Genomic DNA, 486,816 nt, shown 5'->3' with positions numbered 1-486,816 from the left:
GGGCAGGAGCTTCTGAGGCGTCTTCTCCACCTACTGATGGGTCTCTTGCCCTACATTGCCACAGCCCACCTCATCAGTCCCCTACCCCCTTCCTCCGATCTCTGTGTTTGGCGGAAGCTGCTCCTGCCAGCTCGCCAGGATTCTGGATCCTCCAGGACTAGAACCTTGTGCACACGTGGGTCCATGTGAGAGGACGTTGCACTTTGGGGGGCCCTCTGGGTTCCTCCACACCAGCTGTATTATTTGTGTGTAATAAAGTCCTTATTTCCCCTCAAAAATTTGGACAAAGAGGTGTACATTATACATGGCGAAATATGGTAATTAATGGTCCATTGCTGTAGGAGGTTGTAAGTTTCAATGTTTTGGACAGTGTCCCTAAGTTTTTTCATGCTTTTCTGGGTTTCCCTTATTATGGGTTACATTATGGGTTTTTTTGGAAAGCAGAAATTGTTTTCCAAATCTTTGCCACAGTTTTACTTTGTGGTCTTGGACAAGTTGTCAAACCTGTTTGATTTCAGATTTACTTATCTTTAAAATAAGGACAGTGACAACTATCTCCTAGGGATGAAGTGTGTTTCTTAAAAAGCTTTGTTTCAGAAGTTACTTCTAGGTTTGCTACACCATCATTATAAATCACAAAGCTGTAACCTGCTTTGCAACAAATTTTTTTTTTTGAGACAGAGTCTCACTTTGTCAGTCTTGATAGAGTGCTGTGGCGTCATAGCTCACAGCAACTTCAAACTCCTGGGCTTAAGCGATTTTCTTGCCTCAGCCTCCCAAGTAGCTGGAACTACAGGCACCCACCATAACCCCTAGCTGTTTATCTTAGAGATGAGGTCTTGCTCTGGCTCAGGCTGTTCTTAAACCTGTGAGCTCAGGCAATCTACCTGCTTCGCCCTTCCAAGTGCTGGGATTACAGGCGTGAGCCCCCGCGCCTGACCCCAACAATTTTTATTTACACAAAACATTAGCATTTTAGAAATTAGTACCAGAGGCTTGATGTCCATAGCTCAGTGGTAAGGAAGCTGGCTATATTCACCAGGGCTGGCAGGTCTGAACCTGGCCTGGGCCTGCTAAACAACAATGACAACTAAAACAAACAAAAAAAAAATAGCTGGGCATTGTGGTGGGAGCCTATAGTCCCAGCTACTTGGAAGGTTTAGGCGAGAGAATCGCTTAAGTCCAACAGTTGGAGGTTGCTGTGAGCTGGAACGCCATAGCACTTTACTGAGGGTGACATAGGAAGACTCTATCGTAAAAAAAAAAAAAAAAAGAAAGAAATTAGTCCCAGATAAATAAAACAGACTTTACAAATTTTAGTATCGTCTTCATTCTTTGTTATTTTTTGTATCTTTTTCAAAATTGAGTTGACTTAAAATCATTGTAATCCTATACTATATATTTTTGGTATTTAAATATTTTTTATGTGTCAAGTTGCTGTGCCACATATAATTATAGATATAAGTAGAAGATGGAGTTCTACAAGGTATCTGGAAATCTCCCCTAAAGTCATGATACATAGGGAAAATGGGAAATTGTAGGTAAATGTACCTTTATTTAGAAAATACAGTGACCATCTCCCTACTTTGGTCCCCTCCAAATTAAGGTGACCTAATTTTCTTTTCCTTTTTTTTTTGTAGAGACAGGGTTTCACTTTATTGCCCTCGGTACAGTGCCGTGGCGTCACACAGCTCACAGCAACCTCCAACTCCTGGGCTTAGGCGATTCTCCTGCCTCAGCCTCCCGAGTAGCTGGGACTACAGGCGCCCACCACAATGCCCGGGTATTTTTTTTTTTTTTTGTGGAGACAGAGTCTCACTGTACAGCCCTTGGGTAGAGTGCCGTGGCGTCACACGGCTCACAGCAACCTCTAACTCTTGGTCTTACGCGATTCTCTTGCCTCAGCCTCCCAAGCAGCTGGGACCACGGGCGCCTGCCACAACGCCTGGCTTTTTTTTTTTTTTTTTTTTTGTTGCAGTTTGGCTGGGGCTGGGCCTGAACCCGCCACCCTCGGCATATGGGGCCGGCGCCCTACTCACTGAGCCACAGGTGCTGCCCCGCCCAGCTATTTTTTTGTTGCAGTTTGGCCGGGGCTGGGTTTGAACCTGCCACCCTCGGTATATGGGGTCGGCGCCCTGCTCACTGAGCCACAGGCGCCGCTCTTCTTTTTTCTTTTTCTTTTTTCAGTTTTTGGTATGTGGGGCCAGCGCCCTACTCCTTGAGCCACAGGAGCCACCCTGGTGACCTAATTTTCATATACTGGACATGTACCTCATTTATGTGTCAGAATAGTAGGCCTATTTCCCTCTGTATTGACCAGTTTGTTACAGTCTCTTGGGTGGTCAACTTACAGAGAAGTTCTGCTATATTCATTAAAAAAATATAAAAAAATTTGCAAATTATTCTCTAGGTGTTGGCTACTTTGTAAATTTTGTAAATACTGGTATATTTTGCTACAATTTCCCATTTTTCCTATATATGCCACTGTAGGGACATCCTACAAATGTATTAGTATTTACAAATAATAGACTGAAAATAACAATGCAATAACATGAGATAGCACTTCATACCTGTTAAGATGGTTGTTATTAAAATAAAAACAGAAAATAGGCTGGACTCAGTGGCTCATGCCTGTAATCCTAGCACTTTAGGCGGCTGAGATGGGCAGGCTGCTTGAGCTTAGTAGTTTAAGACCAGTTTGAGTGAGAACAGGACTCAATCTTTACTAAAAGTAGAAAAATTACGGGGCGGCGCCTGTGGCTCAGCCTGTAAGGCGCCGGTCCCATATACCGAGGGTGGCGGGTTCAAACCTGGCCCCTGCCAAACTGCAACAAAAAAATAGCCGGGCGTTGTGGTGGGCGCCTGTAGTCCCAGCTACTCGGGAGGCTGAGGCAAGAGAATCGCTTAAGCCCAGGAGTTGGAGGTTGCTGTGAGCTGTGTGAGGCCACAGCACTCTACCAAGGGCCATAAAGTGAGACTCTGTCTCTACAAAAAAAAAAAAAAAAAGAAAGAGAAATACCTGGGAGTTGTGGCAGGCACCTATAGTTCCAGCTACTTGGGAAGCTGAGACAAGAGGACCAGTTGAGCCCCAGAGTTTGTTTTTTTTTTTTTGGAGACAGAGTCTCACTATGTCATACTTGGTAGAGTGCTGTGGTGTCACAGCTCACAGCAACCGTAAACTCTTGGGCTTAAGCGATTCCCTTGCCTCAGCCTCCAGAGTAGCTGGGATTATAGGTGCCCGCCACAATGCCCGGCTTTTTTTTTTTTTTTTTTTTTGGTTGCAGTTGTCATTGTTGTTTAGTGGGCCTGGGCCGGGCTTGAACCACCAGCCTCAGTGTCTGTGGCTGGCGCCCTACTCAGTGAGCTACCCGACACTGAGCCTCCAAGAGTTTGAGGTTGCTGTGAACTATGATGATGCCATGGCATTATGCCCAGGGTGACAGAACAAGACATTATTTCAAAACAACAACAACAAAAAAAACTCGGAAAATACTCAGGATGTGGATAAGTTGGAACCCTGGTGTATTGCTCTTGGGAATGAAAAGTGGTCCAGCTGCTGGGGAACACAGATTGGTGGTTGATCAAAAAGTTAAACATAGACTCTGAAGTGATGGGCTTTGGTTTGGAAATGAAGTTTTGTTTTTTTTGTAGAGACAGTCTCACTTTATTGCCCCCAGTAGAGTGCCATGGCATCACAGCTCACAGCAACCTCTAACTCCTGGGCTTAGGCAATTCTCTTGCCTCAGCCTCTGGAGTAGCTGGGACTACAGGTGCCTGCCACAAAGCCCTTCTATTTTTTTGTTGCAGTTTGCCTGGGGCTGGGTTTGAACCTGCCACCCTCGATATAAGGGGCTGGCGCCCTACCCATTGAGCCATAGGCACTGCCCAGGAAACAAAGTTTAATGTAGAATTACCATATGGTGGAGTAACTCCACTCCTAAGTATATACCCAAAAGAATTAAAAACAGGGAATGAGACAGGTACTTATACACCAAACAATGCTCATTGCATTGTAATTCACAATAGACAAATGGTGGAAACAAACCAAGTGTTCATCTGTAGAGGAACAGATGAACAAAATAAGGTGCATTAGGCTGGTGGGGTGGGTCATGCTTATAATCCTAGCACTTTGGGAGGGTGAGATGGACAGCTTGCTTGAGTTTAGAAGTTTGAGACCAGCCTGAGCAAGAGTGGGACCCTGCCTCTGCTAAAAATTGAAAAATTAACCAGGTGTTGTGACAGGTGCCTATAGTCTTAGTTACTTGGGAGGCTGAGGCAAGAGGATCGCTTGAGCCCAAGAGTTTGAGGTTGCTGTGAACTCTATGACACTGGGGCACTCAGCCCAGAGCTACAGAGTGAGACTCTGTCTAAAAAAAACAAAACAAAGGGTGAATACATATAAGGGAATATTATTCATTCTTAAAAAGGAATGAAGTTCTGGGTGGTGCCTATGGCTCAATGGGTAGGGCACCTGCCCCATATACCGAGGGTGGCAGTTTCAAACCCAGTCCCGGCCAAATTGCAACAAAAATATAGCCAGCTGTTGTGGGGCCACGTGTAGTCCCAGTTACTCAGGAGGCTGAGGCAAGAGAATCACCTAAGCCCAGGAGTTGGAGGTTGCTGTGAGCTGTGTGACGCCACAGCACTCTACCGAGGGCGTTAAAGTGAGACTCTGTCTCTACAAAAAAAAAAAAGGAATGAAGTTCTAATATAGATTACAACATAGATGACATTATTACATTGAAAACATGATGTTGAATGAAAATAGGCCAGATACAAAAGGAAAAATATTGCATTATTCCAATTATGAAAGGTACCTAGAGTAGGCAGATTGATAGGGACAGAAGAGGAAAGGTTACCCCTGCTTGAGCGGAGGGAGTAACAGGGTATATTACTATTTAATAGGTGTAGTACTTCACTTTGGGATGATGAAAATGTTCTGATGTTGGGCGGCACCTGTGGCTCAGTGAGCAGGGCGCCGGCCCCATATACCGAGGGTGGCGGGTTCAGGCCCAGCCCCGGCCAAACTGCAACAAAAAAAATAGCCGGGCGTTGTGGTGGGCGCCTGTAGTCCCAGCTACTCGGGAGGCTGAGGCAGGAGAATCTCCTAAGCCCAGGAGTTGGAGGTTGCTGTGAGCTGTGTGAACGCCACGGCACTCTACCGGGGGCAATAAAGTGAAACTGTCTCTACAAAAAAAAAAAAAAGTTCTGATGTTGAATAGTGGTGGTGGTTAAAAAACTTTGTAACTGTTGTGACATAGAATTGTACACTTTATTTTTGTTTTTTTGTAATGTCTAAGGTGTAGTTGTGCTACACCAATTGGTGAGAGCACACTACTACTCCTCTCAACATGAGTTTTTTTTTTTTTTTGAGACAGAGTCTCACTGTGTCGCTCTCTGTAGAGTCCTATGGCATCACAGCTCACAGCAACCTACAACTCTTGGGCTTAAGTGATTCTCTTGCCTCAGCCTCCCAAGTAGCTGGGACTACAGGTACCCACCACAACCCCCAGCTATTTTTAGAGATGAGGTCTTGCTCTGGCTCAGGCTGTTCTCAAACCTGTGAGCTTAGGCCTCACATGCCTCGGCCTCTCAGAGTGCTAGGATTACAGGCCAGAGCCACTGCACCCGGCTCCAACTTGAGTTTAATTGTGTTTTTTGTGTGGGTGTATATTTGTTCATCTACTGGTTTCATATAAAAATATGGAATACTTAATGAATTTATGTTTCATCCTTGTGCAGGGTCCATGCTAATCTCCTCGGTATTGTTCCAGTTTTAGTATATGTGCTGCTGAAGCAAGCACAGATTGTATATTTTAAAATGGTTAAAATGAGCTGGGTGGGGTGGCACTTTGGAAGACTGAGGCGGAAGGATTGCTTGAGGCCAGGAGTTCAAGACCTGAGCAATGTAGCAAGATCTGAGCAACATAGCAAGATCTCATCTCTACAAAAGAATTGGGGAAATCAGTTGGGCAGGGTGATGTGTGACTGTAGTCCCAACTGTCAGGAGGGTGAGACAGGAAGATTGCTTGAGCCCATGAGTTTGTTGTTGTAATGAGTAGTGATTAGGCTACTGCATTCTAGCCCTTGTAAGAGAGTAAGACCCTGTCTCAAAACAAATAAACAAAAAAAACAAAACTCAGGCTCCACACCAGCTACATACACCAAGGGTGGCGGGTTCAAACCTTGCCTGGGCCAACTAAACAACAATGACAACTATAACAAAAAATAGCCAGGCGTTGTGACAGGCACCTGTAGTCCCAGGTACTTGGGAGGCTGAGGGAAGAGAATCGCTTAAGCCCAAGAGTTTCAGGTTGCTGTGAGCTGTGATGCCATGGCACTCCACCAAGGGCGACATAGTGAGGCACTATGTCAAAAAGAAAAGAAAACAAAACAAAACTCTTTAAAAGAGTTTGAGTGGTATGTTTTATGTTATGTATATTTTACCACAATTTTAAAAAGAAAATAAAAAATACATTTCATGTCCAGTGACATTAGGATAATAAGTCCACACTGCTTAAATTAGAAATAGATACTCTAGGGTGGCGCCTGTGGCTCAGTGAGTAGGGTGCCAGCCCCATATACCGAGAGTGGTGGGTTGGAACCCGGCCCCAGCCAAACTACAATAAAAAATAGCCGGGCATTGTGGCGGGTGCCTGTAGGCCCAGGTACTTATGAGGCTGGGGCAAGAGCATCTCCTAAGCCCAAGAGCTGGAGGTTGCTGTGAGCTGTGACACCACAGCACTCTACCAAGAAGGACAAAGTGAAACTCTATCTCTTAAAAAAAAAAAAAAAAAAAAAGAAGGGCCGCGCCTGTGGCTCAGTGAGTAGGGCGCCGGCCCCATATACCGAGGGTGGTGGGTTCAAACCCAGCCCCGGCCAAACTGCAACAAAAAAATAGCCGGGCGTTGTGGCGGGCGCCTGTAGTCCCAGCTGCTTGGGAAGCTGAGGCAAGAGAATCGCGTAAGCCCATGACTTAGAGGTTGCTGTGAGCCGTGTGACGCCACGGCACTTTACCAAGGGCGGTACAGTGAGACTCTGTCTCTACAAAAAAAAAAAAGAAAAGAAAAACTCTGGGAAGCGGAGATGGGTGGATCACTCAGGTCAGGAGTTTGAGATCCACCTGAGCAAAAGTGAGACCCTTGTCTCTAAAAATAGCCAGGCATTGTGGTGGGTGCCTGTAGTCTCAGCTTCTTGGAAGGCTAAGGCCGGGTTTGCTTGAGCCCAAGAGTTTGAGGTTGCTGTGAGCTGTGACACCAGCATACTCTACCAAGGGCAGCAAAGTGCATAAGGTCCTTCTGACTAACTACCAGTTTACTTTATAAAATTGTATGCTATTGGAAAGACTCAAAAACTTATTAGCTGTGGCTCGGAGCCTGTAGCTCAGTGGCTAGGGTGCCAGCCACATATACCAGAGCTGGTGGGTTCCAACCCAGGCCGGGCCTGCTGAACGACAATGATAACTGCAACCAAAAAATAGCCGGGTGTTGTGGCAAGCGCCTGTGGTCTCAGCTACTTGGAAGGCTGAGGTTTGAGGAGGCCAAGAGTTTGAGGTTGCTGTGAGCTGTGATGCTATGGCCCTCTACTGAGGGCAACATAGTGAGACTCTGTCTCAAAAAAACCCCCCAAAACCAAACTTATTAGCTGTTATTAGTTTGGTATGGTAGCAGTTTTGATATCAAACAGTACCTACTTCATATAATAATGAATGTTTAACTGTTGAGAAAGGCTGAAGTATAGACTTATTAATGTTACTCTAACTGCATAAGAACAATCAATTGGCATTCAGAATTGTTTCACTTCCTTTTTTTTTTCCTTTGAGACAGTGTCTCACTTTGTCACCCTAGGTAGAGTGCTAGGACATCATAGTTCAAGGCAACTTCAAATTCTTGGGTTCAAACAGTCCTTTTTCCTCAGCCTCCCAAGTAGCTGGGACTACAGGTGCCTGCCACAACGCCTGGCTAGATTTTCTTTCTTTCTTTCTTTTTTTTTTTTTTTTCTTGAGACAGTCTCACTTTGTCACCCTCAGTAGAGTGCCATGGTGTCATAGCTTACAACCACCTTAAACTCTTGGGCTCAAGCAATTCTCGTCTCAGCCTCTCAAGTAGCTGGAACTACAGGAGCCTGCCACAATGCCTGGCTGTTTTTTAGAGAAGGGGTCTCGCACTTGCTCAGGCTGGTCTTGAACTTGTGAGCTCAGACAATCCACTCACCTCGGCCTCCCAGTGTGCTAGGATTACAGGCGTGAGGCACCTTGTCCGGTCTTCTGGCTAGTTTTTCTATTTTTAGTAGAGATGGGGTCACACTCTTGCTCAGGCTGGTCTTGAACTCTTGACCGCAAGCAATCTGCCTGTCTTTGCCTTCCAGAGTGCTAGGATTACAGATGTGAACCACTGCACCGGGCTCTTTGTAGATTTTTTTTTTTTTTTTTGTAGAGACAGAGTCTCACTTTATCGCCCTGGGTAGAGTGCCATGGCGTCACACAGCTCATAGCAACCTCCAACTCCTGGGCCCAGGTGGTTCTCTTGTCTTGCCTCAGCCTCCAGAGTAGCTGGGACTACAGATGCCCGCCACAACACTCGGCCATTCTTCTGTTGCAGTTTGGCCGGGCTTGAGTGCGAACCTACCATCCTCGGCATATGGGGCCAGTGCCCTACCCACTGAGCCACAGGCGCTGCCCCTCTTTGTTGATTTTTAAATTGGGTAATTTGTTTTTTATTTTTGAGTTGTAGGAGTTTTTTAATATATTCTAGGTAAAAATCCTTTTTCTATTTTTTTTTTTTTGATACAGAGGCCCAAGTATCATTGCTCACAGCAACCTCCAGCTCAGACTCAAGTGATCCTCTTGCCTCAGTTTTTCTATTTTTAGTAGACACGGTGGTGGTGGGGGGGGGGTGAGGGTGATCGCACTTTTGCTTAGGCTGGTTTTGACCTCTTTAGCTCAAGTAATCCACTTGCCTCAGCCTCCCAGAGTGCTAGGATTACGGGAGTGAGCCACTGCACCCAGCCTATAAATTATTTATCAGATATGTGATTTGCAAATATTTTCTCCCATTCAGTGGGCTATCTTTTTACTTTTTTGATATCTTTCAAGCACAATTTTTTTTTTTTTTGGTACAACATCACTCGCCGAAAAAAGTTTTTAATTTTGATGAAGCTCAATGAATCTTTTTTATCTTTTGTTATTCATGTTTTAGGTATCATGTTTAGAAATCGTTGCCAAATCCAAGGTCATGAAGATTAACCCCTATATTTTATTCTTTTTTTTTTTTCCAGTTTTTATCTGTACCTCTGCTTGAATATTTTTTTTCTGTTTTTTGTTTTTGTTTTTGTTTGCTCTTTTGGTGATGGTCTTGCTCTGTTGCCCAGGCTGGAGTGCAGTAGCATGATCATAGTTCACTGTGGTCCTGAACTCCTAGGCTAAAGTTTCCTCCCCCACCTCTTGGTAGCTAGATTATATATGTGTGCCACCATGCCCAGCAAATTTATTTTATTTTATTTATTTATTTATTTATTTATTTTTTAGAGACAGAGTCTCATTGCCCTCCGTAGAGTGCTGTGGTATCATAGCTCACAGCAACCTCCAACTCCTGGGCTTAGGCGATTCTCTTGCCTCAGCCTCCTGAGTAGCTGGGACTACAGGTACCTGCCAGAACGCCCGGCTATTTTTTTGTTGCAGTTTGGCTGGGGCCAGGTTATTTTATTTTAAAATTCTTGTCGAGGGCAGCACCTGTGGCTCAGTGAGTAGGGCGCTAGCCCCATATACCGAAGGTGGCAGGTTCCAACCCGGCCCCAGCCAAACTGCAACCAAAAAATAGCCAGGCGTTGTGGCCGGGGCATGTAGTCTCAGCTACTCGGGAGGCTGGGTCAAGAGAATCGCCTTAGCTCAAGAGCTGGAGGTTGCTGTGAGCTGTGATGCTACGGCACTCCACCATGGGCGACAAAGTGAGACTGTGTCTCTAAAAAAAAAAAAAAGTAAATAAAATTCTTGTCAAGATATGGTCTGCTTTGTTGCCCATGCTGGTCTTTAACTACTGTCCTTGAGCAGTCCTCCCAACATTTTGGTATTATAGAAGCGAGTTACCATATCTGGCTTTCTATATTTTCTTTTTCTTTTATTTATTTTTTTTATTTTGGTCTTACATCTTTCCATATTTTCTTCTAGGAGTTTTGTAGTTTTAGCTCTTACATTTATGCCTTTGGTAAATTTTGAGTTACCTTTTTATATAAAGTGTGAGGTACTTCATTCTTTTTCGTGTTTATTTCCAGTAGGAGTACCATTTGTTGAAAAGACTTTTTTTTTTCATTCAGTGGTGGCTCACGCCTGTAATCCTGGGAAGCCGAAAAGTGACGATTGCCTGAGCTCACAGGTTCAAGACCAGCCTGAGCCAGTGGGAGACCTGGTCTCTAAAAATAGCGTGATAGCTGTGTCCCAGCTACTTGGGAGACTGAGGCAAGAGAATCGCTTGAGCCTGAGAGTTTGAGGTTGCTGTGAGCTAGGACATCATGGCCCTCTACTGAGGGCAACGAAGTGAGACTCTGTCTCAAAAAAAAAGAAGAAAATTGATTATAAATATGATAGTCTCTAGATTCAGTTGTACTTCATTGATTTATGTGTCTAACAGTAATATCACAGTGTGTTTATTACCACAGCTTTATAGTAGGTTTTGTAACCAAGAGGTGCATGTTCTCTAACTTCATTCTTTTTAGAATTGCTTTGGCTATTTTGGGGTTCCTTGAATTTCCACGTCTTTTAGGCTTAGCTTGTCAATTTCAGCAATGAAGCCAACTGGGATTTTGATGGAGTATGCATTGATGAATTTGGAAATTATTGCTGTCTTAATAATGTTAAGTCTTATGATCAATGAATGTTTTCCCATTCATTTAGATCTTCTTGAACTTGTAAAAATGTTTTGTAGCATCAATTTTCTTTTTCTTTGTTAAATTTATTCCTAAGTTCTTTTTGATGGTATTGTAAATTGAACTGTTTTGTTTATTTCCTTTTCAGATTTTTTGTTGCAAGTTTATGGAAATACAGTTGATTTTTTTTTTTGTTTTTTTTGAGACGGAATCTCAAGCTGTCACTCTGGGTAGAGTGCTATGGCGTCACAGCTCACAGCAACCTTAGACTCTTGGGCTTAAGTAATTCTCTTGCCTCAGCTTCCTAAGTAGCTGGGACTACAGGCATCTGCCAGAATGTCCGGCTATTTTTTTGGTTGAAGTTATAATTGTTGTTTAAGCTGGCCCGGGCAGGGTTTGAACCTGCCAGCCCCATTGTATTTGGCTGGCGCCCTACCCACTGAGCTATGGGCACTGCCCTACAGTTGATTTTTTATACTGATCTTATATTCTATAGCATTTCTATTTTTTTTGCAGTTTTTGGCTGGGGCTGGGTTTGAAACTGCCACTTCAGGTATATGGGGCTGGTATCCTACTCCTTGAGCCACAGGCACCACCCCCTGTAGCATTTCTAGAAACAATTTTTTTTTTTTTTTTGAGTCACTTTGTTGCCCTCGGTAGAGTGCTGTGGCATCACAGCTCACAGGAACCTTCAGCTCTTGGGCTTAGGGGATTCTCTTGCTTTAGCCTCCTGAGTAGCTATGATTACAGGTGCCCGCCACAACACCCGGCTACTTTTTGTTGTTGTTGTTGTTGTTGTTGGAGTTTGGCCAGGGCCGGGTTTGAACCTGCCACCTTCGGTATGTGGTGCCAGTGTCCTACTCACTGAGCCACAGGTGCCGCCCCCCACCCTCCCATAGCATTTCTAAACTCACTCTTTTTTTTTTTGAGACAGAGTCTCACTATGTTGCCCTCAGTAGAATGCCGTGGTGTCATAGCTCGCAGCAACCTCAAACTCTTGGGCTCAAGCAATTCTCTTGCCTCAGCCTCCAGAGTAGCTGGGACTATAGGCATCCACCACAATGCCCAGCTAATTTGTTTTGTTTTATTTTAGCAGGCCTGGGCTGGGTTTGAATCCTCCAGCCCTGGTGCATGTGGCTGGCGCCCTAATGCCTGAGCTACAGGCACAGAGCCTAAACTCACTTATTGGTTCTAATAGTTGTTTAGTGGATTCATTAGGATTGTTCACACATTTTCATTTTTTATTACACAATGCAATGTGATATAGGGTCAAATGTCAGTAGCAAAATTTTTTTGTGTATTAATACTAATATTCCTGAGTTATCATATCTGTATCTCTCAGAAAAAAAAAATTTTTTTTTTTTTTTTGAGACAGAGTCTCACTCTGTTGCCTAAGGCAAGAGGCTAGAGTGAAGTGCTCACAGTAACTTCAAATTTATGGTTCACGCTATCTTCCTTCTCAGCAGAATTTTGATATTGTTGTATATTCTCTCTTAACATTCATCACTCTTCCTCTGGCTGTTCACCTTTGGCCTCCTCCCTGCCCTTAAAAAGCTGGTTCATGAATCCCAGGATTTAGTTTTTTATCTTTTCTTCTTCAGTGAACTCCTCTCTTCCTGAACGTTAAAGAAAAAAAAGTTTTATCTTTTAGTTTCTGAATAATTCCTGAGCATTTTTTACCACCTTGAACCCGAACCTTCAAAATTAGAACTATAGATTGGGAGGCATGGTGTATACCTACAATCTTAGCCCTTTAGGAGGCTGAGGTGGGAGGATTGCTTGAGCTTAAGAGTTTGAGACCAGCCTGAGCAAGATCGAGAGTCCATCTCTATTAAAAATAGAAAAAAAGAAAAAAGTTAGCTGGGTGTCATGGAGCTACTCTGGAGGCTGAGACAGGAGGATCACTTAAGCCCAGGTTTGAGGTTTCTATGTGGTAGGCTGATATTCTAGCCTGAGGTAGCAGAGTGAGAAATAAAAAAAAAAAAATTAAAACTATAGTTTGTGCAATCACCTTTCTTTTTCAGTTAAACTATTTTTGTGAAAAAGGTACGTAAATCATAAATGTCCATTTCATTTGTTTAGAAAATGTATTTCATCAGCCAAATCAGGAAATATTATCATGGACATACATTTTATGTAATTAAAACCATAAATACAGTTTTGCAATACAGTTTATTCAGTGCTAGTTCCAATACCATGGTTTATTTGCATTATTTTACTGAATCCTCTTAATCTTTTAAGGTAAGAATTTTAGTTCCATTTACAAATGTGGAAATTGAGGCCTAGAGTTTATGTAAAATCGTACACCTAGCAAGTAGTGGAATTAGGATTTGAGTATACGCTGGAGTTACTTCCATCATACTATTTGTCTTATTTCATGCCTAAAATGCCTATCATTTTTTCTTTTTTTTTAAAAGTATGTAAACATTTCTTTACATAGTTGTGATAATTACTTTTTTATTGTAGTAGAACAAATATAACAGGCTTGGTGCCTATAGCACAGTGGTGAGGGTGCCAGCCACATGCACCGAGGGTGGCAGGTTCAAACCCAGCCGGGGATAGCTAAACAACAGTGGCAACTGCAACAAAAAATAGTCCGGTATTGTGGTGGGCGCCTGTAGTCCCAGCTACTTCGGAGGCTGAGGCAAGCGAATTGCTTAAGCCCAAGAGTTTGATGTTGCTGTGAGCTGTGTTGCCATGGCACTCTACGGAGGGTGACCTAGTGAGACGCTTGTCTCAAAAAAAAGAATAAATATAACACAAAATGTACTTTTTATCATTTTAATGTGTATAGTTTAGAGCCATTAAATGCACTCACTATGTTATACAACCATCACCACAATCTTGTTCTTTCGAGATAGAGTCTTATTCTGTTGCCCAGTGTCATAACTCACAGCAATCTTGTACTCCTGTACTCACTTATCCTTCTGTTTCAGCCTCCCAATCAGCTGGGACTACAGTAGCCCACCACTACACCCAGCTAGGGTCATGTTGCTTTTCAGAAGGATTGTGTCAACATACACAGTCACTAGCAACATATGCAATTACCAAATTTGTTGTATGCTTGATAGTGCCAGGTATTAAAATTTTTTTTTTTTGCTGTTGAGACAGGGTCCCACCCTATGCCCCTGAGCAGAGTGCAGTGGGCGTGGTAGTTCACCACAACCTCGGACTCGGGCTGTGGGCACCCCGCTGCCTCAGCCTCCGGAAGCCGCTGGGATTACAGGCACTCGCCGCGGCGCCTGGCTGGGTTTTTCCATTTTTTTCACGAGTCAGGGGTCTCACTGTCACTCAGGCGAGTCTCGAACTCCTGAGCTCAAGTGATTCTCCCTCCTCAGCCTCCTACAGTGCTGGGATTACAGGCGTGAGCCACCACGCCCGGCTTAAAAATTATTTTTAAAGTATATTAATTTGGCTGGGTGCGGCAGCTCACACCTATAATCCTAGCACGCTGGGAGGCTGAGGCAGGTGGTTTGCTTGATTGAGCTCAGGAGTTCGAGATCAGCGTGACCAAAATCAAGACCCTGTCTCTACTATAAATAGAAAAACTGAGGCAAGAGGATTGCTTGAGCCCAAGAGTTGGAGGTTGTTATGTGATATGATGCCACAGCGCTCTACCCAAGTTCTACCCAGGGTGACAGTTTGAGACTCTGTCTCAAACAATATATATATTAATTTAATTTTTGGAAATTATTCCTCAGTTTTTTATGTATGTATTTATTTATTTTTTAGAAACAGAGTCTCACTTTGTTGCCCTCGGTAGAGTGCCATGGCGTCATAGCTCATAGCAGCCCCCAGCTCTTGGGCTTAGGCAATTCTCTTGCCTCAGCCTCCCACGTAGCTTGGGACTACAGGTGCCTGCCATAACACCTGGGTATTTTTTGTTGCAGTTTGGCTGGGGCTGGGTTCGAACCTACCACCCTTCGTATATGGGGCCAGTGCCCTATTCACTGAGCCACAGGCACTGCCCAATATTCCTCAGTTTTTTAAATTTCAATTTTATTCATTTTAGGTAGGTTTAACCTTTATAATGTTTCATCTAATGTCTGCTAACGGCCAGGCGCAGTGGCTCATGCCTGTAATCCTGGTACTTGGGAGGCCAAGGTGGGTGGATTGCCTGAGCTCACAGGTTTGAGACCAGCCTGAGCCAGAGTGAGACCCTATCTCTAAAAATTAGCCACACATTATGGTGGGCGCCTGTAATCCCAGCTACTTGAGAGGCTGAGGCAAGAGAATCACTTGAGTCCAAGAGTTGCAGGTTAATGTGAGCTCTATGATGCCATGGCACTCTACCGAGGACTACAAAGTGAGATTCTGTCTCATAAAAAAAAATTTTTTTTTTAATGAAGCCCAGTTTATCTATTTAGGTTGTCATTTTTTTTTTTTAATACTTTGGATATCATATCCTGTCTGTGTTTTTTTGTGCCACTGTCTCACAATAGAGCTACTGTCACCCTTTACTTGGACAGTTCATACTGTAGAGTTGTGAAGCCATGTGATAATGTGAAATTGTTGCTTTCTGTAATCCTAGCACTCTGGGTGGATTGCTTGACCTCACAGGTTTGAGATCAGCCTGAGCAAGATCAAGACACCGTTTGTACTAAAAATAGAAAATCTGAAGCAAGAGGATCACTTGAGCCCAAGAGTTGGAGGTTGCTCTGAGCTATGATGCCAGAGCACTCTACCCAGGGCAATAGCTTGAGACTCTAGCTCAAAAAAAAGAAAAAAAAAGGACAAGAGAGAAGTTTTACTGTCATTCAACAATAAAAGCTTGGAAGAAGGAAAGAGAAGGCCACTCTATTTAGCTCTACAGAAAGCACTATATCCAGCTCAAAAAGATTCTCAAGGAGCAAAATACATCCCCTAGCTGGATATAGTGGTTCATGCCTGTAATCTTTGCACTTTGGAGGCTGAGACAGGAATATTGCTTGAGACCAGGAGTTTGAGGTTACAGTGAGCTATGATCACTCCACTGCTTTCCAGCCTGGGTAATATAGTAAGACCCCATCTCTTAAAAAAAAAATTAACAAGTTTATAAAATAAAAAAGCTACAGTAAGCTAAGATTATTATTTAATAAATCTTAAAAATAAATTTAGTATAATCTAATGTACAGTGTTTTTAAAGTCTATGGTAGTGTATAATACTGTCTTAGGCCTTTACATTCACTTACCACTTATTCACCCAGAAAAACTTACATTCCTGGTAAGTGCCCTGTACAGGTGTACTGTTTTTTTTTGTTGTTGTTTGTTTTTTAACTTTTATACTGTATTTTTACTCTACCTTTCTATGCCTAAATATGTTTAGATTCACAAGTATTTACCATTGTGTTAACTGTTGCCTACAGTATTCAATACAGTTACATGCTGTTATTTGTAGCCTAGTGTTGTACCCAACACAAGTGGAATTAATAGAGAAAACGCCAACACACTGAGTTCAGATTAGGTATGGGGGCCTTTATTGGCCAACAGAGATAGGTTCACACCTGAAAATTTTTGGCACCGCCTTACAGAGGTAGGGGATTTTTATACCCTTCTTTCAGTTTTTGGAATTCCTAATGCACAGCAATTTACAGAAGCAAAAGGCAAGGTTAGATCTCTGGGACAAGGTGTTACAAAGGGAGCCAAATGGTGTTTTACCAGGGCCTGCATCCTGGGCTAATCTGCCCTGTCTCCACAGGGTATGTTTATTTAACACTTCCCATTTCTGCAAGGCCTACATGCTCCGGGACAGCTCTCCAGAAAGTGGGGAATGAAGGAGTGCAAGATGGGGTCAATTTGGCCTTCTCACTAGGAGCAGGAGTTTTGCCATATAGTTTTGCTGTAGGTTCTACCATCTGGATTTGTGTAAGTATACTCTATGATTGCATGATAAAATCACCTAACAACACCTATCTCAGAATGAAGTTACACATAACTATAAGTGCTTTTGTTTTTTGAGCCATCCAACATTTTTACAGAAAATTAAAATTAGAGGAGTTTGCTTCATGCTGTCAACAGACATATTTAACGTTTTGTCACATTCTTCAGAGTTCTTTTGGGGAAGACTGTTGAAACTTTGTGTTTGGTGATTATATGGTAACTAATAAGGACAAGTGATTTTTCTTGCCATTTCAACTAGTGGGCTGGTGCCCAGTGTTCAACTAGTGGGCTGGTTTCTCAATTAAAAAAAAAAAAAGCCCAGGCCAGGTGTGGTGGCTTATGCCTGTAATCCTAGCACTCTCTCCGAGGCCAAGGAAGGCAGGTGGATTGGTTGAGCTCAGGAGTTGGAGACTAGCCTGAGCCAGAGTGAGACCCCTGTCTCTAAAATAATAGCTGTGTGTTGTGGTGGGCACCTGTAGTTCTAGGTACTTGGGAGGCTAAGGCAAGAGGATTGCTTGAGCTGCAGAGTTTGAAGTTGTTATGAGCTATGACTACTCTACTGAGGGTGACCAAGTGATACTCTGTCTCAAAAAAACCCCAAAAAACCCTATCTGGCTGGCGTTCCTCCAGGGTTGTTTTTTTTTTTGGTCCTAGTGATCATAGATAATTCTAAGTATAGTTAGCTTTAATATATACCATTTTCTTTTTTTTGAGACAGAGTCTATGTCGCCCTCCTTAGAGTTCAATAGCATCACAGCTCACAGCAACCTCAAACTGTTGGGCTTAAGTGATTCTCTTGTCTCAGCCTCCCAAGGGGACTGCAGGCGCTCGCCACAATGCCCAGTGATTTTTCGTTGTTGTTTAGCTGGCCCGGGCCAGGTTTGAAGCCGCCACCCTCAGTGTATGTGGCTGGCACCATACAGTTACCGAGCCTATAAATATATATATATATATATATACCAATTTTTTTTTTAAGATTTATTTTATTATTATTATTATTTGCAGTTTTTGGCAGGGGCTGGGTTTGAACCCTCCACCTCTGGTATATGGGACTGGGGCTGTACTCCTTTGAGCCACAGGAACCACCCTATATACCAAGTTTTTTAAATGGTTTGTAGTATAGTAGATGAGTGGTATCTGAAATGCTAATAAATGGAATGGAATGGAATTTAGTGCCCCTATAATAAGTGGGCATCAGTGGCTTTGGTAATCTTTTTTTTTTTTGTAATTTTTTTTAACGTTTATTTTTATAAGTTGACTAAAGAGTTTTAACGGTTTATTTTTGTTGTATAGTGAGTACTAAAGAATGTGACTGGCCTTCATCCCAGGTTCCTGGCACAGAGCTTCTAAAATCCTTAGAATTTCTAAGTGACAGGAATGTCTTTGTTATTTATGAATCTCTAGAATCTTACCTCAGTTTATGATAATGAGATGACTCAGGATGGGGACTGGTTACCTGGGAGGACTAACATGTAATTGGTGAGTGTTTTGAGGCATCCCAGACTGGGGAGAAGGAGATTGAGTTCAGTCTTGTGGACTGTGATTCAATCAGTCATGCCTGTGTTATGAAAATCTAGGAAAATCTCTGAAGAGAAAGTTTGGTGGTAGATCTTCCTGTTTGGTGAACAGACATATTGATATGGTGGGAGGGTCATGTGTCCTAATTCCACGGGGAAAGGGCACAGAAGTTTGTGTTGTGGACTTTTCTAGGCATTACATATGTATGTCTTCATTTGTGTCTCTTCTTTATTTATATCCTTTATGATAAAACTGTAATTATAAATACAGTGCTTTTCTAAATTCTTTGAGTTCTAGTAAATATCAAACTGGAGGAGTTATGGGAAATGTTGAATTTACAGCCTATCAGTCAGAAATACAGCCAGCCTGGGGACCACCAAAGAATAGCTGTCATCTGAAGTAAAGGCATTTTTGTTGGGAACAATGCCCTTTTTTTTTTTTTGAGACAGAGTCTCACTATGTTGCCTCGATAGAGTGCTGTTGCATCCCAGCTCACAGCAACCTCAAACACTTGGGCTCAAGCAGTTCTCTTGCCTCAGCCTCCCAAATAGCTGGGACTATAGGCGCCCACCACAATGCCCAGCTATTTTTTGGTTGCAGTTGTCATTGTTGTTTTTTAGCTGGCATGGGCTGGGCTTGGACCCGCCAGCATTGGTATATGTGGCCATTGCCCTACCCGCTGAGCTATAGGCACCGCCCTAGTTTTATTCTTTGTTTAAAAAAATTTTTTTTGAGACAGACTCTCACTATGTCACCCTGGATAGAGGGCTGTGGTGTCACAGCTCACAGCAGCCTTAAACTCTTGGACTTACGCAATTCTCTTGCCTCAGTCTCCCAAGTAGCTGGGACTACAGGCACCCACAACTCTCGGCTATTTTTTTTTTTTTTTTTTGTAGTTGTCATTGTTGTTTAGCTGGCCTGGGCCTGGTTCGAACCTGCCACCCTGGGTATATGTGGGTGGTGCCGTAACCATTGTGCTATAGGCAACAAGCCTAGAATTACCAATTTCTTCAATGAACCCAGTTTCTCTTTAGGCAGAAGTGGTAGAGGCCATAGTCTGATGTTCAGGATGTTTTCCAGATCAAATTTAGGACTAACATGTTTAATCTAATGAATAGCCTTTCTCTAATGTCCCCAAACCCACTTTAATTTTTTTTTTTTTCTTAGAGACAGAAGAGACAGACCCTCAGTAGAGTGCCATGGCGTCACACAGCTCACAGCAACCTCCAGCTCTTGAGCTTAGGCAATTCTCTTGCCTCAGCCTCCCGAGTAGCTGGGACTATAGGCACCTGCCACAACACCCGGCTATTTTTTTGTTGCAGTTTGGCCAGGGCTGGATTTGAACCCAGTAGGGCCAGTGCCCTACTCACTGAGCCACAGATGCTGCCCCCCAAATCCCACTTTAAAGTAACATTAACATAATTATTCATTTTCTTTACCCCTTAGTGCACATAAATCAGTCACAGATAATATTAGCGATATGATTTCTCAAAACAGTTTAAGATTTTCTTTTTCTTTTTCGTAGAGACAGAGTCTCACTTTACTGCCCTCGGTAGAGTGCTGTGGCATCACAGAGCTCACAGCAACCTCCAACTCCTGGGCTTAGGCGATTCTCTTGCCTCAGCCTCCCGAGTAGCTGGGACTACAGGTGCCCACCACAACGCCCGGCTATTTTTTTTTTTGTTGCAGTTTGGCCGGGGCCGGGTTTGAACCCACCACCCTCGGCATATGGGGCCGGCGCCCTATCTGCTGAGCCACAGGGGCCGCCCGATTTTCTTTTTCTTTAAAAAAATTTTTTTTTTTAGATTTTCTTGTGTTCTTTTTTTTTTTTTTTTTTTTGCAGTTTTTGGCTGGGGCTGGGTTTGGCCCACCACCTCTGGCATATGGGGCTGGTGCCCTACTCCTTTGAGCCACAAGCACCTCCTGATTTTCTTGAGTTTTTATCTTTAGGATACACCCCACTAGCATGTCCAGTTTAAGTCACTTGAAATAGTTATTGTGTGATTCTCTTTCCAATTCAACATACAGGTAGTTTGCTTTATGGGAGGCTGAGTCAGGAGGATCTTCTCTTTTAATTTTCTTCTCATTTTGTAATTGAATAAAATGTTTATGTGGTTCCAAAGTCATATCTACAAAACAAGGTATATTCAGAGAAGTCTGGCTTCTATCCTTCTAGCCTCTACTTGATTCTTTCCCTTCCCTGTAGCGGTGGTTTTTAGTCTTGGGAACTTTTTAAAGAAGTACTGATGCTCAGGCTCTATATCCAACCAATTAATTTGTGAGGAGAACAGAAGGAGAGTGAGACCCAAACATCAGTATTTTTTATTTTTATTTTTGAGACAGAGTCTTATTCTGTTGCCCTTGGGTAGAGAGCTATGACATCATAGCTCACAGCAACCTCAAACTCTTGGGCTCAAGCAATCCTCTTCAGCCTCCTGATCAGCTGTAACTATAAGCGCCCACCAGGATGCCCTGCTACGTTTTCTATTTTTAATACAGATGGGTATTAAAAATAGCTCAGAGCTGGTCTGGAACTCCTGAGCTCAAGTGATTCACCAGCCTTGGCTTCCTCATGCTCATTTATTTTATTTTTTATTTGTTATTTATTTTAATTTTTTTTTTTGCAGTTTTTGGCTAGGGCTGGGTTTGAACCCACCACCTCCAGCATATGGGGCCGGCGCCCTACTCCTTTGAGCCATAGGCACCACCCCAAACTTCCTGATGCTCATTACAGGCATGAGCCATTGTGCCCTGCCCCAAGCATCAGTATTTTTTACATGTTCCCAGTGGTTTGTCACTGGTAGCCTAAGTTAAGAACTACTGACATTTAACTGTTGTTTTTTTTTTTTTAAAGATATATCCTTCTTAAAAAAAAAAAGATTCATAAAAACAACAACAAAAAATAGAGTACATATGTTTTGATTTCTTTCTTCCTCCATTTTAAATGCCAAGGAGTGAAGTATTGAACCCTTCACTGAACAACTCAACCTGGAGAGCAACCGTGAGACTGTGCATTTAACAATCTTTCCAGGTTATCTTGCCACTCGCTGTAGCTGGAGAATGTCAATGTGATGTTATGGAAGTTAAAAGAAAGAACAGCTCCAATTGAGTAACTTTTGTTCTAAAATTCATTTATGAGTGTAGATGTAAGAAAGTTCGAACATGTTTTTATCATTGTACATCTTAAGAATCAGGGCAGTGCCTGTGGCTCAGTGAGTGGGGCACCAGCCCCATATACCAAGGGTGGCAGGTTCGAGACCAGCCCTGGCCAAACTGCAACAATCAAAAACAAAACAAAACAAAAAAACTTAAGAATCAGGTCAGTGTCCTGTAGTCCCAGCTACTTGGAAGGCTGGGGCAAGTGGCCGGTTACAGCGCCGGCCACCTGTACTGAGGGTGGCGGGTTCAAACCCGACTCAGGCCAGCTAAACAACAATGACAACTGCAACAACAAAAAAAATAGCCGGGTGTTGGTGGTGGGCGCCTATAGACCCCGCTACTTTGGAGTCTGAGGCAAGAGAATCACTTAAGCCCAGGAGTTTGAGGTTGCTGTGAGCTGTGATGCCACGTCACTCTACCAAGGGTGACATAGTGAGACTCTGTCTCAAAAAAAAAAAAAGAAAAGAAAAACAAGAATCCCAGGGTATCATGAACACATGTGACTTGAGTTCTGTGTATTATTACGTAATTCAAATTTACTAACTTGTATGATTTGTGATTTCTGTTTTATCATTGTGACTTGTGATTTTTTTTTCCCCCAGAGTCTCACTCTATCGCCTTGGGTGCAGTGCCTTGGCATCATCATAGCTCACAGCAACCTCAAACTCTTTGGCCCAACTGATCTTTTTGTCTCAGCCTCCCCAGTAGCTGGGACTATAGGCACCCACCACAATGCCCGGCTAGTTTTTTGTGTAATAGTAACTGGGAGTATAGGCACTTGCCAACATGCCTGGTTAATTTTTCTATTTTCAGTAAAGATGGGGGTCTTACTCTTCCTAAGGTTGGTCTTGAACTCCTTTTTTTTTTTTTTTTTTTTTTGTAGAGACAGAGTCTCACTTTATGGCCCTTGGTAGAGTGCTGTGGCCTCACACAGCTCACAGCAACCTCCAACTCCTGGGCTTAAGCGATTCTCTTGCCTCAGCCTCCCAAGTAGCTGGGTCTACAGGCGCCCACCACAACGCCCGGCTATTTTTTGGTTGCAGTTTGGCCGGGGCTGGGTTTGAACCCACCACCCTCGGTATATGGGGTCGGCGCCTTACTGACTGAGCCACAGGCGCCGCCCGGTCTTGAACTCCTGAGCTCAAGGGATCCTCCTGCCTCTGCCTCCCAGAGTGCTAGGTTTATAGGCGTGAACCACCATACCTGGTCTATGTCTTGTGTTTTAATTATAAAATATGTGAAATATTATTCTTTTTTTTTTTTTATTGGAGACAGAGTCTCACTGTGTTGCCCTTGGTAGAGTGCTGTGGCATCACAGTTCACAGCAACCTGAAACTCTTGGACTTAAGAGATTCTCTTCTCTCAGCCTTCCAAGTAGCTGGGACGACAGGCACCTGCCATAACACTCAGCTATTTTTTTGTTGCAGTTGTCATTGTTGTTTAGCAGGCCTGGGCTGGTCTCAGACCCACCAGCCTAGGTGTATGTGGCTGGCGCCCTACTCACTGAGCTACAGGCACTAAGCCTGAAATATTCTTCTTTTTTGTTTTGCAGTTTTTTTGTCTGGGGCCAGGTTTGAACCCACTACCTCTGGTAAATGGGGCCAGTGCCCTACTCCTTTGAGCCACAGGTACCGTCCATGAAATATTATTCTTAGGGGGGCGGCGCCTGTGGCTCAGTCGGTGGGGTGCCGGCCCCATATACCAAGGGTGGCGGGTTCAAACCCAGCCCCGGCTGAACTGCAACCAAAAAATAGCCGGGCGTTGTGGCGGGCGCCTGTAGTCCCAGCTGCTCGGGAGGCTGAGGCAAGAGAATCGCTTAAGCCCAGGAGTTGGAGGTTGCTGTGAGCTGTGTGAGCCCACGGCACTCTACCGAGGGCCATAAAGTGAGACTCTGTCTCTACAAAAAAAAAAAAAAAAGAAAGAAAGAAATATTATTCTTAGGGAGGGGAAAATGGCTTGATTTTTTGAATCTGCTTTTCATTTGATTATTGAGTTAAATTTTTTTGGCATCAATTACTGAGGCCATTTTTTTTTTTTTTAAATTCTCTTCTCTAATCCAACCATATAGCTCCAACTTAATAGATACTGTGAGTGCCAACTGGTGTTCCATCAATTTAAATGTGCTGTGGCCATAGAAGTTTGGGGAGGTGCTGCTATCAGCTCGGGACATGTTAAATAGCTTTATAAAGGGGAGGAACATTATGATGTTTGCACCCTACACAAGCAGTGCGGGGAACTGGTATGAGTCAGGTCAAGGCTGGATGCTAGGTGACCCCTATTGTAATCCATTTCAACAATACAAGTTAGTGGTGATTAGCGTCTGACTTGAAAAGTGAGAGAGGGGCGGCGCCTGTGGCTCAGTAAGTAGGGCGCTGGCCCCATATGCCGAGGGTGGCGGGTTCAAACCCAGCCCCGGCCAAACTGCAACAAAAAAATAGCCGGGCGTTGTGGCGGGCGCCTGTAGTCCCAGCTGCTCGGGAGTCTGAGGCAAGAGAATCGCGTAAGCCCAAAAGTTAGAGGTTGCTGTGAGCTGTGTGACGCCAGGGCCCTCTACCCGAGGGCAGTACAGTGAGACTCTGTCTCTACAAAAAAAAAGAAAAGTGAGAGAGGTAGTATTAGGGGCTAGCAAGAATGTTATTAATCAGAAATATTTTTCTTAGATTGAGTTACTACTTCTAAAATTTTTTTTTTTTTTTTTTGAGACAGAGTCTCACTATGTCATCTTCAGTAGAGTACTGTGGTGTCCTAGCTCATAGCAACCTCAAACTCTTGGGCTTAAGCGATCCTCTTGCCTCAGATTTTCAAGTATCTGGGACTACAGGCTCTCACTACAGTGCCTGACTATTTTTTGTTGCAGTTGTCATTATTGTTGTTTAGCTGGCCTGGGTCAGTTTTGAACCTGCCAGCCTCGGTGTATGTGGCTGGCGCCGTAACCACTGTGCTACGGGTGCCAAGCCTTTCTTTCTTTTTTTTTCCTATCCAGAAAGTAGATGCTTTAAATAGATTCATATAAGATTAATACTTTGACTGATTCATGTTAATTAAATTAACTGGAAACTGGCCATGCCATGGCTCAGGCTTGTAATCCTTGTACTTTGGTAGCCTAAGGTGGGAGGATCACTTGAGGCTAATTGTTTAAGACCAGCCTTGGCAACATAGTAAGATCCTGTCTCTATAAAAAGTAGAAGAATTAAGGCAGCGCCTGTGGCTCAGTGGGTAGGGCGCCAGCCTCGTATACTGAGGGTGGTGGGTTCAAACTCAGCCCCAGCTGAACTGCAACAACAACAAAAAAATTAGCTGGGTACGATGGTACATGCTTGTAGTACTAGCTTCTTGGGAGGCTGAGGTGGGAGGTTTCATTGACCTGTGATGATGCCATTCCGTTTTAGCCTTGGCAATAGAATGAGGCCCTGTCTAGAGGAAAAACAAAAACAAAATTGGAAATCAGCGGGGCACCTATAACACAGTGGTTACAGCACTGGCCACATGCACTGAGGCTGGCAGGTTTGAGCCCGGCCCAGGCCAGCTAAACAACAGTGACAGCTGCAACAAGAAAATAGCTGGGCATTGTGGTGGCTGCCTGTAGCTTAGGAGGCTGAGGCAAGAGAATTGCTTAAGCCCAAGAATTTGAGGTTGCTGTGAGCTGTGACGCCACGGTATTCTACTGAGGGTGACATAGGAAGATTCTGTCTCAAAAAAAAAAAAACAAAACAAAACCCCAAAATACCCCCCCCACTGGAAACTGTTTTAAATAGGAATGAGATACACTCAAGTTTGTATCTTGACTCTGCCCCAGCCATTAATGTTCAGTATTCTCATTTTTTTTTTTCTTTTTTTGAGACAGAGTCTTAACTTTCTTGCCCAGGTTAGAGTGCTGTGACATCACCCTAGCAACCTTAAACTCCTGGGTTCAAATGATCCTCCTGCCTCAGCCTCCCAGGTAGCCATAATCCCAAGCTAATTTTTTCTTAGTTTTAGTACAGAGAGGGTCTTGGTTTTGCTCAGGCTAGTCTCGAATTCCTGAGTTCAAGGGATCCTCCTGCCTCAGCTTCCCAGAGTGCTATGTTTATAGGCATGAGCAACTGCACCTGGCTGGTATATTCATCCTTTTTTTTTGAGACAGAGTCTCAAGCTGTCGATGTGGGTAGAGTGCCATGGCGTCATAGCTCGTAGCAAACTCTTGGACTTAAGCGATCCTCTTGCCTCAGCCTCCCAAGTAGCTGGGACTACAGGCACCCATCACAAACCCCAGCTATTTTTTGGCTATAGTTGTCATTGTTGTTTGGCAGGCTCCGGCTGGATTCAAACCCGCCAGCTCTGGTGTATATGGCTGGTGACTTAGCTGCTTGAGCTACAGGCGCTGAGCCAGTATGTTCATTCTTAAAACATAGTTCTTTTTTTTTTTTTGAGACAGAGTCTCACTATGTTGCCCTTGGTGGAGTGCTATGGCGTCCCAGCTCATAGCAACCTCAAACTGTTGGGCTTAAGCTATTCTCTTCCCTCAACATTCCAAGTAGCTGGGACTACAGGCACCTACCAAAACGCCTGGCTATTTTTTGTTGCAGTTGTTATTGTTATTTAGCTAGCCCTGGCCAGGTTCAAACCTGTCACCTTCTGTGTATGTGGTTGGCACCATAATCACTGTGTTATGGGCGCCGAGCCTTAAAAGGAAGTTCTTGACTACCTTTCAAGGATATGGTAAAAATTAGAATTAATGTATGCTAACCATACCTAGCAAATGACAGTGGACAATTAAACTTTTGAACTCATCCTAGAAAATGTGTTAACATACACATTGCTGAATATCTCTGTGGTTACTTTCAGGGCACTTTCCTTGGGAAGGTGTGGACTGAGGCCAGCACATAGTCTACCCTTCATACCAGTTTTGGAACTCTTTCTGGAATGGTCATCAGAGCTGCCATCTTATGAGGTCTGACAGTTAAGTTCTCAAACTCATCCTAGGAAAAGTGCTACATACCTTATTGCTGAATATCACTATAGTCAGTTACCTTTGAAGCACTTCCTCTGGGTATCTGATGACAGTTCTTATGGCCATTTTACCCGCTTCCACCTACTCTAATTTTTCCACAGTTAGGTCCTACACTCAGGGTCCCAGGAGGTGTTTTGTATGTGCCTATGAGGCATGGATTGTATTAGACTAACCATTCTATTCTTTTTCTTTAATTTTAATTTTTTTATGTTTATTTTTTTATTATTAAATCATAGCTGTGTACATTAATGCGATCATGGGGCACCATATACTGGTTTTATCACACATTTGACACATATTCATCACACTGGTTAACATAGCCTTCTTGGCATTTTCTTAGTTATCGCGTTAAGACATTTACATTTTACATTTACTAAGTTTCACATATACCCTTGTAAGATGCACTGCAGGTGTAATCCCACCAATCACCCTCCCTCTGCCCACTTCCCCTCTCCCTCCCCTTATTCTTCTTTTTTTTTTTTGTAGTTTTTGGCCAGGGCTGGGTTTGGACCCACCACCTCTAGCATACGGGGCCGGTGCCCTACCCCTTTGAGCCACAGGCGCTGCCCCAAACCATTCTACTCTTGACTACTGTCTTTGTGTTTAGGAGGTCATGGGAGTAATTAAAATTATCTAATGGTAGACTGTAATGGTACTGCCCCTGATAAAGGAGCCTAGAGGAACAGGAGCTGTGACGTTACTTGGTTCTGTTCTGGATCTGTTGAATTTCAGGTCAACTCATGGGGTTGGAATTCTAGCTGGCATTTAGCCAACAATAGGGATATAGATCTGGAGAGGGCCAAGGTTATGAGCCAAGCTCATTTTTTCATGTTTCTTCTTCTTTATATATGCCTTCCCTTCTGCCTGGGATGCTGTCCTCCCAATCTTATTTGTCTGCTGAACTGCTACTTATCTTTTATCAACCAGTTCAAGCGTTTCCTTTTCTGTGCAGCAGCAACAACCCTATAAGGTAGGTACTATTATTATCCTTTTTATAGATTAGGAAATTGAGACATGGAGCTTACGTAACTTATTCAAGGTCACACTGCTAGTGAGTTGACACACTGGTATTTAAAACCACAGAGCCTGGCTCAGACTCCATGCTTATCACCGCTTCATTCTTTTTTTTTTTTTTTTTTTTTATTTTTATTTTTATTTTTATTTTTTAAAAATATGGAACGCTTCACGAATTTGCGTGTCATCCTTGCGCAGGGGCCATGCTAATCTTCTCTGTATCGTTCCAATTTTAGTATATGTGCTGCCGAAGCGAGCACCCGCTTCATTCTTAATGTTTCCTAATTACTTGGTAAGTACTTTCTGTATGAATAAAGTTTTCATCATAGTAATTTCTACACAGAAGATTTAAGGAGGTAGACTTTTCCTTTTAGGACAGCACTTCTAGAGAGACAAATGTCAATCCCAAAATGTTTTCTAATAGATTGTCTTTTTCTCTGTTTCTGTTTACCATTGTCTTGGTTTAAGCTTTCTCTCGTCAGGACTGTAGTAAGAGGCCCTACTTGTCGTCTGTGTCTTATTCCCTTGGTGATACTATTATTAAAATCATCTTTATTAAAATTTTTTTTTAAAGTTTTAATTTTTTTTTATGGTAGTTTCATTCTGTTGCCCCAGGCTAGAGTACCAGGCTAGAGTTCTCATAGCAACCTCAAACTCTTGGGCTCAAGTGTTCCTCTTGCCTCAGCTTCCTGAGTAGCTAGAACTACAGATGCCTGCCACGACACCCGTCTAGTTTTCCTGTTTTTAGTAGAGATGGGATCTCGCCTTACTACAGTCCTGAAGAGAGAAAGTTTAAACTAAGACAATGGTAAACAGGAACAGAGAAAAAGAATCTATTAGAAAACATTTTGGGATTGACATTTGTCTCTCTAGAAGTACTGTCCTAAAAGGAAAAGTCTATATTAGGGCGGCGCCTGTGGCTCAGTGAGTAGGGCGCCAGCCTCATATACCAAGGGTGGTGGGTTCAAACCCGGCCCTGGCCAAACTGCAACAAAAAAATATAGCCGGGCGTTGTGGCGGGCGCCTGTAGTCCCAGCTACTCAGGAGGCTGAGGCAAGAGAATCGCCTAAGCCCAGGAGTTGGAGGTTGCTGTGAGCTGTGTGATGCCACAGCACTCTACCCAGGGCGATAAAGTGAGACTCTGTCTCTACAAAAAAAAAAAAAAAAAGAAGTCTATCTTAAATCTGTTGGGTAGAGGCTTGGCACCTGTGGCTCAAGTGGCTAAGGCCCCAGCCATGTACACCTGAGCTAGCGGGTTCGAATCCAGTACAGCCCGCCAAACAACGACAGCTGCAACCAAAAAATAGCCGGGCGTTGTGGCGGGCATCTGTAGTCGCAGCTACTTGGCAGGTGGAGGCAGGAGAATCTCTTGAGCCCAGGAGTTGGAGGTTGCTATGAGCTGTGATGCCACGGCACTCTACCCAGGGCGACAACTTGAGGTTCTGTCTCCCAAAAAAAAAAAAAAAATCTGTTGTGTAGAGATTACTACGATGAACACTTTTATTAATACAGAAAAGTACTTACCAAATGACTAGGAAACAGAATGAAGTGGAGATAAACATGGAGTCTGAGTATGCACCAGTGTGTCAACTCACTAGCAATGTGACCTTGAATAAGTTATGTAAGCTTCATGTCTCTTGCTCAGGCTGTTTTTTTTTTTTTTTTTTTTAATTGCTTTTATTTATTTATTTTGCAGTTTTTGGCCAGGGCTGGGTTTGAACCCACCACCTCGGGCATATGGGGCCAGCATACTACTCCTTTGAGCCATAGGCTCCGCCCCTCAGGCTGGTTTTGAACTCCTGAGCTCAAACAATTCACCTGCCTTGGCCTCCCAAAGTGTTGGGATTATAGGCGTGAGCCTCCGCACCCAGCCTAAAATCATCTTTCTAAGATGCATGTAATGAACTTCTTATTCCCTTGTGATAAATCCTCCATTCACTCCCTACTGCCTGTAGCAGCTCCTGATCCAAACTAAAGAGTGTTATTCTTCTATCCCCAGTTTGGACTGGCTTGGCTTGGGTTAGATTCCCATTCTAGAACAAGCTACTGTGATGGAGCAGTGAAAACACTGTGATTTGCGCAGCGTGGATTATGCATCCTATTCTATGGCCAAGTTGGAAGTCGGAAGTTGGGAATGAAGCCCCACAAGGACTTTTAAGTTTGTGAGAGGTCACTCCTGAAGGATAATTCTAGTTATCTAGCTAGAAGTGAAAGGGGTATAGTGCCAGAGGAGATGGGTGGACTCTGGTGTGGTTAAATGTTCTGTTGCAGTCTCCCACCGCTGCCTTCCTAATATTAGTTGAGCAAATGTTCACTGTGCTTAGCACTGGGATGGGGAGGGTAAGAGTGCTTTGCTTGCAGAAGTTTATCATCTGGTAGGGTTATCAGCAAGCATACAGGCAACATGATGTGATGTGATGATCCATAATTAAACAATGGAATGGTAGAATTTATTTAAAAATATACTGAGGCCAGGTGTGGTGGCTTGTGCCTGTAATTCTAGCACTCTGGGAGGCCGAGGCAGGTGGATTGCCTGAGCTCACAGGATCGAGACCAGCCTGAGCAAGTGCGAGACCCTGTCTCTAAAAAATTGCCAGGTGTTGTAGCGGGCACCTGTAGTCCCATCTACTCAGGAGGTGGAGACAAGAGAATTGCTTAATTACAAGAGAAGTGTTTGAGGTTGCTGTGAGCTATGACACCACTTCACTCCACTGAGGGTGACAGAGTGAGACTCTCTCAAAAAAAGAAAAATATATATACATATAAATAACAAGTATTTTATTTAGTCACAGTTTTACTTATCCTCAGTTGACATATTTAGATGAGTCAAATCCTGGCTTGCCCATTTCCTAGCTTTGTGACATTGGTTGCAGTTCTCTGGGCCTCCGTCACTTCAGCTACAAAATAGGATGGTAATAGGGTTGTTGTGAGGATTGTGCATGATGATGTTTAAAATGGTTGGTGGCTGGATGTGGTAGCTCACACCTGTAGTCTCAGCTTGGGGAGTCTAAGTCTGGAAATTACTTGAGGCCAGGAGTTCAAGCCTGGGTAACTTAGTGAGCCCTCATTTTCACACAAAATACAAAAATTAGCCTGGCATGGTAGCATGTGCCTGGAGTCTCAGCGCCTCAGGAGAATGGTATCACTAACATTTTTTTTTAATTAGATAATGTGAAAAAATAGATACCTTCTTTTATTTTTTATTTTTTTTCAGTTAAAACATAAAAATTGTTTTTTTTCTCTCTTTTATTAAATCACAGCAGTGTATATTAATGCGGTATCACTAACATTTTAGTGTCATAGCACTTCCAAATATAGGATCATTGAGTCTGTCTTCAGGTCATTTGTAGGGAATGGGGTTACTACCCTCACTGAATTTGTAAGGATACTAAAGCTAGACTGCAAACTTGTCCTTGACTTAAAATTTGTGACTGTTAACGCTTGCTTTGTTCCCAAAGTCTTATCAAATATTAGTAAATAACTTACATTATAAAATGACAGACTAAAAATCAGCATTCTAGCTTTTGTCATTTGAAAATACGGCAGATATTCCTTAGACAAAAAATTTGATAGGCTAGATCTTTGGCTTTCAGTTTTCTTTCTTTCTTTTTTTTTTTTTTTATTTATTTTAGGTGTGCAAGTGGCCTTTACTCTTTTTTTTTTGGTAGAGACAGAGTCTCACTGTACCGCCCTCGGGTAGAGTGCCGTGGTGTCACACGGCTCACAGCAACCCTCTAACTCTTGAGCTTACGCGATTCTCTTGCCTCAGCCTCCCGAGCAGCTGGGACTACAGGCGCCTGCCACAACGCCTGGCTATTTTTTTGTTGTTGTTGCAGTTTGGCCGGGGCTGGGTTATGAACCCGCCACCCTCGGCATATGGGGCCGGCGCCCTACTCACTGAGCCACGGGCGCCACCCAAGCTTTCAGTTTTCTTAACAGGCTGATTTTTCTGGAAAGGATTCTTCGATACAGTTGGAAGTGCCTACCTATGTGGCTGGCATGTGAAGGAGGATAGAGAAATCTGACTTGCCTCTTCATACCGTTGCATCAGGGAAGAGGGCAGTTGAAATACTAGAGTCTCATCTGTGTTAGGTGGGGTACCTCATGTATTAATATTTTTGGATAACTAATTAGCATGTTTGAAGATGAAAAATGATTTCTAAATTGCAACATCTATATATTTGGCTGGGTAAGGATCTTCTAGTTTCTTAGGGTATGGCTTTCAAAAGAAACAAAAATCTTACATGTATTTTCTGAGTAATTTATGTCATTTCTCATTTGGGGCCCATAGCTCTAGTGCTATAAGAGCATATCAAAATTTGTTTTTGTGTTTTTTTTTTTTGAGACAGCTTCTTAGTCTGTCACCTGGGCTAGAGTACAGTGGTGGATCATAGCTCACTACAGCCTCAAACTCCTAGGCTCTAGCCATCCTCCTGCCTCACCCTCCTGAGTAGCTGGGACTATAGGTACCTGGCTGATTTTTACTTTTTTTTTTTTTTTTTTTGTAGAGACAGAGTCTCACTTTATGGCCCTCGGTAGAGTGCCGTGGCCTCACACAGCTCACAGCAACCTCCAACTCCTGGGCTTAAGCGATTCTCTTGCCTCAGCCTCCCGAGTAGCTGGGACTACAGGCGCCCACCACAACGCTTTTTTTTTTTTTTTTTTATTGTTGGGGAATCATTGAGAGTTCAGTGAGCTAGGTTACACAGCTTGGGTTTGCTGGGTGAAGTCCTTCTGTTTATAGTGTCCCACCCCCAAGAGGTGTGTCACATGCCGTGGCCCCACACCCCCCTTATTTTTACATTTTTTTTTAATTTTTTTATTTAATTTTTATTTTTACATTTTTTTGTAGAGATAGAGGTCTTGCTCTTGCTCATGATGGTCTCCAGTGTCTATCCTCAAACAATCCTTCCACTTTGGCCTGCCAAAGAACTAGGATTATAGGTGTGAACCACTGCAGCCAGCCCCCAAATATCTTTTTGCTTGGTTAAGATTTCAGCATTCACTATGGAAGGCCAAGGCAGGAAGATTAATTGTGCTCAGGAGTTTGAGACTAGCCTGAGTAGGTATAAGATCTTGTCTGTGCTAAAAATAGAAAAATAAACTGGGGGTTGGCGCCTCTCGCTCAGTGGGTAGGGTGCCAGCCCCATATACCGAGAGTGGCCAGTTCAAACCTGGCCTCTGCCAAATTGCAACAAAAAAAATATCCGGGCGTTATGGCAGGTGCCTGTAGTCCCAGCTACTTGTGAGGCTGAGGCAAGAAAATCGCCTAAGCCCAGGAGTTGGAGGTTGCTGTGAGCTATGTGACACCATGGCAGTCTACCAAGGGTGATAAAGTGAGACTCTGTCTCAAAAAAAAAAAAAAAAAAGAAAAGAAAAAGAAACTGGGAATTGTGGCAGGAATCTGTAGTCCCAGCTACTCCGTGGCTAAGGCAGGATAATTGCTTACACGTAGGAGTTTTTTTTTTGTTTTGTTTTGAGACAGAGTCTCAAGCTCTTGCTCTGGGTAGAGTGTTGTGGCATCATAGCTCACAACAAACTCCAACTCTTGGGCTCAAGCAATTCTCTTGCTCAATTTTTCTATTTTTAGTAGAGATGGGGTCTCATATTTTGCTCAGGCTGATCTCAAACCCACGAGCTCAAGCTATCCACCTGACTCGGCTTCCCAGAGTGCTAGGATTACAGGTGTGAGTGACTCCTCCACACCTAGGAGTTTGAGGTTGCTGTGAGCTAGGCTGTTGTCATGGCACTCTATTCTGGGCAACAGAGTGAGACTTTCTCAAGAAAAAAGAAAGATGCCCTGATGTGGTGGCTTAGGTCTGTAATCCTAGCACTCTGGGAGGCCAGGTGGAGCAAGGTAGATGGCCTGAGTTCAGGAGTTTGAGACCATCCTGAGCAAGAAGACCTCACTCTCTACTAAAAATAGAAAAACTAGCTGGTGTTGTGGCAGGAGCCTATAGTCCTAGCTCTACTAAGGAGGCTGAGGCAAGAGATTGCTTGAGCCCAAGAGTTTGAGGTTGCTGTGAGCTATGATGCCATGACACTGTACCCAGGACAACTGAGTGAGACTGTCTCAAAAAAAAAGGAAAAAGATGTCTGAATTGTTTTTGTTTGTTTGCTTATTTTTGGATAGCATCTTGAATCCTGGGCACGAGCAATTCTACAGTCTCAGCTACTCAGTAGGCTGAGTGGTATGTGCCAACACATCCTGCTAATTTTTCCTATTTTTTGTATAAATGGGGGAATCTCATTTATTGCCTAGGTTATTCCCGACCTCCTGGTTTCACGTGATCCCTTGCCTTAGCCTCCCAAAGTGCTGTGATTACAGGGATAAGCCGCATCACTCAGTCTGTTTTTGCTTTTTTCAAACATGAAGTGTTTTTTCTCTTTATCATCTCCTTCTTTTTTTTTTTTTTTTTTTTTTTTTTTTAATTTGGCTGGGGCTGGGTTTGAACCCGCCACCTCCGGCATATGGGACTGGCGCCCTACCCGCTGAGCCACAGGCGCCGCCCCTTATCATCTCCTTCTATCCTTGATTAGTTTAGTCCTAAATGTTTGAGTTTACATACATCATCATCATCATCATACTTTTGGGTTTATAGTGGAGTTTTCCTTTACCTGTCTGTCTATCTGAGAAGGAGTCTCACTCTGTTGTCCAGGCTAGAATGCCATGGCTTCAGCCTAGCTCACAGCAACCTCACATTCCTGGGCTCAAACAATTCTCTTGCCTCAGTGTCCTGAGCAGCAGGGACTACAGGCATCTGTTACAATGCTCAGCTAGTCTTTCTATTTTTAGTAGAGACAATCTTGCTCTTTCTCAGGATGATCTTGAACTTCTGAGCACAGGCAATCCACAAACCTCGTCCTCCCAGACTGCTAGGATTTTAGGTGTGAGCCACCATGCTGGGCTAAATTCTCCTTTTAAACTTGGGTTGGGTGGGTAAACTCGCTTTGTGTCTGCCCAGTAAAGAGACAGGCTTAGGTCAGGTGAACGTTGCTTTGACTTCATACTGTGCTGCTGTTAAGAGACTACCAGCAGGCTGAAGTTTAGATAGGGTAGTTTATAAATCCAGTTAGCAAACTTTAAATTGCCATGTGTTGAGCAGCGTGCTATGTCCTGGTGATTTGGAGATTAGTCTGACAAAATGCCTGTCATCTAGGAGTTCATGATCTCTTCTCTAGCCAGGCAATGAATTTTGATGTGTCTGGAGTGTTTTCATTCATAAATGTAGATGATTCCAGGGATATAGGCTACAGGAACTGCCTGAAAGGGTAAGTATTAGTGCTGTGGATGCACACTTACAGAGAGTCTGTGAAAATGTACTGATCATGGGCACAGAGTAGATTTTAGATGGTTGGGATGGGAAAAGGGTATAGGAGATACAGGTGTCAAGGTTGAAGAAAACTTTTTTTTAAGACAGAGTCTCACTCTATTGCTCAGGCTAGAGTGCCATGGCGTCTTATCTCATAGCAACCGCAAACTCCTGAGCTCAAGCAATTCTCTTACCTCAGCCTCCCGAGTAGCTAGGACAACAGTTATCCACCACCATGCCTTGTTAATGTTTTTTTTCTTTTTCTTTTTTTGAGACAGAGTTTCACTTGATCACCCTTGGTAGAGTGCTATGGCGTCTTAGCTCACAGCAACTTCAAACTCTGAGCTCAAGCGATTCTTCCTCAGTCTCAGCCTCCCAAGTAGCTGGGACTATAGGCGCCCACCACAATGCCCAGCTGTTTTTTTTACTTAGCAGGCCCAGGCCAGATTCAAACTCACCAGCCCCAGAGCATGTGGCCAGCCCTAACCAGTGAGCTATGGGTGCCCAGCCAATGTTTTCTATTTTCAGTAGTGTCAGAGTCTAGATCTTGATGATTCTGGTCTCGAACTCCTGAGCTGAAGCAATCCACCTTCCTTGGCCACCCATAGTGCTAGGATTACAGGCATGAGCCATTGTGTCTGCCAAGGTTGAAGAAGTTAACTTCTTTTTAAAAGTAAGGGTGGGCATAAAATTGGTTTGCAATTTACTATATTAAAATATTTTAATTTGCACATGAACTTTATGTCCACCCTGTATAATAAAGTTTACTTACTCTTTGCCAGATATGAGCTAAGTCATATATAGGTTAAAGATGACCTCAATTTCTGTCAAACCCCAGTAGCTTCTGAATGTCAAAGGTCTCAAGAATTGGAAAATTGAAACTTCAGCCATTTTCTTCATATTGTGAAAGACCTTTTGAAAATCATAACTAAATATTTACAAAACACAAAGCTTAAAACTAGAAAGTAAAAGTGGTCTAGCTATTTCCTGTTTAGACAGAGCTGTGCAGTAAATCATTGGAGAGCTACTCTAATTTCAAGGCTGAGTGAACTCTGAACTACTCTCATTTTTTTTTTTTTTTTTTTGGTTTTTGGCCGGGGCTGGGTTTGAACCCGCCACCTCCGGCATATGGGACCGGCGCCCTATTCCTTGAGCCACAGGTGCCGCCCCTACTCTCATTTTTTGATAGTTATCAATTTATAGTGACAATTTTATACTCTGGTGCACATCAGATTTATGAAACTTTTTGGAAATACAGATGGAACAGGGCATTACACAATGTTAAAAATCATGACTAAGGCTCAGCACCTGTGGCTCAAGCAGCTAAGGCGCCAGCCACATACATCTGAACTGGCGGGTTCCAGCCTGGGCTCGCCAAACAATAATGATGGCTGCAACCAAAAAATAGCCAGGCATTGTGGTGAGTGCCTGTAGTCCCAGCTACTTGGGAGGCGGAGGCAGGAGAATCGCTTGATCCCAGGAGTTGGAGGTTGCTGTGATCTGTGATGCCATGGCACTCAGGGCAACAGCTTGAGGCTCTGTCTCAAAAAAAAAAAAAAAAGACTAAATTTAGGGCAGCGCCTGTGGCTCAGTGAGCAGGGCGCCGGCCCCATATACTGAGGGTGGCGGGTTCAAACGTGGCTCTGGCCAAATTGCAACATAAAAACAGCCAGGCGTTGTGGCAGGCGCCTGTAGTCCCAGCTACTACTGGGGAGGCTGAGGCAGGAGAATCGCCTAGGCCCAGGAGTTGGAGGTTGCTGTGAGCTGTGTGACGCCACAGCACTCTACTGAGGGCGATAAAGTGAAACTCTGTCTCTACAAGAAAAAAAAAAAAAGACTAAATTTAGTTCACAATTCAGTTTTTTTTTTTTTCTTTTTAGACAGAGTCTCATTATATCAACCTCGGTAGAGTGCTATAACATCACAGCTCACAGCAAACTCAAACTGTTTTAGTGATTACTGGGCTTAAGTGATTCTCTTGCCTCAGCCTCCCAAATAGCTGGGACTACAAGCACCTGCCATAACACTCGGCTATTTTTTGGTTGCAGTTGTCGTTGTTTAGCAGGCCTGCTCTGGGCTTGAACCCATCAGCTTTTTTTTTTTTTAATTTTTATTATTTTTTTATTTAACAATTTTTATTTATTTATTTATTTTATTGTTAAATCGTAGCTGTGTACATTAGTTCAATCAAGGGGTACAATGTGCTGGTTTCATATACAATCTGAAACATTCTCATCAAACTGTTCAACGTAGTCTTTATGGCATTTTCTTGGTTATTGTATGTAGACATTTGTATTCTGCCTTTAGTAAGTTTTGCCTGTAGAACCCACCTGCTTTGGTGTTTGTGGCTGGCGTCCGAGCCCACAATTCAATTCGTAAAAGAAACTAGAACTGCTAGAAACCTATTCACTTTTTGTCAGTAGAAAGGATTATAAAGTAAATGAATACCCCACTTAGTGATACTTCACTGTTAACCTGTTAACATTCCTTTTGCTTTTTTCTTTCTTTTTCTTTTATTTTTTTTTGAGACACAGTTTCTGTTTCCCACATTGAACTGTAGTGATGTCATCCTAGTTCCTTGCAACTTCAGACTTCTGGGCTTAAGCTGTCTTCCTTTCTCAATCTCCTGAGTAGCTGAGACTATAGGTGCATGTCCCATGCTCAGCAAATTTTTCTATTTTTTGTAAAGACAGGGTCTCATTCTTGCTCAAGCTGATCTTAAACTCTTAACCTCAAGTAATCCTTTTACCTCCACCTCTCAAAATGCTAGGATTACAGGCATGAGCCGTAGCAGTGGGGTGACTATGCTTTTTTTTTCTTTTTTTTTTTTTTTTGAGACAAAGTCTTGTCTCATTTTGTTGCCCTCAGTAGAACTCTTGGGCGTAAACGATTCTCTTGCCTCAGCCTCGCAAGTAGCTGGGACCAGTTATTTTTTGGTTGTAGTTGTCGTTGTTTGGCAAGCCCAGGCTGGGTTTGAACTCGCCAGCTCCAGCGTATGTGGCTGATGCCCTAGCCACTGAGCTATATGCGCTGAGCCGTGCAGTGGGGTGACTGTTAACATTCATAGCAACTTTCCCCCTTTATCTTAATTGGCTTAACTTAGAATCTTTAATATGGATCACATTGCTACCTAATTTTTTTTTTTTTTGAGATAGAGTCTCACCTTGTCATCCTCTGTAGAGTGCTATGGCGTCACAGCTCACACCAACCCTCAGCCTCCCAAGTAGCTGGGACTACAGGCGCCCACCAGAACACCTGGCTATTTTTTTGTTGCAGTTGTCATTGTTGTTTAGCTGGCCCAGGCCGGGTACGGACCCACCAGTCTCAGTGTATGTAGCTGGCACTGTAACCACTGTGCTATGGGTGCCAAGGCTATATAAAATTGGGGATTTCAGACAGCTTTGTTACTCCTAAGGAAGAATTGAAGTTTTCTTGCCCAAATTTCTGCTTGAGTGGAGTTTTCGTCTTCTGGATCCAGAAAGAAGAAAATGTATCTCCTAATTCTTTTCTAATCAGAATTATACTATCGTCTTTGTCTCTTATCTTTAGTTTTTTCTTTCTGCTTCATTATGTATAGAGCAGTGGTTCTCAATCCCTAATGCCGCAGCTGTTTAATACAGTTCCTGTAGGTCACAACCCACGGGTTGAGAACTGCTGGTATGGAGTATTATGTCTAATCTGACCTATGTGACTATTGTAAAATTAGACAAGCTTTTGCTGTCTGTAAAAGATAGACAAGATCTCAGAGTTTAAAACATCCAAGTATATTTTTAGAACTAAATTGTTTAGAGTTTAAATAGAACATGAGGCTTCAAATAAAGTAGTAAAAGTATTTTCTGCTTATAGTTGCCTTTAATGCTAAATGAATAAAAGATGTAGTGAATTATTTTCTTCTTGTTGCTAGACCACTAGACCCTACTGAGTCTTTGCCACATTATGTTATGTTATAGGATGTGTTTGTTTATTGTCTATTACCACACTTAGATTATATACTCCATGAGGATAGATGATTTGATTTTCTCTTTGTTCTAGACTCAGTTCCTAGCATGTAGTAGATGCTCAATAAATAAAAATTTACTTAGATAAAATGAAAAAACTTACATATTTTTTCTTTTTTTATTTTCTGCTTTTCTTTTTTCGATTTCATTTCCTCCCCATTTTCCTTGAACTTAAAAGTGGTACGAATCATAGCTAAGGGCTTTTTTTTGTTTTGTTTTTTTGAGACAGAGTCTCACTATGTTGCCCTCGGTAGAGTGCTATGGCATCACAGCTCATAGCAACCTCAAACACTTGGGCTTAAGTGATTCTCTTACCTCAGCCTCCCAAGTAGGTGGGACTACAGGCGCCCGCCACAACACCCAGCTATTTTTTTGTTGTAGTTGTCATTGTTTAGCAGGCCTGGGCCCAGTTCGAACCCTCCACTCTTGGTGTATGTGGTTGGCGCCATAACCACTGTGCTACAGGTGCTGAGCCAACTAGCCAGCTAAGGACTTTCAATAGGTTTTTTTAAAGAGCATTATTGAGTATAATTTGTACATCATAAATCTCTCTAGTAAAGCCTAATACAGTAGAAAAAACATTTTAAGCATATGATTTAATTACTTTAGTAAATTTACAGAATTGTATAGTCATGACCACAATTTTCGAATATTTCATCACCCCAGAAAGATTACTCATTTGTGCGTATTTGCAGTCATTCCTCATCCCCACTCCAGTCTACCTTTAATCTATCTACTTTCTGTCTTTTTAGTTTTGCTTTTCTGGGCGTTTCATGTAAATAGAATCATACAATATACAGTCTTTTTTGAGCCTGGCTTCTTTCACTTAGTATGTATTTTTAAATTGAGGTGAAATTCATATATAACATAATTAATCTTAGTAAACTATATAATTCAATGGTATTCACAGTGTTGTATACCACTGCAGCTCTCTAATTGCAAAATTTTTTTCATCACCCTAAAAGGACAACTTGTACTCAATAAATAATTACTGTTCTTTCTCTCCTCCTTCCATTTCCTCACAACCATTAGTCTGCTTTCTGTCTCTAGAGATTTAACTATTCTGGCTATTTAATATAAGGGAATCACACAGTATGTGAGCTCTTGTGCCTGGCTTCTTCACTTAAGTAGTATTTTTTAGGTTCATATAAGTAGCATGTGTCAGTATTTCATTCAGTTTTATGGCTCAATAATATGTCATTACTGGTCAGTATTGGTGGCTCATGCCTGTAATGCCAGCACTTTGGGAGGCTGAGGCAGGAGGATCACTAGAGTCTAGGAGTTTGAAACCAGCTTGAGCATCATAGTGAGGCCTTGTTTTTTCTTTTTGTCTCACTTTTTGTTGCCCTTGGTAGAGTGCTGTGGCATCACAGCTCACAGCAACGTCCAGCTTAGGCGATTCTCTTGCTTCAGCCTCCCAAGTAGCTGGAGCTATTTTTTGTTGCAGTTTGGCTGGGGCCCAGTTTGAACCTGCCACTCTCTGTATATGGGGCTGGTGCCCTACTCACTGAGCCACAGGCACCGCCCGAGGCCTTGTCTTTATGAAACAAACCAAACAAATTAGCTAGGCATGCCTATAGTTCTAGCTACTCAGGAGTCTGAAGCAGGAGGGTCACTTGAGCTTAGAATTCAAGGTCACAGTGAACTGTGATTGTCCACTGCACTCTGGCCTGGGTGACAGAGGCGAGACTCCTTAAAAAAAAATTTCTGGGCGGCGCCTGTGGCTCAGTGAGTAGGGTGGCGAGTTCAAACCCAGCCCCGGCCAAAGTGCAACAAAAAAATAGCTGGGCATTGTGGCAGGTGCCTGTAGTCCCAGCTGCTCAGGAGGCTGAGGCAAGAGAATCGCATAAGCCCAAGAGTTAGAGGTTGCTGTGAGCCGTGTGACGTCATGGCACTTTACCCAAGGGTGGTACAGTGAGACTCTGTCTCTACAAAAAAAAAAAATTTCCATTGTATGCATATACTGCACTTTTATCTTTTCATCCATTGATAAATATGCGGGTTGTGTCCACCTTTTTTTTGCTATTGTGAATAGTGTCAGTATGTACGTTTCTGAATAATTATGTGTTTGAGTACCTCTTTTTTTTTTTTTTTGAGACAGTCTCACTATGTTGTCCTCGGTAGAGTGCTATGGCATCACAGCTCACAGCAACCTTGGGCTCAAGCAATTCTCTTGCCTCAGCCTCCCAAGTAGCTGGGACTACAGGCCCCGCCACAACGCCCGGCTATTTTTTGTTTTTGTTGCAGTTGTCATTGTTGTTTAGCTGGCGCTGGCCGGGATCAAACCCGCCAGACTGGGTGTATGTGGCCAGCTCCCTACCCACTGAGCTATGGGCGCTGCCCGAGTACCTCTTTTTTATTCCTCTGGGTATATACCTAGGAGCGAGTCATATTTGTAATTATCTGTATACATTTTTTTTTGCAGTTTTTGGCCAGGGCTGGGTTTGAACCCGCCACCTCCGGCATATGGGGCCGGCGCCCTACCCCTTTGAGCCATAGATGCCGCCCTATCTGTATACTTTCTGAGGAACCACCAAACTATCCTCCACAGTAGCTTTACCATTTTTTTTTTTTTTTTGGTTTTTTTATTTTATTTTTTTTTTTGGCTTTTTTATTTTATCTCATTGCTTATTTTTTATTTCTTTACTTTTTTTGTTGTTGTTGTTGAGACAGGGTCCCACCCTATGCCCCTGAACAGAGTGTAGTGGGCGTGGTAGCTCATCACAACCTCAGACTCGGGCTGCGGGCACCCCGCTGCCTCAGCCTCCAGAAGCTGCTGGGATTACAGGCACTTGCCGCGGCGCCCGGCTGGGTTTTTCCATTTTTCTCATGAGTTGGGGTCTCACTGTCGCTCAGGCGAGTCTTGAACTCCTGAGCTCAAGCGATTCTCCCTCCTCAGCCTCCCACAGTGCTGGGATTACAGGCGTGAGCCACCGCGCCCGGCAGCTTTACCATTTTATGTTACTATCAGCAGTGTATAAGGGTTCCTATTTCTCTGCATCCTTGGTACCATGTGTTTTATCTTTTCTGGATTAGAGCCATTCTAGTGGATATAAAGTAGTATCTCAAGTGGGTGGCACCTGTGACTCAGTGGGTAGGGCGCTGGCCCCATATACCGAGGGTGGAGAGTTCGAACCTGGCCCTGGTGAGGTAAAACAGCAGTGACAACTGCAACAAAAACAGCCAGGCGTTGTGACTGGTGCCTGTAGTCCTAGCTGCTTGGGAGGCTGAGGCAAGAGAATCGCCTAAGCCAAGAGCTGGGGGTTGCTGTGAGCTGTGACGCCACAGCACTATACTGAGGGCAAGGGCGATAAAGTGAGACACTGTCAAAAAAAAGAAAAAAAGTAGTATCTCATTGTGGTTCAGATTCGCATTTGCTTTTGCTTAATGACCAGTGGTGTGGTACATCTTTTCATGTGCTTTTGGTCATTTATATATCTTTCAAATAATGTTGGGAAAGTATCTATTTAAGTCTTTTGTCTCCCCCCTCCCCTTTTTGAGATAGTCTTACTCTGTTGCCCTGATTTGAGTGCTGTGGGGTCATCATAGTTCATAGCAACCTCATACTGTTGGCTCGGGATTCTCTTGCTTCTGCTTCCTGAGTAGCTGGTTAGGGTGGGTGCCTGTAGTCCTAACTACTTGGGAAGCTGAGGCAGGAGGATTGCTTGAACCTAGGAGTTTGAGGTTGCTGTGAGCTAAGCTGATGTCCTAGGTAAGAGTACTGCTGTTTTGTAATTATACTTTTGTTTTTTTGTTATAAGTTATAGTACCATTTTAAATTTGTGGTATGCATTTTTGATTAAACACAAAATTTTTAGAAAATTAGGATTATGTCATACTGTGTGTAAGCACTTCTCATATAATAGTCTATCTTTTTTTTTTTTTTTTTAAGGGACAGAGTCTCACTTTGTCGCCCTTGGTAGAGTGCTGTGGCATCACAGCTCACAGCAACCTCCAGCTCTTGGGTTTACGCTATTCTTTTGCCTCAGCCTCCTGAGTAGCTGGGACTACAGGCGCCTGCCACCCTTGGTATCTGGGGCTGGCGCCGTACTCACTGAGCCACAGGTGCCGCCATAACAGTTTATCTTGACAATGTTTCCACGTCAATTTATATAGGTCTATTGCATCCATTTTAATCACTACATAAAGGTTCGTACTCTATACCAGTATTTCCTATTTCTTTTTCTAGGCAATTTAAAAATATATGTATATATAATCAGCCCTCTGTATCTATGGGTTCCACATCATAGATTCAAACAACCCCAGATTGAAAATATTCAGGAGAAAAAAACTCCAAAAAGCAAAACTTGAATTTGTTGTTCCTCACGTACTATGTTAAATCCTTGGGAATGAAGTGATGCATAGCATTGTATTAGTTATGATTAATATAAACAACCTAGAAATGATTTAAACTATATGGGAGGATGAGTGTAGGTTATATGCAAATACTATGCAATTTTACACTTGATCTTAGCCAAAAGGCCGAGAAGCAATATATGCCATTTTATATAGGGACTTGGGTATGATGTTAGTGTCTGTGGGGGTCACAAATACCCTCACAAATACCAAGAGAATGACTATATATACACATGTATGTATATATCCATTTTATATATGTATGTATATGCATATATATTTCCATACATGAGTTTTGTGAGGAACATATTCCTGGAACTGGAATTCTTGCTGAGTCTAAGGCAGTTCATATTTAAAATTTTGACAGAGACTCTCAAATTGTCTTTCTGAATTTTAAGATCAATTTGATGACTATCTAGAGAATAGATTAGCAGTATGAGAAGACAGGTTTATAGGATACTGCAAGTCATCCGAGCAAGAAATGATGTATTTCAAAGTAGGATGACAATGACGGCTAAGAAAGGTAGACTAAGAGGTAGGCTAAGAGATAAAGTGGATAGGAGAGCAGATGGAATTCTTTTTTTTGTAGACAGAGTCTCACTTTATGGCCCTCAGTAGAGTGCCGTGGCCTCACACAGCTCACAGCAACCTCCAACTCTTGGGCTTAAGCGATTCTCTTGCCTCAGCCTCCCAAGTAGCTGGGACTACAGGCGCCTGCCACAATGCCCAGCTATTTTTTGGTTGCAGTTTGGCTGGGGCCGGGTTTGAACCCGCCACCCTTAGTATATGGGGCCCGCGCCCTACCGACTGAACCACAGGCGCCGCCCATTAAGTATATGGGAGCAATGAAAGAGAGGAAGGAGTCAAGGATGACTCAGGTAGACTAGTGACTTCAATTAGAGTTGCCAGATAAGATGAAACATACTTGCCATGGCCAGATCAGATGACTTCATACTTTGTAACTCTGACATTTCATGATTTTAGAATCCGTGATAGCATCCTTATTTATAGATTGAATGAAGTCTGTATTGAAACTCTGTCTTTTATAACTTTAGGGATATAATTTCATCTGACATTTATAGAGCAAGCATTTAGACATTCACACTGTCACTAAACCGTATAGCTTTTGTCTCATCTCTGGAATCCATTTATTTGTTTTCCTCTTGTTCATAAGCCACACTTTTTTTTTTTTTTTGAGACAGAGTCTCACTTTGTCACCCTTGGTAGAGTGCTATATCCTAGCTCCCAGCAACCTCAAACTCTTGGCCTCAAGCTATACTCCTGCCTCAGCCTCCAGGGTAGCTGGGACTACAGGCATGCACTGCCATGCCTGGCTAAGTTTCAAAAAATTATTTTTTATAAAGACAGGGTTTTGCTGTTGGCTAGGCTGGTCTGCAACTCTAGGCTTCAAGTGATCCTACCACTTTAGCCTCCCACAGTACTAGGATTATAGGCATGAGACCCTTGAGAATCTTTATCAGATACTTGCATTATTTGTTCCTGCCCCCCTCCCTCAGGTAGTAGAGACAGGAAATATGAAGGAACAACTGGTTTAACCCTTCTGAATATATATATTGCCGTGCCACTAGACTTCCTTATTGGCCTTTGTTTACCTCTTTACCCTGATCTCTGTGCTCTTTTCTCACATTGCTCGAACTCATGCCATAACATACTCCTTGCATTTCCTGAAATTACAAGCTCACTTCCCTTATAACCCAACCATACTTAGACCTTATGTTCTGTAGATATTCGTAAGTGCTCACAAAGCACTTTGTATTTGCCTGTATTGTTGTTTGCACCACACGACTTCAATGTTGTTCATTTCTCTGCTAGATTGTTAAAAAGTCTTTGTGGGTAAGGGACCATATTGAATCACCTTTCTTTTCTTTCTTTTTTTTTTTGAGACAGAGTCTCAAGCTGTCACCCTGGGTAAAGTACCGTGGTGTCAGCTCACAGTAACCTCAAACTCTTGGGCTTAAGAGATTCTCTTGCCTTAGCCTCCCAAGTAGCTGGGACTACAGGTACCTGCCACAACACCTGGCTATTTTTTTTGTTGCAGTTGTTGTCCTTTTAGCTGGCCTGGGCCGGGTACAAACCCCCTTGCCTCAGTGTATGTGGCCAGCACCCTACCCACTGAGCTACGGGTGTCCCCCCACCTTTATTTCCTTGCTGGATAGCACAGTGCCTGTTTTGGGAGGGTTCAGTAACTATTTGTTAAATGAGTGCATGTGTATTAGTCACCAACCAATATTGGTTTTTTTTTTTTAATTCAGGGATAAATGAATTAACATAGAAGACGTTATAGAGAAAAATTTTAATTTTAGAGAAAGTACCTTGAAAGACAGTTGGAAACCAGGTTTTAAAAACTTGAAAAAAAGAAAGAGAGGCTTGGCGCTTGTTGCTCAGTGGTTAGGACGCTGGCCACATGCACCTGGGCTAGTAGGTTCGAACCCAGCCTTGGCACCCTACGGAGGGTGACAAAGTGAACCTCTGTCTCCAAAAAAAAAAGTAGGCCTTTATAACTATCAATTTACCTTTTCACACTGCTTTTGGTACATACCCTAAGTTTTGGTATATTTTGTTTTTGTTCGTCTAAAGGTATTTTCTCATTTCCCTTGTGATTTACATCTATATACATAAATTAATTTTTTTTTTTGAGACTGAGTGTCATTATGTCGCCCTTGGTTGAGTACTGTGGCGTCACAGCTCACAGCAACCTCCAACTCTTGGGCTCAAGCGATTCTCTTGCCTCAGCCTCCCAAGTAGCTGGGACTGCAGGCGCCTGCAACGTCCGGCTATTTTTCTGTTGCAGTTGTCATTGTTGCTTAGCTGGCCTGGGCTGGGTTCAAACCCGCCAGCCTTGTTGTATGTGGCTGGTGCTTCTTTTGATTCCTTTTTTATGTCTATGATTGTTTTTAACATGCTGTTCTTATTTCATAATAGTTCTGTAATCTTGATATCTATCCATTTGTTTCAGGTATTCCCTGATAACAACTATTGTATGTTGTATAATTTTAGTTTGTGTAGTCATTTTCTTTTTTTTTTTTTGGCTGGGCCTGGGTTTGAACCCGCCACCTCCAACATATGGGGCCGGCGCTTTACTCCTTTGAGCCACAGGCGCCACCCTGTGTAGTCATTTTCATTGGAGTTTTCATTATGGAAATTCCATGAGTGACAGGCACATGTGTTTCAGATGAGCAAAGGAAACTTTTTCCTGTATCTTTGAAGGTAGAATGTAAACCCCATGAAATCAGGAGTCTTTTTTTTTGTTTGTTCACTGATGTCTCACAGTTGTCAAAAACAGCGCATGCCATGTACTAGGCACCCTACATGTATTTGTTGAACTGAATTCATTGTCTTGCTTTGCTTGTGGGAGGATTAATTTTGACTAATTCATTCTTTCACTGAGGAAGTAGTGAGAGACTGTTCTTTCTATTGGTAATGGGTTTCTTTTGAATTATTGCCTATTTACTTACTGTAGATGATTCCAATCTTATGAGCATTTGCCTACTTCCTAGGCCAATTTTTTGTTTCTGAAGCCTCATGTTAATTTTGTTTGGCTCTCTGAGCCATATTCAGTTATCACTGATCTTCATATTTTTCTTCGTTTGGAGGTAGTGAAGTCTTATAAATGCACTTTTAAACAATAAAATATCAGATTAAGTTTTGGCAGTTAAAAAGATCCGTATGTAGATGATACAGTTTAGTAGTGAGATTTTAAGACATCTATCAGGGTTGGGCACAAGTGGGTTATGCCTTTAATCCTAGCACTCTGGGAGGCCGAGGTGGGTGGATTGCCTAAGCTTAGGAGTTTAAGACCAGCCTGAGGAAAACGAGACCCCATCTCTATTAAAAATAGAAAAACTAGCTGGGCATTATGGTGGATACCTGTAGTCCCTGCTACTCAGGAGGAGACAAGAGGATTGCTTGAGTCCAATAGCTTGAGGTTGCTGAGAGCTATGTTGCCACAGCGCTCAACCACGGGGCAACTGGGTGAGACTGTGTCTAAAAAAAAAACAAAAAGACAACTATCATACATAGTATGATAAATGAAAAGTAAAAAAGAAAAGTTAGTAAAGAAAAATCTGTTTTTTTTTCCACCCTAAAAACACGGTATATTTTTCCATTTAATGTATTGACCATATGCTGCAAAAAACTAAGCCTTATTAATGGGGGCAGTATAACTTAATGGTTAAGTTATTTATTTATTTATTTATTTATTTTATTATTTTTGAGACAGAGTCTCACTATGTCACCCTGGGTAGAGTGCCATGGCGTCACAGCTCACAACAACCTCAAACTCTTGGGCTTAAGTGATTCTCTTGCCTCAGCCTCCCAAGTAGCTGGCACAATAGGACCCAACACAACTCCTGGCTATTTTTTGGTTATAGTTGTCATTGTTTGGTAGGGCTGGATTTGAACTCGCCAGTTCTGATGTATATGGCTGTCGCCCTAGCCGCTGAGCTACAGGCACTGAGTCATTTAATTTATGTTTATCTTCAATGTAATACTACGTTTTATATATGTGTGTGTGTGTTTATTTATTTATTTTTTGTTTGTTTGTTTTAGAGACAAAGTCTCACTTTATCGCCCTTGGTAGAGTACTGTGGTGTTACAGCTCACAGCAACTTCCAACTCCTGGGCTTAGGTGATTCTCCTGCCTTAGGCCCCCTGAGTAGCTGGGACTACAGGTGCCTGCTACAACACCTGGCTTTGTTGGGTGTTTATTTATTTTTTTTATTGCAGTTTGTCTGGGGCTAGGTTTGAACTCACCACCCTTAGTATGTGGGACCGGTGCCCTACCCACTGTTGTTTGTTTTTTTTGTTTGTTTTTGAGGCAGAGTCTCTCTTTGTCACCCATAGAAGAGTGCTATGGCATCATAGCTCACAGAAATCTGAAACTCTTGGGTTCATGCAATTCTCTTGCCTCAGACTCCCAAGTATCTGGGACTACAGGCACCCTTCACAATGACCAGCTATTTTAGAGGTGGGGTGTCTCTGTGGCTCAGGCTGGTCTTGAACTCGTGAGCTCAGGCAATCCAGCTGCTTCGGCCTCTTAGAGTGCTGGGAATACAGGCGTGAGCTACCACGCGTGGTCTATGGTTTTTGTTGTTGTTTGTTAATTTTTTGTTATTTATTTATTTTATTTTATTTTTTTGAGACAGAGTTTCACTTTGTTGCCCTTGGTAGAGTAGCATCGTGTCATAGCTAATAGCAACCTCAAACTCTTGGGCTCAAGCAATTTTCTTGCCTCACCCTCCAGAGTAGCTGAGACTACAGGCACCCACCACAACACATATTTATTTATTTTTTTGAGATGGCATCTCACACTGTTGTCCAGGCTAGAGTACCATGGTGTCAGCTTAGCTCATAGCAACCTCAGACTCTTGGGCTCAAGCAATCCTCTTGTCTCAGCGTCCCAAGTAGCTGGAACTACAGGTGCCTGTGACAACACTCGGCTAGTTTTTAATATATTTTTAGTAGACACAGGGTCTCGCTCTTTCTCAGGCTGGCCTTGAACTCTGAGCTCAAGGAATCCTTCACCTCAGCCTAGCAGAGTGCTAGGATTACAGGTGTGAACCAGCACAACCAGCCTCACTAAATTATTTTAATATAAAATTTAAATGCTGTTATCTGGTAGGTCTGAGTATTATCTTTAAAGAATATTAAAGAAGAAAATTTCATTGCCTTATATCATAACATTACCAATAAATTAGGTAGTAGACATCTTATTTATTTGAAATGGTACAAACTAGATGGAACACAGATGTGAGTAGGAATAAAATTAGAAGCTGGGCATGATGGGTGACACCTGTAATCTTAGCATTCTGGGAGGCAGAGGTGAGTGGATTGTTTGAGCTTAGGAGTTTGAGACCAGCCTGAGCAAGAGCAAGACACTGTCTCTACTAAAAATAGAAAAAATAGCCGGGTGTTAGGGCGGGCAAGATGATCTCTTGAGCTCAAGAGTTTGAGGTTGCTATGAGCTATGACACCACGCCATTCCACCCAGGGTCACAGAGTGCGACTCCGTCTCAAAAAAAAAAAAAAAAAAAAGAGTAATTGCACCTTGAGTACGTTGAAGTTATAATGAGTTTATTTTAAGAGTTATTTTTGGTATTGTCTTACTATCTACAGCTATTTGTGGTTGAGTATGGTAGAATATAAACTGATGTGTTCCTTGGATAAGTTCTGTTGTGAAAGATCTTTGCAAAAAGAGAATAAAAATATGATCATATGACATAATGATGACTAAATGTTGGTGCTTCTTTGTTTTGCAGTTCCAGTTCCTAACAGATTTAATAGGCGAGTATCAGGTATGTGTTCTTGTTCTTAATATACTACTGAAATGCTATTTTAAGATATGACTACCATAAATAAAAATGAACTGTTTTAAGTAGAATTACCTATGGGTTTTTCATTCCATTTTCATTTTAAGTTATGATTATATATATATATTTTTTTTTTTTTTTTTTTTTTTTTTTGCAGTTTTTGGTCGGGGCTGGGTTTGAACCTGCCACCTCCAGCATACGGGGCTAGCGCCGTACTCCTTTGAGTCACAGGCGCCACCCATATGTACTTTTTTTTTTTCTTTTTTGAGATAGAGTCTCACTTTTTTGCTCTTGGGAGAGTGCCATGGCTTCATAGTTCACAGCAACCTCAAACTCTTGGGCTCAAGTGATTCTCTTGCCTCAGCCTCCCAAGTAGTTGGGACTACAGGTGCCCGCCAAAGTGCCCCTCTCTTTTTTGAGATGGGTGTCTCTCTCTTGCTCAGGCTGGTCTCAAACCTGTGAGCTTAGGCAGTCCCAGAGTGCTAGGAATACAGGTGTATGCCATCTCATGTAGCCATGTGTACTTATTTTTATACTCATATTGCTATAGTTGTGGTTTATTTCTTTGCATTTAATGTCATTAACATTTTTGCATGTTCATGATTACAATTTCTTTTTTTTTGTTTTTTGTAGAGACAAGAGTCTTACTTTATCACCCTCGGCAGAGTGCCATGGCATCACACAGCTCACAGCAACCTCCAACTCCTGGGCTTAAGCAATTCTCTTGCCTCAGCCTCCCGAGTAGCTGTAGCCTGCCACAATGCCCAGCTATTTTTTAGAGATGGGGTCTTGCTGTGGCTCAGGCTGGTCTCAAACCTGTGATCTCAGGCAATCCACCTGCCTCTGCCTCCCAAGTGTTAGGATTACAGACATGAGCCACCATGCCCATGTCTAGTTAATTGTTGGCAAAACAGTTTTGTTAGTGAGCACAAATCTCTTTTTATTTATTAGAGAATTCATTGACTCTTTGCCACTAAGTAAGATTTTATTTTATTTTTTATTTTTATTTTTATTTTTGAGACAGAGTCTCATTATGTTGCCCTCGGTAGAGTGTTGTGGCGTCACAGCTCACAGCAACCTCCAACTCTTGGGCTCAAGTGATTCTCTTGGCTCAGCCTCCCAAGTAGCTGGGACTACAGGTGCCCGCCATAATGCCCAGCTATTTTTTTGTTGTTGTTGAAGTTGTCATTGTTGTTTAGCTGGCCTGGGCCGAGTTGGAACCTGCCAGACACAGTGTATATGGCTGGCGCCGTAACCACCGTGCTATGGGCGCTGAGCCTAAGAGTAAGATTTTAAAATCATGATTTGCACTGATATCTCCAATTCTAATTTTCCTCTATTCCATGTTTGTATTCCGTTTTTCTCCAGTGGAAAAAATATCTGTGTGTTAATTTATTTACTCACTACTGTAATACACACAGGAGACTTTGGACTAGCTACCCATCATCAACAGCAGTTCTTTTTGTTTTTAGGATACAGTATATTCCACTATGTTCAGAAGCTACTTAGAATAATTCTTCTTTCCTTCTCTGTAGTTATATTATTGGCCTAATACATGGTTAGGTTTATTTTTTTCCTGTATTTGGCTTTAGGGTCCTCCTTACCCTTTCCAATTTAATTTAATTTAAAAAAATTTGAAACATTAACATGGATTAAATTGTCAAAAAAACTTTTTATATCGGGCGGCGCCTCTGGCTCAAGGAGTAGGGCACCAGCCCCATATGCCAAGGGTGGTGGGTTCAAACCCAGCCCTGCCCAAAAAACTGCAAAAAAAAAGAAAATAAAAAGACCAGACCTGCCACCCACCCTTGGAAGACACAATGCACAGTGGCTTTAGTAAAGGCTCTGAAAAAGTACAAGGAATCCATCCAACTTTATTGCGGCAATTCCAAATGGTTCACTATCAGCCTCCATCCTCTTTACTAGATGTGACTAGTAAAAGCTAGTCACATCTGGCAGAACCCGTGGACTTTGTAACTTTTTATGTAAAAGAATTTTTTCTAAGAAATTTAATTTCCTTTTCTATTCTTTCCTTCTTATTTCTGCTTACATACTAGTAAATCAAAGTCCAATACTTTCTACTTTATTCTTCCCAAATTGTTTTCTTTTAGAAAAATTAATAAATTAAAGAATATATATTTATGTATTTATTTTCCCTCCATTCTTAGCTTTCCTTCTTTCTCATGGATGTCCTTTGTTATGGAAGTCAAAATATGCTATATATACTCTTCTTCACCATCAGTCTTTTTATTTAGCTTTTTGTTCTTTAGAACTCACTATTAGTCCATGAAATTCTATTTTTTCTTAAAAAGTAACATTATTCAAATGGATACTTACATCATTTCTGATATTTTGGTATAGTAAATAATGTTGCAATGATTTTTTTTTTTTGAGACAGAATCGTACTTTGTCACTCTGCGTTGAGTGCCATAGCGTTACAGCTCACAGCAACCTCCAGCTCTTGGGCTTAGGCAATTCTCTTGCCTCAGCCTTCCAAGTAGCAGGGTCTACAGGTGCCTGCCATAGCACCTGGCTATTTTTTGTTACAGTTTGGCTGGGGCCGGCTTTGAACTGCCACCCTTGGTATATGGGGCCGGAGCCCTACTCACTGAGCCACAGATGCTGCCCTGAAATGAATACTTTTTTAATCTTTGAATTACAATGACACAGAGAATTCCTGTAGGCAACTGGCACAGGCACAATGTTACCTACAAAGAAAATCAGGTGGTGGGGCCCACCCTGCAACTCTCAGTGACCCAGCATCAGGCATCAGAGAAGGCAGACAGCAGAGAACATTCTAGAAATGTCTTTCCTCCTGGACCCAGTTTTCTTCACCATAAGAATGTGGTCCCATAAGTGCAGGAGCCCTGGGGGTTGCTGCCTTGGCACTGCTCCTGGCCAAGACTGTTTCTTTTCCTTTCTCTTTGCTTTTTTGTTGTTGTTGTTGTTGACAGTGAGTGTCACTTTCTCACCCTTGGTAGAGTGCCATAGCGTGATAGCTCACAGCACCCTCAAACTCTTGGGCTCAAGTGATCTTATTGCCTCAGCCTCCCAAGTAGCTGGGACTACAGGCACCCACCACAATGCCCAACTATTTTTAGAGACAGGGTCTCGCTCTTGCTCAGGCCAGTCTGGAACTTGAGAGCTCAGGATAGTCCACCTGCCTTGGCTTCCCAGAGTGCTAGGATTATAGGCATAAGCCACCATGCCTGGCCAGACTGACATGTTTCTAAGCCACAGAAAACAGCACTGTAGTATCTGGAGGATAGAGGCCTGAAAACTGTAGAGAAGGAACCAAAGATTTTCAAAGTAAAGGAGCTATGGAGAATGAATAGAGCTATGATTATGGCTGTGCAAAGGGCAGGCTGTTTCCTCTGTTGAGAGGAAGCTGCAAATCTGTCCTCCCTGAAACCCAAGTTGGGTGATCTGGGAATGTGAACTACATATTTTCCTATGTGTAGTGGTGAAAGAGCAGATAGTGAAAGACTTCCAGTCTTATTTCAAAGGAGAAATCTTCCTGGATGAAAAGAAAAAGTTCTATGGTGTACAGAGGCAGAAGATGATGTTTATCGTGGGATTTAATCCATGTGGGGGTGTGGTACAGCTTATTGTGGGCCTGCTCTAGAAACCTGGAAGGTAAAGGCTTCATCCTCAGGTAGTTTTTATGGTGGGATCAGGAAAACAGGACATTCTTCTCAAGCACCAAGAAAAAGAATTTGGAGACAATAAACCCACTTTCTGTACTTGAAGCTACTAGGAAATCAAGCCACAGACTTCAACCTCAGAAAAAATGATTGCATGAAACTGCCTTAAGAATAACTAGGGGCACTCATCAGTGTTCTCAGCAGGTGTTGTGTTTCCACTGTGTCCCTAAGGAGTTAGAAACCCACTTATGCCGTGTTCTCAGTATGGATTATTAACATATTTAATACTGTCTTCTATTTATGCTCAGTAAGGAAAAATAGTCCTAAAACAAGGCTCACAAAAATCTAAGCAACTAATAAGGTTTGTTTTAGCTAAAACCTGGAAAATAGGAGGCTTAAAATTGACTGCTGTACCTCATCAGAAATGTTTGTGATGTTTGAATACTGTTATTTGAAATAATTTTTATTTTTATGCCCTCAGAATTCTAAGAAAAATTGATTGTGAGGTTTGAGAATATAAGGTTTTTGACTTTTATGATTTCTACTAATAAATTGTTATAGAATGTCAAAGTAATAGTCATATAAAGGAATTGATACACTCCAGATTAGTTTGATAAGGATAAATTACAATGTGAGCTCTTATTTCATTGTCTTCCATTCTCACCCGAGAGATTTTTCTAGAAGAAATGACCTCTAGCTGTAATAAAATTATGCATCAGAAATCACCTGTAAGTTCTAAACGAATAATAACCAGGCACGGTGGCTCACACCTATAATCCTAGCACTGTGGGAGGCTGAGGCAGATGGATTGTGTGAGCTCAGGAATTCGAGATCATCCTGAGCAAGAGTGAGACCCCGTCAATACTGAAAAATAGAAAGCTGGGCCAGGCATGGAGGCTCATGTTTGTAATCCTAATACTCTGGGAGGCCAAGGCGGGTGGATTGCCTGAGCTCACAGGTTCGAGATCAGCCTGAGCAAGAGCAAGGCCTTGTCTCTAAAAATAGCTATGCATTGTAGTGGGTACCTGTAGTCCCAGCTAGTTGGGAAGATGAGGCAAAAGAATCCCTTGAGCCCAAGAGTTTGAGGTTGCTGTGAGCTATGATGCCATGGTATTCTATCAAGGGCAACAAAGTGAAACACTGTCTCAAAAAATAAGTAAATAAATAATAATAAATAGAAAAACTTGCTGAGCATGGTGGTGCATGTCTGTAGTTCCAGCTATTTGGGAGGCTGAGGCAAGAGGATCACTTGAGCCAATAAGAGTCTGTGAACTATGATGATACCACAGCAATCTACCCAAGCGGAAAGAGTTAGACTGTCTCAGGAAAAACAACAAAAACCCTAATGAAAATGTTTATCAATAAAAATAGAAGAAAATCAGGTTGGCTTTAGGTTTATAGATTATACATAGAACAGAACCTGACTTATAGTATTTGTATTGTTTTAATATTCATTCTTATTTTTAAGTTACACATGCACATAATGACTTTCAACTATTTTAATTGGTTGTTTTCATAATTATATTCCTATCTCTGTATTTACACTGCATTATTGTACTTTATGGTTTTTTACCCATGAGACAATAGCTTCTTGTTTGGTCTTGCCACTACACTACCATAGGATTTAATAACATCTTGCTCCTATTTGGGACCACCAATCTCTAGATAGCTGGGTTTTCAGTACCTGAGAATGCCTGACATTGATAGGTACTTAATGTATCTATTAATTGAAAGAAGGAATTTAAAAAGATCATTACAGTTGGAGAGGAGCAAGATGGCGGCTGAATAACAGCTTCTTTGCAACTGGGCATGGTGAGACTGGGGAGAGAAGACTCCAGGCATCCGTGGCTGGTCGGATCTGCTCAGAAACATCCCTTTGGGGACACAGGGAGTCAGTGAGAGACATCTGGACCCCATGAGGAGGACAAAAGCAGTGGAGAACTGGACTCATCGAAACCCTAGTCCAAAGACACAGTAACTTAAAGAGCAAGAGGAAGTGAAAGGAAAATTAGGGCAAGGAAACAGATAAAAGAAAACACTCATGAGGAAGAATCAGCAGAAAAATCCTGGCAACATGAAAAAGCAGGCCAGAGCAACTCCCCCAAAGGGACCGTAGCTACTGCAGAGGATTCCACCTATAAATAAATGTTAGAAATGACAGAAAAGAAATTTAGAATACAGATGATGAAAACAATGAAGGAAAAGATGAAGGAAATGAAGGAAACTGCTGATAAAGTGGAAAATAACCAAAAGGAAATCCAAAAACAGAATCAAATACGAGATGAACGATGCAAAGAATATAGAATGTATATAGAAAAGCTGAAGGAACTGAAGCAGTCAATTTGGGAACTTAAAGATGCAATAGAAAGTATAAACAATAGATTAGACCATGCAGAAGAATGAGTCTCAGAGATAGAGGACAAAAGTCTTGAGATAACTCAGAGGCAGAAAAGATGAGAGAGAAAGCAGAACGTTCACTGACAGAATTATGGGACTTTATGAAGTGTTCAAACATACGAGTTATAGGTATCCCAGAGGGGAAGAAGAATGCCCCAGGGGAATCGAAGCCCTATGAGAATATTATAAATGAAAATTTCCCAAATATCACCAAAGATTCTGACACACTCCTTTCAGAGGGATATTGGACCCCAGGTCACCTCAACTCTTTAACAGAGCTTCTCCAAGACACAAAGTCAAGACAAAAGGAAAGATTCTTCAAGCTGCCAGGACTAAGTACCAATTGACCTACAGGGGCAGATCCATCAGGGTGACTACAGACTTCTCTAATGAAACTTTTCAAACCAGAAGACAACATCATCTACCTTTAGTCTAATTAAACAGAACAATTTCCAGCCCAGAATTCTATATCCTGCTAAGCTAAGCTTTAAAATTGACAGAAAAATCAAATCATTTACTGATATACAAACATTGAGGAAATTTGCCACAACAAGACCAGCTCTACAGGAAATACTTCAGCCTGTTCTACATACTGACCATCACAATGGATCAACAGCAAAATAAGTACTCAGAAATTAAAAGACAGAACCTAACTTCCACAATAATGCAAAAGATAAAACTAAGCAATGGATTCTCACAAAATAAGGTGAATAGAACACTACCACACTTATCAATTATCTCAAATGTTAATGGCTTGAATTCCTCACTACAGAGGCATAGATTGGCTGACAGGATTAAAAAACACAAGCCAGGGCGGCGCCTGTGGCTCAGTGAGTAGGGCGCCGGCCCCATATGCCGAGGGTGGCGGGTTAAAACCCAGCCCCTGCCAAACTGCAACAAAGAAAATAGCCGGGCGCTGTGGCGGGCGCCTGTAGTCCCAGCTGCTTGGGAGGCTGAGGCAAGAGAATCACGTAAGCCCAAGAGTTGGAGGTTACTGTGAGCCGCGTGAAACCACGGCACTCTACCCAAGGGCGGTACAGTGAGACTGTCTCTACAAAAAAAAACCCCACAAGCCATCCATTTGATGTCTGCAGGAAACACACCTAGCTTCAAAAGACAAATTAAAACTCCAAGTTAAGGGTTGGAAGACAGTTTTTCAGGCAAACGGAATTCAGAAGGAAAGGGGAGTTGCAGTCTTATTTTCAGATACTTGTGGATTTAAAACAACTAAAGTCAAAAAAGGCTCGGCACTGGCCAGCAGCTGGAAGGAAAATGAGTGAGTCTTTGGTGGTTTGTGATGTTGCTGAAGATTTAGTGGAAAAGCTGAGAAAATTTTGTTTTCACAAAGAAACGAACAATGCTGCCATTGTAATAAAGATTGACAAAGATGAGGAGCTTGAGGGCATTTCACCAAATGAACTTAAAGATGAACTACCTGAACAACAACCTTGCTTCATAGTGTATAGTTACAAATACTAACATGATGATGGGAGAGTTTCATATCCTCTGTGCTTTATTTTCTCCAGTCCTGTTGGATTTAAGTCTGAACAACAGATGATGTATGCTGGGAGTAAGAATAAGCTAGTCCAAACAGCTGAACTCACCAAGGTATTTGAAATAAGAAATACAAAAGACCTAACTGAAGAATGGTTACATGAGAAACTTAGGTTTTTCCACTAACGTGAACTTCTGTGTTTCTGAAGTATTTATGTATTAACCTGACCGTACTGGAATCAGAAATAAATATTTATGCCTAAAAATGCACTGTTACTTACAAGTTTGTTTCCTGTAGTAAAGAAAAATTGTTCATTTGTGCAAAGTTTGAACAAAGAGAAAATAATCTTCATAGTAATGAAACTTGGTGAAGTGTTTCCTTACACTTGTAATTGTTAGGTGGACTGCTTTCTCCAGGGACTCTTTGCACTCTTGTGACTAATTTCTATAACCTGGAGTTCTTAATTTGTTACTCTTTACAGACACCATTGGAAAGTGGATATTAAATTGTAAGAGACAATAGTTGCCTCCTTTGGACAAATACTGGATATTAGGAGTTTATGTATGAAAATAACACATTATCACATGTCAAATCATTGAAATTAATTTAGGGTCAAAGACTTGAATGACCCTGTATTGAGTCATGAGTAATTTACGGTAGGGTAACTTGCACTACAAGTACATTTCTCATCAATTTTGTGTCTTTGGTTCCCTGTCTTTTTTTAATCATGTCTAGAAACTGGGTTCATCACTCAGTCATTCTTAAGATCTGGGAGTTAGATTTAGGTTTTCTTGTCATAGAAAGTAGCATCTTAGTCTTTTAGAAATTGGTGGGTGGTAATAATCGAGGGCTTCATTTCTGGTTATGTCATTTCTAGATAGTATTTTTTTTCTAGATAGTTTTGAATGTAGGTGAATAACATAATAAAGCACCTCCTACTGTCCGGTGAACACTAATTACTTTAAATGTGTTAATGCTGTGCCTTTGATTTGTTAGCTTTAAAGTTAGTTCAAGACTTTTACACTACCAGTATTCCAGATTTGGTGAAATTAATACTTTTTTAAAGGGTCCAAGTAAAATAATTTTTTAATGTGTATATCTGAAATTTGTAATAAAATCAACTTCCTATTTAAAAAAAAAAAAGAAAGGCTCAGCACCTGTAGCTCAAGCGGCTAAGGTGCCAGCCACATACACCAGAGCTGGCGGTTTCGAATCCAGCCTGGGCCTGCCAAACAATAATGACAACTACAACCAAAAAATAGCTGGGCGTTGTGGTGGGTGCCTGTGGTCTCAGCTACTTGGGAGGCTGAGGCAGGAGAATCACTTAAGCCCGGGAGTTGGAGATTGCTGTGAGCTGTGACACCATGGCACTCTACCCAGGGCAACAGCTTGAGGCTCTGTCTCAGAAAAAAAAAAAAAAAGTAAAAAAAAAGACAAAGATGGTCACTTTATATCGGTCAAGGGAAAAATACAACAAGAAGATGTTTCAATTCTAAATATTTATGCACCCAACTTTAATGTTCCCAGATTCTTGAAACAGACCTTAATCTGAGCAATATGATATCCTATAACACCATAATAACAGGGGATTTTAACACTCCTCTTACAGAGCTGGGCAGATCCCCTAAACAGAAATAAAACAAAGGTATAAGGGACTTAAATGAGATCCTCGAACAACTGTGCTTGATAGACGCATATAGAACACTCCATCTCAAAGGTAAAGAATATACATCTTCTCGTCACACCTTGGAACATTCTCCAAAATTGATCATATCCTAGGACACAAAACAAACCTCAACAGAATCAAGAGAATTGAAATTTTACCTTGTATCTTTTCAGACCATAAGGCACTAAAGGTGGAACTCAACTCCAACAAAAATGTTCAACCCCATACAAAGGCATAAAAATTAAACAACCTTCTGTTGAATGACAGTGGGTACAGGAAGAAATAAAAGAGGAAATTGTTAACTTCCTTGAGCATAACAGTAAGGAAGACACAAGCTACCAAAATGTGTGGGATACTGCAAAAGCATTCTGAGCGGAAAATTTATTGCTTTAGATGCCTACATTCGAAAAACAGAGTGTATCAACAAAGTCACAAGCCATCTTACGGAATTGGAAAAATAAGAACAATCTAAGCCTAAACCCAGCAGAAGAAAAGAAATATCCAAAATTAAATCAGAGTTCAATGAAATTGAAAACAAAACAATCATTCAGAAAATGAATGAAACAAGGGGTTGGGTTTTTGAAAAAAATAAATAAAATAGATAAACCTTTGGCCAGACTAGAAATAGAAAAGTAAAATCTCTAGTAACCTCAATCAGAAATGATAAAGGGTAAATAACTGACCCCACAGAGATACAAGAGATCATCTCTGAATACTACCAGAAACTGTATGCCCAGAAATTTGACAATGTGAAGGAAATGGATCAATATTTGGAATTACACCCTCTCCCTAGACTTAACCAGGAAGAAATAGATCTCCTGAACAGACCAATTTGAAGCACTGAGATTAAAGAAACAATAAAAAATCTTCCAACAAAAAAATTCCCTGGTCCAGATGGCTTCACACCTGAATTCTATCAAACTTTCAAGGAAGAGCTTATTCCTGTACTGCATAAATTATTCCCAAAAATTGAGGAGGAAGGAATCTTCCCCAAAACATTCTACGAAACATCACCCTGATATCAAAACCAGGAAAAGATCCAAATGAAAAGGAGAACTTCAGACCAATTTCACTAATGAATATAGATGCAAAAATTCTCAACAGAATCCTAGCCAATAGATTATAGCTTATCATCAAAAAAGTCACACATCATTGATCGAGTAGGTTTCATTCCAGGGATGCAAGGCTGATTTACTCAAGTCCATAAATGTTATCCACCATATTAACAGAGGCAAAAACAAAAACCATATGATCCTCTCGGTAGATGCAGAAAAAGCATTAGACAAAAATCCAGCATCCTTTTCTGATTACTTTCTGAAGATTATAGGTGGCACATTTCTTTTTTTTTTTTTTTTTTTTATTTTTTTTTATTTTTTTTTCTTTTTTTTTTTTCTTTTTTTTTTTTTATTGTTGGGGATTCATTGAGGGTACAATAAGCCAGTTACACTGATTGCAATTGCTAGGTAAAGTCCCTCTTGCAATCATGTCCTGCCCCCATAAAGTGTGACACACACTAAGGCCCCACCCCACTCCCTCCCTCTCTCTTTCTGCTTCCCCCCCCATAACCTTAATTGTCATTAATTGTCCTCATATCAAGATTGAGTACATAGGATTCATGCTTCTCCATTCTTGTGATGCTTTACTAAGAATAATGTCTTCCACTTCCATCCAGGTTAATACGAAGGATGTAAAGTCTCCATTTTTTTTAATGGCTGAATAGTATTCCATGGTATACATATACCACAGCTTGTTAATCCATTCCTGGGTTGGTGGGCATTTAGGCTGTTTCCACATTTTGGCGATTGTAAATTGAGCTGCAATAAACAGTCTAGTACAAGTGTCCTTATGATAAAAGGATTTTTTTCCTTCTGGGTAGATGCCCAGTAATGGGATTGCAGGATCGAATGGGAGGTCTAGGTTGAGTGCTTTGAGGTTTCTCCATACTTCCTTCCAGAAAGGTTGTACTAGTTTGCAGTCCCACCAGCAGTGTAAAAGTGTTCCCTTCTCTCCACATCCACGCCAGCATCTGCAGTTTTGAGATTTTGTGATGTGGGCCATTCTCTCTGGGGTTAGATGATATCTCAGGGATGTTTTGATTTGCATTTCTCTAATATATAGAGATGATGAACATTTTTTCATGTGTTTGTTAGCCATTCGTCTGTCGTCTTTAGAGAAAGTTCTATTCATGTCTCTTGCCCATTGATATAAGGGATTGTTGGCTTTTTTCATGTGGATTAATTTGAGTTCTCTATAGATCCTGGTTATCAAGCTTTTGTCTGATTGAAAATATGCAAATATCCTTTCCCATTGTGTGGGTTGTCTCTTTGCTTTGGTTATCGTCACCTTAGCTGTACAGAAGCTTTTCAGTTTAATGAAGTCCCATTTGTTTATTTTTGTTGTTGTTGCAATTGCCATGGCAGTCTTCTTCATGAAGTCTTCCCCCAGGCCAATATCTTCCAGTGTTTTTCCTATGCTTTCTTTGAGGATTTTTATTGTTTCGTGCCTTAAATTTAAGTCCTTTATCCATCTTGAATCAATTTTTGTGAGTGGGGAAAGGTGTGGGTCCAGTTTCAGTCTTTTACACGCAGACATCCAATTCTCCCAACACCATTTATTGAATAGGGAGTCTTTCCCCCAAGGTAAGTTCTTGTTTGGTTTATCGAAGATTAGGTGGTTGTAAGATGTTAGTTTCATTTCTTGGTGTTCAATTCGATTCCAAGTGTCTATGTCTCTGTTTTTGTGCCAGTACCAAGCTGTCTTGAGCACTATGGCTTTGTAGTACAGACTAAAATCTGGTATGCTGATGCCCCCAGCTTTATTTTTGTTACTAAGAACTGCCTTAGCTATACGGGGTTTTTTCCGGTTCCATACAAAACGCAGAATCATTTTTTCCAAATTTTGAAAATACGATGTAGGTACTTTGATAGGAATGGCATTGAATAGGTAGATTGCTTTGGGAAGTATAGACATTTTAACAATGTTGATTCTTCCCATCCATGAGCATGGTATGTTCTTCCATTTGTTAATATCCTCTGCTATTTCCTTTCTGAGGAGTTCATAGTTTTCTTTATAGAGGTCCTTCACCTCCTTCGTTAGGTATATTCCTAGGTATTTCATTTTCTTTGAAACTATGGTGAAGGGAGTTGTGTCCTTAATTAGCTTCTCCTCTTGACTGTTATTGGTGTATACAAAGGCTACTGACTTGTGGACATTGATTTTATATCCTGAAACATTACTGTATTTTTTGATGACTTCTAGGAGTCTTGTGGTTGAGTCTTTGGGGTTCTCTAAGTATAAGATCATGTCGTCAGCAAAGAGGGAGAGTTTGACCTCCTCTGCTCCCATTTGGATTCCCTTTATTTCCTTGTCTTGCCTAATTGTATTGGCTAGAACTTCCAGCACTATGTTGAATAGTAAAGGTGACAGAGGACAACCTTGTCTGGTTCCAGTTCTAAGAGGAAAAGCTTTCAGTTTTACTCCATTCAGTAAAATATTGGCTGTGGGTTTGTCATAGATAGCTTCAATGAGTTTTAGAAATGTGAGGTGGCACATTTCTTAAACCGATCAAAGCTATCTGTCACAAACCCACAGCTAATATTTTACTGAATGGAGTAAAACTGAAAGCCTTTCCTCTTAGAATTGGAACCAAACAAGGTTGTCCTCTATCACCATTACTATTCAACATAGTGCTAGAGGTTCTAGCCAATACAATTAGGCAAGAGAAGGAAATAAAGGACATCCAAATGGGAGCAGAGGAGGTCAAATTCTTCCTCTTTGCTGACGATGTGATCTTAGAGAACCCCAAAGACTCAACCATAAGACTCCTGGAAGTCATCAAAAAATACAATAACATCTCAGGATAAAAAATCAAAGTCAGTAGCCTTTGTATACAGCAGTAACAGTCAAGATGAGAGGCTAATTTAAGGGCACAACTCCCTTCACCATAGCATCAAAGAAAATGAATGACCTAGGAATATACCTAACAAAAGATTTGAAGGACCGCTATAAAGAAAATTATGAAATCCTAAGAAAGGAAATAGAAGAGGATATTAACTAATGGAAGAACATACCATGCTTGTGGCTGGGAAGAATCAACATTGTTAAAATGTCTATACTTCCCAAAGCAATCTACCGATTCAATGCCATCCCTATTAAAATACCAACATTGTACTTTGAAGCCCTGGAAAAAATGATTCTGCATGTTGTGTGGAACCAGAAAAAAACCCGTATAACTAAGGCAGTTCTTAGTTATAAAAACAAAGCTTAGGGCATCAGCATACCAGATTTTAGGCTGTACTATAAAGCCATAGTGGTCAAGACAGCATGGTACTGGCACAAAAATAGAAACATAGACATTTGGAATCGAATAGAAAACCAGGAAATGAAACTAACATCTTACAACCACCTAATCTTCGATAAACCAAAGAAGAACATACCTTGGGGGAAAGACTCCCTGTTCAATAAATGGTGCTGGGAGAACTGGATATCCACATATAAAAGACTGAAAACTGGACCCACACCTTTCTCCACTTGATCAAAAATTGATCAAGATAGATAAAGGACTTAAATTTAAGGCATGAAACAATAAAAATCCTCAAAGAAAGCATAGGAAAAACACTGGAAGATATAGGCCTGGGGAAAGACTTCATGAAGAAGACTGCCATGGCAATTGCAACAACAACAAAAATAAACGAATGGGACTTAACTAAACTGAAAAGCTTCTCTACAGCTAAGGAGACAACAACCAATGCAAATAGACAACCTATACAATGGGAAAGGATATTTGCATATTTTGAATCAGACAAAAGCTTTGATAACTAGGATCTATAGAGACCTCAAATTAATCCACATGAAAAAAGCCAACAATCCCATATATCAATGGACAAGAGACATGAATAGAACCTTCTCTAAAGAAGACAGACGAATGGCTAACAAACATGAAAAAATGCTAATCATCCCTAATTATTAGAGAAATGCAAATCAAAACCACCCTGAGATACCATCTAACCCCAGTGAGAATGGCCCACATCACAAAATCTCAAAACTGCAGATGCTGGTGTGGATGTGGAGAAAAGGGAACATTTTTACACTGCTGGCGGGACTGCAAAGTAATACAACCTTTTTGGAAGGAAGTATGGAGAACCCTCAAAGAACTGAAGCTGGACCTCCCATTTGATCCCACAGTCCCATTACTGGGCATCTACCTAGAAGGAAAAAAATCCTTCTGTCATAAGGACACTTGCACTAGACTGTTTATTGCAGCTCAATTTACAATTGCTAAAATGTGGAAACGGCTTAAATGCCCACCAACCCAGGAGTGGATTAACAAGCTGTGGTATATGTACACTATGGCATACTGTTCAGCCATTTAAAAAAATGGAGACTTTACAGCCTTTGTATTAACCTGGATGGAAGTAGAACACATTATTCTTAGTAAAGTGTCACAAGAATGGAGAAGCATGAATCCTATGTACTTAATTTTGATATAAGGATAATTAATGACACGGTGGGGGAAGGGGAGAGCAGAGAGAGAAAGAAGTAGGGAGGGGTGGGGCAAAGGAAGAGCAGAGAAAGGGGAGGAGAGTGGGGTCTTGGTGTGTGCCACACCTTTTGGGGGCAAGACACGATTGTAAGAGGGACTTTACCTAAATACCCTCAATGAATCCCCAACGATAGAAAAATAAATAAATAAATAATAAAAAGATCATTACAACTTTAGAAAACAGTGAATAGAAGAAAATTGTGTTCACTTAGTATTTTCCCTAAAACCACCCGTCTGTTAAATTCATCTTTCTCTTTGTTTTTTCTTTCCAATTTTAGTCTGTGCTGAGACTTACAACCCTGATGAGGAAGAGGAAGATACTGATCCAAGGGTAAGAAGCAAAGCAAAGGTATTAGGTAAAATTGCTGTATTTCACATTGATTTCCCTCCTCTACATACCAAAATCTAGTCATGCTGGTAGTTAAAATAAATACAAATTAAAATCTCAACAAGATGCCATTTTCTAACCTAATAAATTGAGAGCAGTATTCATTGAGGATATAGTGAGCAAGTGTCCCTAGCTATATCTGTCTGAAGCCTTAAACATAGTCAAGCCAACTGACTCAGTAGTGAATCTAAACATTAACTAATGAGCATTCCTAATGAGCAACTGGAACCTTCCTGAGTATGTACAAATAGACATCCACAACCGTTGTAGTGTTGTGATAGTGAAAAATGGAAGCAATCTAAATGACCTAAAGTGTAGGATTACCAGGAGCTAAATTATGATATATTCAAATCAAAAGAATCTGAAGCCATTGAAAACTATTATATGGGACTGGATTTCACGACATAGATTATATGTTTGTATAAGATGCAATTTAGGGGGTGCCCATAGCTCAGTGAGTATGGCGCTGGCCACATACACCGAGGCTGGTGGGTTCAAGCCCAGGCCAGTCTAGGTAAAACAGCAATGACAACTGCAACAACAACAAGAAAATAGCCGGGCATTATGGTGGGCACTTGTAGTCCCATCTACTTGCAAGGCTGAAGTAATGCTTAAGCCCAAGAATTTGAGGTTGCTGTGAGCTGTGATGTTACAGCACTCTACCTAGGGCGACAGCTTGAGGCTCTGTCTCAAAAAAGAATAAAAGATGCATTTTATAGAGAATTGGGTTTTTTTGTTTCTTTTTTAAGACACAATCTCATTTTGTTGCCCTCAGTAGAATGCGATGGTGTCATAGCTCACAGCAATCTCAAACTCCTGGGCTTGATCAAGCAATCCTCTGTTGCCTGAGCCTCCCTATTAGCTTGGATTACAGGTGCCTGCCAAATGCTCAGCTATTTTTAGAGGCAGGGTCTCAGTCGTCTTCAGGCTGATCTCGAATTCCTGAGCTCAAGCAATCCACCTCAACCTCCCAGAGTGCTAGGATTACACACGTGAGCCACAGTGCCTGGCTTTATAGAGAGCCTTATAAAATAAAAAAAATTAATCTATTGGGCGGCGCCTGTGTCTCAGTGAATAGGGCACTAGCCCCATATACTGAGAGTAGCAGGTTTAAACCCAGCTCCGGCCAAACTGCAACAAAAAAATAGCCGGGCGTTGTGGCAGGTGCCATGTGATGTCATGGCACTCTACCGAGGGCAGTAAAGTGAAACTCCGTACAAAAAAAAAAATTTTTTTAATCTATTTATGTATTTATTCATTTGTATGTATATGCAGAAAGTTATATCTGGAAGTATATACTGCATATGCTAACGATGGTAGTTATAAGACCTGTGTTTGATTTTTCAGTGCATTTTTTTAAACTTACTTTTTTAAACCTTTGTACAATTAGTATAATTTTTTTTTTGAGACAGAGCCTCAAGCTGTCACCCTGGGTAGAGTGCTGTGGCATTATAGCTTACAGCAACCTCCAACTCCTGGGCTCAAGCGATTCTCCTGCCTCCGCTTCCCAAGTAGCTGGGACTACAGGTGCCTGCCACAATGCCTGGCTATTTTTTAGTTGCAGCCGTCATTGTTGTTTGGTGGGCCCGGGCTGTATTTGAACCTGTCAGCTCAAGTGTATGTGACTGGCGCCTTAGCTGCTTGAGCCACAGGTCAAGCCCAATTAGTATAAATTTTATGAAAATAAATGTGAACTATCTTTTTTTTTTGAGGCAGTCTTAAGCTGTCACCCTGGGTAGAATGCTATGGAATCATCACTCACAGCAACCTCATCACTCACACCAACCAACTTTTGGGCTCACGTGATCCTCTTGCCTCAGTTTTTCTTTCTTTCTTTTTTTTTGTTGTTGTTTTTAGCTGTCCTGGGTCAGGTTCAAATCCACCACAGTGTGGGTGGGCAGCACCGACTGAGCTATGAACACCTCCTGAACTATCACTTTAAAAAAACTTTTTATAGGCTAGGCGCCTGTGGCTCAAGTGGCTAAGGCACCAGTTCCATACACCGGAGCTGGCAGGTTCGAATCCAGCCTGGGCCCGCCAAACAATGAGAGCTGCAACCAAAAAATAGCCGGGCACTGTGGCAGGCACCTGTGGTCCCAGCTACTTGTGAGGCAGAGGCAGAAGAATCGCTTAAGCCCAGGAGTTGGAGGTTGCTGTGAGCTGTGAAGCCACAGCACTTTACCCAGGGCGAAAGCTTGAGGCTCTGTCTCAAAAAAAAAAAAAAAAAAAAAAAACTTTTTATAAAAGAAACTTTATTGACCTATCATACATGCCTTAATATAAGTAGCCTATGAAAGATTTTGAAGATATGCTAATAATAAAATGCTACTGTTATATGAATGCAATGAATTTTTTTTATTTTAGAAATTGTAAAATTCTTAATGACTTTTAAAGCTTTAAACACGGGTTTTTTTCTACCTTAGTATCACACATTTAAAATACTTAACACGTGTTATCTCTGTTCAGATTAAATGATGTGCCTTTTATTAGGATGACAACAATACTTTGGATGGAGCTTGATAGATCTCAAATATAATATCAGGAATAGGCAAAATGATTTCTGTTTAGTTCAGGCAATATCTATTTTCTATAGTAATAATAGTTTTTGAGTATCTAGTAAATGTAAGATGCTGCTTTAAACACTGCATGTAATAACTTTTTTTTTTTTTTTTTTTGTAGAGACAGAGTCTCACTTTACTGCCCTCGGGTAGAGTGCCGTGGCATCACACGGCTCACAGCAACCTCCAACTCTTGGGCTTAAGCGATTCTCTTGTCTCAGCCTCCCGAGTAGCTGGGACTACAGGCGCCCGCCACAACGCCCGGCTACTTTTTTGTTGCAGTTTGGCCTTGAGCTGGGTTTGAACCCGCCACCCTCGGTATATGGGGCCGGTGCCGTACTCACTGAGCCACAGGCGCCGCCCTGCATGTAATAACTTTTTAATCCTAGTAATAGCTCTCATTTCTAGATACCATTAGCACTGCTGCTAATAATAAGGTGTTTTTTGTTTTTTTTTTGTCTTTTGGGTTTTTTTTTTTTTTTTTTTTTTTTGGCCGGGGCTGGGTTTGAACCCGCCACCTCTGGCATATGGGACCAGCGCCCTACTCCTTAAGCCACAGGCGCCGCCCTCTTTTGGGTTTTTTTTTTTGAGATAAAGTCTCACTTTGTTGCTCTTAGTAGAGTGCTATGACGTCATAGCTCACAGCAACCTCAAACTCTTGGGCTCAATCCTCTTGCCTCAGCCTCCCAAGTAGCTGGGACTACAAACACATGCCACAATGCCTGGCTATTTTTTAGAGACGAGGTCTTGCTCTTGCTCAGGCTGGTCTGGAACTCCTGAGCTCAGGCAACCTGCCTTGGCCTCTCAGAGTACTAGTATTATAGGCATGAACCACCATGCCCAGCCTTAATAATAAATTGTTGATGTTTGAATTCTAGCTTTTATAGCTATTATTTACTTACCATCTCCACTTAGATGTCAGTAGATAACTCAGACAATGTGAACTACTGATTATTAGGGGGTTTTTTGTTTGTTTGTTTGTTTTGAGATAAGAGTCCCATGCTCTCACCTTGGGTACATTGCCACAGTGTCATAGCACACAGCAACTTCCAGCTCTTGGGGGGCAGGAGTAGAGACGGGGTCTCATTCTTGCTCAGAAAGGTCTCGAACGTGAGCTCAAGTAATCCACCAGCCTCGGCCTCTCAGAGTGCTAGGATTACAGGTGTGAGCCACCGTGCCCGGCTCTGATTGTTTTCTTAAATATTCATCTTCACCAGATTAATTTATAGCAGTTCCTTCCTTCCAGTTGCTCATTCTGAAAACTTTGGGGTCAACATCAAGCCTTCTCATTTTTTTTGTAAATTCAGTGAGCTGTGTCCTTTTCAAAACATATTCAGAATTCTACTGCTCGGCACCTCCATGGCTACCATCCTGGTCCAAACCACCACCATCTGGCATTGTGGGTTGCTACTCTTGCTTTCCTACAGACTGTTTTTCACTTAGTGACCAGTGTAATCTTTTAAAAACATTAGTCAGATCATTTTCCTTCCTCAAGTCAGACTCCATCTCACTCATGTTCCTAGAGAAAGTTCTATTTCTTCTGTGACCTACAATGCCCTTTTTGATTTGGCCATCTCCCTCCCAACCCATTCTCCTGATCTTTCCCTTTCACTCTGAATGAGCTATACTTACTTCCTGGTTTATTTTCAAACTTACTAGTCATACTCCCACCCTAAAGTCTTGTATTCACATGTTGGTCTCTCTGCTTAGGGTGCTCTTCCCACAGGAATATCCATATGACTCACTCTCTCAAGTTGAACTTACTTCCTCAAGCTCTGTTCATAAATGTTACCTTCTCAGTAAGGCCTCGCCTGGCCACACATGGATGTACACATGCACACTCATACTTTTTGTCTCCTTTCTCTACCTTTTTCTTCTCCTTAGCCTTAATTACTCCCTAACATATTTTATGTATTTTTTTACTGTGAAGGCAAATGTTTTTGTCTTTGTTTTTACTGCCATGTCCTCAGAGCAAAGATTGTGCCTGGCAGTGAGTAGGTGCTCAATATTTGTTGAATGAACAAATTTATAACATTTCACTTTATGGATGAGGACTCCAAGATTTCCAAGAAACACGTAACTTGCTCCTAGCCACATAGCTAGCAGGTGGCTCCAGGGATGGTGCTCTTCACCCCTGCATTACACTGCCCTTGTAGATTCAGCATACAGTTTGATATTTGTGTAGAATTAAAATTACAGGCCAGGCATGGTAGCTCATGCCTGTAATCCTAGCACTCTGGGAGGCTGAGGTGGGTGGATTGTCTGAGCTCATGAGTTTGAGACCAGTCTGAGCAAAAGTGAGACCCCATCTCTAAAAGGTAGCCAGGCATCGTGGTGGGCACCTATAGGCTTAGCTACTCGGGAGGCTGAGGCAAGAGGATTGCTTGAGCCCAAGAGTTTGAGTTTGCTGTGAGCTATGATGCCACGGCATTCAACTGAGGGTAACAAAGTAAGACTTTGTCTCAAAAGAAATAAAATAAAAATAAAATGATAGAATGCTTTTTAAAAAATTTTCCCAAGTTTTGGAGAAAGAAATATATCCGTTTTCAAGTAGGTGCTTTTTTTTTTTTTTTTTTTTGTAGAGACAGGGTCTCACTTTATGGCCCTCGGTAGAGTTCTGTGGCCTCACACAGCTCACAGCAACCTCCAACTCCTGGGCTTAAGCAATTCTCTTGCCTCAGCCTCCCAAGTAGCTGGGACTACAGGCACCTGCCACAACACCCGGCTATTTTTTGGTTGCAGTTTGGCCGGGGCCGGGTTTGAACCCGTCAGCCTCGGCATATGGGGCTGGCGCCCCAAGTAGGTGCTTTTAAAAAAAAAGAAATAAAAAAGATCTCTTTGGTTTTCTTTGGATTGGCAGGTGATTTATCCTAAAACTGATGAACAGAGATGCAGACTTCAGGAAGCTTGCAAAGATATTCTTCTTTTCAAAAATCTTGATCAGGTAACATTGATTTTAAAAATATTTTTTTATAATGGTCTTTTAACTTCTTTCCTATTTATCACCTAAGCACTTTTTAGCCATGTTTGTATGAGGTATAAACTTTAAACTCATTTACAAATGTTTTGTGTTGGCCGTTGTAACGCAGACATGGTCTTTCAGGTACACTGTAGTGCAATAGTCCCCCCTATATCCACAGTTTTGCTTCCCACAGGCCAAATCAATTAAATGGAGAATTCTATAAATAACAACTCCTAAGTTTAAATGCTGTGCTCTTCTGAGTAGTATGATCAAATCTTGTCCTATCTTCCTCCATTCCACCTTGTCACTTTGTTCAGCATATCTTTGCTGCATACGCTATACTACCCACCCAGTCACTTAGCAGTAGTTGTGTTTTTTCTCCCAGTGTCAATTATGTATTTATTTATTTTTTTGACCAGGGCCGGGTTTGAACCCACTACCTCCCGTGCATGGGGCCGGCACCCTACTTCTTTGAGCCACAAGCGCTGCCTAATTATGTATTTTTTTAAGTGCTTCCCAAGTAGGCCTTTTATTTTCACACTCACTTTTATTTTTTTAATATTTATAGTATTTTTTTTTTCAGATTAATATGAGGATACAAATCATTGGTTGGCTTATTTGAATAGTCGTGTTAAAGTAACCCTTATTTTACTTAATAATAACCCCAGAGCATAAGAGAAGTGATACAATTTGGATATTCCAAAGAGAAGCCATAAAATGGTTACTTTTAAATGAAAAGGTGAAAGTTCTTGACTTAGTTAGGAAATAAAAAACATATCACATGTTGAGGTTGCAAAGATCTATGATAAGAATGAATCTTCTATCTGTGAAATTATAAAGAAGGATAAAGAAATTTGCACTAATTTTGCTGTTGCATCTTGGACTGCAAAAGTTGTGGCCACAGTGCATAAGTGCTAGGTTAAGATGGAAAAGGGATTATATTTGTGGGTGGAAGACATGAACAGAAATGTATTCTGCTTGATAGCATTTGGATTCAGTTCTGTCCATGGTTTCAGGTATCTACTGTGGAGCTTGGAACTTATTCCCCTAGCTAAGGGGAGACTACTGTATTTTTCTGAACTGCTTTGGTACTTCCCAAGAGAATACTGGTAATTTAAGGATGGTGTAGTTTGGTCATGTTGCAAGGAAATGCTTAGGTTTATGTGACCTTGGCTTAGTTTGGAGGGTCTGTATTTGTACAATATTAGATTTCTCTGTAGATACTGGTGTGTAGTTCTTTTCATTAGTAGCAGTTAATCCATTGGAAATATGAGATTATTTCTCACACCTCAGATATGGTCACCTCTTGCAACTGCTTCTCAGTGAAGTCCTCAGGTGTAGAGCTCTTCTTGTGAAATGGTGTGTGTTTGTAAGGCCTGGCATAGGACCTATAGCTTGGATCTGTTCTACCTCTTTCTAGTAGAAATAGAGAACAGTGGTTACATCCTAAGGATAGGTATTCTAGTGTACTTGGGCTGCTGTAACAAAATATTGTAAACTGAGTGGTTTATAAACAATGGAAATTTCTCATAATTCTGGAGTCTGGGAAATCTGTGATTGAGGTGTGCCAGCAGATTTGATGTCTGATGAGGGACCCACTTCTGGTTTATAGATGGCTGTCTTCTTTCTGTATCCTCATGTGGTAGAAGGAGAGAGGGAGCTTTCTGGGCTCTCTCTTACAATATAAGGGCACTAATCCTATTCATGATATAATTACTTCCCAAAGGCCTTACCTCCTAATACCATCACATTGGGAGGTACTTTGTAACATAAGAATTTTGAGGTGACATAAATATTCACTCTACAACAGTAGTCAACCTTCAAATTTCCTGTTTCTCCTTACTTTGAAGGCTACACACCAAAACCACGTGAATGGCTGAGGTGCTAGGTCTATTGAGGAATCCTAGAATTCACAGAAAGGTTGGGATTAGATTTCCCCTACCCAACTCCTGCGAAAAAAAACAAAACTTCTAAAAACATTTCCACAGTTCTCCCTGAAAATCTCTGGTCAGACATGAGTTTGTGATGTATTAGTCAAGGGAATCGACCAGCCTTGGTATCTGTAAACTAGTCTGTTCGGTGGTTGTGTAGTTTAGAGGAATAGCTTTTTTTTTTTTTTGAGACAAAATCTCAGTATGTCACCCTTGGTAGAGTGCTGTGATGTCACAGCTCATAGCAACCTCAAACTCTTGGGCTTAAGCAATTCTCCTGCCTTAGCCTCCCAAGTAGGTAGGACTACAAGTGCCTATCACAACACCTCACTATTTTTGTTGCTGTTATCATTGTTGTTTATCAGGCCCGGGCTGGGTTCGAACACCCCAGTCTTGGTGTATGTGGCCGGCGCCCTAACCACTGAGCTACAGGCACCAAGCCAAGAATAGCTTTAACTTTACCCAAAGTTTGTTATTCTGAGACTGAATAAACCATGAACTCAAGGAACAGCTGATTGTGGGACACACTGGTCTGTCTTAGCTCTTTCCTCTCAAAGACTCACCCATGTAAATGAAAAAAGGACTCACTTCTTTATTTACTATGAATAAAATCTCCTTTTTTTTTTTTGAGACAGAGCCTCAAGCTGTCGCACTATGGCATCACAACTCACAGCAACCTCCAACTCCTGGGCTTAAGCGATTCTCTTGCCTCGGCCTCCCAAGTAGCTGGGACTACAGGCTCCCACCACAACGCTTGGCTATTTTTTGGTTGTAGTTGTCATTGTTGTTTGGCAGGCCCAGGCTGGATTCGAACCACCAGCTGTGGTGTATGTGGCTGGCACCTTAGCTGCTTGAGCTACAGGCACTGAGCCAATAAAATCTCTTGTAAATTTTTGTTTCAGTCAGGGTCTTACTATGTTGCCCTTGCTGGTCTCAAGTGATCATCCTGCTTCAGCTTCCCAAGTATCTAGGATTGCATGCATGAGCCACAATGCCCAGCAGCCTCTTAAAAATTTTATACCTGCAGAATTTTTTTATAAGGGAGGTTTTTCTGTCAGCCTGATACTTGGAGTTTCCTTGGTAATGGAGAATACCATTTTATCTGACAAATGAGAACTGAATTTTCAGAGTCAGTTATATTTTTCTGACAGTTTATCCTGAAAACATTCAAGCATACAGCAAAGTTGAAAGAATTTTATAGAAACATGTGTATTGACTGCCTTGATTTCAACATTTTATTATGCAACTGTATCACCTACCGTTTATCCAAAGGGATCAGCAAACTTATTCCAAAAGAACCAAATAGTCAATATGGAGGGTGCAAAAAAATGCATATATATTTTAAGAAAGGGATGCTTGTATTAAAATTGTTATACTCTCTCATGGCTTAGGCTGAGAAAAGAGAAGGAAAATAACAAAAAATGAATAAAATTGTTATACTCAGTATATACCAATGACAAAAGATGAATACAAGTCACATTGAGCACATCTAGTAATTACAGAAGTCAAATGTGACTGTGTATTACAAATTGAATACAGTTTTTTACTTTCTAAAAAATGTATATACATTTTTTTAGCACCTATTTCTGACACAACTACTCACCTCTGCCTTTGAAGTAAGAAAGTAGCCATAGAGAATACATAAACCAAAGGGTGGCTGGTCATAGTGCTTCCACACCTGTAACACCTAGCACACTTTAAGAGGCCAAGGCAAAAGGATTGCTTAAGGCCAGGAGTTTGAGATCTTGTTGCTACAGACAAACAAACAAACACAAATTAAGCTGGACATGGTGACATGGACTTGTAATCCTAGCTACTTGGGAAGCTAAGGCAGGAGAATCATATGAGCCACAGAGTTTGAAATTGCAGTAAGCTATGATGATGCTACACTGCACTCTAGCCTGGACAATGTGAGACCTTGTCTCCGAAAAAACCCAAAAAACAAAGCACAGGGAGTAATTGTGTTCCAATAAAATATTCTTTGTAAAAATATGCAGCAGTTTACTAGCCTCTGCATTAACCCATCTTTTGAGGGGTGAATTTCAGAGTAAATTGCAGATATCAGTATACTTTCTCCTACGTACTTTGACATGCATATTATAAGCTAGAGTTCAATATTTGTTTATAGTTTTTCGATGTAAAGTTTATATACAATGAAATGCACAAGTCTTTTTTCTCTCATAATTTTTTTTTTTTTTTTTTTGTAGAGACAGGGTCTCACTTTATGGCCCTCGGTAGAGTGCCATGGTCTCACACAGCTCACAGCAACCTCCAACTCCTGGGCTTAAGCGATTCTCTTGCCTCAGCCTCCCGAGTAGCTGGGACTACAGGCGCCTGCCACAATGCCCGGCTAACTCATAATTTTTTAAGAAGCAGAGTCTTGCTGTGTTGCCCAAGCTGACCTCAAACTCCTGGGCTCAAGCAATCCTCCCACCTTTGCCTCCCTAGCAGCTGAGACTATAGGCATGCATCACCTTGCCTAGCTAAATGTGTAAGTCTTAAGTGTGTATTAGCTGAGGTTTGACAAATACATACACTTAAGTAACCCAAACCCCTCCCAAAATAGAGAACATTGCCACCATCCCAAAAACATCTCCCTGATGCTTCTTTTTGATCAGTTTTTGCCCTCCTTCCTGCAGAGGTAACTGTTGTGTTCATTTATTCTATAATAGATTAGTTTTGCCTGTTCTAGAATTTTATATAAATAAAAATGTACAATGTATACTCTTCATGTAAGGCCTCTTTCACTCAACATGATGTTTTTGAAGTTCGTACATATTGTATATATCAGTTTTTTTCTTTGTCTTTTTACATTTTATCTGGACAATTTTTTTTTTTTAATTATTTATTTAATCCTTTTTGGAGACAGGTTCTTCTTTCATCAGCAAGGCTTGAATGCAGTGGCACAATCATAGCTCACTGCACCCTCATGCTCCTGAGCTCAAGCAGTCCTTCTGCCTCACCCTTCTGAGTAGCTGGGACTATAGGCATGCACCACCATGCCATCTAATTTTTCTTTTTTTTTTTTTGTAGAGACAGAGTCTCACTGTACCGCCCTCAGGTAGAGTGCCGTGGCGTCACACAACTCACAGCAACCTCTTAACTCTCGGGCTTACGCGATTCTCTTGCCTCAGCCTCCCGAGCAGCTGGGACTACAGGCGCCCGCCACAACGCCCGGCTATTTTTTGGTTGCAGTTTGGCCGGGGCTGGGTTTGAACCCGCCACCCTCGGCATATGGGGCCGGTGCCCTACTCACTGAGCCACAGGCGCCACCCTAACTTTTCTTTTTTTTTTTTTGTAGAGACGTGGTCTCACTCCTGCTTAGGCTAGTTTTGAATACTGACTTCAAACATTCTTCCTGCCTTGGTCTCCCAAAGTGGTAGGATTATAGGCATGACCATCATGCCCTCTCTGAGGCTTTTCTTAAACTTCTGGCCTCAAATGAACCTCCTGCCTCAGCTTCCTGAGTCACTGGGATTACTGGGCTTGTCTTGAACTAAGTTTAGACTAACTAAAAAAAGTTGCAAAAATAGTACAGAGTTCCCACAAACACCTTATTCAGTTTCCCCAACATCAAAACCAAGAAATCAATGTTGTTATAATACCGTATGTTAAACTACAGACCTTATGCCAGTTTTGCCTTATTGAAATTAATTTTCTCACTTAAGTCTTTTTTCTTTTTTTTGTAGAGACAGAGTTTCATTTTATTGCCCTCGGTAGAGTGCCGTGGCGTCACACAGCTCACAGCAACCTCCAGCTCCTGGGCTTAGGCGATTCTCCTGCCTCAGCCTCCCGAGTAGCTGGGACTATAGGCGCCCGCCACAACGCCCGGCTATTTTTTTGTTGCAGTTTGGCCAGGGCTGGGTTTGAACCCGCCACCCTCGGAATATGGGCCGTCACCCTACTCACTGAGCCACAGGCACCGCCCTCTCACTTAAGTCTTTTTTCATCTGAGGATCCAGTCCAAGAACCTACATTGCATTTAGTTGTTATTTCTTCTTAGTTAACTCCCATCTGTGGTTTTCAGTTTTTCTTTTCTGAAAGGTAAGGATCTTTGACAGTGAAGAGTACAAGTTAGTTATTTTGTAGAATGTCCCTCAATTTGAGTTTGTTGGATGTTTCTCTGTGATTTTGGAATATGATTACACGTTTTTGGACAGATTACTATGTTGAATCCTTCTCAGAGCATCATATCAAGAGGTATCTTATTGCCAGTGATGTTATTTCATTCCCTTTTATTGCTTAGCAGTATTTTGTTGTACAAAAATACCAATTCATTCATTTTTCTCTTAATAAATACATGGTCTGTTTCTGGTTTTTAATGGCTATGAATAATACTGTGTGTATTAGTACAAGTCTTTTTGTGAACTTTTTCCTCCCCCATTTCTTTTCGGTAAACTACCTGAGATCAAAATTGCTGAGTTGTAGGGTGGGTATATGTTTGACTTTATTAAAAATCTACCAGATCTTTTTCAAAGAGATTGTACTACTTTCATTCCTACCAACAATGTATGAGATTTCCAGTTGCTCCACACTTTTGCTATCATGTTAGTCTTTTAAAATTTTAGCCATTCTGGTTAGTGTATTTGTTCCCAATTCTTAAATTTATTTTCCTTTTTTTTTTTTTGAGGCAGAGTAATCTGTTGCCCTGGCTAGAGACAGTTGTATCATTATGGCTTACTGCAACCTCAAATTCCTCATGCAATCCTGCCTCAGCCTCTCAAGTGGCTGGGACTACAAGCATAAGCCGCAATGCTGAACTATTTTTTTCTATTTTTCATAGAGATGGGGTGTCACTTTTGCTCAAGCTGGTCACAAAATCCTGAGCTCAAGTGATCCTCTTATCTTAGCCTCCCAGAGTGCCAGGATTATAGAAATGAGTCACCATGCCCGGCCCCAAATTTCTGTTTATAAATTTTTAAATATACAGAATATTTGGAAGAATCATATGACGAACCCATATACCCTTTACCTAGATCAATCAGTTGTTAACATTTTGCCACCTTTGCTTTTTCTCTTGTAAGTTTGTGTACAGAGAGAAAGAAGTTGCCAGCCTGAGCAAAGGGAGACCCTGTCTCTACTAAAAATAGAATAACTAGCTACGCATTTTGGTGGCTGCCTGTAGTCCCAGCTACTTGGGAGACTGAGGCAAAGGATCACTTGAGCCCAAGAATTTGAGGTCGCTATGAGTTATAATGCATGGCATTCTACTGAGGGCAACAAAGTACGAATCTGTCTCAAACATAAAAACAAACAAACAAAACCAGTTTGTTCGCCGGCCCCATATACTGAGGGTGGCAGGTTCAAACCCGGTCCCAGCCAAACTGCAAACAAAAAATAGCCGGGCATTGTGGCAGGCGCCTGTAGTCATAGCTATGTGGGAGGCTGAGGCAAAAGAATCGCCTAAGTCCAGGAGTGGGGGGTTGATGTGAGCTATGATGCCACGGCACACTACAAGGGCTATAAAGTGAGATTCTGTGTCTAAAAAAGAAAAATTTTTTAAAAAGTTTGTTTTTCCTCAGTGTTATAACAAAATGATGTTATTTGAAGACCTACTGCATATTGTTTTACTACAAGTCACAGTTCCTGATCTGAGTGGAAATGTTTTCAATTTCACACCATTCAATATGATATTGGCTGTGGGTTTGCTGTAGTTGGTCTCTATCAGTTTAAGAAATGTCCCTTCTGGTGGCGCCTGTGGCTCAAGGAGTAGGACACCTGTCCCATATGCCGGAGGTGGCAGGTTCAAACCCAGCCCTGGCCAAAAACCAAAAAAAAAAAGAAATGTCCCTTCTATGCCTATTTTCTTAAGTGTTCTGATCACAAAAGGATGCTGGATATTATCAAAGGCTTTTTCTGCGTCAGCCGAGAGAATCATATGATCTTTGTTTTTTATTTTATTGATGTGATGTATTATATTTATAGATTTGCGTATGTTGAACCAATCCTGTAACCCTGAAATAAAACCAACTTGATCATGGTGTGTAATTTTTTTGATGTGTTGTTGAATTGTTTGCTAAGATCTTATTAAATATTTTTGCATTGATATTCATTAATGATATTGGTCTATCATTTTCTTTCCTTGTTGGATCCTTTCCTGGTTTGTGATATTTGCATCATAGAATGTGTTGGGAAGTATTCCTTCTTTTTCTATGCTTTGGAAAAGCTTGTATAATATAGGTACTAGTTCCTCTTGAAAGGTTTGATAGAATTCAGATGTGAAGCCATCTGGTCTTGGACTTTTCTTTTGGGGGGGGAGATTTCGTATTGTTGATGATATTTCAATGATTGATATAGGCCTATTCAAGATTTCTAATTACTTCTGGTTGAATCTGGGAAGGTGGCATGCTTCCAGGTATTGGTCCATTTCCTTCAGATTTTCATTTTTCTGGGAATAGAGATTTTTGTAGTAATCATTGAGGATTTTTTTAATTTCTGATGTGTCTGTTATTTCTCCTTTATCGTTTCTGATAGACGATATTAGAGATTTTACTTTTCGGTTAGGTTGTCCAAAAGTTTATCAATTTTGTTAATCTTTTCTTTTTTTTTTTTGTAGAGACAGAGTCTCACTGTACCGCCCTCGGGTAGAGTGCCGTGGCGTCACACGGCTCACAGCAACCTCTAACTCTTGGGCTTACGTGATTCTCTTGCCTCAGCCTCCTGAGCAGCTGGGACTACAGGCGCCCGCCACAACGCCTGGCTATTTTTTTGTTGCAGTTTGGCCGGGGCTGGGTTTGAACCCGCCACCCTCGGCATATGGGGCCGGCGCCCTACTCACTGAGCCACAGGCGCCGCCCCAACTGTTCAGTTTTATGCCTGGCGGGGTGGTGTCTAGGTTCATGAATGGGACCTCCCTGGAGAAAGAGACCTGGTGCTTAGCGACTCTCTCCAGCGAGGTAAAATGAGAGGTCTTTTGTTCCCTGCTTGCTGGCAGATAGCCTGCAGTGGGCATCCTACTTGGGGGAAGGGTCTCCCATCCTCTAGTCGATAGGCTTTGTACCTGTAATTTGTTTTCTTAAATACTTTTCCTTGGAGTTACAGCTTGCTGAACTTCTTTCTTGGCTCAGCACCCCACCTTTGGCTTCATAGAGGCTGATTCCATCTAGTTTTTATTCCTCTGCTCAGCAGCCTCTGCCAAGGGTTGCTACCAGTCTTCCATCTTCCCAGAATTCCCTGTTTCATTAGAATTTAATAGTATTGTTTTCTTATTGCTAGAATTATCTTCTGGTTATGGCAGGTAATGTTGGTAAGTAATGTGTTGTATATAAATGAAACAATATTAGCTATCTAATAATAGATCCCATTTATTGAGTATTGTTTAATAAATGCTTCCCTTAAATTTTTTTTCTTCTTTGGTCTTAAAAAGTAAGGAGCTATAAATGTTATCATTATACCCTTTTTTAAAAATCATACCCTTTTTTTAAAAAAGTTGTTTTTTTGTTTTTTGAGTCAGAGTCTCACTATATCGCTCTTAGTAGAGTACTGTGGCATCACAGCTCACAGCAACCTCAAACTCTTGGGCTTAAGCAATTCTCTTGCTTCAGCCTCCCAAGTAGCTGGGACGACAGGCACCCACCATAATGCCCAGCTATTTTTTGGTTATAGTTGTCATTGTTTACCAGATTGAACTCACCAGCTTTGGTATATGTGGCTGGCACCCTACTCACTGAGCTACGGGCACTGAGCCAAAAAAAAGTTTTTGTTTTTGAGAGGAGGTCTTGGTATATTGCCAAATCTGGTCACGCACTCCTGGCCTCAAGCAGTCCTCCTGAGTAGCTGGGATTATAACCATGCACCACTGCATTTAGCTCTTCTTAAATACGAAGATATGGAAGTTCAGCGAAGGTATGTGATGTGTTTGGCTAGTCAGACAATTGTGCACTTCCATGAGATAACCTCCCGTGCCATTTGCCATCACAGCCCTGTAGATTTGATGATCTTATGAAGGTCAACCAACATCTGCAGGAAGGTGGCAGTACATGACTTTACAGGTGACATACCACTGGAGCCCTCAAGGCAGGTGATAATCATGAGGTTATGGCTAAGAGAATATTTCCATGATTTAGATAATGTACTTTTTTGTAAATTGTGAACAGCTTTTTCAAAACAGTACTGCCTCAGAATGTTTGGCAGTTGTGCCATGGAAGTGCAAGGCTGAATCGTCCTAGGAAAGCATTTGTTTCAGGTAGGCTGTAAGTTTCTGAACAGTCTGGTATGGGAACAGTCTGGTGTGAGATTTCTGTTATATAGTAACAAACTGGCATAATGGTCATTGCCTTTTTTAAGCAAATGTAAAACCCATCTTTCCTCCTTATGTGTACTCTGTAGGAACAGCTTTCTCAAGTCCTCGATGCCATGTTTGAAAGGATAGTCAAAGTTGATGAGCATGTCATTGACCAAGGAGATGATGGAGACAACTTTTATGTCATAGAACGGTAGGAGATGGAGCTTTGCAATTTTGTGGCCACAGTTAATTGGATTTATGATTCAAGGAAAGTGCTTTCTCTATGTTCTGTTCATCCCAGACAGGCATAAGGCCAGGTTAACAAGCTTCCAAAAGCCTTGTGAGAGTCCAAAGACTGCCCTTCTATGTATTGCTGTCCTCAGTTCTCAAGACAACCCATATGTGAGGAGCTAACATTTACAGTAGAAAATTTCCTCTACAGTTAGACAGTGCAAGGCATGCTTTATAAACATGTTATTTGCCTGTGTTCAAGTGAATTGATTCCCTGAAGAATAGCCATAGCGCTATACTGTTTGCCTACTCCTTTACCAGAGTTTTTTTTTTTTTTCTTTTTATTTATTTATTTATTTATTTTTTTGTAGAGACAGAGTCTCGCTTTATGGTCCTCGGTAGAGTGCCGTGGCGTCACACAGCTCACAGCAACCTCCAACTCCTGGGCTTAAGCGATTCTCTTGGCTCAGCCTCCCGAGTAGCTGGGACTACAGGCGCCCGCCACAGCGCCCGGCTATTGTTTGGTTGCAGTTTGGCCAGGGCCAGGCTTGAACCCGCCACCCTCGGTATATGGGGCTGGCGCCCTACCGACTGAGCCACAGGCGCCGCCCAAGAGTATGTTTTTTTTTTTGTTTGTTTGTTTGTTTTGTGGTTTCTGGCCAGGGCTGGGTTTGAACCCGTCACCTCTGGCATATGGGGCTGGTGCCCTACCCCTTTGAGCCACAGGCACCACCCCCTTTACCAGAGTTTAAGGTGTTGCTTTACGCATTATCTTTTGTTAATTTTTTTTTTTTTTGAGACAGCGTCTCATTTTCTTGCCCATGGCAGAATGCCATGGCATCATAGCTCACAGCAACCTCAAACTCCTGGGCTCAAGTGATTCTCTTGCCTCAGCCTCTGAAGTAGCTGGGATTATAGGCACTGGCTATTTTTTGTTTGTTTGTTTTTAAGACAAAGTCTCACTATGTCACCTGGGTAGAATACTGGGGCATCACAGCTCCCAGCAACCTCAAACTCTTAGACTTAAGCAATTCTCTTGCCTCAGCCTCCCAAGTAACTAGGAGTACAGGCGCCCATCACAATGCCCACCTAATGTGACACCTTGGTCTCCCAGATTGTTGGGATTATAGGCATGAGCCACCGTGCCCAGCTATCTTTTGTTAATTTTTAAATTTTTATTTCTTTTGAAGTAATTTCAGAGAATTGCTTAAGCCCAAGAATTTGAGGTTGCTGTGAGCTATGACACTACAGCACTCTACGCAGGGCAACAGCTCAAAAAAAAGAAAAGAAAAAAACAGAATAATTACCTGGGTGTGGTGGCACGCACCTATTGTCCCAGCTTCTTGGGAGGCTGAGTCAGGAAGATCACTGGAGCCCAGGAATTTAAGGTTGCTGTGAGCTATGATGCCACTGTACTCTGTGTCAGGGAACAGAGTAAGAACCATGTCTCAATAAAAAAAAAAAAATCCCTTTTATCTCTGAATACCTCAGCGTGCTTTGCATAAAGCTAAAAATATTTTCTTGGCTCATGTGGTTACAGCGCCGGCCTCATGCCCTAAGGTTGGTGGGTTTGAACCCAGCCCAGGCGAGCTAAGTAACAATGACAACTGCAACAAAAAAATAGAGTTCTGGCAGGCACATATAGTCCCAGCTACTCAGGAGGCTGCGGCAAGAGAATCGCTTAAGCCCAAGAGTTTGAGGTTGCTGTGAGTTGTGACGCCTTGTCCCTCTACAGAGGGCAACATAGTGAGACTGTCTCAAAAAAAAAAAAAAAAAAAATTTAAAAATAGTCAGGGTTGTGCCTGGTGCCTGTAATCCCAGCTACTTGAGTGGCTGAGGCAAGAGAATCACTTGAATGCCCCATGATCATATCAATGTATACAGTTATGATTTAATAAAAAAAAAAAACTTCAGTGTGCAAAACACACCCCCAGCTTTGGGGCCAACAGCTTGCACAACCAACATTTGCTCAGCAGACTCCTTAAGGTCGCACTGGTCTCAGCAGCACTGCCAAAGCCAGTTTTATACAGAGGAGGCTGCTTCACTGAATTCTTCTAGCGGGAAATAGAATGTGTCCTCTCCTTGCTTTACCCAATGGGTTGCTTTTCTAGAATGGCATTTAAAAAATAAAACGATAACTAAAAAAGAGAGAGAATGACTTGAGCCAAAGACTTTGAGGTTGCTGTGACCCATGATACCTCTGCACTCTACTGAGGGTGACAAAGTCTCAAGAAAAAAATGTGTACAATGTTATATGTAACATGCAGACCTTATTCAGATTTTTCTAATTGTTCCTCTTTTTTTTGTTTGTTTTTATTAGATTTTTTTTTATTTTATTTTTTGTAGAGACAGAGTCTCACTGTACCGCCCTCGGGTAGAGTGCCATGGCGTCACACGGCTCATAGCAACCTCTAACTCTTGGGCTTACGCGATTCTCTTGCCTCAGCCTCCCGAGCAGCTGGGACTACAGGAGCCCGCCACAACGCCCGGCTATTGATTTTATTTTTATTTTTATTTTTATTTTTTTTGTAGAGACAGAGTCTCACTTTATCTCCCTCAGTAGAGTGCCGTGGCGTCACACAGCTCACAGCAACCTCCAACTCCTGGGCCTAGGCGATTCTCCTGCCTCAGCCTCGCAAGTAGCTGGGACTATAGGCGCCCACCACAACGCCTGGCCATTTTTTTGTTGCACTTTGGCCGGGGCCGGGTTTGAACCCTCCACTCTCGTTATATGGGGCCAGCACCCTACCCACTGAGCCACAGGCACCACCCAATTGTTCCTCTTTTTTTAAAAAATGTATGTATGTATGTATGTATATATGTATTTATAGAGACAGTGTCTTGCTTTCTCTCTTCTGCCCAGACTAGAATGCAGTGCTACAATTATTTTTTGTGGAGAAGGGGTCTTACTATGTTGCCTAGGCTAGTCTTGAACTCCTGGCCTCAAATGATCCTCCCACCCCAACCTCCCAAAGTGCTGGGATTACATGTGTCTCACTACACTTGGACATGTTCCACTGATTTTTGAGGTTCTTTTAATCTCCGTCAAATAACTGTAGTAAATTCAGTTGGTCCCTTTCTTGTTGAGCTTTTGCTCATGCAGGTTGTTTAACAGAAAATTCTCTTACTCCCTGGGTAACTTTTAGGCCCTTGATACTTGTAGCAAATTATTATAATTAAAGGTAATTTTTTTTTTTTTTTTTTTTTTTTTGAGACAGAGTCTCACTCTATGTCACCCTCAGAAGAATGCCATGGCATCACAGCTCACAGCAACCTCAAACTCCTCGACTTAGGTGATTCTTTTGCCTCAGCCTCCTGAGTAGCTGGGACTGCAGGCACCTGCCACAACATCTGGCTATTTTTTGGTTGCAGTTGTCATTGTTATTTAGCTGTCTCAGGCAGGGCTCAAACTCACCAGTTTCAATGTATGTGGCTGGCGCCTTACTCACTGAGCTATGGGCGCCGAGCCATTAAAGGTAATGTTTTATTTTAAGAGTAAAGATGGGGCTCAGCGCCTGTAGCTCAGCGGTTAGGGCACCAGGCACATATACCGGAGCTGACAGGTTCGAACCCAGCCCAGTCCTGCCAAACAACAACGACAACTACAACCAAAAAAAAATATCTGGGCATTGTGGTGGGCTCTTATAGTCCCAGCTACTTGGGAGGCTGAGGCAAGAGAATAGCTTAAGGCCTAGAGTTTGAGGTTGCTGTGAGCTATGACGCCATGGCACTCTACCCAGGGTGACAGCTTGAGACTCTGTCTCAAAAAAAAAAAAGAGTAAAGATGATATAAATATCTTCTCAAAGAAAAGGCTTTCATCTTTATCCATTATGCTAATGTTTCCTATCTAAATATTCTGTGAATAATGACAATAATTTTTAAATTACATTGCTGCTTCTAACAGTCGACTTATAGGTATATATAAATAAAAAAATATATATATATATACACATTCATACATACGTGTGTACAGTGTGGCCATAAACTTTGTGTGCAATTTAAAATAGCTGTCTGTTTTAAATTGCACATGAACTTTATGGACACTGTGTGTGTGTGTGTGTGTGTGTGTGTGTGTTTTAGAGATAAGGTCTCGGCTAGGCGCAGTGGCTTATGCCTTTAAGCACTCTGGGAAGCCAAAGTGGGTGGATTGTCCTGAGCTCACAGGTTTGAGATCAGCCTGAGCAAGAGTGAGACCCCATCTCTAAAAATATCCGAGCTTGTGGTGGGCACCCTGTAGTCCCAGCTACTTGGGAGGTTTAGGTAAGAGAATCATTTGAGCCCAAGAGTTTGAGGTTGCTGTGAGCTATGATGCCATGCCACTCTACCGAGGGTGACAAAAAAAAACAAAATAGAGATAGAGACTCACTGTGTTGCCCAGGCTGGCCTGAACCCCTGGACTCCCAAACTGCTGGGATTTCAGGTATGAATCACCACACCCAGCCTTGTTAAATTTTTATATACTAGAAAAATTGTGTTGGAAATCTCCTATAACAATGTTTTATATGCATAACTGCCAGTTCTTATATTATCAAAAGTAATTAATGAAAGTGTTTCTTGTCATTCTTCCAGGGGAACCTATGATATTTTAGTAACAAAAGATAATCAAACCCGTTGTGTTGGTCAGTATGACAACCGGGGCAGTTTTGGAGAACTAGCTCTGATGTACAACACCCCAAGAGCTGCTACCATTGTTGCCACTTCAGAAGGCTCTCTTTGGGGACTGGTGAGTGAGAGAAATGATTCCCTTTGTGTGGCACAGTCTTACTTACCCTTATTTCTGGTTTTCTGTCTTTCGGCTGTTGGTTCACACTACATAGCTAGTTATCTGAAAGACAACGTGGAAGATCTTGTAGAAATATATTTTTCCATTCCTCTAGAATGATTTGTTAACAGACCATTTACTATAAGTTACAGGGGCAAGGCTGGGTCTTTTGACCTTTCTATAATATACAGTTTGTATTACATTTTCTGTTCCCGTTTTTATCAGACAAATGAAAAGAGAGGAGAGAACAAGAAGTAGCCTAGGGCTCAGCGCCTATAGCTCAAGCGGCTAAGGCACCAGCCACATATACCAGAGCTGGCGGGTTCTAATCCAGCCCGGTCCTGCCAAACAACAATGACAACTACAACCAAAAAATAGCCGGGCATTGTGGTGGGTGCCTGTGGTCCCAGCTACTTGGGAGGCTGAGGCAAGAGAACTGCTTAAGCCCAGGAGTTGGAGGTTGCTGTGAGCTATAATGCCACTGCACTCTACCCAGGGTAACAGCTTGAAGCTCTGTCTCAAAAAAAAAAAAAAGTAGCCTAGAAAAACAGGTGTCATTGAATGCTCTGCCAGCAGTCTCATCCATCTTTAGATATCCCAGGACCAGTTTTCTCTGTCTGTATTCAGCCATTCGCTTTTTCATTAATCTTTGCCAATTTCCAATAGACTTACCTCACTAGAAAGACTGATGGCCCTATTCCAGGAAAGTGGACTTTCCCACAATATCTTAGTCATAACAGTACTGTGATGACTTCTATTTTATATGACCCATATTGTTTTCCTTTAGTATCAAGGTAAATATATTAAAATATATAACACTCTTTCTTCCCAAATTAAATAATCATCTTACACAGATTTCATATTTTACCTTTAAAATGTTGACATTAATAGTAGTTTGTTTACACTTACCTTATAAGCACAATTAAAGTTATACCATAAGATTATCAATGTATCAACTAATGAAATCACTTTTTAAAGACATGAAAGAGCACTTTATTAAGACTATACTTCCAGGGATCATTTCTTTGAGAGGGGAGGGGAGGAGGAAGAGTATTCGGTGGGACCCTACCTAATGTGCATAATGGTACATTTCAAATTATTAAGAATAGAATATAAATGTCTTACCACAACAAATAAGTAAGCAAGGTGATGGTTAATCAGTTAGATGTCAGCATTCGACGTTGTATATCAAATCAGTACATTGTACCCCATAAATGCATTAATGTACATAGTTATGATTTAATTTAAAAAAAAAAAAAGAGCACTCTGGGCGGCGCCTGTGGCTCAAGGAGTAGGGCACCGGTCCCATATGCCGGAGGTGGCGGGTTCAAACCCAGCCCTGGCCAAAAAAAAAAAAAAAAGCACTTTATTGTGACATATTGATGACATACTTAAAGAGTGTTCCTGAAAGATGGAACATACAATGGCTTAAGAATAGATTACACACTTGGGGTCCCAATGATTGAAAGCTCAAGAATAAACGGTGAGGCCAGCCACAGTACCTCACGCCTATCATCCTAACATTCTGGGAGGCCGAAGCTGGGTGGATTGCTTGAGCTCATGGGTTAGAGACCAGCCTGAGCAAGAGCGAGACCCTATCTCTACTAAAAATAGGAAAACTGAGGCAGGAGGATCACTCGAGCCCAAGAGTTGGAGGTTGCCGTGAGCTATGACACTACAGCACTCTACCCAGGGCGACAGTTTGAGACTCTGTGTCAAAAGAGAAGAATAGACCTGGCGCATTGGCTCATGCCTGTAATCCTAGCACTCTGGGAGGCTGAGGTGGGTGGATTGTCTAAGCACAGGAGTTCAAGACTAGCCTGAGCCAAAGTGAGACACTGTCTCTATTAAAAATAGAAAAAAAACTGTCCAGGCATTATGGTAGACGCCTGTAGTCCCAGCTACTAGGGAGGCTGACTCAAGAGGAGCTCTTGTACCTAAGAGTTTGAGTTTACTGTTAACATGACAGTGCTGTGGCATTCTACCCAGGGCAACTGAGTGAGACTGTCTCAAGAAAAAAGAAAGCTCAAGAATGGGTAAATACAGAGGGTACAAAAAAAATGTATACACATTTTAAGAAAGAAAATACTATATTAAAATTGTAATACTTAGCTGGGTGGGGTGGCTCACACCTGTAATCTTGGCACTCTGGGAGGCAAAGGTGGGTAGATTACTTGAGCTCAGGAGTTCAAAACCAGCTTGAGCAAAAGCAAGACCCCACATCTACTAAAAATAGAAAAATTAGGAGGGTATCATGGAAGGTGCCTATAGTCCCAGCTACTCAGGAGGCAGAAGCAAGAGGATTGCCTGAGCCCAAAAGATTGAGGTTTCTGTGAGCTATGATGATGCCATGGCACTCTACCTAGGAAGAGAGAGTAAGACTCTATCTTAATAAAAAATTTGTAATACTCAATATATATCAATGAAAAAAGATGTCACATTTGACTTCTGCAATTATAAGAGGTGCTCGAAATGGTTACTATCAATGTCCAGACCCTTCTGATCATGGCAAACTAGTGCTTGAGTAATGTTAACCAAAGTATCCACATGTATCCCTAGTACTAGCATTGTAGCCAGTTTTCTGCAGTACACCACATGCTTTAAGGTCCCCTATAGGTAGAAGTCAAGAGATGTTAAGTGAGGAGGACATGGAGGAAACTCAACTACACCTTTTTGTCCCATCCGTTGTCCTGAAAATTCTCATTGAGGTAAGCTCTCCTGTTTCAGTCTCATAATCTTGTGATGAAAACTTTGTATTTTGCTGTAAAATGTATCCTGTGCTTGTTCTCCTGACTTCTGTCTCACATGCACATAGTTTGGTAGACTATAGCAAGTATGTAAACTGTTCCAACACCATAGCAGAAGCAGATCTTGTTGCTGTGCGAGGCCTCTGGGATCTTGTCTTGTGCATGTCATACACAATATCATGCCTCTCAGACATAGCACGAATGCATACATTTTTAGGCATGTTGGAGGTTCTGTTGCATACTCATGCCTCTGTTGTACTTCCACAGCATTCGTAAATTTCAATTATCACTTCAAAATGGTCTTGTACTCCTTGAACAACAACCATGCTTCCACCATTTTCTTTGACTGTTCTGCCTATCACTTGGTGACATTAGCATTCATTTAATGACCACCATCTTTTGAGCAAATGTCATACTACACATTGCTGTTGTAATTAAGTTCTACTTCAAAAGTAATACATTTTCATTGTTACAAAGGGGTCACGACCCACGGGTTGAGAACTGCTAGTTTAGTGTGTGGTCTATTGTGTAGATATGTGTCCTTTTATTAATATTATCCTTGCTTCCTTTTTTTTTTTAAGACTAGAGACTACTAGAAAAAAAGTAATACATAGATAAAACCTCTTAAAATCTGTATACTTTTTTTTTTTTTTGGCACTTCAGTATAAGGGAATAAGAAATAATGGGGGGAAATAAACTCTGTTCTAAAAATGTATTGATGCCAGGGCCAGGTGCTGTGGCTTATGCCTGAAATCCCAGCACTTGAGAGGCTGAGGCAAGTGGATTGTCTGAGCTCACAGGTTCAAGACCAGCCTAAGCCAGAGCAAGACCTCGTCTCTAAAAATAGCTGGGCTTTGTGGCGGGCACCTGTAGTCCTTGCTACTTGGGAGGCTGAGCAAGAGAATCGCTTAAGCCCAAGAGTTTGAGGTTGCCATAACAGCTATGGCACCATGGCACTCTACCAAGGGTGACAAAGTGAGACTCTGTCTCAAAAAAAAAAAAAAAAAAAAGAAAGAAATAGGAAAAGCAGGAGTGATTGTATTAATATAAAGATAGATTAGATTTCAGAGCAAAGAAAATTACAGGGACAAAGAGGACCATTAAATAATGAGTTAATTTACCAAGAAGATACAGCAACCTTAAATATGTATATACCAACCAACCATGTTTGAAGATCAGTAAAGCAAAAACTGATGAAACTTTAAGAAGGAATAGGCAAATCCACTACATCCATCTGTCAACAGTTGACAGAACTGTTAGATAGAAAAGCAGCAAGGGGGCAGCACCTGTGGCTCAGTGAGTAGGGCGCTGGTCCCATATGCCGAGGGTGGCGGGTTCGGACCCAGCCCCGGCCAAACTGCAACAGAAAAATAGCCGGGCGTTGTGGCGGGCGCCTGTAGTCCCAGCTACTTGGGAGGCTGAGGCAAGAGAATCGTGTAAGCCCAAGAGTTAGAGGTTGCTGTGAGCCATGTGACGCCACGGCACTCTACCTGAGGGCGGTACAGTGAGACTCTGTCTCTACAAAAAAAAAAAAAAAGCAGCAAGGATATAAACGTACTTACCATTAATAGAAGATAATTGAAGTAGAATACTGCATTATAATAGCAATACATGTTGTTTCAAGCTCCCAGAACATTCACCAAAATAGACCATATTCTGGGATATAAAACAAAACTTAAATTTAAAAGAATTGAAATCAGATTATGTTCTCTATCCACAATGGAAAGAAAGTAGAAGTCAGTAACAGGAATCTCCAAATAGTAATTAAACGTTAGAAATTAGACCCTTGCATTCTTAACTCAATGGAAATTGAAAAAATGTATATTGAACTATAAAACCACCTGCCTTATGGCTGGGATATGAGGAATAAGTGGATGGGCCTAAGAGAAATGACTCCTTTAGTGCCTGGCACAGGGTGGATGCTTATGGAATAGTGGCACCAGCTCCCCATGGCCGTGATGCTGCTAACCACACCTCCATCCTGAGGTTTCGTTTCCTTGGACCTTTGTCCTGCTTTTTAACTTCTTAGTCTTGTCTTTTGTAGTCTTCCTATCTCTGTTTTCTTTCTTTTTCTTTTTTCTTTTTTTTTTTTTCCAGACAGAGCCTCAGTCTGTTGCCCCCAGTAGAGTGCTGTGGCATCAGCCTAGCTCACAGCAACCTCAAACTCCTGGGTTTAAGCAATCTTCCTGCCTCAGTCTCCCAAGTAGCTGGGACTACAAGCACCTACAACCACCCCTGGCTCATTTTTCCATTTTTAGTAGCAATGGGGTCTCACTCTTGCTCAGGCTGTACTTGAACTCCTGAGCTCAAGGGATGCTCTCACCTGGGCCTTACAGAGTGCTAGGATTACAGTCATGAGCTTCTACTCCAGGCCTGTCCCTACTTTCTTTTTTCTTTTCTTCTCTTTACTTTTCTTTCTTTTTTTTTTTTTTTTTGAGACAGAGTCTATGTCGCCCTTGGTAGAGTACTGTGGTGTCACAGCTCACAGCAACCTTAAACTCTTGGGCTGAAAGCCATTCTTTTGCCTCAGTCTCCTGAGTAGCTGGGACTACAGGCGCCTGCCATAATACTCGGCTATTTTTTTATTGCAATTGTCATTGTTGTTTAGCAGGCCTGGGCCAGGCTTGAACCCGCCCACCTCAGTGTATGTGGCTGGCGCCCTACTCACTGAGCTACAGGTGCCGAGCCTGTCCCTGCTTTCTTAAGTGAGGCCAGTGGTGCCAGGTGCAGTGGCTCATGCCTGTAATCCTAGCATTCTGGGAGTCCTAGCATTCTGAGAGTCCAAGGCAGGTGGATTACCTGAGTTCACGAGTTTGAGACCAACTTGACCAGCCAAAGCAAGACCTCATCTCAAAAAATAGCCGGGTATTGTGTTGGATGCCTATAGTCCCAGGTAATTGGGACGCCGAGGCAGGAGAATTACTTGAGCCTAACAGTTTGAAGTTGCTGTGAGCTGTGACACCGTGGCACTCTACGTAGGGCAATAAAGTGAGGCTCTGTCTCAAAAAAAAAAAAATAATAGTGAGTCCAGTGGCCCATCATGATGCCTTTTTGGCCTTTGCTGTTCTCCTGCTTCATTTTCTTGCTTTACAGACCCCAAATCACCCAAAGCTTTGTACTCCAGGAAAGTAACACCCCGAGGTTCCTTTCCAGCCTGACTTGTTACTTGTGCTTAGCAAGGCTCTAAAAATGCCTTCTAAGGCTGAATCTGGATCTAGTATTTGTCAATGAGTTTCTCGAGTTGAATCCTACATTCCTGTTTTAATAGGAGGCAGCTGCCACATGGCTCCCACACCCAGTCTGAGCATCTGCTCTCTCTTGCTTGAATGAAAAGTCAGTAGAAGGTTTTCTAGAGAAGTGCAGTCACTGCATTTCTCTTTTAAACTTGGAACTTCGTTTGCCTCTGAACACTTTCTGCCTGTGGGAGTTTCCTCCTAATTGTTTCATTGGAAGCTCCCCAAAGGCTGTGTTGTTGTCTGGTGCTTTTTTTACTCTCTACAACCACAGGAATTGGCCTTGCACAGCATGGAAAGAGAGTTCTTGGAGTGTGAAAGCCTGCATAAAAAGGAAAATAAATTAGTTACTTTTATAGAGATACCTGTTGTTTTCTGTTCAGCTAGAAATATTGTTCACTATTGTGTTCCTAATCTTTGTTAACACTATAGGTGGATTTATAAAATAACTGTTTTTAACAATGTCAGCTCAAACATAAGAAAGAGAACTTGAAAATTGCATTTTTTCAGTCTTAATTGTCTTTTTACACAACACTCTTGGCCTAGATTGGCCTACAAAACATAGAAACTGAATTATTAAGGTAATAGCATAATATTCCAAAGTCTGAAATGAACTTTTTTTTGTTGTGCACAGAATCTTACTTTGTTGTCCTAGGTAGAGTCCCGTGGCATTGTAACTGATAGAAACCTCAAACTCCTGGGTTCAAGTGATCCTCTTGCCTCAGCCTTCAAGTAGCTGGGACTACAGGCACCTGGCTAGTTTTCTATTTTTAGTAGAGACAGAGTCTCAATCTTGCTCAGGGTGGTCTTGAACTCCTTAGCTCAACACTTATCTTGGCCCACTCCACCCCCACTGATTAATCCTAACCAGTGCTAGGATTACAGGCATGAGCCACCACACAAAGCCCCCTGAAAATAACATTTCAGTGATATATCCTTAATCTTGCTTATCAGAAAAGTAGTGGCAGATGATGCAGCCTGTTAGACCAGAGGTTCTTTTTTTTTTTTTTTTTTTTTTTGTAGAGACAGAGTTTCACTTTATGGCCCTCGGTAGAGTGCCGTGGCCTCACACAGCTCACAGCAGCCTCCAACTCCTGGGCTTAAGCGATTCTCTTGCCTCAGCCTCCCAAGCAGCTGGGACTACAGGCGCCCGCCACAACACCCAGCTATTTTTTGGTTGCAGTTTGGCCGGGGCCGGGTTTGAACCCGCCACCCTCGGTATATGGGGCCGGCACCTTACCGACTGAGCCACAGGCGCCACCCAGACCAGAGGTTCTTAACTTGTGGGTCGTGACCCCTTTGTAACAATGAAAATGCATCGTGGCATTAGGAAGGTTGAGAAACACTGTGTTAGACCAATCAGAGATTCGTGGCTCAAGGCAACATAGAGAAGAAAATGGGGCAGAAACTGGCTAAATGCTAGAGGGAAGACATTATTTATACAGCAGTTTAGGGAAGGAAAGTAGGAGTCCACCATCACCCACAATTAGGAGTGTTAAGTGGCTTCTCTTGGGTTTTTTTTCTGGAGGGGGTTGTGGGGTTGTTATGCTTTTCGAGATAGTATTTTGCTCTGTTGCCTTGGGTAGAGTGCAGTGGTTTCATCATTGCTCACTGCAACTTCAAACTCCTAGGATGCTCCTGCCTCAGTCACCTGGCTACCTGTTGTTTCTATTTTTAGTTCTTATTTTAGATAAGTTCTCACTCTTGTTCAGGCTGGTCTTAAACTGAGCTCAAGCAATCCTCTCACCTCAGCTTCCCAGAGAATAAGGATTACAGACATGAGCCACTGTATCTGGCAGGTGACTTCTCTTAATGGACATACAAAACATGGCACAGGGTAGAGCCTGGGAATTCTATACCTAATGGAAAATGAGCACTTGAAACCCATGTTCACTTTGTGATTTCTTCACTCTACTCCTGTGCCATCATCAAGAATGTTAATGGGCAGAGGGACAGTAATTGGTGGGACCACACCTACGGTACATCTTACAAGGGTACATGTGAAACTTACTAAATGTAGAATATAAATGTCTTAACACGATAACTAAGAAAATGCCAGAAAGGGTATGTTAACCAGTGTGATGAAAATATGTCAAATGGTATATAAAACCAGTGTATGGTGCCCCGTGATTGCATTAATGTACACAGCTATGATTTAATAAAAAAAAAAATTGCAGGAAAGCCAACATAGAGCCTTCTAGATTTTTGTCGTATAATAAAAATAGACTATTTTTAAATGCCAAAAAAAAAAGTTAAAATACCTAAGCTAAACATATCTATACCCCCATGCTGCTGTTTTTTTATTCTGCCAGACTTTAACATGTTATTAGTATACTTTGAAAAACAAAATCTTCATTCCTGACAGCCTGATATGCAAGAAAGGTATAGTTAACTGAGGCACAAATAACTGCTTATCCATTTAGGAGCCGAAGACTAAGCAATTAACGTTCTCTTGGCAGTGTCAGTCTCCACACTGTGTACACATATCTGAGAGGTGCCTGGCCATAGCTTTGTTTTTCTGTCTTATGATCAGAATCCATGACTTACTGGGGTCAAAGTACACCTTTCACATGCCTGCCTTCCATCTTGAGTAACCTCCCCTCTCTCTTCATTAACTGAAATCCTACCCAATCTTCAGGCTCAAACAAATTTATGTTTTTGCTACAAAATTATCTTTGTTCATTCTTGCCTACTGTGATCTTCCTATCCCACCTCAAAATTCCTGTGGAACTTGTCTTTTGCAGTTTCACCTAGCACATTTTATATGCTGTACGAACTGTAAGCTTTTTTATTTTTTTTCTTGCCTCAGACTCCCGAGTAGCTGGGACTACAACGCCCGGCTATTTTTTTGTTGTTATTGTTGCAGTTTGGTCGGGGTCAGGTTTGAACTCTGCACCCTTGGTATATGGGGCCGGCGCCCTACTCACTGAGCCACAGGCGCTGCCCAACTGTAACCTTTTTATTCTCACATATTTTATTTTGACTCCTTGAGATCAGGAACCATGTTATTTTATTTTCTCTCTTTTTTTTTTAGTAGGATGTCTTTTGACATTAAGCAGTACCAGTAAGCTCACTTAATGTTTGATTCAGAGCTTTTTATTTTATGACCTATAGGTGGCACCCATTGAGCAGTAGATAATAAGCAATAGCATGTGGGGTATATCTGGCCCAGGCTACAAGTCTTTTTCTTAAATCCATTATTCTGAGATTGAATATTCAATTGACACAGTAACCCACATAGACCTCTAATATTTGCTATGGCAAATTAACTGAATCATAAGACATTCTTTTACACAGGCATTCACTAGAATTTTCATGTTATTTCTTGTAGGACCGGTTGACTTTTAGAAGAATCATAGTGAAAAACAACGCAAAAAAGAGGAAGATGTTTGAATCATTTATTGAGTCTGTGCCCCTTCTTAAATCTCTAGAGGTAAAAAGTCTAGAGTAAGACTTTTTATGGGGATTGGGAAAAGCTATTAAAACGATTCTATTGTTTGGTTTTCAAATTATACCATTCTGAGTTCTATGTTGTATAGATATTGTGATTTTCAATTAATGTCAATTTCTTATAATTTGTCAGTATGTTCATTGTTTCAGGTATCAGAACGAATGAAAATTGTGGATGTAATAGGAGAGAAGATTTATAAGGATGGAGAGCGCATAATCACTCAGGTGAGCATAAATCTTACACAGCTCCTTTGCTGGAAATCACCACACAAAGGTCTAGTACATCACTTGTCTCATAAGACTTCTGTGTCCTCCCATTGTTGAGAGCTCCTGTTGCAAGGTAGTAGGTCGTACTTCCTGCAGGGGCTTCGGAAGTCCATTGATGTCTATCTCACTGACATATGAAGATCTCTTGCCTACATTCACTTTTCCTTGGCTTTTAGTGTTTGTTCTTTTGAATATTATTTTCTTTTCACCCTAAATAAGCTTTATACCTTGCTGTTAAAACCTGAAGAAGGTTGGACTTGACTTTCTGTATGTTTGAGAAGCAAACAAAGGCATCATTTTGGCTAATCCCACACAAATCAGAATACTGAGTCTTTAGTAAGACTGTACCAATCAGATTTGTAAGATGTCTAGTATTTCCTTGGTGACTTTTTCTCAAGTTATTTTTGGATAATGTAAGGTCCAGTCAATGCAGTGGACTGGACTGTAATAACAAGTACTATGTAATAATTTTCTTTGCCCATAAAGTTTGCATTTTTAATTAGCTATAAATAGTGTTGGAGCTTTTCGTGGCATAGCTTTCTTTGCCTGTGGTTTTGGTAAGAGCCCTAGAAAGATAACTGGATGGTCTAGGTTAGTGATATGTCTATCCTTGAACCCAGTGCTGGGATTAGGAGAAGGAAAAACTCAGATTGGTCAGACGTAGGTCAACTGTGGATGGAGTTGGCCCCACCAAAACCACAAGGATTTATTAGACTTATACCATTAAAGGGAAGAAGATACTCCCATTGAAAGAGATAAAGGACTAACAAAAATATGTGACATCTGTGAATGTCTTTGTTTTCTAGGAGCCCTTACTGTCAATAATTAATTAAAAATTGGTTTTATTCTCCTGTAAACATTTATTAAAATGGATAAGTAGAACCAAATATGATAAGCACTATAATGGAGCATATAAATGACAGTGAGAACAGAGAAAACAATATATACGGTGTCATGGAGAAAATGGCATTTGAGTAGGCTTAAAGGACAAGTACAATTTCACTGTCAGCTGTGTTTCAGAGCAGGTATCTTGGTATGGTAAAAATGTATGCCTGTGTTGCAGAAATGGGAGATTTTGACTGGCAACACTAATTTCTGAACCTGAAGTGCTTTAAATAAAAGTTAAAAGACCTTCACACTGGGTTTTCAGAAAGCATTATCGCTAGATGTGAGAAGACATGGTATTTTCTGGGCTATCTGTGCTTTTTAAGATAGGAGTACTAGGTGGTGGTACTGAATGAACATAGATTAAGATGCCACCCAGCTGGGTAGGGCCTGTGGCTCATGGAGTAGGGCGCCGGCCCCATATACTGGGGGTGTTGGGTTCAAGCCTGGCAGTGGCCAAAATTGCAAAAAAAAAAAAAAAAAACCTCAAAAAGATGTCACCCAGCTTTTTGTAGACTTCTTTTGGCAATACCTCTAGCTATACCAAGGATTCTCAAAGTGAGGTCTCAGGACCAGCAGCAACAGCAACATCTGAGAATATTAGAATTTATTATAGATGTAAGTTCTTAGGCTCCATTCCAGACCTGCTAAATCAGAAATTGTGTGTTGTTTTATTTGTCTTTCTGTTCATTTTAGTTGGCTTTGTTGCTGTATATTTTACATAGAATAAAATTACTATGTATTAGTTACACCTGGAAGAATTTTGTAACAGCATTTCTGTCATCCCAAACAGTTTTCTTATTTGTATTTGCCATCAGTACCCTCCCTGGAAACCACTGATCTGTCTTCTAACACTGTACAAATTCCTTTTTATAGAATGTAAAGTGTAATCTTTTGTGTATGGCTTCTTAATCTTGCATAATATTTTTGAGATTTATCCATGTTGTGTTTATCAGTACATAATTCCTTTTTAGTGCTAAATAACATTTCATTGTATGGAAATATGATCTGTCTTCCCATTCACCAGTTGAGAAACATTTGAGTTCTTTGGGCAATTATGAGTAAAGCTCTAATATTGTTTGTTTGTTTTTTAAGAGAAAGGATCTTATACTCTGTTGCCCAGGCTTGGGTGTAGTGACATGATCATAACTCACTACAACATGGAACTCCTGGGCTCAAATGATCCTCTTGCCTCAGCCTCCTGAGTAGCTAGGACTATAGGTGCACACCTTCACATGTGGCTAAAAAAAAAAATTTTGTAAGAGATGAGGTCTTGCTGTGCTGTCCAGGCTGGTCTCAAACTTTTGGGGCTAACCTTGGCCTCCCAAAGTGCTGGTATTACAGGAATGAGCCACCACACCTTCTCTTTGTAGATGTATTTATACTGTTAGATGAAATCTAGTATTGAAATTGCTGAGTCATATGCTTTACTTACAATAAATGAACATACTGTTGTTGGAAATGACTATACTAATTTGCCTTCCCTCCAATGTATAGAAATTCTAGTTGCTCTGAATCCTTGCCAACACTTAGTATTGACAGTCTTTTTAATTTTAGCTGTTATGGTAAGTATGAAGTAGTATCTCATTTTGGACTTGTTTTGGGTTGTTTTTGCTTTAGTTTTTAAGATAGGGTTGCTCTGTTGCCCTGCCTAGAGTGGAGAGTAACTGGTGTCATCATTACTCACTGCAACCTCTAACTCCTGGGCCTTAGATCCTCCGGTCTTAGCCTTCCAAATAGCTGGGAATACCCTTGTGATATTTCTATTTTATGTAGAGATGGGGATCTCATCATGCTCAGACTGGTCTGGAACTCCCGAGCTCAAGTGACCCTCTCACCTTGGCCTCCCAGAGTGCTAGCCACCATGCTGGCCACATTTTGGTTTGAATATGCATTTACTTAATGTCTAGTGATGTCGAGCAGCATTTCCTTTGATTTTTTACCATCCATATGTTTTCTTTGGTGAAATATCTAAACACATCTTTGCCCTTTTAATATTTTATTTTTTTTTTTTTTTATTTTTTAGAGACAAGGTCTTGCTCTGTAAAGCTAGACTATAGTATAGTGTTTTATGATAACAGCTCACTGCAACCTTGAACTCCTGGACTCAAGCAATCCTTCTGTCTCAGCCTCCTGTGTAGCTGGGACTACAGGCATAAGCCACCGTACTTGGTTGATTTTTAATTTTTTTTTTTTTTTTGTAGAGACAGAGTCTCACTGTACCTCCCTCGGGTAGAGTGCCGTGGCGTCACACAGCTCACAGCAACCTCTAACTCTTGGGCTTACGTGATTCTCTTGCCTCGGCCTCCCAAGCAGCAGGGACTACAGGCGCTCGCCACAATGCCCGGCTATTTTTTTTGTTGTTGTTGTTGCAGTTTGGCTGGGGCTGGGTTTGAACCCGCCACCCTTGGCATATGGGGCCGCGCCCTACTCACTGAGCCACAGGCGCCGCCCCCGATTTTTAATTTTTTTTATAATGACAGAGTCTCACTATGTTGCCCAGGCATGTTTCAAACTCCTAGTCTCAAGCAATCCTTTCATCCCAGTTTTGGGATTACAGGTGTGAGCCATGCCCTTTTTAAATTTAAGTTTATTATCTTATTATCGAATTGTAAAAGTTATATATATATATTTTTTTTTTTTTTTTTTGAGACAGAGTCTCAAGCCCTGGGTAGAGTACTGTGGCATCACAGCTCACAGCAATCTCAAATTCTTGGGTTTGAGTGATTCTCTTGCCTCATCCTCCCAAGTAGCTGGGACTCGGGCAGCGCCTGTGGCTCAAAGGAGTAGGGCACCAGCCCCATATGCCAGAGGTGTGGGTTCAAACCCAGCCCTGGCCAAAAAAAAAAAAAAACCAATCAAGTAGCTGGGACTACAGGTGCCTGCCACAACACCTGGCTATTTTTTGGTTGCAGCTGTCATTGTTGTTTGGCGGGCCCAGGTTGGATTTGAACCTTCTAGCTCTGGTGTATGTGGCTGACACCTTAGCTGCTTAAGCTACAGGCGCTGAGCCTACAGTTGTCATTCTTGTTTTAGCTGGCCTGGGTCAGGTTTGAACCCACCAGCCTTGGTGTATGTGGCCAGTTCCCTACCTACTAAGCTACAGGTGCTGCCTAGTTAAATTTTTTTTTCTTTTTTTTTTTTTTTTTTTTTGAGACAAAGTCCCAAGCTGTTGCCCTGGGTAGAGTGCTGTGGCATCACAGCTCACAGCAACCTCCAACTCCTGGGCTCAAGCAATTAATTCTCTTGCCTCCACCTCCCAAGTAGCTGGGATTACAGGCACCCGCCACAACACCTGGTTATTTTTTGGTTGTAGCCATCATGTTGTTTGGTGAGCCCGGGCTGGATTCAAACCTGTTAGCTCAGGTGTATGTGGCTGGCGCCTTAGCCGCTTGAGCCACAGGCGCTGAGCCTAGTTATATATTTTTAATACATATCTTTTATCAGACAATTGACTTGTAAATAATTCCCCCAGGCTTTGTCTGTGACTTGTCTTCATTTTCTTAATGGTAGGTTTTTTGGTTTTGTTTTTGTTTTGCGACAGAGCCTCAAGCAGTCACCCTGGGTAAAGTGCTATGGCATCACAGCTCACATCAACCTCCAATGCTATGGCATCACAGCTCACATCAACCTCCAATTCCTGGGCTCATGCTATTCTCCTGCCTCCACCTCCCAAGTAGCTGGGACTACAGGCGCCCGCCACAACGCCTGGCTATTTTTTGGTTGCAGCTGTTGTTGTTTGGTGGGCCTGGGCTGGATTTGAACCCGCCAGCTCAGGTGTGGCTGGTGCCTTAGCTGCTTGAGCCATAGGCGCTGAGCCTTTAATGGTAGTTTTTGAAGAGCAAAAATTTTTAGTTTCAACAAGTTCTATTTATCATCTTTTATCTGTATCGTTCATACTTTTTATGCACCATTTTAGAAAATCTTTGCAAAATCCGTGAGATTTTTTTCCTGGTTACTTCTATTTCAGCAGTATTCAGTAAAAGTAACATGTGACCCACGTATGTAATTTAAAAAAAATTTTTTTTTTAAATTTTGAGAGAGTCTCACTGGGTCGCCCTTAGTAGAGTGCTGTGGCATCACAGTTCACAGCAACTTCAAACTCTTGGGCTTAAGTGAGTCTCTTGCCTCAGTCTCCCAAGTAGCTGGGACTACAGGCGCCCGCCCCAATGCCCAGCTATTTTTTTGTTGTAGTTATCATTGTTGTTTAGCAGGCCCAGGCCAGGTTCAAACCTACCATCCCCAGTGTATGTGCTAATGCCCTAAACACTGAGCTATGGGTGCCAAGCCTAAAAAAAATTTTTAAGGTTAACTTAATGATATATTTTATTTAATCCAGTATATTTGTATTATCATTTCAACAGCTTAAGACATAAAAAAAAATTATTGAGATCTTTTGCAGTTTTCTTGTACTATGTCTTCCAATTCTAATGTATATTATACATTTATGGCATATCTAAATTTATACTAGTCACATTTCAAGTACTCAACCACATTTGACTAATGGCTACCGTATTGAGCAGTACATTTCTAGACTTTCATAGTTTTAGTTTTTATTTTAAATCTGTGGTCCATTTTGAATTAATTTGTATATAGGGTGTGAGTTTGCATGTGGATAGCCAGTTGGCCCAGCACCGTTTGTTACAAAGATTATCCTATCCTGTTACCTTGACACCATTGTTGAAAAATCAATTAGCCATATATGTTTGGATCTATTTCTTGTCTCTTCTGTTGCACTGATCTATGTCTGTCTCTATGCCAATGCTATACTGTCTTGATTATAATAGCTTTATATAGTAAGTCTTGAAATCACATTATTTAAACCCTCCAGTCCAGGCATAGTGGCTTACCCCTATAATCCTAGCACTGGTAGGCTGACACATAAGATCACAATTTCAAGACAAACCTGAACAAGGAGACTGTCCTTACTAAAATAGAAAAATTAGCTGGGCAGGGTGGTGTGTACCTGTAGTCTCAGATACTTAAGGAGGTCAAGGCAGGGGGATTGCTTGAACCCAGGAGCACTCTAGTCCTGGCAACAAAGTGAGACTCTTGTCTCAAAACATAAAATGAAATAAACCCTTTAAGTTTGTTATTTTTTTTAGTTGTTTTTTGCTATTCTATATAAATTTTAGAATCAGTATTTTTCAATTTCTAGGAAAAAAGCTCACTAAGTTTTTCATTAAGATTTTGTCTAATGATATAGATCAGTTTGAAGAGAATTGGCATCTTAATAGTAAGTCAGATTTAAGAACATATGTCCATTTATTTAGGTCTTCTTCAATTTCTCTCTATAATGTTTTGTAGTTTTCAGATGTAGTGTTCAGGTCTTAGACATATTTGTTAAATTTATCCCTGGGTATTTAATATTTTTGACACTGTTGTAAGTTGGTTTTTTTTTCAATTTCCAATTGTTGCTAATATATAGAAATATAATTGAATTTTGTATATCAAGCCTGTAGTAGTTTATAATCTTGCTTAACTCATTTATTAGTTCTAGTAGCTTTTTTAAAGCTTCCCTTGGGTTTTCTTTCCTTTCCTTTCCTTTTTTTTTTTAAGTCGGGATCTTATTCTATTACCCTTGCTGGAGTGCAGTGGCATCATCACAGCTCACTGCAACCTCAAACTCCTGTGTTCAGGCGATCCTTCTGCCTTGCCTCCCAAAATGCTAGGATTTACAGGCATGAGCCACCATGCCTAACCAGGATTTTCTACATGCAATATTATTTTGCCTGTGAACAAAAGCAATTTTACTTCCCCTCTAATTTGTATACATTTTATATTTTTATTTTTTGTCTTATTTTATTGGCTAGAACCTTCAGTACAATATTGAGTAGGATATGATGAGAGCTGACATCCTTAGCTCGTTTTCAGAGGGAAATAATCAGTCTTTAACCAGTAAGTAGGATGTTAGCTATAGGTTTAGGTTGTTTTGTTTTGTTTTTTTAGAGACAGGGTCTCACTATGTTGCCCAGGCTGTTGAAATGCAGTGGCTATTCACAGGTATGATCATACTGCTCCACAGCTCAAAACTTCTGGGCTCAAGTGATCCTTGTGCCTCCTGAGTAAGTAGGACTGCAGGTGCTTACCACTCTACTTGGATTGCTATAGGGTTGTTTTTTTTTTTTTTTAATAAATGCTTAAAAATAGGCTGGGAGAGGTCCCTTCAATTTGTGGTTTGCTGAATGTATTTATCATGAAAAGGTGTTGAATTTTGTCAAATGCTTTTGGTGCATTATTAAAATATTCACCTGGCTTTTCATTTTTAATTTGTTAATGTGGTAAATTGCTTTTATTGATTTTTTTAATACTAACCAAACCTACATCCTAGTATGAATCCTACTTGGTCATGATATATTATCCCTTTTATTTATTACTTGATTTGACTTGCTAACATTTTGGTAAGGATTTTTATGTCTATTCATGAGGGATATTGATCTGTAGTTTTCTCTCCTTGTCTTTGTCTGGTTTTGGTATCAACAAGACTGCCAAGTGATTTCGATGTTAGGTAAGTTTTGAGAACCACAGCTCTAGATTATTCTAAGACTCAATAATGCTTTTGTATTAAGAATACTTAATGAGAATGTTGTGAGAAGTACCTTCAAACGTTTTTGAGAGGAAGAATGACACAATGCTAATTGTATTTTCAATGTATAGTTTTAACATTAGTTAAAAATATATTTGCTTAGGCAGTGCCTGTGGCTCAAAGGAGTAGGGCACTGGCCCCGTATGCCGGAGGTGGCAGGTTCAAACCCAGCCCCGGCCAAAAACTGCAAAAAAAAAAAAAAAAAATATATATATATATATATACACACACACACACACATACATACACACAACACATATATATACACACATATATATATTTGCTTTAGTTTATTAAGTAATCAAGGAAATGAAAATAAAAAACCACAATACAAAACTGTTTTAATACTCATTTCCTTTAATACCATTCCTTAAAGAGCAGGAATCTGATAATTCCAAATGATGTAGCAGGAACTTTTATTCACTGTTAATAGAATAGCTTAGCCAAAGCTCTTTAAAGAGAAATTTGAGCTTATCCTATAAGGTAGAGTTCATTCTATAACTCAGAAACTTATTTCTTTGATATTTTCAGAGATAAATTCTCACCCCTTAGAAACCACCCCCTCCCATGAGTTCTTTCCCAGCCATAGCCCCTTCTACCACACTATTCTGGACTTTTATGATAGGCATGTGTTTGCTTTTCTTTATAGTTTTTTTTTTTTTTTTTTTTTTTTTTTGCAGTTTTTGACAGCCGGTTTGAACCAGCCACCTCTGGTATATGGGACCGGCCTACTCCTTTGAGCCCCAGGCACCACCCAAAGCATGCTTTTCTTTTCTTTTCTTTTTTTTGAGACAGAGCCTCAAGCTGTCTCCCTGGGTTACAGTGCTGTGACATCACAGCTCACAGCAACCTCCAACTCCTGGGCTCAAGCGAGTCTCTTGCCTCTGCCTCCCAAGTAGCTGGGACCACAGGTGCCCACCCCAACGCCTGGCAATTTTTTGGTTGCAGCCATCATTGTTGTTTGGCGGGTCCCGGCTGGATTTGAACCCGCCAGCTCAGGTGTATGTGGCTGGCGCCTTAGCCACTTGAGTCACAGGCGCCGAGCCTTCTTTATAGTTTTTAACACTAAACAATATGGCTAAGTTTTGGAATTTATTTTTAATTTTTACAATTGAAATTCTTTTATTTGTGTTTTATTTCAATTGTTCACTCACATTATTGTACAGCCATAATTTGTTGATTTTCATTGCTATATAGTATTCTAATATAAATATAATTTATATTAGATAAATATCCTTTGCTGATGGATATTTGGGGTGTTTCTGATTTTTAGCTGTTATGAACAAGATAATTTATAACTATCTTTGGTGATTGCATAGATTAATTTGATTTTCAAATGGTAAAGCAACCTTGTGTTGCTAAGATTAAACCAATTGGTAATTATGTAGTGTCCTTTTTTACATTTGTGAATTCAGTTTGCTGATAAGTTCAGATTTTATGGTTGTTTTATAATTTTCCTTATACTAGCTTTGTCAGCATTTAGTATCAAGGTAATTTTAGAATCATAAAACAAGTTACAATCCTGTTCTCTTTCTAGTATCTGAAGTTTATATAAAACTAGAAATTCTTGGATATTTTATGGAACTTAACAGTGTTTTCTGTGTAGAAAGATTTTATTTTGTTCTTTTTCAGAGATGGCAGTCACACTGTGTTACCCCAGACTAGACTCAAATTTCTGGGCTCAAGTGATCCTCTTACTGCTGCCTCCCGTTGCACTGGGATTACAGGCATATGCCACTGTGCCTGACTATTGTGTTTATAGAAATATTTTTTACTACAGATTATACTTCTTTAATTGTTAAAATATTTAGATTTTCTTAGGCCAGGCATGGTGGCTCATACCTGGTAATCCTAGCACTCTGGGAGGCCCAGGTGGGTGGATTGCCTGAGCTCAGCAGTTTGAGACCAGCCTGAACAAGAGTGAGACCACATCACTATCAAAAATAGAAAAACTAGGGCGGCGCCTGTGGCTCAAGGAGTAGGGCGCTGGTCCCATATGCCGGAGGTGGCGGGTTCAAACCCAGCCCCGGCCAAAAACCACAAAAAAAATAAAATAAATGGAAACTTTAAAAAAAAAAAAAATAGAAAAACTAGGGGCCTAGTGAGATCACATCTCTATCAAAAATAGAAGAACTATAGGCCTCATGGCATGTGCCTATAGTCCCAGCTGCTCTCAAGCCTGAGACAAGAGGATTGCTTAAAGCCCAAGTTTGAGGTTGCTGTGAGCTGTGATATCATGGCACTCTACCCAGGGCAACAGAGTAAGACTCTGTCTCAAAAAAAAAAAAAATATTCCTTTTATAACCGGGAACTTTCAAAGCGTGGTCTAATAATGTGGATTAAAAGAAGCCAAACACAAAAGAGAGTGTATGATTCCATTTATTTGAAGTTAAGGAACAGCCAAAATGAATCTGTAAGGACAGTAATTAGATGTAGTTACTCATGGTGATTTTGACTAAGAACTCCAGAGTGAGCCTTATTGGAAGATGGAAGTATTTTCTGTTTTGATCTAGGTGGGAGGTGATTACAGTTTTATACATATATAAAAATTCCCCAAGCTGTAGCTTTGAAATTTGAGCACTTCAAATTATGAATGTTATATACCTGTCAAATCAAAAAGGGCTCAGGCATCATCCTTCACCACCTGTCACTTTTACAGATCTTTCCTGCCACTCACCACCCTCTTTTTGGTCAGTATATCTTTCTGAGCATTTCAATTTTTCTTATTCTTGACCTTCCAGCAACACTGTACACTCTTAACTACATCTTCGTTTATGAGACTCCCTTCTTATACCTAAAAGTATATCTCCCTCTTGGTGACCCTGCCTCTGGCTCTCCTCAGTTTCCTTCATGATTCCTTTGTCAGCCTCTATAATGCAGCTGTTACTGTAATGCTAGAATTTTGCGGTGATTAGCACTGCTGAGTGTAGGGCACCTACCCACTATACCAACATAGAAACACACAGTACTCCTTTATAAAGCTTTGGCTTTCACTCACAACATGGGGCAGTGGTATGTCCTGGGGCCAGACTAGTTTAAGAATGTCAGCCTCGGGCGGCACCTTTGGCTCAGTGAGTAGGGCACCGGCCCCATATGCCGAGGGTGGCGGATTAAAGCCCAGCCCCAGCCAAACTGCAACAAAAAAATAGCCGGGCATTGTGGCGGGTGCCTGTAGTCACAGCTGCTCCGGAGGCTGAGGCAAGAGAATCGCGTAAGCCCAAGAGTTAGAGGTTGCTGTGAGCCATGTGACGCCATGGCACTCTACCGAGGGCGGTACAATGAGACTCTGTCTCTACAAAAAAAAAGAATGTCAGCCTCAGCTGTATATAGTGCCCATTTGGGGCTCTGTCTGATGTTCAAAGGACATGAAGCCTTATGAGTACTCGGTTGATTCTCAATGAAGACATACATGCAAAGAGAGCATATGATTAAATTGTTTCTAGTTTGTTTACCCTACCAGACTTCAAGTTATAGGTTCTTCAAGGGAAGTATAGGGATATTTGTTTTGTCCACTGATATATCTCACATGCCTAGAACAGTGCCTGGCACATAGTAAATACTTAGTAAATTATTTGTTGAATTATCCTTATTGTTTAAGCCAGGTTTAAAATCAAAACAAGCAAAGGAAAAGCCTGAGGCTCATAAAGGTAACATCATAGCACCCCCCTCACCAAAGCAGAGCCTTCTAGATCTATGCTGTCCTGTTGAGGGCTGTGTATGATGGTCAAGATTATCCCCAGACGCCATACTCCAGAAGGTAGCCAGGAGTCACCTTCACACTGTCTGCCGCAGGCTTGGCTACTGTCCCTGCCAGAGGTTTCAGTAGCAGACCAACATGAGTAATCAGAAAAGCAATCTTCTGTGCAGTTGGCAACCTAGCATATTCATGGAGATAATCTGAATATTCCATGTTAAAGAAAGAGATGGGAACTGTATTAGCTTTAGTTGGGTTGATGTCCCTAGTGATCAGGATCCTTGTATTTTGTTCTGAATTTGTTAGCTTTTAATTCATTTATAGAGTTGGAAAATAAATACAAAGCAGAGCTTATGCAGTGAGAAAACACCTATTTCTGTATTTCCCCTAAACACTATGTATGCCTCTGACCTGACCTCCTCTTTTTCAGGGTGAAAAGGCTGATAGCTTTTACATCATAGAGTCTGGTGAAGTGAGCATTTTGCTTAAAAGCAAGGTGAGTTTATATGATGGTGTGTCTTATGCCAGTCAAGAGCCAAGTGCCAGGTATATATTTGTGGAAAGTAACTGTTGACTTTAATAATGTGAAGTATATTTAGTGCACCAAACTATCATTGTTATATGAGGTATGTGACTGGCAAAGACTTACCCACTGATAGAGGTTTAGTATATTCTTGTTCCTACTGCCTTTGTCTGTTATGTAATTAATGATGTAAGGAATATTGGCCTATAAATAAATGAGAAAAAGATAAAACCCCTAATAGAAAATAGGGGAATTATATAATAAAAACATAAATATGGGTTAAATATAATAAAAGCTTCCTTTTTAGAGTGCTGCTAGGGAGTCCTGTAGGAGGACAATTATTATGGTCATTGATGAATGAGGTGACCTAGAACAATGAAAACCTTTAAGTAGGAGGGATAGGGCTACTTGCTAGTAAATTCATCATAACCAGATTTCCCTCCCTCTTTTTATTTTTCCTCCTTCCCTTCCTTCCTTCATATATGTTTAGTAAAAGTTAATATGGAGGAAGAAAGAAAAATATTACTGTTTATAAGATAGCTTCTTTATTAAAAATAGAGCTGTTGTTTCACATGAAATGATAGTTTGAAACTTCCGTATTGTTTTACTTATAGTTTCATACATTTCTCATTCATTTAAGCCTACTGTGATCACAGCATAGTGCTAGGTGTGTAGAAGAGCAGCAGCATGGCGCTGGGGTGGGGAGTGGGGGATTTGTCAGAAATTCAGAGGCTTGGACTGTATCCCACATCTACTGAGTCAGAGTCTGTGTTGTACAAAAACCTGCATTGTAAGAGAGCTGGTGAGTGTGTTTCAGTGTGGTAAGTGCTACTCTAGAGAAGGGACTAAGTGGCACAAATGTTGTCTGCAGTCCCAGAGAATGCTATAGAAATTGGAAAGAGAAAGTTGGCTTAGGTTTCAGAAATGTAGAAAGAGGAAAAGTCAAACCATGTAAGCTAGTGTTGAAGCAGTTTTACTTATTTTTAAAATTGACCTTCAAAAAGAAAAAAAGGATTCTCTTTCTGCCTCTATTTTTTTTTTTGAGACAGTCTCACTATGTCACCTTCCGTAGAGTGCTGTAGGATCACAGCTCACAGCAACCTCCAACTCTTGGGCTTAAGCAGTTCTCTTGCCTCAGCCTCCCAGTAGCTGGGACTACAGGTGCCCACCACAATGGCTATTTTTGTTGTTGTTGTTATTGTTGTCATTGTTGTTTAGCAGACCCTGGCTGGGTTCGAACCCACCAGCCCCGGTGCATGTGGCCAGCACCCTAACCACTGGGCTACGGATGCCAAGCCTCTGCCTCTAACTTAAATTGGTTCTTAGAAATTGAGACTAACCGGGCACGGAGGCTCACGCGTGTAATCCTAGCATTCTGGGAGGCCGAGGTGGATTGCTTGAGCTCAGGAGTTCGAGACCAGCCTGAGCAAAAGTGAGACCCTGTCTTTACTAAAAATAGAAAAACTGAGGCAAGAGGATCACTTGGTCCCAAGAGTTGGAGGTTGCTGTGAGCCATGATGCCATGGCACTCTACCCAAGGAGAGAACTTCAGACTCTGTCTACAAAATAAATAAAGAAAGAAAGAAAGAAAAAGAAAAAGAAATTGAGGCTCTGTGCCCGTAGCACAGTGGTTACAGCGTCAGCTACATACACCAAGGCTGGCGGGTTCAAACCTAGCCCAGGCCAGCTAAACAACAATGACAACTGTAACAACAACAACAACAAAATAGCTGGGTGTTGTGGCGGGCACCCATAGTCCCAGCTACTTGAGGAGGCTGAGGCAAGAGAATGGCTTAAGCCCAAGAGTTAGAGGTTGCTGTGAGCTGTAACGTCACGGCACTCTACCAGGGGAGACATAGTGAGACTCTGTCTCAAAGAAAAAGAGAAATAAAGATAGAAATTGAGACTAATTCTATTCTTACTAACAAATTCTAAATAATTTTTGCTTAAATTATTATTTAGAGGATGGATTTGTTTAACAAAAAGAAACTCTAGATACTACATACAATGTATATTATTTAAAAACTTTAGTTACTTAACTTTTCTTCCAAAAAAAATAGGCAGAGGTGAGGGGAACCACTAACTTAAGGTACAGATGGTACTTAAAAAGAAATTTTGTCACTATTAGGTGTTGTCCAAGAAAAGCACAATCTCAAATCAGAAAGAATAGCCCAGGGTTGTGGTTTATAAGCATTGTCATAATTTAGGAAAAATTAGCAAAGGACTTTCTCTTTTCTACTGTGCCTGAAAAGTCAACATATCCCAGAAGGAGAATATATAATCTTCCACAGAAAATAGTCTATGCCCTGTAATCCCAGCTACTCAGGAGGCTGAGGCAAGAGGATCACTTGAGCCCGAGAGTTTGAGGTTGCTGTGAGCTGTGATGCTACAGCACTCGACCCAAGGCAACAGAGTGAGACTCTGTCTCAAAACAAAAAAGTCTGCACCTTGCCTCTTGATACTTAGCCATTATTTGAAAGATGTTAGGACTCAGATAGTGTCCCTGGTAAAAGCCAACTCCTGCTCCTCTGATTAAGCAAGACCACTGAGATTAGTCTAGTAGAGTTTACATGATACATTTAGAGTTTTTGTAAAGTGAATTCCTGTTGAGTATACTGAGAAGGGAATACAAAAGTAAGCAAATGGACATGACCAGCTGTGATCTTGAAGTCAACCCAGGTCATCTTCTTTATCTACTGTAGACTAAAACAAACAAGGACGGTGGGAACCTAGAAGTTGAGATTGCCCGCTGTCATAAGGGGCAGTACTTTGGAGAGCTTGCACTGGTCACAAACAAACCCAGAGCTGCTTCTGCTTATGCGGTTGGAGATGTCAAATGCTTAGGTAAGAAAAATTATTTATGCATTAATATTTTTTTTTTCAAACTTGCAGTATTATATTTTTCCCATAAACAAAGCCTTGACTTGCTCCATCAGCTCTCACTCATATCTCAGCCTGAACTGTTAATGTGATCATCCATAGATGGGTGAATGTATTTTTTTTTGAGACAGAGTCTTCCTATGTCACCCTCAGTAAAGTGCAATGGCATCATTGCTCACAGTAACCTCAAATTCTTGGGCTTAAGCAATTGTCTTTCCTCAGCCTCCCAATTAGCTGAGACTACAGGTGCCTACCACAACACCCGGCTATTTTATTGTGGTTGTTGTTGTTGTTGTTATTGTTATTTTAGCAGGCCCTGGCCAGGTTCAAACCTGCCAGCCCCAGTGAATGTGGCTGGTGCCCTAACTACTGAGCTGCGGGCGTTGAGCCAGTGAATATATTCTTTTAGCAAACATTTCAGAGCACTGCCTGAGCATTTCTGAGCCTATAAGCAGCACAGTCTTGTAGGGCCTCTGGTTATAGGAAAACAACAGTAATAGAGTCAGATGTCTCTGTGGGGGCACAGGGAAGCCAGGTACTGCTGGACTCTACAAAGTCTTAAACTTATGTGCCCCACTTCTACTGAGTTCATATAGAAACACCTTTTTTCCAGGTTCTCAGCATGCCAAAGTCTAATCTCTTACATGAATGGGTATATTTAGGAAAAGGTTTGCATGATGGAAATTATCTGAATTTTTAAACAATTCATTCTCTCACTCACCTCTTTTTAATAATGCAGTTATGGATGTACAAGCATTCGAAAGGCTTCTGGGGCCCTGCATGGACATCATGAAGAGGAATATCTCACACTATGAGGAACAGTTGGTGAAGATGTTTGGCTCCAGCATGGATCTGATTGACCCTGGGCAGTAGGTGTGCCACACCCTAGAGCCTTCTCAGTGTGACACCAAAACATCCGTCAGCCACAGAACATATACAGAAAACAGACATGACAGAACCATTCCTGATGTTGCCACCACCACTACTATTGCTGTGGTTATGGGCATTTAGAAAACTAGAAAGTCAGCATTAAGGATGGACAGAGGTTCAACCCACACCTCCACTTTGCTTCTGAAAGCCCATTATTAGACTACTTGTAATGATTCCTCCAACCCAGTTTTCACATCTTTGGTTCAGAATGGCATGTCTCTCCAACAATTTAAGTGCCTGATACAAAGTCCAAAGTATAAACATCCTTCTTTCCTCTTCTGCTGCTACTGTTGCTTCTGTATGTTACCATAAAGTCTGCAGAAATCTGTTGTATGACTGTAGACACCTCTTCCAGTCTTTCTCTAAGGAAGGAATGTTATAGCCTTCAATCTCCTCATTTGTCCTTTGAGAAAGTCTATAATTTTCCCAATTTCAGCCTTTGGTTTTACAGTGGAAAATGGAGGCAGATGAGATGGGCCTCTGTGGTCCAGTGGCATTGTATTGTCTACTGAAAGCTGCACCCATTATAGCTGTCTCCACGCTCACAGTGATGCTTAGTAAAAAACCCTCCCTGCCCAGGACCCAGTAAGTCAGTGCCCCAACAGACCGTTAGGTCAGTGGGACCCATATTAGAGCAGAAAATTTGGGTTCGGTACATATTATCTGTAGTAGAAATCCAGGAAAGGTTTTCTGGGTTGGAGGTTTTGTTTTTTAATTTGTTTTGGTAGGTTTGGGTGTGTTTAACCTCTGTGCAGTTTGTATGATTGCTATCCATTTAGAAGGAGCCAGAGTGAGGAAGGTTGTCATCACTTGATCTGATGCAAATACTTCCCTGGGCAACTCCTGCCATTTGTTTCCAGTTGCCCCCACCTGCTAATGGCAGTGTGCTGGCAAGAGCTTATACCACAAAGAGAGCCCTTTCCTTCCACTCCAGAGTTGTTGCATAGCTTTGCCATTGAATCCATCAATATTTAAACTCTAAAGAAAGAGGGCGGCGCCTGTGGCTCAGTGAGTAGGGCGCCAGCCCCATATGGCGAGGGTGGCGGGTTCAAACCTAGCCCCGGCCAAACTGCAACCAAAAAATAGCCGGGCCTTGTGGCGGGTGCCTGTAGTCCCAGCTGCTAGGGAGGCTGAGGCAAGAGAATCGCGTAAGCCCAAGAGTTAGAGGTTGCTGTGAGCCGTGTGACGCCACGGCACTCTACCCGAGGGCGGTACAGTGAGACTGTCTCTACAAAAAAAAAAAAAAAAAAAGATAATGGAACACTTTGGGCGGCGCCTGTGGCTCAGCAGGTAAGGCGCCGGTCCCATATGCCGGAGGTGGCGGGTTCAAACCCAGCCCCGGCCAAATTAAAAAAAAAAAAAAAAAAAGATAATGGAAGAAAGAAGCATAGCCGGGCATTGTGGCGGGTGCCTGTAGTCCCAGTTACTTGGGAAGCTGAGGCAAGAGGCTCACTAAGCCCAAGAGTTTGAGGTTGCTGCAAGCTGTGACACCACAGCACTCTACCAAGGGCGACATAGACTCTGTCTCAAAAATAAAAAAGAAGCTATTTTTTTTTAATTAGAGAAATTTTTTTATTTCTCTCTTTAGGGAATTCCACTTGGACATATTCATATTTAGGGAGCCTGTTATCTAACTCAGGCATTCATCCTACAGATCAACAACTCTGTTTTCAAAAATTGGCATCATTTACAATTTTATAGAATTACTGTGAATGCCTTTCTAGTTAAGATGTTGAGATATTTGGGGTTCCAATTGTTAATCCCAGAAGAAGGTAATTTAGTTTGTATTTAAAACTTTTTTAACCTTTTATTTATATCAGATAGAATTCTGATGAATTTTCCTAATAAGATATGTTTCAGTATGAAATTTTTTTTTTTTTTTTTTTTTTGAGACAGAGCCTCAAGCTGTCACCCTGGGTAGAGCGCTATGGCATCACAGCTCACAGCAACCTCCAACACCTGGGCTCAAGCGATTCTCATGCCTCCGCCTCCCAAGTAGCTGGCACTTATGGCACCCACCACAATGCCTAGCTACTTTTGGGCTGCAGCCATCATTGTTGTTTGGTGGGCCCGGGCTGGATTCGAACCCACCAGCTTAGGTGTATGTGGCTGGCGCCTTAGCCGCTTGAGCCACAGGCGCCGAGCCCAGTATGAAATTTTTTTTTCCTGGAGAATGACTTAGAATCTGATGCTGTAAGGGCTACTAGGAAGCAGTGTGGAATTTGCATAAAGTTTCGTGGCCAAGTTTATGTTAAATTTAGAGGACCTTTCTAGTATGCTTTTTTCTTTATTTTTAATTGATATAACTCAATGAATCCCTAAGAGATTCTATGCTGGGGTTTGAGTCATTCCTGTTATTGATAATGATGGAGCCCATACAGTTACCTTCCACTGTCAACATAAGCTAGGCTCTCTGCTTTTGCCATGGACAGTGTAGCTTAGAGATTCCCAAAGTGGATAACCCATCAGAACCTTAATAATTATTCCTTTTTGTCTTATGTTCCAGGAAGTGACAGCAAAAGGACTCTTTTGAGACAGCCCTAGATAGCCTGCATTGCAACTTGCAGAATTAAGAAAGTTTATACCTAATATCCCAAAACAAGCAGCTAGCACTGGTAAAGCCCTTGTGGTACATGTGGTGATCACATGTTTTTCTTTTCTTTTCTTTTCTTTCCTTTCTTTTTTTTTTGAGACAGAGTCTCACTTTGTCACCCTTGGTAGAGTGCTATGGTGTCATAGCTCACAGCAACTTCAAACTCCTGGGCTTAAGCAATTCTCTTGCCTTGGCCTCTGAAGTAGCTGGGACTACAGGCACCCACCACAATGCCCTGCTATTTTTAGAGATGAGGTCTCGCTGTAGCTTAGGCTGGTCTCAAACCTGTGAGTTCAGGCAATCCACCCACCTTAGCCTCCCAAATGCTGGGATTACAGGCATGAGCCATGGCAACCGGCCTCTTTTTTTTTTTTTTTTTTTTTTTCTTTTCTTCCTTTTTCCTTCTTTCTCTTTTTTCTTGTCTTTTTTTTTTCTCTTTTTTCTTTTCTTTATTTTAAAGACAGAGTCTTACTCTATCACACTTGGTAGAATACAGTGGTGTTATCATAGCTCACTGCAACCTCAAACTCCTGGACTTAAGTAATCCTCCTGCCTCAGCCTCCCAAGTAGCTGGGACTACAGGCTCACGCCACCACACTCAGCTAATTTTTCTTTTTTTTTGGTAAAGATAGGGTCTTAGTCTTAGCGTGGTCTCAAACTCTTGCAGTCCTCCCATCTTCACCTCACAGAGTGCTAGGATTATAGGCACTGTGCCTGGCCCCACATTTTCTTGAGGTTCTTCTTTTCTATGGTGTTGCTTTATTCAGTAAATTCAGAAAGCAGTTTTTGCATTTTAACAGACAAGAACTGTACCCGTTTCTTGGAAAGGTACATTGGGCTTCAGGAGTGACATAAAGGTCTAGCTCCAGCCCTCATGAGAACTTTGAACACTGAAGGATGCCTCCTTCCCCTCCCCATGCCAGCATTATTTAGGGTTGGCTGTGAATTCTGTGCCAGAGTCACTCCTGCACACTGCTAGGGATAGGCCTTCTCAGACTGCCCTCACACATCCCAGTCTAGTCTTTCCCTTCACAGAGACCTCCTTGACACCCCTGACTCACTAATGGTTACTGTTTTACAGAACAGCATTGATCAGGTTTAAGTCCTCCTGCTCTAACTACTGGTTGACATATGAATCATCAGTCCAGACCCTCACTGCATATAGGGCCTCTGAGAACATTTAATTGAGGAAAGGAGACTTTAAAGAGACCAGTATGTATGAAATAGGACATAGCCGTTACCACAGTGCCAGGACATGGCAGTATTCCAATTGTTCTTGCAGAGTGGCAAATCAAAGGTGACAAACCAAGTTTGACTCAGGGCTGTGGTGTCCACGTTGCCCACATCAGGAAAGCCCTGCACTGATAGTTGAGCCTAGTAGGGAGGAGAGTGTTTGGGGAAGAGATCCCTCTGTTAACTGTTTCATGTTGTTCTTTTCTATGGATTAGAACTTCATGTCCTCTTTTGTGGCTTTGCTGTTGATTTTATAGAGTAGAGAATATTCCTGAGAGCCTTGAAGTCCAGTCTGCAATATTGTCCTTCCTTTTGGTCCCCAGCTTATCTTACCCTCTATTCTCTTGGTTGAATTCTCTGAAGGAAGGATTGCGTGGACTTTTGTCCTCTTAGTCAAAAGTTTTCACATATAATTGTGTTGTATTACTGTAGATTCTCAGAAATCAGAGTAGAGCTTTACTTTGAGCAATTGAATGAGTGAATTCAGCAGCAAAGTGGAACAAATGGTTCTCCAGCCAGAAGAAGTTATGTTCATCCTCTGACTGCTTGGATTCTCTGCTCACAATGGTGGAGTAGTCAGTGAGAGGTGCCACTGGCACTTACAGCACCCTGAGCGCACAGTCATGTTGTGTCATATACAAACAATCCTCTCTCATTTAGAAAAAGTGAAAGAATATTTTGCACAAAGAAAAAGGAAAAAGACACATGAATGTCGTATCTTTTGTTTTCAGTTGGCTGATAATGGAATTTTTGTTCCTGACATGCTCTTGTAAACCAATCTTGCCAAGATACAAATTGTTTTGGTTTTTCACTACGATTACCTCTTGTTCCTCTTGTCTTGACTGCTGATGTTCCTCTATGATTCTAACGTCTATTTTATGGGAAGCAGTCTTCCCATGGGTTTCCTTTTACATACTGCAGGGCTATCTTTCTACTTTAAAAAAGAAAACACAGGACGAAAACTGTCACTAACCTCATGGGGTATTTACATAAAATCATTTAGCCCACCTTGAGCAAATAATAGATTCCTTATTGTTTTTTTAAGCTCACTGTAATAAAAAGAACTCTAATTCAGCATTATTGTGCTACCTCAAAGGTAAAAATGTTTTTAGGTCTTCGTTTGTTCCTGAGTTCTACACATGGCGTTTAAAGTGTCTCTCAATTGGAATTGTTTTTTTTTAAATCATTGGGGTAAATCTTACTTTAATTGTTTTACACTTGTATTTTAATCTTAGAAGAATAAGTGATTGGAAAGTGATCAATTCTTGCTCTGTGGTTTTGAACATATAATTAAAGTCATTAAGAATTAAATCATTGTTTGCCATAAACAAAGTTGGGTTTTTTAAAAGGAAACTCTAGGGCTTGGCTTCACTCTTGATTAATAAAGGCTGACAAATCACTTTCTGGTACAGTCATATCTTTGCCCTGTCATTTCAGGGCTCCAGGCCATCATAGCACTCATCTGGCAGATACACTATTGGGATTCAGGTATGAACCTTTGAAAATCCGTTTGACACATTTTCATCACACTGGTTGACATAGCCTTCATGAAGCAAGTGTGTGATGCCCCATGATCATATCAATGTACACAGCTATGATTTAATAAAAAAATAAATAAATAAATAAATAAAAGAAAATCCAGAACAAGACCTGAGCGTATATACTAGTCAGGGTTTTCCAGAGAAGTGGAGTGTTTGTGTATATGTATATGTATGTGTATGTATGTCCGTGTATGTAAAGAAAGAGATTATAAGGATTGGGTCACACAATTATGGAGGCAAGTCTCAAAATCTGCAGGGTGACTTTGCAAGCTAGAGACCTAGGAGAGCTGATGATTTAGTTCCATTTCAAGTCTGAAGACCTGAAATCCAGGAGAGCCGATGTTATAGTGCTTGTTCAAAGGCCACTGAGCCATGACCAAGGAAGACCTGATGTTTCAGGTAGAATCCAAAGGCGGGAAGAAAGCCAACGTCCCAGATCAAAGGCTGTCAGGAAGGAGAACTCCTTGGGGAAGGATCACCCCTTTTATGCTATTTAGGCTTTCAGCTGATAGAATGGGGCTCATCCACATTAAATGTTAGTCTCATCTAAAAACATCTTCAAAGAAACACCTAGAACAGTGGTTCTCAACTTTCCTAATGCCTCAGCCCTTTAATACAGTTCCTGTGGGTTGCACACCACAGGTTGAGAACCACTGACCTAGAATAATGTTTAGCCAAATATCTTGGTACCCTATGTCCCAGAAAGTAACACATAAAAAAAAAATTTTTTTTTTTTTTTTTTTTTGAGCACTTTGTCACCCCCAGTAGACTGTCATGGCATCATAGCTCACAGCAAGCTCAAACTCTTGTGCTCAAGCAATTCTCTCGCCTCAGCTTCACAAATAACTGGTACTACAGACACCTGCCAAGACACCGGGCTCTTTAGAGACAGAGTTTCACTCTGTCTTAGGCTGGTCTCAAAACTTCTGAGCAAAAAAGCAAGCCACCCTCGTTGGCCTCCCAGAGTGCTAGGATTACAGGTGTGAGCTACCACGTCTGGCCCCTTAACACATAAAATTAACAATCACAACATGTTAGTTGAATTGTTGGGGATGATGTGCAAAAATATCCAATATAGGCTCGGCACCCATAGCACAGTGGTTACAGCGCCAGCCACATGCATCAAAGCTGGTGGGATCAAAACTGGCCCAGGCCAGCTAAACAACAATGACAACTTCAGCAAAAAATAGCCCCGCATTGTGGCAGGTGCTGTAGGCCCAGCTACTCGGGAGGCTGAGGCAAGAGAATCGCCTAGGCCCAAGAGTTGGAGGTTGCTGTGAGCTGTGACACCATGGCACTCTACTGAGGGCAACAAAGTAAGACTCTGTCTCAAAATAAAACAAACAAAACAGTATTCAATGTACATATCCCTAGCTGAGGAGATGAACTCAACAATGAAATCCAACAGAATACATCTGACAGTATTACTTACAGGCAGCATTTCCTTCTCTGTAATATGCCTATTAACCAGAACTACCGAGAATGTTATAATTTCTTTTTTTTTTTATTGTTGGGGATTCATTGAGAGTACAATAAGCCAGGTTACACTGATTGAAATTGTTAGGTAAAGTCCCTCGAGAATATTATAATTTCTTTCCAGGTAGCCAAAGGAAGCTCATTCTATAGTAAAGTCATGTTCCACTTTGGTCCTTCATTCAGACAAAGACTCCTGCCTATACCAAGGGGCAAGGTGGTGAGAATATCTGAAACACCCATCTATGCCTGAGAAACTCATAGCTGAAACCCTCTCAAAGGTAAACTGATCGTCTTTCAAGGCTTTAGCAATTAAATATGGCTTACTTCTATAATCCTAACCCTCTAGGAGGCCAAAGCAGGAGGATCCTTTGAGCTCAGGAGTTCAAGACCAGCTTGAGCAAGAACAAGACCCTGTCAGTACTAGAAATACAAAAAATAAAAAAAAAAATTAGGCTGGACATGATGGCTCATACCTGTAATCCTAGCACTCTGGGAGGCCGAGGCAGGTGGATTGCTTGAGCTCAGGAGTTTGAAAGCAGCCTGAGCAAGAGTGAGACCCTGTCTCTATACTAAACATAGAAAAACTACCCTGTTTCCCCGAAAATAAGACAGTGTCTTATTTTAAGGTGTGCTCCCAAAGATGCGCTAGGTCTTATTTTCAGGGGATGTCTTATCTTTCCTATAAGTAGGTCTTATTTTTAGAGGATGTCTTATTTTCGGGGAAACAGGGTAGCTAGGCGTTGTGATGGGCGCCTGTAGGCCCAGCTATTCAGGAGGTGGAGGCAAGAGGATCTCTTGAGCCCAAGAGTTTGAGGTTGTTGTGAGCTATGATGCCATAGCACTCTACCAAGAGTGAGAAAATGAGACTCTCTCAAAAAAAAAAAAAAGTAGTTTGACTAAACTCATTTTTTTCGTTGAACAAATCTGACCAGGCACAGACATTTCTGAGTGTTTAAACCCCAGGAATTATCAGCAGAAATGGTACTGAGATCCACTAGGGGATTCGTGGACCTTTCCTCCAAGAACGATGGAGTTTATCCTCCAAGTTCCCAGACTCATGCATAGCAGCCCTAGGTTCACATTTTAAGGATGATTAAATTCAGTGTCTGTTACTTGGTCATGGTGCTCTTCTCTCCCTGGGCTGCTGTTGCTTTTTTGTAAAATAAGTTGTCTAGCCACACAAGCATGTGATGTCCCTCCCTGTTCTACTTTATGATGATGATTATTATTATTTTTTTGGAGACAGAGTCTGACTCTGTCACCCTCAGTAGAGTGCAGTGGCATCATGATAGGTCAGAGCAACCTCAAACTCTTGGGCTCAAGCAATTTTCTTGCCTCAGCCTCCCTGAGTAGCTGGGATTATAGGCATCCACCACAATACTTGACTATTTTTAGAGACAGGGTCTTGCTCTTGCTCAGGCTGGTCTAGAACTCCTGAGGTCAAGCCATCAACCCACTTCGGTCTCCCACAGGGCTAGAATTATAGGTGTACTGCACTGAACCAGTTTTTTTTTTTTTTTTTTTTTTTTAAGAAATTGGGCCCCGGCTCTGCGCCCGTAGCTCAGTGGAGGGCACCAGCCACATACACCATGGCTGGTGGGTTCGAACCTGGCCCAGGCCTGGTAAATAGCAATGACAACAACAACAACAATAGCCAGATGTGGTGGTGGGCACCTATAGTCCCAGCTACTTGGGAGGCTGAGGCAAAAAAATTGCTTAAGTCCAAGAGATTGAGGTTGCTGTGAGCTATGACACTACGGCACTCTACCAAGAGCAACATAGACTCTGTCTCAACAAAAGAAAAAAAAAAGAGATTGGGTCCCACTCTGTCACCCATGCTGAAATGCAGTGGCTCCATCATAGCTCATTGCAGCCTTGAACTCCTGAGCTCAAGCAATCCTCCCTCCTCAGCTTCCCAAAGTGCTGGAATTATAGGTGTAAGGCACCATGTCTGGCTTACACCTATAATCCTAGCACTCTGGGAGGCCAAAGCAAGTGGATAGCTTGAACTCACAAGTTCAAGACCAGCCTAAGCAAGAGTGATACCCTGTCTCTACCAAAAATAGAAACACTGGCCCAGTGTGGTGGTGTGTGCTCCCAGCTACTCAGGTGACTGAGGCAGGAGGATTGCTTGAACCCAAGAATTTGAGATTGCTATGAGCTATGATGACACCAAGACACTCTACCCAAGGTGACATAGTCTCTGTCTCAAAAAAAAAAAGTCATCTTTATACTATAAAGTTTGGCAGTGATTGGGTGGCGCCTGTGGCTCAGTGAGTAGGGCGCCGGCCCCATATACCCAGGGTGATGGGTTCAAGCCCAGCCCCGGCCAAACTGCAACAAAAAAATAGCCAGGCATTGTGGCGGGCGCCTGTAGTCCCAGCTGCTCGGGAGGCTGAGGCGAGAGAATCGCGTAAGCCCAAGAGCTGGAGGTTGCTGTGAGCCGTGTGACGCCACGGCACTCTACCCGAGGGCGGTACAGTGAGACTCTGTCTCTACAAAAAAATAAATAAATAAAAGTTTGGCAGTGATGCCTTTTTGGCCTTGGTTGCCTTCTATGATAACCAGTGCTAAGGATCAAAGTTTTTCTGAAGCTGTCTCTTGTGTGTGACATTTTTACCACTTCCTCTTTTACTTCTTCCCAACCAGAATTGTTGATCTTGTGAGCACTTCTTTCTATTCTATAAAACCAGTCATGTGGCACTCTGGGAGGCTGAGGTGGGTGGATTGCCTGAGCTGAGTTTGAGACTAGCCTGAGCAAGAGTGAGACCCTATCTCTAAAAAATAGCCAGGCATGGGCGGTGCCTGTGGCTCAGTGGGTAGAGCACTGGCCCCATATACCGAGGGTGGCAGGTTCAAACCTGGCCCCGGCCAAACTACAACAAAAAAATAGCCAGGCATTGTGGTGGGTGCCTGTAGTCCCAGCTACTCGGGAGGCTAAGGCAGGAGAATTGCCTAAGTCTGGGAGTTGGAGGTTGCTGTGAGCTGTGTGACGCCATGGCACTCTACCAGGGCGATAAAAAAAAAAATAGCCAGGCATTGTGGTGGGTGCATGTAGTGCCAGCTACTCGGGAGGCTGAGGCAAGAGGATTGCTTGAGCCCAAGAGTTTGAGATTGCTGTGAGCAGCAATTGCTATAGATACCACAGCACTCTACCGAGGATGACGAAGTAATACTCTGTCTCAAAAAAAAACCCCAGACATGGGGCGGTGCCTGTGGCTTAAAGGAGTAGGATGCCGGCCCCATATACTGGAGGTGGTGGGTTCAAACCCAGCCCCCAGGGTGGCGCCTGTGGCTCAGTGAGTAGGGCGCCGGCCCCATATACCCAGCCCCGGCTGAACTGCAACCAAAAAATAGCCTGGCGTTGTGGCGGGCGCCTGTAGTCCAGCTGCTCCGGAGGCTGAGGCAGGAGAATCACGGAAGCCCAAGAGCTGGAGGTTGCTGTGAGTCCTATGACATCATGGCACTCTACCGAGGGCGGTAAAATGAGACTCTGTCTCTACAAAAAACAAACAAACAAAAAAACCGGGCTGCGCCTGTGGCTCAGTGAGTAGGGTGCTGGCCCCATACACGGAGGGTGGTGGGTTCAAACCCAGCCCCGGCCAAACTGCAACAAAAAAATAGCCGGGCGTTGTGGCGGGTGCCTGTAGTCCCAGCTGCTCGGGAGGCTGAGACAAGAGAATCATATAAGCCCAAGAGCTGGAAGTTGCTGTGAACCGTGTGACGCCACGGCACTCTACCGAGGGCAGTAAAGTGAGACTCTGTCTCTAAAAAAAAAAAAAACCAGCCCCCACCAGAAACTACAGGAAAAAAAAGAGACAAAATAGTTATCTGGCTTATCCTTCAATATCCAAAGTGAGGCAGTGCCCAACTCATTTATACACCACAGGGTAGAAGGCTAGGCAGGCCAGAGTATGAAAACAGACGACTGGGAGCTACCCCAGACAGTAGGAAAGCCAGCAGAACTTTTTGCCAGTTTGTCCTGATAGGCAGAAGAATGGACATTGGGCATTTAGCTCTTCGGGAAGGCAGTTGAAAGGTGTAAGACAAATTCCTATAGCCTTGGCTATGGGTCCACCCTTCCTCTGGAGAACTACACTGAACCAAGAGGCAAAAATCACTGTATTCCCTGCTAGAAATAGGAACCAGCAATGTCCTTTTTGGCTAGGTCTTCCAAGTCCCAGAAGAAGGGGACAGAGTGTGTAGTTTTTTTCTTTTCTTTTTTTTTTTTTTTTTTTTTTTTTGTGGTTTTTGACCGGGGCTGGGTTTGAACCCGCCACCTCCGGCATATGGGACCAGCGCCCTACTCCTTGAGCCACAGGCACCACCTACAGTTTTTTTTCTTATCTTCACTCTTTTTTCTAAAAAGAGATGAAGTCTAGACTCACCAGACAGCAAACCAGCACTTTATATAATATCCAGTCATGGTCAGACCAGAAATTTTCATTCTGAAACTGATGGATACTTACAGTATCTAGTAACACTCAGTAACAGTAACACTCCCAGGCCTGCTGTGAGTCCAGCACTGACAAATAAAGGGAGCCCTGCAGCTGGTGGGAAGAAGGCTTTGAAACAGAGGCCCATCAGTCCCAGAAGCAGCGCTGCAGCTTACTACCAGCAGGGGCCAGGCTGTCCCCACGATGCCTTATACTCCTGGTGTTCTTTCCCAGGACTGCAGCCAGCACCGTGTCTGGAGTGAGAAATGAGGCTGTGCATAGGGCTCACACCCCAAGTCTCTGCAGGGACCCCAGATAAGAGGCAGTTCCTCAGGCAGCTACATCGTGGCAGCACTGGAGTCCAGAGCTCCAGGGTGGAAGAGCATGTGACCCTTGGACCCCTATCTTGGGGCACCACCCCTAGCTCTGAGGTTGGGATGGTGCCACTCAGCAGGAAGCTCCTAGTATACCCTAGCCTTGGGTCTCAGCTTTCCAGCCTAAGAAGGCCCAGGCTTAGGGAGGGTGTCCATTTCCACTGCTTCTAGCTTTGCCTGAAGGCCTTCACCTGGGCTGGTCCAAGGCCCAACTATAGTAGGGACACTGAGATCCAGTGGGTATGATCCCTGCGCTTATCGTTATGTCAAGCTTCCTGTCTCTGCCTTATAGCAAAAATAGCCCCCAGTCCCTGATACAGAGCTGGCCTCACAACTGTATACCAAGGAGAGCTTCCTTTGGACAAGGGAATTAGTTCAAAGGCCAGATTCACAGGTTCACAACATGCATTCTAGGGCCTATTTAGACTGCATTCTAGGGCCTATTTAGGAAGCGAGAGCCAGGTGCAGTGGCTCACACCTATAATCCTAGCACTTGGGAAGCCAAGGCAGGTGGATTGCCTGATCTCACAAGCTAGAGACCAGCCTGAGCAAGAATGAGACCGGGTGTTGTGGCGGGCACCTGTATTCTCAGCTACTTGGGAGGCTGAGACAAGAGGATCACTTGAACCAAGAATTTGAGGTTGCTGTGAGCTGTGATGCCACAGCATTCTACCAGGGGTGAAAAAGAAAAAAGGATGGAAGTGGCCTGCTGAGACCTGGTGGCCCTTCAGCACAGTGGGAATTTCTCATTGGCCCCTCTGGGCTTTGAGCTGCCTGGAAGTGCTGGGGACAGGGTGTTGTGTCCAACTGCCTCCATCCTAGCCCTGTGGGATCCTTTCCTTGGTTACCTTCCTGCCTTTTTTATGGAAAATTAAAAAAAAAAAATCCCACGAGGCCCACTTCCTGAAACTGTGGGTGCCAGTGGGGGTCATTGGAAACCTGGGTCCTGTCCCTATCTTGGTGGGAACATTGTGTTCCCAATGTGAAGTTGCTTGTCCAGTCCTCACATGCTAAGCGCCCTGGGTAAGCTCCAAATTTGAGAGGTTGGGGTAAGCAAGGACACAGCCAGCTGGCTTTAAGGGACGTCAGGGAAAGGAAGTTCTAATAGATATCTAATCCCAGAATAACTCTACCTGACCCCCAGGTCAGGCTCTGAACTAACATGGGAGGAATAGAAAAGGGTGGAGGAGTGGCAGCTGCTCAACCCCTTCACACCCTGGCACTCCCCAGGTACAATCTCCAGCACAGCAGTGTCCCTGGACCTCCTCATCAGACTCTTGCCCTCTCTACCTTGGACATCCTTTCTGAAGATCAGCGACCCATTCCTGCCAGGGGTGTGGGGATCTCATTCAGGAGGTAAGGTCTCTGCTCAGCACCTCCCTTCCATCCCTCTTGTTCCGTTGTTGCCCCCTTCAACAGTGACTTGCCATGAGAACAGAAACTCAAGGTTCCATCTTTGCCCTCCACTATCCTCCTTTATTTCTGCCCCATTTTGAAACTTGCCCGTGGTTGCTATTCACCTTCCTCACCTCCCTTTCTTGCCACAACCCATGATCCCCATCCTTAGTGACTTCCACTAACAGAGAACCAGTGCACAGGCTGGCTCTCTGGAATCTTAGCAGAAAACTCCTTCTCCCACCCTGCTTCAAGGACTGCCTTCTCAGGATTCATTCAGCCCTCTTGGTCTTCTTCCTGGTTCTCATTCACACCTCAGCTGCCAGCTTTAACTGTACATAGTTAAATGTTAGTCCCACTCTAGGCGCTCTCTCCCTTCCTGGGGAATTAATTGTGTCAGAAACAGTGTGGCTTTGAGTGTTATCACCATGCTGCTCACTCTGGATTTATAACTCCAGTTGAGTCACTCCCCTGAACTCAGTGTCCCACTGACTACTTGACATTCCACTAATCCAGTGGTCCCCAGACTTTTCGGCATCAGGGACAAGTTTCGTGGAAGACAATTTTTCCATAGGTGAGAGGAGAAAGGGATGGTGCAGGAGGTGGAGCTCAGTAGCTCAGGTGGTGATGCAAGTGCTAAGGAAAGGCTTGCACACTACTCACCTCCTACAAGCCTTTCCTCAGCACTTGCATCACCACCTGAGCTACTGAACTCCACCTAACAGGCCGAGGACTGATACCCTTTTGGCACAGAATTGGTTCCATGGAAGAAAATTTTTCCATGGACTGGAGGTGGAGTGAACAGATATGGGACAGGAGGCAGAGCTCAGGCAGTGATGCTGTGTGGCCTGGTTCCTAACAGGCCAGAGATCACTCCACTGCCCAGGGCTGGGGGACCACAGCACTAGGCTGTGCTAAAGCTGTCCCTAATATCCTCTTGGTTTGCATCAGTACTCCCTATCCGGTTGTACCACTCTTCCTATCTTGGCGGCATCTCGTACACCTCTCTTCAGCTAGCACCTCTAACCAGTCCACTACTGGATCCCTTCAACTCTTCTTTAAAAACCTTCACCTGCTCCACTCCTTGGTCTTAATACTTGGCCCTAGTCTCAACCTTAGTAACTCCCTTAGATCAATAGCAGGAGTTTTACTTTTTTTTTATTTTTTTTGTGGTTTTTGGCCGGGGCTGGGTTTGAACCCGCCACCTCCGGCATATGGGACCAGCGCCCTACTCCTTGAGCCACAGGCACTACCTGGAGTTTTATTTTTAAAATGCAAATTTTGCCCCATCAACTCCTGCCTACCATCCTCAGAGTCTTAATGTAATGCAAGTTCACACCATCCCTGCAAAGGCATGTGATCCAGGCCAGAGCCTCTCCACTGTCTCTTCACTCCAACCAATGAGAACCTTCTGCAAAATTTTGCCTCTTTTTTTTTTTTTTTTTTGAGACAGAGTCTCACTTTCACCCTTGGTAGAGTGCTATAACATCACAGCTCACAGCAACCTCCAACTCCTGGGTTTAGATGATTCTCTTGCCTCAGCCTCCCCAGTAGCTGGGACTACAGGTGCCTGCCACAACGCCTGGCTATTTTTTTTTTTTGTTGTTGTTGTTGTTGCAGTTTGGCCGGGGCTGAGTTTGAACCCACCACCATCGGTATATGGGGCCGGCGCCCTGCTCACTGAGCCACAGGCGCTCTTTTTTTTCTTTGAGAGTCGCATTCTGCTGCCCAAGCCTAGAGTGCCTTGGCATCACAGCTCACAGGAACCTCAAACTCCTGGGCTCAAGCCATCGTCTTGCCCCAGCCTCCCAAGTCGCTGAGACTACGGGTGCTTAAAACAATGCCCAGCTAATTTTTCTATTTTTAGTAGAGATGATGTGTCACTCTTGCTCAGGCTGGTCTTGAGCTCATGAGTGCAAGCCATCCACTGCCTCAGCTTTCCATACACACATTTTTGTTACATGGATACCTTTTATAATGTTAAAGTCAGGGCTTGTAGTGTACTCATCATCTAAATAGTGTTTATTGTACCCTATAGGTAAGTTTTTACTCCTTTCCTCCTCTCCCTGCTCTCTTCTTATTTATTTATTTCTCTATTTATTTTGAGACAGAGTCTCACTATGTCACCCTCGTCAGAGTACAGTGATTTCACAGCTCACAGCAACCTCAAACTCTTGGGCTTAAGCAATTCTCTTGCTTCAGCCTCCCAAGTAGCTGGGACTGCGGGTGTGGTGGTTCACCCCTGTAATTCCAGCACTGTGGGAGACTGAGGAGGGAGAATTACTTGAGCTCAGGAGTTCGAGACTTGCCTGAGCGAGAGTGAGACCCAACTCATAAAAAAATGAAAAACCAAGCCAGGCACTGTGACAAGTGCCTGGAATCCCAGCAACTTCCAGAGGCTGAGGCAGTGGGATGCCCACAGCCTGAGTCTGAGGTTGCAGTGAGCTATGACGCCATTGCACTCTGCTAAGGGCATAGGGTGGGACTCTGTCTCAACAACAACAACATAGAAAATAAATAAAAATTAAAACAATGAAAAATAACCAAGTAGCTGGGACTATAGGCGCCAGCCACAACACCTGGCTATTTTTCTCTTTTTTATTGTCATTGTCCTTAACAGGCCCAGGCCAGGCTGGAACCCACCAACCCCAGTGTATGTGGCTGGAGCTGTAACCACTTGTTGTGCCCAGGAGTTCCACAAAGACCACACTGCCAAACAAGCCAAATTTACACCAGAGTCCTTTTATTGAAGAGCCAGCCGGTGACTGCCTCAGTGTCCCAACATGGGGTTTCTGAGAGCAGCCCTGAGTACTTTAATACGTTGGGGGGGGTTTTTTGTTTGTTTTTGAGATAGAGTCTCATTTATTAACCCTCAGTAGAGTGCTGTGGTGTCACAGCTCACAGCAACCTCCAAATCCTTGGGCTTAGGCGATTCTCTTGCCTCAGCTTCCCGAGTAGCTGGGACTACAGGTGCCCGCCACAACGCCCAGCTATTTTTTTGTTGCAGTTTGGCCAGGGCTAGGTTTGAACCCACCACCCTCAGTATATGGGGCCGGCGCCTTAACCCACTGAGCCACAGGTGCTGCCCTGGGTTGGGTTTTTAAGGCTTGGTCTGCATCTTGGTTGGCACGCAGGCTGTCCAGGTGCACTTGGATGGTGTAGCAAGTAAGCATTGTACAGGAGCAGAATTTTGTGGTTAGTTATACGTCATAAATCTTTGTTTCAATGTTTTCCCCCCATACATCTTAGTTTCAGTACTTTCCCTCCATACATCTTAGTTTCAGTAATTTCCCCACCTGGAATTGTTCAAAAGTCAGTCTGGGGAACAGTCAGTACTTCCTGGTCTATTTCCCAGGGAGTTAGCCAAGCAAGAAACTGGAAATGAACTAGAAGCAAGAAATTAGTACTTTCTCATTTATCTTGGGAGTAAACTAGATTTACTTCATTTCATTTGAAAGCTTGAAGTCTGGAAATTTGCTAGGAGTTAACTGGTATTCTTCCATTATAGCCTAGGCCCTGGTATTCTTCCATTATAGCCTAGGCCTGACACCTTTCTGTCTTAGCCTAGGCCCACTAGGCCTATAACACTGAGCTACGGGCACCAAGCCCCTGCTCTCCTTGATTTCCAATGACTTTTATATCTCTCTGTCCCCATATATGCCAATCAGTTTCCAATTATTAGTACCAATTCCTAATAATCCGATGATGACATGGAATTTATTTATTTATTTTTTACAGTTTTAGGCCATGGCTGGGTTTGAACCTGCCACCTCCAGCATTTGGGGCCTGCGCCCTACTCCATTGAGCCACAGGTGCTGCCCTGGAATTTATTTATTTATTTATTTATTTTTGGTCAGGGGACAGAGTCTCACCTTGTCGCCCTCAGTAGAGTGCTATGGTGTCACAGCTTACAGCAACCTCCAGCTCTTGGACTAGGGTGATTTCTCTTGCCTCAGCCTCCCACGTACCTGGGACTACAGGTGCCCGCCACAACGCCCAGCTATTTTTGTTGCAATTGCCACTGCAGTTGTAGCTGGCCAGGGCCGGGTTCAAACCCGTCACCCTCTATATATGGGGCTGGCGCCCTACCCACTGAGCCATAGGCACCGCCCAAATTTATTTATTTTTTTTGAGACAGAGTCTCAAGCTGTCACCCTGGGTAGAGTGCCATGGTGTTTCAGCTCACAGCAACCTGAAAACTCTTGGGCTTAAGTGATTCTCTTGCCTCAGCCTCCCAAGTAGCTGGGACTACAGGCGCCCAACACAACGCCCGGCTATGTTTTTGTTGCAGTTGTCATTGTTGTTTAGCTGGCCCAGACTGGGTTCAAACCCATCAGCCCCGGTGTATGTGGCTGGTGCTGTAAGGACTGTGCTATGGGCACCGAGCCAAAATCAGGGTGTTTTAGAAAGGAGACAGAGAAAAAGGTATTAGGTCCTAGTTGACCAACAGAACCTCACAACATGAATATACGTTCAAATTCTTCATTAGCTGGGCTGCGCCTGTGGCTCAGTGAGTAGGGCGCCAGCCCCATATACCGAGGGGGGTGGGTTCAAACCCAGCCCTGGCTGAACTGCAACAAAGAAATAGCCAGGCATTGTGGCAGGCGCCTATAGTCCCAGCTACTTGGGAGGCTGAGGCAAGAGAATCGCCTAAGCCCAAGAGCTGGAGGTTGCTGTGAGCTGTGACGTCACAGCACTCTACCGAGGGCAATAAAGTGAGACTCTATCTCTACAAATAAAAAAAAAATCTTCAGATGCCAAGGAATACAAATCCAAGTAAAAAATGTAACAATATCAGCTTGGCGCCTGAGGCTCAAGCGGCTAAGGTGCCAGCATACACCTGAGCTGACGGGTTCAAATCCAGCTCGGCCCACCAAACAACAATGACAGCTGCAACCAAAAAAAATAGCTGGGCACTGTGGTGGGTGCCTGTAGTCCCAGCTACTAGGGAGGCAGAGGCAGGAGAATCGCTTGAGCCCAGGAGTTGGAGGTTGCTGTGAGCTGTGATGCCACAGCACTCTACCAGGGTGACAGCTTGAGGCTCTGTCTCAAAAAAAAAAAAAAAAAAGTAACAATATCAAAACTGTGGAGAGAATAAAAAGATCAGTTGAGGCCGGGCATGGTAGCTCACACCTGTAATCTCAACACTCTGGGAGGCTGAGGAGGGTGGATTGCTTGAGCTCACAGGTTCAAGACCAGCCCAAGCAAGAACGAGATCCTACCTCTAACATTAGCTGGGTGTTGTGGCAGGTGCCTGTAGTCCCAGCTTCTCAGAAGGCTAAGGCAAGAGAATCACTTGAGCCCAAGAGTCTGAGGTTGCTGTGAGCTATGACGCCACAGAACTGTACCAGGGGTGACCAAGTGAGACTCTGTCTCAAAAAAAAAAAAAAAAGTCAGTCATTGCCAGGTGTTTGGTGGGAGTGATAAAACAGGTGGAGCCCTTAGGGTAGGGAAACTACTCTAAACAATATTGTAAAGGTGGACACATAATAGATTTGTCGAAACCCGTAGGATAAATAGTATGAATATTTGTGTGCCCCAAAATTCATATATTGAAACCTAATCACTAATATAATGGGATTGGGAGGTAGGGCCTTTGGGAGGTGATTAGGTCATGATGGCAGAGCCTTCATGAATAGTATTCCTGCCCTTATAAAAGAGGCTCCAGAGAGTGCTCTTGCCCCTTTACCATGTAAAGATGCGGCAAGAACGTACCTTCTATGAACCAGGAAACAGGCTCTCACCAGCATTTTGGTCTTGGATTTCCCAGCCTCTAGAATTTTGAGAAATAAATTTCTTTTCTATTGTTTATAAACTACCTATAGCAATCTGAAGAACTAAAACAATGCACATCACAAAAAACAAACCTTATGTAAACTATGGGTTTGGGTTGATGATATGTCACATTGGCTTATTGATTATGACAAGTGTACCACATTGATGTGGGTTGTTGATAGTGTGGGAGGCCATACATGTGTATGGGTAAGGGTATATGGGAATTCTCTGTACTTCTGCTCAATTTTGTTGTGAACCTAAAACTGCTTGAAAAATTAAGTCTACTAAAGAAAAAAAAGAGTAACGGGAGGCGCCTGTGGCTCAGTGAGTAGCGTGCCAGCCCCATATACTGAGGTAGCACGTTCAAACCCGGCCCCGGCCAAACTGCAACAACAAGAAAAAATAATAGTGCGTTGCGGCGGTCACTTGTAGTCCCAGCTGCTCGGGAGGCTGAGGCAAGAGAATTGCATAAGCCCAAGAGCTGGAGGTTGCTGTGAGCCATGTGACGTCATGACAATCTACTGAGGGCAGTAAAGTGAGACTCTATCTCTACCAAAAAAAAAAGAGTGACAATGATACAAGCCACTTTATATTCGATAGAATAGCAAAAGTTAAAGACTTGCACCAGGACTGAGTATAGTGGCTCACACTTGTAATCCCAGCGCTCTGAGAGGCTGAGGTGAATTGCTTGAGTTCAGGAGTTCAAGATCAACCTGAGCAAAAATAAGACCTCATCTATGCAGAAAAATTAGCCAGGCATGGTAATGTGCACCTCAAGTCCCAGCCACCTGGGAGGTTGAGGCAGAAGGAACCCAGGAGTTTGAGGTTGCTGTGAACTATGATGACACCACTATACTCTAGCCTGAGCAACAGAGTAAGACTCTGGCTCTAAATTAAAAAGAAAAAAGAGGGCAGCGCCTGTGGCTCAAAGGAGTAGGGTGCTGGCCCCATGTGCTGGAGGTGATGGGTTCAAACCCAGTCCCTTCCAAAACTGCAAAAAAAAAGAAAAAAGAATTGTACCAACTCTTGCTTTCAGAGATGAGGAAAAGAATGCCTCCAAACATTACTAGCAGAGATAAGATCAACTATAGCATTTTTGGAAAGAAATTTAGCAAACTCTAGTAAAATAAAAATCCATATACTTTTAGATCCTATAATCCCAATCTTGGGAGTCTTACAGAAATAAAAGCACTGAGATGAAGCTATATAGTCAGGGATATTTATTACTACATCACATATAATGGGAAAATACCCTGCAAAGTGATGGCATGGTTGGAGACATTTTCACACTTCCATACTGTTATTGTTACTATGCTGTTATAAATGAATTACCGATATTTTGGTGTGTATAATGTGTACTTTTTGCCCACATTTTTGGCAGAAAAATAAGGATGCACATTATACATGGGTAGTACTAATTCTGTATCTATATAAATTTTTAATTCATTTATTTATTTATGTTTATGCATTAAAAGTGTAACTCTAGGAAGCAATAATGATATCCGTATGCAAACTAATACCTTAGAATATGGTAATAGGTTTTGTGAACTTAGAATTAACTTGCCTAAGGTACACAAAGTGCCAAAGCAATTGCAGTGGACTTGAAAACCCAACTTGCTCTGATACCTGGGTGGCTAACCAGCCAACAATAACCTCTTGATGTGTTAGTAAACAAGCTTATGAAGGCCCTAATGAAGAAAGAGTGGACATCATGGATGCAGGCAGCTAATAATGATTTAACACCTACAGGCAGAATCAAGAAAACATCCATTACCTAGGTTTGTGATTGGATCCTAAGATCATGGAAAGGTGTCAGGTAGGAAATGGTTGTGAAATTGTTTAAAAAATGTAGAATCAGGGCGGCGACTGTGGCTCAGTCAGTAAGGCTCCGGCCCCATATACCGAGGGTGGCGGGTTCAAACCCGGCCCCGGCCAAACTGCAACCAAAAAATAGCTGGGCATTGTGGCAGGCACCTGTAGTCCCATCTACTCGGGAGGCTGAGGCAAGAGAATCATTTAAGCCCAGGAGTTGGAGGTTGCTGTGAGCTGTGTGAGGCCACAGCACTCTACCGAGGGCCATGAAGTAAGACTCTGTCTCTACAAAAAGAAAAAAAATGTAGAATCAGGGCGGCACCTGTGGCTCAGTGAGTAGGGCGCTGGCCCCATATACCGAGAGTGGCGGGTTCAAACCCGGCCCTGGCCAAACTGCAACCAAAAAATAGCCGGGTGTTGTGGCGGGCGCCTGTAGTCCCAGCTGCTCGGGAGGCTGAGGCAGGAGCCCAAGAGCTAGAGGTTGCTGTGAGTCCTATGACATCATGGCACTCTACTGAAGGTGGTAAAGTGAGACTCTGTCTCTACAAAAAAAAAAAAAAAAAATGTAGAATCAGGCTCAGTACCTGTAGCTCAGCAGCCATATACACCGGAGCTGGCAGGTTTGAACCCAGCCCAGGTCTGCCAAACAACAATGACAATTACAAGAACAACAAAATAGCCCAGCATTGTTGAGGGTGCCTGTAGTCCCAAAAACTTGAGAGGCTGAGGCAAGAGAATTGTCTGAGCCCAAGAGTTTGAGGCTGCTGTGAGCTGTGATGCCACTGCACTCTACTAAGGCCGACGTATTGAGACTCTGTTTCAAAAAAAAAAAAATAGCATCAGCAATGCTATGGATGAAATTGAGGATGATGAGGCCAGTAATGCAGAAATTGAAGATGATATTTCTGATATTAACAGTGACAAAGAACTCTTGATCTTCTATGTTGCATAAATATGGTAAATTTGTTAGCAGTACATAAAATTCCTTTTTTTTTTTTGGCCAGGGCTGGGTTTGAACCTACCACCTCCGGTATATGGGGCCGGCACCCTACTCTGTTGAGCCACTTGTATCTCTTCTTGTGTTTTGTAATTATTTGTTACATAGAATTTCTTGTACCTTATGTTAAGAAATAAATGCTAAAATTCCTTTATAATACAAAAACCAAGTATCTGAATACAAATATAAATTTGAATTAAAAAATTAAAATGAAAGGCTTTTTTCCTGAAAATTTGGGCCAAAAATGTGGGTGCCCATTATATATGACAGCATTATTATTATTATCATTATTATTTGAGATAGAGTTTCACTCTATGCCCTGGGTAGAGTGCCATGGAATCATAGCTCACAGTAACCTCAAACTCTTGGGTCAAGCGATTCTATTGCCTCAGCCTCTCGAGTAGCTGGGACTACAGGCACCTGTCACAACACCCACCTAATGAGAGCACATCATATACAGAAACATATGGAACCCTAAATTTAGGAACTTAAAATTACAATTATTTTGTTCACAAATCTACCATTTGGGCAAGATTCAGTGCAGACCACTTTGCTACATCAACTGAGGAAGCTTGAAGGCTATGGCTGAAATCGTCTGAAGGTATCTCACTTGAAGCCATTTGAGGCTGGCTGTCATACAAGATCTTAGCCGAGGCTGGAAAACCCACATATGGCCTCTCCATGTACCCCGGGCTTCTTCACAATATAGTAGATAGGTTCCAAGGCTGGTTGTCCCAGGAGAGAGCAAGCCAGGTTTTTACCCCTTTCCTACTCTCCCTGCTCTCTTCTTTTTTTTTTTTTTCTTTTGAGATGGAGTTTTACTTTGTCACCCTGGGTAGAGTGCTATGGTGTCATAGCTCACAGCAACCTCAAACTCCTGGGCTCAAGCTTCTTCACTTGCCTCAGACTTCTGAGTAGCTGGGACTAAGGCGCCCATTTCAACACCCAGTTATTTTTAGAGATGGGGTCTTGCTCTTGCTCAGGCTGGTGTTGAACTTGGGAGCTTAAGCAATCCACCTGCCTCGGCCTCCCAGAATGTTAGGATTACAGGCGTGAGTCACTTCTACCTGGCCCTTTGGTAGAAGTTCTATTCTCTTTCCTAACCCCAATTCAGGAGTCACTCTCAGAAATGTCACTCTGCCCTATTCTATTCAATAGAAGCAAAGTCACTAAGGTCAGCCCATATTTAAAGAGAGGGAAATTAGACTCCACCTTTTGTAGGAGTATCAAAAATTTTGTGTCTCACACCTGTAATCCTAGCACACTGAGAGGCTGAGGTGTGTGGATAGCCTGAGCTCAGGACTTCAAGACCAACCTCATCAAGAGCATGACCTCGTCTCTACTAAATATAGAAAAACTAGCCAAGCATTGTGGTAGTCACCTTTAGTCCCAGCTACTTGGGAGGGTAAGGCAAGAAGATCGATTAAGCTTAAGAGTTTGAGATTGCAGAGAGCTATAAGGCCACAGCACTCTACCCAGGGCAACAGAGCGAGACTCTCTCTCAAAAAACAATTCTGGCTTGGCACCTGTAGCTCAGTGGCTAGGGCGCTAGCCACATCACCGGACCTGGCGGGTTCAAATCCAGCCTGGGCCTACCAAATAATGACAACTATAACCAAAAGAAATAGCCAGGCATTGCAGCGGGCGCCTATACTCCCAGCTACTTGGGAGGCTGAGGCAAGAGAATTACTTGAATCTAAGAATTTGAGGTTGCTGTGAGCTGTGATGCCACAGCATTCTACCGGGGGTGACAACGTGAGACTCTGTAAAGTGGCTTGTATCATTGTTACTCATTTTTTTTTTTTTAGTGGACTTAATTTTTTCTTTTTTTTTTTCTCATATTTTGCCTTTTTAAAACAGCTTTATTTTTTTTTTTTGTTGTTGGGGATTCATTGAGGGTACAATAAGCCAGGATACACCGATTGCAATTGTTAGGTAAAGTCCCTCTTGCAATCATGTCTTGACCCCATAAAGTGTCACACACACCAAGGCCTCACCCCTCTCCCTCCGTCCCTCTTTCTGCTTCCCCCCCATAACCATAATTGTCATTAATTGTCCTCATATCAAAATTGAGTACATAGGATTCATGCTTCTCCATTCTTGTGATGCTTTACTAAGAATAATGTCTTCCACGTCCATCCAGGTTAATACGAAAGATGTAAAGTCTCCATTTTTTTTAATAGCTGAATAGTATTCCATGGTATACATATACCACAGCTTGTTAATCCATTCCTGGGTTGGTGGGCATTTAGGCTGTTTCCACATTTTGGCGATTGTAAATTGAGCTGCAATAAACAGTCTAGTACAAGTGTCCTTATGATAAAAGGATTTTTTTCCTTCTGGGTGGACTTAATTTTTTCAAGCAGTTTTAGGTTCACAACAAAATTGAGCAGAGGTACAGAGAATTCCCATATACCCTTACCCATACACATGTATGGCCTCCCCCACTATCAACAACCCACATCAATGTGGTACACTTGTCATAATCAATAAGCCAATGTGACATATCATTAACCAAAACCCATAGTTTACATAAGGTTTGTTCTTTGTGATGTGCATTGTTTTAGTTCTTCGGATTGCTATAGGTAATTTATAAACAATAGAAAAGAAATTTATTTCTCAAAATTCTAGAGGCTGGGAAATCCAAGACCAAAATGCTGGTGAGAGCCCGTTTCCTGGTTCATAGAAGGTACGTTCTTGCCGCATCTTTACATGGTAAAGGGGCAAGAGCACTCTCTGGAGCCTCTTTTATAAGGGCAGGAATACATTCATGAAGGCTCTGCCATCATGACCTAATCACCTCCCAAAGGCCCTACCTCCCAATCCCATTATATTAGTGATTAGGTTTCAATATATGAATTTTGGGGCACACAAATATTCATACTATTTATCCTACGGGTTTTGACAAATCTATTATGTGTCCACCTTTACAATATCATTTAGAGTAGTTTCCCTACCCTAAGGGCTCCACCTGTTTTATCACTCCCACCAAACACCTGGCAATGACTGACTTTTTTTTTTTTTTTTTTTGAGACAGAGTCTCAACTTGGTCACCCCTGGTACAGTTCTGTAGCGTCATAGCTCACAGCAACCTCAGACTCTTGGGCTCAAGTGATTCTCTTGCCTTAGCCTTCTGAGAAGCTGGGACTACTGGCTCAAGTGATTCTCTTGCCTTAGCCTTCTGAGAAGCTGGGACTACAGGCACCTGCCACAACACCCAGCTAATGTTAGAGGTAGGATCTAGTTCTTGCTTGGGCTGGTCTTGAACTTGTGAGCTCAAGCAATCCACCCTCCTCAGCCTCCCAGAGTGTTGAGATTACAGGTATGAGCCACCATGCCCGGCCTCAACTGATCTTTTTATTCTCTCCACAGTTTTGATATTATTACATTTTTTACTTGGATTTGTATTCCTTGGCTTCTGAAGAATTTGAACATATATTCATGTTGTGAGGTTCTGTTGGTCAACTAGGACCTAATACCTTTTTCTCTGTCTCCTTTCTAAAACACCCTGATTTTTGGCTCAGTGCCCATAGCACAGTGCTTACAGCGCCAGCCACATACACCAGGGCTGGTGCGTTTGAACCCGGCCTGGACCAGCTAAACAACAATAGCATTTGCAATAAAAAAATAGCCGGGCTTTGTGGTGGGTGCCTATAGTCCCAGCTACTTGGGAGGCTGAGGCAAGAGAATCACTTAAGCCCAAGAGTTTGAGGTTGCTGTGAGTTGAGACACTATGGCATTCTACTGAGGGCAACATAGTGAGACTCTGTCTCAAAACAAAACAAAACAAAACAAAAAAAAAAAACACTCGGATTTTGTTCAGTATGGCAAGTGTCTAGTTTCAAGTAATGGACCAATCCTTATGTCATTCTCTGACTTCTCAGCCTCCTTACACCTAGAAGCAGCCACAGGTGACCCAAATTTGGTGATCAAGAAATAAATGGAAGTCTGTGAGGGGTGGGGTGAGGATTTTGAGAAGGTGTTTGCTTATCTGATAAAGGAAATAGATGGGGCTTGTGCAGCTTTGAATACTAATGTGATATATGGAAAAGATGCAGCTATCTCACAATGGTGGGGCCACAAGCATGAGGACAGAAGCCAACATGTTAAGCATGGTAGTGGAAGGATCTGAAGAGCCTGGATTATATGCAACAGAAAAAAAAAGAAAAGGTTGTATCCTCCAAAAGATATGTAAGGAAATAGCAGCTATGGTAGTCAAAATCTATGATTAGCCTAGATGCCCATCAACAGATGAATGAATCAATAACATGGTATAATTAAGCTGAGTGCAATACTCACATCTGTAATTCCAACACTTTGGGAGGAAAGTGGCTTGATGTCAGGAGATCAAGACCAACATGAGCAATATAGCAAGACCCTGTCTCTATAGAAAAATATGTCTAAGATGAGTTGAATGGCTTGGTGCCCTTAGTTCAGTGGCACTGGACACATATGACGAGGCAGGCGGGTTCAAACCAGCTCGAGCCTGATAAATAAAAATAGCCAGGAGTTGTGGTGATCACGTGCCTGGCAGCAAAAAAATAGCCAAGAGTTGTGGTGGGCACATGTAGTCCCAGCTACTTGGGAGGCGGAGGCAAGAGAATCACTTAAGCCCAGGAGTTGGAGGTTGCTGTGCACTGTGACACCACAGCACTCTACTGAGGGCAACATAGTGAGACTCTGTCTCAGAAAAAAAAAAAAAGTTGGATGTTGTGGCATGCAGCTGTAGTCCTAGCTATTTGGGGACTGAGGCAGGAGGATCACTTGAGCTAAAGAGTTCAAGGTTACAGTGAGACATAATGTTGAATTTAAAAAGCTACATACAGAAGAATACATATTGAATACATAAAAAATACATGTTCTATTTATATGAAGTTTTACTTTATTTATTTATTTATTTATTGCAGTTTTTTTGGCCGGGGCTGGATTTGAACCTGCCACCTCCAGCATATGGGGCCCGCACCCTATTCCTTTGAGCCACAGGCACTGCCCCCCCCTTTTTTTTCCAAGACAGAGTCTTGTCACCCTCGTTAGAGCGCAATGGCATCACAGCTCACAGGAACCTCCAGCTCTTGGGCTTAAGCAATTCTCTTGCCTCAGTCTCCCGAGTAGCTGGACAACAAGTACCCACCACAATGCCCAGCTATTTTTTTGTTGCAGTTTGGGCAGGGCCGGGTTTGAACCCGCCATCCTTGATATATGGGGCCGGCACCCTACTCACTGAGCCACAGGCACTGCCCAAGCCTGAAGTTTTAAAAGAAGTGAGATTTATATATGGCAACAGAAGTCAGAATAATTCATTCATTCAATTGACCAGCGAGGGCACCAGTTTACCTTTGGGGTGGATAGCCTTATGATTAACCTTAAACCATGTGGCTGCCTTCTGCTGAAGACCTTTCTCAGAAAGAAACACAACTGAGAGTTGAGATCTGGACCACATATCACACCATGAATTTGGTGTGTCTTTTCATTTGCTATTTTCTTCTCCTTTAATAATATTCTATAGGCTTCATATCCTTTAATAAGATTTTATAAATTTCCGATCCGCCACCACCAGCGCAGCTGTGCCGGAGCCGCGAGGAGCCCCGGGCCGCTGCCCCCTCCCTCCTTCACGCATTCGGTCGTCCGCATCCTTGGACCTGTTCCAACAATTATTTAAAACATGGTGGATTACTATGATGTTCTAGGCGTGCAGAGACATGCTTTAGCTGAGGATATTAAAAAGGCGTACCGAAAACTGGCACTAAAGTGGCACCCAGATAAAAACCCCGAGAATAAAGAAGAAGCAGAGAGAAAATTCAAACAAGTAGCTGAGGCGTATGAGGTGTTGTCAGATCCTAAAAAGCGGGACGTCTATGACAAATATGGCAAAGAAGGATTAAACGGTGGAGGAGGTGGAAGTCATCTGGACAATCCATTTGATTATGGCTTCACATTCCGAGGATGTCTTCAGGGAATTTTTTGGTGGAAGGGACCCCTTTAGATTTGACTTCTTTGAAGACCCATTTGAGGACTTTATTGGGAATCAGAGGGGTCTCCGAGGAAGCAGAAACCGAGGAACAGGGTCGTTTTTCTCTGGCTTCAGTGGATTTCACCTTTTGGAAGTGGATTTTCTTCTTTTAATACAGGATTTTCTGTGGGATTTCCTGCAGGATTTTCTTCATTCGGGTCGCTAGATCACGGGGGTCTCACTTCATTCTCCTCCACATCAGTTGGTGGTAGTGGGATGGGCAATTTCAAGTCTATATCGACTTATACAAAAATAGTTAATGGCAGAAAGATCACTACAAAGAGAATTGTGGAGAATGGTCAAGAAAGAGTGGAAATTGAGGAAGACAGGCAGCTCAAGTCCCTGACAATAAATGGTAAGGAGCAGCTGCACTTGGATAACAAGTGACTCAACCCACGCGTTTAACAGAAATGTTAACTGTAGCAAGCACCATTTGAGGATTAACAGGAACTTTTTTTGAAGATTTCAAACGAACTCGACTTTCAGTATCACTGTACCTAATCTGAGTATTTATAAACAATTCATCGGAGCCATATTTGTCATAGACTTTTGAGTTTATTGTTGGGACCACATAATAGGACCATTTATTTGTCTTTAAAATTGTTGTAAATTTCTGTATGCATTTTGCTTTTTTATTAAACGTACTCCAGTAGTGGTAGAACAGAGTGTGCACTAACACCAGCATGGACCTGCTTTTCCATTGTGTCTGAAACGTGCCAAATAGCGTCAGCCTGCTGTGAAGTTAGCATCGCAGGATAAACCTTCTACAGAAATAATTTCAGTTTTTTTTCAGTATTTAGTAGTGAAAGATATTAATACATTAATGGTAAAACATTTCTGGTTTACTGGTTTACTATAAGGATGTTTTCTAGCTGTGCATGAATGCTGGCATCTTAGTAAGTTTTAACAGTTGTTTAAATATATAATGTTAAGCTTAGGTTTGTAAAGCTGGTATACTGGGTCTTTGTCATTTGCTTTAAAAAAAAATGCGAATGTCTTTGGTGCATTTTTTTTTTTTTTTTTTTGTAGAGACAGAGTCTCACTTTATGGCCCTCGGTAGAGTGCCGTGGCTTCACACAGCTCACAGCAACCTCCAACTCCTGGGCTTAAGCGATTCTCTTGCCTCAGCCTCCCGAGTGGCTGGGACTACAGGCGCCTGCCACAACGCCTGGCTATTTTTTGGTTGTAGTTCGGCCAGGGCCGGGTTTGAACCCGCCACCCTTGGTATATGGGGCCAGTGCCTTACCGACTGAGCCACAGGCACCGCCCCATGGTGCATTCTTAAAAAAAAAAAAAAAGATTTTATAAATTTCCCACCTGGTACAGTTCCTATACTTTTATTAATATTATGTCACTTTGTTGGCCATTTTTTTTTTGAGACAGGTCTCACTTTGTTGCCCTCAGTAGAGTGCCATAGCGTCACAGCTCACAGCAACCTCAAACTCTAAGGCTCAAGTGATTCTCTTGCCTCAGCCGCCAGGTGGTTGAGACTACAGGTGTCCACATTGCCCGGCAAATTTTCTATTTTAGTGGAGACGGGGGGTCTCACTCTTGCTCAGGTTGGTCTTGAACTCCTGAACTCAAGCAATCCACCCAACTTGGCCTCCTAGAGTGCTAGGATTACGGGTGTCAACCACTGAATTCAGACTATTTTTTTTATCAAAAAAATGTTTTTTTTTAGCATACAAAGGAGTCTGATAGTCCCAGATTTTTAAATAAATGGTTTTTCTTTTCTTTTTTTTTTTGTAGAGACAGAGTCTCACTTTATCGCCCTTGGTAGAGTGTTGTGGCATCACAGCTCACAGCAACCTCCGGCTCCTGGACTTAGGTGATTCTCTTGCCTCAGCCTCCCCAGTAGCTGGGACTACAGGTGCCCACCACAACACCTGGCTATTTTTTGTTGCAGTTTGGCCGGGGCTGGGTCTGAACCCGCCACCCTCGGCATATGGGGTCAGCGCCCTATTCACTGAGCCACAGGCACTGCCCATAAATGGTTTTTCTTTGCCAGGTGTAGTGGCTCATGTCCGTAATCCTAGCACTTAGGACGCTGAGGTGGGTGGATTGCCTGAGCTCAGGGATTCAAGACCAGCCTGAACCAGAGTGAGACCTAGTCTTTAAAAATAGCCAGGCATTGTAGCAGGAGTCTGTCGTCCCAGCTACCTGGGGAGGCTGGACCAAGAGAATCAATTGGTTGAGCCCAAGAGTTTGAGGTTGCTGTGAGCCCTGACAGCACAGCACTCTACCGAGGGCAACAAAGTGAGACTTGGTCTCAAAATATAAAAAAAAAAAAAAGTGGTTTTCTGGCTCGGCACCTGTGACTGAAGCGGCTAAGGCCAGCCACATATACCTGAGCTGGCAGGTTCGAATCCAGCCTGGGCCCGCCAAACAACAGGGTTGCAACTAAAAAAAATGGCTGGGCATTGTGGCTGGTGCCTGTAGTCCCAGCTACTTGGGAGACAGAGGCAGGAGAATTGCTTGAGCCCAGAAGTTGGAGGTTGCTATGAGCTGTAATGCCACGGCACTCTACCCAGGGTGATAGCTTGAGGCTCTGTCTCAAAAAAAAAAATCTATATCCGGTTTGAGTTGGTGTTTGGAAAAAAAAATTATTTAAAAGAGTTTTACTATAGTCTTTCTCTTCTGTTCCATGTGGGAATGTGGACAGCCCCGCACACCTGTAGACACAGCTTTTCTTCATGTCATTGAAGTTTCCTTCTGTAATTTCGCTAGTCAGTTCTACTATTTCAGCTGTCCCTTTTACTCTTTCTAGGATTCCTGTTGTTTATGCATCACAATTCCTGGATTTACCCTCCAGATATTTGGTCTGTTCCCTCATGTTCGACTGTCTGCATCTTTTCCTTGAACGCTGAGCTATTTCTTCCATTAAAACCAAGCACTTTCTTTGTATTCTTTCCAAATGTCAAACTTGTGCTTTCTTTAGGATCTGTGCTTTCTGCCAGGAATGGATTCCCCTACATCTTTTGGTGATCAGCCAAAGCCTTTGGGTTGATCTTAACTCAGATGTCCCTTTCTTAGATACACCTTTCCTAGTGTTTTGGACATAAACACTGTGCGCTGCACTTCAGCTTGGTGCCTTTTCTCCGTTGTAGTCACCCTGCACACAATTATGTTATTTGTTCTTTCATTGTCTGTTCCCCTCCTCCCACCCCCAGAGGCTAGAGACCTCATCAATCAGTTGAATTCTTGCTGTGTTCATTTTTCTCACATCCCCAGTGTCTAGTCCATGATAGCCCTTGGTAAGCACTTTTTATTTTTATTTTTATTTTTTTTGAGACACAGCCTCAAGCTGTCGCCTTGGGTAGAGTGCTATGGCATCACAGCTCACAGCAACCTCCAACTCCTGGGCTCAAGTGAGTTTCCTGCCTCAGCCTCCCAAGTAGCTGGGACTACAGGTGCCTGCCACAATGCCCAGCTATTTTTTGGTTGCAGCCATCATTGTTGTTTGGTGGGCCCAGGCTGGATTTGAATCTGCCAGCTCGGGTGTATTTGGTTAGCGCTTACCTACTTGAGCCACAGGCACCAAGCAGCACTTTTTATTTTATTTATTTACTTGAGACAGAGACTCTAATGTGTGGGTTTGAGTGCCATGGTGTCAGTATACCTCATAGCAACCTCAAACTCTTGGGCTCAAGCTATCCTCTTGCCTCAGCTTCCCAAGTAGGGAAGGTCCTACAGGCCCCCCCACCCACAATGCCCTACTAATTTTTCTATTTTTAATAGAGAAGGGGCCTTGCTATTGTTCAGGCTGGTCTCAAATTCCTGAACTCAAGCAGTCCACCCATCTTGGCCTCTCAGAGTGCTAGGATTATAGGTGTGAGCCACTGAGCCTAGCCCCTTGGTAAACAATTGTGGAGGGAATGAAAGAGTAAATTATTGCTAGGGTTGTCTGAGAGAACTTGCCTTGTCTAGCTTTGCACTACATACATAGGAGCACTGGAATGGGAGATTGGGTGGGGAGAGGAAGGTGGAGTAGTGACCAATCTGTAAGGATCTATATGACGGATGCCTTTTGAGCCTTCATTCAGAAGCCTCTGCAGGTCCTGAAGCCACAGACAGGAATGATAACAAGAACTGGGCCAGGCCATCCAGTGATACTGCTAAGTGTGATGGGCCTTCTGGGCCTGATCCAGTGCTACATTTTACCTCCTCCTTAGGGAGGAGCGTTAACTTACTGCAGGGTCCTGAGCAGGGCATGAAGGGATCTGACATGTATTCACAGGCAGATGTGTGGAGAACAGACTGAAGGCATCGAAGCCAATAGCAGGAGACTGGAAGGCAGCTGTGACATTGCCCTGGGGAGAGATGGTGGTGGTTTGGACTTAGTGAAGCCTTGGACATGGCAAGAAATGATATCATTCTGGGTACATGATGCTGATGGAGGCAGAAAAACTTCCTGGCATGTTGGATGTAGGTGTGAATAAAAGTAATCAAAGTATATTATGGGGTGTTTAGCTGCAATAAGTAGGAACGAGCTGCCATTGTAGGAAGTAGGGTGGGGCAGTTTTGGGAATGAGCCAGAGGTGGGGTGACACAAGTTGAGTTTTAGATACCAGTGACTGGAAGGGAGAGTATAGATTCCTAGTCAATAGCTAGACATTGAATCTAGCACTTAGGGAGAGTCTGAAATGGACAAACACCTTTGGGAGTGACTGATATGTAGGTGGCACATGAAATCATGCACCTAGCAAGAGGGACTTTGCCTAACAATTGCAATCAATGTAACCTGGCTTATTGTACCCTCAATGAATCCCCAACAATAAAAAAAAAAAAAAGAAATCATGCACCTAGATGAGAATATGTGGGAGTGAATATAGACAGAGGGAGAGGAGAGGCAAAGATGAGAAACTAGTTAGATCATAGGAAAACAAAGGGGCATGGACCCTTGAAAGCCGCACAGGGAAGGAAGGTGCTTCCAAGAGAGGAGAGATCAGTCCCTCACAGAAAGTCTCTGCTTCATACTCTCATAAAGGCAGGAGTATTTATTTATTTACTGGTCTTGCTCTCTTGTGTATTTCCATCACAGTGTGATTAAAAAATATTTGTTGAGGGTGGCACCTGTGGCTCAAGGAGTAGGGCGCCGGTCCCATATGCCGGAGGTGGCAGGTTCAAACCCAGCCCCGGCCAAAAAAACCCACAAAAAATATTTGTTGAACTAAAGAGAGTATAGGTGAGTAATGCACACCTCTACAAATGCTGAGTACACAGGACTGCACCATTGGCTTTCCTTTTTTTTTTTTTTTTTGAGACAGAGCCTCAAGCTGTCACACTGGGTAGAGTGCCATGGTGTCACAGCTCACAGCAACCTCAAACTCTTGGGCTTAAGCAATTCTCTTGCCTCAGCCTCCCAAGTAGCTGGAACTACAGACACCTGCCACAATGCTCAGCTATTGTTTTTGTTGCAGTTCATTGTTGTTTTAGGTGGCCCTGGCTGGGTTTGAACCTGCCAGCCTTTGTGTATGTGGCTGGCACCCTACCCACTGAGCTATGGTTGCCGTCCAACATTGGCCTTCTTTACAGAAAGAGCAGAGATCAGGAGGCTCTGCCCTGAGCCCACTCTCACTGGCACCCACCTCCTCCCTTCCCTCTACCAGCTACATTGACATTCATCCACTTGAGAACACTTCTGGCCAACACACGCTAGGACAAATAAGTCTAAGAGAAGCCCTGTGGTAGGGAGCTTGATGGGACAGGGTTGGGCACTGGTTCATTCATCAGCTCACAGAAAACTCTTTACATCCACTCCTCTGTCCACCCTTCTATTTCTGGTCATTTGTCCACCCATCTACATGCAACCATCTTTCCTTCTTTTTTTTTTTTTTGTAGAGACAGAGTCTCACTTTATGGCCCTGGGTAGAGTGCCGTGGCCTCACACAGCTCACAGCAACCTCCAACTCCTGGGCTTAAGTGATTCTCTTGCCTCAGCCTCCCTAGTAGCTGGGACCACAGGCGCCCGCCACAACGCCCGGCTATTTTTTTTTTGGTTGCAGTTTGGCCGGGGCTGGGTTTGAACCCGCCACCCTCGGTATATGGGGCCAGCGCCCTACCGACTGAGCCACAGGCGCCGCCCCATCTTTCCTTCTATATAGTATATAACCATTTCTTTGTCCAGTCGTCAGCCACTCCTTTTTTTTTTTTTTTTTTGCAGTTTTTGGCCGGGGCTGGGTTTGAACCTGCCACCTCCAGCATATGGGGCCGGCGCCCTACTCCTTTGAGCCACAGGCGCCGCCTACAACCACTCTTTTGTCCGTCTCTCCCTCTATTCACATCTAATCTGTCCATCTCGTTAGGGTGACCAACTTTCCAGTTTGCCTCAGAACGTCTCAATGTTAGCGCTGAAATTCCGCATCCTGCGAAACCGCCTTAAGATACCGAAGACATCAGGACAGTTGGTTGATTCCCCCAACTCCCTTGCATCCTGAAGTCCGTCCAGTGGTCTGCAGCCAGGGAGTGGTGTGTCCACCCGCATCTGACCTGACCATTCTGATCCATGGAGGACAAAGCCTCTCCCCTCCTTGGGGCACGCCCCATCCCCGCCCCTTCCGGAAGCTGCCGCAGCGAATCCCGGCACCCTAGCAACAGCGCCTTTCAGACAGTCCAGTCCGTGTTCGCAGCTCTTAGTGCGAGCCAATAGGGAGGCGGGCCGGGAGCGAGGTGTAGGGGGCGGGGTTCGGCCTGGCCACCGCCATTTTGGTGGGAGAGAAACAATAGGACCGCAGCACTGCTTGACCGCGCTGAGGCAGCAGGTAACGCCCGCTTCCCCATGAGCTTTCGGAGAGGCATTTACCGGGCTGTTAGGAGAAAGGATCTCTGGTTATTGGAGTCTCGAGTTATTAGGGAAGAGGGTCTCTGGCGATTCTTGTTGGGGAGGTCTTCTCGGGTCTTTTCGGAGCTAGAGTTCCCTCGCTCTTTTGGGAGGAGCATTCTTTTTTCAGATCTTTGGGAAGAGAAGATCTTCTCTGCTTTTGGGGAGAGAGAATCCTTCCGGTTATTGGAGGGGGTCTTGGGACTTTATGAGCGGCAGCATCTTTCCCAGTGGTTAAGGAAGTCTGTCTGAGCCTTCGTAGGGGCAAGATCTCACCTGTCTTTGAGTGATTTCCCGTCATTGGCGGCCACGACCTCCCAGGTTATAGAGGATGGTCTACTTGGATCTTTGGGGGGAGGGCTCAGCCCAGCGCCTCAGGTACTGTTACCTGGGGCCCGCAGATGTGCAGCCATTTTGGGTGTTGAATGCCCGTTGGGCCTGTGAGGCGGTGTAGCTGCACACCTAATCTTATTGAAAAAACGCCTTTTTAAAATGGAATCAGAGGGCCCACTCTTTATAGTGGTATTTCTGCTCTTTATAGTTGATTACATTCTGCTTTTGTCTTTTGGATCCTCATGACTTGTTTCATTGTAGGATTGTATTTCGTTTCATATTAAGAAAGGTGCACTAACAGAAAGATGACTGAAAGTAAAACGTAGTAACCACTTAAATCTAGTGCTGTTAGATGCCTGGTGAAGCAGTTTGAAACTAAACATTTCAGTAGGAAAATGTACATAGAACAAAATAAAGTCATCTTGAATAGTCTTAAGAAAAAGTATTAAAGCTTTTGAAAAGTGGTAACAAAAATGTTTAGCTGGGCTTTGTGGCGGGCGCCTGTAGTCCTAGGTACGTGGGAGGCGGAGGCAAGAGAATCGCTTGAGTCCAGGAGTTTGAGGTTGCTGCGAGCTGTGACGCCATGCACTCTACCGAGGGTGACGTAGTGAGACTCTGTCTCAAAAAACAAAAAATGTTGCAGATCACCAGTTTTATAATTTTTTTAAAAATAAAGGGCCATGATTACAGTGATTTTGTTGAATACCATTATTTACAATGTTTGCTGCATTTGCATTTTAGCCAGGTAACATTTTGAGTGAACTAAGATGCTTATTTCGGGAGGTGGTTGGTGTGGGATTTGTATAATTGCATCCTATAACTTGGTGTCAGATATTTAAAGAAAAGTTTCAGTGTGGTGGTGTTTTAACTTTAATGGTTATCAGAATTAGAAATGGCAAAATTGGTTCTTTGCCTGTGGCTCAAGCGGCTAAGGCACCAGCCACATACACCTGAACTGGAGGGTTCAAATCCAGCCCAGGCCGCCAAACAACAATGAAGGCTGCAACCAAAAAATAGCGGGGCGTTGTGGCAGGCACCTGTAGTCCCAGCTACTTGGGAGGCGGAGGCTGGAGAATCCCTTGAGCCCAGGAGGTGGAGGTTGCTGTGACGTGTGATGCCACAGTACCCTACCCAGGATGACAGCTTGAGACTCTGACTCAAAAAAAAAAAAAAATGGCAAAATGAATATTTTATCATATTTGACATATTAGGCCAGTTGTTCATTTAGTAACTTTTTATTTGGAGAAAAAGTCAGTTGAACTGTTAATTGTCATTCCAGTAGGTTTACAGACTTTGTAACTTTAGAATTCACAGACATCTTTGGAAATCAAATAGATGAGAACTAGCAACTAGCACTAGAGTTCATACAGTTGTAGAAGTCAGTTTAACAGATGTTATGGGCTTCTTTTGTGCTTTGAAGTTTCATAGGTGACATGTAAGTACACTGTATACCAGGCCTGTATCTGTCTGAGTGGTATACTGTGCCAGGAAAGATTAACCGCCAATTGAAGAACTTACCCAGTCTCTCTTGCAAGAGGTTTGCCAGAGCCTTTTGTAAGCTCCTAGATGTCACTGGTATCTAGGCAACAGGGATGAGCCTTAGTCTTCCTGAGACCAGCTTGCTGAGGTGAAAATTTTCCATTGTTTGGCTCATAAACAAGATACATTGGGGAAGATTTTTCTCTTATGTTATTTTGCCTAGTTTGACAATCATATTGAATACATTTTTGTTCATTAGAAAGTAAACGGATGATTATTTGCATGTGATTACATTTAAATTACTTTTTTTTTCTTTCCTTTTTTTGAGACAGAGCCTCAAGCTTTCGCCCTGGGGTAGAGTGCCGTGGCATCACAGCTTACAGCAACCTCTATCTCCTGGGCTTAAGTGATTCTCCTGCTTCCACCCTCCCAAGTAGCTGGGACTACAGGTGCCCGCCACAAAGGCTGGCTATTTTTTGGTTGCAGCCATCATTGTTGTTTGGCGGGCCTGGGCTGGATTCGAACCCGCCAGCTCAGGTGTATATGGCTGGTGCCTTAGTTGCTTGAGCCACAGGCACAGAGCCTATATTTTTGTTTTTTAAATAAATTACATTTTTAGGTTGGGTGCAGTGGCTTACACCTTTAACCCCAGCACTCTGGGAGGCCGAGGCAGGTGGATTGCTTGAGCTCAGGAGTTCAAGACTACCCTGAGCAAGAACAAGACCCCTTTACTAAAGAAAGAAAAATAGCCAAGTTTTGTGGTGAGTGCCTGTAGTCCCAATTACTTTGGAGGTTGAGGCAAGAGGATCGCTTGAGTCTAAGAGATTGAGGTTGCTGTGAGCTATGATGCTGTGGCACTCTACCAGGGGGACAGAGTGAGACTCTGTCTCAAAAATAAAATGAGGCCTAGTGTGGTGGTTCATGCTTGTAATTCTAGCACTTGGCAGGGTCGAGATGGGGGTATTTGCCTGAGCTCACCAACCTGAGCTAGAGCGAGACCTCATGTCTAAAAATAGCTGGGTATTGTGGCAGGTGCCTTTAGTCCCAGCTACTAGGGAGGCTGAGGCAAGAGATCTCTTGAGTCCAAGAGTTTGAGGTTGCTGTGAGCTATGATGCCATGGAACTCTACTGAGGGGACTTTGTCTTCAAAAAAAAGAAAAAAATTAAATCAATTGAATAAATAAACATATGTGTATATTCATATATAACTCTTAGCTTACTGTGTAATAGAAGTAATAGGTAGTAGTATTTTGCCTTGTATTTTTCCCTCAAGATAGAATTTAGAGTCCACATCAGAGTTTGAAGGAACAGACAGTTTGCCAAGATGATGCACAGTTGACTTGGATCTGTCACCCATCACTGGCTTCACTAGTTACCAACTCTTGGCCTGTCTTGTTTCATCTGCACTCTACCTTCTCTCTGTGGCCCACCTAAGAATGAAAGAGAGAGAAAAAATAAATTTAAAGGAAGCATATCTAAGAAATGTTATTTTATCCATAAATATTTCAGTGTATATCTAAGAGATGAGGATCTGACTGCATCTAGAATACCATTTTTTTTTTTTTTTTTGAGACAGTCTCACTACGTCACCCTCAAACTCTTGGGTTTAAGAGATTCTCTTGCCTCAGCCTCCCTAGTAGCTGGGATTATGGGCGCCTGCCACAACACCTGGCTATTTTTGTTGTTGTTGTCATTGTTGTTTAGTAGGGCTGGGTTTGAATCCAACAGCCCCTGTGCATGTAGCCTGTGCCCTAACCACTGAGATATGGGCACCAAGCCTAGAATACCATTATTTTGCCTAAAAAACATGATCATTCCTTAAAAATTTTTTTCAGGGCAGTGCCTGTGGCTCAAAGGAGTAGGGCACTGGCCCCATGTACCAGAGGTGGTGGGTTCAAACCCAGCCCTGCTCAAAAAAAACAAAACAAAACAAAAAAAATTTTTTTCAACTTGGCTAGGTATCTGTAGCACAGTGGTTACGGGGCCAGCCACATATACCAAGGTTGACAGGTTCTAAACCAGCCCGAGCCAGTTAAACAACAATGACAACTGCAACAAAAAAGTAGCCAGGCATTGTGGTGGGTGCCTGTAGTCCCAGCTACTTGGGAGGCTGAGGCAAGAGAATCACTTAAGCCCAATAGTTGGAGGTTGCTGTGAGCTGTGACACCACAGCATTCTACCAAGGGTGACATAATGACACTCTGTTTCAAAAAAAAATATTTTTTAAATTATATCATGTTGAAATGGTCCTAATTGTCTCATTAGTAGTTCTTTTCTTTTTTTTTTTTTTTGAGACAGAGTCTCATTATGTCGCCCTCAGTAGAGTGATGTAGCGTCACTGCTCACAGTACTCTGCAACTCCTGGGCTCAAGCGAGTCTCCTGCCTCAGCCTCCCAAGTAGCTGGGACTACAGGCACCTGGCACAATGCCCAGCTATTTTTTGGTTGCAGCCGTCATTGTTGTTTGGCGGGCCTGGGCTGGATTTGAACCCGCCAGCTCAGGTGTATGTGGCTGGCGCTTTAGCCTCTTGAGCCAGAGTCACCGAGCCTTATGTTTGCTTCTTAATGTATATTTTAATAATAGGGTTCTCTTCTAATTTAAGTTATGTTAATTCAGTCTTACAAAAATAAGAATTAAGCTATGGAAAGCATGTGAGAGAGATTACCGTCTTCTTAATTTAGTTAATTCTTATTTAACATTTTCAGTTTTTCTGCTATTATAAATAGAAGTTTTACATGTAAGGCAGTGAAAGGTGTCATTCCTCAAACAGTATCTGTTCTCCAAGGTGACTTCCCTTTGGAGGAAGGTTCTAGACTCGCTACTGAAGAGTTTGGATAGGAATTTTAGTTTGTTTCTGTTGGGAGTGGGGGTGTTTGTGTGAGGTTTTTGTTTTTTGTTTTTATTTATTTTTTTTAATATAGTTTTTGCCATGACTGGATTTGAACCCGCCACCTCCAGCATATGGGGCCACCTCTGGCATATGGGGCTGGCGCCTTAGTCCTTTGGGCCACAGGCGCCACCCTTTTTTTTTTTTTTTTTTGAGACAGAGTCTCACTATGTCACCCTCAGTAGAGTGTTATGGTATCACAGCTCACAGCAACCTCAAACTCTTGGGCTTAAATGATTCTCTTACCTCATCCTCCAACGTAGCTGGGACTAAAGGCGCTGGCCACAGTGCCCGGCTATTTTTTAGAGATAGGGTCTCTCCCTCTTTCTCAGGTTGGTTTCGAACCTGTGAGCTCAGGCAATCCACCCACCTCGGCCTCCCAGAGCGCTAGGATTACAGGCATGAGCCACCACACCCGGCCTTCTGAGGCTGGTCTTGAACTCCTCAGCTCAAACAGTCCATCCGCCTTGGCCTCCCAGAGTGTTAGGATTGCAGGCATGAGCCACTGCACTGGCCCGGTGGTCTCACTCTTGCTCAGACTGGTCTTGAACTCTTGAGCTAAGGCAATCCACCAGCCTTGGCCTTCCAGAATGCTAGGTTTACAGGTGTGAGCCACTCTGCCTGGGTCGGGTTGCTTATTTTTGAGACAAGTTCTCTGTCTATCAACCAGGCTGGGGTACAGTGGTGCCATCATAGCTCATAAAGTGCAGTGGTTCCATCGAAGCTTACTTCAACCTCCAACTCCTGGGCTTAAGTGATCCTTCCTGCTTCAACCTACGAAGGGGCTGGACTACAGGTGTGCATAACCTCGCCTGGCTAATTTTTTTGCAGAGATGAAGTCTTGTTAAGTTGCCCCGGCTGGTCTCAAACTACTCAAGCATTCCTCCTGCCTCAGCCTCCTAAGTGGCTAGGATTACAGGTGTGAGCCACCATGCCCAGCTTGTTTGGGGGTGTTTCTTGCTTTGTGTTACTATTGTGAGTGGTGTGGGGACACAAATATCTTTTCCCCAAGTCCTTTCATTGGCATTTGTAGAATCTGTGCTGGGCCACACAGAGCTAATACACATCTTGCCCGAGTCTCATGAATAAGGACCTTATGGAGTAGTCAAATGCTACATTACACTGAAAAAGGCCAAGGGAGCATTGTCTAATGTACAGGGTCCTGGGATATTGGGCAGGTTAGACCTTCCAGGAGTGCCAGTGGCAGCTGACAGACTGGTGCTCAAAAATTAATGGGTGTGGCCAGCAGATCTGGGGCAGGTGAAGCCTGGCAAAGAAAAGGGCAGCCCCCTCAGAATGATTTATCAAGAGTGTTTTTCTTAAAAACAAGTGTTGGCAAGAATACGGAGAAATTGGGATGCACTGCTGGTGAGAATACAAAATGGTGGCACTACTATGGAAAATAATAAAATATAAAATTACCATATGATTTAGCAATTCCACTTCTGGGCATATATCTCAAAAGAATTGAAAGCAGGGGTTTGAACAGTTAATTTGTACACCGATAGCCACCGATAGCCACATCATCAGCACTGTTCACAGCAGCCAAAGGGTGGAAGGGTCCACTGATAGATGGATGCATCAGTAACATGTGGTGTAAACATGCAATGGATTATCCTTCAGCCTTAGGAAGTTCTGACATACACTTTAACATAAAAACATTTTACTAAGTAAAATACTTCAGTCACAATAGGATAAATAGTGTATGACTTCACTTATATGAGGTACTTAGAGCAGTCAGTGTCATGAAGACAGAAAGAATACTGATTGCCAGGGACTAGTGGTAAGTGGAAATGACCAGTATTGCTTAATTGGTTTAGTTAGTTTCAGTTGAGGAAGATGAAAAAGTTCTGGAGATAGATGGTGGTGATGGTTGTACAAGAGTGGAAATGTATTTCATCCACTGAATTATATACTTTAAAATGCCTAAAATAGTCAATTTTATGTTATGTATATTTTGCCACAATAAAAAATTTTTTTGTCTGTAAAAAAGTGTTTTTCTGGGCAGCGCCTGTGGCTCAGTCGGTAAGGCGCTGGCCCCATATACCGAGGGTGGCGGGTTCAAACCCGGCCCCGGCTGAACTGCAACCAAAAAATAGCTGGGCGTTGTGGCGGGCGCCTGTAGTCCCAGCTACTTGGGAGGCTGAGGCAAGAGAATCGCTTAAGCCCAGGAGTTGGAGGTTGCTGTGAGCTGTGTGATGCCATGGCACTCTACCGAGGGCCATAAAGTGAGACTCTGTCTCTACAAAAAAAAATGTTTTTCTTTGAAAATAACTTAGGCCTATAATCCTAGCACTCTGGGAGACGAAGGTGGGCAGATTGCTTGAGCTCGGGAGTTTGAGACCAGCCTGAGCAAGAGTGAGACCCCATCTCTACTAAAAATAGAAAAACTAGACAGGCATTGTGGTAGGTGCCTATAATCCCAGCTACTTGGGAGGATGAGGCAAGGGGATCGCTTGAGCCCAAGAGTTTGAGGTTGTTGTGAGCTATTATGCCATTAGCACTCTAGCCTAGAGCAACAGAGTGAGATTCTGTCTCAAAAAAAAGAAAGAAAGAATTTAAACTCCTTGAAATGAGCCAAAGAGTGTGGTTAAGATATCCAAAGTAGAATCGCCCTGATGGCTTTCGTTTCTGGTCCTCAAATACCATCTTTGTTTCCTTTGGCAACACTGTTTTACAGATACCTCAAATACCATCTTTTCTTTTCTGTCTCTCTTTTTTTTTGTTTTTGAGACAGATTCTCACTTTGTCGCCCTGAGTAGAATGCTGTGCTCATTATTGTAGCTCACAGCAACTTCAAACTCTTGGACTTGAGATCCTCCTGCCTCAGCCTTCCAAGTAGCTGGGACTACAAGCGCCTGCCACAAAGCCTGGCTAGTTTTCCTATTTTTTAGTAGAGATGGGGTCTTGCTCTTGCTCAGGCTGGTCTTGAACTCCTGAGCTCAACCAGTCCACCTATCTTGGCCTCCCAGAGGAGGTGCTAGGATTACAGATGTGAGCCACCGCTCCTGGCCTCAAATAGCATCTTGATTGACTGAAGCCACTGCCCTCCTCATAAGCCAGGTGATTCTGAAGGGATCATTGTGAATTTTGCTTTGGAATTGTGGTGTAGTTGATCACGATTTCTCCAAAGATATTTTAAAAATATTTTGCTTTGTCTTAATTTGGAAAGAAATCTCAGGTCTAGGGAAGGATAATTGGCATGTGGCTCTGTATTAGAACATAGTGCTGTGACTGATGGGGTCTCAGGAATTTTCTTACAGTCATAGCTCATTCTTTTCATGGAAGAACACTGCCTGTACTCAGGCAGAGTAGTTTAGTAATAAAAGCTTCCAGAATGATGCTGTGAACCTAGGATACTTTGCAGACCCCTAAGGAGAGTGTTTGCTTAAGTGAAGTGTCTAGGGGACCCAAAGGACATTGTTAGAGTTCCCCTAGGCCCATGACCTGATGCAGCATGGGGGCACCCTTTGGTCCCCTTTCCAGCAGATGTTGTACTTGAGGGTACTAGCCTGGGTGGGTTGGGGCTGTCTTGGTTCTATGGCTGCACACAAAGACTGATTCATTTTTTGGCACCCTTTGTTTCAGAGGATTAGTTTCTGTTTCATTTAGGTTTGACAACAGGCCAGAGTAAACATTGACCACAGGCAGGGAGTCTATAATCTTGTCTGAAGCTAATGGACCATTATTTATTAACACATGAGAGAACCATGACTTGAGGTAGCAAAATCCTTCACAGATTGAGACCTCCAAGCAATTTTGGGCATAGTGTAAGAGGGTCATGTCTATGCGTTCGTGTTACGTATGTTTCCTAAGTCTGCACCAAGGAAGAGAAGATTGGAAGCCCTTAGAAGAAGAGTAACTGGTCCAGGCACGGTGGGTAATTCTTTTGGGAGGCCTTGGCAGGAGGATTGCTTGATCCCAGGAGTTTGAGACTAGTCTCAGCAACAAATTAAGATCCCCATCTCTACAAAAAATAGAAAAGTTAGCCAGGTGGGGTAGGGACCTGTAGTCCCAGCTACTCAGGAGACTGAGGCAAGAGAACCACCTGAGCCCAAGGCTTTTTTTTGAGACAGTCTCACATCATCACCCTTGATAGAGTGCTGTGGCGTTATAGCTCACAGCAACCTCAAACTCTTGGGCTTAAGTGATTCTCTTGCCTCAGCCTCCCAAGTAGCTGGGACTACAGGTGCCCGCCACAACGCCTAGCTGTTTTTTGGTTGGAGTTGTCATTGTTGTTTAGCAGGCCCGGCCCAGGCTCAGCCCATCAGCCTTGGTGTATGTGGCTGGTGCCCTACTCACTGAGCTAATAGGCGCCAAGCCAACACCTGGCTATTTTTTAGAGATAATGTTTCGCTCTGATTCAGGCTGGTCTTGAACCTGTGAGCTCAGGCAATCCATCTGCCTTGGCTTTCCAAGTGCTGGGATTACAGGCATGAGCCATTGCACCCAGCAAAGCCCAAGAGTTTGAGGCTGCTGTGAGCTATGATGCCATGGAAGATGGAAGTCTACCCAGGGGGACAGAATGAGATTCTGTCTCAAAAAAAAAGTTGACAAATAATACAACAATAATACTTTCTCTCACTCTTTTGTTTTTTGTAGGGACAAAGTTTTACTTTATGGCCCTCAGTAGAGTGACATGGCATCACACAGCTCACAGCAACCTCCAACTCCTGGGCTTCAGCCATTCTCTTGCCTCAGCCTCCCGAGTAGCCTCCCGCCTGCCACAACACCCAGCTATTTTTTTGTTGCAGTTCGGCCAGGGCTGGGTTTGAACCCGCCACCCTCGGTATATGGGGCTGGTGCCTTACCGACTGAGCCACAGGTGCCTCCCTTTTTTTTTTTTGTAGAGACAGAGTCTCACTTTCTGGCCCTCGGTAGAGTGCTGTGGCCTCACACAGCTCACAGCAACCTCCAACTCCTGGGCTTAAGCGATTCTCTTGCCTCAGCCTCCCAAGTAGCTGGGACTACAGGCGCCCGCCACAACGCCCGGCTATTTTTTGGTTGCAGTTTTGGCCGAGGCTGGGTTTGAACCCGCCACCCTCGGTATATGGGGCCGGCGCCCTACCGACTGAGCCACAGGCGCCGCCCACGCCCGACTATTTTTTTGTTGCAGTTTGGCCGGGGCTGGGTTTGAACCTGCTACCCTCGGCATATGGGGCCGGCGCCCTACTCACTGAGCCTCAGGCGCCGCCCTTTTTTTTTTTTTTTTTTTTAAAGAGACACACATTTTGCTATGTTTGAAACTCCTGGACTCAGGTAGTTCCCCTACCTTAGCCTCGTGAGTATCTGGGACTATAGGCATGGGCCATGATGTCTGGCTCCTCTACATTTGGGGGCAGCGTTTTTACCCCCCTCTTTCTATGATAGTAATGTTATAACTTTCTGTAGAGAGAACAGAGGGGTCACTTAGTCATTCCTCTATGGTGGCTGATTTTATCTGCTATGAGTGACAACTAACTTAGTTTCTTTCAGCTTCATAACTCATAATATATCCTTTTAATTTTTAGGATTTGACACATTTGAAATACATGAGCTACATGTATGAGGCTTCAAGGCAGAGTTTCTTTTCTTTTTCTTTCTTTCACACATGAGCTACAGGTATGAGGCTTCAAGGCAGTTTATTTTTCTTTTTTTGAGACAGAATCTCACTCTACCGCCTTGGTACAGTGCCATGGCGTTACAGCTCACAGCAACCTCAAAGTCTTGGGCTTAAGCAATTCTCTCTCTCTCTTTTTTTTTTTTTTTTTTTGTAGAGACAGAGTCTCACCCTATGGCCCTCGGTAGAGTGCCGTGGCCTCACACAGCTCACAGCAACCTCCAACTCCTGGGCTTAAGCGATTCTCTTGCCTCAGCCTCCCGAGTAGCTGGGACTACAGGCGCCCACCACAACGCTCGGCTATTTTTTGGTTGCAGTTTGGCCGGGGCTGGGCTTGAACCCGCCACCCTCGGTATATGGGGCCGGCGTCCTACCGACTGAGCCACAGGCGCCGCCCTCTTTTTTTTTTTTTTTTTTTAGGACACATTAAAATTTGCTTTAATACTTCTTTGGGAGAAAAAAAAATCACACTTGTAGTGAATGAACAAGAAACATTTTTATGCTATTATTTGTATCTACCATGCCATGAATTCATAGGGGAAGAGGTTCCAGTAGCTCAGGGAGGCACCTGGCCATTGAATGTGACAGTGTTGATTGACTTTTGAATTCATGGGAAATAGGTTCCAGCACCTTGTATCACTGTTACATGGGGACTATTGGTTATCCTGTGTGCTGTGCTGTACACCTATTATGCCATGAGCTCATGGGGAATAAATAGGTTCTTGCACCTAAAAACATGGGTCCACTGGTGCTCCTGTGTGCTATGTTATATGCTTATTATGCCATGAATTCATAGGGAATGGGTTCCAGGAGCTCAGGCTCCTTTCTGTTAGTTCTCACAAAGTGGGCTTCTCTGGGTGGCGCAGGCTGGCGCTTCAGTTGAACCCAGGTACCTTTTTCTTTGGCTTCCTTCTTTTTCTGATCATTTTCCTTCACACATTTCAGGAAGCTATCTAGGCTCTTAGAGTGCTTAGTATGCTCAATATCCTCTTCGCAAGCATCTTGCCCTTAACTTGTTTGTTTACAACAATGCCAACAGCATGCTGGGTAACATTGTAGACTTCCAGTTTTGCCAGGTAACATTTGTGTGGCATGCCTTTTTGAACATACCTTGATGTGTATCTACAATATCACCTTTCTTGTAGATTCGCATGTATGTGGCCAAAGCAACAACTCCATGTTTTCTAAAAGGCCTAGAGAACATGTATTGGGTGCCTCTCCTCTTTCCCTTTGTGTTTGTCATTTTGGTGAATTACTGGAAGATGGTGTCTCCGGCTGAAAGGAAGCGGGCTTAAGCAATTCTCTTGCCTCAGCTTCCCAAGTAGCTGGGACTACTGGCGCCCACCACAATGCCTAGCTATATTTTGTTGTTGTTGTTGTAGTTGTCATTGTTCAGCTGCCCCAGGCCGGTTTCTGAACCTCAGCCTTGGTGCACTGTAATCACCGTGCTATGGGCGCCGAGCCGCATTCAGAGTTTCTTATGCAGTGAATACAGAGCCTTGGAAAGGGGCAGGCAGCCATGACCCATGTGAATAGCTGGTATTTTTTACAGTTTGTGTGCGCGCACGTGTATAGCTGGTATTTTTTACAGTGTGTGTGCGCACGTGTAGTAAAATATATATAATGTAAAATACTCCATTTCTACTTTTTTTTTTGAGACAGAATCTTGTTCTCTTACCTGGGCAAGAGTCCTATGGTCTCAGCTTAACTCACAAAAACCTCAAGCCCCTGGGCTCAAGTGATCCTCCTGCCTCAGGCTCCCAAGTAGCTGAGACTACAGGCACTCATCACAATGCCCCGCTAGTTATTCTATTTTTGGTAGGGACAGGGTCTCCCTCTTGCGGAGGCTGGTCTCAAACTCCTGAGCTTAAGCAATCCTCCCACTTTAGCCTCCCAGACTGCTAGGATTACTGGCATGAGCCACCATGCCTAGCCTCTTTTATTTAAAGAGTATTTCATAAATATTATCTCACTTGTAAAAAAATACAAAATTGATGAGCAAAAATTTGTATGTTATTCTAATAGTCCATAATACAGTTAAATGAAAAAATTTTTGTTTCACTCATATTGCTGGATTTGGAGGTGAGTGCATTCATGATGGAGGGTAAGAGATGTGCTAGACTTGATTTTTATGGAGTTTTCCTGAGGTTGATAGTATTCTGATGCCATGTACCTAGATAGTTCCATTTGGTGCTACCACAAAGCATTCTCAAACACTGAGTACAGCTTAACTCTTTCCTGCTGGCTTTATTTTGCTAAAACTACTTTTTATGTATTCATTTTGTTGCCAGGGATTGTACCTTATTTGTTGCCATTTCCTTAGGAGTCTAGGTCATGGGAGGGAATGGCTTTCCTTTGGCATGATCTTGCTGAGATACCTTGTTAAAACTGGTCTGGCAGACTCATTGCTGAAGAGGCTTTGTATACATACTCAGGACCAACTCATGGCCTTTCTTGGTGCTTTTTTTTTTTTTTTTTTTTTTGAGACAATCTCACTATGTTACCCTCACCCTGGGTAGAGTGTGTGGCGTCACAGCTCATAGCAACATAAAACTCTTGGACTTAAGCAATTCTCTTGCCTCAGCCTCCCAAGTAGCTGGGACTACAGGTGCCCACCACAACACCTGCCTATTTTTTGTTGCAGTTGTCATTGTTGTTTTAGCTGGCCTGGGCCAGGTTTGAACACCAGCCTCTGTGTATGTGGCTGGCACCGTAACCACTGTGCTATGGGCTCTGAGCCTACTTTTATTCTTTAATAACCAGTCTTTTCTCACCTGATTTTCTACAGGAGAGAATTTTCCAAAAGGTTAGTTGTCAGCATGTCAAGAGGTTGGGCTTTTTTTACGTGAAGTGTTTGCACACTAGCAGATCCCAGGTGAACATTTGAGTGCAGAGTCCTTCATTCATACTCCTCAGGTAATGCATACTTAATAAGGTGGGTAACAATAATTGCAAGATCAACACTATTCAGAACTTGAAATAATTTTTTTTTTTTTTTTCCAGTTTTTGGCCAGGGCTGGGCTTGAACGTGCCACCTCTGGCATATGGGGCCGGCACCCTACTCCTTTGAGCCACAGGCACCACCCAAAATAATTTTTTTTTTTTTTATTTATTTGGAGACAGTCTCACTCTGTCCCCCTGGGTAGAGTGCCGTGGTGTCATAGCTCACAGCATCCTCAAACTCTTGGGCTCAAGCAATCCTCTTGCCTCAGCTTCCAGAGTAGCTGGCACTATAGGCACTAGTCATAATGCCTGGCTAAATTTTCTGTTTTTAGAAGAGGTGGGGTCTCTTCCTCAGGCTGGTCTTGAACTCCTGAGCTCAAGCAGTCTTCTGCCTTGTCCTCCCAAAGTGCTAGGATTATAGGCATAAACAACTGTGGCTGGCCTGGTAGGATGCATTTTGTAAAGTGTGCAGCATGCCTTGTTTTAATAATTGTACTCATCACTATATAATTAGTGTGGGTTTGGATTGTAATTGTAGTGGGTGCGTTTGGAGTTCCCTGATGATGAGTATGCAGTAGATATTCATGATGCAGTACTGATTTGAAGTCCATTCTGTGGAGCATCTATTCTATGCTGGTGCCCTTTTGAATTCTGGAGATTCAGCCGTGAACAGGGCAGTTAAAAATCTCTGACTTCATGGAATTTGTTTTCGAGTGGAACTGGGATGGGAAGAGACAGACAGTAGAAAAGACAAATAAACACACAGTATGTTAGATGGTGATAAGTACTAAGGAGAAAATAAAGCAAGAGTATATCAGAGAATGTGGCTGAGTTGGGAGTGGCAGTTTTGGATCTGGTTGCTCAGGAAGATCTCATTAAAGAGGTAATATTTGCATAAAGAGCTGAAGGAGTCTAAGGGAGTAGTGAGCCAAAGGGGAATATCTGGGGAAGAATGTACAAAACAAGGGAGGTAGGTGTGTGTCAGACATAGTTGAGAAATAATAAGGAAGCCAGTGTAATTGGAACATTTGCTGCTGATTTTTCTTTCCTTATGGGTGCCTTATCAGACCTTTATGTTTCTGTTCCTGTGTGCATGAAGGATGCTTTTGTTTGGCTTTATAAGAAGTTGAAAAAAAAAAAAGGGGGCGGCGCCTGTGGCTCAGTCGGTAAGGCACCGGCCCCATATACCGAGGGTGGCGGGTTCAAACCCGGCCCTGGCTGAACTGCAACCAAAAAATAGCCGGGTGTTGTGGCCGGCACCTGTGGTCCCAGCTACTCGGGAGGCTGAGGCAGGAGAATCGCTTGGGCCCAGGAGTTGGAGGTTGCTGTGAGCTGTATGATGCCATGGCACTCTACCAAGGGCCATAAAGTGAAACTCTGTCTCTAAAAAAAAAAAAAAAGAAGAAGTTGAAAAAAAGATAATCATGCAACAGTAGAAATCTGCTAGGGTTGAGAACCTGATAAAAATTAAGCTTTCAAATAGAAGATTGCTTTAGGATATATTGGTATTTAGCAGCAGGTATCAATGGATTTATTGAGGGGAAAGAAGGGTGTCCCTGAAAGTCTCTACCATCAGGGGGTGGCTTCACCACAGTCAGGGAGAAGACTTTACTTTGAACAAGAAGGCAACCAACACTGACCTTGGCATGAATGACTCAAGATGCCCAAAATGAGGCAAATGAGCCCAGTTAGAATAGATGGGAAAGGAAGTTTCAGCCAATGAGTTTGCATGTAGAAACTAATAGCAAAGAGGTGTTTAAGTATAATCTTTTCTGACTATTAAAATAACATGTACTTATAAAAAAAATTTAAATTCAAAATCATATAAGGAAAACATTAATCCCATTATTGAAGTATTTATACTGTAAGAGTCACCAAATTTTCTTTCTTTTTCTTTTCTTTTTTTTTTTCAGACAGAGTCTCACTGTGTTGCCCTTGGTAGAGTGCCATGGTATCCTCAAACTCTTGTGCTTAAGTGATTCCCTTGCCTCAGCCTCCCTAGTAGCTGGGACTACAGGCACCTGCCACAATGCTGGGCTATTTTTTGTTGAAGTTGTCATAGTTTTAGCTGGCCTGGGTCGGATTTGAACCCACCAGCCTTGGTATATGTGACTGGTGTTGTAACCACTGTGCCGAGCCATCACCAATTTTTTTTTTTTTTTTTTTGTAGAGACAGTCTCACTTTACCGCCCTCGGTAGAATGCCATGATGTCACAGGGCTCACAGCAACCTCCAGCTCTTGGGCTTAAGCAATTCTCTTGCCTCAGCCTCCCGAGCAGCTGGAACTACAGGCGCTGGCCACAACGCCCGGCTATTTTTATGTTGCATTTTGGCCGGGGCTGGGTTTGAACCTGCCACCCTCAGTATATGGGGCCGGCGCCCTACTCACTGAGCCACAGGTGCCGCCCCACGAATTTTTTTTTGAGACAGAGTCACACATTCACCCTGGGTAGAGAGTGTTGTGGTGTCCTACAGCTCACAGCAACCCTAAACTCCTGGGCTAAAGTGATCCTCTCATCTCAGCCTCCTGAGTAGCCAAGACTACAAGTGCCCACCACACGTGGCTAGTTTTTTCTATTTTTAGTAGAGATGGAGGGGTCTCGATCTTGTTCAGTCTGGTCTTGAACTCCTGAGCTTAGGTGATCACCTGCCTCAACCTCTAGAGTGCTGGGATTACAGATGTGAGCCACCGTGCCAGCCCAAGATTCACCAATTTTGGCACTGCGGCCATATCTCACTGGTTAGGGCACCAGCCACATACACTGGGGCTAGTGGGTTTGAACCCCACCCAGGCCTGCTAAACCACAGTGACAACTACAACAAAAAAATAGCCCGGCATTGTGGCAGGCTTCTGTAGTCCCAGTTTCTTGGGAGGTTGAGGCAAGAGAATCACTTAAGCCCAAGAGTTGGAGGTTGCTGTGAGCTGTAACGCCATAGCACTCTACTGAAGGCGGTATAGTGAGACTGTCTCAAAAAAAAAAGATTCACCAATTTTAATTCTATATTCGATTAAGTTTTGGCAAATTTATAGAGTCTCGATCACTGACCCCATCACAACATAGAACATTTTCATCACCCCTAAAAGTACTCTTGGGCCTTTTGGCAGTCAGTCCTGCTCCCCAACTTCTATCCCTTTTGCAATTGCTTATCTACTTTCTGCCAGTATAGTTTTGCCTAGAATTTCATATAAATGGAATTGTATAGTGTGTAGTCTTTCATGATTGGCTTCTTTCACTTAGCATAATGCTTTTGTGATTAATCTGTGTTTTTGCATGTATCAGTACATGCCTTTGTAATTGCTGAATAATTGTTTGAATATACAGTTTATCAATTAACCCATTTGATGGAAGTTTGGGTGGTTGTTTCTACCTTTGGCTATAGTGAACCAGAGGTCTTATGAACATTTGTGTATGTCTTTCTGTGGAAATGTTTTCATTTCTCTTAGTTAAATATTTAAAAGGATTGCTATATCTAGTAAGTACATGCTTTTTTTTTTTTTTTAAGACAGGGTCTTGCTTTGTCACCTGGACTAGAGCACAGTATACTTATCACAGCTCACTGTAACCTTGAACTCTTGTGCTCAAGCCGCTTTCCTGCCTCAGCCTCCCAAATAACTGGAACTGCAAGCAGGTACTACCACACCTGGATGATTTTTCTATTTTTTTTGTAGAGATGGGGTCTCACTGTTGCTCAGGTTGGTCTCAATCTCCCGGCCTCAAACCATCCTCCTGCCTCAGTCTCCTAGAGTGCTATGTTTACAGGCCTGAGCCACCACAATTGGCCTATGCTTAACTTCTTTTTTTTTTTTTTTTTTTTTTTTGTAGAGACAGAGTCTCACTTTATGGCCCTCGGTAGAGTGCCGTGGCCTCACACAGCTCACAGCAACCTCCAACTCCAGGGCTTAAGCGATTCTCTTGTCTCAGCCTCCCGAGTAGCTGGGACTACAGGCGCCCGCCACAACGCCCGGCTATTTTTTTTGGTTGCAGTTTGGCTGGGGCCGGGCTTGAACCCGTCACCCCCAGCATATGGGGCCGGCGCCCTACCGACTGAGCCACAGGCGCCGCCCTATGCTTAACTTCTTTAGAAATTGCCAGACTGTTTTCCAAAGTAGTTATGCCTTTTTGTATTCCCACCAGCGATGTATGAGATATTTGGTGACCCTAATGGTGTAGTCGAGGGTTTTGTATAAATGTGTACTGAGTAGATGATGGGTTGTGTTTCTGAGACTCACGAGGGTGAGGGCTGTTTTTTCACCATCAGGATAGTGTCCTTGGAGCTTTTCTTGAGGCAGAGTAAGTGGTCCCATAGATCCCATTTGTAGCCTCATTAACCACATTCTGGATGAGTGAACTAAGGACCCAGGGGTGTTTTCATGAGTCATAGCCATTTTATTTGCAATACTTGAAAAGCTAAGAATATTAGGCCCAGTATGGCAGCTCATACCTATAATCCCAGCACTTTGGGAGTCCAAGGCTGGAGGATCCCTGAAGGCTAGGAGTTTAAGATCAGCCTAGGCAATGTAGTGAGTCCTAATCTTTAAAAATTAAAAAAAAAAAAAGGCCTGGACAAATGGGAGGCAATGTGGAAAGCTTTAAAATAAACGCTAAATCCAATAGATGCCAAATCCAAAGCTAGTATTTATGGTTATTTCCTACCTCTCTAGGTATAGGGCCCATACATTGCATGGGCTTTATGATAACCATTAATACTCCACGATTCCTGGGAAACTGAGCCTCAGATCTTAGGTCTTAAAACCCCCAAAGAAATCCCACTGCTCAAAGTGTATGTGGAACAGAGAGATTAACAGATCAATGAGAAAGAGCAAGTGCCTTGGGGATTTTCTGTATAATCTTTGGGAAGTCTATCCTTTGTTTTCTTGCAGAGAGAGGGCTTATAAGGGATCCTAGACCAGAAGCCCTACTTTGGGATTCCAAATATAAGAAGTATGTTGAACAGTGAAGCCATACTTATGTTCAGATTGAGAAACTGACTGAACACAATTGAAACAAAGAGATCATAAAACAGGACTTAACTTACTATGTGGAATGCCTTGATATTCTGATATTTCGTTTAACTTTTGAGACAATCTCTCTTTGTCACCTTGGGTAGAGTCCAGTGGTATCATCATAGCTCATTGCAACCTCAAACTCCTAGGCTTAAGAAGTCCCTCCTGCCTCAGCCTTCTGAGTAGCTGGACCTCCAGGTGCATACCACCATTCCTGGCTAATTTTTCTATTTTTAGTAGAGATGGTGGGGGGGTGGTGGATTTCTCTTTCCTTAGTCTGGTCTTGAATGCCTGACCTCAAGCAGTCTTCCTGCCTTGGATTCCCAGAATGCTAGAATTACAGGCAATGAGCCACCTTGCCTGGATTGTTTGCTTGTTTTTTTGTAGAGACAGAGTCTCACTTTGTCACCCTCGGTAGAGTTCTGTGGCATCACAGCTCACAGCAACCTCCAACTCCTGAGTTTAGGTGATTCTCTTGCCTCAGCCTCCCAAGTAGCTGGGACTACAGGTGCCCGCCACAACGCCTGGCTATTTTTTTGTTGCAGTTTGGCCAGGGCCGGGTTTGAACCCATCACCCTCAGCATATGGGGTGGGTGCCCTACTCACTGAGCCACAGGCGCTGCTCCTGTTTGTTTGGTTTTTGAAATTTAAAATTTTTCGTAAGGCCAGGCTTGATGTCTCATGCCTGTAATCCTAGCACTCTGGGAGGCCGAGGCAGGTGGATCACTTGAGCTCAGGAGTTTGAGACCAGCCTAAGCAAGAGTGAGACCCTATCTCTACTAAAAACAGAAAAGTTAGTGGGATGTGGTGGTGGGTACCTGTTGCCCCAGCTACTCAGGAGGCTGAGGCAAGAGGATCGCTTGAGCCCAGGAGTTTGAGGTTGCTGTGAGGTATGATACCATGGCGCTCTACCCAAGGTGATCTAGGAATGGAATGGAATAGAGTAGAATAGAATAGAAAATGGTAAAATAGGCTTGGGATCCGTAGCAACAATGCTTATGGTGCCAGCCACCTGCACTGAGGCTGGTGGGTTTGAACCCGGCTTGGGCCTGCTAAACAATGACAGCTGCAACAAAAAAATAGCCAGGTGTTGTGGTGGGCGGCTATAGTCCCAGCTACTTGGGAGGCTGAGGCAAGAGAATCGCTTTAGCTTAGGAGTTAGAGGTTGCTGTGAGCTGTGACGCCTCAGCACTCTACTGACGGTGACATAGACTCTGTCTCAAAAAAAAGAAGAAAGAAAATAATAAAATACATAAAAAATAAAATGTTTCAGCGAGGTGGGGAAAAGAGCGATAACTGGAGAGAGAGGAGAGAGGTATTTTTCTACATAATTGAATGCATTTAAAGAATCCTGAGCAGAATGGGAAAGGGATTTGGATTATGGTTAGCATTGTTTTGATAGCAAAAGCAGTTTTACACCTTTATGAAATCTTTGGATTGTATTTCTAAAGCCTGGCCCATAAGGAACATCTTGTGCTTTCACAATTTAGTAATTATGGTTATCTGTGCTATGCTTTGGTAGTGGTAGGCTGATCATGAATCAATAGCTTTCTTAGACTAATGTGGACCAGTCTGTAAGACCTAAAGGAAAAGGCTCTGTGGCCAGGCATCTCACAGCTCCATCTAGAATGGCTGTGGCCAGGCACGTGGCTCACACGTGTGATCCTAGCACTTGGGGATGCTGAGACTGGAGGATCTGTTGAAGCCAGGAATTCAACACCAGCCTGGGCAACATCGTGAAACCCCTATCTTTACAAAAAATAAGAAAAAATTAGCTGGCAGTTGGTGGCATGTGCCTGTAGTGCTACCTATTCAGGAGTCTGAGGCAGGAAGATTAAATCCAGGTATTCTGGGCTGCAGTGAGCCATGATTTCATTACTGCATTCCAGTTTGGACAACAGCAAGACCCTGTCTCTTAAAAAAATTTAAAATGTCTAGAATGTATTCAAATTTACAGTCCCATTGCCCATGTTGAGTTTCTGGACTCTTCTCACTACGTGACCTCCTGAAGGTTTTTGTGGTGACGTGAAGGCAGTGCCAGGCAATCAGGGCCTTACGTTCTTTGCTTTTTGCACATGGGAAAGCTTATTGATTCCTAATCTTTGAGTTTAGTTTGGACCCACAGTCAGGTTTTCTCTGAAAGGAAGAGACGACACCAGCTTAAATTCTTTTAAGAAAATAAAGGCTATCTTATAAACAAAATATAAATAAGTGGTGAGAACGCTCCATGGGACAAGCTAAATGACCCATATGTATAGTAAGAATGCTCTACCAAGGCAGAAGTGCTGGAGACTGTGGGCTCTAGAGGAAGCTGTGTGGGAGATCCAACAGTCTGGGGTTCACTTGGGAGCTGTAGCTTATTATCCCTGGCCCTGAATAAATTTCCTAACCTCTCCTAATTGGCTTCATTGTTTACAACAGGGAAAATAGTATCTGCTTTATAGAAAGTGTCATGAAGACCAAATGATGTAAGAGGTCCTATTATAAGGTCTGGTACATAACAGGTGCTTTACCCACATAAGAGACAGAAGACACATCTTCAGCAGATACATCCTCACTGCCACCATCTCAGTTGGAGTCATGGGAACTATAGGACTTCCCAGTAAGATCACTGTACACATAATGAAATGTAGTTCAAACCCTATAAGTAGTGTTAGTAGAGACTGCAGTCTGTAATTTGGATAAAACTGAGAACTAGCTTTATGTGCCCTGAAATGGTTAACAGGCTTTGCTAACAAGTATGCATCTAGTGTGTGGCTAGGTTCTAAGGCCCTGGACCTGGTAGGAGGGGATGAGAGCTCCGATTGCTCCTGGAGTGCAACTTTGGTTCGTGCCCCAGCTTTTGGAAATCAGGATAGAACTGGTAAAAATAGGAGGTGACCTAGAACACTGTGTGTCTTTTTAAATGGAGTTAGCCAGCCTCAGTCGGTTGTTTTTAGATACAGATGTTAATCATTAAATCTGGGTCTAAGCTCCATTGCTAATAAGGTTAATGGGGCTTGTCTTTGGCCTTGGGCATGAGTGGTGTATGTGGCCAACCTGGACAAGTAAATCTTTTTTTGTTGTTGTTAGAGACAGAGTCTCACTTTACAGCAACCTCCAGCTTTTGGGCTTAGGCAATTCTCTTGCCTCAGCCTCCTGAGTAGCTGGGACTACAGGTGCCCACCACAACACCCAGCTATTTTTTTGTTGCAGTTTGGCTGGGGCCGGGTTCGAACCTACCACCCACGGTATATGGGGCCAGTGCCCTACCCACTGAGCCTTAGGCACTGCCCTGGACAAGCAAAATCTTTTCTTTTTTGGAGACAGAGTCCCTGGGTAGAGGTTGTGGCTTCACAGCTCACAGCAACCTCCAACTCCTGGGCTTAAGCGATTCTCCTGCCTCTGCCTCCCAAGTAGCTGGGACTACAGGGGCCCACCACAACGCCTAGCTATTTTTTGATTGCAGCCGTCATTGTTGTTTGGCAGGCCCAGGCTGGATTCGAACCCGCCAGCTCAGGTGTACGTGGCTGGCGCCTTAGCCGCTTGAGCCACAGGAGCCGAGCCTGGACAAGCAAATCTTAACTGGATTATGTGCCAAGGAGGTTTTCCCTGTATTTAAATGCATTTTATGAAAATACAATTAGTGGAGAGATTTGGATGTCATTCACCTTAAGCTTGTCAATTTTATTGGAAAATGCTAAGATTTAATCCGAGTATTAGATTTGAAATTGTGATTTCACCTCACGGCAGTATTGTGTTTTGCCTGGAATAGGGGCTTTCTAACATTACTGAGGCTTTGGGGGGATGCCTGTGGTTGTTTAGGGGTCCCTGGAACCTATTTCCTGCCTGTCTGCATCTCGCTCCACCCAGTGAGCTGAGTGTTTGTTCTTCTGTGGGAGGAGATGGGGCCAGGGTGAATGGAGTGGGCGGAGCCCTGTGTGAATTTAGGCTATTTGTCTGTGAAGCCAGGCAAGCTGCTATGAGGCTATAGGCAGGCAGCTTCCAAACCCCATGTCATCATTGTGTTTGTTTCCAGCAGAGAATCCTGGCCTGCACAAGCCAAGAAGCCAAGATCAGTCTGACGCAGGCACAGACAATAGAGAGAGGACGTGCTGGCTTCTGGACCCTGCCACCTCCCCCTTCTCCCTGCCACCTGCACCCAGAGGATGAGCCCGGCCTTCAGGGCCATGGACATGGAGCCCCGTGCCAAGGGCATCCTGCTGGAGCCCTTTGTCCACCAGGTCGGGGGGCACTCGTGTGTGCTCCGCTTCAATGAGACAACCCTGTGCAAGCCCCTCGTCCCAAGGGAACATCAGTTCTACGAGACCCTCCCAGCTGAGATGCGCAAATTCACTCCCCAGTACAAAGGTGAGCCCCCAGCAGCAGGAGAGGTCTCCAGCGCATGGCCAGGAGATGGGAGGGATTTTAGTCACAGAAGGCCCTGGCAGCCATCCTTGGAGCCCTCACCCCCCTCCCCCATGCTTTCCCTCCTCCTCCTCCTCCTCTTGGCCCTCAGCCCAGCACCTCACCCTGAGTTTTCAAGCCCTGGTAAGATTGCTTGATTTTTATTGTGTGTTTGTATAGATTTGAGGGTTTTTTTGGTGGAAGTGTAGTTGTATTTAGGTATTTCTTGATAACAGTAACCCATAGTCCCCCCCCAGTGGGGGGACCTGTGGGGGAAGACTTTATCCAGAATACTTTCCGGCTTGCTTTTTGTCCTCCAGGAAACCAGAAGCCCTGGGTGATTAGGTAGGCTGGGAGCAGGGTTGAGTCAGATGGAGTGCCAGAGTGGGAGGCCTGTGCTGATTAGTTGAATCCCTTTGCTATTACAGAATGCCCCCCAAATTGCTATGTGAAGGCAACTCTTTGATTCACATATAGTGACTTTTCTTTCTTTTTATAATGTATTTTTTGGGGAACATCAGGAGCCACCAGGATAGTGTGGTCTTTCCTGGGGAGGGGGAATCTTTAATAAATCAAAGAAGAACCCATTAAAGAAGTGAATTTTGAATGTGTATTGCCTGGATTATACAAGACTCTAGGACAGTGGTTCTCAACCTAATGCCCCAACCTTTTAATACAGTTCCCTGTGGGTGGCAAGCCACAGGTTGAGAACTGCTGCTCTAGGACAATTTAAGTTCTTCTGGGACTGTTGAAACATTGTTTTTAAGATAGAATGTAGAATGTACTGGATGCTTCTCTCTGTACTCTGAATATGCATGTTATGTTGGGGTGTGGGTGGGGAAATTGGGGCCCTCACTTGGTCCTTCTCTGTTGTTTTTTCCAGGACAAAGCCAAAGGCCCCTTAGCTGGCCGCCATGCCCCCTTTTTTCCCCATGGTCCTTTATCCCATGGCCACAGGGATGTGTGGTCCCCTGAATTCCCCACCCAGGCTCCTCTGCACCCAGAGCCGTGGGCCACCTCAGAAGTGTCATCTCTCTCTGAGCACGCATTCCCCTGCAGCAAGCGAGCGGGCGGGCAGCAAGGACTGAGCAGATTGAGTGATCCTGGGGCAGAGAGGCCTGGGAGGAAAGGTGTTCAGCCAGTCGTTTGTAAGGCGCTCGTCGGCACCTGCTGAAATGTTCCCACCTGACAGCCCCCTTCTCAAAAGACTGTCTGATTACACATGGCAGGTTCTAGAGACTCAAGGGGGAGAGCTGCTTTCAAGGCCGCCACATGTCTGTGCTCCCTGCCCAACCATATCTGCCTTGTGTTTATTTTGTTCCTTTGTGATATGAGACTGCAAAGACCAATAAAAACATATTTCAGAAGAACAAAAGGCTTGGGGCTCCCACACATGTGGGAGCATTGTGGGAAGCCTTTGCTAGGTTGTCTGTTGTGCTGTGTGGTTTGTTTTGTTTGCCCCTTTATTTTGCTCTGCTTACCCAGTTTTCCCTTACCCTTGAATGCTTCTTACCCTCAGGCAAACCTATGTTTCCTGGTGTTCAGGCTCTGCTTTCAAGCAAGTGTTAAGGCTGTCAAGAGTTTCTCTTTAGGGCATTAAAAATTCCCACAAGATACAAAGAGCAATGTTTTAAGTTTCTCAGGATTAGAAGAGTTAACATAAAAATTAATAAACATTTTCAATGATGGAAAAATGTGTCTTGTAATTCTTTGGCTCTTGCCTTGTTGAGTGCATTAGAGAGGAAGACTCTCAGCCATGTTTGCTCCCTAATCGCTTGTCTTGTATGGTGTCATCTTTTCTAGCTGTTTTGATATTTGTTAAGTTTGCAGATGAGTTTGGGGCCTCTGGCAACATAGAGACTAAGGAACAGGGTAAGAAAAAAACAAACGTTACAATCATGTTACTTAGAACGCATCTTCTTATGGAATTAAAAGTTCTTTGTGCCCCTTACCCCTCCTTTTCCAGGTGTAGTGTCTGTGCGCTTTGAAGAAGATGAAGACAGGAATTTGTGTTTAATAGCATATCCATTAAAGGGGGACCATGGAACTGTGGACATTGTAGATAATTCAGATTGTGAACCAAAAAGTAAGCTCCTAAGGTGGACAAACAAAAAACATCATGTTCTAGAAATGGAAAAGACTCCCAAGGATTGGGTGCGCCAGCACCGGAAAGAGGAGAAGATGAAGAGGTGAGTATAGACTGGTAGGGGAACACTGGGTTCTGTGAGAGAGAAAGGAAGTAATGAGGGTATTGGTTGTGTCCTAGTTCCCTGGAGCTAAAGACTCATGATGGACTTAGCAGGTGCCTTGTCACCTAGCAGCCAGTTGCCCACATGGCCAACTTCTCTTTAATTGACTCTGGGTTGATTATACTGTTTTGAATAAACAGTTGCAATGGCAGCTGTAAAAGAAGATTCACTCTTTCCACAACTGCTGTGTGCTAAGCCATATCCTTTGTCCTGGGGATGTAGCAGTGACCATGACAGGAGCCATCCTTTGACCTTGAGTTGGTTACTGATTGGGACAAAATGTTGTGGTCATTGATGTTGGGCATCCCCAAATGCCCAGGATCCCCTGTGTGGGGCCTTCCGAGTCTTGCACCTTGTCAGAGCTTATGAAAATTATACAAATTATATAAATTAAAGTATATTTAAAATAACTAGGGGAGGGGGGAATGGATGGAGGGAGGGTAATTGGTGGGACCACACCTACGGTGCATCTTAACAAGGGTACATGTGAAACTTACTAAATATAGAATATGAATGTCTTAACACAGTAACTAAGAAGATACCATGAAGGCTATGTTAACCAGTTTGATGAAAATATTTCAAATTGCATATAAAACCACATTGTACACCATGACTGCATTAATGTACACAGCTATGATTTAATAAATAAATAAAATAAAATAACTAAGTAGGTTTGATGCCTTTAGCATAGTGGTTATGGCGCCAGCCACATACACCCAGGGTGGTGGGTTTGAACTTAGCCCAGGCTAGCTAAAAAAGAAAAAAAAAACAAACAACGATGACTGCAATAAAAAATAGCTGGGCGTTGTGGCGGGCACCTGTAATCCCAGCTACTTGGGAGGCTGAGGCAGGAGAATTGCTTGAGCCCAAGAGTTGGAGGTTGCTGTGAGCTGTAACGCCACAGCATTCTACCAAGAGCGACATAGTGAAACTCTGTCTCAAAAAAATAAAATAACTAAGTAGGTTGACCTGTTGCTCAGAATTTCAGTTTATATTTTCCCAGTCTCCAGCATTTGGAGTCATGGAACCTGGATGTAACAGAAACCAGGAGATGGTACCCACAAGAGGGCAGTGGAAGCTCCCTATTTGCAGGGAACAAGGGACTCATGTTGCATCTTTGGTTCTCTTTGCTGTAGAAAACAGTGGCAGGCTGATCCCTTAATTTTCTTTCTTTTATTTTGTATTTTTTTGTAGAGACCAAGAGTCTCACTTTGTCACCCTTGGCAGAGTGCTGTGGCATCACAGCTCACAGCAACCTCAAACTCCTGAGCTTAGGCAATTCTCTTGCCTTAGCCTCCCAAGTAGTTGGGACTACAGGTGTCTTTTTAAACTTTTTTTTTTTTTTTTGAGACAGAGTCTCAAATTCTTGCCCTGGGTAGAATGCTGTGGCATCAGCGTAGCTCACACCAACCTCAAACTCTTGGGCTCAAGCAATCCTTTTGCCTTAGCCTCCTGAGTAGGTGGGACTATAGGTGCTTGCCACAACACCTGGCTAGTTTTTTCTAATTTTAGTAGAGGCAGGGGTCTCCCTCTTGCTCAGGCTGGTTCACTCCTGAGCTCAAGCAGTCCACCCACCTCAACCTCCCAGAGTGCTACTGGCATGAACCACTACACCTGGCCTTCCTTTTTAAAATGAAAAAGGTGTAATTTCTTGAGGTATGATTACACTTACAATAAAATGCACCCATTTGAAGTCTTCACTGAGTTTTGACAGATTTGTGCACTGAAACTCCACCACATTAAGATGTCAGACTTTCCATTATTCGAGAAAGTTCTTTTGTGCCTCTTTGGTCTTGAATTTTGATAAGACAACTAATTTACTGGGTCCTTGTCTCTTTGTAGCCATAAGTTAGAAGAAGAATTTGAGTGGCTAAAGAAATCAGAAGTTTTATACTACAGTGTAGAGAAAAAGGGGAATATAAGTTCCCAACTTAAACACTACAACCCTTGGAGCATGAAATGTCACCAGCAACAGTTACAGAGAATGAAGGAGAATGCAAAGCATCGCAACCAGTACAGTATCCTTTGTTTGTGGGCATCTTTACCTTCCCTGGGGGAAGGGGATGGGAAGTGAGGAAAGCACTTGGAGCTCAGAGAGAAAAGTTTGGTTTTTATAGTTATGGCTAAGTTTCCACTACTGAGGTTGTGCCAAGATACTCTGTGTGATAACTGAGTAAATATTGCCTCCCTCAGGGCTAAGGACTAGCCTGGGGGTACAGTTGTGGGAAGTGGGGGGATAGTGGGTTTCTGCAGATGAGGGGCCAACTTGCATCAGGATGGGCTTTACCCTAGGTAACCTAGAGGAAAAGGGCAGGGGCTGGTCCCTGTTTTTAGACTTCCTCAGAAGCCTCCAAACAGTGCTTATTCTGCCAAAGGCCAAGGGATTGGAGATAGGTGAGGAAGCTGACCTTTCAGTCTTGGTTCACCACACTGGCACATGAGCTATGCATGAGGAGAGCACCAAGGTCTTTTATTTATTTTTAACTTCTATTAGGAAAAACATATTAAAAATAGAAAATACATTGAACCCCTAAGTACCGGTTACCCAGATTTAGCATGAATCCTTCAGGGAAGATATTGTACTTCTCGGGCGGTGCCTGTGGCTCAGTGGGTAGGGCGCCGGTCCCATATGCCGGAGGTGGCGGGTTCAAACCCAGCCCCGACCAAATTAAAAAAAAAAAAAAAAGGATATTGTACTTCTCCATTGGGAAACAAAGTATTTAGTTGTTATTCTGTTTTGGATCATGATTGTCTTGAATCCTTTATTTTCCGTTATGTGATTTTATAATTTTGTCATTCTTTCTTCATTCATTAGTTGGAATCCTTCTATAAAGAGCAACTTGTCCTTATCAACTGTATGCTTGTCCTGAAGTATAGTTTATTTTATTTTATTTTATTTTTTGAGACAGTCTTACTTTGTCACCCTTCGTAGAAGGCTGTGGTGTTAATGGCTCACAGCACCCTCAAACTTTTGGGCTTAAGCAATCCTCTTGCCTTAGCCTCCCGAGTAGCTGGCACTACAGGCATCCACCACAACACTCATCTGTTTTTTAGAGATGGGGTCTCAATTTTGCTCAGGCTGGTCTCAAACTTATGAACTTAAGCGATCTGCCAGAGTGCTAGGATTACAGGAATGAGCCACTGCACCTGGCCCCAAAGCATAGTTTATATAGAAAAGGTTAAATATTTATTTTCCTTTACTTACTAATTAGAATAATGAGTGGGTTCCCTGACATCTTCCAGATGTGACCAGTGAGTTTTGTAGCATCACTATGCATGCATGAATTTAAATATACTTGATGTGTTTTTAGTCCATTGCAGTTGTTATCTTACTGACACTCAGATGGTCCCAAGTTTGACTTAGACATATATCTTTTTAGATAGACTTTTGAGTCCTTTTGACCCAATCCTGGTAGTCTGTGATGGTTGTCTTACTTTCTGGTATGGAAAAATGGTCCAAAGCCATCCATGTGTATTTCCTGTCCCACATGTGTGAATTCAAACCGGTTCTCTAAAGCAGAGAGCAGTAAACCTTTTGGGTAAAGGGCCACAGAGGTTTTGTAGGCCATAGAGTCTGTGTCACAGCTGTGCCATTGTATCGTGAAAACAGCCATAGATGATACTAGAGTATGGCTGTGTTTAAAAACTTTATTTACCGGCTCAGCATCTGTAGCTTAGTGGTTAGTTAGTGTACTGGCCACATATACCAGGGCTGACGGGTTCAAACCCGGCCTGGGCCTGCTAAACAACATTGACAACAAAAAAATAGCCCGTCATTGCAGCGGGTGCCTGAGTCCCAGCTATTTGGGAGGCTGAGGCAAGAGAATCACTTCAAAACAAGAGTTTGAGGTTGCTGTGAGCTGTGATGCCATTGTACTCTACCAAGGATGACATAGTAAGACTCTGTCAAAAAATATATATATATTTACAATCATTGCAATTGAATTTTATTTAATTTTCATGCAACATAAAATATTTTATATGTATATGTTTATCTGAAAAGTACAGAAACCATTACTGGCTTTTAGGCTGTAAAATAGCCATGCACTGGTTCCTTTTAATGGGAAATGATGAGATAACAGTGCGCTTTAGGGGCACTTGTTACTCCTGGCCACTGTTACTAAACCCTTTCAGTGCATACTGCTAAGAAATGGACATTTATCTTTTTATTTACTTACTTATTTATTTATTTTTATTTTTATTTTTTGTTGGGGCACAGTCTCACTTTACTGCCCTCGGTAGAGTGCCATGACGTCACAGAACTCACAGCAACCTCTAGCTCTTGGACTTAGGCGATTCTCCTGCCTCAGCCTACCGAGCAGCTGGGACTATAGGTGCCCACTGCAACGCCCGGCTATTTTTTTGTTGGTTTGGCTGGGGCTGGGTTTGAACCCACCACCCTCCATGTATGGGGCCAGCCCCCCACTCACTGAGCCATAGGCATCGCCCTATTTATTTTTTGAGACAGAGTCTCAGTTTGTCAGCCCTGGTAGAGTGCCATGGCGTCATAGCTCACAACAACCTCAGAGTCCTGGGCTCAAGTGATTCTCTTGTCTCAGCCTTCCAAGAAGCTGGGACTATAGGTGCCCGCCACAGCGCCTGGCTATTTTTTAGAGACAGGGTTTCATTCTGTCTTAGTCTGGTCTCGAGCTCGCGAGCTCAGGTGATCCGCCTGCCTTGGCCTCCCAGAGTGCTGGGATTACAGGCATGAGTCACTGCACCTAGCCTATCTTATTTATTTATTTGCAATTTTTGGCCGGGGCTGGGTTTGAACCCTCCATCTCCGGCATATGGGGCCAGCACCCTACTCCTTTGAGCCACAGGCACCCCCCCATCTTATTTATTTTTGAGAATGGGTCTCACTTTGTCACCTAGGCTGGTAGTGTAATCAAAGCAGATTTGAGGACTGTTTTGCTTTTCTATGGTGTCAGATATTGCAAAAAAGTATGCATAGATTTTGTGTGTGTGTGTGTTAGTGTTTATGTATTTAATGTGTGGTCCAAGATAACTCTTTATCTTCTGGTGTGCAGTAGAAAAATAAAAAGGTTGGACACCCTTTCCTGCTGCTTCAGCTTTCTGAGTAGCTGACACTACAGATGTGTACTAGCACACTTGGCTAATTTTTATTTTTTTGCAGTTTTTGGCCTCGGCCAGGTATATGTACCTCCGGTATATGGGGTTGGCACCCTACTCCTTTGAGCCACAGGTGCCGCCCACACTTGGCTAATTTTAAATGCTTTGTAGGGACATGGTCTCAGTATGTTGCCTGGGCTGGTCTTAAACACTTGGCCTCAGGCAATCCTCCTGCCTCAGCCTCCCAAAGTGTTGGAATTACAGGCATGAGCCACTGCATCTGGTTGATAAACATTTAAAGAAAAAAGTATTTTCATGAGTTTATCCTGATATTTCCAATTCACATTTAAGGCTATAGGATTTACTGATCGTACTTGATGTTTAGTTTGTAACTGAGAATTTTCTATTGTTGAACATTGGACCTACATCTACCTGAGTTCAGGAAGTAGAGTGATGTGCCCAACACTGGGAGAGCCTGGGCCCTGTTGAATGAAAATGAAGGCTGCTGTCATTCCAGTTCCCTGACAAAGTATAGGTGCCTCTTAGCTCTCTAGTTGGCTCTGAGCTCCCTGCGTGGGAGATGGAGAGGAATAATGGAGTCTGCCACGGGCTCAGGCTTCTCTGGGTTACTATGTCCAGGCACTGTCTCCTGGGAGTGCCAAGGCCCCATGCAGTAGCACTTCCTCTTGGGAGTATTGTTCTTAACAACTCAGAATTTATCTTACTGGAGAATCTGACTTCCCGCTATGAGGTGCCTTGTGTCCTTGACCTCAAGATGGGCACACGCCAACATGGTGACGATGCTTCAGAGGAGAAGGCAGCCAACCAGATCCGAAAATGTCAGCAGAGCACATCTGCGGTCATTGGCGTGCGTGTGTGCGGCATGCAGGTGAGGGGTGTGCTAATGCTTGGCAGAGGCTGTTTAGAGCATCCAGTGACTGCCATTTCCCTGCCCTGGCATGGTCCTCTTTGCTTAGAAGAGTCCATATTTGACACTACATGAATCTGTTGCTTTCTGGTTACAAAGATGGCATGCATGTCTGGGTGAACCCCTCTGAGGTTGACCTGGCTGGCTAAGACCAGAGTCTGTGCATAGGAGTAGAGAGGAAGGCAAAAGGGTTAGGTTTTCTCCATGGACCCAGATGCTGAGCAGGGGTGTGGGGCGCACCACCAAACCCAGATTGGATGGCTGCCTTCCAGGTAGGGACTGATCAGAGAGGACAATGGCTCATGTATGACCAGTATACTTGATAAGTTAAAGGATCTGATCTGGCTTGTCACATTGCATCACCCCCTGATGTGCAGGCTTGAGGTGGCTCTCAGCTCCTGACCTGCTGGTCTCTTTCCCACAGGTATACCAGGCGGCCAGTGGACAGCTCATGTTCATGAATAAGTACCATGGGCGAAAGCTGTCAGTGCAGGGCTTCAAGGAGGCACTTTTCCAGTTTTTCCACAATGGGCGCTACCTGCGCCGTGAACTCCTGAGCCCTGTGCTCAAGAAGCTGGCTGAGCTCAAAACTGTGTTAGAGCGACAGGAGTCCTACCGCTTCTACTCAAGCTCTCTGCTAGTCATCTATGATGGCAAGGAACGGCCTGAAGTGGCCCTGGACTCAGATGCTGAGGACTTGGAAGACCTTTCAGAGGAGTCAGCAGATGAGTCTGCTGGTGCCTATGCCTTCAAGCCCATTGGTGCCAGCTCAGTAGATGTGCGCATGATTGACTTTGCGCACACCACCTGTAGGCTGTATGGTGAGGACACTGTGGTACACGAGGGCCAAGATGCTGGCTATATCTTTGGGCTTCAGAGCCTGATAGACATTGTCACAGAGATAAGTGAGGAGAGTGGGGAGTGAGCTTGCTGTCTCTTCCAGTACCTGAGAGACTCTGTGTCCCAGGCACAGCTGTGCTGCGTCAGGGAGGAGGTCAGTATGGCCAGTTGTTGGCCCCTGCAGCCTGGAGCTGATGTGCAGTGGCCTCTGTGAGCCCCAGCCTGAGCCAGCCCCAGCTGCACTTCGAATCTTTATTTATTTTAACTATTTCTTCAACATTCCATGTTTGATGATGCAAATACCTCTTTCTTCCTTGAGTGTATATGTTCTAATATAAATCTTGTTTATTGTACACAGTGCTGCTGTCATTCTTTCAGGGACACACAACCCCCGCTCCTAACCTTCAAAAGCCTCAGTACATGCTCTGATTTCCTCTCAGGCCCACAATATTCTCCTGGCCACTGCTCCCACCCCGTGGATCAATCCTACAGTCATCACAGCCTCTTGGCTTGCTCCTCAATCCCCCAACCTAGCACCCTGAGATAACCCAAAAAGGATCCTCCCACCCCCAATACACATACCTTAGGGTCCTTCTGGGATCTGTATTGGCCAAGTGCCTAGCACCTCCATTCAAAAACTATACACAGGTTTTCCCATGGCCCTGTTCGATGAAACTTTGGGTTCAGCTTTTTTTTTTGGTAGAGACAGAGTCTCACTGTACCACCCTCGGGTAGAGTGCCGTGGCGTCACACGGCTCACAGCAACCTCTAACTCTTGGGCTTACGCGATTCTCTTGCCTCAGCCTCCCAAGCAGCTGGGACTACAAGCACCCACCACAACGCCCAGCTATTTTTTGTTGCAGTTTGGCCGGGGCTGGGTTTGAACCCGCCACCCTCGGCATATGGGACCGGCGCCCTACTCACTGAGCCACAGGCGCCGCCCTGGTTTCAGTTTTTGATCCCTCTTGTGGCCCAGCAGCTAGTTGGCTGAACATTTTGATGTCAGATGTCCTGGGGCCAATACTATAGCTTCAAGTAGCTGCTAAATTCAGGCCTATTAGTATCCCTGGGCTCTGTGGTAAATGGCTCAGGTGGTAGAGGGAGAGGGCTGAATGAAAAGGAATATTCTGGTAGAGGGCTGAATGAAAGGGAATATTCTAAAGACACCACCTGTTGTGATTCCTACCTAGCCCTAGGCCACTACAATTTTATACTCAGCCTTCATGGAAGTCCCAGCCAGCACATCTGAGAACTACTGTAGCTGTGTGCCAGGAGGTCTTTCTGGGAGGAAGAGTGGCTAAGGAAGGTCTTGAACTGTAGGGCCAGACCTGGTGTAGAGAAAGTCAGGTCTGGATGTTCAGATTCTAGCAACTACCCCTCCCCTGAACCTCCCAGTACCTACCTCCTCCCCAAGGCCCACTGGGCCTATGTGTTTATGGCTAAAAACTGGTCAACTGCATACACTGGCCTAGTTGTAATCATAGCCCTTGCTCCCTGGGCTCAGGGTTCCTGTGGAGAGTGTGTGGCTCTGTGACCCTCCCTCCCAGGTCCTCTTCCCTGGGCGCCCCCAAGACACTACAAGAGATTTCAAAATCTGGTGGTCTGGACTAACTGGAAAGTTGGGTGTGTCAAACATGCTCTTAAGGCCACTTGGTAACCTACTCCCTACCCTCTGCCAGCCTGTATGCTCTCAGAAAGGGGCATCAGAAATAATTAACACAGCAAGATGATAGCGACCGATGGGATGGGAGTTTGACAACCTTTTGCAAACATCCAAGACAGGGATAAACAGCCAAGGCTGAGGAGAGGGAAAGGGTGAGTGTGGGGAGCAAATAAGGTGCGACTTCAGACAAGGAAATCCGCTGTGCTGGTTTCTGTTTCCTATTGCTTCCCCTACACTCCGACCCTGCCTGGCCACACACACTTGCACATTGGCTACCACTGGCACAGTACAGGGCAGGAACTTACTGGTGTTGTGGGCCCTAGACCACTCCAAGGAAATTTGGCCCCTGCAGGGGCTTTCAAGTGTCAGATTAGCGGGATCCAACAATGAGACCGCCCTCTCGGTCACCATCCTTATTAGTAGGTTGGGACCCACTCCCACGGAGAACCGGTGGCGTACCGGCTACGAGCGCGGTGCACCTTCCTCGGCAGGCAGAACTCGCAGCACTCGCACCCGCAGCACTGGAACTTCAGCGGGGAAAGGAAGTGGAGGGCCGGGCAGGGTAAGCTGAGGCTGGAGTAAAGGGTCCGAGTCGGAGAGAGAAGTCCGAGCCAGAGCGGCGATTGACTCTCCAGGACCGCCCCTCAGCGTCTCTAGGGTCCGCGACACCGGGCGCGGCGCCGCTTGCGTGGGCCGACAGGCTCCGGGGCGGGGCTTCGGCGGGAGTGCGCGCGCAGGCGTGGTGTGTTACGGGGCGGGGCGAGCGTCTTGCGGAGTTACCGGCCTGTTGTCCAGGCTCCGCAGACCCTGCTGCCTGTTTTGCACCCCCCCGGCCCGGCCCAGCCCAGCTTCATGTACCGCGCGCTGTACGCGTTCCGCTCGGCGGAGCCCAACGCCCTGGCATTCGCTGCGGGCGAGACCTTCCTGGTGCTGGAGCGCAGCAGTGCGCACTGGTGGCTGGCGGCGCGAGCGCGCAGTGGAGAGACCGGCTACGTGCCTCCCGCCTACCTGTGCCGCCTGCAGGTGAGTGTGCCCCTTCCCACCTGGCCTCCGTAGCCCTTGGCACTAGACGCCTTCACAAGCCCACACAGCAAACCCAAGGACCCCAGACTCCCAGGGACTCGAAGCCGTGACCTCTGACAAACAGGAAATTTGAGAGCCTGACCCTGAGTCCCCAGCCTGGTGATGACTGAGACCCCGGGAGCATCCCGCACAAAGGCCCAGTTGGCCCTTTACAGCTAACTCTAGATCTATCAAAAGACGAACTCTGGACTCCTTGGGACTCAGACCCTTGAGTATTAAAACCTCCATTTGAATAGAATTTAAGAGTATACTGAGACTCCAGTACTGAATTCTGGCCAGTTACCCAAATCCTTGAGACCCCTTAATATGTCCCTTCCCTGTATTCCTAGGATCTCATATTCTTGCCTCTCTCTACCCCCGACCCTCCCCCCCCCACCCCCCTGCATCTCCCAGTTGAAGCCACTGCCTCCACCACCGAGACCTTGGCCACCTTGGACACCACCTATTTCCTTAAACATCCTCTAGGTTCTTAACCCCCAACTTGGACTCTGGAGCCATAGATATCCCCATCCCCTAAGTGACACCCAAGCCCTGGGACCTTAGTGTCATTCACTATCCTGTACTCAGCCATCCTCTTAAGCTCTTCCTAAGATTGCTTCAACCCTATTTGAACCAAAGACTCCAGCCCCTACTGACACTCCCTGGCACTGCTCCCTCTACTCTTCAGGCCTCAGGCCCTGACTTCTCAGACTGACTTCCTCTTACTTCCTTTGCAAGCTGGGGGAGCTCTACCTCTCCTTGTCCTGAGCCTGAAATGGGGGCTACTCCCACTATGAAAAAGTGAGTCCTCCTCATGGCTTCCTCTGGTCTAACCATGGCCCTGTTTTCCTCTAGTGGAGGCTGCAGTGCCAGTTCCTGTTTCTCTGAGAGCAGCCCTACTGGAGTAGGGGCTGGGGTGTGGTGTCTCCAGCTGGTCTATTGTGAGCAGGGTGGAAAGGAGGGCCTAGGGCTGCCTGGCCTGTGCCAGACACCCCATCCCATCTTTATCCCCAGCCTTTAGGAAACATCATGGTTCCAGCCTGGTTTAGGACAAAAATAACAAGATAAATTTGGACATGTCATCTGGTCTTAGCAAAGGGAATGGGTCCTGGGCCCTAGGGGTGTCCTCACTGATTCTCCGCCTCATTGCATCCAGGAGTGTTGGAATAAGAGTGGGGGGCACTAAACACCAGGACTGCTGGGCCTGAGGTGAGGGTGTCAGACCCTGCCTCTTTAGGAATGGGGTCTCATAGAAGGCCTTTGAGAAGAGTCCTGTCTTTTTCCCCTACTGGACATAGGTCATAGGCCTGTGGGTCCCCTACTCTAGCCAGGACCAATGAGACAGGATATTTAGGTAGGCCAGAGAGGCTACCGTCTTTTCTGTCACTATGTCTCAGTTTTTTTCTGTGTTTGTCTCTCGGTTTCCCTGACTGCATATTTCTGTGTCATTCTGACATTCCACCTGTGTGTGTGTTTTTTCTTCTTCCGACTCTTTCCCACTGTATCTCTAGCTTTCCGTTTCTTTCTATATTATCTCCCTCTGCCTGCCTCCCCATTCCTCTCTGAGCTTCTCTCTCTATGTCTTTCTCACTCTGTGTGTATGAGTGTATCATTCTCTTTCTTTCCTCCTCTCTTGTCTCCTTTCTCCTGCACTCTGGCACACTCCATATCACTTGGGCTTTACTGTCTGTGCCTACCTGTCTGTCTCCCATCAGGAAAGCTTCTCAAACTCACACCAGAGTGAGTTCACCTCAGCTCTGAGGAGCCTATGTCAACTTATGGACCATGTATGCCAGGAGAGGATTGGGGTGCCTGGTCTCACAACTGCTACCCCACACCCCCACCCTGTGCCAGACAGGCAGGATATATTGGACTCCTGGGTTGTTGGGCATAACCCAGGACGTGGGGCAGGGAGCAGATCCCTCTCTCATATTCATCCTTTGGCACAAACACAAAACTGCTTTCCAGGGCAGGTCTGGGAGCTTACTGGGACACCTTGGGCGCATGAGAGCCAGCAGCAGGAGTGGAGAGGAAAGGTTCCTTTAGCCTGTTCTTAGTTTCCAGACGTTAGGAACAGGGATGTTCTTGAGTATGACCTTGATTTTGTGAACGATCAACAAGATCCAGAGTGATTTTTTAAGGATTCCAGACATTGGAGGTATCCTGCTTGGCATATCAACCTGGGCCTTGAACCAAGACTAGAGATAGACTAGATGTGTGGTTCTGGCCCCAAACTGGGGATCCCTGGGCTTTGTTTTTGTTTTAGTCCCTTGGTTTTCAGAAACATCTTAGCCAAGAGCCTCCCTGTGGGATAAATTTCTGAATGGAGCCTCAATGTGTAAAGTGGCAGCATGGTGGCCACCCTGTGCTGTAACTCGCTGAGTAATGCAGCTTGAAACCCCATTCCATATTCTAGTTCAACTTTCTGTGCTCATGTCTAGCATTCTAGGCTTTAGCTTTAGTGATTCTCTGCCTTGAGTTCCACCTTGGGCTAGGTCTGGACTAAGCTTACTAAGTTGTCCCCCAGGTCTAATTGTGCCCCCTGCCTCTCTCCAGGGCCTGGAACAGGATGTCCTCCAGGCCATTGACCGAGCCATCGAGGCCGTGCACAATACAGCTATGCGGGATGGTGGCAAGTACAGCCTGGAACAACGTGGAGTCCTCCAGTGAGTGTGGTGGGAAATGGAATAGGGTCCTTCAGTGAGTGCTAGAGATGTACAGAGGGCAAGGGGGAGATGGGGATGTGAGGTCCCAGCGTGAGGACTTTGGGAGCTATGAAATATATCCCCCAGTAGTCTCCTTGTCCTTCCATCAGGAAGCTAATCCACCACCGAAAAGAGACCCTGTCTCACAGAGGTCCCTCATGTGCTGCAGCTATGACCTCATCCACCAGTGACCACCATCTGGATTCTGCTTCTGCCAGGCAGCCCAATGGGGTGTGTCGATCTGGGTTTGAGCGGCAGCACAGCCTGCCCACTTCTGAGCATCTTGGGGCAGATGGAGGCCTCTACCAGGTACATGGTGAGGGCACCATGGAGAAGAAAGATGGGTAAAGTTTCAAGGTTTCATCCAGGCCATGTGTGGTGGTTCACACCTATAATCCTAGCACTTTGGGAGGCCAAAGCAAGAGGATTGCTTGAGCTCAGGAGTTCAAGACTAGACTGAGCAGCACAGCAGGACCCCCATCTCTACGAAAAATAGAAAAAATAGCCAGGTGTGGTGGTGCGTAATTGTAGTCCCAGCTACACTGGAGGCCGAGACAAGAGGATCTTTTGAGCCTAAGAGTTTGGCCCCAAGCAACAGACCAAGACCCTGTCTCAAAAAAAAAGGGGAGGAGGGCTTCCAAGTGGAGTGAAAGGTTCCACTTGGAGAATGATGCATCCCAGAGCAATATCCCTGCCTGTGCTCAGGACCCCTGCCAGGCTGCCACCCCAGATGGCCACCTGTCCTCCCAGATCCTATTTCTGTCTTCTCAGATCCCACTACAGCCTTGCCGGGCAGCACCTGCCACACCTCCTCCACCTGTGAAATGCCGAGACCCAGAGGCCCTGGCCTTGGGGAGGGGTAAGAAGGAGGGGTTGAAGGATTGAGATGGGGGCATATACTGTGACTGGAATGGTGGTTCTGCCCATGTCAGGGAGATGGTGGCTCTAGGCTTGGTGAGAAGACAGGGCCCTGAGTTGGGTCAGTTGAGGGCTCTGGGCTTAGAGGAGAGACAAAGCTGAGCAAAGGAACTGGGCCCTCCCTGTATTTGAGGACAAGGGCACTGGGCTGGGAGGGGTGGAGGGCTCTAGGGGCTACCCCAGCACAGCATCTACTCTTTGCTCACAGGCAGCCGCAACACCATGTCCAGTGGCTCCTCAATTAACAGTACCTCCCTGGACACGTTCTGTACCAACTCCAGTCCATCTGAGCTGGGCTCCAGCTGTTCGCCCACACCCCCACCTGTGCCCCGCCGGGGCACCCACACCACCGTATCCCAAGCCCAGCCCCCTCCCTTCAAGGCACCAGTCCCTGAACCCCCCACAGAGGAAGTGGCAGTTGGCACAGCCTCAGCCCCTGATGACCTGGAGGCCTTGGATGCACTGAGCCTGGGGACCACAGAGGAAAAGGCAGTGGTTGAGACAGCTGTGCCAAGGACCATTGGGGCAGAGCTGATGGAACTTGTGCGAAGAAACACCGGCCTGAGCCATGAGTTATGCCGTGTGGCTATCGGAGTTGTGGTGGGTCACATCCAGGCCTCTGTGCCAGCCAGCGCACCTATCATGGAACAGGTCCTCCTCTTACTGGTAGAGGGCAAGGTGAGGGTGGGCAACACATCTGGGAGCCTCCCCACCCTTGGGCCACCCTGCTAACCTCACCCTGTTCTCACCCTCACACATTTGTCCAGTCTATATGTGACAGGTATTTGTTAAGCTCATTCATTTTGCTGGTGGTTAATCCTTGAAGGAGAAAGGGCGGAGTAGAGTTCCAGCAGAGGCACAGCCTGAACAAGGGCCATGAGGCAGGACTTAATTTGTCTTATTGGGCCAAGCAGAGCAAGGCAGGCTTGGCTGGAACGTAGGGAACGTGAGGGCAGGTGGTATGGGAGAAGGTAAGACCAGATATGAGTGGCCAAGAGTTTTTTCTGGCTACAGAGAAGGAGTAGACGCAGTGCATGGGTGAGGGCAGTGCCCTGCTGACCTTAGCAGTGGAGAGGCATGCGTGCTTGGAGAATTGTGATGGAGGCCTAAGGGCTAACTTGGACAAGAGGGAATGGGGTGTGTGGGCTTCATAGGATGGATGGGTAGGGTCCTTTGCCAAGGTTGGGGCAGCCCTGGTCAGGAGCAGAATTAGGTTGGCAGTGAGCCCATCTATATGATGAGGGCCAGATGGGCCAAAGGTCCCTGTTAGAGCTCCATGGTCCCGTACTGCAATTCTGGTTAAGCATGGGGGGATGACAATGGGTTGATGGGCTTGTCTCTGCTGGGCATGGCAGCGAGTGCCTGGTCAGCTGGGTTCAAGGAAAATAGGGGAATAGGTGGGAAGATGACAGGCCTGGTACCACTTTGTGTGAAATGAGAAAGTGAGGTCTTGGAGTCACATTCAGGCAGTGATAGCGTTCCTCATGGGTAGTTTATCCAGATCTGGGATGATAGGCAAGTTGTTGGAAAAGACCCCACAGATGTGTATCATGTGGAGTCCTATCCCAGGAGGTCATGAAGACTGGAGCTGAGCCCCCTATTCACCATGGGCCATGTAGGACTTGAGTTCACAGAGGCCACAAGTGGACTCTTGGGGACTTCCTGGAGATAGTGAGGGCAGGGAGTGTGCTGAGCCGTGCTTCACCTCTTCCCCCAGGACCTGAGCACAGCCCTGCCCTCAGGGCAGGTCTGCCATGACCAGCAGAGGCTGGAGGTGATTTTTGCAGACCTGGCTCGGCGGAAGGATGATGCCCAGCAGCGCAGTTGGGCCCTGTATGAGGACGAGGACGTCATCCGCTGCTACCTGGAGGAGCTACTGCATATCCTGGTGCGGGGAAGGGGCCCATATGCATCCCCTAACATGTGGAATGGTGACTCCCACCCTGCATCTTCCCTCCTTGATGCTTAGGAGTCCCCCCTGCACACATGCAGCCTGGCTTTCTCCTATGTGGCTGCACACTGGGTGTCTCTCACATTTCTTCTTTCCTACAGACTGATGCAGACCCTGAAGTTTGCAAGAAAATGTGCAAGAGAAATGAATTTGAGTCTGTCCTGGCCTTGGTGGCCTATTACCAAATGGTGTGTGCAAGTGGAGGGGAGAGGGCATGGAGGACTGGGGGAGGGTTGGGGGTCGCGGCACTAAGCACACAGGGTCCCCTGCCAGGAGCACCGAGCATCACTTCGGCTGCTGCTCCTCAAGTGCTTCGGTGCCATGTGTAGCCTGGATGCAGCCATTATTTCCATACTCGTGTCATCTGTGCTGCCAGTGGAGCTGGCCAGGGATATGCAGACGGACACACAGGGTGAGGCGGGTAGTGGGGTGGGGGGGGTGGAGCTTCCTGCCATCTAGAGGGGTTCTCACCATATACTGGAGTTTTCTGCCATTTTCAGGGACTCTGACTGCCTGCTTTGTCCCCCTAGACCACCAGAAACTCTGTTACTCTGCCCTCGTCCTGGCCATGGTCTTCTCCATGGGGGAGGCAGTGCCCTACGCACACTATGGTAAGAAATGCATCTCATGGACTAGCTGACCACAGGTCTTGGAGCCAAGGCTCATGGCCTGAGGGCCTGGGGACCTGCTGACTACACAGCCTGGCAGGGATAGGGTATCCCCAAGGCTTACAGAAAGCCAAGAAGGCTAAATGATGTGGGGCAGAGGGGACTGGTGCAGACTTCTGTGTGCCTCTCTCCCAGAACACCTGGGCACACCCTTTGCTCAATTCCTGCTGAGCATTGTTGAGGATGGGCTGCCCTTGGATACCACAGAGCAGCTGCCAGACCTCTGCGTGAACCTGCTTCTGGCTCTCAACTTGCACCTGCCAGGTGGGAGTGGGGCCCAGCCAGGAGGTGGCTAACTAAACAGGGGCCTCTCTAGGCTCAGCACCTTGTTTAAACTCATGTCTTTCCTCAGCCCCTGATCAGAATGTCATCATGGCTGCTCTGAGCAAATATACCAATGTCAAGATCTTCTCTGAGAAGCTGCTGTTGCTCCTGAACAGAGGGGGTGAGGGTACAGGAATCGGTGCGGGTACCACTTCAATGCTCTGTGACTCAATGATCCCCTGAAATCACTCCTGCAACTCCCTGGGGTGACTCTGGGACCCCTGTAAGGACTGCCCTGACCCATGACCCCTGCCTCCTAGATGACCCTGTGCGCATCTTCAAACACGAGCCACAGCCACCACACTCTATCCTCAAGTTCCTGCAGGATGTGTTTGGCAGCCCCACCACAGCTGCCATCTTCTACCACACAGACATGATGGCGCTCATTGACATCACTGTGCGGCACATCGCGGACCTGTCCCCTGGAGACAAGGTGCCTGGAGGTGGCTGCAGCAGGGATGGTTGCCGTGTGGAACCTAAAACAAAATGGGAAGACTTGGCAGTGGAGATGAGGGGACAGGGCCTCTGTTTAAACCAGCTATGTATGTGAGGCCATTTAGAAACCATAGCAGGTGTGCCAAGACCCAAAGGAGCCAGCCATGAGGGGATCTGGAGATGGAGTATCTGGAGAGAGCTGGAGTGGAGGGAGTGATGGAAGAAGAGGAAAGGGGTGGGGTAGAGCTTACATGAAGCCTTGGAGGCTACGACGGGAGGTTTCAGTCCCTCTCAGAGGAGGGAGAAGTGTTCTGATTAGCATCCCAAATGGAATTGAGACCGTGAAAGAGTAGAAGCCGTCCAAGGAGGAGCAAACAACCTCACAGGTCCAGGTGGCATGGATGGGGTGGGGAGAGGCTGTAGTTGTGGTAAAAAGAGGTCAGCCTCAGAGTGTGTTGAAAGTGCATTTGGCAGGGCTTGTTGCTAGATTTATCTTGACTGAGGTGGATGAAGTGCTGATTGCTGAACAGGGGAAAGATTGGGAGAAGAACTTCTCGGGAAATAGTAGTTATGTTTTGAATGTGATAAAATTGAAGTGCTAGTCAACCAGGTCCTGGGAGCATCAAGGAGATAATGGGGAGTTGGGACTAGAGACATTTTGGAGCTGTCTATTCAGATATGAGGGGAAGCCTGTGACAGTGTGATTGCCTAGGAGATAAGATGGATGGACACGTCAGCAGGAAGCTCAGGCTGGCATAGCTGAGTTAAACGGAGAAACCCAGGAGAACCAGGAGCAGGTGCTCCAAAGCTGTGTATTTGGAAGAGGAAGGAGGTCAGCCATCTCCACACTGTTAGGAGTCTGAGTTAAGATTAGAGCTGAGATGTGGCGTCCATAGCTCAGTGGGTAGGGCACCGGCCACATACACCGAGGCTGGTGGGTTCAAATCTGGCCCAGGCCAGCTAAAACAGCAGTGACAACTGCAACAACAACAAAAATAGCCTGGTGTTGTGGCAGGCACCTGTAGTCCCAGCTATTTGGTAGGCTGAGGCAAGAGAATCACTTGCGCCCAAGAGTTTGAGGTTGCTGTGAGCTGTGATGCCACAGAACTCCGCCCAGGGCAACAGCTTGAGACTCTGTCTCAAAAAAAAAAGATTAGAGCTGAGGACTGGCCATTGGATTTGTCACACAGAGGTCAGTGGGGACTGAAAAGCAGTGTCCATGGGGTGGAGGGAAGAGAGTCTGAATGGAAAGTTTGAGAGAATTTGAAATTATTGGAGAGTGGGAATGAGAGGGGAATTGGAAGCAGTAAATGGAGACAACACGTGAGAATTTTCTGTGACCAGGAGCAGAAAAATGGGGTGGGGTTCACTGAAGCAAGATGATGTGGGCTCAGGGAGAGCGTTTTACAGGTGGGAGGTGCTGGTGCATATGCTGAGCTGGAGGGAATGGTCTAGTCGGCACAGAGAAATGGATGATGTGTTGGGAACAGTGGCCACTGCTGGATTCAAGTAAGTGAGGTGGGGTGGGGTGGGGGAGTCCAGGCCCACATGGACAGGAGCCAGGACAGTTCATTCAGGTGGGAACAGGTGGGATGTAGGTACTGAGCAAGGCAGACATATTTCTGAAAGATTACTTCTGTTTTGTCAGCACAAGACTAGCTGACCAGGCACCTTAGGTTTAGAAGACAGAGAGGAAGTGGGTAATGGCACTTTAAGAGTGAAGAAGGCAGGCTCAGTGCCTGTAACTCAATAAGTAGGGTGCTGGCCAAATACACGAGGCTGGCGGGTTCGAGCTTGGCCCAGGCCTGCTAAACACAATAACTGCAACCAAAAAAATTGCCGGGCATTGTGGCAGGGTGCCTGTAGTCCCAGCTACTCGGGAGGCTGAGGCAAGAGAATTGCTTAAGCCCATGAGTTTGAGGTTGCTGTGAGCTGTGACACCACGGGCACTCTACTGAGGGTGACATAGTAAGACTGTCTCAAAAAAAAAGTGATCAAGGCAGAGAAGAGGAGTGGGAGTCCTCACGGTGCTACGTGTACATCTGTGGCTTGTGGTGAACGAAGTCCAGACCTATATATGGCTCTATACTCATCTACTGCCTAGACACTGCCCTGTGATGTCCAGGCTTGGGGTTGATTGGTTGATTATGTATGTATGTATTTTGAGACAGAGTCTCACTCTGTAGCCCTGGGTAGAATGCTGTGGTATCATCATAGCTCACAGCAGCTCAAACTCAAGCCTCAAGCCTCAAACTCTTAGGCTTGAGGAATCCTTTTGCCTAAACTCCTAAGTAGCTGGAACTACAAGTGCCTGCCTACCACGCCTGGCTAGTATTTCTATTTTTAGTATAGCTGGGGTCTCTAGAGCTCTTGCTCAGGCAGGTCTCAAACTCCTGAGCTCAAGCAATCCACCTGCCTTGGCCTCCCAGAGTGTTAGAATTACAGGCATGAGCCACCTCATCCAGCCCAGGCCTGGGTGATACTGCCTAGAGGTGATTTGGGTATTGATTGCTCTAATTAAAGGTAGAGAAATGAGAGACAAAGAAAAACTGCTGCGGCTATGTCACTGGATTGGGGGGTCTCTGAGGATGAAGAGCTTAGCTATTAAGTCATAGGGGCTGCTGGGACTGCTTCAGCCAGAGGTGCTGAAAGTAAGGGTTGGAGGAGAGGGTGCTGGAGATAGATTTAGACATGTGTAGAAGATGAGATAGCCAGGTCTTAGAGATGGCTGGAACATGAGGTGTAAGGAAGAGAGGAATCAAAGAGGCATCTGCGTTTCAGGCCTGTGCTTTTGGATTGACAGCAGTGCCCTTTATGAAGCTAAAGAACACAAGAAAGCTTTCAACTTTGGAAGGATGGGTAAAGTCATGAGTTTGACAGTGGAGATATGTGGGTTTGAGATGTGTAGGAGATGACAAACAGCCAGTGGATAGTCTCACCTGGAGCTCACAGGAGAGGTCTAGGCAAGAGGTATGAGTGTGGGTCACTATTTGAAGCCGTGGGTGTGAACAAGATCTTCCAGAGCAAGAGAGGATAGGGTGAGACACAGAGGGCCTCTGGCAGACACATGGGCAGGTCATGTTCTGGGACTGTCTGTGGCTGAAATAAATTCATTCATTCACGTGTTTATTCAGCAACTATTGAAGACCAGTTCTGTACCAGGTACATTCTGGATGCTGAGGATGCATCCCTGATATTCAAGTGTGATGAGCTGATCCACAGCTCTGGGGTCCATGGGCAATAGTGGCCTGTCCCTGTCTGGTGGTGGTTGCAGTGCCTCCCTGGGGTCCCTGAGCTGGCTTACTCTTTCCACAGCTGCGCATGGAGTACCTCTCCCTGATGCATGCTGTGGTTCGTTCCACACCCTATCTACAGCACCGTCACCGGCTACCTGACCTACAAGCCACACTGCGACGCATCCTCACTGAAGAAGAGGCCTCGTCCCAGTGCCAGATGGACCACATGATTGTTCGAGAGATGTGCAAAGAATTCCCTGTGCTAGGGGAGGCCCCCAGCTAGCACCTTCCTTTCCTCCTTTCCCTGCAGCCCCAGTCAGGGTGCAGGGTACTGGGGGTCTTGGCTCTAAGAAGGTTTTGCACTGACAATGAGGGGATAGGGTGGAGGAAGGGACCTGAGCAGGGCCCCCACCTGAAATGGAGCTTATGAAAGGGGCCAAGTATAGGATTGGGGATCATGGTCTAGGAGCTCTACCGGGGCAGGGAGAATATGTAAGCTTAAGTCCCTGCATCCCCCATAGGCTGCCTCTTCAGCATGCTCCCCCTTCATCCCATTACCTACATGCACACTTGGAGTCCTGCTGCTGCTCCAGGTGGGACCACAGCCCCCATAGCCACCTCACCTGGTTTGTGTCCTGGGCCTCAGCAAGCCATGTCCTTGGGGTGAGGGAGGCATCTCCCACCAGCTCCGTTTTTTGCCTTAGCTTTGCAGTGAGTGCTACTCATGTGCTCACCCACCCTTACAGTGGTCGCTGACCTTCACTCCCACCCCCAGGGGCCTTGGCCAAGTTGCTGCTTTGACAGCAGAATCTTGGAGACAGGCCATCCATCTTGGCGCCTCACAGAACAGGATGGTGGCACTAAGAAAGCCAACGACAGAATCTACTTTCTCTGTAAAAATGTAGACTGAAAAGCCATGTGTATTTTCCTATGTGCTTCAGCTTTCCTTTGGAAATAAATCAGAGGCATCTGGAAACAGGTTTCCCTATATGATCCAGCGGGGTGTTGAGAGAGGATGAGTAGGAGTGCGAGGTCCAGGATCCCATTACTGTAGCTTGTGCTGACCTCTCCAGCTGAGGAGGTGATGGGCCCCAACAAACCTGGCCTTCAAGGTCCTTTGAGCACTGTTCCATCGTTTCTTCCCTGAGTTCCCACTTCTCCTGGGCCCCAGCCACAGCCCAGTGCTCCCCATGGTACACTTGTAGAATGTCTGTATTTCTACGCTTTACTTACATCTATCGAAGCCCCATCTAGCATCCTTCATTGCTGTTATCAAATGAAGTAGGCCCTATCCCCAGCCCTGGCCTCCCTCAACACTTGGACTCTGTCCAGCCATATTTTCCTTCCTCATTTGTCCTTGGAGCCAGCAAGATCCTCTCATTTTGTAACCTCTGCAGAGATCTGGTTAATCATGGTAGGGCAAAAAGAGTGTCTTAACAAGCATGGGTTGGGTTTATGCTACTGTTTTAAAGGAGTTAGGGGCCAGTTTGACAGAAACTTCATCCTCATTTTGGGAGGAGAGTCTGGAACCCACTACATGCAGCAGTCAGAACTGGGTTTTATCGTTTTGTTTTTCTGTTTTTTTTTTTTTTGTTGTTGTTGTTGTTTTTGAGACTGAAGTCTTGGTGTATTGCCCAGGCTGGTCTTGAACTCTTTTTTTTTTTTTTTTTTTTTTTTTTGCAGTGTTTTTTGGCTGGGGCTGGGTTTGAACCCACCACCTCCGATATATGGGGCCGGTGCCCTACTCCTTTGAGCCACAGGTGCCGCCCTGGTCTTGAACTCTTAGCTCAAGTGATCCTCCTGGCTCAGCCTCCCAAGCAGCTGGGAAGCTGGGAATACAAGCACATGTCTCTGTCCCCCAGCTTAAAAGTGGATTTCATCATTTCCCATCTTTTTACCCCAAACTCCTCATTCATCAGATGATTCCACACATTTGAAATCTTTGACAGTGTGGCTTCTGGTTATGACTTTTTTTTTTTTTTAAGAGACAGAGTTTCACTTTATTGCCCTCAGTCAAGTACCATGGTGTCACAGCTCACAGCAACCTCTGGCTCTTGGGCTTAGGGGATTCTCTTGCCTCAGCCTCCCGAATAGCTGGGACTATAGGCACCTGCCACAATGCCTGGCTATTTTTTGTTGTTGTTGCAGTTTGGCCAGGGCCGGGTTCGAACCTGCCACCCTCAGTATATGGGGCTGGCGCCCTACTCATTGAGCCACAGGCACCACCCGGTTATGACTTTTTTTATTCTCATTGGTGTGCTGAAGGCAGGGGCTGTTATTCTCCCAACAAGAATATAATACAGCAAGCAGCGCAGAGAGGGCAGGGCTAGTAGGGAGTGTATGTTTTTTGACGTTTATGTAAATCAATCAGACAGTATAAATTCTGTGCCTGGCTTCTTTCATTCACCATTAATTATTTTGTTATGTGTCTTTTTTTTTTTTTCTTTTGAGACAAGAGTCTCACTATGTTGCCCTCAGTAGAGTGCTATGACAGCCCACAGCAACCCCAAACTCTTGGGCTTAAGTAATTCTCTTGCCTCAGCTTCCCAAGTAGCTCGGACCACAGGCGCTTGCCACAACACCAGGCTATTTTTTGTTGTGGTTGTCATTTAGCTGGCCTGGGCCAGGTTCAAACCCGCCACCCTCAGTGTATGTGGCTAGCGCCTTAACCACTGTGCTATCGGCACTGAGCCTATGTGTTTTGTTTTTTTTTTAGATGGTCTCTGTTGTCCTGGGGTAGACTCATAGCTCACAGCAACCTCAATCTCTTGGGCTCAAGCAATCCTCTTGTCTCAGTCTCCCCAGTAGCTCAGACTACAGGCTCTTGCCACAACACTTGGCTAGTTTTTCTATTTTTAGTAGAGCTGGGGGTCTCACTCTTGCTCAGGCTGGTCTCGAACTCCTGGAGCTCAGATGATAGACCTGCCACAGCTTCCCAGAGAGTTAGGATTACAGGCATGAGCCACCAGACTCAGCTTCACCATTAAGAGTCAAGTATGTCATAGTATGTGGTTGCTTTTTATTCATTCCCATTGCTGTGTGGAATTTACTCTCATTTGTCCAGCCACTATTAACCTTTCAGCTGTTTCCAATTTTTCTCTATTACAAATAGTGCTGCCAGGAACATGATTGCCCTTGTCTTCTTGTTGCTTATATACATTATTTTTTAGGGAGAGATATATTTCCAAGAGTAGAATTGCAGGGACATAGGCAGATATCATATCTTTCCCCAAAGAATTGGTTATTGTCTTTTTATTTTAGTGTTCTGGTCCTATTCGTTAATCTGCATTTCCCTGATGACTAAAGAAGTTGAGCACCTTTCATTAGTTTACTGGGTATTTGAATATTCTTTTTCGTGAAGTGCCTATTCATTATATTTCTTGCCCACTTATCTATTGGTTTGTCTTTTTTTTTTTTTTTTTTTAGACAGAGGCTCACTTTGTCACCCCTGGTAGAGTGGCCTGATGTCATAGCTCACAACAACCTCTAACTCCTGGGCTCAAGCAATTCTCTTGCCTCAGTCTCCAAGTAGCTGGGACTACAGGCACCCGCCATAACACCCAGCTATTTTTATTGTTTTTTTTGTTTGTTTGTTTTTGCCCCCTGTGGAGTGCTATGGCATCACAGCTCACAGCAACCTCAACGCCTGGCTATTTTTTATTGTTGTCATTGTTTAGCAAGCCTGGGCTGAGTTTGAACCTGCCAGCCGCAGTGCATATGGCTGGTGATCTAACCACTGAGCTATGGGCGCTGAGCCACTGGCTATTTTTAGAGATGGGAGTCTCCCTCTAGCTGGTCTCAAACTCATGAGCTTAAGTGATCCGCCCACCTTAGCCTCCCAAAGTGCTGGGATTACAGGCATGAGCCACCATGCCCAGCCAATTGGTTTGTCTTTTATTGATTTGTAGTATCTTTTTTTTTTTTTTTTCACAGTTTCACTTTGTTGCCCTCGGTAGAGTGCCGTGGCGTCAAAGCTCACAGCAATCTCCAGCTCTTAGTCTTAGCTCTTACCTCAGCCTCCTGAGTAGCTGGGACTACAGACACCTGCCACAGCACCCGGCTATTTTTTTGTTGCAATTTGGCCGGGGCTTGCTTTGAACCCACCACCCTCGGTATATGGGGCCGGCGCCCTACTCTCTGAGCCACAGGAACCACCCGATTTATAGTATGTTTCAAGATGTGAATCCTTGGGTTTTATATCTTTTTCTCACTTTCTTCTCTTAAGAGATAGCGTCTCACTCTGTCACCCAGACTGGAGTGCAATGTCCTGATCATAGGTCACTGTAACCTTAAATTCCTGGGTTTAAGCAATCCTCCTGCTTCAGCCTCCTGAGTAGCTGGGACTACAGGTGTGCACCATTAGGCCTGGCTAATTTTGAATTTTTTTTTTTAGAGATATGCTCTTGTGAAATTACCCCAGCTGGTGTTAAACTCCTGGTCCTCAAGTGGTCCTCTAACCTCAGCTTCTCAAGGTGCTGGGATGATAGGGGTGAGCCAGCTTCTTTTCCCACTTTTAAATGTTATCTTCTTCTTTTTTTTTTTTGAAACAGTCTCATTCTGTTGCCCTGGGTAGAGTGCCATGGTGTCATCATAGCTCACAGCAACCTCAAACTCCTGGGCCCAAGTGATTCTCTTGCCTCAGTCTCCTGAATAGCTGGCTGGGACTACAGGTGCCTGCCACCATGCCTGGCTAGTTTTTCTCTTTTTAGTAGAGACAGGATCTCACTCTTGCTCAGGTTGGTCTCAAACTCCTGAGCTCAAGCAATCCATCCGCCTTGGCATCCCAGAGCCAGAGTACTAGGATTTTAGGCATGTGCCACTGTGCCTGGCCCTAAATGTTACCTTTCATTTATTTTTATTATTATTATCATCATTATTTTTGGATACAGAACCTCAAGCTGTCGCCCTGGGTAGAGTGTCGTGGCATCACAGCTCACAGCAACCTCCAACTCCTGGGCTCAAGCAATTCTGCCTGCCTCCCAAGTAGCTGGGACCACGGTGCCCGCCACAACACCCGGCTATTTTTCAGTTGCAGCCGTCATTGTTGTTTGGTGGGCCCGGGCTGGATTTGAACCTAGCTCAGGTGTATGTGGCTGGTCCTTAGCCACTTGAGCCACAGGCGCCAAGCCAATGTTACCTTTTAATGAGAGGATGTTCTTAATTGGAATGTAATACATTTTATCAATATTTTCCATTATGTTAATATATTTTATGTCCTGTCAAAAAATCTTTGCTTGGGGCGGTGCCTGTGGCTCAAAGGGATAGGGCGCCAGTCCCATATGCTGGAGGTGGTGGGTTCAAACCCAGCCTCGGCCAAAAACCACATACAAAAATAATCTTTGCTTGAAGTCATCTTTAAGGTCTTTTCCTGTGTTCTCATCTAGAAGCTGTATATGATGTCTTTCATATCTAGATGTCAATTTATATGGAATTGATTTTGCTGGTAGAATGAAGTATTTAATATTTTCTAAGTGGATATCCACCTGATCCAGCACCATTTATTGAAAAACCCATCCTTTCCTTTCCTCATGTTGGCTCCAAAGAGCTACCCATATCAAAATTCAAGTTTTCATGTATCTTTAGGCCTATCTCCAGATTTTGTTCCATTAGTCGGCTTCTTCCTGTGCCAGCACCATACAATTTTGTTTTCCATAGTCTTTTGAATCTTGATATCAAATAGAGAAAGTTTGCTCCAAGACTTTCTTGGGCATTCTTGCCCTCATACATTTTAGAATCTAGTTTGTCAGTATACACACACACACCCACACACACACACACAATCTACTGGGGTTTTGATTGAAGTGGTATTGAATTCATATATTAAGATGCAAAGAATTAGCACTTTTACGATATTGAATCTTCCAATCTTTAAACAATTGTTAACTATTTCTTTCAATAACGTTTCACAAGTTTTTTTGTGTGTGTAAAGTCTATGCACATCTTTTATTAGATTTATTCCTTAGCATTTGATAGCACTTGATGCTATTGTCAATGGCATTGTTAAAAAAATTTATTTTCTGGGCAGCGCCTGTGGCTCAAAGAAGTAGGGCGCCGGCCCCATATGCTGGAGGTGGCGGGTTCAAACCCAGACCAGGCCAAAACTGCAAAAAAAAAGAAAAGAAAAATTTATTTTCTGATGCTGATAAGTAGAAATAACAACTAATATTTATTTGAGACAGGGTTTCACTTTGTTACCCAGGCTAGAATGCAGTGATCTAATCATAGCTCACTACAGCCTCAAGTGATTCTCCTACTTTAGCCTCCCAAAGTACTGAGATTACAGGCATGAGCTATAATGCCTTAACAACTTTCTATCATTTTTCTTCCCTTACTGCACGGAATAGGCCCTCCCATATAATACTAAGCCTCGTGGTCATGAATGTAAAATAAGACCAATTAGCATGGTTGTGTATTTTTCTCCAGCAATGTTCTGCTGCTCCAAAAACAAAGAATATTGGGCGGCGCCTGTGGCTCAGTGAGTAGGGTGCCGACCCCATATGCCAAGGGTAGCGGGTTCAAACCCAGCCCTGGCCAAACTGCAACCAAAAAATAGCTGGGCGTTGTGGTGGGCGCCTGTAGTCCCAGCTGCTCTGGAGGCTGAGGCAGGAGAATTGCGTAGGCCCAGGAGCTGGAGGTTGCTCTGAGCTGTGTGACCTCATGGCACTCTACCCGAGGGTGGTACAGTGAGACTCTGTCTCTAAAAAAAAAAAAAAACAAAGAATACACAAATAGTCTATTTTAAGTGGGTTATATTTTTAGCCCAAAGAGTTTAAGGAGAACAGAGCGGGGGAGTTGTTATATCATTAGATTTTTTTTTTGAGACAGTCTTATTTTATCACCCTCGGTAGAGTGTCATAGCATCAAAGCTCACAGCAACCTCAAACTCTTGGGCTCAAGCAATCCTCTTGCCTCAGCCTCCTGAATGGGATGCCCGCCACAATGTCTAGCTATTTTTAGAGATAGGATCTCGCTCTAGTTCAGGCTGGTCTTGAACTCCTGAGCTCAAACCACCTGCCTCAGCCTCCCAGAGTGCTAGGATTATATAATTAGATTCTATAGAGCTAATGGTAAGGGTCAAGGAGCTGAGGAAGTGATGGACTAGAGATCTTGGTGAGATCAAACAATTGTTGGATAATTGAGCTGCCCAGGTTGGCCAGGTTTTCTGGCCTACTCTCCTGGGGAGGTACAAGAAAGTGTAGAAGGGGGCAAGTTCAGGGTGGGGAGGAAAAAGCAGGAGAAGGAGAGGGTTTGAGAAGTGTAATAAGCTGAGAAGTACCACACCTTTACCCTCTGGTCTTTTGATCTTCTCTACATCTGTCCCATAGCAGCCTCAAATCTAGGTCTCTGAGCCCTGGGTGGACCCTCTACCTGAGAGCTAATGAGAAGAGAAAGAGGATGAACCATGTAGGGGTCTGACTATTTTCTTAGCAATCAGGAGAAAGGCTCATCTTGGAGGTGGAGGAACTATCATCAAAGGCTGGTTTTTGTCTTCATAGGGAGTGCTTTTGGAACTGTTACTGGGGGTGGGGGTATAGAGGTACATGCAGATGGGAAGAGAGGTATCCATAGAACGAAGTCACAAAGGGAGGACAACAGTGGAGGCATCAGATCATTAACATAACTCAGGTGCCTTCTCTGGAACCCCAACATTCCCCTTTCCCGCTCCCCCATCCCTTCTTCTTTGGCATAAGGTTTTTTTGCCCCTGACTCGCTAGATTGTGGACCTGGAGAGCAGTCGTTCTGTCAAAACCACGTCCAGGGGCTCGCTTCACCAGCCCCTGCACCAACTGGCCCCAATTCAACCGAGTTACGCCCTAAGCGCCTCTACAGGTCCTCCACCCCATGCATAAACCCATAGGAATCCAGACCACATATCTGGCGCAGGGCTCTGATTCTGGAGAGATCTTCACATTTTGTAACGCCCCGGAGGGCACAACTGGCCCACCAGCCAGTTGTCTGTAGCCACGTGAGGCGCTCGGGAGGTGGAAAGCGCAGGAGCCCTGCCTCTAGGAAGCCGAGAAGTCTAGGAGCGAGAGAATGCGCCGTCTGATTGGTTGGTGGTGATGTCATAGGTACAGTTAGGGGAGGACCGGAGGCCTTGGCCTAGAGTTCCTCGCCTCTTTGAAGCAGTATCTTCCAGTTCGGGGGAACCGCACCCAGTGGAGAGTTCTGGGGGTTCTGGCCCTGACCTCCGTATCCATGCCTGGCACTGCAGCCTGCCATCGATGCCGCCTTTACAGGCTGGTCCATATAGTGCCACCTGGGTTTTCTCTCCAGGCTAGCTTGGAACCCGCGGAGTCCCCTCTCTTCGTACAATGAGTCTGTCGTGAGGGGAGGGACCTTGCATTGTGCCAATAGAAACAATGACTCTCTGATTGGAATCCTCTACGTTTGTCCCTCGTCCTAGCTTGTCTTCTGTGACGTCTATTGCGACAAGAACACGCATTGGCCAGCTGAAACCGCCGCGTGCCTGGAGTTGCACCGCGTGGGGACAACTGGACTGAACTAAGAGGCGGCGGGAGGACTGAGCTTCTGGCAGTCCCTTCAGGAAGTTAAGGGATGCGGTCCTGGCAAGTGAGGGGCGGGGATCAGAGGAAGCTGGTTCTGCAACGCCAGGCTTCACGTGGCACCACAGAGCACTCGGGACCCATGACTTGGAGAGGGACTGTAGCCTTCAGTGGAGGAGCCCCGAGCCCAAAAGATTGCTGGGGGATGGCAAGGCGGGGAAAAATTTGGTCTTTCTTCCGTCCTCAAGAGAGTCATCTTCTGTCCCCGATCCACAAGAGCGGTACAAACAAGCAGATGGTCGCGACATTTTTCCTAAAACTCACTGATCGTTTAAAGCTATTCGGGCTGCTGGCTTCCAGGCCTCTGTTTCGGCCATTGTCCCCCGCTCCAGGATTCCACACGGTACCCCATCTCAGAGCGATGAGAACGCTCCTGGGCTCTAAATTTTCAGACCAAAATTCGGGACAGGGTTCGGAACAGTGTTCCGAAGCAATAGAAAGGCTGGGAGACGGAGCTCAGACAGCGCCCTAGAAGGAGGGAGGCATGTGAGGGCGGTGGCAGAGAGCGGGGAGGGCGGACCCAACCACGGTGATGTTCACTACCGTGAACAGCACTTGTGTCCTTAATAAAGATGGCGGCAACAGCTTCGATCGTCAGATCTGCCATGCGCGACGGGTTGTACCACAGGCTTTGGGGCGTCGGGGCATTCGGGAGCCATGTTGGAGCGGCGGGAGGCGGCAGCAGCTTCGGGAATGCTGTGGTGGGGGCTGCAGAAGCCGGGGCTACACGCCAAAGAGGCTCTGGCCGCAGAGTAGATGGTGCCCAGAGGGCGGCGGCGGCGCGGAGCGACAGGCCGAGGGGCGGGGAGCTGGGGCGGCGGCGGGGGCCGGGGAGGGGGCCCGAGCAGCAGGGCCGGCCCAAGGCTCGAACCCAGGAGGGGGGCGGTGGAGGCCCTGCAGGGAGGCGGGGGGTGATGGCGAGACGGTTGCCGTGGCGGAGTCTCGGGAGACTGTCGACACCCATACTCCTGCTCCTTCTCCTCTCTTTGTTCCCCCTCAGCCGGGAGGAGCTGGGAGGCGGTCGGCACCAGGGCTGGGACCCAGAGTTAGTTGCCGCTACGGGGCCAGGGGCGCAGATCGGCGGCAGAGCCTTAGGTCTTTGTCCGGAGCCGCGCGGGGTCCTGGAGGATGGGGGCCCTGGCTTGGAAGTCAAGGAGCCTATCTTCGTGGGGTTCCAAGGGAGAAGGCAGAGCACCCGGAGTGGTAAAGGGCCTCCTGAACAGCAGGATGTGGAGCTGGGGACTGAACATGGGATCCAGGCATTGGACAGCCGCAGGCGAGGGACAGGACAGGTACCGGGGTCTCTGTTATACTGGCGCCCAGAGGTCTCCTCTTGCGGGCGGACAGGACCTTTAAGAAGAGGTAGTCTTTCCCCAGAGGCTCTTTCCCCCGGGGGCCCAAGCCCAGGAAACAGCTCACCCCTGCGTTTGGACCTCCTGGCTCGGCCCCGTGGTCCCAAGCCAGCATCCTCTCAGTGGAACTCTGGGACAGGTGCCCACAAAAGAGTGGGAACAGCGCGCTGCTGCAGGGAATTGTGGGCACCAGAGCGCAGGGGTCAGGGCAAGAGAGCCACGACATCCCGAGTAGAGAGGACAGCCCCTCGGTGGGACTGTCTTCCCGGGGCTGCGGGATCTGTCCCCGGGTTGGATTCAGCACCACGCCCAGGGAGGACAGCTCCCACATCGGGTTCAGCACCCCGCGAGTCTCGGACAGTTCCTGATTCGGAGCCCGAGCGCATGCGCTCCCCCGGGCTCTTCCGCCGCCGCTTCCTCCCGCAGCGCCCCGGGCCGCGCCCCCCGGGGATCTGGGCTGTTCCTGAAGCTTGGAGAATACCTTCAAGGAACCGAGCACGCTTTCGTCGCACCGCAAACCGCCACCCCCAGTTTCCGCAATACAACTATCAGACGCTGGTACCAGAGAACCAGGCTGCAGGCACCGCTGTGCTACGCGTGGTTGCTCAGGACCCGGACGCTGGCGAGGCCGGCCGCCTAGTCTACTCGCTGGCGGCGCTCATGAACAGCCGCTCGCTGGAGCTGTTCAGCATTGACCCTCAGAGCGGCCTCATCCGTACAGCGGCCGCTCTGGACCGTGAGAGCATGGAGCGTCACTACCTGCGTGTGACCGCACAGGACCACGGCTCGCCGCGCCTGTCGGCCACCACCATGGTGGCCGTGACAGTAGCTGATCGTAATGACCACTCGCCAGTTTTTGAGCAGGCGCAGTACCGGGAAACGCTTCGCGAGAATGTAGAGGAGGGCTACCCTATCCTACAGTTGCGCGCCACGGACGGCGATGCGCCCCCCAACGCCAACCTTCGCTACCGCTTCGTGGGGTCCCCAGCTGCGCGCTCCGCCGCTGCTGCAGCCTTCGAGATTGATCCTCGTTCGGGTCTCATCAGCACTAGTGGCCGTGTGGACCGCGAGCATATGGAAAGCTATGAGCTGGTCGTGGAAGCCAGTGACCAGGGCCAGGAGCCTGGGCCGCGCTCTGCCACGGTGCGCGTACACATAACCGTTCTGGACGAGAATGATAACGCTCCCCAATTCAGTGAAAAGCGCTATGTAGCACAAGTGCGTGAGGATGTGCGCCCCCACACGGTGGTGCTACGCGTCACGGCCACAGACAGGGACAAGGACGCCAACGGATTGGTGCACTACAACATCATCAGCGGCAACAGCCGTGGCCACTTTGCCATCGACAGCCTCACAGGCGAGATACAGGTGGTAGCACCTCTGGACTTCGAGGCAGAGAGAGAGTATGCCTTGCGCATCCGGGCGCAGGATGCTGGCCGGCCACCGCTGTCCAACAACACGGGGTTGGCCAGCATCCAGGTGGTGGACATCAACGACCACACTCCTATCTTTGTCAGCACCCCCTTCCAGGTCTCTGTCCTGGAAAATGCACCTTTGGGCCACTCAGTCATCCACATTCAGGCCGTGGATGCTGACCATGGAGAGAACGCCAGATTGGAGTATTCCCTAACTGGTGTGGCACCTGATACTCCCTTTGTGATAAACAGTGCCACTGGCTGGGTCTCTGTGAGTGGTCCCCTGGACCGTGAGTCTGTGGAACATTACTTTTTTGGTGTGGAAGCCAGAGACCATGGTTCACCCCCACTCTCTGCCTCAGCCAGCGTCACAGTGACTGTGCTTGATGTCAATGATAATCGGCCTGAGTTTACAATGAAGGAATACCACCTACGGCTGAATGAAGATGCAGCTGTGGGCACCAGTGTGGTCAGTGTGACTGCTGTAGACCGTGATGCAAATAGTGCCATCAGCTACCAGATCACAGGTGGCAACACCCGGAATCGCTTTGCCATCAGCACCCAGGGAGGTGTGGGTCTGGTGACACTAGCTCTGCCATTGGACTACAAGCAAGAACGCTACTTCAAGCTGGTACTAACTGCATCTGACCGGGCTCTTCATGATCACTGCTATGTGCACATCAATATCACAGATGCCAACACTCACCGGCCTGTCTTTCAAAGTGCCCACTATTCAGTGAGCATGAATGAGGATCGGCCAGTGGGTAGCACCGTAGTGGTCATTAGTGCCTCTGATGATGATGTGGGTGAGAATGCTCGTATCACCTATCTCCTAGAGGACAACCTGCCTCAGTTCCGCATAGATGCGGACTCAGGGGCCATTACACTGCAGGCCCCATTGGACTATGAGGATCAAGTGACCTACACACTGGCTATTACAGCTCGGGACAATGGCATCCCACAGAAGGCAGACACCACTTATGTGGAGGTGATGGTCAATGATGTGAATGACAATGCTCCACAGTTCGTGACCTCCCACTACACGGGATTGGTCTCTGAGGATGCCCCACCTTTCACCAGTGTCCTGCAGATCTCAGCCACTGACCGGGATGCTCATGCCAATGGCCGGGTTCAGTACACTTTCCAGAATGGGGAAGATGGAGATGGAGATTTTACCATTGAGCCCACCTCTGGCATTGTCCGTACAGTGAGGCGGCTGGACCGGGAGGCAGTTCCAGTGTATGAGTTGACTGCCTATGCAGTGGACCGAGGCGTGCCCCCGCTGCGGACTCCAGTCAGTATCCAGGTTACAGTGCAGGATGTGAATGACAATGCACCCGTCTTCCCAGCTGAGGAATTTGAGGTGCGGGTGAAGGAGAACAGCATTGTGGGCTCAGTGGTAGCCCAGATTACTGCAGTGGACCCTGATGAAGGCCCCAATGCCCATATAATGTACCAGATTGTGGAGGGGAACATCCCTGAGCTCTTCCAGATGGACATCTTTTCTGGAGAACTGACAGCACTTATTGACCTGGACTACGAGGCTCGCCAGGAATATGTGATTGTGGTACAGGCCACATCTGCTCCTTTGGTCAGCCGGGCCACTGTGCACGTCCGCCTGGTTGACCAGAATGACAATAGCCCTGTGCTCAATAACTTCCAGATCCTCTTCAACAACTATGTATCCAATCGCTCAGATACCTTCCCCTCAGGCATCATTGGACGCATCCCAGCTTATGACCCTGATGTCTCTGACCACCTCTTTTACTCCTTTGAGCGGGGCAATGAGCTGCAACTGTTGGTGGTCAACCAGACCAGTGGGGAATTGCGACTCAGTCGAAAATTAGACAACAACCGCCCACTGGTGGCCTCCATGCTGGTGACTGTCACAGGTAAGTGGGAGAGGGCAGGCAAGTGACCTAGTGACTCTAACCTGTTGGGGCCTTAGGAACTCTACACGGAGTTCCTCAAACCAAAGTATTTTTTTTTTGTGGGTTTTGGCCAGGGCTGGGTTTGAACCCGCCACCCTCGGCATATGGGACCGGCGCCCTACCACTTTCAGCCACAGGCACTGCCCCCTCAAACCAAAGTATTTACAAGGTTTCCAAGAATTCCTTAAGGTTTGGGTCCCTGCAACCCACAAATTTGCCATAGGCCTCACACGGACTCTGCTTAAGGTTCTGGCACAGACTCTACAGAATCCTAAAGATTTCCAAGGCATCTAGCAGACCCCATTAAGACTATAAAGAACCATCTGCTATCCTAGGAATAGCTCCCTTCCCCACAAAATGCCAAAGGTCCTAGGGTAATTCTCTGGTGGTCCCAGACAAAGCCTGTATGGGGACTCCATGCCTGTAGCTCAAGCAGCTAAGTCACCAGCCATATACACCTGAGCTGGAGGGTTCAAATCCAGCCCAGGCCCACCAAACAACAATGACAGCTGCAACCAAAAAATAACCGAGCATTGTGGCAGGTGCCTGTAGTCCCACCTACTTAGGAGGTGGAGGCAGGAAAATCGCTTTAGCCCAGGAGTTGGAGGTTGCTGTGAGCTGTGATGGCACGGCACTCTACCCAGGGCAACAGCTTGAGGCTCTGTCTCAAAAAAAAAAAAAAAAATAGCCTGTATGGGCCAGTCAGTCCATATCACGCCCATGTTCAGATGAAGGGTTACTTTGGGTCCAGTTTGACCCTTACCCCATCTGTGCAGGAAAAGAAGATCGTAGTTTGGTGTTCAGAAACAGCACTTATTGACCTGGCAGCTTCAGGCAGAGTGTGGGTATGCATTGGCCTGGGCGTTGTCCAACGGGCTGTTCAAGGTCCTGCTCTTTGGGAAAATGTCCAGAGGTCCACCTGCCTCTTTCCTGCCTCTACTTCTTCAGTCTTTTACAAACCCCTCTCTAATAGGAGGGTGCAGGCAGGAGAGGCTCTTGAAGTCCTGCCTACTGGAGGCTGCAAAAGTTGGAAGACAGGCTTCATTGGTGTTTGTTTATCAAATCTGGAGCAAAGAATCCTAGTATTGTCAGAGAAGGCACAGCTTCATTTATCCTTCAATTTACCCACAACTTATTGCACCCACTGTGTGCCAGGGTTGGGAGACAAGGTGGACAAAGGCAGATAAGCACCTCATCTTCATTTCTGTGGTGAATACTCTGGAGCCAGATCTGAAGTGGTGGACAGCTTGCTAACTCAAAAATGCTGGTGTGTGTGCGTGTGTGTGTATATATGTCCTGGAACTTGCTGACTCCAGAGTTCTGGGGGATGGCATCAAATGTTCATTGGCTAGGGCCCTCTCTAGTGGTATGGGAGAGCAATTTGTTGACTAGAGATAGGGAGTGGGTGATCCTTGACTTGGAATCCTCCTTGTTTCTTGGAGGGAATGTTTTGCTGGTTCTAGGGGGAGACAAGGATGGTGTCTGGGAATAGGTGGCCAGTGGCCCTTAGGTCCTCTTTGTATCCTGAGTGGGGGCGGCATGCTGACCATTATAACTTGGGGAAATGTGAGTTACTGAGCACTTAGTTACCTTTTTGTGAGCTGTTGGGAGAGTGACTTGCTAACCCCTGGGCGCTGTGTTGGGGTTGGCTGATCCCTGGTCCAGACCTCTGGAGGTTAGGTAAAGAAATAGTGGCTTGTTGACACCTTGATACTGGGGGAGCTGTTGGTCACTAGCCCCAGACTCCCTGATGTCCTGGTGAGTTAGCCTGTTGACTTAGAGGTGCTGGGGGCCTGGGCTATCATTGGCCCCAGCTCTCTTGTGTCCCAGGAAGGGGCAGCTGCTGACCCCACACTGACCACTGCTTCATCCCTGCCTGCAGACGGCCTGCACAGTGTGACAGCGCAGTGTGTGCTGCGTGTGGTCATCATCACAGAGGAGTTGCTGGCCAACAGTCTGACCGTGCGCCTTGAGAACATGTGGCAAGAACGCTTCCTGTCTCCGCTGCTGGGTCACTTCCTTGAAGGCGTGGCTGCCGTACTCGCCACACCAGCTGAAGATGTCTTCATTTTCAACATCCAGAATGACACCGACGTGGGGGGCACGGTGCTCAATGTGAGTTTCTCCGCGCTGGCTCCGCGTGGGGCCGGGGCAGGTGCTGCAGGGCCCTGGTTTAGCTCTGAGGAGTTGCAGGAGCAGTTGTACGTGCGCCGTGCTGCGCTCGCGGCCCGCTCGCTCCTCGACGTACTGCCCTTCGATGACAACGTGTGCCTGCGCGAGCCCTGTGAGAACTATATGAAATGCGTCTCAGTGCTCCGCTTTGACTCGTCCGCGCCCTTCCTGGCCTCTGCCTCCACGCTCTTCCGACCCATCCAACCCATCGCCGGCTTGCGCTGCCGCTGCCCGCCGGGCTTCACAGGTGACTTCTGCGAAACCGAGCTCGACCTCTGCTATTCGAACCCGTGTCGCAATGGCGGAGCCTGTGAGCGACGCGAAGGCGGCTACACCTGCGTCTGCCGTCCGCGTTTCACTGGTGAGCAGTACTCCACGAGGGAACTTGGGGGCGGGACTGCAATACGAGTGAGGACGGGGCATCGCTTTTGAGAAAACTGGGGTTGTGCGGGAGCTGTAAGCCCAGAAGCCGTAGAAGTAGACCCGGAGTGGGCCTCAGGCCACGAGAGAATGGAGGTCTTAGGCAGGAATGAGGGGTGGGGCCCAGCCGGGCTTGTGGAGCGAGGCGGGTCCAGACAGAGCGGGTGCGACCAGAGGGAGCTGCTTCCTTCGGGAGGCTCTCAGAACCTGGCCTTGAAGCGCTCGGACGTTGTGCCCGCTTAAGCAGAGGCGGCATGGTTGTGACCACCTCTGACCACGGCTTGGCCTCCAGGAGAAGACTGTGAACTGGACACCGAAGCCGGACGCTGTGTCCCCGGCGTCTGCCGCAACGGGGGAACCTGCACCGATGCGCCCAACGGCGGCTTTCGCTGTCAGTGCCCGGCAGGCGGCGCCTTCGAGGGCCCGCGCTGCGAGGTGGCAGCACGCTCCTTCCCGCCCAGTTCTTTCGTCATGTTCCGCGGCCTACGGCAGCGCTTCCACCTAACGCTGTCCCTCTCGTAGGTGCCCGCCCGGTGTCTGCGCGGCCCCAGGCTGCCCCTACCTAGATGACCCAGATTCAGATTCCTGATTGTCCGAGCCTGCCGCCCCCACAGGACACCGCCCCCTCCCCTGATGCCCGCTCCTGACGTCACTGCTCCGGGGTTCCCCGTCAATCCTTGCGGTCCCTCGTCGCTTCCTTTCTTGCCCCAGTCTGAGCCGGCGCCCCAAGAAACTTATCGCGGGGATGGTGGGTGTGAGGTGGTATCTGGTTCCTGACGTTTCCTGCCCACCCCTCTCAGGTTCGCGACGGTGCAGCCGAGCGGGCTACTCTTCTACAACGGGCGCCTGAACGAGAAGCATGACTTCCTGGCCCTGGAGCTCATGGCTGGCCAAGTTCGGCTCACATATTCCACGGGTGGGTGCCTCTGCTGATGTGTGTTGGCGAGTAGGTGCATGTGTACGTCGCGTGGCTGGAAGATGCAAGCCCCTAGTTCCCCTAGGCAAACCTCACTGTGCACCTGAACACACACCTCCATGCCAAACACAGTAGTGAAGACCCAGCTCTGGAATCATTCCCTATGGGAAGGCCCATCTCTCCAAAAAGTGTATGCTACTTCTATCTGTTCAAAGCCACTCTGGTCCAGTCAGTATGGTCAACAGTAGGGGGAATAATCTGAGGCATCCATGGTGACTCTGGGAGTAACCATGCCTATATGATTGAGCTGGGGGATGGAGTGATTCAGCTGTCCCATGTAACTCTCCACATGCATCTCCTCCACAGGTGAATCCAACACAGTGGTCAGCCCCACAGTTCCAGGGGGCCTGAGTGACGGGCAATGGCATACAGTGCATCTGAGATACTACAATAAGGTGGGCACCACCCCAGCATAGAGTATGGGGAGAGTTGGGATGCTGAGTTCTGCTCATTGGGGTTATCCTAAGGGCACTGTTGATTGTTGTGCCTGGGTCTTTAGCCCCGGACAGATGCCCTAGGGGGTGCTCAGGGCCCCTCCAAGGACAAGGTGGCTGTGCTGAGTGTGGATGATTGCGATGTGGCTGTAGCTCTGCAGTTTGGTGCTGAGATTGGCAACTACTCATGCGCGGCTGCTGGTGTGCAAACAAGCTCCAAGAAGTGAGGCCCCCACCCCCTGGTGCCCATGTCTTCTACCTCTCAAAGCCCACCCTAATCTTTCATATAACCCATTCTTCACCCCAGCCTGCCAAGCTCCCCATCCTTTCTCCAGACCACCAGATTTCCCTCTTCCCTCAAAGACCTTGAAAGGCTATTCACCCTAGCTCTCAGTCCTATATTCTACCCCAGACTCCCTGCTTCCACACACAATGCCTGGGCACCCAAGCTCCAAAGCCTCCACTTTCCCACTCTAGTCTCTCTAATGCCCAAAGTCCCCATTCACCCCCTTAATCTCACACCATTCCCTCCATACTGCACTTCTCTATCGCCTACCACAGCCACTCAGATGCCTTGTTCCTTCATTGTAGCCCTCAACCCCAGTTCTCCTACCTTTCCCCAAACCATCTGCCCATCTTGATCTATCCTTTGTACCCCCACAACTGAAGTAAGGCCTTAACTCCTTCCCTCCCCTAGCTTCATCCTCCCTCCTCAATCTCCCCACCCTTTACTTCCTATGGCTCCCGGAAGCAACCCTATTCTGGTCCCAATCCCACTAGTGACCCAGAACCCTGACCCCCAGGTCCCTGGACCTGACGGGTCCTCTGCTCCTGGGGGGTGTCCCCAACCTCCCCGAGAACTTCCCCGTGTCCCACAAAGACTTCATCGGCTGTATGCGGGACCTGCACATCGATGGCCGCCGAGTGGACATGGCGGCCTTTGTCGCAAACAATGGGACCATGGCAGGTAGGCTTGAAGCTCCCATGAGTTCAGCCCATGGCCCTGTTCCAATCATAGGGAGGGAGTGAAAGACTACATGGGGTGACTTAAACTCCATCTCCTTAGATGCCAAGCACCATACTACAGCTCAGCCTTTAAGGACCGATTCCTAGCAACCCCATTCCCTGAGAGACCATGGGGCTGCAATCATGGCCTCTTTTGGCTCTTTTGGCCCCTCAGGACATCAGTGTCCTCCAGCACTCATGCTCCCTATCTTATATTCTTACGTGCCTTCTTTTCCCAGGCTGCCAGGCCAAACTGCACTTTTGTGACTCAGGCCCCTGCAAAAACAGTGGCTTCTGCTCAGAGCACTGGGGTGGCTTCAGCTGTGACTGCCCTGTGGGCTTCGGTGGCAAAGACTGTCATCTCAGTGAGTGGGCAGCATGGGGCAGGAAGGGTGTGCAGGGTAAAGTCTATTCCTGGGTTGTGGCTAGTGACCCTGCTTCTTTTATCCACTCAGCCATGGCCCATCCCCATCATTTTCGTGGCAATGGTACACTGAGCTGGAACTTTGGAAGTGAAATGACTGTGTCTGTGCCATGGTATCTGGGGCTGGCATTTCGGACACGAGCAACACAAGGGGTCCTGATGCAAGTGCAGGCTGGGGCACACAGCATGCTTCTCTGCCAGGTGTGTCTACCCTTCTAATCTCAATCTCTGATGCCATCAGCAACATTCTTCTAGGCTTTTGTATGGTCACCAGCATACTTTTCTGCCAGATGTCCTAACCACTTGTAAACCTGACCCTTGATTCTCTTCCCCATCATGATATCCTCTATAGGTACAGGGTACCAGCATAGTTCTCTCTAGGTGCACCAATCTACAACCCTGGTTCTATCCCCTGCCCCTGACCTACGATATCAGCAACAGGGTGTCCTCTGGCATAGTGTCCTATGTGCTAGGTATAACCTTGACCACCATTCTGAACTCTAATATTCTTGACCTCTGAGCCTTCTGAACCCCACCTCTCAGCCACAACCCAACTTGGTGCTCTAACTCCAGGGCTATGCATCTCTAACCTACAGATAGATCAGGGGTTGCTGTCCGTGACGGTGACCAGGGGCTCAGGCCGTGTTGCACACCTCCTCCTGGACCAGGTGACTGTCAGTGATGGCCGGTGGCATGATCTGCAGCTGGAGTTGCAAGAGGAGCCAGGTGGCCAGCGGGGCCACCATGTCCTCCTGGTCTCACTGGACTTTAGCCTCTTCCAGGTTTGACCTCTGACCCTGGGGTAGTATGCTGTCAGCCTTCCAACCAGAACTGCCTTGTTTGACCCCAGCTCTAGTCCAGCTCCTTTCAATTCCCTGTACTGCTCCAAGTCTGACATTCTTCCCCCAGTTTCGCTCTTTATATCCTTGGTGAGCCCACCCCACCAGCCAGGTTAGTGTGCCATCAGGCCTTCTTTACATTAGGGAGCCCACCTAGATTTCTGGCCTGGTCTTAGGGAACCTCTGTAGCCAGCAAAGACCTGACTCCTGGAAACCCCTTCTGATCTCTGCCCTGGTCCCTACCTACCCAGATCAGAAATCAAAGAATTTCAGTCTTCTCTGGGTCCAAGAGAGAGGCAACTGAGGCTGGCTTCTGACTGAAACCTCCCTATCACACATTACCCAGGACCAAGCAGATTCTCCATACTTGAGAGTAGCTCATTCCCAAACCATTCCCCAGAGGGAAGTAGGGTTATTCAGGGATAGAAGAAGGCCAAGACTGACTGTAGGATACGTCAGGGTTCATCCCCATCCTGATCCCCAATGCTGACTGTCCCCCTTTCTCCAGGACACCATGGCAGTAGGGAGCGAGCTGCAGGGCCTGAAGGTAAAGCAACTCCACGTGGGAGGCCTGCCTTCCAGCAGTAAGGAGGAGGTTCCTCAGGGTCTGGTCGGCTGCATCCAGGTGGGGATCAGCATGAGAATGTGATATAGGACCTTAGGGTCATTGGCCAGAGGTCAGGGGCTCCTTGGGATCTGAAAGGAAGCATTCAAATTGGGGTTGGCATGAGGGCTTGGATGACCCAGAGTTACCAGGGATAGGCCAAGCCTGTGATATTAGAAGTGAGAGTCTGGCTTAGATGATCTGTGTCAGAGACAGCACAATTAGGGTTCCCCAGGGACCCAAGTCAGGGAACTGAATGAGGATATTTTGTGGGGCCTGGGTTCTTGGGGGGATCTTAGGAAATTGCATGTTAGGGGTTATCAGACCAGGAGGCTGGCTCTAAAGGACTTGTGCCTTGACATGTTCTTACCCCTTGCTGGCTGTATCCATAGGGGGTGTGGCTTGGCTCCACACCCTCGGGGTCCCCGGCCCTGCTACCCCCCAGCCACCGAGTGAATGTGGAGCCTGGCTGTGTGGTGACCAACGCCTGTGCCTCTGGGCCCTGCCCACCCCATGCTGAATGCCAAGATCTCTGGCAGACCTTTTCTTGCACATGCCAGCCAGGTAGGCCTTGAGAGGGTTGGGGGAAGGGTGATCTGGGCAGGAGCCAGGGGCTCATGACAAAGATGGGAGATCCAGAGGGCCTGTGGGGGAAGGGCGGGAACTTAGAAGGACAAGTACCTGCTTCCTTCCATGCTCTGTGACCCATGTCCTGAGCTTCCTGACCCAATCTGCAGGTTACTATGGTCCAGGCTGTGTGGATGCCTGCCTCTTAAACCCCTGTCAAAACCAGGGGTCATGCCGGCACCTCCCAGGAGCCCCCCATGGCTATACCTGTGACTGTGCAGGTGGCTATTTTGGGCACCACTGTGAGCACAGGTGAGAGGCTGGGAGCTAAGATGATGGAGAGACCTGGTGGGGACAGGGAGGGTCACTGAGATACCATGGAAGCATCTCATTTGGTTGTTCACCCTCAGGATGGACCAGCAGTGCCCACGGGGATGGTGGGGAAGCCCAACCTGTGGCCCCTGCAACTGTGACGTTCACAAGGGCTTTGACCCCAACTGCAATAAGACAAATGGGCAGTGTCATTGCAAGGTGTGCCTGGCTCCTGACCTTTTAACCCTTCTTTGGACATGATCTATGACTCTTGTCCAGCTTGCTGACCTCTGGCACCTGACTTGGGCCCTAACCTCTTACCTGTGTCCTTTGAGCTAGTTGCCATCTCTCATCCTTGACCCTAACACCCCCTTTACCACGGGGATGGTGGGGAGGCCCAACCTGTGGCCCCTGCAACTGTGACGTTCACAAGGGCTTTGACCCCAACTGCAATAAGACAAATGGGCAGTGTCATTGCAAGGTGTGCCTGGCTCCTGACCTTTTAACCCTTCTTTGGACATGATCTATGACTCTTGTCCAGCTTGCTGACCTCTGGCACCTGACTTGGGCCCTAACCTCTTACCTGTGTCCTTTGAGCTAGTTGCCATCTCTCATCCTTGACCCTAACACCCCCTTTACCTCCTGTAGCCCAGTCTTCCTACTAGCCTTTGAGTGCTGTTCTCTTTACCCATTGCCTTTGACCATTCCCCAAACCCTGACCTCTGACCTCAGGCCCCAACCCATCCTCAAACAGGAGTTCCACTACCGCCCCCGGGGCAGTGACTCATGCCTCCCATGTGACTGCTACCCTGTGGGCTCCACCTCGCGCTCATGTGCACCCCACAGTGGGCAGTGCCCCTGTCGCCCAGGAGCCCTTGGCCGCCAGTGCAACAGCTGTGACAGTCCCTTTGCAGAGGTGACAGCCAGTGGCTGCCGAGGTAAGCAGGCTCAGCACAGCTTCACCCACAGAGGGCTGATTCCAGCATGCTGTCACCAAGTATTAGTAGCATTTTTAGCTTCTTGGGTAGGGACTCTGGAAACTTCTGAGGAAGACCACTTATACCCAGGGATCCCTACATTTGCCCCAAGTACTTTGCTGACTTGTCACAGAATCTGACAGGCCCACTCCTGAGAAGCCAACAGGAATGGTGGGCAGTGGGCCTGGGGTAGGCAGGAGGGGCAGTAAGCGAGACATGGCTGCCACTTGCCCCAGATTCTACCTCCTTTCTCCCTAGTGCTCTATGATGCCTGCCCCAAGTCCCTGAGATCTGGTGTGTGGTGGCCTCAGACCAAGTTTGGCATCTTGGCCACAGTGCCCTGTCCCCGGGGAGCCCTGGGTGAGTATATGGGGGGAAAAGGCTTTGCTGAAGGTAGGGGTAAGCCTTTTTTCTGACTGCTAGAGCCATCTCTTTTCCTGAGTTGGGTGGCCTTGGTCCCGTAAAGAGGTGGGAATGGGGTGGGAGTCCATGTGGGCCCCTCACTACCTCCCAGGGCCTCTGGGTCCTTCCTTAAACCTTCATTGAGCCTCCATCTGTTTCTCTTGGCTTCTGGGCAGGATTGCGGGGTACAGGTAAGGGGTACATGTTTGCTCAGGTGCGCTGTCCCCTCTCACTGCCAGAGCTTTTGCAGATCCCTCCCTCTGCCTGAGATCCCCGCAGACCCTTCCCTCCTGCCTGAGGTTTCTAAAATCTACTCCTAACTGCCTGAAATCCCTGGAGGCCCCTTTCTGCTGTCTGAGGACCCTGGAATCCTTTCCTTGATGCCTGAGTTCCTTAGGGACGCCTCCCTATTGCCTGGGAAACTGAAGATCTTTCCCTACTTCCTAAGATGTTTGCAGACCCCTCCTCAGGACATTACCACTTCCTGAGGGTCTTTGTAGGCCTCTCCCTACTGCCTGAGATCATGGAAGATCCCTCCCCTCTGAGGACTGTACAACTCCTCCCTGCTGCTTGAGGCCTCCTCAGTGGCTGGACAGAGCTCGTCTGTGTATGCATGCCCATGTGTATGTCTTTCTATGCCTGCACAGTCTGAGAGTCTGTCTTGGAGGGAAGGGAATGCTGTGTTTAAGTTAGAGTCCCTCTTGGTGGTTACAAGCTCCTTAAAGGTACAAGTCAATTCTCACTCTACCTCCATCCCAACAGACAAGGAAGAGAGATGACGGCAAAGTCACCACTGAGGCAGTTAAAACTGTGTGAACCCCCACCTTACTTTGGTCACAGGATATTCCTGGCAGACCTCATCTGTGTTGGCATGTCCGTGTGTGTATGAGATAGTACTGTGTCTGTGTGCTTGTTCTGATCCATACATCTATGTGTGTGCAGCTGTGAGCACTGGCTGTATGTATGAGCACTGAGTCTATCCCAGCCTGTGTGGATGCAGGTGAGCGTGTGTGTCTGCAGCCCCACCCTGTGTAGCTGGTGGTTGAGGATGGCCCACATGCTCCCTCAGGAATGGACTGACAAGCACTGGGCCCACATGGGCTGGGGCTGCTGTGTCCAAGGATCCAGCTGTAGATGCTTACTGCTGTCCTCTGCCTCAGGGACTCCCCTGGGACAAGAGAGGGCTCGGCAAAGGGATCCAGGTCCCAGGTCTGACCAGGGCTTTCCTACCCCTAGGTGCTGCTGTGCGGCGATGTGATGAGGACCGGGGTTGGCTGGAGCCTGACCTCTTCAACTGTACTTCTCCTGCCTTTCGAGAGCTCAGTCTGTTGGTGAGACTGCCCAAACCTTTCCCTGCACCCAAGACCTTCACTGGCTCTATCTCAAGCCTATAGCAGGCCCCAGATATCATCTCCAGACCTTGACCTCCTGGGCCATTTCTGGTTGCCTTTTAAACTGTGAGGGGTTTAACAATGGCCTAAGGGATCACAGAGCAACCACTCTCCTTCTTGTCCCTGCAGCTGGATGGTCTAGAGCTGAACAAGACAGCACTGGATACTATGGAGGCTAAGAAGCTGGCTCAGCAGCTGCGGGAGGTGACTGGCTACACTGACCATTACTTTAGCCAAGATGTCCGAGTCACTGCACGCCTGCTGGCCCACCTTCTGGCCTTTGAGAGCCATCAGCAGGGTTTTGGGCTGACAGCCACACAGGATGCCCACTTCAATGAGGTGGGCCTGTGCCCTATGTTCCCAATTCCCTGGCCCTGGACCCCCAGCTCCATGACCTCTGGATCCCCAGCCCCCAGCCCTGGATCCCCAGCTCAATACCCTCCTGTCCTCTGGGGAAGTGAAGGTCCCAGACTCTCCTTCTTCCCTTGTCCTCTTGAGCTCCACTCCCTTGCTGTTGGGTCCTCTCTGAGCACCTGGCAAGACCCCTTGGCCCTATCCCCTCACACATCCTCATCACCTGGCTGAGCCCAGTTCCATCTTTGTCTTCCCAGAATCTGCTGTGGGCCAGCTCTGCACTGCTTGCTCCAGAGACCAGGGACTTGTGGGCAGCACTGGGGCAGCGGGCCCCTGAGGGCTCCCCAAGCAGCGCAGTGTTGATGCGGCATCTAGAGGAGTATGCAGCCACACTTGCAAGGAATATGGAACTCACATACCTGAATCCTGTGGGGCTGGTGACACCCAATATCAGTACGTGGTGGGTGGGGTGGGGCGGGACAGGGCAGGGGCCCATGAAAGGGCAGGAACCTAGAGGTCAGAGGCTGGGGCTATTGATGGTGACATTAATGGCAGAGGCTGTGCCACAATCCTCAGCATTTTTCAGGGGCAGGCTCTGTGCTGGTAACAAGGAAAATGTGGATTATGGGACTTAAATGCAGGAGGAAGTGGAACCTGCAGCATGGGAAAGAGGGCCTTGATGGGCCTCCTCCTTTTTCCTCCTGGCAGTGCTCAGCATTGACCGCATGGAACACCCCAGTTCGACACAGGGGACCCGTCGCTACCCCCGTTACCACAGCAACCTCTTTCGGGGCCAGGATGCCTGGGATCCTCATACTCATGTGGTGCTGCCTTCCCAGTCCCCTCGGCCATCCCTGTCTGAAGGTGAAAGTCCTTGAGAGATCCCTGGGTCGGTCCTATTTCCCTGTCCCCATCAAGTCAGACCCCATGTTGTTCTCCTGCAAATTTCCCCCTTGCCAGACCTCTCCATGTCAGACCTTTTATGTGATACCCTCTCACATCAATTCTCCACCCCACAACTACCACAGATGACCCCTCCCAGACCTTGAATTTACCCTTCATGGGTCCCTGCTCCCCCACCTTCTAGTTCTGGACCTGCATTTGGACGTGCTTGATGCTGGGTTGGGTTCAAAGCTGGGTTTGTGGGTGCTTGGGGTCAGAGGTCACTGACAGTGGCTCCTCTCTCTTTCTTGGCAGTTCTGCCCACAACCAGTAACATGGAAAACTCTACCACCTCAAGCGTGTTTCCCCCACCAGCCCCCCTGGAGCCAGAGCCTGGGATCTCCATTGTCATTCTCCTTGTTTACCGCACCTTGGGGGGGCTGCTCCCTGCCCAGTTCCAGGCCGAGCGCCGAGGCGCCAGGTACCCATGCCCCTCACCCCTGATCTTTCCATGAGCTTCTTGCTCAGCGCACCACTCCCTTCTTTGGTTAACAGGTTCACATACATACAGAGATGCTCTAGTGCACAGCTCCAGAGAGCCTTGTCTATGCTGGGTTCCATGTGAATCATGCTGTCTGGAGTTGTGCAGAGGAGTAGAGCTGCAGGATGACAGACACACAGCCACAGATGGGGGCAGTCACACACAGGAAGGTACATGCACTAGGTGTAGACCGGCTGATAGAGACAAACACAGGCTTATTGATGAAGGCCAGATGAATTTGGCAGGAGGGCAGTATGAGCACACAGTTCAAATCCCCTGGAGCTAAACTAGCTGGGTGTCATGGCGGGCACCTATAGTCCCAGCTACTGGGAGGCAAGAGGATAGCTTGAGCCCACGAGTTTGAGGTTGCTGTGAGCTATGATACCATGGTACTCTACCCAGGGCAATCAAGTGGGACTATCTCAAAAAAAAAAAAAAATCCTTGGGAGCCACTTAGGCCTCAGACTCCAGTCTGAGCAGTTAGTCTAAGCTCAACAGAGAGGCATCTTAGAAACCGCATCCACTCTGGGTACATCCCAGACCCTCGGTCAGCCATGGTAAGTAGCACAAAGACAGGGTGAGGTAGGTAGACAGCTTGGAGAGCTCAGCAGTGGCCAAGCCCAGATGGGATGTCTCCTCAGGCTTCCTCAGAACCCTGTTATGAACTCTCCGGTGGTCAGCGTGGCTGTATTCCATGGACGCAAGTTCCTAAGGGGTGTCCTGGAGTCACCAATCAGCCTTGAGTTCCGACTGCTACAGACAGCGAATCGGAGCAAGGCCACCTGCATGCAGTGGGACCCACCTGGCCTGTGAGGATCCCCATTCTGGAAACTTTGGTCCCCTGCTAGCTCCTGGGAGGCCAACTGATAATCCTAGCCTGCCCCTCCCACAATCCCGTGTAAACCCTCGCCTGACAATGGGGCACTCCCCAGATGGGGTGGTAGGTCTAACTGCCCTGTGGCTACAGGGCGAACCAGCATGGTATGTGGACAGCACGGGACTGTGAGCTGGTGCACAGGAACGGATCCCATGCACGGTGTCGCTGCAGCCGGACAGGCACCTTTGGGGTCCTCATGGATGCCTCCCCCCGTGAGGTGGGGCTATTTTTAGTGTCCTAAGGGAAGGTGGGAGTCAAAGGGCTAGGGGCATTCTGCCTAACACCCCAGTGAATGTCTCTCTCTTTGCAGCGGCTGGAAGGTGACCTGAAGCTGCTGGCTGTGTTCACCCATGTGGTTGTGGCAGTGTCCGTGGCTGCACTGGTGCTGACTGCAGCTGTCCTGCTGAGTCTGCGCAGCCTGAAGTCCAATGTGCGTGGGATCCATGCCAATGTGGCAGCTGCCCTCGGGGTGGCAGAGCTCCTCTTCCTGCTGGGGATTCACAGGACCCACAACCAGGTGCAGGTTCAGGGCCAGAGAACCTGTGTCCTGATAATCCCACCTTACCCAAGAGAACTGGGGCCAAATCTTAGGGTCAGATGCTCAGATTGAGGCCAAGGTTTGGGGCAGTATGCTGGGGTAAAATGCTATGGTTTAGGGATCAGAGATGGGAAGCAGATGCCTGGAGGGGGTCAGAGGTGGGATGAGGCAGGAGTGGTCCTGACACCCCCCTGCCCTGCCCTCAGCTGGTGTGCACTGCAGTCGCCATCCTCCTGCACTACTTCTTCCTCAGCACCTTCGCATGGCTCCTTGTGCAGGGGCTGCACCTCTACCGCATGCAGGTTGAGCCACGCAATGTGGACCGTGGTGCCATGCGTTTCTACCATGCCCTGGGATGGGGCGTCCCTGCTGTGCTGCTGGGTGAGGGCCCTGCCCACTTGCCCATTCAGGGCTATAACCCCTGACCTCAAGCTATCACCTGGCCTGACCCTGTCCCCAATCCCAATCGTGTGACTCCCTCTGACCTCAACCCCCTGCATCCCCTCTTTGTGAAGGAGCCTGCTCCACCCTCACTCACCTTCCACCCACATATGGGAGGGTCAGCAGCTCTGGAATACACCTCTCAGTTCCACCCCTTCTCCCCAAGGCCTTGCTGTTGGCCTGGACCCTGAGGGCTATGGGAACCCTGACTTCTGCTGGATCTCGGTCCATGAACCCCTCATCTGGAGCTTTGCTGGCCCTGTCATCTTGGTCATATTGGTGAGTGCCCTGTACTTGGTGTCCACCTCTGTGCTACCCTCAATGTGGGAGGAGGAGGACTTGTGGCAAGTATGGTTCCGTCAGCTGAGGGGGGCTGGGGGCATACTGCGGGCTCCCTGGCTTGATCTCCATTTGTGTTCTTTGGTCACAAAGTGACCACTCCCCACTCCCCTGGCATGGAGATGGGGGGGGGGGTATAGGGTCACAGATTCTCCCTACCTCCATCTCTGTCTCTCCCCCATCTCTCAGTCCCTGTCTGGTTCTATTATATCCAACTTTTTCTGTGATTCTAAGCTCTATCTTTTTGTCTCTGATCTGTACCTTCATGTTTTTGTGTGTGACAAAGAATTTCTCACTGGTTCTGCCTCTTTGTCTGTAGTCTTGGTCTCTCTCTGTCCCTTCCTCTATCTGTCTCTCATTGTTTCTCTCTCTCTGCTCTGACCGGCCTCATGTGTCCGACTGTGGGTCCAGATGAATGGGACCATGTTTCTCCTTGCTGCCCGCACATCCTGCTCCACAGGGCAGAGGGAGGCCAAGAAGACCGCTGCACTGTGAGTTGGCTGACTGGGGGAGGAAGGGAATCCTCAGGATGGCAGGGTCCTTCTAGGTGGGGTCTGGGATCTCTAGAGCATCCCTGGTGGAGGCTGGGTTCCAAGTTCTGATGAAGGAATGTAGTCACACCTGCCCTGGCCTGCTGTCCCTCCCTGGCGCCTTCGCTATACTCTGGCCCCACACATGCTGCCACCATGCTGTTTCTCCTGGTCCTCTGGGTCTCCCTTGGCCTGGGTGTCCCACTCTGCCCCCTCCCCCATGTGTCCCTACCTATCTTCCATGCTTTTCCTCATGGTCCCACACTCCCATGTATTTTACCCCCTCTCATCCTATAGCTCTATGAGTGCTCTCTTGGTTCTTTGTATGACCTCCCATCTCCCCTCCCCCCACCCCATGTCCTCCAGCGACCCCCATGTTCCTTTTCTTCTATGTCCCCTGCATGAGTCACACATGAGCCTTGTGTGTCCTCCTGTGTCCTCCCATGTCCCTGCAGCAGGACCCTTCGCAGCTCCTTTCTGCTTCTGTTGCTGGTCAGTGCCTCCTGGCTCTTTGGCCTCCTGGCAGTCAACCACAGCATCCTGGCTTTCCACTACCTCCACGCCGGCCTCTGTGGCCTCCAGGTAACCCTGGCACCCTTCCCCGCCCCTGACCCCAGTGGATGTTCAGAAGGCTGGGCCCAACCCCAAGCAGGGCATTGACCGTAGGACTAAAGCTGACTCTTTTTGGATGACTATTGTCAGGCCAGACACTGGCCCTAGCTTCTGACCCCTGGCCTGGAGCTATGGTCAATGAGGTCAGCAGCTGAGCCATGTCTACTAGACACTGACCCCAGACTGGGTGTTGATCCTGGACTGGCCTTCACCAACACTGAGGCTACTGGCCCCTTGCTGATCCACACTGACCTTTACTGACTCCAGTCGCTCATGCTACTCTGGCCTCTGCCCCTGCTGACCTTTGCTTGATCCCCTTACTTACCCTACTGGCCTCCTCATTGTCTCACACTAACTTGTAGTGACTGGCCCTGCTGACCCATAGGGACTTATAATGGCCCTTGCTGGCCCCCTGCTGGCCCTACTCCCACCTTCTCTGACTTTGATATCTCCCTACCCCTTGCTAAGCCCTCAGTGACCTCACACTGACCCTTGCTGACATACAGGGCCTGGCAGTGCTGCTGCTTTTCTGTGTCCTGAATGCAGATGCCCGAGCTGCCTGGACACCTGTCTGTCTGGACAGGAAGGCAGCACCCGAGGAGGCAAGGCCCACACCTGGGATGGTAAGGGACTATCAGGGGCTTGGGGGTCTGGGGAGGCCAGGGTTTGAGGCTTTTGCGGGGCTATATTTACCGTGCCTGCTTCCCCTAGGGACCTGTGGCCTACAACAACACAGCCCTCTTTGAGGAGAGTGGCCTCATCCGCATCACTCTTGGTGCCTCCACTGTCTCCTCCGTGAGCAGTGCCCGCTCTGGCCGGACACAGGACCAGGACAGCCAGCGGGGCCGCAGCTACCTCAGGTAGGTGGAAGGGCCTCCTTGTGAGGGGCACTCTCAGCTTAGTTCAGCCCCATGTTACCAAGAATTGGCAGGCAGTGCCTGTGTTTCAGTGGGCAGGGCGCCAGCCCCATATACCAAGGGTGGCGGGTTCAAACCTGGTCCTGGCCGGCTAAAACAGCAGTGGCAACTGCAACAAAAATAGCCAGGCATTATGGCGGGTGCCTGTAGTCCCAGCAACTCAGGAGGCTAAGGCAAGAAAATTGCCCTAGCCCAAGAGCTGGAGGTTGCTGTGAGCTGTAATGCCATGGCATTCTACTGAGGGCGACAAAGTGAGACTCTGTCTCTAAAAAAAAAAAAGATGGCATTACCAGGTCCTGGGGCAGGGAGCTCCCCCCATGTGGGCCGTCAGGGGCCCTGCTGCTGCCTCTGCCCCAGATGTCCAGGAACACCCTCAGAGACATTCCACTTGCAGCTAGCTATGTACTTAGACCAGGTGTCCTCAAACTTTTTAAACAGGGGGCCAATTCACTGTCCCTCAGACCGTTGGAGGGCCGGACTATAGTTTAAAAAATAAAAAACTAAGGTGGCACATGTGGCTCAAGAAGTGGGGCGCTGGCCCCATATGCTGGAGGTGGTGGGTTCAAACCCGGCCCCAGCCAAAAACTGCAAAAAATAAAATAAAATTCATATTAAAAAAAAAAAAACTATGAACAAATTCCTATGCACACTGCACATATCTTATTTTGAAGTAAAAAATAAAACGGGAACAAATATAATTCACACCACTTCATGTGGCCCGTGGGCCACAGTTTGAGGACGCCTGACTTAGACACTCCAGCCTCCAAGCACTCATTATATCCCCTTTTCATGGGGGCCTCCTGCCTTTCCAGGGATAATGTCCTGGTTCGACATGGCTCAGCTGCTGACCACATTGACCACAGCCTCCAGGCTCACGCTGGCCCCACTGACCTGGATGTGGCCATGTTCCATCGAGATGCTGGTGGAGTTGGGGGCCTGGGTTAGGGAGGAGGAAGGCAGAGGCTCTCTCCCCAATTGATCCCCTTTTCTTCTGCCCTACCCAAACTGGGTACAGTGGCTGACTGGGGTGGGACAAGCTCCTCCCAGGTCACCGCCCCAGGAGGTACCTACCCACCAGGCCCTGATTCTCTCAACCCACTCCTCCTACCTTGCTCCATGATAAATCTTGGCCCTAATATTCCCACCTCCACTTCAAGTTCTGCCCAGGTCCCCAGCCCAAACACCCTTGCTGTACCAGGTAGAACCCCAGGTTCTTCCCTTACTCCAAAGTCTCTCACCTCCCCAAACTCCTGTTATACCCTCTTCCTCTGACTTTCCCAACTCTAGGTGCGGACTCTGACTCCGACAGTGATCTGTCCTTGGAGGAGGACAGGAGTCTGTCCATCCCATCTTCGGAAAGCGAAGACAATGGCCGGACACGGGGGCGTTTCCAGCGTCCACTCTGCCGAGCAGCCCAGAGTGAGAGGCTCCTCACCCACCCCAAAGGTGATGGGAGCCCTCTGAGCTCATGAGTGACCAAGGAAAACCCCATTTTCTGCTTAGACTTGATGCATGGACCCTGCTGTCTCCTGAAGATGCCTGGGACTGGAACATTGGGAACCTCTGGGGTCAAGCTTGGGACCCCCATAAATGTCTCCCTATCCAGCCTCCTGGAAGTGCTTGGGAGGCCCAGGAATGACCTGGTACAGAGTAATGAGGTCAGGGATATTACGGAGTGGCATGTTATCCCTCTAGCCCCCACTCTTCCCTGCAGGTTAGGGTCTGGTCTGACTTTCCTAACACTGAGCCATTAGGTTCTTCTACTTCCAGTATCTAGTTAAGGGGGTGCTTATCAAGAACCCCCTGCCTGGGTGGTTCCACTAGTCTCTGAGGACATGCCCTCCTATTCCCACATCTGCTCACTGGGACCAGCGAGGGCTTCAAGGGTAATTTGGATCAGGCATCACTCAGTCTGAGTAACTGGGGTCAACCCAGAGGCTCCTGTAACCTGCCCTGGCTCCACAGATGTGGATGGCAATGATCTCCTGTCCTACTGGCCAGCCCTGGGAGAGTGCAAGGTAGCCCCCTGTGCTCTGCAGACTTGGGGTTCTGAAAGGCGTCTGGGGCTAGACACCAGCAAGGATGCAGCGAACAACAACCAGCCAGACCTGGTCCTGACCAGTGGGGATGAAACCTCTGTGGGCCGGGCCCAACGCCAGAGGAAAGGTATGACCCTGATCATTGGCCTGCACTACAGGGACCCTGGGGGCTGCTCATGCCCTGACCCAGGGGATTTCAGCTAGCTATGTACTTAGACATTCCAGCCTCCAAACACCCCATTACATCCCAAAGTGAGAGTTTCTCTTACTCTGATCTGGGGTTTTTGCTCCTCTAGCCTGCTTCATAGTCTCCCTATCCTGACCTGGGATTTTTCATCCTCCCACACCCTGGCTGGCACCACAGGTACCTCAGGGGCTACTCCTGCCCCAACCCAATGGATTCCTCCCTTTCCTCCAATTCCACTTTGTAAGACCTGATGCTCCCCAGATCCCAGATTTCCTGCTCTGATCTGGAAGGTTTCTGCTCCCTACCTTGCTTTGTATAGAGGTTGTCCTTGCCCCAACTCAAGAGATTTCTGCCCTCACCCTTGTATTACAAGGACCTGGGGACTGCTTTTGCCCCAACCCAGGGTGTTTTTGCACTTTTGACTCAGTCCTGCATTGCCGGGAGCTGAGGGCTGCCCCTCTCGGACTTTGTGGGGGAGGTTGCCTTCACCACAGGGACTGCCTGTGCCCTGATCTAAAGGATTACTGCCTCCCCACTCAGGATTCCCCTGTCCTGTTGCCTTTCTCAGACCTCTAGGGTTGCTTCTGCCCTTCCCCAAGGGGTTTCTGCTCCCAGGCCTCTGTCCCAGGGATCCCAGGGCTACCACATCCCTAGACTCAGGAATTCCTGTTTATCCTCTCCACATACACACCCTGTCTCCCATTTTGTTCCTCTCATAGGCATCCTGAAGAACCGTTTGCAATACCCACTCATGCCACAGCCCCGAGGTGCCCCTGAGCTGTCCTGGTGCCGTGCTGCCACCTTGGGCCACCGTGCTGTGCCAGCTGCTTCTTATGGTCGCATTTATGCTGGTGGGGGCACAGGCAGCCTTTCACAGCCAGCCAGTCGCTACTCCTCCCGAGAACAGCTGGACCTGCTCCTCCGGCGGCAACTAAGCCGTGAGCGATTAGAGGAGGCCCCTGCCCCTACTCTACATCCCCTGAGCCGGCCAGGTTCCCAGGAACACATGAACACTGTGCCAGGCCGCCTGGAGCCAAGAAATCGGGGCAGCACCCTGCCGCGGAGGCAGCCACCCCGGGACTACCCTGGCGCCATGGCCGGCCGCTTTGGGTCACGGGATGCACTGGACTTAGGGGCACCTCGAGAGTGGTTGAGCACACTACCCCCACCCCGCCGTGCCCGGGACCTTGATCCACAGCCCCCGCCTCTGCCCCTGTCTCCTCAGCGGCAACTCTCAAGGGACCCCCTCTTGCCATCCCAGCCTCTGGACTCTCTGTCTAGAAGCTCAAACTCTCGGGAGCAGCTGGACCAGATACCTAGCAGGCACCCCTCACAAGAAGCCCTCGGTCTACCCCCACAGCTGCTCAGAGCTAGGGAAGATCCAGTCAGTGGCCCCAGCCATGGCCCCTCCACAGAGCAGCTAGATATTCTCTCCTCTATCCTCGCTTCTTTCAACTCCTCAGCCCTTTCCTCTGTGCAGTCCTCAAGCACGCCCTCGGGCCCTCACACCACTGCCACAGCTTCTGCACTTGGACCTTCCACACCACGGTCTGCCACCTCTCACAGTATCTCGGAGCTGTCACCAGACTCAGAGTAAGCATGGTCCCGCCACTTGCTCGCACCTTTGTCAGCTTAGGGCAAACTCCTGTGTACCCTTCTGGTGTTCTGCCATGAAATAGGGTGAGGGTTGGCAGACAGGTGTGAGCTACCCACCCCTCCCACCCCACCCCCCACCCCCGGCTCACACAGCGAGGGGCCAGGTCTGGCAGGAAATGGGGGTGTGACCAGCAGGGAAATAGCAGCCAAATGACAGAGCCAGCCACCCTTCCCTGCACCTCCCAGGATAAGTAGAGATAGGTGACTTCCCAAGGACTTGAGCTAGTGAAGGCAGAGGATGGGTCAAGGCCTAGAAGTGGGAGGTAACCTGGTCAGTGCAAGAGGCTGAGGGGAGGAGACTTAGCTTATGGGGTTGTAGTAGATAAAGAGGGACCAGAAGTGGTGCCAGGATATGCCAGGCTGAAGAGTTAACTTTATGGGGGGGAAATCATTTGTTCATCAATTTAGTTGGTCGATATTAAGTTCTTCCCATCTGTGGGCACTGTCAGGTGGGGCTCACAGGTGCCAGTGGGGCTTCTATAGGGAAGGAGATGACAGACAGATGGGAAGTAGCTGAGTGCACAGAAGTCAGAGGAGTGGTGGGGGTGGGAGGAGCCAGGAAATCCTAGGTCTTGAAAGCCAAAAGAAGAGGTGAGTTTCAAAGAGGAGAAATAGTTGGGCCAGGCTCTGTGGGGGCTTATAGGGTAAAAGATGGCTTTAGGGAGAAGAGGGATCAATGAAATGAGCAAGACCCATTGTTGGGAGAGGACAAAGAAAGGCAGTGCCTGTGGCTCAACAGAGTAGGACATTGGCCCCATATGCCAGAGGTGGTGGGTTCAAACACAGCCCTGGCCAAATACTGCAAAAAAAAAAAAAAGAAAGAAGAGAAAAGAAAGGCAGGAGGGAGCGGCGCATGTGGCTCAGTGAGTAGGGCGTCGGTCCCATATACCGAGGGTGGTGGGTTCAAACCCAGCCTAGACTAAACTGCAACAAAAAAATAACCGGGCTTTGTGGCGGGTGCCTGTAGTCCCAGCTACTTAGGAGGCTGAGGCAGGAGAATCGCCTAAGCCCAGGAGTTGGAGGTTGCTATGAGCTGTGATGCCACCGCACTCTACGGAGGGCAATAAAGTAAGACTATCTCTACAGAAAAAAAATAAAAATAAAAATAGGGCAGCGCCTGTGGCTCAACAGAGTAGGGTGCTGGCTCCATATGCCAGAGGTGGCGGGTTCAAACCCAGCCCTGGCCAAAAATTGCAAAAAATAAAAAATAAATAAATAAATAAAATAAAATAAAAATAAAAACATTAAAAAAAAAGGCAGGAGGAACAGGGAGGTTGGGGGCGTGGGGCTCTAGAGGGATACTGGGGTTGGGGATGAGAGCAAGCTGACTCTTCCCCTGTGTCCCCCTGCAATCTAGCCTTGGGGTCTGGCTGTATGGGAGGTAGGCCAGAACCTAGCCAGGGGTTCAGGCTCTGGAGTCACACAGGCCTGATTTTGAGTTGTATATCTTACCTCATAAGCTATATTCCCTTAGGAAGGTACAAGCCTCTCTGAGCCTCAGTTTCCTCATCTGAAAAAGGGGTCTGTAGTAACAAATCCTTAGAGATGTGCAGAAGATTTATGAGACAATATCTGTCAAGTACTTAAAATACTTGGGTGCTTTTGAAGCACTTAAAGACCTAGGTGGCCAAGGAGCCTTGCTGATGAGTCTGGGGGTCCGTAATGGATGGAGTGGAGTGGGCATGAGGGGCACAAGAGGGCTGAGGCTGAGACGTAGAGGTAATGGTGGAGGTGAGGGGAGGTAGACTAGGCCAAGTCTGGTGGGGGAACCCAGAGCCACTTGACTTAGAGTCCTCTCAGCATTGACCTTTGATTTCCACCCACAACTCTACAGAGTTCCCAGAAGTGAGGGTCACTCCTGAGGAGCCAAGCAGTATGGATGAGAAACAGCTGAAGGCAATGGAAGATTTGGGCTAACAGAAGAGACTCCAGGAGTGGGGGCTGATCCCAAGGCAGCCTTCTGCCCCACCCTGTAAAGCTCTGCCCACTTCAAGAGTGCTGAGGTTCCATGTGCATCCGTGAGCATGCCTGTGGCAGATGCAGGGATGGGGAAACTGAAGGGAGGACTTTTATACATTTTGTACCTTTGTAACCAGAGATATGCTTATGTTATTTTTCAGCTTTTCTGTCTCCCAGGGATCTGAGGCTGGGCTGGAAGGGGGAGGGGGACAGAGGAAGAAAGATGTAGAATTTGGCCCCATGTGGGTCCCTAGCAAACCATATGCTCTTTTTTCTCATCTTAACTGGGATAGGTAGAATCAGGCAGGTGGGGCAGATGCCTTTCTCCCCCAACACCCCCAGGGTGGATCTGAATATTGCCAGGGGCCCAAGTACAAAATTGTTTCTTGCTTTTTTCAAATGCCCCAAAGGCCAAACTTCTGGGGCTGGGGGTTGGTCTTGGAAACAGGGGTCCTCTGGCTTCCTCCTGGGGACTCATGCCTCCCCTCCCTGTGGATATGTGTGTTTATAATGTGGAGTCCCTACCACTTACTGCCTTATGACCTAGGACTGATGCTGTGGGGCGCTGGTAGAGCAGCAGATGTCATGTTTACAGAGCAAGGCTTCCCTGGCTCCCCTGAGGGGGGCTTAGGCCTCTAATCAGACATTCCTACAAAGGGTGGGGAAAGGTCACCCACCTGCCCCTGCTGTGAACAAAAGTTGTCTGTGGTGCCATTTGATTCCCTGACACTGCTCCCTACTAGAGTTTACTGGGAAGGGTGGATTGGGAGGGTGAGCAGAAACATGGGAAATCAAGACCCAGAATGTAGGTGCCACTGCCTCCCATGTTTACAGGATCCTCCCTGGCCCTAGACATCCGGGCTGCAGGAAGCGACTCAGTTCCACTCTTCCTTTATTCCCTTAAAAAGGGAAAAATGACTGTTTAGGACCCTGTTCATGAAACTCTCACTTTTGTTACTTTGTCTGATGTCTAGAACTGGGGACTTTAAATTTTTTGTTACTTTGTTTACAGTTAGAGATTTAAAAACTTTTTAAATTTTGTTTACCACTTAAAACTTTGAACTTTTACACTTTGTTTACAGTTGAGAATGTTTTTCCCCCCTTTGTTTACAATTGAAAGGTAGGGAATGTGAGAGAGGGGCTTGGAGGACCCACCTGTGAAGACCCTGGACCTGGCCATCTTGAGCTCTCCCAGGCCAAAGGTCAGCCCTGAGTCCCCTGTTTAACAGCAAACCCAGAAACCCTCAAGAGTAGGTACCCTCTGACCAAAGGGGATAGTGGTTGTGTAGAGTTGGGAGATGGCCTATACAGACACCTCCTCACCCCTCATCCCATGCATACTCTTGGGGAGTAGTTTCCTAGGAGATTAAAAATTATACTTCACTGACGGGTGCCAAATCATACCAGCCAGGACCCAAGCTCTCCAGAATGATCCCAGCCTTTGAAGGGCTGAGTGGCCTCCTGAGGGTGGGAGGGTGTCCTCGCTATGTCCTAGGTTTTGTAGATGCCTCTCTCTGGGGGTTGCCCCCTCTAGCCCAGTGGCCCCTTTTCCTGTATGTGTAAATTGTTCCGTGAAGCCGCGATCTGTTTTGGGAATAAACTTCTATAGAAAACAATTATTGCCTCTTTCTGTTGTGGGGACCAGGATGGTGACTGAATGATTCAGGCCAGACTGACCTTAGGGAGGAATCTGAGCCCCCTCCAAAAATATCTAGCCCATTTCATCCTAGATTTGGACCAAGTTCCCATTTTCACCCTGAAACCTGGTCCCTCACCTTGTGATTGGGGCCTGAAGTTGAAGCACAAGTGGTGGGAATAAGATGCCAAGGGAAACCGCCTTCTCTAGTCAGGGCAAGAGCATGAGGATGTCATAAGTCTTCGAGGTGGCCCAAGAGTCAAACCACTTTCCTGCTTTGCCCACTGACAGCATTGATCCCCACCAGTCTCTTCAAGTTGGAGCTGGAAGGACAGTGTTTTCCCGAGGTTCAGGAAGGAAGCTTACACTGCCCATGCTGTGCTTTGTGCGGTGGAGGAGATCTTCGCAGTTTTATTTCTGGCCTGGGTGGCCAGAGTTGAAGAGGAGGCCTTGGGGACCATCTCAGAGACAACACACCTAGCTCCAGAAGGAAAGCTTGAATGTAGCGCCCTAAACTGGAGACCCCCACAAATGCTGTACCCACTTGTACAGATGCTACTTAAAATAGCATCTGTACAGGTGGGTGCTTTTGAAGCCCTTAAAGCTGGATCCCGGGCGGCGCCTGTGGCTCAGTGAGTAGGGCGCCAGCCCCATATACCGAGGGTGGTGGGTTCAAACCCAGCCCCGGCCAAACTGCAACAAAAAATAGCCGGGCGTTGTGGCGGGTGCCTGTAGTCCCAGCTGCTCGGGAGGCTGAGGCAAGAGAATCACATAAGCCCAGGAGCTGGAAGTTGCTGTGAGGCGTGTGATGCCACGGCACTCTACCGAGGGCAGTAAAGTGAGACTCTGTCTCTACAAAAAAAAAAAAAAAGCTGGATCCCCCAGGCGGCGCCTGTGGCTCAGTGAGTGGGGAGCCAGTCCCATATACCGAGGGTGGCGGGTTCAAACCCACCCTGGTCAAGCTGCAGCGAAAAAATGGCCCGGCGTTGTGGCGGGTTCCTGTAGTCCCAGCTACTCGGGAGGCTGAGGCAGGAGAATCGCCTAAGCCCAGGAGTTGGAGGTTGCTGTGAGCTGTGTGACGCCACGGCACTCTACCGAGGGCGATAGAGTGAGACTGTCTCTACAAAAAGGGGGAAAAAAAAAAAGCTGGATCCCCCCAACAAGAGTTAAGACTGGGATCACCGGCCGCACCCCAAAGCCTCCTGACCATCCGCAGGTTTCTCCTCCTCACTCTGCGAAGCCAAGATTTAAAAGCAGCTTCATCCGACACAGGGGCTTAAAGGCGCGGCTAGAGCCTTCCCAGCACTGGTCCTTAGTTCAGTTCTGCAGGCCTCTGGGGAGGAAGGGGTTAAATCTCCCGCCAGGCTTCCCAGAACCCCAGGAGCGCCCCTTAGGCCCCGCCCCTGCATGCTGATAGGCCCAAGCTTTTCCCGTGCTGCTCCGGGATTAGTCCCCCTGCGCGCGCCGCGGGCCTAGCCGCTGGCCGGGCGCTGCCTGCCGGCCCCTAGCGGCCCGCAGCAGCCCGAAGCTGTAGCTGTTAGCTCCCGAACCATGGGGCTGTCGGAGGCGTCCGGGTGAGTGCAAAGCGCCGCCTTGGTTCTCATTGTCCGCTGGTGACCCCGCGCTAACGCCGGGCCTGGAGCTGGCATCTACCGCCTGCGACGCCTCGGTTTATCTTTTCGTAGATTTTCTGCAGGCGATTGCCCATTTGTGGCAAAGAATGAGGGCGGGATCCAGCACGACCCCAGGCCTTGCGGGCTGTGCGGGTAGCTAGGGAGTGCTGCCCGAGTGCTAACCCGGGGCCGCAGGGAGGCAGCAGCATGCGGGAGAACCCCGGTCCAGGAATTGTGCCGGCTGGGGTGCTTGGGGGCCTGAAATCGCTGCAAGAGAGTCCCTGGCCGGGGCCCGTGAATTAACAGCTTTCACCTGGGGTTCCGAGTCCACCCGGGTTTACAATTTACCTGATAGTGAGATCTCCCAGCCCTTTTGGCCTGGGCGCCCTCCTGGGGGGAGGGGCCAACAATCCAGGCTCCGCCAGTGAGCGCGGATACTGGGTAGTGTGGGAGGGAATTCTTTAAAATTACCTGGGGCGTCTCAGGAGAAGAGTGAGGGCAGTCTAAGATCTCCTGGAAAGGGTAGAGCCAAGAACTCTGAGGATCTTCCTTGTACCCACTCCATTTTCTCCTCCAACCGGGACATCCAGGTTAGCAATCCTTCTCAGGTAAGTTCCCGTCCCTCAGGTAGGATCCTCTCTCCAGGTCAGAGCTAGACCAGAACTTTCCTGACAGGTGAAAGCTTTCCCTCTAACAGGCTAGAGCTTCCCCCAGGTAACATTCCACCCCCACCCCCACCCCTCGGGAGATATTTCCAGGTAAGTACTTTCTCCCAGTCAATGTGGGAGCCTCCTGCCAGGTCAGGGCTTCCCTCCCCTAGGTGAGAGTACCTCCTCTCCCCCACGGTCTCTTATTCCCAGGTAGGATATTTTTTCCACTTCAGGTAGGAGCCTCTGGGCAAATAAGCAATTCCTCCTATATCAGAATTTGCCTGGCTGGTGAAAGCTTTCCTGGAAGGTCAGTTGAAGCCTCTCTAGGTGAGATTCCCCCCAGAAAGCTCCTTTTCTCAGGTAAAATCTTTCCACCACTTCAAATGGATACTTCCCTTTCTATCTGGGAGCCTCTCCCTCTAAGTGAGAGCTTCCCGCTCCATGAAAGATCCCTTCTCCTCAAGTGAGAACCATCCCTTGGTTTTCCCAAACTAGGCTTGAGCTGTCTAAACCTGGACCCTGGGGATGGAGGCCAAGGGGCAACCTTAGCCTCAAAGCAATCCTTCCCTTAGAGGGGAAGGTCTCTACTGGAAGCCTGAGTTTTGGAGAGGGAGTTGCTTAAGGAACTGGACCCCTGGTTTGCTACATCTCTTCCCTAAGTGTTCTCTGAGCCAGCCCAGCTAGCACTGGACTCCTGGGGTAGCTGGATAAGGACTTGAGGACTGGATGCAGACTAGCTAGGGGAAGAAAAGGAACTGGGAGGTGGTGTCCGTAGCTCAGTGGATAGGGCACTGGTCACATACACCGAGGCTGGCGGGTTTGAACCGGGCTCATGCCAGCTAAACAACAATGACAACTGCAATAAAAAATACCCAGGCATTGTGGCAGGTGCCTATAATCCCAGCTACTCAAGAGGCTGAGTGAGGCAAGAGAATCATTTAAGTCCAAGAGTTTGAGGTTGCTGTGAGCTGTGACACCCCAACACAGTGACGGCATAGTGAGACTGTCTCCAAAAAAAAAAAAAAGAAAAAGAAAAGGAGCTGGGAGAAAGGGGCTAGGAGGGATGGTCAGCCTTGGCCCCCAGAGTAGTAGAATGCTCAGGACTGGGCAGCCGTACCTGGGCTATAGGTGTGGGTTATGCTCATCCTGCTGTCCCTTGTTGGGGGACTTTGGCCCAGAAAGACTTTTCCACCAGCCAAAGTTCAGGTACTGCCCTGCCTGGGTGTGGGCACGGGGCCTACTGAGCCAGCTGGGACTTGACCAACTGTACCTTGATCTTGGGACCTTGAAAAATCAGTGGGTGACTCTCTGGTCCCAGGTAGAGTTTTAGGGGAGGTTGGACCAGGGGTGTCCTCACTGTATCTCTGGTCTTGCCACACCAGACCAAGGGACACACAGGCACTGCTGTCCACAACGCAGGCAATGGAGCTGCGGAGGAGAGACTACCACGTGGAACGGCCATTGTTAAATCAGGAGCAGTTGGAGGAACTGGGGCACCAGGGCTCAGCACCTGGGACCCGCCAGTGGCGAACCTGGTTGCAGTAAGGCCAAACATAAGTGGGGGTCTGGAGGGTCTGGCAGGGCCCAGGGGGCCCCTATCCCATACACATACCCCTCATGTCCCCAGGTGTTCCCTTGCGCAGGCCCGTGCTCTTCTGCTCCAATGGCTCCCAGTTTTGGTCTGGTTACCCCGGTATCCTGTGCGTGACTGGCTCCTAGGTGACTTGTTATCTGGCCTGAGTGTGGCCATCATGCAGCTTCCACAGGGTGAGCCCCTTCAAGGCCTTGGCCTGGAAGCTTTGTGGTCTGTGACCCCACAAACCTGGAGCCATGACCTCTGACCCTGGAACTATGGCACCTGAGCAGGGCTGGGATTACCCTACCCTTTTGAGACCTTGGCCCCTGAGCCTGCATTGCTACCATCCCACCTCCAGGCTTGGCCTACGCTCTCCTGGCTGGGTTGCCCCCTGTGTTTGGCCTCTATAGCTCCTTCTACCCTGTCTTCATCTACTTCTTGTTTGGCACTTCCCGGCACATCTCCGTGGGTAAGTGGAATCAGGCCTACCCTTCAAGAGGATGCCCAGATCCCCCATGGAGGACAGGGTGAGAGAGGCCTGAGCAGGGCAGGAAAACTTGAGGAAGAGGGCAATATCAGTCCTGGGTCACTGAGGGGCTACCCCAAGGGTCATCCCCTGGCAGAACTAGGGGATTGACTGAAGGACCACAGATTCAGGGCACCTCAAAGCCCTGGGAAAATGTGAGTGGATGAGGCAGCTTGAGGGGCCAGGGGCTTGGTAGAGGCCTGACCAGCTTAAGGCAGACTCTGACCCCTTCTGCACTCCACAGAGAGTTTCTGTGTCCCTGTGCCAGCAAACACAGGTGGTGCAGAATACATGATGCAAGGCCAGCATTTCTAGCCAACCTAAAGAGCCTGTGAGCTCAGGATTCACTCTGACCCTGGCCATACCTAACCACCAGCACTGCCCCATTTGTATAGCCATAGTCTGAGGATTATTCGTCCTCCTGGCCTCTCTCTTAAGATCAGAGCTCTAGGGGATGGCAGTGTTCTATCCCCTTCAGGCCTGCCCTGACTGTCCCTGCAGGGACCTTTGCTGTCATGTCTGTGATGGTGGGCAGTGTGACAGAATCCCTGGCCCCAAATGAGAACTACCTGCAGGCCTCAAACTCCACGGTGAACGAGACGGCCAGAGATGCTGACCGGGTGCAGCTGGCCTCTACACTTAGTGTCCTGGTCGGCCTTTTCCAGGTAATAAACAGGAGTATGTGTCCTCCCCCCTCCCCACAGCCCCCACTCTGGAGTTCCCGAGTGTCTGCCCTGCTCTGCCCTCCTGTTCTTGCTGTTCACTTATCCCCCTCTGAATCCCATGTGCCCTGAGCTCCTCTTTAGCTACCCCTGAGTCCCTGCCTCTTTTGACTGCCCCTGGTTATCCCACAGGTGGGGCTAGGTCTGGTCCACTTCGGCTTTGTGGTCACCTACCTGTCAGAGCCTTTGGTCCGTGCCTATACCACAGCTGCATCCGTTCACGTCTTCGTCTCACAGCTCAAGTATGTGTTTGGCCTCCATCTGAGCAGCCGCTCTGGGCCACTGTCCCTCATCTATGTGAGTGAGGGTGGGAGGAGGGATGGGTAGGTGTGCCCCCTGGCCTTGAGTGCTGGCTATGACTCATCCCTCCACAGACAGTGCTGGAGGTCTGCTGGAAGCTGCCCCAGAGTGTGGTCGGCACTGTGGTCACTGCAGCTGTGGCAGGGGTGGTGCTCGTGGTGGTGAAGCTGTTGAATAACAAGCTACAGCAGCATCTGCCTATACCAATACCAGGGGAACTGCTCACGGTTCGGATGCCAGGAATGGGGGGATGGTGGGGGCGGACAGGTCAGGATGGGTCCCTGCTGTATGGGCAGCCTCCAGGTATTTGAGGGCCAACTGCAGTGGAGCATGGGGGTGCATTCTGGGGTAGGAGGGGCAGCGGAAAGCCCCCATGGTGGTTTCTTCCTACCACTGACAGCATTTCTCCCTGCCAAAGATGTTTGGCTCACCCTGTCAGTGACTTCTCCCCACCCCTCTGAAGGCTTTGCCCCCAGAGTGGTTCGTTCACCCCTACTCCAACTCTGATGCCAGCACCTCCATCCCCTGACCTTGTTTTCTCCAACAGCTTATTGGGGCCACAGGCATCTCTTATGGCGTGGGCCTGAAGCACAGATTTGGGGTGGATGTTGTGGGCAACATCCCTGCAGGGTGAGCTGTGGCCCCACAAGGCCAGGGAGGGTTTGGCAGCTAGGCCAGGACCTTTCTTTGGCCTCACAAATACTTTTCACAGGCTGGTGCCCCCAGTGGCCCCCAGCCCCAAGATGTTCCCAGAGCTTTTGGGAAATGCCTTCACCATTGCCGTGGTTGGATTCGCCATTGCCATCTCACTGGGGAAGATCTTCGCCCTGAGGCATGGCTACCGGGTGGACAGCAACCAGGTCTGGGTGATGCTGGGCGTATAGGAGACATCCAGGGGTACAAGGCCCCAAGGGCTGGGAGGAAGGACCAGGTAGAACACAGGGAAACAGCAGATATGCGAGGGCCATGGGGGGAACTAAAGTTGGGAAAAACAGGACATATGGGACAGCACTTTGCCTCTGGGGACCATTGAGGGGATGGAGGTTGGGGACAAATGGACCTGGGCACAGTGGGACAGTGATTAGACACTTCTAAGAAGTCTCCTCACACACATTCCCCTTCACCAGGAACTGGTAGCCCTTGGCCTCAGTAACCTCGTCGGGGGCATCTTTCAGTGCTTCCCTGTGAGCTGTTCTATGTCTCGGAGTCTGGTGCAGGAGAGCTCTGGGGGTAACACACAGGTGGGCTTTGGGTATGGGCATGCATCTGTGCACACACTGCTTTTCCAGGTGGTCTCCCCACCACCACCACTCCTCTACCCCACAGGTTGCTGGAGCTGTCTCTTCCCTTTTTATCCTCCTCATCATCATCAAACTTGGGGAACTCTTTCAGGACCTGCCCAAGGTGAGAGCACCAGCCAGGCTTCACATCCTAGGCCAGGCCAGGGGCTCAGATCAGTTAGTCTAGTCCCAGGTAAAGGACAAGAATACAAGGTTATGTCCCGTGTATTTTTTGTTTGTTTTTGTGTTTTTTTGAGACAGCATCTCTGTCACCCTTGGTTGAGTTCCATGCCATCATCATAGCTCACAGTAAACTCAAACACTTGAGCTGAAGCTATCCTCTTGCCTCAGCCTCCTGGGTAGGTGGGACTACAGGTGCCCACCACAACACCTAGTTAATTTTTTCTATTTTTAGTAGAGATGTGTTCTCATTCTTGCTCAGGCTGGTCTCTAACTCCTGAGTTCAAGCAATCCACCCACCTTGGCCTCCGAGTGTGCTAGGATTATGGGCATAAGCCAGCGAGCCCAGTCTACGTCCTGTTTTTCAAGGCTGAGATCTTTGGGGTGAAATTTGGAGTCAAGAGTCAGGGGTTGGGCTGGGCCTGGTGGCTCACGCATGTAATCCTAGCACTCTGGGAGGCCAAGGTAGGTGGATTGCCTGAGTTCACAGGTTCGAGACCAGACTGAGCCAGAGTGAGACCCTGATTTTACAAAAAAAAAAAAAAAAAAAAAAGCCAGCTCAGCACCCGTACCACGGTGGTTACAGCGCTGGCCACATACAATGAGGCTGGTGGGTTCAAACTCAGCCTGGGCCTACTAAATAACAATGACTACTGCAACAAAAATAGCCAGGCATTATGGCGGGCACCTGTACTCCCAGCTACTTGGGAGGCTGAAGCAAGAGAATCACTTAAACCCAAGAGTTAGAGGTTGCTGTGAGCTGTGACACTGTAACACTCCACTGAGGGTGATAGAGTGAGAAAAAAAAAAAAAAAAGCTGGACATTGTGGTGGGCACCTGTAGTCCCAGCTACTCGGGAGGCTGAGGCAAGAGAATCGCTTCAACCCAAGGGTTGGAGGTTGCTGTGAGCTATGATGCCACGGCACTCTACTGAGGGCCTTTAGTGAGACTCTGTCTCAATAAAAAAAATAAATAAAAGAGTCAGGAGTTGGAAGTAATAGCTAGTTAAAAAAAAAAAAAAGTTATAGCTGAGCATGGTGGCTCACAACTGTAATCCTAGCACTCTGGGAGGTGGAGGTAGGTGGATTGCCTGAGTTCACAAATTTGAGACTAGCCTGAGCCAGAATGAGACCTCCGTCTCTAAAAGTAACTGGGCATTGTGGCAGGTGCCTGTAGTCCCAGTTACTTGGGAGGCTGAGACAAGAAAATCAGTTAAACCCAGGCATTTGAGGTTGCTGTGAGCTGTGACACCACAGCAGTCTACTGAAGGTGACAAAGTAAGACTGTGTCTCAAAAAAAAAAAAGAAGAGTTAGAACCTTTCAGAGTTAGATCCAAGTTGTTAGGATCAGGGGATAGGTGGTACTTAGTGTTAGTTGAGGTTTTGCCCAACTTGGGGTCATTCTGAGTCATCTCTGGGTGGTCGGTTGTCAGCATCTTAAAAGCCCCTGATGACATCCCCCAAACCCAGGCAGTCCTGGCAGCCACCATTATCGTGAACCTGAAGGGCATGCTGATGCAATTCACTGACATATGCTCCCTCTGGAAGGCTAATCGAACAGATCTGGTGAGAAGCCTGGGAGCCCACAGCTGGGTCGGGGGCCTTAGGCCCAAGTCCTTCTTGACTCTTTGACCATTGCCCTCTCTTCTCAGCTCATCTGGCTGGCAACCTTTGTGGCCACCATCCTGCTAAACCTGGACCTTGGCCTGATGGTTGCAGTAGTCTTCTCCCTGCTGCTCCTGGTGGTCCGGACACAGCTGTGAGTCAACCACATCAGTCCCCCCCATTTCAGGGGGCTGCTCACTGCCTCTCCTTAGCTATCCCTGCATCTCTGGGGACCACGGCCTCCTTCATACTTTTTCTTTTTTGAGACAGTCTCACTATGTCGCCCTCAGTAGAGTGCTGTAGTGTCACAGCTCACAACAACCTCGAACTCTTGGGCTTAAGCGATTCTCTTGCCTCAGCCTCCCAAGTAGCTGGGACTACAGGCACCTACCACAGTGCCTGGCTATTTTTATTGTTGTTGTTGCCGTTGTCATTGTTGTTTAGCGGGCGTAGGCTGGGTTCGAACCTACCAGTCTCAATGCACGTGGCTGGCGCCGTAACCACTGTGCTACGATTGCCAAGCCCTTTCATACCTTCTTGTTGTCCTCCTCTTATTGCACTTACTCTCTCCTCCACAGGCCCCACTACTCTGTCCTGGGGCAGTTGCCAGGCACAGACATTTACCGAGATGTGGCAGAGTACTCAGAGGTGAGCAGTGGGGGCTGAGCAGGATAGTGTGGGTGGGGTGTGACGGACAGAATTAGCTTTTGTCAGGCCAGGTGCAGTGGCTCACACCTGTAATCCCAGTACTTGCGGGGCCAAAGTGGGTAGATTGCTTGAGCTCAGGAGTTCAAGACCAGCCTGTGCAAGAGCGAGACCCTGTCTCTAAAAATAGCCGGGCGTTGTGGCGAGCGCCTGTAGTCCCAGCTATTTGGGAGGCTGAGGCGAGAGAATCACTTGAGCCTAGGAGTTTGAGTTGCCATGAGCTGTGATGCCATGGCACTCTACCAAGGGCAACAAAGCAAGACTCTATCTCAAAAAATAAAAAACTAGTTTTTTTCAGTCCTTTCCATACCTGGCCAGGATACTGGAGTCTGAGGCACTTTGGCTTTGATCCTTGGAATTTCAAGGGAAGAACTGGGGTCTATGACCCCCACTAGGGGCCTGAGGGGCTGCAAAGGGGCAGAGGAAACTGGACAGACAGAGCTAGGTTTGGGAGCCAGGGGTGGGGTCTGTCTTGGAGCCAGAAGCCCAAGCCTCATCCTGTGAAGCACCCCTGGGTCAGAGGTGCTGGAGGGGCAGGGTCCTTAGGGCATCAGAATATAGAGGAAGCTTGCTTTTGATCTGATCAGTGGGGCTATTACTAAGTCCCCAATCATTCATTTACCTTCTGTGAAGTCTTGGGCCAGGTGCTGGGAACATAGATGGGGACTCTGGAATAAAAGAAGCCCATTCCCCGTAACACGAAGCCTTGAGGGCTGAGCACAGTGGGACCAGGCAGAGTGAAGGGAGGAACCAAGGGATTAAGATGTAGGAAAGGATATGAGGGGAGCAGCCCAGCTGGATGGAAAGGGGGTGCCACATTTTGCAGGTCTGAATACCAAAGCAGAGGCCTGAACTGTGTCCTGAAGGAGATGAGAGCTGGGAAAGGTCTGGTTGGCATGATAGGATGGACTTTATCTGCACACAGAGAACAGACCTTGGGATGGGTTGGAGACCCAAGAGGAGGGCTAAGAGCCTCTGAAACCTGACCTGGGAGGTGCAGAGGGAAGGGTACAGGCTGTGTCCCCTGCTGAGGGCCTGGACTGGGGAGAGGCAGCAGAACAGATAGGATGACACCACCATGGTCCCATGTATGTGGCCTAAGCCTCTAGGAGGGCATGGGCCACAGGTGGAGCAGAGCATTGAGTGGTGGTGGCCCTCAGCACTCCGGGAGAGGAAAGGCAGAAGAACAGATGCAATGGAGGGAGAGGGTAATATCAGTTACCACACCTCTGCCCCACTCCCAGGCCAGGGAGGTCCCAGGTGTGAAGATCTTCCGCTCCTCAACTACCGTGTACTTTGCCAATGCTGAGTTCTACAGTGATGCACTGAAACAGAGGGTGAGGCATGGGGTCCTCAGGGTGGGTGTCAGGCCTTCATCTCCCCAGAGTGCCCACCTCCACCTCCCCTTCCCTGACGTTTGCCTCCAGTGTGGTGTGGATGTTGATCACCTCATCTCCCAGAAGAAGCTGCTGCTCAGGAAGCAGGAGCAGCTAAAGTTGAAGCAAGTGCGGAAAGAGAAGAAGCTTCAGAAACAGGCAGGACCCCTTTTAACTGGTGATGCCTGACCCCTGCCCTGCTCTTGGCCTCTACACTCTGCCTTGCTGTCAATCCCAGCCTTTCTCCAGCCTCCTGACTCATTCGCTTTATACCTCCCATTTTCTCCCTCTTGCCCCCAGTGACCCTGCTTCTCACCCCTGGTGAGTCAGGACTCTAGGCAGTGGTTTGTTTTTCCCTCATCTCCTGAACCAGGGACAGTGTAAACCATCAGGGTCCTTGTCCATTTTCTGGCTGTTCCTGGAACTCGTCAGAACCCTGCAGCTTTCAGCATTGGTACCCTTGGTCCCACCGCTTTGAATCCTGGCTGCCTACTTTCCAAAGCCAGTGGGTGATACCAGCCCTGGTTGGTGTTGTGGTAAAGGCAGCTAGGATAGTTCCTTCCTGTCTCTACTCTTCCCTGACCTAGGCTGCCTCCTCCAAGGACACCTCAGTTTCCATTAATGTCAACACCAGCCTCGAAGACATCAAGAGCTACAATGTGGAGGACTCCAAGCCCAAGGTGAGGCTGGTGGTGGGAGAGAAGAGGCTAGACGTGAGCTGCAGAGATGTGAGCACCCATGAAAGTCTCATGAGGAAAACCATGGACCCACTAGCTGTGGGTTCCAGGATATTGTGCCAATGGCAGGAGGAAAAGGATGATAACTGAGATACTCTATGGGGAGATCTCTAGTGATACACTATAGAATTCTGCTTGTGGTCCTCTTTTCTAGAATCTCAGGCCTAGGTGAAGACCTTTTTTTTTTTTGAGACAGAGTCTCACATTGTTGCCCCCAGTAGCATGCCGTGATGTCATAGCTTACTGCAACTCTAACTCTTGGGCTCAAGTGATTCTCTTGCCTCAGCCTCCCAAGTAGCTGGGACTACAGGTGGCTGCCATAACACCCGGCTATTTTTAGAGATGGGGGTCTCACTCTAGCTCAGGCTGGTCTCAAACTCATGAGCTCAGGCAATCAGCCCACTTTGGCCTCCCAAACTGCTGGGATTATAGGCGTGAGCCACCACACCCTAGATGAAGACCTTGAATTTGTAGATGTCACAAGACCCCACAGCCTTTGCTCAGGTGTAGAGGGAAGGGATTGGGTATATGGGAAAAAAATACAGAGTTGGGGATTGGGTCAAATCCAGGTATAGTGGCACATGCCTATAGTCCCAGGAGACTGAGGCAAGAGGATGACTTGAGTCCAAGGGTTTGAATCCAATCCACTGTCTAAGTAACACAGACAGACATGAATGCATATTCTGGGCTGCCCTGGGTCCCCCACCCACTCCATCCTGGCTGACTGAGTATGCAATACCCTCCCTTTTTGTGTCCCAATTAAGCCTTGGCCAGGGAGGTAACAGAGCAGTTGCGTATGTGTCTTGGTGTGCTCTTTTGTGTGTCTCCATGTGTCCTTCCTATCTTTGCTGACGTACATGGCTCCTCCTTGACTGTGTCTTCGTGTCCCACGCATGCCCCACCTGTGTGTGGGTTTATATGCAGGCTCTCATATCTGACCCTCTGTATCTTGATGTCTGTGCACGTTCCCTGCCTTCACCCCCTCTTGGATAGCCCTTGTAACATGTTCGGTTTCCCAGCAGGTGAGCCCAGGGAATAAACTGGAAGACACAGCAGCCAGTGGTCAAGAAGATGCCAAGGCCCTAGACATGTCCACACTGAAGGCCCTAGGCCTGCCTCAGCCAGACTTCCATAGCCTTGTCCTGGACTTGGGTGCCCTCTCCTTTGTGGATACTGTGTGCCTCAAGAGCCTGAGGAATGTAAGGGGTTGGGCCAGGCCAAGGCCCCTCAAGCCTCCACACTGACCCTATAACTAGCCCTGAGAGCCCTCTGAACCTCTTGACTCCCAAGCCCTTTGAGCTCCCTTTTTATACTCGCCCAAATCTGCCTGAGTTCCCTATAAGTCCCCTCTTGAGTCCCTGAGCCTCCCTCTGAGTCTAGCCCCCTTTTCTCTGGCAGATTTTCCATGACTTCCAAGAGATCGAGGTGGAGGTGTACATGGCAGCCTGCCACAGTGCGTGGGGAGGGGATAGCAGGCGGGATCTGGGAAGAGGGTGGGACTCTTTTGGTCAAGGAAAATGTTTGCCAGGCAGCACAAGGAAAAAGTCTCCGAAACTGGAGGTCAGAAGTATCTTGGGAGGCAGGAGTGGCTGGGATTTAGCTGTAGCCTCAGGGGTGCAGGTCAGGGGTGATAGGGTTAGGGCATTCTGCCGGTTCCTGGGGGTTGGGTTCCTGGTGGTTCTGAGAGTCAGGAGAGACCTACTCCTTGCCTACAGGCCCTGTGATCACCCAGCTTGAGGCTGGACATTTTTTTGATGCATCCATCACTAAGAAGCATCTGTTTGCCTCTGTCCATGATGCTGTCACCTTTGCCCTCCAACACCCGAAGTCTGGCCCGGACAGCCCTGTTTTGGTGAGCTGACCTCTGGGATGCTAAACTCTTTTTTCTTAATATGTTGCTTGTTCCCACCCTGGCCCCAACTCCAAGAAGTCTGTCCTGGTGACCATGTCTCTGCCCTTGTGAACCCACTGCCTTCTCTTCCTGCTTTTGGGTACAGCTTCTCCTAGGGATAGGGGTTGCTTTCCCTGGGGTGGGGGGCTGGCATGTGCCCTTTAGAAACTGGTGCTTCCCTTCCTCTGCCCATTCAGGTCACCAAACTCTGACCATGCTGCCACCCTACCTGAGACTGCCTACCTCTCTCTGGAGGCTGTGATGAGGTGCTTTTGAGAAACCCCCCACCCCTGGGCTGCCTCCAGGTCCCACCTAGGAGTCCCCTTCATGCATACACACACATAACTCAGGGATGGAGGTCCTGGGACTCCAAGTCAGTGTTCCAGGCCTGGGACAGTCAGGGTAGCACTGCCCAAATGTGGGAAGGGAGCTGATACATGTATTCAACCTCAGGAATAAAGACTTGTCCTCCCAACTCCAGGCTGTGGTGTGGCTTGGTATGGGTTTGGTGGTGAGTGATCCATAGCTCTGGCTTTGGCTCTTCTTATGCCCCAGTGGGGTCAGAAGCTGAGGAGAAGATTTAAAGAGGTGTGAGTCAGACAGGGTGAGTACAGAAGAGGAGAGTTGGGGGGCATCACAGGTTCAGGTTCCCCCCAGCCAAGCCCAGCCTAGCCCAGTGTCATCAGCTGTAAAGCAACTAGAATTAGAGCTGCTTCTCAGGAATGGTCTATTCTTAGGTATACCCCATAAGGGGCAGGACAGGATGGTGCTACTGGGCAGCCCCTGGAGGGTGCAGAGTGAACATCTGAGCAACCAGCTGAGGAAGAGCAGCTGTTCACCATTTAAAAATAAGAATAAGCGGGTGGCGCCTGTGGCTCAGTGAGTAGGGCGCCAGCCCCATATACTGAGGGTGGCGGGTTCAAACCCGGCCCTGGCCAAAACTGCAACCAAAAAATAGCCAGGCGTTGTGGCGGGCGCCCGTAGTCCCAGCTGCTCAGGAGGCTGAGACAGGAGAATCACGGAAGCCCAAGAGCTAGAGGTTGCTGTGAGTCCTGTGACATCATGGCACTCTACCGAAGGCGGTAAAGTGAGACTCTGTCTCTACAAAAAAAAAATTAATAAATAAATAAAAATAAGAATAAGCATTATGGATTTACTGGGGAAGTATGCCTGTTCCTATAATTAGATCACCTGGGCTTTCACAGGTGCTATTGGCCAAGAAGCATGTTTTGATTTCTGCTATAAAGTGCAACATCTGGGTATGTGGCCCAGCAGGCAGTGGGGGCTTTGGACCAGCTGCCATGCTGAGTGATAGCAGGGGAGGGACAATGCTGGGGTCTTTATGTGCCTCAGTGTGCTCAGTAGTACAGCAGGAATGATAGTGTTGGCTTCATGGTTGCTCATTATTCAATGAACAAATGCCAGGAAATGCTTAGAACAGTGCCAGGCTCAGGTTCTTGCTCAAAATACACAAACTTTGCTGTTCATCAAGTACTGACCAGGTTCCAGGTGTGTGCTGGGCACTGGCAGCCCTGAGAGTGCACAGAGGCTGCCCTGTCTTCCAAATCACTGAGGCACCTATGCCCAGCTTTGTTTTATCATGACCTGTGTTAGTGCCTGGCACTGCCCTCTCCCCACCCCCAGAGCTGAGCCAGGAAGTCAGAGTTTTTTGTCTGCTCTGTCATACCATATCCCAGCACCAGGAATGGAGCTTGCCAGCTGCTCAGTAAATATTGGTTGGATGAAGTTTGTATGTTGGATTGGGGGGGCAGACCTCAAACAAGAAAGTACAGGTAGCTTGAAACATGTTGAATAAAGCACGGCCACATGAGAGAGAAGGGACTGTGTCACCCAAAATGAACATGGAAGGGAGACTCAGGAGCACGTAACACTTGGCCTGAAACTCTAGTCATGAGATGGTAACTTTGTAGGAGTGCAGGACAGTGCTTTTGGCATAGGAAGGACTGCAGGAGGCAGGAGTGGCATGTTGGGAAGTGAGAAATTGGAGGAGACTGCCCAGGCTAGCAGGAGCCCACACAGGCTTTGGAGTATGGGCTTTGATCCCACATCTTTTGAGTGTTCACCCTGCTGCCATGTGGACTGGGGGGCCCGGGGCTGGCTGTAGGGACCAGTGAGCAGGCCAGTTGTGCCGCTTGGTCAGCCTGGGGGCGCAGCCCCTGGTGGAGGGCAGCAGGCTTTAGGGCTGTGGAGTGTTTGGATTTTAGGAGTTGGATGATGAATGAGGTGATGGGTGTGGGGGAAGCAGTCCTTCATGAATGGGCTAGCCAGGCCAATGGAAGAGTGGAAACCAGGCCCCAGGCCTGCCATTCTCCCTCCAGCCCTGGAGCCCAGTGCCCTGCCCCATTCATTTTCTAGCCAGGCTGGAACCTGCTCCTGGGGGAGGGGTGTTTGCCTGTTGCCTGGTGCTCAGGTTCCGGTCACCACTAGCTGTAGCCATGCTTCACGTGCTGCCCTCACTGCCCTTGCTACTCCTGCTGGTGACACCTGTACCCAGCTACGCCTGGTCGCGGCCCCTCTGGTACCAGGTGGGACTGGACTTACAGCCTTGGGGGTGCCAGCCAAACAGCATGGAGGGCTGTGGGAGTGGCCTGGGCTGCCCTGGCTATTGGATGGACCTGGGAACAAACCGCATCTACCCTGTGGCTGGGGTCACGCTCACTACTACCATGATGATGCTGGCGATCAGCCGCAAGGTGCTGCAGCGGCGGCGTGTACAGGCCACCAAAGCCGAGGTAAGCATAACTCCCCTCTGTCACCTCTACTTATGGTCTATAGGCCTCCTGCCCCCAGTTCACACCCCACTGTCCCCTGTGTCTGTCCACATGTCTCTACCTATCAGTTCATGCACATCTGTCCCCCTTATCCATTCTCATCCAGCCCCTGTGGGCCCCATGACCACTATAGCCCACAAGAGACCCTCCATGATCTTCCATCACCCTGTCTCCTCCCCATCTCCCGGCACTGCCCCATACCCTCCTCCCCAGTTCCATTGCTGCCCCTTGCCATGCCTCTGGCCTGTCCCTCCACTCTCCCTCCTGCCTCTTGGTCCTATTCTCAGCACCCACAGGTGACGACTGACCCCTGTGGGCCTTGGAAGCGGCAGGCCCCAATCTCAGACCGCACCCTGCTCCTTGGAGTGTTGCACATGCTGGATGCCCTCCTGGTCCACATTGACAGCCACCTACGGCGTCTAGCCACACAGCAGCAAATCCAAATAAAGGGGACTTCTACCCAAAATGGGTGACCTAACACATGCCTCTCTTTGCCTGATGGCCAGCTGGGGTGGGGGTGTCCTGAGGCTCTGGGCCAAGGCTCAAGTCTGTGTATATTTCCCTTGTAGGTTTGTCTGGACCCTGTGTCCCCTTTCCACTCCTGTAGCCAGCAGACCTGTTGAAGCTTTGGTGTCCAGGGAGGATGGGCAGGAAAGGCCCAGGATGGCTCACATACTGATCTTTCCTCCTGAAGGATTCCACCCACTAGGGAATCCCCAGGGTTGTAGAAGACTTGACCACCAGGACAGACTTAAGGATTCAGGAAGGGTCTCCCAGAGGAATTGACAACCTGGCTGAGTCCTAGGGAGGAGTGGGTATGGGGAAGGGTATTGCAAGTGGAGGTCTCCCTCTGAGCAGAGGCCACATGCTGAGTTTGGTACTGTGTACACTGCTGAGGTGGGCAGTCCCCAGTCATACAGGGCCTTAAGGGCCAAGTGAGGGTCATAGGCTTCTATAGTGCACAGGAGAAGCCAAGGAAGTACCCAGTCAACTAAGGAGGTGGGTGGGGGACAATGGTGAGGCTGAAGCCAGACCTCAAGGATCTCTAATAGGGGACTGAGAGCCCTGGGCCCTCATTATGGGATCTCACTCACTCCTTTGCATCACCCATCTTTATCCCCATTTCAGTGAGGTTGATGAAGGAGCTATCCCCATGACTTTAATTTTGCCACCAAAAAGCATCTGGCTCTGGTTTCCTTTTTTCCTTGCTCCTGCAAGACCCTTCCCAGGGTATCACTGCTTTGAGTCTCCAATAGCAGCCACCAGATCCTTGGCTCTCGCTCTTGCTCTTGCTCTGACCATCCAGCTCGGGCCCACCAGCCCTAACCATCTTTTTTGCTATGGCAGCCTCAGATAAGGTCTGGTGCCTCAGTGGTGCTTGCTTCATATATATTTTAGTACTTTCAAGTACAACTTTAAAAAATACACGTAACATAAAAAGAAAAATATGGAAGAATGAACAGGTGAATGTATCAAATAAATATTAAGAAGGGTAAAGTGGGGCGGCACCTGTGGCTCAGTGAGTAGGACGCCAGCCCCACATACTGAGGGGGTGGGTTCGAACCCAGCCCTGGCCAAAACTGCAACAACAACAACAAAAAATAGCCGGGCGTTGTAGTGGGCGCCTGTAGTCCCAGCTGCTCGGGAGGCTGAGGCAAGAGAATCGCCTAAAATGACACTCTGTCTCTTAAAAAAAAAAAGAGGGTAACATGAGTGCCAGATCCCTCGTCAGGAAATGGTGTTTCAAAATTTAGCTTGCAGTTTAGGAAGAAAAAGGATATTTTTTTTTTAGAGACAGAGTTTCACTTTATGGCCCTCGGTAGAGTGCTGTGGTGTCACACAGCTCACAGCAACCTCCAACTCCTGGGCTTAAGCGATTCTCTTGCCTCAGCCTCCCAAGTAGCTGGGACTACAGGCGCCCGGCTATTTTGTGGTTGCAGTTTGGCCAAGGCCAGGTTTGAACCCACCACCCTCAGTATACGGGGCCGGCGCCTTACCGACTGAGCCACAGGTGCCGCCCTGAAAACTCCATATACCAAGTAGTTACAAAAGATCAACGAGTCACTGAAGATTGTTGCCATATCACTGCAATAGCCACTGCTTGCATTTGACCTTTTAGTAACATTTCCTTTTTTGACCAGCCTCTTGAAATGCATCCTTTCCTGAATGCCTATAGCATCACACTTCCTGGTTTTTCTCCCTACTTCACTGGCCTTCCCTTCTCACTCCAGGGTAGCAGTGGAGGTGGGGAAGGAGGCTGGGGGACTGGATTTAGGAATTATTTGGAATAGGATTTGCTGAAGAACTGGATGTGGATTTTGAGAGCAAACAGTCAGGGATGACTCCTACATTTCTAGCCTGAGCAACTGGGTTAATGGAGGAGTCATTTACTGAGATGAGGATAGTTACGGGAGGAATAGGTTTGGGAGGCAAGGTGAAGAGTTCAGTTTCTGCTGTGTTTATTTTATTTATTTATTTATGTATTTTATTTATTTGAGACAGTCTCAAGCTGTTGCGCTGGGTAGAATACTGTGGTGTCACAGCTCACAGCAACCTCAAACTCTTGGGCTTAAGTGATTCTCTTGCCTCAGCCTCCCAAGTAGCGGGGACTAAAAGCGCCTGCCACAATGCCTGGCTATTTTTTGGTTGTAGGTGTCATTGTTGTTTGGCAAGCCCAGGCTGGATTCAAACCCACCAGCTCCAGTGTATGTGGCTGGCGCCCTAGCCGCTTGAGCTATAGGTGCTGAGCCATCTGCTATGTTTAACATGAAATGTTTGTTAGCCATCCAGGGGAGATGGTGAGTGCACTGTTGGGAAGCCACCACTATACAGACGGGGCTGAAGCTATGATACTGGACGAGATGAACAGAGAGCATGTGTTGATAAGGAAGGGGAGAGGTGTCAGAACAGAGCCCTGGGCCCTCTCTGTCCCCCTCTCACTGAGGCAGGGAGTTAGGTCAAGTTAGGCGTTTGAGCTACAGGCGCCAAGCTGAGAAATGTCTATTGAGATCCTTCATCTATTTTTTAATTAGGCTGTTTGATTTTTTTTTTTTTTTTTTTGAGACAAAGTCTTACTTTGTTGCCCTCAGTAGAGGGCTGTTGCATCATGGCTCACAGCAACTTCAAACTCTTGGACTCAAGTGATCCTCTTGCCTCAGCCTCCCAAGTAGCTGTGACTACAGGAGTGTGCCACAATATCAGGCTATTTTTTTGAGATGAGGTCTCACTCTAGCTCAGGCTGGTCTGGAACCAGTAAGCTCAGGGCAATCCACCCCCCTTGGTCTCCCAAATGCTGGGATTACAGGCATGAGCCACTGTGCCTGGCCTTGATTTTTTCCTATTGAGTTGTCTGAGGTCCATACAAATTCTGGTTATTAATACTTGTCAGATGGGTAACTTGTAAATATTTTCTCCCATTCTATGGTTTGGCTCTTCATTTCCATTGTCTTTTAGCTTGTGGAGTTTCTGACGAGGATTCTGCTATAATTCATATCTTTGTTTCTATATGTATAATCTGTTTTTCCAGAAGTTTTTTCTGATTTCTAATTTTATAGAAATGGAATCCTACAAATTAAAATTTTTGGCTGGGTGTGGTGGCTCACGCCTATAATCCTAGCACTCTGGGAAGCTGAGACAAGTGGATTTCTTGAGTTCAGGGGTTCAATACCAGACTGAACAAGAGGAGACCCTGTCTGTACTAAAAATAGAAAAACTAGCCAGGCATTGTGGCAGGTACCTGTAAGTCCCAGCTACTCAGGAGGCTTAGGCATAAGGATCCCTTGAGCCCAAACAATCTGAGGTTTCTGTGAGCTATGATGATGTCATGGCACTCATCCCCAGGGCAACAGAGTAAGAATCTGTCTCAAAAAACAAAAACCGGGCATCACCTATAGCTCAGTGGGTAGGGCACTGGCCACATACGCCGAGGCTGACAGTTCAAACCCAGCCTGGGCCAGCTAAAACAACGACAACTGCAACAACAACAACAAAATAGCCAGGCATTGTGGTGGGCGCCTGTAGTCCCAGTTACTTGGCAGGCTGAAGCAAGAGAATTGCTTAAGCCCAAGAGTTTGAGGTTGCTGTGAGCTGTGACACTACCCAGGGTGACAGCTTGAGACTCTGTCTCAAAAAAATTTTTTTTTTACATTTGGCTTCTTTCACCCACGGTTAAATTCCTGAGTGTCATCCAGATAACTGTGCGCATCAGGAGTTTGTTCACAGGAGTGCAGTGTTTGACACTCTGTGAAACATTTATTGCTCCACTTTCCTATTGATGGACATTTATGTTATTTACAGTTTTGAATTAGTGAAACAAAGCTGCTATGAACATTTTTGAACAAGGCTTTTGGTGCCCATGTTTACACTTTTCTTGAGGAGTATACTAGGAGTGGAGTTGTGCATTATTTGTACACATGTGCTTTAGCAGATTCTTCCAGTTTTCCAAAGCTGTTGTTCCATTTTATTCTCCCACTACCCTGTTTCCCGCCTTATTTTAAGGTGTGCTCCCAAAGATGCGCTAGGTCTTATTTTCAGGGGACGTCTTATCTTTCCTGTAAGTAGGTCTTATTTTCAGAGGATGTCTTATTTTCAGGGAAACGGGGTAGAAGTTTGTGAGAGTTCCAGTTGCTCCAAATCCTAGCAACATTTTGGATGATCAGCCTTTTTACCCTGTGGTAGTTATACAGTAGCATCATTGTGATTTGAGTTGTATTTCCCTGATGACTAGTGATGTTGTATACCTTTTCATGTGTTTACTGGCCATTTGGTTATCCTTTCTTGCTCTTTGAGTTTTAATTCCCATTTCTCTTCTCAAGAGTAAGATTAAACATATTTCTAAATGTTACTTGAATTCCCTTTTCGGTCAACTGTGTATCATGGTTTGATCCTTTTTTTTTTTTTAGAGACAGTCTTATTTTGTCGCCCTTGGTAGAGTGCTGTGGGGTCACAGCTCACAGCAACCTCTGGCTCTTGGGCTTAGGTGATTCTCTTGCCTCAGCCTTCCAAGTAGCTGGGACTACAGGCACCCGCCACAACGCCTGGCTATTTTTTTGTTGCAGTTTGGCTGGGGCCGGGTTTGAACCTGCCACCCTCAGTATATGGGGCTGGTGTCCTACTCAGTGAGCCACAGGCACCACCCAGTTTGAACTTAATTGGATTTTATTGTCTTATATTATGGATTTGTAAGAGCTCCATATGTACATATTAGGTAAGTTGGTATTCTGTAATGTGATTTGCAAATAGTTTTCTCAATGTGTTTTAACTGGTGTGTTTCTTCGCAGACATTTTTTTTTTTTTTTTTTTTGTAGAGACAGAGTCTCACTTTATGGCCCTCAGTAGAGTGCCATGGCCTCACACAGCTCACAGCAACCTCCAACTCCTGGGCTTAAGCGATTCTCTTGCCTCAGCCTCCCAAGTAGCTGGGGCTACAGGCGCCCACCACAACGCCCGGCTATTTTTTGGTTGCAGTTTGGCTGGGGCTGGGTTTGAACCCACCACCCTCGGTATATGGGGCCGGCGCCTTACCGACTGAGCCACAGGCGCTGCCCTCTTCACAGACATTTTAAATTTTCATGTGGTTGATGTTGTCAATTTTTTCTACCCAGAGATGATAGATTTAAAACTTGAATCAGAGCCCAGTGCTGCCCACTGAATCCTCCACTGGCTCCTAATTCCTGTAGCTGAAAACCCAGCCTCAAAGAATGGCCTATGAAGTCTTTTGGACCCACCCTCTATAGCCTCACTGACTCCATCCTCTGCCTGTCCCTAGTAACAGTCCACCTACCGTGCTAAAGTCCCAAGAGGTCTGCTTATACCTTGAAAACACTAAGCTTGTTCCCACCTGAGGGCTTTTGCGCTGGCTACTCCCTCTGCCTAGATTGTTTTCCCCCAGATCTTCATGTGACCCTCATCAGTCAAGTCTTGGCTCAAATATCCCTTCATCAGAGATGCCCCATTTTGTGGAAAAAACAACTCAAGCTGTATTTTTCCTCTGTTCTCATACCAAGACAACCACAGGTAACACAGAAGACTTCTGTAACCAAACATATGGGTTTCCCCCCCACACCAAACATGTAATCAATTTTGCTGTAGATACCAACTGAGTGTCTTCCAATTCAATTCTGACACTATCTACATGGAGATGGCATCAGATCCCACGGCGTAAGGGCTCAGTCCCCAAGACTGTTTTCTCTTCAAACATTAGTCACAAGTCCAGGCCTTTGGAACTTCTGACCAACTGTCTTCAAATTTGGATTTCTACGACCCCTCTCTAAATTTAATTCACTAGAGGAGCTCAAAAAATGCAGGGAAATATAATTCTTACTTATATGTATTAGTTTATTATAAAGGATATTACAAAAGATACAGATGAAGAGATGCATAGGGTGAGGTGTGGGGAAAGACGTATGAAGCTTCCATGCCCACTCCAGGAATGCCACCCTCCAAGAACACCTTCCTGAGTTCAGCTACACAAAAGTTCTCCAAAACATGCCCTCTTAGGCCTTGCATGGAGTCTTTGAAAACCATGTAGAAATGGGGTTGCACAAAAAGGGCATGTTCTCTTTTTTTTTTTTTTTGAGACAGTCTCACTTTGTCACCCTGGGTAGAGTGCTCTGGTGTTATAGCTCACAGCAACCTCCAACTAATGAGCTCAAGTGATCCTCTTGCCTCAGCCTCCTGAGCAGTTGGGGAACTATAGGCACTGGCCACAATGCTCAGCTAGTTTTTTCTAGTTTTAGTAGAGATAGAGTCTCATTCTTGCTTAGGCTGGTCTCAAACTCTTAAGCTCAAGCAATTTACCTGCCTCAGCCTCCCAGAGTGCTAGGATTACAGGCATAAACCACAAGCCAGGCCCAAATTGTAAATGTTCTAATACTAATTGACTGAGGGAGGAAACTCCGCAAGGTCTATCTGGTCAGATTCTTCTTAGCCTCTCTGTGCAGCATTCCTTCCTCAAAGGTATGGCGCAGGACCCCTTCTGAAATGGAGGTCTTATGACCTACAGTCAGACAAGGCAGGTCAGAGAATTTCTATATGGCCAGCTCCAAGACAGAAATATGGGGTAAGATTCCCGCCTTAGGGACAGAAAGGAACAAGTGAGGGAAGGGCAGGAGGTCAGAGAGAGATTCCGTTTTCTGAGGCCTCCTGAGGACTAAAGTGCCTCAATATTATAATAAAAAAGACGGTAACATGGGGTGGGCATGATGGCTACTGCCTGCAATCTCAGCCTTTGGAAGCCAAGGTGAGAGATCAGAAGTTCAAGACCAGCCTGGGCCAGTCGCTGTGGCTCATCCCTGTAATCCTAGCACTCTGGGAGGCCGAGGCAAGAGGACTGCTTGAGCCCAAAAGTTGAGGTTGCTATGAGCTATGATGATGCCATGGCACTCTATGCAGGGTGAAAGAGTGAGACTCTGTCTTAAAAAACTAAACGAAAGGCCGGGCGTGGTGGCTCACGCCTGTAGTCCCAGCGCTGTGGGAGGCCGAGGCGGGTGGATTGCCTGAGCTCAGAGGTTCAAAACCCATATGAGCAGCAGTCAGCCAGAGTAAGACCCCGTCTCTACCAACAACATCAAAAACAGCCAGCACTGCAGGAGAAAGAAGAAAATCAACAAAAAAGGAGTACTTCAAACAAACATGAACAAGCACACTGAAATTAAAAAAAAAAAAAAAAAAAATTAAAAAAAAAAAAAAAAAAAAAAACTAAACGAAAAACCAGCCTGGTCGACATAGTGAGATACTACCATAGTATCACAGAGCCCTGTTCCTCTTACCAGGCTGAATTTTTTTTTTTTTTTGAGACAGAGCCTCAAGCTGTCGCCCTGGTAGAGCGCAGTGGCATCACAGCTCACAGCAACCTTCAATTCCTGGGCTCAAGTGATTCTCCTGCCTCCACCTCCTAAGTAGCTGGGACTACAGGCACCCGCCACAACGCCCAGCTATTTTTTGGTTGCAGCCATCATTGTTGTTTGGCAGCCCGGGCTGGATTCAAACCTGCCAGCTCAGGTGTATGTGTCTGGTGCCTTAGCCGCTTGAGCCACAGGCGCCGAGCCCAGGCTGAATTTTTTTTTTTCAGAACCCTTATACCACCTGAAATGCTGTTATATATGAATCCTTTTGCTACTTTCTATGGCCTCAGTGTAAACCTTGCTACATAAAACAGGCCCCAGAACATATCAGGTGCTTAGTACATATTTGTTGTAAGAATAAAGGAAAAGAGGGGTGGCGCCTGTGGCTCAAGGAGTAGAGCGCTGGTCCCATATGCCGGAGGTGGCAGGTTCAAACCTAGCCCCGGCCAAAAACCACCCAAAAAAAAAAAAAAAAAAATGAAAGGAAAAGAGAAGGAAGAAAGGGTGAAAATAATTAAACTGAATTCTAGAAAAGAAAATAGAAGTTTTATACCTTTGCACAGGTAAAGACTTTCTAATAAAGTGAAGGACAAAAAATAATCTCCCTGAAGAATGTGCAGTTTAAAGCCAATTTTTCCCAACAGTGGTATGAATCAAGCCCAATTGCTAATGATCCATTTCATGAGAAGGTTCAAGTTAGTTTAGAACCTGCTCAGCCCTTCTGGACTTGTGGGTTTCATGTTCCTTTCCCAAACACTGGTCTTCAACATTTCAGAGATTTTTCCCCCAATGGGGTCTAGATAATGGCTCTATTTCTATGTTTCTGGAAAGTTCCTATCATTGGTATGATATTCCACATACCAAACATTCAAGACATCTTTATTTTTTCCTTTTTAAGACAAGGTCATGCTTTGTCGTCTGAGCTACAGTAAATAGTTCACTGCAATCTCAAACTCCTGGGCTCAAGGGATCCTTCTGCCTCAGCCTCCCTAGTAGCTAGGACTACAGGGACACTACCATACCTGGATCTCACTGTTGCTCAGGCTGGTCTGATCGCCTAAGCTCAAGTGATCCTTTTGGCTCTATCTCCCAGAGTACTAGGATTACAAGCGTGAACCACTGCACCCCACCCTTGTTCAGTTCTTGTACATTTTCTATTGTCCTATTTTGTTCAACTGTACTTGATCTAGTTACAAAGTAAACGAATACCTCCAAATTGTGTTTATTTATAATGACAAATAATTGTGTTAAACCAGAAGTGTCACAGGCAAAAGGAACCTAAAGATACAAACAACTTAATGTTATGTGGTATCCTGTACAGAGATAAAAAATGGAGGAAATCTGAATGAACTCTGTTAATAACAATATACCTATATTGGTCTACTAATTGCAATGAATGTATCATATTAGGGTAAAATGTTAAAAATAAGGAGAACTGCTGGGCTCTTCGGTGCCTCAGGTCTGTAATCCCAGCACTTGGGAGACCCAGGTGGGTGGATTGTCTGAGCTCACAAATTTGAGTCCAGCCTAAGCCAGAGTAAGACCTCATCTCTAAAAATAGCCGGGCATTATGGCAGGTGCCTGAATTCCCAGCTACTCAGGAGGCTGAGGCAAGAGAATTACTTGAGCCCTAGAGTTAGAGGTTGCTGTGAACTATAATGCCAGGGCACTCTACCAAGGGCAACAAAGTGAGATGCTGTCTCAAAATAATCCATATTAAAATAATATAGAAAGATATAGAAATATAGAAATTACAGCCTTCTTTCCCTTCCAGAAAATCCATTTTCCAGAAGTCACCTAGCTAAAAGTTTAGATTGTATTCTGCCAGATTTTTCCTGCAGTCTACTAGGAAAGGCACACTACTTTGTTTTGTTTTGTTTTTCTTTGTTTTGTTTTTCATACAAAGAGTCCTATTTCACAAAATAATTTCTAGGTTGACTGGTGGCTCTGCCTGTAATCCTAGCACCGTGGGAGGCTGAGGCAGGGGATCACTTGAGCTCAGGAGTTTGAGACCAGCCAGTGAGATCCTGTCTCTACCAAAAAAAGAAAAACTAGCAGAGCCTTACGGTAGGTTCCTATTGTTCCAGTTACTGCGGAAGCTGAAGCTGTGGCAGGAGGATCGCTTGAGCCCGGGAGTTTGGGTTGCTGTAAGTCATGGCACTGTGGTCTGGGGCAACAGAGCTAGACTGTCTCAAAAAACAAAAAAACAAAATAATCTCTTACTTTCTTTCTTGGCAGTATACAGTATTGTTAAACTCCTTCCAGGACAACTATCTGAAACAACTTCATTGTCTTAAAAAGAAAACTGAGGCCTGGCACAGTGGCTCACGCCTGTAATCCTAGCCTTGTAGGAGGCCAAGTAGTAGATTGCCTGAGCTCAGGAGTTCCACACCAGCCTGAGCAAGAGTGAGACTCTGTCTCTAAAAATAGTTGGGGGCCATAGCACAGTGGTTAAAGGGCCGGCCACATGCACCGAGGCTGGCAAGTTCGAACCCAGCCCAGGCCAGCTAAAACAATGACAACTGCAACAAAAAAATAGCCGGGCATTGTGGCAGACGCCTGTAGTCCCATCTGCTTGGGAGGCTGAGGCAAGAGAACTGCTTAAGCCCAAGAGTTTGAGGTTGCGGTGAGCTGTGACGCTACAGCACTCTACCCAGGGGACACAGTGAGACTCCGTCTCAAAAAAAAAAAAATAGATAAATAAAATAAAAAATAAAAATAGCTGGGCATTGTGGCGATTGCCTGTAGTCCCAGCTACTCAGGAGGCTGAGGCAGGAGGATCGCTTGAGCCCAAGAGTTTGATGTTGCTGTGAGCTATGACGCTACAGCCCTCTACCGAGGCGACTGAGACCCTATCAAACAAAAAAAAAAAAGAAAGAAGGAAAGAAAAGGGGCGGGAAGGGAGAGGAGGAGAGGGGAGGGAAGGGGAGGAGAGGGAAAGGAAGGGGAAGGAAGGAAGGAAAGAAACTGACTTTGTCCGCTGCCTCCTGGTACCAGGATTCCACGCGGATGCTTTAAGCCCCTAGGCTTGGATCCGCAGACCTGCCGTGGCTGCGCTTTGGGAACGCCAGGCTTCTGCTCTAGCAATTGATCCAGGGCCACTGCAATTGGTGAAAAACATCGCGCACTCTGCCTTCTACGGGTGGAAGGAGATGGACTGGGCAGCGTCCGTGACCGTGCGGGCTGCTGGATGTCAGGCCAACCCATCTAAGCGCAGACCCAAACAACCACCAGTGCGGTGAATCTGCTTCCACTAGGAGGCGGCCAAGCGCCAAGTCTGCGGTCCTGGCCCTGCTCCTGCGTCTGCGCCTCGGACGCCATCGCGGTAGCCGGCCGCTTTACGCGTGCGCAGCGCGGCTTAGCCCCGACGGGAACTAGAAAATGGCGGCGTCCGTGGTCAGCCGGGTTGCTAGCGCCGGGGCTCAAGTGCTCCTACGCACTCGCCGTTCGGTGAGGTGGCAGCGAGAGAGTGGGGCTTCCCGGCGCAGGGCTTCGGGACACAGACGGGGTGCGGGCTGTTAACGGTGCCAGGTCGAAGGTGGGAGGGAAGGACGCGGTGTCAGAGCCATGGGAAGGTCACGGCAGAGGGCGGGAATGACTGTTTAGCCAGTGGCCTGGACACAGGGGTCCCACTGTGGGCCTGGGAGCTGCAGAGCCAATCTCTTACTCAGTACTCATTCGTGACGTCCCTTTACACAGCCGGCCCTGCTGACGGCTCCTGCTTTGCGGAGTACCGCAACCTTCGCCCAGGCCCTCCAGTACGTACCGGAAACTCAGGTTAGCGTTCTGGACAATGGGCTGCGTGTGGCCTCGGAACAGTCATCCCATCCTACCTGCACAGTGAGTGGAGGGCGCCGTTGGAGAGGGGACCTCCAGATTGGGTCTGCCATCATTTTCCAGGTTGAAGAGTGACCTTGGATGTGAGTCCTGAAGTCTGTGTGGTTTGGGTTCAGACTCAGGCTCACTCACCCTTTGATGCCAAGCAGGGCATCAAATTGTACTCTAGCTTTTTGTTAAAGATTCCGAATGGGAAGAGTGATCACGTCCTTATCTTATAAGGAAGAAAATGGGATTCAGAGACATTAGGTGACTTGCAGGGGTCCAGATCTATTAGCTGCAAAGCTCAAGGACATAATCTCCAGGCTGGAGATATTTTTGAGACAAAGTCTCACTCTCTGTCACCCTGGGTAGAGTGTCCAACAACCTCAAACTTTTGGGCTCAAGTGCTCCTCCTGCCTCAGCCTCCCAAGTAGCTGGGACTACAGGCTCTGCCACCATGCATGGCTAGTTTTTATTTTATTTTAGAGATGGAGTCTCAAGCTGTCACCCTGGGTAGAGTGCAGTGGCGTCACAGCTCACAGCAATCTCAAACTCTTGGGCTTAAGCGATTCTGTTGCCTCAGCCTCCCAAGTAGCGCCCACCACAATGCCCAGCTATTTGTTGTTGTTGTTGTGATTGTTGTTTTGCAGGCCCTGGCCAGGTTCGAACCCACAAGCCCCAGTGTATGTGGCTGGCACCGTAACCTCTGAGGTATGGGTATGGAGCCATTCAGACTGGTCTTGAACTCCTGAGCTCAAGCAATCCACCTGCCTCAGCCAGTTTGAATCAAAAGTTACACTATAGATTTTGAAATGTGTCTTGTTTGTCAGGATCTTAGATATGAAATACATGTCCATCTAAGATTGTGTGACATACAACATGTACATCAATATCTCCTACAAAGTAGATCTGGGAAGCTTAGATCAGCTGTGAACGAATAGTAAATTAAAAGACTAGACCATTGTGACCATGTGCAGTGAGTAGCTATTTCATAGCCACCTGGAGGCTTTTAAGTAAATTAAGAGTCTTTTATTGGGTGCCAAGGAGACAGTGGCAGTGTTTGGTATCTAGGTCTGATTAAAAACTTAAAAGGTGGGTGTTGCCTGTGGCTCAAGGAGTAGGGCGCCGGCCCCATATACTGGAGGTGGCAGGTTCAAACCAGCCAAAAACTGCAAAAAAAAAAAAAAAAAAAGAAACTTAAAAGGTGGTTCAGCTCAATGGTTAGAACCGCCGGCCACATACACTGGGGCTGGCGGGTTTGAACCTGGCCCAGGCCTGCTAAACAATGATGACAACGATAAGAAAAAAATAGCTGGGTGTTGTGGTAGAGGCTGAGGCAAGAGAATCGCTTAAGCCCAAGAGTTTGAGGTTGCTGTGATCTGTTATGCCACGGCACTCTACCAAGGGTGACATAGTAAGACTGTGTCTCAAAAAAACAAACAAAAAAAGGTGGTGCACAGTGGCTTATATCGTAACCCTAGCTCTTTGGGAGGCTGAGGTAGGAGAATAGCTTGACGTCAGGTGTTCAAAACCAGCCTCTACAAAAGATTTTTAAAATTAGCTGAGTTTGGGTGGCGCCTATGGCTCAGTGGGTAGGGCGCTGGCCCCATATACCAAGGGTGGCAGGTTCGAACCCAACCCTGGCCAAACTGCAACAAAAAATATTAGTCCCAGCTACTCGAGAGGCTGAGGCAAGAGAATCACCGAAGCCTAGGAGTTGGAGGTTGCTGTGAGCTGAGACGCCACGGCACTCTACTGAGGGCAATAAAGTGAGACTCTGTCTAAAAAAAAAAAATTAGCTGGGTATGGTATTGTGTTCCTGCAGTCCTATTCAGGAGGCTGAGGTGGCAGGATCACTTGAGCTCAGGAGTTTACGGCTATAGTGAGCTGTGATTGTGGTACTGTAGTGCATCCTGAAAGACAGATTGAGACCCTATCTTTAAAAGCAATTTTGTAAATAAGGTAAATAAAAATAAAAACTTCAAGTGTTAATAGAAAGATACTTCCTTTTTTATGTTTGAGATAGTCTTGTTCTGGTACCCTGGCTAAATGCAATGTCATCATCATAACTTACAGCAACCTCAAACTCTTGGGCTCAAGCAGTTGTCCTGCTTCAGCCTCCCAAATAGCTGGGACTATAGGTACATGTTACCATGGCCAGCTAATTTTTCTGGGGTTTTTTTGTAGAGATGGAGTCTTGCTCTTGTTCAGGCTGATCTCGAACTCCTGACCTCAAGTACTTTCTGCTTCAATCTCCCAGAGTGCTAGGATTACAAATAAGAGCCACTGGGCCTGGCCAAAATACTTATTTAAATTATACATCAATATTCTCCTTCCTTAATGGTAAAAGGGTAAAACTCACCACCAGAATTAAGACAAGGCATAATTTTTTTGGGGGGGGGGGCAGGGGACAGAGTTTCACCTTGTTGCTGTGGCGTCACAGCTCATAGCAACCTTCTTAAACTGTTGGGCTTAAGTGATCCTCTTGCCTCAGCTTCCCAAGTAGCTGGGACTACAGGTGCCTGACATAACGCCCAGCTGTTTTTAGAGACTTGGTCTCGCTCTGGCTCAGGCTGGTGTTGAACCTATGCACTCAGGCAATCCACCTGCCTCGGCCTCCTAGAGTGCTAGGATTACAGGTGTGAGCCATCGCGCCAGGCCTGACGGGATAATTTTTAAGGAGAAAGTAAGTTACTGTTGTTAGCAAATGATATGAATTTCACTTGGTACATGGTGTCCCAGAATATTTTTTTTTTTTTTTTTTTTTTTTTTTGAGACAGAGTCTCACTTTGTTGCCCTCAGTAGAGGCTATGGTGTCACAGCTCATAGCAACCTCTAACTCTTGAGCTTAAGTGAGTCTTGCCTCAGCCTCCCAAGTACAGGTGCCCACTACAACACCCGGCTATTTTTTTTTATGTTGCAGTTGTCATTGTTGTTTTAACTGGCCTGGGCCAGTGCAAACCCACCAACCCTGTTGTATGTGGCCGGCACCCTACCCACTGAGCTATAGGTATCGCCGTCCCTGGGTATTCTTGGTGACCAGTCAAGAAATAGGGCGAGAAGAAGTGATACATTGTAACATGGCAATCATTTGGCTGGCCCCCTGTACCTCATGCATAGTTGTACTTGCAAACAGCTGGTCCTGCTAGGGCGGCTTTCCCCCCTGACCCTAGGACCCATGAGCCCATGCCTAGGGCTTGTGCTTGTGTTACTCAGGATGAGGTATGAATGGGGCTGAGGTGGTTTGTTAACTTTGTTGGTGGCTTCTTGTCCAGGTAGGCTTGTGGATTGATGTTGGCAGCCGTTATGAAACTGAGAAGAACAATGGGGCTGGCTACTTTGTGGAGCATCTGGCTTTCAAGGTGAGGCTCTTGAAGTCTGTGTTTCTCCTGGGCTTAGAGCTACCTATTGTCCCTCTTGAGGATGGAAATGAGAAAAATTAGCCTCCTAATTTTGGGCCTCAGTTGGGGGGTGATTTCTTGATGATTTTTATGAAAGGTGCTACGTGGGCTTAACCTGTCCTGAGTGAACACTTTTCCCGTGAGCCCCTGTGTGAGGCCCTCAGAGCCAATAAAACCCAGTGGAAAGCCACAGGACCCCTACTTTTCACCAGAGAGGCTAGTCCTATGTTGTATGCATGCATACATGGAGACTTACAGAACATACAGATATGTGTGTATATCGAAACATCTGCAGGCTTGGTCCCTGTAGCTCAGCGGCTAGGGCACCAGCCCCGTACACCAAAGCTAGCGGGTTCGAACACAGCCCGGCCTGTCAAACAACAACTACAACCTAAAAATAGCCAGTTGTTGTGGTGGGCGCCCGTTGTCCCAGCTACTCCGGAGGCTGAGGCAAGAGAATTGGTTAAGCCCAAGAGTTTGAGGTTGCTGTGAGCTGTGATGCTACAGCACTCTACCCAAGGTGACATAGACACTGTCTGAAAAAAAAAAAAAGAAAGAAAGAAAGAAAAAAATGGCTCGGCACCTGTGCCTCAAGCAGCTAAGGCGTCAGCCATATACACCTGAGCTGGCAGGTTTAAATCCAGCCCGGTCGCCAAACAACGATGATGGCTGCAACCAAAAAATAGCTGGGAGTTGTGGTGGGTGCCTGTAGTCCCAGCTACTTAGGAGGCGGAGGCAAGAGAATCACTTGAGCCCAGGAGTTGGAGGTTGCTGTGAGCTGTGATGCTACGGCACTCTACCAAGGGCGACAGCTTGAGGCTGTCTCAAAAAAAAAAAAAAAAGAAAAGAAAAAAGAAAAGACCCTGTCTCTACTAAAAACAGAAAACTAGCTGGGCATGGTGGCATGGGCCTATAGTTCCAGCTATTTGGGAGGCTGAGTTAAGAGGACCTCTTAAGCCCAAGAGTTTGAGGTTGCTGTGAGCTATGATGCTACAGCACTCAACCCCAGAGCAACTGAGTTGAGACTCTGTCTCAACAACAACAAAAACTATGCATCTCCATTTTATAACCAAGGGTTGCTCAGGTATTCTACCAGAGCAGGACAGCTCACAAGCAAGCATGCCTGTCTGTCTGCAGATTTCTTTTCTTTTTTTTTTTTTTTTTTAGAGACAGAGTCTCACTATGTCACCTTGGGTAGAGTGCTGTAGCATCACTCAGCTACAGTACTGGCCTGGCCAGTACTATGTTGTCCTCATTAGAGTGCTGTGGCGTCAAAGCTCACAGCATCCTCAAACTCTTAGGCTTAAGAGATTCTCTTGCCTCGGCCTCCCAAGTAGCTGGAACTACAGGCACCCGCCACAATGCCCAACTATTTTTTTTGTTGTTGCAGTTGTTGCTTAGCTGGCCTGGGTTGGATTCGAACCTGCCAGCCTGGGTGTATGTGGCCGGTGCCCTACCCACTTAGCTATAAGTGCCACCTTGAGATGGGATCTTGTTATTGTTCAGGCTGGTCTTGAACTCCTGAGTGCAAGCAGTCCACCCGTCTCAGCCTCCCATAGTGCTAGGGTTATAGGCATGAGCCACCGTCCCTAGCCCCTGCAGGGTCTTTATCGTGAGGATAGGGTTCCTGGGCTTACTAATTGGTTCTATTGATGTCTGGTTCCAGGGAACAAAGAATCGGCCTGGGAATGCCTTGGAGAAGGAGGTAGAAAGCATAGGGGCCCATCTTAATGCTTATAGCACCCGGGAGCACACTGCCTACTACATCAAGGCACTGTCCAAGGATCTACCAAAAGGTAATACCTGGAGAAGGGAGCAAGGGCAGAAGGGTAGAACTCCAGGGGAGCAGAGGACAGACTCCTGGGATTCCCTGGCCTAGCTACAGAATTGGAGTACCCATAGGGTATGGCCTTGCAGTAGGGCAAGCAGGAGAGGACAGCAGGAGATCCAGACCTGGGGATTTCGTGTTGTGATTTGTCTCTAGTGGTCCATCTGGCACCTAAACATGTCATCCTTGCATCTAGTTGTGGAACTCCTGGCTGACATTGTACAGAACTGTAGCCTGGAAGACTCACAGATTGAGAAGGAACGTGATGTGATCCTGAGGGAGATGCAGGAGAATGATGCATCCATGCGGGACGTGGTCTTTGATTACCTGCATGCCACAGCTTTCCAAGGCACACCGCTAGCCCACACTGTGGAAGGGCCCAGCGAAAATGTCAGGTGAGTTGCCTGGGCTTGTGGTGGAATGTGTGCCCTCATTCTGGCCTGGCCAGACCCCTTCCAGATCACGTTTTTAGTTGGCGGGCCACCAATATTGGTTTTTGTTTGTTTGTTTGTTTTTAATTCACGCAATTGGGGCTGGGTGCAGTGGTTCATGTCTGTAATCCTAGCACTCTGGGAGGCCGCGGCAGTGGGATTGTTGAGTTCATGGGTTTGAGACCAGCCTGAGCAAGAGCGAGACCCTTCTCTAAAAAAAAAAAAAAATAGCCAGGCATGGTGGTGGGCCCCTGTAATCCCAGCTACTCAGGAGGCTGAGGCAAGAGAATCACTTGAGCCCAAGAGTTTGAGGTTGCTGTGAGCTATGACGCCACAGTACTCTACCGAGGGCATCAAAATGAAACACTGTCTAAAAAAAAAAAAAAATCATACAATTGGAGATCGTTTCGTGTATTGCAGTGTGGTTCCTGTGAGTCTTTTTAAATGATTTTGTGGCCTTCACTTGAATTTTGGGTTTTATTTTAGGGTATGTTTCCATGTGTGTCCTGATACTCCAAAGGAAGGAGCATCTGGGTATCCCATCCATGTGGCTTCTTGTACCCTGGTTGGGGATAGTCTGTGAGAGCTCTGATGTTGCCTTTTGAGAGTCCTACCATGTTAGCTTGCACTCTCCTTAGAGAGGACCATGAGCCTGTCCATGAGGCAGAGACAGGGCCAGATGAGGGAGACCCTCTGGGCTCTGGAGGGGTGGGTAGCAGAGAAGGGGGAAGGGTTGTGCTAGGGCCCACTCTTTAGAAATGCCATGCCTCTCTTCATTTCTACCTTCTCAGCCCCATTTGTGCAACCCAACTCACTCTAGTTTGGGAGAGGCATTGATCCATTGGCCAAATGTCTTGTAGGAAACTGTCTCGTGCAGACTTGACTGAGTACCTCAGCAGGCATTACAAGGCACCTCGAATAGTGCTGGCAGCAGCTGGAGGTGAGTGATGGATCAATGGAAGCCCTGGGTGTGTGGGTGCTGACCTTAGTTATCAGAGCCCAGATTTCCTAATTCAGGCCATAGGGAATCTTCCACCCAAGGGGACTTTGTCCCCACCCTGTCCTTGATGAGAGTGACCATCTACCTATGCTCTCTGAGGTAGGATAGAATTCTACCCTGTTGCCACTATCTTGACCACTGCCTAGGGACTGGTCATCTAGGGCTACTTTTCCTCTTTTCCTAACCCCATCTGGTCCTAGGACAATTAGTGGGCTAGAAAGGAGGATGTGAGCCCCTGGGCTTGTTCCTTGTGGCCTTGCCATTGGTCGAACTAGACATTGGATATGTGATGATACACACTTGATGGACTGGGAAGACCTGGAATTGCCTTGAAGGCACAGAATGGTAGTTTTTTTGTGTGTGTGTGTGTTTTGAGATAAGAGTCTTACTCTGTCACCCTGGGTAAAGAGCGGTGGCATTATAGCTCACAATAAGCTCAAATTCTTAGACTCAAGTGATCCTCTTGCCTCCGCCTCCTGAGGACTACAGGTGCCTGCCACAATGCCTGGCCAGTTTTCCTAATTTTAGGAGAGACGAGGTCTTGCTGTTGCTCAGGCTGGTCTTTAACTCCTGAGCTGGGCAGTCTACCTGGCTCCGTTTCCCAGAGTGCTAGGATTACAGGCGTGAACCACTGCACCAGCCCCAGAATGGTAGAGATTTTAATGGAGAACTCAAGAGTTGTAGGGTGAAGTGGCCTTTTTAAAGCACCTATCATTTGAACAGAGGCTTAAAGGGTGGTGTTATTTAGGTGGCGTGTGGGGAGCCTGAGCAGAGGGGAAGACCAGTCTCTTGGCCTGACGTATGTTTTAAGTTTTTAAGTTTTGCTCTGCTACTGTGCGGCACCTGACTGGAGGCAGGATGGCTAGGGAGGGGCTGTGGCAAGTCTGTAGGGAGAGATAGCAGGAGGAAGAGAGTGGATGGAAACCCAATGGGGGTCTGGACATGGGTTGGAGAGTGGGGCCAAGGATGGTTCCTAGCTCATGGCCATAGCAGTTGAGTGGGTAAGAAAGACTGATGGGAAGAGCATGACTGGGGTTTGGAACCAGGGAACTTGGGGAGCTAGAGCAGCGTGAACTACAGACACCTCAGATTTTGTCAAGTCTTGATAAAGCTTGAGCTCATGGGAGGAAAGAATAAAAGGCCAAGGCAAGTGATAGGCTATTGCTCTGAGGAGGCTGGCCGCTGCTACAGTGCTCACCAGTTACAGTGCCAGAGGGCTCCTCTTATGGAGGTAAGGCAAAGTCCAGCAAGGGGTCCTGAGGGCATGAGTTTGTAACTTGTAAATGCCCCCAGCTCTCAAGGGATCCCAGAGCTAATCATAGGTCTGCAGTAGTACCTCTTTGTGCCCTCTGACTTGACACCCCTGCAGGGCCAGCAGCCAGATCTACTTGAGGTAGGGCTAGAGGGACAAAGCAGGCTCTGGGCCCAGGGAGCACCAGTCTTCTATCTGATGTAGGTGACAGGCTGGTTCTAGGATGAGAATTAACACTTATATCGCATGGCAACCCATTTTTAAGCTTAGAGTGCTGCCTGTCTCCTGTGCCTGAGGTCATGGGAACTATTCGGACCCATGGTGCCTGCCCTACCCTTGAGACAGGGTCTGTCTGTGGAGGATCCTCTTCCTCACCCTGATGTTCTGTCTTCCTTCTGGAGTCTCCTGCTAAGAGAGGTCATGGAGGTTCTCTACCTGTCTGTGATTCCCTCTACCCTGCGCCTTGGACCCCGGCTTACCAGTAACACCACTGTCTTGTCTTGGCAGGGGTAGAGCATCAGCAGCTGTTAGACCTTGCCCAGAAGCACCTGAGCAATGTCTCTGTGACGTACGCAGAGGATGCCGTGCCTGCTCTTATTCCGTGCCGCTTCACTGGCAGCGAGGTGTGTGCCTGCTGGGCAGGCTGGGGTGGTGCTCTCAGTTGGGGGCCTATTAGAGGACCCTTGTGGGCACGGTTATCCTGGTTACTCCAAAGATGCCTCAGGAGTTGGTAAGGGGACCTGTGGCTGCTGCCTCCTGAGCACATTTGTTCACATGCATGTGCACAATCCACCTACACCTGCCACCACCGTTCTGTTCTCCAGGCAGTCTGGCTGTCACTCAGCCTATTGTAACTGTTTCAGATCCGTCACCGTGACGACGCCCTACCATTGGCCCATGTGGCCATTGCGGTAGAAGGACCTGGCTGGGCCAACCCAGACAATGTGGCCCTCCAAGTGGCCAATGCCATCATCGGCCACTATGACTGCACTTATGGCGGTGGCGTGGTGAGTGCCAAGAATGAGTGTGAGACCTTGCCTTGGGGAAGAGTTTGCTGGGGCTGTGTGCTCCTATGCTATGGGATGCGGGTGTGGGCCACAGACAGGACGATGAGTGCTGACCATCTTTGCCTCTGGCAGCACATGTCCAGCCCACTGGCTTCAGTTGCTGCTGCCAGGAAGCTGTGCCAGAGTTTCCAGACCTTCAACATCTGCTATACAGAGACTGGATTGCTGGGTGCACACTTTGTCTGTGACCGAATGAATATTGATGACATGATGTTCTTCCTGCAAGGCCAGTGGTGAGTGCTAGCCTGGTACTGCTAGGTGGGATGGGGGCTTTGACCAGGATAGTGAGAGGCTAAGAAACAACAGTGTCTCAGAATGAACACCATCACACCCCCACCCTGCTTTAGGATGCGCCTGTGCACCAGTGCCACGGAGAGTGAGGTGGTGCGGGGCAAAAACATCCTCAGAAATGCTCTGATATCTCATCTGGATGGTGAGTCTTACAGCACTGCGGGGATGGGTAGAGTGTATCCTGGCAATGAGAACAGTGATAGCCTTAGTATAACCACCAATTCTAAGCAGGATTGGAAGGGAAAACACTAAACACCATGCCATACGTACCCCACCAACTCACGCTTGGAGATGCAGGTGGGGATGGACCACATCAGTAGCCCCTTCCTATAGGAACAGGTGGTTGTAAAAGAGAGGGCTGTGATCTGGGGTCTGAGCCAGGTCAGAGAGGTCCTTTTCATCCTGAGACTGTTTGGGTTGTTTGGGTACTTGTGGGTCCAGGATTGGACCTCTAATCTTTCACCTACCCTCAAAGGCACTACTCCTGTGTGTGAGGACATTGGAAGGAGCCTCCTGACCTATGGACGCCGTATCCCCCTGGCCGAGTGGGAAAGCCGGATTGCAGTAAGATGGGCCCCTGTGGAAAGGGCCTGGAATCTTGGACTGGTAGATCCCTGGGGAGTGGAGAATTGGGGCCTCACAAAGAAGAGACTGCTGCTGTAGGCATCTCTGGTGCAGCCATCACCCCTGAGGGCAGGGCAGAGTCACTGATGGCTGTGGTGAAGGGTGGGGCCTGTGAGAGTCTACAACAGAGAGGGAGAACCCAGCTGCTTCCCCCTCTCCTTTTTTTTTTTGAGACAGTGTCATACTTTATGCCCTGAGTAAAGTGCTGTAGCATCATAGCTCACAGCAATCTCAAACTCTGGGGCTCAAATGATTCTCTTACCTCAGCCTCCCTAGTAGCTGGGACTGCAGGTGCCCAGCATAATGCCCTAGCTATTTTTAGAGATGGAATCTCACTCTTGCTCAGGCTGGTCTTGAACTTCTGAGCTCAAGCTATCCACCCACCTCGGCCTCTTAGCGTGTTAGGATTACAGGAGTGAGCCACTGCACCTGGCCTGCTTTTCCCCTTTAGGTTGAGGGGATGGCTCCATGGTTACTCATGGGAGATCTTGGTCAGATGGAAAATGTTGACTGGCCAAGGTGGTGCCCAGGTACCCGTCAGCCAGCATGCCCTCTGCTTCACTCTGCAGGAGGTGGATGCCAGTGTGGTGCGTGAAGTCTGTTCCAAATACTTCTATGACCAGTGTCCAGCAGTGGCTGGATTTGGTGAGTGGCCTACAAAGTCTGCTCCTTGTCCTTTTTCTCAGGCCATTCTCTTGGTTTCCCCTTGTGCCTCTGTTCCCCCACACCCCAGCCTACACTGAGAGCAAGTTAAGGCCCACAAGAAGCTCTCCCCAGAAACCTGGCTGCCCTGCCAGGGAGTTCTTGCTCACAAAACTTGTCCCAGCAGCTCCCTGAGTCCTTGCCAAGGTGCCTCCATCAGTGCCCCACACCCAGCAGGTAACGGGTTCCTCTGCATGTGGGGTGGGACTCCAAGGGTCTGAGCGTGAAGAGACAGGCTCAGCACCCCTGGGGGAATGTTCTTTTCCTTCTTTCCACTCAAGGCCTATCTTATGCTGCTCTGGGCAGCAGCTCTGAGCTGGGTGCAGCACAGGGCCAGGTGTCCCTGTATAGGCCAGGTACCCCACCCTGACGCCCCACCTATCCCCACAGGCCCCATCGAGCAGCTCCCAGACTACAACCGGATCCGTAGCGGCATGTTCTGGCTGCGCTTCTAGGCAGGACGCCTGTGCAGGCGAGAAGGCGTGGCTGGGGCTCATGATTTCCGCACCACAAACATACCACTCTGGCTCCTCAAACTTGTGCTGCAGGTTACCACCAATAAAGTCCTCTGTTGAGAATTGGCATTGTCTGTCTGTTGGCATTGACATGAAATCTACTGGGCAGTAGATGGGGGAGCAAGGACTTCCTTTGAGTTCAGCATCCCCTGGATCCTTCAGCCTTCCCACAGGCTGATGTGTTCTCAGCCAGGGGCAAGTGTGGGGGCTGCAGCAGAGGCCGGATGCCTGCAGGGAACTGAGCCCAGATGTTTCCAGTCAGCCACGTAGGGGGACATTCCTTGGCTAGCCTGTCCCAAGAGTGGGGCACGGGTGTCCATAGGAACTGCAAACTCAACCTTTGTAGGTCCCAGCCTGGAAACGTTGGGGGTTCAGGTGGGAAACACCTCAGTGTGGACCCTGTGTGGTTGTCCTCTGGAGGTCCCTGGTCTACTGGGATGGAGCAGGGGAGGCCAAAGGCTGTCCGGAGGATGCCTCTTTTCATCTGTTTACTGTAGATTCTGGAGGAGGATAGCCTGGGGCATAGAGTTCCCATTTGGTTTTAACTGCTGTCTGGACAGGCAAGGATCCTTTGCCTATGCTGACTCAGGCTCCAAGAATAGCCCTGAGCTCAGTGGGGCCCAAGCCCCCTCCCTTGACTAGGTCTGTCCCAGGCAAGTCCTGAGCTGCTGGGTCAGTGATCCCCTCCCCATCTTCCTGAGACAGCCAAGACTTGGTAGAGCTCTCAGCTGTGTAGTCCCTCTGTAAACTCCCTTTGGGCCCTGTTCCATAAGGCAGAGGGGCCCCTCTTCCTGCGCCTTCTAGTTCTTCAGGTTCCCTGGGACAGCCCTACTTTGAGTTTGGCAGCTGTGAATAGAGTCCTAGGACAAGGTTCATGTAGTAGAGGACTACTCAGAAGTCCCCTAGCATCCTTTCCTAGAAGCAGCTGAAACAACCCTTGCATCACTCTTACTCTGCCCCCGTGCTTTTCACCATTTTCTGCTACGAATTGTCTATGAGGAGACTGTTGTGCCCAGGTCGTGGTCCTTTCAAGACATTTGTCCAGACACTTCTATAGCCCGGAACTAAGGCACTTGATAGATCCTCTTACCATGTCACTGGCTAGGGAGAAGCTGCTAGACAGTGTGGAACCCTGACAGGCTCAACCTTTGGTTGCTCCTAGAGATGCAGCACCCAGGCAAGACGGACAAGTGTCAAGTTTGGCGCCCTAAGTTGGGAGTTCCTGGAGGATGGGGCTTGATTTCTCTTCTAAGCCCATGCCTGACCCTGAAAGGCTACAGGTGGTGCTGGATACGGGAGAGCTCATGTTGCTGAGAGTGATCTGGTCTTGACCTACTTTGTGCACCAGGCCAAGGAATTTGCTCTTTGCTGGCATACTTGTTGAGAAGGCACATTGGAGGTTACTGTGAAGAGAAGTGACTTGGTCAGAGCTGAGATTTGGCACTGGAACTCTCAGCCTGCATTTCTGTGGCAGTCCTGCGGAGCTGTGCTGTGGCAGAGCAGAGGTCATGGCCATAGGAAGAGCTAGAGTAGGCTGTAGGGGCATAAGAGGACTGTTCCCAGTAGGGCTGGGAGACCCCAGGGGAGGAGTGAGCTGGAGGAAGATGATCTGCCATGGTTCTGGTGAAGACTTGGAAGTATCCAGGACACAGTGGGATATATAGGACTAGAACCTCAAAAATAGGCCCTGGTTAAAGATAAATGTATCATCTGGCAGAAGTGACTGAAACTGAGGAAGGAAATGTTCAGTGAAGTGTAGGAGGGAAAAGGACAATCTCTGGGGTCCCCACTGATAGAGTTGCAGGTAGGCATTGACTTTGGGCTGTGCCCTAGGCTGTGTGCCTGCCAGGAGGCTGGACTCAGAGGCCTTAGGGCCACACCCCTGGTTGTGAACCTGTGGGAGGTTTAGACACGCATCCTTCCCAACCTTGCTTCTCCCTTCCCAACAGCTTCTCTCAGCACCCTTTTCGTGATCCCCTCACAGCAGTCCTTCCTTTCTTTTTTTTGGTCCCCCTTTTTTTTTTGAGACAGCATCTCATTATGTTGCCCTCAGTAGAGTGCGTGGCGTCACAGCTCACACAACCTCAAACTCTTGGGCTTCAGCGACTCTTGCCTCAGCCTCCCAAGTAGCTGGGACTACAGGTGCCCACCACAACACCAGGCTATTTTTTTGTTGTAATTGTCATTGTTTGGCAGGCCCAGGCTGGGTTCAAACCCGCCAGCTCTGGTGTATGTGGCTGGCATCCTAACTTCTGAGCTACCGGCATTGAGCCAGCCCTTTCTTTCTTTTGGGGCATCTCAGATCTGATGAGGTTGGCCTGAACATGCTACCTCTCACCTGAGCCTTTTGACTCCCCTAAAGGCTGGACCCGCCTGTGCGCACTCTGCCCTGTGCAGAAGGAGGTGACAGTCTTAGGGGGCAGGGGCTGCCTCTGTGATGAGAGCATGCTTGGTTTTCTGTTGCCCTCACCTGGAGCATTCTTTGCAGGGGTAGGGATTCCTAGAACATGGCTGAGGAGACCCTGACCTTAGAAAAAGGGTCTAGATCCTATGGGGTCCCGCACTGTGTCCCAGGATAGTTGGGGATGGGGCAATAGCAGCTCTAGCCTTCCTGGGCAATGGGAAAACAGCATGGATGTTCCTTACTGCCCCCAGCTCTGGCCATACTAGGGTGCTTTCAGGCGGTGGAGGAGTCTAAGGGAGGGAAATGCGTTTAATTTTTTTTAATTATAGAATGCTTCATGAATTTGCTTGTCATTCTTATGCAGGGGCCATGCTAATCTTGTCCGTATAATTCCAATTTTAGTATATGGGCTGCCGGAGCAAGTGTGGGGTGGGGGTGGAGGAGGCAAATTTAAGAGTGCTATCCCTATATCTCCCCACTTAGCCAGTGGATCCCAGGGAAGGCTGCAAGTCTAGGCATATTGGAAGGGACCCAGTGGCAGTGGTGAGCGTAGATGTTGCTTTCTGGGCTACCAAGAATTACCCAGGACTGGCAGGGGGAAAAAAGGCAGTAGGGCACAAATGAGGGCCTGCTTTTCTTGGGAGTATCTCTCTGCTTTAGTGTCACCTACCTAATGAAGATATATGCATATTCAAATATCGACCTCCTCAGGACTGGCCTGGCCCTGACATGGGAGTTGTGTGTTTGGGGGGGGACTGTTCATAGTTACAGACCCCCATCAAGGGAGAGGGATGGGAAGTCAGCCGGGTTAATGGGAGAGAAATGAGGCAGGGGCAGTAATGAAGGGGGAGCTATAGGTTCCATCCCAGCAGTGAGGAAAGGAGGGAGGGGCCCAGGGTGACCTCTGGGCCCAGTGGGGGAGATGGGTGGAATGGGTCTACAGGAAGACCAGATTGAAGGAGGAGGTGCCTGTGGGCCAGAATGAGGGCATGTAGGGGGGACCTGGTCTGGGTCATGGACAGTGGGGCATGAACAGGAGGGGGTGAGTTTCTGAGGGATGAGCTGTCACTGTGGGTGGTCCCACCTTCCACACATGGACAGCCCTCCTCCCTGCAGGCACAGCTGGAAGACAACTGTCTGGGGCTGGCTTAAGGCCTAGCAAGGGATGTGGGACATGTATCTATGAGCATGAACCAGGTTCTCCCCTCCTCCTGGCACACCCCTCCAAAGGCGGTGTGCATTACTTGGATCCAGCCCAACAGGGTCTTGGTTTCCCTAGGATGGACCCAGAGTCCTTCATTTGCTGGGGGTTGCTCCATCTATCAAGGGGAGTGGGGTAGGGTACAGGAGGCCCACCAGACAGGGATGGCTGAATCACAGGAGTGGCCGTCAGGGCCTGAGGGCTTGTCTAGGCAGCCCCAGGATTGGAGGTGAGTCATCACCAGCTGCAGCCTCCCCCTACCACAATGCTGCTGCCTCTTTGGTTTGCAGAAACGGGTCCCTACTTCAGCCTCCTCAGTTACTTCACTAGTCTCTCTGTAACTGACTGACCTACAGCAACCAAGACCTGTGACCCCAGATGGAGTTGAGGTGCTCCCTCAGCATCTGTCTGGGAGAAACTTCTGGGGGTTTCCCAGAAGGCACTGAAGTGGAGAACAGGGTGCTTTACACTTAAGTGCGTCATATCATCTCTCCAGGGGAGGGGTGGGGGGGCGACCTCTCGGGTATGTGGGTGAGGGCGGGCGTCTGGGTCCCCGCCCGACGCTCCGCCCCCTGGGATGGGGACTTTTCTCTGCTTTGCCCGCGGGACTGCAGCGGCGGCAGCGAGAGCTGGCGGACTTGCAGGCAAGACACGAACTCTGGGTGGAGGGACGCTGGGCTCGGACCACCTCAAAGCCATGGGGGCCAAGGGACAGGGTGAGTCCCAGCTGACTGTTTCTACTACCCAGGATGTGGCTGCGGATCCTGATGGTGGTGCTCTGCGCCTGGATCCTGGCGGGGGCGCCCCGAGTGCGGGCCCAGCACAGGGAGAGAGGTGGGCATGGCTAGGAAAAACCCGGTCTGGGTCACTGCACCCTGCCACCCATCGCTCCACTCGGCCTTCATCCCCGACACCCCCTCTATCTCCACGACCCTCGCGGATTCCTCCGAACTCTCCTCGAGTCCCTGAACTTGCTGCAATCCCGCTGGGTTCCTTAAGCAGCCTCCTGTCCTGTTCAGACCCAAATTCTGGCTCCTTGAATGCGCGCTGGATCCCCTACCTCATGCCACTGCGCACCGGCCCCTAGAGGCTGACCTCAGTCCCAGACACACACCCGTGCCAGCGGGTCTCCCTCCGCTCTACGCCCCAAGCCTCCGGGAGAGTCTCCTTTGGGGTCCAGCGGCTCCTTCCCAGGCCCACGGCCCATGTCGTGGACTTGGGCGGTTTGCATAGCAGATGAGGCCTGCTCTCCATCCATCCCTGCAGGCCCGGGGACCACAGAGTGGGGAGGGGCGGGTGGACTTCCAGAGGAGATGATGATTTCTCCTCCTGGTCCCAGTGACCTGCACCCGCCTTTACGCCGCTGACATCGTTTTCCTACTCGATGGCTCCTCGTCCATCGGCCGCAGCAATTTCCGAGAAGTCCGCAGCTTCCTGGAAGGGCTGGTGCTGCCTTTCTCGGCTGCAGCCAGTGCGCAGGGTGTGCGCTTTGCCGCAGTGCAGTACAGTGATGACCCACGGTGAGTAGTGGCCTTGGTTACTGGAGACCTTGGTTACTGCAGACCCCTTCCACAGGTCAGAGAGCCCAGAAGCCCCAGGCCAGGTTCTTCCAGAAACAGGTTTTGAGGTCCCCTTACCTAGGACCTCCCCTGGAGACAGAGATAGGAATTCCCTAGGAAGAGCCCTCAACACCCAGAAACACCTTCAGGCTTGTACCCTGCCACAGACAAGGAAGTTGAGTTTTCTAATCTGGAGAAGAGGAGCCTCAGAGGGGGCCAAGGGTCCCTGATGCCCCCAGAGTGCTAAACACTCCATGTTTAGTATCCTAACCCCTTCATCTTCTCCATCACCAGAAAGACTCCTTGTCTGGCCGACATCCACTTTTTACAACTGAGCCCTTCCTCCTGCAAGTATTTAATTCACCAGATATCCTGTCCCCTTAGGCTATGAGCCCCAGGGCTCCTGTAGGCCTGTCCAGGCCCAGCCACAGGTGGCACACAAAGGAGGACCTGGGGAGTTTAACTTGGGGGCTTCAGATGTGAGTGGACAAAAATCAGACCCAAGAGACCCTCAAGAGGGCTTAATACACACAACCATGACTGAAAGCCAGAGTCAGAAGAGGTACTGACCCCCAGCCTGTTGCCACTTCCTCCTCCCAACAGGACAGAGTTTGGGCTGGATGCACATGGCTCTGGGGGTGATGTAATTCATGCCATCCGTGAGCTCAGCTACAAGGGGGGCAACACTCGCACAGGGGCTGCAATTCTCCATGTGGCTGACCATGTCTTCCTGCCTCATCTGGCCCGACCTGGTGTCCCCAAGGTGATCCCTAGCCCTACCTTGCCTCCCATTAGATCCCAAATTAAGGGTCTAAGGCAGTCCTGACTTGACCCCTGCCTGTGCCCCAGGTCTGCATCCTAATCACAGATGGGAAGTCCCAGGATCTGGTGGACACAGCCGCCCAAAGGCTGAAAGCACAGGATGTCAAGCTGTTTGCTGTAGGTGAGTATGGAGTGGAAGTGATAGGTCAGCTGGGGGCAAGGACCAGTCAGGGTGAGTGGGCAACTGAGTTCTGATTGGGCATCACTTCAGGGATCAAGAATGCTGACCCTGAGGAGCTGAAGAGAGTTGCCTCACAGCCCACTAGTGATTTCTTCTTCTTCATCAATGACTTTGGCATCTTGAGAACGCTACTGCCCCTTGTTTCCCGGAGAGTGTGCACGACTGCTGGTGGTGTGCCTGTGACCCTGCCTCGTGAGTTCCTTCCCACATTGTGGACCCTGACTTGGACCCCTGGCCCAAACCCCAGCCCCAGCCTGGGAGTGCTGATTTCATCTTATGTTATCTTGACCCCTTACCCCAACCCTGTACCATAAGTGCTGACTCTGATCCTCCTGCCTGATTGCCTGGTTCCCCTATTTCCAGCTGATGACTCAACCTCTGGCCCACGGGACTTAGTGCTGTCTGAGCCAGGTAGTCAATCCTTGAGAGTACAGTGGACAGCAGCCAGTGGCCCTGTGACTGGCTACAAGGTTCAGTACACTCCTCTGACAGGGCTGGGACAGCCACTCTCCAGTGAGCGGCAAGAGGTAGGATGTCAGAAGTGATAGGTGGCTGGTTGGGAACTTGGCTGGGCAAGATAAGGTGACCTTTGACCCTGGGCAGGTGAACGTCCCAGCTGGTGAGACCAGTGTGCGGCTGCAGGGTCTCCGGCCACTGACTGAGTACCAAGTGACTGTCGTTGCCCTCTACACCAATAGCATTGGGGAGACCGTGAGCGGGACAGCTCGGACCAGTGAGCAATTTTGTCAACTTCTGAGCCCCTTCACTTAACTCCCCAGTAGCCCCCACAACTCCACTAATTCCTGGTGGGACCTTCCCCCAGTTTCCCTGGAGGGGCCGGAGCTGACCATCCAGAACACTACAGCCCACAGCCTCCTCGTGGCCTGGCGGAGTGTGCCAGGTGCCACTGGTTACCGTGTGACGTGGCAGGTCCTTGGTGGTGAGTGAGAGGAGTGGGCTAAGTCCTGCAGCACAGACAAGATTATAGATTACCGAGTCTGCAAGGCCCACTGACCCTTCTGTGCTCCCCCATGCAGGTGGGGCCACAAAGCAGCAGGAGCTGGGCCCTGGGCAGGCGTCAGTATTGCTGCGTGACCTAGATCCTGGCACTGACTATGAGGTGACTGTGAGCACCATGTTTGGCCATAATGTGGGGCCTGCCACTTCCCTGACTGCCCGCACTGGTGAGAAGGCTGGGCACTTTCTTGAGGCTGGGGTGGGCAGGCAGGGCAGGGCACAGAGGCCACTGATAGCCCATGTGCTCTGGGCAGACACCTCCGTTGAACAGATGCTGCGCCCAGTCATCCTGGGCCCCACATCCATCATCCTCTCCTGGAACTTTGTACCGGAGGCCCATGGTTACCGGTTGGAGTGGAAGCGTGAGAGTGGTCAGTGCAGGTGCAGGGGGTGGTCAGTGCAGGCAAGGTTTGGGGCTTGGCCTCAGTTGGCCTGACTCTGTTATCTTGCAGGCTTGGAGCCACCACAGAAGGTGGTGCTGCCCTCTGCTGTTACCCGCTACCAGTTGGATGGGCTGCAGCCAGGCACTGAATATCGGCTCACGCTCTACACTCTGCTGGAGGGCCATGAGGTGGCCACCCCTGCAACAGTGGTCCCCACTGGTGAGGACTCTGTGGGTCTGGACAAGTGAGGATGGTTTAGGGGCCCCAGGATGTTTCTCAAACTGTGCTCTCCAACAGGGCCAGAGCTGCCCGTGGGCCCTGTGATGGACCTACAAGCGACTGAGCTGCCTGGGCAGCGAGTGCGAGTGTCCTGGAGCCCAGTCCCCAGTGCCACCGAGTATCGCATCACTGTGCGCAGCACCCAGGGTGAGATGGATGCAGCCAGCACCCCGTACACACTACAGTTCCAGCCCAGAGGGTCTGAGGGCATCTTTGACCCCCTTCCTTCCACTCGTAGGTCCCAACAGTCTCCTCCCTGTCTCCTTGTCCATTTACCTCCCAAGATGGCACTGAACCCACAGCTGTCCCAGAATCTCTGTGCTCCCTTCTCAGGCCCAGCCTGTCTCCTCACCTGGGTCTAGCTCCACTCCCTGCCCTACTTTCCTGTCCATGGCTTGCTTTCTCCACAACTACAAGCTCAATCACTCTGCCGTCCTAGCTGTGACCTTAACTGTAACCACTGTCCACACTGACCTCTCATGTCCCTATCCAGCACTTGCCTCTGTCCTCCTACATCAATGTCTCAATGACCAAGTCATTGCACTGCTGTCCACTGACTCCTGCTGTCCTACATCATCACTGACCCCTACATCCAGTGTCCCCATCCATCATTGGCCCCTTTTATCTTGTGTTCTTTCTTTCTTTCCTTTTCTTTTTTTTTTTTTGTCGCCCTCTGTAGAGAGCTGTAGCGTCACAGCTCCTCCAGCTCCTGGGCTTAGGCGATTCTCCTGCCTCAGCCTCCCAAGTAGCTGGGACTACAGGCGCCCGCTATAATGCCCAGCTATTTTTTTTTTTTTTGCATTTTTTTTGGCCGGGGCTGGGTTTGAACCCACCACCTCCAGCATATGGGGCCAGCGCCCTACTCCTTTGAGCCACAGGCACCAACCAAATGCCCAGCTATTATTTTTGTTGCAGTTTGGCTAGGGCCAAGTTCGAACCCACCACTCTCAGTATATGGGGCCGGCGCCCTACCCACTGAGCCACAGGCGCTGCCTTTATCTTGTGTTCTTGATACTCATTCATTCTTCCCAACTGACTCCCCCACCCCACCTCCCATTCCCCATACACTTTTTTTGTTGCTGTTGTTGAGACTTACTTTGTTGCCCTCATTAGAGGGCTGTAGCATCATAGCTCACAGCAACCTCAAACTTTTGGGCTTAAGCGATCCTCTTGTCTCAGCCTCCCAAGTAGCTGGGACTACAGATGCCCACTACAACACCCAGCTATTTTTAGAGATGGGGTCTTGCTCTTGCTCAGGCTGATCTCAAACTTCTGAGTTCAGGCAATCCACCCACCTTGGCCTCCCCTCATATGCTTTTTTTTTTTTTTTTTTTGAGACAGAGTCTCACTGTCACCCTTGGTAGACTGCCGTGGTGTCACAGCTCACAGTAACCTCAAACTCTTGGGTTTAAGTGATTCTCTTGCCTCAGCCTCCCAAGTAGCTGGAACTACAGGCACCTGCTACAAAGCCCAGCTATTTTTGTTATTGTTGTTGTTGTTGCTGTTGTTGTTGTTGTTATAGTTGTCATTGTTGTTTGGCAGACCTGGCTGGGTTCGAACCCACCACCCCTGGTGTATGTGGATAGCACCTTAGCCTCTGAGCTACAGGTGCTGAGCCCCTGTACCCTTTTTATCCTATATTCCTGTCCATCACTGGCTGCCATCATCATACATCCTTGTCTCTTACCGACCTCTGCCTGCCTTTCCATTGTCTTCTCCCTCAGGAGTTGAGCGGACCCTGGTGCTTCCTGGGAGTCAGACAGCCTTTGACTTGGATGATGTTCGGGCTGGGCTTAGCTACACTGTGCGGGTGTTTGCTCGAGTGGGCCCCCGTGAGGGCGGTGCCAGCATCCTCACTGTCCGCAGGGGTAAGCACTATAGCAGGTTTTTGGGGGAAAGCTGACTCGCTCTGGTCCTAGTCCTGACCTCTGACTTCTGTCTTTAACCCCTAGAGCCAGAAACCCCACTTGCTGTTCCTGGGCTGCGAGTTGTGGTGTCAGATGCAACACGAGTGAGGGTGGCCTGGGCACCTGTTCCTGGAGCCAGTGGATTTCGGATTAGCTGGAGGACAGGCAGCAGTCAGTGGGGGTGTGTGTGGGAGGATTGCTGAAGAGGTTATAGAGGACAGAGAGGACAGGCAGGAGCCAGCATTTCCCTCTGGTCCTAGGTCCTGAGTCCAGCCAGACATTGCCCCCAGACTCTACTGCCATGGACATCACGGGGCTGCAGCCTGGAACCTCCTACCAGGTGGCTGTGTCAGCACTGAGAGGGAGAGAAGAGGGCCCTCCAGTGGTCATCGTGGCTCAAACTGGTCAGGGCCTGACCCAGTGCCTCAGCTCTCTACCTCCAGTGCCCCTTCAGACATCTGTGCCTCCCCTGGAAGACCCCTGCTTCTCCCTAGAACTCTGTTGTCCCCTTTCCGATTTCCTCTGCTTCCTCCCTCAAACCCTGCTCTCCCCTTCAGTCTCTGTTGCCTCCCCTTCTCCAGCTTCCCCATGTCTCCCCTAAAACCCTCTGCTATCTTTGCCCTGGAATTTCCGTCACCTCATTCCTCAGGACTCAACTATCCTCTTAGACTCACACTTTCTTTTTTTTTTTTTTTAGAGACAGAGTCTCACTTTATGGCCCTTGGTAGAGTGCCGTGGCATCACACAGCTCACAGCAACCTCCAGCTCCTGGGCTTAAGCGATTCTCTTGCCTCAGCCTCCCGAGTAGCTGGGACTACAGGCGCCCACCACAGCACCCGGTTATTTGGCCGGGGCTGGGTTTGAACCCGCCACCCTCGGCATATGGGGCCGGCACCCTACTCACTGAGCCATAGGCACCGCCCCTAGACTCACACTTTCTCCGTCGTCAGATCTCTTTACTGCCTCTTAATACCTCCACTGGGCCCCCCACCTTCTCTGATGGACCTTATTTCTCAGATTCTTGTCAGCTGCCATCACAGACTCCCACTCTTTCCTCTGTCAGAACCCCCAGCCCTTCCCTGACTGACCCATTCACTGCCTCCTCTATCAGACCCTGGTCTCCTGTAGCCTTGCCTTCTCAGAAGGCCTCCACTCCCTCCCCCTCCAAGCTCTCCCTTGCTTCTCCCATCGGATTGCTTATTGCCTCTCCCTCTAGAGCCATTGAGCCCAGTGAGGACAGTCCATGTGACTCAGGCCAGCAGCTCATCTGTCACCATTGCCTGGACCAGGGTTCCTGGAGCCACAGGATACCGAGTTTCCTGGCACTCAGGCCATGGTGGGGACCAGGGGTTTGGGAAGGTCATGGGAGATATGTCTGAGAGGAATAGGGGCCTGGGGTTTCTTGAGGGTCACAGTAGGGCATTGAGATACAGAGTCTGGCTTGCCCTGGAGCTGCTTCCCTCCTTGTTTCCAGGCCTGGAGAAATCCCAATTGGTTTCTGGGGAGGCCACGGTAGCTGAGCTGGATGGGCTGGAACCAGATACTGAGTATACAGTGCACGTGAGAGCCCATGTGGCTGGTGTGGCTGGGGTTCCTGCCTCTGTGGTTGTGAGGACTGGTAAGTGGACGCTGGCCAGCTGCTACCCTCACTGGCTAGCTACCCTACCCTGCTGTGTATTCCTGACTACTCCAACTGCCCCCTCCATCACTGCTCAGTGATTGAACCACCCCACATCGACTAAGTGTCCACCCACAGTGACCTCCTGGCTGCCCCACACTGCCTAGTCTGTGGCACTGGCCTCCTCCATCTTAGGGTCACCTACACTAGATCTGTCCACACTAACCTCTGACCTTCAGACTTCCCCTGCACTACTCCGGCTATGCTGTTACTCTGTCCTCTGACAGGCACCTGACCTCTGGACCCTTTGCCTCTATCCATAGCGCCTGAGCCTGTGGGCAGTGTGTCAAAGCTACAGATCATCAATGCTTCCAGTGACGTTCTGAGGGTCACCTGGGTGGGGGTCCCTGGAGCCACAGCCTACAGACTGGCTTGGGGCCGGAGTGAAGGTATGGTTCTTTCCTGTCCCTTCTTTGCCCTTGTCCTTCCTAACCAGGATTGCCCTCTCTGGGCAGCCATACAACCCCTGACCATTGCTGTATGCTTTCCTGGGCAGGTGGTCCCACAAGACACCAGATGCTCCCAGGAAACACAGACTCTGCAGAGATCCGGGGCCTCGAAGGCGGAGTCAGCTATTCCGTGAGAGTGACTGCATTGGTCGGGGACCGCGAGGGCGCATCTGTTTCCATTGTCGTCACTACACGTAGGCGAAGTTGGGGTGGAGCAAGCCTTGGATGGATGGTTTGGGAAGTGGGGTTTATGCTCAGAATTGGAAAAAAGATCTGGTAGTGAGTCTGTGGGGGTAGAGTCTGAGAGGAGAGGAAAGATGAAGCCTGGTTGGATAAATGGAGCAGGCTAGCGGTGGTATATGTGCCAGGAGTGGCTTGGGATTGGCCCAGGGGCTAGTGGGGAGGAACCTCCCTGATTCCTGCGCTTTCTCTCCAGCTCCGGAGGCTCCACCAGCCCTGGAGACCCTTCGAGTAGTGCAGCGCGGGGAGCACTCGCTGAGGCTGCACTGGGAGCCGGTGCCTGGGGCGCAGGGCTTCCGCCTACGTTGGCGACCCGAGGGTGAGAGGTACCCCTGGTATGAAGTTAGGGACCAATAGAGGCAGGGCTGTGGGAAGAGTCATCAAAGTGTGCCAGGTCAGCCCTAGTGGGCAGGGTCTGTCACTGGGGGTCTGTGGTATTAGTGACAGTAAGTAGGATCAATCTTGAGGTGGGTGGGATCCATGAGGACATCGAGAGTCAATGACACAAGGTCAATAAAGTGGGCAGGTCCAGCAAGAATGAGGAAGCTCAATAGTGGACTTGGCTAGCAGAGTAGGTCAGTAAGGTGGGAGAGTCCACTAACACCGCAGTACCATCCTCCCACATGCTCCTGGCCCCAACCCTCACACCTGCTGTAGGTGGCCAGGAACAGTCCCTGGTCCTGGGACCTGAGCTCAGCAGTTACCACCTGGATGGGCTAAACCCAGCGACACTGTACCACATTCAGCTGAGCGTCCTGGGGCCAGCTGGAGAAGGATCCTCCAGGGAGGTGACTGCACACACTGGTAAGCCCAAAGGGCCCACCTTCCCTTGGTATGTTCATTCTCCAGTGATGGCCCACCCTGAATCCCAGCACCCCAGACTCTGGAGTGACTCCTCCTGTAGCCCCCACCCACCCCAGTGTTGGGCAACCTGAGCATGACCTTCCGCGACACTTCCCAAAGATGAACCCCACACAGGATCTGATCTCTCCCCTCTGGGTCCTCGGGACAGGACTGATCTTTCATTCATCCTTCAGAATCACCTCATGTCCCAAGCACTGAACTACGTGTAGTGGACACATCAATTGACTCAGTGACTCTGACCTGGACTCCCGTGTCTGGAGCATCTAGTTACATCCTGTCCTGGCGGCCACTCAGAGGCCTCAGCCAGGGTGAGGGGGAGCCAGGGTTAGGGTGAACTGGCAATTGGAGCTCCATGGAGGGTACCCTGTTTAACTGAGTTCTGTCCTCTGCAGAAGTGCCTAGAGCCCCGCAGACACTTCCAGGAATCTCAAGCTCCCAGCGGGTGATAGGGCTAGAGCCTGGTGTCTCTTATGTTTTCTCCCTGAAACCTGTCCGGGGAGGTGTGCAGGGTCCTGAGATCTCTGTCACACAGAGCCCAGGTATAGTGGGCGCAGTGGGAAGGGCATAAGGGGTGGCTGGATAGATAGACCCCTTCAGTAACTTTGCCCCCTTCCTACAGTGTGTCCCCGTGGCCTGGTAGATGTGGTGTTCCTACTGCATGCCACTCAAGACAGTGCTCACCGGATGGAGGCTATGAGGCGTGTCCTTGAGCGTTTGGTGTCTGCACTTGGGCCTCTTGGGCCACAGGCAGTCCAGGTTTGGTCCTAGATGCAGGCAGACCCCTACCTCTCCCTGCTCCTCCCCATCCCAGGTTTCACGGCATTTACCATCTCTAGGTTCAGGCTTTCAATTAACTTTTTTCTGAGATGGAGTCTCATTCTGTCATCCAGGCTAGAGTGCATCAGTGTGATCATGGCTCACTGCAGCCTTGAATCCTGGGGTCATGAAATCCTCCTGCCTCAGCCTCTTGAGTGGTTGGAATTACAGGCACACACCACTGCCCTCAGCACATTCTGGCTTTCTCCCAGTTCTCCCCCAGGTTCCAGATCCTCTCACCTACTGATTGGGTCCCTGTCCTACTGTCTTTGCCAACCCCTAATACATAGTTCAGATTTAGTCACACACACCCTTGTGTCTCTGTTTACCCAAACTGTATGCACCCGTCCCTGCAGTGACATCCTTCCCAGGCTCTGTGTCTCCCCTGACCCTAGGTTGGCCTGCTGTCCTACAGTCATCGGCCCTCCCCACTGTTCCAGCTGAATAGCTCGTATGATCTTGGCATCGTCTTGCAAAAGATCCATGACATTCCCTATATGGACCCAAGTGGGAACAATCTGGGTAAGGATTGCAGTGGGCATGGACTCCTGGAGCTGCCCACTGGGAGCCTGGTTCCCCAGGGTTGTTACATGTCTTTCTTTCCAGGCACAGCTGTGGTCACAGCTCACAGATACTTACTGGCACCAGATGCTCCTGGGCGCCGCCAAAGGGTGCCAGGGGTGATGGTTCTGCTAGTGGATGAGCCCTTGAGAGGTGACATATTCAGCCCCATCCATGAGGCCCAGGCTGCTGGTGAGAAGAAGGGCTGAAGGGGATGGGGCCTAGGAATAGAGGTGGTCCTAGCAGAGTTGTCGTGCAAGCTGCTGGACCCCTCCTTAGGGCTCAAGGTGCTGATGTTAGGCTTGGCGGGAGCTGACCCAGAACAGCTGCGACGCTTGCTGTCAGGAATGGACCCTGTCCAGACCTTCTTTGCTGTGGATGATGGTCCAAGCCTGGATCAGGCAGTCAGTGGTCTGGCAGGAGCCCTGTGTCAGGCATCCTTGGTGTCTCAGGTTTGGAGGAGGCCTCTAGGGTACTAAGTGGTGGAGAAGAATGGGTATGGGGGTTCTTGGTAGAAATGCTCAGTCTCAAAGAGACCCTTTGTCCACAGCCACAGCCAGAGCCTTGCTCGGTGCATTGTCCAAAGGTAAGTGTCCAGGGTTGAGAACCTGAAGGCCACACTTGGGGCTAGCCACTCTGACCCTCATTTGGCATGTCTTTCCCCAGGGCCAGAAGGGGGAACCTGGAGAGATGGTAAGTGACCCTGGTAGAAAATGGATTTGGCATCAGCATGGCAGGGGAGGTTGTCAACACAGAGCTCACTGATCACCCTTCCTAGGGCCTAAAAGGACAAGCTGGGTCTCCTGGTGCCCCTGGACTCCCGGTGAGTGTCCCCCATACCTGTCCCTATGCTCTGACTAGCTTACTGCTTTCTTACTTGCTCTTTTCTCTCAGGGCAGGACTGGTGTTCCTGGCCCACAGGGGCCCCCTGGAAGTACCATTGCAAAGGGTGAGAGGGTGAGTGCAGAGACTTTTCTCAGGGTTTTTAGAAGACAGAAGGAAGAAGCAAAGTTAGAATCCCAAGGTATTCCTAGAAGCCCAAGGAGAAGTTATAAACTATACCAGAGACTTTAGAGGAAGCTCTGAATTGAGAGACAAGTAGGGCTTTGAGATCTCGGTCCCAGAAGTAGGGAAGGCCTCTGCCTCATGGGTGCCCTTGACCTGGGATTGAGCTATATTCAGCTCTAAGAGGCCACTTCTCTGTTCCACCTGCAGTGGGGCCTCTGTTCCACCCCACTTGGGGCCTGTGAGATAGGGGGCCCCTGGTTGATGGGGTGAGACTGCTTTAGGAAACTAGGGGCATTGGAGGAGGACCTTTCCTGCTCTGACCTCTTTGCCTCCATAGGGCTCCCCTGGAGCAGATGGGCCTCCAGGCAGCCCTGGCCACCCTGGGATTCCTGGGACTCCTGGCCCGAAGGTGAGCAAGCTTTAGCCATGCTTTGGATGACATTCTGGAGAGTGGGTGGGGTACTTCTGACTGTTCTGACTGTGGCTTTCATTTTCAGGGCTCCCCTGGATGGCCTGGCCCTCGTGGGGAAGCGGTAAGATGTCTTCCCTTCTGTGATCTCCCAGAGTCTTCCCAGGGTTCTTGCCACAGGTTCTGGGGCAGTGGTACAGAGTTGGCCCATGGGATCCACACTGACACTTGCCTGAGTCCAAGCACCGCCGTCTGCTGTGTTTTGTTCTCAGGGGGAGCGAGGACTTCGAGGCCCAAAGGGGGAGCCGGTAGGTGAAGGGGGAAAGGATGGCTGGGATGTCCCAGAGGGGCGTGGGCTGCCCCAGGCTAGAGATGTGCAGGGCCTCAGGCAGGATAAGGAATAGCTGAGGCTCATCAAGGGGCTTTTTCTATCTCAAGGCTCCCATGTCCTGATTCCTACCCACTCTTTGCCCCTACAGGGGGCTCCTGGACAAGTCTTTGGAGGTGGGGAACCTGGGCTTCCTGGGCAGAAAGGGGACTCTGGACCTTCGGTAAGTTCAGGGTATGTGGGGGCAAGTGAGGTATGGTGGAGGGACCTGCAAGAGGGGTAAGAGTAGGCTCTGTGGGGGTTGTTCCTAATATTTTATCCCCCCCATCAGGGCCCCACTGGACCTCATGGCCCAAGGGGGGACCCAGGACCCCGCGGTCCCCCAGGGCTTCCTGGAATATCTGCGAAGGTGACAGCCTCTATGTGATTTCAAAAACATGGTGATCCCATTTGAATTCATATAACCCCAACTGGTTGCTCTGAGCCCATGTGACCCTTTGACCATCCCCAGCCTCCACCATGACTTCTCATTCCACCATGACTCTCATCCCTCCTGGTATCTGTGGGAGGAGGTGTGGCCCAGGGTCATGGAGTCATGATCTGTCTTCCAGGGTGACAAAGGTGATCGTGGGGAACGGGTAAGTGAGAGGACAAGGTATGCAGTGGGTGGCTTGGAGTCTGATTCTCCTGAATATCCTTGACCTACTGTTCTCTCTCAGGGTCCCCCTGGACCAGGTGATGGTGGTACTGCTCCTGGGGAACCTGGGCTGCCGGTGAGGGTGCTGGAGGCTATGCTGGGAACCTGCTCAGGGTTGTGGGCAAAGGGACAGAGACTGAGGGCTGTGCTGAAGAGGTGGTTGGGTGCTGAGCTTCATAGTTCTTGGTTCACATTTTTACTCACATCTTCCTAGGGTCTTCCTGGAAGCCCTGGACGCCAAGGCTCAGTGGGCGCCCCTGGAGAAAAAGGAGAAAAGGTAGAAAATCTGACCTCAATGCCCCTGTTCTGGGTGGGAGTCTGGGTGCTGGGGGCAGGGGTCTTCCCACCCATCTATGTGTTTCTCCTTCAGGGTGACTGTGAGGATGGAGCCCCAGGCCTTCCGGGACAACCTGGGACCCCGGGTGAGCGGGTGAGTATAAGAGCAGGGCCTCAGGGGTAGCGCCTGTGGCTCAAAGGGGTAGGGCACCGGCCCCATATGCCAGAGGTGGTGGGTTCAAACCCAGCCCTGGCCAAAAACTGCAAAAAAAAAAAAAAAGATAGAAGAGGGAAACTCAAAAAAAAAAAAAAAAAACAGGGCCTCAGAATGCAGTGGACATAGCTCTAGCCAGCCCCCACCCTTGGCCGTTAACCATTCTTATGCCCAAGCCCAAATCTCTGAACCTCCAAATTCATCCCTTCTAGGGCCTGCGGGGACCTCCTGGAGTCATTGGCCCCAAAGTGAGTACCATTTGAGGGGGGTCGGGTGTGAGAAGTGCTACTCTGGGGCCCCCATGGTGTTAGGGGAGGCTGGAAGATCAGGAGATAAGGGTTATTTCCAGGTCAGAGGTGGTGGTTTCAGAGGGGGGTGGTTGGAGTTTGAGACACCTTGTCTGGAGTGTGACAATCAGATCAAGGCCTACCTTCCCTTCTTTCTCTCCTCAGGGTGACCAGGGACTGACAGGGGTCCCGGGTAAGACTGGAGAGCAGGTAAGTACAGCCTAGAGTGCTCTCTGGGCCCCAGAGAAACTGGAACCAGACTCAGTTTTGACCTTTTCTGTTCCATCAGGGTGAACGTGGACCCCCTGGCCCAGTGGGACCCCAGGTAAGCCCATTGACCACCTGTGCCAGCTGACCTGGGCTCCATGCCCCTCCTGGTTCTGGCTTCTAGTCTTTGGCCCCCACTGCCCCCCCATACTCTCCCTCATGACTTCTAAGCCCTGCTGATATAGGCTGTAGCCCTCAACCCCAGCCAGCCAGCTTTTAACCTTCTGACCCTGCTAAACTGACCTGGTCTCTGTCCTCCTGCTGAGTTTGACCCCTGCTGACCTAAATCCCAATCCTTCATGCCCCATCTCCAGCCTCCACCCCCACCTCTAGCCTTTGTTCCCCTCCCCACCCGCACACCTGGAGCAGCGCTTGCATTCATTTTCCCCAGGGATTTCCTGGGGTTGCTGGACATCCTGGAGCCAAGGGTCCTGAAGTGAGTCTGTGACTGTGGTGGGACCAGAGTGGTACTTTCTTTCATGTGTCCCTCCTCTTCCCTTCCCTTTGTGGGCTCATACTTTCTCCACATACAGGGTCCACCAGGACCCGCTGGCCGCCGAGGAGAGAAGGTGGGTATGGGCTGGGGTACCAGTGATGTGGTAAATGGGACCCTGGGACCTTGGGTTTCTAGAGGAGTCTATGAGCCCTCCTTTCTTCACAGGGGGAGCCTGGTCGCCCAGGGGACCCTGCAGTGGAGGTGAGTGAAGAGAGGCTGGAGTCTGAGCCTCGAACAGCCCTTGAGCAGCAGCCCATCAGTAAACCACTGTTCTCTGCTAGATTGTACAAACCTGGGTCCCTGGGCAGGCTCAGAAAGCTCTGTGACTCTCCTTATGCCACACACCACCTCCAAACTCCTGACTGGGATCCTGTGACCCCATGACCAGAGTAGAGGTCATGAGTTCTTTGTGTCAGCCCATTTTGTATAATCCCTACCTGCTCTTAGTGGTGACTATGACCTCTTGGCAGAGACTGAGCTCTGTGACTTATGCTTCTATATAGCTCCCATCCCAATTAAGACTTTAGTCCTGGCCAGGTGCGGTGGCTCATACCTGTAATCCTAGCACTCTGGGAGGCTGAGGCGGGTGGATCACCTAAGCTCATGGGTTAGAGACCAACTCAAGAAAGAGTGAGACTCTGTGTCTAAAAAATAGCCGAGCGTTGTGGTAGGCACCTGTAGTCCCAGACACTTGAGAGGCTGAGGCAAGAGAATTGTTTGAGCCCAAGAGTTTGAGGTTGCTGTGAGCTATAATGCCATGGCACTCTACTGAGGGCAACCAAATAAGACTCTGTCTCAAAAAAAAAAAAAAAAAAAGACTTTGGTCTTATGATTCCCAGGCAGGGCCAAGCTGTATCTATCCCTTTGTTTTCAGGGGCCTACTAGTCCTGGAGCCAAAGGAGAGAAGGTAAGTCCAGTGTGGGTGAAAGGAGATTGTTATAGGGTTGAGGTCAAGGTTGTAGGATATGTGTCTGGGATGTGTGAGTTGTGGCATGATTGGTGGGTTATGGGGGTAACTAGAGCCTGGGACTGGCACCGATGGTCTTCTTCACCTCCAGGGAGATGTGGGGCCCATTGGGCCAAGAGGAGCTCCTGGAATCAAAGGGGATCAGGTGAGTGAAGCCGGGGGTGGGTTATTTTGGGGGTGGGGCAGGTGATGGTTGTACCATCCTGATTTCTTATTCTTTTATACACAGGGCCCACCTGGGCTGGTTCTTCCTGGAGATCCTGGCCCCAAGGGAGACCCTGGGGACCGGGTAAATAAATTTAGGGAATTTGGGAAATGTGACAGAGGGAGATAAGGTTGTTCCCGGGACCTCAATTAAGTCTTGCCTCACTTCTACCCCCTGCAGGGTCCCATTGGCCTCACTGGCAGAGCAGGACCCCCGGTGAGTACCTGTGATGTTGGGTAACCTCTAGGTGTTTGGGGGTCACTTTTTCTCCAGGGTTGCCTATTGTGTCCTGTATCACCTCACTCTTGCCTCCTCCACAGGGTGACTCAGGGCCTCTTGGAGAGAAGGGAGACCCTGGGCGGCCTGGCCCTTCAGGACCTGTTGGCCCCCGAGGGCGAGATGTGAGACTGGAGTTGGGGAGGTCATGGCGGGTAGAGGAGTAGGTATTGACAGCATCACTGGGGGTCTTGGGACCAGGGCTGACTCTTACGTCTCACAGGGTGAAGTTGGAGAGAAAGGTGACGAGGGTCCCCCGGTAAGACTCCTCCCCCTTTTGGTTTCTGATCTTTTACCCTTGAATTGGGATTCCAATGGGCAGGGGGCTCCACCAGGTCATCTAGTCCATCCCTCGCCTTCTGTACAGCTGATGCCCAGGCCCTTCTGTCCCTACTCCGTGAGTTAGTTAGATCCTAACTCATCTGCACGATGTGGCTTTTCTCTTCAACACCAGGGTGACCCAGGTTTGCCTGGAAAAGCGGGTGAGCGTGGCCTTCGGGTGAGTCTTGACAGGGAGAAATGCAAAGGTGGCGGGAGCACCCAGAGGAAGTGGGTGTAAAGGTGACGGGAAACTCTGAGGGAGAAAAGTGGTGAGGGAAACTCTGACATGGATATGGAGTGATGGGGATCCAGGGGCAGTGTAGAAGGCCATGAGGGAAACTCCAAAGAGCTGAGAGGATCTGTCTTAGACCAGTTGCTTTTCTCAGGGGCCACCAGGTGCTCGGGGGCCTATAGGTGAGAAAGGAGACCAGGGAGATCCTGGAGAGGATGGACGAAATGTGAGTCCCAACCTTCGACCCCTCATCCATGACCCCAGCCTCAGCCCCCCAACCATACACTTCCCAGCTCTGATCCTGCCACCCCAGCCCTGCAGTGCTAAACTCTTTGAGTCCTCACTTCACAACCAAAGGCCACCAGGATCCCCATGAGTCCTTATGGTGCCCCCAAAGCTTCCTTACACTCCTGTCTACCTTGAATGACCCTGACCCCTAGCTTTCCACAGGGAAGCCCTGGACCCTCTGGACCCAAGGGTGACCGGGGGGAGCCGGTAAGTAGTGCTGGTGCTCTGGGCTCAGAAGGGCAGAGATTCCCCTGGTGCTGCTGCCAGTACTGTGGTCAGTATCCACACAAGGGGCCCAAAGGACAAGTGGGGAACACTAATGGTTACCCTGACATCTGGCCTCTCTTCTGGGGGTTGGCATTGGGGTGCTACAGGGAATTTGGGGAAGTGTTGAGCCTGGACCAAACCTGAGCCATCTCCTGGAACCTGTTAGCTATAGTTATTTCCTTTCCTAGGGCCCCCCGGGACCCCCTGGACGGCTGGTAAGTGTTGAGCTGGGTCTAGGCCTTTGTTGTCTCCCTTGTCTGCCCCATTCGGTCATACCACGTCCCCTCATTCCTTCCACTGACTCCCACTTCCCCCACTGCCCTTCTGATGCCCCTTTGCCCTTTGATCTCTATGGCCCCTTACTGACCCTGACTCCCCCACGTCCTCCGCTTCCCTTCATTGAACCACTTTTCTCACCAGTCATTCCTCTGACAGGTAGACACAGGACTTGGAGCCAGAGAGAAGGTATTGGGGTCTGTGGGTGGAGTCTAGGAAAAGATCCCAGTGCCACTTACAACAGGGTCTGCCTCAGGCATGCCTTGCCTCAAGGGCTATTCCCTTAGCAAGCTTTTCTCTGTCATAGGGAAAGCCTGGGGAACGCGGACAGGAGGGTCCTCGAGGACCCAAGGGTGACCCTGGCCCCCCTGGAGCCCCTGGGGAGAGGGTGAGTGTGGTCCTGTGTGTGTAAGGGGGTCTGGGCCTAGGAAAGCCTGCTCTGATCTCTTCTTCCCCTATCCTCAGGGCAATGATGGGCTTCGGGGGCCCCCAGGCCAACAGGTGAGTGTTGCATTTTGCTCCATGAGCATAAGTCCTGCCTTACCCTCAACTCTTACCTAACCCTGTTCCTTCCAGGGGGACCCAGGTGTCCGAGGTCCAGCTGGAGAAAAGGTGAGATGGGGGTGGAGATTTTGCCAGACATGAGCCTGGGCTTGCAGATCCATCCCTACCTTTGAGACCTCTTACCACTCTGTTTCCTCAGGGTGACCGGGGCCCCCCTGGGCTGGATGGCCGGAGTGGGCTGGATGGAAAACCAGGCCCTACTGGCCTCCCTGGGCTGAATGTGAGTTGTGGTAATCACTATCTGGTCATCCCCTTCCCTTTTCCCTTCACATGAGGGCCCTCAACCCGAGCCTCCTCTGGATGGTCTTGGCCTTGACAAGCTCTGGGGCCAGGTGTGTGATCTGTGTCTTCTCCCAGAACCCTGCCTCAGAGGCATGCCAGCACATACACGGTCTTGGGTTCATAGGAACTAGTGGCCCTGTCAGTGGGCAGTGCTCCTGACCTTGTGACGACAAGGAACTGACTTTGAGTCTCTCCTTAGGGTGCTGCAGGCAAAGCTGGGGACCCAGGGAGAGACGTAAGTAATGGGGTTGTTGGGGTTGAGGGCAGCTCAGGGGTCCAGCGTAAGAAGGTCCTCACAGCATCAGTGAGAATAAGGGGAGCTGGTTTAGCCTTGTGTTTGAGAAAGGGTCTTAGTCCCTGGCAGACAGGTTTTAGTAAAGTCCCCCTTTCTGACCTTCCTTGCCTGGGAGTCTTAATAGCTCTCTAAGTTCTGGGGGTTCTACCCTTGAAAGTCATAGTAGGGCCCCCTAGCCAAAGGGATCCTGATCCTGAGGTCTCTACACTGGAGGGGATCTTAGTGAGCCCCCCACCCCACAGTCCATGGGGTGTGCCCCAAGAGATATCTCAGAGGTCCTCTCAATCTTAGCAAAGATTTTTTCCAGGGGCTTCCAGGCCTCCGAGGAGAACATGGCCCTCCTGGTCCCCCTGGTCTCCCTGGAGCTTTGGTGAGTCCAGGCTTTCATGCTACCATTTTGCCTCCTTATTTCCCTCACCCCAGCCCTGACATCTGACCAGTGATGTGTTCCCACAGGGAAAGCCAGGCGAGGATGGCAAACCTGGCCTGAATGGGAAAAATGTGAGTATGTCCAGGGCAGACACAGCAAAATGTGCTGAGAAATGCCAGCACACACACATAGCCCAGATATGCAAATAACACGTGAAGCACACATGTAGACAAATGTAGACATGTGCCAACACCTGCATACCTACCCCTCTATCAGATATACAGGTATGTCCTGAAACATAGTGACAGTTCTGTGTACATACACAGACAACCTTGCAGACATAGGGAATTAGGTGGATGGGCCAGCTTCTGCCTAGACAGGGTAACATCTGCTGAGATAACCTGCAGCCATAGACACAGGCAAAGAGCCATAGGCATAGGCAAAGAGGCGTGGGCATAGGTCAAGAGGCAGGAAGCCTCATGCAGGGCACGTGAAGACATATTGACTCCCAGATACTTCTACCCACACCCAGGTATGTGCTAAGACATGGACCTAGAGGCTGGGTGCAGTGGCTCACACCTGTAATCCTAGCACTCTGGGAGCCTAAGGCGGATGGATTGCTTGAGCTCACAAGTTCAAGACCAGCCCGAGCAAGAGTAGGACCCTGTCTCTAAAAAATAGCCAGGTGTTGTGGCAGGCACCTGTAGTCCCAGCTGCTTAGGAGGCTAAGGCAAGATGATCACTTGAGCCTAGGAGTTTAAGGTTGTTGTGAGCTATGACGCCATGGCACTCTCCCCAGGGTGACAAAGTGAAACTCTTGAAGTCTCAAAAAATAAAATAAAAAAAGGTGCATGTGGACCTGTGTTGAGACATGGTGAGACACACATCCATGGCTCTGATGTGAGAAACATGCTGGCACACGCTGACACATGCCTTTTATCCACAGTCATCTACATATATGTGGCCATACACACTGAGATGAGATACACATAAGATTTGCAGACAGATGCCAAGACACAGTTCTTAAGGAACTGGGAAGCCATGTGTACATGTGTAAGCCCATGCCCATGTGCAGCCTGTGCCAGGGGGTGCAGACAGACCTCCAGGTGCACATTCTAAAACACACATGGATACACCCATGGCAAGGATGTGGTCACTCACCAACCCAGAGATGCAGAGATGTGGAGTTACGTCTAGAGAGCCAGAGATAGGAGGTCATGTGCCGTTATGTGAGGAGGTGAGCAGGCCTGTGCAGGCATATCCTTGGACAGGCAGCAGCTCAGTCACAGGCCACACTCTAAGATGCACCGAGCTGTGGAGCTGCAGGCACAGACATACAGCCATAGTCATCGAAATCTGCCAAAACAGTGCTTGCAATCAGACACTAGTGAACATTTGTGCTGATATGAGTTCTCTGCCTGCAGGGAGAACCTGGGGACCCTGGAGAAGATGGGAGGAAGGTAAAGCCCTTCACCTGGGGTCTGCTCCAGCCTCAGAGTGGGGCTGTGTCTGAAGCATCCTTGTCTTCTTTAGGGAGAGAAGGGAGATTCAGGCACCCCTGGGAGAGAAGTGAGTGATGGGGTTTTCTGCAACTTCTGACCCCTGACCCTGACCCTCTGGAGTATGGCTCCACTCTTTTCTGGGGTCTCCACATCCTGATATTGGCTACATCCTCCACAGGGTCATGATGGCCCCAAGGGTGAGCGTGGAGCTCCTGGTAGCCCTGGACTCCAGGGCCCTCCGGGCCTCCCAGGGCCAATTGGCCCTCCTGGCCAGGTGAGTGTCCAATGTGGCTCTAGAACTTGGGTGCAACTGCGGTCATTATGCTTCTAGGGGATACCCTCCTGGGATACCTCTGTGCTGTGTCCTGGTGTGACCCCTTTGTGTTCTGTCATGTCTCAGGGGTTTCCTGGTGTCCCAGGAAGCATAGGCCCCAAGGTGAGTGTGCATATATGTTAGGTAGGGGGTATGGTAAGGGGCAGACCAGGGTTGGGGAACATTTCCCCTATCTGATCCTTCTTTGTTCTCAGGGTGACCGTGGGGAGACTGGATCCAAAGGGGAACAGGTGAGGCCACCACCTCTTTCACATGCCCAAATAGCCATAGCAACACATATGCACACATATGCCTCAAAGCAGAGTCCCAGCAGCTTGTGTCTTGATCTCTCCAGGGCCTCCCTGGAGAGCGTGGACTGAGAGGAGAGCCTGGGAGCGTGGCGGTGAGCCAACCCTGGCCCTGGCCCTTGACTCTTATCTGCATGCCCATAGGAGCGACCTCTCTATCCCTTCCCCTTGCCATGAGACTCCACAGGTTCTGTTGGGCCCCTGCCCCATTGAGGTTCCTGTAATCCCTACTCAAGAGAACCTGGTCAATGTGGACATGCCAGGAAGGGGCTCCCAGTAGCCTCCAGCCAGGCTTCAACTAAGGGCTAAGGGTACTTCGGGCAAGAGGCCTAAGGAAGATGGCATGGAGGCACTTTCTGGAGGCAATGTGGGCAGAAGCCAGGGCCTTTTCCTTCGTGGGCAGCCTCTTACCAGCCTTGTGTCCCCAGAATGTGGAGCGGTTGCTGGAAAATATTGGCATTAAGGTAGGTTGTTCAGGAGCTGGAGGTGGGGACAGCTGGGGCCCCATGGGGGCAAGTGGTGGCTGCAGGGCCCAGGGAGTGGGCAGTTGCAGTGATGGACCCTATTCCTCTGATCTGTTGCTATCCCTTAGACATCTGCCCTGCGGGAGATCGTGGAGACCTGGGATGAGAGCTCTGGCAGCTTCCTGCCTTTGCCTGATCGTCGCCGTGGCCTCAAGGGGGAACAGGGCGAGCGGGGCCCCCCAGGCAAGGAGGTAAGTGGTGGCTTCTCAGTGGGATGTGCCCTGTGGAGGGTGTGGTGGCAGTCGTCAGCATTTCTTCTTCTGCTCCCCCAGGGCCCCATTGGTTTTCCTGGAGAACGAGGGCTGCAGGGAGAGCGTGGAGACCCTGGCCCTCAGGGCCCACCTGGCCTGGCCCTAGGGGAGAGGGGTCCCCCTGGACCTCCCGGCCTTGCTGGGGAGCCTGGAAAGCCTGGTATTCCTGGGCTCCCAGGCAGTGCTGGGAGTGCGGGGGAGACAGGAAGGCCAGGAGAGAAGGTGAGACTGGGGACTGGCCAGGAGGGTGGAGTGTGGGGTCCAGAGGGGCTGGACGCCCCATGGACATGGCCCTCACCTTGCTATTTGCATTTCAGGGAGAACGAGGAGAGAAAGGAGAACGCGGAGAACAGGTGGGCTGGAGTGGGACTCCTTGGTGCAGGGATGCCAGGAGGCTATACTGGGCTGCCATCCCATTTTCTTCTTTTCTGCAGGGGAGAGATGGCCCTTCTGGCCTCCCTGGACCACCAGGCCCCCCTGGTCCCAAGGTAATTATCCCAGCCCTGCCCTGGGCCTGTGACAGGTGACCAGTAAGTTAGCCTTAGCTTGGTCCCCTGAAATCCCATGTAGTATTTCTGACCTTATAAACCTCTGTGACCCTGTGATCTGTGATGACCCCTCCCATGCCTCTGTACAGACACATCTCTCCCCTGTGACCTTGTTCTTGTAGGTGGCTATGGATGAACTGGGTCCCAGACTCCCTGGAGAACAGGGACCTCCTGGATTCAAGGGTGCTAAGGTCAGTATATGGGATTAACTTAGGGAGCCCTTGCCTGGCTTTAGGGCCTGACTTGATGTCTCATTCCCACAGGGGGAGCCAGGCAGCGCCGGTGACCCAGGTCCCAAAGGAGACAGGGTGAGGCCTCCAAACCCACCATATGTTAGTATTTCCCCCTCCTTTATGGGGACACACCAGGACTGTGTGCATATGTGCATGGACACATAGCAGGGGGTGGGGGCTAAAGCATGATGCTTTGCCTGCAGGGTGTGCCAGGCATCAAAGGAGAGAGGGGAGAGCCTGGACAGAGGGGTCTCAATGGTATCCCGGTGAGTTCTTGCCACATAAGTGCAAGAATGTGGCTTTTTCACCTGTTATCCTATGTGCGGGGCTGGAGTTTGCACTGCCTGGCACTGTCTGGGTCCTGCCTCTGACTTTCTATGGGGATGGTGGAGGAGAAGCAAGGGCAGTGTTGCCTTAAACTTGTTCTCTTCAGGGTTTACCAGGAGAACGTGGCATAGCTGGTCCTGAAGGGAAGCCGGTGAGTGGTGGCAGGAGTGGCCTGGCCCACGCTGTGGACCTCAGCTCTGTGTGTGTGTGTGTGTGTGTGTGTGCAGGCCCATTTGTGCAGTCCATGAGGGGCAGACCATGGATACATAAGCTCTGTGCCTGGGAGGGCTGGAGCATGGAAATGGGACCCCAAGGCCAAAGCCCCCAGAGGGTGGGAACAAGCCCAGATTGAGGGTCATAGCATCTTCTCTATTCAGGGTCTGCAGGGTCCAAGGGGGTCCCCTGGCCCAGCGGTGAGTACCAAGAACCCTCACCTGTCCTGCCTATACCCTGTGCCTTGCCGCAGTGAGCAGTACTGCTTCAGTTTCCCTGGTGGGGTGGGGCTGATTCTCCCTCATGAGAGTGTTTCCCTCCCTAATAGGGAGGCCACGGAGACCCTGGACCACCTGGTGCCCCGGTGAGTCACAGAGAACACTGTCTGGTGGGGGTCCACGAGGGATGGGACAGGCATTGGTCCCTGCTGATGAACCAGCTAGGCCTTATGTATGTTAATACACTAAGCCCTGGCAGATAACATTGACCCCAATCCCTGACCCTGGTCACTTTTCTCTAGGGTCTTGCTGGGCCTGCCGGACCGCAGGGACCCTCTGGCCTGAAGGTGAGTACAGGTGGTGTGTGGGGGTATGTGGATGGGAGAAGGAACCATGTCCATACTCAGGGTAACATTGGCCAACCTCCTGATTGTCATTCCCTGCCATGAGGCTGAGCATTGGGAGAGCTGTCCACAGGGTCTCTGCTCATGTAGTTTCTGAATCATTTGCAGGGAGAGCCTGGAGAGACAGGACCCCCAGGACGGGTGAGTGGCCAGCTCATGGGTTGGAGTCATAGGGAGATGGGCAGGGTTGGCACTGCCCTGAACTTTTTCTTTTCTTTTCTTTTTTTTTTTTTTGAGACAAAATCTCACTCAGTCACCCTGGGTAGAATGCCCTGGCATCATAGCTCACAGCAACCTCAAACCCTTGGGCTCAAGCCATCCTCTTGTCTCAGCTTCCTGAGTAGCTGGGACTACAGCCACCCACTACAGCACCTAGCTAGATTTTTTATTTTTAGTAGATGTGGGGTCTCACTTTGCTCAGGCTGGTCTGGAACTTCTGAGAGTAGGCAACCCACCCACCTAGGCCTCCCAGAGTGCTAGGATTATAGGCGTGAGCCACAGCACCTGGCCTGCCCTGAACTTTTTCTTCTCCCAGGGCCTGCCTGGACCTACTGGGGCTGTGGGACTTCCTGGGCCCTCTGGCCCTCCAGGTCTTGTGGTGAGTGCGTTCCCGTGGCCCCTGCAGGGACACCGGGTTCCTACTCCTCAAGTCCCCTTTTCCCCCATGTCCTCCTTTGTCTCTTGCCCTGTGTTACCCTCACATCTGACTTATTTTCCCTCAGGGTCCTCAGGGGCCGCCAGGTTTGCCTGGACAAGTGGTGAGTCTTGGGGGTCATGGGCTGGGTCCAGAGGTCAGGGGTCAGCGTCAGGCCCCTGACAGAGCACCTCCCTCTCAGGGGGAGACGGGAAAGCCAGGAGCCCCAGGTCGTGATGGTGCCAGTGGAAAAGATGGAGACAGAGGAGTTCCTGGTGTGCCAGTATGTGTTCTGGGGAGAACTTGCTGAGGGCCTGCTGTGGGGCCCAGTGCCCAGCTGTGTACCCGGAATGTGAGGAGTGGGCGGCAGGGTGGGGTGGTGGAGAGGCACTGAGCTTCTCATGCTGCTCTGCCATAGGGGTCACCAGGCCTCCCTGGCCCTGTTGGACCTAAAGGAGAACCCGGACCCATGGGCCCCCCTGGACAGGTGATCTTTGACCCTGACCTCCATTTCTTGCATCATCCTCTCTCCCTCACCCCACACCCGCATCCCAATGCTATTGGGATGGAGGGAGGGAGGGGGAGAAGGCAGAGGCTGGCACCTCATTGGGCATTTCCTGCAGGTGGTGGTTGGGCCCCCTGGAGCAAAGGGAGAGAAGGTGAGTGTGTGGGAGGCCAGGGAGGAGTGGCCAGGTGATAGGGGCCAAGGAACTGTACTGACCTGCCCCTCCTTAGGGAGCCCCTGGAGGCCTGGCTGGAGACCTATTGGGTGAGCCGGTGAGTGAGGAACTTCTGACAGCAAGGGATCTCTGATCCATGGTTTACCCATCCCTATGACCCTCAACTTCCATAATATGCCCCACATTTGACCCCTGGTCTCATGCTTCCCTCCTGGAGTCTCATTACTCTGTGGCTAATGCCTCTGTTGCCTCCTGACCTTTGTCTCTGCAGGGAGCCAAAGGTGACCGAGGACTGCCAGGGCCACGGGGAGAGAAGGTGAGGTGGGACTGGCATGAGCCTGAGCTCTGGGCAGAGAGGGATGAGGCTGGGTGGCTGGACCCCTCACTACCCATTCTGTGCAGGGGGAAGCTGGCCGTGCAGGGGAGCCTGGAGACCCTGGGGAAGATGTGAGTCTGAGGTCTGGGCAAGTGCAAGCCTGGTTGCAGAAGTGTGATTGTGGACATAAGGGACCATTCTTGGGCTTGTTTGCATGTCAGAACCCCTGAGTCTGGCTGCATGTCCCAGTGTTCTTAGAGCACATAGGGACACACACTCTTGGCTTCCATACTCCCAGGGCTTGGGTGCCCCCACCCCCAGCTTCTGTGTGCCTATCCTCATCCTTCTGCTACTTGCCACGTCTAAACATACACATGTGTGCTCCTATCTGATCTGGGACAGGTCTCAGGACACATCTGAGTTCTTGTAGGCCTCTCTTTGGTCATATGTTTACAATTTTCCTTTCTTCCACCCACGCCTGTCTGAGCGTGGGAATGAACACATTGGAGTTCCCATCTGAGCTCCCATGTGTCTGTGCTCGAGTATGAGTTCCATGTGCCTGTGGTCATGCCTGAGCTCCCACCAATCTGTGGTCACATCTGAGCTTCCCTGTGTCTTTGCCCTTAAGAGTCAGTCCACTGTCCTGTCTAAGCTCCTGTAAATCAATTCTCAGGTCACATGCCTGGATTTGCCTGTGTTCGTGTCGCATCTGAGCTCCTCTGGGAATATTTTTTGGCCATGTCTGAGCTCTGTGCTTGCCTTCCTACCTTCTCAAATACTGTTTATTTTTTCAGGGTCAGAAAGGGGCTCCAGGTCTCAAAGGTCAAAAGGTACATGTCCCCTGAAGGGCCCCTGCCAGGGGTCATGGTCCTGAGACTCCCTGAGCTTGATCTGACCCCTCTTTTCCTCAAAGGGTGACCCAGGAATTGGGGTCCTGGGCCCCCCAGGGCCAACTGGTTCTCCGGGTATTAAGGTAAGTCAGTGCCCTCTCACCAATGGCAGGGGCAGTGGGCGCAAAGGCCGCTGGAGGTGGGAAAAAGAGGGAATTGTGGGGCTAGTTCTGAGGGAGGTCCCACAGTGACCACTCCTCCCTTGTTATCTTTATTTCAGGGAGACATGGGCCCCCCTGGAGCCCTGGGTGCTCCTGGTATTGTTGGGTTTCCTGGTCAGCCAGGCCCTCGAGGAGAGACAGGCCAGTCGGGCCCTAGCGGAGAGCGGGTGAGGGAGCTGGGAGCAGCATGTGGGGACTTGGTGACTTTAAGACCTCTGAATCTGGTAGTGGGTGAGGAGGAGGAGGCCCTGCCTTGAGGGCTTCTGCCTCTGGGGGGGCAGAGGAAAGAGGATCCCAATGTCTCTCTCTGCCTCTCTTGCCCTTTTTTCTGGTAGGGTCTCACAGGTCCCCCAGGGAGAGAAGGAGCCCCAGGCCCTTTGGGGCCACCTGGATCACCAGGGTCAGTGGTGAGTAGAAGCCCAATGCCCCATGTGTCTGTTGCTCAAGTGTCAGCATCTGACGGGAGAACTGGCAAAGGCGACTGTGCTAACCTGCAAGGCTGGAGGCGTGTGTGAGCTTTGACAGCCACAAGACTCTCACCTCTCTCTGACCCACAGGGAGCACCAGGGGCCTCTGGACTCAAAGGGGACAAGGTAGGTGGGACAAATGTTAATGGCTCTGCTCTATGCTTCACCCTCCTCCAACCTCCACTGACCTCCCATGACCTCTGTCCCCTACTGATTCACCTCCCTTATGCCTGGTGTCTTGTGGATCCCCAGGGAGACCCTGGAGCAGGGCTGCCTGGGCCCCGAGGCGAGCGTGGGGAGCCAGGTGTCCGGGTATGTATGTCCTGCTCCACAGCCAGGATCCACTGCCAATGATCCCTGGTAGCCTTCATCATGGCTTTTGTTTCTGAGTCAATGAACCTAATGTCCCCATCCAGGGTGAAGATGGCCGCCCTGGCCAGGAGGGACCCCGAGGACTCATGGTGGGTCCCATTGGGGAAAGTACCAGCAGTGTGACTTCATTCCCCTGCCTGTGCCCTCTGTGCCATTGAACATTCCACAGTCCTCCCCAGCTCCCTGGTCCTGCTATCCTCCTTGTCTGGTCCTCTCTGTTTCCTCATTCCTCTGGATCCCCCTCATCCTCTACCGCCTGCAAATTCCCATAGCTCATAGTCATCTTCTCTCACACAGGGGCCCCCTGGCAGCCGTGGGGATCGCGGGGAGAAGGTAAGAATATGAGGACAAGGCCCCCACATGAGTGAGGGTGGGGATTCAGGACTAGGGACTCCCAGGTTTGGGCGGGACTCACACTCTTCTATTCAATAGGGTGATGCTGGAGCCACAGGGCTAAAGGGTGACAAGGTGAGTGTGGGCATGGGGGAGGGCCAGGGCAGGGGAGCAGGGTGCTCTTGACTCCTCTGACTCTTCCCTACTCCTTCAGGGTGACTCAGCCATGATTGTGGGGCCTCCAGGGCCAAGGGGTGCCAAGGGGGACGTGGTGAGTGGTCCTGGTTCATGTGCAGACTTGGTCTTTCCTGGGTGCTAGAGGGCTTCTGTGGGCTTTCCCAGGGCATCTGAGAGCTCAAACCCCCCGAGGGTGAACTTCAGTCCCTAACTCTAACTTCTGACCTGACCCAGGGTGAACGAGGACCTCAGGGCATAAATGGTGACAAAGGACCTCGGGGAGACCTTGGGATGCCTGGCGACAAGGTATAGGAAGAGGATAGAGTACTCTATATGGAGTCCCAAGGATGTGGGGGTTCCATAGAGGGTCTGTGAGGGCAGGAGGGGAGGCTAGGAAGGGCTTTCTTGGGGCCAGAGGGTAAGGGATATCTATAGGCTGTAGTGACTCCACAGGGTGTTGAAAGGGTGGGTGCGGGTGGTGCCTGTGGCTCAGTCGGTAGGGCGCCGGCCCCATATACCGAGGGTGGCCGGTTCAAACCCGGCCCCAGCCAAACTGCAACCAAAAAATAGCTGGGCGTTGTGGTGGGCGCCTGTAGTCCCAGCTGCTCAGGAGGCTGAGGCAGGAGAATCGCTGAAGCCCAGGAGTTGGAGGTTGCTGTGAGCTGTGTGATGCCACGGCACTCTACCGAGGGCCATAAAGTGAGACTCTGTCTCTACAAAAAAAAAAAAAAAAAAAAGAAAGGGTGGGTGCTCGGAGGAGGGCTCGGGTTCTTGATGTGAAGTCAGGAGGACAGTTCTGTGGGCTATGGCCTGTGAGGGGCAGGAAAAGGGCTCCTGAGATGTTAGGGGGGTCTGTCCCACCCTGCCATGGTATGGGCTGGAAGGGATGGGGCAGCTGGGAACAACACTGCTTCAGTGAAAGCAACACTGAGGAGTGGGTTCCAGTTACCTTCTAAACTTCCAACTTGTCCTAATTGTGTCCTCTCCTGGTCACTCCCACAGGGAATCAAGGGAGAGCCTGGTGACAAGGGCTCAGCTGGGTCAATGGGAGCTCGTGGACCCATCGGACCCAAGGCAAGCCCCGCCCCAGGCACAGGCCCAGAGCCACCCATCATGCACACCTGTTTCTAGGTGTTCTGAGTGTTGGAAGGTTTCTGGCTTCTTTGCTGTTGGCCACATGTGTGTTCACACAGGATCTGTGTGTAGCCTGGCCCTTGGCCACTGAGTAACCAGGTGGCTACACATACAGCAGATAGGCTAGCAGGGGGACAGTCACATTGAAGGGCTCTCCTCCTCTGTTTTCCACAGGGAGAGCCTGGTGCAGCAGGAATCCCTGGTGAGCCGGTAAGAAGCCCCTGCTCTTAGGGGACCACCCCCCATCCCCAGAGGGCTGAATCAACAGGGCCGGGCTGCCCATGTGTGGGAATTTGACCTTAGAGTGACCCTGTGCTCTCTTGATGTCCTCATATCACCCAGTGGCCTCCACCTTCACAATAATTCCCTGTGATGGTATCCCCTGCCCATAGTGACCCTGTCCCTATGGCAAACCCCAGTTGCTCTGGCCTCCTGGGGTAACTCTCACCCATGGTGTTCCCTGCCTGCTATCTGGGGTGATTCTCTTTGATTCCCACTGACCTCCCCTGACCTCATCTTGACCCCTCTCCTCCCAAGGGATCTCCAGGGAAGGATGGAGTCTCTGGTGTCCGAGGAGACAAAGGAGATATTGGCTTCATGGGTCCCCGGGGCCTCAAGGTAGGAAGGAGATGGTTTCTTTTCTCCTGATCAGGAAGGCTTGATGTTTGAGGGTCAGATTTTGGGGATGAATGTGGGCTGTTAGGGCAGGGTTTGGAGTGCCTGAGGCTAATTTGGTTGGAGAGATGGTTTAGGGTGCAGGGGTCATAAGGTAAGGTGGCTTACAAGTGGCTTTTCTACCTGCTTTTCTCCCTCAGGGTGAACGGGGGGTGAAAGGAGCCTGTGGCCTCGATGGAGAGAAGGGAGACAAGGTACAGAGGTGATGGGGTTGGGGGCTGCAGAACCTAGGGTCAAAGGCTGACCCCTCCACCTGACGCCTGCAGGGAGAAGCTGGTGTCCCAGGTCGCCCTGGGCTAGCAGGACGCAAAGGAGAGTTGGTGAGTGTGGGGCATACCCAGAATGAGGAGGGGACAAGTGGGCCATGGCTGAGCGCATGTCTTCTTTTCTACAGGGAGAACCTGGTATGCCGGGCCAGCCAGGGGTCCCTGGCAAGGAGGGTCTGATTGGTCCCAAGGTACAGGGTGTTTCACTGGTGAACATGTTAGGGGGTCAGGACCAGGCAAAGTCATGTAGAGTCATGGGGGTTTGTTTAGGGTCCAGGAAGGTCAGGGAGGGTTGGGGCATTGTCAGTAAAGGAGGCTGATCTTGAGGTTTCAAGAAGGGCTGGGTTCATAGCCGGGCATTGTGGTGGGCACCTGTAGTCCTAGCTAATTGGGAGGCTGAGGCAAGAGAATCGCTTAAGCCCAAGAGTTTGAGGTTGCTGTGAGCTGTGATGCTACAGCACTCTACCGAGGGGGACATAATAAGACTCTGTCTCAAAAAAAAAAAAGAAGGGCTGGGTTCATAATGGATAATTGGGATAAAAGGATGGGAGGCGAACAGGGGATGTTTGCACTGAGGCAGGGGTCTCTAGTGGGGTTGGAGTCACTGGGATCACAACACAGCTGTGGTAATGGCACAAGTGCGTGGCTCATGGAAGTTCATAGGCCAGGGGTCTCACAAGTGTTAGGGAGCTGAGGGCATGGCAGAGTGTCTCATGCTTCTTCTATTCCCAGGGTGACCGAGGCTTTGATGGGCAGCCAGGACCCAGGGGTGACCAGGGCGAGAAAGGGGAGCGGGTAAGTCAAGGCCAGGGTCATGGTGAATTGAGGGGAGTGTGCTCTTTGGGAGTGGGTCCATCTTTGGAGGCTCTGATTACTGACTCTGTCCTATATCTCCTCAGGGGTCCCCAGGAATTGGGGGTTTCCCAGGCCCTAGGGGCAATGATGGTGCTAGTGGTCCCCCTGGGCCCCCTGGCAGTATTGGTCCCAAAGGGCCTGAAGGACTTCAGGGGCAGAAGGTAAGGGGCCTCAACTCTGACTGCTGAGCTGTGAACCTCCCTATCCAACCTCCCTGCCCTCCCAACCTTGAAACCCAACCTCCAGCCTCCCTGTCCCAACCTCTGAAGCTATGTTCCCCAACTTGCCTAACTTCTGGTCCCCACTGCCTCTGACCCTACTCACTCAGTCCTTATGTCTGACAGGGTGAGCGAGGTCCTCCTGGAGAGAGCGTGGTAGGGGCCCCTGGGGCTCCTGGGGCCCCTGGTGAGAGAGGGGAGCAGGTAAGTGTGGATTCCTGGGCTTAGGGTCAGGGATTGGGCTGAACCCTGGTGTCCCTGAGATGAGAAGTCATAGCCTGGTCCCCTCCGTTGCACATAGGGGCGGCCAGGGCCCGCTGGTCCTCGTGGTGAAAAGGGAGAAGCTGCACTGACAGTGAGTGTGGGCCTAGGGGTGCTGGGGCCCTGCTTTCTACTCCCAGCATCCTGACCCCCTGGCTCTGGGCCCCTGGCATGATTGCTGCGTTCTGTGCTGTGTCCTACTTGTGATCCATGGGTTCTTCATGATCCCTGTGGTCTTGTGCTCCCAGGAGGATGACATTCGGGGCTTTGTGCGTCAGGAGATGAGTCAGCATTGTGGTGAGTGCAGCCAGCTCAGAGTCTCTTGGGTCTCACCCCTACTCTACCACAGCACCCCCAGATAGAGCCAGGAAGGTCCCAAGAACTTAAAAGGGGAAAATGGTGAAGGAGATGGGTGGAGATGGATGGATATACAGAAGCACTCACACACTGACAAATCTGTCTCCCGCGAGGGAGACACGGGCAGATGCAGGTGCTGTGTTCTTGGATGCCCAGAGCGGCTGAGTTGGGAGGGTAATAGAAGTAAAGGCAGGGCTTGTCTCGGTGGAATTGACATGGACCCAGATGGGGCTAGTGAAGAGAGAAGTCAGAGATCAGACAGAAAGAGATGGGGAGAGACAGAGCTTCACCCTCTGCATGGCCACCTATTCCTGACTCTCCCTGTGTCTCTTGCCCTTCTGGGCCTGTTCCCAACTTCTCTCTGGTCCTTTGTATTATGTCTGCCTTTCTTCCTCTCTTTCTCTGTCCTTCTCTTTTTCTCTCTACCTCCAACCCTCTCTCTCTCCTTCTCTCTCCTGTGTGTATTTCTGTCTGTTTCTCCATCTTTTTATCTTTCTCTGTCATTGTCTCTCTCTGCCCCTTTAGCTTGCCAAGGCCAGTTTATTGCATCTGGATCACGTGAGTAGTCTTCCATTCCCAGAACTTTCTTTACTGTAGGCTCTGCCCTGCCTGTCACCTGGGCCCTCTTAGCAGAGCTTGGCTGGGTTGACTGCCCATGGTCATCCCAGAGCCATGGGCAGTCAACCCCTGTCTTGGCTCCAGGACCTCTCCCTAGTTATGCTGCAGACACTGCTGGCCCTCAGCTCCACCCTGTACCTGTGCTCCGGGTCTCTCATGCAGAGGAGGAAGGTGAGAACAGCTGGAACTATGTGTCATGTATGGATGGGGCCTGGAAGGGCTCATGGGTGTTCATACATGCTGGGCACTTGCATGAGCAGTCTTGTGCACATGTGTGATCAGTACTGGCCACCCGACCCCGGGGCCAGTAGCCAAGGCTCACAGCACATCCCACTATGCCTGTAGACTGGGTGCCCCCTGAAGATGACGAGTACTCTGAGTATTCTGTGGGGGAATACGAAGACCCTGAGGCTCCTTGGGATGGCATTGGTGAGAATGGGGGCTGAGCCTAGGGAAAGCCGGGTAGGAGCAGGCTGAGCTGATCCCTGCTGACTCTCCCTGATCCCCTGTCCCTCTCTGATTCCTGCCTCCCTGCTGACCTGCCCCCATTGGCCTTAGACCTCTGCTTCCTGCCATTGGATGAGGGCTCCTGTACTGCTTATACTCTGCGCTGGTACCATCGAGCTGGGCCCGATGGCATGAAGGCCTGTCACCCCTTTGTCTATGGCGGCTGTGGAGGGAATGCCAACCGCTTTGGGACCCGTGAGACCTGTGAGCGTCGCTGCCCACCTGGGGCGATCCAGCGCCAGGGAACAGGTATGGGCCTGCCCCCACCCCAGTAGGGTCCTGAGTACTGAGCCTACCCAAAGCAGGTCCTGGGAGAGGAGTCCTTGGGTCAGGGTTCCATGTCAGAGTCCTGGGGGACAAAAGGGGCGAGGGACAGACCTAGACCAAAGGCGTGGAGCCCCTTGTATGGTCCTCACCCATGTTCTCTCCTTTAGAGAGCTGAGTGTTATTCTCTCTCTGAGATCAGAGCCCCTGACCTGCTGTGGCCTCAGATCCCTCTCTGTAGATGCCTTTGCCTGTGTTTCTCTTTGGCCACATACTGGTTAAGAAGGTCACATTGCTGAAGACAGTTTCCAACATATATCCCTCAGGTGCTGCCCAGAGCTGAGGCCCAGGTGATAAACTGAAGTTCAACATCTCCTGGAGGAGCTGAGGTCTCACTAGGACCCTGCTATCCCTCCCCTTGGTGCTAGAGGCCTGTGTGCACGTCAGTGTGCGTGTGTGTGTCCGTTATTTCAGTGACTTGGTCCCATGGGTGTAGCCTTCCCCCTTGTGGACAAACCCCCATTGTGGCTCCTGCCTCCCTGGCAGATGACTCACTGTGGGGGGTGGCTGTGGGCAGTGAACAGATGTGACTACTATTTGACCTGCCCCTTGACCCGAGCCTGTAATGACATGGTGCTGATTCTGGGGGGCATTAAAGCTGCTGTTTTAAAAGGCTCCTGTTGTGACTGTTTGTAGAGATAGGGATATCAGGGAGGCAGGTTTTCCCTCAGTGGTCAGCACTATTCTGCATGGATACAAAATCCCTTTTCCCAGCCCTGGTCACTGGCTTATGATCCTCTGACCCCAGAAAGGACATAGGGTGGGGTCCTCACTGCCCCCTAGGACAGGATGAATCATAAGCTGGGGGCTGCCTCGTGCCAGGAAACATGCCCTGCTTCCCACCCCAGGGGGCTGAGGGAGATAAATGGGCCCTGAAGTGGGACAGAGGGTCAGATCACAGGACAGCACTGCCTGGCCCACCCTAGGCATCCACCGTGGCCCAACTAACCCCAAGAAAGCTGGTTTCGGTAGGACTCGTTGGGATGGGAAGGGTCTTAGGGGTTGAGTGGACCTGGGGTCTGGGTTCGTGGAAGACTCTGGGCCTGGAGGGCTCTGGGACCTCTGGTTGCTCCTCTGCCTCAAGTATCCCACTTCTGCCCTTCTCTTTCCTAAATCAGCTGTACTCTTTGGCTCAGAACCCCCATCTCTCCTTTCAAGCCTCTGTTTTTCTCTTTGGGATAGTTTCTAGCTCTTTCTGTCTCTCTCTCTCTTTGGGATAGTTTCTAGCTCTTTCTGTCTCTCTCTCTCTTTGGGATAGTTTCTAGCTCTTTCTGTCTCTCTTTTTTTTTGCCAATCTCCCTCTATTTTGCTCTGCCTCCATCTCATTTATTTTCCTCTTCTCTCTCCTCCTCTCTCTCTCTCTTTCTGGATTTCTTTTTTTCTGTCTTTTTTTCTGACCCCTTCTCTGTCTAGCTGTATCTTTTTTTTTTTTTTTTTTTTTTTTTTGTAGAGACAGAGTCTCACTTTATGGCCCTGGGTAGAGTGCCGTGACGTCACACAGCTCACAGCAACCTCCAACTCCTGGGCTTAAGCGATTCTCTTGCCTCAGCCTCCCGAGCAGCTGGGACTACAGGCGCCCGCCACAACGCCCGGCTATTTTTTTGTTGCAGTTTGGCCGGGGCTGGGTTTGAACCCGCCACCCTCAGCATATGGGGCTGGCGCCCTACTCACTGAGCCACAGGCGCCGCCCCTTTTTTTTTTTTTTTTTTGATACAGTTTCACTCTGTTGCCCAGACTAGAGTGCCATGCTGGCAGCGTAGCTCATAGCAACCTCAAATGCCTGGGTTCAAGTGATCCTCCTGCGTCAGCCTCCCTGAGTGGTAGGATTACAGGCATGAGCCACTGTGCCCCACCTGGCTGGGTCTGTCTTGATCTCTAGCTTACTCTGGTTCTTATCTCTTCAATGCTGTTTTTGTCTGTTCCTCTCCTGTCCTAGCTTCACTAATCTCTTGGTCTCCCTCTCTGCTCTGTTTTTTTTTTTTTTTTTTTTTTTGTAGAGACAGAGTCTCACTGTACCGCCCTCGGGTAGAGTGCCGTGGCGTCACACGGCTCACAGCAACCTCTTAACTCTTGGGCTTACGCGATTCTCTTGCCTCAGCCTCCCGAGCAGCTGGGACTACAGGCGCCCGCCACAATGCCCGGCTATTTTTTTGGTTGCGGTTTTGCCGGGGTTGGGTTTGAACCCGCCACCCTCGGCATATGGGGCTGGCGCCCTACTCACTGAGCCACAGGCACCGCCCTCTGCTCTGTTTTTTAAATTTTTTTTGAGAGAGAGTCTCACTGTGTTGCCCAGACTAGAGTACCATGGCGTCATAGCTCACAGCAACCTCAAATTGCTGAGCTCAAGCGATTGATCCTCCTGCCTCAGCCTCCGGAGTACCTGGGATTACATTCGCCCACCACATTGCCTGGCTAATGGTCTCACTCTTGCTCAGTCTGGTCTTGATCTCCTGAGCTCAAGCAATCTACCCACCTTGGCCTCCCAGAGTGCTAGGGTTATAGGTGTGAGTCACCGCACCAGCCTTCCTCTCTGCTCTTGCCTTCTGTCTCTGTCCATGAACCATAGTTGACCAAAATCCCTGCCCTAAGCCTGTTTTCTTCTTGCAGCCTGACCACATGATGACCAGGTGGGCTCTGCTGGTGCTGATGGTCCTATTGTTGGGCAGGATCCTGGTTGTCTCAGCGACCCCTGTTCCAGCCTTCCAGCTCTTCTCTCAGAACTATCCCCAGACTACTCCCTGTCCTATGGCCTCCGAGAGCCCTTCAGCTACCACTACAGGCCCCTCAGCTACCTGGGCCCACCCCAGCCTTGGTCCCCGCCCTGGCCCACGCATCACTCTCTCACTGGATGTCCCCATTGGCCTCCTGCAGATCCTACTGGAGCAAGCCCGGGCCAGGGCAGCCAGGGAGCAGGCTGCCACCAACTCCCGCATCCTGGCCCATGTTGGCCGCCGCTAAGCCTAAGGGAGGGGTCCACAGTGATGGGGCCACCCTGGATAGGAATACCTGGAGGAGAGCAACAGAGCTGGATGGTACTACATCTGGGCAGAGTGCATCTGGACACTGCTATACAGGGCTGCTGGGTGTCTTTATCGTGTCCAAGTGCTCTGCAGAGTCACAGTGTGTCTGGATAGGCTGGACATTGCTGTGTCGGGTCACTGCCACATGGAGTCTTCCCATACCTGAGTGCCCCAGAGACTTACAGTGTATCTGGACAGCTTGGAAACAACCATATAAGGTTACTACCATGAGGAGTCTTGCGATGTCTGGGTGCCCCATGGTGGCAGAGCAGATGGACACTGCCATATGTGGTTATCGTCATGTTACTTTCAGGAGCCTCAACATAGGAGCCCAACATTGCATCTGAGACTAGTCTCCCCCCTCACAATCCCACCACACAGGGAAGTTTGGATGAGAGTCACATATATGTTCTGTGCTTCATGAGGCAACCCCTGGCCCAGATGGATAGGGCTGGCAGGGGCATATCCAGGCACAAATGACCACACTTGGGAAGTCTATGACCACAGCAGCCTTACCTTGTGGGTGTGTGCCCATGTGTGTGGCTGAATCTCTGTGCCTCTTACAAGGCACAGAGTGTGCCTCTATGATAGCTATGTGTGTGAGGAAGGTAAGGGCATGTGTGAGGGCTGGGAGGAGGGGGTGCTGTGTCCCCAACCTGCAAAAGGCATGCACAACTCACAGCCAGGCATTGTCCTACCCATAACCCCTGCACACGCAGCCTCAGCACATAGACACGCGGCTCAGGGGAGAGGGCTCAGGTGGCTAGGGCTCCAACTCAACTCTGCCCCTTCCTCACCAAAATGTCCTAATAAAGGGGTTTGCCTTTCTAAGCCCCAGTTTTCTTGTCTGTGAAGCACAGTGATGCCACCAAGCTTCCTGTGAGTATTGTGTACATGGTGTACCCGAAGGTCTGGTGTGCAGAAGGTGCTCAATAAATGCAAAGTGATTGAAGGATTGGATGGACAAGAATCACAGTCACATGTATCCAGGCAGTGACACATGAGGGCTGAGTCACACCTGCTTCTCTGCCCCCCATCCTCCACCCCAACTGACCTGGTCCCTTGGTTTGGAAGGACTAGGTTTTACCTTATTTCACACCCCAACCCCATCGCTAGGCTAGAGATGGGACTGACTTTCTGGGCTTTGTGGACAGGCTTGCCTGCAGGTGGGGCAGGCAGTCTGCACTGGCTAGACTACTCTAGCTGGAGATGAGGGCAGACACTGGGTAGTATGGGCAGCTCTAGTTGGAGAGCCAGGCATTACAGGAGGGAGTAGGGCCTCCAGTGCTTGGGGTGGGAGCACGGAAGTTGACCTCACAATTGTAAGCAGCCCTGGGGGGAAGGCGGGCCTAGGGCGGGCTGCAGAGGCGGGGCTGTGGGGCAGGCAAGCAGGCGGGGTTACCCCACTCTGGAGCTGCAGGGGGCAGTGGCCCTGGCCAGTTCGGTAGCAGAATGGACAGAGACATGTTAGGAGGCAGCTCCCTGACGTACCCAGGGCCGGGGAGCGGCAGGCAGGGTAGGCATGGGACAGCGTGGGGAGGGTAGGGGAATTAGAAAAAGACCTGGGCATTGTAAGGGGGGCGGGTATTGGAGGGGTGTGAGAGTGCTGGGGATCTCTCCTCCTATGGGGTGCTCTGAGGGGCATCAGTCTGATAGTGGCCTGGAGGAGGGGTAGCATTGTTGCCTTGCAGGGGAGAGGAGGCTGGGCTAAGGGGGAGCTATAAATAGCGTCTTCCTCTAGCCCAGGGGAGGGAAGCCAGCTGGAGCTGCCTGAGGCTCTCTTGCTCTTCTCTGTTCTTTATTGGCTCTTAGGGGTCATATTCCTCCTGGTCTCCCCTCAGGGATCACACAGTTTGGGGGAGGTCTACAGGGTTATTTGGGAGGTTTTTCATGTGGTGTGGCATTAGTCCTTAAACCAGTATTTCTAGGGTGCTTTCTGTGTGCCCTGTGCCAGTCCTGAGTTTCTCCGAACACCTACTATGTACTTCTGTCCTCCTGGCCATGGGCCTGAGTCCATCCTCCATGCCATGGCTGGTCCTGAATCACTAAGCACCTACTGTGTGCATTGTGCCAGGCTGGAGTGAGGAAGCACAGATCAGGTTTCACAGGCTGCTTGGTCACATGGCTATATACTCCCAAGTCTTAACCTCATACTCCCTGAGCTCTGGGCCAGAGAGATCATGGAGACAATCCTTTGCTGGAAATAGCCAGAAGATGCTGGGATTCCTGGGAATTCCTGAGCCTCCCAGTGACAGCAGGAGCGGGGGTTGGCAATTAAAGGGGAAGTGAGGCAGCAGACAGTAGCAAGCCCCTCTACAGATTGCCTGTCTCTGTACACATGCCTGGGTGCAGGACTTAGTGTGTGTGCTTCTGTGTATTCGCATATGTGGCCAAATCAGTTTGTCTGTGTGCATTGGTGTGGGGGTCTGTGTGGCATGCACTGATTGCCCTAGGTGTTTATGCTGCAAAGGGTGGTTGGCAGTTCTGCCAGGACTGGCCAGCAGATACAGGGACTGGGAAGTTTGAATATTGAAAATTGAGGATTGAGGACTTTGGTCACCCCAGGCATCTAGCCTGGGACACTGAGGGAAAGTCCTGTGATCAGTGCAGGGGGTGCCATAGCAGCTAATCAGGGTCAGGTCAGCCAGGTTCTTGGTGGGAAGAGGCTGAGTATGACATATTTACACATGAGTATACACTGATATCTCAGCACACCTCCCACACCTAGGACAGAATAGCTATTTCACTTTGGGGTGCCCTGGGGAGGGAAAAGTCATGAGGGCCTACTGAGCACCTCCTGATGCAGAGGGAGCAGAAAGCCAGGAGAGCATTTCTTTCTTTCTTTTTTTTTAGGACAGCATTTCAATGGAGGGAACAAACAAGAGCCCATGTGTGGAGGTGGGGAGTATGGTAATAGTGCAAGGTGTGGCAGGTGAGGTTTTGAAAGGCTAGGTTGAGCTGAGTCCATCTCACACAGTGGGCTGGCTCTCTAATCCTGGGCCCTTCTCCCTTTCTCCATTTTCAGTTTTCTACCTGAGAAATGGGGCCATGGGAGGGGGGAGATAGAGAATATTGTTAGAACAGATGTAGACCCTGTCCTTGGGGAACAATCCTAGGCTTCTCTTGATATTGACCTTTGGCCTCCCCACTGAATATAAGGACTTGGGAGGGCATGACTGAGTCAGCTTAACGTCAGACTTTTTGGAGACGAGTGGGAGCTACAGAGCTGCTGCATTTCCTGGCAACTAGGCTCCTACTGTATGAGTGCAGGGATGGTTTCCTACAGATAGTTCTGGCCCCCTGCCCTGTCTTAGCAGCCCCCTCCCCACATCCCTTAACATTCCAGGAGGGCTGGGGAAGAGAATGGTCAGGCCTAAGCAGTGCTGGGTAGATGTGAGAGGAGGTAGCCTTTGCAAAGGTGCTGAGTGCTGCCAGTTGGAACATGGTATGGGTGTGAGGTGATAAGGTCACTGGGGTCAGGGTGGCTCTAAGATGGCCTTTGCAGTGGCCAGGAGACAGACAGGAGGGCTGGCTGTGTCAGGAACATAATGAGTAGCTTTGAAGAAGTAGGGAGTAGGGCGGCACCTGGGCTCAGTGAGTAGGGCGCCGGCCCCATATGCTGAGGGTGGCAGGTTCAAACCCAGCCCCGGCCAAACTGCAACAAAAAAATAGCTGGGCATTGTGGCGGGCGCCTGTAGTCCCAGCTGCTCGGGAAGCTGAGGCAAGAGAATCGCGTAAGCCCAAGAGTTAGAGGTTGCTGTGAGCCGTGTGACGCCACGGCACTCTACCCGAGGGCGGTACAGTGAGACTCTGTCTCTACAAAAAAAAAAAAAAGAAGTAGGGAGTAGGTCACAAGGGGTACCCTGCTCATCAGGAGCCGCCCATGGGTGTGCTTAGGGCTGCAGGGAGTGGGGTGGAAGGAGGGGGGGGTGGACACTGCAGAGGGAGGATGAGGAAGGAGAAAGTACTTGACCTTGCCTGGGGCAGGGCATTCACAAAGTAGGCAGCTAGAGCTGGTTTGGGGGAACATCCGGGTGGGCTTCTGGCATGTGGACTGTCTAAATCTTTATTTCCTGTCAAGTGGGCCAGACATTGTGAAAGAGTCATTTTAAGGGTACTTGTGAGGCTTTGAAGACTGGGTTGTGACTTGGAAGACAAGACAGGTTTGTGACAGGGAAGGCATAGGAGGGGTGCTACACTGATGCATGAGACCAGCCTTACTCTCCATACCCCTAGCGTCTGACTCCTGGCTAGGCACACACCAGGCAAAGAGAATTTGAGGATGCAGGGACCTTCCCAGGGATGTTGTGGAGGTCATCACTAGAGGGCAGTGTGACCCAAGTTCAAGGAGTGTTGGTGGGACTGGGGCAGAAAGCTTACAAAGTTTAAAGCTTCAAGGCTGGAGGACAAAGGAGGCAAGAGCCTTCAGGGGTCAGGTGGGGGCCAAACACAAGACTGAGCCAGGGGTTTCTGAACTTCTGGATCTTTCCCCTGTCTCTTGTCCCCAGTGTATTTTCAAAGATGAGAGGGAGATAAATAACAAATGACAATGCTAATGAGTTTTAAAAGAGATTTCTCAGAGATTGATATATTTAATCTATACTATAATCTTATAAGATTGATGACATGCACATTCTGTTTTCCTGATTAAGAGACAGAAGTTTACTCTTCTAAATGTGTATATTCATTATTAAAAATTTAACTGGACACCAGGTGTGGTGGCTCACGCCTGTAATCCTAACACTCTGGGAGGCCAAGACGGATGGATTGCTTGAGCTCAGAGTTTGACTGAAACCAGCCTGAACAGGAGAGACCCCCTCACCTCTATTGAAAACAAAAAAATTAGCCGGCAGGCCATTGTGTTGAGTGCCTGTAGTCCCTGCTACTCTGGCAGCTGAGGCAAGAGGATCACTCAAACCCAGGAGTTTGAGGTCGCTGTGAGCTATGATGCCATGGTACTCTACCCAGGGTGACAGACTGAACCGGTCTCCAAAAAATTTTTTTTAACTGGTGAAAATCGAATTCTGGAAAGAGAATTAAGATACTGCTAGGGCGCAAGAGAGTGCCCAAAGTACTTGATTACAAAATAACAAGCATTTGCTCCAGGTGGGTCAGGGTTTAGTCCGAGCTCCTCAACAGCACAAGGTAAAGAGAGAAACATGATGGATTTTGAAATCTGTCCTGAGTCTGTCCATGAGATGAAGGAGGTAGTTCTTGTGGATGGCTGAGAGTCCCGGGGCTCAGAGGAAACGGGGTGGGGGATAGAGGGAACCCAGCAAGGACCCAGAGGGCACAGTGGGGTTATAAGAGGCAGGAGGTCTGGTGGCCCCTGCTAATAGATCTGACCAACCTGGCTGACACAATGACACCGGCCTAGCCCCACTGCGCGCCCTCCCGGGAGCTCTGAGGTCACGCGTACCAGGGAGCATAACCCACGGAGGGCGCGGGAGACGGGACAGCAGTGCTTAGAACCAGGCCAGTAGGTGAGGCCTACGCAAACCAGCTGCGTTTGCGCATCCGAGGCCGGCCCCAGCACAATCCGGGAGCTGGGCATGCGCTTTTCGATGCTGACGAGCGGAATGCCTCTCCTAGCTCCAAAACAAGCTTGTAGGAGAGTTGGGCATGCGTAGTCAGAGGCCGGTGGGCCTCTTCAGTTGAGGTGGAGCCTACCCGTTCTGGGGCGGGACCTGCGGGAAGATGGACAAGGGTTGTCGCGGCGTGAGCAGGGGCGGGACCCGAGAGGCGGGACCTCGGGTGGCCCGAGGTGGCCCGGCTGCTGGGTTGGAAGCCTCGCAGTTCGACTCATCCTGGCCCCGGGATGGCATCTCCCCGGGAATTGACCCAGAACCCCCTGAAGAAGATCTGGATGCCATACAGCAATGGCCGGCCCGCTCTTCACACTTGCCCGCGCGGTGGTGAGGCAGGGTCCGCTGGGAGACGGGAAGGAGGTGTAATGGGATGGGTGGGTAGGGCGTCCTGGGTGGGGGTCTCTGGTGGAGAGGGGGCCAGGGACTAATGAGGCTGCTGTGACTGGTGTTTGTGGGGCGATGGCAGGTGGGGGCTGGGGACAGGTGAGGCGGCGGTGACAGTGGTGGCCCGGAGACAGGTGTGGCAGAGCAGGGGGCGGGGACAGGTGTATGCGGGGCGTCTCGGCTTGGCGGAGGCTAGGTCTGGTCACCAACACGTCCTGTAAGGCACCGGCCCCCTCTCTCCCCATTCCATTCCCACTGCCCCCAGCCAGGTGAGGACCCTGTGGGCTCCTCAGGCCCTTCCTTCTTTCCTAGCAAGAGTGTGTGGGCCAGGTGGTTGGACTGGAACTGAGCTGTGTGGCCTTTGGCGAATCGCTTGGCCTCTCTGAGCCCAGAACTTTCAAAGGTGTAAGCACGGGCTAGTTCTTCAGTGGGAGCAGGAGTGTCCCTTGGCCTTAAAATCGAATTCTGGTAGGTATTTAGGAAAGTGCATATATGCTCAGGATAGAGACAGTGAGAACACTGTGCTGTGTGGTTTTGTGTTTGTGTCCATGGGCGTGTAAGCATCCAGCTGGTGTCATGGGTGAATTCTAAATCTGGTGTGGGGGTGTGTGTGAAACATCTAGGTGAAGTGGATACACTGAAATTCATGAAATTGCTAAGGGGCTCACTCATCCTGGTGTCCAGGGTATTTAATCTGACTCTTTGACTTTCTGCTTATCCTTAATGTATCTACAACTTTTTTTTTTTTTTTTGTAGAGACAGAGTCTCACTTTATGGCCCTCGGTAGAGTGCCGTGGCCTCACACAGCTCACAGCAACCTCCAACTCCTGGGCTTAAGCGATTCTCTTGCCTCAGCCTCCCGGGCAGCTGGGACTACAGGCGCCCGCCACAACGCCCGGCTATTTTTTGGTTGCAGTTTGGCCGGGCAGGGTTTGAACCCACGACCCTCGGTATATGGGGCCGGCGCCTTACCAACTGAGTCACAGGCGCCGCCCAGTATCTACAACTTTTTTTATTACCAGGGAAAAACAAAAAAGGTTTTGGGAGTAACTGAAATGTTGTGATGAATTTGCAACTTGGCAAGGACCTCAGAGAACATTTAGTTCAACTCATGGCAAAATGGGTATCCGGAGATTGTGTGATGTGCTGGGGTCTCCCTGTACTCACCTCTGCTTATGTATGATAAGGGAGGGGAGAGTGCTCTGTGCTGTCATGCTTCAATGCCAGTCTAGGGCCATAGCTTTGATCAAGATATGAGTGCTGGGGGAAGAGTTTGTGTTCATCTCTGACCACGTTGTGGGTCCTGGTAGGAGTGGCTGTGTTTTTGATCAAACTGAGTTCTGGTGGGTTGTGGCTTTGACTATGATATAGGTCCAGATAGGGCAATGGCTGTCTACAAGCCCTACTCCGAGTCTACTCTTGAGTGCTGAGAGGCTATGGCCACTGTGGGCCAAACCACCTTTGAGATTCTTAGAGGTGTGGAGGCAGAGGCCCCTCCTTATGCTTTAGCCAGTTGGCCTTAGGGCTGTGTGGTCCTAACTAGGGCCAAACTAGGGTAGGTGGCTGCTGTTATTACCTAGAAGGGAAGGATTGAGGACCTGGATTTTGGGGCGGAATTCAAGCCACGTCCTGACTCAGCTGTATGACCTTGGGCGAGGAACTGACCATAGGCTTTGGTTTCCTCACTGGTGGGATGAGACATTTACCATCCCTGCGCCATGAAGCATCTATAAGCCTTTAATGACATTATACCCCTGCTATAAGGTAATTTCAGCACCACTATTATATCTTTGCTTCTCACTACCTCTGAGGCATCAACTCCAAGCAAACCCCCAGCATGGTGGGGAGGGAGCTAAAGCAAAATGAGGAGGGGGCCTCCTCTGGTCTTATAGTACCTGAGGCTGGGCCTTGTTTCTTTAAACTCTTAAGTGTGAGATTAAAACCTGGCTCTAGGGGCGGCGCCTGTGACTCAGTGAGTAGAGCACTGGTCCCATGTACTGGAGGTGGTGGGTTCAAACCTGGCCCCGGCCAAAAACTGCAAAAAATAAATAAATAAAACCTGGCTCTAGGTAGGGTGCTGGCCACATATACCAAGGCTGACAGGTTTGAACCCGGCCTGGACCAGCTAAACAACAATGACAACTGCAACCAAAAAATAGCTGGGTGTTGTGGCTGGTGCCTGTAGTCCCAGCTACTTGGGAGGCTGAGGCAAGAGAATCACTTAAACCCAAGAGTTTGAAGTTGCTGTCAGTTGTGACGCCACGGTACTCTACCAAGGGCAACATAGTGAGACTGTCTCAAAACAACAAAAATAAAAATGCTTGCAGCCAGGAGTTGGAGACTAGCTTGGGCAGCACAGTGAGATCCCATCACTATAAAAAAAATAAGCGAAGTTACCCAGAAGTGGTGGCAAGTGCCTACCTATTCAGCAGGCTGAGGAAGGAGGATCACTTGAACCTGGGAGTTAACAAAATGCGGCTCTGGCTTGAGCAGAGGGCTTCGTGCTATTAGTGTTTAAGGATGTTCTCAGGGTGTTGGGGCAGGCTAGGTTGTGAGTACGTACCACCCCAGAGGCCAAAGGTGAGATCTACAAGTTGTCTGTGGGTGATCCCAGAGTTCACAGCTGAGAGTGGGTAAGCAGTGAATGAATGGACACAATGTTGTCAAAAAGGCAAGGGTTTGGCCAGGCTCAGTGGCTCACGGCTGTAATCCTAACACACTGGGAGGCCGAGGCGAGTGGATCACCTTGAACTCAGGAGTTCGAGACCAGCCTGAGCTGGAGTGACCCTGTCTCTAAAAATAGCAGGCATTGTAGCTGGTGCCTGTAGTCCCACCTACTCGGAAGGCTGGGGGAGGAGGATCATTTGAGTCCTAGAGTTTGAGGTTGCTGTGAGCTATGAAGTCATAGCACTCAACTCACAGTGACTAAGTGAGACTCTGTCTCAAAAAAAAGGTCATTGCCTTTTAGATCCATTTGCTTGTCCCACAACAACCCAATTATTCAGACAAGGAGTATTGCCAAGGAAGAAAAGCATTTTTGATATCTCTTGGGATATCTTTGGCATTTAAGGGAGGGGCTACCTGCTTTGGGGCAGGTTGTAAGGGAAGATGAATTTTGGTGTCAGCAAGTCTGCCCCGGGGCCTTAAGGATCTCAACTCCTTTGTCTTGTGGAAAACCCATTATTTCAGGTTGGGTGTGGTAGCTCATGCTTATACTCTGAACTATGGGAGGTCCAGGCTGGAGGCTAGGAGTTCAAGTTCCTCATTTCTGGGAAATAACTCAAAGGGTCAAGTAGTTAGAGGATTGTAAAAACACCTAGGAATTCCTGGAGCTGGCTACAATGGAATGCACCTCCTGGCTCCCAGTGCCTGTGTTCCTGCAACCTTGTACCCTTTGCACAGTAAACTTGTGAGTAGGTTGGACAGTACAGACCCTGGGGGCAGGGTGGGAATTGTTTTGATCACAGGGCTTTGTAGGGAGGAAGAAGCAGTACCCACTGCTGGTCTGTGCTGTGTACTGGGTTTTCTCTGGGGTCTAGTCCCAGCTCCTCAGGGCACCAGGGGCTGGCTGATTGAGGGATATCTTGTGCCTCCTTCACCCCCACTACTCCATTAGCAGTTCTTCCCCCACTTGACCCTAGGGCGGTGGTTCCCAATCTTCCTAATGCCTCGGCCCTTTAATACAGTTCCTGTGGGTCTCAACCCACAGGTTGAGAACTATTGCTCTAGGGCCTGGAAGCTCTTACCTTTCACATCCTTGGCCCTTTGGCTCAGAACTGGAGGAGCTCTTGGGGTAGGTGGGATAGGGATGAGGAGGGGCTCAGGGAGCATGGCATAAAGGACAGTGTTTGTCTGATGGCTTTTCTCAGCCAAAAGGTGACAAAGTGACACCATTCTTCCTAGGTGAGGAGATGACTGATACCTGCATAGGGCAATAGGAGAGACAACTTTCTGTCCCTTCTGCACAGGACTACTATGCCATGCTGCTTTATTTTATTTTATTTTATTTTGAGACAGAATCTCACTATGTCACTCTCAGTAGAGTGCTATGGCGTCATAGCTCACAGCAACCTTAAACTTTTGGGCTCAAGTGATCTTCTTGCCTCAGCCTCCTAAGTAGCTGGGACTATAGGCACCCACCACAATGCCCAGCTATTTTTGGGTTTTTTTTCAAGACAGAGTCTTACTATGTCGCCCTCGGTAGAGTGATGTGGTGTCACAGCTCACAGCAACCTCAAACTCTTGGGCTTAAGCGATTCTCTTGCCTCAGCCTCCCAAGTAGCTGGGACTATAGGCGCCTGCTGCAATGTCTAGCCATTTTTTTGCTTCAGTTGTCATTGTCGTTTAGCAGGCCCAAGCTGGGCTGGAACCTGCCAGTCTCAGTGCATGTGGCCGGACATGTGGCCTACTCACTGAGCTACAGGCGCCAAGCCCAGCTATTTTGTTGTTGTTGTTGTTACAGTTGTCATTGTTGTGTTAGCTGGCCTGGGCTGGGTTTGAACCCACCAGCCTTGGTGTATGTGGCCAGCACCCTACCCATTGAGCTACAGGTACCGCCAATGCTGCTTATTTTAAAGATCTCTTCCTTCCTCAGCCTAACCTAAGGAGGTGGGAGCAGGTACCATTCAGGAATCAGTTTTGGAACCCCCCCACCTGGACTAGTGTCTGCTCCTTTGGTGGAAGTGCTATAAAGTGGGCACTGTCCATTGCCAGGCACGTCTCAGGCCTCTTTGCTCTCAGGACTCCTTCAGCAAATTTGCAAGAAAGGAACCAAGAAGTTGGGCTGACATGTTTTCAGATTTCTTTCCATACATGCTCACTGTTATGAGCATTGTGTTCTGCTGTCCTGTGGAGCCTTGTGGGCTCAAAGCTACAGTTGTGCTGAATGCCCCAGCCGCTTAGTATATATGCTGTGTTCCGGGGCCTGGAATGGGTCCCCTCCTCGCCATACCTTGGTTTGCAATTTCTCTGTTGCTGGGATTTCCCAGTGTTTGCTGTAGTAAGCAGAGCTGAAGTGAGTATACTTGAACTTTGGTTTCTTTTGGGTCATTTCCTTGGGAGCTTATCTTAAGGAGCAGAGGTGATAGGTAATTTATTGCCTTGTTTTTGTGCCCAGGCCTGATGTGTTGCCCTGCCTGCCCACCTTAAGCTGCACATAAGGGTGGGAGGAAGATAGGAGGATGCAGTTACCAGAGGCTGTGGGAGGAGGCCAGGGCCATCTCTGGGGAGACAGAAGATGTGGAGAGGGGATGCTGAACCCCAATCCTGAGGTCATAGGAGTGCCCCTGCAGGAGCAGTGTGAGAGCAGATGGGTAGCCACATCAGTGGAAGCAAAATTAAGCTAGGCACCCGTAGCTCAGTGGATAGGGAGCCAGCCACATACACCAAGGCTGGCGGGTTCGAAACAGGCCCAGGTCTGCTATAACAATGACAACTACAACAAAAAAATAGCCAGGTGTTGTGGCGGGCGCCTGTAGTCCCAGCTACTTGGGAGGCTGAGGCAAGAGAATCACTTAAGCCTGAAGAGTTTGAGGTTGCTGTGAGCTGTGACACCACAGTACTCTACCAAGAGTGACACAGTGAAACTCTGTCTCAAAAATATGAGTACAGGGCGGCGCCTGTGGCTCAAAGAGTAGGGCGCCGGTCCCATATGCCGGAGGTGGCGGGTTCAAACCCAGCCCCGGCCAAAAACCACAAAAAAAAAAAAAATGAGTACAGGGGCCAGACGTGGTGGCTCACGCCTGTAGTCCCAGCGCTGTGGGAGGCCGAGGTGGGTGGATTGCCTGAGCTCAGAGGTTCAAGACCTGTATGAACAGCAGTGAGCCAGAGTAAGACCCCATCTCTACTAACATCAAAAAAAAAAAAAAAAAAAAAGTGAGACAGAGCATTGCCAGAGGAATGAACAACAAAAAAAGAAGAAGAATTGGGCGGCGCCTGTGGCTCAGTGAGTAGGGCGCCGGCCCCATATGCCGAGGGTGGCGGATTCAAACCCGGCCCCGGCCAAACTGCAACAACAACAACAAAAAAAATAGCCGGGCGTTGTGGCGGGCGCCTGTAGTCCCAGCTACTTGGGAGGCTGAGGCAAGAGAATCGCGTAAGCCCAAGAGTTAGAGGTTGCTGTGAGCCGTGTGACGCCACGGCACTCTACCAAGGGCGGTACAGTGAGACTCTGTCTCTAAAAAAAAAAAGAAGAATGAACAAGGAAGCTGAAATTAAAAATTAAAAAAAAAAAAAAACATTAAAAAAAATTGATACAGGTTTTCCCCCCTGGTTAGTAGCAGATGCATTGCGCTTAGGTTGCTTGAGAGCCCTGGCCAGCCAGCCAGGAGCTATGCAAATCGGGCACTGGCCCTGAGGATGCAAGGCCTTGCCTAACTTGTTTTCCTCTTACCTTAACCAATGCTGAGGTTTTCCTGCAAGTTTCATCACTCTCACTCACCGTCAGTGGTTTGTAGGGTACCTTCCTTCTCACCCCCAGGCAATTTGGGTCACACTTACCTATACAAGGGCTGTTCACTAGAGTAATGGAGCCCCCATTGGCAAGCAAGGTCCTTTTCTGCAGGGCCTACCTGGGGCCAGGCTGCTGCCTCCATGCCTTATGTCCCAAGGCAGTTGGTGCTGAGGTACACTTGTGTCCTTAGCTTAGTGTGCTGACTGGGCAGGTCAGAGAGCACACCTTCTCTGGAGTACTCAGGCTTTTATGTGGAGGTGGTGCTAGATGTCCCTGAGGGCATATGGTCCCATTTTGCTGGGACCAGTGTCAGAGTCAGGATAGGAACCTAGTTCCTCAACCCCTGGCAGAGGTTCCCCTGGGACATTTGTGCTCTGAGGGAGACAACTTGGGGCAGTGACAGTTTGTGTGAGGAGGACTACTAGGTTAAGGCACTTAGAGTACCAAGTGGGTGAGGAGGGGCAGTGATAGGTCCCCACATCTGTCCATCTGCCTATCTGCTATGATTTTACCTGGCCCAGGTCCTAAGGATAATGAAGGAGAAGCTTCCTGAGGCTTCTGAGGTGAAACCTCATTGAGGACATTGAAAGCTGATCTGGGAGCTGTGTGTGGTAGACCATTCCTATTGTCTCAATGACTCAGGAGGATGAGGCGGGAGGAGCACTCGAGCCCAGTTTGAGGTTTCAGTGAGCTATGATCACACCACTGCACTTCAGCCTGGGTGATAGGTGAGACGGTCTCTTAAACTAAACAAAACAAAACAAAAAACTGACTGTGTTACGTGAAGCTGGCAGTTCTTTTACTTTGGTATCTGTCCTAGCCAACTAGGGGTATAGGGCTGTATGTATTAGAACTTTCCCCTACTGCAGTCTCGGCAAATTCCCCTGTTGGCGCGCTGACTTGGTGGGACATGGGTGATGGTGGGTGGGCTATCCGAAGGACTGTCCTTCTGGACATTAATCCCTCTCTGGTCTCAGTTCCTTACTTACACCTGGTAGGCTTCTACATGCCCCTTTTCCTGTTCCTGCCTGTAATTCCTGAGCACCAATTTTGCCAGGCCCCAAGCCCCTGAGTGGTTCAAATATCACAGGGCTACTTCTGCTCCAAATGAGCAGTTGGGGAAAAGAGACTGAAGAGTGAAGTGATAGCCAAGTGCCGTGGCTCATGCCTGTAATCCTAACACACTGGAAGGCCAAGGTGGATGGAGTTCAGGAGTTTGAGACCAGCCTGAGCAAGAGCGAGACACTATCTCTACTGAAAAATAGGAAAAAATTAGCTGAGCGTGGCTTGGCACCTGTGGCTCCAGCGGCTAAGGCGCCAGCCACATACACCTGAGCTGGTGGGTTTGAATCCAGCCCGGGTCCACCAAATAACAATGATGGCTGCAACCAAAAAATAGCTGGGCGTTGTGGTAGGCGCCTGTAGTCCTAGCTTCTTGCGAGGCGGAGGCAGGAGACTCGCTTGAGCCCAGGAGTTGGAGATTGCTGTGAGCTGTGATGCCATGGCACTCTACCCACAGTGACAGCTTGAGGCTCTGTCTCAAAAAAAAATTAACTGAGTTTTGTGGCAGGTGCCTGTAGTCCCAGCTATATGGGAGGCTAAGGCAGGAGGGACCTTGAGCCCAAGGGACTGAGGTTGTTGTGAGCTATGACTACACAGCATTCTTTTTTTTTTTTTGCAGTTTTTGGCCGGGGCTGGGTTTGAACCCACCACCTCCATCATATGCAGCCGGCGCCCTACCCTTTTGAGCCACAGGTGCCGCCCAACTACACGGCATTCTACCCAGGGCTACAGAGTGAGACTCTGTCACACACACAAAAAAAAGTGAAGTAACCAGTGAGAGGTTATGGACCCCAAAATGAAAGATTATTCCAATGTGTGAGATGAAAGGAAAACGGGATCTCAGTTGTGTGTGTAGTCAGTGTAGCCTTTATTTCACCTGAGTGCAGGTAGGATGAAATCAGAAAAGGAATTCCACTCGAGGGCTATTGTGGATGGGGATTTAAAGGTTGGAAGGATGGAGGTTGGGACATTCCCTTTCCTGGGTAGAACACCTGTCGGAAGGGTGGGGGTTGGCCTGTTCACCTTTCCTAGGTGGGACATCCATGGACAAGGGAGGGGGTTGACCCATTTACCTTTCTTAGGTGGGACATCTAGTGGGAAAGGGTAGGGGTTGACCCATTTTTTTTTTTTTTGAGACAGAGTCTCACTTTTTCCCCCTTGGTATAGTGGTGTGGCATCACAGCTCACAGCAACCTCCAGCTCTTGGGCTAGGGCGATTCTCTTGCCTTAGCCTCCTGAGTTGCTGGGACTACAGGTACCCACCACAATGCCCAGATATTTTTTTTTTTTTTGAGACAGCCTCAAGCTGTCCCCCTGGGTAGAGTGCTGTGGCATCACAGCTCATGGCAACCTCCAACTCCTGGGCTCAAGCGATTCTCCTGCCTCCGCCTCCCAAGTAGTTGGGACTACAGGCGCCCATCACAATGCCCGGCTATTTTTTGGTTGCAGCCGTCATTGTTGTTTGGCGGGCCGGGCTGGATTCCAACCTGCCAGCTCAGTTGTATGTGACTGGTGCCTTAGCCGCTTGAGCCACAGGCACTGAGCTGATGCCCACCTATTTTTGTTGCAGTTGCCACTTCTGTTTTAGCTGTCGGGGGCTGGATTCGAACCTGTCACCCTCAGTATATGGGGCTAGCGTCCTACCCACTGAACCACAGGTGCCGCCCAGGGGTTGACCCATTTAGGCAGGTCCATCCTATTTGAGCGGGGTTCCTATATTTGACTCTCAGGACTAAGGTGGGCTGTACCAGGTGGGCATGGGGTTACTTCAGAGAAAAGACTCATTGAGGAAGGAAGCAGCTTTGAAGGTGGGATTTGTAGGATGAAAAGAAGTTTAGCACAGGGAAGGTACGCAGTAGGGCTGTGTGTGTTGGGAGTGTTGAGTGAGTATTGGAGTGGGGGGAGATATAAGAGTGCTAGAGTGTAGATCTCCAGGTGGCAGAGGCTGGGTGTTGAATAGATCTTGGCTCTGTCCTTCTTCATGCATTGGGAACTACCTAGCCGTGTTTAGCTGGCAGTGTGGCCAGTTGAGCCATGTGGTGCACATCAGGATGAGAAGGGTTGGTGAGATCCTTTCACATCTGCCAGAGCTCCAGACTGGCCTATAGAAGGCAGACATGCCAATGGTGGCTTGAGCCCAGGGTCTGGGAGCACTCAGCTGTCTGATGCCAGCAAAGTACTTCTGGTGCCAGTCCTGTGCCCCGAGGCTGAGAGATCATAGGCACAGAGAGAGGGACATCCTGGGAGGGGTCCTGGTCCTTGTCTCATGCTGTGTACTGCTTGCCTTTCAGTTTGCATGACCAACTGCCCAACGCTCATTGTCATGGTGGGCCTGCCTGCCAGGGGTAAGACCTACATTTCTAAGAAGCTGACTCGATACCTCAACTGGATTGGTGTGCCCACTCGGGGTGAGGCTTGGTCCACTGTCCAAGGGGTTGTTGGGGTTTTGTGGGTTGGGGAAGAAAAGAGAGAAGGGTGCATGGTGGGCAGGCTTGCGGTGGGTCAGTGTCAAGAATTGTGGGAGTTGCCATTGCTATGAAAGCTGATCCTCTCCTTCCCCTAGAATTCAACGTTGGCCAGTATCGCCGGGACATGGTCAAGACATATAGATCATTTGAGTTTTTCCTCCCAGACAACGAAGAGGGCCTGAAGATAAGGAAGTAAGTTGTGAGCGGAAGTAGGGGGGCTGTTGGGACACTGCTTTTGGGAAGGCTAACAAGTTACTGCCTGTTTACTGAGAAGCTCCCTAAGCCTCTGGGGCCCAGTTGCGGGTGAATGGCTGAGCCACTCCTGAGCCCTGGCTTTGCTTCCCCGATGGCTATGACAGGGCTGGTCACTTGACCTGTGAGGATATGGTGGCGTTGAGATATGATGGCTTTGGGGATGAGAGGAGAAGGATGCATAGCCTCCTTGGGCCAGGTCTGTCCCTTCCTGGTGTTAAGGAGCCCTTGGTAAGAACATCCTTGGGAGGGGAGAGTGGAGTTTCAGAAAGTGAGAAAGGCTCAGCCAGGGTAGTCAGTGTTGCGTGGAGGTCCTGCTCACTTGCCCAGGCCCTCAGTGTGTATGGCTGCTGGTGCAGAAGGGGGTGTCAGAGATATAGGCCACAGGGGTGAGGGGGCTTTCCTCCCTTGCCCCAGGATGAGCCCCCTCTGTGTATCTTGAACATGTTTGCCATATGCTTTGCATGTTCCTGGTGTATGTAGAACAAAGCATAGCCAGGGCTTTGGCTTTGCTCTGAGGTGGCCTAGATGCTGCTGGGTGAGTAGTTCACACTCCTACTGTTATTCATGAGATAGCAATTTACCTGTGATAATTACTCCCTACACCTTTCAGACTTGAACCAAGTGCTCTCTCCAGGGAACTGAACAGGAGCTGGGGGATCAAGAAGCCCCTTGTCCGCCCAAGGTGTCAGAGACTTGCTCTTAGTCCAGTCATCATGATAGGGTAGTGACCAGAGGTTGGCCCAACTCTAGTGATGTCCTCCCCTCCTAAAGCAAGCCTAGCCAGAAGCCACCAAGATCTGGACACTACTAGGCTACCTGTTCCTTCTCTGGTCCCCAGGGGACAGGAGCCCCCCACTGTGGGGGCTGATCTTCAGACTAGAGACTGCTTTTGTTCTTGCTGCACTGAGAGGGGAAAGGGAGTCTGACATTCAGATTTCTGTGGCCAAACTGGGTAAAACTCAAGGCTGGACCCTTTGGTGCTCTCAAGCCAGACAAAAAGGAGAGGACAAATATTTGAACCTACTGTGTGTTGGGTGCCTGACACCTGTTGTTTCATATACACCCATTTTACAGATAAGGAAACTGAGGCTCAGAGGCCAAGAGCCTCACACAAAGTAACAAGTTACTTTGCAGAGCCCAGGCTTGAATCTAAGCACATCTATCACCAAACACTGCCCAGTATTATTCAGTAGGGAGGTCAAGGAACATGATATGCAAATCTTAAGATGACCCCAAGCTGCTGATACAGAAAGATGAGCTCATTTGATCTTCCCTACAGCTTTCATGATGCATAGTGTTGCCTTCCTTTCCCAGATGCTGAGACTCAGGTCAGAAAGTGATGGTATTGCTTTTCGGCCGGAGACGCCATCTTCCAGTAATTCACCAAAATGACAAACACAAAGGGAAAGAGGAGAGGCACCCGATACATGTTCTCTAGGCCTTTTAGAAAACATGGAGTTGTTCCTTTGGCCACATATATGCGAATCTACAAGAAAGGTGATATTGTAGACATCAAGGGAATGGGTACTGTTTAAAAAGGCATGCCACACAAATGTTACCATGGGAGAAGTGGAAGAGTCTACAGTGTTACCCAGCATGCTATTGGCATTGTTGTAAACAAACAAGTTAAGGGCAAGATCCTCGCGAAGAGGATTAATGTTCGTATTGAGCATATTAAGCACTCTAAGAGCCGAGATAGCTTCCTGAAACGTGTGAAGGAAAATGATCAGAAAAAGAAGGAAGCCAAAGAGAAAGGTACCTGGGTTCAACTGAAGCGCCAGCCTGCGCCACCCAGAGAAGCCCACTTTGTGAGAACTAACGGAAAGGAGCCTGAGCTTCTGGAACCCATTCCCTATGAATTCATGGCATAATAAGCATATAACATAGCACAAAGGAGTACTAGTGGACCCATGTTTTTAGGAGCAAGAACCTATTTATTCCCCATTAGCTCATGGCATAATATGTGTACAGCATAGCACACAGGATAACCAATAGACCCCATGTAACAGTGATACAAGGTGCTGGGACCTATTTCCTACGAATTCAAAAGTCAGTCAACACTTTGTCACATTAAATGGCAAGGTGCCTCCCTGAGCTGCTGGAATCTCTTCCCCTATGAATTCATGGCATGGTAGATACAAATAATAGCATAAAAATGTTTCTTGTTCATTCACTACAAGTGTGTTTTTTTTTCCACCCCAAAGAAGTATTAAAGCAAATTTTAATGTGTCCTAAAAAAAAAAAAAAAGAAAGTGATGGTATTGTCAGGGGTCACTCAAGGTTTGAATTTGAATCCAGGCTTGTTTGAATTCATAGTGTTTGTAGAAAGAGTAAGGGAGCTGGGATTCTCCAAGTCTGCCAGCCATTCTACTAAGGCTGCCCCTTGAAAGTGGGGATGTTGGGGTTAATTCAAACAGGGAGACCTAGACTCAGAGGAGTTGGGAAGCTAGTGCAAGGTCACCCTGCAAAAGAAGCTGAGGGCAGGTTCATGTGCTGCTTTTCTGCAGGCATACCTGCCACTGTGCCTAGAAACCCTTCCTCTTATATCCAAAGCCTGGATCTGGCCACTGGGCCACAAGGCTATTCCCATTAACCAGCCCCACATTTCCCATAAGTAACTGGCAAAATAAAGGACCAGAGTTTTTAAAATGGAAAACCCAGGAAGAGAGGGCTGCATTTCCCAGAGGTTTGGTTCTTTACATATTGTTAAAGTCTCTAGAGCCACACAGTTTTGAGATCTGTTCCTGACACTGGAGTTAGTGGACAGTCTAGAAAAGTGCATGCACAGTCCTATGTGCACATAAAAGGGCACATATGTACACATGTTACCAGACAAACTCATGCTCTTGCATGCAGTCCCATACCACACACAAGCCCCCTAGGTGCACATCTGGACACAGACATATACCCCATATGTAAACAAGGGTGCATATACACATGTATACACCCCATACACACACAGTTACACTATACATAAAGGTATGTACACGTGCGTGGGCACCCACACGTGTAGGTACTAGGGCTCACTCATATTTATAGTCAAACACACAGCCATATGCCACACAAAGGGCCAGTACACACGGGCCTCCGTGTTCTATGTATATGTGTGTGTGTGTGTGTGTGTGTGTGTGTGTGTGTCAGGGGTTCCCAGCACCACCTTCAGGTTCAGATTCAGTAAATTGCTAGAATGACTCACAGAACTCGCATATAGTGGGAGTTATGGCTAAGCTTTATTATATCAAAATGATACAAAGCAAGGGCGCCACCTGTGGCTCAGTGAGTAGGGAGCCAGCCCCATATACGGAGGGTGGCGGGTTTAAACCCGGCCCTGGCCTAACTGTAACAAAAAAATAGCCATGTGTTGTGGCAGGTGCCTGTAGTCCCAGCTACTCTGAAGGCTGAGACAAGAGAATCACCTAGGCCCTAGAGCTGGAGGTTGCTGTGAGCTGTGAACCCATGGCATTCTAACGAGGGCGACAAAGTGAAACTCTGTCTCTAAAAAAAAAAAAGATACAAAGCAAAATCACCCCAGAAAAGGAAGTGACCTCCAGAGGAAACCAGGAATAAGCATCTGAGATTCCTCTCCCCATGGAGTCACACAGGATGCACTTAATTCCTCTAGTAGTGAATTGTGACAACACATGGGGAATGTTGTCTGCCAGGTGGGCTTATCATAGACTCGGTTATCAAGAATTTCACTGGGGCTGGTTACACACACGCCCTATGCCTGGCATGTACCAAACTTCCAGACTTCTAAAGGGAGAGCAGCTATTCAGCGTAAACCATATTGTTTGGGTAAACGGGCTAGACACAGTGAGCTACTCTCATTTCTTAGGCAAAGTTTCATACCAGTGTGGGGAAATGCTTACTTACTGTTCAAGTTCCCAGGCCCTAGCCAAGGGCCAACCTTGCAAATAGGCTTTTCTTTTCTTTCTTTCTTTCTTTTTTTTTTTAGAGAGCAAGCCTTTCAAAGAGTAGCATTCTTGGCGTGGTGTGGTGTCTCATACCTGTCATCCTAGCACACTGGGAGGTGTAGGCAGGAGAATCTCTTAGGCTCAGAAGTTCGAGATGAGCAAGAGCATGACCTCATCTCTACTGGGCCACAAGGTAGAAAACTTAGCTGGGTGTTGTGGCACACACCTGTAGTCCCAGGTACTTGGGAGGCTGAGGCAGAAGGATCATTTTAATGCAGAAGTTTTCTGTGAATTAGGCTGATGCCATGGTGCTCTAGCCTGGGCAACAATGTAAGACTCTGTTCAAAAAAAAAAAAAAAAAAAAGGTAGCATGCTCAGGCCTGCTGTGTTAATTCTTCCTTACACGTGTAGTCACCCACCACACATGTAGGTGGGGGCACACAAAATGCGTACCTCATAGGCAAGTGTGTGGGTACATATACTTTTGTGCTCACCCCGTATGCACATCTAGGTCTGTGCACACATGCATACCAAGTGTGCTTGTGCATGTGTGCTCACACAGTCACATACCACATGAAAGCATGTGTATACAGACACCATGTGTACACATACAGACACACATGCCACACCCTATGCTCACATACACAATACCCTATGTAGACATACACAAAAACTTATGCATGTGAGTGCATGCCACACATGTCCTATGTACACATGTGTAGCACATTGCTTCATACCTATGCCCATTAAATTACATTCTACATATGAGGGTTTGGGCGCACTATGTGTGCATACACAGCTGTACTCACATATGGGCCCAGGAAATAGTAACACTTGTACACAGACTTACATGTGCACATACAGGCACAGCACAGTCACACGTACCCACAAATGTGGATGTATGCACATGTGCACCTATTCATATTCACACACACATATATACACAGGCGCCCAGGCTGTTCCCTCACATCTTCCTTGGGGCCTGAGATTCCCCCCATCCTAGCCACATTGGTGGAGCCATGGCCAGAGCAGCCCCTAGAAAAGATCTGAGCCCGTAACATGGGGGTCTAAATGCAGATGGTAAGAAATGGCCCCAGCAGCTGGGTGCAGTGACTCACGCCTACAATCCCAGCACTTTGAGAGGCCAAGGCAGGGGAATAGCTTGAGGCAAGGAGTGGAGACCAGCCTGGGTAAGATAGTGAAACTCCATCTCTTAAAATAAAATTAGCCTCAGCCTGTTCTCCTAGCTACACAGGAGGCCGAGAGAAGAGGATCACTTGAGCCTAAGAGTTGGATGTTGCAGTGAGATATGAGGGTGCCACTGCACCTAGTCTGGGCAACAGATCAGGACCTTGTCTCAAAAAAAAAAAAAAAAAATTGAAAAGAAAAAAAGAAGCGGCTCTAGCAATATCTTCTACTTTATAGAAGCAGAGTTAGCCAAAGATGGAAAATTATTCCAAAGAAAGAGAAGAGAAATCTTGAAGAAAGAAAGAGGGGAACTATGGGTTGTCCCTTCTGCTGTCCCGACCTGCCATCTACAGCTGGGGTTGGATGCTGGGCTGACCCTGTGTTTTTTCTCCTGAAGACAGTGTGCTCTGGCAGCCCTCCGTGATGTCCAGCGGTTCCTCAGTGAGGAGGGGGGACATGTGGCAGTGAGTATGACACCTGGCATTAGCTGGGAGTAACACATGGGAGCCCACCCGTATCTGTGCCTTTGCTTATCAAGCAGCTGAGAAGAAGGCAGGTTGTGTGTGCCCTGAATGCCCCTGGGTGCCAACGGTTGGGAAGAAGTCTGTGGCAGCTAAGCAGGAGGAAGGGAGAGGCTGGATCTGGGCCAGGAGTTCCCCTCTGAACATATGGGCACATTTACCCTGCAGGATTTCCCTCTGAATATTTGAGTTGTTGACCACCCCAGAAGTTACCAATATTGTTATCTAAGTCTTTAATAAATGTGATTTCCTCGGTGTTTACTGGCTGTTGCAGGAACCAGCTGAATCATGGGAGTTCTACCTGTGTATTGACCCCTCTAGTCAGATGGAAGCGTGGGACAGGGTCTGTGGGAAGGGCCTACCCCAAGCCTAAATAGTCAAACGTGGAAGCTGTTCAATACCTTCCTTTTTCCTTCTGGAGCTCTCTGCCCACCAGTTCCAATCTGGATTAGAGTTGCCTGTGACTCTGCTGTCACCTGGGCGTTTCTCCTCTCTCCTGGGCTGAATGTCCTTTTGGTCCTGGATCCCATGTCTTTTCTGTCTTTGGTTTATGACTTGCTTTGTTTAAGCACATCCTCTAGTCTAGTAGCTTCCTAAGAAAGGTGCTTGGAAAGTAAATTGCATGTCTGAAACATCTTTTTTTAGTCATTGCATTTGATGGTTGAATATAGAATTCTATACTGAATTTAGAGTTTACTGCATATGCTATGCTCAGTGGGAAGTACTTTTCCCTTAGATTAGAATTTCCATGAGGACACTGTTCTGTTGTCTTGTGGCTTCTAGCATGGCCATGGAGAAGTCTAATATCATTCTGATTTGATGATCTTACTAAAAGTTTCATCTCTTGGAGGGAGCTGGTGGCTTCTCATGCCCTTTCCTCTTAGGAGGCTTTAGGATTTTCAGGATCCTCTCTGCTCTACCATGGTGGGAGATAGAGGGGCCTTTTCCTTTGGAAAACACTTATCCTTCGGGTCAGGGAAATCATGTTTTATTTCTTTGATAAACCATCTCTGTCAAGCCATTACCTCCCCTACTCCCACAGCATTTTCTGTGCTGCTTTTTCTAGATCTCCTTGTGGCTATATGCTAGGTTTGAGCCCTACTTTTACTCTTTGTCCCCTATTTTCTTTTCTTTTTTTTTTGAGACAGAGCCTCAAGCTGTTGCCCTGGGTAGAGCACTGTGACATCACAGCTCACAGCAACCTCCAACTCCTGGTCTCAAGCAATTCTCCTGTCTCCACCTCCCAAGTAGCTGGACTACAGGTACCAGCCACAATGCCCAGCTATTTTTTGGTTGTAGCCATCATCGTTGGCGGGCCCGGGCTGGATTCGAACCCGACAGCTCAGGTGTATGTGGCTAGCACCTTAGCCACTTGAGCCATGGGCGCCAAGCCTCTCCCCTGTTTTCTCTGTCTTTTTTTTTTTAATCTTGAGGGAGCTTTCCTCAGCATTATCTTACAAGTATTTGGTTGAATTTAAGATTTCTACGGCTCCATGCCCGTAGCTCAGTTGTTAGAGTGCCAGCCACATACACTGGAGCTGGCAGGTTTGAATCTAGACCAGGCCTGCTAAACAACAATGACAACAACAAAAATAGCCGGGCATTGTGGCAGGTGCCTCTAATCCTAGCTACTTGGGAGGCTGAAGCAAAGGAATCTCTTGAGCCTGAGAGTTTGAGGTTGCTGTGAGTTGTGACACCAAGGCACTCTACTGAGGGCAACATCATGACACTGTCTCAAAATAAATAAATAAATAGATTTCTATAGTCATATATATATATATATTTTTGTAAAGACAGAGTCTCACTTTACTGCCCTTGGTAGAGTGCCATGGCGTCACACGGCTCACAGCAACCTCCAGCTCTTGGGCTTACATGATTCTCTTGCCTCAGTCTCCCGAGCAGCTGGGACTACAGGCGCCCGCCACAACGCCCGGCTATTTTTTTGTTGCAGTTTGGCCGGGGCTGGGCTGGAACCCGCCACCCTTGGCATATGGGGCCAGCGCCCTACTCACTGAGCCACAGGCACCGCCCATATAGTCATATTTTAAATCTCTGAGTGTTCCAATTTTTTAGAACTCTGCTCTTATTTCATGGTTACTGATCTTTATATTTCCTCTTGGATGATTTTTGTAAGTTTTTTGGACATACTTTTCTGTTCCAGGCCCTCTTCATTTCACCAAGTTTCTTTTTTTCTATTTGCTTTATTTAATTTCTTTTTTTTTTTTGTAGTTTTTGGCCAGGGCTGGGTTTGAACCTGCCACCTCTGGCATATGGGGCTGGCGCCTACTCTTCTGAGCCACAGGTGCCCCCCGATTTATTTAGTTTCTATATGTGGTTAGAGGTTTAGCTACAGTATCAGATGAGCCCTATTTGGATGCCCTGTTTGGATGCCCTTTTTAAAAAGTAATGCTGTAGGGCTCGGCACCCACAGTGGTTATGGCACCAGCCACATACAATAAGGCTGGTGGGTTTGAACCCAGCCTAGGCCAGCTAAACAACAATAACTGCAACAAGAAAATAGCTGGGCATTGTGGCAGGCTCCTGTAGTTCCAGCTACTTGGGAGGCTAAGGCAAGATAATCGCTTGAGCCCAAGAGTTTGAGGTTGCTATGAGCTGTAATGCCATAGCACTCCACCAAGTGTGACATAGACTCTTGTCTCAAAAAGAAAAAAAGAAAAAGTGATGCTGTAGGCTCGGTGCTTGTAGCTCAGCGCTTAGGGCACCAGCCACATAGACTGGAGCTGGCGGGTTCGAATCCAGCCTGGGCCAGCTAAACAACAATGACAACTGTAGCAGCTGGTATAGCCAATGGCTAGGAGGAGTGAGAGTTGTAACAAACACCTGTATAGCTCAATAATGGAACACCTTGGTGAAAAGGGCATGGAGAGGGATTTAGCTCTTGTAACAAGCATGAGAGAGCTTGCAAGATGAGAGCATTGGTGAATTGGCAATCTCTACACCTGTGGTGTTGAGAGGCACGAGATCAGCCTTATATTAGGCTGGAAGAGAAGGCCGTCGGGAGTGAGCTCATTCTATCACAGACGCTCACTCTGACTCTGTCTCCTGTCCTGCCTACAGAACAGAATGTCAGCACGGCTTCTTCCTGCTGAAGATCACTAAGCTCTGCTAATGACTAAGATCTATCTTTCTAAGAAGATGGCTTTATTCTCTCAAAAGACTATCTCTCTCCCATCTGCTAAAGGGAGAGAATAGCCCCCAGGCACCTAAGAGCAATTGTTCCTGAGCAAGGTAGCTTAGCTGTCCCTGTCTGGAACTTAGATAAGCCTAGATCAGGGCCAGAGACCAATCAGTCCTGGGCCCTGATAAGTGGCGCCCACAAAGGGACCCCAATACAACTGCAACCAAAAATAGCCAGGCTTTGTGGCGGGCACCTGTAGTCCTAGCTACCCAGGAAACTGAGGCAAGAGAATCACTTAAGCCCAAGAGTTGGAGGTTTCTGTGAACTGTGATGCCACAGCACTCTACCCAGGGGGACATAGTGAGACTCTGTCTCAAAAAAAAAAAAAAAATGGGGTGGCGCCTGTGGCTCAATGAGTAGGGCGCTGGCCCCATATACTGAGGGTGGCCGGTTCAAACTCAGCCCCGGCTGAACTGCAACCAAAAAATAGCTGGGTGTTGTGGCAGGCGCCTGTAGTCCCAGCTACTCGGGAGGCTGAGGCAGGAGAATCGCGGAAGCCCAAGAGGTTGCTGTGAGTCCTGTGACATCATGGCACCCTACTGAAGGCGGTAAAGTGAGACCCTGTCTCTACAAAAAAAAAAAAAAAATGTGATGGTGAGTGGGCTACACCCAAGGAGTTGGTGCCTGGCCGGGTACGGTTGGGGAAGATTCGAGCTGTTCTCTGTAAGACCTCTAGCCAGTCCTTCCATTTCTTTCCTACCCCTGTCCCTTTTTTTTTTGGAGACAGTCTCACTATGTCACCCTTGGTAGAGTGCTATGGCGTCATAGCTCACAGCAACCTCTAACTCTTGGCTTAAGCGATTCTCTTGCCTCAGCCTCCCGAGTAGCTGGGACTAGAGGTGCCTGCCACAATGCCCGGCTATTTTTGTTGTTGTTGCAGTTGCCACTGCTGTTTTAGCTGGCCGGGGCCGGATTCGAATCCACCACCGCCAGTATATGGGGCGGGTGCCCTACCCACTGAGCCACAGGCACCGCCCGCCTACCCCCCATCCATTTTTTATGAGTTGCCTATGCCCCATCCCTGAGTATCCCAGTCCTGTACAAATGGTTAGCCAACCCTTACGTTTGGTTTTCTCCATTTCTCTGAGTCATTCACCATGTGTCTATCTTACAAAATTTTGTTGGTATTGCCATCTCCTATCCTTTCCTCTCTTTTCTTTTTTCTTTCTTTCTTTATTTTTTATTTTATTTTATTTTTTTTTACTAATAAAAAAATTGTATTTACTTAGAAGCATTAAGAATGTCAACAAAACAGCTTCAACTTTTTTTTTGCAATTACAGAGTGGTATTCAGTTAACAGAACAACAATTATTTCGTATAAGCTGCATCAGAGACAACTGAAGATGAAAAAACTACCATCCCCATATATAACTAATTTGTGCTGTGCACCAAGAACCTGCTGTAAATTTCCATGCCAATTTACAACCCCCAGACTGTACCAGGCAAGGTTAGTGGCTATTGAAAATACCACCAGGACAGGGCTATCTAAAGACACATTTGGTAGTGTGTTAACTATACAAAAAAAGACACTGTACAGTTTAAAAACAAATCTTACACAGCCTTACATTTCAATTTTTTTCTTTAAAAGGAGTGAGTTGTGTACAGGGGGGTTAAATGCTTTATAGACAAGAAAAAAAACCCGCTAGAACCAACTTATTCATCATCATCATCATCATCTTCCTCCTCTTCCTCCTCTTCATCTTCTCATCTTCCTCCTCTTCCTTCTTTTTCTTGCTTTTTTCAGCCTTGACTCCCTTTTTCGCTGTGTCAGGCTTTCCTTTAGCTCTGTATGCAGCAATATCCTTTCCATGTTTTTCCTTCAGCTTTGCAGCCTTCTTTTCATCAGGCTGCTTGTCCTCTGCAGCAGTGTTATTCCACATCTCCCCCAGCTTCTTTGCAACATCACCAATGGATAGGCCGGGATGTTCTCCTTTAATTTTTGGGCATACTCAGAATAGAACAAGAAAAAGGCCGAAGGAGGCCTCTTGGGTGCATTGGGATCCTTGAACTTCTTTTTTGTTGCCCCTTTAGGAGGGATCTAGGTTTTCATTTCTCTTTCATAATGGGCCTTGTCCGCCTCTGCCGTATCTTCTAATTTTCCTTTCTCTTTAGCAGACATGGTCTTCCACCTCTCTGAGCACTTCTTAGAAAACTCCGAGAAGCTGACTGAAGCATCTGGGTGCTTCTTCTTGTGCTCCTCCCGACAAGTTTGCACAAAGAATGCATAGGATGACGTTTTGCCTCTCGGCTTCTTAGGATCTCCTTTGCCCATGTTTAGTTATTTTTCCTCAGCGAGGCACAGAGTCGCCCAGTGCCGTCCGGCTCTCACTTGCCCCAGCGCTGTCTCTATGGAGCTCAATGTACTGCAATGGCTGTGAGAGCGGGAGCCAGACACAGCCTCCTCACTCTCTCCACTCTGTAACATTCCTTTTTTCTTTATTATTAAATCATAGCTGTGTACATTAATGTGATCATGGTCCTCGCTCTTCTTTTATGTTCTGTTCCCATTTTATTAGAATCTCAGGATGGAGTAGAGATAAAAATAGGTTCAGTTCATCAGGTTTAACTGGTTTCATTGGGATTCCTGTTGATCAAGCACAAACTGAGCTCCGGCTATATGTTAGAACAGTGCTGAGTTCATTCTTCTGTGCCAAGGGTCTGCTCCATAGTTGGGATCCCAGGCGCTTCCTCAGGACATCCTCCTAAGGAAGGGGAGGACCATCCCAGCCTTTGTGCAAATCTGAAGGAGTCTGGTCAGGCAGGTAGCCTGGCAGCAACTGGTCCTGGCAAGAGATTCAGTCCTGAGAAATGCCTGTGCTGCAGTCTTGAGGTTGCTTCCTACCTTCTCCAGGGCCAGAGGCTGAGTTAATCCCAGTTTGGTCCTAGGTTTTTGATGCAACAAATACCACCCGAGAACGAAGAGCCACCATCTTTAATTTTGGGGAACAGAATGGCTACAAGGTGAGTCCTCCTTGGCTCCTGTCCTTGGTGGTGCTGTGGCATGTCCTGGACCTCTTGAGCTCCTTTCACAGCCTTCTGTTGCATGCAGGCCATCAGGATGACATGATCCCTAGTGTAATTTGGGATGAGAAGGGCTGTTCTCTTCTCTCCACCTAGGATTTTCTTTCTAGGGGAAAGAGGTCTTGGTGAGAGGGTCCAGGGCAGGGCAGCACCTACTTTAGCTCTGTGTTCCTTGACCTTACCACTACTCCCTACCCCCCAGAAGAAAGGCCTTGTGGGGCAGCTGCTGGTCAGCATGGCCTTCAGAAAGGTGGAGAGAGTTCTATGGAGTAAGGCCCAGGGACTAAATATGTTGTGGTTCCTTTCCCTCCTATCTATGCTGGTGCTTCTGGCCCTGCTGCAGACCTTTTTTGTTGAGTCCATCTGTGTAGATCCTGAGGTCATAGCTGCCAACATCGTGGTGAGTGGTGTATCTTACCTTCTTGGGGTAATAATAAAACAGAGGGACGGCGCCTGTGGCTCAGTGGGTAGGGTGCTGGTTCCATATACCGAGGGTGGTGTGTTCGAGCCCGGCCCCGGCCAAACTGCAACAAAAAAATAGCCAGGCTTTGTGGCAGGTGCCTGTAGTCCCAGCTACTTGGAAGGCTGAGGCAAGAGAAACGCCTAAGCCCAGGAGTTGGAGGTTGCTGTGAGCTGTGATGCTACAGCACTCTACCGAGGGCGATAAAGTGAAACTCTGTCTCTACAAAAATAATAATAATAATAATAAAACAGAGGGTTGCATGTGACAGTGAGTCCCTTTCCAGGATTTGGCTCACCTTAATTTGATTTTCTTGAACCTTGTAGGGGGAGGGAGGCAGTGTAACCTCAAACACTGGGACAGATGAACCTTAGTCCCTCAGGGCTGTGTGGCTGGTGGGCATTCTTCCTTGCTTCCTTTTTTTACCTTCCCTCTCCTTTTTTATTTTTTATTTTATTGTTTGATATTCATTGAGGGTACAAAGAATTAAGTTACACTGATTGCATTTGCCCTCTCTCTCCTTTCCCCTCCTAATCTCTGTTAGTGGCAGAGCAACTTCAGCCAGGGGGTGGGAATGTTTACACTGGAGAGGAAGAGAGTCTAGTTCTTCCCTCCACCACAGTGTATCTAAGGCAGGGGTCCTCAAACTGCGGCCCGTGGGCCACATGAGATGGTGTGACTGTATTTGTTCCCATTTTGTTTTTTTACTTCAAAATAAGATATGTGCAGTGTGCGTAGGAATTTGTTCATAGTTTGTTTTGTTTTGTTTTTTTTTGGCCGGGGCTAGGTTTGAACCTGCCACCTCCGGCATGTGGGACCGGCGCCCTACTCCTTGAGCCACAGGCGCCACCCCCATAGTTTGTTTTTTTTTTTAAACTATAGTCTGGCCCTCCAACTGTCTGAGGGACAGTGACCTGGCCCTTGTTTAAAAAGTTTGAGGATCCCTGATCTAAGGAGATAGTTCAGCATGGGAAAAGGCTTTTAGGGCCCTCTTGTACCACAAAGATGAGGACTTTTGATCATAGGGTGCTTAGTAATACCCTGTAGGCACTGGTGAGAACTCAGACTGGCCTCCAGGCCACCTCCCCCACCTCCTGCCCAGTAGTGTCTTTGATATCTGGTCCTGCCTGGCTTCCAGCTCTGATGTGTCCTTGCTCTGTACCCGCTTCTGGCAGCAAGTGAAACTGGGCAGTCCTGACTACGTGAACCGTGACAGTGATGAGGCCACGGAGGATTTCATGAGGCGCATTGAATGCTATGAGAACTCATATGAGTCGCTAGATGAGGACCTGGACAGGTGAGTGAGGAGAGCTACGTGTCCTGCAGCTATGACGGGAGGGTGTGCATGTGTACTTGGTCCCCTCGTGTCTCCCCATTGTGGTGGTTAGGGAACCACACCAAAAGGCTGAGATGGTCAGGCCTTTTTTTGTTTCTTTCCTTGGGGCAGAAATGGTTGGCCAGTGGTAACTTAAAGAACACCTGTTACTTGTTTTTTTTTTTTGCTTATCAAAATATTTTATTTTAGGATACTTGTTTTTTTTTTTTGAGATAGAATCTCACCCTTGGTAGAGTGCCATGGTGTTATAGCTCACAGCAACCTCAAACTCTTGGGCTTAAACAATTCTCTTGCCTCAGCCTTCCAAGTAGCTGGGACTACAGGTGCCCGCTACAATGCCCAGCTATTTTTAGAGACAAGGTCTCAGTATGGCTCAGGTTGGTCTTAAACCTGTGAGCTCAGGCAATCCATCCGCCTTGGCCTCCCAAGTGCTGGGATTACAGGTGTGAGCCACTGCGCCTGACCCCAAGAGCACCTGTTACTTCATCTGCAACTCTCTGAGTTGAGATTTTGTACTATTCCATTAGAAAATCAAGCCTAATTTTATGCAAAGGATCAACCTTTAAGGCATTTGCAAACATTACATGCTGTTTTTAAATGTGTGGTCTGTGTTTTGGGAAGCTGAAATGGTGCCCAACCTTGGCCTGGGAATAGTCGGCAGACACAGTGCTTGCAGGCTCCACCAGCCTCCCTCTGAAATGTCAGATCCAGCAGGAGTATCAGATGGGAAGGGGTCTTTACACTTATAAGGGGCATTCAGCTGAGGGTCTTACGGCTGGGGTTAGCAAGCTTGGTGAAGGATTAGATAGTAAATCTTTTATTTAGAGGCTTTGGGGGTATATAGTTTCTGTTGCAGGCACTCAGTTCTGCCATTATAGTGCAAATGAAACATAGATAATATATAAATGCATGAACATGGTTGGGTTCCAATGAAACTTTCTTAAAAATTTTTTGGGGGAGGGTTGTGCCTGTGGTTCAGTGGGTAGGGCGCCGGCCCCACATGCCAAGGGTGGTGGGTTCAAACCCAGCCCGGGCCAAACAGCAACAAAAAAATAGCTGGGTGTTGTGGTAGGCACCTATATTCCCAGCTACTCTGGAGGTTGAGCCAAGAGAACCGCCTAAGCCCAGGAGTTGGAGGTTGCTGTGAGCTGTGATGCCACGGCACTTTACCAAGGGCAATAAAGTGAGACTCTATTTCTAAAAAGAAAAAAGAAAATTTGGGGCAGGGGGAGCCAGGCACAGTGGCTCATGCCTGTAATCCCAGCACTTGGGAGGCCAAGGCGAGTGGATTACCTGATCTCACAGGTTTGAGACGTACCTGAGCCAGAGTGAGACCTCGTCTCTAAAAGTAGCCTAGAGTTGTGGTGGGAGGCAAAAGAATTGCTTAAGCCCAGGAGTCGGAGGTTTTTTTTTTTTTTTTTTAAGAAATAGGGTCCTGGGCAGCGCCTGTGGCTCAGTGAGTAGGGTGCCGGCCCCATATACCAAGGGTGGCAGGCGCCTGTAGTCCCAGCTATTCGGGAAGCTGAGGCAAGAGAATCACCTAAGCCCAAGACCTGGAGGTTGCTGTGAGCTGTGACGCCACGGCACTCTACCGAGGGTGATAAAGTGAGACTCTGTCTCTAAAAAGAAAAAGAAAAGAAATAGGGTCCTACACTGTCACCCAGGCTGCAGTGCAGACATGGTCATAGCTCATCACAGCCTTGAATTCCCGGCTAAAGTGATCCTCCTGCCTCAACCTCCTGAGTAGGTGGGACTATTGGTGCTAACCACCATGCCCAGCTAATTTTCTTTTCTTTACTTTTTTGTTTGAGACAGGGTCTTGCTCTGTCTCCTGGGCTAGAGTGCAGAGGTGTGTTCACAGCTCACAGCAACTTCAAACTCCTGGGCTCAAGTGATCCTCCTGCCTCAGCTTCCCAGGTAGCTGTAACTACAGACTGGTGCCATGACATCTGGCTAATTTTTCTATTTTTTGTGGAGATAGGGGTCTTACTCAGGCTGATCTTGTACTCTTGACCTCATGTGATCTTTCCACTTCAACCTCGTAAAGTGCTAGGATTGCAGGCATGAGCCATTGTGCCCAGCCAAAAAATTTATTCTATTCTTTCCTTTTTTTTGATACAGAGTCTCACTCTGTTGGCCTGGCTACAGTGCCATAGCATCATAGTTCACAGCAACTTCAAACCCTTGGGTTTGAGCAGTCCTCTTGCCTCAACCTCCCAAGTAGCTGGGACTACAGTCATGTGCTACTACACTTGGCTAGTTTTTCTATTTTTAGTAGAGATGGGGGTCTCGCTCTTGCTCAGGCTGGTCTTGTACTAATGAGCTCAAGCAATCCACCTGTCTTGGCCTCTCAGAGTGCTAGGAATATAGGCGTGAGCCATTGCACCAGCTCCCTCCTATACTTGTTCTATCCACTGGCTGCCTGGTATGGGCTGTGGCAGCTGCTAGGCATGCACAGATGACCTGGCTCTAGGGAGAGGAGACAACTGGGAAAGGAAAGGCCAGGTCCATGGATAGATAACCAGGAAGAGTGGGGGAGTGGAGCATTTGCAAGCTGCTCCCAGGTTGACCTTGGGAAAATCATCTCTTGGTTCAATTTACAGACAGTGCACTGAGAACTCGGAGGTAGGCAAGAGGGGTCCAAGAACACAGCAGTAAAAGTCACGATGTGGTATGGCTGCCCTCCACTTTTGGTGTCACCCTTTGGAAGCATGATGAGTGACGAGCACCTCGCACAGGGTTTGTCTACTGCATCCCATGTGTCATGTTGCTCTCTCCTCACCCCACCACTAGCACACTAGCTGATGGCCATGTGGGCTGTGACCTTGAGCCTGGTGATCAGAGATGCAAGGCCTCTCAGTGGTTTTTGTGGCTGGCCAGAGGTGCCCTCTGAGGGCCCTAGCCACACTTATAGGCCTCTCTTTACCTTCTCTCTGGAAAAGGGATCTGTCCTATATCAAGATCATGGATGTGGGCCAGAGCTACGTGGTGAACCGTGTGGCTGACCACATCCAGAGCCGCATCGTATATTACCTCATGAACATCCATGTGACCCCCCGCTCCATCTACCTCTGCCGGCATGGGGAGAGTGAGCTCAACCTCAAAGGCCGGATCGGCGGGGACCCAGGACTATCCCCCCGGGGCAGGGAGGTCAGTATGTGTGTTTGTATGTGTGTGAGTGTGTATGCACTGGGGTTGGGCTCCAGCTTTTATAGCTAATGTGCAATGGAGGTGAATGACCTTCATGTAGCCTAGAGTGTTCCCATCTTGTAGGAAAGGTTACCAAGCACCAAGCAAATGCCTGGGTCTCTGGTCTGTATGTGAGCTGTCACTGGCTGAACCTTTTTCCCCAGAGATAGGCCACTGGGAGTGACCTGGGTCTGTACAGGGCAGCTGTGCCACATACAGGGGGTATAGAGAGACCTCACTGGGGAGGTCAGGTAGCCTACGGCAGGGAGGCATTGCACTTGATGTGTCTGGGAGGATGCACAAGAATGCACATGTGGCAGGGGGAGTGTGATCAAGAAATTAGTTCCTGCTTTTGCCAAATCTGTGATCTGAAGTTTAGTTCTGAATCTTAAGGATCCAATGGCTGTGGAGTCCTTTGAAGGCAGCCCAGGACCTGTGGGTCTGAATTTGCTTATGATGTGTTTCAGTTTGCCAAGAGTCTGGCCAAGTTCATCAGTGATCAGAACATCAAGGATCTGAAGGTCTGGACAAGCCAGATGAAGAGGACAATCCAGACAGCGGAGGCACTGGGTGTGCCCTATGAACAGTGGAAGGTCCTCAATGAAATTGATGCGGTACTTACCATCCCTTCCTTCACCTGCCTAGTCTCCTGGGCACAGCTATGCTCCCCCGTGATGACAGTGTCCAGGGACAGGGAAAACTTTAACCTTAACCTACTGTGTTGCTTTTTGATTAATCCCTCCCTCTCTTTTGCTTTCAACTATCTAGACCAGTGGTTCTCAACCCTCCTAATGCTGCAACCCTTTAATATAGTTCCTCATGTTGTGGTAACCCCAACTGTAAGATTATTTTCGTTGCTACTTCATAACTGTACTTTTTCTTTTCTTTTTTTTTTTTTTTGTAGAGACAGAGTCTTACCTTATCACCCTTGGTAGAGTGCTGTGGCGTCACACAGCTCACAGTAACCTCCAAATCCTTGGGCTCAGGCGATTCTCCTGATTCAGCCTCCCAAGTATCTGGGACTACAGGCGCCCGCCACAGTGCCCGGCTATTTTTTTGTTGCAGTTTGGCCGGGGCTGGGTTTGAACCTGCCACCCTCGGCATGTGGGGCCGGCGCCCTACCCGCTGAGCCACAGGCGCCGCCCAAAACTGTACTTTTTCTACTGTTATGAATTGTAATGTAAATATCTGATATGCAGGATGTACTTAGGTGACCCCTTTGAAAGGGTCGTTCAACCCCCAAAGGGGTCTTGACCCACAGGTTGAGAATTGCTTATCTAGACCAATAAGAATTTATTTTAATAATCTGACAAAAGTCTTAAATCTGGTCCTTCCCAGTTAACTCATTTATGTATAACCATCTATCAACCCTTTTCCTGTTACTTTCTTGTACTTAATTTTATATGAAGTTCTTACGTGTGATTTATATATTTGTTCATGTACCAGTATCACACTGTTTTAATGATGGTACCTTTTTACTATGTTTACTGGCCATTTGGACAGCTTATTTTGAGAATTTTTTTTGCTCTTTTTTCCTATTGGATTGTCTATGTTTTTAAAATTGATTTTTAGGGGTTCTTTGTATATTCTATATCTGATACAAACCTGGTAAGAGTTATTTGGTAGCTGAACATTTTGTATGAAGAAATTTGCAGATTATTTGCAGAAATTTGAAGCTCTAGTTAATGTTATCCTTCTCTAGAAGATTTACTTTTGTTTCAGGCAGACAGGGTTGGATCATCTATTTTTGTTGTTGTTGCAGTTTGGCCGGGGCCGGGTTCGAACCTGCCACCCTCAATATATGGGGCCGGTGCCCTAGCCACTGAGCCACAGGCGCTGCCTGGGTTGGATCATCTTTACCTAGTGAGGGACAGAACTCTTTCAAAGCTGTGCTTTGATCTTTGTGGAGGCGACTTAATTTTCACATTACTCCTACTCTTAGGGTGTAGCCTTTAAAGGTCTGATTGAAAACCTTGTGAGCAAGAAGCTTCTGTTTTTTGTCTCCTCAGCCCAAGATTGCTGACAGCTCCGCCAAGCTTCTGCCCATTTAGTTCCTACTTTCTTCTTGGCTTGTCACTCTTTCAGCTGCTACTTTTGAATTGGCAAAACCTCAAGGGATGGTGATGCCATATATTGGGTTCACATCTTGTGACTTCACTTTGCTTCAACATCTGGGCCCCTAATGTCCTTACTGCCTTTATAACTCTATGATCATGTCAGATTAAAAATTTTTTTAACTAAATCATAGCTGTGTACATTAATACAATCATGGGGTACAATGTGCTGGTTTTATATACCATTTGAAATGTTTTCATCAAACTGGGTAACATAGAATTTTTTTTTTGTTTGTTTGAGACAGTCTCAAGGGCGGCGCCTGTGGCTCAGTGAGTAGGGCGCCGGCCCCAGATACCGAGGGTGGCGGGTTCGAACCTGGCCCCAGCCGAACTGCAACAAAAAATAGCCGGGTGTTGTGGTGGGCACCTGTAGTCCCAGCTACTCGGGAGGCTGAGGCAAGAGAATTGCCTAAGCTCAAGAGCTGGAGGTTGCTGTGAGCTGTGATGTCACAGCACTCTGCCGAGGGCAACAAAGTAAGGCTCTGTGTCTAAAAAAAAAAAAGAGAGAGACAGTCTCAAGCTGTCACCCTGGGTAGAATGCCATGCTGTCTCAGTTCACAGCAACCTCAAACTCTTGGGCTTAAGTGATTCTCTTGCCTCAGCGTCCCAAGTAGCTGGGACTACAAGTGCCCACCATAATGCCTGGCTATTTTTTCTTGTAGTTGTTGCAGTTATCATTGTTGTTGTTTTAGCTGGCCCAGGCTGGGTTTGAATCTGTCAGCCTTGGTGTATATGGCTGGCGCCCTACCCACTGAGCTACAGGCACTGCCCAGATTAAAAAATTTTTATCTTGCTTTTTAGCTACTCTTACTGGATCATTAGTCTGAAACAGAAGTCTCTAATAGGATCAGATCTGAATCTTAGAAAGGTCATCCCTGTCAACCAGCTGGTGTCAAGAATAGTTTTGTTGGCTTGGTGCCTGTAGCTCAAGCGGCTGAGGTGCCAGCCACATACACTAGAGCTGGCGGGTTCGAATCCAGCCTGGGCCTGCCAAACAATAATGACAACTACAACAACAACAATAATAATAATAATAACCGGGCATTGTCGCAGGCTCCTGTATACCTGGAGGCTACTTGGGAGGCTGAGGCAAGAGAATGGCTTAAGCCCAGGAGTTGGAGGTTGCTGTGAGCTGTGACGCTATAGCACTCTACCCAGTGTGACAGCTTGAGGCTCTGTCTCAAAAAAAAAGAACAGTTTTGTTGGCTGGACACCGTGGCTATGTCTGTAATCCTAGCACTCTGGGAGGCTGAGGCAGGTGGATTGCCTGAGCTCAGGAGTTTGAGACCAGCCTGAGCAAGAGCAAGACCCTATCTTTATTAAAAATGAAAAAACTGGGTGGCGCCTGTGGCTCAAAGGAGTAGGGCGCCAGCCCCATGTACCAGAGGTGGCAGGTTCAAACCTAGTCCTGGCCAAAAACTGCCAAAAAAAGAAAAAAAATAAGAAAAAAACTGAGGCAAGAGGATCATTGGAGCCTAAGAGTTTGAGGTTGCTGTGAGCTATGATGCCATGGCACTCAACCCAGGGCAATAGAGTGAGACTCTGCCTCAAAAAAAAAAAAAAAAAAGAATGATAAAAAAAAACAAAAAAGAATGGTTTTGTTGAGGTGAGGTGGGGAGACAAGCTGGAGGAGGGAGACTAGTTGAGGGTGCTTACAGTAGCCTGGTAAAATGATCTATATAACCTGGGTGGTGGTGGGGGACAGAGGGGAGTGGATGGATTTGTGGGCTACTTACTCATTTATTCGTCACACTTACATGAGCCTACTTTCTGCCAGAAACTGGACTGAGTTCTAGGGACCAAGATTCTGATGGAGAACTGATAGAATTTGTGGGGATAAAAAGGAGCAAAGCATCCAGGTGACTTCTGGTTTTTAGCCACTGGGAAGGGTTCTGAGGCAAGGACAGCAGTTCACTCACATGAGGGCAGAACTGCTTTGTTTACCACATGGGAGATGTGCAATAACCATGTGCTGATGAAAACGAGTTTCTGGGGGATATTCAAGAGCAGATACCCAGAGGTAGTCTGATCTCTGAGGAGGGGTTGAGGCTTAGATATCCCTCACAGACATGGGAATGGATGAAGTGGTGGAGGGCAGAGAAGCTGGTCAAAACTCTGGGGAGCCCCAGCATTTAAGGGTCTGTGGCAGGGTGTCCAGTGAGTGGGAGGGAAAGCAATGTGGCTGGGGTTGTGGATGTCAGGGCAGAGAAAAGGAGGCAGTGGCTCATGGGGTGACATACTGCGGGGTGGGGTAATGAGGCCAGGCTCTAAACTGACCATGGGCCTGGTGGGACTGGAGTCCAGTGAGGATGGGTAGGGAAGTGAGCCAGAGCCAAGTGGGCTCAGAGTAGAAGGAAGCTTGGCTGAGTGTAAGCTGACAAAGTAGCTGGTAGGAAGGAAGGGAAGGAAGATTCAGGAGGCTTTTAGAGACATGTCAGTGGCCCAGATTCCAGGGTTTCAGAAGGTGAGAGAGGCACAGGTGGACACAGGGAACTGTGTTTGGTATCTTTTTCCTTAGAACCTTTCTCTGTGCCAGGTGTGGTGGCTCATGCCTATAATCCTAGCACTCTGGGAGGCTGAGGCAGGTGAATTGCCTGAGCTCACCTGTTCAAGACCAGCAAGAGCCAGAGTATATGTGTGTATGTATTTATGTATAGAGAGGGAGAGAGTCTTTGTTCATATTTCTCTGGTTACCTCATTAATTTGAATTAGAAGACATTGCATTTATGTCTTAGTTTTTTTTTTTTTTGAGACTGAGTCTCAAGCTGTCGCCCCTGGGTAGAGTGATGCTCTGGCATCACAGCTCACAGCAGCCTCCAACTCCTGGGCACAAGCGATTCCCTTGCCTCCACCTCACAACTAGCTGGGACTACACGTGCCCGCCACAACGCCCGGTTATTTTTTTTTTTGCAGTTTTTGGCCGGGGCTGTGTTTGAACCCGCCACCTCCGGCATATGGGGCCGGTGCCCTACTCCTTTGAGCCACAGATGCCGCCCTGTCCAGCTATTTTTTAGTTGCAGCAGTCATTGTTTGGCGGACCCGACTAGATTCAAACCCACCAGCTCAGGTGTATGTGGCTGGTGCCTTAGCCTCTTGAGCCACAGGCACCAAGCCTATGTCTTTGTTTTTTAAGAGGTTTGTAAACAAATAATCTATTGAGGTAATTTTTTTCTCATTGGACCTATTGATAATGAAGCATGATTTTTATTTTTTTGAAACAGTCTCCCTTGGTCACCCTAGGGAGAGTCCCGTGGCATCATCATAGCTCACAACAACCTCAAACTCTTGGGCTCAGGCGATTCTCTTACCTCAGCCTCCCAAGTAGCTGGGACTACAGTTGTCCCTCACAATGCCTAGCTGTTTTTTTTTTGGCGGGTGGGGGGGGCCAGGGCTGGGTTTGAACCCACCACCTCTGGCATATGGAGCCAGCACCCCACTCCTTTGAGCCACAGGTGCTGCCCATGCCCAGCTATTTTTTAGGGACGGGGTCTTGCTCTTGTTTAGGCTGGTCTTGAACTCTTGAGCTCAAGCAATCCACCCACCACAGCCTCGCCCCCCCACCCCCTTTTGTTTTTTTGAGACAGAGCCTCAAGCTTTCGCCTTGGGTAGAGTGCTGTGGCATCACAGCTCACAGAACAACCTCAAACTCCCGGGCTTAAGTGATTCTCTTGCCTTGGACTCCCAAGTAGCTGGGACTACAGGCATCCACCACAACGCCCGGCTATTTTTTGGTTGTAGTTGTCATTGTTGTGTGGCAGGCCCAGGCTGGATTCAAACCAGCCAGCTCTGGTGTGTGTGGCTGGCACCTTAGCTGCTTGAGCTACAGGTGCCGAGCCACCCCCCCCCCCTTTTTTTTTTTTTGAGACTGGGTCTTGCTCTGTCACCTGGGTTAGATCACCATAGCTCACTAGCTCACTGTAACCTCAAACTTCTGGGCTTAAGCCATCCTCCTGCTTTAGCCTCCCAAGTAGCTGGGACTACTGGCATGTACCACCATGCCTGGCTAATTTTTCTATTTTTTTGTAGAGACAGGTCTCATTCTTCCGAAGAATGGTCTTTTAACTCCTGGTCTCAAGCAAAGTGCTAAGGCTTCTCAAAGTGCTAAGATTACAGACCTGAGCCACTTCACCCAGCCTATTTTTCTTTTTTTGAGACAAGAGTCTCAGTCACCTGGGCTAGAGTGCTGTAGCCTAGCACACAGCAACCTCAAACTCCTGGGTTCAAGCTATCGTCTTGTCTTAGCCTCCTGAGTAGCTGAGACTACAGGTGTGTGCCATTGTGCCAGGCTTAATTTTGTTTTTTGTTTGTTTGTTTGTTTGTTTGTTTGTTTTGGCCAGGGCTGGGTTTGAACCCGCCACCTCTGGCATATGGGACCGGCGCCCTACTCCTTGAGCCACAGGCGCCGCCCAATTTTGTTTTTTATTTTTCTATTTTTAATAGAGACAGGTCTCACTTTACTCAGTCTAGTCTTGAACTCCTGACTTAAAGTGATCCTCCTACCTCAACTTCCCAGAGTGCTAGGATTATAGGTGTGAGCCACCATGCCTGGCATCGTTGGTCTATTTTTAAAAAATATATTCTTGCCCACCAATATTTTATTATGAAAAGTTTCAAATATATAAGATAAGAGTTGAAACACTTGTACAGGACTACTTGTGTGCTCACTCTATTTGGTTTCCTATCGGTGGGTAACAAATCATCCAAATTTAGTAGCTTTAAACAGTCCTCATTTATAATCTCACAGTTACTGCAGGTCAGGAGCCTGACAAGGCATGACTGGATTCTCTGATTATAGTTTATCAAGCTGTAGTCAGAGGGTGTTGGCCTGGGTGTCTGTCTCATCTGAGGCTTAGGTCTTCTTCCAAGCTCAGGTAGGTGTTGTCTGGATTCATTTCCATATGGTTGTAGAAATAAAGTTCTGTTTTTTTTCATGTCAGATGGGTAATGTGCCGATGTTGTAACAAGATTTGTGGGGGACACATCTCATGCAGGTGCATGAAAACCCAATCATCACGCTTATGAACTACAAAAGGATCAGGAATAAAGTTTTGCTTTTTTCCTAGCTGTCAGATGGGGGATGCTCTTAGCTCCTAGGGGCCACCCACATTTTCTTGCCTTGTGGGTTCCTCTTATGATATGGGTATATATTTCTTCAATGTCAGTATGGGAGAATCTCTCTCTTTCTAGTTTGCTAAAATAGAATCTTACATAACACAATCTGATTATGGAATTGTCATACTTTGTTGGTTAGAAGCAAGTCACACATTCTCCCTGCACTTAAGGGGAAGGGATAAGAGCTTGACTTCTCTGGGGTGTGCTTCACCATCAAGATTCTATCATCAATCTTTAATACCCACCATTTTTTCACTTTATATTCATTTCTTCATTTTTTCACTTTATATTCATTTCTCCATCCCTGAGTCAGTCATGTCAGTGTCTTTTTCAAAGTAACTTCATAGATTGGGAAGTGGGGAAGAGCAGGCAGAGATTTAGCTGAAACAAGATTGGCTGTGGGGGCGGTGCCCATAGCTCAGTTGGCAGGGCGCCAGCCACATACACTGAGGGTGGCAGGTTCGAACCCAGCCCCAGCCAGCTAAAAAAGCAACAGTGCAACTGCAACAAAAAAATAGCCAGGTGTTGTGGCGGGCGCCTGTAGTCCCAGCGACTTGGGAGGCTGAGGCAAGAGAATCACTTAAGCCTAAGAGTTTGAGGTTGCTGTGAGCTGTGATGTCACAGCACTCTAACCAGGACAACAGCTTGAGACTCTGTCTCAAAAAAAAAAAAATTGGCTGTGGGTTATCAATATGATTGGCTATGAGATGGGTACATAGATTCATTATACTGTTATCTTTGCTTTTTTGTATTGTTGAAAATTTGCATAAGAAAAATGTCCTCAGCTCAGCGCCTGTAGTAGCTCAAGTGGCTAAGGCGCCAGCCACATACACTGGCAGGTTTGAATCTAGCCTAGGCCTGCCAAACAATGACAACTACAACCAAAAAAAGAAAAAAATCGCCAGGTGTTGTGGCAGGTGCCTGTAGTCCCAGATGCTTGGGAGGTTGAGGCAAGTTTAAGCCCAGGAGTTGGAGGTTGCTGTGAGCTGTGACGCCACAGCACTCTACCCAGGGTGACAGTGTGAGGCTCTGTCTCAAAAAAAAGAAAAGAAAAGAAAAATATCCTCAAGCTTCATCCATGTTGTAGCTTGTGTGCAGATTTTCTTCCTGGGCCCTGTTTGGTGGCTCACACCTATAATGCTGGCACTTTGGGAGGCCAAAGCAGGATTGCTTGAGGCTTGGAGTTTGAGACTAGTTTGAGCAACACAGTGAGACCTCATCTTTATAAAAATTAAAAATTAGCCTGGCAGGGTAGTGGGTGCCTGAAGTACCAGCTCCTCAGGAGGCTGAGGTGGCAAGAGGATCACTTGGGTTCAGGAGTTTGAGGTTGCAGTGTGCTGTGATGACACCTCTGCACTTTAGCCCAGGCAACAAAGTGACATCCTGTCTTAAAAAAAACAAAAACAGAAGAATTTCCTTCCCTTTTGAGGCAGAATAACATTCATGCCACATTTTGTTCATCTACTCATGTGTCAATGGACACTTGGGTTGCTTCCACCTGTTAGTTATGGTGAATATGCTGCTATGAACATGAATGTACCACCATCTCTTTGAGTCCTTGTTTCACTTCACTTATTTTTGTTATACGTCTAGAAGTAGAATTGCTAGATCATGTGGTAATTCTATTTTTATTTTTTTTTTGAGGAACATCTATACTGTTTTCAACAGCAGCCACCTCTGTTACATTCCTACCAACAGCGCTCAAGGGTTCCACTTTCTCCACATTCCACATCCTTCCCAACACTTGTTATTTTCTACTTCTTCTTTTTTTTTTTTTTAATTTTTTTTTGTAGAGACAGAGTCTCACTGTACCGCCCTCGGGTAGAGTGCCCTGACGTCACACGGCTCACAGCAACCTCCAGCTCTTGGGCTTACGTGATTCTCTTGCCTCAGCCCCCCAAGCAGCTGGAACTACAGGCGCCCACCACAACACCCGGCTATTTTTTGGATGCAGTTTCTCCGGGGACGGGTTTGAACCTGCCACCCTTGGCATATGGGGCCGGCGCCCCACTCACTGAGCCACAGGTGCCGCCCCTACTTCTTTTTTTTTTTTAGACAAAGTCTCAAGCTGTTGCCCTGTGTAGAGTGCTGTGGCATTATAGCTCACATCAACCTCAAACTCCTATGCTTAAGTGATTCTCCTGCCTCAGCCTCCCAAGTAGCTGGGACTACAAGCACCCACCACAATGCCTGGCTATGTTTTGGTTGCAGCCGTCATTTTTGTTTGGCGGGCCTGGGCTGGATTTGAACTCGCCAGCTCAGGTGTATGTGGCTGGCACCTTAGCCACTTGAGCCACAGGTGCCGAGCCTGTTTACTCTTTTTTATTTTTCTTTTCTTTTCTTTCTTTCTTTTTTTTTTTTTAGAGACAGAGTTTCACTTTGTTGCCCTCGGTTAGAGTGCTGTGGCATAGTAGCTCACAGCAACCTCCAGCTCTTGGGCTTAGGCGATTCTGTTGCCTCAGCCTCCCAAGTAGCTGGGACTATAGGTGTCCATCATAACACCCAGCTATGTTTTTATTATTATTTTTATTTTTTTTGCAGTTTTTGGCCGGGGCTGGGTTTGAACCCACCACCTCCGGCATATGGGGCCAGTGCCCTACTCCTTTGAGCCACAGGCGCCGCCCCATCTATGTTTTTGTTGTTGTTGTAGTTGTCATTGTTGTTTAGCAAGTGTTCGAACCTGGCAGCCCCAGTGTATGTGGCTGGCACCCTAACCGCTGAGCTAGGGGTGCCGAGTCTGCTTTGTTTTTTCATCAATATAAATCAGACAGAGTACAGCATGATGGTTTTATTTTTAATTGGGTTTTTCTCTTCTTCAATAATTAATGGTCTCTCTTTTTTTTGTTTTTGTAGAGACAGAGTCTCACTTTACCGCCCTCAGTAGAGTGCCATGACGTCACAGGATTCACAGCAACCTCCAGCTCTTGGGCTTACATGATTCTCTTGCCTCAGCCTCCCGAGCAGCTGGGACTACAGCCATAACGCCCAGCTATTTTTTGGTTGCAGTTTGGCCGGGGCTGGGTTTGGACCTGCCACCCTCAGTATATGGGGCCGGTGCCCTACTCACTGAGCCACAGGCACCGCCCAATTAATGGTCTCTTTTAAAAGAGTAAGCAATTTTTATAATTCATTCTGTAGCTTATTTTACCCATTTTGCAGCTGTTGGGAGTTATGGAAAGCCTCTAACTGTTGATTTCTTTTTCATTCAAACAGCAGATCCTAGGATCATGTCTTTCCTCCAAGTTTAAGAATGTGGCTCTAGCATTTGGTTTTGCAGAGAAGCTTCTGCCTGCCCCAGTATTTTTTTCCTTTGAATTTAATCTGATTGTTTTCTTAGATGCTTGTGAATTTCTTTATCTTTTAAGTTTTTTTTTCTTTTTGACACAGAGTCTCACTATGTCACCCTCGGTAGAGTACACTGGCATCACAGCTCATAGCAACCTCAAACTCTTGGGCTTAAGCTAGTCTCTTGCCTCAGCCTCCCAAGTAGCTGGGACTATGGCGCCCACTACAATGCCCAGCTATATATTTTTTTTTTTGTAGTTGTTATTGTTGTTTACCAGCCTGGTCCGGGTTCAAACCCGCCACCCCCAGTGTATATCACTGGTGCTGTAACCACTATGTTACCGGTGCTGAGCCTATCTTTTAAGTTTTAAAACTATTATAGTTTTGGCCAAACATGGTGGCTCATGCCTGTAATCCCAGCACTCTGGGAGGCCAAGGCAGGTAGATTGCTTGAGCTCAGAAGTTTGAGATGAGCCTGAGTAAGAGTGAGACCCCGTCTCTACTAAAAATAGAAAAAACTAGCTGGTGTGGCAAGTGTCTATAGTCCTAGCTATTCAGGAGACTGAGGCAAGAGGATTGGTCAAGCCCTGCAGTGGGAGGTTGCTGTGAACTATGATGCCATGGTGCTTTATCCAGGGTGAGAGAGTGAGACAGCCTCAAAAACAAACAAAACAAACCAAAAACTATTACAATTGCCATGATCTCTTAATCATCTTTGTATGTTTAACTTTGGTTTTTCCTCTGTTCTGACAAACAACTTCTAATTAGTCTTCCATTTCAACATTGTGACTTTTTTCTTAGTTTAATACACAATTTACTACCTTTGTTGACATATAATTTATATACCATAGAATTCACACATTTAAAGTGTATGGGTCACTGTTTTTTAGTATATTAACAGGGATATGAAACCATCAGCACAATTTTAGAACATTTCATCACTCCCCAGAAGAAATCCTATGTCCATCGGCATCACTTCTCCTAACCCCTCCCTCAGCCGTAGGCTACCACCTAGCACTCTGGGAGGCTAAAATGGTGAATTACTTGAACATAGGAGTTGGAGACTGTCTCTACAAATAGCTGATTATTGTAGCATGCCTGTAGTCCCAGCTACTTAGGAGGCTGAGGCAAGAGAATCACTTCAGCCCAAGAGTTTGAGGTTGCTGTGAGCTGTGACGCCACAGTTCTCTACCCAGGGCAACATAGTGGAACTCTGTCTCAAAAAAAAAAAAAAATATATATATATATATATGTATATATATATATATATATATATATATATATATATATATAGTGTCTCTATAGTTAAACCTACATTGGGCATTTCATAAGTATATGTGTAGCCTTTTATGCCTGGCTTCTTTCACTTAGCTTAATGTTTTCAGGGTTAATCCATGTGGCTGATAGCAGTTTTTCGTTCCTTTATATTGCCAAATAACATTCTATTGTATGGATATACCACATATTATTTACTCACTTATGAGTTGATAGGCATTTAGATTGTTTCCATCTTTGAGCCATTACGGATAAGGCTGCTATGAGCATTCATGTACAAGGTTTTGAAGGAACGTATGTTTTTATTTCTCTTTGCTATATGCTTATGAGTAGAGTTGCTAGGTCATGTGGTAATTCTGTATTCAAACTTTTGAGAAACTGCCAGACTGTTTTCACATTTCTACCACCAGGGCGGCGCCTGTGGCTCAGTGAGTAGAGCGCCGGTCCCATATGCCGGAGGTGGCGGGTTCAAACCCAGCCCCGGCCAAAAAAAAAACACATTTCTACCACCAGTATATGAGGGTTCTGATTTCTCCACATCCTTGTGAACACTTGTTATTGTCAGTCTTTTTGATTACAGGCTAGAACACAATACAGCCAAGTTTTCTGCTACTTTATAATAAAGATCATCTTTATTTCTAGTATCCAGCAGGAACATGTACCTCATTTCTTTCTGAGGCCTCCCAGAAGAACATTTAACATTCATATTTCTAGGCCAGGTGTAGTGGCTCATGCATGTTAATCCTTGCACCCTGGGAGGCTGAGGCAGCTAGATCACCTTAGCTCAGGAGTTCGAGACTAGCCTGAGCCATAACATTTTTTCATGATGATATATGTATTCTTTAAAATGATAGAAGCTTGGGCAGCGCCTGTGGCTCAAGGAGTTGGGCGCCGGTCCATATGCCGGAGGTGGCGGGTTCAAACCCAGCCCCGGCCAAAAACCACAAAAAAAAAAAAGAAGATAGAAGCTTTCTCTATCATCCTTTTTACTTCTTTTCTGAGCCTTCACCAGAATCACCTTTTATTTTAAATTGTAGGTTAATATGAGGGTACAAATGATTTGTTTGCATTTGTTAAGTAAAGTCCCTATTGTAGTGCTCCTCACGGAGGTGGTGTGCCATAGACCCTTACCTTCATGTTAGTATTAAGTACATTGGATTCTTCCTTTCTGCTTCTTATGATGCTTTACTAAGGAGAATGTTCTCCAACTCTATCTAGGTTAATAGAAAAGATGTAAAGGGTGGCGCCTGTGGCTCAGTGAGTAGTGCGCCGGCCCCATATGCCGAGGGTGGCGGGTTCAAACCCAGCCCCTGCCAAACTGCAACAAAAAAATAGCCGGGCGTTGTGGTGGGCACCTGTAGTTCCAGCTGCTTGGGAGGCTGAGGCAAGAGAATCTCATAAGCCCAGGAGTTAGAGGTTGCTGTGAGCTGTGTGACGTCATGGCAGTCTACCCGAGGGCGGTACAGTGAGACTCTGTCTCTACAAAAAAAAAAAGAAAATATGTAAAGCCTCCATCTTTTTATGGCTGACTAGTATTCCATGGTATGTATGTGTGTGTGTGACTGTGTATGTATACACACTACACTTTATTCATCCATTCATGGGTTGATGGTCTTTATTAAAAAAATTATTTTTAATTTAATTTTTATTTTTTGGAGACAGAGTCTTACTTTGTCACCCTTGGTAGAGTGCTGTGGCATCATAGCTCATAGGCTCAAGAGAGTCTCTTGCCTTAGCCTCTCAAGTAGCTGGGACTGTAAGTGCCCACCACAATACCTGGCTATATTTTTTTCTTTTTTTGAGACAGAGCCTCAAGCTGTTGCCTTAGGTAGGGTGCTGTGGCATCACAGCTCACAGCAACCTCCAATCCTGTGCTCAAGTGATTCTCCTGCCTCTGCCTCCCAAGTAGCTGGGACTACAGGTGCCCTCCACAACATCCGTCTATTTTTTGGTTGCAGCCATCATTGTTGTTTGGTGGGCCCGGGCTGGATTTGAACCCGCCAGCTTGGGTGTATGTGGCTGGTGCCTTAGCAGCTTGAGCCACAGGTGCTGAGCCAATACCCGGCTATTTTTAGAGATGACGTCTTGCTATGGCTCAGGTTCATCTCGAACCTGTGAGCTCATGCAATCCACGTACCTCAGCCTCCCAGAGTGCTAGGATTACAGGCATGAGCCACCTTACCAGCTCTTTTTTTTTTTTTTTTTTTTGTAGAGACAGAGTCTCACTGTACCCCCCTCGGGTAGAGTGCCATGGCGTCACACGGCTCACAGCAACCTCTAACTCTTGGGCTTACGCGATTCTCTTGCCTCAGCCTCCCAAGTAGCTGGGACTACAGGTGCCCACCACAGCGCCTGTATTTATTTATTTATTTTTTAAAGAGACAAAGTCTCCTCTGTTGCCCAGGCTTCAGTGTAGTGATGTGATCATAGCTCACTACAGCCTTTAATTTATGGGCTCAACCCATCTTCTGTCCCCTTACTTCTGAATAGCTGGGACTACAGATGTGTGCTAGCATGCCCCATTTATTTATTTATTTAGGCACATTCTCACTCTGTTGACCTAGGTAGAGTGTGCTATGGTGTCATAACTCACAGCAAACTCAAATTCTTTTTTTTTTTTTTTTGTAGAGACAGAGTCTCACATTGTGGCCCTCGGTAGAGTGCCATGGCATCACACAGCTCACAGCAACCTCCAACTCCTGGGCTTAAGCAATTCTCTTGCCTCAGCTTCCCGAGTAGCTGGGACTACAGGCGCCCGCCACAACACCCAGCTATTTTTTTGGTTGCAGTTCAGCCGGGGCCGGGTTTGAACCTGCCACCCTTGGTACATGGGGCCGGCACCTTACCGACTGAGCCACAGGCGCCGCCCAGCAAACTCAAATTCTTGAGGTCAAATGATCCTTTTGCCTCAGACTCCCGAGTAGTTGGGACTATAGGCACCTGCCACAATGCCCAACTATTTTTAGAGACAGGGTCTTGCTGTTGCTCAGCTGGTCTCGAACTCCTGATGCTCAAGCAATCCATCCCCATCGGACTTCCAGAGTGCTAGGATTATAGGTGTGAGCCACCATGCCGAGTGTCCAGCTAATTTTTTTTTTATTGTTGTTTTTGTTTTTAATTTCAGTGTGCTTGTTCATTCTTCTTTGTTTGAAGTACTTTTTTGTTGATTTTCTTCTTTCTCCTGCAGTGCTGGCTGTTTTTGATGTTGTTAGTAGAGACGGGGTCTTACTCTGGCTCACTGCTGCTCATATGGGTCTTGAACCTCTGAGCTCATGCAATCCACTAGCCTCGGCCTCCCACAGCGCTGGGACTACAGGCATGAGCCACCACGCCCAGCCGTCCAGCTAATTTTTTAAAACTTTTTGTAGAGGTAGGGTCTTGTTATATTTCCCAAGCTGGTCTTGAACTCTTGGGCTCAACCTTTCCTCCCATTTGGGTCTCCCATAGTACTAGTATTACAGGCCACCAGGCCCAGCCCAGAATTACCTTTAATGTCTATATTTCTACCAACAATCTGTTCAAGGCAATCTAGGCTTTTTGTTATCATGTACCTCAGGATTTTTTTTTTTTTTTTGAGACAGACTCTTACTTTGTCACCCATCGTAGAGTGCCATGATGTCATAGCTCACCGCAACATTAAACTCTTGGTCTCAAGTGATCCTCTTGCCTCAGCCTTCCAAGAAGCCAGGACTACAGGCACCTGCCACAACACCTGCCTATTTTTAGAGATGAGGTCTCACTCTTGCTGGTCTTGAACCCGTGAGCTCAAGCAATCCACCGGGCTCAGCCTCCCAGAGTGCTGTGATTACATGTGTGAGCCACTGCACCCCAGGCTTGAGCCATGATGCTTGGCCCCAGCTCAGAATTCTTTAAGCCTTTCTTCTCACCAAATTCTATAACCACTTCCACATTTTTAGTTATTTATTATAGCATCACTTTACTTCCTGGTACCAAAACATGTAGTCATTTCCGGGGGCTGCCATAACAAAGTACCACAAAATGCAAGTGTAAAACAACAAATTCTTTCATAGTTCTGGAGGGTAGCCATCTAAAATCAAGATGTCAGCAAGGGCATATTCCCTCTGAAGGCACTAGTAAAGAATCCTAGTTTCTGGTTACTGCCAGCAAGGTATTGCTTGGCTCATAGAGGTGTCACTTCAATCCCAACTCTGCCATCATACAGCCTTCTTGTCTAAGTGTGTCTGGGTCTTCATATGGCCAGATATGGTGGCTCATACCTATAATTCCAGCACTTTGTGAATCCAAGTAGTGAAGATCATTTGCAGCCAGGAGATTGAGACCAGCCTGGGCAACATAGCCAGACCCTGACCCTACAAAAGTAAAACAATTAGCCAGACATGGTGGCTTAAGCTCAGTGTTTGAGGCTGACATGAGCCATGAGTATGCTACTATCCTCCAACTTGGATAGCAGAGGAGACCCTGTCTCTAAGAAAAACAGAAGGGCTGGGCACAGTGGCTCGCATCTGTAATCCCAGCACTCTGGGTGGCAGAGGTGGGTGGATCGCCTGAGCTCCGGACTTCCAGACCAGCTTGAGCAAGAGTGAGATCTTGTCTCTACTAAAAATAGAAATACTAGCTGGGCACCACGAAGCTCAGTAGTTAGAGTGCAGGTCCTACAAACTCGGGGTGGTGAGTTTGAACCTCACCTGGGCCTGATTAACAAGAAAAAGAAGAAAGAAATGTTAGCCAGGCATTATGGTGGGTGCCTGTGTCCCAGCTGCTCAGGAGGCTGAGACAATGAGATCTCTTGAGCCCAATAGACTGAGGTTGCTATGAGCTATGATAACACAATAGCACTCTACTCAAGGTAACAGAGTGAGACTCTCTCAAAAACAAAACAAAACGGAAAAAAAAAAAAAACACAAAGAAAAACACACCGGTAATTGTAATTGGATTTAGATTCCATGCTATTTCTTTTTGGGGACACAATTCTTTTTTTCTTCTTCTTTTTTTTTTTTTTTTAGAGACAGAGTCTCACTTTATCACCCTTGGTAGAGTGCCATGGCATCACAGCTCACAGCAACCTCCAACTCCTGGGTTTAGGCGATTCTCTTGCCTCAGCCTTCCAAGTAGCTGGGACTACAGGCACCTGCCACAACGCCCAGCTATTTTTTGTTGTTGTTGCAGTTTGCCCGGGGCTGGGTTTGAACCCACCACCCTCAGTATATGGGGCTGGCGCCCTACTCACTGAGCTACAGGCGCCGCCTTTGGGAACACAATTCAATGCAAAACACATAATTTGTATCTTTCTAGGAATTTTTCCATTTCATCTAAGTTATCTAATTTGTTGGTAGATAGTTATTCATAGTTTTTCCTTAAACTCCTATTTATTTCTGTAAGGTTGGTAGTAATGTTTCCTCTTTCATTCCAGATCTTAATTTGGGCCTTCTTTTGGTCAGTCTAACTAAAATAGGTTTGTACACTGGCCCCATACACCAGAGGTGGTGGGTTCAAACCTGGCCCCAGCCAAAAACTATAAAATAGGTTTGGGTGGCGCCTGTGGCTCAGTGAGTAGGGCGCCGGCCCCATATGCTGAGGGTGGCGGGTTCAAACCCAGCCCCGGCCTAACTGCACCAAAAAAACAGCCGGGTGTTGTGGCAGTTGCCTGTAGTCCCAGCTACTTGGGAGGCTGAGGCAAGAGAATCGCGTAAGCCCAAGAGTTAGAGGTTGCTGTGAGCCGTCTGACGTCATGGCACTCTACCTGAGGGTGGTGCAGTGAGACTCTGTCTCTACCAAAAAAAAAAAAAAACAATAATAATAAATAAAATAAATAAAATAGGTTTGTAAATGTTGTTGATCTTTTCAAAAAATCAACTGATCTTTTCAAAGAATGTTATTTCTTTGCTTATCTCTATTTTTCTGTCTTCTATTTTTTTTTTTTTTAATTCCAGCTTGCTTGTTCATTCGTCATTTGAAGTATTTTTTTTTGTTGTGCATTTTCTTTCTTCTTTTTTTAGATGTTCTTCCTCTGGTGATGCTCTGTTCCGTTGCCTCCCCAGTAGCGGGGATTACAGACGCCCACCACGTCTGGCTGTTTTTGATGTTAGTAGAGACGGGGTCTTACTCTGGCTCACTGCTGTTCATACAGGTCTCGAACCTCTGAGCTCAGGCAATCCACCCGCCTAGGCCTCCCACAGTGCTGGGACTACAGGTGTGAGCCACCACGCCTGGCCTCTGTCCTCTATTTCATTAACTTCTGCCCTATCTTTATTATTTCCTTTCTTATATTTCTTTTAGGTTTAATTTTCTCTTCTTTTTCCAGTAAAAATTATTGACTTTGGATTGTCTTTCTCTCTTTTTTTTTTTTTGAGACAGAATCTCACTCTTTCATCCTAGGTAGAGTGCTGTTGACAGCATAGCTCACAGCCACCTCAAAGTCTTGTGGCTTTGAGGCTTAAATTATGCTCTTGCCTTTGCCCCTGAATAGCTGAGACTATAGGCATGCCCTACAATGCCCGGCTAGTTTTTCTATTTTTAGTAGAGATAGGGTCTTGCTCTTGCTCAGGCTGGTCTGGAATTCCTGAACTCAAGGGAACCACCCGCTTCAGCCTCCCAGAGTGGTAGGATTACAGATGTGAATCACCACACCCAGCCTGGATCTTCTTTTTTGATGTAAGCATTCATAGCTATACATTTTCCTTTTTATTTTTATTTTTTCATTCACAACTTTTGACTCAAAGAGTTTGTAGGAAAATCCTAGAACAAAGGTAAAGACCAGCAGCTTTCTTTTTTTTTTTTTTTTTTGAGACAGAGCCTCAAGCTGTCAAACTGTTGCCCTGGGTAGAGTGCGGTGGCATCACAACTCACAGCAACCTCCAACTCCTGGGCTTAAGCGATTCTCTTGCCTCAGCCTCCCAAGTAGCTGGGAACATAGGTGCCCACCACAACATCCGGCTATTTTTTGGTTGTAGTTGTTGTTGTTTGGAGGGCCCAGGCTGGATTCGAACCTGCCAGCTCCAGTGTACATGGCTGGCACCCCAGCTGCTTGCACCACAGGTGCCGAGCAGCAGCTTTTTATTAAGGGGATTTTTGTTCAGTTTTTTTCATTTGTTTTTAAAGCAAGCATGAAACAAAAGATTTTTTTGTTTTTTGGGTAGTTTTTTTTTGAGACAGAGGCTTACTGTGTTGCCCTCCATAGGGTGCGATGGCATCACAGCTCACGGCAACCTCCAAACTCTTGGGCTTAAGTGATTCTCTCGCCTCAGCCTCCCAAGTAGCTGGGACTACAGGCGCCTGCCACAACACCCGGCTATTGTTTCCTTGCAGTTGTCATTGGTTAGCTGTCCTGGGCTGGATTTGAACCTGCCAGCCTTGGTGTATGTGACTGGTGCCGTAACTACTGTGCTATGGGCACCGAGCTGAAACAGTTTTTATTATTATTTTTTTTTGAGGTAGTCTCACTTTGTCACCCTCAGTAGAGTGCTGTGGCATCATAAGTCACAGCAACCACAGCAAACTGTTGGGCTTAAGTATCCTCTTGCCTCAGCTTCCCCAATAGTTAGGACTACAGGTGCCACCACAATGCCTGGCTATTTTTATTTATTTATTATTATTATTGTTGTTATTTTTTGAGACAGTGTCTCACTTTGCTGCTCTAGATAGAGTGCTATGGTGTCATAGCTCACAGCAACCTCAGACTCTTGGGCTAAAGCTATCCTCTTGCCTCAGCCTCCCAAAGTAGCTGGGACTACAGGTGCCTGCCACAACGCCCGGCTTTTTTTTAGAGTTGGTCTCACTCTTACTCAGGCTGGTCTCAAACTCCTGAGCTCAGGCAATCCACCCACCTCGGCCTCCTAGAGTGGTAGGATTACAGCCTGGCTGAAACAAAGTTTATTGAAGAAAAGAAAGATAGGCTTACAGAGTAAGAAGGCTTATAAAGCAGGATACATTTACCATAGACAGGGAGTGGGCCTCCATTGCCAGGGCAGGTAGGCAAAAAGACCTGTTAAGAGGATTTTATTGTTTCTGTCTCCCCTGGGTGTATCCTGTTGGCTCTTGGCTTTAGCCTTAGAAGGACAGACACTGGTCAGTTCAAATATTCCTGGGTTCCTTGGCAAAGGAACGAATAGGAGGAGGTCATCAGTCTTCACAGGGTCCCCAGGAAGTGGTCCATAATACTGCTCATGGTTTGGTCTTAGGGTGGTCATGGCAAATGCAGTGATGGACAGACTTGCTCTGGGCCTCTCAGGTCCCTTAAATGACACTTAAGTATTTTCTTTTCTTTTCAAATTTAATTTTTTTGAGACAGCATCTCACTTTGTCAGCTTGGACAAAATGTCTTGGCATCACAGCTCACAGTAACCTCAAACTCTCGGGCTTAAGTGATCCTCTTGCCTCAGCCTCCCAAGTAGCTGAGACTACAGGCACCTGCCACAAAGCCTGGCTATTTTATATATATATATATATATATATTTTTTTTTTTTTTTAGTAGAAATGGGGTCTTAGTATTGCTCAGGCTATTCTTGAACTCCCCGGGCACAGGCAATCCACCTACCTCAGCCTTCTAGAGTACTAGGATTACAGGTGTGAGCTACTATGCCCAGCGCCAACAGTTAAGTATTTTCTTTTTTTTGGTGGGGGGTGGGGAGATAATCTGTTTGTTGCCCTCGGTAGAGTGCTGTGGCGTCATAGCTCGCAGCAAACTCTTGGACTCAAGCGATTCTCTTGCCTCAGCCTCTGGCATAGCTAAGACTACAGGCATCTGCCACAATGCCCGGCTATTTTTTTTTAATTTGAAACAGAGTCTTACTTTGTTGCCCCTGGTAGAATGCTGTGGTGTCATAATTCACAGCAACCTCAAACTCTTGGACTCAAGTGATTCTCCTGCCTCAGCCTCCCGAGTAGCTGGGACTACAGGCGCCCACCACAATGCCTGGCTATTTTTAGAGATGGGGTCTTGCTCTTGCTCAGGCTAGTCTCAAACCCGTGAGCTCAGGCAATCCACCTGCCTCAGCCTCCCAAGTGCTAAGATTACATGCATGACCCCTCGTGCCTGGCTATATATATATATATATATATATATATTTTTTTTTTTTTTTTTTTTTAAACAGACAAGGTCTTGGGTGGCACCATGGCTCAGTGAGGAGGGCACCGGCCCCATATACGGAGGGTGGTGGGTTCAAACCCGGCCCTGGCCAAACTGCAACAAAAAATAGCTAGGGGGCGGCGCCTGTGGCTCAGTCGGTAAGGCGCCGGCCCCATATACCGAGGGTGGTGGGTTCAAACCCGGCCCCGGCCAAACTGCAACCAAAAAAATAGCCGGGCGTTATGGCGGGTGCCTGTAGTCCCAGCTACTCGGGAGGCTGAGGCAAGAGAATCGCCTAAGCCCAGGAGTTGGAGGTTGCTGTGAGCTGTGTGAGGCCACGGCACTCTACCGAGGGCCATAAAGTGAGACTCTGTCTCTACAAAAAAAAAAAAAAAACAGCTAGGTGTTGTGGTGGGTGCCTGTAGTCCCAGGTACTTGGGAGGCTGAGGCAAGAGAATCGCCTAATCCCCAAGAGCTGGAAGTTGCTGTGAGCTATGACGCCATGGCCCTCTACCAAGGACGACAGAGTGAGATTCTGTCTCTAAAAAGAAAAAAAGAGAGAGAGAGACAGGGTCTTGCTCTGGCTCAGGCTGGTCTTGAACTTGTGAGCTCAAGTGATCCTACCTGCCTCAGCCCTCCAGAGTGCGGGGATTACAAGTGTGAGCCCCTGCACCCAGCTCCACTTATATTTTCAATCAATATTCTTCCTGGCTCTCTTTCTCCTTTTTTTTTTCTGAATGTTATTTGTAGAAGAAAATCTATGGGTGTGTGCGTGTGTTTGGAAATGACAAAAATGAAATTTTGCTTCATAGTTTGCATAATGGTCTGTGCTCACAAGTGCTACTTTCCTCAGCACAAAAAAGACATAAAAAAAAAGGTATGTAGGGCGGCGCCTGTGGCTCAGTGAGTAGGATGCTGGCCCCATATACCAAGGGTGGCGGGTTCTGGCCCCGGCCAAACTGCAACCAAAAAATAGCCAGGTATTGTGGTGGGTGCCTGTGGTCCCAGCTGCTCAGGAGGCTGAGGCAAGAGAATCGCGTAAGCCCAGGAGCTGGAGGTTGCTGTGAGCTGTGACGTCATGGCACTCTACCCGAGGGCAGTACAGTGAGACTGTCTCTACAAAAAAAAAAGAAAAGATATGTAGTTAGCATTTCTGTTTACTTTTATGGCATAAACTGCATGAATGGGTGATGGATGAATGAACAAGTGAATTCTGGCAGCTTTTTAAAAATGAGGAGCCACCCCATGCTCAGTGTTCCTAGATGGCCTGCTCTCCCCAGAGAGCTTCCAAATCCCAGGCTAGGAAGGTCTTTTGCTTAGTGAGCCTGGTTTCTTCAGCCTGATGCCTCCCTACCCTGCCCCACAAGGCTGATCTCCAGGTCTCCCATGAGGGGTGTAATGACTGCACTATCTTCTTAGGGTGTCTGTGAGGAGATGACCTACGAGGAAATTCAGGATCATTATCCATTGGAGTTCGCCCTGCGGGACCAGGACAAGTACCGGTATCGGTACCCCAAAGGGGAGGTAGGTGGGATTTGGGGCTTGGTCCCAAATAACTGCTGCCTTCCTGGGACTCCCATCTGCTGCTGAGGGCCTGTAGGGCTCTGTGGAGGCTGTGTGGTCTGCAGAAGGGGCCTGGCCTAGAGGCAGGCCAGCCTGGGTGTATGTTTCATCCTCACCACTTCTTAGCTGTGTGGCCCGGGCCTCAGGCCCTTCCTTGGGTGGTGGGTGATCATTGCCACACAGGGCAGACATCCAGCCATGGCTCCCTGCTCCCCATCTTTGTCTTCCTGCTTCCTAGGGTGGGGAATTGGGAAGGACAGGGGCAGGGTTAATAACCCCCCCTGGCTCTGTGGGGTTAGACTTTCCTGAGAACCCTATAGCTAGTTGATAGTGTCCTGGCATTCCCAGCCCAGCTCCCTTTTTAGGTAATTTTCAGTCCTTTGCAGAATGCTCAGTGACTGAGAAGTCAGGGACACCATGCCAGGTCTGAGAGTTGGGTCTTAGCTCACTCATATTTCTACTCTGGGCCTGCCCTCTTCTCTGGATGCTTCACCTTGTGACAGAATGGTCCCATCCCTCCTATATCTCCAGACACTATCTTCAGCCCTGGTTCAGACCCAGGGAGATCTTCGCAGATGAGTTGTGGCTACTACAATCCACCTGCACTTGTCGCCTTCCCTGAGACAGGCTGTCTGGTCAGCCTAGGCCCCAGTTCAGAAACTGGTGGTCTCCTTTGACCCAGGCTTGTCCTTCCACTTCCAGAATGTGTCCTGGAGCAGTGGCTAAATAAAATACTCCCTGTAGACAAATGTGTTTATACACTCACATCTTTGCATGTAGAAGCACCCACCTAGATGCCAGGCTCACAAGCCTGAATGCTCGGCTGATTTTGGGATAGTCTAGCTCTCAGTAACATTCATTAATTCTCACATCATACTGTGAGGCAGAGTTCAGATTTGAACCAGCATTGGTGGCTGGGCACAATGGCTCATGCATGTAATCCTAGCACTGTGGGAGGCCAAGGTGGGTGGATTGCTTGAGCTCAGCAGTTCAAGACCAGCCTGAGCAAGACCCCATCTGTACTAAAGTAGCTGGGTGTTGTGGCGCATATCTGTAGTCCCAACTACTTGGGAGGCTGAGGCAAGAAGATCACTTGAGGCCTAGAGTTTGAGGTTTCTGTGAGCTGTGACACCATGACACTTTACCCAAGGCAACAGAGTGTGACTCTGCCCCCCCACTCCCCAAAAAGGAACCAACGCAGGTAATATAGTAAAGAGAAGCAAGGCATCTGGCTGCTTAAACTTGAGAATACAGGGGGAAAAACTGGACAGAAAATTAAAGTTACCAAAAGAATTGATCTAGGATTTTTACAGAACTGCCAAGGGCCAGCACAAATCAATGTTTTGGTATTGCTTCCTAATCAAAGCTTGTGGCAAATCAGTTAGTACTGCTGAAGGCTGTTTTTTTGAAGGACTACTCATTATGCACAGAAGGAAGAAACTCCTTTAGAGCTTAGGCCAGTCTCCTGGTGAAAATGTCTATGCTTGCCAGGCTGAGTGGTTAGCCCAAGGACCATCCAAGGGGTCTATTATTTCTGGGAGGGCAAGTTACATGGCAGGCAGACCGCAAGAGATAACTCAGGGGACCCCAGGTATTTCTGATGGGTCGCACTCCAGGAACTTCGCTCCTTCCCCTGCCATGGGTCCTGTCTGCCGTGGCTGAATGGGGAAAGTGTCTTTCCCACCAGTCACAGGTGTAGCATATGAATTCCATAGCAGAGGGTTCAGTGCAGAGCCCCATGGTGGGCACAGTATAGCCCCTGGGATGGAAGCCTGAGCCCTAGCTCTGTTTGCTCAAAGGACCTGGCCCTGGGATGGAGAGGCAGCCCCTTCCCCAAGTTGCCCACATACTCACCCCTCAGCTTCCTTCTTAAGCCAAACATCTCACTATCACAGTCCTCTAGGAGTAGCTGCCCAGCCCCACGCCCTCCGGAGTCAGCCTAGAGGAGACTTAGCTTCAAGCTCCCAGAATAGTGTGCAACTCCCAGAGTGGGAAGGCAGCCTAGTACCCAGGCTATGTCCATGCCTCCCTGGACCCAGGCCTGAAGGACACCTTCCTTGCTTGCCCTGGCAGTCCTACGAAGACCTGGTCCAGCGACTAGAGCCTGTCATCATGGAGCTGGAGAGGCAAGAGAATGTGCTGGTCGTCTGCCATCAGGCTGTGATGCGCTGCCTCCTCGCCTACTTCCTGGACAAGGCAGCAGGTTACGGGCCTTTCTCCTGGGCAGATATGTGTGTGTGGGGTTTGGGGGAGATTGTCACTGGGCATCCCTATTGTGCCAGCCCTCACTTGTGTGTCCACAGAACAGCTGCCCTACCTCAAGTGCCCGCTGCACACCGTCCTGAAGCTGACCCCTGTGGCTTATGGTAAGGAGCTTCCTACACATTGATCTCAGGTTGCCACCCCCATGGATCTCTGTAAGGGTCTATGATTTTCTGCAGATTCCTTGAAAATCACATTAGAAATCCATTCCTGGCCAGGCGTGGTGGCTCATACCTATAATCCCAGCACTTGGGAGGCTGAGGCAGGTGGATTGCCTGAGCTCACGAGTTCAAGACCAGCCTCAGCCAGAGTGAGACCCTGTCTCTAAAAAACAGCCAGGCTTTGTGATGGATGCCTATAGTCCCAGCTAATTGGGAGACCGAGGCAAGAGGATCGTTTGAGCCCGACAGTTTGAGATTGCTGTGAGCTAAGACGCCACAGCACTCTACTGAGGGTGACCAAGTGAGACTGTCTCAAAAAAATAAATAAATCCATTCCTGGCTAGGCATGGTGGCTCATGCCTATAATCCTACCACTCTGGGAGGCTGAGGAGGGTAGATTGCTTGAGCTCAGGAGTTAGAGACTGCCCTGAGGAAGAGAGAGACCTTATCTCTACTAAAAATAGAAAAACTAGCTGGGGTTCGACGCCCATAGCTCATTGAGTAGGGCGCCAGCCACATACACCAAGGCTGGTGGGTTTGAACCCAGCCTGGGCCTGCTAAACAACAGTGACAGCTGCAACCAAAAAAATAGCTGGCGTTGTGGCAGGCGCCTGTAGTCCCAGCTACTTGGGAGGCTGAAGCAAGAGAATCACTTAAGCCCAAGAGCTGGAGGTTGCCGTGAGCTGTGATGTCACAGCACTCTACCCAGGAGAAGCAAGGCAGCTGGCTGCTTAAACTCGAGAATATCTGGGGGAAAAACTGGCCAGAAAATGATCAAAAGAATTGATCTAGGATTTTCACAGAACTACCAAGGGCCAGCACAAATCAATGTTTTGGTATTTCTTCCTATTTTTTTTTTTCTTTTTTTGTAGAGACAGAGTCTCACTTTATGGCCCTTGGTAGAGTGCCGTGGCCTCACACAGCTCACAGCAACCTCCAACTCCTGGGCTTAAGCGATTCTCTTGCCTCAGCCTCCCAAGTAGCTGGGACTACAGGTGCCTGCCACAACGCCTGGCTATTTTTTGGTTGCAGTTTGGCCGGGGCCGGGTTTGAACCCGCCACCCTTGGTATATGGGGCCGGCGCCTTACCGACTGAGCCACAGGCGCCGCCCTTGGTATTTCTTCCTAATCAAAGCTGTGAGACTCTGTCTCAAAAAAAAAAAAAAAAAGAAAAGAAAAGAAAAACTAGCTGGGCATTTTGGTGGGTGCCTATAGTCCTAGCTATTTGGGAGGCTGAGGCAAAAGGATCACTTGAGCCTAAGAGTTTGAAGTTGCTGTGAGCTACGACACCAAGGCACTCTACCTGGGGTGACAAAGTATGACTCTGTCTTAAAAAGTACATGGCCACAGGAAACCTCCCCAGTGATCCTTCCTTAACCATTGTCCACCTGCTTGAGGGGCTTTTCTACTGGTTTTTACAAAATCCTCACAAAGCCTCATAGCTCCCAGGGCCTAGACCTTGGACCAGACCAAAACATCTGGTCCAGCCTGCCAGGTACCCCTGCTCACCTTAAAATATTCTGGGTGGGGGAGTTTGAGTCCCACCCCTGCCTCTTAGTGTGCCAGCAGAGGCCTCAGGCACCTCATCTCTTGGGTCTCAGCTCCTTCACACTTAATACAAGTGCTCTTGGGAGGATGACTGTGGAGCTCAGTGGTAGCTGGTATCATTCCAATGTGTGCCCTCCTGTACTGGGCAACTAGCATGGGGAGATTGGGCCTTGCTTGGCAGAGGTGGGGTTGGGTGGTTTGGGGGTCCTAAAGACTAAGTGACCCCATGTTGAGCTTAGGCCTGCTGTTCCCCTGACCACCTTTGGTTTCAGGGTTAGGGAACTTGAGCCTTCGTGTGGCCCTGTCTGGGCTGTCACATGTAAATAAGCAGGAGCCTGAAGGGGCAATCCTCCCGCTTCCTAAAGTGGAAGGAGCAAAGTGAGGCAGAGATACCTGCTCCATTCCCCAAGCCCATCTTTTCCTAAGAGAAGCTTCTATCCTCTGGGGCTTTGCTGCCTTTTGGGAGGCCAATGGATTTGCATCTTCCTTTGGCAGGTTGTAAAGTGGAGTCCATTTTCCTGAATGTGGCAGCTGTGAACACACACCGGGACAGGCCTCAGGTAGCACTGCTGGGGTGGTGGGTGTTCCTGGGGATGTCCAGACACCATATATTCCAGGGCCAGGCCCAGCTAGGACACCTGCCAGAGGGAGCTTGAATCTCTGCTAAGGCTGTTCTCTTGTGGTCAGGGAGGGCCTGACTCTGGGGTGGCCCTGCCACAGGCCTTCCCGAAACCAGCTGTCCGGGGGAAGGAGAAGTCCCTAGAGCTGAGCCACCATGCTAGGAAGTGACTACATGTGGCCGTGGCAGGCTCCCCAGCAGTCCCATGGAGGTTGAGGCATTCAGAGGGCAGGTGGGGTACCCTCTCCCCTTGCCTCCAGCCCAAGCCTGACATGTACCTTTTCTAACTCCAGAACCTTTAAAATTAAAACAAGGCAGGGCGGTGCCTGTGGCTCAAAGGAGTGGGGCGCCGGCCCCATATGCCAGAGATGGTGGGTTCAAACCCAGCCCTGGCCAAAAACTGCAAATAAAATTAAAAAAAAAAAATTAAAACAAGGCTTGGCTCCCGTAGCCCAGTGGTTATGGCACCAGCCACATATACCAAAGGTGGCAGGTTCGAACCCGGCCTGGGCCAGCTAACCAACAATGACAACTGTAACAAAAAATAGCCAGGCGTTGTAGCGGGTGCCTGTAGTCCCAGCTACTTGGGAGGCTGAGGCAGAAAATCGTTTGAACTCAATAGTTCGAGGTTGCTGTGAGCTGTGACACAACGGCACTCTACCGAGGGTAACATAATGAGACTCTGTCTCAAAAAAAAAAAAAAAAAAAGAGAGAGAAGCTTCTCAAAGTGTCACCCAGAACCACTCAGTGCCCCCACAGGGCAGTGTGGGAGGGTCCCTCCACAATGCTGTTTACCTCTCCCATTGAGACCAAGGGCTAGACCCCTGCTCACCTATAGCCCCTTGGCCTTGAATCTATAGGCAGAGATGTGTGGATATGACATGTTATTTTCCAAGCCTGCTGCCCCAACCAGGACCAGTCACTGTGTGGGCCTCTTTCCCCTTTGCTCTGAGAGTCTAAGTGTGTCTTCACCAAGTTTGGCCCAGGCTCAGTCTGGTACCCACAGGGAAAGGCATTTCCTAATAGGAATCCTTTGGCCTAAGGAAGGCCCATATGGCATTGGACCCCAGTACTGACAGATGATGGTGAGAGAGGGCCCTGGGTCTCGGAGTTTTGGGGGGCTGACCTCAGCAGCCCATAGCCATGGTGTGGCTGACAGTCACTCTGAGTGGGTACTTCTCAGAGCGGAGTTCTACTGGCCACAGTTTCCCAGCTGGTTCCCTTTCAGGTGGACAAGATCCTACGGTCTCCTGACTCATGGCAATGGTGGGAAAAGGGACAGGCCATGGTGGGAAAGGGGACCCTCAGAAAGCCTGCTGCACAGTGAGAATTACACCTGATGCGGCTAGTCCTGTGAGCCCAGGGTGTGGGCCATGGGGGTCATGTCTCCCTCCCCGCAGATCTGGGCTTGCCTGTTACATAGGGCTCCAGCCCAGGTCATCAGTGACTGCTCCTTCAGGTAATCGTTCTGAGGGCCCACAGCTGGGAGGTTAAGCCACGAGGATCTTCGCTCACATAAGACAGCCTCATAGAGCTAAAGGAAGTCTCAATCTCCCCATTCCTCCGGCATAAGGCATCCTGAGCTCAGTAGGCCCAGGAGAGAGCTAGACTCTGCAGCTGAGTGGGGGCCAGCTATGGAATTTAGGGGCTCCAGGGGGTCCTGTGCTCTAGTCCTGAGGGGACAGACTAAGAGATATTCATAAGCTTCTGAAGCTACATCTGTCATCTGTCTACTAACTCCTTGAGCCAGGAAGGAGGTGCCCCCAAGAGCTGAACCATTTCCCTGCCCACAGATGACAATGAGAACCCCAAGCCAGGGTTCCTCCTTAGTTGACCCAACCCTGAGACAGGTGGTAAGAACAGCCTTGCTCTGAATATTGCCTGGCCTGCCTGCAGTGGAACAGGCGACAGGTGGACCCTCCACACCTTCCTTTGTTCTGTTGTCTGTCCACCCACTGTGGCACAAAGCTCTTGACACTACATTCTTAGGGAAGTTGGGGTCAAGAGTCTGAAGCTGGGGCTTCTGAGGTAAAAATGTGAGCCTCCTGATGGGCCACAGTGATCAGGAAAGCTGACTGCAGGTATCCCTTCTATTCCTGCCATAAGATAAATATTCTGGGCGGTGCCTGTGGCTCAAAGGTGGTGGAGGTGGTGGGTTCAAACCCAGCCCCGGCCAAAATGGAAAAAAAAAAAAAAAAAGATAAATATTCTGTGTTTTTATTGTCATACAGAATGTAGACATCTCGAGACCTCCGGAGGAAGCTCTTGTCACAGTCCCTGCTCACCAGTGACCATCACATCCACTGTGACCCCTGGACAAGCACTGATCGCTATAGATGAGATTATTTCAGGCCCCGCCCCCAGTCTGTGTGACAGTCGCCGTGCAGGAACGTACTCAAAGCCATGTGTGGCCTATGGGGCCCAGAACCCTGCCCTAGCCCACTTATTTGTTGACTATGACAAGATTATATGTGGTTCCTGACCTGCTGCTGGGAATCATGTGGCCAGACTGCATCTGCCCAGGCTGGTGAGAGGTCACCCTGCACCAGGGTCTCCTGTTGCAGCTCTTAGGTGTTCTTTCTCACCAAGTGGCTTGGCTTTGTGAAGTGTGCAGCCCTAAAATGTGAAACAGAAAGTGCTTGCCGTGGTGTTCCCACTGCAGACCAGCTGCCTGCGGTGGACCCTGCCGCCCTTTGCAGGACCTCTGCTATCTTCTCTGTGGCCTCTTCCTGAGCAAGAGGGCAGGTCTTCAGGAGACCAACAGGGTCTGTTTAGTTCCCCAACAGGGACTAAAGAGCGGCAACCAAGGCAGATGCCTCCCGGGCCGCCACCGGCCAGGCCACGTATTTGGGTGACTGTATCTGTGGGCACTCATGAGAGCAACATGCTTGCTTCAGCACACTGTAATGCATGGAACATGCAGAGAGGGGAGCATGTGTGGTCACCCCTCCTCACTTGTGCAAACACTGGAAAACTTGGGGGAGCTGGTGGCTATGGGTATCCTTTCCGGGCTACTCTCACAGTGAAACCACCTAAAGATAGAGCGGCTGTATGAGTTACCCTTCCTGGTGCACACACCAAAGTGCTCAAGGGGGAGGCTGCCATCCCTCTCCCCTCCCTGACTGTGTACACTGGCAGCTGAGGAGGAGGTGGCCTCTCAACTGTTGCTGCCTATGTCCCCACTGGTGGCAGAGACATGCATTTGCCATTAGTGATTCAGATAAACTTGTGATCCTGTAAAACGTGTTCTGTTTGTTGACCTCTACTTGTGGCCCTGAGGAAGGGAGAAGACAGAACCTGGAGGTAGCTCCTGGGCAAGGGAGGGTTTGCCCAGCCACATCACACTCCATGTGCATGTGAAGCTGATGAAAACTGGCATCTATCATGCCCCTGAGTTCTTCTTGGCCCAGAGAGGCAGTCTAGGGAGTGGGTTCTGGTTACATTTTATAGCAGGCAACAGACTAGCCAGCAAGTAGTGGGGTTGGGTCAGAAAGAGTCTGGAATTACAGTTTGGTGCCTTGCTATCCACAGGTAGACTTTGGTGAACTCAGGCCCCTGGATCCTAATCCCACTTTGTACTCAGAACATTTTCTGGCTTGTGCCTGGCAGAGCAGCTCACATTTTCTGCCTGCCAGGGCTTTGTGTTCCGCAGGTACCACCTGTCCCTGAGCGAAATTAGTATCCCTGGCTTCAACAGGTGGTCTTATCCTCATGTGCTACAGCTGTGGGTAAATGCAGGTGGAAAGATGTATGGAGTAGAACCAGGGCAGGATCCTCCTTCTGGACCCATCTACTGGAGCCCCAGGGGCCAGAGAACTATGCCACTGCCTTTGGAACATAGGGACTTCAGCCTTTGCTTCTGTGTCTGCTGGAGTTTCGGTAACTTGTCACTTAGACATGTGTTAGCCATGGTGGGTCCTTTTGGGCATGTACATCTGGATGTCACCTAAAGTGAGACCAATAAGGCCTTCTCACTCTGTACAAAGGGGAGTCAAGAGCTGCTGGACTAGGTACATTACAAGGACTGGGATAGGGCAGGGGAAGTCTGGGAGGCAGGGATGGAGAGGGTGGCCTCTGGGCCTCTGCCCTGAAGTGGTCTCAGAAGGCACGCCAGGTTGGCTGTCAGCTTTCAGCTGTGCTGGCTAACGTGCCCATATTGCAGTTCTCCTGATTTCCCTAAATGGATGGTATTGGATCTCAGCCACACCTGACACTGTGTCCAGCATTCTTTGCAATAAATACTTTTTAAAAAAACAAATAACTTGTTGTAAGGTTGTATTCTATAGCCAGTTCTCCATATTCTTCCCTGGCCAGCTCCATAGATATCCCATGTGTGGTCTTTCCCCTAAGTCTGTCTATGTTGGGATCATTGGCTCAGCCCTCAAGGATCCTTGGCTAACCCCATACTTACCCCTCACTGGAGGGGAATCATGTCTAGAGTGAGACCTGGCCTGTCACATGGACAGAGACTGCCCGAGGTTTCTCTGGGCTGATCTGGGGTCCTGAGCCCTTGTCCCTCAGCAAGAAATAGATGGTTTGGGCCAGGGGTGGGAGTGGGTGGGGCGTATCTGAAGTGGAGCACTGTTAAGGGAAGGATTCTGAGGTCCCTAGAGTTTTCCCTTTCCCATACCTTTCAATGACTTTGGCCTGTCCATTCTTCCTGTTCTGGGGCTGGCTGTGGAAGGGCAGGTGGCAGGGGTCTTCCTCAATGGACAAGATGGGGTGTGTGGCTAGGTGCCGCCTGCACCTCTCCCACTGTGTCCAGGAACAGGATGCTGTGGCGAGGCTATTTCTGGGTGGTGTGAGGTGGCCAAAAGCTGTGGCCTTGCCTTACCTGGCAGTGTCCTCACAGCCTCCAAGGGAGGGGCAGCTCTTTGGGGGTTCAGCTAGCACTCAGTCCCAAATGCCCTCCTTGTGAAAAACTCGGGGTACAGCTTAGGGGGTCCTCATCCCATCTCTGTGCACTGAGTTCCTGGTATGGGCACCTAACCTCCTATGAGGCTTCTCAGCACTTTTTTCTTTTTAAGAGAAGTGCAGCTTTTATTTTATTTTATTTTGGCCGGGGCTGGGTTTGAACCTGCCACCTCTGGCATATGGGACCAGCGCCCTACCTGCTGAACCACAGGCACCACCCACTTCTCAGCACTTTTTGAAGACATTTTGTTTGAGACAGAATTTCACTTTGTCACCCTTGGTAGAGTGCCCTGGCGTCATAGGGTGTAGCAACCTCAAATTCTTGGTTTCAAGGGATCCTCTTGCTTCAGCCTCCCAAGTAGCTGGCACTACAGGTGCCTGCCACAACGCAGCTATTTTTAGAGACAAGGTCTCGCCCTTGCTTAGACTAGTCTTGAACTCCTGAGCTCAAGTAATCCATCTGCCTCGGCCTCCCAGAGTGCTAGAACTACAGGTGAGAGCCATGGCGCCTGGCCTATGAAGAAGTTTGAAGATTTGGCTTGGCGCCTGTGGCTCAAGCGGCTAAGGCACCAGCCACATACACCTGAGCTGGGGGCTCAAATCCAGCCTGGGCCCGCCAAACAACAATGACGGCCGCAACCAAAAGAAAAAAAAAATAGCCAGGCGTTGTGACAGGTGCCTGTAATCCCAGTACTTGGGAGGCAAAGGGCAAGAGAATTGCTAAAGGAAAAACAGGAGAAAAAAAAGAAAATGAGAAAAAAAACAAACAAACAATCTTCAAACTAAGAAGAGTTAAAGCCAGCTGAAATTGAAAGTAAAAATAGGGCGGCGCCTGTGGCTCAGTGAGCAGGGCGCCAGCCCCATATACCGAGGGTGGCGGGTTCAAACCCAGCCCCGGCCAAACAAAAAAATAGCCGGCGTTGTGGCAGGCACCTGCAGTCCCAGCTACTCGGGAGGCTGAGGCAGGAGAATCGCCTAAGCCCAGGAGCTGGAAGTTGCTGTGAGCCGTGTGACGCCACGGCACTCTAATGAGGGCAATAAAGTGAAACTCTGTCTCTACAAAAAAAAAAAAATTTTCCGGGGGGGTCATGGACGATGGCTCACCCCTGTAATACTAGCACTCTGGGAGGCCAAGGCAGGTGGATTGCTTGAGCTTGACATTTCGAGACACCTTCACTGCCCCCACCAGGCAAGAGCAAGACCACATTTGTACTAAAAATAGAAAAACTAGCTGGGCTTGGTGGTGGGCACTTTGTAGTCCCAGCTACTCCGGAGGCTGAAGCAAGAGGATCGCTCAAGCCCAAGAGTTTGAGGTTGCTGTGAGCTATGGTGCCATAGCACTGTACCCAGGGCAACAGAGTGAGACTCTGTCTCAAAAAAAGAAAAAAGATTTTTTGTGGAGGCAAAGTCTCACTTTGTCACCCAGGCTGGTGGGAGGGGAAGAGAGGGGAGAAGGAAGACCAGGTCAGAGAGGTGATGGGATGTGAATTATGTTGGGCCTTGGGAATGGGGCGCCATGAAAGGCTTTTGAGCAGAGTGACTTTTTTTTTTTTTTTGTAGAGACAGAGTCTCACTTTATGGCCCTTGGTAGAGTGCCGTGGCCTCACACAGCTCACAGCAACCTCCAACTCCTGGGCTTAAGCGATTCTCTTGCCTCAGCCTCCCGAGTAGCTGGGACTACAGGCGCCCGCCACAACGCCCGGCTATTTTTTGGTTGCAGTTTGGCCGGGGCCGGGTTTGAACCCGTCACCCTCGGTATATGGGGCCGGCGCCCTACCGACTGAGCCATAGGCGCCGCCCAGAGCAGAGTGACTTGATTCGATGAATATTTTAGAAGGATCCCTCCAGCTGCTACTGAATCAAGACTAGATTTTTTTTTTTTTTTTTTTTTTTTTTTTATTGTTGGGGATTCATTGAGGGTACAATAAGCCAGTTACACTGATTGCAATTGTTAGGTAAAGTCCCTCTTGCAATCATGTTCAAGACTAGATTTTAATAAGGCAGTAGAAACTAGGACACTTGTCTGGAGGCTGCTGCAATAATCCAGGTGAGAGACGATCTTGCGATAGAACTGCAGAGAAGGGTCAGATTCTGCATGTATTTTGAAGGTGGAACCAAGGTCTGGTGAGGGTTTGGGTGAGGGCTGGGAAAAAGGGATGGTGCCAAGGGAAGGAGCTACCACTTAGGCACACGTAGGGGAGCTAATTTGGGGTGGAGGGCAGAAGTTGCAGTAGCTTTAGATGAAGTGCCAGTGGATATCCAAGTGGTGATGCTGACAGGACAGCTGCAGCTTTGAGCCCGGAGTTGAAGAGACCTGAGTTGCAGGTAAGAAATGACATTGTCAGTGTGGCGATGGTATTCAGAGCCACCATAGTGGGTGAGCTCTCCAAGGAAAGCATAAACAAAAGGAATGAGACCTGAACCAATCCCTGGGCACCAACATTGAAAGGCGGAAGAGCCAGCAAAGCAGCCTGAGGAGCCGAGTATAGAGGGTGTGGTGAAGAGGGTGTTGGCCTGCTCTATCACTGAAGCCATAGGGCAGGCAAGGAGACTGAAAACTGACCTTTGGATGTAGACATGTGGAGTCTGATCAGGTCCTAACTTTCACTAAAGACTTCGTTAGACTGTGATTCCACAAATATTTTAATCCAGAATACACACAATCAGCCCTTGGGCTATCTCAGCACCATGGCTGCAAGAGATTCCTTTAGGAGTAAGTTTTCATCTTATTCCTCATTACAAGCTGCTAAAAAATTTGACCTGTCATCCTCTTTCTTTAAGCTGTTTAATGCCATTAGAAGCAACCACCTGACAGTTAATTTCTCAGGCCCTTCATTTTAATTCCTTGTCTGCAGTAAGCTCATCACCTGACTGGCCTCCCACAGTATCTTTTTTTCTGACACCAAATGTTGTGAGATTTTTCTTTTTTTTCTTGAGACAGTCTGAAGCTGCTGCCCTGGGTAGTGTGCTGTGGCATCATAGCTCACAGCAGCCTCCAACTCAGCGAACTCTTGCCTCACAGTTTTTCCATTTTTAGTAGAGACGGGGTCTCACTTTTCTTTTTTTTGAGACAGATTCTCACTTTGTTGCCCTCAGTAGAGTGCTATGGTGTTATAGCTCACAGCAACCTCAAACTCTTGGGCTTAAGTGAGTCTCTTGCCTCAGCCTCCCAAGTAGCTGGGACTACAGGCGCCTACCACAATGCCTGGCTATTTTATTTATTGATTTTTTGTAGTTTTGGGCCAGGGTCGGGTTTGAACCCACCACCTCTGGTATATGGGGCCAGCGCCCTACTCCTTTGAGCCATAGGCCCTGCCCCAACACCTGGTTATTTTTAGAGATGAGTTCTTGCTCTGGCTCAGGCACTCCACCTGCCTCCGCCTCCCAAGTGCTGGGATTACAGGCATGAGCCACCGCGCCTGGCCTGGGGTATCGCTTTTTGCTCAGGCTGGTCTTAAACTCAAGAGCTCATGCAATCCATCTGCCTTGGCCTCCCAGAGTGCAAGGATTACAGGTGTGAGCCACCGTGCCAAGCCTGTTAGGGATTTTTCAAACCCACATCGAGTTCTATGATTCTGAAACACCAACTGGGTGTCCAACAATTCACTTCTAATACCAACTCCTAGAGTCAGGGCAGACCCCACAGCTTAGTTCCACAAGACTGTCCCTCCTTACTTTCAGGCATCAGTCAGAAGTCTCAGGGGATAGCCTGGTGTAATGGCTCGTGCCTGTAGTCCCAGCTACGTGATATGGAGGCTGATATGGGAGGATGGCTTGAGTCAAGGAGTTCAAGGATAGCCTGGGGGATATAGTGAGACCTCTGTCTCTAAGTCCTGAGCGGCCACCCATACTTCTGACTGGCTGTCTATAAAATGGAGGTTCTTGGGCGGCACCTATGGCTCAGTGGGTAGGACACCAGCCCCATATTTCAAGGGTGGTGGGTTTGACAAAAAAAATGGAGATTCTCGGGCGGTGCCTGTGGCTCAGTGAGTAGGGTGCCAGCCCCATATGCCGAGGGTGGCGGGTTTAGACCCAGCCCTGGCCAAACTGCAACAAAAAAATAGCCGGGTGTTTTGGTGGGCGCCTGTGGTCGTAGCTGCTCAGGAGGCTGAGGCAAGAGAATGGCTTAAGCCCAAGAGCTGGAGGTTGCTGTGAGCTGTGTGACGCCACGGCACTCTACCCGAGGGCGGTGCAGTGAGACTCTGTCTCTACAAAAAAAAAAAAAATGGAGATTCTCACGGGCCCCTCCTCAAGTCCTGTGATTCACTGGAATAACTCATAGAACTCAAGAAAACACTTATATTTACTGGTTTATTATAAAGGATAAAAAGGATGCAACTTAAGAACAGCCTATTGAATAAAGATTATGGGAGGCCATTGTTGTAGACTGAGCTCTCACACTAGGCCCCAGCAGACCACACCAAACCTAAATGGAGTCACTCATGCTAAATAATTAAAGTGAAACTTTAAGGAAGCAGATAGATCCCAAAACAGACCAGTTTTTCCTAAAAACAGGAGATTAGGAGATTCCTGGCTATGTTAGCATAATAAAGAAGTCCCCTCTGCTTTAACCCTTATCAAAAAAAGTAATCTGAAGTTAGCCAAGCACCTCTTTTCCTAAAAAGAGTCACTCTCTTAGCTCATTGCAGCCTCAAACTCCTGGACTCAAGTGATCCTCCTACTTACCCTAGTGGCTGGGACTGCACCGCCCTGCCCAGTTAATTTTTTTTTTTAACATTTGTGGAGATGGGGTCAAGTGATCCTCAGGCCTGGGCTTCCCAAAGTGCTAGCATTACAGGGCTGGGCCACAGCACCCAGCCTTGTTCTATTTCCTTATTCACCTTACAACACACACTGCTGTACTGTTACTTGGTGGGAGCACTCATTCTACTAATATTTTGTATAATGGAAGATGTCCTTATCCATGAACCTTGAATAAAAGCCATTTAGATCTGTAACAATTTTTTTTTTTTTTTTTTGGCAGTTTTTGGCCGGTGCTGGGTTTGAACCGCCACCTCTGGTATATGGGGCCAGCGCCCTACTCCTTTGAGCCACACGTGCTGCCCTGTAACTAAATTTCTTATAGTTTTGTCTTTTGGCAAGCCAAATAGAAAAGAACTGTAGGGCAAGGTTGGGGTCGGGGTGCGACAGGCTTCCAGGCCCTTTGTTAGCACACCACCTTCCCACCACAACAATGTGTTCACTAACCTAGAAGCTCCTGGAGCCCCATTGTTCAAGGGTTTTTATGGTGGTTCCATTACAAAAAAAGGCTGATTGATTAAATCATTGGTTAATGAACTCATTCTCTAGCCTCCTTCCATTGCCCAGAAATTGGAGGGTGGGATTGCATTTTCTAACCATCTTATCCTGGTTTGGACCAGCTTACATCCTGAAACTATCTAGGCTGGAGTCATCTCATTATTGTAAGAAATACAGAAAATTCTGAGGGTTTTAGAAAGCTCTGTACCAGCAACAAGGAACTCAGACCAAGAACCAGGAACTGTCTCCTCTACCTGTATAGGTTGCCAGAGACCTTCCCTTCACCAGGGCTGGATTTCCCTTGCCTTTAGATCCAACCAGGCAAATGACCAGTCTGGACACACCCCCCATTTCCCTGGGCACCTGCTACCGTTTCTGGTGAGAACTTTTCCATCAGTTGGAGAAAACTGACTCTGCCTAACTTAGCTGATGTCAACAGAAAAGAAGCCATACTCTGCAAAATAATTTGAAGGTTTTTCCAAGCCAAATTTGAGAACCATAACCCAGAGCCATACCCAAGAAGCCTTGAGCAAATGTACTCATGGTAGTGGGGTTAAGTTTGGTTTCTTACATTTTAGGGAGATGGGAATTTCGGGGAAGTGCTTACAGTTGATAGGTGGGTTTAAAGATTCTTTAGCTGATAATTGGCTGAAAGAGTTAGAGACTTTGTCTAAAAGACCAGGAGTCAGTGAAAAAGAATGTTTAAGATTAAGGGTCAGGCCGTGGTGGCTCACACCTGTAAACCTAGCACTTTGGGAGGCTGACATGAGTGGACCGCCTGAGCTCAGGAGTTCAAGAACAGCCTGAGCAAGAGCAAGACCCTGTCTCTGCATTGTGGCGGATGCCTATAGTCCCAGCTACTTAGGGGGCTGAAGCAGAGGATGGCTTTAACCCAAGAGTTTGAGGTTGCTGTTAGCTATGACGCCACACACTCCACCCAGGGCAAACGAGTGAGACTCTGTTCCCCCCCCCAAAAAAAACAAAGTTAAGTCATTCACTTAGCTAAACTGATAATCAAGCCAGAGCCAGACCTTGTCTCTAAAAATATAGCTGGACGTTGTGGCGGGTGCCTGTAGTCCCAGCTACTTGGGAGGCTGAGGCAAGAGAATCACTTAAGCCCAAGAGTTTGATGTTGCCGTGAGCTGTGATGCCATAGCACTCTAACGAGGGTGACAAAGTGAAACTCTCAAAATTAAAAAATAAAAATTTTCCCCTTTCTTTCTTTTTCTTTTCTTTTTTCTTTTTTTTGAGACAGCACCCTCATCATAGCTCACAGCAACCTCAAACTCCTGGGCTTAAGTGATCCTCTTGCCTCGGTCTCCGGAATAGCTGGGACTACAGGCGCTTAAATGTTAGGAAGCCGATTCTCGCCGTAACCCCCCACGCCCCGCCTCGAGAGCTGGGGACGGACCCCGCCAAAGTGTCCAGGGAGCAGAAGGCCACTTTGGTGCGTCCCCCTAGTCGCGTCTTGGAAACGGGTCCTAAGTTTTGGCGCCCACGCCGGGCCCGAGCTGGCTCCGAGGCTGGGAGGGGCGTCCGCTTCCCTCGCCTCCTCCTCCCGCGGCTCGTCCCCTCCTCCCCTCCCGGGCGGGGGTTCCGGGAACCGGCCCGGGTGGGGCGAGGGAGCTGGGCGGCCGCGCGGGTCGCTGGGGCTGCGGCAGCACCACGACCCGGGGTTTCTGTCCTTCTGCCTGTCCGCCCGCCCGCCTAGCCATGGCTGCGCCGGTCCCAGTGCCACGGATCCTGCTGCTGTTGCTGCTGCTGCTACCGCCGCCTCCAGGTGGTGAGCGTGCGGGTGGGGGGCGGTTCGTCCTGCCCTAGGACGGGGGCAGACACTTCATGCGTTGTCTCTGGAACCAGCCAGGCAGCACCAGCCCCGCAGTGCCTCCCACCGACCCCGAATATCCCTGAAGCCTTGACAATCCCTCACGAAGGCAGACCTCTCCTCTACTCCAGTACTCCTCCCTGCCTGAACTGACACTGCCTAGACTCCGGGCAGCTCCCACTTTTGTTCAACCCTGGAATGGTGGGAGAGGTCTGCCGGCCCTCTGCTTTCCCTTCCAGGGGATTGTGTCCCTAGAGGCTGGGGTAGGATTCCCTGGCCCCGTGGTGGTCCCCCACCAGAGGAATTCTCTGGTAGCCTCTGTTTACTTGCTGGGGGGCCCTTGTGTTCTGGAGGCTCTGCATGCTGAGGCTGGTCCCTGGGGAGGAGGACACTCCGCTGTGTGTGTTGGTTGTAGACTGATGATTCACTCTGGAGGGTGGGCTGGGGACCTTTTAGGGGTAGGAATTGGAATCCGTCCCCCTCCCCCCTTGCTTGGCCATGGGAAGCTGAAGACTTCTTTGGGGTGGGTGGCTTCCTGGAGGGGAGGACTTTATTCTTGGAGGCTGGGACAAGTCTGGAGGACATGGAGTAGGGAAATGGGAAATGGGAGTCCTGTGCCCAGAGTCAGCCGAACCTTGGTGTGAGTGTGTAGGAGGGTCCAGGGAGGTCTGAGTTTCTAAAAGCGATTGTGGCATGGCTTTGGCAGTGTGTGTCTTCAGCCCTAGCTCAGAGGCTCAGGCTGGGCTGTGGCTGTTCCTGTAGAGACCCTGATGGAGGTGGGCTCACCAGATCCCACCCAGCAGCATAGGCCAGGCTGGTGATACCTGCTTTCAGGTGTACAGCTAGCCAACTTGGTCTTGTTGGTGGTCTGATCCTTGGCTCCATGACTTTTACAGAGCATGGCTTTGCCTGGAGCTGCCAAAAACAAAGTGCAGTCCCTAGTCCCTAGCTATCTCTTCTCAAGGAGGTCACTCAGTGTCTGCCTTTGGGCTTTGCTCTAACAGCCCCAGGGCATATGATTGCTGTCCAGGCTCAGTCTCCAGAGTATGTGTCCTGTCTGTGCCAGGACTGTTTCCAGGCCGACAAAGCCACATCTCAGGGATTATCACCAGACCTGTCACCAGCCTACTGTAGCCATATGGACCTTGCTGGACTACGTGTTCTGTTTGGGGTTTGCCTTGGCTACTCTGGTACTGTCTCTTCCTGCTTGTGGATACTAGGTCTCTACTGATGTAGCCTAAGGATACACGGGAACATTTACTGTAGCATCTTCACGGAAGTTTGTAAACCTGTTGTGTACTGTGTTCCACATTTGTTGTCAGCCAGGCTCCATCAGCTTGACTGTGAGCATTGAGTCTTGTAAGGATGCTGCTAGATCCCAGCTCTGGGCTGAGAGCCTTGTGATGGCTCTGGGGCTTCAAGTGGTGCCACTACCTCATAGTCCTGGCCACTGACGGTAGAGATATTTCCTGTGTGCCTGCTGCAGTCCCAGCTCAGTGCTAAGTGCTTTATGGACACTTGTGTACTGGGTGTGACTGTGGCTGACTGTGACTTGGTCAGGAGTCAAGGGGTGGTCTGGGCCTTGAAGTTGGGGATGAGGCTATTGGGACTGAGAGAAGGGGAAAGGGAATGAGGATTAAGAACTGGATGGCCCAGTGCCTGGGTGGTCTGCTATGTGACTGCTGAATTTGGGCAGCTTCTGGAGGAGGTTGTTTCCTACAATAAGGCCTTGAAGGATGAGTAGAGTTGAACAGTGGGGGTGGGAAACAGCAAGAATGCAGGCAAAGTGTGGACAGGCTGTAAAGTTGGAGTTTATCTTCAGGACCCTTTGACCCTGCTTCCAAGACTCTGGGCTTGATCTTGAAGCAATGGGAACCAGGGGTATCTGGGAGTGGGAGGTGGCCCAGTCAGACTCAACATTTAGAAATTTTACTTTCCCATTAGAAGGCCAGTAGATTGGCCAGGGAGAAAGGGAGCCCAGTTTGGGTAGCTTTGCTGTGGGCGAGGGGAAAGGGCAAGGCTGGATGAAGTGATGGTCAGAGCTTGAGAGGTGGCCAGTGACTGGGATGGCTCAGAGACAGCCTGGCATACTTGTGCCTAGTGGCTATGCTGGGCATGGCACTGTGGGCCACATGTGAACTCGTTTGTCTCTCTGCTCCAGCCCACAGTGAGGTGTGTGTGGCTTCCCGTGGACTCAGTCTGTTTCCCGAGTCCTGTCCAGATTTCTGCTGTGGCACCTGTTACGAACAATACTGCTGCTCTGATGTGCTGAAGAAATTTGTGTGGAATGAGGAAAAGTGTGCTGTGCCTGAAACCAGGTGGGTGCCCCTGCCTTGGAGTCCTTGGTTGTGGGTCACAGGGTGGGAGGCCTCAGCCTGTACCGCAGAGGAGAATGCCTGGAAGAGAGATGGCCCTGCCCCTCTAGCCTCGGCTCTTCCAAGATGGTGTCTGGAGAACTGAGCCAGAGAGTTTGGGGAGTACCTGTTCAAGGCTAGACTCCCAGACTTATTCAGTTAGTCCACACTCTTTTTTTCCCTATCCTGAGGGCACCAGTTCATCCAGCCTTGGACTGAGCAGGTTTCTCAGGGGCTGGTGGCCTCAGCTGGCCCTGTGGCTCATCCTTGGGCCTGTACCTGTATCAACGTCCTCAGGGTGGCCTGGGCATGAGTGTCCCCTACAGTATATGCATGTATCTCGGGGATGTGCTCTGTGCAGGTGCCCTGTGGGCCCTGGAGGGCACAGTACATGGGCTTAGGACCTGCACCTATGTCTTCCTGGTGCAGCCCATGAATTTACCCTGCATCTTGGGTGTAGGTGGGCTGGGACCAAGGTTCCAGGCCCCTGCTTGTGTCTCCCTTTGCTACATTGTTTTCTTCGTGTTTGGCCACAGGGATAAAGGGTTGAGGTGGTCCCACTCCTCAGCTCATAGCGGGTGATCACCTTTTTTTTTTTTTGGAGATAGTCTCACTCTGTTACCTGGGCTAGAGTGCCCTGGTGTCAGCCTACCTCATAGCAACCCTGAACTCCTGGGCTCAAGCAATCCTCCTGCCTCAGCCTCCTGAGTAGCTGAGACTACAGGTGCCCGCTGCAATTCTGGGCTAATTTTTGTATATTTAGTAGAGGTGACCACTCTTGCTCAGGCTGGTGTCGAATTCCTGAGCTCAAACAATCTTCCCACCTCAGCCTTCCAGAGTGCTAGGTTACAGGTGTGAGCCACCGTGGCCGGCCAGTTGATCCTTGGTCCAGGCAAGACCAAGCCCCCACCATCTTACATTTAATTTCTCATAACCATTCCATTCCCTTCTCACCCCATAGATAACCAGTCTGCTGTGTTTAAGGTATCCTTTTGATTGCGTTCTTGCAAAGTCTGTATTGCTTCATGGGCACATTTTAGTGTTAGTTTTTGCATTCAGTGCAGTGTTTGTAAGGTCCATCCACGGTGCTGTGCATATCTTGCCTGTGCCCAACACTGCGGTGTCATTTTCCAAGGTATGAATCCAAAACTGTCGTGGGCATCCTCGTACTCTCCCTTTTACCTCCTTTTATAGATCTGTCTAAGAATTGCTTGGAAATATTCATGGGAGTGGAATTGCCAGGTAATAAGGATGTATACAGTTATTACGCACTTCCCGGGTGCTCTTCTTGGGAGTGGCTGGACTGGGCTGTACCCCTGCCAACCATGCCTGAGGGTTCCTCACAGGTCCTATACCACCCTTCAACTTTTGGCATCTTTCATTTTACAAATGTCTTTTTTTTTTTTTATTCATTCTGGTACTTTTTTTTTTTTAGACAGTCTCAAGCTGTTGTCCTTGGTAGAGTGCCGTGGCGTCACAGCTCACAGCAACCTCAGACTCTTGGGCTTAAGCAATTCTCTTACCTCAGCCTCCTGAGTAGCTGGGACTATAGGTGCTTGTCACATTGTCTAGCTAATTTTTCTATTTCTAGTAGAGGTGGGTGTCTTGTTCTTTCTCAGGTAGGCATTCTGGTAATTTTTGTTAAAGCAGGAACATTTATTTCATTTACATTTAATGTAGTTCTCTCTCTCTCTTTTTTAAAATTATCATTTATTTATTTATTTTGCAGTTTTTGTCCAGGGCTGGGTTTGAACCCACCACCTCTGACATATGGGGCCAGCACCCTACCCCTTTGAGCCACAGGCGCTGCCCTCTTTCTCATTTTCTATATTATTTTGTTTTGTTTTTATTCCTTGTTTTTCTTTTCTTTTTTTTGAGACAGAGTCTCACTTTGTCATCTTCAGTAGAGTGCTGTGGCATCATAGCTCACAGCAACCTCAAACGCTTGGGCTCAAATGATCCTCTGACCTTAGCCTCTCAGGTAGCTGAGATTATAGGGGCTGGCCACAAAGGCTGGCTTTTTTTTTTTTTGTAGAGACAGAGTCTCACTGTACCGCCCTCGGGTAGAGTGCCGTGGCGTCACACGGCTCACAGCAACCTCTAACTCTTGGGCTTACGCGATTCTTCTGCCTCAGTCTCCCAAGCAGCTGGGACTACAGGCGCCTGCCACAATGCCCGGCTATTTTTTTGTTGCAGTTTGGCCGGGGCTGGGTTTGAACCCGCCACCCTCGGCATATGGGGCTGGTGCCCTACTCACTGAGCCACAGGCACCGCCCCGAGCCTGGTTATTTTTAGAGACAGAGTCTCACTCTTGCTTAAGCTGGTCTTGAACTCCTGAGCTCATGTATTCTTTCTGCCTTGCCCTCCCAGATGCTAGGATTACAGGTGTGATGCATCTAACCCATTTTTATTCCTGCTTTTCTTTCTATCCTTTACTTCTTTTCCATTCTGTATGTCTCTATTCTTTTTTCTTGCCTTGTCTCACTGGCTTGATCCTCCAAAACAATGTTGAGTAGAAATGGTGATAGCAGACATCTCTGTCTTATTTCCAGTTTTAAGGAGAAATAATTCAGTTTTCACCGATAGGTATGAATAGCTATAGCTTTTTTGTAAGTGTCCTTTGTCAGGTCAAGGAAGTTTCTTTGCTATTTTTAGTTTGCCTGGATTTTTTTTTTTTTTTTTGAGACAGGGTTTTACTATGTCGCCCTCAATAGAGTGCTGTGGCATCACAGCTCACAGCAGCCTCCAACTTTTGGGCTTAAGCAAGCCTCTTGCCTCAGGCTCCCAAGTAGCTGGGACTACAGGAGCCTGCCACAATGCCCGGCTATTTTTTGTTATTATTGCTGTTATTGTTGTCGTTGTTTAGCAGGTCTGGGCTGGGTTCGAACCCACCAGCCCCATTGCTTGTGGCCGGTACCCTAACCAACGGGTGCCAAGCCTGCCTGGATTTTTAATTTTGAATGGATGTTGAATTTTGTCAAGTGCTTTTTGTGCCTATGTGGAGATGATCCCATTGTTTCTCTATTTTTATTTATTTATGTATTTATTTATTTATTTATTTTTGAGACAGGAGTCTTACTTTGTTGCCCTTGGTAGAGTGCCATGGTGTCATAGCTCACAGCAACCTCACACTCTTGGGCTCAAGCGATTCTCTTGCCTCAGCCTCCTGAGTAGCTGGGACTATAGGCACCTGCCACAACACTCGGCTATTTTTAGAGATGAGGTCTCGCTCTGGCTCTGGCTGTGGCTGGTCTCGAATCCGTGAGCTCAGGCAATCCACCTGCATCAGCCTCCCAGAGTGCTAGGATTACAGGCATCAGCCACCATACCCAGCCCTTCTATTTTTATTTTGTCAAATTTTTTTTTTTTTAATTTTCGGGACAGAGTCTCACTTTGTCGCCCTTGGTAGAGTGCTGTGGTGTCACAGCTCACAGCAACTTCCAGCTCTTGGGCTTAGGCAATTCCCTTGCCTCAACCTCCCGAGTAGCTGGGACTACAGAAACCTGCCACAACAACCCGGCTATTTTTTTGTTGCAATTTGGCCTGGGCCAGGTTCGAATCTGCCACCCTTGGTATATGAGGCTGGCACTCTACTCACTGAGCCACAGGCAATGCCCTTGTTAATGTTTTTTTAAATTTTTAATTATTTTGAGACAGACTCTCACTCTGTTGCCCCAAGCTGCAATGCCATGGCCTCAGTCTAGCTCACAGCAACCTCAATTTCTGGGGCTAAAACAGTCCTCTTGCCTTAGAAAAATTAGCTGGGTGTGCTGGCACTCACCTGTAGTCCCAGCTGCTAGTGAGGCTATTTTTAGTAGAGACATGGTCTCACTCTTGCTCAAGTTGGTCTCAAATTCCTGAGTTCAAGTGATCCTCTTGCCCGAGCCTCACAGAGTACTAGAGTTACAGGGGTGAGCCACGATGGTTGGCTAACTATTCTTTTTTTATATTACTTTTCAGTGCCAACTTTATTATAAATAAAGTGTCTACGTGTTCATGAATATTCTCTAGGCTTTATTGTTTTATTTGTTTGTTTGTTTAGAAAGGCTCTTGCTCAGTAACCTGAGTTACTGAGCAGTGTTATCAGCATAGCTCACTGCAACCTCAAACTCCTGGGCTCAAGCGACCCGCTTCCCTTAGCCTCACTACTAGCTGGGACTGCAAGTACACACCACCATTCTGACTAATTTTTTTTCCCTATTTTTAGTAGACGTGGGGTCTCACTCTTGCTCAAGCTAGTTTTAAAGCCTCAAGCTTTCCTCTCACTTTGGCCTCCCAAAGTGCTAGGATTACAGGTGCGAACCATCTATCTACAAGCCCTCTAGACTCTATTCTGTTTTTTTTTTATTCTTTGTGAGATCATAACTGTGTACATTAACGCATTTATGGGGTACAATGTGCTGATTTGATATATAATGTGGAATGATTGCATCTAACTGATTGACATAACCATCTCTTTGCTTACTTATTTGTTGTGGTAAGACAATTATACTCTATTCTGTTACATTGGTCTATTTGTATCCTTTAGCTAACAGCAGATTTGTAATTATTGTAGCCATATAATAAAGCTTGATCATCTTCAGTATTGTCTTGTCTATTTCTGGTGTTTGGTACTTCCATATAGATTTTACAATCAGCTCATCAATAAGACTGGCTGGGAATTGCATTGACTCTATAGGCCATTTTTGTAGAATTAACATTTTATTTATTTATTTATGAGACAGAGTCTCAAGCTGTCACCCTGGGAAGAGAGCCATGGCATCATAGCTCACAGCAATCTCCAACTCTTGGGCTCAAGCGATCCTCTTGCCTCAGTTTTTCTATTTTTAGTAGAGATGGGGTCTTGCTTTTGCTCAGGCTGGTCTCAAATTCGGGAGCTCAAGCAATCTATTGTCCTTGGCCTCCCAGAGTGCTAGGATTACAGGCATGAGCCACCAGGCTTGGCCAGAGTTTTCCAATACATCAACATGGTATATCTCCCCATATATTTGGTTTTCTGTTATTTTCTCCCAATTTTGTGTTATAGTTTTCTTTTTTTTTTTTGAGACAGAGCCTCAAGCTGTCGCCCTGGGTAGAGTGCTGTGGCATCGTAGCTCACAGCAACCTCCAACTCCTGGGCTAAAGCGATTCTTCTGCCTCAGCCTCCCAAGTAGCTGGGACTACAGGCACCTGCCACAACGCCCAGCTATTTTTTTGGTTGCAGCCGTCATTGTTGTTTGGCGGCCCAGGCTGGATTCGAACCTGCCAGCTCAGGTGTATGTGGTTGGTGCCTTAGCCGCTTGAGCCACAGGCGCCGAGCCCTGTGTTATAGTTTTCTATGTCAAAGCCTTGCGTATTTTTCATTGTTTTTTCCTATGTATTTGCTTTTTGATAGTACTATAAATAGTATAGTTTGACTTTTTCATTTTCTGATTATTTATTGATATATATGAGTGTGGAAAAAGAAACTCAAAGTACCTTTTCTATTATCTCACACCACAACAATCAACACAGAAGACTTGTGTGATCAAACATGTGGGGGTTTCTCCATACATTCCAAGGGAGCAATCAATTCTGCAGCAGACACAAACAAGTCTCCTCCAGTTCAATTCCAGCACTATCTACTTGATGATAGCATCAGATCCTACAGGTTGAGGGCTCAGTCTTGAAGACTGTCTCCACTTCAGATGCCAGTTGCAAGTCAGGGCCTCTGAAACTTCTGATTGACCAGCTTCAAGTTGGGGTTCATACTACTTCCTCTTTGGGTTTCTGTGAGCTGGAGGGGCTCACAGAACTCAGGGAAACATACTGACTGCTTTATTATAAAGGATGCAGAGAAGAAATGCATAGAACAAGGTTAGGGGGAAGGCCACCCTCCAGGAACCTCTATGTGTTCAGCTATCTAGAAGCTCCCTAAATTCTGTCCCATTCAGTTTTATGGAGGCTTTATTGTGTAGGCATAGCTCGTTGGTTAAACCATTGACCATGGGCCATTGGAAACCAATCTCCAGCACCTCTCCCTTCTCCCTTCCCTGGAATATATTAATAAATACAATTACTTTCTGAATATTGATCTTGTATCCAGAGACCTTACTAAATTTACTTCCTTTTTTTTTTTTTTTTTTGAGACAGAGTCCACTTTGTTGCCCTTAGTACAGTGCCGTGGTATCATAGCTCGCAGCAACCTCAAACTCCTGGGCTTAAGCGATTCTCTTGCCTCAGCCTCCCAAGTAGCTAGGACTACAGGTACCCACCACAACACCCAGCTGTTTTTGTTTTTGTTGTTGTTGTTGCAGTTGTCATTGTTGTTTAGCAGGCCCTGGCTGGGTTTGAACCCACTTGCCTCAGTGTATGTGGCCAGCGCCCTAACTACTGAGCTACGGGTGCTGAGCCTGTAGAGTTTTTTTTAAAGATGCCCTTTATTAGATTAAGATAGGTTTTTGCTATTCGGAACTCTTTTGTTTTTTTAACAAGTTTTTGGTGCCTTGTAAAAGGAAAATACTTCTTCTGGGTTTATATCTAATTGCAAAGTCATTGCACGTGTTCAGCTTTGGCAGATAATTCTAAACAGTTTTCTAATATGCTTGTAACATTTATACTCCCACCAGCCATGTATGAGAGTTCTAATTTGCTCTGCATTCTCTCCAGAATTTCGTATTGTAAATCATTCTTTAAAAATTGAGATATAATTATACAGTAAAATGCACAGATGTTACTGTTTCAGTTCAATGAGTTTTAACAAATGTATACTTCTAATATACAGGATGTCCATAAAGTTTGTGTATTTAAAATATTAAACTATAGGGCGGTGCCTGTGGCTCAGTGAGTAGGGTGCCAGTCCCATAGACCGAGGGTCATGGGTTCAAACCTGGCCCCGGCCAAACTGCAACAAAAAAATAGCTGGCGTTGTGGTGGGTGCCTGTGGTCCCAGCTACTTGGGAGGCTGAGGCAAGAGAATCTCCTAAGCTCAAGAGCTGGAGGTTGCTGTGAGCTGTGATGCCATAGCACTCTACCGAGGGTGACAAAGTGAGACTCTGTCTCTTAAAAAAAAAAAAAAAAATAGAACTACCGTATGATCCATCAATCCTCCTACTGGATATTTACCCAAATTATATGAAATCTGTGTCTGGAAGAGTATCTGCTATCCCATGTTCATGCCAGTATTATTCACAGTAGGCAAGATAATGAATCAATGTATATCCGTCAGTGAATGAGTGGATATACACAGTGAAGCTTTCAAAGTAAGGAAACCTCGTCATTTCTGTCAGCAGGGATGAATCTGGAGGACATGATGTTAAGTGAAGTAAGCCAAGCATAGAAAGACAAATACTGCATGATCTCACTTAAATGTGGAGTGTAATAAAATCAAACTCATAGAACACAATAGTGGTTACCAGAGATTAGGCAGTGAGGTGATGGAGGAGATGTTGGTCAAAGTACACAAAATTTCAGTTAGGAATAAATTCAGGAGATCTACTGTATGTCATTATGGCGACTCAGTTAATCATAATAGTGTTCCGAGCATGGTGGCTCACGCCTGTAATCCTAGCACTCTAGTAGGAGACCTAGGCAGGTGGATCACCTGAGCTTGGGAGTTCAAGACCAGCCCGAGCAAGGGTGAGACCTCGTCCCTACTAAAAACAATAGAAACACAATAGGTTGTGGTGTACCTCTATTGTCCCAGCTGTTCTTGAGGCTGAGGCAAGAGGATCACTCAAACCCAGGAGTTTGAGGTTGTTGTGAGCTATGATGATGCCATGGCACTCTACCCAGGGGCAACAGAGTGAGACACTATCTCAAAAAAAAAAAAAGTAAAGAAAGAAAGAAAGAAAGAAAATTGACAGGCTGCTTGTAGTGGCTCATGCCTATAATCCTAGCACTCTGGGAGGCTGAGTCAGGTGGATGCCTGAGCTCAGGAGTTTGAGAACAGCCTAAGCAAGAGTGAGACCTCGTCTCTAAAAAAATAGCCAGGTGCTGTGGTGGGCAGCTATAGTCCCCAGCTGCTTGGGAGGCTGAGGCAAGAGGATCACTTGAACAGAAGAGTTTGAGGTTGCTGTGAGCTGTGACGGCATTGCACTCTACCCAGGGTGACAAAGTGAGATTCTGTCTCAATAAGAAAAAAAAAGAAAATTGATAAGGAGGTAGATTTTAAGTGTTCTCACCACACAAATGGTACGTAAAGCTGGGTGTGGTGGCTTGTGCCTGTAATTCTAATATTTGGGGGGACCAGTGTGGGCGGGTTGCTTGAGCTCAGGAGTTTGAGACCAGCCTGAGCAAGAGGAAGACCCCATCTCTACTAAATATAGAAAACCCAGCTGGACGTTATGGTGGGCACCTGTAGTCCTTGGTACTTGGGAGGCTGAGGTAAGAGGATTGCTTTAGCCCAAGAGTTTGAGGTTGCTGTGAGCTGGGTTGCCATGGCAGTCTAGCCTGGAGGAACAGAGTGAGACTATCTCAAAAAAAACAAAAGAAAAGAAAAGAAAAAAAAAGGCATGTGAGGTAATGTATGGGAAATAATACATATACTAATTAGCTTGGTTAGTCATTCCCACCATCATGGGGTCTCTACTCACAATCTCATCTAAACCTAATTGCCTCCTGAAAGCTCTGCTTCCAAATATCATCACGGGCGTTGGGGGGAGGCCCACTAACATTCAGTCTATAGCATCTCAAACCTGGCTCTGCAAAATTCACGTCCTTCTCACAAGCAAAATGTGTTCATTTCCGAGGGTGGCGGGTTCAAACCCGGCCCCGGCCAAACTGCAACAAAAAAATAGCCGGGCGTTGTGGCGGGCGCCTGTAGTCCCAGTTATTCGGGAGGCTGAGGCAGGAGAATCGCTTAAGCCCAGGAGTTTGAGGTTGCTGTGAGCTGTGTGATGCCACAGCACTCTACCGAGGGCAATAAAGTGAAACTCTGTCTCTACAAAAAAAAAAAAAAAAAAGTGTTCATTTCATTCCAACAGCCCTAAAAGGTTTACCTTGTTCCAACATCAACTCTCAAGTCTAAAATCCGAAGTCTGAATATCATCTAAATATGATGTGGATGAGACCAGAAGTATGATTGTCCCTGAGGCAGACTCTGTCTAGCTTTGAAACCTGTGAAACTAGATATTTGCTTCCATAACACAGTGGTGGCACTGGCATAGGTTAGGCATTCCTATTCCAACAGGGAGAGATCTGGAGGAAGAGACAGGGTCTAAGCAGTTCCAAAATCTAGAAGGCAAACTCCATTAGACTTTAAAGCTTAAGAATAATCCTCTTTCGGGGTGGCGCCTGTGGCTCAGTGAGTAGGGTGCCGGCCCCATATACCAAGGGTGGCAGGTTCAAACCCAGCCCCGGCCAAACTGCAACAACAACAACAACACCAAAAATAAAGAATCTCTTTGGCTAGATGGTCTACCCTCTGAACCCCCCTGGGGTGAGGTTTACACCCCATAGCTCTGCAGGATGGCAGTCCTGGCCTTTGAAACTGAGGTAGAGGCAACCCAGCCCCCTCTGAGTACTCTGAGCCTGTGGTGGGAGTGGCATCCCTGATGAGGTTTGAATTGTCTTAAGGATCCTTTCCTTGTCTTGAAGAACTGTGCATCTTCACATCCAATTTGTGTAGATTTGTGGCCCAGTCCTGTGGTATCTAAACCCAACTGCCTCCCTTCATTTCATCTCATCTCTCCCGCCTTCAGTTCAAACTGGAAACTTTTCTTCTGGGGTGACTGATTAGATCCATGCTTCATACCCATTCTAATTTCCTTACTAAATAGTTTTTGGACCACATTCTTTTTTGAGACAGTGTGTGTCTCACTTGGTTGCCCTGTGTGGAGTGCCATGGGGTCATCATAGCTCACAGCAACCTCCAACTCTTGGGCTCAAGTGATCCTCTTTCCTCAGCCTCCTGAGTAGCTGGAACTACAGGCATGTGCTATCATGCCTGGCTAGTTTTTCCTAATCGTTAGTAGAGATGAGGGGTCTTGGTCTTGCTCTCCTGAATCTTGTACTGGCTGGACTTGAACTCCTAAGTTCAGGTGATCCATCTGCCTTGGCCACCCAAAGTGCTAGGATTACAGGTGTAAGTCACCTGGATTATACTCTTAAGTATTCTCTGCAAGAAATAGAAAAATTAACCAGGCACAGTACTCCTGGCTACTCCAGAGGCTGAAAAAGGAGGATCACTTGAGAGTAGGAGTTCTAGGCTGTAGTGAGCTGATGGCACCATGGCACTGTTGCCTGGGGCCAGCACCCTACTCCTTTCAACCACAGGCACTGACCCTATGTATTGTTATTTTGTCAGTATCTGATAACTTCAGTATTGGAAGCCCCTGTGGATTTTTGCATTATAGTTGTTTGTGTTCTCAATTTATATTGTCTGGTTTCTTAGTGTTCCTGAAAATTTTTGGCGCCTAATGTTGCGTTTGTAAAATTGATTATTGAGATTTGGAATTTAGGACTTTCTTCTAGGGATGACTTCTGTTGCTTCTGCCACGAGCATTAAGGCTTCCAGGATCACCCTGGCCTGTCTGCAGAGAGAGAAGTGACTAGAGTGGGGCTGTCTGCTCTGTTTCTTCCTTTCTCTTGAGGTTCAGCTTCTCAGATCTCAGCCCAAATGGAGGGGGGGTCACAAGAACCACCCTGCATTGTGGGCTCTGCATTTAATCTCTTACCTTCGCCCCTCTGAAAGCTTCCAGGAGCGCTGCTCACCCTCTCAGCTGTCTCTCTGAAATCAGCTAATACCCGCAGGAGAACGGGGACCTTGGATGCCATGCTCATCTTCATGGGTCTTTGTTCTCAGCTTGACCCCCACTGCACCCCTGCTTTGTATCCTTCATCCCTCATCCTGGCCTCCCAAAGTGCTATGAGCGTAGGTGTGAGCTATCATACCTGGCCTTTTCTGGATTATTTTCATGCAAATCCCAGACATCATAAAATTTTTTCCCTAAATATTACTTTTCATGCTAAAAAATGAAGCCTTTAAAGGGAACTATATCTGGCCAGCACAGTGCCTCGCGCCTGTAATCCTAGCACTCTGGGAGGCAGAAATGGGTAGATTGTTTGAGCTCAGGAGTTTGAGACCAGCCTGAGCAAGAGCAAGACCTTGTCTCTACTAAAAATAGAAAAATAAGCTGGGCTTTGTGGCCAGTGCTTGTAGTCTCAGCTACTTGGGAGGCAGAGGCAGGAGAATTGCCTGAACCCAGGAGTTAGAGGTTGCTGTGAACTATGATGCTTGAACAACAGACTAAGATTCTGTCTCAAAGAAAAAAAAAAAAAAGGGCGGCGCCTGTGGCTCAGTCGGTAAGGCGCCGGCCCCATATACCGAGGGTGGCGGGTTCAAACCCGGCCCCGGCCAAAACTGCAACCCAAAAATAGCCGGGCGTTATGGCGGGCGCCTGTAGTCCCAGCTACTCGGGAGGCTGAGGCAAGAGAATCGCTTAAGCCCAGGAGTTGGAGGTTGCTGTGAGCTGTGTGAGGCCACGGCACTCTACCGAGGGCCATAAAGTGAGACCCTGTCTCTACAAAAAAAAAAAAAAAAAAAAAAAAGAAAAGAAAAAGAAAAAGAAAAATTAGCTGGTGTTGTAGCAGGCACCTGTTGTCCCAACTACTCTGGAGGCTAAAGCAAAAGAATCAATTGGGCCCAGGAGTTTGAGGCTGCATCAAGCTATGATGATGCCACTATACCCTAGCCTAGGTGACAGAGTAAGATTCTGTCTCAAAAAAACAAAAGAAAAGGGCCAGGCATGGCGGCTCACGCCTGTAATCCCAGGAGTTAGGAGGCCAAAGCAGGTGGATTGCCTGAGCTCGCAGCTTTAAGACCAGCCTGAGCCAGAGAGAGACCCTGTCTCTGAAAATAACTGGGCATTGTGGTGGGTGCCTTTAATCCCAGCTACTTGGGAATCTGAGGCAAGAGAATCGCTTAAGCCCAGGAGTTTGACATTGCTGTGAGCTATGATGCCACTGCACTCTACCAAGGGTGACAAAAAACAAAACAAAACAAACTCTGCTGTACTTTTAGTTATTCCCTTTTTTTTTGGAGACAGTGTCTTACTTTGACACCCTCAGTAGAGTGCTCAGCGAGTAGTGGGACTACAGGCTCTCACCACAACGCCTAGCAGTTTTTTTTTGTAGAGACAGAGTCTCACTTTATGGCCCTTGGTAGAGTGCCGTGGCCTCACCCAGCTCACAGCAACCTCCAACTCCTGGGCTTAAGCGATTCTCTTGCCTCAGCTTCCTGAGTAGCTGGGACTACAGGCGCCCACCACGATGCCCGGCTATTTTTTGGTTGCAGTCTGGCCGGGGCCGGGTTTGAACCCACCACCCTCGGTATATGGGGCCAGCGCCCTACCGACTGAGCCAGAGGCGCTGCCCCATGTCCTTCCTTTTTTTTTGGATTTTGGCCAGGGCTAGGTTTGAACCCGCCACCTCTGGCATATGGGACTGGCGCCCTACTCCTTGAGCCACAGGCGCCGCCCACACCTAGCAGTTTTTAGAGTTGAAATCTCGCTCTTGTTCAGGCTGGTCTCAACTCCTAAGCTCAAGCAATCCACCCACCTCGGCCTCCCAGAGTGCTAGGATTACAGGTGTGAGGCACTGGGCCCAGTCTTTATTTGTTTATTTTTGACAGAGATCCTTACTCTCTTCCCCTGGGCAGAGTGCAGTGGCATCATCATAGCTCACGACTACCTCAAACTCCTGGGCTCAAGTGATTCTCCTGCCTTAGCCTCCTGAGTAGCTAGGACTATAGGTGCCTGCCACCATGCCTGTCTAATTTTTTTCTATTTTTAGTAGAGATGAGGTCTTGCTGTGCTCAGGCTGGTCTTAAACTCCTGAGCTCAAGTGATCTTTCTGTCTCTGCCTCCCAGAGTGTTAGGATTACAGGTAGCAGCCATCGTGCCCAGCCTCCTTGTTTATTTTTAGCCTTCCTGTTTCCTGATGAATGCCACTAAAGATATAAATTTCTCTCTAGGAACTGCTTTAGCTGTGTTTTATGAATTTTGACTTGTAGCATTTACATCATCTTTTTATTGTACATATTTGTTAATTTCCTTTATGATTTCTTATTTAACACAGTATAATTCTCAGAGTTTTTTTTATTTTGTTTTTTATAGTGTGTTAATTATGTTAATTAGTTTCCCAAAGTAAGAAGGGTTTCTTTTTTTTTTTTTTGGAGACAGAGCCTCAAGCTGTGGCCCTGGGTAGAGTGCTATGGCATCACAGCTCACAGCAACCTCCAACTCCTGGGCTCAAGCTATTATCCTGCCTCTGCCTCCCAAGTAGCTGGGACCACAGGCCCCTGCCACAACGCCCGGCTATTTTTTGGTTGTAGCCATCATTGTTGTTTGGCGGACCGGGCTGGATTCAAACCTGCCAGCTTAGGTATATGTGGCTGGCGTCTTAGCCACTTGAGCCACAAGTGCCGAGCCAAGAAGGGTTTTTTTAGTACTTCTTTTTTTTTTTTTTTATTTGTTTTTATCCTGTTGTGCTCAGAGAAGATACTTTGTATGGTATCTGTCTTTTTCTTTCTTTTTTTTTTTTTGAGACAGAGTCTCACTATGTCACCCTTGGCAGAGTGCCGGGGTGTCACAGCTCACAGCAACCTCAAACTCGTGAGTTTACATGATTCTCATGATTCTCAGCCCTACCTGCTGGCCCCACATGCTGGAGGTGGCGGATTCAAACCTAGCCCAGGCCAAAAACTGCAAAACAACAACAGCAACAAAAAACCCAAAGAAAAAAAATCTATTGGTACTCTGTTTTGTGACATAGAGATGCTCCCACGTGCCCCTGAGAGAATGTGTGGCACTGTAGCATGAGATGCTGGTGTGAGTTGAAGGCCATCTTTAGGAGGCCACTGATGCTACCAGTTTGTGCTTTGTGGTAGTTTTTGTGCTTGTCCTGTGTGTGCCCTAAAGTACTGTTTGCTTGTCCTCATATGCTGAGTGGAGCTTAACGGTGTTAATCATGAGGTTTCTCTTTACAGGTGCCCACCACAATGCCTGGCTGTTTTTTTTTTGTTGCTATTGTTGTGGTTGTCATTGTTGTTTTTTAGCAGGCCCAGGCTGGGTTCGAACCTCTAACCTCTGTATATGTGGCTGGAGCCCTACCCACTGAGCTACAGGCGCCAGTGGTATCTATCTTTTAAAATCTATTGATATCACCCTGGCCATTAATTTTAAAGAAAATAAAACAGGCTCGGCGCCTGTAGCACCGTGGTTATGGTGCCAGCCACATACACTGAGGCTGGCGGGTTGGAACCTGGCCCAGGCGTTGTGGCAGGTTCCTGTATTTCCAGCTACTTGGGAGGCTGAGGCAAAAGAATTCCTTAAGCCCAAGAGTTTGAGGTTGCTGTGAGCTGTGATGCCATGGCATTCTACGGAGGGCGATGTAGTGAGACTCTATCTCAAAAAAATAAAAAATAAAAAATAAAATGGGCCGTGCCTGTGGCTCAAAGGAGTGGGGCGCTGGCCCCACATGCTGGAGGTGGCGGATTCAAACCTAGCCCAGGCCAAAAACTGCAAAACAACAACAGCAACAAAAAACCCAAAGAAAAAAAATCTATTGGTACTCTGTTTTGTGACATAGAGATGCTCCCACGTGTCCCTGAGAGAATGTGTGGCACTGTAGCATGAGATGCTGGTGTGAGTTGAAGGCCATCTTTAGGAGGCCACTGATGCTACCAGTTTGTGCTTTGTGGTAGTTTTTGTGCTTGTCCTGTGTGTGCCCTAAAGTACTGTTTGCTTGTCCTCATATGCTGAGTGGAGCTTAACGGTGTTAATCATGAGGTTTCTCTTTGCAGTGTGCCCACCAGCATGGAGCCACTGGAGCAGCTGGGCTCAGCACTGAGGTTTCGCTCTAGCTTGGACAGCGACCCCATGTCAGGGTAAATAAAGCTTGAGGCTGGGTGCATCTTCCAGGCAACGGTGAAGAGGGGGCTTAGGTGGGCTAGGACAAGGGCTGTGGGAACTGGGATGACGTCATTGGCTTGGAGCCCCAAACTGTCATCATGTCGGACCACTGGAACCCTTGAAGCTTATATTGAGTAGTGGGTATTAGTGTGCTGGAGTGGGCCTAGGGGTTACTGTGGTTGGGGGTTATGAGTTGAAGGCCCAGGAGTGAAGGTCATATTGACCTAGGCGATGGGGAGGGGCAGAAAATCACTGATGGCTCCTGATGGGGGAGGGGTGACAGTGATGGGGGAATCGTGTTGGCATGAGGTAATGGTAAGTGGTAGCAGGTGTATCGTGATGGGATATTGGTGACATTGGAGACAGTGAGAGGGTGAATGGTGGTGGTGAGTATGTGGTGATGGGGTGATAATGTGAGATGAAGGTCTTAGGACAACTGATGGTGCCATGGTCCCTGTGTCAGGACCTTCATCTCAGGGAACCAGGAAGCAAGCCCTTCCTTCAAACTCCAGTCTCCTTCACCAGGTTTCTGCCCTGCTTTCTCAGCACCACGGCAGGTGTCCTGACACACACTTCATGCAGATGGAATGAGTGTGCTGTCTTACATGCGTGTGTTCTCCTGGCTTGTGTCTGTTCCACTTGCTGTCTCCTGCTCTGGGGAGTCTAGAAGCCCCTTTTAAGAGAAGGGGCTGATTGCCCATTTGGAGGAAGGAACCTTGGGCTCTGGGCCTGGGGAAGGGGGTTTGGTTCTTGTTCTTTTCATCCTTACCTGGGCCTGGCCAAGCATGGGGCCTCACCGGTGGTAGCAGAACACAGGGCACAGGTCTTGTGAGTGGCGGAGGTTGCCTGTGGCTGGTCAGAGACTGAGACCTCCCTCCTCATCCAGGAGCTCCTATCCTGCACTGAGGCCCAGGCTTGCAAATGGCCCCACAAGAGATTCTGACACTCAGCCCATGTGAGCCTGGAGGTAGCTCAGGAGGGGGACCGCATCCAGAGGACAGTGGGCACCATGGAGGGTTCTGGGCAGCGCCAGGGTCTGACTGGTTGTAGGAAGAAGAGAAGACTATAGGGCTGGGTGCAGTGGCTCATGCCTGTAATCCTAGCACTTTGGGATGCTGAGGAGGGTGGATCTCCTGAGCTTAGGAGTTTGAGACCAGCCCGAGCAAGTGCATCTCTAAAAAAATAGCTGGCGCTTATAGTCCCAGCTACTTCGTAGGCTGAGGCAAGAGAATTGCTTGAGCCCAAGAGTTTGAGGTGCTGTGAGTTATGATGCCAAGGCACTCTACCTTGGGTGACAAAATAAGACTGTCTCAAAAAAAGAAGACTACTCTGGCTACCCCGTGGGGGGTGGAAAAGTAGAGGTAAAGGGTGTGGCAGGCAGCCAGTTGGGGGCAGCCGTGGCTTTTAAGCTAGAGGTGCTGTAGGCCAGAAGAACACTGGACTTGGTGGAGAGAGGTGAGGATGGAGACCCGCATTCAACCGCTGCTCACTAGGAAGGGAGCTGAAGGAGGAGGAGGGCTGCTCTGGTGGGACATAGGATGGGTGTAGGTTGAGGGTGGGCTTGGGATGAAGGGTTAGGGGTGACATGGGTGTGTGGAGCACTGAATCTGAGGATCAGTGTAGGCTGGTCTGTGAGCACCAGGGCCATTGTGATTTGCACTGTGAAATGGGGATTTCATAGCCAGAAGCCATGGTGCCCTGGGCTCATTGAAGAGGGAGTTGGAAGTGTGCACAGTGAGGACAACTCCGTGGAGAGATTTAGCTGTGAAAGAATGAGGAGTGAGACAGGAGTTGGAGTGGGAATTGATGTGAAGACTTGTGCAAGGATGGAGACTTGAGCTGGGAGAGCAGAGAGAGGGGACAGTGCAGGACAAGCTCCCCAAGAGGTGTAGGAGGAGGTGTGAGCCGCCTAGGGCTGTGGCAGCAGGGAGGAGACTGGGGCCAGTTCCAGTGCACCTCTTTCTCCCTGAGGTGTGAACACAGGTGTGTCAGCCCAGCCTCAGGCCATGGTGTGCACAGCCCTGGTCTTCCCCGGCTCTGTGCTTGCAATGCCCTGCCCACTCCTGCCACTCCTGCCCCAGTGCTGCCCCTCGGCACCTCCCACCGGCTGAGAAGACCAGACAGCCAGAGTGATGCTCCCCTCTCACACCTCACCCCATCTCTTGTCCTTCTCTGCTTTGTTCTGAGCCCAGCACTGTGCACAGGATCTGCTTATAAGGACGTGGGGCATGGGAAGCGGGTGCTGGGAGGAGGAGGGTGGGGAGACAAGGTCATTGGTATTTTACACCTCTCTTTTGAATATTCTCTGGCTTTCTGTCCTTTGCACCAGGCATCTGTGTGCTGCCACCTCAGCCAAGGCACTGTTTTGTCCACAATAGAGTTGGTGCCTAGAATGGCCCTGCTTTCTGGGCTGAGCCTGAGAGCTAAGAAGCCAGGTAGGGAAAGACCCTGTGGCCAGGGTCCCTGTACCAGATCTGCCCTGCTCCCCACCTCCTATTTCTCCTCTCCTCCTTGTTCTCAGACAGGCCTTACCTTAGCTGTCCCTCTGGGCTGCTTCTTGGCTTTCCTAAGAATGTGGCACCAGGTCAGAGCACAGGGATGTGGATGAGCCCTTGTTTGCCTGGCCAAGATGTCACAACTTGGAGCAGGGGTGTCATCTCTCAATGGGTATCTTCTCCGAGCTTCCCTTAGTGTGGCCAAGTCGCCTTTGGGCTCAGGGTTGGCTCAGGCCTTCTGACCCCCCAGACTTAGGCAGGTGACTCTCAACCTGTCCTGTTGAGTGGTCAGTGGTTGCATCCATTCTTGGCTTGTTCCCTCCTTACAGCTTTCTTAGGCTCCCTGTCATGGTTCCTTTGGATCCTGATTTCATGGTCACTTCCAGAACCATCGGGTGACTGCTGTATTTAAGCACCTGAGTGGTAGTACCTCTGGCTGTAGGCCCCAGGCAGGCCACACTGACTCTCTGCTCTTACTACATTGTGATGATGCAGGGGAAAGGTGGGAGGTCCATTAGGTGAGCAGTGACAATGGCTAACACTAGGCCCCAGCTCACGGGAGAGTGCTGATGTCCTAGTCCCAGAGATAGCCTTTTCTCAGTCTGAGCATTGGGAATTTTTGCCTCCTGGAGGCTGCCCAGTGCTCTTCAAACTCTATAATCCCACCAAGACTCCCAGACTGGGCTGTTGCTCATCTGGCCTTCAGTTCTCTCATGCTAGGCTGAGTCTACTTTCTGAACTTGGCCTTTAAACTCCTCTATCCATGAAGACGAAGATTCAATAAACAAGCTCTAACTTTGTTACCACTTTCTTTCTTTTTTTATTTTTTTTGAGACAGAGTCTCACTATGTTGCCCTGGGTAGAGTTCTGTGGCATCACAGCTTACAGCAACCTCAAACTCTTGGGCTTACGCAATTCTTTTGCCTCCACCTCCCAAGTAGCTAGGACTACAGGCATCTACCACAACGCCCGGCTATTTTGTTGTTGTTATTGTTGTTTTAGCAGACCGGGCCGGGTTCCAACCTGCCAGCCGTGGTGTATGTGGCTGGCATCCTAACCACAGAGCTATGGGCACCATGCCCTGTTACCACTTTTCAAAAATCTAAAGGCAGTCAACGTGGATGGGAACTAACTGGTGATTGTCAGACACATCAAATAAAGTTATAAAACCAAAATAAATAAATAAACAAACTCCTCTATCCAGGAGGTAGCCCAGCCTTGGGAGGCCTAATTCCTTCCTCTTGGAGGTGTGGTTCCAGGAGAACTGTTGGTTGGTATGGCCATAGGCCCCTGCTTCACTCTGCAACCACACCTCTGGTGTTGCTTGGCTTTGCTAAGAGCTACCCATGGGATTCCTGTGTGAATTTATTTATTCATTTGTCAGGTATGTATTGAGCCCCCATTATATGCCAGGCACTGGAAATACAGTGGTGGCCCAAAGCATCACTCGGTACAGTTAATCAAACATTCCCACAGTGGAATATGTGTTTATGAACTGAGGTGGAAAGGAATTTAATTCTGTAAGAACATTTACTGAGGAGCCTTTGTAGCAAGGGAAAGTGGCACTGAGGAAGTGAAACTTTGAGATGAGGTCTGAAGGGTGAGCAGGAATTCATTTGATGGGCTTGGGGGAGGGAGGAAGGAAAGGGCTGACCAGGCTGGAGGAACTGCCTGTGCACGGCCCTGGAGGCAGGGCTCAGCTTGGTGCTTTCTAGAACGGAAAGAAGACTGAAGTGGCTGGAGCCCAGGAGGGAGAGTCAGAGTCTCAGACAACACTAGGCTTTGTGGGTCTAGTAAGGTTTATTTACATTTTTAATTAAAGATTAAAATTGCTGTACTGTAAATTTCACTGTCTGGTAAGACAAAGTTCAGATTTTTCTTTCTTCTTTTATTATTTACTATAACATACATACAGGAAAGTACACTCAAACACAGTTTAGCCAAGTAATTGCGAAGTGAATTCCTTTGTGATCCCAAGAGCTACAGGAGCTATGATGGGAAAGTGGCTCTGGTTGGGTGCCAGGGGAACATAAGGAGGCAGATCAGTGATTAGGGGAGTGCACTGGCGGGAAAGGAAGAGCAGAGGGTTCAGACTGGACTTTGCTCATTGCTTGTGTGTCAGCCAGGGCCCCCGGGCTGTGCTCTGGGCCTCAGTGGAGGAAGGTGCCCATCCAGAAGGATGGCTGGAACAGGGCCTGTGGGGGTTGGGGATATTGAGGCAAACAGAGGATGTATGTCTCTTAGACACCCCAGTGGAGCCATCCTGGGCAGTGGGCAGACAGACAGGCTGCATTCGGAGGTCAGACTCCTGCAGGCACAGCTCCCAGAAGGCAACTCTGGGAACGCAGCCAGAGTGCCTGGCTTCCCATCCTCCCCTCTAGGCTCCTTGGCTGCTAGTGCAGCTGTGGTGCCTGGGCCATACTGTGTCTTTAAGAGGGTGGCTCCGGGCCTCCTGTGTCTGTCTTTCCTGCTGCTGACGTCATCTGGAGGAGATTTGCTTTCCTTTTACCCCATGAAAGGGGAGGAGATTGAAACTGAGTGGCCCATGATGGAAAGAGGGGAAGTCCCAGGGTGCAGGAGGCCCTTGGGTGAAGGCGCAGGCTAACATGGGGTGAGCTTGGGCACCATACCGTGTGTGAGAGATAGAGACAAATGGAGAGTGAGCTCTCTGGAGATGACGAGGGCCCTACCACAGCGAGTCATTGATTGTGTGTGAATGTGTGTGTGTGTTTCTCTTCCTGCTTTTGGTTGGGCAGGAAGACACCTATGATTTGATTGTCCTGTCTTGGGGCATTGTCTTTGACTGCACAGGAGCTGCGTGGCTGCTTTTGAGACTTGAGCCTGGGATGCAACCGGCCTGTTCTTCTGTCTGTCCTGGGCTGTGAGGGTGGGGCCTTGCTGAGGTTACACCACCCCTCTGGGCTGTGAGGTGAAATCCCCTGGACCCAGGGAAGGGACCAACACCCTCCCTGGTCTTCTGACGGCACGCGTGCCGTGACAGCTAACAAAGCTCCTTCAATTTTTGAATGTGTCTGGTGCAGTTACCAAGCATTTGCCTTTTATTAGAGTAAAGTTTGGCCTCCAGGAGCATTAGAGAAGAGTAAGGGGTCTGTGTGTCTGCCTTTGGAAGTCAGATTTGGAGAATTTCCCAGGCAAGGCCCTCCAGTCGAAGGCCAGGGTCAGATAGGGGAACCTCCTGCCTCCAGTCCCTCTGAGTTGCCCCCGGGCCCTTAGCCTTCTCACGGTGAAGTGGCCATGCTGGTCAGAGTTGGGGAGGGCAGGGGGATGTGTGTAAACACCAGGCACAGTGCTAGGTAGAAAGCACACTTGCAACGAGAGGCCCCTGTGCAGGGGTCCTCAAAGTACTGCCAGCAGGCCACATGCGGTGTTGTATTTGTTCCCGTTTGTTTTTTTACTTCAGAATAAGATATATGCAGTGTGCATAGGAATTTGTTCATAGTTTCTTTTTTAAACTATAGTCTGGCCCTCCAACGGTCTGAGGGACAGTGAACTGGCCCCCTGTTTAAAAAGTTTGAGGACCCCTGCGAGTCTAGGGGGCCAGAAACCCTGCCCTGGGCTATGGTAGGAGTCAGAGAAACACTGTAAGCCTTTCCCTGCTGTGCTGGCTACACCAGCTTCCGTCTTCCTGGAGCTTCTACCTGCACCCCCTCCCCCCCCCCACACACCTATGCTACTAGAGTCATTTTATCTTCAACATCTGTCTCTTACACTGGACTGTGGGCTCCCAGAGGCCAGGGTTGGTTGTCTTGCCCACCACCAAGTTTTTGCCTTAAATCACACAGTGCCTGGCTTGTGGCATGTGCCTGATACTATCTGCTGACCAGTGGCTGGGGGTGGACAAGATACCTATGGGGGAAAGGGCTTGAAGAAGGCCCTTCCATGCTCCTGAGGGCAGGGTGGAGGCAGACCCAGGGTAAGGTGCTTTACGTAGACATCCCCATTTTACACATGAGGAAACTGAGGCTGAAACAAATTCAAACTACACTACCAGGGAGTTGACATATCTGCATTGAGCAGTCTCTTCTGGCAAGGAGGGGGAGTGTCCCCTGGGAGTGGGTGAAGTGGGGATGCTGGTCCTGGGAGGCTGTGAGAGGCCCTGGGTCATGACTGGCTTTTTGGCAGGTTTGGAGCTACTGTAGCCATTGGCCTGACCATCTTTGTGCTTTCTGTTGTCACCATCATCATCTGCTTCACCTGCTCCTGTTGCTGTTTATACAAGATGTGTCGCCGGCCACGTCGTAAGCATGCTCAGCCCCACCCTGCCCTACTGTGACTCCCCTTGTGTATGGTGCAGACCCCTGAGTGGGCAAGAGCAGCACCAGAGCCCTGCTTTGGCTAAGCTGGAGGGAGGGGTGGCAAGTCTGGCCCTCACAGCTGGGGAGATGAACGGTCCTGACTGGGATTCTCTTTGCAGCGGTTGTGACCACTACCACGGCCACCACGGTGGTACATGCCCCTTACCCTCAGCCTCCAAGTGTGCCACCCAGCTACCCTGGACCAACGTATCAGGGCTACCACTCCATGCCCCCCCAGCCAGGGATGCCAGCTGCACCTTACCCGACGCAGTACCCACCACCCTACCCGGCCCAGCCCATGGGCCCACCGGCTTATCATGAGACCTTGGCTGGTGAGTGCCACTACTGACTCTTTGACCCTGCCTGGCCTCCCAAGCTCCTGCCTGCACACCCTCAGACATCCATCCCAGAGAACATTGCCTGCTGTTCACACCGCACCCCACTGTGCCCTTGGCCAACCAGTGTCTTCTTTATTTTCAGGAGGTGCAGCCGTGCCCTACGCTGCCAGCCAGCCTCCGTACAACCCAGCCTACATGGAGCCCCCGAAGGCGGCCCCCTGAGTGTGCCCCTGCCTCTTTGGCTGCCACTTGATTGTGCTGTGTGTGTGGGTGGTATGCAGGCATGGTTCCTTACTACCCTGAGTGTGGTGTGTGTATCCTGTCTGTACATGTGGCTTCTTCTGATGCTGATGAGGTGGGGAATAATTCTTGCCAGAGTGGGCTGGGGCCAAACTTTGTTCTCTTCCTCCTGTGAAATTATGCTTCCTGAAATCTCAAGCAAAATTCAAAGGATGAGGTGGGAGTTCTTTTCCAGCTCACCCTAGGGTGACCAGTGTGGCCTGTCATACTAGGAGAGCGTAGCATTATGTGGGTATGGTGTAGATGTGTTTCAGCAGGATGAGCAACCACTGATTGAGGCTGTGGCTTGTCCCCAGGGTTTAGGGTGCCCTTTGCAGAGCCAGGGCCATGATGTAGGGAAGTAGGTAAGCTTGAGATCTGGCCAAGCTGGGTTTTAGTTCAGTGGGCAGATGTCCCACTGCTCCTTGGAGCTGACGCCATACACAGTGGGAGTTGGGTGGCCTCCTGATGCCAAAACTCCTCCGGCAGAGCCCCCACCCCCACACACCCGCAGATGCCTGCCTGGATTGCCCCTGCTTCTTCCCTGGGACCACTTGAGGGCCACATCCACTCATGGCCTGGCTGCCACAGGGAAGCTTTTTAGCCCTTGCTGGTGCCAGCCCGACACAGGTGGGCAGAGTGGCCTCTGTCCACTGACACACTCAGGTCTCTGTCCTGGAGTGTTTTTGTTTTACTTTTAGCCAAACATTTTGTGTGGTTTTCTGTTTTTAGATGTGTGTGATAGTTGATGTGAAACTGAAACCCCTGGGTCCTGGAGGGAAATTGACAGAGGGACAACTTGACAAATCCGATAGTCCCTGATACCGCGATACCAACCTCACAGAATATCCAGTTCCTCTACTTCATCCCACAGTTCGTCCTGGCAGCAGGGACACCTGGGCCAAGGGGCCATCTGGATCAAGGAGTGGGTGTTGGGTGGCAGCTCTGGCCCAGACATGAATACCTCGGTGTTCCTTGTCCCTCTGTTGATGTCTCACCAGATCGGTCTTAGCTTTGTATCTGTCACTGTGTTTCTGAGTTTAGTGTTTGCACCTTTGTTTATAATAAATGCAGATATTTAGATCTCCTGCCCCTTTCTTCATAGCTACTGAGATTAGCACTAGGCTGCTTACCCACTCACTATTTGGTTTTCTGTTGCCCTAAGATGTTTTGACTGTCCTGCTAGGGAGAGTGAGGAACAAAGACTGTGCCCACCTCTGCCCCCCTCCTCAGGTCTTGAGTGTGGACAGAGGCCCAGGCTGCCAAGGAGGGTAGGAGGAGAGTGACCACTCAGTGCTAGGGGAGTCTTTATTAGTCAGATTTTCATGGCCTACTGCCCAGGTGTGGCCAGGGATAGTCCATACAGCATGGCTACTGCCAAGGTCAGGAAGGCCAGCAGACCCAGTGGGGCAAGCAACCCCTCTTTGGGTGGGGCCTTGGGGCCCTCCATTGGAGAAAGAACCTTAGGTCTCCTGCTCTCACCAGTGCTGAGATTTGTGTTTCTGACTGTGGCCAAGGATGCAGGGACTGTGACAGCAGATGATCTTGGGTTGGTCCCAGTGGAGGCTGTGACCCCGTACATGGGCTTGACGGTGCTGAAGGGCTTGGCATGAGCATCCATCCACTGCAGCAGGGCCTGTGGCTTCCACTGACAGATGCTGAGCAGGGCTAGGACGTCACCCTCAGCTGTGTGTGAGTCTGGTGGGGCCTGCCCATACAGGCGCATGTAGATGCTGCCTAGGCTGTAGCTCTTCCTTGGGCCATGTTCTGAGGGGCTACTAGCTCGTTCTAGGGCCTTCAAGGCAGTGATGCTATCTACACAGAAGGCACCATCCAGAGCACTGGCAAGGCCCAGCATTGCCAGCTCTGCCTGGAGCAAGGGGAAGTCATAGCGGTCACCGTTGTGTGCCACGAGGCACAAAGGCTGTGGCTGGCGCTGCAAGAAGGCTAGGAGCAGGTTGGCCAGGTTGTCATCGAAGCGTTGACGCCCATGTGCTGCCAGTACAGCTGTGCTCAGCCCTGTGATCTCGCTGGCTGCAGGGCTGCAGGTCTTCCCCGGAGCCACGCATAAGGAGAGCTTGTCCACCACACGGGGTGGTGGGGGCACCGTGGAAAGTGGCCCTTGAGAGGTGGGGGGGCTCTCCAGGGCACATCTGTGGATGGCCAACAGGCACAGCTCCGTGACCTTGGGCTGAGAGAAGGGCAGGCCAGTGGCCTCCAGGTCCAAGAAGATGAGGGTCTGCATGGGCTCTGGGGATGGGGCCTGTGATCCCATGGTGGGGCAGGTAGCTGCCGCTGAGCCTGGGGAGGAGCATGGGTTGGGGGTGGGCATGAGTGCCCAGCGGAAAGATCTAAAGTGGGTAGGGTGGGGGGAAAGGAGGTGGGCAGAAGCACATCTCAGGCCTTCCCTGTAACAATCCGGCCTGTTTGAGCTCTAGAGACCATTTTCAGAGCAGGAAGTTGGAGAGGGTGGGGTGATTTCCTCAGTGGGATGAGCACATAAGAGGGTCCCTCTTCACAAGGGCTTGGCTCCCCCACCAGGTGCTCACAGTCTGGGGTGGGGGGAACCCATGGCCTTCCTGCCCATCCCTTCAGGAGTCCACTTACCGTAGCAGCAATGGCTTGGACACACTGTCTGCTTCTCCTGGCTGGCAGCAGTGGCGGGAAGCAAAACTGAAACTCAGGCCTGGACCCGCCCATAGGACTGGGTGAGCCAGGCCCGCCCAGTTCCATAAGCCTGCCTGGTCTGCTCCTCTTTCAGGAACATTGGTCCCTCCCAGTCACCCCAGAGGCCATCTGAGATTCACAGCTACAGGCCTGCTGGCTGCCACAATGCACAGGGATCCTACCAGTGAGTTAGCTGGGAGGACTGGGGCTGCAGTGCCAGGTCTCAGGCACTGCTAGGAGCTCCTGCCATGGCCCTCTGGTGTCTACCTGCTGGCCCCACTTTCCTAAGCCTTGGGTTTGGGCCTGGGCCAAGGGCCACCTCCTTCTTCACCACACAATGGTTTCTTCCCATGGCCCCAGCCCAAAATGGTGTGACTCAGAAAAATTCCACTGGCAGGGCAAGGCTTTTTCCTCAGGGCAGATTAGTTACCATGGGGACTAGGTCTCATTTGCAGTCATATACAGGAAGAAGGCTCCCAGCCTCCCTCTCTGGGCTCCCCTCCCACTCAGCCAAACAGATCAGACTCAGGAAACACTACAAGGTTGGCAGGAACTGCCGGTCATTGGTCATTGCTTTTAATCAGTAGATGAGATGAGAAAAGCAGCCATGCTGGTGCACCCATGTGGGCAGATGCTTGTCAGCCTCAGCCACGGTCCATCTCAGGGTCGTCCACATCTGTCTCTGCAGCACAGAGATCATCCAGGGCTGCCTCTGAGCCAAAAGGAAGAAGGTCCTATGGTGAAGGCCCAAAAGTGCTAGGGACTGGGGTAGGCCCCATTTCTCCCCCAATCCCTCACAGGAACTAACCAGTCCCTTCCATGCCCAGGCCTTGCTCCCTCAGCTACTGTAAGCAAAGTGATACAAAGGCAATTCAGACACGGGTATTTCTGGAAAAACCATGACTGCCAGGCTGACTCAACGGATATGAGCAATATGCTCAGAGAAGAACCACAGCAGGAAGGCAATGAAAATGTCTTCAGTGCCAGAAAAGGCCGTGGTAGACAGAAGACTGCTGGGGTAATGACAAGAAGTCTGACTTATCCTCAAACGTAAGAGAGAACTCACACATGGGGCAGGGAAAGGCCCCCTTGCCAGCTCACCTTCACAATCTGTCACGTCAGGAAGCCCTCGAATCAGCATGCTGACCCCCGGCATCACCTGGTCATACTGGTGCAGGACCTCCACACAGTGCACGGAGAAGAGCTTGTCCTTCTGGGACAGGCTGTGCAGCAGCAGCACCGTGTCCCGCAGACACCTCACTGTCCGCTTCTGTTGGTCAGTCTGTGGGGGCCCCCCTGCCCTCCGCACTGTTAGCCACTGTCTGTGTAACATCACTGTGAGAGCTCTGACCACCTGGTGGGGACAGAAGGAGCAGGCTGAGGCCTAGTCTTGCTGTGTCCTGTGCTCTAACAACCTGCTCAGCCTAGGTGAGGAGGGTTGAACTGGGCATGGGGTCCTTGCACAGGGCCACCTTACCCAACAGAGCTGTCACACTGTTGGCCCCTGCTCACTCACCTCCACATTGCACTGGCAGTCGGAGCCAGTTATGGGCGGGGAAGGGCTCTGCACACCAAGCTTAGCCAGGAGCCACACGGCCTAAAATAAGAACAGTTTCTTTTCCATCCCAGGTAGAATGAGAATCCAATACAGAGATTTTCTCAGGCTTCTGCTACAGGACTTCAGTTGCTTTAGCAAATACCTGTCTTCACAAATAGGGCCCAGGAAATGGTATTGTGGGGCCCTCCCAGGCCAGCATCTGCCTCTTCAACACACTTGCCTGCAGGCCCACTTCCAGTCATCGGGCTCCAAAGCCGGGATAGAATCAGTTATCAGGCAATTTTGCCAAGTTGCATAATAACCTGGGGTTCTCCTGCATTGCATCTGTAGTGTGGAGCCCCCAAACTGAGTTTATCACTCTAGCTACTTGATATCAAAACTTCCTTTCTCCCCAGGAAAAGGAGATTCTGTGGGTTTTTAGGATGGGTGGGGTGGTGAGCAGTCTCTAGAAGGGCCTATGGAGGATTTACCTCTTGTTCCAGCTGAAGCCACTGTGTCTCCGAGGCCACTTTGTCAGGCCGTGATGTGATGTACATGTACAGCAACAGCAGGAGGCAGCCTTCTGAAAAGGATGCCCCACTTCTCACTTAGGGTCTCCTTGCTCACCCTGAGCCTGGGCTACTAACTGCAGAAATCCTCAGGAGGCCCCACGCTCCATCCCTGCCACAGCCCTTCCCTCCAATCTGCAGAAGCAGCCCAGCTGCCCACCCACCCCACTTTACCCGATTGGGAACAGAGTTGAGGAGCAAGCTTGTCATGGTCTGCCAGGAGGGAGAGGAACTCAACAGTCAGCAGCACACTAGGCAGGGGTGTTTCTGGGCTGAGGCACCGTGGCAACAACCGGAACATGCACTGGAACCTAAAAGATGGGGGCCCACAGAGATGACACCCTCAACCCAAATTCCATTCCCCATTCTTACCTTATATTAGTAACAAGAAATGAAAGCAGGGCACTATGAATTAGAGGCTTAAGCCAGCCAGACCTGGGTTCAAATGCTGGCCCAGCTACCTCCTAGTTGCTATGAACAAGTGGGTGTTCTCACTGCAAGGCTGCTGTGGCTTAGAGATGACAGGGCCTTATCTGAGACAGCATTACCCAGTAACTGGGACATGTACTCCTGGCCTTCTCATGTTCCAGCCTCAGCCCCCTAACAGAAATGGAAGTCATTAACTCGCATAAGAGAAATATTCTGTGCCTATCAAAGGACTGGCCAGGGGTCCAGAGTGACACACAGACTTGACTATGGTGAATCTTATGAGATCACTGAGATCTCGGCTGAGTGTGGTGGCTCATGCTTGTAATTCTAATACTCTGGGAGGCGGAGGTGGGTGGACTGCCTGAAGTCAGGAGTTCGAGAGTATCTTGAGCAAAAGTGAGACACCCCTCCCGCCCCGCTCCCACCAATTTCTACTAAAAAATAGAAAAACTAGCAGGGCCTAGTGGCACATGCCTGTAGTCCCAGCTATTTGGGAGGCTGAGGCAGGAGGATCACTTGAACCCAAGAATTTGAGGTTGCTATGTGCTATGACAACAGCACTGTGCTCTAGCCAGGGTGACAAAGTGAGACTTTGACTCTCGATAAACCAAACACTAGGGTGGCACCTGTGGTTCAGTGAGTAGGGCGCCGGCCCCATATACCAAGGGTGGTGGGTTCAAACCCAGCCCCAGCCAAACTGCAACAAAAAATAGCCGGGTGTTGTGGTGGGTGCCTGTAGCCCCAGCTACTTGGGAGGCTGAGGGAAGAGAATTGCCTAAACCCAGGAGTTGGAGGTTGCTGTGAGCTGTGATGCCATGGCACTCTACCGAGGGTGATAAAGTGAGACTGTCTCTTTAAAAACAAACAAACACTAAAGAGGGTGACAAAGTAAGACTGCCTCAAAGAAACAAACAAACCCAATAGAAAAGAAGCTGAATGCTCTTTAGATGCCAGGGAATGCAGGGAATGTGCAACTCTTAGGAAATTATAATTTAACTTGATTGTTACCTGATCTCATAACTGGGCTGCAAGTGGCCCCTAACTAATCTGCTAAGTCCTTTATACATAACACAATGGTTTCCAAGTTATTTTTGATAGCTTCAAAACCTTCCTTTTAAATGAAATTTTATGGAGAGCCCCTGGAATCCAAATAGGTAAATCATGCTGCTTTGATTAAAGTTGAGGTAAGACCTAGGTTGTCAAAAGTACCTGGCAACCCTGGCCCCCTTAGGCTACAATAATGCACTAGACCTAGGAAGGCAAAGATGATCTTTTTCTTTTTGCAGTTTTTGGCTGGGGCTGGGTTTGAACCCACCACCTCCAGCATATGGGCCCAGTGCCCTACTCCTTTGAGCCACAGGCGCTGCCCAAGATGATCTTTTTCTAAGCCTGGGTAGGCAAGGACATCCTTTACAAGGCCACTGAGGGACAGGAGACTGCAGCCTTCTTGGCTCCTTATTTTGCATCACATGCTGCTTTAGAGCCCCAACAACATCGCTGACCCCAGCTTTCACTCCAAGGTGAACAGGAAGCTGTGTGGAGTGAGGTTCAGCTTAAGCACATAGGCAGGAAGGAGTTCTGAAAAGAAGCACTGAGTAGGAGATAACGTCAGACAGAGACGGGGCAATGGTTCAGGAGACCCACTGGCTTAAAACCTCAGCATGCCTTATAGGCTTTCAGTTTCCCCTGCCTCAATTCGGGGCTTACACTCAACAAATACTGAGTGCTTACAGTGAGCAGGCTCTGTGCTAGGTGTGAAGTTGCAGGGCCATGATTGTGTCACATGTGCCAGTGAACAGAAGGCATCCTGCCTGCAGTGAGCAGCCATTATATTTTTGAGTGTCTCTGTGGGCAAGCTCAACAGGAATGATGGTGTGTCTACCAAGAGAATTGGTAAGAACATGGTTTCTGGAATTCATTCATTTACCAAGTAAGAAACAAAAAGCCACTGTGAGCTGGGCCCCTGCTGGGTGAAAGGCCTGCCACCTCCAATCCTGCTGTCCACACTGCACTGCAATACTGTGTCCAGCTCTGAGTACCACCTTTAGGATGGATCAGAACAACCCAAAATATTCAGGATTCAGAAGTGTTTTTAGGAAATACGAGTGCCAAGCTCAGATATGCGATGACTTAAGATACGCTGATGGAGTCATTCCAACGTAAGAACTGACCTCTTGCAAGAGTCCTGGGCAGGAGACTGGATTACTGGATGAGAGTGTGAGCTGGATGGTGTTTATAGTTCCTCCCAATCTTGTGCCCCTGGAATCCCAAGTTAGTTATGATAATGTGTTCATTAGTTAGGTTAACTATACTACCACTTCCAACAAATACTAAGAAAAACAGGCAACCTGAGATTCATGCTAGAGGTGGGCACAATGATGATGGTCAGAAACTCTCCACAAGGCCAGCTCATAGGCTGCCGACCCTCCTCATACCCTTTACTCCCTTAAACCCACTCAATTTAAATGTGGTTGTGGTATGTGGTCTTCACCTGATCCATATCTCAGGTTCAAAGGCTTCTAGGTTCAGCCTTTGTCCTGGGGCAGGATCTTCTTCCATAGAGGCTAAAAGCCTCCTTTTATCATGAGTGCCTCTTGCTTACCTATTATTAAGAGGTAGAATGAAACCAAATAAACCACTTTCTTGATTCTCCTAACACCTGGCCCCAGTTCCCATCACTTCAGAACTCTTGGAACCAAGCCTCACAACTGAGTAGGTAAGTCAAGATGTGAACGAAGTACAAGGGTCACATAAGGGCAGAGCCTGTGGCTCAGTGGGTGCCTCATATACCAAGGGTGGCGGGTTCAAACCCAGCCCTGGCCAAACTACAACAACAACAACAACAACAAAAAATAGCCGGGCATTGTGGCAGGCGCCTGTAGTCCCAGCTACTTGGGAGGCTGAGGCAAGAGAATCGCCTAAGTCCAGGAGTTGGAGGTTGCTGTGAGCTGTGTGACACCCCTGTACTCTACTGAGGGTGATAGAGTGAGACTGTCTCTACAAAATAATAATAATAAAAGGTCAGGTAAGACCCACAAAGAATCATGACTCCCTGCGGCTTTATACCTGGGCAAGAAATCAGAGGAAGTGTTTTCAGCTAATTTCACCAAAACCTTAAGGCACTGGCTCAGGACACTGCCTTGGAGGTGACCTGTTGCTGCAGAAGAGAAAGCCAATAGATGAAGAAGCATCTTCAACAGTGGATGCTGTCCTTGGTCATCAGCAACCTCCCTGGGGGCTGAAGTCACATCTCTACGACTATGTCCGTGAACCAGGCCCCTGTTTCCTTCCCCAGCAGCAGAATCCGCCTCCACTCCTGACAGTAATAGACAGACGACTGCTCCACTGTGGCACACCAGGTGCTGAAGAACGCTAAGTGAAGCCACAGAGAAGCCTTCCAGGTTGCAAACTGAGTCCTCAGGGCTGGCCTCTACACCAGAGCTCATGCAGGAGGAACGTGTCGGTGAGTCCCCAGGTACTCCACTTCTCTTAGCTGCTGCCAAATCCTGCAGAGCCTGGCAGTGTAAGCTGATGAAGAACTGCACAAGGGGTAGGAAGTGTATGGCTCCAGGAAGCTGGCAGAGTGGGAAGGCCCTTCTGCCTCCCTCTCCTGGGTCTCCATCACATAAGCTTTCGTCCCTGGCAACCAGACTGAGTCCAGTGAATGCCACTTTCTGTGCTTCTCTCAAGGCTGAGAGGGAAAATGGTCCATCATGATAAACAGTGGTCCTGAGGCCTGAAATCCCAGCCAAGGTACTGGCAACAAATACAAAAGGAAATAGGTAAGTATGGGATGGAAATAAAGTCACAAATAGCCTGGAGGCTCTCTGCATATCCCACAGACCTCCCAGGCTTGTCAGAACAAGAAAGGGATTTGCTTCCTGGGAACTCCTCAAACAAGCTTTCTAGGAGTTTTATGCTTACCTGCCAAACCCTGGTGGTTGCAAGAAGGTGCCAGCGGGAGACTCAGAACAACTGCTCAAGAGGTGGCAAAGGCCTAGGGATGATCCTGGGATTAAAGGCTGCTTCAGGAGTAGGTTTATCAAGATGGCACCTGCAGAAAACAAGGTGACTCTGGAAGGTTCTGACATGGGAGACCTTTTCCATAGCTTCAGAAGGAAAAGGTGAGTTTCTTAGGTGCCAGCTATCCTTTTTTTTTTTTTTTTTGTAGAGACAGAGTCTCACTGTACCGCCCTCGGGTAGAGTGCCGTGGCGTCACACGGCTCACAGCAACCTCCAACTCTTGGGCTTACGCGATTCTCTTGCCTCAGCCTCCCAAGCAGCTGGGACTACAGGCACCCGCCATAACGCCCGGCTATTTTTTGTTGCAGTTTGGCCGGGGCCGGGTTTGAACCCACCACCCTCGGCATATGGGGCCGGCGCCCTACTCACTGAGCCACAGGCGCCGCCCAGGTGCCAGCTATCCTTTAAACCAGTGGTTCTCAACCTTCCTAATGCCACAATGTATTTCCATTTTTTTTTTTTTTTTTGCAGTTTCTGGCCTGGGCTGGGTTTGAACCCGCCACCTCCGACATACGGGGCCGGCGCCCTACCCCTTTGAGCTACAGGCGCCGCCCAGTGTATTTCCATTGTTAAAAAGGGGTCTCGACCCACAGGTTGAGAACCGCTGCTCTAAACTGCCATTAAGCCCAATTAAGATGCCTGTAGATGCAGAAGGCTTTTGGACACACTTGCTCTTGGCCTTTTTTCTTTTTTAGAGTCTTCTGCTTAAGTCATAGACTTCTCCTTCCCTAGACTCTCTGAAGGACTGCCTGGTTCTCAGAGCCCCAGGAAGTTCTCCAGGCAATTCTACTATGTATTACAGAGGACAACTAGAGCAGCGCAGGCCCCCAAAGGAGAAGCAGAGATTCTGGTACCTTGAGTGTTTGATCTCTGCCGCCAGGTGTCTAGAAAGCTTTTCTGGGCCTCTTCTTGCTTTATTGGGTTACCTCTCAGACTGTGGGTCTTATTACCTGAAACTAGATACAATATAAATCAAAACGTTACCACAAAAGTACAGGCATATCAGAAACTCTTATATGTAATGAGTTTAAAACACAGATTATTCTACATCTTCAACCTTGGCTCAGAACAAGAGGCAAAGCAGCTTAAGAGCCCGAGTACCTTTTACCTTCCTCAGATAAAACAAGAACTCATACAAGTAAAGGAAATTAAGCTGTTTGCCTCTCTTCAAGATGATGAAATTAGACAAAAATTGGCTCGGCACCTATAGCTCAGGCAGCTAGGGTGCCAGCCACATACACCGGAGCTAGCATGTTCGAAGCCAGCCCAGGTCAAAAAAAAAATAGCTGGGGGGCGGCGCCTGTGGCTCAGTGGGTAGGGCGCCAGCCTCATATACTGAGGGTGGCGGGTTCAAACCCGGCCCCCGGCCAAACTGCAAACCAAAAAATAGCCGGGCGTTGTGGTGGGCGCCTGTAGTCCCAGCTACTCGGGAGGCTGAGGCAAGAGAATTGCTTAAGCCCAGGAGTTGGAGGTTGCTGTGAGCTGTGTGATGCCACGGCACTCTACCGAGGGCCATAAAGTGAGACTCTGTCTCTACAAAAAAAAAAAAAAAAAAAAAAAAAAATAGTTGTGGCAGGCGCCTGTAGTCCCAGCTACTTGGGAGGCTGAGGCAAGAGAATCGCTTGGGCCCAGGAGTTGGTGTGAGCTGTGATGTCACAGCACTCTACCCAGGGTGATAGCTTGAGACTCTGTCTCAAAAAATAAAATAAATAAAAATAAATAAATTAGGGGCGGTGCCTGTGGCTCAGTCGGTAAGGCACCGGTCCCATATACCGAGGGTGGCGGGTTCAAACCCGGCCCCGGCTGAACTGCAATCAAAAAATAGCTGGGCGTTGTGGCGGGCGCCTGTAGTCCCAGCTACTTGGGAGGCTGAGGCAAGAGAATCGCTTAAGCCCAGGAGTTGGAGGTTGCTGTGAGCTGTGTGATGCCATGGCACTCTACCGAGGGCCATAAAGTGAGACTCTGTCTCTACAAAAAAAAAATAATAAATAAATAAATAAATAAATAAGACAAAAATAGTAATTGCTCACATTTATATGGTGTTTCTTATGTGTCAAACACTGCCCTAAGAGCCTTACATATACAAGCTCATTTGTATTAGGAATTATCATTAGTTTTGTTTTACGGGTAGGGAAACTGAGGCATGGAGGTTAAGAGACTTGCTCAAATCATTTAAGCCAGTAAAAGCAGTATGACTGGGACTCACATCCAGGCTGTTGGGCTCTACTGTCCACTTTTTACACTACCCTATACTGCTCCTTTAGCTGCCAGACACCAAAAATACAAGTTGCGTACAGTTTCTCAGAAGTAGTGTGATGGCCAATGATGTGAAAAGGCTAACAATGGGGAAGACAGTTTATATATTATAAGATAAACAAGCATAGCAGAAACATACTAACATTAGACTGTCTCTCTCCAGAAGCAGCAGCATTCCCTAGTCTGGACTAAGTCATACAAACTCAAGGCTGGACTAGAAAAAGAACACAGGTCCCTACATACTAGCTGTTTCTATAATGGTCAATAGATACTGACTGTGATGGTTTTAAAATATGCCCAGGCTGAGCATGGTGGCTCAGGCTAAGATGGGAGGATCACTCGAGGCCAGGAGTTTGAGGCCAGTCTGGGTAACACAGCAGACCCCATCTCTTAGTAGGACATGGTGGCATGTACCTATAGTCCCACCTACTTGGGAGGCTGAGACATGAGGATCACTTGAATACAGGAGTTCAAGCCTTCCACTGCACTCTATTCTGGGTGACAGAAAGAGGCCCTGTCTTAAAAAACAAACAAACAAACAAACAAAAAAAACAACCCACAAATTATTTAACATAACTCTCTTCAAAAGGAATAGCCTAGCTTCCTTTTCCTTGAATGTGACTCAGTAACTTGCTTCTAACAAATACAATGTAGCAAAAGTGATGCTATGTGACTTCTGAGGCTAGGCCATTAAAAGGATAACTTCTGGACTCCACACCTGTAGCACAGTGGTTATGGTGCCAGCCACATACACCCAAGTTGGCAGGTTTGAACCAGGCCCGGGCGAGATAACCAACAATGACAACTGCAACAAAAAATAGCCGGGCATTGTGGGGTGGGGCCTGTAGTCCCAGCTACTTGGGAGGCTGAGGCAAGAGAATCACTTGAGCCCAAGAGTTTGAGGTTGCTGTGAGGTGTGACACCAAGGGTGATATAGTAAGACTCTGTCTCAAAAAAAAAAAAAAAAAAAAAAAGAAAGGATAGTTTCTACCTGGCTCTCTCTCTGGGTTTACTATCACTAGAGGAAGTCATTCACCAGGTTATGAGGACACTCAGTAGCCCTGTGGAGAGGCCTGTGTGGAGAGAATTATGCCGCCAGCTATTATGTGTGGCACTCTGAAATTGATCTTTCAGCCTCGGATAAGTTGTTAGTGATTTCAGTCCCCATAGAGATAACCTGAATCCCGCTATGCCCTGTCAGACAGAAATTGGGAGAAAATAATTATTGTTGTAAGCCCTAAGTTTGGGTAGTTTGTTATATAGTATTAGACTGACTTACCCTCTCTGCCCACAAGAGGCTTGTATCCTGGCTCTGTCTGGCAGGGGTGGGGAAGGGACATGTTAGCACTAAAAGACTCCTTTGTAGGAAAAGATGTTTTTCCAAATTGTGGAGAATATGCTTCTGGCTTTATAACCACAGAAGGGCTTTTCCTAGGACTGGAAAAAGTTAACTATGAAAGCAAAGAAATGATTCTGCTAAAACCACTTAAAATACTGGGTTATAAAACTAACAAACTTTAAACTTTTCAGGTCTAGGTCTTTTAACCAAAGATTTTATCTGTTACATGCCTGTCATTCTTTGCCAGGATAGCAGTGCAAAATTCTAGGCATTTTGATCCAAATTATGGAAAAGTCTTTATTACCATATTTTTCTAAGCACCCAAAAATATTGGCCATAATTCCCTTACTATTTCTAATTCCACCCAAAATATCTTAACAGAGTTGGAACGATCTTTTTTTTTTTTTTTTGCAGTTTTTGGCTGGGGCTGGGTTTGAACCCGCCACCTCCAGTATATGGGGCTGGTGCCCTACTCCTTTGAGCCACAGGCGCCACTCTTCTTTTTTTTTTGAGACAGAGTCTCACTACGTTGCCCTGGATAGAGTGCCGTGGTGTCACAGCTCACAGCAACCTCAAACTCTTGGGCTTAAGTGATTCTCTTGCCTCAGCCTCCAGAGTAGCTGGGACTACAGGCACCTGCCACAAAGCCCAGCTATTTTTAGAGACAGGGTCTCTATGTTGCTCAGGCTGGCCTCCAACTCCTAAGCTCAGGCAATTCACCTGCCTCAGACTCCCAGAATGCTAGGATCACAATTGAGAGCCACAGTGCCTGGCCTTTGATATTAAATTTTATTTCAATAGGTAAAAATTTATACATCCTCTTAAAAACAAAAATCCAAAGTCAGTAAATGAATCAATTATACAAACATGATTATAACAGTAATTAAAATAGAGATAACATTTTCCCAGTGTACAAATGTCATGGAATTCAAATCATATTTGGATCTTCAGCGATTCAAGTGTATATCCCACACAGTTGGGGTTGGTCAATTTTAAGATAAAGTTCCTCCTCTGCACATGCAGAGACTACCAATTTTTTAACAGTGACAGACTGAATCTAAAGACTTTAATTGAAAGAGGTTTATCAAAATAAATATTAACATTTTGATAACGTTTGAGGTTGCTTTGAGCTATGATGCCACAGCACTCTGCAAGGGTGACAAAGTCAGACTTTGTCTCCAAAAAACAAACAAACAAACAAAAACACCTACTGTTTTCTTTCCCAGAAAAGCATCTCCCCCTCCCTTAGAAATAATCATTGAAAACTGAGTAAGTTCTTTAGTGCCAACATCTTTATGTTAGGGAAGAGGCCTTAATGCTCTGATCTAATCATGCAATGCTGAGACCTTTCTATTACTAATGTGTTAAGAGGACTCCCTCAGCTCTCCTGTCTTATATGGACTACATACAGCATGGAGAGTTCAATTTCATAAGGTGCCCATAATGAGTAAAGGCCGTAGAATGTTCAGTACTAGAAAAAGATGTCCCAACTGACACTGTTCAAATTTCAAGGGCTGACACTGATAGTGCCAGACTTCTCTGGCAGGGAGAGAACAAGACAGAGACTTTAACAAACTGAGCACTTCTGGCAGTAGAGGGGGCTGTTGGACACGTCTCAGGGCAGTATATGAGAAAAAAATCTTACAAGTAGTTGTAACTAAAATACACTCATATTGGGCAGTGCCTGTGGCTCAAGGAGTACGGCGCTAGTCCCATATGCTGGAGGTGGCGGGTTTAAACCCAGCCCCGGCCAAAATCCACAAAAAAAAAAAAAAAAAAAAGAAAATACACTCATATTTGCAGCAAAATCAATTATGTTAAACAAATTACATCAAAATGAAGACTGGCCCAACCCCAGATCAGAGGTCACCTTTCCAGCTTTTTCCAGTCTTCTTTTTTTTCAATAATTATTAAAAAATATATATATATATTTTTAAGCTATTTTATTTTTTTGGAGATAATCTCATTTTGTCACCTTTGGTAGAGTGCCATGGTGTGATAGCTCACAGCAACCTCAAACTCTTGAGCTCAATGATTCTCGTACCTTAACCTCCCGAGTAGCTGGGACTATAGGTGCCTGCCACAATGCTCTGCTATTTTTGTTTTTTATAGAGACGTGGTCTTGATCTGGTTCAGACTGGTCTCAAACCTGTGAGTGCAGGCAATCTACCCACCTTAGCCTCCCAGAGTGCTAGGATTATCAGCGTGAGCCACCACACCTGGCCTTAAAAAATTTTTTTGTTTAAATTTCAGATTAATATGAGTGCACAAATGATTAGATTACAATGTTTACTTTTCTTAGGTAAGGTTCCTATTGTAGTTGTATCCCACATCCAGAGAGTATGCCATATACCCTTACATTGTGCCTGTTAGGTGGGAGTACACTAAGCTTTTACTAGTTTTAAGAAACTGTGTTTATAAGGTCCCATAGAGAGGAAGCACTATTAGAGTACGGGCTTTTCTGCTGTGATGCCTCTACCCATTCAAGTCTCATCCAAACCACCTTGAATCCTCCAGAGAGGAGGATTTCTGCCCAGGTGGTAGAATCTAAATGGCTTTTTTTAAGGACTAGTTTGATATTGTTATACAGACTTTCATTTAACAATGCAAAACTGAACTAACACCTCCAGCACCATCATTACCTGACATGGGAAATGGAGGGAGCAGTGAGTTTATTTGCTCGTTCACTGCTCTGAAGTTTTGTCCTTAATTCGTTCATCTCTGCATCTTTAAACTGGAGTTCAGACTGCAGTGATTGGAGCTGGAAGGAAAAAGAAACAAACTTGTAATCGTCCCATCATATACATGAAAATACCTCTAGGTTTCAAAATCCCAAGCTAGTAAAGGAAAAAACGAAAAATACATATGAAAGTACACCCTGGGTTGAGCATGGAGGTTCATGCCTGTAATCCCAGCACTTTGAGAGGCTGAAGTGGGAGAATCACTTGAGCCCAGGAGTTCAAGGCTATAGTGAACTATGATTATGCCACTGCACTCTAGCCTGGGGTGACAGAGTGAGATGATCCCCTTGTGTAAGAGGAAAAAAAAAAAAAGAAAGTCTGCTGTGATGTAAATGTTCTAAAAATCAAACATTAGCTTTCTTCCTAATGACAACATGGTGCTCTAGAAAGATATTTGACTAACTATTGTGAGGGTTCAAATATCAGCTCTACCATTTACTTAGCCTGAGACTTTTGACATCTATACTATTAAATACTTGGCTTCGTCATGGTTGGAGCGATTATGTAGAACAATGAATTTAACACATCTAGCACAGAGCCTTCCTCAGAATTTCAGAATTTGAAATGAGAGAGGCCAAATCTTAACTATCTCTGGAGTTATAAAATATGAGCCCAGGACTTTATGGAGAAAGCAAACTCTGAAAATCAGGCTGGAGACTATCTATTGCATAGAGAATAAAAACGTGTCCTGGCCAGGTTTAAATCATTCAAAGCCCCAGCACACATCTGTTTTTCCCAGACTTGGGAAGCCAATACGTTTCCTCCAAGTTAGTTCAATTAAATTTATTTTTTAATTAATTAATTAATTAATTTTTGAAACAGAGTGTCACTTTGTTGCCCTTGGGTAGAGTGCTATGGCGTCATAGCTCACAGCAACCTCATACTCTTGGGCTCAAGCGATTCTCTTGCCTCAGCCTCCCAAGTAGCTGGGACTACAGGGGCCTGCCACAATGCCCAGCTATTTTTTGGTTGTAGTTGTCATTGTTTGGCAGGCCCGGGCTGGATTCGAACCTGCCAGCTCCAGTGTATGTGGCTGGCACCCTAGCTTCTGAGCTACAGGAGACGAGCCGTCCAGCTATTTTTAGAGATGGGGTCTTGCTCTTGTTCAAAGTGTTCTTGAACCCGTGAGCTATCCATCCACCTCAGCCTCCCAGAGTGCTAGGATTGTAGGTATGAGCCACCACACCCAGACTTATATTGAGTTTCTGACCTACCAAAAAGGCTCTAATTTAAACCTGTTTCTAGAAATTCTAATCTAGTGAGCAGGCAAAGCTGGTATCCATAACATGCAAAACCAATGTTCTGGCTCACCTTTTTAGAGAACTCTTTTTCTTTGTCACTGAGTGCTTGGGTTTTCTCTTGCTCAAGAAGAAAATGTGATTTTCTCTGTTCCTCTAGAATAGATTCTGTCTGATGCAGTGAGTCCCGCAAAATTTTAATTTCTCCATTCTTAATGAGGACTTCTTCTTCCATTGCCTTCAGCTATAAATCCCAAATTAAACTTGTGAAAAGTTGGTAAAGGAAAATGACTTATGTATTTTGTTTTAATATGTAGCTGAGATAGAGAAAGCACAGAAAAAACATGCCCAACACACTAATTAACGCTCAAAATATATCTGTACCAACCAGACATCACCATGGTTTGCTAGGCTTGTTCATGAGATAGCTTATATCCAGTAAGATAGGTTAGAGATATACTTGTCACTTACATATGCAGATTCTTTAGGCTCTAAGAGGCATTTAACAATCTAGGTCACACACTTCACAGAATTCAAAGTCGACATTATGTTCCTGCTTTTCTGAGGAACCTGTATATGATCATATGAAGGATGTCTGCTTTCTTGCAAAACTGCTAATGAAAATAGCAACCATTATGATAACGTGTTCTTCCTCTTTTTTTAAATGATGTGTTCTTCATACAAAGATAAATGCTATTATTCATCTCACTACCAAATAATCTGTATCTTTTTTTGGATCTGCTATACAGCATTTTTTTTTAATCTTACTTTGGCTATTAGAAATCTCACAATTTAGTTTCTTTTAGCTGAATTTTTCTGGTTTTTTTTCTCCAGCATTCTCTCATTTCATGGGGATGAATCTAGACTCTTGTTTAAAAACTTTTATATAGGGCAGCACCTGAAGCTTAGTGGGTAAGGTGCCGGCCACATACACCAAGGCTGGTGGGTTCAAATTCGGCCAGGGCCAGCTAACACAATGACAACTACAACCAAAAAATAGCCAGGCACTGTGGCGGACACCTGTAGTCCCGGGGGCTTGGGAGGCTGAGGCAAGAGAATTGCTTGAGCCCAAGAGATGGAGGTTGCTGTAAGCTGTGACGCCACAGCACTCTACCCAGGGCAACAGTTTGAGACTGTCTCCAAAAAAAAAAAAACAACAAAAAAAAAAACTTTTATATATTTCATCATAGAATGAATAAGTGAAATGAATTTGCTACAAAAACCAGAAATCACTTACCTTTTCTCTAAGTTCTTCGTATTGTGCCTGAAGTACCTCTAATTCGAAATTATCTTTAACTGGAATACTTGCTCTGTTTTTCTCTGCAGGGTTTTTTGACATTCCATCTAACTTGTGGACCTTATGTACACCTGTAAGAAACAGTTCCCATATTTTTAGAAGCAGAACTTTAATTTTATATGACATATGCTATGGAGAGCTAAAAAAATTTTAGGACTACATGTTTTCTTTTATTTCTTACCAAAATGGAATCCACTGTGTTGAAGACTCTTGATATTATGTGGTTGTCTAATCATTTTTTATATAATAGAATAAAATCTGGCTCAGCACCTGTAGCTCATGTGGCTAGGGTGCCAGCCACATACACTGGAGCTGGCGGGTTCGAACCCAGCCCAGGCCTGCCAAACAACAATGACAACTACAACCAAAAAATAGCCGGCATTATAGTGGGCACCTATAGTCCCAGCTACTTGCGAGGCTGAAGCAAGAAAAATGCTTAAGCCCAAGAGTTGGAGGTTGCTCTGAGCTGTGACACCACGGCACTCTACCCAGGGTGACAGAGTGAGACTCTGTCTCAAAAAAAAAAAAGAAAAAGAAGACGAAAATCTAGTCTGATCATGGTCATCAAATGGATTTGTTTGGAAAGTTCAGTATTATTTTGAATTTTTTCCCCTTGGTACAGTACTGTGGTGTCAGAGCTCATAGCAACCTCAAACTCTTGGGCTTAAGTAATTCTCTTGCCTCAGCCTCCCAAGTAGCTGGCACTACAGGCATCCACCATAATGTCTGGCTATCCTTTTTTTTTTGTTATTGTTTTAACAGGCCTTGGCTGGGTTCAAACCTACCAGCCTTGGTGCATGTGGCAAGCACCCTAACCACTAAACTACAGGTGCTGAGCCTTGAATTTTTTTTTTTTTTACATCAGGGTAACTATAAATTTGACTGGATAACTCAACTTTTTGTTGTATTGTTTTGTTCTTGGCTATAATACTTGTGATCCATGGAGAATTACATTGACTAACAGTACAAAGTACATATGCATTTCCCCAATGAATTGTGCAAACTTAATTTTTATGGAAGATTGTATCTTTTTTATTTTTTTTTGCCGGGTTTGAACCCGCCACCCGCGGTATATGGGGCTGGCGCCTTACCGACTGAGCCACAGGCGCCACCCGGAAGATTGTATCTTAAATCAATGTTATGCTCTTTTTTTTTTTTTTTTTTGAGACAGAGTCTCACCATGTCGCCCTTGGTAGAGTGCCATGGTGTCACAGCTCACAGCAACCTCAAACTCTTGGGCTTAAGCAATTCTCTTGCTTCAACCTCTCAGGTAGGTGGGATTACAGGTGCTTGCCATAACGCCTGGCTAGTTTTTGTTGCAGTTATCATTGTTGTTTAGCTGACCTGGGCTAGGTTTGAACCCAGCTCCCACGGTGTATGTGGCTGGTGCCGTAACCACTGTGCTATGGGCGCTGAGCCTCTTATACCACTTCTTGAGAAGGAAGTTCCAATTTGAAATTGTATCATTTCTTGGGTGGTGCCTTGGCTCAGTGAGTAGGGCGCTGGCCTCATATACTGAGGGTGGCGTGGTTTGAACCCAGCCCCGGACAAACTGCAACAAAAAAACAGCTGGGTGTTGTGGCAGGTGCCTGTAGTCCCAGCTACTCCGGAGACTAAGGCAAGAGAATCGCCTAAGCCCAAGAGCTGGAGGTTGCTGTGAGCTGTGACGCTACAGCACTCTACTGAGGGCAACAAAGTGAGACTCTGTCTCTAAAAAAAAAGAAAGAAACTGTATCATTTCTTTCCTTTCCGGAGGCCTGCAGCTCAGTGACTAGGGCGTTGGCCCCATATACCAAGGGTGGTGGGTTCAAACCTGGCCCAGGCCAAACTGCAACAATAAAAAAGAAATTGTATCATTTATTTCAAAATGAAAGGCAGCGCTTAGTTAAATAAAAGATTGATGCTATCTTTCAAGACATTTCCTCTTCACTCTGTCTTATTAAAATAAAACTTGGCAGGTCCTTATGAAAAATACTATGAGGGTTTCCAATAACCATCTTTTAGAGCAGCGGTTCTCAACCTGTGGGTCAGGACCCCTTTGGGGATCGAATGACCTTTTCACAGGGGTCGCCTAAACACATCCTGCATATCAGATATTTACATTATGATTCATAATAGTAGCAAAATTACAGTCATGAAGTAACAACGAAAATAATTGTATGGTTGGGGGTCACCACAACATGAGGAACTGTATTAAAGGGCCCGGGCATTAGTAAGGTTGAGAACCACTGTTTTAGAGTTAACTGAAGAAAAAAAAACAACAAACAAAAACAGTTGCCATGTACCTTTCAGGCCTCTACATTTTCCCACATCTGCCAGAAAATGTTGAAAAAAAAAATCATTTTTGAAAACAAAGTACAGGGCGGCACCCATAGTTCAGTGATTAGGGTATCAAGCACATACACTGAGGGTGGTGGGTTCTTGAACCCGGCCTGAGCCAGCTAAACAACAATAACAACTGCCAACAAGAACAAAAAAAAAAATAGCTGGGTATTGTGGTAGACGCCTGTAATCCCAGCTACTTGGGAGGCCGAGGCAAGAGAATTGTTTACGCCCAAGAGTTTGAGGTTGCTGTGACCTGTGAAGCCACTGGCATTCTACTCAGGGTGACAGCTTGAGACTGTGTCTCAAAAAAAAAGAAAGAAAGTAGAGAAAGCTCTTGTAAACAATATGGGTATTTTCCAACCTAAGAAAATGATTCAAACTCACAAATGATCCTTTAAAGATTCTATCACCCTTTCCTCATTTCTTACCCAATTTCAAGAGTCTCATCTAAAGGCTAAAAGGTGATGTGGGGCTCTCACCAGCCAGAACTCAGTGATTTATTATTCAACAATATTTACTGAGCACCTACAATACACTAGGCGCAATGTTAGTATTTAACAGTATGATGCAATGCTGAGGAAAATAGTATAGAGGCAGACCTTGGTCATAGAACATTTAACAAATATATAAATAAACGTAAAATTACAACTGTGATATAGCTGCAGAGAACAAACACAGGAAAGCCTACAGAAGGGCAGACTGACCCAAGTGGAATGACTGGAGCATTAGTCTTCCCCTCAGGAAGACTTGAATGAGATGACAGCTGACAAGCAGGGGTTAACCAGATGAGTAGAGATGAATGGATGGAAAGAACACTTGGTATACAAGAAAGAACAATGTATAAAGTTCTTGTATTGTAAAGAATGAAGGAGGGTTGGCTTGGTGCCCGGCCACACCTGCCACATACACAGAGGCTGGCTGGTGGGTAGGAGCCTATCTCGGGCCACCTAAGCAACAATGATAATTGCAACAGAAAAGTAGCCAGGCATTGTGGTAGGCGCTTGTAGTCCCAGCTACTTGGGAGGCTGATAAAAGAATTGCTTCAGCTCAAGAGTTTGAGGTTGCTGTGAGCTGTGATGCTACAGCACTCTACCAAGGGCAACATAGTGAGACTGTCTCAACAACAATAAAAAAAAAAAAGATGAAGGAGAGTTAGTGTAGCTAGAATCTAGAAAGTAGGAAAGGGCCCATGCTGGGTCTTGAAGGCCTTGTTAAGGGTTTTGTTCTTTTTTTTTTTTTTTTTTTTTGAGACAAAGTTTCATTTTGTCACCTTGGTAGAGTGCCCTGGCATCATAGCTCACAGCAACCTCGGACTCCTGGGCTCAAGCGATTCTCTTGCCTCAGCCTCCTGAGTAGCTGGGACCACAGGAACCCACCACAATGCCCAGCTATTTTTAGAGACAGGGTCTCGCTCTTGCTCAGGCTGGTCTTGAACCTGTGAGCTCAGGCAATCCACCTGCACTGGCCTCCTAGAGTGCTAGGATTACAGGCATGACCCACTGTGCCCGGCCTATGATTTTGTTCTTTATACTAGTAACAGTGGGAAGTCATTAAAAGACTTTCAGTGAGATGCTCATATGCACCTGTGTGACACACAGCCCCATACGAGTTTTGAAAAGATCACTGTGAAGATGACTTGTAGGGAGTCAAGACTGGAAATGGGGAGCCAATTTAGCAGATTACTGTCCAAGGGAGGAATCATGGTGGCAAAGATCAGGGAGCTGGTAGAAAGGATGCAAACAGAATGGATTCCAGAGATGGATAAAGAAAGTAGACAGGTGGGTGGTGCCTGTGGCTCAAGGAGTAGGGGCCAGTCCCATATGCCGAAGGTGGCGGGTTCAAACCTAGCCCTGGCCAAAAACCACAAAAAAAAAAAGGATTCAAAGAAAGTAGACAGGATTTGGAAAAGAATTAGATGTAGGGTAAAGGAAGGGGAAATAGTTGCCTTGTGGAACATTTGGTCATCAACCAGTGTTTTATGAATGTCTGCTTTGCAAGTACAGTTCTGAAGATTTTGAAGGAGGACTGAGTTTCCAGGAAATGACTGTGTTGAGTTTAAGATACCTGTAATCCTAGCACTCTGGGAGGCCAAGGCAGGTGGACTGCTTGAGCTGAGGAGTTTGAGACCAGCCTGAGCAAAAGCAAGACCCTGTCTCTAAAAACTACAGGTAGTGGGTACCTGTAGTCTCAGCTACTTGGGAGGCTCAGGCAAGAGGATCACTTGAGCCCAGGAGTTTTGAGGTTGCTGTAAGCTATGACTTCATAGCACTCTAGCCTGTTGGCAACTCTGTCTCAAGAAAAAACAAACCGGGCGGCGCCTGTGGCTCAAGGAGTAGGGCACCGGTCCCCTATGCGGGAGGTGGCAGGTTGAAACCTAGCCCTGGCCAAAAACCACAAAAAAACAAAAAAGAAAAAACAAACCCCTCCAAAATCCTTTTTCTTTCTGGGAGCCCCACAAGACTTCACTCATTCCTTATGTAGAATGTAATCTCCATTTAGGAAGTAGTTTTTGTATTTTCATCAATGCTAGGTCTGCTTCTGTTCTGAATGTTTGGGACCTTAGCAGTTTATTGGTTGTATAAAAGAATACATTTCCCTTAATTCTTGCCCGTGCCAGGCTCCTCCCACGCTCACACTGCCCAAGGGGAACAGCAGGCTTCGTGAAATCTAAATCTTCCCCCAAACCTGTCCCAAGACTGGATCCCCATGAGCGGGTAGCGATAGTTAATGATGGTGGTGTGTTCCACCGGCTGTAAGGATCTCTGCTTAGAACCAAGAACCAAGTAGCCTAAATTTTGGAAAATAAAATAAAATGTCAACCTCGTTTTCTGTATTTATGTGGTTTTCTGACATTCTTTATATGTTTCTCCCTCAAATCTAACGACCTTTTGGAACACAACCTCTGCTTCAATCAGGGTGCTCCTACATGTTTTAAAGGCGAAAGCGCACGTCGGGCAAGACACCGGAAGCTCCAAGGCCGCAGGCTTCCAGGGGATCCCGAGCGGATGCAGCGCCCTTGGGGGCACAGGCCGCAGGCGCACTCACCGGACATGCCCCGGGGCGCCGCGCACTGGCTTAGGGCCTGTGACGCAAGGCTGTCGAGCTCCTCCAGGTCGTCGGCAGTGAAGTCCTCGTGCGCGCCGAAGGGGTCTTCGGGATCCGGCGCTGCGGCTGCTGGGGCGCCCCGGGCCCGCTTGCTCGGTGGGCACCCAGTGCCTGGCAGCGGGCCCGGGCGAGGCGCCGGCGGCTCATTCCGCCTCCTGGTGCCCGGCACGGGGGTCGCAGCCATGCCTCCTGCAGCCCCCAGTACCCTTGAGCGCTAAGTCTGACCGTGCCGCCGCAAGGACTAAGCGCAGGACTAACCGCCCGCGCGCCGCGGATCGCCTCAGTCGCTAGGGCCCCGCCCCCGAGCCCACAGGCCAATCAGCTGCAGGTCGACTGGCGACGAGGATGACCTACATCCGAGCGCGCCGCCCCGCCCCGCCCAATCGAGTGCCAGCCAGTTGAGGTTGCGCCCACTCCTTTCGGCCTTCCGGGGCCAGCGCATGGATTCAGTACGACTGCTTCCGATACTCGTAGCCGGCTGGTCCCAGTTAACCCAAATGCGCGTTCACGGCATGCCAGCCCCACTATAAGGGTGGTTCTGCGCCGTTCTCTATCACTCTGTGGAATGCAGAATCGCGTGGGAGCAGTTCACTCGTGTTGTTTGAGGCGAGGCAGGCAGCATTCAGGGATCTGGTTTCCGTGGCCGGGTTCTCCTCTTGCAGGACCCACCTCTCATATATCCCAGTACTCTCTTGGTGGGGAGTACGAATAGAGCTGTTGTGAGCAGACATCTTCGAGAATAGTATATATTTGAAATGTGTGCACTTGAGGTAGGGCCGGGGAGGAGGAAAGTGCGAGGAGTAGTGATCCTGAGAAAGGCATGTATGCCTGTGTCGGAGGGTGTGAGAACTGCTTGGGCTGTTAACATTCATTCATCCATTCCTTCCCCTGAGAATGCTGGAATGTTTTTCCCAAAACTCTCTGTAGAGATGAATGCGGCTCATGTCTAGGAAGACTCCCCTGTAAGTAGCACTTGGGCTGTTCTCTGTCCTACAGGTTGAATGAAACTTATCCAGATAAAGGGGTAGGAGGCTGCCACAAAGACTTAAGACGGATGAGAATTCAAGGTATTCTTCTGGTTATACAACCAAGACCGAAAGGGAGGCCACGCAAGTGCCAGGTAAGAGTTACCTATGGCCAAGAGAGAAGGTAAGGCTTCACAGAGGGGCAAGGATTTGAACCGGACTTGAGTGCCTGACAGGATTTTATTGGGCAGCAATGGTGTGCATTGGGCCTTGTCTTAACAGCAATAGGGAATTGGAATTGGAGAGTAACAGGAATAAGACTGATGTCTGCTCAGTGCCAAATTGAGCCTGTGAGCGTCCTGCAGATGTTTGTGAAGGCATTAAATACAAAGGGGATTAAATAAAAAGATTAAATGAAAGGGATATTAAGCCAGGTGCAGTGGCTTACACCTGTAATTTCAGCACTCTGTCCCCAGGGTAGACTGCCATGGTGTCATAATTTACAGTAACCTCAAACTCCTGGGCTCAGGTGATCCTCTTGCTTCAGCCTCCCAAGTAGTTGGAACTACAGGTGTCCACCACGATGCCCAGCTAATTTTTCTATATTTAGTAGAGACTGGATCTTGCTCTTGCTGGTCTTGAACTCCTGAGCTCAAGTGATCCATCCACCTTGGGCTCCCAGAGGGCCAGGATTACAGGCGTAAGTCACTGCACCCGCCTAAGTGGGTTTTTTTTTTTTGTTGTTTTTGACCTTTATTTCTCAGTGGGTTTTTTTTTTAAGCAACTGATAGGTTTCCTGATAACTGCTCAAATGTTGAATTGCTTAATTGCTGTGGTCTTTGGTCCTGGAAAGAGACAGGATTGTTCATTTGTTGGGAGGGATTAGGTTCCTCCAAGTAAAAGAGGAGTGACTTCTTAGGAGCAGTGTTCACTGGTGCTCAGAAGGGTTCTTTTAGCAGCACAGAGATGGGTGGCAATGCCCCATAGGGAATGCCTAAAGCCCAAAGAAGGTGCTGCTGGCTATGCAACTTTCTGGAGAGGAACAAAGCAGGCACAGGCTGTTTTTTGTTAGTCCATCATCTAGTCATAAAACAGGTTTCAACCTATGAAAACCCTTTCCCTTTTTTCTTTTTTTAATAGATTTATTTTTTTGGCTGGGGCGGGGTTTGAACCCATCACCCCCAGTATATGGTGCCAGCACCATACTCCTTGAGCCATAGGCACCGCCCTGGGTTTTCTTTTTTGAGACAGTCTCAAGCTATCTCCCCTGGGTAGAGTGACATAGCATCTTAGCTCACAGCAACCTCCAACTCTTGGGATCAAGCGATCCTCCTGCCTCAGCCTCCCAAGGAGCTGGGACTACAGGCACCTGCCACAATGCTTGGCTAATTTTGTCTTTAGTAGAGACAGGGCCTTGCTCTTGCTCAGGTGATCCTCCTGCCTCAGCCTCTCAGAGTGCTAGGATTAATGGCATGACAGGGAAACATGGCTCTTAAGAGACTTTTAGGGCCAGGCTAGGTGGCTCACACCTGTAATCCTAGCACTCTGGGAGGCTGGGGTTGGTGGATCACTGGAGCTCAGGAATTGGAGAACAGCCTGAGCAAGAGTGAGACCTTGTTTCTACCAAAAAGAGGAAAAACTGGTTGGGTGTAATGGCCCAGCCCTGTAGCCCCAGCTACTCGGGAAGCTGAGGCAAGAGGATCACTTGAGCCCAACCAAGAGCTGTGAGCTATTATATTATGATGCCATGGCACTTTACACAGGGGGGTCGGGGGAGACAGAGACTATCTCAAAAAAAAAAAAAAAAAAATAGAAAATTAATACTTTCGTTGGGGAAAAGGGAGAGCAGAGGAAGGGGGGTGGGTGGTCAAGGTGTGTGACACATCTTTTGGGGGCAAGACACAATTATAAGAGGGACTTTACCTAACAAATGCAATCAATGCAACCTGGTTTTTTGTACCCTTGATGCATCTCCAATTAAAAAAAAAAGAGAAAAAGACTTTCAGTAACCTTTTTCCTTTCCCTTTTTCTCTTAATAGTGCATATTATTTGCCCTGCCTCCCCACCACAATAAAGTTCCTTGACAACAGCGGTTGCTTGTATATGCCCTAGTATCTGCACACAGTGGATTCCCTTAGATCAGTGGTTCTCAACCTGTGGGTCGCAACCCCTTTGTAACAATGAAAATACACTGCGGCATTAGGAAGGTTGAGAACCACTGCTTTACATGAACAGATGAATAATTCCATCAATGGGCAACGCCTGTGGCTCAGTCGGTAAGGTGCCGGCCCCATATACCGAGGGTGGCGGGTTCAAACTCGGCCCCAGCTGAACTGCAACCAAAAAATAGCTGGGCGTTGTGGCGGTCGCCTGTAGTCCCAGCTACTCGGGAGGCTGAGGCAAGAGAATCGCTTAAGCCCAGGAGTTGGAGGTTGCTGTGAGCTGTGTGATCCCATGGCACTCTACCGAGGGCCATAAAGTGAGACTCTGTCTCTACAAAAAAAAAAAATAATAATAATAATTCCATCAAAACATGTCATAACTAGAGGAAGGTGTGTTTTCTTCCCAAAGTGCAAATTCTTCCATTAACCTCATGTACAGAAGGTATTCTTCTGGTTATACAACTATACAAGAATGACAGCCTTCCAAAGGAGTTGTGTTAATTCCAGGTGATACAGAATTTAGAGTAAAAACAAGATCAAAGAACAGACTCCAGCAGGATTCTGAGGATGGTTTTACTTTAAATCGCAGCTAAGGTAAGAAAGGCTAAGTAAAAACAGCTAAAGAGACAAGCCACTGTATGACTTTTTTAACAAAAGTTTATTCTTAAATGTACAACAGGCTCTAAGACAACACTTCATTTTACCTATAGGTGGCAAAAGATGTTATGACAGGGAATACAGTTGTTTATTATTATTTTTTTTTTTGCAGTTTTTGGCCAGGGCTGGGTTTGAACCCACCACCTCTGGCATATGGGGCCAGTGTCCTACTCCGTTGAGCCACAGGCACAGCCTGGAATATAGATGTTTAAACAGGAATCAATCACCATCATCTCAGGCACAAGGAACAGCTTATTTTCTGCCAGATTTCTTAATTCCACCTGTGGCTGCAAAAGGGAAAAAGTCACAGTTAGGGAAAAATATAGTTATGGTAGCAGCCCCACACAGCAGGTTTGATGTGGATCCTAGGAAGGCTTGGGTTTTCTACTAGGTACTTCCTTTGACACAAGTGTGCACTGTAGTTTCACTAATGTCATTCTGGGCAGAGGTAGAATGACGAAGAGGGAGGGGCACAAGTAATAGCTGTGTCACAGGGTCTAGATCTACACTTGTGCACTCTGCTGATTAGCTCACTTAATCCTCAGGCCATATCAACTCATTTATTTATTTTTTTTTTTTGTAGAGACAGAGTCTCACTTTATGGCCCTCGGTAGAGTGCCGAGGCCTCACACGGCTCACAGCAACCTCCAACTCCTGGGCTTAAGCGATTCTCTTGCCTCAGCCTCCCGAGTAGCTGGGACTATAGGCGCCCGCCACAATAATGCCTGGCTATTTTTTGGTTGCAGTTTGGCCAGGGCCAGGTTTGAACCCACCACCCTTGGTATATGGGGCTGGCGCCTTACCGACTGAGCCACAGGCGCCGCCATATCAACTCATTTTATTGATAAGAAGTCCTAGCCTTAGTTGTTGAAGGTTATAAGCTGGTATGTGACAATGCCCACATGAATTGCTTAAGCCCCAATAGTTTGAGGTTGCTGTAAGCTGTGATGCCACAGCATTCTACTGAGGGCGACAAAGTGAGAGACTGTCTCACAAAAAAAAAAAAAAAAGCCTATATTCCTAACTGCTCCATTACATTTCACTATCTTCCATATTATGATCTTGGCATCTAGCTAACTTAATACTTTTACTTTATCCAATTTACAAATGACAATATATTTGGTATCCAATAGGTAATTTAAGAAATAGCTGTAAAGTATGCTTAGTATAGGAATGAATATCCAAATCAGTGTAACAAGGTAAACCTTAAAAAAAATTAGATGACATCCAATAAGAAACCAATAGTATAGGGTTCCACTAAGGATCAATGTTCCGCCTGTATATAATCACAGATTAAGGGAAGAAGCAAGATACCTCACATCACTCCCCAAAGAAATCTCAACAGCTTGAATGGCAGTGACATGCGGGTAAACAAAAATGGAATAAACCCACTGGGGGAAAGGTCTTGAGAATCCCTGGATGACACTCTGACCATGCTTGTCTCCATCATGCCCAGTGTGGTCCACAAGGCTCAAACAGGGCACAGACAACTGTGGAGAAAATAATCACTAGTTCGACAAATGTAAAACATTTAGAAAGCATATAAAGTACTGTGGTTGCTGGGCTTGAAAAAATCTTTTGAAATCTAATCAATCCCTCTTACATAAAGAACAAGAAGAAAAGGGATCAGTTTATAACAGTGTAAGGATGCCAAAAAATCTGGACTTCCATCTTTTTATTTATTAATTAATTTATTTTTGAGACAGAGTCTCACTATGTTGCTCTCAGTAGAGTTCTGTGACATCACAGGTCACAACAACTTCAAACTATTGAGCTTAAGCCAGCGGTCCTCCACCTGTGGGTCACGACTCATAGGAACTGTATTAAAGGGTGGCGGCATTAGGAAGGTTGAGAACCACTGGCTTGAGCAATTCTCTTGCCTCAGCCTCCAGAGTAGCTGGGACTACAGGCGACTGCCAGAAGCCCGGCTATTTTTTTGTTGCAGTTTGGCTGGGGCTGGGTTCAAATCCACCACCCTCCGTATATGGGGCCTGCGACCTACCCACTGAGTCACAGGCGCCACCCAACACCTGGCTATTTTTTGTTGTTGTAGTTGTTATTGTTGTTTGGCAGGCCTATGCGGTTTGAACCCGCCAGCTGCGGTGTATGTGGCCCGCACCCTAGATGCTGAGCTACAGGCCCTGAGCCTGTTTTTTTTTTTTTTTTTTTTTGAGACAGTCTCAAATTGTTACCCTTGGTAGAGTGCTTTGCTGTCATAGCTCACAGCAACCTCCAACTCTTGGGTTCAAGCAATTCTCTTGCCAGTTATTCTGTTTTTAGTAGAGACGGGGTCTCACTTTTTGCTCCAGCTGGTCTCAAACTGGGGAGTTCAAGCAATCCCCCCGCTTCGACTTCCCAGAGTGCTAAGATTACAGGCATGAGTCACCGCGCCTGGCCTGGACTTTTATCTTTTTAGTCGAGGCACACAAAAGTGAAAAGACTAAGGATGCATAGTATCAGAGACAATATGAGCAGTAAATAAAAGGTTAAAGTCAAGTATTAACGTCAAGCATTACAACTCAGTGAAACACGAATTCATACAGTTAACTTATAAACCTGTCAGAGGTAAATTTTTGTGTTTCCATTTCTGCAGCTTCCTTTAAGGAATGAAAACCCAGACTACCTAGGAGACTGGAGACTTCCTTCCAGTCCTGGTTCTGGCTCTCGTCCCTTTCAGCTGCTGCAACTCCAAGACTGGTTAAGGCTGGCTGTCCACCGCAGCAGACAGTAGGGACAGAGACCTCAAAGTTCACCAACCAGCAGGAAAAGAGACATGTCCGGGCACTCATGGCAACAGGTGCTTAGTGCCATTTGTCTGGCTTCAGCGCCGTTCGGCCCCAACTTACCGAGGGGGCCCTTCCCCGCGGCCTTCGCTTTTAGTTCCTCCAGTTTCTTCTGCTCCTCTTTTTGTTTCTGTTTGAACGCCTTATCTTCCTGAGAGAGACAAAGTAGGTTCACCCAGGCTGGTCTTCCAGTCACGTAGTGCCCGCCCGCACCTCCGCGCGCACCCTCACCTCATCCATCTCCTTGGCCTGCTTCTTAGGCTGTTTCAGGGGCTTTTTCTTGCCACCTGTAGGCGACACGAGCACAGTTGGCCTGTCCAGTCGCCCGGCCCCCTTCCCTCATCCCCCACCTCCTCGCGGTCTCGACAAGCTTACCTTCGCGGCCGGACATGGCGCTGCAGCCCCTTCTTCAGACCCTGCCACCGGAAACCGAGCTCCCGGCCCACCCCCTACGCCTATATCGCCACGCGAACCCGCAGATTGGCTCCTAGTCAGGAAGTTGTACTTCCACTACCGGAAGCGGCTCTCAGGGGCGGGGCTAAGGAGTCAGAAGTCAGCTGAGTGGCAGACGCTTGGTCAGGGTTACGGATTGGGAACTTGCAGGCGCGCCAGGTACCCGGGGCTGGGAGTTGGGGCGGGAAGAGAAGGGTGTGGGGGATCCATCTGTTGGGCTAGTATCCAGAACCGTGACGGGGGTACTTAAACGGAAGGCCTGTGACCGCGCGTGGGAAGAGCACTGCAGGTAGAGGAAAGGACAAGTGCAAAGGCCTGGAAGCTTGGTGCGTTCCTGGAACTCAGGAAAGCATAGCGTGGCTGGAGGGAGTTGGAGGAATTGACAGAAGTGAGCGGGGGCTCGATCACCTGGTCCTAGGGCTTTGGAAGTCACTGCAAGTTTAACGTTTAAGTAGTAAGAGTGAATGAAACACGAATTTGGGACAAGAAATTGTGGAAGATTTTTTTTTTTTGAGACAGTTTCACTGTGTCGCCCTTGGTAGGGTGCTGTGAAGTCACAACTCACAGCAACCTCAAACTCTTGGACTGAAGCGATTCTATTGCCTCAGCCTCCCAAGTAGCCGGGACTACAGGCGCCCGCCACAACGCCCTACCCACTGAGCCACAGGCGTCGCCCCGAATTATTTCTTTTAATTTAAAAATTTTATTTTGGGCTCAGCGCCTGTAGCTCAGCGGCTAGGGCGCCAGCCACATACAAGAGCTGGCGGGTTCAAACCCGGCCCGGGCCTGCCAAACAATAACAATTACAACAAAAAAAATAGCCGGGCGTTGCGATTGGGTGCCTGTAGTCCCAGCTACTTGGGAGGCTGAGGCAAGAGAATTGCTTAAGCTCAAGAGTTTGAGGTTGCTGTGAGCTGTAACACCATGACACTACCGAGGGCGACATAATCAGACTCTGTCTCAGAAAAAAAAGATAAATAAACATTTTATTTGTATAAATTTATGGAGTACAGTGTAATTTTGTTACATGGACATATGGAATAGATGTGAGGACTTTTAGTGTATGGATCACTGGAATAAGGCGCATCGTACCCATTAAGTAATTTCTCATCTCTGTAGGTATTATAGACATTGGAGATTAGAGCAGTGAACATTCTAGTGGGTGAGACAGACTATAAGCAAAGCAAAAAGGTGACATACATGTCACAGGTCACGTAATACGTGCATGGAGAAAAATAAAGCAGGGAAAGTGGGTAAGGAGTGCTAAGGTGGGAGTAGGATGGTGATATCAGATAGGTTGGTCCAGGAAGACTTCCATAGGAGCTGATGTTTGTGCAGGACTTGAAGAAGGTGAAGGTGCAAGCAGCACAGATAGCACCTGGTGTGAAGGCCCTGAGGTGTGGATAGCCTAGTTATCCAGCAACATCAGGAAGGTCCATGTGAGTGAAGTGGAGTGAGGAAAGGAAGACAAGTGGGAGATAAGGTCAGAGAAGAATGAGAGCCAGGGAGTGGATTCCCTACAGGCCATGGAAAACACCGGGCATACACTTTGAGGGAAATGGGGAACTATTGTAGGGTTTGAACAGAGAGAGACATAGTCTCACTTATGTGTTGAAAGGACCACTGACTGCTTTGTTGACAATAGATTGTAGGAGGCTGGAATAGAAGCAGGGAGACTTCTGTCAGGAGGGTCTTGGGATAATCCAGGCAAGAGAAATTGGTCATTGGGACCACTTGGTAGCGGCGGCAAAGAGGAGGAAAGGACTGGCTGCAGGGGCTCACACCTATAATCCTAGCACTCTGGGAAGCTGAGGAGGGAGAATCGCCTGAGCCCAGCAGTTTGAAGTTGCAGTGAGCTATGATAACGCCACTGTACTCTCCCCCGGGGAGGCAGAGCAAGACTCTGTGTCAAAAAAGAAAACAGAAAAAAGAAGAGAAGGAATCTTGAGCCAGGCCTGGTGACTCACTCTTGCAATCCTAGCCCTGTAGGAGGCCGAGGTGAGTGGATTGCCTGAGCTCAGGAGTTTGAGACCAGCCTGAGCAAGAGCAAGACCCCATCTCTAAAAATAGCAGGGCATTTGGCAGGTGCCTATAGTCCTAGCTACTCAGGAGGCTGAGGCAAGAGAATCGCTTGATTCTGAAGCAATTGGTCACTGAAGCCAAGTGAACCCAAGAGTTTGAGACTGCTGTGAGCTATGAGGCATGGCACTTTACGAGGGTGACAAAGTGAGACTGTCTCAAAAAACAAAAAAAGAGGAGGGATCTTGGATCTAGTAAGCCAGTGGCAACTGCTGATAGATTCAATGTGAAGTAGGAAGGCTGGATGTGGTGGCTCACACCTATAATCCTAGCACTCTGGGAAGCCGAGGCAGGTGGATTGATTTAGCTCACGAGTTCAGGCCAGCCAGTGTGAGACCTCATCTTTTAAAAATAGTTGGGTGTTATGGTGAGCACCTGTATTCCCAGCGACTTGGGAGGCTGAGACAAGAGAATCTCTTAAACCCAATAGTTTGAGGTAGCTGTGAGCTATGATGCCATAGCACTCTACTGAGGGTGATAAAGTGAGACTCTGTCTCAAAAAAAAAATTAAAAAAAAGACTATGAGGTAGGAGAGAAAGTAAAGAGTCAAGGATAATGTGAAGTTTTTAGCCTGAGCATTTGGGCTGGGGGTTCCTGTCAACAAAGGTGGAGAAGGCTGTGGCTGTGGGACAAGCAGATTTGAGAGAGGAAGATCTCTGTTAGATTTTCAAGCAGAGATATGGGTTGGGCAGTGTGATACATTGGCTTGGAGTCCTGAGGAGTGGTCTGGGGTAGATAATTCTATTTTGTTCCTCACTTTAGCCTCCTGAGTAGGTTGGACTACAGGGTCTCACTATAAAAATAACTTTATTGATACATAATTTGCATATCATACAACTCACCCAGTCAATATGTACCATCTGGTGGTTTTTATTTTCACAGAGTTGTGCAGCCACCACCACGATCAATTTTTGGACATTTTCATAGGTGAATTTTAAAGCCACAGGATTGGATGAGAAAGAAGTCTGAGCACCAAGCCCTCTGGGCACTACATTGTTCAGAGGCTAGGGAGATAAGTGGAGACTGGAAGCCAGGTGAAAATGGCATTTGAAGGAGAGAGCTATCATGAGGCACAGGCTGCTAACAAGGCAAGAGAGATGAGGACTGAGAAGTGATCACTGAATTTAGCAGTGTGGAGGTGAACTGAAGAGCAGTTCCAGTGGCACTGTGAGAGTGAAGGGCACATCAGAGAGGGCTAGAGCGAATGGGATAAGAGGGGCAGAGATAGTAAGTTCAGACAGTTTATCAAGGAGTTTGGTTGTGAAGAGCAGCAGAGAAATGGTGGCAGTTGCTGGAGGGGGTTTCAGATCAATTACTGAGCAACGTCTAAAGAGGGGAGAAGATTTGGGACCCGGGGCATAGGTTGATCTTCCCTAGGAGCATGGATTTTTCATCCTGAGGACCACAGAGGGGCGGAAATGGGGCATCTGGGAAGGTATGGTGGGAGTTTGTGGCACAAATTCTCTTCCAAAAAAAAAATTTTTTTTTTTTGAGACAGAATCTCATTTTGTCGCCCTCGGTAGAGTGCTATGGCATCACAGCTCACAGCAACCTCCAACTCTTTTGGGCTTAAGTGATTCTTTAGCCTCAGCCTCCCAAGTAGCTGGGACTACAAGTGCCTGCCACAGTGCTCAGCTATTTTTTGCTGCAGTTGCCACTGCTGTTTTAGTTGGCTGGGGCCGGGTTTGAACCTGCCACCCTCAGTATATGAGGCTGGTGCCCTACCTGCTGAGCCACAGGTGCTGCCCCTCTTTCAATTTTTTTTTATGATTTTTTTTTTTTTTTGATACAGAGTCTCACTGTGTTGCCCTTGGTAGAGTGCTGTGGTGTCACAGCTCACAGCAACCTCATACTCTTGGGCTTAAGCGATTCTCTTGCCTCAGCCTCCCAAGTAACTGGGACTATAGGTGCCCGCCACAACACCCGTCTATTTTTTTGTTGCAGTTCGGCCGGGACCGGGTTTGAACCTGCCACCCTCGTTATATGGGGCCGGCACCCTACTCACTGAGCCACAGGTGCTGCCCTTTCTTATCATTTTTTTTTTTATGATCTGATGGAGCAAGCCATCAGATGCAAGTGAGGATGAGGTACAGATGATTGCTGTAAGAAAGGGCAGTTGGTAGGAGACAGTCATTTACATGGAATGGGAGAATGGATTTAGAGGGGTGAGATTCTGAACTTGGCTTTCAGGGCCATGTTTCACCCCCTGTCCAGCCTCCTTTCTGCTTTTACTTTCCAGCTACACTGGCCCCTTTTCAGCCTTTCCCTTTGTGAGGAATATTCTTCTCCATATTGGTTGAGAGGCCTATGAAAATTCTAAGTGGGTACTTCATAGGGGCTGAGAGATGGGCCTGGAAGGTGGGATGGGATGGTAGAGAGGAGGGACAGGAGTGGAGAAAAAAACTTGGGAGGTATATAGGCAACACTAAATGAGGAATTGTGTGTCCACTGGGAGAAAAATAAAGAAGGTAAGGTAGTCAGGGACAAAGTGGTCAAGGAAGCTTTAGTGAGAGATGATATTTGAGCAAAGATGTAGATGTCAGGGTGAGCTGAGCAGACTTTTGGAGGAAGAATAGGCAGACAAGGTGGCAGAGCTCAGTATGTCAGGTGGCTAGAGCAGAATATGGCAATAGAGTGAGGAGAAGGAGGGCTTAGAGGTATTGGAGCTTTTTGGCCACTTCTAGGACCTGTGTTCATGACAGGTGAGATGGGAGCTGTTGAAGATTTTTTGTTTTGTTTTGTTTCTTGAGACAGAGTCTCATTTTGTAACCCTGGGTAGAGTGCCGTTGCATCGTAGCTCACAGCAGCCTCAAACTCTTGGGCTCAAGAAATCCTCTTGCCTGAGTTTTTCAATTTTTTAGTAGAGATGGGGTCTTGCTCGTGTTCTGGCTAGTGTCAAATCTCTGAGTTCAAGCAATCCACCTGCCTCGGCCTCCCAGAGTGCTGGGATTACAGGCATGAGCCACTGCACCTGGCTTTGCTGAAGGTTTTGAACACAGGGATGCCATTTGACTTAAATGTTAACAAAGCCTTTAGCTTTGTACAGAACAGGGTATGGAGGGAAGACATAGAGTGAAAAGGATGCTATAGTTGTTATTTTTGCCAGGAATGGCTGACCTTCCTGGAATCTAACAGTGGGTGGCTAATAGAGTAGAGACTGGCAAAGGAGACTGAGAAGGTTAGAGGAAGCCAAGAGGAAATAGTGGTTTCAGACAGAGGGAGCGTTGAAAGCTGCAGAGAACTGGGAGAATAAATCTGAGAAGCACCTGCTGGATCTAGCAAGGTGGAAGTTTTGAGGGACCTTCAGGAGAGCAAATCGAGAGAAGGAAGGTAAGGAAGTGATGGCAACATGGCAGACAGACACTTTTCTTTTGTACTTGGGGAGACTGCAGGGCTACAGTCTTTCTTTGCTTTGATGAAGGATGCATGTGCAGGGCTGTGTGTCACGGCCACTGGCACTGAGGCCTGGGAGACTGGCCTGACCACTGGGCATGCATGGTGTGCACTCCCTTGGACATGAAACCTAGCCTCATGAATGGTGCTCAGGGGTGCAGGTATGGCACCAGCTTGGAACCACTGTCATAGGGATGTCACCCTTTGTGGTTCTCAGCTAAGGCCTACTTTGTCCCTTCCAGCTTTATTTTCAAGGGGGCTTGAGATTTGGAGAATCTCAAGCTTCCAGAACAGCATGATAGGGAGGAGGCTAGGGTGTTATGGGAGGCTGTCTGTCTGTCCCACATCAACTTACTGCAGGAAGCTCCTTTCTGTTCTGTACCTGGACTGCTCCCATCTGTCTTCCTATTCCTGTTCCTTCTGCTTTTCCTTTTCCTTTTTTATTTATTATTTATTTATTTATTTTGCAGTTTTTGGCCAGGGCTAGGTTTGAACCCACCACCTCCAGCATATGGGGCCAGTGCCCTACTCCTTTGAGCCACAGGCGCTGCCCATCCTTTTTTTTTTTTTTTTTTCTTCTTTCTCTGACGTGGTCACTTGCCACCACTAGGTGTCACCCTGGCAGCCAGGATCAGGGCTTTGAGGTGTGGTTTGTCCAGAGGAGGGTTCAGCTTTTCCTGGGAAAAATGAATCACCTGGCTGCCTCTTTGGCATTCTCAGAGTCACTGCTGCTCCCTGTGCTGTAGGTAATGAGAAGTAGGGATTGTTAGGACCCAAACATCAAAGCAAGGTTGTAAAGGGAAACATTAAGCCATGTAGCAGCAGCTGATAGTTTAAAAAAAGAAAAAAAAAGTAAAGGGAAAGATTAAAGAAACCTAATCTGTTAAGCAGTGACTAAGGTTGGAGAGGAAGGAGAAGGCTTATGGAAGGCAAGAAATGTGAGATTGAGAGTTGGTAGTCTGGAAAGTCTGGAGTTGGAGAAGGGGAAGGGTGGGTGTGAACCTAAGAAAACTTCTGTGGTTAAAGTAGTTGTGTCTCCCCACCCCACCAGGAATTATCTTCCCAGAGGAAAGCTGAGAGTCTTCTGCCATGGGACATGAATGACCTGTGTCTTTATGTCTTCACAGACAATTGAAATTCTGCTTTCCCAGTGCTGAGGCAGGGCTCAGGGAGTCTGGGAAGATGGTTATTAGGGTCTTTTTTAGAAATGACCCTGGATCTTAATCTTCCTTGAATTCTCCACAGTTCCACAACTTCCCAGGGAGTCATTGTGAACCTTTGTGAGCCTTTGTCAGCATGGACACAATTTAGGTTTGAGAACTTTCTTTGATATCAGAAAACTGGGCACCAGGATTCTCATAGAAGTAACAACAGAGAGACCTGTGGGATCTGAGGGATGCAGGGAGGTGGATAGAATGGAAGAGTCTGGTTGTGTGGTATGGAGAGGGAAATGGGAGTCATAAATTCCTCATAAATTCTTCACCAAATGTGTCCAGGAACTCCCAGGGAAAAGCCCGACCACCCTCTTGCCACAGGGGCTGTAGTCTCTGGGCCCAGCACAGTGGTGGTACTCAGTTTAGATAATTTTAGTGGAAATTAGCCTGATTTGTCCCTATGCCTTGAGACCTGACTTATATCCAGCCTTTCTCAGTTATGAGCTGATCTATCTGGCGTCCCCCTCGCAGATCTCCCGATGACAGGGTGCAGCCCTGTGTTTGCCATGCAGCACATTGTGGGTGTGACCTATGTACTGGTGCGAAGGGGTCTCCTTGGAAGGGACCTCATTATGACCAGGACTCTCTGCAGCCCAGGCCCTAGCCAGCCTGGAGAGAAAAGACCTGAAGAGGCCCTGGGAGTATATCACCGTCTCCCAGCACTGGGAAGAGCGCTGGGGCACAGTATTCGGCAGCAAGCGTCCTCCACAGCCAAGACTTGGTGGGACAGATATGAAGAGTTTGTTGGACTCAATGAAGTTCGAGAGGCCCAAGGAAACGTGACTGAGGTGAGTTGGGGAGCTGGGGTGGTTGGCTTTGCCCTCTGACTTGGGAAATGTGGCTTGATGGCTGCTGCCAAACAAGTCACCAACCACATAGTTCTGGGAAGCCACATCCAGACTTGCCTTTTCTTTTTCTTTTTTGAGACAGAGTCTTGCTTTGTTACCCAGGCTGGAGTGCAATGGCATGATCATAGCTCACTCCATCCTCAAATTCCTGAGCTCAAGAGATCCTCCCACCTCAGCCTGCTGAGTAGCTGGGACTTTAGATGCATCCCACCACAGTTGGCTAATTAAAAAATTTTTTTGTAAACATGGGGATCTCGATATGTTTCTCAGGCTGGTTTTAAATTTCTGGCCTCAAGCAATCCTTCACTTCAGTGTCCCAGAGTCACTGTGCTCAGTTCAGACTTGCCTTTTCTTAAACAAACACCACTGGTAAAGGGACTTGACTAATTTCTCACATGGAAACATGGGCTTGATACTACTGCAGTGAAGGTCTCTATGTAACTGTGCCCTCTGCTCTCCCTGAAAATAGTCCCTGGTGATTAACGTCCATTTTGTTAGGCCAGCAGATATTTCCTTCATTGACTGTTTAGGGTTATTGGTAGTCAGGGCTGCCAGGGAGATTGCTACATTACCGAGTTTAATTACAACATCCTCTGTGAAGGTAGAGGGTGCTAGGGAACATCATCCTGTGAGGTAGAAAGAGCTGCCTATGGTTGTCAAGTCCTTTGTGGCAGTGGAGATGCATTTTGCCGTCTCTGTTCCCTCTGCTCCTTAGGTAACAGTGTAGTGGAGAGAGAAGAACCTGGGGTCCAGTTGGGGGCTTTGAGATACATGGTGCCATCTCTCCCCTTGGAAACTGAGCTGAGGTGGGATTTCCAGGTCTAGAAACTAGAGATTATAGCAATGGCCAGGTGTGGTGTCTCACATCTGTAATCACAGCAATTTGGGAGATGGAGGTGGGAGGAATATTTGAGGCCAGGAGTCGAAGACCATCTGAGGCAACTTATTGGGACCTTGTGTCTACTATCTCTACTAAAAAATTTAAAAATTAGCTGAGTGTGGTAGGGTGTGCTGGTAGTCCTAGCTACTTAGGAGGATCACTTGAGCCCGTAAGTTTAAGGTTGCAGTGAGTTATGCTCATGCCACTGCACACTGCAGTCCAGCCTGGGCAACAGAGTGAGACCTCATCTCAAAAAAAAAAAGACCATAGTAGTGATAGTAGTGCCTTTTGTGAGTTGTTCTGAGGTATAAAATAAGGCAACATGTGGTAAATAGTGTGAGAACATAGGTTCCTTACTGTGGTTTGTGTCAGGCAAGAGTTTACTGGGTTTGGTGGACACTGTTTTTACATTTTTCAGGGGCATGTTATTTCTACTTAAATGGATAAAATCTGGTGATTCTGATAGGTGTGGCATAGGGCTGCACTTTTGAGTACCAATGAGTGAGCCAGGTTTAATGTCTAGGGCAGTTTGTTTCCACCCTTTGTAGCTCACACCCCAGGGACTCTTTCTTAGCCACAGCCTAGTTGGGAATGGAGCTGAGCCCATGTGGGTGTGGAGAGAAGAGGAAGACAGCTGCTATTATTCTCTCCACAGGCAGAGAAAGTGTTCATGGTGGCTCGAGGGCTTGTCCGAGAGGCTCGGGAGGACTTGGAAGTTCAGCAGGTCAAGCTGAAGGAGGTGAGAGACCGTTTGGACCGTGTCTCCAGGGAGGACAATCAGTACTTGGAACTGGCTACTTTGGAGCACAGGATGCTGCAGGTAGGCACCTTGGGAAGCTGCCTTTTCTCACCTGGATGGTGATCTTAGCCTGGCAGATCATGGAGGGGCCAGGTGGGTACCATGACCAGTATGGTGGACAGAAGCCTGGTGAGGAGGTATGCCAGAAGCTCCTATGGAGGGACAGGGCCCCAGGTTTCTAGAGCCTATCTGCCCACATCCTCCCAGAGCACTGGAGTCAAAAGTCCAGGCACTATAGTCTGGGACCTAGATTGCGGAGGAGGGAGTAACATGGCAGGGCTGGCCCAGGGAGCACCAGATGCTTTCCTTCCTGTAGACACATTCTGTAGACATCAGTGCACCTCTGGACGAACCCAAGACTGCTCAGGTGGTACTTTATGCAGCTCATGTTGACCATGCCTGATTCCTTTGTTCCCCCCACCCAACCAGGTTTATGCTGCCTTCATTGATTCAGCATGTGTTTATGGAACACGTATGCTGTGCTGGGCATAAAGTAGTGGTGGTAGCTATGGCTGGAGGGTCACCTTGCACTCCTGTAATACAGCTTTGCTTTTGCAGGAGGAGAAGAGGCTTCGCATGGCTTATCTGCATGCAGAAGACTCTGAGCGAGAGAAGTTCTCCCTCTTTTCTGCAGCTGTGCGGGAAAGTCACGAGAAGGAGCGTGCAAGGGCTGAAAGGACTAAGAACTGGTCCCTCATTGGGTCAGTCCTAGGAGCCCTAATTGGTGTGGCTGGCTCCACCTATGTGAACCGTGTACGGCTACAGGAACTGAAGGTCTTACTCCTGGAGGCACAGAAGGGGCCTGTGAGTCTCCAGGAGGCCATCCGGGAACAGGCATCTAGCTACTCCCTTCAGCAGAAGGACCTCCACAACCTCATGGTGGACCTGAGGGGCCTGATGCATGCTGGGCTGGGGCAGGGCTCTGGGTCATGGGCAGCTACTTCCCCCACTGGAGACAGAGACACAGATGTCCTGTCAGCTGCCTTGAAAGAGCAGCTCAGTCATTCTAAGCAGGTCCAATCATGTCTAGAGGGTTTACGAGAACAACTTGATGGCCTAGAAAAGACTTCCAGCCAAATGGCTGAGGTGGTTCACCTTGCAAAGGCTGCAGCACACCCAGGCCTGGTGGAACCAGCAGACAGGGTTCTCCCCAGTTCCTTGTTGGAACAGGGGAGCGTGATGTTGGCACTGTCAGATATGGAGCAGAGGCTAGAAACCCATGTCAATAGGAACACCATTTATAGCACACTGCTTACCTGTGTGACATTCGTGGTCACACTGCCTGTGCTCTACATGCTGTTCAGGTCCAGCTAGCCCCTGGACCCTCCTCAAGAGTGTGGATTTAGTTAGAGAATCCCAGCAACGGATTGAGTCTTTGGGGGTGCACACCACCTCAGCCTGAAGGAGCACCATCTGTGTGGCTTGCCAGCAGGCATACTTTGTTTTGTAGGCAATGTTCGTTTACATGAATTATCAAAACTTTGTACAAATGTCTTATGAAAATGTCTTAAATTTGTATTATTTAAAACAATCTACTTCAGACTGAGTTTTGTCCTTTGGAAACTGAGATCCATGACTCGAAGACTAGGCCATGAGTTAGTAATTGCCTCTTTGGTTCCTCTCTCATCTCTTGGTCCTCTTTTTAGGACTGTTTGGATGCATTCCTGAGGCCTGGATTTTCATTGTGGATTTCTTGGCCCGCCCTTTGTGGCCCAAACCTTCCTGTGTCAGATGGCCTGCGGGTTTCAGTGAGTGGAATCTAGCCTGCTGCCTGCTTATTGGTGACCATGGTTACTTTCTGTCTTCTGGATCACTTTGTCATGGTGGGGAGAACCAGAGGAGTGACCAGAGGAGAGTAGTGAAGAGAGAGAGAGAGAGTGGTTGATAAATGTTGCTGGGGACAGAGCTGGGTGTGGTGGCACACACCTGTAGTCCCAGCTAGTCGGGAGGCTGAGGCAGGATGATTGCTTTAACCCAGGTGTTCAAGTCTAGCTTGGGTGACCCTGTCTCTAAACAGAATAACCAACCAAAACCCAGAAAGATTGCTGGGGACATAATTATAAGGATTGGTGGCTATTCTGGATCTCTGGCACAGAGAGTGCTTTGGGCAGCACTGGTGTGCCACTGGGGCTTGGGTATACTTTCACTGACAGCCTCGGGAAACATCAGCAGGCATGAGCAGAGCTCAGGCCACCAGTAATGTGATTGGAAAGGCAGTGATGGGGACGGCCCTCCCATAGGTAGGTGCAGTAGAGCACGTGGACTGCCCTGAACCTGACCTCTTCCTTTTCAGAGGGGGACAGTGATCTTTGACCTCCTAGGTTAAATGGCCTTGGGTGGCCTTATGTGCCCTTGAGTAAACAGGAGCTGTGGGGGTATGTTGGCATACCGGAGATTTGGGTTTTCCACTCTCCTTGCAGAGCTCACTGCTGTAAGGTCTATAGGTGGGGCTTTGCTCACCTGTGCCTGTGCAGAGCTGACTCAGCAGAGCCTGTGGAGCCAGAAGTATTTCCCATGAAGCACCCTCCGTTCTCGGAGCCTGTGCTCAGTCTTTGGCAATGAGCATAACCCAAGTGGTCCCCTGGGTTCTCTAACCTGTGAGCACCTAGTCCTTGAGTTATTTGGTCACTCCATCCTTGGTGTGTAGTGGTTCCCCAGGATGGCATAGGATGGGATGACCCCTGCACTTTAGAGTGTTTTCACACTCCTGATGAGGCAGGAAGTGCCATATTTGTGTACTGATGAGGGGGGCTGTGTGATTCTTAACTCCCAGATTCCTCTCTGGGTTGGAATAGGTCCTGAGGGTGTACACTTCAGTGAGTGGAATTGGAGAAAGGAAGATTCTAGGCATGTGGAAGGTGTCCACCCCCCCCAGACAAGATGGGCAACTGGGAGCAAACTGTCCTGAGGTGGCAGTGGGTATGGGAGAGTTGTGGGGCATAAGGTAAAGAATGAGGTGGAGGACCTGCAATGCCGGGTTGGGTCTCTAAGGTCAGAGGTCAGTGGAGAGGGAACTGGGTATGGCCATATTGGTGCAGACCTGGAACCCAGGTGTTGGAATTGTGAGTGGAGGAAAAAAAAGATAACCTGAGATGTTGGGGAGATTTTGAAAGGTCCAAGGCCTAGGAGATGAGAGTGACAGGAGACCATGATAATGGGTGAGAAGTGGGAAGAGGGTGCCTGTAGTGCTAGCTCCTTGGACAGCAGCCAGTGTGGATGACCCAAATCTGGTTGAGGCTCCCTCCTAGCCTGTGGAGGTGTCTCTCAGGTGATGTGTAGTTTGACTCTTAAGAAGCTTTGGCCTTGAGCCAAAGTTCTCCAAAAGTCCTAAGAGGATGGTCTGGGTCCTGGCTTCTGAGTTTTTTTTGGCATACCTAAGTGTGAAGGACTCTGCACAGGGCACAAAATGGGCCTCAGGAGAGAACCCATCAGCCAAAGTTTCCTTTGCAGAGCGCCGATGTGTTTGCCAGTGAGGGAGTCCGGACTTGCCAAGGCTTCTCAGCTTGGGATGGGTCCAGGACAGGCCTGGGACGAAAGGAAGGAAATAAGCCCGTGCTTGTGCACCTCTGCAGCTGAGGTACGCTGCGGTAACAGCCCAACTAGGTGGTATCAACTCCACCAGGCGGTGAGCAAATAGGCTTGGGGGGTGGTGTCAAGTTACATGGCTTAAGGGGTAGCGCGAGCCGAGTCCTCAGTCGGTGCTCTCCACTAACAGCCAGGGGTGGGGGCCGGAAGGAGGGGCTGGCTGCCCCGGACTCCTGGGAGAAGCAGCAGCGGGCCGGCGCGAAGGGGAGTTCAGGTAAAGTAAGTTGGAGAAAAGACGTTCAAGGGAGCCAGCTACCGGAAGGGAAGGAGGAAGCGCGGGGCGAGGCAGGCGGGGGTGGGGGGCGGTGGCTAGCGAACAGGCCGGCAGGTGAGCTACGCGGGGTGACCTGGCACCCGCGGGGCGGGAAGAGGCCGGGGCGCTGCACTACCCGCACCTAGGGGTGCGGGGCGCGGCCCCCTGCCCCAACCCCACGGATCCCGGAAAACTCCCAGTTCGGGTTCCAACACTTGCGCAGGTGAGGCCAGGCAGGGCAGGGCGGGCCAGGCTCTGGAACTTTGGTCTTTGCCCGCCCCCGCAATCCACGTTGCCATGGCTACCGCCGCTAAGCGGCCTGTCCCTCCCCCCACGGAGAAGGGGTTGAGGCCCCAGCCCTAGGTAAACGCGGAGCCCGCGGGGCTGGAATGCGGGGTCCCGGGCGGCTCGGGGCCGCGCGCCCGGCTCTCCCGGCTGCTTCCGGCCTGGCCCGGCCCGCGGGCGGGGGGAGGGCGGCCCGGCGGGCAGTGGGGGAAGGAGCGGAGCCGGGCCCGGCCGACGCGGCTTTGTCTCCTTTGTTCCTGGCCGTGGCAGCGCCGCGGAGGGAGGGGAGGGGAGCGGGCGCAGTTTTCCGCCCCTTGGTCTCCGGGTAACAGCTGCGGCTCCGCCAGACCCACCTCTGCGGGGGGAGGCTGCAGAGCGCAGATCCCGAGCCTGGAGCGGCCGGCGCCCGTCTCGGCGCGCACATCCCGCAGGGCCCGGCCGGGTGGTGAGTGCAGGGCTCAGGGCCGGGGCAGCGAGGACCCGGGGTCCCAAAGTGAGACAGCCTGAGGCCTTGATCCCGCCGGCGGGGCAGCCCGGGTGAGTGGTGGGCAGCTTCGGTCTTCAGAGTTGGGAATACACTTCTCCGCAAGAAGGGAAACTTCAGCGGCTCCGCCTGTAACGCGATTGGGAGACTGAGGAGGTGGAGCTGTTCCTCCGCGCCCCCTCCTCGCCACCGCCGCAGGGGACCGGCCGGCCCCTTCCCCGCCCTCCCAGGGCCAGTGGTGGGGTCCTTGCCCCGCGGGTCCAGGGTTAGAGAGGAGGGTCTAGTGAAAGCTGTTACTCTCTGTAACAGCTTTTCCTAGCTGTGCCCGGTGGGACTGACAAAGGCAGACCTCGAGCCTCCCGATGCCTAGAAGGGGACCTTTCTCTATATACACTGACACATTCGTGGGTGATTGATGAGCGCCTTGGGTCATCACAGGTGCCTGGTAAATGGTGGGTCACCCCACCTCACCTTAACATACAGAAAATAGGCTGGGTAGGGTGCACTATTGCACTATCAATGAGTTAACACACCTATTTGGTGGACGCTGGGAGTTAGCAGGATATGGGGAAAGAAAGGCCAGTTTCCCACTAACTGCCAGACAAGGTAAATGTGAGTTGTATGGCCCCTTTGCAGGTATGAAAGAGCGAAGTTAGCCCCTTTGGTTGGTGAGGACCCTTCAAGCGGAGTCCAGGAAGTGCTTGTTCTTTGCAGACAGATGTTAGTCAGTCCTGAAGAGATTCAGAGAAGGTGGGCCCAGAAGAGACCTCCTAACCAGAGTTAGGCTTTGGCTGTGGGCCTGAGATGTGGGGAGTGGGCAAGAGATCCTGATGCAAGTTGTGGATGGAGGCCTGGCTCTAAATAAGCCTTTTCAGTCAGTTCTGGCCTGTCATTAATAAAAGCAAGGCCAAATGTTTTGCCCATCAAGAGGCCAAGGGGCTTGGGGAAGGATGTGAGCCCCATTATCTCCTCTGGTGGCTGGGTTTCCTCAGCTGTGAAATGGGGGTTAATCCACCATGCAGGGAGCACCTACTTTGTGCCAGCATCAGTGTAATATGTTGGGGCCTCTGCATCAAAAGCCATACTCTTTGTTTTCAAGGTGCTTCAAGTCCAGAGTGGGATGGCAGAATAGGGAGAAAGGTGATCTTGGTTGGTGCCACTAGTGCCAGGAACATACTATATCCCTTTCACTGATCAGAGCATTCCTGCCTCCTGTTCTACAGTGGGAAATCTGAGGCTCAGAGAGCCCAAGGCAGAGCTGCCATACACTCCCAGGTGGTGGCTAGCTACGCCCATTCTATCCACCACATGCGTGACCTCAGGAGTCTGGGAGAACAGGGCAGGCTCCATGGTGAGATGGTGGTAGGTGTAGGAGTTAATAGAATAGAGAGAGAGAGTGGGCATTCCAGGCAGTAGGAAGAGCCAGTGGAAGCTGGAGGAGTGAAACAGCCTATATTTCATGCTGGCAGGAATCAAGGGCATGTGTGGGGAGCACTGGCATGAATTAGGTGGGAGAGGTGTGAGCTGGAGGGCTTGGGCCCCACTGGCCCTGGGGTGCCCCAGAGTCTTAGCAGGGAGAAAAGTACTCTAATTCTGTTCAGTGCAGATCCTGCAAGGTTTGGTAAGGGCTAGGTAGGGGTTTGGGGCTGCTCTGGCAGAGGTTAAGTGAAATATGTTTGTCCAAAACAGAGGAAAACAGGTCACTGCCCTTCTTACTTTCCTCTTCCCCTACCCATGGCATGTGGAGAAGGGGAAGGAGAATAGAGGCCAGGCCCCCTTTCAGGGGGAGGACAGCGATTGAAGAAGCTGGAGGTGTAGGTTACCCTATGACCTCCTATGTGGCCTGACCAGACTGTTTTGATCCTACCCATCTCTTCCTGGATGGAGGCCCCTCAGTCCAGTTCTGATTTCACATTTGGGTAGTGATTTTGTTGCTGCCCCTTGAGAGCTTGAGATCCTTGGCAGGCAGTAGGCTTTAAGCAAATATTTGTAAGCAAATGAAGTAGTAATTGTTGGTCTAACTGTGGGACCCTATGCCCAAGGCACATCCCTGGCATGGGGTGGCAGGAGTAGTGAGCAGTGGCCAAGTGCAGGAGGTGCCTATCCTTAGGTGGGCCTTGTCTTCCCAGAGGAAGAAACTTTCTTTCCTTGTCCCTTGGAAACTAGGTGGGGGGCTCCTGGGCACCCTGGCTTTGCCACAGTCCTGAGATTCTGGCCTGGTTCAAGACTTTCCCTGCTGCCCCCCTGCCCCCGCCCCCTTGGGTGGCAAACAGAGGCAGACTTGTTCCTGCTCCCATAGAGCTGCCCTGTTCTCTGCACACTAAAAATGGAAACCCCAAGCTATTTTGGGAGCAGTGCCCAGCCAGGCTATGGCCAGGGCCCCCCTGCTCCCAGAGGGCTGTGGCCACAGCATCCCTGCTCCCACTAGTCTTTTGGACCCTCCTTTGAGCCTTGTGTCCAGCCCTGCTCACTTCAGGGCAGCTGCAGGAGTACCTTGCTCAGGCCCCTGCTGGGATGAGCCAACCTGGGCTGAGGGAAGGGAGAAGCAAGTGCTTGGGATGTTCTGCACAGACAGCCTGGCAGCTGTGTGGTGGGAGGGGCTGTGCAATGTGGCCTGAGCATAGGCAAGTAGGGGAAGTATCTTCCTGTCTGGGATGAGTGGTTTGTCCCAACACTACACCAACTACGGTGCTCCTGGCTGAGGACCACTGAGGGCTGGGGTAGGTAGCGTTGCTGTGGTTTCTTGGTTCTGAGACTCAGGAGTATCAGCTGGGACCCAAGAAGGGATCTGTGAGGGTAGCAGGCACCCAAAATCTGTAGATGGTTGTGGAGATGGGAGGCATAGTGGTAGTGGCTTCCTGTAGGACCCCCCCCCCACACACACACCTAATCTCATATCCTAGGTGCCAGCACTATTCAGACCAGCAGGAGAGGACATAGCAAGGGATGGCCTGGCTTCCACAGCTGTGTATGACTTGGGGCTCAGACTAGGAAGTGTGTGTATGGTGTATATGTCCCTGGAAGGTGGAAGTGACAGGCCTGTGCAGAATGTGTTTCAGTGTGTGTGGAGTTGTCTCCTGTTGGATGTGTCTTTATGCGGTATCTGAACATGGGTGGGATATCTGTGTTTCTCTATTTGTGTGTCGCTGTGCTGTGTGTACAGCTTGTATCTGCACGCATCTGTGTGTGTGCCAGTGCCCATGTGTTTGTGAGTGTGCAGGGTGGGTGATATGTGTGCAAGTGCATATCTGCCAATGTGATGGTGGCCATTTGAGCTAGGACAGCCCCTGGCCTGTGTGAAAGGGGATACACCTGGGTGGGCACCTTGACAGGGTGGAGTTTGGGCAGAGGGACATGCTGGCCTTGTCGGCTGTGGGGCTCCTTCCTAGCTGACCTTTCCCAGGCCCCTCGTGTGCCTGGCTCTGCTGCCCTCCCCCTCCTCGTGTGGGCTCTGAGGAGGCGTGCTCTGTGGAATGTGTTTGGTGGCTAAGGGCCAGTCTGGGCCCAGCTCCACCAGCAGGCTGGGCGATGGGGAGGGGGCACTTTTGTACTGTCTCTCAGTGGGGAGCTCAGGGCTCCCACTGCCTGCAGACCAGCCTTCAGCTTGATACTTTGCTTTCCTCTGGCTAGGTGACTCCCACACAGGTCATGCTGTTGTCTCCTGATCTAGCCAGCCCTGCCAGGTGAGCAGGGATCTAGGAGTACATGACCCCCCTACCTGTGCTGGGGGCTCTCTGAGGTGGCCCCACACCTCCCAGCCGGACCCTCCCTCTTCTCTCAGACCCATTGGCTCTGTGGTTATTACCCTTCTAGATTCCTGGCCTGAAAGGCTCTGTATCCCATTCTTGTCTTGCTCTAACATTCTGGTGGCCCATGAGACCTCACCACCCTCTTCTGTCTGCTCTGGAAGCTGACATCCCTGCAGAGAGCCCTCTCTCTCCTAGAGGTCTGGGCTTTTCCTTCTCATCACCTGTTCTCCAGTGGCTTCTAGGACCTGCTCTCCAGGGATGGTCCCTCATGCTCTGATCCTTGTAGTAGTACAGGGCAGTGCAGGGGTATGGGTGGAGTAGGGTGCAGATCTCCAAAGAAAATGGGCAGTCTTGAGTTTCCAGGGGAACCGTCTCCTGTTTCTGATCTCTGGCTGTTGTGTGGTCCTGGGGCCCTTCCCTGCTCACTCCTTGGGTTAGGAGGGGCATCGTGGTAATGTTATAGCCCTGCACCTCACCAATTGCTCCAGGGTGCTTTAGTGGCCATGTAAACCCCACTCGACTTCTCTCCCTGCTAGGTGACCATGGCTGCTCTTGGCCCAGTTCTTCTCCAGGCTGTCTGGGCCGGGTGGGTCCTCACCCTCCAGCTCTCTCCACCAGCTGCTTTTACTCCCAATGGCACACATCTGCAGCACCTGGTGAGGGACCCCACCTCAGGTACCCTCTATCTGGGGGCCACCAACTTCCTGTTCCAGCTGAGCCCTGGGCTACAGCTGGAGGCCACAGTGTCCACTGGCCCTGTGCTAGACAGCAGGGATTGCCTTCCGCCTGTGATGCCTGATGAGTGCCCCCAGGCTCAGCCTACCAACAACCCGAACCAGCTGCTCCTGGTGAGCCCAGGGGCCCTGGTGGTGTGCGGCAGTGTCCACCAGGGGGTCTGTGAGCAGCGGCGCCTGGGGCAGCTCGGACACCTACTGCTGCGGCCAGAGCGGCCTGGGGATACCCAGTATGTGGCTGCCAATGACCCTGCGGTCAGCACTGTAGGGCTGGTAGCCCAGGGCTTGGCAGGGGAGCCCCTCCTGTTTGTGGGGCGAGGATACACCAGCAGGGGTGTGGGGGGTGGCATCCCACCCATCACGACCCGGGCCCTGCAGCCGCTGGACCCCCAAGCTGCCTTTTCCTATGAGGAGACAGCCAAGCTGGCGGTGGGCCGCCTCTCCGAGTACAGCCACCACTTTGTGAGTGCCTTTGCCCGTGGGGCCAATGCCTACTTCCTGTTCCTGCGGCGGGATCTGCAGGCTCAGTCCAGAGCCTTCCGTGCCTATGTGTCTCGAGTGTGCCTCCGGGACCAGCACTATTATTCCTATGTGGAGTTGCCTCTGGCCTGCCAGGGTGGCCGCTACGGGCTGATCCAGGCTGCTGCTGTGGCTACAACTGGGGAGGTGGCCCATGGGGAGGTGCTCTTTGCAGCCTTCTCCTCAGCTGCTCCCCCCACTGTGGGCCGGCCTCCGTCAGCAGCTGCTGGGGCAGCTGGAGCCTCTGCCCTCTGTGCCTTCCCCCTGGATGAGGTGGACCGGCTTGCTAATCGCACACGCGATGCGTGCTACACCCGGGAAGGCCGTGCGGAGGATGGGACTGAGGTGGCTTACATTGAATATGATGTCAATTCCGACTGTGCACAGCTGCCAGGGGTGAGTTCCAGCACTGCCCCAGCCTTTCCCCTTCTCTGAGGCTACTGGCCAGGCATTGTAGCCAATCAGCTGTTCAGGGAATCTGAAGGGAAGCTGGCTGACAGACACTAAGTTTTTCCTTTTTGCCTGGAGTGACGGAAAGAACCTTACCATAGGTGTGGCGTTTGAGTAGCAGAGAGCAGTATCAGGATAGGATTGGACCCAGGTGCTTAAGGGGTGGCACTCGTGTAGGACCAAGAGGGTATCAAGTAGGGACAAGGACCCAGAATGTAGGGATGAGGCCTGTTTTAGGTTCTTGAGCAAGAGAGGAGGGTAAGGTTGGGGCTTGATTGGCTATAACCTCAGGATGGATTAAAAAGGGAAGAAGAGGCACACAGGGGACTGAGTCACTGAGAAGTGGGAGAAGGTCCCATGAGTAGACTTGGAAATGAAGATGCTCCCTGCATGGTGGTTCAGGAGAAGGATGACCACACAAACTGGAGGGAGCAGCTCCCAGGTCAGGGATGGGAGAAGGTGGGGCCATAGGCAGAGGTAGAGATCAGAAGAGGGGCAAGGAGCCATTGGAAACTATCTGAGGCAGCTGGAGGTCAGACCACTGCAGTAGAATTAAGGATGTGGCTATGGGAGGATTGTCAGGGAGGGCAGGCTGAGAGACTAGGGGTGGGGGGAGGATGGGGCAGGGTAGTTACCCACAGCAGGCCTCACTGATGCATCTTGCCACCTGCAGGATACCTTGGATGCTTATCCCTGTGGCTCAGACCACACGCCCAGCCCCATGGCCAGCCGGGTCCCGCTGGAAGCCACGCCAATTCTAGAGTGGCCAGGGGTTCAGCTAACAGCTGTGGCAGTCACCATGGAGGATGGACATACCATCGCTTTCCTGGGTGACAGTCAAGGGCAGCTTCATAGGGTAAGCCCACAGGAAGTACTAGGCCAGGGTCTGGAGGGCATAGGATGCTGGGGAGCCAGCCTGGATGGAACTATCCCTGTAACCCTTGGGGCTGGGAGAGATAACCTGCACTCCTCTTCCCAGGACTGGGTAATCTTTACCTGTGACTTTCTTCTAACCCCTGGGCTGATTGGTAGTGAGAGGAAATTCTCTCTGTAACTTTCTTCAGTGGTGGTAGGTAGGAGAGGGCCTTGGGCCTGTGGCCATGGACTTGGGTCTCAGACCCAGTGGTCTCTGATTCCAGGTCTACTTGGGCCCAGGGAGTGATGGCCACCCATACTCCACACAGAGCATCCAGCAGGGGTCTGCGGTGAGCAGAGACCTCACCTTTGATGGGAGCTTTGAGCACCTGTATGTCATGACCCAGAGCACAGTGAGTGCCAGGCACAAGCCAGTGCATGGCTGTTTGGAGGAACCACTGGGCCGGGCTATATGTAGTTGAGCCACTGGTGTTTGGATTTCTGGCCTCAGATTCTCTTTGCTGTCACAGCTTCTGAAGGTTCCTGTGGCCTCCTGTTCTCAGTTCCTGGACTGTGCATCTTGCCTTGCTCACAAGGACCCATACTGTGGGTGGTGTGTGCTTCTTGGCAGGTTGGTGCTCCACTGACCCTGACCCCTCCCAGCCCCATCCTCATGCCCTCAGTGCTCCCGCATAATTGTCCTATCCAGGATTCCTGATTCTGAGCCCTTGATTCTCAGCCCCTGATCCCTAGACGCTATAATCCCCCACCCCCATCTTCTACCCTGAGCATCAGTGGCCTGCCAGGGCAGACAGAGGAGCCTGATGCCATGATCCACTCTAGAGTCCTGCCAAGGTCTTCAGGATTGTCCGAGTTCCTGCTCTAAGAACTCAGTGGCTTCATGAAGGTCATGGGTAGATTCTGGTTGTTCTTGTTCAGGTGTAGTCGCCACTCTGAGTGCTCAAGGGGCCAGGGCCCAGAACAGTGGCTGTGGAGCTTCCAGGCTGGGCTGGGCTGTCTGCGAGTGGAAGCTATAAGTCCTGCCAACATCAGCCGAGAGGAGAGGAAGGAGGTAAATGCAGAGGTAGAGATCAGAAGAGGGGCAAGGAGCCATTGGAAACCATCTGAGGCAGCTGGAGGTCAGACCACTGCAGTAGGATTAAGGATGTGGCTATGGGAGGATTGTCAGGGAGGGCAGGCTGAGAGACTAGGGGCGGGGTGTCATAGGTGGGACCCTGGTGGGGAGGGCTCTGGGGATTGAGGTCTGGGTAGAGATTAAGGTGTCAGCTACATCAAACAGCACATGACCTTGCACAAGTCACTTCTCTTGGGACTTCAGTTTTTTCATCTGTTACTGACTCAAGCCAGAAGGTGTTTGTGAAAACAGGAGCTGGTGGCTGCTGGTGCCTGCCCACATTGCTGCCCCACAAATATGAGTAGTCTGCTGCCCGAGGGCCTTGACAGTGTGTTCTGGGTTTTCTTGGTAGATTTTCCTATTGGTGCCAGACCTGCCACCCCTGTGGCCAGGGGAGTCATATTCCTGCCATTTTGGGGAATATCACAGTCCTGCTCTGCTGACCAGTTCTGGTGTGATGTGCCCCTCCCCAGACCCCAGTGAGGCCCTGTTGCTACAGAGAGGAGTCGGTGAGTGAGAGAAGAGGCCAGCCCTGGATTTTGGGAGCCCCACCTTGCTCCCAGGGATGTGGTCAGGGGGATGTGTGAATCCACACAAGGAGTCCTGAATTAATGCCTTTCTCTGAGGCCTCTCACTGGTCCCCAACTACCCAAAGTCTCTATTCTGTGCCCTGTGGACTGTGTTCCTGACCCTGGGTTCTCCTCCCCATTTGGCATGTCAGGATGTGGGCTGTGAGCACATCTCCCCACTGCTCAGCCCCAGCCCTCTCTCCTCCTTTGCAGACCATGTCTCTGTGACTGTGGAGCTCAGGTTTGGCACCGTTGTGATCGCCCAAGCTTCCCTCTCTTTCTATGACTGTGTGGCAGTCACTGAGCTCCACCCATCTGCACCGTGAGTTCCTTGCCTTGTACCCTAGCCCTGAGCCCTGCCCTGGTGAGCCCTGCCCCACGGCTGTGCTCTGTGCAGGTGCCAGGCCTGTGTGACCAGCCGCTGGGGGTGTAACTGGTGTGTCTGGCAACACCTATGCACACACAAGGCCTTGTGTGATGCTGGACCGATGGTGGTGAGCCAACAGGTGAGTGCACCTCTAGGCTGGGCCACATGGGGGGTTTGGAGTTCCCACTGCAAGGGTTTTCTGATGGCTGGGGATCTGTATGTGACAGACTCACTGGAGAATGGCCACTGATACATCCAGCCTGTTTCAGGAGAGGATGTTTGTAGCTGAGTGAGAGGCAGGGCAGGTGTGGCCTTTGTGCCCTTCCTCAGCACAGACACCCCTGGAGCCTGCCCCCTCCCTTTTCTCCTTTTGAGAATTAATGGGCTGTTTTTGTTTCTTTTTTCCTTGGTCTCCTTTCCTCTTAACATACCCTTTGCCTGCCTGCCTTCTGCTCCCGCACCTGCCTGCTGAGTGGCCCTTCCCGTCTTTCCCTGCCTCCTGCTTCAGAGCCCGCTTCTTTCCCTAGCCCCTCCTGCAAGAGATGCACCCACCCCCTTCCCACCCACAGCCCCCAAAGTCCTGGTCACCCCTGCTCCTGACACCCTTCCTGCGGCACCTGGGGCTTCCTCTATAGCCACAGCCTCGGATGTCCTTCCTGGGGTCAGGCCTTCCCCATTCAGCCCCTGGGGACCGCCGTCAGGTCCCGGCTCCATGCCTTCCCCCATCTCCACAGAGTCACCTCTCCAAGAGAAGCCCTCCCTTCCCAGCTCCCCCAATAGACCTGGAACCATTGTCCCTGCTCCTGCTGACTTTGGACCCACAGCCACACCTGAGGACCTTTTAGTGGCCCCTCCATCACCTTCAGATTCAGCAGTGCCCCCTGCAGACCCTGGCCCTGAGGCCCTTCCCACTGTGGTGCCCCTGGACTGGCCCCCTGGCACTGCTCCTGCCACCCCTTTCCCAGGGGCTGTGGGCTCCACGAAGCCCACTCTGGACTGGCTCATGAGAGAAGGCGGCGAGCTGCCCGAGGCGGACGAGTGGATGGGTGGTGATGTGCCCACCTTCTCCACTTCCACCCTCCTCTCAGGTGATGGAGACTCAGCAGAGCACGAGGGCCCTCCTGCCCCCCTCATCCTCCTATCCAGCCTCGACTACCAGTATGACACCCCCGGGCTCTGGGAGCTGGTGAGGCCCAGCCCAGGAAGGAGGCCTCGGGAGGGGATGTGGGGAAGACATAGCCCCCTGCCTGCCTTGCCATTCTGCATGGGGTGAGGGGAAACAGGCTGCAGCCCTGCATTGTTTGGCCTTGCCCCTAGAATCAGGCAAGGCAAAGGACTGAGGTGGGCAGCGTGGCTCCATAGACTCCCTTGCTCTTGGTGCCTGCAGGAAGAGGTGAACTGGGGGGCAAGATCCTGCCCCTGTGTGGAGAGTGTTCAGGGTTCTGTGCTAATGCCAGTCCATGTGGAGCAGGAAGTCCGGCTGGTAGGCAGGAACCTGCACCTTTTCCAGGTGGGTGGGTCTTGCCTGCCGCTGTTCTTGCAGCCTCCTTGGCTATTGACAAATTATACACAAGCTCTGGGGCTAGGAAGAGAGCGTGGCCCCCGGGCTCAACCCCAACCCAGAGGCTGAGCTGGGAGATTTATGGGACTCACCGGGCCAGCTCTTGAAGCTGCCCTAACAGCTACGTCCTCTGTTCCTAGGATGGTCCAGGAGACAATGAGTGTGTGATGGAGCTGGAGGGCCTTGAGGTGGTAGTTGAGGCCCGGGTTGAGTGTGGGCCACCTCCAGATACCCAGTGCCACGTCACGTGCCAGCAGCATCAGGTGCAGACCATGAGTGCCCGGTGGGCAGGGTGCCCTGGCTGCACCACACTTGCCCAAGCGAGTCTCAGTTCCCTTCCTGCGGCAGGGAACTCAGTTCCTCAGTTCTAATCTCTGACTGCCCCATGGGCTTCCTGTGTCTCAGCTCTGACATCGAATTTGAGAGCTCATGGGGTCTCTACACGCCAGTTCTGCCTCCAACCTCCAACCTTGTGACCCCATAGAGTCCTTGCACCCCAACTCTGACCTCTGATTTTGTGCTCTCATAACTAGTTATTTTGGTCCTTTCTCTGACTACCTCCTCCCCAGACCTGATGTACCCTCTTCCCCCTGGGGCTCTGACTTCTCTGTCATTTCTGCAGCTCAGCTATGGGGCTCTGCAGCCGGAGCTCCGTGTAGGGCTCTTTCTGCGTCGGGCTGGTCATCTGCGTGTGGACAGTGCTGAGGGGCTGCATGGTGAGCTCTCTGGGGGTGCTGGGGCTGGCTGCTGGTGATAGGGTTACCTCTCCAGCCTTCCTCTCACATGTGTCTCTGCCACTTCCAGTGGTACTATATGACTGTTCCGTGGGACACGGGGACTGCAGCCGCTGCCAAACCGCCATGCCCCAGTATGGCTGTGTGTGGTGTGAGGAGGAGAGTCCACGTTGCGTGGCCCGGGAGGCCTGCATCAAGGCTGAGGCTGTGGCCACCCAGTGCCCTGCGCCCCTCATCCACTTGGTGTGTTGAGACACTGTATCTCTTCCTCATTGTTGCCCTGGCAGGGAGAGTACAGTTGGCCAAGGGTGGGAGGCTGGAGCTGCCTCCTCAGGTGGGTAGAGATAAGCAGTCTCTGTCCTGGAACAGGTGGAGCCACTGACTGGACCTGTAGACGGAGGCACTCGTGTCACCATCAGGGGCTCCAACCTGGGCCAACATGTGCATGACGTGCTGGACACTGTCAGGGTGGCTGGAGTGCCCTGTGCTGTGGATGCCCAGGAATATGAGGTCTCCAGCAGGTGAGCTGGCCCCAACAGGAGCAGGGCACACCTTATGGGGCTCCATGGTTGGCTTTCTTGCTCAGGGTTCTCTACCCATTACTCTTCTGCCCTCCCCGCTTCCTCTATCCTTTGTACTGGTCACAATGCCTCAGTGCTGGGGTTGCCATTAGGCCCTGGAGCACCCACCTTGGCTTCCTACAGATTCATTGCCTGAGATCATGGAGGATCATTCCTGCGTCTTTCTGGGGCAGGGTCACTGCCCAAAGCTGACTGGTGGCTCTGCTTCCTGGCTCTGCTTAGGGGTTTTGAGTGACTATGGATGTAGTCATGGCAGCACAGTCCTCATATCCCAGACAACTGTGTTTAGGGACTTCTGTTCTCATCAGCTAACTCTTTGTCCCCAGACACTGCCCTAGGCCACTGAGCTCCTCAGAAGGGTAAACTTAGGGCACACGTGCTGAGAGCCAGGCTCCTCTGTCAAGCCTCTGGGGATCCCTACTGCCTTCTAGGAGCTCATGGTTCACTGAGATTCTGGATCATAGTAACCTGGCCAGCAGTTGTAGGGTGGCAAAGTTACCTGATTGGGACATTCCCAAGGAGGTATCCACAAGCAGCAGGGCCCAAACTTGGCTAAATGCCAGGATAACCTGGAGAGCCTGTGTAATACCAGCAGAGAGCAGATCCTTAATTCCACCTCAGAGATTTGGATTCAGGGGGCTTGTGGTGGGACCCCACAATCTGTATCTGAAGCAAAGGACCACTTTGCTAGAACATGGAGTTTCCCCCAAATGTGTCATAACTGAGAACTAAAGGTGACTATCAAGACTGTTAATGATTCTATAACCATAAGATATAGTAATTTATGATGTGATTTAGAAAGGGATTTAAATATATTCTGGACCAAGTTCCCCGGGTAGTTCACACATCACTTGTTCTGTCTTCCTGGAGTGTTTGTGGTGACCTTGACATTGTCATGGGGTCCATCCACTGTAGGCTTAATATTCTAGAAACTAATTTCCTTGAGTTTCTATTTTCTGGCTAAGAACCAGTATTTGCTTAGACTGTTCACTTTCTCTTTACTTCTACCTGCAGATCAGGGACAGAGACAGAGTCTCACTATGTTGCCCTCTGTAGAGTGCTGTAGTGTCACAGCTCACAGCAACCTCTCAGACTCTTGGACTTAAGCAATACTCTTGCCTCAGCCTCCCAGTGGCTGGGACTATAGTCACCGCCACAACACCCAGTTGTTTTTTTATTTTCATTTTTTAGAGACAGAGTCTCACTTTATCACCCTTGGTAGAGTCCTGTGATGTCACAGCTCACAGCAAACTCCAACTATTGGGCTTAGGCGATTCTTCTGCCTCAGCCTCCCGAGCAGTTGGGACTACAGGTGCCCACCATACCACCTGACTATTTTTTGTTGCAGTTTGGCCGGGGCCAGGTTCAAACCCACCACCCTCGGTATATGGGGCTGGCACCCTACCCACTGAGCCATAGGCACCGCCCAGTACCCAGTTATTTTATGTTGCAGTGGTCATTGTCGTTTTAGCTGGTCCAGGCTGGATTTGAATCTGCCAGCCTTGGTGTATGTGGCTGGCACTATAACCACTGTGCTATGGGTGCTGAGCCAACTTTCAGGGACTTTTTTTTAAATGAAGAAATCAAGTTTCTCCCACTTTGAGAGCAGGTGCTGTACATGTGGCCATGGTGGAAGACCGAGGTGGCTGGCTGGGCCCACTCACTGGCTCATCAGCTCTCCCCACAGCTAGCCTTACAGGGCTCCTTTGTAAATTTATGCCACAACTCAGATAAATTCCTCCTTGTTGGGGGCCTCTGGGTTGAACTTGAATTACTAAAACCACAAATATTCTCAAAAGCCAAGGCCGCCTTCTATGCCATAAGGAATTTCCTCCAAAGTAAGAGAGTCTTTATCCATCTTGTGGAGGGTAGGAAGGGGAAGACCATCTGTCAGAGGGGTGGGGAGAGGGGCTGCCAGGTCTGTTTGAAGGGGCCCTTGTGCAGCTTGGCACCATTTAGTCTGCTTTGTGCCCACAGCCTCGTGTGCATTACTGGGGCCAGTGGAGAGGAGATGGTGGGTGCTGTGGCAGTGGAGGTGCCGGGAAGAGGACGCGGCATCTCAGAGCATGACTTTGCCTATCAGGTGCCTGACTGCTGAGCCATCCCCAGCTGCTAGTGGGCCACTCCCTCTGGTGGCTCTACTCAGCCCATCTGGACATAGCCATGTCCAAGTAGGATAACATTCTGCGTTCCAGAATGTTATCTTCACAAGCTCCCCACCCCAGTTCTTCTTGCCTATCTCAGCCTCTCTGTTTCTGGGATGCTTTTGCCTTTGCCTTCATGCTTGTCTTTCCTTGTTCCCCTTCCATAGGACCCAAAGGTGCATTCTATCTTCCCGGCCCGAGGCCCCAGAGCTGGGGGAACCCGCCTCACCCTGCATGGCTCCAAGCTCCTGACTGGGCGGCTGGAGGACATTCGAGTGGTAGTTGGAGACCAGCCTTGTCATTTGTAAGGGCCACTTCCTCTTCCTGCAAAAATCCATGCACTCCAGGGAGAAGACTGAGGGGGTGGGGTGCTGGGGATAGCAGAGGGTGGGGGAGGTACCCTGCTACTCCATCAGTAAGTGGCCTATCCTCCCTAAGCCAGGCTGTTGTGGGAGTGCCCGTCTAGGGCCACCTGGTGGAGACTACAGTTAGCACCAAAGGGAAGTGAGCTGAAGCCTGAGTGGGCCCAGGTTTTCTTTGCCTATGCCCTCTGGCCCAGCTTGGCTGGCTGTCCACTCCCACCTCCCGTCCCCAGGCTGCTGGAGCAGCAGTCGGAGCAGCTGCAGTGTGAGACGAGCCCACACCCTGCACCTGCCATGTTCCCTGTGACCGTGTGGTTTGGAGCTACTGAGAGGAGGCTTCAGCATGGCCAGTTCAAGTACACATCAGACCCCAATGTCACCTCTGCTGGTCCTACCAAGAGCTTCCTCAGGTGCTGAGCCAAGGGTGGGGGTGCATGGCATGTGGCAGGCAGATCTTTGCAACTGCACTATGTTGGGCGGGGGGTGGGGGTTGTAGGGCTTTATGTAGGGGCTGTGAATTCCATGCTGCTGGTAGGAATAAGGGGTCCTGTGGTTTGGGGCTGTGTTTCAGTGGAGGACGTGAGATATGGGTCCGTGGCCAGAATTTGGATGTGGTGCAGATGCCAAGAATCCGAGTGACCATGGCCCCAGGAGTGCAGCAGCCCAGCCAGGGGCTTGGACGGAGGCGCTGGATGGTCCCAGAGACAGCGTGTTCCCCTGGAACCCCCTGCAGCAGTTATCACGTAGGATAACCTTGGCCATTCCCTGCTTATATTGGGCTAGCCATCACTCCCCTCACCTCCCACCATACCCTGTGGACACCTGTGATGGCTGATACCAAAGGCGGCCCTTCCCATTTTCGCATAGCCCCCTTGCCACATGGGGGGCTCCGTTAACCCTCCTTTGTCTTTCATCACCCAGTTTGAGGAGCCATGCCGTGTGAACTCCTCCCAGCTCATCCTGTGCCGTACACCTGCCCTCCCGGGCCTGCCTGAGAACCCTTGGGTCCAGGTGGAATTTATCCTTGACAACCTCATCTTCAATTTTGCAAGACTCAACCCCACACCATTCTCCTATGAACCTGACCCCACTCTTCAGCCCCTCAACCCCGAGGACCCCACCATGCCATTCCGGCACAAGCCTGGGAGTGTGTTCTCAGTGGAGGTACTGCTCATACTTGGATGTGGCTGCGTCCAAGACTTTTCTTTGCTGGACAGCACTGCTTTGTGTGGTGGAGAGGTCAGGACAACAGAGCAAGGCCCAGTGCGCGGGCATGGCTCCTCATTCTCACTGTGGCGAGGGCAGAGGGGCTTGTGGGGGAGTGTCTAGCCTAGCACCTGACAGAAGTTTAACTGCTTAGCTGGTGGCCTGGGTCTTGACACACTCTATGGTAGGTTCCTGAATGACAATGTGTAAAGGGGTGGTATGGTGTGCAGTAGGACCTGAGACTGATCCCCACTTGGCAGCCTGGCAGTTCTGGACAAATGCAGCAGGCAGTAGCTGGGCATTCAGGCCATAGGTCAATCCTCCATCACCCATCTGGTAAGCCACCAGACAGAGTAGGGGCTCTGGCTTTGCTAGGTGACTGGGTAGGATTTGGGGACAGCTTTATGTTCTTCATATTTTTGTCTCTGGAGTAAAGAAGAGTCGTAGGGAGCAGCTGGGAAAGCACCACGTGACTCTTGGTCCCAGGTGCAGGGAAGCTATGCTGAGGTACTTTTAGCACTGCTTCTTACAGGAGGTGTTTTCGGACCATCCTTCCCACATTTGGGAGATAGGACCCGAGGGAAGAGTTCTAAGTGACTGATCAGTGACCCTCTCTTCCAGGGGGAGAACCTGGACCTTGCAATGTCCAAGGAGGAGGTGGTGGCTATGATAGGGGATGGCCCCTGTGTGGTAAAGACGCTGACCCGGCACCACCTGTACTGTGAGCCCCCTGTGGAGCAGCCCATGCCACGGCACTTTGCCCCCCGAGAGGCACCTGACGCTTTGCCTGAATTCACAGTCAGTGGGCAGGCCCTGGGCTGGGCCGGGCTGGGGTGCTGGGCATGTGCAGAACCATTGCTCATAGGTGGTTCCACACATAGGTACAGATGGGGAACCTGCACTTCTCCCTGGGTCATGTGCAGTATGATGGCGAGAGCCCTGTGGCTTTTCCTGTGGCAGCCCAGGTGGGCTTAGGGGTGGGCACCTCGCTTTTGGCTCTGGGTGTCATCATCATTGTCCTCATGTACAGGTGAGTACAGCCAGATGTGGCTGGGCTAGGGCAGGTTGTGGAATCTGGCTGGCCTGGGAAGGGACAGACTGAACCAGGGGTCAACAAGCACTTTCTGTGAATGGCCAGAGAGTAACTATTTTAGGCTTTGCAGGCCAGGTGATCTCTGTTGCAACTAACTTAGCTCTGTCATTGTGTTACAAAAACAGCCATGGACAGTATGTAAACATGAGCATGGCTGTGTTCTAACAAATCTCTGTAAAAATAGGTTGCAGGGCGGATTTGGCCTTGTTGTTTACTGGTCCCTGGGCTGAGCTATGCCGGCTAGACATGGACGGGTGGGTGTGACTTACTTGGAAATAGGCAGGCTGAACTGCTCTAGGCTAGGCCTTGGCTTGGCCGTGCATGGACTGATTAAACTCTGCGCACAAGGCGAGGTTGTGTTGGGCCTAGTAGGGCCCAACAAGGGCTTTGGCCTCATCCAGCTTCCCCTCCTGACTTTGGAGCTGAGCAGGAGGAAGAGCAAACAGGCCCTGAGGGACTATAAGAAAGTCCAGATCCAGCTGGAGAATCTGGAGAGCAGCGTGCGTGACCGCTGCAAGAAAGAGTTCACAGGTGAGGCCCCAAGAATACCCTTTAGGGCTTACGCAACCCCGCTTCTATCACAGGGGGTGGGTGCCCAAACCTGGCCTCTTCTGCTCAACAGACCTCATGACCGAGATGACTGATCTCACCAGTGACCTTCTGGGCAGTGGCATCCCCTTCCTTGACTACAAGGTGTATGCTGAGAGGGTCTTCTTCCCTGGGCACCGGGAGTCACCCTTGCATCGGGACCTGGGTGTGCCTGAGAGCAGACGGCCCACCGTAGAGCAAGGGTTGGGGCAGCTGTCCAACTTGCTGAACAGCAAGCTCTTCCTCACTAAGGTGCCCACCCCCACCTGGATCCTCCTCACTCTGTCTTGCCCCTGACTGTGCTCTCCTGGCTGTGGTTTCTGAGTCTGCCCCTCTCCCTGGCTCCAGTTCATCCACACGCTGGAGAGTCAGCGCACCTTCTCAGCTCGGGACCGTGCCTATGTGGCATCTCTGCTCACCGTGGCACTGCACGGGAAGCTCGAGTACTTCACTGACATCCTTCGCACCCTGCTCAGTGACCTGGTGGCCCAATACGTGGCCAAGAACCCTAAGCTGATGCTGCGCAGGTCTGTGGCTTTTGGGGCTGGGTGGGCCACAGACAGCTAGAGCTGGCACAGGGGCTCAGGTCTGGGGGTCTGTGGACTAGAGAGCCCAGCAGCGCCTTGCTGCTGACTCTGCTTCCCCTTTCCTGTGTTCAGGACAGAGACTGTGGTGGAGAAGCTGCTCACCAACTGGATGTCCATCTGCCTCTACACCTTCGTGAGGGTGAGGGAGGCAGAGGGGCATAGGGCTTGAGTCCAGACAGGGACAAGCCCCCTGAACCACCAAGCCTCTGGTCTCCATGGCTTTCACACTCGTGCTAGGGCTGAGACTCCCTCTCAGCTTGTCCTCAGTTACCTTAAGCTTGTGTCCTGTCCCCTTCCTCAGCATTTGTCATGTCCCACATACCTCTGCCACCTGCCTAGGGGCCCTAACTTCCTACACTCCCCCAGGACTCAGTAGGGGAGCCTCTGTACATGCTCTTCCGAGGGATTAAGCATCAAGTGGACAAGGGGCCAGTGGACAGTGTGACTGGCAAAGCCAAATATACCTTGAATGACAACCGCCTGCTCAGAGAGGATGTGGAGTACCGTCCCCTGGTGAGGGCATGTGTGTGTGTGGTCTGCACCAACCTTTCACCCCTACACATCCACCCTGGTGTCAGCATGTGGCTGGGCACTGGAGAGAGGTTTTCAGACTAGCTTAGCAGGAAAGAGGTTTGGGCCAGACTTTGAGGATAGGGCCCAGATGTGTCCCCAGGCTTGGGATGGGACCAGGGTAGGCACAACCAGGGTCTGGGAGGAGCTAGCCCTGACCTGGGCCCTATCCTCAAGGGCCATGGCTTGACCCTTTCTACCTAACCACCCCAGTAGGATGTACTATCACCCACAAAGCCAGCACCACCATGGCAAAAAGGGCAAATGCTTCTCTGGGTTTGCTTCCTGGTAGTTTGCTTGAGGGTTCCTTTGGGAAATTCCCACTCAGGCTTCACTAAACCTGCTCCTGTCAGGATGGGTGGGGAACATTTGCTTTCATCAGGCCCCTCAGCCTGACCAGCTCAGCCAGGAACCAGTTTTCTGCCATTTTTCCCATAGACATTTACAAGTGCACCATGCTAGTTGCTAGGGTCATGAGGGAGGAAGCTGCTGTCCCCAGGGGAGGCAGGCAGGTGAAGAGATAAGAATTAGGGATTTGGTGCTTGGGGGTCAGAGGCAGTGGCTGCCTCATGGCTTGTCCTTGCTCTTGGTCTTGGTCATCCTGAATGTGCACAAACCCTGATGGTTCCTACATGTCCTGTGTAGACTTTAAATGCGCTCTTGGCTATGGGGCCTGGGGCAGGAGAGGCCCAGGGCGTGCCTGTGAAGGTCCTGGACTGTGACACCATCTCCCAAGCCAAGGAGAAGATGCTGGACCAGCTTTATAAAGGAGTGCCTCTCGCCCAGCGGCCAGACCCTCGCACTCTAGATGTTGGTAAGGGCATGGATAGCACTTGGGAACCTGAGCCATTGTTGGGCCTAGAATGTTCTGGGACCAGTCCTCATGGACAGCTTATCACCCAGGGTGGGTAGAATGTTGAGGGTCGCTCCCTGGTGAGTGGCCCTGCTCCTGGTGTTTGGAGAGATTGAGTAGTGCTGCCCCTGAGGGAGGGGCCAAGGTCCCTGGGGAGAAAGAGATGGGCTCCCCTGTGGGAAGTGTATCCCAGAAGCCTTGGACCAAGTCCTACCTTGCCCTTGCAGAGTGGCGGTCTGGGGTGGCTGGGCACCTCATTCTGTCTGATGAAGATGTCACTTCTGAGGTCCAGGGTCTGTGGAGGCGTCTGAACACCCTGCAGCATTATAAGGTGGGAGAGGTGGAGGTTGGAGGAGGGGTCTGGTGGTGGGGTGGTGGTGGGGCTGGTGGAGGGATCACCAGCTGTGGTCAGCAGGTCCCAGATGGAGCAACTGTGGCCCTTGTCCCCTGCCTCACCAAGCACATTCTCCGGGAAAACCAGGATTATGTCCCTGGAGAACGTGAGTACCACTTCCCACCATAGTCCTCTGCCCTTGCTTTGCCTAGTCCTGGGTTTGGGGAAGGTCCTCTGGAGCTCAGGGCAGGCTTGTACCTATTTTCTTTCTGCCAGAGAGGTCCTCAACCAGGTGCCCCCAACTTGTGGGAAAGTTGGCAGGATGCAGGGTGCCTGGGGACGTGGCACCTGGTGAGGGGTGACAGTATGGGCTTTTGGCACAGGGACCCCAATGCTGGAGGATGTAGATGAGGGAGGCATCCGGCCCTGGCACCTGGTGAAGCCAAGCGAGGAACCAGAGCCACCCAGGCCTCGGAGGGGCAGTCTTCGGGGTGGGGAGCGCGAGCGAGCCAAGGCCATCCCCGAGATCTACCTGACACGCCTGCTGTCTATGAAGGTGGGGCAGCCAAGGCTGGGCAGGGCCAGGGGCAGGGGTGGGACAGGCAGTGGGGTCTGGCTGTGAGGAGAATGGCCACTCATGGAATTTGGAGTGGTGTGGGGCTCACAGACCTCATATCAGAAGGTGTCTGAGGCTGGGCTGTCGCTAAGGTCCCTTGCCAAATGCCTCTCGCTGCTCCCCCCCTTCTCATAGGGTACCCTGCAGAAATTCGTGGATGACCTGTTCCAGGTGATTCTCAGCACCAGCCGCCCTGTGCCACTCGCTGTTAAATACTTCTTTGACCTGCTGGATGAGCAGGCCCAGCAGCATGGCATCTCCGACCAGGACACCATCCACATCTGGAAGACCAATAGGTGGGGTGGGTTGCTGGGCCTCAGATGTGTGTGGGGGGCTCTCTGCTGCCTCCGCAACACACTCGTTGGCCATGTCTGCCCCTCTGCAGCTTGCCGCTGAGGTTCTGGATCAATATAATCAAAAACCCGCAGTTTGTGTTCGACGTGCAGACATCTGATAACATGGACGCCGTGCTCCTCGTCATTGCACAGACTTTCATGGATGCCTGCACCCTGGCCGACCACAAGCTAGGCCGGGTGAGTGGGTTTGGGGTCGCCCTGCGGGGCTGAGTGGGGATAGGATGGTATGGGTTGGGGCTGGGGGTGGACAGTGCCGTGTGTACCCAGATTCCAGGCTTTCTTGAGAATTTTCAAGGAAGAGGGTTAGGGGAGACCTCTGACATCCTCAGGTCAGGCTTTTTCCACGGGGCTCCCTAGAAGGTGGCAATGTCTTAGTTTTAAGGGGTGAGCAAGAGTAGGGAGCAGTGTGTGCCAGTTCACAGGATTAGGACTTGGGCAACAAGGCCAGGGCCACTGGTCAGGGCTCACCCTGAGGGCAGCAGGGAGCCCCAGAAGGCCTGAGAGTGGGGGAGTTTTCCGTGGAGCATTCTGGCAATGTGCTGTGGGTGGACTGGTGCGTAGGAGTCCAGAGAGGAAGCTATGCTCTCCTCCAACAAGCAGTGGCCAGGTTCAAGCTGGGCGAGAGGGTGCTAGGCAGGCAGAAGCAGTAGGGTGAATGAGAGGGATAAAGAAAGAGAGGGTCACTGGCTGTGGTGAGCACAGGCTTGGAGAAGGTGAGCTAATGTGTGGGGGCCACCAGGTGGTATCCAGGTAGAGACATGGACTGTTCAATCCCAGAGCAGCTCTGGCTGCCTGATGGATTTGGTTTCCTAGGGAGGTGGAGGTGTCTGCCTCCAGCACAGTGGAGCAGAGTGCAGGGGTTCCAGGGTTATAGGGATATGTGACAGAGGGGAGCTGGGAGGCATGGAGAAGTGGTCTGAGCCATCTGGTAGCACAGAGATTGAGAGTGTGTTGTCACAGTAGTCAAAGCTAAGAGTCCCATGACATGGGGATCCCCCATATACCAGCAGAGCCCTTATATGGATGTGCAGGTCCACAAGTGGGATCTGCTTAGCCCAGACCCTTGGGCCAGAGTTGTGTTGTGACTTCTTCAGAGAGGCATGTATAGGACTCTCTGAAGAAATAAAACGTGAAGTTTCACCCTGCAGCACTGCCTTCTGGGCGCCATTTTTGTTGTTCATGTTCTCATCATTCTGCCTGCAAAGATCTGAGAATCACAGGGCCACACCAGGACCCATGAGGCCCCTCCAGGGCTGGCTGCTATGTTGAGACTAAGTTTTTTGTCAGACCTTCCCAGTATCTCCCCTTCCTACCAGAACAGCAAATGGCTCCTGGGCAGTTTAGGAATAATCCAAACCAGGAATGCCACAGTGCCCCCATGGGGTGTTGAGGAGAAAGCATGCATCCTGACCCTGTTCACTTCGAGATCTTTCCTACCTTTCCACCAGCTTTAGGATGAGGCAAAGGTCCTCGGAATAGAAGTATGCTGTTCAGAGCCCACGGTTGCTGGGAATTGTGTCTGGGTGTATTAACTGATTTGAGAGACCTACTTCAAATCCCAGCTCAGCTGCTCAGGAGTGAAGTGGTCTGTGGAAATTTACATAATTTTCTATGTCACAGTTACCTGATTTTTAAAATGATTACATAGGGAATGAATATCATGCTTCCTGCCCTGCATGCCCCTGCTAGAGCCAGATGGAGGCACGTGGAGCTGAGCATTGACTTCAGGATTACAATGAAGGAACTTGATTGACATCAGACATGGGATGGGATGTTGGCGGAGGGCAGGGAGCAGAGGACGCTTCTACAGAAGGAAGTGGGCTAGGGTGACCAACCAGCCTGGCTTGCCAGGACTGAGGGGCTTCCTGAGATGTTGGACTTCTAGTTTTAAAACTGAAGCAGTGCTGGGAAACCCCGAATGGTCAATCACCCTATAACAGGGACTCTCACCCCTCCTTCTTTCATGCCTTCCTGCTGGCTCCCAGGACTCCCCCATCAACAAACTTCTGTATGCTCGGGATATTCCCCGTTACAAACGGATGGTGGAAAGGTATTGGAGGGGCATGGGGGCGGCGAGTAGAGATTGTGAGTATATGCGGCAGAGGCCAGGGGTGGGCTGGGTGTGGGCTGGGAGGAGTGGGTTTGTTTGCCTTGCAGCTGCCATGCTCAGGCTCTCTGGCAGGTACTATGCAGACATCAGAGAGACCGTCCCGGCCAGTGACCAAGAAATGAACTCTGTCCTGGCTGAGCTGTCCCGGGTAAGGCTCCCTCTGCTTCTTGATCTGCTTCTTGGGTTGGGCACAAGTCTCCTGCCACAACGGTTCTGCCCCCATCACACTTGTTTCTTTGCAGCCCTGTGAGCTGGTTGGGGCAAGATGCAAACCATCCTAAGTGCAGAGTGTTCAAACTGCTGTTGTAAAAGGCCAGGGCTCCCAACGTCTCATCATAGAGCAGGCAGGAGGGGCTTGTCCTGGCAGCTGCCACCTAACCTGCCTCAGACCTTCTTGGGGTCTGTAGATGATAGATCCTAGCGTTTGGCTCCAGGCCTACCTGGCTCTGCCTGGGCATGTCTTCCCACTGCTCTGCCTTCCTCAGCACTGTAGACATGGCCCTCCTACTCCTAGAACAGCAGCAAAATGTAACGCCAGGGGAATTTATAAACAATGTTTCTGAAATGATGATGATAGTGGTGGTGATACCCACACTGCAATACTAATTGCAGCTACTATTTTGAAGTGTTGCTGTGTGTCAAGCCCTTTATAGGGTGCTTTGATTATCTCATTAGAATCCCCATAAGAGGCTCAGCGCCCATAGCACAGTGGTTATAGTGCCAGCCATATACACTGAGGGTGACGGGTTCGAACCCGGCCCGGGCCAGATAAACAACTGCAACAAAAAAATAGCCGGGCATTGTGGTGGGAGTCTATAGTCCCAGCTACTTGGAGGCTGAGGCAAGAGAATTGCTTAAGCCCAAGTGTTTGAGGTTGCTGTGAGCTGTGATGCTACGACATTCTACTGAGGATGACATAGTAAGACTGTCTCAATAAAACAAAAGAATCCCCATAAGAGCTCCACAGGTCAGGTGACATGACTCCATCGTCCAGATGAGGAAGTTGAGGCTCAGAGTTGTCCCTATGGAGGGGCTTGAGAGTGACCTCAGGAAGTACTTAAGTTAGACCAGAGCAGGATCATGCTGGGCTCACAGCCTACATGCAACATTCGTCACACTTGCCTCTGTAATCATCTGAATGGTAGAGGATCCAGCCCAGAGCCTTGAGGAGGGTGCTAGACAGGCAGGTCCCCAGTGCAAACGCCAGTCCTTGCTGAAACTGCAGACCTGGGCTCTCTTCTTACCAAGGAAGCACTCTGCCCTACCCTGCCTTAGCTGAGTATGCCTAGTCTGGGGTCCCTGGTCTGGGGGAAGGGGACGTTTCTGCTTCTCACTGCAGGGCTAGCTTGTCCTTTCTTCCACCTCTCAGGTCCCTCCTCCTCTCCCTTCCCTGGGGTCCTGGGCCACCTCTATGGTTGGCTGCATCTCTCATCTGTTTCACCTCTCATTTGGCCTCCTCCCTAGAACTATTCTGGAGACCTTGGAGCACGAGTAGCCCTTCATGAACTCTACAAGTATATCAACAAGTACTATGACCAGGTGGGCAGGCTGACCTTAGGATTCCCCTGGGAGCTGAGGGGTTGAATGTGAGAGGGGGTCTAACCTATGACTCAGATCTCCGCCAGGCACAGTGTTGGGGTTTCCAGAAGTGTTCTTTTAAGTGTGCCTCCTGGTATTGGCTGTGCTGTTCCTGTCCCTATACTCCCTATCCCAGCTCCTCGGTGGGCTCCCATGCATGGTGCTGGTGACTGGGGGCTAGGAGAACTGCCAGGGCCTGGAGATGGTATACAGATATGTTGGGAGGGACACAACTGCCCCCTTTTCCCTGGCCATGCCCCCACTCAGTCCTTGCCAGAGTCTGATGTTGGCAGTATGTTGCACATGGCTACCTCTGCAGGTGCAGGCCCGGCTGGGTTGCATAAGCCACGAGAGAGGAGGGTGTGGGCAGCACCAGGGTGGGTAAGGATACAATGGAACTATAATAGTTAGGGGGCCTTCTAGGGAACCCTGGGCTGGGCCTAAAGATCTGAGCACCCACCGGTCAGCCTATTGAGTGCCTGGTGGGATTGTCCACTCAGACATTTGTGTGGCACCAGCAACATGGCCAGTGCTGTTCAGAGATAAGGAACCTGGCTCATGGCCCCCAGTCTTCCTTGGGATGGTGTGGGCCACGGAGTGGGGGAGTGTGTGTGACACAGTCACAGATGGACCCTCCTGGAGACATGGTGGCCATGGCTGTGCTCCCAGTGCTGCTGCATTCTGTTCCCCTGTACCTCTCATGGCAGCCCCTGCTTGTGCTTATGATTGCTCGTGTTTGATTAATGTCTGTTTCCCTCTCCACATCTGTCTGGTCATTACTGGGTCCCTGTTCCTTGCCGGGTACCTGCCATATATATCTCAGGAAGTGCTGTTGTGCTGGGTGGATAAGCAGGGATGGCTGTGGCAGAGCTTCTGAGGGCTCAGTATGGAGTGAGGTGCTTCATTCTCGCCTTCCTAAGCCTTGAACCCGCACAGTGCCTTTGCTGTTAGTGTGCCTCCTGCTACCAAGACCCTGAGGTCACAGGAAATAACTGAGGCAATTTACTGGGTTACTGGAGCTCCTGCCCAAGTCGTGCAGCATCTTAGGAGGTCTGTTGAAGTCTGCAGTAAACGTGGAGGCCACAGAAGCCTCCCCTGATGGCACTGGTCTCTGTATTCCAGATCATCACTGCCCTGGAGGAGGATGGCACGGCCCAGAAGATGCAACTGGGCTATCGGCTGCAGCAGATTGCAGCTGCTGTGGAAAACAAGGTCACGGATCTATAGGGACCTGGGAGCCCTGGCCTGCTGTTGCCTCAGCCCTACTTGGGCAGCCTTGGAACCTCGAGAGAGAGAGACTACCTTCTTAGATGCCTGTAGTTGTTGACAAGCAGAGTTAGTGGAAGGTGACTCCTAGTCTCCTGGTGGCTCTAGCCTCAGCCCTGCTGGACCCACATAGGCCTGGGGCCCTAAGACTTATGGGGTAGTACCCAGCCTGCTCCCTGAGCCAAGCAACCCTGTGGACTATTTCCTGTGTGCCACCAATCTGCAGGGAGTTAGGGACTAAAGCCTTCCCGAGAGTGGCCGGAAAGGCCTCCAGGCCCATGGGGAGACTGTACTATTTGTCATTACTGGTCTGTGTCCCACAGGGATTCAGAGAAGGAGGAAGAGAGCCCCATGCTTCTGTCCTCCATCATCCCTGACCTCAGTTTAGCTGCCTCTGGCCTTGTTGCTGCTGCCACATCCTAGGTCCAAGAGATGAAGGCCTCTCCTAGGCCACTGCAAACAGCCCCCTTGGCAGGGCTGGCTGCCTTAGGGCTAGCCCTGAGGGGAGGACATCTGCTGCTGGGGGCCTTGGGAGAGCAGTGGCACCACTGACCCAGTTCTTCATTAAACAGTAACACACTGCCTGGAGTCTGATGTGTGGGCCCACCCCAAACCCTCCCTGAGTATGAGGGTGGCAGCTGTGCCTAGTGGGCACCAGGGGAGGTGGCATCTTCACCTGGGGGGAATCTCATAGTCCGCATGTAATGCCCTCGACTGTAGGGCTGACTGGGCTGTCCTTGGCTCCTGCACAGGGCCTGCTGTCGTCAAAGCTTCTATGAAGGCGTGAGAACTGTATCCAGGACAGGGTTGGGGGAGGCCTGTGCCCTGAGGTGGAGGGGTCTAGAAGTCTCTTCAGGTGACCTGCCTTATCTGCAGTTTGGGTATTTTCACTTCCCCCTCCACGTACCATCTATATTGAAAGGAACTAGGAAAGGGTGGCATCATGACAGGCAGCTCGAGGCAGAGATCTTGAGGACTCTCTGCCTTGTCCTGTTGCTAGGCTCCTGGTTTCTGTGATGTTTTCCAAATCGAGGTATCCTAGGGCAGGGGCTCCTCACCAACTGCCCTGCATGAAGGCTGCCTTGTGTGCTTTCTCTTGATTGGTGGCTGGAGGTGAGCTCTGAGATCGTCCTAGATGAGTTTCCTATTGCTGTCTGGGTCTGTAGGGCAGGGGGTTGATGTCCCCCTTGATTGAGACCACCTTTGTCCTCAGCAGGAGGCAAGCCCCCCTCCCCCCGCCGCCCACTGCCGCCCTACCAAGAGGCAAAGCAGGGCCCGTCAGCCCTAAGGTCTTCAGAAGTCTCACCCCTTGGTGCTGTGCTCACCTCCTGTAACCCAGTTATCCCTGGCTTCCCTTGCTTTCTGGTACTGAGGCACCATCCGCCCCTTAGAGATCTTCAATGAGGAGTCAAAGAGGCAGAAACATGCAATTTTAGGAGGAGTCTTCTTTCCTACCTCTTTTGACCCTAAATACAGCCATCTGCAGAGTCCTTTTCCCTAAGGTGGCAGGAGCCATGTTGGCCTTATCCATGCCAGGGGTGATTGCAGCTGCTATTCTCCGTGGGACTCTAATGTCCCTTCTTCCCTATTTCTGCCCAATGTGGGAATCAGTCAGAGACAGATGAGCAGTCAGGCACCATCTTCTGGGAGCATGTGAATTTTAGTCCTTCAAATGGGTGCTCTGGCCAGACTTAACATAGCCACTCAAGATGGTTCTGACTCTCCCCAACTGCTGCTCTGGCTAAACAAAAATGTGATTCCCGTGATGACACTTTCAGGGAGCAGGGCCATTGGGGAACTCTGGAGGGCTTCAGGCAGGCACAGAGGGAGGTAGTCTTGGTCTACACCCTGGGGTCTTCAGCAGAGCTATGCCAGGGCAGGGAAGGGTCTAGGGCAGTGGTCTCAACCTTCCTAAGGCCGAGACCCTTAAATGCAGTTCCTGTGGGTTGTGACCCATAGGTTGAGAACCACTGCTCTAGGGAAAGCAAGGCCATGTGCCTGCACTGGGTGTGTGCACATGGGTGAGTATTGAACACGCTCAGAGTCTCACTCTCTGTCCCCAGGCTAGTATGCCATGTTGGCAGCCTAACTCATGGCAACCTCAAACTCCTGGGCTCAAGTGATCCTCTGCCTCCGCTTCTTGAGTAGCTGGGACTATAGGTGCCCGCCACAACACCCAGTTAATTTTTTTCTATTTTTGGTAGAGAGAGGGTCCCCCGCTCTTGTTGAGGCTGATTTCAAACTCCTGAGGTAGAGGAATTCAATCTCCTTGGCCTCACAGAGTGCTAGTATTATAGGCATATGCCACCGTGCTGGCCAGAACATTATTATAATAAAAGGTAAGATGAAAAACGTGATAAATAGGAAACTGTAAATCCTCTCTCAAAATCATGGCCAAGAATGGAGATTCTAACACAGATAAAACTTTTGTGGTTTTTCATTGGGGTGTTGGCCATGATTTCAGCATAGAATGTTTGTAAATCAGTTTGGTCAACCTAATTTTTTCATATCAAAATTGGAAAAGCCTGCCCTCATTACTGTTTTGCACAAACCTGTTAGTATACAAAGGGCCTTTGGTTCTGATTATCACCTGGGGCTTTTTAAGGAGTTTGTCTTAAAATGCCTATCACAGGCAGCATCGGTCTGCTTGAGCTCATGAGTTTGAGATCAGCCTGATCAAGGGCAAGACCCCCATTTCTACTAAAAATAGAAAAACTAGCCAAGCATGGTGGTGGGCACCTGTAGTGCTAGCTACTTGGGAGGCTGAGACAAAAGGATCTTTTGAGCTCAAGAGACAGGTTGTGGGTGGTGCCTGGGGCTCAGTGGGTAGGGTGCCAGCCCCATATACCGAGGGTGGCAGGCTCGAACCCCGCCCTGGCCAGCTAAAACAGCAATGAGAATAGCAACAAAAAAATAGCTGGGCATTGTGGTGGGCGCCTGTAGTCCCAGCTACTTGGGAGGCTGAGGCAAGAGAATGGCTTAAGCCCAGGAGTTGGAGGTTGCTGTGAGGTGTGATGCCACAGTACTCTACCGAGAGTGATAAAGTGAGACTCTGTCTCAAAAAAGAGACGGAGGTTGCTATGAGCTATGATGACGGCATAGCACTCTACAGAGGGTGACAGAGTGAGACTGTCTCAAAAAATTTTTTTAAAAAGCATTCACCAATTTAAATATTGGAATAATTGTCTAAATGTTTAGAAGACCCAGGAGTTCTGTATTTTTGTTAATTTTTTGATACTGAAAGAAATGTACTAATCAACATAATAGCTTAGTTTGTGCTGATGAACATTGGAATCATCTTGAAAGACACTTGAAACGTTGAGAATGGCAGGTGGACTCTGGGTCCTACGGCCCAGTAGCCAACAGGGGCTCTTGGCTATTCTGGGGGAACAGCCTTATTGTCACAAGCTTTTCCGCTGGGCTCTGATGACTTCTGGGGCTGATGACACCAGGTTCCCTTAGGATAACTCATTAAAGAACAAATACCCCAAACCACCCGGTTTCACTGGTGATGTTTTATGCATTTTTTAAAATTGTTCTTTCTGTTATATAAACTAGGGATGATAGTTTATCCAACTCCAAAGATTTACCAGAAATCTAAGATAAGGATATCACCATGATGTTTGAAAGGAATTTGATCACAATTTTGGAGTATTATTTATGAACTTAGATTATCTGGCTGATATATGTACTTGCGAGGAGACAGTGATCTGTGGGCTGTCCACCTGGCTATTAAGAGAACCTCTTCAGATCTAAGAGTGTGAAACTCAGGTGTGGAGCTGGCTGCAGGTGAGTTGAAGTTGTAATAGTGGTGTGCTGCCATCTTCTGGCCATGTTGTAGAAATCAGGAGCGGCTACCAGTGTTAGTGTGTCTGGAGCTTTTTATGAAATTATCATTGGATTCAGTAGTGCTGGGGCTTAGTGGGTCATCTTTGTCTCTAACATGAATTCTGGTTTTAGAGTGAGTGATGTCTTAAGGACAGAACTGAGATGGTATAACAGTGAGTGACTAGTCAGGAAAACAGAAACCACTGTAGTTTCCAATGGAGGGAATTTAAATAGAAGGGTTAAATAGTAACAGTGTTTGAAGGGCAAAAAGGGAAGTAATTCAGGGATTAGTGACTACAGAAACCTCTATCACTTCTAAGTCAGTAAAGGGGCCACCAGTGTTACCCACAGTCCTATGGAGCTGGCAAGTGGAAAGCTGGGAGCTGCAGGTGTGAGCCTGACATCCTGGCTCCACCATCCAGGCCAGTGCATCAGTGCTGTTGGAGCACCCTGCTGCCCCAGTGAATGGGTGCCACCAGGAAGAGAGGACCGAAGCTCTTCTGAGACCTCCTCCCAAGAAGCCCTGGAGAGAGAGAGGAGACCTGGGTTCTAGTTTCTCCTCTCCTAATGGGCTGGGTCTCTGGGAAGAAGGATGCAGATATTCTGTTGTGTAGCAGGAGCCACCCTTTGTCGTGGGGTTAGATCCTTAGCTGCCACATAGCACGGTTTAATGAGGAAATGTTTGTCAAGGCAGGAAACTGACAGCATGTACTAGGAAAGACGTAGCTGGCAGGGAGTTTAATGAGGGGAATACTTAGCTGCAGGCATAAGGAAAATCACCATGGGGTGAAGTACAGTTGTTCTCAGCCCTGGGCTCCCAGGGGTGAGTCACAGTAGTCATCAGGACCAGTGGGGCTGTTGCTAAAAGAGGAAGCTTTCAGAGGAAGATGGCTGATGGCATAATTACTCCAGCTTCTTGCCTCTCCACTGGCCAGATTCCTGTCCATTTGGCCAACTCCTGATCTGGTTGGCCAAGCCACCTGAAAACCAGAGGGCGGGGGAACCTGGCTGGTGCAGGTGGGATGGCAGCGTTTGGAGTGCTGAGCAAAGGCCAGAAGGGGGCTGGTGGGCCAGTACTGCCTCCAGCCTGAGCACCCACCACCCTGGGAGACACCTGGTAAGTGGTTTGCCATTCAAAGTGATAAGGTGACTGCCATCTCAGAACTTGGTTTCGGCCACCCAGCTCTGGGATTTCCCACCATACCTCATGCCCTGGTGCTCCTTGGGAGGTGCTGCACAGTCTCCCTGAAGGATCTTGGAAATTCCAACTTTTAGGGCTGATGGGGCCTCCTCACTTTCCAGATCGAGTGGGATGCTGGGTGTGCAAATAGATACCCAAGGAAGACACTAAGCTGTGGGCTGTGTCTACATTTTCATCTTGGGGCAGAAGAATTCAGCAGAGCAAGGCACAGACCTATCCAAAGGTGAGGGAGGGCAAGGCACCTATGTTCCTCACAACCACTGCAAAGTGCAGGCACACCCAAGCCCCTGGGCAGAGAGGGCCCCTCTCACCTGCACACAACCCATGTTGCTGACTGTAGTGGAGGCAACAGAGCTCTTTGTATTAGAATGTGGGTGTGTTTGGATACTTGTTGCATGTGTGTGTGTGTGTGGGAGGTGCGGAGGGGTACTGGAGGTGGGCAAAGGCTCTGTTCTCTGAGGAATGAATGATGCCCTGGTGGAAAGCCTCATGGACTTGAAGCTTGAAAAGTGGGTTTTTGCTTGGCCCTGACTGCCTTGGGATAGTCATCTCCTTTACAAGGCTCAGGTTCCTTTTTTTTTTGAGACAGGGTCTCAAGCTGTTGCCCTGGGTAGTGCTGGGGCATCACATCTCATAGCAAGCTCAAACTCTTGGGCTTAATCAATAGTCTTGCCACAGCCTCCCAAGTAGCTGGGACTACAGGAACCTGCCACAGTGCCCGGCTATTTTTTTGTTGTAGTTGTCATTGTTGTTTAGCAGGCCTGAGCTGGGTTCGAACCCACCATCCCAGGTGTATGTGGCCAGTGCCCTAACCACTGAGCTACAGGCGCCGGGGCCTGAATACTTAATTCTTTTGTTAAAATAACACAACAACCTGCGGGGATGGTGGCTCACAGCCACCCAGCACTTGGGAGGCCGAGGTCGGTGGATTGCCTCAGCTCATGAGTTAGAGACCAGCCTGAGCAAGAGTGAGACCCCATCTCTAAAAATAGCTGGGCATTGTGGCAGGCACCTGTAGTCCCAGCTACTTGGGAGTCTGAGGTGGGAGAGTCACTTGAGTCCAAGAGTTTGAGGTTGCTGTGAGCTAGGACTCTATAGCACTTTACTTAGGGTGACCAAGTGAGACTCTCAAAATAAATGACAACCTAAAATGATATAGATTAATTTTCATTTAGAGCTGGGGGTTCCTGATTTTTGTAAGTTCTCCATTATAAAAGAAGTACATACAATCGCTTCTCAGCCTTTGAATAAGATCAAGTGAAGTAATACATACAATCCATGATCCCAATCTTTTTCTTTCTTTCTTTTTTTTTTGTTGTTGTTGAGATGGAGTCCCACCCTATGCCCTGAGCAAAGTGCAAGGGCATAGCTGACTGTAACCTCAGACTCGGGCTGTGGCCATCCTGCTGCCTTAGCCTCCAGGAAGCCACTGGGATTATAGGCGCCCAGTTGGGTTTTTCATTTTTTTAAGAGTCAGGGTCTGATTCTTGCTTAGGCAAGTCTTGAACTCCTGAGCTGAAGCAATTCTCCTCAGCCTCCCACAGTGCTGAGATTACAGGCATGATCCACCGTGCTTGGTGATGATCCCAATATTAATAAAGAGTATTTTATGACATAATTCTAAAAGGAGGATTACTAATTCTCTTTTTTTTCTTGAGATAGTGCCGTGGCATCATGGCTCACAGCAACCTCAAACTCTTGGGCTCAAGCGAGCCTTCTGCCTCAGCCTCCCAAGTAGCTGAGACTACAGGCTCCTGCCACAATACTGCCTTGGCTTCCCAGGGATTATAGGCATGAGCCACCATGCCTAGCCCCGAGATTACTAATTCTTTACTTGGGGATTTTGTTACAGGGAATTATAAAATGTTCTAGAATTTAAGACTTTATGATTAATCAGAGAGATCATAAAGTATTTTAAAAAATAAATCCTCTTCAATTCCTGAAAGACGAAGTTACCTTTGGATTCTACTTCCTTCCAGTGCTCATTGATTCATAGCACAGATGGCATGTAATCCCATGAAATTAAATTTATAAGAATGCTCTGGCTTGGCACCCATAGTACAGTGGTTATGGCACCAGCCACATACACCCAGACTGGTGGATTCAAACCCAGCCCGGGCCTGCTGAACAATGACAACTGCAACAAAAAATATAGCTGGGTGTTGTGGTAGGTGCCTGTAGTCCCAGCTACTTGGGAGGCTGAGGCAAGAGAATCACGTAAGCCTAAGAGTTTGAGGTTGCTGTGAGCTGTGTCACCACAGCACTCTACTGAGGACAACATAGTGAGACTCTGTCTCAAAAAAAAAAAAAAGAATGTTCCACCTTTTGTATTATCTGCACTGGTGCCATTCCAGTCACTATGTGGCTGGGTTTGATCCTTGTATTGTGTGCTGCAAGTTTGGGGAATGCAACACTAGATTCAATAAGGCTTCATTACAATGTTGAAGTTGGCATGATGCAATTGTTAAAGCGTAAGTTTTTCTGAAAGTCCAACAGGTATATGAAAAAGTGTACAACATCACAATCATCAGGGAAATGCAAATCAAAATCAAAATCAGAGGCCAGCTCTGTGGCTCATGCCTGTAATCCTAGCACTCTGGGAGGCCGAGGCGGGAGGATCACTTGAGCACCTAGTTCAAGACTATCCTGAGCAACAACCAGACCCCATCTTTACTAAAAATAGAAAAATAAATTGGATATAGTCCCAGCTCCTCAGGAGGCTGAGACAGGAGGATTGCTTGAACACAGGACTTTGAGGTTGCTGTGAGCTAGGCTGGCACTCTAGCCTGGGACAATAGAATGAGACTCTGCCTCAAAAAACACAAATCACATGGAGATATCATCTCACACCTGTTAGGATGGTTATTATCAAATGACAAGAGATGAGTATTAAGGAAGACATGGAAAAAAAGGGTACCCTTGTATACTGTTAGAAAAAATGTAAATTATTACAGCCATTATGGACAAATGGTATGGGGGTTCCTCAAAAAATTAAAAATAGAGGGCAGTGCCTGTGGCTCAGTGAATAGGGCGCTGGCCCCATATACCGAGGGTGGTGGGTTCAAACCCAGCCCCAGCCAAACTGCAACAACAACAAAAAAGATAGCCAGGTGTTGTGGTGTGTGCCTGTAGTCCCAGCTACTTGTGAGGCTGAGGCAAGAGAATCGCCTAAGCCCAAGAGCTAGAGGTCGCTGTGAGTTGTGATGCCACAGCATTCTACCGAGGGCAACAAAGTGAAACTCTTGTCTCTAAAACAAACAAACAAAAATAGAACTACATATGATTCAGTAATCCTACTTTGGGGTATATATCCCAAGGAAATGAAACCAGTATGCTGAAGAGGTTTCTGCACTCCCATATTTATTGTTGCGTTATTCACAATGGCCAAGATATGGAAACAACCTAAGCGTCTGTCAATGAACAAACGAATAAAGAAAATGTGGTGTATATATGTATGCAATATCATATTATTTAGCCATAAAAAAAATGAAATCATGCCATTTGTGACAACTTGGATGAGCCTGAAGAACATTATGCCAAGTGAAATAAGCCAGACACAGAAAGACAAATACTGTATGATATCACTAATACCCTGTTTCCCCGAAAATAAGTCCGTGTCTTATTTTAAGGTGTGCTCCCAAAGATGCGCTAGGTCTTATTTTCAGGGGACGTCTTATCTTTCCTGTAAGTAGGTCTTATTTGGGGGGAAACAGGGTATGTAGACTCTAAAACACTCACAGAAGCAGAGAGTAGAACAGTAGTTTCCAGGGTTGGGAAAATGGGGAGATGTTGGTTAAAGGGTACAAACTTATAAGTTCTGGGAATCTAATCCATAGCACGATGTATAACTAAACTTAATGCTTAGCTAATGACACTGCATTGTTTGCTTGACATTTGCTGAGAGGGTAGACCTTGTGTTCTTACTTCGACCCTGCACATGCACACACACACACATACACAGTAGGTGGGGTGAAGGATGTGATAATTAACTAGATTGTGGTAATCATTGTATAACACATTATGTATATTAAATCATCACATTGTAAGGCATTATGGTGGGTACCTGTAGTTCCAGCTACTTGGGAGGCTGAGGCAAGAGAAACACTTGAGCCCAAGAGTTTGAGGTTGCTCTGAGCTATGATGCTACAGCACTCTACAGAGGGTGACAAAGTGAGACTCTGTCTCAAAAAAAAAAAAAAAAAAGGTGCAAATTTAGAATTCACAACTAGTCCTCTTTTCGTCCCTAAATGGAGTTGTATAAATTGAAGCTTGGGACTGGGCATGATTCTATTTTTTGTCTAGAAAGAAGGGTAAAACTGAAAAGAAAAAATGCTGAACTAGGTTAAGACATAAACCTAAGACATAAACTCCATAAAGGAGCAGAGTCCTTTGTGGAGTCACTGTACTCCTGTCTTAAACCTTGAACTATCTTCATACACATTTCTTTTCTTTCTTTTTTTTTTTTTTTGTAGAGACAGAGTCTCACTTTACCACCCTCGGGTAGAGTGCCATGATGTCACAGGACTCACAGCAACCTCCAGCTCTTGGGCTTACGCGATTCTCCTGCCTCAGCCTCCTGAGCAGCTGGGACTACAGGCGCCCGCCACAACGCCTGGCTATTTTTGTTGTTATTGTTGCAGTTTGGCTGGGGCTGAGTTCGAACCCGCCACCCTTGGTACGTGGGGCCAGCGCCCTACTCACTGAGCCACAGGCGCCGCCCTCCATACACATTTCTGTTCTGTGAAATTAAATGTTTTCATTGCTAGAGCCACTGGAAGATGGGAGTTCTGTTATCTGAAGCCAAATACATTCTGATATAAGGTTTCCTTAAAAGAAACAGCACATAGATGATTTAAAAGTCCAAATCTATCTTTTTCAAATGTATTTTTACATTTACATATTTTAAAATTTAGTCTTTTGTTATAGATTTTTTTGTGGACTTTTACATATAGTTGTGCCATAATCAGAATATAGAACATTTCATTGCCCTAGAACATTCCATCATACTGACCCTTTGTTATCAACCCCACTCCTGGCAACCACTGATCTGTTTTCCATTCCTATAATTTTGCCTGTTCTCAAATATCGAATGAGTAGAATCATCACAGTAAGTAGGTTTTGAGTTTGTCTTCCTTCATATGGCATAATGCACTTGAAATCCATCCATGTAGGCTGGGCGTGGTAGCTCACACCTGTAATCCTAGCACTCTAGGACTCCGAGGCAGGTGGATTGCCTGAGCTCACAGGTTGGAGAGCCAGAGAGAAACCTTGCTCTAAAAATAGCCACATGTTGTGGCGGGCTGAGGCAAGTGAATTGCTTGAGCGCAAGAGTTTGAGGTTGCTTTGAGCTGTAACTCCACAGCACTCTACCAAAGGCAACAAAGTGAGACTCTGTCTCCCCCCCACCCCAAAAAAGAAAATCCATCCATGTTACGATGTTAGCAGTTCATTCATATTTATTGATTACTGATAGTATCTGTTATAAATGTAGCCAAGTTTATCTGTTCACCTGTTGAAGGACATTTGGGTTGTTTCTAGTTTTTTTAATAAAGTTGTTATAAACATTCACATACAGGTTTTTGTGTGTTAGAAAGTTTCATTTCTCTTGGGTAAATACTTACAGGGGGATTACTGGGTAATATGGTAAGTATATGTTTAATTTCATAAGAAATTGTCCAACTATCTTAAAAACTGGCTGTACCATTTTGCATTTCCACAGGTCATATATGAGAGTTCTAATTGCTCTACATACTCCCAGCTATTGGTATTGTCCATTTCCACCTGACCTTATAGGTATGTGATAGTACCTCATTATGGCTTTCATTTAGACTTTCTCAATGGCTGGTGATGCTGAGCATCTTTTCATGTACTTATTTACCATTAGCATATACTCTTTGGTGAGTTAGCTATTCAAATCTTTTACCCATTTTCTTTTTTTTTTTGTAGAGACAGAGTCTCACTTTATGGCCCTCGGTAGAGTGCCGTGGCCTCACACAGCTCACAGCAACCTCCAACTCCTGGGCTTAAGCAATTCTCCCGCCTCAGCCTCACGAGCAGCTGGGACTACAGGCGCCCGCCACAACGCCCGGCTATTTTTTTGTTGCAGTTTGGCCGGGGCCGGGCTTGAACCCACCACCCTCGGTATATGCGGCCGGCGCCTTACCGACTGAGCCACAGGCGCCGCCCTCTTTTACCCATTTTCAATCGGGTTGTTTTCTTGTTGAGTTTTGAGAGGTTTTCTTTTGTTATTGTTTTTGAGACAGAGTCTTGCTTTGTCACCCTTAGTAGAGTGCCGTGGTGTCACAGCTCACAGCAACCTCAACTCTTGGGCTTAAGCGATTCTCTTGCCTCAGCCTCCCAAGTAGCTGGGACTACAGATGCCCTCCACAATGCCCAGCTATTTTTAGAGAAGAGGTCTCACTCTGGCTCAGGCTGGTCTCAAACTCATGAGCTCAGGTTATCCACCCACCTCGGCTGCTCAGAGTGCTAAGATTATAGGAGTGAGCCTCTGCGCCTGGCCACATTTTGAGAGTTTTTTTTTTGCAGTTTTTGGCCGGGGCTGGGTTTGGACCCACCACCTCCGGTATATGGGGCTGATGCCCTACTCCTTTGAGCCACAGGCACCGCCCTGAAGTTTTTATATATTTGGAATACAGATCTGTAAGGGTTTGAGGGACTGGGGGCCAATCAAGGAAAAAGATATGGCCGTAAGAGGCAGTGACACACAACAAGCTTTACTGAATAGTAATGTATGAGGGAAGTTCCTCATAGCATGAGACCATGTAGTCTAGAGGCTTATGGGGCAGGGAACACCATCCAGAAGGGGAGCAGGGCAGGGGAGCCTTGGGAGAGGTCTTATGTGTCTAGGTGATGTTGCACAGCAGCAGCAGGGGGTAAGGGCAGATGGTAGCCTGTGGGTCACAGAACTGTGAATGACTATAGTAATCAGAGTTGTTATTACCACAAGGCTCTATCTTATCAATGGGTAACTGCTGTCACAAAAGGTTTGGCTGAGGTAGGGGATGAGGTGGGAGATCGTATACACACAGCAGGCAGGCTCGACATGGTTAAAACCTACTTATTTAGGTTATTTTAAAAATAACTGGATGCGTAAAAGTTTGAGTTTGGCACCAGGAAGATTTTGCCCTAAACAAGTCTCAGCCTGCATGGAAGAAATAAATAATCTGGGAGTCAACTCATGGAGGCCATCTTTGGCTCATCTATATAACAATTGATCCCACAGCCTGAGGTTGTTTTACAATCTATATGTATGTTATTTTGTAATGCCTGGGTTTGGAGTCAGTAATAAAACATCTTTTGGACCCAGAATACTTTAAGGGTATATATAAACTAAAATTTCAAAGCCTACATACAGCCAGCCTGCACTTTTAATAAGGGAGGGCCAGGAGAATAGATGCAAAAAAGGAGATGATTTTGATTTGTTTTATCTGTTTGGTTAGTAGAGTTATATTACTCCATCTTTGGTGCACATCCCTGGCTATCTATAAAGCTTGGTGAGTGTTATCTAGCCACATGCAGCAAGATGCGCTAAATACAGACCCCTCCTTTGGCAGCCAGTAAATGACATAGGACTAGGGTGCCATGTAAGTGATATAGGACATCAATGGGTGTGTACCAGTGAGGGTAGGAACTTCTCAGGGAAGGAAGAGGCACAACAATGGAGTAGGGCTTAAAAGTGTAGGCCATCTTCAGCCTGCAGTAGGGGATCTGTTTGTCTCCTGAGTGTCACCCAGATGGGGCTACCTGTCGGGGCAGGTCCAGGTTTGTCTCATGGTGCTTTTAGGGGAGCAAGTATGTAGATGGTAGATGAGGATACTTCTTTCTCCTGTGAGATTTTTACTGAGTAGAATCTATTAGTCCAATCTATAACTTTAAACCATTCCCACGTTATTTTTAATGCCATCTACTGAAGTGATACTGTCTGGTAGAGGTACTGTACTAAAGGGAATAACATTGTTTAACTCTCTATAGAGAGTTTATAGTCAGCCTCCATCAGTAGGAATGTGGGGAACAGAAGAGGTGGGGGTGAGATGGAAGAAATCATCACTGCCTTCTTTAACTATGCCAGGGACAATAGGCTTTTAGCCATCAGAGCCTTGCCGTGGTGGCCTATCTACCATCCTTACTGGGGAAGGTTAACTGGTTTCTATTGGGTGTTGCCTACCAAAAGTGCTTACTGTGACTGGGGAAGAAATAAAATCAGGCCAGGATTAGTGAGCACAGATTAGAAGTGGACTACCCTAGCCATGTAGGACCACAGGGATGTCCACAAAAAGGAAATGCTAAAATAATAGTAGATTTATTATTTCTGTGGCTTCCCTAATTCTTTTCATCCCCAATCCATCTTTGTTTTTGCAAATCCTGTCCCAAATTATAGTTGTCCCTTTATTACACCTTCCTCAAATTACCTTAGTTTGTATGTGACATCTCTATTATCCTGGGATCTTGACTAATATAAACTTTAACTCCAAGTGTGAGTATTGTCATGGTTAGGACGTCTCTGGAGAAGGATTGTTTCACTTGTTTGGTTCTACCCATCCCTGAAGCTGAGAGAGACAGCTATCTCTATCATCCTTCTTCAATGGGTAGATTCCTCTCTGTCTTTACATATAAGGAGTATTACTTTTCTGAGAGTCCTAGATCTTGAAGATTTCTAATCTGATCTCCAGTTTGGTAGAGGCCCTATATTCCCATCACATGGTCTTTTAGTATTCTGTGAAGACAGATATCAACTTCGGCATTTGTTGAATTTCCTGGACATACGTATATATAATATATATACGTATTCCCAGAAAATTCAAAACACACACGCACATATATTTTAAGACAGAGTCTCACTCTGTCACCCTGGGGTTGAGTGCCATGCCATCATCATGGATCATAGCAACCTCAAATTCTTAAGCTCGAAAGATCCTCTTGCCTGAGCTTCCCAAGCAATCTGGCTGCCTTGGCCTCCCAGACGGAGTGCTAGGATAATAGGCGTGAGCCACTGCACCCAGCCAAGGATTTATATTTTTTTCCTTCCCCAACTTAGTCAGTTTCTCTTCTATTCCAACCACCTTAACCATGGATTTAAAAAATTTTTGTTTTACATTTTCAATTTTGAACAACTTTTAGGTGCTGTGCAGAGAAAGTTTTCTATGCAAATTTGAACTGCCATGTTTCTGGAAAATGAACACAACAGCAATTAAATTTTACACCCTCCCTTTTATTTTTGCTTGGTTTTAGAGTCATATTTTTATGACTGAAGTATAGTGGTACAATCATAGCTCCCTGCTGCCTTGAACTCCTGGGCTCAAGTGATCCTCCTGCCTTAGTCTCCCAAGTAGAGTATGGGCCTGCACCACCACACCTGGCTAATTAAGCATTTTTTTTTAATTAGAATGGGGGGTTTTCTTTTTGCCCACTCTGGTCTCAAACTCCTGGCTTTAAGGGATTCTATTGCTTTAGGCTCCCAAAGTGCTGGGATTACAGGCTTCAGTCACCAGGCTCAGGCTACTTCTCTTTTTTTTTTTTTTTTTGTAGAGACAGAGTCTCACTTTATGGCCCTCGGTAGAGTGCCGTGGCCTCACACAGCTCACAGCAACCTCCAACTCCTGGGTTTAGGCGATTCTCTTGCCTCAGCCTCCCGAGTAGCTGGGACCACAGGAGCCCGCCACAACGCCCAGCTATTTTTTGGTTGCAGTTCAGCGGGGGCCGGGTTTGAACCCTCCACCCTCGGTATATGGGGCCGGCGCCTTACCAGCTGAGCCACAGGCGCTGCCCAGGCTACTTCTCTTTAACCTGAATTATTTGGGAAACACAGATGCTTGTGGGATCCTACTTATTCCTGCTTCCTTTGGCAAATGACATTCTTTGTACATGGTTCTACATACTTTTCCTTCTATATCATGTTCTATCTTGGTCTCTACTGCCCTCACATTACTTTTAGAATCTATTATCTCTTATAATCAAGAGAGTGGCTTAACTAGCTCTCCTAAGTGACTATAACCACTTTTATTTTTATTTATTTATTTTTTTGTAGAGACAGAGTCTCACTTTATGGCCCTCGGTAGAGTGCCGTGGCTTCACACAGCTCATAGCAACCTCCAACTCCTGGGCTTAAGTGATTCTCTTGCCTCAGCTTCCCGAGTAGCTGGGACTACAGGCGCCCACCACAATGCCCGGCTATTTTTTGGTTGCAGTTCAGCTGGGGCTGGGTTTGAACCCGCCACCCTTGGTATATGGGGCCAGCGCCTTAACGACTGAGCCACAGGTGCCACCCTGACTATAACCACTTTTAAATCAATTTTACAAATGTTAATGAAAAGTTTCTTTTAGGGCAGTGCCTGTTGCTCAGTGGGTAGGGCGCTGGCCCCATATACTGACGGTGGGGGGTTCAAACCTGGCCCTATACAAATTACAATAAAAAATAGCTGGGTGTTGTGGTGGGCACCTGTAGTCCCAGCTACTTGGGAGGC

At 48.1% G+C, this 486,816-nt stretch overlaps 15 protein-coding genes, 1 long non-coding RNA gene, 4 other non-coding genes and 4 pseudogenes across 70 annotated transcripts in view; 17 read left to right on the top strand and 7 right to left on the bottom strand.

Annotated features, from left to right (window-relative positions):
* PRKAR2A (protein kinase cAMP-dependent type II regulatory subunit alpha) overlaps window positions 1-115,855 on the top strand; it is a 119,235-nt gene extending 3,380 nt beyond the window's left edge. The window contains exons 2-12 of one of the 3 annotated variants that reach the window (XR_008381574.1): window positions 49,346-49,381; window positions 64,419-64,471; window positions 69,947-70,030; window positions 80,308-80,414; window positions 85,005-85,158; window positions 94,509-94,610; window positions 94,778-94,852; window positions 106,490-106,555; window positions 109,285-109,426; window positions 110,202-112,251; window positions 112,542-115,855. Coding sequence is in view for 1 of the 3 variants with exons in the window: in XM_053599126.1 (XP_053455101.1) it covers window positions 49,346-49,381; window positions 64,419-64,471; window positions 69,947-70,030; window positions 80,308-80,414; window positions 85,005-85,158; window positions 94,509-94,610; window positions 94,778-94,852; window positions 106,490-106,555; window positions 109,285-109,426; window positions 110,202-110,335 (953 nt within the window). In the remaining 2 variants the exon portion in view is untranslated. The remainder of the gene's footprint in view (window positions 1-49,345; window positions 49,382-64,418; window positions 64,472-69,946; window positions 70,031-80,307; window positions 80,415-85,004; window positions 85,159-94,508; window positions 94,611-94,777; window positions 94,853-106,489; window positions 106,556-109,284; window positions 109,427-110,201; window positions 112,252-112,541) is intronic. The other 2 variants (XM_053599126.1, XR_008381575.1) reach the window with 2 other exon arrangements.
* LOC128592889 (U6 spliceosomal RNA) lies at window positions 5,698-5,804 on the bottom strand. Its single transcript, XR_008382100.1, has one exon. It is a non-coding gene; the product is annotated as a U6 spliceosomal RNA (small nuclear RNA).
* Window positions 27,554-27,660, bottom strand: LOC128592806 (U6 spliceosomal RNA). The gene has a single exon (XR_008382020.1). It is a non-coding gene; the product is annotated as a U6 spliceosomal RNA (small nuclear RNA).
* Window positions 52,200-53,325, top strand: LOC128591550 (peroxiredoxin-like 2A; annotated as a pseudogene).
* On the top strand, window positions 56,420-57,430 carry LOC128591554 (glia maturation factor beta-like; annotated as a pseudogene).
* Window positions 115,856-137,686: 21,831 nt separating the features above from the next.
* On the top strand, window positions 137,687-138,557 carry LOC128591546 (dnaJ homolog subfamily B member 6-like; annotated as a pseudogene).
* Window positions 138,558-144,682: 6,125 nt separating this feature from the next.
* Window positions 144,683-176,929, top strand: IP6K2 (inositol hexakisphosphate kinase 2). 8 transcript variants are annotated; one of them, XM_053599123.1, is made up of 7 exons: window positions 144,723-144,795; window positions 161,600-161,725; window positions 167,122-167,450; window positions 169,453-169,675; window positions 171,578-171,753; window positions 175,522-175,697; window positions 176,161-176,929. In XM_053599123.1, the coding sequence occupies exons 3-7, from the start codon at window positions 167,249-167,251 to the stop codon at window positions 176,659-176,661; spliced, it is 1,278 nt and encodes a 425-aa protein (XP_053455098.1). In that variant the 5' UTR covers window positions 144,723-144,795; window positions 161,600-161,725; window positions 167,122-167,248; the 3' UTR covers window positions 176,662-176,929. The 8 variants fall into 8 exon arrangements, with proteins under 8 accessions (XP_053455094.1, XP_053455092.1, XP_053455098.1 ...); XM_053599118.1 differs by having other exon boundaries at window positions 167,119-167,450; XM_053599122.1 differs by lacking the exon at window positions 161,600-161,725 and adding an exon at window positions 157,941-158,068 and having other exon boundaries at window positions 144,743-144,795.
* Window positions 176,930-178,978: 2,049 nt separating this feature from the next.
* NCKIPSD (NCK interacting protein with SH3 domain) lies at window positions 178,979-190,514 on the top strand. Of its 3 annotated transcripts, none has more exons than XM_053599091.1 (13): window positions 178,979-179,262; window positions 181,858-181,967; window positions 182,117-182,315; window positions 182,778-182,865; window positions 183,133-183,602; window positions 184,642-184,812; window positions 184,977-185,063; window positions 185,149-185,287; window positions 185,406-185,486; window positions 185,679-185,807; window positions 185,896-185,988; window positions 186,128-186,300; window positions 189,618-190,514. In XM_053599091.1, exons 1-13 carry the CDS (start codon window positions 179,092-179,094, stop codon window positions 189,819-189,821), a joined length of 2,115 nt encoding a protein of 704 aa, XP_053455066.1. In that variant the 5' UTR covers window positions 178,979-179,091; the 3' UTR covers window positions 189,822-190,514. The 3 variants fall into 3 exon arrangements, with proteins under 3 accessions (XP_053455066.1, XP_053455067.1, XP_053455068.1); XM_053599092.1 differs by having other exon boundaries at window positions 179,006-179,262; window positions 189,678-190,514; XM_053599093.1 differs by having other exon boundaries at window positions 179,138-179,262; window positions 182,176-182,315.
* Window positions 190,515-198,975: 8,461 nt separating this feature from the next.
* CELSR3 (cadherin EGF LAG seven-pass G-type receptor 3) lies at window positions 198,976-226,814 on the top strand. The gene is made up of 35 exons (XM_053599137.1): window positions 198,976-202,764; window positions 204,686-205,336; window positions 205,688-205,913; window positions 206,196-206,311; window positions 206,678-206,766; window positions 206,871-207,028; window positions 207,609-207,772; window positions 208,050-208,175; window positions 208,266-208,435; window positions 208,831-209,016; window positions 209,582-209,698; window positions 210,070-210,241; window positions 210,415-210,556; window positions 210,655-210,775; window positions 211,311-211,494; window positions 211,792-211,893; window positions 213,172-213,266; window positions 213,456-213,665; window positions 213,938-214,133; window positions 214,389-214,544; window positions 214,878-215,043; window positions 215,745-215,912; window positions 216,071-216,197; window positions 216,291-216,497; window positions 216,725-216,899; window positions 217,126-217,238; window positions 217,710-217,789; window positions 218,287-218,410; window positions 218,947-219,063; window positions 219,152-219,300; window positions 220,170-220,279; window positions 220,645-220,803; window positions 221,323-221,523; window positions 222,303-223,176; window positions 225,074-226,814. The coding sequence occupies exons 1-35, from the start codon at window positions 199,020-199,022 to the stop codon at window positions 225,099-225,101; spliced, it is 9,924 nt and encodes a 3,307-aa protein (XP_053455112.1). The 5' UTR covers window positions 198,976-199,019; the 3' UTR covers window positions 225,102-226,814.
* A 1,461-nt stretch (window positions 226,815-228,275) lies between these two features.
* On the top strand, window positions 228,276-240,784 carry SLC26A6 (solute carrier family 26 member 6). Of its 7 annotated transcripts, none has more exons than XM_053599084.1 (21): window positions 228,276-228,408; window positions 230,480-230,638; window positions 230,725-230,864; window positions 231,032-231,142; window positions 231,701-231,864; window positions 232,054-232,218; window positions 232,296-232,448; window positions 232,769-232,851; window positions 232,934-233,081; window positions 233,349-233,462; window positions 233,548-233,625; window positions 235,151-235,246; window positions 235,333-235,439; window positions 235,864-235,933; window positions 237,235-237,327; window positions 237,418-237,525; window positions 237,954-238,046; window positions 239,123-239,302; window positions 239,502-239,556; window positions 239,819-239,955; window positions 240,192-240,783. In XM_053599084.1, exons 1-21 carry the CDS (start codon window positions 228,386-228,388, stop codon window positions 240,204-240,206), a joined length of 2,292 nt encoding a protein of 763 aa, XP_053455059.1. In that variant the 5' UTR covers window positions 228,276-228,385; the 3' UTR covers window positions 240,207-240,783. The 7 variants fall into 7 exon arrangements, with proteins under 7 accessions (XP_053455059.1, XP_053455064.1, XP_053455060.1 ...); XM_053599085.1 differs by having other exon boundaries at window positions 228,319-228,408; window positions 239,126-239,302; window positions 240,192-240,782; XM_053599087.1 differs by lacking the exon at window positions 228,276-228,408 and adding an exon at window positions 228,415-229,037.
* Window positions 240,785-240,891: 107 nt separating this feature from the next.
* TMEM89 (transmembrane protein 89) lies at window positions 240,892-243,264 on the top strand. The gene is made up of 2 exons (XM_053599133.1): window positions 240,892-242,747; window positions 243,074-243,264. Exons 1-2 carry the CDS (start codon window positions 242,451-242,453, stop codon window positions 243,257-243,259), a joined length of 483 nt encoding a protein of 160 aa, XP_053455108.1. The 5' UTR covers window positions 240,892-242,450; the 3' UTR covers window positions 243,260-243,264.
* Window positions 243,265-253,924: 10,660 nt separating this feature from the next.
* Window positions 253,925-265,623, top strand: LOC128591539 (cytochrome b-c1 complex subunit 1, mitochondrial). The gene is made up of 13 exons (XM_053599108.1): window positions 253,925-254,080; window positions 254,330-254,470; window positions 257,725-257,811; window positions 259,517-259,646; window positions 259,875-260,073; window positions 260,970-261,049; window positions 262,869-262,984; window positions 263,225-263,368; window positions 263,501-263,661; window positions 263,776-263,861; window positions 264,195-264,283; window positions 264,913-264,988; window positions 265,436-265,623. Exons 1-13 carry the CDS (start codon window positions 254,012-254,014, stop codon window positions 265,498-265,500), a joined length of 1,443 nt encoding a protein of 480 aa, XP_053455083.1. The 5' UTR covers window positions 253,925-254,011; the 3' UTR covers window positions 265,501-265,623.
* Window positions 265,624-268,283: 2,660 nt separating this feature from the next.
* Window positions 268,284-268,386, bottom strand: LOC128592932 (U6 spliceosomal RNA). The gene has a single exon (XR_008382139.1). It is a non-coding gene; the product is annotated as a U6 spliceosomal RNA (small nuclear RNA).
* A 1,347-nt stretch (window positions 268,387-269,733) lies between these two features.
* COL7A1 (collagen type VII alpha 1 chain) lies at window positions 269,734-302,947 on the top strand. Its single transcript, XM_053599057.1, has 119 exons — window positions 269,734-269,809; window positions 269,914-269,999; window positions 270,505-270,685; window positions 271,328-271,487; window positions 271,574-271,667; window positions 271,758-271,919; window positions 272,091-272,254; window positions 272,331-272,460; window positions 272,551-272,667; window positions 272,765-272,911; window positions 272,999-273,115; window positions 273,197-273,346; window positions 273,425-273,553; window positions 275,131-275,274; window positions 275,359-275,484; window positions 275,574-275,717; window positions 276,530-276,649; window positions 276,788-276,931; window positions 277,255-277,380; window positions 277,488-277,634; window positions 277,877-277,999; window positions 278,338-278,484; window positions 278,718-278,852; window positions 278,937-279,083; window positions 279,164-279,300; window positions 279,756-279,882; window positions 279,967-280,113; window positions 280,201-280,373; window positions 280,472-280,507; window positions 280,588-280,614; window positions 280,700-280,744; window positions 280,816-280,878; window positions 281,267-281,338; window positions 281,427-281,462; window positions 281,611-281,646; window positions 281,818-281,889; window positions 281,998-282,075; window positions 282,278-282,304; window positions 282,386-282,439; window positions 282,578-282,640; window positions 282,734-282,793; window positions 283,066-283,101; window positions 283,306-283,350; window positions 283,430-283,465; window positions 283,799-283,843; window positions 283,941-283,976; window positions 284,069-284,104; window positions 284,778-284,810; window positions 284,962-285,015; window positions 285,100-285,159; window positions 285,256-285,291; window positions 285,396-285,476; window positions 285,575-285,610; window positions 285,806-285,850; window positions 286,059-286,130; window positions 286,355-286,399; window positions 286,648-286,674; window positions 286,895-286,924; window positions 287,043-287,123; window positions 287,201-287,236; window positions 287,312-287,347; window positions 287,439-287,519; window positions 287,781-287,816; window positions 288,184-288,246; window positions 288,333-288,377; window positions 289,671-289,706; window positions 289,780-289,815; window positions 289,927-290,022; window positions 290,149-290,184; window positions 290,277-290,312; window positions 290,417-290,464; window positions 290,798-290,833; window positions 290,962-291,084; window positions 291,166-291,366; window positions 291,462-291,497; window positions 291,579-291,632; window positions 291,815-291,883; window positions 291,956-292,000; window positions 292,129-292,191; window positions 292,359-292,403; window positions 292,630-292,665; window positions 292,794-292,829; window positions 292,986-293,030; window positions 293,196-293,228; window positions 293,623-293,685; window positions 293,810-293,845; window positions 293,924-294,004; window positions 294,140-294,208; window positions 294,345-294,380; window positions 294,457-294,498; window positions 294,673-294,717; window positions 294,804-294,848; window positions 295,512-295,547; window positions 295,631-295,690; window positions 295,828-295,935; window positions 296,104-296,175; window positions 296,326-296,361; window positions 296,488-296,547; window positions 296,652-296,696; window positions 296,905-296,940; window positions 297,040-297,075; window positions 297,155-297,211; window positions 297,352-297,423; window positions 298,120-298,191; window positions 298,426-298,461; window positions 298,789-298,869; window positions 299,067-299,120; window positions 299,193-299,246; window positions 299,321-299,383; window positions 299,925-299,987; window positions 300,092-300,208; window positions 300,392-300,469; window positions 300,567-300,620; window positions 300,775-300,823; window positions 301,409-301,441; window positions 301,586-301,672; window positions 301,847-301,930; window positions 302,060-302,257; window positions 302,599-302,947. Exons 2-119 carry the CDS (start codon window positions 269,915-269,917, stop codon window positions 302,613-302,615), a joined length of 8,808 nt encoding a protein of 2,935 aa, XP_053455032.1. The 5' UTR covers window positions 269,734-269,809; window position 269,914; the 3' UTR covers window positions 302,616-302,947.
* A 1,098-nt stretch (window positions 302,948-304,045) lies between these two features.
* UCN2 (urocortin 2) lies at window positions 304,046-306,302 on the top strand. 2 transcript variants are annotated; one of them, XM_053599136.1, is made up of 2 exons: window positions 304,046-304,152; window positions 304,940-306,302. In XM_053599136.1, the coding sequence occupies exon 2, from the start codon at window positions 304,949-304,951 to the stop codon at window positions 305,288-305,290; it is 342 nt and encodes a 113-aa protein (XP_053455111.1). In that variant the 5' UTR covers window positions 304,046-304,152; window positions 304,940-304,948; the 3' UTR covers window positions 305,291-306,302. The 2 variants fall into 2 exon arrangements, with proteins under 2 accessions (XP_053455111.1, XP_053455110.1); XM_053599135.1 differs by lacking the exon at window positions 304,046-304,152 and adding an exon at window positions 304,183-304,284 and having other exon boundaries at window positions 304,564-306,302.
* A 451-nt stretch (window positions 306,303-306,753) lies between these two features.
* On the top strand, window positions 306,754-369,625 carry PFKFB4 (6-phosphofructo-2-kinase/fructose-2,6-biphosphatase 4). Of its 8 annotated transcripts, none has more exons than XM_053599110.1 (14): window positions 306,754-306,868; window positions 321,129-321,245; window positions 321,401-321,497; window positions 327,060-327,126; window positions 333,269-333,343; window positions 333,747-333,803; window positions 335,039-335,160; window positions 338,142-338,349; window positions 338,856-339,002; window positions 360,640-360,744; window positions 362,857-362,986; window positions 363,087-363,149; window positions 365,250-365,314; window positions 367,605-369,625. In XM_053599110.1, exons 1-14 carry the CDS (start codon window positions 306,805-306,807, stop codon window positions 367,662-367,664), a joined length of 1,377 nt encoding a protein of 458 aa, XP_053455085.1. In that variant the 5' UTR covers window positions 306,754-306,804; the 3' UTR covers window positions 367,665-369,625. The 8 variants fall into 8 exon arrangements, with proteins under 8 accessions (XP_053455085.1, XP_053455088.1, XP_053455084.1 ...); XM_053599113.1 differs by having other exon boundaries at window positions 306,764-306,868; window positions 321,129-321,182; XM_053599109.1 differs by lacking the exon at window positions 306,754-306,868 and adding an exon at window positions 311,046-311,267.
* On the top strand, window positions 322,919-323,614 carry LOC128591552 (60S ribosomal protein L21-like; annotated as a pseudogene).
* On the bottom strand, window positions 345,434-345,537 carry LOC128593068 (small nucleolar RNA U13). The gene has a single exon (XR_008382244.1). It is a non-coding gene; the product is annotated as a small nucleolar RNA U13 (small nucleolar RNA).
* Window positions 369,626-377,144: 7,519 nt separating the features above from the next.
* On the top strand, window positions 377,145-403,106 carry SHISA5 (shisa family member 5). 7 transcript variants are annotated; one of them, XM_053600632.1, is made up of 6 exons: window positions 377,145-377,326; window positions 379,593-379,689; window positions 394,487-394,570; window positions 401,234-401,349; window positions 401,526-401,738; window positions 401,887-403,106. In XM_053600632.1, the coding sequence occupies exons 1-6, from the start codon at window positions 377,260-377,262 to the stop codon at window positions 401,964-401,966; spliced, it is 657 nt and encodes a 218-aa protein (XP_053456607.1). In that variant the 5' UTR covers window positions 377,145-377,259; the 3' UTR covers window positions 401,967-403,106. The 7 variants fall into 7 exon arrangements, with proteins under 7 accessions (XP_053456607.1, XP_053456605.1, XP_053456606.1 ...); XM_053600630.1 differs by having other exon boundaries at window positions 379,533-379,689; XM_053600631.1 differs by having other exon boundaries at window positions 377,145-377,329.
* Window positions 403,107-403,313: 207 nt separating this feature from the next.
* TREX1 (three prime repair exonuclease 1) lies at window positions 403,314-404,768 on the bottom strand. 2 transcript variants are annotated; one of them, XM_053600628.1, is made up of 2 exons: window positions 404,631-404,768; window positions 403,314-404,324 (listed from the first exon to the last, which is right to left on the bottom strand). In XM_053600628.1, exon 2 carries the CDS (start codon window positions 404,296-404,298, stop codon window positions 403,354-403,356), a length of 945 nt encoding a protein of 314 aa, XP_053456603.1. In that variant the 5' UTR covers window positions 404,299-404,324; window positions 404,631-404,768; the 3' UTR covers window positions 403,314-403,353. The 2 variants fall into 2 exon arrangements, with proteins under 2 accessions (XP_053456603.1, XP_053456602.1); XM_053600627.1 differs by lacking the exon at window positions 404,631-404,768 and having other exon boundaries at window positions 403,314-404,355.
* Window positions 404,769-405,264: 496 nt separating this feature from the next.
* ATRIP (ATR interacting protein) lies at window positions 405,265-425,832 on the bottom strand. Of its 5 annotated transcripts, none has more exons than XM_053600625.1 (13): window positions 425,490-425,826; window positions 420,060-420,190; window positions 418,896-419,066; window positions 417,486-417,604; window positions 414,784-414,941; window positions 412,103-412,204; window positions 411,150-411,279; window positions 410,292-410,981; window positions 406,971-407,107; window positions 406,719-406,810; window positions 406,207-406,287; window positions 405,792-406,044; window positions 405,265-405,402 (listed from the first exon to the last, which is right to left on the bottom strand). In XM_053600625.1, exons 1-13 carry the CDS (start codon window positions 425,731-425,733, stop codon window positions 405,335-405,337), a joined length of 2,376 nt encoding a protein of 791 aa, XP_053456600.1. In that variant the 5' UTR covers window positions 425,734-425,826; the 3' UTR covers window positions 405,265-405,334. The 5 variants fall into 5 exon arrangements, with proteins under 5 accessions (XP_053456600.1, XP_053456601.1, XP_053456598.1 ...); XM_053600626.1 differs by having other exon boundaries at window positions 406,719-406,807; XM_053600623.1 differs by lacking the exon at window positions 405,265-405,402 and adding an exon at window positions 405,447-405,535.
* Window positions 425,833-429,317: 3,485 nt separating this feature from the next.
* LOC128592612 (uncharacterized) lies at window positions 429,318-432,602 on the bottom strand. The gene is made up of 4 exons (XR_008381946.1): window positions 432,492-432,602; window positions 432,348-432,403; window positions 432,180-432,267; window positions 429,318-429,620 (listed from the first exon to the last, which is right to left on the bottom strand). It is a non-coding gene; the product is annotated as an uncharacterized LOC128592612 (long non-coding RNA).
* Window positions 432,603-432,648: 46 nt separating this feature from the next.
* On the top strand, window positions 432,649-443,310 carry CCDC51 (coiled-coil domain containing 51). Of its 5 annotated transcripts, XM_053600617.1 has the most exons (5): window positions 432,688-432,728; window positions 439,287-439,352; window positions 439,727-440,043; window positions 441,639-441,803; window positions 442,341-443,310. In XM_053600617.1, exons 3-5 carry the CDS (start codon window positions 439,735-439,737, stop codon window positions 443,094-443,096), a joined length of 1,230 nt encoding a protein of 409 aa, XP_053456592.1. In that variant the 5' UTR covers window positions 432,688-432,728; window positions 439,287-439,352; window positions 439,727-439,734; the 3' UTR covers window positions 443,097-443,310. The 5 variants fall into 5 exon arrangements, with proteins under 5 accessions (XP_053456593.1, XP_053456591.1, XP_053456592.1 ...); XM_053600618.1 differs by lacking the exon at window positions 439,287-439,352 and having other exon boundaries at window positions 432,649-432,728; window positions 439,848-440,043; XM_053600616.1 differs by lacking the exon at window positions 439,287-439,352 and having other exon boundaries at window positions 432,655-432,728.
* A 2,030-nt stretch (window positions 443,311-445,340) lies between these two features.
* On the top strand, window positions 445,341-471,888 carry PLXNB1 (plexin B1). Of its 11 annotated transcripts, none has more exons than XM_053599400.1 (38): window positions 445,341-445,359; window positions 450,020-450,072; window positions 450,675-451,787; window positions 452,515-452,697; window positions 452,981-453,109; window positions 453,227-453,327; window positions 453,636-453,768; window positions 454,184-454,340; window positions 454,614-454,722; window positions 454,798-454,906; window positions 455,276-455,953; window positions 456,155-456,277; window positions 456,469-456,591; window positions 456,951-457,044; window positions 457,133-457,305; window positions 457,432-457,583; window positions 459,621-459,726; window positions 459,955-460,091; window positions 460,383-460,559; window positions 460,721-460,892; window positions 461,071-461,313; window positions 461,977-462,153; window positions 462,237-462,385; window positions 462,879-462,979; window positions 463,071-463,288; window positions 463,385-463,563; window positions 463,696-463,762; window positions 463,990-464,136; window positions 464,839-465,007; window positions 465,274-465,377; window positions 465,462-465,546; window positions 465,764-465,936; window positions 466,132-466,292; window positions 466,382-466,529; window positions 468,338-468,402; window positions 468,535-468,610; window positions 469,927-470,001; window positions 471,163-471,888. In XM_053599400.1, exons 3-38 carry the CDS (start codon window positions 450,681-450,683, stop codon window positions 471,265-471,267), a joined length of 6,405 nt encoding a protein of 2,134 aa, XP_053455375.1. In that variant the 5' UTR covers window positions 445,341-445,359; window positions 450,020-450,072; window positions 450,675-450,680; the 3' UTR covers window positions 471,268-471,888. The 11 variants fall into 11 exon arrangements, with proteins under 11 accessions (XP_053455375.1, XP_053455372.1, XP_053455374.1 ...); XM_053599397.1 differs by lacking the exon at window positions 445,341-445,359 and adding an exon at window positions 445,449-445,581; XM_053599399.1 differs by lacking the exon at window positions 445,341-445,359 and adding an exon at window positions 445,646-445,843.
* The last annotated feature ends 14,928 nt before the right edge of the window (window positions 471,889-486,816 follow it).

This window comes from Nycticebus coucang, chromosome 8 (assembly GCF_027406575.1).
Source record: "Nycticebus coucang isolate mNycCou1 chromosome 8, mNycCou1.pri, whole genome shotgun sequence".
Classification (NCBI taxonomy): domain Eukaryota; kingdom Metazoa; phylum Chordata; class Mammalia; order Primates; family Lorisidae; genus Nycticebus; species Nycticebus coucang.
This window is presented reverse-complemented; position numbering and strand designations above follow the sequence as displayed.

Bases quoted from the DNA above. Each gene is read 5' to 3' on its own strand.
- ATRIP (XM_053600621.1), bottom strand. From the start codon at position 425,733: ATGGCTGCGACCCCCGTGCCGGGCACCAGGAGGCGGAATGAGCCGCCG. The intron at 419,067-420,059 runs GTAAGTGATTTC...TGGGATTTATAG, and splicing joins ACGAAGAACTTAGAGAAAAG to CTGAAGGCAATGGAAGAAGA. The intron at 406,045-406,206 runs GTGAGTGAGCAG...TGTCCCCACCAG, and splicing joins ACTGCCAGTGCAATGTGGAG to GTGGTCAGAGCTCTCACAGT.
- TMEM89 (XM_053599133.1), top strand. From the start codon at position 242,451: ATGCTTCACGTGCTGCCCTCACTGCCCTTGCTACTCCTGCTGGTGACA. The intron at 242,748-243,073 runs GTAAGCATAACT...TCCTATTCTCAG, and splicing joins TACAGGCCACCAAAGCCGAG to CACCCACAGGTGACGACTGA.
- TREX1 (XM_053600627.1), bottom strand. From the start codon at position 404,355: ATGCCCACCCCCAACCCATGCTCCTCCCCAGGCTCAGCGGCAGCTACC.
- LOC128591539 (XM_053599108.1), top strand. From the start codon at position 254,012: ATGGCGGCGTCCGTGGTCAGCCGGGTTGCTAGCGCCGGGGCTCAAGTG. The intron at 254,081-254,329 runs GTGAGGTGGCAG...CCCTTTACACAG, and splicing joins TCCTACGCACTCGCCGTTCG to CCGGCCCTGCTGACGGCTCC. The intron at 261,050-262,868 runs GTGAGTGATGGA...TTGTCTTGGCAG, and splicing joins AGTGCTGGCAGCAGCTGGAG to GGGTAGAGCATCAGCAGCTG.
- NCKIPSD (XM_053599091.1), top strand. From the start codon at position 179,092: ATGTACCGCGCGCTGTACGCGTTCCGCTCGGCGGAGCCCAACGCCCTG. The intron at 185,808-185,895 runs GTGGGAGTGGGG...GTCTTTCCTCAG, and splicing joins TCTCAACTTGCACCTGCCAG to CCCCTGATCAGAATGTCATC. The intron at 186,301-189,617 runs GTGCCTGGAGGT...CTCTTTCCACAG, and splicing joins ACCTGTCCCCTGGAGACAAG to CTGCGCATGGAGTACCTCTC.
- SHISA5 (XM_053600629.1), top strand. From the start codon at position 377,260: ATGGCTGCGCCGGTCCCAGTGCCACGGATCCTGCTGCTGTTGCTGCTG. The intron at 379,690-394,486 runs GTGGGTGCCCCT...TTCTCTTTGCAG, and splicing joins TGTGCTGTGCCTGAAACCAG to TGTGCCCACCAGCATGGAGC. The intron at 401,350-401,525 runs GTAAGCATGCTC...TTCTCTTTGCAG, and splicing joins GATGTGTCGCCGGCCACGTC to CGGTTGTGACCACTACCACG.
- IP6K2 (XM_053599119.1), top strand. From the start codon at position 167,249: ATGAGCCCGGCCTTCAGGGCCATGGACATGGAGCCCCGTGCCAAGGGC. The intron at 169,676-171,577 runs GTGAGTATAGAC...GTCTCTTTGTAG, and splicing joins AAAGAGGAGAAGATGAAGAG to CCATAAGTTAGAAGAAGAAT. The intron at 171,754-175,521 runs GTATCCTTTGTT...TTAACAACTCAG, and splicing joins AAAGCATCGCAACCAGTACA to AATTTATCTTACTGGAGAAT.
- COL7A1 (XM_053599057.1), top strand. From the start codon at position 269,915: ATGTGGCTGCGGATCCTGATGGTGGTGCTCTGCGCCTGGATCCTGGCG. The intron at 270,686-271,327 runs GTGAGTAGTGGC...TCCTCCCAACAG, and splicing joins CAGTACAGTGATGACCCACG to GACAGAGTTTGGGCTGGATG. The intron at 293,229-293,622 runs GTGAGTGGCCAG...TTCTTCTCCCAG, and splicing joins AGACAGGACCCCCAGGACGG to GGCCTGCCTGGACCTACTGG.
- SLC26A6 (XM_053599084.1), top strand. From the start codon at position 228,386: ATGGGGCTGTCGGAGGCGTCCGG. The intron at 233,082-233,348 runs GTCTGGGTGATG...CCCCTTCACCAG, and splicing joins ACCGGGTGGACAGCAACCAG to GAACTGGTAGCCCTTGGCCT. The intron at 233,626-235,150 runs GTGAGAGCACCA...CCCCAAACCCAG, and splicing joins TCTTTCAGGACCTGCCCAAG to GCAGTCCTGGCAGCCACCAT.
- CELSR3 (XM_053599137.1), top strand. From the start codon at position 199,020: ATGGCGAGACGGTTGCCGTGGCGGAGTCTCGGGAGACTGTCGACACCC. The intron at 210,557-210,654 runs GTGAGAGGCTGG...GTTCACCCTCAG, and splicing joins GGGCACCACTGTGAGCACAG to GATGGACCAGCAGTGCCCAC. The intron at 216,498-216,724 runs GTGCAGGTTCAG...CCCTGCCCTCAG, and splicing joins TTCACAGGACCCACAACCAG to CTGGTGTGCACTGCAGTCGC.
- PFKFB4 (XM_053599109.1), top strand. From the start codon at position 311,171: ATGGCATCTCCCCGGGAATTGACCCAGAACCCCCTGAAGAAGATCTGG. The intron at 360,745-362,856 runs GTAGGTGGGATT...TTGCCCTGGCAG, and splicing joins ATCGGTACCCCAAAGGGGAG to TCCTACGAAGACCTGGTCCA. The intron at 362,987-363,086 runs GTTACGGGCCTT...GTGTGTCCACAG, and splicing joins CTTCCTGGACAAGGCAGCAG to AACAGCTGCCCTACCTCAAG.
- UCN2 (XM_053599136.1), top strand. From the start codon at position 304,949: ATGATGACCAGGTGGGCTCTGCTGGTGCTGATGGTCCTATTGTTGGGC.
- CCDC51 (XM_053600616.1), top strand. From the start codon at position 439,735: ATGACAGGGTGCAGCCCTGTGTTTGCCATGCAGCACATTGTGGGTGTG. The intron at 440,044-441,638 runs GTGAGTTGGGGA...TTCTCTCCACAG, and splicing joins CCCAAGGAAACGTGACTGAG to GCAGAGAAAGTGTTCATGGT. The intron at 441,804-442,340 runs GTAGGCACCTTG...TTGCTTTTGCAG, and splicing joins TGGAGCACAGGATGCTGCAG to GAGGAGAAGAGGCTTCGCAT.
- PLXNB1 (XM_053599400.1), top strand. From the start codon at position 450,681: ATGGCTGCTCTTGGCCCAGTTCTTCTCCAGGCTGTCTGGGCCGGGTGG. The intron at 463,564-463,695 runs GTCTGTGGCTTT...TCCTGTGTTCAG, and splicing joins CCTAAGCTGATGCTGCGCAG to GACAGAGACTGTGGTGGAGA. The intron at 468,611-469,926 runs GTAAGGCTCCCT...CCTCCTCCCTAG, and splicing joins TCCTGGCTGAGCTGTCCCGG to AACTATTCTGGAGACCTTGG.